Here is a 576716-nt window from a genome sequence, read left to right on the forward strand (position 1 = left end):
TGCCGCCTTAGGGTTTTTTTGTTTTTGTTTTTGTTTTTTACCATGAGGGAAGAAGGGAGTTGTCAAAATTAAAAGGCACAGTTCTGATGAAAAGAAACGTTTATCAAAAAAGTCATTAAACAAATATTTGGATGACAATACTGTCATCAGCTTGAGCTCACATAGGTGGCCGCTCTACACTTCCAGCTCCAGGTACAGTAATTGGTAAGTCCTGTGATTGCTTCTGCATTGCTTAGGCTCAAACAATGCCTCTTTTTTCCAAGAAACTGCATAAATTTGTAATGCCACCACCACCACGCCTTCCCCCCCAGGCACCCCCAAAAACCCCTAACATATTTTGGCAGTGTGTGAGCCTCTTAAAGCACGTAATAAGGGCAGCAGTGTTCACGGTCAGGCTCATACGCCTTTTGCTTTTCTAATTAAAAAGTGGAGCCCTGACCTTTAAAAAGGAGAAGAGTCAAAGACTTCATGAATCCCTTGCGACTGACACTGATTTTACAGGGCAAGCATAAAAGAGACAGGTAGTAGCATAAAACCTGACCTACAGAAATGGGTAACTGCGGCAGGCAGGGCCCTGTTGTTGAAGCGTTTGGCTAGAAAACTCTGCTTTCTCTCTTCTTTTTTTCTCTGAAGTATTGCTTTATCTTCCTTGAATGCTGCTTTCCCCTGTTCGAAGTTATGGTGTGCAGACAGCATGCCTGCAAGCCTTCAAAGAGAATGTTTTTTGGTGTGGCTGTGGCAAAGCACAAAGAACCCACTTTCATAAATATTTTAAGACCACAATTAAACTATGCATGGAAGACTAGAAAGGTTTTGATTTGCAACAGTGTCCCCCGGGACCTTTACAAACAGAGGTGCTGCCTGCAGATTTTGGCAAAGTTTTTTAATACCAGATGCTCTCAAGATCTTAATTATATGAATACCATTATTAAATTGATAATATATACTCTAAGGATGTTGTTCATCATGTTTTGAATGTGTCAACAGAGGAGCACAATCTTTTCCTGGAAATTTTTTGAGGTTGCATTGAAAAGCAGGAAGATTTTTGCTGTTCCTGAAAACTGGGCTAGAAGAAATGCATATGCTTTAAAGAATGAACACGTTTTACCTGTAGACATGTTAGACACTACATGCAGTACAACAGGGTTTTAGTATCAAAACCTGATTGTTCCAGGGAGCTTTCTTTACTGGTCTGGTTTTCTCTTTGCTCAATACCCCATTTGACATTTTTAGCACCCTCAGAAATCCTCTGTGCACACCGCTCCTAATGAAGTCAATGGGGGACACAGGACACAATAACGGTGGCTAGTTTGAGAAGCAGCCTCTTAAACTGTGCCTGCGAAATGCATAAATAAAATGCCTGAGAGTGCCAAAAGCACCGCTTTCCTTTACAGATATATGAGCACACATGCAGAAACAAGCAGCTCATGCCTGAATTGGCAAAGAAAGCATTTATAGTTTGGGTCTTAAAATTCATATACTTGAAAATACTTGGAATGTTAGTAGTTGTTTCAGAGCTTTAAGTAAGCTAAACATGACATACTTGTCAAACTGTGTGTTCAGATTATTTGTTTGAAACCAGCCATTCATGTAGTGTGCTGTATTCAATTTGTGGAGAATAATCAAAAGCTGGAATAGAAAGCTGTTTAGAGCTCTTGAAGCAACAGTAATGGCAACAGGGATAGGCTGCAGTCCTATCAGATTTTACGTGTGCTATTTTTTCTGTCACTGTAACCACAGTGCACAAGTTCAGGCAACGTGCTGAAACTTTCTGATGCAGCAGATGTATCAGCTGTACAGCATGAAAGTGTAATACAAGATCACGAGCTGGTTTCAGCTTAGCATTTCTTTTGTTTGCCATGTAATATTTTTGATAGAAATGGCAGAATAATTGCATTTATTATAACACCGCACATAATAATCATTATCATTTAAAATGTAATTTGGAACAAAAGCTTCTCTCTGAGGAGGAGCCCGTCAATTCAAGGTTGCTGTTGTAAATATCACGCACTATTTTCAGCTTTGAAAAAAGAATTCTACAGCACAACGGTAAATTCTACTGAGGTGAGTATTTCAGCTCCCTGCTAATCAGAGTGAGCTTTGTCTTTGCTGAGAATAACTTGGCTAATGGCCTTCAGATATTCCAATTGCTTTTCTTGGAAAGATTTTTAGAAAGGTAGACAGCCTGAACAGTGGGTAACCACTATGCTAACGAATCTGTAAATGTCAGAATGGGTACAATCGCTGGGTAACAGAACCTAGATTAGCTCTACCCTGGTTTTGTAGGCTTGAGTTTTGATGATTTAGTTGAATCAGTGATTTCAGGTTCAGGGATTTTATAGTCAGACAGTACCTACCTTGCTCTGATGGAAACAGGAAACCTGAAAATGAGCTACACTAAATTACTCCCAAATAAACCAAGAAATGTGTCATAGAAATATGAAACAGTAACATTCACAGGGCTATTGACAGTGTTTTATCTATTGCAGTTCTTGTGAGTTTTGCTTAAAGTGATGAAAGAAATTTCACCAGATATAACCTTATTTCATGAGTTTTTGCCTTTGTGAGGTACTATTCTGGAGGACATAGTAATTCATGAAGCTCAGTTACTGGCCCACCATAAAGTAATTTCCTTCTATTTAGCATCTCAGATTTGAATAACTGAATAACATTTTATTTCCAAATTTGAAGAAATTCCTCTTTGAGGCATTGCTTTTGGCTGGCATCACCTCGTACCAGACCAACATAAAACCTGCTCAGAAAGGCTACATACTTGCTCTGTAGGTAAATGAGCAACATTTCTACTGATGGTTAGGAGTGTTCCAAGTGGTGAAGATACTGACAATCATCTTCCACAGCAATCTGTGCATAAATTCAGAGACATTTCACAAGATTTGACTTGCTCTTTCAAGCTTCTGTTAAGTTCAGAAGAGAAAATCAAGATAAGGCATTTGCTTTATAATGCTACAGCACTATGGCAAGCTGATACTAGTTACTGATTCAGTATCATTGATAAATTTTTGCTACAGGAAGTGTTGGTAGGGGAATCAGTGACAGAAGTGTAAACCCGAGTGGGGATGTGTAGAGCGCTGCTGTGAGTTAAGCTACAGTAACTCCGTTGGGCTTTTCAGATGTTGTAAACACTGATTTAAACTATTTTATTCACTCTTGCTGACATAGAGCTTGTATCTCGCACATCATCTCAATGTGAACGCTATTTCTTCAGCTTGGGTTAGCTGATGGGTGGTAATTGCTAAGTTGCTGTACCTTTATTGTACGTCTGAGACCTAAATAAGGCAGGAACCAGGCTGCTTGTCAACCAGAAAATGCAAATTCCAGGACAGAGTGACGACCTGTAAGCTTAAATAGGATTTTCTCCTACATTAAATAACAAGACTTCTGGCCTTTCCATGATTAATAAACCAAGCAGAAAGATAACAATTAAAAAGGAAAAAGAAAGAAGAAGAAAGAAGTTTAAGTGGATGACTGAATTGACTGTTTCATCATTTTGGCAGCTGTCACTTCTGTTGCACGGGGGAGGCCATGCAGCTCAGGGGCGCCCTGGGCAGGGGACACCTTGATGAACACACATGTGGGACATGCAGGCTCCCAGGCGCTGCTGTGGATTCCCCTGAGCTCACGAGTTTTGGCTCTGTGGTTGCCATCTCCCACCTCTGTAGCCACTGTGGTGCCCATGCCATTGGCCACGTTCCCAGTCCAGGGTTGCCCAGTGGGATGCTGCCTGAAGTTAGTCCCTCTGGCCGGGCATTCAGGAGCTGATCCGCAACCTGCATCAAACACCTCCAGATAAAGCAGAAGCGGCTGCAACCTGACCTCTCATGCTCATTATGTTATCTGCTGCGTGGCATTGACCCCCCACTGCTGAGTCCCCCACGAGCTCTCCTGTAGTACTCATCTCCCTAGCATCAGTAGTACTCATCTCCATAGTATTAAGTAAGCGGTGTCTAAGCATTATCTCAGTTTGTGAGCTGAAGAGTTTGTTAACTCCGTTTCACACGAGAGAAACGGTGACACAGGAGGCTCAGGTCTGCAGTACCCTTTAGCTTTGGGTTCCCAATGTGAGGGGCATAGGAGTGGATTTTGAGACTACGCAGTGTTATTCTGTACAGCCTGCTGACTTTGCTTGCATTGCCGAGGGCCATTTCCTTGTTTCATATGTCTTCTGCTTCCAAACCACCCATCTTCTATCCCTGGCTTTTTCACCCCTCCAGCATTTTGTGCTGCTCCCAGTTCAAGCCCCCTCATGCTCCACCTCCATATATCCCCTTCCTTACTCATTTAGTCTTACTCTCTCCCAGGGGTTCAATTTTCATTGCTGTTTCCTTGCCTAGCTTACAAAGACATGGGTCCCCTTTTCCTTCTGTCCACATCCACCCCACCCAGTCCCAATCATCCTTTCCAAGACGCCCAATCTAAATTACCTTCTGGTTTTTTTTTTCCCCACTAATCCAGGCCAGGCAACACACACACATCGTTTGTGGCTTGACATCATGGACACTGCTTAGCTGAGTGCCCGTGGTACAGCCAGCCCAGGCACGGTGCAGCTACAGCTGCTAACAACCTTTAGACAGCACCTTTCTTGCAGCCTAGACAGCCACCACTGCTTTCTCTTGGAGATACATACCTTCCTTCAAACAAATTTTATGTCTTACTCTAAAAACAGGGCAACCCCCCCGACAGTTAGAAGATTTTTTTTTTTTTACAATGTGGCAGAAGCATTGTTTTGCCTAACATGTCCCCTTTTCTGGAACTTCTGCATTCTCCATCCCTAAATAAGGTTGAGGCAAACACCTAAGAAATAAAAATTTCAGTCTGAAAGGCTGAAATGTGGCAAAGTTATAAGAAACTGAGTATGGATAGTATATAATGCTCAGGACCACTGTCTGGTTCTTAAGCAATATTGTAAAGCCAAATTCCAAGGTAAGGTCAGGATGCAAATATACCAGGTAAGAAGAGCTGATTGATATAGTGCAAAGACATCAGAAGAGAAAGCTATGTAAAGAGGAAGAAATTGATGTCATTTATTGCTGACATGGCTTTCCCCTGTCTCTCTGTCTTTCTCCCTTTGTATTTGTTCCATTCTGGACCCAGAAATGAATACAAATTAGTTTAATAAAATTTCCCAACTGAGATAAAAAACATTTGAAAATGATTTTAAAATATACCATGCAGCTGAAATGTCATGGTTAATTTTAATCTGCAGCATGTGGCTAATATCCTCTGGCTATTTCAGTGGTGCAGAAGATTGTAATTATTCACCTGTTAAAGTAAGTGTGGCTTTAACAAGTCTGATCACAGTTGAAAAGAAGGGAGTGGAGAGGACAGGTAGACAGATGCTGTCTCAGTATGTCATCTGTGAATGATGCCTTTGTAGCTCTTTGGGAGGAATTATCGAGCTGCAAAGAAAAAAGCCTATAATATAAAGTGGACCGTTTCCTGTAATAGAAACTTTTTCTAGATTTTCCTTTGACAAAGTTTTCCCAGCGATGGTATTACAACAGAGACAGTGCTGGTGCAGTTCCCAGCTGGTATAACACATCCTTTGTTATGGAGATGAAAAAATAAGTGAGACAACATAAAAATATCAGCAGTGGTGACCAAACCACTTTTTTTTGTAAGTGCTATCCAATATTGTCCTTACAGCAATGGCTGTTTTCTGCTTCCCCTCATCAGCATTTTGGCATTTCTTGACTTTGATCAAAAATTTATAGGGTCTCGTTCATCAAGCTGTTAATTCATGATTGCTCCCGTCCCTTGAGCTTTACTGGCGTGAAAGAGGAGCTTTGCAATTGTGAGTGAGACTTGTGGCCGTCCTTGGGGCAGACGAAGGGATGGGGGAGCCCTTCGTTGGGTCTTTGCCTGGATGTCAAGAGCTGGTCCTCTTCCAAGATATGCTGGTACACCAGTGTCACTGTAAGAGTGCTCTCTGAAATCCTTCTCTCAGTGACATGTGTCCATCTCCTGTTGATTTTGTCCAGCAGAGAGAGGAGTTCAGGTCACTGAGAGGTGGACTTGGCTTGCATCTCACCAGGTAATAGCTGCAAAGCACGAGTTGTGTGAGAGGCCCCAAGCGACTAGCACCATGCCCAGGCCATATGGTGCTTAGGTTTTGCCTTTAGCTACATGGCCACACCACATATAGGAACAGTGTGTCACACTAGGAGATTTCTTCCGCCATGAATTGAGTAAAATGTAGAAAAGTGAGCTGTCCCCTCACGGCGGCTGGGCAATTTCTCATCTCCTGAGACCTAAGCTCCAGTAAATGCACTTTTCCACCTGCTTTTGCCCAGTGTTACATGTTTTGCTCTTCGGAAGGTAATGTTCTATAAAATCTCAATTTTAATTATTGTATTTAATTTTTCTTTTAAGAAAAACACCTTGATCTTCCTTCAGTCAACGCTGATCTCAGTTAACGTTGGGTAGTTTAAATCATAAAAACCTTTCTCACGGGAGGTTGTGCCCATGTAGCAGTAAAGAGAACTTGGCTCATCAAAATCATGTCACTCACACATGGAAGGTAAAAAAGCACTTTGAAGTGGTAATGAAGTAAGTTCCTGCTGCTTAACAGAAAGTTTTGATAAGATCATATTCGTTGGGAGAGTACTTATCAGAAGAACTGTAATTCATTTTGTAGAAACAAAGATCCCAATGGAAAGTAGTTAGATGGGAAGATCTAGCTGCTCGCCTTCTTAACAAAATGCATCCTCCTTCCTTCGTGCATATCCTTTGAAGAAGCAGGTGTGGTGGTCCTGAGCCATCTTCCTTCCATCTACATAGTGGCTGTGTTTACTGATGGCTTCAGAGCCAACAGCAGATTAATAATGTGTTTTTCAGCTTAAGCACAGTGAACCCCTTCGGGCCTTTCAGTCTTTCCTCCTCTGGGAAAAAAATGTACGTTTGCCAGATGAATGGAGAGCTCTCACTTGTCCCTTGGAAGACTGTGATAGCAATGTCATACTCCTCTCATTCTCCACTCTGTGCTCAAAGTGTCCATGTTCCCCAATTATTGGTCCTTTTTCTGTATCATCTCATAGATTTTTAACTGAGCTGTCCTTTGTGCTTTCTCTGGGCTCAGTTGAAATATTTTACAGCAGAATTTTTTGAAAAATGCAGGATAGGTGTCTATCTTATGCCTCACCCTGTTTTGGCCCTGAATATTACTTTATCTGACCTCTATTTTTCAATTTGTCCAGCTTAGTAAACTCTTCTGGCAGAGTTCTGAAAGCCATCAGACATTTGAGAGTCAGGGCAGCACCCCAGCCCCTCAACCACTTCAAGTCATGCAATCTCTTAGGTAGAGAAAATGATGAAAGAAACAACAGATGGTAGCTTTCCAGACAACTGAGCCGTTTGTGGAATAATCAGATTTTAAAGAGAGTGAAGCAGTCGGGGTGATTTGGGACAACCAAGAACAAACATGGGTAATATGCACAGTGTATTACTAAAAACAGGAGGCAAGAGAGTGAGTTTTAGATTTTTACATACTGATTCTGTTGGTTTTGAGGCTTGAAAAAAAACCACTGTGGAGATAGTCAAATACTCACTTCAAAGAGAGGGGACAAAATGCCAGGACCTCTCTGCTGTTTCCCAGTACACTATGGCCTGTAAAATCCTAGTTTCAGTAACCATATATTGGCTGGTGTGCTACATACGTAGGTGCAGGAAAGCCCCTCGTGATTTCTAAAAAGAAAAGATTAATGTGAACATCAGCTACTCATGAAAAGTTGACAGGCACAGCTCTCAGAGGTTTTTTTAAGAAAGCACATAATTCTCTAAGGGCCCTAATGGGAGACATTGGATTCCCTGAACGTGAACGTATCTAGTAGCTGAGAGGGATGTGCTTTTAAGCAACTGGGCATCAACTGTGGCCTCAAACACCAGTGACCGTGGTGCAATGGCATGGACGGGAGAACAGTGTTGTCCTTCCACGTCCTTCCCTCCTCCCACGGCCACAGCAGGTTGCTCACACCTCTTCCCAAGGGTCCTTTCTGGGCCCGTCCAAATCCCTGACGGACGGCAGAAGTTGAGCTTGCGGGGCGAAGAAGTGGGCTAGCAGCGGCTGTATCTTCTTTAGGTTTCCAAGAAGTGAGCATGGCCGGCTATTTTTCATGTCCGTCTGGTGCCAGATGGAAAGTCGCGTCTCTGGGAAAAACGCTCCCCCGGTTAACACGAAGAGGTGGCTCAAGTTGTGGTGGGATCGTGGGGCTGCATCAGGCATATTCCCAAACACGAGGAGGAGGGCAGCGTCTCAGCTGCTGCACAGGGAGTTTGTCCCCGCAGCAGCCCCGACGGGAGGGAACGGCTTTGTGTCTCCCGCCTCCGTATTTAATCACAGGGGGAGTCAAGCGGCGGGGGGAGAGCTCACAAATCACGACAGGCATTTTTTGCTCCCACTTCGTGGGTTTGTAGCAGTGTGACAACTGTTAACAACTTCCTGCTTGGGTAAATTATATCAGGCACCGCTTTGCAAAGGTTGCTGTAATGACATTTTAACAAGAATTTATCCAGGAACATTGACACAGAGCGTAAGTAATTGCAATCATACGGTGTCTGTGTCATTGATGGTTTCTGCTATTTTGTAATAACTACTATAATACCATGTATAATTGGAAAGAAATATAGTATTTTTCTGCTTTCTTAAGAACAAGAATTGGTGCTGAAATAGGGAAGGGTCCCTAAAATCCTGCTGTGTATTCCTGTAAATCTATGTAGTATGAAATACAATCTTTCTTACCTGATACTGTCTAAACTGATATTGTACCCACGAAACTACTATTGCCTCTGCTCCTGAGGTAAATTTTTGGATATTGGTATAATAATCTACCATGTAAATCATTCATTGTGTTGGATTTGTAAGAGAAGCAAGACTGACTCTGGACACAAGTATGTCTTGCGTTACTAGTGTATGACTCCTTATTCTCGAAAGACTCAAGTTAGATTTAAAAAGAAGGAAGATTCCACACTCTCATAAGTCTCCTTTACCAGTATTTGAGAATTCAAAATATACAGGCAAGGCAAAGAGCAATTTACCTCGCTTTTGTGGGTCTAGCTTTCCAAATAAATTACACTCATGCTACTGCTTCTGGGAACATCTGCATTTAAATCAATCACAATACAGTAATGCTATCTGCCAATAATATACCTTCTCTTTTTCCAGGGAAAGCATGTCTGGTGTGTGTCAGTTAAAGGAGGTCACTGAAAAAAAAAAATAAAAAAATGCTAAGGCAGGAATGAAAGCAATATCACTTAACCTAGAATAACTGAATATTGCTCAACTGGACCCGAGTCAGACCAATCCTTCTCACCCAAAAAGAACCCAGTAGGCTGAATACTGCTTCTGACCTGTGTCTCAGTTTTTTTATCTACCTTGAGCCTTTATAGGTGAATTTATTTTTAAGGAAAGGTTAGCAGATGAACTGACTCCCACATAACAGAGTGTACCTCTTGTCAAACCTGACAGTAGAAGTGAGTAATAAATACCTGTTGATTTTTTTTTTTCCCACAGGCATCAGGGTTACGTTTATACCTACCGAGTGTCCAAGACAGAAGCTGGGTCCTGGAGTGCTGAGGTGTGTAATTCTTTCTCTTCTGTAAATTTCTACATCCTGTTTGATGTTAGTATTGATTTAATGAAATATATTCAAATTATTCATGTTTCTGCATAGTCTGACTTTCATCGAAGGTAATCGATCTTGAGTGCGTCCATCACTAAGATGTCTCGGTGCCACTTCTGACAGTCTTGAACTCATAAATTAATTCCCTGTTACATTTCAGCTGTTGCATAATGCAATAGTGCATTATTTTGCATCATTTTAAATGGCAAAAATATTGTGTTTCTATAATTTGACAAGCACAATCAGTTCCCTTCTATCCCACGTACCATTAATCTCAGAATATTTAAGGAAATTATTTTCAATCATCTACAGTGTTTTAAAGTTAATTTCTCTCCAGATTAATTCATCATGGGTGTAAAACATATATAGGGTAGCCAAAGCTTGATGCGAAATATATTTTCACCCATGTGATAAGAAATTCAAGTGTATAACAGCACCATTTGCGATACAGACAACTATTTGGGTTGATGGAATTGGGATGCTAACCTGTATTTCTTTTATGAAGGTCTTGTTCTTTGGATGTACTCTGTGTATTAATTCATAATTAGCTTTCTGTTTGCACATTAATGAACACTGATTACAAGCATTAAATCATTTCTAGACAGGCATAATTCCTTGGCCGTTATTATAATAGAAGTGGTTGCAGTTCTCTGGAAGACAAGGCTGATTCCTGGGGTTACTCAGAAGCAGACTGGGGAGTAAAAGTGACTCACATTACTGTGGAGTAAATAATTATCCGTGTCATCCTTGGGAACGGTACCCAGGAAGAATTCACTCATTCGTTCCTGTAAGGCATCGGGAGCACCCTGTAGATTCGCACTGCCCAGGCAGGAGGGTTTCTGAGACGTGGTGGGGCTGGGCGAGCACTGGTGTCTCCCGAAGGATGCCGGGACCCCCAGGGACCTCCACCTGCGGAGGATAATTCCCTGAGCGAGGCTGCAGCCTGCTTTGGCCCCAGGTAACGTCAGTGCCTGCAGTGAGGTTTTTCTGGTGTTATATGGGCCTGCTACAACTCCTCCCCCATGACCTCCACTGGCTTCCTACGCGTGGGTCTTGGGCTTTCCCTCGCTGTGTTTTAGGCAAACCTTATCTGTGTTTCACAGCGTAGGTGTCCTGAAGGCCCAGGACTCTCAATACATCCTCTGCAGGGAAAGGTGCTAGCTACAGACCCATGATACCAATCCTTCCTTTAAGCAAACAGAAACCTTTAAGTAAAGGTTGCTAAGACCACGCTGGCCTCAGCTGTTCGAAACAGCAGTCTAAATCCAAGTTATCCCCACGAAATGTGCCTCCAAGGCCAAAACAGGCTCCAGCTGCAGCTGGTGCTTTCCTGTGTCTGCTTCCTTCCCTGTGGCTGGTTCGTCTCTGAGCAAGCTCGGGTCGCACCCATCTTTCAAGGACGAGGTGGGGAAATTAAACCAATGCTGGTAAAATCCCAGGCAGTGTAAAGTCTCCAGCTGGTGCCAGTGAGGCCAGATTTAGCCCATGACTGCTGGGTGAGCACGGTGTCCTCGGGTGGGACTATGCCGGCAGGACCTGTGCTTGTCCTCCCATGGCTTTGGTGGGGAGGAGTTATTACGAGAATGCCCTGAAAAATTTAACAGAAACATTGGATTTTTGATTAAAAGCAGACACAGTTTCATTTCACAGTGTTTGAAAAGATGCTAATATAGAAAGATAGAAAAACTCCCACTTTCAATAAATAGGTAACGTTTTGCTGCTGCCTTTGTACAAGAGATAGACAGGAATACTCAATGAACATGTAAGCCAGTATTGAATGCTCAGAAAAAGGCTTGCAAAGAGGCTGTCCATGCCTGAATTTAGTGGTGTAAGGACTCCCCCTCCCCGGTAAGTGCTAGGTAGCTCTCTAGATTGTCTTGATGGTATTTCCAGGCTGGAAGTATCTTACCGATAACTCCAGGCTGGATGTTAAATCACAGGCTGCAATAAATCAGGGTCAGAAATAGCGAACGATCACTTGGGAATTTGCCTAATAAGTACGGCAGGCTCTGGGTTTCTCTTGTAGTGATTAAGAAATCATCCCTCTTCCAGCCTTATATCACCACACTGCTGGAAACCACTCAGTGCGGGGAGGCCACGATGCCCCAGGGGAAGGAGGAGAGCGGTACAGCTCATATTGACTCATTTTTAGTTGGCACATCAGAGGGTCCAAGTGAAGGGCTGGCTCCTTCCCTGGGGTGTGTGTGCATGTCTGAGGACAAGGCTGCCGTGCCAGCGCCCTGAGCCCCGCACAGACGCTCAGCACCCAGCATCCCCTCTCACCTCTCACCCTTTGTCTTCGCAGACGGCACCCGGGGTCCACCGGAGGCATTTTCGGAAAGTGCACAACCTCATTTCAGCCTTCCAGAAACCCGACCAAGGCATCGTAACACCCCTGCAGCACCCAGTCGTCAACCACGCGAAAGCCAAATACCCCCCAGGTACTCGTGGGGCGCAGGGAGCCTCGGCTGCGGCTGAGCAGAGCCCTCCACAGTGGCGGGGATGGAGGTCTTAGATTTATTTTCATCTTTGACCTGAACTAGCCAGCAGGGTGGCATTGCCAAAAATAGGCCCTAACTTTGCTACGGCGTGATTGAAATGCTGGCACTCAGGTACTCATTAGGGATAGGGCCTGTCAATGTGATGAGAAAATGGATTTTGAATATGTATTCCTGAGTGCTATACTGGCAGTGGTTACCCTCCCTCCCCAACGCCCTCGCTCTTGCAGGTACGAACCTTCTGATCTGTCCATTTTCTTGCAGCGTTCATCCTTTTATATATCTTTGTGATTATTTTTCTTAGGGAGAAATGAAGGCCATGGCTTCCACCTGCAACCATCATGAAGACATTTACCCAAGTGTGACATAACCATATCTTCCAATGTCTCCTCTAGTCCGTGCTCTAGAACAGAATGATTTATATGATAGTTAATACAACTCCATGAGTTTTCTTGTAACATTTGCAGAAATGTGTATTTGATAGAATTTCTAGCTCAAAATTTTGAAGTTTTAAGTTTCAGAATGTTTTGAATTTAGTTTTTTTTTTTTTTTTCTGAGAGGATAAAAAAATATCAACTAGTAAATAGTGTAATGTCTTTTTTTTCTTTTTGTACTCTCAAGTGCAAAATATTTTTCACTTCAAGATTAGTTCCTAATTAATAATCAGTTACTAATTTTTTTACATTACTTAACTTTGGACTCTGCTTTGCTTTGTTCTGGTTGGCATTTATGCACAACTGGGCAAGTCCCCTTTTATAGCCTTCAGAAAATTGCTTACATTAAAGTGCCCTTGCCTTGGGTGGGCTGTGTGTCTGTCATTCACACAGTTCCTAAAGGCATTCCAGAAGTGGCACCATGAGGATCCCCACTAACAAATTTTCCATCACACCAGCCACTCTGCCCTGTAACTCAGCAGAACTGGCCATCACTGCCTGGGTGTACAAAATCTGTAGTTTGCACAGCTGATCGAAAGCTTAAGCAGTGCACTGAGTAACTGAGATCAACCAGTGGAGAACATGGTTCTTTTTGCTTTTAGATATTCTCTGTACTTGAAACAAATCACCCCTGCATACAATTTTAAAAAATAAATTATTTTTGCATGACAGTTTCTCTGCTTTTCTTTACCTATCCATGTATGTTTCCACGCTACTGCTGGGCTTCTGGAGGAGAGGTTTGAAACTACAGGACTCATCAGCTGTGCAGGGTTAGCTTGTGGCTACTGGAGAACTCAAAGTACGTGCCGTTTACACGCGGGGTTTAACAAGCATGATGACGCTGTCCCGGCAGACAGTAGGAAACACTTTTGAACAGACTGGCTGTCCTCCAGCCCTCTTGTTTTAGGAGATATAGTACTGGATCTGCACTGCAGCCAAAGGGTGGTAGACATGTTCTGGGCTCCCTCTGTGTGGGTTTCTGCCAGGCAGGCTTGCGTGAGCTCCTGTGAGCTTTGGGAGGGGACCCAGCCCTGGCCCAGCCTTGTTTGCGTGCGCTCAGTCTGCGAGGGGGATGCATCTGGTCTGGCTGGGAGGTTTGTGCCACCGTTAGTCAGCCTTCAGCCTGCACGAGTGGTCCTGACTATCGAAAGAATGGGATTCTCCCGTGCTCCCTTCCAAAGCACAAGACTAACAGTGATTGCAAATGGACTACAAAAATACATATATTTAAAAAAACCCCCAACTCTTAAACATTGTACAGCCACCTTTGGATTGCTCTGGTTAAATGTTTCATGCCTATACTTCTAACTTCTGCATGGCTTGGAAGGCCGGAAACGTTTCCTAAGAAGGAAAGAGGCTTTTTCCAGAAACACCAGGCTACAGGCTCAGGAGGACAAAACCGACCAAATTCCACGAGACACGGCCATCCATGGCTCGGTGGCACAGCAAAAGGCACTGCAGCTGCTGGGGGCTGGCGGTGGCTCTCGAGGCAGCAGCTGCCTCCCTGCAATAGCCCCAGTGCGTGTATTTGTATCTGCATAGAGGATACTTAGATGGGGAACACTCCTTCACCAGTATGTTAAAAAAAACCTCCACCCATAATCTACTTAATTGTTGGGGGATCCTGCCTTGTTTTCACCTCACTAAAGGCAAGTGGGATGCGAACAGTGACAGAGCTAAATGGGCTGCAAGTGCAGGATTCAGCAAGGTTAGGATGCTCTGAGCAGCATTTGATAAGGCTGGAAGGTTTAGCTTTATTTTTTTTCCTGTACAAGCAGCTATGTATGTGTGTTTGTGTGTGAGTGAGACCCAGTGCAAGCAATGGAACATTTTCCGTGAAGTACAACATGTTCGCTGCAAACCAGCAATGGGAATAAACGCAATAAATAAACAGCCTCATGGTAACAGGGACCGGTAGGCAATACTGTTGCAAAGTTGTGACAATTTTAGTTCATGACTCAGTTTCTGTCTAAATGAAGGCCAAATTTCATTCGCGGTGAAATGTCCTATCCCCCCCAACTAGTCACATCATATTTTACGCTGTGTGCGCATGCGTTGCTTTATGCCTCCTTGTTACATATGCTCGTTGGTTGTAACAAGGGTCTTATCTTAATACAGTGCCATACAGTGGCAGATCTAGCATGATTTACTCTTTAATAAAATATTTAAAAGCCGTTTTTTTTAATCGTTACATAATTCAGCAAATGCCAGCCATAAAGGCGCTGAACTGCCCGCCGCCGGCACAGAGCGCAACATCCGCAGCACCGCCTGCTTTGCTGTCACTTATGCCCGTTGAATCTTTCCCTTCTCCTCTGCACCTTAAAGGTTTTCCCGGCTTGCTGCGCATCTGTGGCGGCTGGTCCCTGGCCGTTCCTCTCCGGCTTTGTGCTCCTGCGAACCATCCTTCCCCGAAACCAACCGACCTGCTGGGTGCTGGCAGAGAGTGTGTGTGTGTGTGTGTGTGTGTCCCCAGGCTTCCCAGGGAGCCCTTTTGCTTTCTAAGTGCTGGGTCTAAACTCCTGGTTTACCTGGCCTCTCCTGGGAGCAGGAAAGAGTGTGCTTGGAAATGGTCCGTGGCAGATGATTGCACCGTGGTGGGGATAAATGCAGTGGGAAGCCCTTTGCCCAAGGGCTGTTTCCTATAGGAATGTCCTATTGACTTCAAGCAAAGGCTGAGGCTGTCAGTGCTGCATGTGCAAACCCGGAGGCTGTCAGTGCTGCGTGGCACAGGAGCAGCAGCCGCGCGTCCGCTCTGCAGCGCAGTGAGCTGAGGATAACTGGTTTGACTATGGATGACTCCAGCAGTGCGTTGTTCTCCTAAAAAATACATAAAATAGACCGGAAGATGCCATTTTTGTTTAAAGCCGAGAATGTCGTTTCAGTTTCTGATGTAAATTATTAAGACAGAGGCTTGTTTGTGTTGTTTCTTTTGGGTACCTCAGGGTCTGGAATTGCTGTAGGCTTAAACAAGGTGGAAACAGAGGGAGAGGCTCACGGTATCTGTGGGACAAGGAGTCGATGTTTGGTCATGGGACCAGCAATATGGAAATTATACAGATTTCATGCACTGTCTTGGGTGTGAAGAGCTACGCCTCATTTTTAGAGAGCAGCAGCTGCATTTTATGGGCATGACTTCCCAGGTAATGTCTGTATCACCTGCTTCTTCCTTCCCACCACCCCTGCTGGGCTGCAGCCACGGGGGGACGCAGCCCCTCGCTGCTGCGCTTGCTCTGCCCAGTCCCCCCCAGCCCTCCCGCTGCCCCTCCCCTGGGTGCCGCAGCGCTGGCTCTGACGGCTGATTTTGCAGCTCGGCGTGGGGACTCTGCGTCCCCTGCCCCGGCCCTCCCCGCTCTGCCTTGTCCCCAGCAAAGGCAACGCCGCTCCTCTGCAGCGACTAATCCTGCTACGGCTCTGGTTTTGTCTCCGCTAAGCCCTCCCCTACTTCCCGGCTACGGCCGTGACAGACCTCCCGCAGCACTAAATCAATACCATCTCCCAGGCTGGTTTTCCTCCCTTTTCTACTAGAGCACCCCTTTGGCCTTGCTTTCTTCTTATCCATCCAGCACAGCTCTTGCAGCCTCAGCCCTCACGTTGGGTTATTGCCCAACCCAGCTGCTCCGATCTATTTTTCACCATGTAACCTTTTCTTTAGCCTTAAACACTGCTTCTGCCCCTCTGGTTTACCGTCTCTTCCTCTCTGCTGCACGTGCCGGGCTTTTTATTTTTCCTCACGCGCACACTTTTGATACACACAGTCGTTCATCATCATCTCTTTGAGGCAGCTCCACAGAACATGCAGGTACTTAAACTTTGCTCCTCATCCCCTACCACCACCGTCGACTTCACCCACTCGGTTCTTGGGAGCGCGAAGGCATTTAGCAGATTTTTTTTTTTTTTTTCTGTCTCACATTTGTTCTGATGAAATGTAATAACCTGTGCACAGAAACTGCCTGTGATTTCAGCTGCAGTGAAACCTGCAGAGTTATATGCATGCACTTTGGTGAATCGGAAGTAAAATTAAATCTTGCTAGCAACCCCCTGCCCCCCAACTTTTGAATCAACCAATATTGTCTGAAGCCCTTATTTAGCTGTATGGAAGCACCTTCTACTGACACGACCAGAACATCCCAAATACATGGTGTAAACAAAGACAATGTCACACACCATCAGTTTGCACCTTTATTTTTTAAAAATGAAATAGTCAAAGTACTTTCTTTTTCAAATATCGACACATAATATATTAACTTTTAATATTTACAGCGTGTTGCTGGGATGTTCTTGTAGAAAATGCATGCTTCTGGTCTGAAACCCAGAGCAAAATGCATCAGACCATTTAACTGCAGCCATATAACATAAACCTGTACAGTATCCAGTCACTATTCAGCACAGGAGTTAGAGCAGGAATAAAAAAATTGGGATCTATTGTTTCCTAGCAACGAGGCTGAGGCCATTATAACACAATTTCTGTAAGATCAGAACCTCTAACTGGTGTTAGACAGAAACTGAAGATCTTGGCATACATTGTAAACATTTTTACTGTTGATGAGAAAGCTAAAAAGGAACGTTACTTTGACATATATCGTATGCTATGCTTCTCTTTCTCATTTATTGACACTTCTGCCTGAAGAGTATGAGGATTTTAATGTATTATCATGGTTCATACAAGTAAAATACTGTCAAGGACACGATCTGATATACTAACATTTATTAAAAGTCTAAAGTCCACACGAGATCTAAGGAAAAACTGGAAATTGTCAAAACACGTTTCCTTAGACAAATAATGGCAGGTGACAAATGCCCGGACAAATCCACAGCGAGTCCGACTCCACCGTTCCCAGTTTCTGCCGAGAAGCGATTCCTCTGGCAGTCAGGGCACTTTCGACCCGGTAATGTTTTGTATCAAGGAGAGGTTTAAATAACAGTCAGCATTTGACGGGGAAAACCCTTACGGCTATCGGCGGCAGCCTGATCCGAGTGTCGCCACGCTAGATCAGCCGCGCTACGGCGAATCCCCCCGAGCACGCGAACGCCCTGCCAGGGATGTGCCGAGCTCGTTTTGCTCAGGCTAAAAAATAGGAGCTCCTCTGCCCAAACCACTTCCCCCTTCGGAACCGTACCTCGGCTTCCAGCAGCACCGATGGCCATCGCTCACGGCGGGAAGGCGGCTGCCGCTCCGTAAGCCCGGCCCGGCCGCCGGCGGAGCGGGGGCTCGGCGGCCGGGGGAGCGCAGGGCTGGGACGCCGGAGCTTCGGGAGCGCTCGCGGCCAAAAAGAGAGGCCGCGTCTACCTAGCTAGTGGACGACTGAGAGGACGTTAAAGAGCTCAAACCAAACAGCTAGGATGTGTATACCGAGATGCACATTGACCAGTTCATATATATTTATTTGGCTATGTTCTACATAGATATCTATATATATATATTTATACCTTTGAAATGTTCTAGATTTGCTAAATAAATATGAAAGCAAAGGAAACATTACTTGTACACACTATTTGTTTGGCTGTCATAAAAAATATAGCACGTATTTCTCATGGTAGGTGCTTTGCTACAGGTTAGTGTGCAATAGTGGTTTTTATTTTATTTTATTTTATTTTACTTTATTTATTTTATTTTATTTTTTTCCACTTTCAGAACCTTGTTTGCAGTGCAGAATGCTAGCATCAAATTATCTGATCTAAATAACAGTAAAAATTTCCATGCCATTATTTTTCTTTTTTTCTCATTTGGGTCTCTAGGCTATAGTGCAAAATTAAAAAAAAACAAAAAAGAAGAAAGGAAAACTACAAAAAACAACAGTGAGAAATTGGTCTAACTACAAAGGAAAAAAAATAATGGAGACTGAAATATTCCCTGCCTCCATCTGAGGTTGTTCATGAACAAGATGGTCCAAAACTACTTGTTTGCTTAGTTCTCACGAATCACTGCTGGCTGGCCCACGTGTAGCTATGACTTCAGTCTCCAGTGCTCTTTCAGTAGTAACTCGTTTCTTTAGCACTGTCAACTCAGCACGACATTTATATTTAGTTTCCTAAATTTCTGAAACTGTTACGATGAAGGCTTTTTTTTTTTTTTGCTTTTGTAACCGGGCCATGTAATGTCATGTGATTCTTTATACATCCATATTCTCGTAAGAAATATTGTTCAAAAATGTACCTTAGACTGCACCCAGGAACTGGGAAAATGCCAAATCTACCTTCAGAGACAAACTTGTAACACATTTCACTCTTTGACCTTTTGGCATAATATGAGAACAACAGTAATCAAGGCAGTATTAAAAAACACAGCTGTAGGTAATACAAAGTGCATTTCCTGCATATAATACAAATATAACTTTAAGAAACTAAAGGCACAAGCTAACTAAATATGTATTACATACTAGAAATGCACAGTTCAAGGTAATTCTAATAGCTTCAAATATTTGTTTATAATGGATATTTAAAGCAGTTTGAAAATGATCCTCATTAGTGAATTGCAAAAAAGTATAATTGCTTAAAATATAAGTAAAATAGACTCTAATATTGACATCTTGGATCAGTGATAAAATACATCATCACGTTTATGAATGCACTCTCTATATACAATTCATAAATTATTCTTCCATTGATTAAAAGCATATTAGAGGCTCAAGGATTTGAAGGTCCATTTTTAGGCTGGTGTGGAGGTATTCAAATTCTCCGTGATCGTATGGAAAATTACAGAAATCAGAGCTGTCAAACCTGGCTGTTGTCAGCTCCCAATTCTGTACGTTAGTTAATGATGAGCCCGATCAAAATGCGTATGTGCAGGTTTTGGTCCGTTAATTCCCCCCGGCCGGGGAGTAGAGGGGGGTTTTAGGGGCCAGGCTCTCACTCGGCCTGATCCTGCACCCCCAAAGCTGCGCTGGCTCCCGGAGGAGCGGAAGGAGTCTGGAAAGAGACGCTAATGGTGTGAGGCTGAGAGCCCAGTTCAAACCCCTGCGGGGGTTCGGGTCTCAGGCGCCAGTTCAGGCTCATCTCTAACTTTGGTACAGTCTGCTCCACTTGCCCAAAAACAAGGGAAAAAAGAAAACTGGAAAGAAAGGAAGAAAGACAAAGAAAGCACTTTGTTGGCTTCAATAAATATGAGCAGAAATTGTTTCAATATATTTACTATGTCTGTTTTGAAAGAAATGTGCAATAACATCACTGTTACGGATACACAGGCTCTATAACAAGACTTCTAGCTCCCTCTGAAAGTCAGTAAAGGAAATCTGCTTGCCCGTCCCCCCCTCCCCGTGTGCCCTCCCCACCTCCTGATAATCAGGTCCTTTAAAAATGACAAGCTGAAAGAAGGATCACCTACTCTGCTATGAAATAACTGTGCCAGCAGCACATGATACCTTGGGAAATAAAAATTTCTGTCCATGCAATATAATGCTTTTCTATGTGCTCTAGAGATTGAGCTGAAAAGTGAAGAGTCATCCCCAAAATGTTCTACGTTTATCAACATATTTACTATCCACACTTAGGTTCATCAACTCCCAACCCACCAATCTTCTTCAGACTCGAAAAAATGAGTAATACGACAGGATTATTAATTTGAGATGAAAAGAACGCGATGCCTAAACCCAACAACACTGCAATTTCCAAACGATCTGTGCAAAGACGAGTCCTGGCCCCACGACTACAGGCAGGACCGATCCTGCATGGCTTGCTGTTACCGCACCGTGTGCGCCCTCCCAGCTGGGTAACGAGGGTCGTCCCAAAAGCACTGAGTTAAAGCCCAGTCTGGAGCACACTGATGTCAGCGGAGACACTCCGGTTGACCACAGTGCTCCCAAAGCCCTCCTTTGGCCGCCCCTGACGCCCGGCTGAAGCCCAGCGGCACGGTGCCGCCCTGCGCCTCTCCGCCGGGAAGATCGGCAGCTCTACATGTGCTGCCGGACTCCAGCATAACCCAGCGCCGAGGGAAACCTTGGCAGAGAGGCCCCTCCGTGCAAAAGTAGACGCAACGTGGCGTTCATCGCTGAGGGGCTGAGAGGTGGCTACGGCCGAGCAAAGCTAAAGGCCATTTACGTACTGTATCCAACACAAGTCAGGTTTCCCAGGTTAGAAAATCCCTTAGATCATAGCTGTGAGGAATGACATGTGCGGGGTTGGTGAGCAACTCTGAAGTTTCCATACACAGTCTGGTTTCTGTACGCAATCCCTTAAACTTACGGGAGATCTCACTGGGATAAAAACTACCCAGTAAATATGGGTTGCAGAATCAGGCTCTGTAACCTTTTAAATAATTGGTGAATTATTAAATCAACAACAACAAAAAAGTCGCGTTTCTTTCTTTAGAAGAAGGCAGAGCACGCTGCGCTCTCCCCTACCCCGCATGTGCGGTGTCACCCCGGGCACCTCGCGCGCAGGTCGCGCTGCTCAGCTGTCAGGACTCTGCTTCTGCAATTTTTGAATACTGCCACACAAGAACTAAAAATCGTCACTGTCATCTCTCAAAGAGTTAAACGAACAATATTAAAATACCATCTTCTGTCACATTTAAAGGCAGTTGGATATGTTTTTTCCTCTATATTTATATATACAGAGTTCTGATCTAGAAAAACCAATACAATAAACCATTTTACGTTTAAAAACAGGCAGTCTTTGGTGACGCAAAGGCAGAGATTTTCTTTGTTACCTTCTGCCTATTTCACTCTGTCTCATAAAGTGAATATTATTGGCACTGTCAGAAAGTTCCAGATACTGCTCCACAGATAAAACAAAATATCCATCGTAGCCTTGTACCCGCCCAGTGCTTAAAAGCTGCTGTTTCTCTCCATCTGTCCATGCCCGAATACCTTCTTCCCCTTCCTGCAGCCGTCTCTGCTCCTTAGTCCAGGCCTGAGCCACGGCTCTCTGCCTGGCTATCTCTAAGACATGGTTCTTCTCTTCTTCCACCGTTGTTCCATACCGAACATTAAAGCACAGCGCGCCGTGCTGGAGCTGGATGTCAGCAAAGCGTCTAGTCCTCCCATTGATCACAGAAGTCATCTGCGACACTGTGACGTTGACGCCATTCTCCAAGATGCGTCGTCCTCCGGTGTTGCCGATTAGGGCCAAATCTTCTTCCAAAGACCCCAGCTTGATGAAGTAATGCGTGTCTCGGCCCTCTATGGTGAAATGCAAGTTCTCCAGATAGTGAGCGTTGTTGAGGATGGCAGCAATGCGCCGGCTGTCCTCGTTAGCCACGCCTATAATGTCAGCTGTCACGATACCATCCTTTATAGCGAATTTGATGCCTTTGCCGAATACTGAAGGAATAGCTGCAAATCTCGGTTGTTTCACTCCCTCATAGCACTTGCCATCGCTATACCTGGGTGTCATAGGAAGTTGATCCAAGGATATAAAGTTTCGGAGTTGCTTTTGGAGCTCACACTGAATACCAAGAATAGTCTGCAAAATAAAATAGCAATAAAGTTTGCAGGTGAAGCACCCTGCAGTTCATTATAGTGTCTCACAGACCCTACTAATCTCTTAATTGCTTGGAATGGATCTTCAGTTTGTTTGGAAAACATTGTGCACATCTACAGAGCCTGGGTATATGCACAGGCTTTCTAATCACCTAAAGTATTGCTTTCTGTCTCTTGGACTCTTTTGTTTCTAGAAAAACAAATGGAAAATGTGTTTATCACAAATCCTATTTTCGTACTTATTCTTCCTTTTTTTGCTTCCTCCCCTCTTGAATTGTTACTGTAATGGCTGGTCTTTTGACTCTTAGGCATGGGAAAGCTGAACTCAAAGCTGTGCTCTTTCACATGATTCTATGCTTAGTCTCTGTGTGTCTAATTATGTCTTCTGTAAAACAGCAGTAACAGTTTTTATAGCCCATTCTTTAAGGAAAGCAGGCTGTGAAGGTCTCAAGACACTAGAACAATAGGAACCACGCAAGTACATCAGATCTGTAGATCTTGCTCCCCAATGAGGCTAAAAAAAATAATCTCATTCCAACCATCTACTTGTCTTTTAACACTATACCTATCACTACACTTTTCCTGTGCCTTTTTAATATCTTCTTTAATATCTCAGTGACAATTTAACATGGACATGCTCCTACATCTGGAACGAACTCTGACCCTCCAGCCCTCTGCACTTTGTGCAGTCATTTGTGCATGGGAAAAGAAGTGTGTTAAGTGCTAGGAACGTAAATTCACAACACTTTATACTTCCTTTTCCTGACTACATTAGAGAAAAGGCATCTTCCCTCTCTCATCTTTGCAAAATCATAGTTCTTTGTTAACAGATGCTTGTATGGTCAAATGCAAAACGTGAACGCCTGCTCAGAACATCGGTAGTCAGTCCTGTTGCAGTTACATTGATTGCTAGACCCTGATAGCTGCTGTGTGGCTCTTCTTTACTGAAAATAAGCCCCGGAGCAAGGTTGAATTTTACAGACCCCTGTACAAATCCATAGCAACATTTCTGTTTTCCTGCCATTATTATGCAGAGGTACAGACATGTAAAGCTGTTTATCCCCTCAGTGATTTTGCATCTCTTGTGGCATCTTTGCTAACAAAGATGAAAATCTGTTAGTTTAATTTTTTAATCCCACAAAATTTTTGTAGCTTTTTCAATTTTCACACAAACACTTTTACCCTTTTGCCTATCCTGCCCCTTAAATTTGGATTGTTTCTTTGTAAACACCTGCAAAGTTCCTTCGCTGTGTTGCTAAAAGCTTCTCCTTAAAACTCTCCTCCACTCTGATGCCAGTACATAATTGACAATATTGAAGTTTCTAGCATTGTTATACTATTTGCCTTGCCTATTATGTTGAAAGACAGAGTCACATTGTTTCCTTGGTGTCCAGTACTTTCTAATAAAATTCCTTAATTTAGTATGAGAAGCAGCTGAACAGAGTTTTTGCTAACCTTTCCAGGGTCCCACTCTTGGGTTTTTGTTTGAAGCTGTAGAAGCTCGTATGTTGTCTCCAAAGCTTCTATCTCTGGTTTCGGGAATCCAGGTAGTACGTTGTGCAACTGGAAACCAAACAGCTCTAGCCAACTTCCAATGTCTACAAAACAAGGAAAGGATGCTGGCAATAAGGCACATAAATCCTAGAAAAAGTGAGGGTAGTCTGCAGAAATCCCAGCTATGCAGAAATAATGATTTCACATCAATTTATGTTTTCAGTACTGGTTACAGCATTTATTGTAGCAAACAAATTATTTGATTACAAAGCACAGCTATACTCAAATCAATAGTGTACCTTCTATCTATTTATAATGGAAAAAATTCAAATTAAGCTGCCTCCATTCTTCCCCTAATTTTAGCACTTAGAAAAGCAGCAGACACAACTATTAATTATCTTCTTGGTTATCATAAAGGCTATAGGAAACAGATCAAGCTCAGTAGGATGTCATGTATTAAAGAAATGACTTTAATATATGTAAATTAGAGCCAAATAGTAACTTTGGATGTATGCAAGTCTTGAATCCATACCAGAATCTGATAAAAAATTGTATTTTCATGAGAAACATGTTACTTTTACCTGTTGTATACTTAGCAACGTCTTGGATTCTGCCAACTGGGTAATTATTTTCAAATGAGTAGAGATTAAATGGTTGTGGGACAGCATTCAGGTGTTTCCATATATGATGATTTGGTGTTGTCCACCGACCAGCAATGACGTCATAGTCCCGCTGACCCAGATGAACTAATTTAGTAAGAGAATCATAAAGCCCTCCATGAAAACCAATGATAACCTGGAAATCTGGATTAGTGTCCTGGTAGATCTCTCCATATGGGGTGTACAAAATCTCTTTTATGACTTGGCCCCGACTGCTGAATACAGCTAGAGGTGTTCCAGTGTTATCACAAGCGACATAATACTCTTCTCCACTGCTTAATTCCATCGCAATGAGATGACCTTGAAGATCATAATATAGGGATGTTATTTCCGAGCTAGTATGATTGTACAAGTGAGTAACTCTTATTGGGTTGGAGAGATCAGCGTAGAAGAACTGTAAGTGTTGACCTAGGCTTGATTTGCTTGCAACTCGTCTTCCAAGACCATCGTAACAGTATTGCACACTCCAGCCAGACACTTTGTTGTATGCCTTGTTCAGCAGACCGTTAGAGTTGTACTCAAAGATCTCATTGCCTCTTTGCCTGAGAAACCCATCTTCGTCCATTTTATATTGAATTTCTCCAAGTCTGGTAATGCGATCTCTCAGATCGTATCTGAGAGGAGTGAGGCGCGCACTGTTTCCGTGGCTCAGCAAGTTGATGTTGCCATTAAGGTCATAGCTGTAGCGCCACTGGGTTTTATCATTCACAGACACGGTCTGAAGTTGACCATCAGCATCATACTCATAAAAATATCTCGTTATATTGGCATCTACACCTACGCGTATATCACAGATCACCATACGACCCATATTATCATACTGGATGGTCATCCAGTAAGCGATAGACTTGAGAATTTCATACTGTACTTCAATCACCTGACCATTAGCACTAAAAATTTTGGTATGCTTCATCACAGTGGTGGTTATAACTTGGTTTAAATCATAATTAATTACACTGAATTTTCCAAATTGTTCAGTCCTGCCAGAAACATCGACGTAACGGTACAGATCTATGGGAAGAGGCGTCTCGTTTATCATGGCCTGCATGCTCGTGACACGGAAGTTGTTATAGCTGTAGTCAAATCTGGCGTTTACAAGCCCTTCTTCACTAAACCTGAAGATCTGGCGACCAATAAGCGGACCTGTCCAAAACAAATAGGTGAAAAAGGAAAAGCAAGAAAAATAATGAATTACGTCCACAGTATACTTACCCTACAGATCTAGCACAAACAGGCGGTGAACTCATATATACCCTTAAGCCTTATTGCTAGTTGACTCTCTCAGAAAATACCATTAACTAAGAATATGTTAGATTATTCTCTCACAAACCTTTATTAATGCTCGCTCTACAAAAATATCTATATTTTATTAACATTTGTTTAAATGAATGCTATTTTATTCATAATTATGATTTCTATTTGCTTACAAGATAATTCTAAACTAAATTTATTTTACATGGTGATTTCCTTCCTCATATAAACATTCCTTTTGAATTTATGTTATATTATGGTATAAACGGGAAACTTGGAAATACAAACAATAAAACAACTTGATTTAGTATTTAGCAAATATCCACACAGTGGAATAAAAACAATCAAACATTATAAGAGCTACTCCATACCAAGCAATAAAAAGAAAACTGTATTTCAAATGGGACAGCTATATATGCCTATGGACACAGACGTAGAGATACACACATACATTTTTCTATTGAAACATAAAATATAAGAACTTGTAGACATAAAAATAATGGAAATTCATGCCAGGTGAGTGCAGGATCAGGGCCAAAAACTTTAGCAAAAAGTGGACAGTTACACAAACCTGTTTGCCTGTATCTGATGGTACAGATGAACCCATCGTGCATTAAATGTATTGTTTTAATAACCCCAGAAGATTCCTCGTAGGTGAACGTGACTTGAGTAGTATCATAGAGAATCTCGGAAATTCGGGACTGTTTGGTGTATTTGTAAAGGACTCTGCGTCCTGTCCCAGGATATAATGTTTGCAGAAGCCGTCCGTCTCTGGTGACGTCCTGTATGAAAGCCGCGTTGCTGTCTGGAGGGGTGTAGATGTTGCGGTAGTACCCGACGGACAGCATGGTTTGCAAGGCATGGCGCACCATGCTCGGCATGGTGACCGAGAGCAGGTAGTCGGACTGGTCGTACTCAAAGATGTAGCGGCGCTGGCTGTGCAACAGGAGCATCACGGACTGCAATCAAACAGGAATGGCAGTGTAAGTGGCTGATCAAGCAAATGATTATTCATCTAGTGAGAGCCTGAAGGTGAAGGAAATGCTGAAACGACCACCCACTCTTGTTGTTTGCTCTTACTGTCTGTACAATTCCAAGTGAAGCTTTCAGCTCCAGGAGACCTGGCCAGCAAGGTGGTATAAAACAGGAGGAGAATAATAATAAGTCTAGAGGTAAGGACCTCCAAACTGGAAGGCAGATGTGGCTCTCAGTAGCATTTCAGCCTCATGCTGACTTGCTATGTTGCTTTGAAATATTTAGGTCATCCTCCCAGGAAGCAAAAACAGAGGGAGCCTCTTCCTCACACACAGGCAGAGCATCTGCACCAGCAGATGTTTCTAGGGGAGGTGGAAAGGGGAAGCTTTCAGTGGTGTGTGCAAGGTGTTTAGCTTTTATTTGCACTCTGCCTATCTCTAGCACAGACCTACCCCTTTTTCTGTATGTCTTCTATTAAATGCCCATTGCCCCAGAGGTCACAGTATCTCCGTGCTTACAGACGGATGAAAGTAGTCTGCAGGTTCTTTGGTGTGACTATGTCTATCTCTGGTTCTTGACGTTTACAAAGAAAACTATTTCTACGCATGTACTTGATATTTGCCCTGTGTTAGTTAATCGTGGCTGGTCAACGAAACCTGGTTTGTTTGTTTGGCAGACGAATGTGCAAGCATGGCAGACATTCTTCTGTGCAAATTTAAAGTTTGGGTTCTGTCAACTTTTTCACCAGTCACGTGCAAAGTCACAGTGTCACAGAGTACAAGCCCACTGGTGAACAGGCACCGTTGAAAACAAGCATAATGAAAACACAGAGTGGAAATGAATGGGGGATCTTTGTAGCCTTCCCCCAGCTCCAGCAAGTGGCCTGGCTGGATGAGAGCACTGCACATCTTTGCCACACTGTCTGAGCTGAGACGGAGCGCTGACACTGCACCGTTCTTAGCTCACAGCCCAAACCTACCAGGCACATAAGCAAATTTGTCCAGCTTCTGCATGATTGGGACGTCATGAAAACAAAGTGTTATGAAGAACAGTGTGGCTGCTTTTTCGTAGAGCATTGGGGAAAGAAATCAGAAAAAAAGGCTTTTTTTTCCTTTAAGCTCAAAACTCTTCTCTGGGAAGAAAACACTGAGCGCTTAGCCTTGCAATGTGTTAAGTAACATTGGCCCTAAGCCACTTCGCTCTGACAAATAACCCAAGTGCTTATTCAAAGGACCAAAGATAGGCTAAGCCTTGGCCATCCTCTCTGCACCCCCAGCCCCCTGCCCTCCCAAGATGTATTTCTTCCTGCCCTTGGTGAAAGACATCTGTCACCTGTACACAAGCCAGCCAGCACCAACATATGCCACTCGCGAGTTACCCTCTGCCAACTGGTGACGACAGACCTTTACACCGAGCTTTCTCTGATCGCTTTATTGCCGGTCTGCCAAGCATTTCTAACACGCGCAGTGTTTATTTTGTTTTCACCTTCAGTCAAGAGTCCCCAATCTGCAGTAAACCACTGGCTGAACTCTCTCCTCGCACTGATGTGACGCCTCTCTCTATATACTGCTCCCGGGCCTGTTTTTAAGCTGTCTGCCATTGACAGAGTATGAATAACAAGATCAGAAACATCTCTAATATAACTTTAGTGCCCCTGTGTGCCATTTTTACAGCATTTTGTGGCTTTTCCACTTTTGTCTGGGATAGTAAAAGGTTAGACAGTACAAGGGTTTGAGACTTAGTACCCTCTCTAGCCTATTAGAGTATACCATAAAGAGAAAAAAAATTAATTCCCAATTCATCCTAATAATATTACAATAGATTTTTCAACTCTTTGCACAAATTGGGTTCTAATTGTTTTAAAGGATTTCAGAGGGTAGCTCATAAACATCCCAAAAGCTGTCATTTTATAAAAGCAACCAGAGCCTGGTCAACCACGTAATGATTGATGCCACATGGTATATCGAGACAAACAGCCAGTGGCAATTACTTGGAGCTCTACTGGGAATACACAGAAATGCTGAGCTTCACCACTAGATGTCATTTCTGTCCAACATACACATGCAGCCGCTCCTCTATTTTGTCTGGTGGTAAACGGCAGGATTTTGGAAGCAAGCTTGGAGTATTCAGGAGATTTTATAACACCATTAACTAATTGAGGAAAGTGACCAAAACAAGAGGAACTGAATCTCATCAGTAAAAATTATTTACAGTGCTACTATCATAGTGCTTTTTCAAACCTAAATTATTGGGGCTAATTTTGGAAGGGGTAGAGATTTTTGAAGATGTACAATTAACTCAAGTGCTAAAAAATGAAAAATTAAATAATTATGAATTGGAAGCGACCTATATAATTGATTTTTTGATAAAAGGAATCATTGGGTCTTACGAGGTTTCAGACAACCTTTAGCAATCATTATATAATTAACACAATGAGTTATTGACTTTAATGGAGCCACAAAATGATATCTCAATGTCTAATTTTGACAGGGAATTCATCTTTTTTTGGCACAAGGAACAAACAGTGATGAAAGTACATTAAATAGCTGGAAGATTATGTCCATAGTGTGTATGACTTTCAATAATTTTAATGACAAGTTACAGCATAACCCAAGCCTGCTGCTACCTGATTCAGTAATCTTTTGCCATTTGCTTCTACAAGATCAGGATTTGGCCACTTGTGCAGAATTCCAGAATAACAGTTTGAAGTTATATGACTTTATTTGTAAGCTCGTCATAAACTAAGAACAGACAAAGTGGTTTAGAAAGATAAGAAGCATACATCTTTCCAAAATTATGGTCCATTAGGCCCAAAGAAAAAAGAAAAGATTCCTCCAAAAGGCATAGTGCCCAATATTTGAAAGCTGTACTAAACGCCTGTTTACTTGCAATTTGCAGAAGAGCATACAGACAAAAGAAGCCCTGACAAATTTATCGGAACCAAACTTCTGAAGCTTCTAGGGTTTGCCAATCTTGTTAACACGTGCAAGAACCATACTGCATGCAGACAAGGAAAGAATCACATTTTTATGCATTCTCCTGCCTAAATCATTTTTTTCTCTGGGTTAGGTTTAAGTTTTTTGAGGATCAGGCTTAAATACATTCAAAATAAGTACAGCAAAGTTTATCTTAAAAGTACACATTTGGAACTTTTAAATATATAAATAACTTCAAAGTGATTGGATTTCCTGCGTGTAATACCCCCTATCAGTTTTACCTCACCTGCCCCCTCCTAGCCTCTCCCTGTGGTTAACAGGTTCAGAGAAAATGTTCTGCAAACTCAGGGTATATTGGATAGTCCAAGATGTTGCTATTTCAAAAAAAAAAGTTTAAAAGGACACTGTTTCAATACAATTTCACAGTAAGTTCTGAAAGCTTTAAAAATACAGATTGGCTTTTTGGTTTTGAAAGACAAGATGATACCAAATGAGATGCTTCTACAGGTGAAAGAGTTGCTGTTCTTCCTTAGTCTGTACAACACCTATTCCCCTATCTTGTGACCATTACTTATAGACATAAATGAAAATTACAATACTCAGGCAATTTAGACATGAAGTCACTATAAAAGCAGAGCAATAACTCATTTCATATTAATATTTTCCCCCTCAAATAGCCCTCATAAATACTGAAGCAATCTTCCTCCTCACAGGAGCAATCCCTTTTTTATAGTGCAGCACTGAGTAGGTGCAAGCTTGTACTCACTGCCTCGTAATTTTGGCTTAAAAGAACCATGTTTGTGGGGAGGGAGCCGTTCCTTTTCAGTGACTGTTATACTTTTGACTACGTTATACGGAGTGGCAACATGTTTTTCACCAGTGAAAGTGTCCTTTGTTCACTTGAACTTGGACTGGGACCAAGAATTCATTTCTACTTACCAATTAAATAAATCTGAGGTGCTAATAGCTTCCTTCAGAACTAAAGTATGGCAGGTTTGAACTGGTGACATGTAGGTCTAAGCATGGCCAGAGACATTTTTATCTGGTTATGTAATTGTATGCATTTTCTGTTTAAAAAGTCTTAAACACTCTTGCAAAAGATAGCATTACAACATAGTTCACAATATAATATCTATATCAAAACAAATATTTTGTCTTGGTACCACAATCTACTTTTGAAATGATTTACCTTTTCTAAATAGGTGTAACTCCATATTTTACCATCTGCCCATGTTCTGGAAATTATGTTCCCACTTGGATCATACTCCATTTTCTCAGTCCAGGTTCCTCTTTGGATATAGGTGACTAATCCAGAATGTGAATAAGAGATATTGACCTCATTGTACTTGCTGATGGGTGACCATAAAATTGGGCGTCCTGTCTGGTCATACATAATCCGAAGAGTGAATTTTCGATGATCATCATAAATCTTTCCTGTTCTGGTTACATGATCAAAATCAATGGAGAGCAGGTTTCTGTTGTGGGCCTAAACACAAAGATACAGTAAGGTAAGAAAACAATGCATCTTAATTACACACCACACAAACATTTCTATGATGTCAGCTCTAATCAAAATGTGCAATGGTTTAACGTTATGATGGGGAATTTAGGCCTAGTGAAAAACAAGAAAATAGAAAAATATTCAGATGAGAAACAGGAGGACCAAGAAACAAAATGCTGCTTGCATTCATTGTTACTATACTTTGCATTACAGGATGCTTCCTATTTCCATGTGCTAACCCACACCTCTGCTCTCACCTTTTCCTAAGTTTTTCTTCTTTCTTCTCAACTTTCATCTCTCTGTGGATGGACGTTTTGATTCCAGCCAAAGATGTGTAGTTAAGCCCACAAATTAACAAAGCCATCCTATCTCACATCCTCTCTCTTAAGCTCCGTTAATGTTGACGGGTCAGTTACTGCTCTGGGATAGCCCATGCCAGGTCGCACACTGATGCCGCAAAGGGAAGAGCTCTGCTTGCAGCTCCCGAAGACCCCGCTCACCGGCGTCCTCCTGCCTCTTCACAAAACCACCCCTCTCCCAGAGCTCGTGAAAACCAGGGGCAGCCGTGCCTGCTGCCAGCCATATTCCTTGTTGCAGCTTTCTCACCGCATTTGGGACCCGCAGCATTTGTTAAATTCGCTGTGTCTGACAGACTAACAGTGACTGTGCTATGATCTGTTAACATTTATGGTCCAACGGGACAATGCAGAGGGGCAGCCCAATTCTCAATCTGAAATCAAGTTCAAAGCTGAGCCAGATTCATGAAGACAAAATATATGTATCCAGCGCTTTTATCATCTACCTCCTTACATCATTCAGTCACTGGGCAATCACCATTAAACCCCATTTAAATCAGAGATATAATTTAGGGAACCATAAGACATTGTTCATTGACTTGTCTTTTTCAGATCAATGCTCAATGTGCTCGTATTAATCTACTGCATTTTATCTAATCGCTTGTATTAATCTATTCCAATTAATAAATTCCTTACAGCAGAGGCGATGTCAGTGCAGGTGTTAGCACAGTGCACAGCACAGTGCTTGCTCTTGAGACCTGGAGGCATAGCCGTAAAGTAAGTGGTTAAGAATACCTGTTTAATAATTCAAGCTGGGATCATATGGTGGTAGTGATTAGAAAGAACATTTTTTTTCTTTACCCTTTCTGTTTTTAGATACAAAATAATTTGAAAATCTAGAAGAAGCAGGTGTTCTTTCTTCAACTACCATTCCTGGGGTTTTATATACACACATGTCTAACTTTAATAGTGTTCATTTACAATAGCTGTAAAATACCTATATACCCCTGTAGACTGCTGTAACTACTACAATTTATGCTCTAATGATAGTTAAGGAGCCCAAGTAAAATGGGATGCTCAGTTCAACTATGTTTGCTTGTATACAGTCTGATGGATTAAGTGTATTACAATATATTTCTTGCAAACTTCTTGCAATTTCTGAAAACAAACCCACTTGGTGGTAAAATAACTGAAAAGCAAGCAGGGGATATACCCTGGCTCATATTCATTTACTGTCTATGTACATATTTAATGTTCTTATTGCTATTATTATTATTATTATTGTAGAATGCAGTTAGGAGAAAGGGAAGTCTTGAATACAAATTGCTTGCAATCTACATTTCAGGGACGATACAACAAATAAGAGTGAAAACCAAACAGAGGCAGAATTAGCAGCAAAGTGGATAGCAGCAGTATTTGAAAGCTCACAGAGTTAAGGTAAGGTTTGGGTGGATGCCATTACTTCCCTTATATTCCACATTTTATGTCTCATTTGTTTGCTTTCTTAGATTTTAGTTAAATTTAACACCTTTCTGAAGGCAAGACAGGACGATACATGGGTAGGAGGCCTCATTTCAACGCTGTCACCAAAAAGCTGATTTCAAATCCTATTGGCTTTTTAAAGATGACTCCTCCAACGCACATACAATGTAGTAAGGAGCCCCTGTGAGAGGCTGGAGCTCATGTGCTCTGTTACAAGCCAGGGAAAACTGGTTTCCTAAAGCAGTGTCAGGTCAGAAATTCAGCTGATGAAAACAGGGAGAAAATTCAGCTGACTTCAGTAATAATGTTAGTAGTGCATAAAAAGATGTATTTATTATATATTTTTAAACATTCATTGACTCTACTTCCATAAGGTTTATAGCCAGAAATTTTGCAGTGTAAATAATCACATAAATGTGCAGTCTCTTGACTTTCATTCTCAAACCTGTCTACAATAAACTGTCTACAATATGTAAATCAGATGAGATGATTGTATTATTTCCTTGTCTGTGTTTTGATTTGAGTCAACGTAAGCTGATACACACTGGCAGAGGATTTGGTTCTATCATTAGAACTTGCTGTAAGACTGGTAAATAAAGGGACATCATTTGCTAAATGCGATAATAAACATAGCTGTCAAAGCCTGTAGCTGCAGGACTTTTGAATTGAGGCCAGTGAGTTATTTCCTTTTTTGTTATTAAAAAAAAAAAAAAAAGGCAAAAATAAGTAAGACTGGCCAAGCATTCAATTTTCAATTTTGTAGATATTCAGTTATAAAACCTGGACTGCATCCAATGCCAAGTTCCTCTAAGTTATGCAAAAGACAGGAGGGAACAGAGCTGCATTCTAATCAGTATATTACTATGCATCATGCTCATTGGTTTTAACAACAGCCTTTGCTTCATTTTTAGAAGTCAATTAAAATAGCAGTTTAATTGATAAAAAAGAAGTCTTGCTAGATTAAGATTGATGTTAAAATGCCTGATTGTACATAGATTTATTATTAATACAAAATGCATACATCCCTACAGACTGTTTTATATACTTGCAGGAAGCACCAGGGCAGGCAGTTCTGCACTTAAAGGAAACCTGTGATTAATTCCTGTTTCCCACATTGATTTAGATACTGAGACAAAGTTAGATGTCTGTTCTAGCATTTCAGTTAACTAACTTACTCACTTCTGCTCTATTTCTAGAGCAGGGAATTCACACCATGCAAAAATCCCACTCTTTAAAACACAGTGTTTACAGCGTTATTCAGAACGTGCGAACAGTGGCCTCTTTCCAAAACTGGAAACAACACTAATAGAGTGACGTGCTTTCAAGATGGCTGCTAATTGCGATTAAGAATTAAAAAGGTTAGGACCAGGCAGAGAAGGAAAACTTTCTTCTTCTCAACTAGGTCATCCTGTACCTCATCCTCAGTTACCTGCCTTCTAATTTATACCTCTTAGCACTCAAAGCCATTTGTTTCAATGGCAGTATCAGGACTGATCTCTAAGTAACGTCTTTAAACCTCATTTCTATGCTTTTTTTTCCTTTTTCTTCTCAGAAAACTCTTCCATTGTGCTGGTTTTTTTCTTCAACTGAGGGCTCCTGCAAGTCTGTTCATTTCCATTGAGAACTGGTCCAATCCCCAGAGCTTTTCTTTACATATATTTTCAAAGTTCAGCATAGTTCTTTCTGCCCTACATTGCAAGCTTTCTAACACACTTCCTATTGTGCCAGTCATGGCATATTAAGTGTTTAAAAACTTTCTTTTTAAAATACAACTCACTAGAAGTTTTCAGAAGGTCTCACCAGAACCTCATCCAGCATAACGGCTTCTAATGATGCTACATTTTTTTTTTTTTTCCCAGCAGCACTCAAGCATCTGTCAATAGCAAGCCCTAAATCCCTTTCATTATTTGGCATTACTGCTTCAAACACATTATATGATGGTATTTTTGCTCCTGCTGTCCTGCATATTTCCTTTAATCACCAAGGCAAGATAGCTGTCTCTGGGTAAATTCTGCCGCTCCTTTGCCTTCCTTGTCAACTGCACTGTTCCAGCTCCTTCCACCTCCACCGACTCCCCGCTCCATCAGCATCCCATGCAAACTTCTCAGTGCTAAAGCTGAACTCCAGGACCCATATATTTCACCTATCCTCCAAAGTCCTTCTCATTGGCAGTAACAGCCTCGATAGTCCATTTGTTCCTTTCTCTTGTGTCTATTTACGTGGTGTATCCTATGCGCAGGATATTTCTCCTCCTTCCCACTATCAAATCCTCATTTAATGTGCTAACCCACCAGGTTCCCTCCAGCCTTGCCCTGACAGCCCTCAGACAGATGGTCCTAGAGCTCGCTACAGTCAAGGGAGGGGAAACCATTGTCATACAGGCAGCTGACTTGTCCTTCTGAGTAGGCAGGGGCAATCCATAAGCCCCCTTGATCTTGGGTAGGTATAAAAAGACACAATTTACAGAAATAACAATGCAATGGTTACTGCTGTGATGCTAGTGGATACTTTTGGAGGGACAGAGAATATAAGGCAGCAGCACATCAAAGTCATTCTTACGCTTCACCTTCACATTCCGTCCTCTCACTGGATGAAGGTGAAGGAGGAGAAGGAGGAGTACACGAGTGGTTCTATGCACCAACAGGCTGATCCAGAGGCAGGTCAATCAGCTGAGCTCTGGATAGCTTCAGTGTTACAGTATTTCAATGAACATTTTATGCCTCCAGCCAGAACCCATTTAATCCTGACCAATTTGTGAATTTCCTCCCTTTTTTGGTATGCAATATTAAGGATCATGCAGAAGCAAGTGCAAATGAGTTAAAAAGAACCTGCAATCAATTTCAACAATAGAAAACATGAACTGCGTAATAGGAAAACTGTGCAGGGTGATGTACTTATATTAAATATACCTGTCATGAACAACTTAGCCCTGGCAATGTAAGCAGAAGAGATGACTGACTACATCCTTTCCATTTAAGATTTTATTACATAACATCCTTGAAGAAAAATGCGCCGTATCTAAGCACAAAATCACCCAAAACCCAACTGAATGGGCAGTGTGAGCCATGGAGGCCATAGTTTGGATCCTGCCATCTTAACACGTTTGCCACTGTAGTAAGTTCAGCTGCCTCTCTAGACAGGGCCATGAGGACTCACACTATGCCAGAGCAGCAGCAGCCAGAAGCTTCTCCTCACTTGCAAGATCCTAATAAAGTAACGGTGACTGTCAAATCTGAAAGATGGCCTTTCAAACAGGTGTTTCACATGCAGGGGCCAGTCCATCCAAGTCTCACACTTTCGATTGATCAGAGCAGTTGAAAACCAAACAGATGATAGAGTTTCAAAAAATATATCATATTTCATAACCAAAAGACAATCCAGAGATTTTAATAACCACCTCTGTATTTTCAGAGCTAACAGATGTACCTTTGGAGACAATACCTACCCAGGAAGGTTGTAGTTAATAATGCAATATTTTTAAAGCCAAAATTCCCAGACGTACTACTGGTACAGGCATTTTAAAGAGTATTCATGTGAAAAACAGAACTGATTTTGTAAAAAACCTGTTCTGCAAGGTAGCAGTCTCTTTGAGCCTTAGTGTTACCTAATCAAATGCTGAATGTTGACCATCTGTCATTGTAATCTGCGAGTTCTCCTCACAGATAAAAATAAACCATGGAGGCAATGTCAAAGTAATTCTTTATTAGGGCCATAGTGCAACCAGCCAGAGGAGTGAGGGGGTTTGAGAGCGTGTGGTGGAGGGCAGAACACACAGCCTGTCTGGATACACAGGGAGGCTCTACATCACTCTGGCTTGCAGGAAACGCACTGGTCAGGACACCCAAGGTGTGCCCTGCGAGACCCTCTGCCCCAGGCAGAGGCTGGTACCTGTTATTTCCCCCAGAAGAAAGAGGGTCAATAGATCTGAGAGAGGCATTCTGTGGCTCCAACTCTGCTGCTGTGCCAGAGTAACTACGCATTGTCCTTTGCTCACAGCTTCTTCCAAAGCCATAATTAAGTTCTTAGTTGAAAAAGAAGTGGAAGAAAAAAAGTAATTATGTCTTGAGGTCAAGTCTCACAACCAAAATCAAACAGAGATCAAACATCCCTGTGACTGTCGGAGGAGTTTGGGTTTGAAATTCATGGCTGGGGCCCACCATTGATACAAACTTTCCATTGCTCTCCTTACAAAGTAGAACATTTCAACATGATTTTAGTTCAATGGCTTTCAAAGGGAACACTGCACTTTACACAAGAGGAAGCCTTACCCTTAGCCTTCTCTCAAACGTGGAGATATTGCCTTTGGTCTGCTCCCTCCTTTGCCTCCATTCAATGAGATTTGAGTTATGCTCTCCAGGAAGGGAGATATTGCACTTCCCTAAAGTGGGGCTGACAACCCCTGCTAGAATATGAGGCTCCGTGTTAAGCGTGATTTCCATTCCACTGGCAAAGGTGACTCTCAGAGACCCATCTGGACTGACCCGGTAGATATTCTGCGTGTTATCTGTCAAAAAACAACAACCAAAAACAGGCAACAGAGAAAAGTTCAGATCTCCAGATTTATGAAGCAAATGTCAGGTGCAATAGGGCTTTGTTTGTCCCTAGGTTACAGACAGCTGAACGTACACCAACTGCAGTGTGATTTTTGCAACCTGTGACCTCCAGGCCTTCCCATGTCTAAAGAGCTTTTTATTACATTTGGCCTGATGATTTCCATTGTGAAGGTTTCCTGCAGCAGGAATAAAGAGTTTTTGCTTTCAGCTTAAAAGTATGTAAACCCATAGGTTGGGTTTTGACCACTGATATTCTGATGATTTTAGCACATTGGGATCTATTAACAGGACAGTGTACTGCTTGAGCGACTGCAATGAGTAACTGAGGTCAAGCATGAAAGCTGTTTTCAAAATGTCTAGGATGATGGCCAGTCTCCCATTCTGTCCATTTTCCCTGTATCACCGTACTAAAATCTCCTCCTCCTCCCCATCAGCAGCAAGACCCTGGGGTACAGGCACAGTGATGGTTGGCCATGAGCCTGAAGCCTCGTGCAAGAGACCCACTGGGATGTGGCTGTTGGCAGAAAAATGAATGGGTCAGCAACGGTGGCACAGCGAGCAGCTCCAGAGGCTCGGGACTGTGCTGCAGAGGGCTGTCGAGGGCAGCTGGGATGACCTAGCACAGCCTCCTCCTCCTCCTCCACAAAACTGCCAGAAGGACACGGAGGGTCCAGAGCAGGTCTCCACTGCAAGGACATAAAGGACAAGGACAGCCACTGCACGCTCCCTTTCTTTTGCCTGGGCACTGGAATTCCTCCACTGCAGGCAGAGCTGAGCCACATCGCCTTGCATTTGGTCAGGCTAGGGATACGCACGCAGGAGGTTACTGTGGCTCAGCTGTCAGGGGGAAACTCGATCGTGAGCCTGAATGTTTAGTGCTAAGAGACAAAGCGAAAGTCTCACCCTTAAAATGCAATTGAATTCATACCAGCTAGGGACTACGAAAAGCATCCTTTTTTTTTTTTTTAGCTGGTCCACACAGAAGTAACTGGTCCAGCTCTTGAGACGTGAATATATGGAAAACAGTCGGGTATGTCAGAAAGTGAAGATAATAGGCATTACATCAAAAGAGACTTTGTGACTCAGATGTAAGGATACCACGTCTGACTGGTTGTTCACAGGGTGCTTTGTAATAGTTTCACAGAGATATGGAAATATGCAAATTATATGAATTCATAAATATGATAGGTATAATAACTACAGCTGTTCATTTCTGGCACTGCCCATAGTGTGCTGACACTTTCCTGAGGCAGAATTTGGTAACATACCAACTTTGAGGAGTTTCAGATTTAAGGACAGACATACAACCAGGCAGTCAGTAGATGGTGCAGAGAGCAGATGGGGTCACTTGGACAAAGCCTAACAGGTGATACAACAATACAGTATAATTATTTCCACTTGTTCAGTGCTGTCTCTGCAATGCAATAGTGAAGAGAAATGAGTGAGTATCTTGTTAGGTGAGTTCTTCCTATTTTTTCTTATAGATCAAAAACCGAGAGGAAGAAAAGTTCTGTGATTTGCTCAGTTACAAAGCTTTTCCATAGCAGACCTGGAAGGAAATCAGAGAGCAAAAACCTGAACAAGCCACTGAAAACAAGAAAATCAACAAGGAGAAGAAAACCCAGATCAATTAAACTATATAAAACCAGAACTCTGGTGATGAATCTGCAAAATCTGAAGGAGGGCACCGAGGCACTTCCATTAGGCAGAGAGTAAATTCTTCTGGAGAGATATGATATTGCCAGGGAAATAATGTGGTGTCTACAGGGGCTGAGTCAAAATCTCATCCCCAAGGCAGTCACCAGCAGAAGTGGGTCGTGCTTTCCTCCTTCCTACAAGTGCTGTCCCCAGGACACAGCACTACCTGAGAGAATTCACAACATTGGCCAAACAAGGCATTTCAGTGCTAAAACATCAGTGGAACATGTCATTCTTCTGGGCAATATTTCTCAGAATAACAAAGCTCAGTGCATTATAGGTCAGTCTAAGTCCTCCAGATACTGAAGTAGAAACTAGCACGTAATGCCTGGAGACATCGGAGATTTCAATAACTAGAATCCATCCATGGGACTCTTCTAGGAGGAAAAGAATTCAGTTGTGGTTTGTTTCTAATTGGTATCCCAGGAGAATTATAAGTAGTATCTAGCTATTTGTACTGAAGCTAGGAAGAAACAAATGAACTAATTCTAATGTCTTTTTTTGGCAAACAGTTAAGAATGCAGTAATGTCCAGGGTTTGAAACGTAATGATGAGGGAAGAAATAAGAGAAATGCTTTAATTACCTTGTTTTAAAGTATATATTGTAGAGGTAGCTGAGAAGTTTGTGGCTGTGATCACATTCTCTCTGTTCGAAGTATCAAGTTCCACTCGTGTCAGTTTTTCAACATCGCTGTGGAAACTGCTGACTTCCCCGGTTGGGAAGGTTGCATTGGTGAGATGGCCATCAGAGTCATACCTGCAAGACATGATGTTAAAGAGCCATGAAAATGTATCACTATTGTCTTGTAGATACACCTAAAGGAAAAAAAAAAAAAAGCGAAAAAAGTAAGAAGCATTGTTAACACTGTGCAACAAGTAAAAAGGTAAGAATCGGTCCAGTTATTCACTCAAAATGCATTCATTCCCTAATCCGAATTCCTGCTTAGACTCTTTTTCAGTGGTGCTGGATAAAATACAACTGGGAATAGTCTGAGATGCTACCTACATCACTCAGCTTCTGCCAGAGGTTTCAGCGTTGCGGTGGGGGTTTAACCCGCTGGGATGTGATACAGGAGGGCGGCCGCTGGAGGTCACTCGGCATTCAGGCAACCACTTCGCCCCCAAAAAAGGCGTTTTCTTACCGTAAGTTTAAATAAAACCAATTCTTCGATCCTGCAACACTCAAAAACTGCCTTTTGTTGCTGATGTGTGAAGTACATAATATGAATGGTGAATTTAAAAAGGGGACCTAAAGCGTAACAATAGCGATAAAATTAGATTGAAATCTGCAGCGATTAAGTTGCCTACATGGTTTTTACTCTTGTGTTAGGTTTCCCATGGGCCTACTCAAATCAGCAGGAACTTCTCATCACAAGTAACAGCACCAGAATCTAGAGCACCACATTCTAGTTCACCTAAATTTCATCAGTGCTAAGGAAATTCTTTTAGTTTAAGGTACTTTACGTGCATCAGGCCATGTTATGAAAAAGTCAAAAATTCAAAAAAAGCTCAGGAACAGTGTTTCTAACAGGTCTTTTCAGTTCTACTGATATATTTGTTCTTTCTGATGGTTCACACGGAAAACAATGCAGAACATTGCTTGGTGCTTGATATTGTTTCACATTAGTGCCTCCCATCTTAAAAACCTTATTGATGCTAACACATTTTTATTCATCCAAGACACCTCACTGATAATGCAGATGTATTTGCATGAGTAAAACCAACTCATGTTCATAAAACAGAAACTTATTTGTGCAGGTAGGAAAGCATAATTAAGTTTTCATGTTTTATTAACTGTCTCCTCTCGTTGACAAAACATATCCTCAGCTGGTGTATCAACCGGCAAAGCTCCACTGCCTCCAATGGAGCTCTTCCAATTCACATCAGCAGACGATCTGGCTATGTCCTTCACTTTAATGTGTTGGCATCATTTCCTTAGGATCTTTACTTCCCCCTAATTAGTCAGACAAAAATCTATGTCACAAGAAGTATTGGCGAAAAAAAATCAGGATTTTTTTCCCTTTCCCCCAATATAAAAGAAAAATACAGCAGCTGTTCTTTCCAAATGGAACACTGGAGAATGAACTAGTGACCATGTTGTGTTTTTTTGACAAAAACATTAATCAAATGTTAAATACAATATAATCTCTCTCTCTTTCACCTCCTACTGCCCTCATATACATCATGCAATTTATTTACATTCTACCCTTATGCCGGTTCTGTGCAAATTGACTGGGTGCCACACCTAGCAATTAAAATTGACTCAGATCACTACTTTTGATCATTAGAAAACTCCATGAACATTGGGCAGTTATATTTCATTTACTGCTTCATCAAACAGATATGACAGCTTGCTAGGTTATTTGGATTTGCTACCGTACCACAGAAAAATCCCCAAATCATGCATTTTTATGGCGTAAATGCAGCCAGTTTATTGGAACGTATTTGTGCACAAGACTTGGGATCCATCTTCGCTAAGGATCTAGTTTTGCTGCTGATAGTGCTGCTGTCGAGATACAAAACTCACTGTGTAGCTGAAAATGGGATAAACTGTTACTGGATGGCTGGCCAGATACGGTACTGAATTATAATGAGACTAGAGCACATGCCAACGGACTCTTACTCATGTAGATGGTCCCAATGACTTCAAGGAGAACATGCAGATTAGCATCTCAGCAATGATTCCATAATATGACCAGCTAAAGGTTTTTTTTTTTATTCCAGATTGCTCCAAGAAACCCAACCCTCCAAGGATAGGTTCTGCCACCTTTCACATGATGAATAGTAGCATACTGGGACTCAGTTCCTGCAGAGCAATGTCCTACCCATACTAATAGGGGCAGAATCATGACATATTTCTTAATGTTAATTTGGGGCCCAGTTATGCCACTGTTAATCATGTCAGTGACCATTTAATCATGCAAATAATTGCATTGATTTCAGTACTCACATGAGAAAGTGCTCACCAGTATTTGAAATGCACACTTGGGGATATAGCTTCACAATCTATTTTCATTTCTATGTGTAGCACAGTTAAGAGTTATATAATTTCAAAGGGAAAGCGGTCTAATTAATTTTTTCAGAGAGAGTTGTTTCTTGCAGGTGTTTTCTTGTCCTTGATTTAATAGAGGCACCGAGCTCCCCCTCCCCTCTTACAGCTTTAATGATACAATATTAAAAAAATCTAGATGACTGAAAATTATACATTAGCTATAATTTTATGCAAGAGCTCTTTCAGTACTTCCATTCCATCAGATTAGAGTAGATGGATGACAAGTACTTTTGTAGGTGGTTTTCTGCCTCTTAATAATTTCCCTCTGTGAGTGAATCTGACATATAGGTAGATGTTCTGAACAGTTCATTATCTTTGCTCATATTCCCAAGTAGGTGTGATACGTGTTGTTAAACAAACTCATCCCTACTTCAGCTTGACACTGCCATGGGTTGAACTTTTGGATGTGAATGCAAATCTACCTCAAATGGAGAAGAGGATTCCAAGCAATTTGAAAGTTGCTTCTATGATAATTCTCTTAGCTCCAATACTATGTTCATATAGGACTTGGAAGCAATTCACATATAAGTAACCCCTTCAAAAAAATCTAATTTTCAAACTGAAATCGGGTGTCAGTTCAGAATGTGACCTGTCTGGAAAATAACGTCTGGATAAAAGATAACTAAGGATCATCACGCCCCATGACCTATTCATGGCAGAAGGTGAGCAGCATCTCCCAAAAGCACATCTACTCAGCGCAGCACTGATTATAGTCAACTACCCCTCTGACTGCAGCAGATTGGGTAACAGTCTGTGTATTGGCCATTCAGGAATTTGTAATATATTATGAAGATGACTTAAAATATTGGACTGAACATAAATATTAAAGACATGACTTCACTATTTAATTTTGATATTGTTTTTGTAATGCTAACAATTGTAATTCTGTCAATTTCTAGTGACTGATCTAGACTGGCAGAAGGGCGCAGTCGTGCAAAGCCTGGACAACTCGAAGCATCAGTGAGGACAGTGTTACCTAGCCTGCAGTTAAAGCTGTGAAAGCATGAAAAACTGTTTAATTTAGCAAAACTTCTTTGTGTTAATCACATACATCGTATCAGTCCTTCCAAGGCACAAGTATTTCTTTGTGAAGAAATCTATTTTACATACAATGGGAGGCACCTGCAAGCAGGTGAAGTCCTTTAAAAGGTCTTACTATGCTTGAGTCATACTTTAACAAACAGCTTGCCAGAAGACAACAGGAACAAGCAATAATAGTGTGAAATGGTTTACACTCAATGTCAGTGGGACAGAGTAAGAATACCGAGATTGAGTAGCACATGACTGAAAATAATCTGCTCTAACATGCTCTAACAATCAAGGCCCTGCAACAATGCATAGTGTTCAGCATTTTAACAAGTAATAGGCATGATTTGGAGCTACTGTAAAAGCTTTTTGAAAGTGTCATTGGTCCATGGTCTGGATTGATGCCATCCTCAAGTAGGGATTTAAATGGATCACTCTCAGTGTCGAAATTATTACAAAGAAGTATATATATTAAGTTAGTTCTGCTTATAAAAGGTAACACTCAGATGAGTGTTTAAGCAGCACCAGGACAACAGTGAGCTTTGTCTTGTTGCAAGATAATTTAAATTTATATGAATAGATGTCTGATAATGAGATCTGAACCAGGAAGGCCCTGTATGGTTTTGTTTTCCTGCATATTGTCAAAAAAGGCCCTCTCTAATGGTTTATACTTATGTCCACTCTACCAATTTAGTCTTTGGCAGAATAATAGAGGGCAGGATGGAAAAACATACCCTTGAATAAAAAAATCTCATGCACTAGGCAGTAGTTTTCTCTGCTTTTGTGCTACTTCCATTTCAAGAAAATATAATTCTAAAAACCTGTAATAATGGTGACTCAACTGCCTCTCCAGGTGACTTATGCAGTAACTTAATTCTCCTCAATGTGTTTTCTGTTCGTATCTCACCTGGATGGCTTTTCATTTCAGTTTTTGACCATGAACTCCTATGCTCCACAGAAAGCAGGCATTATTATCCTCCTTGAAGACTCTGAACTAGTACTGCAATGTTAAACATATGATTTCCATCCATCACTTGTCACATCCTCAAACAGGGATTATGACAATTAATTATAAATAATGAGAAATCCTGATACATCGCACCTTGTTATAAATAAAAAATGAACTTTCTCTTGGGTTGTTCTCTCTCTGGGACCAGACTGGGATGTTCTGACTGCATCTTTAACTGTCTTGTCTTGCTCTTTAGAAGTCCCGTCAAAGGTCTCCTGAAGGTCTTGCTTATGAGGCCATTCCTATTCCCCTTATATATAGCCTTTTGCTATTACATATTCTTTTGTTATTATATATCCTCTTCCCCTGCTGATAGAGACAAGTTCACTCTTGTCTTTGAATATTCTTTCCACCGAGATTCTCAATTTCCTTTGCAACACTCCCTTCTCTGATGAGTATGCTAATTTTTCCCTTTTTGCCTTCCTCGGGAATTTTGCAAATTCCTGATTTGTATCACAACTTGCCTCTACTTCTTTAGTTACAAAAAATTCCACAATCATATTTTCATTTAGAGAAACAGATTCACAATAATAAAGTGCAAATGAAGTGCAAATGAAGTACAATTTCAGGCAGTTTCTGCTGCACTTAATGGGCACTATGTACAGAGCTTCTACAGGTGACAGGCTTTGGCACTTAAAAATGGTACTGTTTCATTGTAAAAGCTTGTGCAACAGCACTACTTGTCCTTTCTCATGCAGTGTTAGTAGCAGGGTGTCTTTTTAAATTACTAGAACTGACTACAAAAATTTCAATGTTCCTTTAAAATAGGGTTTCTTACATCAGGCATTTAATATCATGGACTTACTCGTACACAGTCGTCCATCCATTTTCATCGCTTTTGGTTGCTAGAAGCCCTGTGTTTCCAGGATATGTCATGAGAGCCAGGTTGTAGCCTTGGGCATAAACTCTTTTCAGAACCCCATTGCTGCTTATGGTCAGCCAGTACACCTGGCCCCCTGGCACCACGACCCACAGGGGAAGCCCGCTCGTGTCTCTGCGGATGTGAACCGAATTCCCATTGCTGCTGGTGATGGTGCCAATATCCCCTTCCCCGCTGTAGGTAAAATTGTAAATGTAGTCCCTCGTGATGAGGTTCAGCGTGTGCAGGTGGGTGCCGTTGATGGTGAACTGATACAGTTCTTGGTCCGCTGGCGATGCAATCTCATACATATTCGTGTCACTGAGGTGAGCCTTGTTTCGGCTGACTGCACGGATGCGAACATTGCCAAGGTCTGCTACGTACAGTGTGTCATCAGGAGAGACTGCTAGAGAAGAAGGTGCTTTCAACTTTGCATCTTTGGCATACCCACCATCACCTGGAGGAGAAATGGTAATTTTAGTAATCTGTAATGTCCATATTTAAGCTGAGCCCCTAAACCTGACACACTGCTTCTCCTCAGTATCATTTACAGGTCAATAAAACAATATCTTCTTCCAACTAATTAAATCCCTATTATCTAAGGTTGGTGCAATTCTAAATTAGCCCAGATGAAGGCAAACAAGAATATAAATTATCTAATTTACAACGGTTTTGCTAAGGCCAAAACCCTGCTGCTCAGGAAAGCTTTAATGGCAAAATTGTAAAAGAAAAAATCATGACATCTGATGTTTCATTCCCTACTTTTTGTCTGTTGGCATGTTGTTAAAGTAGAATCGTGTTATAAATAAAACAAAGAGAAAATAAAACCCAGTAATTCAACTACAATGACGCTGAAGGAAAGATCAGTTTATACTTATTAAAACTCAACACAGAGGAAAACAAAACAAGAATAGACAAAAAGCGCCTTGAGAAATGACCCCTTCCAATAGCACTTGATAATTTATTTGGTTTGTGTATTTTAGGGTTTGAGGAGGTTATTTGCATTATCATGGGCTGTATATGCATATCAAAATGACTTTACATGAGCAGGATTTTCTGTAACTAGCAAGAAAGCATATTAAACCTCACTCTTAGAGAAAAATACATTACTGTTTGCATTGCTCCCTTTCTCCTGCCTGAGAAACGAAATTTGCTGAAGAGTTTGAGCACACCCTGTTCTTCCTTGGAGATGGATAAATTAGCTGATCTTTCTGCCAAGCTGACCCTGCCTTTCACCAACCCAGCCCTGGCACAATCATTAGATTTGCCAGTTTTTAATTTTTCAGCACTGAGGTTAGTTACCCTCAACAGGAACCCTGAACCGGATTCTTTTCAGCACTGGTCTACTATAGCCATAACTGAAGCTGGCAGCACTTGGCAATGCACATGAGGCTTTGATTATCATTACAATGCTGGGTCAGCAACCCACCTTCTCTGGAAGACCATTTACATTTTTTTCTCTCCATTCTTGACATACTTAATGTTTTCTTGTCAGTAATTAACCTTTTACTTGAAATGAGAGGCTTAAGAATTATGATGACATTATGGTGCTGAACACAGTGGTTCTTAGAGATGACAAGATGACAACATACTGCACACCTCTGTATATGGGAATGCTGTCCTTTGTCCCATAATGAAATATGTTTTTATGAAAAAAAAAAAGCCACAATTTGTTTTGATGCATGCAGGGGAGAGGAGCTGCGTTGCTGAGCACGTCCGGTGATGCAGTGTGGGCCTGGCACTGGCTGTTCCATTTTAAAACACACAAAGAAGAAGAAATTCGTAACTTTATGTGATTGCATCATTTTGCTGGTTGTGCAGCGTGACACAAGTGATGAGAAGGGATAAGCTAGTGTTTTTCACTTGATGTGAAACACCTTGGTACTTGGTGAGAAGGGCTGCTTGATCCAGTAGTATTTAGGTGCAATCTGCACTGGGGCCGGTACCATCTTCAACATGGGCAAACATAGCTGACACAGAAAGGCAGGCTCGGAGCTAATTTTGAATCATGTGTAAGCTCTGTATCAAAGGAGGAAAAGCTAAGACCACCCCGAGGTTCCTCCAGTGCCAACTGGAAGACTCACGTCTCTGAATCCAACGGATTAAATCCACAAAGAGCTGCTGATAACATTTCTGGCTTTCCAAGGAAAATGAATCATTGCTCGTCTCTCCTTCCCCTTGTCACTTTGCTAATCTGCAGCTGTGCCAGGGGTTCTCAACAGATAAGAGACAGGAAATAACTAGCATCTCCTTACCTGAAAAACAGTCACAATTAGGATCAATCTTGCAGTCGCAATCCGATGGGGCTCCAGCGATTATAGAGATCTCACCATTGGTTGTGACCTGTTGTATACGGTTGATCTTTCTTTCATCTGTTTCTGCAATGTAGAGTATGCCGCTGTGAGACACAGCGATCGCCCTGGCTGACTCCAGGGTCGAATGGATGGCCACCTTGCTGACGATGAAGTGGTCAATCCCTGGCACCTGGCAGTGAATGGGGCGTCCTGCAATAATTCGCACACGCCTGTTCTCAGAGATCTGCAGGACAATGTTGTTGTCCAGGACATACAGTGAATTGTCTAGAGGGTTCACTGTGAGGTCTGTTGGCCACTCTAACCGCACCTGGGAAAAAAAAATTAAGGGGAAGGCACGGAAAAAAAGAGAAAAAAAGAATGATTACCACAGTAAGGCAGTTTCATTCAACCATCTTTGATCACCATGTCATCAAGGCACTCGGTGGATTCACCCAGCACTGCTTCTCTAGTATGTACCTTTAATTGGGTTTGGCAGAAGAAGTTTCAACAAGCACACTCTTTTCTGAGGTCCAGCTCCAGTGCGGAACAAAACTTGATTTGAAAAGTAATTTAGCACCTTCTGAGAGGTATTTGCACAAGTCCATTAACGTGGGAATTTTATTATACCTATGCGGTCATGCAAATAAAAACACACACTTCATGTCATGCAACATCAGCCAGAAAATTTTCCAGGTCTGAATGTTATTGTTTCAAGGTTGCAGTCAACACTGGCAGAGTGGAAAACAGTTAGAGGCTGTCAATGTCCTAACACTTTAATTGACTGTTAGTACAAAAGGAAAATGACATACTAGAAGAGTACGACATAGTTCCACAATTTATTTACTAAGCAAGAAATGTTAATGACTTATATGCCATAAGAAATATAAGCTTGTTAATAATAAACCAATATATCACACTTCACATGATACAGTAGCCAAGCCATAATTATTTATAATGATTTTGCTTTGTGAATTCAGTATTTCAGTCATGGATTAAGTAAATTCTTCATACTTAAGGTTAGCTTTTTGCCTTTTTCCATGCAGGTGAGAGTGCCAACCAAGCAAAGTTTCCAAACAACGCTGGAGGAAATACTAGAAGAATGACCTCACTCATCTGATACCTGTTGCATCAGGATCTGGAGGAATTAAACATGCTCCCAATTAAAGGTGGGGCTTCCTGTCAACCAGAAAGACAACCAGTGTGTAGGCTGCTAATTGTAGCATGTACTGGCCAGAGCTTCAAACTCCTCCTGTTGGGAAAGCTCAATAGGCAGTGTAGGATTGCTGAACTGGGAAACAACAACAGAATAGATGGGTCCCCCTTGCCAGCTAATGGCCAGTGGAGGTTTTGGACTGCAGCTTGTTTATGGAAAGGTCAGAGAACAACCGAGCCACCGGGATTGCAAGACAGCCTATTTTTGTCATCTGTCTCAGGATGCTTTGCTTGTTATCCTTCGTGAAGAGATGGCTGCTTTTATCTGAGTGGAATTTTTCTGGACTAAATATTTCAATCAATCAGCAGAAGAGAGTAAATACCAGGCTAAAGTGTAATGGTTTTATATGCTTTATATGTCACAGAAGCTTCTATTATTTAATTTACTGATTTTGTTGCTGGTTTTGCTCATTTTTCCACTGTGCTAATTAAAAGATCTATGAATCTAGAGACCACAGATGCTAATACAATGCTCAGCACTGAGGAATAACATATGGTGGAGTGTGTGGCCATCGCAAGCCACCTGCTCGCCTGGGGTCAGCTCAGGAACTGGGCTGGAGTCCAAGTCTCTCCCCTTCTCAAGCATCAGTATTTCCTGAATAATCTCATTTCCAGAAGTACATTGCTGGTTTGATAATTGATGTTTTAATAAAGTGAGTGCATTGTGGCTGCCGTGTCTCATCCTGCGTGGTTACGTGGTGCACCACACAATTATGAAGGCTCACGGAGTAATCGAATCACTCCTTGTGCCCAGTCCATTTTACTAGACAGCATAATAACTGGCATTAAAACTAATGCTGTTGGGTTCAAGATCTCTTCTGAACCAGGTGGTAGAGTCCTTCCAAAGGATGATAAATGTGGTGAAACAGTTGGAAACAGATTCCTCCCAAAAGGTGCTGATTTCTGGGCGTGTGTGAAACTGCCCAGATTTCACCCGCTGCTCTAGGGCTGGTTTACACAGTGCTGCAACTGGGAGTTCACTGGTACACCAAATACAACTCTTTTGTTAGCATAAAAATCTCTACAAGGCTATCTTCAGGAAACTTGGAAAAAAACATATTTGCAATGTACCTTTAATGCAGAACATTTGATGGGAAACAGACACCATCAACTTTAATGGCCTCCTTCATAGATCGCTCTGCTGTAAAAATAATCTTTGATTAACCGTAACTAGATTATTAGTGATAAAAACTTTGGGCTGAAACTATCTATTTTTGCCATAATGACTCTGCATAGCACCTGCCATGTTGTAATAGCTGGTTTTCCTTTGTGGACCAGCCACACTGCCTTTGCCCAGTGAATAATCTGAATTCCTCCCACTGTGAAGCTATGCCTGGTGTCTTGCAGATAAACAGGGACTGGTTTGGGCCAAAACAACTTACTCTCTTGTTGATTTAAGGCTGATTTGGTTTATTGAGATAGAATAAACTTTTATGCAGCTGTCCATTTCACTTGCAGCAATGTGCCTAAAGCTTAGTCTTAACAGCTGTTAACTGCAAGCACATTTGCTTTCATACCGATCACATCTGTAAATCTAGCTGCATTATGGTAAAAATAAATAAAATTTTAGTTGGGAACATCTAAACAACTTTGATTACTACACCAGAACTGTTGCCTAGCTCACTGCTCTGCAAAGCTAACAGAAGGTATGGCTACAGCTTCTCCTTCCTGGGTTTAAAGTGGTCATGGATGTATTAATGGTTTAATCCCAGGCGAAATATTAAAGCTAGCATGTACCTGTCTGGAGACTGCAGCATAAAAACCAGCTGCTGCTCACAGCAAGCTTACGCTAGTTCAACTGGAGGGGAAAAAAAGGTGAAATAGCTCAATTAAAATCAAACATACACACAAGCCCAAACCCCTGAGCATTCCTAATCTGAAGAAGAATTTCACAGATTTAGAAAAAATCTGTACTGTTCTTGTCAGGATGAGGCTTCATGGCATCCTAAACTGGTGCAAGCTGGGGCTGCTGCAGTCCCACCCCATCCCTTCTCCCAGTGCAGCCCCCAGCAGCAAGGCCAGTGTTTATGTGCTCCTACAGAGAGCAGGTTCAGGATGGTTTGCTGGCTAAAAACTAATCACCTAAATCAGCTTAAGCTGAAGTGTAACTGCACCCTCAGGTTCACTGTTATCTTGAAAAGTCACCGGTTGTTTCTTTTCTTTTAAAGTAAGCTGCTCTCTGGCAGATTTCTGTGACCAAACCATCAGTTGTGCTTCATTCAAAGCCAATAAACATATTACAGAGAAGCACTTCAATTCTCATCTGATACAACTGTGCCTATTAAAAGGTTTTTCCAGACAAAACCTCAGTTAGGATTAGAATATTAAATCAGTTAATATACTTTTTAATTTGAAGCAGTACTTCACAAGCCACTGTAAAAAGTCCTCTCCCATATATGTATATTTTTCTTATAACTCAACATTGGGCCAACTGCAAGTGTTTTTTCTTGAATTTAATGGGTTCTTTTTTTTTGAGCAGTGTACAGAAATGGCATTGCTGATTATTCCATTATAAACAAACAGACAAGGTTTGTTCAGTAGCAGTCAGTACCTCACACTCTTCACAGACTGAAATTTTCAGGTGACAATTCTGGTTAGGTTCATGGAAGACTGAGTATATGCAATGGAAATCACTGCTGAAACAAGTGAACCCTTGAGCAATGAGACCTTTTGCATATACGTATTAACATGTCAACTTTTCTGGGAATTCAGCATTTAACTGTCAACATAAAGGCTCCAGCTATATCTAATAATCAATCTCTCATTTGAGAAGTGCAAAATTAACACCTACTGGTCTGGCTTTCTAATACATCTTTTCATGTCAAGTGTTCTGGAAAACACAAAGTGCACTAAGGTGGCTTCAGTTTAAATGAATTTTCACTGGGAGATCTACATTTAGGTAGTTAAATAGCTCTCAGACCCAAATGGTATTTTTTGTGTCTGTTTCTTTCTTGCAAAATATACATGTGCTTGTATAACTATCTATCTACCTACCTATTTGGTTTTGAAATATTTAAATATTTTTCCCACAGCTAAGCTTTACAACTAAATAAATAACATGAGATTTTTGCAAAGTAGCACTGATAAGGGAGCCTGCACTCACATACTTCTTAAACATACACGCCCGCACATGTACACACATTTAAGTGTTAGTTTGTGAAGAATACTGTTTCACTTTTTGTTTTGACCATATGGCTAAAACTTTCTGCACATTTTGCATGACATTTTATGGCTGTGGCATTTTTGGTACTATTTTAAACAAATCAGATCAAACAAATTCAACCGTTCATATCAAAGTAAGAAAAATAAAGAGAGAAGATCTATCCCTGTCTTCAGATGCCGGTTTCAAGAGCTTAACTGTTTGGTTGCGGGGGTAAATTTCACTGGGATAAGTTTCATTTATCATGGATTAAAAGAAGCTGCATAAATCCCTAAAAAGGCTTCACCATTGCTTTGATTTCTTGCCATGCATTGCTTGTATATTTTGATTCAATTTCACGTAGTAGCATGAAATTCATGCCAAAATTTTTCTGATAGTCCTGACTGATGGATTACTTCCTATCTGTACCGCTTAGCTTCAAGCACTTCTGTTTATGCTACCTTTCCCTTTATTCAGCTCTACGATATGCATTTGCAGAACCGATCATAGCCTCTTCCATATTTCTCTTTTGCTTCTAACTTCCTTTTTTCACAGAACCCTAGAATGGTTTGGGTTGGAAGGGACCTTAAAGATCATCTAGTTCCAATCCCCCTGCCATGGGTAGGGACACCTTGCACTAGACCAGGTTGCTCATCTTCTCTTATTTATAGTCAATTCGGCTGTTGTTTCCAGGCCAAACCCTTTTACTCACCACAATGTCCTTCTAAATAGCATTTTTCTCTCTTCCTGCTCAAACCCTTCTTTCTCCTTCCTTCTGGGAGAGAAATGGCTCTGAGGAAGGACTCACACAGGTGGTCCATTAGGAGTGAGTGTGTAGTTTACAAGGCAGAAGGAGACTGGTTCTGCTTCCCTGAACTTTTTACAGGATGTCTCACTACATATATTTTTCTCTATTTTCTCACAGTTGACAACCATGGATATTTTTTCATCATTTTCTGTCAGTGTGCTCTCACTTCTGGGCTCTTTCGTTTGTTGACACTGACACTGTCAGGTCCTCTCAGCAGCTTAGCTTCTTTCTTAATGGCACACAGAGACACAATTCAGCTCCTGCGGTCTGACACCAGGGAACCCTTCCCCGCGGTGGGATTACAGCCTCCTCCCACGCTGGAGGAGCCTTTGTTTCTCATGCTCCTGATGCTGCATATTATAAAATTCAGAATTATACAGTTCAGCTGTAGCAGTCCCTGCTCTAAACTTCACAAATGTTGCTCTCTCTGCATTCATCGTTCCCCAGTGAAAAACCCAAATAAATGAGTTTTGCAGCCTAACGACCGCTGTTTTCTACCCTGGGCTGAGAAAGCAGCTGTGGCACATTTTCCGATGCAGCTCAGAGGTCTGAGGCCACCACTTCTCCAGGATCACGGCTTGGGTAGTCTCCCCGCCAATGTGCCTTTGCCGTCAATTATTTCCAGTGGATGAGGGACCCAGTGCAGGAACGTGAAGGCAAGGCACCACTTCAACAGTTTTCACTGCTTGTCTTCACTTCACTTGCAACAAGATTCGCTGTGCTCTCACCTTCCAGCTCTCTTCTTGTTTCATAATTTCTTTCTTTTTTATGATTTTTTTTTCTGCTTCACAACTTCAAAGACCGTATCTTGGGTCTACTAAATCGATAGAAAAAGTTGATTTCTATGGAGACAGGTTTCACACCGTCTTTATTTAATAATAGAGGGAATATTATCCAGAATCACATAAGCCCATTGACTATGAAAATCAATGGGACTTAGATTCCTAAGCCATTTAAGTCTGTTTAAACATGGTACCCATGGTTTATACAGGCTATGAAAGATATACTTTGTTAAATGCCCAGAAGGAATTTACAAAGTATTTCGAGCAGACTGGTACCTCTGAGAGGAGGAATCTTAGACTCTTCAATTAAAATACCTCAAAATAGACCATGAATTTGAATCTAACCCAAACGCGTCTCCAGTGCTGGAGTGGGAATAGATGTCCTCCAAACATACTGTTAATTTGCATGGCCAAAAGGAGGGAGAGGGACCAGGTGGAAATCTAGCTAACAACAGGACTGTTTCCATTTTGCCTCACTTTCTAACTTGCGTTTCCAGGTCCCGGTGCTTGTCAGACAAGCCGGCACAAAAGTAAGGTTGCATAAATCTTAATAAATCTCTCACTAGTCTTGGCCTCATCTTTCCATTTTGGGCTCAGAAGTTCTGGATACAGAAAGCCAGTGTGTTGCCAATGCAGAAAAGGTGGGAGGAAGATCTTGAAAAGCTTTAATTGAGACAGTAATTAAAAGCTGTATGAGAACAGTGAGAGGCTAGAGCTAGTACATTACGGTGTCTTTTGCTTCCAATAACTACTGAGGTTCATAAAAGCATCTGGCCTGAAAACTGAGAGGAAGAGAGGATACATAGAAATGATATTTCCAAAACTGAAAAAAGTGAAAAAAGCAAAAGCCCCTGCCTTTGAGCAACACCAGCCACTGTGAATATATCACCCAAATACTCTGACTCTGCCCCGAATCCTGAATCAAACTCAAAATTAAAATTAAATTCTTGAAATTAAAACTTCCGACAGATTTGTGCCCAGGAAACTGTCTGTCTCTCCAGGATCACGACCTCTGACAACAGGACTGCTCCTCAGGGCAGTGTTCCTTTGACCCCAGGGCTGGGCAGAAAGTGAGACCAGGGGAAGCGAAGGATGAGAAGCCACTGCCAGGAGGCTTCCAGTTGGGCGTGTGGGAGCCACAGCTGCCTCCTCAGCCAGATCAGGGCTGCAAAACACATCCTGCAAGGATCAGAACAAATCCTAACTCTACAGCTTTCACAAGAAAATGCAAACTCACTTCTGTGGTTTATGCTTTCCCTTAAGAGTTACACCATTAAACTCACAAACACAACTTCTGCAAATGAAAGAAAGAAGGATGGGGAAAATAGATCTGCAATTCACGTTTACGGCAGGGCATCTTCTATGGCAAATTCCTACAACGATACACAATTCAAGAGTAATAGCTTTTTTTAATCCATTGTAAGAGTGAACTAATTCTTTACTAAACTGTAGCAGAGAGTTAAAGCAAACCAACTATTAAAAAGTTTGATTCTTATCTTTAAATTATACATATTTTTTTCACATGGATATAAAAAATTCTAGGCAGAAAAAGCAACTGAAGTAATTTGAGTCCTTTTACCGAAATTAGCACAAGATTAATTGCTATCACGACATGATTTTCTGCAACTCATTTTTCACAAGTATTTACACAATAGATATTTCAACTGAGCAAAATGAATGTAATCTAACTAGCTGTCATGCTGCATTGAAAGCAAACACATACTGCTGTTAGACTTCAAAGAGCTAATAAAAAAAATAGGCGTCTTGCATTTTGCAGAACAAACAAGACAGCTGCATTCCATACAGCAATCCTTCTATGCGAGTATTTACATTGATTATATACTCGCAAGAAAACGCACTGGAGAGTGCTTGATTCTGGTCCGAGACTGTAAGCAGGCACTCTGCTTTAAATTTCTGTCAGCTAAGGGCATTGGTTACTGCTGTGATGCATATTTGGATATGCATTATCAGACTGTGCCAGAAAAGCTTACAAGGATACAGTTTAGGACTAATGTTTTTTTAAGCAAAAATCAAGAAAGACCACTCAACTAAATAACATATCTCAAGCCTGGGATGGATACAACCTGGATGCAAAAGGAGAGGCACTTGGTTTTCTTGTCTTCCAAAAAGGGTCTAGACAAAGATTGTAAAAGTGCATCTGAAATTAAGTTTCCAACAGGTTCCTAATCACATAGCTAAAGTTTTTGATTTTCAGTAGCTGAGCTCGAGATCTAGAAAGGCATAGAAACGCTCCAGACCTAGAGGGGCTCATGAAAGCTCTACAAAGCCTCTTGCAAAACAAACAAAAAAGGAGGTGGGAGACGGGGACGTGCAGGAGACCCTAGATGGGGTCTCTGGAAAGTTTTATATTCAGAAAGGGCCCATAAGGGTGCTGGATCTAGAAAAGCCTGCCGAGCTAGAAAGGGCTGCAAAAGGGCTTCAGAGAAGTGCTAGGCAGTCTCTGAGAAAAATCTCTAAAAGGCTTCCAAACCATCCCAGGAAAAAGATCTAGTGAGTCTCTAGACATGCTCCAGAAGCTATGGATGTGTCGTCCCTCCTTTCCCCTCCCCTGCTCCAAGAAGCTCTAGATCTAGAAAGGCCCCAGATCTACAAAGGTGCTAGATGTCTTCAGAAATGCTCTTGACATGTCTAGCAAAGTATGGATCTCAGGCTCTTAGCCATTTCTAGATCTAGAAAGCAACAGGAATCTCTAGACAGTGCTAGATCTGGAAATGTCCTTTTAAAACCTCTTCTTTTCTTTATTCCTTCAAACCAAATCCAAAAAGGCTGAAGCAAATAGCATAGCACAAGTTATAAATCCTTCTGGCTGGATAGGAGCATACAAAAATCATTACACAATGAAATGAGTTCCTTAGGACTAGGCTACTTATACCAAGTTTCAACCATTTGACCTCTCCTGATTCCCCAAAGTTTTGGCATACCTTTCATGAGCCACCCAATATACTTATAGTTCATGGTAGTAATAGCAAAAACCACATTGGTTTTGTTGTCACTATCGATATGGACACAGAAATATAACTCTGAACTGGCAAGAAAAATAGAAGAAAAAAGAAATACATATGGATAGAGGACCTAAAGGGTTTTACATCGTATCATGACTTTCCCCACTTCTCACCAGAGACAGCTACACGCTGTTCAGTTTCCTATTTTGCTTTGAGCAGTTGATTGAATGGCTATTGAGTGATGTTCAGACATTTACGATTTTCCTGCAATGTGACCTACATTGCTAAACTTCATAAATTTATTCTCCAAGGCAGCGTATCATTTTGCATGCCATACCCATCCCAAAGGAACCTATCAGCAGGAGATGAGGCCCAGTTTGTAAAAGCTGAATGTCCTTCAGACATTTTTAGCTAATTTGTTTGTAAATCTGAGTGTTATTGTCAGAGTAACATACTGCATGAAATGATGCTCTCTATCATTCTGTTTGCATCTCTCTGTGGCCTAAACTTCATAATGCACAGCTATAAATGTAACCTCTGTATGGCATGCGACAAATAGATACAACCAATTTCTGTCTTGACATTTGCATTTTTTTTCCTCCCCTGACACAGTGCCTTTTCATTTTTTTTTTTTTCCCTTGGCACAAACAAGGGTAGAAAAGATGCTGAAGCAAACATGGCATCATGAAGAGGAGAAATCAGGCATTCTTAGCTGTCACTGCCCAGGCTGCAGCTCCTGCCACGTTACTTTCTGTGGTTGTCACAGCTTACTTTCATTTGACTTCAGCAGCTTGTAAGAATAACTCAGGGCAAACTTAGTCCTAATAATAATACCAGAGATATCACTAATACCTCCAAAGCAACACTTCTTGGTACTAAAACCTTTTCAGTCTTTGTTTATAACCAGCTTTGAGACCCAAGAAGTACCCAGACAGCAAGGGAACAACACCCTCTAGAGTTCCCTCATGCTGACATGCTTCAAAGTCCTGACCTTTGTAAGCTGTTATTATTATAGTGTTGTTTTGACAGGATTTGCAGACTTTCAGGTTCCCCTTAGCACCTGGAGCAATTTGCAGGCCAGAAGTATTGCGGTGCTGGCTTTTTTGACCCCCCTTCCACCGGTTATTGTGGTGCAATGCTTTCAGTCATGCAACCATACCCACACTTTCTTTTACAGCTTTCAAATGCAGCAGTTTGCAGCTATGTAAAATTTCAGTGAGCTGATGATAGAATTAAATGCCTATATCACTTTTTTCACTTACACTGGTTTTATGCCTTTATTTTTGTAAGCTTTCTCCTGACCTGTGCTGTTGTGAAGACAGACCGAGTCCAAAGACCAGTTCTCACTCCTCGAAGATGGAGGACAATCTTCCTCTGACCTAGTCAATGCAACAATTTCTATCCCAGCAGTGTGTGACATCTCTGCAGGACGGACACCACCACCTCTGGTAACTGCTGGCCTCAAACTTGCGCTGTACTCAAACTCCAGACTTCTGCCAGCCCATTTGGTCTCTCTCCCCCTAATGCTGTGTGACATTTCCAAATACCCAAACCAGAATACACCAGGCAATCTGAAAGGCTTGGAATAGAGGCAGTAAAGACAGTTCCACTTAAAGCTCAATTATTACTGTTATTCACTTTATAACACAAAAACCCTGTTACATTTGTGGGAGATCCTTTACCCCATAGGTGGGTGAAGGGTTGGTTGGTGAGAGGAGCAGAGCAACATACACAAAGTACCAGCATTGAAAATCTTAAAAAAAATGGCTAATGTAGGAGTTGCCTCCATCAAAGCAGATATTTCTTAAATCACAGGCAGGCCTTGTAATTAGTGAATATGGCTGAACAACTGGATTAAAAGAAAAGGAGAGGCATTGTCTGCTGGGCCTGCCTCTGCACGCTCCTATTAACATCTACCTTCCCTTCTCAGCAGACCTTCTTGGGGCTTGGACTCCAGGATGCCAGGGACCAGCTTTCACTATCGGATTACTTATGGTAGCTCTGCGGTATATGTAGAAACCACATATACATATATGTATATAGATGTAGTTATATATGCATATATAGGTATATATTATGTGTGTGTATATATGCATACATTTGTCCACTATGTCTCCTCAACAGATGAAAAAAGTCAGATGTAGTAACCAATACATCTCAGCCCACTGCAGACTCCCACCAGTCTGGCAAAGCTGCGCTAAACATTTTCAGCAGCATAATTCAGCACAGCAGATACAACGCCTCTGCCACAAATAACTCATCAACTAGACTCTACGGTACTGAAACCATATTTAAATGAGAGAGATAATCAAAGGCTACTTGTGCATAAGGAATAAAAAGTGAAGCAACCAGGTAAGCTGGTTGCTCGGGAAAGACTGACAGGAGAGCCTCAAAAGGAGCCAGGCTTCTCAGCCGGGAACCCATTCACTGGAGAGCTAAAAGAGGATCGGGTGTTTGAAGAGCTGGGCAGTGGGCTAGGACCTCGGCCGTGCAAGGACGGCGGGTGAGCTGGAGGAAGCCTGGAGGCGGCAAGGCAGCTTGGATGAGTTGGAATTGCTGGGTGGGTATGCACAGGGCACACGCAGGCGGCATTTGGTGAGCATGGAGGTTTCTGTGAGTCAGGATTTCAGACCTGAGAGCTCCTAGACTCAGGGCTGAGCTGCTGCTACCTTCTTGCCAGCCATCCAATTCTTACGGAACTTTCTTCCTTCTTGCAATTTCTCATTAGAAACAAATGATTAAAAAACCAATTTAAATCTGGCTCTGTATAGCAGAAAGGAAGAGAAAAGTCATGAGCAGAGGTCTGTCAGGTGTCCTTCACTTCACCATCAAGTGTCTAATGCTCCCTGCCTCAACAATCAAAGAAAAGGATGCAATCGCTGGAAGCGTTGATTAAAATGTATATAGTCTTTTACTCAGTGGTAATGCATTATTTATGGCAGATAATTGAAATAAATTGCTGTTTTGCAGGTGACCAATACAAAAAGAGCACTTGGGCTTTAAGGAAGAAATTGCAGTGTGACTTCATCGCATGCTATCTCGCTTCTATGACTAATATTTCAAATTCAGTGATAGAATAATTTGATTAGAATATAAATTAGCTGTGATGAAACCACCCTGCTTTCTGTTTGATATTCTAAAAATCACATTATACACCTACAAGTTTGATTCATGAGCTCTCTCAGACTTTTTTCCACCTGAGGTCCTAATCCTATGAGCTTCTTTCTCTCAGTTCCTGTTAAAGAGAGGCTACTTAACCTCTCCTCTACCCCTTGAAAAGATTATTTTATCTGCTACCTGAAGAACCTTTTTTAAAAAAGGCTTTCAGCTTGGTTTTACTTCAAAGTATGGATAGTAGTGACTGCTTGCTCCTGCATATGCTATTATGGCTGGAATTATTTTGTATAGGCTTATGGCTTCCAAAGACTAACAATTAATTGGGTGTATGAGTGTGTGTGTTCATTTTTAAAAAGGCTTGAAAATACCTGTGTAAAAGCTCTGTCCTCTACCTGTTTTCGTCTGTTTTCCAGAAGCAAATACATTCTCTTAGGATACAGTTGCTCCTTGCTACACACTTGCCACTCCCTACCCTTTCAATTAAGCTCGGAAAACCACCCAGTGAGAAGCCCCAGTTCCACTGAAATCAGTGGCAAAACAGTTGCTGATTTTGCTAGGGCCACAACTTCCACTCTACTTTGCTCCTCTGGTACTCCAGCAAAGCCAGAGAAGAAAGAACGTAAAATGAAGCAGCAGATTAAAAAGAACTAGAGAATAAGATGACTTTATACTGGAAAAAATAACAGCTTTTCTGGGCTCCTTCATGCAGCAAAAATTAGAAAAAATAATAATAAAGATCTTTTCTAAAAAGAAAAAAGCTCTGGAAGTCTTCTGTAAGGGAAGACCACACATAAAAATTAAAGGGCCTATAAATTGTCATTTCTGCTTTGTGTGCTTTTTGTTCAGCAATTTCATGAATACACATAAAACATGTTTCTGCGAAGCACTGAAAAACACAGTTCAGAGATTTGGAATATTTATGATGCATTAATTACACATAACTAGAACTGTGTATCAAAAGCCTCGCACAGGTAGAGGACTAAAAGTAAATCAAGAGCAGGTGCAGTTTTGCAATACTTTGTTACAGTGAAAAGATAGCTGTTCCTTTTTGACGGCATGCAGCTCTCTAACACAATTAGAATATTATGTTAATAATATTGTGTTAAGTGTTAAAAAAAAGCCAATGAGAAAGCCTTTTGTGCTTTCTGCTTTTACAAGAATGCAGTATATACTGTCGGGTATGTAGAGAAGCACCTAAAGGGATAGTGTGCATTCCTCTGACCCGCGATACTAATTAATTAATTTGCTCCATGTAATCCTGCTGTTGCTTTGTGATATCCTACTCTCAACCTGGCTTAAAAGTACTTCAGCCTAGAATCAATTTGGTTTTTATGCTGGCTGCTCGCTCCCCTTGTTTCTCACCCGTTCATCAGATCATATTTTTGTCTTTCACATTTTCCTTTCCTTCCTCCAAACGTACCCAGTTAAAGTTCTGTTCAGGCTGTGCTTGCTCCGATGAGCAGACCCTCATTGATGCTTTCAAGTGAGGTCACCATGTCCTGGGAGCTTTTTGTTCTGCTCAAAAGGCTTCCACAATGCCAGTGAAGCATATTGTGCCTGTGCAGATGCTGGTGGGGAGCGCCTGCAGCACTTGTGACTGCAGGAGCAATGTCAGCGTTTGCATTTTTGAGATATATACTACATTTTCAAGCAATTCTGCTCATCTTTACTCCTGCTTTCCAGCATTCTGTCTCTCACTTCACTATTTCAACTAGGTCATCAACAGCATTATGTATTGCTCTCCCCCCTCTCCTCCATCATTCAAAGTAGGCTGTCCAGGACACAGCATTCTTGCCACGTGTGGGTCGCCTTTAAACCCTGTTCTAGAAATCTGCCTTTTAATTTGACCTATGCAAGCATATCGCCTACGTAAGTAACACTGTCACATTTTTAGAAGGGAGCAAAACATTTTGCAGTGCCACTGAAGTTTATGTGAAGCAACACAATATAGATGGTTCCCTCATGTGGAGAACTGCTGAACAAAGGCTGATGAAGTGCAAATGTCAAGAAAAAGTCTTCAAACCAGACCTTTCATTTTGGAACACAGCAGTGACAGTTATTAACACCATCAATCAGGCCGGAGCTATTATTTTGGCACAGACTCATGCCTAGTGGGACTGACATCAGCACTAGAACAAGGCCATGGTTACAGGCTAAGAGAAAGCTCTTGGGATTCATTTTCTGTTGCCTTGCAAATGTTTGGTCTCTATATTTGCAGCAACTGTGCTCAAGATTGGTTTAAACAGTTCCCAAATGCTAACTGCTACCACTCGCACAGATATAAATGACTTGAGGTTGAGAGTGGTGGAAATTCAGCCCACATATTTCTCACGGGAGGAAAGATAGAGGATGAAATTACAAGATGGTAGAAATATCTGCTAATTCTCTCCTCAGCTTTCACCACAGCAATGGAGGCAGAAGAGCAGTGAAGCTTATCGCTCAAGCTGAGCTGAAGTGTTTTTACTTTCACACAAAACCTCCCACAACGTCAATATAACTTCTATGAACACTGGATCTAATGAAGTCTGGTTTCCTAAGGACTTCCGTCTCATGGCTGACTGACTTGGGAGTTTAATAAGATCCAAACACCAAATGAAGCTTTTCCTGTGAATGGGGCATTTATTAGATCCTGAGTGGAATCTCTGGAGTTTAATAAAAGAAAGCTCATGCTGCAATATATCCTTTTGAAAGGGCGCTTTAGGTCTCTCTCCTCCAACTGGATTAATATTTTTTATGGAACATGTAGGAATTTAATTGCTGAGAAGGCTGGTGTTCCTCTACAAATTTGTGTAAAATTGGCCCAAGATTTTGATTTACTGTGAGGAAAAGAATACTGACAGACAGACAGACATACCCACACAATGTTCTCTCATTTGCTATCAATAACCAGGCTACAAAATTTCTGTATACCCTAGGGATGCAGCAAACACTAGGAGAGCGTGCACATCTGAGAAAAAGAGCAACCTAGAGATGCCTCTGGTCTAGACCAGGATCAAGCCCAAGTTCATCAGGCAGTGAAACAGAAGGATGATCCTCTCTCTTTTCCTTTCACCGTCCATTCCGGTCTCCTCCCTTAGCACTCCTGTTGCTGCTTGTGGCCAGCAGGCCCTGCCGCAGGTCCTGCCGCGGGGTGGTTCCCCCAGCCAGCCCACTGCTGGTGCAAGTTTGGAGAGCAGTTAGCAGTGCAGCAACTTGAGAAGTCAGTAGGAGTATTTTAGATCAAAGCTTATGTCCCTGATTTAGAGTACCTACAACAGTCTTCCTGGCCAAAGGGTATGGGAAAGGTAGGAGATGTAGCAGGTAATTCTGTCCTCTTCAGCTGGGCTTCAATTTGACAGAAGGAGATATTCAGTAGGCTGTGCAGCTGGGGGATCACTTAGCTCAATCTACGGGGCCTCCAGCTCAGATGCAAAAGTATAAGGTTCAACATGGGTTTATTATTCATTTAATTAACCGACAACAAAACAGCTTCCAAAGAGCAAATGAAGAATGGGAGCCAGACCTAGAAGAAGCCAAGGACCGAGCAGCAGGGGCACTCGTGAAAAGTCCGGCATTCAGATTCTGGGTGCTGTTGATTAGTGAGGTGAATATTAAAAAATACAGAACAAATGAAGACCAACACCACCTTTTGACATTCTTGAAAAACGTTTTGCCTTTAAAATTTAGCTCTTGTTCATGTTCTAGCATTCAGGGTTTCAGAGGCAGCATTTTCAAAAAATATGACCAGCTCTATCAGAATGAAAAGTACGGGAAAAACTGATTTTAATGTAGGTGTCTGTTGAAATCCTGGCACCAATGGTGAGTGTTGAGTATATACACATATATATTCATAAACCTAGCTCTGAAGAGCCATTTTCTTTAGATTTGCTCCTTATTAACTGATTGAAGAACACTAAAATCATCTGTGCTGAGAAGAAGTCATCCAAGTTTTGTACATGCTGAAATAGTACTGAGAATGCTGGCATACCATATAAACACCTCAACCGAATGTCCTTTTCCTTCTAAATTCAGATTAACATCCTCACAGTGAAGTATGAGATCAAAGTCATTCGTCAGAGCTTGGTGGTTTATTTGCCACAACACATAATCTTTTCAACCCCAGCTGTCCTTCCCTCCCCCTGGTATGAATGCAGAATACTATGCTTAAGAATGAGAAGGTGGTGAATAACAAACACAGAATGATTAATAAGAAGTGTTTCCATCAAAACTGATATTGGAATAAATGATTAAACCCTTTCATAATCAACTCATTTATTAAAGTGAATGCCTTAAAGTGAAGGCTTGTCATTTACGGTAGTTTTTGCAATGGCCAGTTACTCCATGTATTTACTTCGAGAGTATATTTTTGTACTTTGGTAAACCAAGAAATACTGATTTTGAGCAAGCCGTTGGTTTATTGTCAGAACAAATTTAGCTTTGAGAATTGATTTTATTAACGTATTTCGTAAGTCCCTCTAAACACGCAATTTGTGAGCAACCCACATTCTCTTGATGTAAATGCCATTTGTAATTTAGCCAAAAAACAATTTAAGTGGAGATGGGCCAAATTCATTTTTCATTTATGTTTATGCCATTCTGGAATAAACTCAGCAGTCTTGCAAGGATATACAATTGTTTCTGACTAAGTCAAAATATCATTCCCTTATTTTCATTGATATAATTTCAGATTAACATGCTTGACTTCAAGGGGATGTGATTATTTCATAGGCTTTTCTGGTTATCAGCAACAATTTTGGAAGAAGACTGTTGAGCAAATTTGATACAGTTACTTTTCAGAACATACATTCTCAGCATTTATTTCATGTCTGTGTTTTACTGAGTATGTGAAAAACCTCAAAAGTATGGATTTTGTGAAAAATTTCAATAAGTAGATTCACTTAAACCCCCCCAAAACAAATCCTCCAAACAAGAAATGCTTCCAAAAGCTATACGTACATCTCTATTGCAGATTGTCAACAATGTGACTTCACCTATCAGTGACAGAAAATCATACAGAAAGTGTTACTATAGTTAGGCTTACAAAATGAGACTGGCCACTTTTTAGGGACACTTTACTAAGCCATCATTTATTATGTTGTTTAGAATATTTACTGGCATGCATTCACAATTTATCTGAAGATTATCTCAATCTACGTGGTAAGAACGTATCTTGATTTCCCAGAACGCTGAAACATTTGCAAAATTTTGAGAAATGTGCAGCAATAGTTTCATGTAGGTGCTGCAGCATGGAAGCACTGGGATTGTTCATGGAAAAAAAGGTTATTTCTGTTCATATGAAATGAAGGCCCTACCCTAGCTGTATGCTGATGTCCTGAGAGCAGTATGAAGAAGAATTTGCTCTATAACATGCTTTTTCTTATCTATGATTTGGTAGAAGCCCTTTCTCCATGGTATTGGAACTACATTGTAGAGTAAGGTAAACTAAACCTGTTTCTGGCAAGTAGCCAACCTACCAAAAAATAGGATTTTAGGACTATTTAAAACTCCTTACAAATTCGGCATATTTGATTTCACCCCCAAAAGTTTACCTCTTGAATTTCATTTTGATTAAAAAAATAAAATAATTTTATTTCTGCATTTTCCAGGCCCCCTGCTGCAACTTATTTGCTAAAGGGTATTTGCATTTTTTTAAAGGAATTGAAAACGATCAAAACTCACCATTTCAGATTTAGCGAGACATTTGGTTACTGAGCAAAATGAGCAAAAATTTCAACACAAATACACAGCCGCACATTGTATAGCCAGTAAAACAATTATTTGTAAAGCCCGAGATGCAGATCACAAAGAGAAGGAAGGGAGCAGACGTTGTACCTGGCACCATTCCCTGCACCTCAGAGATATTTAATCTGGTTATTAATGCCCCAGGCAGTTGTTACATCTATCCAAGAAGCAAGCAAATGTGCTTCAGGCAGCTTTAAGTTCCACAAAGCATCGCTCCTGCCAGCTGGTATGTAGCAATAGAGGGGAGAGTCAGTGCCTCCAGCTGGGGAGCGCTGCCTGCTGTAGTGGGTTCCTGCTCATCACCTGCAGGACTGGCTTTCCTGTAAGAAGAGGTGCCAGAGCAGAAGCCAAGATGCCCACAAGCCATATGATCTTAAGACAATTACTAGGCTAGTTTAAGCTTGGGTTTAGCACAACTAAACCAGTTGACCCTGTTCTGCTTTACATGGAACAATTATGTGTCTACTGGACCACAGAGCATACAAAAGCCTGTCTATCCCAGAACTGGGAACAGGGAGGTTCCCCTGAGGAAACTGAGGTTCCCCTCCCCACATTTGCAAATACTTAGTGTGCAGTGACATGTGAAATGGAACACAGACACATTTTTCTGTTTTGACTCTAGTAATAAAATCCCCAAGTGCTTCTGTGACAACAGCATTAGATTCCATTGTTTGTCCCTCTGAAATTTGATAAGAACTACCCAAAACATTGACCCCACATTCTTCATGTATGTGAATACAAGACCATAGCCACCTGCTAGCATTCAAAGTCTACTTAGAAATGAGGAACAAGCTCTTACCAATACAGTGTATTTTAACTGTGATTTTCCAATTCTGAAGGACTGAAGAAAAGGCAGGGAGAAATGAAATGCAAAATTAACTGGATCCTGGTTATTAGCTTACATAGTCCATAATATAATTGTAGTATGTTACTTGAATGCCTCAAGATTTTTTCAAGTGCAGCTTTTCTCCCGTTTTGAAGCTGATTAATTCAAGTATTTATTGGCAAAGGCCAATCCCTTCCTTGTGCTATCCCTAAGTGTGGCTCACAGACTAGGCAAGAGTATCATTTATGTTTCTTCATGTTCATCTATATTTTTTTTTTTGGCATAAACTAGAGATAAGTGTCTTTTAGTTGTATTTCTTTTACACTGGTCTTGAAATAAGAACTGAAAAGCACTTTGAGAAATGTATTGAAATGCACTAGCTTCACTGTGATACTGCTGTTGTGTAATTACTTACTGTAATGCTCCTCCATGATTTAGAACAGACTTAGATGTAAACAGAATATATATTTTTTCCATTTAGTAGTTCAAGCAAATCAGTCTGCTGGACTAAAGGAAAGCACTCTAAACTTCTGAAGATCTATCATCTCAGAGTAGCAAGCAACTTTCTAAAGTAGTATGTATTCTTTATATAAGCCCCTCTACACATTCATATGCCATCTCCTAGAAAAAAAATCAAGTGTATAGTTTTGCATTTATATGGTACACCTTAAAATAATCATGTGAATGGAAGATCCACTCCATACTGTGCAGTCCAGAATTACCTGATTCATGCAGCATATTCTGATATACAATCCTTGTACAAGAAACTAAGTTATCTGTCTCCACAATGTGCAGGAAAGTGACAACACATGAAAACCAGGTGTCTACCTGAGTGATGTCCATTCCAGAGTCACAGCTCAATGGCTGGGTTGATGTGAGGCCGTTTGAACCTATTATTGTTGTGATCACACCGTTCTCATCAATTTTCCGAATCATGGTACCGTCAACAAAGTAAATAAATCCATGCTTATCTACAGTGATACCTGCATGAAGGGAAAGGGTAAAAACCAGTGTTAGTACTGACATCATCTAGATTAAAAAGTATGAGCTTAAAATGTTTCCTCTCCTCTTAGACTCTGAGAGTCTGTTGATTAAAAAAAGTATAACTTTTTTTTTTCCTACCCATTACTTATTTGAGGCTTATACAAACTGTATATGGAAAGATCATACCCATATATCAGACTGTCTTTACTTACAGAGAAAGAGGGAAGATATGAGGAAGAAACAGAACAAAACAGCAGAGGCATTGATTGTAATGTAATTCTATATACATAGAATTAGGCTCTTCAATAACTTTACTTCACGTCCATCACAAAGTGGGACAAGACTAGCTTTTCTAAAAACTTATCTTACAGTTGATTTTTCTTCATTTTCACTTTCTCAATTCTCATGCAGAGGCATTTTTTTTTTATTATTACTGTACCGTCTGAATTATCAGAGTGTCTGAGCAAGGAAGAAGCACCCATAGAAAATGAGACTTTTGTCGTGATACAGGCTACACATACAAATGGTGCAAACCAGGCTCTGCTTAGCAGGCGGAAGGAGTATTTGTGCTGCAGAATGTATTGCAGTGCAGTGTTGCCCAAGACAATGATCATGTACTGGAACCAGCCTCATGACACCAGTGGGCTTCAGCAGGAGGTAGTGCAGTTCTCCTACTTCTGGATCTGCAATAGCACTGAACTGCACAGGAGAGATGGACCCTGAAACAAATGCGCGAGGGCTGTGCAAAGGAAAGGTCGTGGTCCTCTGTATTTCAGTGGGGAAAGTGAGGAAGGGCTGGCTTGCTGTCTCCCACCAGCAGTGTGTGGTACAGCCATGTCACAACTCACACCCAGCCTTGTTCTGTCCCAGTCTAACACTTTCTCCCCAGTTCTTCCTGCATTCGTTAGACTTTTCTGTATTGCATGAACTGTAAGATCTTTTTTCCCTGACATGTTGAAAATACAGCTAGAAACGCACTTGTATTCATGTTAGGTTTGTGAAATCCTTGCTACCAAAACCGCTCAATTTCTTGCTTTAAACAACTACTTCGTAATTTCCCATTTAAAGTTGCATAACTTCGCAATTATAGCAGCTGCTGTGCACAGCCAAGCTATTTTAATAATGAATTTATGTTCTGCTACACTGAAATGAAAGGCAGAGGACTTGAACAGATGGTTTGGACAGTGGCTTATATGGTTCTTGATTTCGTCCCCTGCATTTAGCACAACTGAAGGCTGCATGTACTCCGAGTTTACAAAACACTTGTCTGCACGCCCGTTTAGGATCTCACACGGCAATTCCACACGCCATTAAAAAATTAAAAAAACCCCGAAACTGAACTCCTTCACCTCCCAGCCCCATTTCCTTATACTTAATTTAATTTCTTTAAATATATAGGCGCATTTGTAGCTGGGGCCAAGGGAGAGTAAGCAGTCTGGGGGGCAGGGGCAGGACCAGGCGGCCCTAATGGGGAACATGCATCTTCCACGGGGCTGGGGGAAGGGAGGACAGTCTCCCAAGGCCCCTAAATAACCCTGTACCCGGCAGCTGGAAATACCTAGGGATTGAGTTTGAGTTACATACACATTTGAGTGTAATACACTTTCTGTTACGGCGTTAACACTCAGTGGCAGGGTCCCAAGACAAACTGCCCGTGACCGCTTCTTTTCGAAGAGAAAGCGGGAATAATGTCCGCACCAGTTGCCCTGTCACGGCCAGGAGGTTCAGCGAGGGCTCGACGTTCCCCTCCGCCACAGCAGGCTGACCTCCTCTGCCTGAGGGTTTCCAGCCCTTACTCTGGCTGAGGGGGAGGCCCTGAGCGAGGCCGCGAAGGCCTCGCAGGGGGACGGGGTGGGGGTACGGCCTGCCATCACGTCCCCCGCCGCCCCGTTCCCGGCCGGGGCTGCCTCTTCACCACAGGTGACGTTCAGGCGCCTTGCGAAGGTCTGAGGGTATCGTCACAGAAAAAATCCAAAGGCAACAGCAGTTAACTTCAGCAGCTAGCGCTCCTACTACATCCAGCTTTCAGGCTATCTGTCGGCACAGTGTTGGTAGTTGACGTGAATTCTTTAAATTGTCAGTTCAAGTGTATTCATCTGGCTGTGAACTGCCGTTAGACGAGGGGTATTCGCCATCCTGTCACCTTCTCCATCCAGGACAAAAAATGCCCACGGATTGCTGAAGTGCCGCAGGGTACAGGGTTAGGCCACATCGCTTCGTTATGTGAAACGCTGGTCACCGAAATGTCCAATTCAGTGACAGGTGTCACCTGGGAGACTGAAATCACCTGGGGGGCCTGGATGGGTCAGCTGGGGGAAATCTGGGAGGTTATAGAAAGGCTAAAGGAGAAGCAGACATCTTGGGGCCTAACTCCTTGCGGGCCTGTGAGCTTGCAGATCATACCTCCTTGGTACCGGCTCCTTCAGAGGATTTTTATTCTTTAATTAGAGAGTAACAGTGCTTTTGGAAACCACAGAATGACTAAATGCAAAAGGCCAGAATTAGGGGTGCCTGCAGGGCTGGAGCTAAGGGCCTGCCACCCCTTCAGAAACAAAGGCTAGGTGTGCAAAGCAAGCTGTAAAGTCTCTTTTGATACAACTGAGCTGCTAAAACATTTACCCTAAAACCACAACCACAGCAGAAAGACACCCAGCCTGTTTATTAATGACCATCTAAACAATTATTATATAAATCTGATGAGGTTTTTCCAAATGTTATTCTGAGGGAATGCACATGGCAGAAGCCAACAGAACAAACCACACTGCACCTTCTGCGGTGCATCTAGAGGTCTGCAGAGGTTTTCATGACAACAGTTCCCAAAGGCCTGCGTTGTGATCTGCAGTTTAGTTTGTACAGGGATAAATTTTCTCTTCAGAAAATGAGAAGGGTTGTGGTGACTCTGCTGCCACAGTTTGGGGCCACAGAGCAGGTGGAGCTGGGCTCTGAGGCACCTGCTGCTGTTCTTGCTGGGATGCTCAGGGGCTCCTGCCTGGGCTCTGTCCTGCTCTGATCACCTTTACGCTGTAAAGCTGAAGCATGCTAAGGGATTATTAGTAAATGGAAAAGCTGCTAGGAAATTGTTTTAGGGTTTTTTCTTCAGGGATGTGTGAAGGTTGGATACAAAAGTCTGTTCAGGCCCAGCCTCCTACTACTTTCTTGAGAGTCTCTTCAAGACTCCTTTTTGAGAAGAAAAAGCCATGCTGGACTGCTGTGGCAGGGAAGGTGTGAGGAGCAAGGACCACCATATGTGATTGTTGTGGTGTGCGTGCAGCTATGATTGTTGGGCGTGTTTTTAACCTTACTGATATTGCATTGTGGAGCAATATTAGATGAGATTTGATTTGCTTTCCAGTGTGGTTCACAGACTCAAATGAGAAACCTGATGTGGGTGGGAACTACAGCACATGTGCTGTGTCTTAGTCTGCCTTTGCAGAGGGGTGGTTCTGCATGGTAAGCAAGGAGCTATGCCTCTCACCTGGGTAGTGCAGCCCTGGATCGGATCCATGCCATGGATAACACAAGGCCAGGATCTATCACTAGGGCAAGTGCATCTTCTGTTTTACGCAATTTCCCTGTGAACAGATGGCTGTGTTGGCTGCAAACCATCCATTATATAAAAATCAAAAATTATGCTGCAATGAAATAAAGCTACTCAGCTGTATTGCTGAATGGATTTCAAACACTGACTATATAAGAAAATCAAAGATCCTTTAATGTTGATAGTGTACATTTTGCTCTCCAGCCATTGCAGAAAGGTAATCTACCTGCAAGGGAAGTACATATGCCAGTGTGATGGCATAAACAAGCCCATGTCTTCAGTATTTGTACTAAAGATAATAAATTCCTGGTACTTCCTAATAAGCCAGTTTCTTCAAGTACCAGTGTACATGCATTCAACAGTGAACTACTGCTTCCAGTGCTTACTCTTGCATACTAAACCAACATGACTTTACCTAGTTGAAAAACATTACTTATGCATTTGTCTTGTTGACAAATACCCTACATAAGGCATCCATTGGAAAACAAAATACAGATTTGTGGCTAAACCGTCCCAATTTATTCACTATTAAAGTTGTATTCATTAACGCTCCTGTCACATCTTGCATGATGCTTCACATAATCTGTACTCCAAGAGCTTATTTTTAATCCTTTTCTGACGTACAGTGTAATGCAGAATCAAATCACACGCAGCACTTCAATTGTGCTTTAATCACCGAGGAACTCGGAGAGGAAACATGCACATGCTGAGTGTAATGAATTGCACTGAATGCAAGTAGGAACACTGCTCACTCCATAAGTGAGTAAAAAAAGGTCATTTTTAGGTATCTTTGTACAGTGAATGAGATGTAGTTCGTATTAGGCTCTCAGACTGGTTCTGTTTTCTTAAGGAACTGTAGCACTAAACTGTACGCCCAACTGATGCTGTCTTTGTGTGCAAATGTGACCTATTGCACAAATGACAGACTTAACCTTGCTTGGATATGAGATTCCTCATTAAACACTGATGTCTGAGTAAGGACAAAATCAACTTGTGCAAGGATTTAGTCTTGTTCTTTACCTCAGGGCTGAGCACAATCTCTTTTTCTGAGTAACATGCTTGTACTGAAGGATTGCTTTTAGTCATGTTTAGTCACTGGGACTGTCTTACATAGGACTAGATTTTGTACCTGAATGTAAAACAGTAGCTCTTATGAATATCTGTCTCCAGTAGATTTATGTGCAGACATCTTGAAACAATATTTATAACACCCAGAGGTCTTTTAATCAGTACCATTTAAATTCCGTTAACTAACATTAAAAATGAATGGCTGCTAGTGCAATTGCACGTGGCTCCTAAGTGTCATCACTAGAAAGACTTCGCAGAAAAAGTTTTGTTCTTTATAACTGTTTTCTACACAAAATAGTACTTAGTACATGGGCTGGGTACAACCATGATAAACACAGAAGGCTGACTATAACCTCTCATCTTACATGCTCTCAGGACTAATTTTGATTAAGGGGTTACTTCCCTTGACAGATCTGCCTTAGTGCACATATGTACATGATTACAAATGCAAATAACACTTTGAAAGCAAACTGATCACTTTTCTGTGTAGTTCTCATAGATATACATTCAAAATACATATGATTATTATACATATATCTTTCAGTCCAGAAATTTTGGCATTTCAATGTTAATGGAGCTAAGCTTATAGTGCTAAAAATATGGATTAAAAGTAATACAGTAAATTCCCTATTAAGATCTTTTATTTTCTCCCCCTCCCACCCCCCATCATAGCCTGCACTTGCATTCTAAGAGACACTTTCTGAGAACAAATCCTTTTAAAACACATCAGTAAATATCAGCTAGAGCTATATGTTGCCCACTTTTGGAAATTCTACTTTTTGCTTAGCTAAAAACTTTGCAAATGAGCATTTTACATTGAAAACTTCTAATTGAACTTCTGAAGAATTTGTAAAAGAAAACCTAAAACTACTGGTGAGGACCAATAAAAGAGAATGTCACCTTCTGCTGAAGAAAAACTGTATTTAGAAGGAACTTGCGACTCTCATAAAACTTTTAATAGGAAGAAGTGAATCAAATTGGTTAATTACCATTTTATGGTTGGTAAAAGGGCAAATTACATGCCATCCATTTCTAAACATCTAAATGTCTCCAGTGCTTTTAATTAAAGCTGCCATCTAGAAACTACTAAAGCAATTTTATGCAATTAGTTATTTATAGGTTACCATAATACACCACTCAAAATATGATTCAAGTGATTTGCAGTCTGTTGCTTTGTGATCTTTGTCATCTTTACTTCATTACTGTCTAACTACTAGCGGCAAAATATCCAGTAGTTCTTTGTCAGCTGGAACATGACTTCAGTACTTGCTCTTGAGTGTTGTTCTCTTTAGATGCATAACAGTAGAGCTGGAGCAAACAGCACTTTTAACTACTGACTGTGAATGAAAATGTCCTGCTTCCAGTCTGAGACATGACAACTGGGGTCATCCTGCTGACAATGGTTTGCAGAAAAGTGTATAACTTATGTGTTCCGATGAAGGTTGGATGAAAGTTAGGAAAACTTGCTGTCCAAAAAGTTTACCTTAAACGTTCTACAAGATTCCCAGACTTCTGAAATCATAGGTAGCTAAGGCTACTGAAGAGGGAAATAAGGAATAATTTTGCTGAATCAAAAATGGCATGAGATGACTTTTTTTGCTTGTTCTATGATGCATACAGGACAATGATTCAAGGCTGCAAATCACCTTGGTTTGTCTACTTCTTATGTTATATATTGCTAATGAAACATCTCACCCCATTCTACTCTCCTTTTTGATTTGTGTGGAAGGGTTGAAAAGGTCTTAGGAATTTATAGAATAGCAAAGATTGCCGAATAAATAGTATTGATCATTACCTGTGACGAAGGGGTCTTGTTTTCACAAAAGGCTGTATTAGGAATTTGGTGTGCATCCTACTGAAGGTAACAGGAATCTTTTAGCTGAGCAGGAGCAGGCCTTAAATGGGCTACTGTCATTTGACAAATGTAAAGGTTTAATCTGAGCAGTTGTTCTTACAGCTTTATTTACTTTAGAAAGTATTGCTGCAGATGGTGAGCAACAAGACTGATTATTTCAGGATGGAAGCTACTGGGGCGAACACGTTTTCAAAACCATGATTTTTTTAGTAGTGTTTCCTTAGTAATTTCAAGCAAAATGAATAAAACTACACTGCAGAACTGATTTTTAATTTAAGCTTTCATTTGTGTTGCTAGTTCATGGCCATGGGTCTGAGTGAAAAAGGTTCTTTGCTACAGCTGTGTATAAGTTATTGTTATGCACGGGATTTAGAATTTACTCCAATCTTCTACGTTTCCCTGGTACGTACGTACTTTGAGGTCACTGCACTGCATTCAAGTACTCTGTACTCAGTGTGCAGTTTTTAATTTCTTGAGGCATTGACTGTACACATAGCTTGCACAGTGTGTGCATCTATCTTCTAGTTCTAGAGTCTGATCTGGACCCAAGAGTCAAAAAGCAGACACTGCAGGACCTTAGATGCTTAAATCTTTGGATTTAGTGTTTGGGCTTCCAAATGTTGTAAATCACTTCTGAGGCTGAGTTCCATCATTGGAGGGACTTACTATTTTCACAAAAGTTACTTAATTTATGTTTCTACCAGGGCTGTCCTGTGTGAATGCTCTGAGTTGGTCACAAATACAAGGTAATTGAAATCGGATGTTAATCTAAGACATTTTTCTTAGTGTACTGACTGGGAGACACTGTAGCTCAGCAAAAATGTGGTAACTTGATCGTCTCAGCCTCTCACTGCTTCTGTCAATTAAGCTTGCAAAGTCAAATCTATTTACATGTCTAAAGCCCAGTGATTTCAGAAGGGCAGGGTAGGTAAGTGTTTAATGCCTTTCATCCAGGCATTGGCTTTGCAGTGCTAAGTAGAACAACTCCCAGGTATTTCTATTAATTTTAGTGCTGCTTACTGCTCCAATACTCAATGACTAATCTCATTAAAATTGGGACACTATCCCTTAGTGCCTTATTATAAGTACTAATCCAGAATGTTTACATGATAGTGTTGGTGACTAGATGTGCCATAAACACTTTTTATCAAAAAAATCCCCAAATCCACCAAACAGAATTCCCCACCCCAAAATTAAAATCTGTTACTTGGTAAAGTTCAAGTGATTGGAATTCAGTCAATGATTAATATCCTGTGTAGTTACTTCTTCATTTTCAATATCTTCTTGTGTAATAAATGTGTTCAGCTTGTCACAGATCTTATTTTATGTCCCCACCTTGTATCATTTCACATTCTGCTTAAGTACTTGGTCATCTATTACATGACTCATTAGTCTGAGATCTCTACAGAATTAAAGAAAGTTGCAGTAAAAATAATATATTGAAGTTCAAATTTCAACTACATCACCCATGCATGCTTAAAAGCATCTTTCAAAGTCAGCTCAACATACAATAGTGCAAGATTAATGTTCACTAAGCCCCATCTCTAGTCCTTCACTGAGATGCGGGAAGAGACTGAACAAAGCTACACGTGTTTGTTACCTGCAAAATAAAAGCTGTGGAAAGCAGATCAAATCATAATTGATCAGTGTGACTTTGTGATGTTTTCCTGTCTGGCGTTTAGTTCCTGATCATTAGGCAAAGGCAGACTTGCCAAATAAAGATAATGAGAAATAAAAGTTGATGAAAGATTTCAATCATTAAATTATAATCTAGGACTCTCCCAAAACCTACCTGCATGCCCACAGAAGTAGAGAAATTGTTATGAGTTCAAAAAAAGTTAAAACAGCATTTGAAGCAACTTTCCTTCAGAAAAGAAAGAGTATTTGAATTTCCACTTATTAACATACTTCTGAGGATGTTACCAAACAGGATTAAGTTTCACAAGTGTTACACAGTAGGTATTTCTTATCAATTTTGCAAATGGATAAACTGAGTCATATCGATAAGCCCTTATTCAGAGTCACAAGCAGCCGGTAGCAAAAATGAGAATACAACTTCTGAGCTGTAACTAACCAAGGTCAGATGGCCACTAAATGGAGTTCTTTCTCAGATCTTACCTTTCTAACAAGTAAGAGGTAAATTTATTTTTCATTTATAATGAGGAAAAAAAGGAATACTCAAGACAAAACTACGAAGGTAGATGGGAAAAAAAAAAAAGCTAAATTTTTTCTCTATCAGCTTAAAAAATAAATGCTAATCTTCTCTGGCCATTGAGTAATGTAAGTGATTATATTTAATAATCTCTTTGCAATTAATTTGTCTTTATCTGCATTATCAGGTACCTTTTTTTGCACTGTAAAAATCTGAGGTGAAAAATTAGAAGCAATTAATTTATTTCTGTGGTCAAATACTACATAATATTATGTTACTTTGTGTTCAAGTATTTTTAAACACGGATAAGATGTTGGTGAGTCTGTGGACTCACCAAAATTTTTGTCAGTGTTTCGTGCCTTCTAGAAAAAATATTTCTGGTATACTGTTTGAATGTTATTTCAGGAGAAATGTGACATCTTCTGACTTGACAATTATTCCAAGAACAAGCAAAGTAAGGGATCCCAAAGAATCTCTAAAACTGTATTTAAGTATGTGAGACTTTTAGGTTTCTTAATAAGTCATGATCTATGGGTACCAGGCAGGTATTTCCTACTACTTTCCAAGGTTATTCAACCTCCTACAGTTTAGGGGAAAACAAGGACATGTACTTATAAGGTCATTATGATAATACACAGCTAATTGTTCATACTGTGCTGGTGACTACAGGTTGATGCTGCTTTTTGCTAGGCCCTGTACAAAAGGGCATGTCGCAGTCCATAGTTCTTGAGATTAAAATCCAAAACATAACAAATCTGACAATTTTAAACTGATGTAATTTGGAGTAGATGCATAAATCAAAAGCAGCTGGGAGCCAAAACCTGAATTTGCCAATATATGAGCCATTGTCTGCTAACAGTTTATTTTTTTAATGTTTGCTAGCTGCCCCTGAACTCACGAATTGAACTTTTATTCCTCTTAATTTCTTTATGACTAGAACCTTCTGTTAAGGAAGCCAGCTATGCATGGGTATTTTTAAAGTAAATAGCATATTAAAAATTTACACCAACATACTACCCCAATAAGAAAATAAGATGGAACTACTAATTGTATTGTAATTAGATATAATCAATTGTAATCAGCAATAAAACATCGATCATTTTCCTGCTAAAGGATCTGAACCCCTTTGTTTTCTACTATTTTTAGAATTGATTCATTACATTAATTAGCTGCCTGAAGATTAACATTTATTTGTACTTACCTCACACTTACCTTCTATCATTAAAGACATGTTAAAGTCACTCTATAATTACAACGTGTCTCTTGCTAAGCCTTAGAACAGGATTATTTGCTTGTCTTAGAGACGTTTCTGCCTGGATATACATTCTAATTTGCTACTGATATACAGCCTTCCTTTATTAGCTTACGAAAAATAATCAAACCCCTTCCTTAGAGCTAGTCATTAGGAGAGAGTGGTATGCTACGGGGGAAGCATGCTAAAAGCCCAGCAGGGCTGTGCCACAGGAGCTGTGGAGTACCCTTTGTTCCAGGGATTTCAGTGGGAGTTGAGGGTGATCAGCTGCTTTAGAGCACCAAATCCAGAGACTTTATCACAGTTCTAATGCACACTGCAAGGGGATTAATTGTGGCGCTGGTGGGGATTCAAGGCTTCGCACGCATTTTGCCTGTGACAATACGGGATGTATTTGGACAGGAAGGCTGCAGCAAAATGCTTATTTCATGTGCAGTAGGTGAGATGCTCATATTTTGCAAAGTGCATTTAATAAGGAAGGACAAACTAGACTTCCAAATAAACCTGATTTTGCTGACTGTCTGACCTGAACAGCCCTGACTTGATGTGTATGAGTAAGCTCCATTAACATTACAAGAATCACCTGAATGCATAAAATCTAAAAAATGGACTTTGTGATCATAGTATTTGCTTAAAAGTTAAATATAATTACATGCTGCCACCCTGCAATTGAAAGGTAGTAAGAGGAGTGTTGCCACACAAGGAAAGAGTATTTCAGAGGATGCTAGCTGGAGCCTGCTGCTCCCTCATAAAGGACTGGCTGTATTAAAAACATGAGTAAGCTTTATGAAATGATTTGGCTTGCTTATAGTTGGTTAAATTATCACCTCAGACCCGTTTTTGTACATCCAGTTGCATCTGAGTTTCTAAATAATGGAAGGAAAAGACAGATGGCCAACACCGAGTACTTCAGATATGCTCTTTTCTTACCTCTTGGACTGTTGAGAGAGGCCTCGGATGCCTTTCCGCCATCTCCACAGTGACTCTGGTCAAACGGAAGGCACTGATCACCTGTTCCTGCCACCACGTCTGCGTTTTTTGCCAGATCCTTTGTTTCAATGAGAGACTTTGCTTTGTAGACTTTTCTGGTGTTAGTATCTGACAAGTAAAGGGATTCTGACACCGGATCGATGGCCAAGTAATATTTATGTGCAGGGCTTGTACTAAAACAGAAGAGAAGAGCATCAAAGTTAAGTTGTTTTTCTTTTTAATCTCTGTTCGTGGCAGCATAACAATTGTATTCTACTTATCTGTAGACATCTGTTCAGTGATCTGGAGATGACAGAGGCATAAGTGAGACCAGCTTTAATGTAGCTTACGCAGGCACTGCTGCTGCTAAGGAAGGAACTAGTACTGGCTGCAGAGCCTGACCAGCCAGCTATGTATCAGTGAGCTTATGCAGAGAGTGGTATTGGTGGAGTTAGTCTGTCCATCAGTACCAAGCCACCCAGTATAAAGCCAACTGGAGTGACTTCAGCTTAGTTATAATTATTACTATCAAAAGCAAGGTCATTTTTCTATACCTGATAAGTTCTAGTACTCTTGGCACTGAAAACAAATCTATGAGTTGCAGCAAAGTGAATCACAGACTGTTCTATATGGGCACAAATACCCACTCTTGGTTATTTTTATCTGTTTCTAAACCTTAGGAAATAGGAAGGTGTGAAATATGGTGCCTTAATTCATGCCGACTGTATTGTCAGGAGCACGGCAGAAGGCCAAGTAGTGTCAGTGCAACTAGGCATGAATTAATGCACCATAATTCATGCACTGAAGTGCCTTATTGAGATTATAAAATGTTATTTAAAAAAAATATTTACATATGTTAATTAAATGGTGAGGATCATAAATTCTAATCAGAGAACTGGGCTGCATCTTATTAACCAGTAAGACTTTTTGTTTCTTTTTCAATGCAAAGTTAATTTCCAGTTTGAGGAAATTGTCTAAGCACGTGGCAAACCAAGCTGGTGTCCTGAGCCTGGTGAGACTGCTACGTAGCCCTGATTATAAAATAAAATAAAAATCCAGGTAAGTGTAGATCCTTTAAATCACACAGTTGATTACTGAAATGGTGGGAGATAGGCACAGGCAGAGGGGTGGCCAATGCCTGGCAGAGTGTTAGGTGCTCAGACAGTGGTTTTATCACTGCCGTGTTTCTCTGGTGGGAGGATGAGGTTTCTGACAGGCGACTATGCTAGACACTGACCTGCCCACATCCCCTGTAACTCTATATGGGACTTCCCTATTTGCTCCGCAGATTAAAAAGATGGTCAAATTATTTTTTTTTTTTTTTTGTTAGAGACATTTTACTACATTGGTACAATTGACTAACACTTAAGACTGCTGCAACAAAGTTAGGAAATGAGTTAGTCCTCTCAGCTTTGTCAGTTCTGTTTGTGGTGGGTTTGACAACGCTCGGCGTACAGGTCCTTCTGCAGGGCTCGGTTTTTGTGCCACAACAAACCAGGAAAGGAAGAATCTAGAATAAAATAGAACTGAAGAACTGGCAGAGGCTCCAGGACAGACATGTAATGTCTGAGGTAATACTGACTTAATCTACTGACTTGATTTCAGGTTGATGGAGCCTCTTTAAACATGATGTTTTTGCTTGGCTGAGGCAGATATTAAGCTTTATTAGTCATCTATTACACAGTTCTACCTTACTGAGCAATGTTGCAAAACAATGTAAAAATTACTTGCTAATATCTTTTATTTTAGGAATCCACTGAGTACTCTATATATTGCTAATAAACTTCTAACAGATGATCAGCTGAAATCTTACTTCCATTTATAAGTGATAAAGCTAATGCTGTACCACAGTAAATACGATAGAGCTTGGGCCCATTTCTCTTGGTTCTCATTCTCCATCCAAAAGGGGACAGAAACTACTCAGCATCTCTGAGGATTGGGCTACAAGCTGGACTAGCTTAAAGCTGACCTTGGTCACAAATGTTTATAAAAGACAGAAGGGGGAAATATAAGGAAAGATATTCCCACAGTTGGGGAACAGATGTGAAGCCCAGTCTGAGGAAACATAGGGAATGAGAGGATAGTGGTAGGATGAAACATGAGTAAGAGGATGAGCTAAAAAGCAATTAATGCCAAATAATGTATCATGAGCATTATAAAATTTTGTTTGTTGAAAACATTAAGAATCATTTGTGTTCTCTGGAGTGAGCTCAGAAGATACTGGCCAGCCAAAAGATGACTTTTTAATAAAATATCTCTGTGGAAAAAGTTGCAAGGAGAATTCTACATGTTGAATAAACATATTGTTCATCATGCAGAAACCGCACAGAACCAGGGGTCATTATATACTCTCCTTGTAAACACACTTGCTGTCATCCTTGTCATTACATTTAATAGACCTGCTGTTAGAAATTTCTTGATGTTTATGCTTAAAGCCTTGCATACTAAAATGTTTAAAGAGTATTAGTAAAAAATAGAACAAAATAAAATACTTGCTATCTTTGCAGAAGTTTGCAATCAAATCTAAATCTATTTAAATTAGCCTATTAAAAACTATATCAAGTAGACTAGGATTTACAATGAATCATTCCAGAACAGGTTATTACTATCCTGTAGTAAAATTTTTCACTGTAACCTCAAAGCCTAGTTTCCATTTTTACCAGTTCTTAAACAGCTTTGTTATTTCTTATTAAAATCTTGATGACAAGAAAAATGGGATAAGTTGTTTTTAAATAGTCAAAAATAAGATCAGTGGCCTTCTCTGTTTACTGGTGTCCAAACTCTATCCATTTTTACACAGTGTTTTCCTTGTCCTGGTAAAAAGAACCCTTTCCCCCTGCTCTTTTGGAGATTAAAATTTATGTTGAGGAACTGGATTTTGAAGCCTTTTCCTGCTTGGACTGTCATGAGCCTCTGACATCTTTTAGTTGTTGCTTCCATGTGTTTCTCTGAGCATCCTAGAAATTTCCACCATGACTATGGCCTTTACAGCCTCAAGAGAATGGCATACAGTGGGACTGCTGAGTACTCCCCTGTAACTTCAAAGACTACATTAACTTCACGTGATTTCCTCCAATTTTCCACAGATTTCACTTGGACAGAATACTGACAGAGGCAATTACTGTTGTAATTAATAGGGCTGGGGTACTTGAGTATTGTCATAACTTGATTTCATTAAGGTTTAAGTTCATCTCAAGAAACTAGTACTAGTGAGCAAGTATTAAAAGAATTCTACTTTACAAAAGAAACCCCTGAATTTTAAACCTGATTCATGTTCTGAATGCGTTACAGAGTAAGTAATTCAATTTGCTGCTTTAGTTTGCAAGGATACTGGTCAGTTTAAAGCAAATGGAAACAATCTTTCAGCTAAAAAAACAGAACCTTGCACTTACCAACTAGGAATTACTCTTTTTAAGTTTTCATTGTAAAATATATGAGATGTGACATCATCTGTAAGTAGGCTGGCAAATAATCTACAGTATTCAAAAAAATAAAGCAAGTAATTCCAACCAGTACTCTCATCCTGCAAACACACGTTCAGTCCACACTCCGCTTCCTACTACGCCATGAAGTTATCAGCTTAGGTTGTACTAGTGCTGGTTTATTTATCTCATTTAAGTACTCAAATGCTAAGAAGTTTGTTTCTAAGGATACAGAGTGCCTTGCTATCTCTTTCTAGCATGCAACAGCATTTCTGCAGCTGGACTGTTATAACCAATCCCCACACTGTCTGTCACAGAGGCCTAATGAGCAACGTTCATTCTTTTAAAGAAATCCCTACATTGCAATGCCAAAATGCTACCTGGAAAGGGGGGAAGACACTTGCTTTTGCTTTAGCTAGAGAAGCAAGGACTGAGCTGTGACACGGCATCCTCAGTTCTGGGGTCTGCTGTGCACCCTCTGTAGTAACTGTGGCAGATTTTAAAGTTCCTAGTATCCTAGAGCTGCTAAAGTGCAGTCCTCTTGTGTGACTCCAAAGCCTTTCTTATTATTTTTTTGTTGCTAAAACTCTAGTATCCTTGGCTGGCTATATCTATGATCATTCAAACACCATGTGGAATGAATATGACAGCTATGAAATGCATTCCCAGCTTTTGGGTTTAAACCTCTCCATCTCTGCTTGTGATCAGCAAACTGATTTTTAGAGGGAGACTTCATTCCTTCAAAGGGAACAAATCAAACCTACTTTACTCTAAACAAAAGTGAATTTGATTAACATTTGTATTTATTAAATTCAGAGTGTTTCTCTATATCCAGACTTCTAAAAGGACTTTTGTAAGACTTTCCTTGAACATGGTTCACATATTACTGTTACTGTGTTTTACTTACCTGTGTCTCGTGTCTCTATTCCTAGCAAGATAGATCAGTTCAGGTTTAAAAAAAAAAAAAAAAAAGAAAAAGACAAGAAATGTTAGTCCTCAACAAAACTGTATTCTTTGCCTGACTGTTCACAGAGCTGTATCCCAATAACAAAACATTGTTTATCCTGTTACTCAGTATTATTTCTTTCTCTCAAACTGCTTCCTTTCCACTGCCTGAAAATTGCCAAGTTAATTCTGAACAATCAGCACACATCATCACCAGCAATGTTAGCTAGTGGGAGATTCATGGGTGTTAAGAAAGAGAAATCTAGTGTAGCACTGTCCAAAATCTTTCCTGCCTTCCCCTCTGGGCCTGAAAGGGAAGGGGAAGCTGGAGTCATAATTACAGGGGAGTCGTTAACAGTGGCACAGGCCCAGCCTGCGACAGGTCAGACTGCAATGCTGGGTTTGCTCTTGTCTGCTTAAACTCAGGCACATCCTCTGTTACAGACCAGGAGCAATTCCACTGTATTAATTCTAAACGTGGTTAGTCTATCTTCAGCCACAATGCTGTGACTTGACATGATACTCTGCATATTTGCTATTGAATTATGGGGTTTTCTTCAAAAATACGCTTCATGGAATACTTTAACTTCTTGAGAAAATGTATGAAAAATCTTGCAGGAAGAAAAATTAGCTCTATTAATCCTGTGCTTTGTAGAAATTCATTACGCAAAACCTGTTCTAAAGACCACTTAAGATGCCCTTTTTAACTGGAGACTTTAAAGTAAGTTTTCTGACGAGTTTGACAGTTGATGAGACATATGCTCACAAGGCAACTAAATGTGGCTGCTTTTTTAAGTCCCAAGGGAAAAAAGGCTCACCGTAATTTTCATAGGCATATCACAGCCAGGCTAATGAACACTAGTCCGAGAAAGCTAATTTTTTTTTTTACCTTAATTCTAATATGCCAATTGAGTTTCCAGAGGGAAAGATCCGTCTGACAAAATTGAAGTCACCAATATACACACTCCCATCAGGCCCAGAAGCAAGAGCAACCGGGGCAAAGAGTTTGCTGTTGAGCGCAAGACCGTTGCAGTTGGAGCAAGAGACACTCCTCTGGTGTCCGTTGCCCATCACAGTTGAGATGACTGGTGGCTGCTGGGAAATGAACATGTTTTCACCATTGCCTTTGTGTACAATTCCTGAGGGGGGAGAAAACAGAGATAAAAAAAGCAAACGTATAGCATTTAAACTATTCTGCTGTTTTAGATTATGCAATCCTCTAGAAAACCAGGTTACCAAAACAGCAACAAACATTGGATCTTTTAAAGACTGTCACCAGGTTCCGCTAATCCCTTCCAATTTTGTTCAGTCCCAAGCTTCACCATCACCATTTTGTCGATTAGTGGTTAGTGGCTATTTTAAAAGCCAACATCATGAGGAGAACTCATGGTTGGTTAATGCTCTAACAAATTGACTGTTAATTGCAGCGCTATCTGATTTCTTGGGGATTACTACTTTAATATTCATTTTATTCATAAATTTTTATTAGGTAGCAGAGGAATTTCTTAGGCAGTTTGAATATTTAATTAAAGGAGATTAATAGCAGGACTACTATGCATTTTTCACAAAAGAGCACTGAGTGGCAGTGCAAAATCAATATTCAAATTTAAAGACAAGTCCTTCATGGTATATAAAAATGGTGCCAAGTGCAGCAAGGCCAAGTTAAGAGTCAAGGAGTAATTCTGAGGCACAAGAGAATGTCTTACCAGCAAGAATATATTAAGTTCTGCCATAAAGTTTAAAACAACTTTCCTGTGGGTCAGTATTTTAGCACTGCTCTGCAGCATACATTGTTGAAAGTCTTCCCAATTACTAGGCTGGTGATACCAGAATCAGTACAAAGATGTATTTTTCTCAAGCTGATAGCTGTAGTGTTTATTTTAAATAACAATGTGGTAATATAGTTAAGTACCTTTAAAATGACATGTTATTGTAACATTTTGGCTATTTCTGAATAGAAGATAGGTATTCTTTTAGACCACAGCCCAAAATCCTTTCCCTTGGAAAGCCCAGTACTTCATTAGAGAAGTGGCATGATTAAAGGAATAAACACAAGGGAATTTACTTTCTGGAGGACTCTCAGACTGGGAAAATTCTAGATACTGCAGGAAGTACATGTTGAGACACATCTGAGTTTTCCCAAAGTACGGCAAATGTATTTATCTACTGTCTCTTCCAATTTTTGTTAAACTATTTTTTTTGTGGCTTTCGGGTAAGTCTGAAGCTAAAATTTGCCTTGGAAATTGAGTGTTGCCATAGTTATTTTGAAGGGAATTATTTTTTTACAAATTTATTTCTGAACAACAGAGGACAGAATACATACATTTGTTTGAACATTGGCTTAAAAAAAGCATCTTGGAAATATGTCAGTAAAATTAATGGCAATATCCTCCCTTATGCACCGGACGAAAATACTACTAAATGAAGATGCTGCCCTTTGTCTGAAATTAACAATGTAAAGGTAATCTTTCAACTGCCTTATACAAATATGCTAGTAAATAATTAGGGCTCTGGAGAATATGTTTTGCTGTCAATAAATGTAAGCATGCACTTAATTTCAGGCTTTCGAGCTCCTGCTTTAATTTTAGTCAGTGCTGTGTTGTACTGAGGCTAAAATTACCTTAAAGCATAAAGTCTCTGTAAAATTACTACTCCTTCCCCCAGATAAAAATAGAATCAATACACTTGCCCATCAGAAGAAAAATCTAATTCAAAGAATACTCTGAAAAATCAGTTAATAGCACATTCATTTGTATTCAAGAGATATATGTGTCTTTAAAAGGACTCTACACAGGAACTAGTATTTATGGTATGTGTTCTCTTCTTGATTATGAGAAAGGCTCTGAAGATCTTCCAAACTGACCAAAACCTTTGTGTTAGAAAACATTAAACTCTCTTCATGTCATGAATTAGAAGTGATCAAACCTCTAAACTTGAAGGGAAAAAAAAAGTGGGAAAAGAACAGTTTAGTACAGCTGAGAACAGGATCCTTTGTTAACCTAACGGTCAGATGCAAAACCATATATATTTAAAAAGCTTGAGTTTCCAGTGACAGCCACATTGGAACAATATATGTTATTTCACATCTATGCTGCTGTAATCGGACATCTTTTTTTTTTTTTTTTTTTTCTTTCTTTTTCTAAAGATACTTAGATCTGGCAATAGAACACAGTTTTTACTTGCTATGGTTTCTGCATGTTAGTACTTGTACCTCCACAGCTTAGACTATGCTATGAAGTGCAATTCTGTAAAATTGCATCTATTTATTTTCACAACTATTCTGTTGTACTTAGTTTATTTTGTAACATCTCTAAAATGAATAGCCTTTATGGGGAGGGAGATAAGCGTATCCACCCTGTTTCTGAGAAGGAACATTGTGCGCAGCAACAGACCTGCTGGAAGACAAAGTTTAGTGGCTGAAGTTAGCTATAAGCTCCAGTTTTAGTTTGAAAACAAAACTGTAATTTGCAATAGAGAATTTTTAGAAAGACATTTCTGTTATATTCCAATACTATTTCTGTAGTTAATCCAGTGACAGTATTTCAAAAACAGATGCAAGTTTCATGCTTCCAAAAAGAGCAGCTCTTCATACATACAGAGGGGAAGTTCTAATTAAAAGTGAAAAATCTCAATATATTCATACTTGAGAAGGCTACTCATGCTTTTCATTTCACTCACGGTGGCATGGAGATAAGTCTGAAATGTTTAATTCTAAGTTTGAATCATATTCTCGTCCTTATTTAAAGTACATTTTATATATCTGAAATGGAAGAGCAGTTCACTAGTTTCTAGATAAGACCAGAAGCACGCTTGTTATTTTTATCCTTTTGGTTAACACAGTTCATTATTTGGTTTTGCTGCTTTAATACGAGCCTACAGGCTGCTCTGTTAGGTGTGCACTAGCTATGGTATAGTCATTGTTTTTCTGCTCCTAACTGCTTTTCTAGCTTCTCTATACAAGCCAGGTGTGCACGCTCAAATCCTATTATAATCATGAGGAACATCTGAGACATCTCTGAGCTCTGGCTGGGCTTTGTCATCCTCACCAGAGATGCTCTCACACGCAAACTGTAAACAGAAGAGACCCACTGATTTCAAGCCAGATGTGCTTATGCCCTCCCTTCCCCAGCCTGTGTCTCTGTAAGTAATGGGTGAGGATGTTTAGCAGCTTCCCCCCGACTTCAGCCTTGATCGTGCCCAGCACAGCGGGAACACGCGAGGAAGAGGAGCAGGTATAAGGAGCTGCATGTTCCCCATCCTTGATATGGGGCTGGGGCGGTGGGCACAGCCTGGATGGTTCAGAGGAGGTGGTGTGTGGCTGCCAGGTCAGTGCTCGCTGGTGTTCTCAGCCACACAGCTGAGACGGGGCCAGGAAGCAATTTGTCACCATATACCCTGTGCTCAGGAAAGCGATGATTTAGCCCTGCTCAGATTATAATTGTATACTTTACAAAATCTCAGAACATGTTAGTGCCTATGAGGTGAATTATAGTAGTAGCCACCGCAGTTAGCGGACAGTCATATAAATTGGAGTTACTGCCAGCAATTTAGTCTTGAAATTAAACTATGCAAGTGGTAAATTGGCACTAAGGAGTAGACTATGGGGCTCACAGTTGGGGGCTGAGCTGACTGAGGTCAGATTTCTCTTTGTGTTAAATGTCAATAGCTGGCATTTAAAAGAGACAATCTATACAAACCAATAAGACAGGGTATGAAAGAACTGCTGTTTAAAATGTCAAACTATTTTAAATCAAAACAGAAATCCAGATAATTTACAAACTAAATTTGACCTTTTGTATTTGGAATATTTATACTGTAGCTGCACATTCAACAACAGAACTTGTAAAAACCTGACAGCCATACATCTGTGCATGAATCTTCATTAACAGAAGTCTGCAGATGAAAATAGATTTTAGTGGACTGACTCTCAGCTGGAGCAAATTGAGAGAACTTTACTGAATCCAATACTCTGCTGATTTATAAGGGCTGAAATCTGACCCCAAGTTTCTCTTACCCTGGACAGTGAAATCTGTTCATTGGCAACATCATATTCTTCTAGTTACCATAATTTAACTACAAGTATTGTTTTAATAATTTAATCCCCCTAGTTCCTGATTATAGATGTTAAGGGAGGAAAAGAAAAAACCCCAGGAATAAAATAAAAGCACTGAGAAAACAGATTCAAGTCTCCGTGCTTGAAGAATCTCTACGCAGGGTTAATGTTATGACACCCAAAGCATTTGCAGTTTTTTTTCTAATGCCTTGAAAGGTGCTGGACTGCTTGTCCTGAAGAGTGACTTACTGTGCTTCTCCACAGAGTGGGCAGCCACAAAAGCTTCGGCATAGCGGACGGGCAGGGTGGTTTCAGAAGTGCTACCTCTCACTCAGCCGGCCTGTTTTCATGCACGGTTTGTCTCCCTGGTGCTGTGATGCTACTAACCACCGTTAGTCATAGGACGAATTAGGGGTATAGACATTTCACTGAGAATATAACACACTATAAACTGACCTGAAACATGGTACTTCTATACCAACAGTGTGAGAACAAACCTAAATTAGTATGCCCTTTTCCCATCCAAATGACTGCAATGTGCTAGCGATCGCGAGAGTTAGTGATATTAATGTTTAATACCTGGGAGCCAGAACATTAAAAATATCCTTTCAGGTGGCATTTGCAGTTCAGTTCCCAATAAATGAGGGTGCACATTTAAAGAGGATTACACATTAGGAAGTGTAATGCTTAAAATCTGAACAATTAATTCCTTTAAAATTTGTATTCTTCTTCTGCATGGCCAGTTAATAAAGGAAGGACTTACCACTTTGTGGATTTAATACATGGTGTTTGTTTATAGACCAGCCTCCCAGATTTGAAGCATCCATTTCAAAGCCTTGAAGGATTACTGTTCTCTTCTCCCACAGAATGAAATCAGGACATGTTTCATATTCATATCCCACTGACACTGCAAACAAATAATTAAAGATCTATCAGTCTACCTCTTCCTCTGTGAACTACCAGGTAATTTTTCATTCCAGGTTTTGATATTCATTTGTCAAGTAATGATGCCACTAATTTTCCTGTGCCTGATTGCTATTGTTGAGTGGTATTTTTTTAAAAAGGGTTTTAAGAGATTAGTATGTTATTACAGCTATAGTTACTACTGTTTCAAAGCAGAAAATTTTCTGTTGTATCAGTTATGGATTTCTTAGGAGTACAAATCTCCTCCAGTGACTCCTGATGTGATCGTTTATTGCATTTCTGCTAATTACCTGAATAATAGCTTAAATAGAAAAAAAATCCACGTTAAAACAAACTGGTTTTAATTTGTTTGCTACCTGTAAAAACTGTAGCTAGGCAGAAATGGTTTGCCAAGCTGAAAATTTCTAGAACTAAACATTTATCTTAACAGGCTTGCACATCACATGGCTCCCCTCTACAGCTGGCCAAAATATCTGCTGAAAATCTTGAATTTCCCTAAGGATGGTGGTTTTTGGGGGTGCTCAAACTAACCAAAACTCCTTCCCTTTAGTAATTCAGTAAAAAAAAAAACCCAACCTCTTCAAAATTTAATTTTGGTATCTCTAATATACCAACTTTTTTTTTTTTTAAGTTATTTATCTCCTCTAGTTAACCTTTTTAGATTTCAGTGCAACTCATTCATAAAGGAAGAATGTTTGTTACTTTGGCACCAAATCCCCAAATTTGATCTAGGAAATATTGAGATAGTTTGGCCTTTCCAAAATTAAAAATTTCTTTAAAAATATTTTAAGATACCAAGATAAAATATTTTAAAAAACACAGTTTTCTGACATTTTCAATATTTTCTTCTCACTTTTTCTGTGTAGCAGCTTTAGGTACACTTTACTTGAACCGTAAATAGTTTTAATACCATCTAAATTCCATTACTGGATGCAATTGAAATATTGTGTCCAGCTATAGCAGGGAGCATTTGTGTTTGTAAGATAAATGTTTTATGGCAAACTGACTTGTGAAAATCACATCTCCTTAAGTACTGTAAATATTGTATGTTTCAAACATGATAGGTTTTCAGTCTGAGGGTCCAGCAGCCACTCTGTCCAATTTTTCTGTTACAGGAGCTCTTATGACTAACATCACCCATGTTTCTGGGTAACTCCTTGGGCTGAGTGCCCAACTCTGGGCATGGAACTTCTTCCAGAACAGCCACATCTTGTGCTGGGAGGAGCTATCGAGGTTCAGTAATCAAACATGCTATTTTCCAGGTGCTAATGCAGAGAGAAGATAAAGGGCAGATTTTTCCTATGAAGCAACCTCACGCTTGCCACCTACATGTTCGCATCTTTACTCCATTCATCCACTTAACACGTTCAATCCTGGGTCAGATGTGCATACTTGAAAAGAGGGAAGACCTATAATACCAAGTCAGTCAGTCCCTCAGCCCTGCTCCACACACCGTTACAGACCCACAGGACACCTCACCAGCTGCTGTAAGGCAGCATGCTGGTATCTGGGTCAAGGGAGGTATAACAATTTACACCATCTGAGAACCTGTGCCAATGGATCCACAGTGGCACGTTTACTAGAACTGTAGCTACACTTTAAAGCATCTGTTATTCCCTGCCTATAGCTGATGTTTCTGAGCTGCCAAATACCTTCTAGAGGTTATCATCCCCTTTCTTAGAAGTTCCTTGCTCTCATAGTTATTGTGCGTAGCTGCCTTTTTGCCCCTTCTCATCAGTGAAGAGACACGTGGACATACACTCACTTTGGCTGTGTCTACAACCATGTTTCTGTGTATACTTAAACATATTTATGAAAGAAGTCTGTGCTCTAAAAAGGATTATCTCTGTGATCTTAAAGCAGGGTCTCCTGAACCATCTACTTGGAGGTACTGATGTACAAGCCATGAAAATTTCCTATCAATCTTTTTGCATGCAAAGTAGTCAAGGCAAGGCGTAACAATTGTAAAGTCAACCAAGCGACTGCAGTGCCACTTGAAAAACAAGTATTTTGTTACTGGCAGGTTTTGTGAAACATTGTAATTTTGTAAATGAAATGACAATCTCAGTCAGCTTACCCTCATTGTGGGGTGTTTACTTTCTGGTCAAACTAATTAATTTACAGCCATTTTTTGCAGTGACTGAGATTTCACTGCATGAAGGAGAACTGTAGTGACTATGTTTTTGGACACTAACAGCCAGCAAGTACAGCTCTTTACAATCTCAAAAAGGATTTCAAGTGATTTACTGAAATAATCTGTACCAAAAATCTCTTCTTTTTATACAACTATTTAGAAGACTGAACAATAATTTGTCAGTAGTGTCAGCATAACACAGTTTGAGGGCTGTTGCCAAAATACAGGTAAGAAATAAAAGACACGATTAAGCAGGACAGTAACCTCTATCTTCAGGCTCTCCTCAAATATTTGTACTTATCAGCAACCTACTTCTTCAAACAATGAACATCATGAACTCAACCGAAGTGATGAGTAATAAACCGAGAAGACCTAAGACTGCTTGAGAGCTGGTTTATTTTTACACCCAGAAGGGTTAGTCCTTGCTCACCACTTCATGCTGCTGTGTGGGATGCAAGGGCTTGCAGGAGTAAGATTGAGCATGCGCGGAGTCATACGGGAGCATTTATTGAGATTTCTACTGAAATCCTTCCCTTTCCTATGTTAAATTACAAGGGGACATAGATTTTACCACCAAGGTTTTGTGTGTCAACATTCACATGATGTTTTTTATTCAGAACAAAAAAATGTTAGTTTATCATCTCAGTTGCTGCTCTGAGAAGATGGCCTCTTGTTAGGGACTTGGGGACTAGACAAACACCAGCAAACAAATTGAAACAGAACCACTTGTGTGTGGAAATATGCTCAGAAAGTTGTCTTTTCTGTAACTGGTTATGTGATCGTTGCTGTCAATAAACCTGAAGAAAAATAAAGATGGTTACAGTATTTATAAAACCAAAAGCAGATGGTTATATTCCTGAGTTCCAGGACTTCAACCTGCTGCAATTTAATTTAATTAAAATGAAAACCGAACAGAATGCATTATTAAATATTGGTAATATACTGGCAGAGGAAATTATTTTGACAAAAATTCATATAATGGATGCAGATAAAGGTCCCTGAGTACTACAGTGTGTCAAATTAAATAAAGCTTTATTGGAATCTAACAAAGCATGCTAACAATGCACTTAAAATATAAAGATTTTTGCTTCTATTTTGAAAGAAGCATAATTAACCTAAACTTTAAGGAAAAGAAAAAAATTAACCACCAATTAAATAATTTAAAAGTTGTTATCCAGCACTATTGCATAAGCTTTATTCATATTTAAACACGTTACGCTCATCTACTTCTAATCTGGGAATCTGTAACTACAGTATCATTTCATAAGATGTTATGTATTTGATTTAAAGTGTTTTAAAGTCCAGATATGTAATGGACTTCATGATCACCAGAAGACTCACTCTTAAATGACGTGGAGGAAGCAGGCATACTCGACTGTTCCCTCTCAAATGTGTGTGTTAGTGATAACGTGCAGTGACTGAACGCGGGGCACGTGGAGCTGTGCCGAGGAAAGCCCCAGGTGGCACCCGTGACCCATCTGGTCCTGCCCGATCACCCATGGGAATGCCAAAGGGCACACTGGAATTTTTTTCCCCACTTCTGGATTTGCACAAATATGCATAAGTGAAGCCAACGACCCATTTAATACCTTCCCTCACTGCAAAATGCTAGAAGGACTCTACGTCTGTGATGGGCTAAGGCTAGATTTGCCCCCTAACGAGGTTTTGTGAGACAGACGGGCTGACAAGGGGCACTCCTGCTATCCGGCAGGTTCAGAGCCCTCCTTCGAAAAGTTGTCCACCATTCCGCAGATGTGGTAGATGAGATGCAGATGTGCTAGACGATGCGGCAATTTAGGAGACCTTGCACTAAGGGTGGAGTTTTGATCACTTTGGGCCGATGTAATGTATGGGCTACGGCTGGAATGAGAAGACCTGCGCTTCTGCACTAGCATTCATAGCAGATCAGGAAACTAATGAAGCTGAAAATTTATCATTTATTTTCTGGTTGCTTCAGTTTTCAGCTGAATTTGTTCCTGATCTGGCTCATTTCATGATCAAATGAATGTCAGTGGTGGCTCAGGGGTAAGGAGAGAAGAACATGGGAATGTCCCTTCTGGCAGCAGCCTGCAGCTGTATCTGTTGAAGCAGACTGAGGGACCGCAGCCCTAGAACAAGCTCCTTGTTTTCTTATACATTCCTATGTGCATCGAGTGATGGAAATCTTACTCCATACTCATAACCCCTTGTGGACACCGGTGGCTATGTTTGCATCATTCTCTAAGTAGAAATGACTAGGAAAACGTTATAATCCTCCTTTCTTCCATCACCTCTCCATGCAGCTGCCTCACAGACTACCCGGCTGGGAGGACATGCTAACGCAGTCACGCACTAGATGCTCTGGGAGTTCAGGGCTTGCGTAGCCCGGATGGCTCCTTTTGCCTTCGCACGGGCCGATTTGCAGGCACGCTGCATGTATGGCCAACACAGCAGATCCTGAAGAGAGCTTCTGGCTGCCCCTCAGAACAGCAGTTTCATATACGGAACGAGGCATATTCCTCGTGAGGGTAGATGGCTCCAAGTAGCCCTTGCTATTCTTGTTTTACAGCCTCATCCTGCCAATGCTGCTTGCTGTAATTCCCCTGACTTAAAAAGCAAAACGAAACTGCCACGGAAGTGAAAAGGGCTTATTCACAATATTAAGCTTTGCCGGTAAGGTAAATAATCTTGATGGAAAGTATCTATAAGATTAGTCCATTAAGCAACATAACCCCAAATTCAATTAAAAAAATAGGAAGCCATTTAAAAACCAAATCATGAAATTAATGAAAAAAATGCCAGCTAAATAACGTGTATTTGCACAGACAGCACTTCCGTAGCAATTCTCAGAATAGCTGCTCGCGCTGCTTGATAAAGCGAGCCTATGAAACATGATGATTTTCGTATAAACATCTTTCTTTAAACAACAAATCAAGAAGTTTTAACTGTTGGAGATGTGAAATGTAGTAAGAAAGGATGCCTAAGAGTTAGAATTTTGTAAACCCTAAGTGGAAATGACATTTTAAATGTCACAGCCAAAAAATGACAGAAACAATGACACACCAAAGGTCATAGTCAAAGTAACATTCAAAAACAAAGACAGCTGAATATAATGCCGTTAGTACATAACCATTCTCCGAGGGAAAAGGGGATTTTCAAATTGATTAAATTAGAAAGATGACATTGGAAGAACAAGAAAATAAATGTTCTTAGGAAATCATACAAGTCACTTTAGCTAAAGAGGCAGTTGATTTAAAAGAATGTAAGTAAGTGCAGCAACAAAATTTATAAGCCTCATTTTCCTGGCTTGATGTGTGTGAGCGCTTCTGCTTACATCAAGGTGATTGTACATACCCATCGCCTCGGCCAGACCAGAAACCTTCTGTCCATATATATCTGTCTTATTCCAGGCAAATGTGTATACCAAATTGGCTGCAGCAGGAAACCATTTCTGAAGCAAACGTCCTTCAACAGCAACTATCAGATGGACTTTCGTCATTCCAGAAGGGATGGTTGTGTGTGTCAAAATAATGCGCAGCAAAGTTTTATAACCCGGTGTTCGACTGCTGAGATAACTCAGCTTCACAAAACTTGAAGGAATTGGGATTTCCTCCTGGACCACCTTGGGAAAAAAAAAACCATCATTATATCTATAGCCAAGAAAAATGCAAAATTTTAATAGTAACAGCGGGTGCTTATTTTACGTTTCACAATCATGATGTGAACACAGTACCACTTAAAACACTGATGTCGGCTGCTGTTAAACCACAACGTATCTACTGAGGAGCAAATACTACCTCTGTGGGCATACTCATACACATGAGCTCTACAGCTTTATCTTGGCTTTATTATTTGGTTTACTTAACAAGTGTTCTTAACCAGAATACAATTGAAAACTTTTTTTAAATATGCACACAGTTTATATACTACATTATGATTTGAAGATTCTCTGCTGCTTTAGAGGTAATAACTTTAACTTGGGGAGAGCTAAGAAATAACCAAACCTTCCTGCTAAACCATCTTCAGTGCAGAAGTGCTTGCAGCACGGCTAAGCTCCAGCCAGAAGGGGCACGGCATACGAAGGCGCAGCATAAGGAACCTAACAAGCTAAGTGGGGACACACGGCAATGAAGATGAAACAGTCTGGGTGTCGGAGTCAGCTAGCTAACAGGTAGGTCCCCAGGGTGTGCGACGGAGTTCAAATCCCATGGCACTGCTGTCAGCGCCGCTGTCTGAATCACTTGGATTAAAGCTGGCTTGGATATGCCCACTGTGGGTAGTATCAATTCCCGGCTGCAACGAAGCTAAGCCCTCGGCAACTAGAAGGACTGCAAAGACTGCGAGCTTGTGAGGAAGAAAAGAAACCTGGCCTTGACCTTTTGAATGATGTGGGCCTTGGAGCTACAAAAAGGGATTTAGCTCTTGTGATCTCCTGAGAGAAAGGAGGTCTTCTGGGACAGACTGTGAGGAAGAGCAGGCAAGAGGAGAGAGCAGCTTCTTGGAGGATGCCACTGCAGTCACCCAAAAGCCACTGAAAACTAGACTGTGCTTAATAAGGTTAATGATTTTAGCGTATTTCCGTAATAACAAGCCAACCTGTCACAATGCTAAATTCGTTCAAGCTTGGAAAAAATACAAACTGTTTTGTTTATATTCCCCAGTTTTAAAATTCTTCTTGTTAACAATAGATTACTTCACTTTCAAAACAATTTTATTTACACATTGCAACAGTATCACTGTCATAGGATTGCTGCAGTACAGCTGGAGGCCTGCCAGCACTCGTCGTTTCGACATATGAAATGTAGTGTTGCCAGGGAAATCCTGCTCCCTTTATTGTTCCTGATTTGCAGTGTTCCCCTTATTTCCTGCTGACATCCCAGCTGCCCCCTCTGTCATACATCTGACATCTCTTCTCATTTTTTAATAGAAAAGTAGGAAGAAATATTCATGCATTAATACATGCTAATATATCTCATTCTCCTATTATTCTGGGTTACTTTTTGTTCATTTCCCAGTACTGTACAACGAAACTTAACACTCTAAGGACCCTCCAATGACAAAAAAAAGGACTGGGGGCAGTTTCTCTCTAAGTAAGCTGCATCTTTGGGTACCTCGCTGTTTAAAGAAGACCCAGGAATACCTCATGTGGAGTAACGTGACCCAGGTTTTTTCTTACTAGCGTGCACCAGTTATTCTTATTTTATGTTCATTAGTTTCACTTAGTACGTTCTGTGAAGCAACGCTATGGCCATCAACTGGCCGAAACATGATAATGTTTTTAATAGTTATGGAGATGTTTAGTCATAATTGAGTTCCATCAGAGGTCTCTTACATGCAGAATAAAGGCTTTTAATCAGTAGTAACACTTCTACGAGAAAAAGAGAAAAGGTTGGAAATATTCGTGTCTACAGGTAGCCTCCAAAATACCTTCCACACTTGCCCAGTGAAATTTCACGAGAACCCAAAAGAGGCCTTATTGCTTGAACTCTGACTGCTCAAACAACATACTAAAAATTCTGGGGGTTAACATGACCTTAAACCTGTGTAGTTGTATTTTGTCGGGTGTTCGACTCATACAGCCTCTTTTAAGTCCCAAATAAAAGAACAGTTAAATACAAGGTTAATTAGAAATTGCTTCTAAACACTTAAGGGAGCATCGAGAAAAAAGACATTTAAACAAAAACGATCCTAAAGATCATGTTAAAACTGCTCTACCTTGGAAAGAAAGAAATAAAAACCAAGAAGCTAACATACAGCTGGAGATGCCATTGTAAAGATCTAGAAGATGTGAACGGATGAAACATCCCTAGGAGACTTCAAAGCATTTTGGGTCATGCCTCACATTGATGCATGGGGAAGTTGTATCGTTTATCTGTAACCTGGGGATGGTTTTGTGCATCACTATAAATAAATGAGGATTTCAATAATAAATCATGTTAGGACCCCCCACTTTCTTCTACTTGGAGGTAAGAAATAAAGCACCTTAAACTATAAACAAAAAACAAGGAAAGAAAAAAAGAGAAAAGCATCTTGTGAAACAGTACTAAGGAGATACGCATTGGTGTCATTCTGACAAGTGAATAACATCCCTGCAAGTCAGTTGCTCACTATCTGGTATCATCATCTAAAATTGTCTAGAACCTGTTCTGCAACTCAACAAATTGTTAATGTGAAAGTCTTTTCATTACCTGTAGCTCTGGAATAATGGTTCCTCTTTCGGGACAGGACCCTCCAAATGCTGTCAAGGGTGAAGGGAGTACAATTGGATTTGGGCTGATAAAACTACTGATGTCACAAGACGGTGTGTCCGACTCTGTTCTTTGCATTACAACTTTGTCTACGATGATAAATCTATTCCAAGGCAACCAAAGTGTCCTTTTTTCAGATAGGAAAGGAGATCTGTCAAAAACTAGTGTGACAGAGATGCCTCCAACAGCCACAAGGTCAAAACTGGAAAAGAGAAAACAAATTGCTTTCTTTTTGTTTTATCATCATATTACCACAACTTCCAATGCATCACAAACAAAAACTTCATGTTGCTCATTACAGCCCTTAACTTACTATGTGAAATCATTCAAGTATACCTTCCTGCCGTCACCCTGATACTTACAAAGAAGCTTTACCTCTCTGTGCTTTCTCCCTTTATTCATCAACAGCAAGGTACAGTACTTCGCTGTTACTTGGCCTACCTCCCCCCTACTTATCAACTAGAATCAATGCTAATGAGTCATCCGTAACAAAAGTGAGGACCCAGTTACTTTGGTTTATAGGAAAAGAAATTCCTAGCGCAGAAAAAGGATGCTACTCATAATCTGTGCAGGTACAGAATGCAGAATAAGAAGTCTTAAAGCTTGTTAGGCCTTTTCTTTATTAACACGTCCTTCTCCCTTTTTCTAAAAGTAGCAGGAGGAAAAGGTTGAGTACACTGAACAGGAGACCCCTCTGTGCAGGATATGAAATTTTTGGGAAAGATGCCGATTAATTGCACTGAGAACTGAATCAGCTCTTGTACATAAGGCAGGTGATCCTCTGGGAGCTATTGTGAAGAACCTTTGGCATATCTGGGCTGCAAAACAGTGGGACATAGAAGGCACGATATAGAGTCTCAATTTCCTGAGTTTCTGACATCCATAGTCAGGCAACACAAGGTAATATGTAAATAGATACTTCACTCTCTCTGTTATTGAATGCATTTATTATGGAGGCTTTTGAAGGTAACAAACTGCGATAAGAAGTCAGACTTAATTATGCATATCTCATCACATTTCCCAAATGACACCCATTACATTCACAGCGAAATACAGGTAGCATATTTTAATGCAACAACTTTATCCAGGCTAGCGTAAAGAGGAAATGATAATTACTAACTTTCAGTAGTGCGATTTGAAAGTCAATAAACTAAGGTAGAATAAATATGCATGCTCCTTACTTTTATAAATTGACAAAGCCAAACCAAAAAAAAAAAAAAAAAAAAAATTGTGGAAACAGTGACAAATTACACTCTTTCCCTGTTGGAAGATAGTTTCTGATTTCTTGTAATTCACAACACAGCCAAGGAAGATGAAGTCTTAAACTGCCTTTAGCAGGTTAATTCAAGTTCAGGAGCAAATCATGACCCTATTGCAAGTGGATGGCTAACCCTGGAGTGCAATACAGAATATAGAGGAACTTCACCTCTCTTTGAGAACTGAACTAAGCCCTACAAGGCTGGGGAAGAGGGGGAAGCCAGGATTGGTCAGGACTGGTTGTGGAACAGCAATTTAACCAGTTTGGCTCTGGAAAGAGTCTGTCCTCACTTTCACCGGTGTGGCTCAGGTGATCAACTAAATGAGTTAACTTCATTGACACCTCAATAAACTACTTGGAAGATTCATGCTTAACAACAGAAAAAAAGAGGGAAGACAGGGAATTCTCTGGAAAATCTGACTAGTGAAAATATTCAACTGTCAGGAAGGTACTGTTACAGCAGTACTGTCACATTTTGACTCCAGGTGTTTGAATGTCATTGCAATCTTGTTGCTGTTCAGGTTTCTTCTCTTTCTTCTTTGGCCCCTCTACCACAGAGAGCTCTAACTAAATGTGCTCCTAGAGCAGAGGGCCAGATGCCATCCTCAATCCACACTATGAACAGCGATGTCTATGAAAATTTTGCACATGACTAGAAGGTGGTACATGGCCCTCACTATACAAATCTAAAACAGTGAAAGACCATACATGAAAGTCTGACCTTCCATCTTGTCGACTGATGGTGTATCCATACTCATTGTGGTGCAGAAAACTGACGTTCACTCCAACCAAAGGTGTTCCGTCTATTGCTACCACCTGGCCTCGAATGACACATGCCCGTCTGTAACAAAAAGAGTAGAAGGCAACATGTTAGACACATCAGGAGGGCGAGAAGGGCACCGATTTCAGAAACTGTGCTATACTTCTGTGCCAGAGAGACAGAACTACTCTGTTATCATTGTGACTGCTGATTTTGAATGAAAATTCAAACAAGTCCAAAAGATTGATTTGAAAAACCATTATCTCATGAAGATGACACACAGACTCTCCAGTGAATCGCTGGTGTATCAAGAATATATTTCCATTTCCGGCTCTATTTCAGGATACCATTTGTTCTGCCATTGAATAGCACTGCAAAGGTTTCACTGATAGCGTGATTTAGCTTGCTGCAGCTCTAGGGGGTGATGATTTGTGAAAGGGGAGAATGAAACCTCATTCTCTGCTGCTAAGAATAGGGCATTGCTGTCTATTAGGAAAAAGCTGAACTAATGTGATAAGGCAGCAGCGAGACACATGGTTCTTCACCGAACTTCAGAAACTCATATAGGTAAATTCAGAGAGCGCCTAATCAAGCGTAACATACCTTTTTCTCAATCCCCCATCACATGTTATGCCCTTTTAAATTCCCTCTGGGATGTGTTGGACTTGCACCCACTTTCCAGCATAAAAATCCTCCCATTCCAGTACAGAAGTTGGAATATGGCAGCAGAGCGGAACACATCAAAGTCAACGGACAGAAAAGTGAACTCAATACTAAGTGGGTCTAATCGGAGGCTAACGGGATCACGGAATCATAGAAAATGAGAGCTGAAAGGAAATACAAGACTTTACCTTGTCCATTCCTTTGCCTCAGGTAAGATCAACTATACCTACACTACTCCATACAGATGCTTGTCTAACTCTATAACCTCACCAAGTAACCCATTCCAATGCGTTTGTGTGAGTGCTTTACTCATGGCAAGTTTTTCCTACTGTCTAATTTGAATCTCCACTGCTGTCCTTTAAGACCATTACTTTCACCCTAGCCCCAAAAATGGTGGAGAAATTACTCTCTCTTTCTTAGCTTTAGCCTTTTACATATTTGAAGACTGAAATGTAAAGGAGACAAATCTCATCAAGGATGAAGAATAAGGTGTGAAATACCGTCACGGTGCAGATTAGGACCTAGTGGGATTTTTCTAAGGTCTTACACAGCTATGTTCCACTGAAACACCTTTCAGTATTTTTCCCCGTGCCGTCAGGCAAGCTACATTAGCATACCTCCACTGGCTGAATGGATCCAGGTCTTGGGATCTAATGATACAATTGCACGTCTTTCCTGGAACTGTGGTTTCACGTGACTAAGTGAACTGTGTATGTAGAAGTCTTTTGATAATGTTAAGACATTTAGGGTCAAGACCAACAGAGTATTTATAAAGGTAACTGGCATTAAGTACTCAATATAAACAATAAGCATAAATTTAGACATCGTTATGTTTCTCTTTCAGTTTGAAGGGTCACGGTAGACCTCAACAGACACATCCTACCTTTACACAGTGAATATGTAACCTAAAGGAAAAACTTAATAGCTCCTCAGATGAAGGTTATTTAGGAGTCTATATATGAATTTAAAAAAATATCTCTGGAGAGATTAATTGATCATGATCCAATGAAATCATACGCACAAATTGGAGACCATAAATTTCTGAAAATTCTGACTTGTTTCATAAGAACCCATTCTCCAAAGCCACTCGACAGGACACTAATTTATCACTATGATATCATCAAACCCGTCTGACTGTGACCTGAGAAAATGCAACTGGTAAAAATTAACCTCTTTGCGAGTACGCCATTCACCATAGTTGCTAATATGAATTCCATGCTCCCAGGACATAGAAAGATGCTGATTTTCAGCAAAGATGCTGATAAATCCCAGAGGAATGGGAGACACTGCATTACTGCCAGTATGCAAAAGAGAGTTCTGATTTACCACCTGTTCGTTTTCTACACTAACTGAATTGGTTGCGGCCCTATTTGTGGGCAAAACCTGCTGCTCCACTGAAGGCAATCAAGCTCTTGTGTGTCTCAACAGACTCGCGAGACTCACTCAACAGGACAGCCAGGTTCAATTACTCCTTGATTTGTTAGAGCAGAAAATACCAGTTTCTATTGTTTTCTCGTATTTCTAACATCAACAGACCTGCCTTTCCTTTTCTAATCCCTTTATTAGCGCACTCCATGTATTTACAACACACACTGGTGTGAGAGAGAGACCCCTAAGAGTCATCATTTTTCAGTACATTATTCTCGTACTCCTGTCTGTTCGTTCCACACAGACCTGTCTTCTGACTCTACTCTGTCCTCGTATTTTACGAAGCACACAGATTTGTGCGATAACAACTCATCAAAGTCTTCATTATTTCACACACAGTCTTTCTTTCCTCTACTCATTCACTTTACTTCTCATTATTCATAAATAATATTGAGACTTATCTTTCAACTTCCTTGCTCCTTTTTGATTCGTCGTATTTGACAAGCCACACACTTTTACAGTATGTGATAAAGACGCATAAACCTCATTATTCTACATTTATCTGTATTGAACTGTCTTTGCAATCTTTTAGATTTTAAATGTTCTAAGCCTGCCTCTGTTGCTACATTTGTCCTCATTATTTACTGTCTTTTTATTACCCACTCTAAGTTCAAGAGTCTTCTACTCTCTGGCCTCTTGAATTACCAGCACCTCCTAAATCTCTGACTAAGCGTTTGATCAGAATTAGATTTAATTTTTGCATTTACTGCAGGTATGGAAACATTTTTCAGTTCCTTTATGACCAGCACTAATCTCAAAGGCTCGGGGAGGTAACAAACCACCCCCCAGTTTGCCGCAGGTTCTCCCTCCTTTCCCGATACCCTGACAGCTCACAAAGCTGACCACCGTGCCCAGAGGCATGCTGGCACGCAGGTTCCCTGCAGCTTTGCTGCTTCCAGAAGACCTCACTTAATTCCTTTCCTTACCAGAGCTTTTAGAGCATGTTCCCTGCAGTGATGTCACTTCATACTCAACTGCCACTTCACGCTTCCTTGCTTCAACATTCACCCCCTTTCCAGGTGAGCTGTGGACCTTGCTACCACTCACTGCTTTTCTTAACAGAGAAACCTCTAAAGATTATTATGCCTCCTCGATGTGCTGTATGTCCCTTTTCTATTCTCAGCCTCTAAGATTTATTCTACATGCTTGTGACTGGCCTGCTTTTCTTTCTCGTGAGGGATAATAACTCCTACTACGTGTCCAACAGTCACCTATTTGCAACGATTGCATAATCTTGGACTAAGGCTGTCCAAGTTGTTTTCACTTGAAAGTAAGCGTAAAAACTGTCTTTTCTAATTCGGAGGAGCTGGGAAGGAACATGTCCCTGATAAGCTGCCTTAGCGTTTTCAAATGCATTAAAAATGTTTCTAGTCCCCTGGCAAGCTGTACTAAATCTGCAACTCCAGAGGGAGCAGTTGGCTTTTTGAGAGAAAGCAGAGATTCCCACGGGTTGCAGGTGGCCTAAAAGAAGTAGGAATTCTCTGCCAATGCTTCATGGGTCATTCCACGTGTAACTGAGGATCTCAGCTCTGCGGGTCTCAGCTCTCTGCCATCAGGCAGTTTGTTTGACATCTCTAATTTAAAATATAAATCAAAGTTTAAAATTCTAGATGCATTCTTTCACTACTAGTAAAGCATTTTATTATTCTACCACCATTCCACCACCTCTACTGCTACTTATCTGCTATTTTTTTTGCTTTTGTTTTGTGCGTTAAAATTTCCAACATTCTCCGAGCACCTCAGGCTGAGACATTAGGCCTAGATGTGGAACTCTGTCAAGCAACTTGTGAATTCGCAAGTGTCACATTACCAGAAGATGTCATTTACTGTATTACATTTCTGATTAAAATCTTCAATCAGAGAAATTAAGCTAAAGGCTAGTAAGGTACATTCATTTCTTCCTGCTGACAATGTTGCTGTAAGCAGCCTTTGAAGGGTAATTAATTCAGTACCATACACTGGACCCTTTTTGTAGGCAATTTGCAGCGAGTCAAATAGCTTGCCAGCAGCATGCATTAAAAATACTCAGCAAAGAAACAAGCTAAAAACCTTCCTGAGAACAGAAGTTGATAAAAACATTATAATCCGCTACACCCTCCTACATGCAGTAGGTCAAAACCATTCCTGATGTAACCGAGTACATTTCCATTTATTCAGAAAGTGTCTAATCTGCCTTTAAGCATGACACAGTTTAAGTCGGGAGTTTGTAAAAGCCCAGTACAAATGACATAGCTTTGGCATAATAAAAAGCAAAATATATTTCGAAAACATTTAGCTCTTTAACATTAATTTTGGTCTAGCATTTAGCCCTGGCTCAATGCAACACCCTGACTGCACTGCAGAAGGCAAATGCTTAAAAATCAGATCTAAGCTAAAGTCTAAGATGCAAATGCGAAAGGATAGATGTCCCAGCAGTTGTCAGAACAACTGATTTTAGTATTTCAGATGATGTAGAAAATGCCAGGATATGGCAGAGACCAAACACTTTGAGTCTGAAGGACAGAGATAATCTTTACTATTTTTTGGTAGCTTTCCCAAATCTATTCAACATCACTTTGGCTTTATCTACAGTGAGATTCATGCAAACATCACCCATATTGGAGTTCCACTGACCTATGGTAGAGTAAAACACTGCGCAATGTCATTTGAATCAGAAGACTGAAAACATTGGAGAGATGTTTCTTCCTTAATCCTCCTAATGGTCTCAGAGACTTCTTGCAAAGGTGCGTGTGGGGAAGCCAGATAGGGCTTTGCAAAATTTGAGCACCAGTGGGAATGGATGCCAGTGCTCTGAAATAAATGAATGCCACTATTTCATCCAATCCTTCCAACATTTCTTGTTGAACCACCAATGCTATAAAGTAAGTGGCACTGCAGATAGCCATGAGTTAATATCATCTGCCCAGACACAACCTTTTCAGCAATAGCCAAAAGGAGATTAAAACCCCTCAAGCATTCTTTGGTCTGTACCAGATAGGCAGGATTGCAGATTTCTGATTTTTTTTTTACTGTAGTAACAGTTGTCTTTCTGTATTTTTTTCAGTAATCTTAATTCCCAGGAGAAGAACAGACACTAGATGACAGTCAGATTGACAATGTCAGAGGAAGATTTCTGAACAGAGGCAGCACAGCTAAGCTGTTGTCTCCTTCTGAGACTCTGCTTATCTCTCATCCTTGAGGAAAATTCTGGCAGTTTTTAATAATACTTGACTTATGGATGAGCAATTTTTCAACAGCCTGGAAGACTTGAGGATCAAGCAAAGTGTGGACTGATGAACTCCTCGGGGTGCCCAGTACATGGCAGATCACTGTTGACAAAACCCAGGAGACATGGCACAGCGCAAGTCTCCAGGCACTGCCCTGATTCCAAAGATACAGACAGCCTCCTCTGAATCCCAATGACCTTCTCACCAAACTAACTAGTAATTTCTCTACAGCGGCAGGAAATGATAGCTGGGGTGTGAACAATGCACCAATGCAAGTACAAGTCGTGTTCCTGAGCGGTATAAGGTATCAAACGATGGTGAGGGTGGGCTGCTGCGCACACACAGGCCTTCGCTGCTCTTCGCTCTTCAAAGGCATGGCAGATATCAGGGTAAAGAAACGAAATACTCAGAAAAAGCTTTTAAATCCAAGTTAAATCCCATCAATGATAGCTTTAAAAGATCAGTTCCTTATATCTATAAAAGCACGTTGACGGGATTATGTGCAATCTGGCTGCTAACATTTGCAGTGTCACAGAACGCTGTACAGGCGACTTGAGTGCTCACCTCCTCTCTGAAAACACCTCGCTGCGAGGCATTTTGATGAGGAAAAGCTTTCACCGGTGACTTTTGGTTTAAACTGCGGTACGCTCCGCTGTGCGTAGAGCCGGCCAAGGACCTTGCGCCAGGCGCAGTGGCACTGCTCATCAGCGAGACGTGTTCCGAGAGACCCGCCGTGGGCGGGCGGGTGCTCTTCATGGAGTTCATTTTCGTGCCCTATCGTTCTACATATTTATAACATCCTGTTACATTATTAATAGTGATTAAATGTTTAGGTATTTCAGATCAATAAAGACTCTGTTTACATATTTACTTTATTAAAAATTAATATTACAAAGAGAAAGCGCACTGAATTTGTGTGCAGCTATGGAATGAAGTCGAGGTTGTAACCTAAGTAAGTGCTATGTACTGTACTGTGAAAATAAAAAAATTCTTATGCCCTTATTATTGGAACATGGTTTATCTAATGCATAGGCCTAGTTGGCAGGGTAATAGTTAGGTGATGTGGATGATTTGTGGATCTCTTTGTCAGCATGTAAGTTATAGCTTCCCAGGTGAACTACAGCATAAAAACTTATGTGCCCCTATATTTCAAATGTTCATGAAAATATGTGTTACCAGGTTTTCTGAGCAAGTAAGTGCCCCTTTCCTATTGCACAGTCTTTTCCCATTAAAGGGCAAGTCAATCTCACAAACACTCAGAGATCACTCTACTGGTTGCGTGACAGCTTGAGAATAACCCGCAGCACAAAATGGTAAACTCCACACTGGTCTATCAACACGTAGTAAAACCAAAGAAGTTGGTTAATTGGGTAGCTGGATTATATGCGAGTGACACATGTTAAATTTATTACACCGTAAATACAAATCAAATTCTACTGGGCAGAAAGGTGACTGAATACAACGCATATGAATCCAACTCATCCGTCTGCTTCCTGCCATTATATGTACCTACAGCATAAAGGGCTGAACTTGCCCCCACTTATTTTACAAGTACGGGATAGCTTACCTTCCACAACAGTCAAAGTCTTGTTAATAAGGTTAGTAGAGTTTCTTGGTGTGACACTTTTATGAACTGGATAGATACTAATGAGAATCTGATAAACAAGATCCTCAGCTGTTGGGACTTAAACGTTTGCTATCCTTTTAAGTACTTTTTGATCACCAGTGAAGAATTCTCAGCTATGCAGCTGTCAGTGGCTTTTCCTGGTTAAATAGTTTCATTGCAGTTCTCAATATTCAGAAAAGTCTTTCATCTAAAAGAAAACTCACCTGCTCTCAAATAAGACATCTCCTGGGATTACATGAGTGCTTTCCTTCCCGATAAGGAATCTGATTCGATCATAAAAGAGCCTCGGAGGATGCTGAGAGAAAGGCGGTTGGCTGTGCTGAATAAGGTCAAGGGGATCAGGCGAACCCTGGCAGAGAGGACTTGCGTAACAATTGCTTTGCTGACAACAGTCAGGGTCTACACAGTCTGTCAAGCCATCTAAAACAGAGAGAATGGAAAGTTCAGGAAATTGAGTGATTCTGAGAATAAAGCACCGAGTTGGCTACTGGGGAGAAGAGGAGGTATTTAATCAATTGGAAGGCATGCCGATTATGACACATTCAAATTCAATAAAGCATTAACGTACACGCTTAGTCCAGGAGGGGTATTTCTCTCTAGTCATTAACACTGTACCACCTCATAAAATCCCCACACCACAATGAGAAAACAGAACCTACAAACTAAGTGAACAGGGAAGAGTGGGACTGTCCTCACTGCAGAACAGACAGAAGAAAATCACTACGCAATACTCGTTAGACCAACGGGTGCAGGATCCACACTGTGCAGCTGATCTCTCTAAGAGTCCTTTATTGTCACTACTGCCTGTTCACACCTGTGAGGAATATACACTTGCTAACCAGTCTGCAATAATGAAGTTGGAAATGTTATCTAACTCTCATAAGCATCCTCACTAGAGTAGTAAAAAGAGGTATTTGTTACAGTTGTCTGACTTCTACTTTATGGCCTACAATAGTTTTACTAGTGCTTTAGGATGTTTAATTTTCATTTATTGGTTGCAATACTAGAGTGATCCAAAAAGGGTAGAATCATGACTACGCTCCTTTCGTAGTTGGTGATAATACAAATACACACCTTGATGCAAGCTCTATCCCAGTGACCTGACAGATACAATCTTCTTCATGGATGTTTGCACCAGGAAAGCAAATTTGGAAAGTGAAAATAAACTTATTCCTCCTCCCTCCAGTTTCAAGTATGAAAAATAGGAGAAACAATTGATTTTATTTTTTTTTTCAAAAATCTACATTTCTTCATGGACAAACTTGTGATAACATCTGTAGGGGAGATTCATTTCCTTAAATGTCCAAAGCTTATGATGAAAAGTGAAGCACTGAAGTGCATCCAAATGAAGCACCTAAATAAAACTTAAAATTGGGCTATTGGCATTTAATTGCTTCTATCAGCAGCGTAGATGTCCAAATCGCCTAAATTACATACTCAACCAGAAACAGATTTAATAAGGTACGGTAAAATGTCCAACGATCTTCTTAAACGTCCATTTTATGACTTCGCAGTTGCTAACTTGCTTGGATTGACAAGCACACTAATGCATATAAAGCAAGATTAAGGCATTGTATCCTTCAACAAAGACATCTCTTTGTATTTTTAACAAGGTCGGTCTCAACAACTGTGGAGTCATCATATTACTGTATGAATTTCCCTTGTGTTAAAATCGGAAAGCTATAGGATCAACATACTGTCACATATTTCCACTTCATGCTTTGACTTTTTATGCTCTGTTCGTACCAACACTTTGGTGCCTATAAAACCGTACCTCCTCAGGGCAAACTGCGTTATCAGGGAAGCTGCTGTAGTTTTGTCATTGACTTTAATGGGTGCAAGACCAACACTCAGCCAACTCTGCTCTTTTCTCAATAGAGCACACTGCACTGTGTGAATGCTCAGTAAATAAGAGCATAAAATATTCACTTTGAAAAGAAAGCAAAAGCCCTTCTACAGAACAAACAAGTATAATGACATGGGCTTTCCTGGAATCTGAAAATCCTTGCCTGACCTTGAGCAAGGTAATTGCTTGGCTAAGCAAAAAATATTAACAATTCTATCCTACTGCAGCTGGGAAATCAGATAGAGCAGGCTAGTTTTTGTGATAATGAGCCAAGGGCAACTGCAGATAGCTAGCAACAATAATCTAAGACTCTCGGATCCAACAAAGCTGGCATAGCTACAGGTCAGTGCATGCTTTAAGTTCTTTCCACGTTCCCCCAGTCGTGGAGACAACAGGCATTTGCCAGAGGTGGGAGAAGAACTTCACAGGGCAACACTGGTTTATTGACTTTGAGCGTAGCAGTCACTTTATATTCAGGAGAACCTAGTAAGCTATCAAAATCCACTAGGAAATCAGTAAGCTGAAACAATAAGGGGCCTCCAGTCTAAACAAAACCACATGGGAAGTGGTCGGAGGAGTTCACGGTATGAACCAGAGGGGTTTTCATCGTGTTCTGATGAAAAAGAAACGATCTTTTTGGGTTGAAACCTGAAGAGCAGGCTTGGAACTGCAAGGAAAAAATACCTCCTCTCATTGTTTCCTCTTTTTTGTCCAAGGAATGAAACTCTCTATATTCTTCATAAGTGAACTGAAAAGCATCAAACTACTAGTAGATTCTCCAAGACTGCAAATGTTAAAGAATTCTACTAGAGTTAAAAAGGTGATAAAGAAATTGAAATCTCTTGCTTTCGCTTTATACTGGTGAAGATCCCTGCAGAGGGCTCTGATGCGGTTGGGTATAGCCGTTCAGGGCCGGGCCGGTCTCTGCCGGTGGAACGGTTATGGCAGGGACAAGTCTTATCCAAGGAGTCAAGGTACTTTCTGCAAGGTGCTAATCTCTACAAGCTGACTGCTCTCCACCTGGGAAACTTGACAAACATTGGTCTGGCAGAATAAGTACTAATCAGAAAAAAGGCACACTTATTTCAGAATAACAGTATCCATGGGGAAGCTATTTTGGAGTAATTTATTCCACAGTAGCTATTCTGATTAATTTTTTCCTTGTCAACAAGCCATTAGATGTGGGAACTGAGCTGACCTGATTCTCTCATTTATGTAAGAAATAAAAGGGAAAAGTCACAGAAATATTAGAATATGAAGATTTGCTTAGAAAAGAAATAGATATAAGAATAACAATTAAATACTTTGCTTTCTCTAATAGAGTCCTCATTCTTCTCTGCTCTGGTCAACAGCTTACATGCCTGGCAACAAACAGTGTGCATTCATGCTGTACACGAAAAGAAACCAAATGAAGGGAAAGCAGTTTTCCATCTTCCAGTCAGACTCAATTTTCATCTTTTGTTTGCAGTTTACTTGTCAGCAAAGTGACTATCTTATAAACTCTTCCAGGTTCTGCTAATGGAGTTATTTTTGTTTGAATTACTTGCACCTGGTTTCATTTGCCTCTCCAGGCTCTCAGGGCTACAAAAGGGTGGGTTTCCCATTAGTAGGGGTGTGAAGTCCCAGAAGCATATCTGAATAACCCGTGGTGAGAATGGTATCTGTCCCAGCACCACCAGGAATGTACAAAGCGCTGGAGACACCAGGAACAGCTTACAGCCTTGGGAGCAAAGGCTACAAAAACATCAGAGGAAGAAATCGCTAACCAAAATATAAATGTTAATCCCAAGTAGGAGTCTTCTAGGTTACAGATTATCATTCATGGCTTCTCTCTCTCTCTCTCCCGCTGTATTTATTTTTTTTGCATTTTTTAAAATCTTTTCATTGATTAGGTGACAATTTATTTCAATCTCCCCTCTCAGCCATGCAGAATGAAACAGAAGAAAGATGCTGAGCTCAGAGAAGACGCACCATGGGCAGTGAGGCAGGAGTGCAGCAGCACCAGCTCCTCTACAGACTCTTAACACCACAGGTTTGGCTCAGGCCACTGGGTGTACGTAGTTAAGAATTATTAGCTAGAATTGTCTGAATAATGTAACTTCTAGCTTTTTTCCAAACAGTCGAACAAAATTTAGAAAAGAAATCAACTTGGATAAAACTGAAAAATACTTTTTGCACTTTGTTCTGAAGTAAAAGAATAAAACACCTATTTCGGGGCAGACAGGGAACTCTTAAGCCAACATAAAATCTTTGTTCCACCTTAGGCTCACTTCAGATTTTGGTTTTAACTTAGACCATTTAAAAGAAAAAAGAAAAAACCCCAAACCTAAACCCCCCAAAGAAACTACTGTAATTCAGCACGATACCCATTAAAATGAACCAGGTAGAACAAACTGGTACAGAATCACAAGCTACATATGGAGGCAGTTTATGACAATGCAAATCATATTAGTAAGCGCATGTGAGGATAACATTTTCAACAAGCCAATCCTATCTGAAATGAGATTTTTTAATCCAGGAGAATAACCCAGAAAAAACAAATAAATCTTGTTCATAAACTATAACATCAAACTCATTCATTACAATGCTACAAATACATTAGTCAATTCTCAACCAACGGTCACATTTTTTGTTAAGGTTTCATATCAGGAAGCGACTATTAAAAAACTCACCGTGTTAAGAAAACAGGAGAGTTTCTTTTAAATCTCGGGAGACAACAGTCAGGAGTATGAACAAACTACTACAAACAGCAAAAACTGTAATTCATACAGCAGGGGAGCCTGTATACTGAAGTTTTTACTGTCAATTACCACAAAGAGCATCCCAGCATAGGTGCAGACTAAAATGTATTACAGAGGTGTAAATGATTCTGGTTTGCTATTAGCATTTTTTTATTTATTTTATAGAAAAGGCAGTCAGGCACCTTCACGGTGCACTACAGATTATGTAATAAAGTGATGCACATTTTGAGGAGTCTGAGATTACGGTTTCACACCTTCCAGGTACCTTGTTTTGTATGCAAGGGATAACTGGGATTTTTGGTTTTGTAAGTAAATTAGACAATGAAAATATTTTTCATATTACTGCTAAAATAGAATTCACAAAGATCAACTTGAGGATAAAAAGCACTTCATAGCACTCTTAAATAATTTAAACAACCTCAAAGAAAAGGCAGAGCATGCCAAAACAAGTTGCTCTGTTTTCAGTCACACCACTCCTCTCTGCATTGCCGTAGCTCACAGAGTTAGGACAAGATTTTCCCATTTCCTTGCTGGGGAAGGGATCCTTTCAGGAAGCTTTCTATAAGGAATGATATTAATATTTATTGTGTCAGGAGCTCGTGTCAATGGAATCACACAATGTTTTCCATCAAACAAAATATATTTTCTTGCTTATACATTTTTATATATATATTTATATATTTTTTTATATATATATATTCTTTTTCCTTATTTAATATGATGGAAAGAATGCCAGAAGTGTGATGAAATTACCTCCTCAGCTACGTTTCTGCTGCAGCCATGGAAGGCTCAGGTTGTGCCAGGTCCAGCACATTCTCTAAGGTACACATTATGCAGCAATCTCTCTTCTACATGGGTGATCACCTTCCGCAGCCAGCCAAACTGGCAATGGAGCTATGGACCCACCTCTCCATTGGTTACTTTCCAGCAATATACCTCTTAAACTACCACGTTCGGGCAAGTGCCGTACAGTGATTGCTTTTCATGTTTTGTATTGGAGCTTTCCATACGCTGCGTAATATCTATATTAAATCCTCAATAAAATAATAACATTTGGAAAAGAAAAAGCCATTTTGTCAGCTATAAGCTCATAGCAAGAACATGGAACAAATCACATATTTCAGGCCTGATAGGAACAGCTCTATGCCATCTACTTTTCAAATCCTGGCCTTTCTAGCCTTCTCATCTACCCTCGAATTACCTGCAATTCATGAGTGCAATACGGGAATATCACAATAACTCATGTTGCTGAAAATGGATTCGTGTTCACAATTAGTACAAATTGTCTAGGTAGGGGAACACCCGAGGACATTAAAGAGGCGCTGGGTGGGCTCACGGGTAAGGGAAGCGAAGACCAAAGCGGTTCTAATTTCGGCAGCGGTGGCTTCCCCAGCTCACCAGTGCAGCGTGCAATAACTTTCACAGCGGCTTCTTTTCCATTAAAACATTGAGACGCTTTATTAACTGGCTATGAAAATGACAAATTCAATCAGACTCTACCTCCCATGTTACTGGGTTAGTTGTTTTAATAAGCCATCCACCATCATTAGGTTCTGGCAAGCAAAACATAAATAGTTAGCAATAATACTTAAAATTGCTATTCTTCTGTTTTAAAGTTCATTAAAAGAGCAGAGTTCTCATGCCTTCAAACTTTTGTCACACATGGAGAAGACACCACCAATGTTAACTGCAATAGGTTTGAAGTTTTATGGTTAACTCCAAACCCAGAATACTACAAGAAGTGGTGTATGTACTTATAGGGTGCATGCATATACAGGTATGCAGGCATACTCACAAACACACATACTAATAAATATACCTGCTCAGCCATATGAAAATCAAGCCCATCTCGAAGCAATATACTGAGTATAAGTAATACCAATGACCTTCATTTCCACTGCTGCAGAGCAACCCAGAAGCATAAGTGCTCTCCTGCTCCCTCTGTGCTGATCCCAAGTGACTGTACTGATCACAAGCCAGCGTTGGAGCCGTGAAAACTATGTCCAGAACATTTTCACAGAAAGTAAAAAATGGGCTCTAAGTTTCTCCTTGCAGTAAGCAGATTTTGTTCTCTGAACTCCCTATGCAGGACAACCTAAAAAACTCAACACCATGACTCTCAACACTTGAAGGATTTGAGCTTTTGCTCAATACTATCGTTTGTGACAAAAAAAAAAAAAAAAAAAAAAAAAATCCGCAGGAGTCTTCATCTTACATTTGCTTGCTTTCTTTTACAGATTTCAAATAAGTATTAAAAAATGCCTGTGCCGACTTGTTTCACCACAGGCTCAGTTAAGTCCAATTAGGGTTGCCAGGAATCTAAGCAAACGGAATCAAAGAGTAACTTCAGAAGAGACTAAGCAGCAGTAACCGTCATGAGTCTCTAATGCTTATTCGTATGCACTAATCCAAACGGCTTCTCAAATTTTAGCTGGAATACATAGCATGCAGCAGACAGTGAGGCTGTTCACTGGGAACACCGGCGTTTGTTTAAGGATATTGGAAACCCACCAGTGTGCCTGTGGAAAGGCTGCAGAGTGTTTTATCGAGTGAGGACCAGTGGTGTTTGGCCTTCCACACGCAGGAGAACGCAAATATATCAGGATACGATTTTCAGAAACTCTAAGTATCCCTGGGGAGCCCTCGCTGCTCAGCAACAATGAAAACCATTCCCATCAGTATTATTTATATTGTGTAATAATAGCATATTACTTATATATGGACTCAATATCTCTGTGATGGATAGGTTATTAAAATGCCAATGGATGGGTCAGAAATACATCAATATTTTAGCAGCACTGGTTATCAGCCCAAGGCTATGCTGAGTCATATATTTTCTTGTGCTTGGAAAAGCTTGGAGAAAGCTACAATAACTGTCTGAAGTGACTGAAGGCATGTTCGGAAGAGAATGCAAAGCTTGTAGTAAATAGTATTTTCCTTAAAAACAAACAGTCAAGATTGATTCACAAAAGAAAAAGAAAACGATGAAATGAGATCCAGGCAAATTTAAAAGAGAGATCCGTATCGAAGAAATTAATGGGAGCGACGCGGGAGCTGCAACTTTCAGCTTCAGACAAAGACCTGCCTGTGCAGCAGCAATGAGAATATATGTCAGAAGAGCAGGTAACGTGTGGCTTGGCAGGGCAGGGGGGTGACCGGTGAGCTGGTGCCGAGCGTCCTTGCGCGTCCCAGCCCCGCGGCAGCGTGCTCTGCCTCCTCGCGCCCGGGACGCCGGCACTCGCCTGCGCGGAACTCTGCAGAGCTTTCAAGCGATCTTCCTGCAGCTATCGAAGCTTCCAAATTAGTCTAAAGCAACGGCAGGGTGAGAGAAAATGACCTGCTCAGATGAGCTGAATGGTCATCTTATAAACTGAAATCTTGTCAGTCATGACAATGAAAGAAGGAAAATAAGAATAATGGGGAATAATGGAGAATAATGGGGAATAATGGGATGCTGAGGGAAGCCACGGCAAGGGAAAGGCCCCACCGCAAAGGACATCTGCTTGACTTCTTGGCATTATTTAATGGACATCACACTGCTAACAGACCGCAGATGCGCTCCACAAGAGCGAGTGCAAACCCTGCCACCGTGCATCTGTTATAATGCTAAGACCTTTTCAATGATATTTGTAGTGATATTTGAACAGGTAAACATGCCCTTAAGTCTGCAAGTAGGAAAAAGCTAACAGAGAGTTATGAGATGGAAAGGGAAAGGCAGTTATGGTACAGTCAGGGTACAAGTACAGCGTATACTAATGGGGCTCTACTAAAGAAATAATAGTACTCTCCCCGCTCAGGAAAATATTTCCGCATGTGTTTAACCTTACCACCACTGGTAACTGGGCAACTCGGTGCTTCAGCGTCTGCAGAACCAGGATGCCTGTGAATATGCTTGTGGCTTACCTTTATACTAATATACCAGTCCCTAAAAAATGAAGTCAACACTTCCTCCCTCCCAAAACTTTTGTGTTGTTACTACAGGCGAAACAATAACGCTAATGCTTCCTCATGCCAAATAAATGACATTATTCAATCCCTACAGTTGGAACTAAAAAAATACTTCATTTTCTAACACATTTTTTCTACCCCGTATTTTTGTATAGTAAAAAATCTCAGTTTTTTCAGTCTCTGGAAGTACCAAATAATAAATCAACTGGAAACTACACAACATTATCACTCTGCCTAACTCCTGAAATTAGAATTTGTTTGAAATAATAATCGTTCAACTTTACTACAGCTTTGTTCTTTGATTGGGACTTCCTCCTAACAAACTTGAAGCACAAAACACCTCCTAAGGACTGAGATATGTACGCTTGATTTAAACACAACTGGAATGAATAAGACTTTTGCTAGGTAAGAATACCATGATTTGGAATACACGACGGCACTGAATTAGGTCTAGAGCATGTTCTCTTGGGCAACGTGTCACTGACTGAATGGGATCACATCCTAACAGCTTAGGAAGTTCCTACCTGCCAGCTGAGTTGCAGAAACTCAGCTGAGTGCGTGCTCTTAACTCACCACAACTGCAGGTGAAAAAGTTAATAGCGTCCATCTTCATGAACCTAATCCCGTTATGTAGTTTGATGAATGGTAACTCATTATGCCACCGTAATATTCTCATAGCCTAAGGCACAACCTCCCAGCAAAAAGGACTTAACAGGTAATGTCATGTCTCCTTCGTGATTTCTGTTTTTACTGTTGTGTATGTATACAAACCCTGAAACACTCGGAATCAACTTCTGATTTTGTATTAACATCGCACTGGTATAACTGCAAAGACTTTATGGGAATTTTTCTAATTTATTCTTATGCCAAATCAGGCCCTATGAAGTTCATATATAAAGAGAAGTGGTTTTAATATGTAGATATAATTTTCTTTTCTTATATAAAATTGATTGTGAAGGAAACTTAATTACATTTAGCCCATCTGTAGTAGTCAGATTAATTAAATATTTCTCTCTGCACTTATCTCTAATTGTAACGTCAACAGAGCTGTCCTAGTCCATGTTATGTTGCCATTAAAAAGGAAAAAGAAAATTACTTTTAAAACCTGCAGTGAAATGATGTTAAGTGTCTGCCTTAAACTGACAAATTCAAGGAGATTTAGAGTTAAAACTGCCAACTCTTTCAATAACTCACCGTTATTGCAGAATATAAAGCACCCAAAATCACAATACAGGGCAGCTTATACAGAGGCAATTCACAGACTGTATCAGAAAATGCTTTACACACATTACAGGCTAAACAGGGTTTTTGCGGACAGATTTAAGAGTGCAGGCGAGTGAGTCAGTGACTCGGACAGCAGGGGAGAGCACCGGACAGATGGGAGAGCACGCGGGGGGCAGCGATGCCAGCTGTGGGACCTTGTGTGAGAGGGATACGCACCAGCGCAGAAGAGCAGAGAGAGTGGGCAGAGAGACGGTTGTTAGACGTCTTGGAAATCAGGTGGAAAAGGAAGGAGAAGAGAGGAATAAGGCAATTTTGAATGGGGTTCAGAAATGAGGAAGCCTTTGCCAAAGGACAGCATGGTCTTAGAGCCCACAGGATACAAAATCAGAAGGTCTCAAAATATATCTGTAAATGAGGAATCATCACTGAGTCAGAATGTTTCTACTGAGGTCCCACAGTGACCTCAGTTCTTGGCCCTAAATCAAGCTTAATTTATCAATGACCTAGAAGAAAACAGACAATCATTCTACCAAGGTTTGACACTACAGTGGGGTACGAGACGTCACCCAAGACACTGAGGTGGTCTGTAAGTGTGACACAGTAAGATAATATATATTTCATTACATCTCAGTGTACAATCTGAGGAAAAAAATGTAACTGTGCTTGGGGCAGATGTATTCACGGTCCGAATGAGAAAGCTGCACAGCTCCGAGTACGGGGGCAAGCACACTGTAAAGGATGGCACTAAGTAAAGGAGAGGAAAGCAATAGTCCTTCTTGACTGTCTAGTAAATGAGTATTCCTAAAATAGATAGGAAAAATAATTAACTCTGAGAACAATCAGTGAGGAATGTTGTAGCTTTTCTCCCACTGGTAAGTTTGAAATAGAATCTGGATGTTTTTCCTGAAAAAAATGCACTAGCTCGTGTATTAGAATGAACTACCGGAAAGGAGGCAGAGACTAACTTAAGAAAGAACTATGTTTTTCCCAGCACACCTAAAACTTCTGCAGCCTTAGAATGAATCAGGACTACAGAGGTCTGAGGTAGGGAGCACCCAGTGCTTCAACTGGTGGAAAAGAGCAAACGATTATTTTAGTACAGGGCTCTGTTTATCGTACTTTCAAAAATTACTTCTGCATACTTTCTACACTAGCCTACTCAACATTCGTTCAAATGTAGGTCCAGATAATTGCAAGAACTGTGCTGTGTCTCAGTGGAAACATTAAGAAAGAGATTAACGTTAAAAAAGCATCTCTAAATGTACACGTTATGCTTGCAAATGTATTCATTTAATATTAACATAAAACTAAACCCTGGATGCATTTTGACAGGCACAGAGGTTTTTTCATTTGGGTATCCATTGGCTGTCTTTTCTGAAACAGATGACAGAGTTATGAGGTAGAGTGGAAAGGAGATAGGAGAAATTACTTGTTAGACCTTCTTTTTTTAAGAAAAAAAAATCAAGTACTGGGATGTTAGGTACGGCACATACATAATTTCTGCCTTGAATAACATCTAGCGCAAGGGTCTGTTCCCTCACTGCGCTGCTTCAGATGAAGTCAGTGGAACAACTGTCTTGAGCGAACAAACATTGACATTCTGTGATAAAAAGGAAAACATACACCCAAACTATAGATTCAAATGACAATCAAGGATGTGACAAATAAACAAATAGACATGAATTATGTATCATACCTCCATCGTTGTCCAGGTTATCTCCACACACCATTTCCATGACAACGTTACATCCCGAGCCACTCCAGCCCACTTGACAAACACAGTGCCATCCATTCTGATCAAGAGTGCACCTCCCATTTCCATAACAGAGACCTGGGCAGCCATCTAGAAAAGAAAATGTAAAAAAGAAGCCTTCATGGAGGAGTTTTCTTCTCTTCTTTTACAGTTGCCATTATTCTTTAACATTCTTTCATATAGCATTATACTCGCTGCCTTCAAATGATTGCAGCTCCCTCGCAAGCCGTTTATATTTTTGGCCAAATATGAAAAAATACCCATCCTGGTCCCTCCCTTTGCTTGCCCAAAAGTCATTTCTCAGTGAGGAATGAGGCTTTTTTAGTGTGTAACATTTTGTGCTCAGGAAAAAAATGAGTAAACTTGTAAGAAGATATTTAACAGTCTGCCATGTCCGTCTCTTTCTCTACTTACGGAAAAGTAAGTTGTAGATCTCCAAGGAAGGTATATACATCATCAACGTTTATATCAAAGATATAAATGGGAAATATTGTTTAAACGACTAACTGGCATTTGTGGACATAATCCTACACATTGCAGGGAGTGGAGGTGACCTTTTTATTCTGTTCACAAATACTCAGCTGACTGAGAAAAAGCCAATTTGATTTATGCTACAATGCAACTCTTTCCACAGAAGGCAAATGAGGGAGCATTTCCTTCCAACGTCCAGTTCCACTTCCTTCACATTACAGCTGATTCAAATATGACAAACACTCGCCCTTTAGCGGCTCTGATTCTAGATCAAAACTGGAACAACGACTGTAGCATCCTCTGGATTATGTATTTGTAAACTCTGAATCAATAGTAATTTGGACATTCTCAGCTAGATCTCTTGCCTCTAAGAGTGAGAGAGGAATTGTCTCTTGGATGTGTATACTCATGTCCATCTGCGTGCATAGTTTAGTGCCAACTCAGACATTTGGCAAATCCTCACCATGTCACACATGGAGCCAAAGGACAGTGGATAAAGCTCAGCAATAAGCTTGACAGCACAAGTGGCATCCCTTCTAAGAGGGCTCCTTTTTTTTTGCCAGCACGGACATACAGGAACCGAAAGCCCTTCTGTACTTGACAGGGAACGTCAACGCGTGTTATCAGAGAGAATTTGTTTTGAGGAAGAAAGAGGAGGCCTCAGTCTGCATACGTGTTTGGCAGCCCCAAGATGCTCCAAAAGGACTTTGGAGGAGCCGACCAGGGTCAGAAAATCTGTACGACCGGTCTGTCAGGTTGCGACTTACAGCCCAGCGTGCAGCACATCTCCTGGCAACTTTACACTAGACACATCACCTCTCTCCTCCTCACCCTCGGCACAGTTTATCAATCATATCTGCAAACAGGGGGATTGGAGAGTCTGAACATCTTGCTCGGAAGAGCCGAGATGGGTGGCACCGTTTTCTCACACTGGAATTCTGGAAGTTGCTGCTCTAAAATAGCATGAGGTTGGCCACTACCAGATACACTACAAAAGCCAATTATTTGCCTCTTTCGGGGAGTTGGGGGAAAGGGCAGGTTGTGAGAGCTGTTCTGGGTAACGGGGGTGTTATTCCACCTCAATTCACTGTCCTGCTGAGTTAATTAATTTCTTGTATATGATTCTATTTTGCTGCTGCGGGTGGTTATCCTCTAAGACTATAAATGTAATCAAATGAATGCCTACATGATTTTATTATTATCTAATTCTGAAGAAATAAAATAGCAAACACGAAACAAACACCCAGGTCTTCCTGGAATATTGGTTACTTTGATATTTCAGCTAGCAGCATTTTTGCAAGGGGCAATGTGCATCATTGCTCCGCCCAGCATGGCTGGGACTGAGGGACTGCTGTCAAACTCGGGGAAGGTACTTGCGCTGACATGACCAAGCAGGACCTGCGGCAAGGCACGGAAATCAAATGAAAAGCACCAGACACAAAACAACATAAAATTTAACTCTTGTATCAAATGATTTGAAGAGAACTGTATCACATCTAGCATAGACAGCTTTTAAAAAAGTGTACTTCTCTCTCAAAAGAAACTTACTTCAAGCACAAATAAAAAAAAAAATAAATTTTTGTTCTCATGGAAGACAGGATCAACACAAAGTTTTTTTGAGCAAGTCCTCAGCTCTGTCATTACTTTGGAATGGTAAGCGAGAGCAAAAAACCTGATTTGCCTAACATAGCACATCAGATGGCCACATAAAACATGCTTACATTGCTACAACTTTGCAAATGAGTTGAGCACATTATTTGTTAAAACCTGCATTTTCTTCTGTAAATCTCGCTCTGTCTCTGTGTGTGTATCTATCTATCTATCTCTATCTCCATAAACAAATGTTTTCTCTATTCTGGCAACTTAGCAGTACAGAAGCTCAGACAAAACAGGTAACACAAAACACTCCATCGCCAATACTTTCATATCTTTTCATTATTCTTTCGCAATGCTGATATGAAAAAACTTACCTCGAAGAGCATCTAAGTAGTGAGCTTAAAAAAGAAAAGAACAAAACTGAGATGGATTGAACTTCTGTACCCAAATGAAAATACAGACACCACTTGCTTATGGCTTGCCACCTGTTGGTTAGGTATAAAATATCTCCCTCTTACTGCAGTCAGATCTATTCCTGCTCCTGTGATCAAAACGCATTGCGTATGTGATTGTTCTCCATTTGATGACAAGCATGCAGAGGACAGCTTGGGTCATACCTGGCAGTGCCTACAATGGGAAGAGCAGCTCTATTTATCTTCTTAATTATTTTGGTCCTTTTCTGGATTTGCTCTACACAACCTTTAGAAAATTAGGCTGTTCCTCCTGCACAAACCTGATTCTTGATTTAGCAAATCTGATTTAGTAAATTCTAGAGCCAGGGAATGAATTAGCTTAAAATGATCAAGACGAAGATAAAACATTCTACTTTTTTCCAAGAAGCAAGCACGAGAGCTTACACTGCTTACCTCTAAAAATTAGATACCCTGCTATTATAAACAATTAAAACGATAATAAATAATCTTGCTCTGGGACATTTTAGGGAGAAACACTATTAGACTTTGCAAAAACCTGTTGTATTTCATTAAAAATACAACTATTACATTTGTATAGTAGAGTAATGACTTCTAAAAAGATCTGAAAGCTTTACCGTATTAGGAATATTGTTAGAAGCCAACTATAGAAAAAGCACCTCTAGTAATAAGTAAAATATGTAAATCCTCAGACATGAAGGCAAGAGATTTAATGCAAGAATTACTTAAGCTGAATAAAAGCTTCATCCCCTCACACCTTCTATTTCTTAAACATTTTTTTCCTTCCTGACTCAAAGTTCACATATGAACACAACCCAAAGATATGTTAGGACTGAGATATCTTTCTTTTGTGTGTTTTTTTTTTTTAAATTAATTCATCAATGTTTTTTCCTCTAAACAGAAAGCTGCACTGAGTTGCTATTCTGTGGGACAAGCAGGGTGCACCATCAGTGCAGAGGCACTTTTTTACACCCGGCCTGATTCTGGGTCTCTGTTTTTTCCAAAATGACTTGAATCAGACTGATGGCTACGGCAGATCTTTGTATAACTGGTTAAGGTTTTACGTATTTTATTTCTAGAGGCACAAAGCGCCCTTACCAATGGTGCAGTGGTCCCCTTCCCATCCAGGGCTGCACTCACACTTCCCGTCCTTGCACTGGCCGTGTTCTGCACAGTGCGAGTGGCAGGTACGCTCTTCACAGGTTGGTCCCACCCAGCCCTCTTCGCACTGGCATATCCCTCTTGAACAGACACCATGGCTGCCACAGTCCAGCGTACAGAGCTCTGCACAGGATTACAAAAATACATAATGTGAAACAGCAATTTCCTACTGCAAATAGACTTTGCACCGATACTAAATTTAATCACTTCTGTACTAATATTGCTCATCAGTTGGATCAAATGTGGGATTTCATCACCCAGTACAAACCTTACACAATCTGGCTGCCTCCTTCTTTAGCATTTACTTGCAAGATCATTTATTTGCTTGGGGTGGGGACTGCAGAAATGATGGCTTTGCAAATGGTAGGGCAATGGGTCTAAACCAGACAAACAATGACCCCCAAAAGTCCGTATCTTTTGACTGATTTCAGCTGAGGCCTTTAATAACAGCATGCCATGTCTGTTCCCAGGTCGCACTGGCTCAGTTCTGAAATCTCGTATAAACTCTGGCTCAGTTCTGAAATCTCGTATAAACTCAAATACCGCAAGTGAGCTGAATTAAAGGATAAAGTGGCACACTAAATACATACAAGCGAAAGTCTTTGAGATATTCAGACATTTGTAGTGATGGCAAAATGGCCTTCACTTACAGTAAGAAGAGCCACCAGAAAGGTAACAGTGAGAAAGAAGAAGAGCAAGCACCCCGCTCTGACGGCAGTATACAATATTACATGACTTACAGGCCACGCAGATCTGCCTAGTTCTAAAATGGCTTTCAAGGATTAAAACATTTTTCCTTCCTGGCTCTCATGAGCCAACTACTAAGAAACCAGCAAAGCTGTTTTGGGAAGACAGGAGTACCTCCTTCATTGCACTCAGAACAATTTCTCTACCTGGGCACTGGAGAACGCCACTTATCGAGAAGTGGAATGAAAGTCCTGAATTGTTTCAATACATCACAATATGCCAATTGCAATTCTACTTCCACTTAGACCAAAGTTGTTCTGTGAAAAGAATGGGTTCATTATAAAAAGGTTCTATGTAGTTTGAATTTATTTAGAATAATTAGTGTCAAGAGAAAATTTGCTTGTTATTCTGCAATTAACCTGCCACAGAAATGTTTCCTCCTTCTTCCTCTCGGAAAGCAGCTGATAGCACTACAAGTGCAAGCCAAATAATCGTGTCTGATCTGATTTCAAATGTCAGTGTTACATATTTAGTCATTGCAAGATTTTTCCCTTGACAGATTTTAAACAATGATCATTTATATCTTGGAACTATTGTATATAAACATTCTTAAACGCATTTGTGGTGACAAATGCTGTCACTGTATATACCAAGCAAAGTTTTTAAAGTTTAAATTGAAATCTTATCAATTCAAATAAATTTAACACCGAGAAAAAAGCAGCACAGAAATGGAACTGCACAGTGGCATCGCAGACGTGCCAGGCTCTGTCTCAAGTCAGTCTAGTTCTTATTTTTGTTAATACTTGGAGTGATGGCACAGAGTGCAATCAAAAGAATAGGCAAGTGACAAACCAGAAGAGCATGGTCAAACTGAAAATCACCTTCAGAAGCAGAAGGCATGGTAAAGAACCCAAGATAAAATTCAGTAAGAGAAAGTGTGAAGTACTGTCCTGAGGAAGTCAAAATCAGCTACATAAAAATTAATTAATTTTACTATTCAGACAGACTTGTGTTATAGCGGAGTACACGATAAACATAATTATCTGACGATATTCCTGCAAAAGAGTATATAAGACAAGGAAAGAGACTGCTCTGCTATATTCAAACGAAAAACCGTGCTGAGCCTGGGGCATTATCCCTTAGAAAGACTTGATTGCTGCCTGCCGATGATTTATTAATCTAATGCTTCAAGCCTTGGACTGCCTGCCTGCAGGTGCTGGGAAGGATTTCTTCCCCCTTGCTGCGTAACTTGGCTTGGCTTTTTTGTTTTGTTGCTTGTTTGTTCCTTGGAAACCCAGGAGACCGCTCGGAGGACTAAGGGGGAGACTTGCTCTGTTATTTCATTGGCACTGAACTCACCTAAATACTTGCTCCTATGATCAGCAAGTCAACTGATCCCACCAGATCTGGGATCACAAAGAACCACCCCCAGGCCAGCCTGGCAGAGGCCCACTGGTATTATTTTAACTTATCTTTATAGCTTGGGGCACGGGCTAACTCCTGAGAATTAAATCTAACAAATTACCTGCTACTTCAAGGATTTAGGCTGCTAGAGGGATGCCTTTGATCTCTCCTGATCTCCCTCTAGTTCATTATAATCATTGCTTTTGGTATTTTACTCTAAGTGGCAAAGATTGTTAAGAGGATTTTAAGAAATATTCTGTAGTTTACACTATGCTGGGTTGGACTAAATGTTTTTTCTGACCCTTCTAGATTGAGTGTCTACTACGCAGTTTTTTGCAGTTGTGGGACTGGCTTAGTTCAACTGATGCCAAAACTTCAGGGCATATTGTAGGCATCAGTATACAGAAGTGGTAATGTAGGCTGGAACGGCTGAAGCGGGGAAACAAAGTGATACATCGAGCTTCCAATTGTGTCAGCAGCTCTACCAGCTCCCACCACTTCTCTGTCGGTAAATAAATCAAAGAACCAGCTGTGGAAAACCTTGAACACGTTCCCACACGTGGCATGCACGCCTGCCTCACCTCTGTCTGTCTACCCAGCAGAGCCTCATCACGACAAACTCACCTTCCAAACAAACAAAAGAAGTAGCAGCATAGAGCCAAAGGCAATGTAGGCACATCCCTACCATAGGGACGTAGATCTTGCACATATTCCTATTTTACAACCCCTAAATTAAATGGATCTTAAAATGTTTGAAAGTTTTCCATTGTTTTCCCCACGCTTCACACAAGGAATAAAATGTTTAAACACTATTTAACCTCCTAAATTCAATCAGATTAATGAAGTAGAGATACAAGATTTCCTATCTCATAAAAAAAAAATCCTAGGTCAGTCAGTATATAGTCTTTGCTCACAAGGCTCCTTTTTTAAATTCTATTTTCCCACATAAGATCGTGCACAGCCAAACAAATTTTCCTTTATTTTTTGCCTATTGGAACACAGCAGCTTCCTCTATCCCAACCACACTGTCTTGGAAAGACAACACAGCGGCACAAGTTCTGGACCCCAAACTGGCTCTGTGTGATAGGAAATGTTAGGTTAGTTGTCCCGTGCCCAGTTATTCAGTTTTCACACCTCATTTCTGCCAGCAAGTCAGGGCACAGTAACCAGATACCAGTAACTGAGTGAAAAGTGTTACAAAACCAGTGTGTGTCAAACCTGTTCTGGCAGAGGAATCCTGGAATGATCTCACCTAGCTCTTGCCTTTCCTTCTAACAATGCATTTTTTGCCCCCAAATATTTAATCTAAATCTTCTTTGATGCAAATCAAAACCAATCCTGTAAGCACCAGGTGTAATGAAACCTGGTTTCTTAGTTTGGCCCAGACACTTTCCTCAGTTACCCTAGTTGTCCTGCCGCTCAGCCAACTCAGACTTTATGGTCACTGAGGCCAATCTTGAGAATTACATTTGTTTTGGTGATTTACTATGAGGCTTCAGAAATGCTGTTCACCGTGATAATGTATTCTTCTGCCACACAAATCCAAGATTCTCCCCAGACTTCTCATGCAAAGCAAAGGAAATCAAGCCTAACATCATCCTATTAATGCCACAGTAGTACCTGCGGCTTTAACCCACAACTAATTCAAACAGCTAAGATTAAAAAGTGCATTATCAGTTCAGGTTGTCCTGTTTTTAAAGCAAAACAATTCCTTAGCTCCTCCTGTAGATAAACAAGTACAGAAATATCAGCATAGTGGGGAGCCACACTAGCAATTGTGTTTGCATGGAGAGACTGGGTTTCCACAGCAAACTAGACAAAATGAGATACTTGAGTGTGTGGACAGTGACCGAACGCGATGGGAAACAATACAGTAACTCGAAATAGGTAAATAGCTTCAAACAAAGCTGATGTGCTAAAAATTCAGGCAGCAGTGAAGTTGGACAGCAAGTCAGACACCAAGCAACTGTTCCGCTCAATGGAGCATCTTCCTCCTTCCATAGCAGTTGGTCCTACAGGACGCAGAAACACCCTAAAATGCAGTGGGTCCTCCACAAGGGACCAGCACGACGGGGCAAGGGCTTGGAGCTGTGGGTAGGTGCAGCAGTTGAGACAGCCAAAGATGTCTCCTCTGACTGAAACCGCTATTCCACTCCCCCTCCTCTCCATCCATCTCCTGGCTCTGCCTGGAGCTGGAAAACCGCGGTGAGCTGATTCAGATCATGAAACTGGCAGATAATTATTGACTTTATTTTCCTGGGTTAATACCTGACAGCTTGCTAAGCTAAATCAGCCCACTGAGGGATCAAAGAGGCAACACAAGCAGGGCAAGGGAGGAGATGGAGATCACAGCCTGGACGGGGACCGTCCCGCTGAGGAGCCGCGAGCTGTGCCATCGTCGGACCGCAAAGGACAAGAGCAAGGGGGAGGTGACTTGTGTAAGGTAATAAGGGAGGCAGGTGACAAGAGATACAGTTTGGATTAGTCGACCCGGGGATATTACATCACAAGCCTTTAGTTATGCTGTTACGTTAATTGTCAATCATTCTCACAATGTACAGTGCAACACACGCGATTTGTGAAGTCCCTCAACCGTGTTGGTGTTTAGGCTTGTAGGCTTACACGAAAGCCATCTCCTCTCCCACTCCTCTTTGTCGCTCACCGTTCAGTGTCCGTACGCCTGCCCGGCTTGCTGCCTGAGCTCGCGGCAGACCTCGTGCAGTGTGGGGGGTTGAAGGCTGGTCCGTGGCTAACAAACCAGATCCTCAGGAGGCGTGAATTTTCACGGCTCCCACGAAACCAACGGCCACCCTAATTCATAGTAATTCGTGGCCCTGTTTCAGTTTTTGTACCTGTACGCTTTGCAATCAAAACAAGGTTCTCTAAGTGTAGGGCTGGGAAGTTAATTTCCTTATTTAAAAAAAAGCTCAGCTGTGCAGACTCACTGCAAGCAACGTGTTGGCAAATTGCTGGGACCTGTCCTCAACCGACCCCTGCAGTTTCTTATAGACTTTCATGAAATACAGTCTTTACTGAATCTAAAATTCAGAGACCTCAGACTTAAACCAATTAATGAATAAGAGACTTAAAAAACTCTCAGCTCGGTCTAGAATTTTTACTGACATGTCCTTAATTCTGAAGGCTCATTAATTTTCTTGGAAGAAAGCAAATGTGAGCTGTGAAGCATTATTTGTACATATTCTTGAGAAGGAGACAAATATGTTGATCATTCCTGAGCTAATCTAAAAAGCATTAAAAATTCACTCCACACTCTTCATTTTAATTATCTAAGTCAACAATGAGTTCTTTCAAATGTGTTTTATAATAAGTTTCTACTTATGTGATATGAAAAGGGAAATTAAAGCTAAATATTTTATAATTTGTAATGATAAGGGAAGATTTTAATGTTAATTTGACATGTTTCAGAAATAACTCTTAGAAAATCATGCTAAGAATACAAAACTATATGTAAACAAAAGTGGTGAAATACTTACTATGAAAACACTCATTTTACTTTTCTTCACATTCAGCAGTGAGTCTTGTTCTACAGACAGTCTAAACCTTAAGTATCATATTCATAATTTTGCTATCCATTTTTTAATAAGTGGTTTTCCATAAAGATTAGAAATTAATCTATCCTGACTTTCACCCAATAAGCTTAACTGCTGGAGGCAGCAAAATATCACCTATCTAGGCCTAATAAAGAAAGTTTTTTCAATTTAAATATACATTGCGTTTAATAAGCTTGCATGATAATTTCAACAATGTTCCTGAGCTTTTTAAATTACCTTCCTGCTGTGTCCTGGAGACAACTCTGTTCTAGCTTTCATTTTCAGCAACTGACTTTATTAATATAATTTTTTACACTGCAAAAAAAGTTCAAAAATTTAAAGTTTTAGGAGTTTCAAAAGGACTTAAGCTCTTTTTTTTTCAGTAAAAGCTAACGGAAAGTTGTCCCCCCTAGAGAAGGTTACCTGAGAAAGTGCACTATAGAGGTTTAATGTAGATACCAAGTTTTACATATCTGTACCAGAAGCGAGATTATTTTTATGGTACAGCTTCTATTATATTCCCAATTTAAATAAACTCCTTTGGCAATCTGGATGTTATAACTGCATCTAATCTAGGCTTCTCCAACAGCGTCACAGTATGTCAGTTAGGTGTACAATTTTTTACATTCTTAGCCAACCACAGCTATGCCAATAAACTGTCAAGCTAGGGACAGTTTTTCCACAGAGGCAACACCGAAGCATTACATGGGCTGTGCCAGAATTCAGTGGCACCTGCTCTTCAAGCCCGAGCTGGAAATCAAAAGGACTTGGAAGTGTCTGCAAAACATTAATTTTGAAGTCTTTGGCTGTCAGCTGCCAGCTTTAGTGAACATGTTTCCTCTGGCAAACAGAAATCAGGTTCCTGTGTGGAAAAGGGAGCAAAGATGCATTCCCCAACAATTGCTGCTCTACCTTCGCCCTATCCTTCACAGCACCAAGCAACGCTTGATGGGAAAATGCCATAGAACTTCATGTGAAATCTGGTACAAAAATAAATCAATATGATAGATCATCACTGAATGACTGGCAGCTGTTTGGGGGGAAAAAAAAAGGAAGCCTCTACTGCTCTACTGTCAGAATACTAAAATAACACACAGTTCTGACAGGTATCTATGTGCATAGCCCGGTTTACCTATTTTAATGTAGATTTATAGAAAACAGAGGTGCAAAGGACTTCACATGATCATCTATTCTTCCTTCTTCCAAATGAAATCATGGCTGGCATCCCTTAAAAGCTCCCAGCAGCAGAGAACCTACAACAGGACTAGGCAATCCCTACCACCACCACACTACCTTCACAGACAGCTATTCTCTCAGTCTAAATTCTTCTGCTGCAATACTTCTTGTCCTTCTCTCCATGCATCGCACACTTATATCTGACAATGAAACAACATTAAAGATCATCTCGCAATACCACAACAATTTGTGAGTTTGAGCTGTTTGTTATATTTGTGTGAATAAATTCAAAACAACACTTTAATGTTAATTACATGAACACTGCAAAACTATCGCATTGAATTTGTTCTCACATATACCTCCAAAATAATTTCCACAGTCATTTCCAAAGATTCTGCTCTTGCACAAAATGAGACTTGGTGGCCCATACCAACAAAAGACACAGAGAGATTCATCTCACCCGACCTGACACATTTGTGTCTGAAATAGTTTTCTATTACAGTCTGTTATCAGACTAGAATGTTTAAATTTATTCAGCTATTGATATTTATCCTTCCTGACACTGTCACGAAGCAAGAGACTGTAGCAAACATATAAAGCTATGTTAAGCAGAAGAGGCACGATTTTGGAAAAAATCTCAAGAAGAAAACAGGTCCTATTCCAAATCATATTTGCCCTCATTTCTGGCTCTGAACAATCTTAGAGAGGCTCATAAGATATTACAACTATTTACAGTTTTCCGTGCCTTGCAAGAACATGTGGGCATTCCTTAAACTCCTTAAATATCATTCTAGAGTCTTCTTGATGTCTTCTATTATTTGACCTCCTATTAAGTACCCCCTTTCCCTCACGATTACGTGACTGATACCCTATTTCCTATTTTCTCTTCAGTAGATCTATTGGTTTTGCTATGAAATAACTTAATGATTCCAGCAAATAAGCTTTTGGGTGGTCTCACTGGCAACTGAAAAAATAGCACAGCTGAAATCACTCTAATCACTGAATAAAGGTTCGATCCTGGCTCTCTACTTCATGTTACGAACTGCATTATCCCAGGAGGTGTTGACCGGGAGGCAATGAGGTACTTCAGGAGGTCAGGTCTTCCTCACAGAGACAAGAGTTGCAGAAAAGTACTATTGAATAGTCAGCGTCTTCAGAACAAAGTGGGGCAATCTAAACTTCGCACAGCCCTGACTATTATTTGGGATAATTCAGACACAATTACTGCATAATGACCAACTACTTCTACCAAAGGCAAAACTTCTCCATTCTCCAAACATTGTTTCATTTTAAACCTTTCTACTGTAAGCTTTATGCAGAAAGCCTTTCTCGTGTGTTGCCTCACTGATACCTAACTACCTTTCTTATCTTCTTACCACAGGCCACAACACATAAAATAAAACCACTGGAACTAAAATGCCATATCCTCACTGTTTGTTACTCAGAATGTTTTGCCATCAATCTAGCAAAGGTTTTAATTGCTTTCTGGAAATAATCCTACCATCATCTCATTGAACTTTTTTCTGATGCATTAAGTGCTCTATAAATAGCTCTTCTGACTTCTAGTAGGAAGGCTGCCATTAACACTATTGTGTATCTCGAAATATATGAATGTAATTGCATTTTTTTGAAAACCGTAATGTAGCTTCTGATAATGCTACACCTATCTGAAAGTATCATTTCCAAACTGGGAGGCTCAATTTGCTTGAAAATTTATTTGAGTAGAAAAGTAATCAGTAGACAGACAGAAAGGTCCAAAGGGCAAATACAGCAGAGGCGGGGGAAACGACGGAGAAACTTTTTCCCCTTCTTAGATCTTTTATCACACTTTTTTTTTTTCAGCTTTATTTTTCATCTGATGAAGAATATTTTCTTCCTGATCCAAATCCAATTTGTATATATAAAAAACCTCACCCTTTATCGATTTTGCTGTGGTTCAAAATGGTATTTTTACAGTGCAAAAATTTAATCAATACAGCCTGATGAATCTGGACTGGTAATGGTAAACATACTAACAGATATTTCATTTCAGGCAGCCAAAGCTCTGAAAATTGATACCCCTGAAAAGGATTATTCATTTGCCATTGGGTATATCTCTGTTTACCCAGCCATAGTACTGGTGTAAAGCAGAATACAATTATGCTGTGCTTGCCACACAAGGGACTTCAGCTGCAGAACCTGTCTCTTTCTTAGAGATGATACAGGTTGGCAGGTCGGACAAGGCCTTTGTGGGAAATGTTTAAAATAAATGAGCAGGAGTGCAACCTAATAGCAAGGAAGATTAGACTGACACAAGGGTAAGCAGAACCACACAGTATTCCGACCAGGACATTTTTTAAATACCACGTCTCCCAAGTAACTGTGGCGTTTCCTTGTCAAATTTGTCCTGCTTTGTAATTTCAAGTTGTGATTGTTATGATTTCAAGTTGTACGTGTTGTAAAGCAGTGAGATTACAGTCCTCACTGGAGATTCATACTCTGACTAACAAGCTCTGAAATCCTTCACAATACATTGAGAACCACAAAAGGAAATGCCATGCAACGTCTACCTTGTTCGATATTTTATTTGATCAGGAGACCAGCAAGAAAGCAGTCTAGAACAATCTATCGTCAGCAGTAATGAGTGAGATGAAAGCTATGAAAGCTATGCCTTTGTGTTCACTCGCAGAGGGGAAAATGCAAACCACAGTTCCTCGGGCTGAAAAGCCAGTTGTGTAGGAAAAATGGGAAACCTGTTGAGTAAGTGACAGACCATGAGAATCAGGAAAGCCATGAGGCCTATGATAACGATGAGAAACATGGCAGAGCAACCAAGTAGCTTTGTAGGGCAAAAGGAAACGGGCAAAGAGATGGCTCAGTAGGTACATTTAATAAAGCTGTCTCACAGGTACAGCCTGAACTAATACAGCGTCAAAAGAAAATAAAGATTTTGAGACCCTATTTTCAGCAAAGGTTCACCAGATTGCCTGAGTGGATCAGGATACATCTTTAGGTAAGCACTAAATCTTTCATGATACACAGAAGTACTATTATTAACACTGACTAAGGGCTCTGCTCAGAGCATAAAGTTTTCCACAATTATTTAATGAGTAAATTTGATTAGTAATATTCAGTAAAGAAGTAATGATTTATTTAAGCGCTTTTGCAAAGAGTAGGCACCATCTTAAATTCACTGGCTTACAGGATGACCTTTGAATATGGGTCCACTCACAAGAATTGCTCCAGCAAGTGCTTACCTCACCCAGGTTATGTGCTGTGTACATTAGAAGTACCTGCTGACTTCAGTAATGGAAGATGATATATTTTACTTACTGTATCTCTGAAGGGCTCAAAATGCTGAAAAGGTGGGCACCGGTACTACTTCGCAACATATTACAGGAACATCTATTCAGATTCACCTGTGTAAAAGCAATGGCAGCCCCCAAATGGCATAGATGCCATTGCTGCTCCAATTGATCATAGAAAGGAGACTGGATGCTTTTAAAAGGACGTACTTCCATTTTCACAGACTTTTTTTTCAGGGAAGAGCCAGACTACATGCACAGACAGAAACAGTGGATCAACTAAAAAAACCTCAGGAACTCTGTGTTCCCAACAAACAACTTCTACCACAGTAACAACTACTATGAAAAATTAAAGGTCATTACCAGCTTCTAAGTAACATCTCAGTTTCACAATCAAAAGCAAAATCAGCCGAAGAGGCTGGCCTTGCTTCCTCTCTTTTTAGCACAAATAAGCAGTTTCTTGGACAAACTCAACAGCCAGGCGTAACAAGCTCTTTAACAAAAGCAAGGAGTGCAGCCTCAATTAGCAAAAGTCATGCAGTGCTCAGTGACCGAGCACGAACACCGCTTACATGGACAAGGAGCAAACATTTCTATGTTCATTGCTGCGTTCGTGAAGATGAGTACAGAGAGAGATGAAGCAGCTCCCAGTAAGTAAACCATAACTTCTACCGTGTCAGCACCACGAACAGAAATAGCAACACGCATCTGGCAGCTGCTGTTCCGTCTCGTTGCTGCTAAAGCAAAGTTGCAGCTCATGACTTGCATTTTTCCTGCACCGGGGAGAAGCAGCACCTTGGGCACACGACCCTGGCTTTGAAGCGAGCACTGCTATCGCGCTCCTCGGTGGCCGTGGTACAGCTGCAACAGCGCTTTGCAGATTTGAAGAAGTGAACGAGCGTCCTTTGTTATTTTGCTCGCTCTCTTCCTTCTACGCTGCCTACATTTTTCCACTAAGTCATCACTTCGCGGTCCCTCCTCGCCCGTGCAAACGCTGCTTTGCTGAGGCAGTTCTGTCATCCCCAGGACATGCTGCCCGGTCACATACTGCTCAAAGACACCCTGCTACTGCTCGCTCCGCAGCGCTGACAGAGGCACCGCCGGGCTGGCCACCCTTCTTCAAGGCAATTCCGTAACGAGCGCATGGGTGACCAGAGGAGGAGCTGGAAATACAAATGTGCCATGTGAACAATCGGCTTTCTGCAGGCCATCAGAAAATGATTTTGGATCACAAGGTGATAGATACTATTTTAATAATCTGTTTATAAAACAGCCAGGGCTTCCTAAACCGAAGAGCGACGTGCCCAAATGTACACTGCAGCTACAATACACAAGGAGTTTGTGCTCTATCACCATTGAAATGTTCTTGCATAATTACTATAAATTTAATTTTATTTAAAAAGCATTACTTGAGCCTAAACATTTAAGCTAAAGTCCTTAAAGAGGGCAGAGACCAGGAATTCCTTAGATGTCTACATATATTACCCTTGCAACAATCTACACAATCAAAAAGCTTAAAAATGCAATATGTAGGAGAAAAGAAAGTTCCCATGATTTTGTGACTTTTAGCAACAGCAATTTCCTATTTTCAGAGGTAAGTTAAACTTTGTAGACTCTGCTGCATAAGCATACTGAAATGATAGCTATTTTTGTAGAACTCTTACCACGACAATAAAAAAAATATTATAAATATCTGCCTTTCAGGGACTGATACAATGTATTTTGCACAACAGATGTTCTGAAATTCACTGAAGGACAAAACCTTTAGTTGTTCTAGGGCTTTTTTTGTACTCTTGCTCTAGCAATTCCCATTTGTGCTTTTCCAGCTGTGAGGAAGGGAAGCTCCCTCCTAACACAGGAACCCTTCTTTACATGTTGGTGGTATGGACAACATGTCAGAGTTTCATCACTGGACTTGGCTTAGCAAATTAAAAGTTGAAGATTTTGTATGTTGCTACCGTTCTGTTGTCCATCCAGGCTGTTTTTTCCCCTCCACTGCAGCACCCACAACACCAGCAGAACATTCCCACAACTCCTCTACTTCGGAGAACGCTTTTGTAAAGGGTTCTTGTGGAGTACAGGCCTTTCATATTCACAATTTCCATCCTGATATTTTCTTGGATACAGAGTATTCACAAAAGTCCTTTCCATACTATATCCTGTCAGTTGTTTTACTATGGTTCTTAATCACTGTCTAGGAGATTGACTACCATGTGGGCAATAAGGTTGAGATGCAAAAAGGGATGCAGGCACTTAACTACAACCCTAAATGTCTACATCCAAAATTTAGACCCTTAAACCCTTTGCTCAGCTTACCTAATTTGGAGGTGCTCGAACCACTTTGGCACCTGAATTGCTACTAAAATCCCACTTATTTGCTGGGTTTTGCTACTAGATTATCACCCAACTAGAGGTCCTAACAGCTTTATGTTAAGCTCTCTAGTTTCACAATCTGCATGATCTTACACAGGTGTTGCCTAAGGATCCTAATGAACATCACCGTCAAACCAGATCTACTGGAGGTGGCCTAGCACAAAACACACTGAGGTGGACGGTTCCTGGACACAACAGACTCCCTAAAGAGACACGATGCCATGCCTAGAGAGTGGGAAGTCTCCGATAGCTACGTAGAAGGTAGGATAAACAGCACCATATTGCTGTCACCACAGCAATTTGGGTATCTCGCTCCTGGACAAGGGAAGAGCTGCCGGGATAGAAGCATCTGAAATTGGCGTCTGTGGATTCCACCCAGTGGAATAAGTAACACCTTTTTGTGGATTAGACCAGGATTTACAAAAGCTGACTTAAGTAAATGATGTTTACATTTGAATGAGAGATATTTCCAATAATTGCTGAATGAGGTGCAGACAGCAGTAGATTAAGAATCTTAATTTTCAGGAAGAAAAAGGGAATGAAAGAGCCATTATTTTTGGCCTATCTGCAAAATAAGCAGCAATCAGTTGAAAAACATCCCAAGTTTCCTCATTGTATATCTCATACCCTTGACTTATCCTATTTTTTAAATCAATACATGACTACATCAGGTATTTCTGGTTCCCTCTGGACTGATTTCAACATGCGGGAGAATTAATTTTTATTGGAGTGCTTCTTCACTGCCTTAAATTTCTCATGTTTTAAATTCTCCAGCAACACATACTAAGTGTTCCAATCTTTAACTACTAAGTTTTTAATAGAAATCTTGCTCACCAGATACCTTTTTGCAAACTCTTGCAACTCGACAGGAGATACAAATCAAACTAGCCACACATCGTTTTTTTTCTTTTCAATGAAATATACAGTAGTAAGAAGAGTCTTTCTACAATGTCAGACAATGTACAGCAGGGGAAACTTCAATCATCCTTTTAATTAGCAGAGCAGTAATAGTCAAAGCTCCTCACAAATTAAAGGAAGAGGACAGTTAGATGAAATTAAGTAAGTCCATCATTTCTTCAGAACAAAACAATGAAGGATGGTTATAGTGTAATTAAAAAGTTCTTGAGATTTGTCTAAAATAGGGAGCAGAGTAGAAGTACCAACATGGAACAGAGCAGTCTATAGAAAATGCATGACAGATTACATCACGTATTGAGGAAATTTCAAGGCTATTTTCACTACCGTGAGCTGTTTGCAGTGAATATCCTTGTCCTTGGCAAATGAGAATGACTGACACCCATAATTTGCAATTTCCTAAACCTGAAGAGTTTTCTGATTGCGATGAAATGGTTTTACCTAATTATTTTTTCAAGTTGCAGTTTTTGATGTTTAATTTTGAAACCAATTTGAGATGTCTTGAACTATATTAATATACTGTATTATGCCTTCATTTCTTTTTGAAGCACTTTGCTTTAAAAAATGCATACTTCTAATGATTTTTAAATTACTCTACTCTGCACATATCAATTTACAACAATTACAACATTTTGCATTTTTCAAAGCACTTCAGTTTTAAAGAGGTTTTATGCTTCGCAAGATACTGAGGAAGAGGCTGCTGATCCATTTTTAACCTTTGTAAAATTACTACCAATCTTGCTAGAGAGAGCTTAACCAAAAATAGATATGCTAAATATATACCATCTCCATATAATCATTTTAGGATGAATGTTTTTGTGACTAAGAACTGCCAGTATTCTTTTCCCAATCATAATTAGGTTGCTTCAGTGGTATAAATGGATTCAGTGGAATTATGACAAATGTCCTGGAGTAAGGAGGACAGAAACTGGCCTACTTTGGCTGAATAGAGTCTAGAGAAACGAATACGGGACAGGATGTCAGAGGCATCAGCTCTGTCACAGATTTCATTACTTTTCAGTCTATAGTATTTTAGGCATAGTGCTGCAATTAATTAGTGACTCAGGGCTGGATTCTCACCTGAAACACACTGGGATGGCACTGGTGGCATCACTGCAGTTACACTAATTTATGCTAGCTAAGGCTCTGCCCCACTGAAAAACTCTGTCATCCATTTTCTTTTGGTATTTCCCTCCCTTACTCTCAAGGCTCCATGTTAAAGGTGTGTGAGAACAGAAGATGAGGGTTTTTTGTTCAGTTTGTTGATGCTGCTCCTTCAATTAGCCAGAGCTTCCCTTGTACCTGACACGAGTAGTCAGTACTCACAAGTTTGATTTCGTCTTTCTGAAAAGCACTGCCTATACGCCTCAAAGGGAGATGACTCATTAACATCAAGGGATTTTGGATGACAGCCTATAAATAAAGCAACAAAGATCCACAGACAGTAAGTAGAAAGTTGACTATACTGAAGTCCTGGTGGCATTAAAATAGTGTACTATCAGTCTTCCATCCTACTGTATTATTTTGTCACGTATGCAGTAAATCACACCCATACCGCACAGGTCAACTAAGCCGTAATGTTGAAGGTCTGAATAATAACCGATTTTCACATACAATCATAACTGGATCCAGTATGGTGTAAAGATGCTGAGACTCTGAAATATTCCAAGGATTACCTTTTCCGGCACAGGTAGTTTTCACAAAAAAAAAAAAATTATAATCAGTCTCACTTGGAACAAAGTATGAAATTCCTACTCTCTATTCACAGTTTTTAGAGGAGGGGGGGAGACTAAATGAGAAACAGAACCCAATCTCTTGTGTATCTCTCTCAGGCACGTCCACTGTCAGATGGCTAAACTGTTAACGGCCAAATGTCTTTGGGCGTTTTTGTGCCACTTGCCAAAGGACGACCAAACTAGGAAAAAACCTGAAATTAAATGAGCAAAGTGACAAACAATATAGTAAGGAATTAATTCAAACACAGAATACTCACATTTATATCGTATTATCATGGGTTTTTAATTTTCAGTGCTTTACATGAGAGAAGGATTTGTTTTTCCACAAACTAATGATTTGAGAGATAAAATCACGTGTTTTTTTTGACAGCATGAGCTAGAGCCATTACAGTGTTTGAAGACGACCTATTTGCTGTACGGTAGGTGTGACTGTTGGGGTCAACGTCTTGGACAATGTGGATGTGCCAATGTGGACGTCTTGGACCACGTGGATGACGTTGGGCAATCCAACAGTAACAGTGCTGTTGCTGTTTCTTTTGTCTTGGAAACACTTTGGGAATCAAAATGGTGGAAAGACAGCTCTCCTTGGAGATGTCTGTGGACCTCTGCCCAAGATCAACTTTGCTTGGCCCTAACAGCTGTGCCTCCCTCACTTTTAGGCAAAAGCGGACACAACTCTCCTCATTCCTCGCCCAGTCCAAAGTGAAGACTGCAGAAAGTGGGATGGATGACTGTTCAAGGGACAGCTGACTAAAACAACTTAAAGAAATAAAGTTACTGTAGAAGATGATACTGGATCTCTGTGTGTATCTCAACGTAGATTACACCACAGGTAAAGGCAGTAAGCAATGTCCGCTGAGGCCAGCAGGAATGAAAGATTTGATTACATTACTTGAATAATGACTGCAGCATTGATCCTTGCAACTGGAATTACAACAGCTATGTCCAAGGTACAGCATTTGGACGAACTCAGCTGGAATAACTCTGTGCTGCTTCTCTACAAATTTCTGACTGGTATAATTTTGAAGCAGTGAAAGCCATAGCTTGGTTTTGACCTTCAGTGTTCAAGCCAGTTGGCAAATTGGCAAAACAGGCTAATCCATCTCCCTCATAGTAAATACGCACCAGTGTATAATCATATAGAACGATTAAAGCACTTTGATCGTGTTCATATAATAAACGAAATCTTAGGTACAGATAGAGGGTAAGTGATTTTTTTTTTCTCCTCATGTCACATATGGCTGTAGAAAGGATGCCTATCAATGTTGTTTTGATTGGTGTAGCTAAAGATCTGTCAATGTTTTCAGAGTGAAATTCAGTTGATGCTGCCTAAAGAAGGCAAAAGAATCAGAAGCATATTATCTTTCTGTTTGAACGTTAGCTGATAAGAAGAGCCTTTACAAATAGGTGCATAGGTAGCAAGGCAAAGCCTGAACGAAAACCACGTCATCTTTGGGATAGGCAAATTGAAATCTGAGCAAAATCTGAAACAAAATGGCTTTTCATGGAAGTTCAATATTGCAGGGTAGAAAGAGGCCAAACATGTCTGTAACAGATACCCAGCTAAGAATATTGAAAGGCTGGATCTCAACAGAGCTGAATAAAAAGACAGCATAGGTTGTGTCCTACAAGTAGCGTAGGAGTAACAATACTAAATGTCTGAACATCCTTCAAGCCATACTGAGCTGCTCTTATTGAGAACCAATTCAAACATGATGAAAACATATCCTGACAGCTGTTTTGGAGTTCTGTAAGAGGATTTTCTGGACCTCAAGGGATGGCAACTGACCATCAAGAACTTTGGATCTAGAAGGAGTATCAGAAGGTGGTGCAGTGAGATCAGTTTTTGGCAGTGCACAGGTCAGAGCAGAGACTAGGCTGGACATCTCTGTTAAGCTGACTAGCCAAAACTGGCTTGGACGGTGTGGAACTGTAACAGTGTTGTGGCTCTGTTTCTTTTGGTCTTGGAAATACTTTGGGAATCAAAGCTATGCAGAGAAAGTGAGCAGGTCTATGCTACACTGGAGAAGGATCCTGGCTTCAGGTGTCTGATGATAAAAATCTTGAAGCACTTCAGAATTACCACTCTTTTTGCTAGAAGCTGGTGTAATGCCCACATCAGGAGAGGATGTCAATGATTTTGGCAGCAAGCATCTGCTCTCCCCAGCTCATAGCTGTTAACAGGATGCGTTGTAGCAATGCTACAAAGGTGCCCAATTGCCAGCTAATCCTTATACATAAAAGATGCTCAAGCTGATAGGTCATGCAGGACAGTTTAACTAGACCAGTAAGTCAGATGGACTCTGGACTGGTTCTATGGCAGTTAATTCAGTGCCACACAGCTTTTCTCCACAGCTGATAGTGTAAGAAACATCTCTAACACTGGAGTTATTTTTGGGTAGAAGAGTAATCCTCAACTCTGAACATAAACTAGGGCTGCCCTAGTTATACCAGCCTTTGGAGTACGATATTATCTGTTGAATTATTCTGTTCTATTGAATAAATTAATTCCTTAAGAACATACATAAAGCCTAAAGAAAAAGGAAGAGCTCTTCAGAAAAAGTATTGCAAAAGTTCAGTGGACGATCTGAGACATTTAGCTGCCGAGCCAAAAAAGGGGATAATGCCAGAATTCACATTCTTATAGGGAAGCCTCCAAGATGGACTCTGCAATACTTTGGTGAGTCACAGCTATGGCCTCCCCATTTTGACAGTCCCTTTAGAAACCATGCCCCACGTGAGGGAAGACTAGAAATAAATCCAATTCACTCCATTACTCTGCTTTTGTGCATGTGCTCCCTCAAATATTTAAATATAACTATATACACATTTCACCTTTTTTAAACTAGCCACTTCTTATCAACCAATTAATTCAACTACATCACAGTTCAGTGTTTGTTGTACCCAAACACTCTCAACATGCAAGTTCATGTAGAATCTGAACTGAACAGTCCAGTAGATTAGAAAAAGACGTTGTCTTTAGTACAGCAACTGTGCAGAAGAGCAAGTATATACAAGAGGAAGTAACCGCTTGAATGATCAGGCCATACAGCCTTAGCGAAATGGCATTTCTACAACTGTGAAAAATGAAACCTGTTTCATAAGAAACACAGGAAAGATGAGTTAGTTAACGTGTAGGTATCCTCTTTTGTCTTTCTTTAATCTTTGAATATTTAAGCTTGGAGTTTCAGTGTCCCCTTGATGTAATTTTTTAACGAAACAATAGGAGAAGAAAAAAGCATACTTTATGTGGTCAGTCATACTTCACAAAAAGCCTACCCCAAACCCAAGAAATACATAATTTTTTTTCTGGCATTCATTAGTCTTGTGGATGTGGAGATAGAAATGGGGGAAGAGAGAGAAAGAGAAAGAGGGTGGGTGGAGAGAGAGGGGGGTCTGTATGTAGCATTATGAGAAGCAGATGTATTTCAAATATTGGCTCTTTTTATAAACATTAAGGACAAAAAATATAGTGACTTTGACAAAGAATTTGACAGTCTCTCACCTCACAGAAAGAAACACAACTGTAAGACTTTTCACCTATTCAAACTGGGAGTAAAAGGTGCACTTTTTAGCAGAGAGGGTCAGGCATAATGGAAACAATTTACCTAAGGACATGGTAGACTATCCTTCATTTTCAGTCTTTGTGAGGAGGTTAAATTTCAAAAAACTAAACAGAAATTATGAGTGTCAAGCAGAAGCTGAAGGATGATTTTTTTTTTTGTTGTACATCTCCTACAGAAAATCAAATAGCATGAACACCATGGTCTTTTCCAGCCTCAAAATCCATGAATGATTCCAGATCTCAGGCTGGGGCTCCAAACATTCGCAATCTTTCAGGATACGCATGGGTCACACAGTCACCCTTCATCTCTGGTCCTCCACGTCCACACTGATTTCTGTCTTTCCCCAGTCTGCCGCTTGTAAAATGGAATTTCTTATTGTTTGAAGAGCTAGAGATGGGCAGGTAGGGGAAGGTATCATAGAGATGGCTTATCCCTCTTCAGGTGGGCCACAGTGTGTCTGGGATAATATACTCAAAAACATTCTGGCACCTTTGCTATTTCTCCTTTTTTAAAGTACAGCAAGATATATTAATTTCTATTTAGGAAAAACATAAAACTTAAAATAATTTATCCTTTTACTTTGAAAGCATTTGGAATTTGCTGGGGAATGCAGAAATCATCAGGACAGGAGCCTCTATTCTTCGAGGTGATACAGAAAGGCAAATTTTCACAGTACTGATAATGATGTGGTACAGAGATGGTGGGAAAGTGCCAGGGTTTGAGGCAGGCTGAGAGACTGCTCGTCTATCAGTTGCAAAGCTTTCCTCGTTGTCTGATTCCAGATGAGCAGTCTGCGGTTTACCCTTTTCATCCTCTTCATTGTACAGAACCTCGTGATTTTTTTCCATTCACATATGACAGCTCGTTTATTCTGACCTTGCTGACTTACTCATCCGATGTTTTCCTTCCTCACCAAAATCAAGCTTTACTTCCAGCATGCACAGCAATCACTGATCCTAGGAGGAAAGTCTCAAGCGCAAATGAACATCTGTACTTCAGTCTAACACTCATTGCATTGCTAGAACAATCCTGAATCTAGTTTAACACCTATGAAGAAAGAGATATTTGAAAGGAGAAATCTGAAGTATCTAGCTAGAAAGAGAGATGCCTGTTGGTGGTTGTAAAAGCATCCTTTGATAACTCAGAAGACAGTAGGGATGACGAGAAGTATTTTCCCCACTGGTTGATGGAGGTAAGGAAAAAAGTTACCTTTCCTCTAAAAATTAATCAGAACAGCTTTGGAGGTGAGACAAACACGAAAACTATGATCCTAGCACACAAGATAAAAGCCTCTTCGCTGCAGTTATTTATTAGTGCTTTGTTCCCTTACTTAACATCCAATTGCCCCATACAGCTGACAAAACAGAACTATTGGAGATTAACATCTCTTTTTGAGCTACAATAACGTTGTATTGGAACAGAATTAGTTTGTATATTTAAAGAAAAACATTAGTAAAAAATTAGCAAATAGCTAGCACCTTTCCTAATTATTTGCTTCGTTAATGGAAGTACTACTATATTACTAAACTTCAGCGAATATTTTTAAAACGTAATAAAATACATTATAAAAATGCTAGCAACCGGGCTTTTGCTGAAAGCCAATAAAAAGTCAATTCTTATCAAATCAGGTACCATATCCGACAGTGTCAGCCTGAAATTACAGGCATTAATTTTGGACTCTAGAATGAATGAATGCAGGGCCTTTGTAACAAACACTGAAAATTATTTGCAGGTCGATATTTTGTTGCTTAAAAAGTTATCACGGAGAGGGACATTTCATAAGGCCCAACTTAAAGATCATAACCACACTCTTTAAAGATGTGAATGGAAATTTATACTGTTCCAAGTGTTCTTTTGAATGATGATTTCTAAGAAAGATTGGTGACTTGGACCACTGGTTGTATTCCACAGTATTCAGCAAATCTGTCACTTGCATCTATTCTGTACTGTGATGTGCTACTTATCATCTGAGATTCCGGTTTTGTGAGCTTTATATGGGAAAAAAACAGTAGTACGTACATTGGTAATGACATGCTCCGTTACAGAGTAAAATGTCCAGAGTGCATTCATTTCAAGAAAATGAAACGTAAATGTACAAAGCACATAGGAAATCCATTTCAACTCTTAATCAAATTCAGTGAGATCAAACCTTGATGGTCCTCTAAGAGAGAAACAAGTTTTTATCCCAGCATGAGAGAACGGATGGTCATTTTTGTTTAAAGATTTTTTGGCAGAGCCTCCTTACTCATCAGTCACTGCATTTAGACCTTTTTTTTTTTTTTTTTTTTTTAATCCTCCCAGTCTCTCTCTGAGTTGTGGATTCCCTCATTGCATGAGCCTGATAAGAGCTCAGCATCTCAGGTGAGAGTTATGCTTGACTCCAATCCATGCCAGGAGGCACTTGCACTCTTGCAGGACTACCGTCCTCGCTGTCACGCCATCAAGCAGCCAACAGTCTTGTCACAGAGGAAAAGCTTTTCTATCCTTGTCAACAGAGAGCCAGTTGCTGACAAGCCCATTAAGTGCCATGCCACAGCATCCCTGGTTCATCCCTCTCTTGTTTTTTAAATTCATACTAGCACGCTAATAGTAACTACTTTCTTTCATGCCTCAAAAGAAAGCACAGACGTCATTGAAAAAATAAAACCTCCAGCGTACCTGTTGAACAGTCCGACCCCGTCCACTGCGGTTCGCAGCTGCAGAGTCCCGTGTCCAGGAGGAAAGTCCCGTGCCCCGAGCACTGCTCCTGGCACACGGGAAGCGACGTCTCACAGTTCACACCGCCCCAGCCTGTGGAGCAGTGACATTCCCCTTGAACGCACACACCATGGCCAGAGCACATCGGATCCAAGCAGTCCTCTGGAAAGCAGGGAATATACAACTTAGAGCACAAAGCTTGCACCTTTACAGTGGCTTCCTAGTGAAATACAATGTCAGGGATTCAGATTAACTTGCTGATTTTTGTGCAAATACCCAAACTGAAACGATGTTAACACAAGGAAAAAACAGTCTACGCTAACATCTGTGCAAAAGTATAAGCCAAAACCAAGAAAAAAGCAAGCATGTAGACTGTTAGAGATCACATGATTTTGCTTGTCAAGGATATCGTCTTATTTTTAAAATGCAGATTCCCAAGACAGGTCTACTGGTCCAAGTCAGTGAAGTTTGTGCTTCAGTAGCAGGGCTGGGAAAGAAGTGGACCAATTAATAATTACTTCTACAATTGTGCATTGTGTTTCCATTTGGGTATTTGTGCTCTGTGTTTTATTTACATCTGGGAAAAGGAAGATTTATTCTTTCATCTTCCTGTGGAAAGGAAGCTGAAAATTTGATACAAAAAAAGCGGCCATCCACTAACCCTGAGTAGTGAATCTCTGACTGAATGCTAGCTGTAAAAAAAAAAAAATCTCGAACACTCATAAAAAGTATGTGCTGGGCAATTGCAGATAATGAACAGATTCATAAAAGTCATAACGTACTGATGAACAATTTGCAAACAGACAAAGAGCTAAATTTGTTCTCAATTTGGATTAAACTATTCCTAGTGAAAAATTCAGGAGCTCTGTAGAAGAATTTAAATCAGCTGGTTAGTCCTGTATAATCAGCATATTCTTTCATAAAGGCCCAGCATTTCTTTAACAAGACAGATTTTAAGCAGAACACAGCCTGCCTTCTCTGGAGGCTGCAGGAAGGCTGCAGAGCTGAAGAGGATTTGCGGGGTCCGAGCATGGGAAACAATTAGCCAAAAGCCTATTCATGTTAGATCATGCTTCAGACTAACGTTAAAGAGACACTTTGAAAGTTCTTGCATGTATTTTTCAAGTATCAGCACAAGTACTGTTTTAATAATTAAATTGTAAACTTAACAAACAGTATTTTGTGCTACACAAATGAAGAGAAGCTCTCTGCTTCACTAAGGGAAGACTAAATACTGCAGACGTAGAGATTAACAGCCTCCAGTTCATAGGACCTTTTGAACTAAGAATAAAGAAGTGATGCTTTATCTTTTGAGCTGCTATGCCATCAATTCAAGATCTCATTTCAAGATGTATGTTGTATCTTTTTCAGCCTTCCAGGCTTGTGCACAGCATAATATAATTCTGAAAGAGGGGAGTCAAATGTTTCTGGACAACGCATATCCTGCTAAGCATAGGACAAAAATACTCGGCAATTTTCTCTCATCCTGAGACAGCTCTTTATTTTGCTGACCTTTTAAAGTTAATTGAGTGACTCCATAAACAGCTTAAAAAGTATCATTCACTTTAGTAATGATAATCTGACAGGACAAATTCAAAGGACTCCCATAGCAATGAATACATGTAGCTACTGGTGTTCCCTGGATAGTACATCTGGTACTATGCCTGCTATGTCAACAATGCTGCTATAATAATAAACTCGTATTTACATACAATAATGTAATCTGAATTCCTGACAGAATTACTTCCACTACTGCACTCATTACTTTGTACAATACAGTAAACTGAACAGTCGTGTCATGCACACACTGTTACAATAAAAATCCACTGTACATGGTTGCACAGGTTTGTTTCATCCACCCTATTTCTGCATAATTCCACCTTTTTAAAAAATTTAAATATGTCTCTTACTTCAAAAAGCCAATGTTCTCACACTCTTAGTTTCAGTAGCTGTCTGAGTACGCTTATCTCAATTATTTTTTTCAACCATTTTGCAGGATCACGTTATGGCAAGAAACAAAGGAACTGAAAACAGCAGTCAGCCTCTCACCAGCTACAGGCTTGTTCGGCATCACGGCCTCCGTGAGTAAATCTGTGTATTACTTGCTTTTTCCCATTTGGGTTTTCTTGTTTTTGTCTGTTTCTGAGACTACCAACAACTGAGTATGTCAGACACATTCTCTTGATCCTCCCTTTAAAAACCGTACCAGGTATGTCAAATCCATCAAATCCATCCTGGACATTTTTCTGACTAGAGAATTCAAGCTACATAAAGAGCCTCCTCTGTGTGCTACTCAAAAGAATTACCTAAAATCTATATAGCAGGAAGCACGACGTATGCTGTCACTAGCTTCAGGCTAAGGGGACTAGTGGAAAAATCATCAAATCAGGGCAAGCATGAAGAAGAGTTCTGCCTTCCGAGGCTATGCACAGGGGAAGAAAGTCAAAGCTGATGAGCTATCTCAGAAATGCTAAGAGGCAAACGACAGCTCCTTCTTTCTATAGATGAGGGCAGAGACACATCGGTACTACAACCAGCAAAAGTACAATTACTTGTTCTCAGAATTTCCCGCTTTTTATTAGCTGAGCCTTAAAGGATGCCAGTTTAGTACCCTGAACACAGGCTCACAGTAAAAATGACATACGACAACAGAATTACACAATATGCTCTGGTAAACTGAAACTGTTTGCTGCTCTTTTGGCTTTATATTGTCAGGACATTCTTCGCAGAAAGATGTAACAGAATGAAGAAAAGAAAAAGCTGATTATGATCTTGTGATTACCCTGGGGAACCACCACATCATATTTTGTTTAAATGATCTTCTGACTGCCTTGCTCTTAGCTTTTAGCCAAGTAAAAAAGCCTGCAGAGGCTCTCTGACAGTGTGTGCTAAGGGACTGAGGTGACTGGCAGCAAGGAGGACTGGGGATGCCAGCCACCCTTCCTGAAAAAAGTATCTGAAGCCTGAGAGAAGAAAAGTGGAGACAAACAAATCAAGATGGTCTCACAACTTTTCACAAAAAAAAAAAGGAATCGTTGCTTTCTGGGATGTTTTCCAGGAAAAACTTTTGGAAGATTGAGAATACATTGCTTGCTGAAAGGCAAAAAATTCCACCCAGTTCTGTTCTTGCTACTGAGATTCAGTGGAGGGAGGGAACAGAAATCATCCGAGAACTAGAGTCCTCCTGGACTGAAAGAGAAACTGAGTATTTCAGAGGACTGCCCACGCTACAATTATTAGATAGTCTTATTAAACAACATTAAATAATTTTAATCTTTTAGAATAAAAATATGAATCTTGGAAACTACATGATCAGCTTCTACTGATTGTCACTGAGACCTGAATGCCTTTACCTTTATCTTAACATTACTTCTGTGAGACAGTAAAGGTGCTTTTGAGCCTTCACAGTAAGCTTCTCGCATCTACGTGAGTTCTTAACTACCTTAAAACAGGTTTGGAGATTAAAGACAAAAATCAAACCCTCTATCTATAGAGAGGGAAACTTCACAAACCTTCCTCACAAATCTCTCCTTTGTATCCAGGGACACAGATGCAGACGCCCATGATACAAGTACCATGGCCAAAGCAGGTTGGATCAATACACTGTTCTTCTGGAACATCACACTCTGGTCCCTTCCACCCATTGCGACACACGCAGTGACCTTTCTCATATTCTCCGTTTCCGCTGCACAGCACTGGACAGGAATCTGAAGAAGGCAGATTGACCTTTTTAACGTATTTACATACTTACATAGATTAACATTTATTGCATTTATCGTTCTGTAAAATTGCTTTTCCACTCCAGCCCCGCAGTCCTCCATTTGATTCGAGGGTTGTGACAGGCTGCAATCTTTGAACTAGGTAATGCAGCAGCAATACAATGTCCTCGTCTCCTCAGTCTGCTTCACCAGTATACCTTGATTTTGATCTGAAATGGGATATCTTAGAAGATAAAAATAATTCCTTCCCCTTGATTGGCCTCTGCAGAAAAGTTGCAGTGATGCCTGCTTATGATTTTCAGTAAGATTAATATTTCTTCCCTGTGAACTGAAGCAAGATGCTGCCCTTTTCTTCTTTCTTCTAAGCGGGCTTAACATTACTGAAGTTTTAGCCATTACAGATCTACACGTAAACCATCAATGTGGAAGCTTATTTTACAATCCAGTATCAATTTCTGAGCCAATCAAGCTCTTAAAAAATAAAGTTAATCCTAAATTTGAGGAAACATTGGAAAAACATGAGACTGTCCGGACATCATATGCTGCAGATGATGGGTAATACTGACAGAAACCTCTGAAACAGAAATAAGCTCACTTAACAATCTTTTTAGCATGTTTTTTTTTGTCCTAATGCTGGAAAACAGTCTCTAAGCTGCTTTAGGCTTCTTTTCTATATCCCATTCAAGTTAAGACCACAGAAGCATTTGACTGACTTATGCAATTTTCTCCAAAGTGAAACTGTTTGTCACTTTCAAATAACAGAAAACATTATGCTAAGCTAACACACTTATTAAAAAATGTATTTTACAATCATGGAGCGGATGCAAAGAGGGATGGAGAAATCTATTAACTCTGAAAGTCAGGGAGAGAGAAGTGGTTGATGCATCTTAGCTCAAGTACAGCATAAAGAAACTTTCGATGTGTGTGCTTGCACTGTATCTGTCACCTGGCTGGAAAAAGGAATTTAATCTCCTTTAATTACTTTGAATCTTTGCAAGCCCAGCAGTCACACACTATAATCAAGATCCCTGTCACGCACTGTGGGTCAGTTAATATGAGATTACCTTTTGCACAATCAGGACCAAGGAATCCCGGGAAACAGTGGCAGTGCCCCGAGATACATTCTCCATTCCCATTGCAATTAGTAGAGCAGTCATCCAGGATTTCTGTTTATTCAGAGTTGTGCACAAAGAAAAATACAAATTGGTTGATTTTGAAAAGAACGGCATCTTCACCTCACTCTGCAGGACACAGCTCAACATACAAATAGGTGCAGAAGCAGTAAAAGGCCCATTTTCATTCACAGGGCACATAAAACAAAATTCCTGTTCCAGCAGCTTACAAATATTAGATTTTGTCTTGACAGCTTTGAGATAACAAGCGCATCATTTATATTACACCAAAAAGCTTTTAAAGTAAGTGTTCATGTAAAATTTACCACCATTAAAAGCACTGCAAGAACCAGAGTATTTGCTGAAAAATGTCCACCTTAAACACTTCCTTTTATTGCTGAAGTAATTTGTTTGAAACCTGTTTAGAGAGTAAATTGCCTTCTATGGTGTTCATTTGAACCATGTGAATTGAATTCCTTGGAGGAGGGTAGGATTTCCACTTCTATACAATCAGATGAAAAAAAAATAGTCTTTTGTACAGTGATGAAAGTCAATGCAATAAAGGACTAAGAACTAGATTTGAAGAAAAAAAACCCGCCTTCAATTCTGATCTTAAACTTGCCCATGTTTTATCACACAGCTTTGGATAGTAAACCACTTAACCTCACACATCTGGGGACAGGCTCATATCTGTACATGGATTAGCTGTTTTTAATTTACACATGTATTTCCTACAGGAATTCAGTGGATTCACTGATTTATATGGGTTTTATGTAAAGGATATGTAGCAAATCCAAGGCTAAGATGCTCCCAAGGCTAAGATGCGGAATAGGTCGCTGTCAGGCCAGCACCAGGGCTGAGGGGCTCTGCAGCCCACGCAGGTGCTGTGCAGGACGGGAGAGGGGCTACAGAAAAACGGGAACTGGGACTGTTTTACGGGCTCATGCACTAATGGAAGTGGGGAAGTACCGCTGCCTATAGGAAGATGGGAAACGCGAGTCCTTTCCCGCAAAATAATACCTGTTGGGGAAAAGAAAACCCAGATCCTTTTGAAGAGTATCTGTCTGTGGTGAGTGATTTGGGAGGAAAAACTTTTCTCAAGAAGGGGCATACCATTGGAATATTTAATCTAATCAAATCTGATATACTTCTAAACTCAAACGTAACTTGTCAAAAGATGGATTATAAGCACATCCTACAACTAATATGAATAACTTAAATAAGTTTATTTCGATCTAATTTATGGGCACTTGGACAGATAAGGATTGGCTCCTCTTGAAAACTCCTACTGTTATTTAAAAACGTTCCTTTCAGGCTATCAGTTTATACCAAATGACAGGCATTCGATATGTATCTATTCATCAGATATCCACAACCTGTACACGGATGCCTGTTTCAAAGTCAAAAACCCAGCTCGTTTTCAGAAGTAAATTTTTTCACAGATATGCTGCTTGTTAGTAATTTTTACATATTACTGTTCATTATCAACTCTTCTCTTGCTCTATGTGTAGACTTGCCTGTCTTCTCAGTTTTCCGGAATCACATGGTAAATGATCCCTACATTGCTCTGAAATGAAGAATTAACGGTTTGAAAAGTTACTTCCCCTCGATGCAACGTCCAGTTTGGGCTGGCCTTTATTCAGGCTATGGAAGTACTTGAGGCGTGCCAGATTTTGCATGCAAATTACCCCCCTCAAGGGAAAGTCTGATCAGAGCTTTAGCTAAAGTGTCAGCAAAATCAATTTTGTACGTAACTAACATCGAGCAACTTGAAATACTACCTAACAGATGCTCATGAGGAGAGCATGACTGCTTCACACAGCCAACAGTAACATACAGCAGAGATGCATCCAAGCTCTTGCTCTATTCTGAGTGTTTCAATCTGTGGTCCTGGTTAATTCCTTTGTTGGCAGAGATGTCAAATATGACTCCAGCCCAGTCTAGGGTAAGGAGCGTGGGTCAAGTTTTTTTTTTTGGTTTTTTTTTTGCGGAAACGCCCAAAGAAACCACCGAGAACCATTATGCAAAGAAAAGTATGAGAAGAAGATACACAGGTTATGAAAACACAATAGCTAGCACTATTTTCAAATGCATCAGCAGTAGATTCTTGCATGAACCCTCTTTTTCCCCCAAAAGTCTTCTCGCAGCCATTTCTGAGATTAAGCATAAGGATTCCTGCCTGCACTGTGGCTCTCGCTGCTCCCCCCTCTAAGACCCAGTCTGTTCTGCTTATTGGCCAGAGAAGGGATGGACAGCTTCTTTTTCTCCAAATACAAGAACCACCAAACCGCAGCATTCAATTTAATCCTTTTTTTTTTGGAGAGGGTATGCTACTTAACAATGAAACGTTGGTTAAACCCTCCAGTATAAACACTGCTGTCTTACAGTAGAAATAAACATGAGGGCAGGTATTTGGATTCTGATTTGGACTGGAGTTCGGCCAGGTTTTATGCTCTTCATAGAGCATCTGTAAAGATGCTTCATAAATTGCTTGACTATTATTTTCTCATATGGCATTGAATAATGGCATTTTTTTCTTGCTTGTAAAAGATTCACTTTTCTGAACAGAGCAAATATGAACTTTTACACCAAAACCAGTCATTACAATTCTATCTCTATTTCTAAATTTTTTTCCTGCAAGTCCTTCAAAATCTTGGTATTTGAATCACACTGTCCTGCTCTGCAAGGTGTTTACCATCAAGTAAAAATAGCATCCAATTGTTCTAAAGAGCAGATGGCATGTCCATTACTAGTAAAGACATCTTGCTAAACATATGGTAGAACAGGTTAACTAAAGGGCATAGTGGTTAAAGTCTTGCAACAAGCCGAGACTGTCATAAATACAACACTTTACCTAAATTTAAATTCCAAAGAAACCCTGTGTGTGAGCACTGCTCGCTAAAAACACCGAGTTGCAAACATTTGTCCAACTATGTGTATTAAAAAGGCAGTAGGGATCTGATATTCAACAAGGATGCTGTCTCCTATATTTGCCTTCCGTGTTCCAAACAAAATGGTGCATTCGAATAACTGTATAAAACAACAGCACCCATCCATCGAACAACAATCACAACCCACTCTACAAAAGCTGCCTTTTAGATTTTCTGACTGACTAAAATACTGGAAATAAGAACTTAAAGCCTGGATAATTTTTGTAGGATTTATGGTTCCCATGTAAATAGAGAGGGCAGACATAATCTCTTTTACTTTGAGCAAGTTAACACCAGAAATCACTCAAGCATTTAAGCTATCATATAAAAATCTTCACACACATGAAAACCTCACACTTAATTAATTTGATAACATCCATCTTTAATACACAAATGTTGTTATTTGTCTAATATTGGCATAAACATGAAGTTGCTCCACTGAGGTTAATTAAACTAAGCTGAAATAAAAACTATTTAAGAGAATACTTAAGAGAAGCCGGAATCAAGGTCAATAATTTCTTTACAAATACAGCTTTCCAATGTAATAATCAGAATAACAATTTTATTGCAATTGTTCTTACCAATCGCTGTAGTTAGTACAAACACTTGCTCCACCTTCTTCCCATCGTTGTAGAATGCCATATGCCAAGCTCCTTGATCCATATACTCGATGAAACCTGTCTCTTGCAGGGAAGTTAAGATCAGATTTCTGGGAGCTTGCTGAGGCTCCTCTGAGTGTTTTGGTTCCTGTTTAATTAACTGTTTTCCATCCATCAGTTTTACAAAATCAAACTGAAATAAAAATGAGCAAAAATTAACCACCTAGCAAATTTTTATGAATCTGCTCTGCATGTCTCATTCAAACAGGAATAAACAGTTGAAATCTTAAAAGGAATTGCCTGACTAAGAATTCACCAATGTAGACAGCAGTTGTGTAAGCTAGTCTATTTAGCTTCAGTTCCCATATAAAAAGCGCTACAGCAGGTCAGAAATTTGGCATCAAAACTTGCTGTTTGCTATGGCAGGGTAAATTCAGACTTGCTGCACTAAATACAGCAGATTTACTTCAAAAATTACATCTCTTTAATGGGAATAATTCCAAAATTCCCGAGCTGTAGTTCGTACGTTATGCAGTGATTCCTCTCAAATGCCAAGAACAGATTAAAGAACCTATTGTTCTATACTGGATTTTTAAATGTTTGTCCCTTAATATCAATATTGTATATCAAAACCTAAATATACTTTTAATTTATATTTAATTTTATTAATGCAAATAAGTATCTATTTTTTACCTGGAAGTTCTTAATACCTAACCAAGTTGATGCTGATTACTTTAAGACCAGTTAACCTCAAAGCATCAGAGATCTAAAATTTTCCATGAACCCCTGTTCAAGAAATGTGTATATTTCTCTAGGCTTTTCTAGGCATTCTGATTTCAGGAAAGTTCAACTTCAGCTCAACTGAAGACCCAGCTTCAACTGAAGTCAATGACAGCTAAAAGCACTTATTTCTAAGATCAAAACTCTAGTAAATAGTTTTTGAGGTTAGACTGGATGATCTCCAGAGGTCCCTTCTAAATAATCTTTCCGTGATTCCATGTATAAGTTTATCACACTCTATGGAGTGTGATCCTGCTGTAAGAAAGCTGAAAAATCTATTATACATAGAAATGACAGCTTCATTTGCCAAATACATTAAGCCTAAAAAAAAAAAAAAGCTGAGTGTGACCAGCAATATCGCACATTCTTACTGCTTAGCTAGGTTTTCTCCTGCAAAATCCCTAGGAGTAAACACTCAGAAATAATCTTCATATTAGAAAGCAGAAGCATTTTTTTTTTTCCTATTACCTCTTTATACCGACTATGTAATCTGTTTGTCTTGATGAAGTCATAAAAAGATTAAAGTGTTTTGAAATGATCTGGTACTTCATCCCACTGCCCCCGCGAAGAAGATGCTGGAGCTGCACAGCAGCACAGCGTGTACCAGTCCGGGCTCCCGGACAGTCACATCACGGCGGTCACAACTGCTGACCTTTCTGGTACGACACTGTCCCTTCCTCTGAGAGAGCGTGGTTTCAGCGTGTAGCTAGACCTCAGTAAAAGAAAGGGATAACATACTGTTTTTGTGGTTACAGCCAGTCCCTTCCTCCCCGCTTTGAAAGTGTTTGTGAACATTCGTACCCGCTGCTGTTTGAAAATGTAAGCATGATAGAATTAGTATTATTTCTAATTACCTGAGTGTGAGTAGGTGGAATGTTTCTTCTGCCGTAAATTCCCAGCAGAGAATCCTTCGCCAGTGAAATGTTAAATTTCAGGTACATGGGGTGATGTATAGTAATCTGAAAGCGCCAGAATAAACCAGGGGGGATCGTCTGCATAACTTGTGCTCCAATCTCAACTTCTCCTGTGTCTATGGCCCGTCCCTTCTGAAACACTGATTTTCCAGAAACAAACAAAACAATCAGTTGCATATTCATGGTGGGTGAAGATAATAGGTCACGAGGTATAAATGTGCCTTAGCTATATCAGAAGATATTGAAAACAACCTCTAAACAGAGGGCTTTTCACTGAAACCATTGCATTTTTTTTATTCAACTAGTTGAAAAATACAAATAAACTTGCACACAATATTTACGAAAGCAGGTGTCACAGAGCATTTTTGCCCTGGAAATCTTGGAATGCTTTACTGAATCTAAAAAGGTAGAAGTGCTGCTGCGTAAACCATGGTCTTTACCTATCAGCTATGCAAACAAAACCCATTCGACTGAGAACGCACAGAGAGAAGGCAGCGGGAGATCTTCCTCTGGCACGTATTTCAGACTACTGCTGAACGGGCATTGCATAAGCTACACAAATGGACACCAGTGAGGACAGAAAATCCATCAAACCTGGTAGGTCAGAGCCCACATCCAAAGCCTAGAATTCTATTAATCACCATTCCTAATGATTTTATTATGGTAGTGATAATCTAGTCCTGGAGAAATAAAGAACATCGGTTTTGGCTTGGTCTTTCTGCATGAAAGCATAACAGGGGCATGAGGATAGGGACAGGCAATCTAAAGAGAAAACTGGCATAATGTCACAATGCCTAACAATAAATTTGCAGACATCTACAGTATGTAACTTCACACATGGGTATGAGAGAGCTGAAATAGAAAGGGAAATGGAATGCATAAAGAAGACATTGCCAAACTAAATTGGAACTGGCTTGCTTTGCTGGCTCATATCACCATCTTTGTGTATTTTAATGCCTGTCTGTGATCAGCATCGTGACATGCTGCAAATCACAGACCCAAACCTGCTAACATCCGAGCTAATTCCATTGTAAGTTTTGCAAAACTCTAACTTGCATTTCCATACTTTCTCTTAACTAGACAAAAAAAGCAGGACAGTATGCGGCATCGGAGGAAGAGCCAAGAGAAGAAGATTGAATTCAGCAGCCATATCCATTTATGTTTCATCTCATTCCAGTATCACAGTGAAGGATAAAGAGGAGCAATCAATGTGACTGGAGCCTCACCTTTTACAATAATGCATATAAATATCTAACGCAACATAATGTACATGAAATTTTATAAATTGCCATTGGAAATGAAAACAGAAGTAGCAAAGCTAGGGCCAGCTTTTTCCTGAACGTATTAATAACAAAGATCCTCAGTGGGATCTTACATAGGCTTTAACTAGCGTAGGAAGTACTTAGCATTCTTAATGAATAAAGATTTAATTTACAAGGCAGGAGCAATTCTCAGGGTACTGGATCTTCCAGCTTTACAGCTGCTTTGTGTCACCAAACCTACAGCAAGAACTAGGAGCTGACTTCTAACACCTTATCACATTTAAGCATCTATTTTTAGAGCACAAAACTTGTAATCTAATACTCTAAAAATACACCTGTTACTTAGTTCATGAGCTAAAATACTTCCAAATTGCTGCTTTAACAATGTTCAAGGTGAGACTACTTCTGTCCGATTTGCTTCATGGAAAAAATCTTGAATGTTGAATTTTGAAACAAGAATTAAACTTCCTATGTTGGGCGACGGAAGTGTGTATCCCTTCCCACCCAACCCATACAAGATCCTACTTGGCTGATGTAAATTTAAAAACCTTTTCCCCTATTTCCAGTACTCTAGAGATATTAAATCTTAATGATTCTTTGCAAGCAATTACCCTGGGTTAAGTAAAACACTAAGGAACTTTTTGGTGATATTGACACATGGTAATTAATGTGATTCAATTACAGGACAGTAGAGCACTAAGTAAAAAGTCAAGGATACAGTATCATTTTTGAAGTTAATGGCATTATTGGTTGGCGTTCAAGGTCCTTTAAAATACAGTAACCGCTTCTTAGTTTGTTGAAGTGAGAGGGCTTGTTTCTTTGTTGAAAATAAAAAGCATTATGTCTTCAGTCGGGGAGTATTTTCACTAATCGATGTTATCAAATTATGCTGAATACCACACTAGTGTTGCTAAGCTCAAAACAACAGATCTCTTGAGTTTTTCCGCATTTGGCTGAAAATACCTTTGCTTTAGCAATAATTTTATGTAATCTTTAAAAAACAGATGCACTTAGTTTTACTTTTATCTCATTACACAGGAAAGAAGTGCATGCTGCTGTTCACAATAGTAACATGAAAATATATTATCTACCACCTACCGAAAGTATGCAGTCACAGCATCTCTACCTTTCAAACACGATTTTTTCAGACAACCACGTATCATGGAAAGGCTACTGTAAGAGCCATGTCTGAAGTGCATGTTTTCATATTCACTGAGCCACTGTGCCTTATTTATAGAAAAATAATTGAGCCCTGTTTCTATGCTTAATTGAACGAAGCAGGTATTTGACTGTACAAAAAAGGCATCTGAAGATACACTATTCACAGACTATCCTTGTATACTTCCTTGCTCTTTCTTGACAAAGTCCAAAACAAGCTTTTAAAATTACAGTGCTGCAATACAAGTTCTGCTTTCGTTCTAAAAACATCTTTCTCGTAACAACATTTTTCTTATGACAAAGCATCATTTAATTATCTATATTCGATTCCTTGTACAGCTTCCAGTCTTGCCAACCGGTATTAATTCTTCCCTATTCTTTCTAAGCACACTTTCCTTGTAAGTCTAAAACAGAAGATAGATTCCTAATCACAGGTTTCTCTCATCTTCAAGAAAGTAAAACTCTGAACAGCGTGGTGCCAATTATCTTCACAAGAAAGTACCCATATGCTGATTATTACTGATCCTGAAACAATCAATCTCCTTGTACTCCCCTGGTAAATACCAGCATCAATAGGATGTCTGAGTTTTTAATCACATTACTACATATTAAAATGTTAACTCATAGCCGTGGGTCAGTGTGTTATAAAGTGACTTCTTAAAGAAATCTGACTTGCTGGTTTGTAAACTTGATTTTCATTAAAAGATTAGTTAAAATATATGCTTTCAAAGTCTGGAAAAGCATTCTGTGCTGCTGCATTGAGTTGGAAAAAAGGGAGGTCACAATATCTGACACTAGTTATTTATCCCTGCGAATCACACCAGAGGCTTCAAGTTTACAGGCAAAGTATGAACTTTCTGTGGTATCCTGCTGTAGTGAAATGAGTTGCCTCTTTCCAAATCCTCCTTCCCAGCACATCTATGTGGAGAATTTCTTATGAGCACTGGGAAAAAAATTACTGATCTATAATAAAACTGATGGAAAGAAATAAAACCAGCAAAAATGAGCCACAGCACAGACTATGCACGTACTAATGCCTGGTACTAAGTCCACATGATTTTTCTTGTGTTTTCCCAAGTGTATACTCCTTGTTAGCATACACTCTGGATTACAGGTTACCCCCAAAAGGTGAAAGGGGACAAGTGGGACAACAGTCTAGCTATATTCACGACTGACCTCTGAAACTGCTGCATAAGCCCTCAGTGAAGTGGCTCTGCTACCACAGCCCTCCGTGCTTTAGTGTTGTGGGGGAACTGCGTAGCTACACAAGACATTGGGGCTGCCTGGGGCATGGCAGGTCGTTTAGTTTTTTACCTACTACACTGAGTTTCTATTGACTTACATATTCTTTCCTCTGTTTTCAAGCATCTAATTTTTAAGATTTTTTATGTTTTTCCTGCACATTCTCCTTTGGAAGCCAAATGCTTTGGAAGAGCTTTTATTAAATCTGTAATATATTGACAAAATGATTTAATGCAGTTGAGAAGAACTATTTGAGATACCTTCTGTGGTGCACTAGGGCAAAAATACAAAAGCGTATAAAACATTTACTGCAATTTACTACCAATCCATTCTAAAGGACGAAATAATGGATAACAACATCATTGTCTCCTTACGTACATTTCTATTACTCATTTATCTAATATGATCTCTATCCGGTTGTGCCACATTGATTTGTAAGACTATTGATGTGAGGTGTAATCTTTCTTCTGGAGGGACTGGTACAAGAATGTCCACCTTGTCTCATATTTACAGTCATAGATGTTACCTGGCATACACAAAATCAGATCAAGGCTCTGCTCTAAAATTTGAAAGCTCTGGAAATCTATCATTGCAGAGCTCTCGGTACAATTTTACCTTCCTCCTAACAACTGCAAAGACTAGGGTTCATATTCTACTCCCAATCACTTTTCTCTGACCTAATCTGATTTACCCACTTTTTCTGAGTTTCATAAAAAGAAATGGGAGGGCCGTCTACCTCCTACAGTCAGAAAGCATCACCATGGTGGTCAATGGGAAGCGTGGCCCAGAGCTCGTAACTCATATTGGAGTAGGTGATTTAACAACATTAAATGACGGGACTTGAGAGAAAGGATTTGCGCATCTCGGAGACAGTCCTGCTCTCCGTTTCACACTCCTGGCTGCGCAGTCCGCTCCTTTCCTATGTCAGCTCTAACACTTCTCTGCCCCTTCAAAAGAGCTGGTTCAGCCACTTACATGGCAGAAGACTATTTGCATTTTTGAATGAAGCCATGTTCTGCCGCCGTAGCGAACCGATGTGACTTGGTCGTGCATGAGCCAATCCCCGCAGTGGGCACGGGGATGCGGGTGCTGCCCTGGCAGAGAGTGGGGGCAGAGCAGGGAGCTGCCGGACCGGCTCAGGCGTTTTGTGAAACCTCGGTAGATACCTGCGAGCTGATTCACTGCGACTGGTTAAGCCAGGATGTGATAGGATGCTGTATTTTAGCTTACACCTTCAAGAACTGGATGCCTTCAAAAGCATTAAGATTTCTGCGCTTCTGCATATTCTGACCTGTCAGTACAAAGGGTTTCGCTTTGCCTAAGATTGACTCTGGCCTGCAAGATGGGCACAGCATCAAGGCCTTTACGTAAACGGGAACACGGCAAATACGGTCTCACCTCCCCTGTCTTAAGACAGAAGCCAAATGCTCTCATCTCTCCTCTTTCACAAAAGAAGGGCGATTATTTTGCTATTGAACATTACCTTCCTAATGGCTTGGGTCGGTTGCTAATTTCAGTGAGAGTTCTGCTAAAGGAAACAATCTGGTTATGGGCTTTTCATAGCTGTTTTAAAGTTATACTACAGAAGATAGAACCTGAACTCAAAATACTGTCAAACTGTAGCAAATAGAGAATCTGAACAGTAGTAATGTTTAAGTATTCATAATCTGTCTTCTCATTCACACATACCTTTTTTTTCTGTTTTATCAGAAACTTTTCCTCCGATTGGTGAGTAAGTAGTATCCATGGATTCTGTTCCTTTATTTCCTTTGCTAACTCCATTTTCATACAGCTGCCCCTCAACAGGCTGTAGTTGCCAGGTTAAACCAAACAAGTGTACTGCTGCAAAAAAATGAAGACCAATTAATTGATGGCTAAGCTACAGCACCTTCAGTCAGACTAAGAAAGCATGCTATGACCCAGTTTCTGCAAAGTCAAGTACTACTTTGTCCTGTTAGTAATAAATCAGAATTTCAAGGGGTCTAATGAGCAATTTACTATTTTACCTTAAAACTCAACGTTTAATTACTTTCCACACTTTCTTTTGGAGCTCAGCCAGGTCAGGGTGATGAATTTCTATAGCAATTAATGGAAACACTTGCAATTAAAAGGATAACAGTTGATTGAATTTAATATCGCGTGACAGATTCTAATACTACATCAATGTTGTCCCTCAGCTTTCAACTGTCAAAGAGCTCAGTTTGTTGATTAAAGCACTGACACCAAGTAAAACTTCTCACCTTTCCAACCCTGAGTGAAACTGTGCCCACCGCATTCCCACACCGTTTCATTTAGGTTAAACATTAGTAAAACCACTGACTCCATAGATTTACTCGAGAATTACACTGCAGATAAAAACCTGGCTCTAGATCTACAATATATGCAACTATTCTACAACACATCTTAACAGAAATATAGTTGTTATTTATGTACGCACTGGGAAATCTACTAAATTAATCCTTTTATGAAGTTATAAACTATCTTTATTACCATACATGGGGGCTGCCTACTTCACTTTGCCTGCACTGCCATTCACTTTTTCTGCTTTCCTTTCTGTTGTTTCTGATCTGAGGCATCAAAGGGTGGTAGGAGAAAGACAGCAACAGAGATCTTATTTTAAGCATAATACGATAGTACTGCGGTCATTCTAGACAATTACCTAAGTCTTACTGAGGAGGGCAAATTCTTCCAAGGAAGAGGTTGCCTTAGCATTGAAGTAACTCAGCAGGAAGGACTGATGACCCACTAAAATATGGATTGAGGATACCCCCCACAGAGGAGCTGAAATTGTCACATAAAGAGCAAAACCTGAGTAGCAGGCTCTTTAGCCACATGCAGCAATTTGCACTGAGTAGGATCTGCACACAGTGGGAGCCTAAAAGGCAATATATTTGCTCTTCCTGAATCACAGAATGGTTTGGGTTGGAAGGGACCTTAAGGATCATCTAGTTCAACCCCCCTGCCATGGGGGCAGGGACACCTTCCACCAGACCAGGTTGCTCAAAGCTCCATCCAACCTGGCCTGCAACACTGCCAGGGATGGGGCATCCACAACCTCTCTGGGCAACCTGTTCCAGTGCCTCACCACCCTCACAGGGAAGAACTTCTTCCTTACATCTAATCTAAATCTACCCTCTTTCAGTTTAAAGCCATTACCCCTTGTTCTATCACTACATGCCCTTGTAAAAAGTCCCTCTCCGGCTTTCTTGTAGGCCCCCTTGAGGTACTAGAAGGAATCATGTAGGAAACCCAGAGACTCTCAGGAGAAGTAAGTATGATCTGGAATGGGTCTTACATTTAGAAAGTACATTGTTTTCTTTCGCACTTGCACATACTTTAAGGAAAAAATCTCAATACAAACAGGAAACCTAGAGTCTATTATCCATTTTCTATGTGTTAGCTCGCAAGCCTCCCTTGTATGCTGAAAAGTTAAATTACAAAGCAAACCCCTATGCCTTGAATGGGTTCCTGGCAAGGGCTTGCCAAAACTACCACAGGAATGCAAAGCTGCCAATCTACAATCATTAAGTAGATCTGTGCACTCCTGGATCACCGAGCCACAGATCCATGATCCAGATCAAGCAAATGAGAGCATTTCTATCAAATTAGTGAGGTGCAATATTTGTGACACATTCATATTTTTTATATTGGCTTCAGGAGAAGAGAGCCAAATTTACTGAATCCTCAAACCACTGCTTCACCATCAGATCTGGGCTCTGGAGACACTCCACTGGTCAGTAAATTCCCATTCCCCAGAAGAGATATGAGAAGCTTACTCCAGTGTTAGTGGTAAGATCTCAAGTCAGAGACTTGCCTGGATTGCTTCATGTTCTATGGACTTGAAATTGTCAAGTGACCACGCTAATACTTTGAAAAGGGTCTTGCAGTCAGATCACACAGACCTGAGCTCTGATCTCTGAGCTTATTAATGCAAGACAGATTACTTCTATGTACAGAAGGTACAACGAAAATCAACACGCCTTGACGTCTCTAGAGCCGGCAGCTCTTGCTCCTGGCTTGAGCTTCTGGACGTTATTATTATTTAAAGAGTTAATAACAACAAAAAGGAACAAAGTTGAATGGGATTGATAACTAATGAATGTGCATTTCATTTATACTAATGCAAATAATATGGGCACTTGAAACAGATAAACACTAGAAGCAAAACGTAACTGCAGACATCAATAAGCTTTTAGTGGTTATAGAATCATGAATATAATCTAGTTGCTTTCTCACGCTTTTTCCATTGTTGCTATTATTAATTTCCTAAGACAGCATTTGCACGTGCTGCAGAGGGTACGTCACAAAGCAAGGACTGAATACGTAATGCACCTTTTTCCTTACTGTATGTCTTTTCCAGATTACATACAGCATACATTGTGTCATCCATTTGCACCAATCCAAATAGTTTGCTTGCTTTGTTTTCCTTCAGGCTGGGGAAGTGCTGTTGTTTTTATAGTTCGTGCCAAGCTTGGCAAGCTAGCAAAACTATTTGTATGTATTTTCGACAATCAGTTTTGTCCCTGAGAAACACCAACTGCATTGTAGAGATGATGGTCTCTGCCAGCCTTGGACTTCTAGCCCGTGGGAGATGACACAGGACACCGGTAGACCAGCTTCACATTAAACAATGTGCAAGAGCGAGTGTTTGAACAACAAAGTAGATTGTTATGAAAATAAGGTCTACTTGAATTAAACTGAATGACTTCTATCGCTGCAGAAACCTGGTCATCTTGCAATCTTAAAATCAATCTGATTTTCATTACATTAGCTATAGCTCTTGAGAAATTACCTTCAGATCCAGGTATCCCTCTGGTAATAAGCAGACCATATACACCAATAAAGCCATTAGTTCTTAGAGATACCATTTTTAGAAGTTAACTGCAGAGAATAATAAACGTTTATTTAGCAGACATGGAACCTTACCTTGCCTCTTCATTATCTGTGATACTTTTCTTTTACCTGGGGTATACATAATTCCTACAAAGCTTGTGTCTCCTACAACATACGTACATCCTGTTTCAAATATACAGGTATTTCACCAAATAAGATGAAATAAAACTTTCAAATCTCTCTCTCTCAAACCTCTTTAGAAATAAGTAGGCATGTACTGAATTTCATTAAAAAGCTCAAAAGAACTTCTCTTTTGAGTCATTCTCTCTTTGATTTTTCTAGTGGATTTCTGGCTTTTGCTTTCACCCTTTCACACAAAGGGGCACAGCAAATGCTGTCGAATTCAACAGTGGGTCACAATGTCATTTCCCACGGCATAAATCCATTTGTAAGATTCTCAGCTGTATTTCCCCTGTGTAGTGCCCAGGTATAAGACCCTACACCACAGACCAAGTAGATGACACCACCATTCTGTCCAACTTAGGACTGGGCTGGGTAAAAAGGAGGGAGGTCCACTTTCTGATGAAGGTCTCTGCCCTTCCCTCAAAGTTCAGCCTTCCAGACTGATATTTACACAAAACCACCTTGACTGCAGTACTTTTGCAGGCTGGCTCCTGACTGACAGTACCAAACCCCACCATGGTGACTAAAGATGCATTACTGGATGCACCTCAAGTTCCCACAGAACACAAAACCCAGCCTTTGAGGTTTGATGACTACGCTGGTATTACAGAAAAAGCAAAAGCTGCTTTGGGTCTGCCTACCTGGCTCCAGAAAAATTCTGCAATTAGATACCCTGTATTCTGCAGCACCTAAAATACCTCAGCTACTAGTAGGTGTGTAAGGTCATTGGTGAACTGCTACAGTTTCAAGCAAAACCCAAGGATTACCAGGCAAGTGGCGATTAAACAGCTTGACAGCAGCATCAGTACGCTTCACAATTGCAGAATTCATACTTTAAGTTAGGAGGGGCTGTGGGGAGTCACCAGGAGCATCAGCCGGTAACATCCCCTCACCTGGGCCTCGGCGAACCTCTCGTCTGAAAACCGAGTGCCAACATCCTCCCTGCTGGTAGCAACCGCACTTTGTTACCTGGCATTCTGGGACTTCCAACTTGGTTTCTCTGTTTCCTTCGTTCTTCCATCCTACTGCAAAGCTCATCTGAAAAGATATTCTTTCTTGGCTTGCTTGAACCTCCAGCATATTCCCTCCTCTACCATTACATTATTAGTTTGCTCTGTGTTACTTATGAGTTGCACTCTGCCAGGAGCAGAGCTGTACGTTGCTTTCACTGAGGTGATCTGGAGGCGGGAAAATATACCTGAAGGCAAAATTTGACCCTCTTTACATAATGTCTGGAGATAGAGCTTACAATATGGATGCCACCATACCTATATTTCATTTATATTTTATTAGATAGCCCTGTTTAATTCAAAGTTTCAGATAAAATTCTAACACAAAAGTGGACATACACTTTTTTTTTTTCCCTTTCCTTTTTTTTTTTTACGACATGCATTATGGATGTTATTGCAGATGCAAAATTTGGAGGAGTCTGTAGTCAGTGGAGCTGAAGAGGCTGGAGGATGCCACAGGAGTATGGTGAAACTAAGCTTCTTCCTCAGTCACCCTGGCCTGGCCAGGCTGCACAGTGGAGCTGCTCAGGGTAACTTCAAATGACCTCTCTCTTGAATATAGAAGACTGCACTTGTAGTACAGAGCTCTTCTTGGCTAATGTATTACGCTTTTCAGGTAAAAAATAATTATTAGGTATAAAACACGTCTAAACACGTCTCTTGCAGAAAAAAAATAAATTAAAGGCCTGTATCTTCTACCCATCCCATTAAATTCCTTCATGGAACAAAGAGATGAAAAGCTAGCGTGACTTTATGCTGCCAAAGGGATTTTCTCTATCCAGAGGCAGGTTTTTGGTTGCTTCACGTTACTGCTGTAAGTGAAACCAGTTGGGCTCTGTTTGGAACCAAAGCTTGGGTCTTTACCTCTGAAGTAAATGGCACGATTGCTTATTTTGTTCAACATTTAAATAAAACAAACTGATGCTTTCAGATAAACTAAATCAGTCCCCGCAATTCCATGGCATACTCACGTAAATATTCACAAATATATAAGCATTTTTTTCAGAACTCGCTTTGTAAACTGGATTAACCTGCCATCTGCTACGAAGCCAATGATCTAATTTAATTTATTCTTATCTACCTTCTGTGTAAGCACAGCTTGTCAACTCCTGTGCTACACGTTTGGCAGAATATGAATAAGAGGCTTGGCTCCAGTGCAAAAGAGACTCTCAGTAGTGAGGAGATGTCAAAAAAGTCCTGTGCAATAAGTACTTATCAACCTGCAAGACGAACTTCAGAGGACAAAAATCCTACAAATGCAAAGTCTCTCCAAATTGCTGACCTCCACTAAAGGCTTTTGTTTAGCTTTCTCTGCTGTTTCCAGTTATTTTACAAAATCTCAGTAGATCATCCCCCTGAAGCCTAGACTTTAGAAGAGCTGTAATAGAATGTATATCAGCAGCTGACTATTCTTTCTGCACCTGCTCTGACCAAGTGCCAGAAAATTATGTCTTTTCTATAACTGCTAGCAGGTTCTGCTTACAAAACTGGATTTCACTGTGGCATGAAGCCACAGGTGCATCAGTGCCTCAGTTCCAGTAAAGGTGAAGCAATGCAAAAATAGCTGAACACAAATAAGAGTTCTGATCCTGACCTACAGAAGAGGTGTTCTTTTGTAAGCTCATTTTGTAAATAAAATGCTGTGTCATTCTGCTCTAACCAAATTTGAAAATTTGAGACTGTTAATATGTGATACAGTCTTAAGAATATTTTTTTTTTTAAATCCATATTGATGTAGATAAGTTATTTTGGACGTTATATGGCCTTTCATGACATAAAGATTTTTCCATACATTTGTTACAGCCACCTTAACTCTCAAGCATTCTCCTCTTTCTCAAGCAGTCTTCTCTTTATACCTAACATATTTTTACACCTGAGAATAGAAATATCCCCTCCTCTCCTGCAATCCTCCTGCTGGGATGTATAATGACTAGCCTGGTTTCATTTTTCATTACCGAGTCACACGTTAGACTTAGGAACAAACAAAACCTAATCTTAGACAACAGTACAATGTTGTCAGGCTTTCTCCTTAGTGTACTTAAAGATTTGTGACAATATCAAGTTCGTCAGTATGACCCAGGCTCAGAGAGAGCAGACACCACGATTTCCAGCTGTGAAACCCTGAGGTACCTGTCCCAGTGAGAGCTGTCCCACTAAGGACTTCAACAACATTTCAGAGTTGCTCATCTGCATCACAGCTTTTACATATACCTGAAACATTTAGCAATGCTTACTATACCATGATATTCTTCAGTGTGGAATCGGCTTATTTTCCCCTTGAGCCTTCTCTGCATAATTTCTAGTTCTCAGAGTTAAGGATTTCTACTTTTTCCTACTGTTTTGTACTGTATAAAGCTATGCAACCAATATTATGAACGTATGCACTGAGATACATAGGTCCTTAAAATTTGGCCTGGCCTTTCCCAGTGTTGAAACCATCACCCCTCTAGCTTGTACGCCGTGTGAGAAATGACAGGTCACAATGGCAGACAGCAGAGAGGTTTTAATTTCCTCACTCTCCATATGAATATAATTTAAGACTCAACATCCATCTCCAGCACATACTCATAAATAGTGATAACATCATGAAGGATATGGACAACTTCATATTCATACTTGAGAATTCATTTGTATATAAAATAGTCATTTTGTAGTCAGGGATGGTTAAATCTAAGAACATGGGATGCAATTTTCAGAGGCACTGAACATTTGCATCTCCTGCTGAAATCAATAGGAACCGTAGGAGTTCAGCACCTTTGATCAATAGGACCAGTGATTTGCAAGTCCAAATCAGCTGCTGATAAAATGGTAAGGTATCACGGAAGAAAAATCCTACTTACTAATGGGCTAAAAATAACTGACTAGATGAGCAGCCACATCAAACTGTGTATTGTACTTAAAGAAAATGGCGTGGTGCTGAAAAAAATTACAGAAAAAAAGATTATATTTCTCATTCTATCTCTTGTATTTGCCTTGTTTACTCTTACATTGTTGATCAAATTTCTTCTTCAATTGCTGATGGCTTCTTAGGTTTTTATTACAATGAGATTAAAAAAAGAGAATATTTACTGTACCATTCCACAGTGGTAGCCTATTTTATACTCTTTATAGCAACACAGACCAATAGATGAACAAAGACATACAACTATTGACTGCACTGAATCAAACAGATACGTTCTTGTCTTTCATGTGATAATCTGGAATCTACGTTATAGCCTTTGGACATCAGTATGTACAGAGCGTCTGCTAGACCTCATCTTACTTTCCAGATAAAATAAACTATTTATAAAGTATTACAGAAATTTCAGTTTTCTTTTCCATACTTTCCTTTTGCAGGGTGCCATCTCTGTAAATATCTGAGCCTAGACTGGTGACACGGCTTCAGCTCAGTCCTTCCAAACACCTCATGCCAGAGAAGTATACATCAACACATAGCCAAGGATTTATGTTTCTGTTTTACAATCAAAAACAGGAAAACTTTGAGGTAACTGGATTTCAATAATTTTACCTCAAACTTTTTTTTTTTTTTTTAAATTTGAGCATTCATTTGCATAAATCTTTAAAAAACACACAGCTCGCATGACCTCCAGGCGCAGCGAGCGCCAGCAGGCAGCTCTCGCCCATTTCACGTTGCTGTCTGAAAAGCAGATAACTTGTTTTCCCTAGTCAGCCTTTCATTCCACCGGCAATTTCACCGAACGCTCTGCCCGCTTCCCGCAGCCCTGGCCAGGCTCTCGGGAACCGCTGGCGAAGCTGCCGCAGCCCCTGACGCGCGGCTGACGTGCACCAGCGTCACCTCCTTGGTGGGTGACCCAGTTGCTCACCTGCCTTACTGCCCTCTTTGGGGGCAAATTCAAGCAACTGTGCCCCAGACTGCCATGAATGCATTACAGGTCTCAACATATAGGAAAGTACGGAAGAAAAATAAAAGTATATATGCCTTTATTTGATAGAAAATAATTCAACGCATTTACAGTGTGGAGACCAAACATCCACTTTACGAAATGAGGGTTTTTTGGAGTAACTACTGTGACTTTAGAACCTATTCACAGAAATTACTCCTGTTGAAGTGAAAACATCTGTTTTACTTGATAAACTAAATATTATGACTAAAGATTTTCAATAAATCAGCTGTTACACAACCATTTACAGGGTTCTATAATTTCCTTACTGCCCATATAATAGTCAAATTTATTTCAGAAAGGACCAAATAATAAACATGGTGATTATAGGCAAAAGTGGAAACACGGAGAAAAAAATATTTTTTTAAACTGACTACTAGTTCAAAGGAGAAAAAAATACAGTAGAAGTATTGTGTTCTCAAGTATAAGCTTCTCTATTGAGTCTCACTGATAACAGGGGAAAGACTGAAAAAATAAAAGAACAAAAACATTTTGCTACTTTACCTTTTGATTGAAAAGAAATCACAGCTTAGAGCACTCTGGCACAGGTCTCAGTTTGTTACAAATATAAGAGCCACTTGCAAATTTTTTATCTGGAATAAGCTTTGGGTTTCCAAGACTTTGGGAATGTTCTGACTTGAGGCTGAGGTTTGGGCCTATTTTTAACAGTAACACGTAGCTCATGCATCTAACAGCAGTACGAGAGATTTGAGAAAGCACATTTAAGTTATTAGGTAAGGGGAAGAAAAAGCTTAATGTTAAATTTTGATCTACATTCATTTGGCCTGAAACTGCAGCTCCTTATAAGTTAATGCATGCTATGCCATAAAATACAATGATGAAAATAATTTTGCCTTTACAAAGTCTCCCTTATTGCTCCAGCAGCAACCACTGAACTGATCCCAGGTTAAGTTTGATCCTGAGATTATTTTTGCAGTTTGGGCCCAAGTCTGTAGTCATTGCTCAGACATAATTCCCCCTGACTTGAAGAAAACCTGCCTGGAGTGAGGACTGAGGGACCTGAATCATGGTAAGCAAAGACAAAATACCTGGGGGAGTGAATTTTAAATTCAGAATGTCACATACAGTCTGATTTTGTATATTCAACAACTCTCATTTAAAACATGCACACTTAAATTTTTGACATGAAAAGATATGCAAATATGAAACCCTACAGAGCAAGTGAACTTTGAAAATAGTTTATATGCTATTATTCATACCTAACAAAAGGGAAAGAACTAAGGTACCTGACTCATAAGAACAGGCCATGAACTGATTTAAATATTTAACCGACCAGAAATGGGAAGCGTGAATATTAATTTAGAATAAGCTAACTAATACTACCTGAATCTGCAGGAAAGCTTATGCAACTGAAAAATTTCTGGGGCAAACAAGAGCAAATAATGGCAACTTGGAAAATTTTCTGAATTAGAATTCCTGGTTCAGAGATTTATATTTTGCTATAGAAAACACAACTAGAAATACTAATAATTTATAAAATACAAAGACATCTTCATTTTACCTAGTTCTGCCCAACTAATGAAAACATGTTACACCTTTATGTTATCAGGTTAAGATAAAGAGAGACACGTCTACAGGAAATTCATATAGAGGTTTTTAATTCAGTGACACGGAATGCTCACAGCCTTCTCAGGCTGATGACATGCAGCAGTATATCTCTAGAAAATTAAAAAATTTTCAGTGACAGACTGAAATCTAAGCAGGGATGAAACAGGCAGTGCTTCATCCAGATAAAATCTAAATGGCGTGGGTGGGATATATATGTAGCAAACAGATGAGGCTGCAAAATTTATACAGCCAGTCCTAACTGAGGGCATATGCTCACCAGCTGTTATGTAAATCTGCAATTAATGTAGCTTACTAGATCCTCAGGTGCTTTCAAATAATCATACACCAGAAACGATCAAATCTGCTTTCCCATATGCATTAGATGACGATGTTAGAAAAAATCCCTCCTGATGAGCATCTTGCTGACAGTAACCAGAACTTTGTCACTATGGGACAAAAAACCCCAGTGGAAAACAAAAATGGTTTTCACTATAAAGACGTTTATTCAGAGAATATAGAAAATCAGTGGCCACATATCAGTTTGGAGGTATCTGTACTTGTATCTCTGTACAAGTTTTACCAAGTACAAACCACTATTTCAGGCAGACCCAGAGTTATTCCCATTCAAGCTAAAAGATGTTGGGGATATTCTGGCTCCTGCTCACCTGCTCACTGGCAACTAAATCAACAAAACAAGAGTGCGTGTGAGAAAGCGTGTCACACAAGCAAAAATTAATTAGATTTCCTTACATTTACAGAAGCCACAGTCGCATTCTAAGATTCTACATAACGAATGTTTTGTAGTATTTTCAATTCAGCTTGAAAAACCAATGCACTAATAAATGTTCAGCCAAAATGTCATATAGTAAGTCACAAAGACTTGCTCTCCAATGTATGACTGTACTCACATTGACTCCAAGCCCACCTCCAACATAAGTATCTTCCAAAAAAAAAAAAAAAAAAAAAAAAAAAAGGAACGCGTGTCTAGCTACTCTGATAAATTTTCCCAATCTATCGCGGTAACAAAATTGCACAGTTAGGTACTTACAAAGATGAGTTTGAAATTAAGTAACTACACTTCATACTATGTAACATTGTTCTGAAACATAAAGTCAATAAAGGGACAGCAAAACACATCTTAGAAAACATGGTGTAAAATACTACATAGTTTTAGAGCTAGCTGTCATTCTAGCCAATGATGTAAGAATTAAGAGGAAAAAAATAATGAAAGACTTAAATTGTGATCTGACTGAAGAAATGAAATAAAGATAGCAAGGCAAAATACAATTAATTGTTATCAGCCTTTTCTGAATAATCCTTTAAGAGCAACAATGTTGTAAGGCTTAATATGAAAATCAAATGTTTAATTTAAGGAAAATATCACAGCAATTAAAATCAGTAGGAGTCCTCTGCTAGTATAAACATGTCATCCTGAATAATATTTCTTTCTCTATTAGACAGTATCAAGGTTAACAGAGTAGAAAGTTAATGAGAATTCCATGTTGTATTCAACCTCTGGCCAACCTCGCATTTTGTTCGCCAGAATTTACAAAGCACCCAATGGCAAACATTATTAGCAAACCATGATTTGTATTAGTGTAAAAGCAAGCAAGACAACAGAACAGAAAAGGTAAAGAATAATTCAGCAGAGAAAAGAAAGAGAGGCTTACCAATAACATAGGCTAGCAACAACGCCAGGGTAACTGTAATAGCAGTAGCACTCAAAGCAGTGCACTTCCAGTTGCAACACCTGTAAGGTTTGTTAAAAGTGAAGGCAGGTCTGGAAAAGGTACTTCTAGGAAGAGGCCTAGGAGGTGGAGAGTAAACAGTATTGGATGTTAAAGGATAGTTCTGACTGGCTGCGCTGAAGATAGCTGAAGACCCAGATCCATGTTTAAATAGGAAATGCCTACGAAAAGAAGACAAAGAACCATGTTGTAAAAACCACTTTGTGATTTAAGAAGCGAAAGGAACTATATAAGCACCGTGTGATAAATACTGCATATATCCACAGAAAATATCAGAGACAGGAAAATGTGTAAATACACATTATGAATAGTTTTTATTATTTTTAATGTTTAATTATGAATACACTCTGCATTGGAAGTCTTTCAACCACACTGCAAGACTTCCAACAATTTTTTAGTGAAACAATGTAACGTAAATGAATTCTAAACTATCCTCCCAGTGGTTCAGCGTAATGGTGAGGAAAGGTTATTTCTCCGTACAGTACCTGGGGGTCCTCCAAGACAAGCAGCCCCTGTGTGCCTCGTTACACGGCTGTGCCTGAGACATGGCAGTTTGTTGTCAGCAGTACCCACTCCATCCACAAACACACAACTGGGTTTATCTCACCAAGAGTACAAAAGAAGTGCAGAAGCCACTACCACTCTGATAGTTATTTTTACTACGGATTCTCTCCAGAATATAGGAAATAACAAGAAATAACAAAAAAGAAAAATAAAAAAGAGAAAAAAGAAAAACAAAAGAAAAGAAAAAGAAAAAAGAAAAAAGAGAGAAAGGTGGCTACTTAGTGGAAAATGTACAAGGATAATCAATTTTGAAGGACTGTAGTTACTGTATAGGTGAGTACAATTTCTTTAGTATTCTTAATTGAGCTATTTTGAGAGCAGTTTTTCTTCAAATGCTTTTGCCTACTGTGGTGATTCTCAAACATACTAAGAAAGACTTCATTTGGAGAGCTATTTCAGCATATTTTGGAGGACTGATTGCCTTCAAGAAAAAATAGCAAAGACCTACATTAGCACAAAAAAAAAAAAAGATACAGAAATGTGCCTTGCAGAACAGGCTCTGGTGCAGAAACATAGAGTGGTTGTTTATAGGAAGATAGATGGTTTTCAGGACTGACAAGTGCTCTCCAAGAGAATTTGGGAACAGATGTTTAATTTTAAACAGTAACTTACTGTGCTATGTGCTCAGAAAGTGTGGCAACAAAGGACACATTCAAGGCTGACCATACCAACTACATACTCTTTTGGAAACACCGACTTTCTTTGGACCTTTTTTCCTTTGTTTCATGTAAGTGAGCAAGCTTCTTCAGTGCACTCCTTTCTGACAGGCGCACATCTAAATCTCATGCCATAGCATGCACCCAAAGAAGTTTAGAGCACCTCGGTGTTCCTCTGCCTCAAGCCATAAGGTCTGAGCTGAGAAAGCAAGGGAAGGGGCACTCATACTACACAGCTTGGAAGAATAAGGACTGCCTTGGCCACAGGGCAAGTATTGTAGCCTGAATCCTTGCGGCCTTTCTGTTGAGTACCCTGACTCAGGAAGGCATTTCCCAGAGAACAGCATTCAACTCTCCTGAGCTTGCCAGCTCTTTGCTTTGGGAACCACTGACCCACTTGCAGTTCAGGTGCTTTGAACTGTGCCCCATTCATACGAGCTCCCAGCTGAGTAAGAGCATGTGTGACTGTTGCTGCCATCGGTTCCTACACAACCCATTTCTCTGCCCTTCCATCGGCTGAGAGCGTGCAAGTGCTCTGCGGACCCCAGGCAAGCACTACAGTGCCACTTGTGCTGGGGGTGCGAGTCGCCCTCAGTTGTTTCTGCCAAAATTGAAGCAGGATCTTGCATTTCGGATCACGTGGCACTATGATGCCTGCAAGCCAAAAGCCACAGACACGCTTCACAGCTGCAGTAAGCTGGCCAATGTTGACACGGTCCAGAATCTTCCCAATGACAAATGTACCTTTACACCTTCAGCAAGGCACAAGACACGTTTTTGAATACATATATGGATCGATCAATCCATGCTGGTAGAATTTCTTTGATGGATTCACAGCGGGATGTACACAGGATCAACCACTCAAGAGTATGAACCATGATTATACTGTGACATTTGACTGTAAGAATACTGTAAATACATGTTCCTGAAAAGGTAATTTCTAAAATGGTGTAATGAGTATGATATTATGTATTTCCATTAGAAGATTTTAAAAGTAAGGTTGCAGTTCTCAAAATGCCAGATTATAGAAAATAAAAAGGTATTACCGAGCAGTTTTATCTTTTCAAGGGCCTTTTATTCAGGCAGTTACATAAAAAAGAAGGTAAATGAGAATACCGGTTAGCTTGCATTAGATTACAGTGCCTACATATCAGGAGTCTTTTGACAAACTATGAGAACGAAATTTTTGTGTTGCTTATGTTGAGTACTAGTTATTCCCGCTTCATACTTATTATCCCAGTAAACAGCACTCAGACAAAAAAAGGATAACTGAATCCGAGTACAGCATCCTGGCATTATATTAGACAACAAATTCTAGTTTTCTTTCCCACTGACTTTCACAATTGTAGATATATACATTATATAGGCGGCAATGCTCTGAACACGTTAATGTTACCTGTAACTATTTTAGTTTGAAAATTCTAAACTCGGACTATATAAATCTGCTTCCTTCATATCAGGCCACGAGAATACAGTTGGTTATTTTCACTTCAATGCTCCTTTGTCACACTTGAAGGATTTTGCAAGTATGTGAAGCCTTACTTTGCAGTCAGCAGTTAACAAGATACATAGTCACATAGACTTTTGGTAGGAAAGAACATCACGGCAAAATTCCTACTGATATTCAAGGAAGCAGAATCAGAATCACCATATAAAATAAGAAAAGTGTTATTATACATAAGCATATACATATGTAAAGTATGTATACATATACACATATATACACACAAATAATATATATATATATATATATAAAAAACCCCAGTCAATATTTCCTTACTTGCTTTACATTTTCAAGAGATAATGACAAAAACCTACTTATCTGATAATTTCCCATTTAAATTTTTTGGAAATTACAGCAAAATGGTCTGATATTGGCAGTATTGATTGTCCTTTATGGTGCATAGCTCAAACATATCAGAGGTAAAGGGAAGGAAATGCTGAACTGAAAGTTATTATTAAGGCTTTAACAGCCTTGCAATCAATAGCCAGGAATAATTTCATTCTCTTGCACAGGGATTTATAAATGTGGCTTCATAGCCTGACGGTAAAATGCTAGTCTGCAGAGGGGTTTCTTTATTAGCAGAAGAGTGCACAGAAGCTGGATCCAGCTCACACCCTTTTAGATAGATGATTCCATTCACACCGAGGAGAATTTACATAGCTCTAACTTGTAATAAAACTGAGATTCCGAAGCAATGCTACACTGAAACTGAGCTACCAGTGAAATAATGTTGAGAAAATGTTAAAAATCACAATTGTTTATGCCTTCCATTTTTGGGAGAGTATATTGAGTACCCAAAGACATTTCTATAGAATTTGAAAAACACTGGTGGCACAAAGACAAATTTCCAACGCTAGACTGCGACTATGTTCTCATAAACTCACACGACTCATCTGTCTGAGCGCACCACTGTTCCCACAGGACGTTAGGACACGCTAAACTGTTGCTATCAATTCTATAAAATCAGGTGCTCTCTCTAAAGAGCAAAATAATAAAAAACTGAAGTTCAAAAGTTTAGATGTGACTGCAGCCTGGTGTGTGCTTTAATATTTGATCTAAGAGAAAAGCTAAGGCTTTTTTTTGGTAAACTGGGAACACAAGAAAAACCAGAGAATTTATAAGCATGACTGATAAGACTGCTTGTTCCGAGTGAGGAAATTCTGAATGTTCACAAAAACATCAAAAACATCCATAAAGAAGATGATAATATTCCCTTAAAAAGAGAAATACAGGACATAATCTCTAAGGCATTTGTTTGTGAAATAGAAGTCACTTAATATTATTACACTGATAATTCCAATACATAAATAAATATTAAAGGCTCAGTAATAATTTCACATATAAAAGAGGCAGCTGGAAAACATTCCCTCTTTAAGGTAACCACAATGTCTGTTTGCCTATCTATCCATCTGTTCATCTCTACAAATGTAAAACTTTCGAACTCTGAATCCTCTCAAGCGAAGTTAACGGGAAGGAAAAGATCCTACCAGACTCACAAAAATCGGGGTGGGGGAAGGAGCGGGGCGGGACCAAAACCCCCAAACACCCAACAAAACCAGCAAAAGCCCCAGCGAGCTCCTGTTTCTACATTCAGCTCTTTGTCTTCTCTAAGCTCCTCTAGCCACCCATCCCGCACGGCACTCGGTAGCTAATGAAGCAGAATACGTACTGGCTGATCAACAGCTAGGTCGAAACCTGCTACACTGACATGCCCAGTAAAGAGAGAAGGACTGAGGGAAGGGAGTTAGTGGGGAGTTCAGGTGACAGAAGGCATGAAATTAGACCTCTTAGTCCTGCTGATCACAGAATAGCTTGCTTTCGGTAAAGAAGCAGTTTCATGTGGTTCATCTAAGCGCTCTTGTTCAACCTCAAGAGGAATGGCATATAACTCCAAGAGTGCAATTCATACAAAAATGATGAATTCTCAGCTAGGAGAAGATTAGAGAACAGGAGTACATTTCTTTCTTTACACCCTTCTCTATCAGGTCGTTTTGTTATGTACTTTTGGCTTCTTATCTGAAATGGTAATTTAAGACTTATAAAAGGTACACGTGAAGCAATATCCCAACTGAATTCATGTGGCTGTAACGTAATACTATTACCGAAACCAGATTAACCCCACACAGAATTCCTTAATTAAATTCTGAGAAAATATTTTTATATCCCAGAACTGTAGTAATGTCCCTCAACTTTGTCAAGGGCTTGGTATCACTTCTGTAAGTTCTATGCGTTTATCCTGTGCCTAGTGTCTGTAGGTCTAGAAGTCCACCTTCATTTGTACCTGTAACATGTTGTCTTTCCATTTCCATTAAAAACTACAGGTTTGTAAGAGGAAAAAATGAAGAACAAAAGCAGATTTGAAAGTGAACCACCGGGTGAGTTAGTAGAAACACAAATCTTGCAACAACTTGGCCAAAAAATTAGTCTGCATTTCTCCTGGATAAACCAAGTAGGAACACATTTGTACTTGTAGGTGTTTCACGTTCAAGAAATTGTTACCTAAAGTGTTACAAATTGCTGCATAGCTATGTGATAGGAAAACTAAGATGTCTTCAGTTCGATCATTTAAATTTTTCAATTTCTTTTCAAGTAAATTCTCTAACTGCATATAATATATATAACTGTATATCTACACCAATGTTTAAGTAGGCAATTGAAGTAACTCTTTTAGATGTTAACAGAAGTGCAGAGGGAATTTTTAAGAGGCATAGTAGGTGAAACATAAGAAGGATTCTGATTTTTGGCATAACCAGAAAATATATAAAGACGGTAGCCAAAAGGGATTTGGAACCGATACAGTTGCCCATTTACTATGGCAAACACCACCATGAACCCATTGTTACATGGCCCTTTTAAGTCACTTAGTATTTCCTGTGACAGTGGGAAGAAACAGAAATTTGCTCTTTCCTGATTTCCTATCCATCCTATTCTGTACCCAAAGTGGGAGGGGAAAAAAAAAAGGAAACTTCTAAACTTAGATACTAGTCAGAATATGGACCTCTGTTTATAAATCTCACATACAGTACTCAGCACACTATATAGTATAAAAACAAGACAGCTATTCTAAGGTAAGTATGTAGTATAAAAACAAGACACCTACCTGACAACAAAGATATATGCACTATACCCTCATCTTGAAAACCAACCCAGGAAAACTGTATGTGAATATAAGACATGACTTATAATTATAGATAGAATCTGGCCTACAATTTTATCTACCTTGTTTCACCTTTTTGTGCACAAGAACTGTAGGAACAAGAATGCTCATGGGTGAAAGAAGAGGGAAATGGCCATGAAAACTATTTACCTAATTTATTTTATCATTCTATTTTTACATGTCTAATTGAAATACATTTGAAACCCCCTAGAGATTTGCCTTTGGGAATAGAACTGCTTTGTTAAAATTTCCTCTTTGAGCTGAATTTGCCTTTTGAATCATTCACATAGAACTGCTTCCCTTTATTCACTCATGGTTTTTTTACATAGTGTTTGAAAACTTAGCCCTGTGACCTGCTGAGCCTTTCTGAAAAAAGAATCTGTATCCTTTACTTTTCGCTTCAGTACAGAACAACAAGTGACATGATGCTGACTCACTTGTCTGTTGTTGCTGTAGGCAAGCTAAGCCTGTTAACCAGGTGAATAAACTTTCAAGTCCCTAGGAGAAATCTGGGACAATAATTAAATAAATATAGGACAAGAACAGCTTCTACAATGGAACAGTTCTCCAAAATACAGCTGTCTTCTGGTTTCACTGGCTATTTAATGGGGGGGGGGCGAAAAAAGATAAAACGAAACCTACCACACTGGGGACATAAATTACTCTTGTATAGATCTTGTATGGGCTTTATTATTATGATACATGGTGACATTGCTACATTAATCCAGTAGTTTTCAAAAGTGCTTTTCTGTGGCTTAGAACTCTCCTTTTGCACTACAACTCAAACAACAGCTGAGTAAAACCGATGAATGTACACAGAGGTTTGTGGGGTATGGAAGGAATAAGCTTGTGGTTTGCTCTATTTTTTTTTTTCCAATCTATTCTAAATTTTTGATATGGAAAATATGAACAATAGTACTTACAATAATATTTACAAAAATTATATAAAGAATAGTATGTAACATTTGCAGAGCACTTTGAAACCATGAATCAAGAAGGACAAAAATACCAATATTGCAATTTTGTTGCTTATATTCTGTGGTTAGAAGTATGACTTAAAACAAAGAAAGGAATGAGATAACTGAAGTAGAAGCAGTTGCCCCACAGTTCTCTTTGCCATGAATTTCCTCCACCTGTGGGTATTCATGCATATTCTAACTGACTTTTATCAGCATTTTTGTCTACATCCAAATACCTACATTCACATGCGTATGGTCTAAAGCCAAGCTGTATAGCTACTGTGACGAATAACGCAAATTTTACTTGACAAGAGGTGTATCACATTAACTATGTGAATACTATCTAGTCTTCGAAAACAGATTTCCTGGAAGTAGCTATCCAGGGGATAGATACACATTTCCGGGCAATAACATTACACATGCATATGTGATTTTCTTTGAAATGAAAAGATAGAATCTTTTGCATATCTCTGACCCTTTCTCACGGCCTCTGTTTTCCAAATCAGCCTAGACCCTTTGTATTAATCTGTAATTATCTTTGTCTTTCAACATTTATATTCAGTCTGTTTCTGGTTTTGTAAATGAAAACACTGTGTTTCACAGAAAGCTAACAAGCTGCTTGCTTATTGGTGGCCATAAAATAACAACATATCTTTACTTTTAGTTATAACGTTATATACTATTCCATTATTCAAAATAATGAGTGAAAAGTATCGGCAGCGTGATTATTCAAGTTACTATATTAAGCCTGCATAAAACCCCTTTAAACATACAAATACTATCCCACTGTTCCAGGGAAGCCCACACTAGAGCTTCTCCCAAAGAAAAAACACAGTAGAGTATAGGAACAATTTAAATTACCTTAATGTCCTTAGTGACTGGATCTCAAATTATTCAAAGGAAGGACCCTCAAGTGCCATTGCTGCTGACATGAAAATTGTACTTCATTGTAGCTGACAAATATTTATATTTTTATTTCCATAAAAGATGCTTTCATTCTCGCATTATTAAATTTAGGGTCATATTTACAGCTTTTATTTTAAGTTCATGGTCATATTTACAGTTTTCAATTTATCTTTTACAATTCAGAAGTCTTAAATATTTTTAGATCTTTTCTGCTGTGCAGTGAAAACACATGGGACTTGGACTGAATTTAAAACCCTTGCCATGTGTCTGTTTTTAATATGGTCAGCGTCTCTGTAGGTTAGATTTATTGTTTAATTAGGTAGAAAATGACAAAAACCAAGTGAAATGTCATAACAGCAAATACTGACCAACATGACTTGAAGAAAAGATCATAAATGAAGCCCTCCCCTGCATTTATTCTTGGAATAACCACAAGTCTGGTCATTTAACTCAAGAGTAGGCTCCATGCGCAAACAAGTTCCTAATGAATTACATTGCTCAAATAGTAATCGTCTCCCTGCTCGGTGGTTTATGATCATTAACACCTGTGTGCCTTGGGAGCTGTAAAAGCCGTGCTGTTTGCTATGGAAACCTTGAACTGGGAAAAAGGAAGGCACAAAAGTGCTTTCGGTATCTCTGCACTGGGGGCAAGATTCACAAGATGGTCAAATGAAGAGACCAAGGAGAAAGAATAAACCTTCCAAGAGCTCACACTGAACCGTGGGAGTGAGTATTTATGTATGTACTTTTCGTCTATTATTTTCGCTTTTAGCACTACTCCAGCTTAAACAGAAAGTGAGTGTGTACAGGTTTCTGTGATTTGAAAGGCTACCAATGTACTTTTTGAAGAGCACAAATACTTACGAGCTTGATTAAAAAAGAACAAGGGAAAACCAAAGTACAGAAAAAAACCTCTTGATAAGTGATAGTTGTCAAGATCTCCCCTCTACTAAACATAATTATACACAAGACGATATTTTTAGGAAAATCCAGATAGTCTTAGTACGCACCTTAAATAACTACGTAATACAGAAAGGAATGACTCCATCTATATGATGAGCCGAATAAACTTCTTGAACTCCAAAACTCTCAAGGTTTTTAAGTGTTTAGAGCCATAATCAAACTTTAGGCCTCTGAAATATTGCTGAATAGTAACTAAAAACCTTAACTGCCTTGAACCCCAAATACTACTCTTATTATTCTAGTACTTCAAAGTTTTATATAAATTAATGATAATTGAATCTCAGGTTCATGGTCTGGTACCTCACTGTCCCCTTAGAGGAGCTATTACCATGGTGATAAGATTGCTTAAATTAAGCTGTCTTTTTCCACAGTGCTTGGCTCATTGCCAGTGCAGTGAAGGGAGATTTCAGTCCATTCAGCACAGCATTAACCTTACTGCCAACACTGCGAAATGGGTTAGAGGAACTAGAAAGAAATTTTGTTAAAAAAGGAAGGAATAAGAAAATATGTAAAATACTGAAGCACAAAACAGGACTAAAAAAACCCCACTTTGAAACAAAATCAAAATTAGGTAAGTTTTGATATTTAGACAGAAAACTTAAAAATTCGAATGCTTGGGTAATCTAAATGCAAAACTTTACTCAGAATAAGTGTGTGCAATGGTCTATCCATGAGGGAACTGTAACAGACTATAGCAAGGATCAGAAATAACGTCAGGTAAAAAACCCTGTTTAACATCTAGTTTTTTCTTCTTATTTGGGAATTTGACTGAAGTGGGAAAATAAATAGCAAACACCAGAAAAAAAAAACCAAACACAAAAAAAGCAAGATATGGAAACAAATAATGAGTCAACTAACTAGGCATGGAGAAAATGAAAAACACTTCTTTGAATTATCAGGGTTTAATACACACTCAATAAAAAGTAGTAAGCTATGTTCAGATGGGGCTGTCAGAGATAATGACAATGTATTACACTGTAAATCATAAGATTTGAAACATTAGAGCGAAGTACCTATGAAACCTGAAAAAACAATTATTTTAGTGGAAAGGAAGGGAACAGGCAATAGGTTGCAAGTACTTTATTCTGGGGGAGAAGAAAAAAATCAATTTATGTAAGAGCCCAATGACATTATCCTAAAAAAGAGAATCAATGTTTCCTGTGTTTTTATGTGGTGTGAGAGATCCTTGCAGTCTTCTTCTGGCAATACTTACAAATTATTTTTCTGTGTGACAATGAAATTACTGCATGTTCGTAAGTCATTTTAATAATATGCTTTTTTCAAAACTGTGTGTGCATGCATACTGACAGAGCCTGTATTTGCATTTACAGGCACATTACAGCGCTGAAGGCTGCAGCACAGTCAGTCAGCAGTTTGAGCTGTTACACCTCCTACAGGTACAGCTCTTCTCCAATTTATTCAACAGCTCTTCTATGACACGTCCTCTGAAGTTGTAAAGGTGTTCCTAATTTGTATTTTCATTTGGGTTGCTTTAATCAGAATAATTGCCAGAGTTAGAGAACTGACCTTGGCAATGACATACATCTAGACTATTTTTGGCTTTGCCAAAAGCTTGTGTGAACTTGAACAAGTAATTTTGCCTTTCCAAGTCAGTCTCCTCATTAAAGAGTTGGGCAAGTAAGCTGGGTCCTGACAAAACTGCTTCGCGGATTAGTCCATGCATATAACACCTCTGCATGAAGCACAAAACAGAATTTCTGATTTGCCCTTTTCTATAAAAATATAAGAAAGTTTTACGCTACAAAAACCCCTTTCAGAACACATACTTCAGTATACGTCTTTACTGCAGCCCTTTGTGGGCTATTCTAATTACATAAGAATACATGTTTAATCAGAGTGCTGCAAACGCTTTCAGAACTACAGAATTTTCTTCTACATAAATATGACACATTACTAGTATGAGCAGGCTCATAAACTTGCTTCATTTCTGACTGTCCAGAGTGAACAGGATTTACAGTCACATGATTAGCTCTAGGAAATCTTTTCCTGTCTGAAAATTCTCTAATATTACATGGCTGTAGATAAACCATGCAAACACATGTGCTGTTTATGGATTAACAGGAGATACAGTTGGAAGAAAAGCTGAACATGTGCATTCTCATTTTTGCCTAGTTATTACAGTAGGGAATAAATTACTAAGTCTTCTTTTTGATTGCAAATGTTCCAAATTAAAAAAAAAAAATCTGCTTAGACGTATTAGGTATGTACCTATTAGGTAGATTTGGTACTATTAAAGATTTAGCACAGAAACACAGCTGCCATTGACATGTTTCCCTTTATTTGTAGGATTATTTTTAATGGGCAGCTAAACATTAATGGAGAAGGTAAGCAAGAAAATCCAGATATTAGGCCAAAGTATCTGTTCGATTCTAGCTGAATCATTCCCTGTTAAAGGAAGAAAAAACAAGCTGCAAGCCCTTCTTTTTCTCTAAGGCTGTGTTGTGTACTATAGACTTCTGGGAAGTGGTGATCACAAATGTTTTTTATTACAATTACAATGCTATATCACTTGTCTGCACATAAACTGCAGATACGTCTTGGCAAACAGTCTCTCAGATTGTACTTTTGGATTATATAGCCTTTCAGCCAGCTTCACGAGAGGCTGCAGCTAGCTACCAGAGGGTGTATGAAATCAGCTGAAACAACCACCAAAGGGTAGGAATGTGAATCGCTAACGTGTAGCCCACAGTATGTTTTCCAGTCTGAATTCTTAATCCACTGCACAGGCCTTTTGTCATCGTCCAATTATGTAATTACAGATATAACTATGTATCTATGTATTTGTCCTTTATGAGAAGTTTCAAATTTGCAAAAATAATACGAAACCAGAAAAATTAAACTGAACTCAAGAGAGACTTAAAACTGCAAAATATTTTCCCCAATGAGGTCTGATGAGAATATAGTGAACAGGGATGCAAGAAAGGCTAAACAAGATCTACCTAACTGTTAATTGAAGAGAACCAAAAGGTACTTAATGGGTACAGAACGCCCAGTGATCAGCCTTACATGCAGCAGAAGGTATAGGTATATAAGCTTGTTACACCAGAAATGACAGAGATTTATCTTTATAAAGACTGTGTAAACAGAAGCTTCTAGCTCTAGAAGGAGTAGCTGAACTAAAATTCTGTTTATGTTCACTTTTCTCTTTCTATGGAAAGTTTCCATCCTCCTTGATTCTTTTTGTGATTTGTCCTTAAGACAAATAAGGAATTTTATTTCAGAATTAATCAGCTTATTCTTCAAGCCCAACTTAATAGCCTTTCAGAGAAATAAAAATTAACTCCACACTTCTGATTAGCAGCAGTTAAGTGTATAAAGATGTATACTAAAATTAAGTTTTGTAATAAAATAAAAACAACCTTTTTATAGAAGAACAAAATTTTAGTAATTAATTGTGATAACTGGCCCTTGGACATATGCGTATCAAAAAGAAAACATTTCCATGCATAATACCTTATATTCTCTGGATCAGATTAGTTGGATGCCAGACATTCATCTGTTTCAACAAACACAACTTTCACAGAGTCATGCACTTTACGTGTTCTAAAATGCCAAAACCCAAAGGAAACCCTAGTCTTCTTGGTGGTCCGTTCACAATGAAGAGGAAGAAGGTTGTAGAAAATCAAGGGCTTGTTTTAAGCATCAAGTCAGCAAACACAGCTGTAGTTGAAAGCCATCAAATTAGCTAATACTTATCACGAACAAAAAAAGCTTATTGTAGCCAAAAAGTCAGAGGAAACTGCATTTACCCCCGTGGCAGAACTCTGGGTACTGAAACAGAGGTTTTCTGAATACAGAATATATTTGCTTTCAATTATTTTTCAGAGTAGATTATTTGTGTAAATTGTGATTGATCCCGAAGTTGAACCCTCCCTCCCCCAGCTCCCCGAGGTAAGGTTCTCCATGCTCAATACCTGCCTTGGGCCTGTATTGTTTCTCCATTACCAAATGATTATCAAATTATATTCTTTGTGTATATATGCAATAAAGTGTTTAAATACACATTGAAGGAGATACTATTTTAGTATTATTTCCTATCTTTTCTTATCCACAGGAAAGCTACCGCCTGAAGACTGACTGACTCCAGAAGTGCCAGAGTACACTGATTAAACAAAACTTCTATTTGCTGATTACAAAATGGCCCTGGGAGAATGTGGGAAGGTGAGACAAGTACACAAGCACAAATCCTGAGTGCACACAACTCTAAAATACCTATGTAATCTACACACCTTAAGGAGATCAATGTCTTCCCAAACTTAGCAAAACACGTGCTTTTATGAGCACTGGTGATCTAGGTGAATCAAGTAAATAAGGCCTCAAGTGGCTACACGACACGGCCTCAAATCAAAAGGCACTGGCGTGTCCTGAATGAGAAACTTGTAATTCCCCATCACCATCAATGTCAGGCCTCCACTCCACCTTTTTTTTTTTTTTCTCCCCCCAAAAACATTTGAGATATGTTGCGTACAACAGGTTGGTGTGTACCTGGTTTCCAGCGGTATGTTGCTGTTCAAGACCCAGCTGTTATGGAGATGCACCGAATCTTGGGTGCTGGTGGGGGGAGTCGGGGCAGCAGGACTGGGCTGGCTGCGGGTGGTCATTGACCTTCTCTGGAGAGAATCGGCTGTCGGAGGCGGTTTTCTGGCACAGGTGCATGCGTGCGGCGGTGGAGGCGGCGGCGGGAGGGGTCTGAAGGTGAACTGGTTATGTGGGCTACCCGGCATATCTGAAACGACAAAGAAAAGGCAAAGAAACCCACAGAGGGTTATTATTTCAAAAAGATCAAGAGAGCATGACCATGATGTAATAGTTATTGGGATTAAGGCATTGTGCTTTATCGTGTTGTTAACCCAGTTGCCTGTAAAATGTTGCTGCAATGTGAAATAATTTAAAATATAGTACTCTACTGCAATGGAGAATATCAGATAGAGACACACACCCTCCAGCACTGTAGTTCAGTAGTTAAACAAAAACACAAAAAAGAAAAAGGAAAAAAAAAGATGATCTAGCATTCACTTAATTTGTCATAGGATTTTCTGGGGATGAGGGTAAGGAACAAATAAATCAAGTTGACATTGAATTGCAGCACAGATACCAACTGATTTCATAAGGTATAATTCTCATTTAAGAACACCTGTGAAAGAAAGAGACACAGTATAAGAATTAGTCTTGCACTTCAAATCAAGAGAGAAAATAATTGAGTAACTCCTACCACCTAACAAACATCTTTCATAAAAGGAGGTTAACACATTTCTGTGAGTCTGTTACTGCACTTGTTAAATAAGACCTGGGAAAAAGCCCTCTTAAAGACTACCTGAAGCACTAATGACCCAGATACCCAGAGAAAAGGTTTTATGGCACCTAAAGGCAGACGAGCTGGCAAGAAGCTCGCAACCACCGGACCGGGCTGTGAAGGAGATGGAGTGAGAGACGTGTGTGGTGGGGACGCTGCGACCTGTGCTGCCGCTGCCCTACGGGACCCTCAGCGCTGCCCTCCAGCACCCGAGGGGGACGCTGGAACGGAGCTCCTGCCCTCCGCTAACACCGCTACGCGGCTTTACGGTAGCTCAGCCTGTCCCAGTGAGCTTGAATCCTCCCGCAAAAGACAACGAAGATACAAGTGTGGTGTAACGGTACTTTAAAGGGACAATAAAATCTTGTTTTCTCTACTTCCCACAAGAGTCCGCAAAGCCTCTCAGTACAGCAAGAAACACAGCTATGGAGAATTGAGGCAAGAAATTCCTTTTTAAAGGAACAATAACAAATACTTTGCAAAGAAGATGCTGATAAAAACTGCTGCCAGTTTGGGCGAACTGTGAAGCTATTAACCTGAAACTCTTCCAGCTAATTTACCTCAGTGTCTAATGCGGCTTTGTCCCATTCCTATACTCACCCTCACTTTCCCTTGTACCTTAGCAGATGTCCAGTTAAATTTGCACAAAACCAGCTGGAGCGGAGCTCTGATGAATCTGCAAAAATTCCCTGCAAGGAACTGTTGTTGCCATCCATTTACAACACATGCTTTCTTTAAATTATGACATGATGTGTCTTCAAGGTGAAAGATGAAAGTGTGCCCCTTCCCTTCTTGGAACGGCTGGTGCAAAAAAAGCACTTTTTTTCTCCGTGACGGTCACAATTTACCCCAACTGGAGAAACAAGGTTGTTTAGTGCTCCACATAAGCTTTTCTATGCTGTGGTAAGCAAAGCTGTCACGGATTTGGCCCAGGCTTAATCCTTTTAATTTCATTGATCTTTTATCAAGGCAGCATTCTTACAGTTGCATTAGGGTTTACGCTGTAATATTAGTTTGCATATACCAGAAAAGCATTTCTAAGCATATTAGAAAATTGGAGACCTCAGTAAATTAAATCACTGGAGTCAACAGTCCAGAGCTCTGAAATAATCTGCTAAGGCACTTTCATATAATAATTAATCTCAGTAAATCCTGTATCCTGCTATTTTAGAATTGAAAGCTACCCAAATTTTGGACATAATATTTGATGTCCAGCATCCTCAAGTATTTCATCAACGACATTCCCTTACTTAGTGGTATCAATCTTAAATCCATGCTACAGAAAATTTGCAGGATTATTACGCATCCTGTAATTTGCATGACAAGCCATTTTAATGGTTGTGCCACTGCCCTGGTAGAAAATTGCTCATCTTTGCCAGGACATGCAGTTAAGACTCCACAAGGTACATCAAAAGCTATGCAGTAAATGCCACGCTACTAAGGTGACTGCTTCTCTAGGTAAATGGGAAAAAAAACTGTATAATCTATATGGCAACACATCTTTTAGTTCCCTTCTTCCTCTTTTGTCTGTACTGTCCCTATCCTGTCAATAGCACACAATTATCTGACAAATAGTTTAGTTTGTTCCATGCAATAACCTGGTTCTGCTTTGTGAACCATAAAGTATTTCTGGTTGGTAGGGTACCTTATATCTCCCAGTGCAATTTATCACAATACATTAACACATCAGATTTCCTGGGGGATTCCTTTTTAATTATCACACTCGTCACCCCTTCATCCAGCTACTGGCATCACAGAAAACCGCACATCAGATTCTGAAGTATTTTGATGATTTAAAGAGAAGTCTTTGGCATCAGACCTTCACTGCAAATTCATTATGTTGAGAATCAGCCTGAGTTTCCAATTAGTTTTTACAGACTTTCTAATTTGGCAAAGTTATTTTTATTTTGCTTGAAACTAAGTCTACATCTCATTAACTTTACTTTTATACCACAAAAAGTGTTGCTTGGGATATAAAGCAGCATTATGTCTAAATATGCACGTTTACAGTTCTTCAGGACTCTGAATAAACAGTAGACTCCATAAAATAACTTAATGCAAAATCATTTAAATACCTAAAAAGTGGTATTACACAAGATAATTTGTCTAAAGCCAACAAGTTTCCAAAATGTATGGGAGTGATGTAGAAATTAGCTTAGCTATCAATTTTTATCCCATTGCTATTGTTCAGCATAATGCTATCCATAACAACTCCTGGTTTTTATTTTTAATGGTTGCTAATAATTTTCAGGTTATTAAATTTTTTTTACATCAAAAAGTCTATGTATGATATGCAAATACAGCGTTATTTGTTTTCAATGTGTTCATTGACATGGTAGAAGTTTCCATTCATCTAAAAAATTAACTATAAAACATGATTTCAGCTCAAACTTTACATTTACAATAATGTGCTTCAAATCAGATTTTCATCTGAGGAACATCCGAGCCAGAAGAGATGCTCTTGGCCCTCACTATCGACCTTCTAATTCTGCACTTGCATTTAGGACCCCCTCCCCCCCCCCCCCTTTTTTTTTTACAGACAGAAGAGGCTGTTTAGAAAACATCTAAATTCCTTCCCTTGAGAATTCATTATTTTTAAATAGTTCTCTCATTTCAGCAGAGCACATCTAGAACTGTGATGTTTCCTGAAAAGATCTATACAATATTCTGCTGCTTTGCTGTGCATTGGATCTGCTTTGTTCTACTCTAATTTGCACACCCCCCATCCACTCCACAAACTCCACTTAAACTTCGTTTCCTGCACTTTTTTTTTCTCCTTTTCCATTTTTAGGGTTTTTGTTTTCATTCTTCAATAACAATGTTGATTTGTTTAGCTTTTCTATTTTGAGACACTTCCCAAACTCCATGCACTCACTCCAAAAGAGAAACCGCTGTATTGATGCCAGCTATAACCAAGAAAAACTTTCCTGGTAATTCTGCTAGCTTGAAGGTTTTCTACTTGCTCTCCTTTCTTTGAAGCTTGAAGGGAGGAGTTCTGCTTCTGTCCTGAACGTTTCGTCTTCTTTGGTTCTGACTCATTCTTTTGGATGGCCCCGGATCAATATTGAGCACACGCTGCTCCACAGCAGTTGTATAATGGAGCTCGATACCCTACAGTTACGGAGTGCAGACCTCAACAGCTCCTCCTTCAGCTGCCGAGTTCTACTACTACTGCTCTTTCCTTCACGAGATACAATAATTCAGATCTTGCCTTCTTACTAGGCCTCTGCTTTTCAGAAAGTGGGAAGTTAGTTAACTTAGACGCTTCCCTTACTCTGCCGTGTTGGTTGAGTGCTGCCATTCTGCTCAAAAGTTATTGGAGACACAGACCAATGGACAAGAGCAGCATTAACATAAACTCATTTTCCTTAAGAGTCAGGCTAAAATGCCTTTGTAATCATAAACATGTAGCCAAATTGCTTTACAGACTGACAAAAATGAAATAAGCAGCTTTATCAACTAGTTAGCACCTGACTAAAAATTAGTTTTGAAAATAAGCCAGGCTTTTGCTGAAGTATTTTCCTAACAGTTTTGAAGTACACCTTACTATATTTTTTGGATCCACATAGAAAGAAGGGGTAATTGAACTGTTTTATCATTTACTGACAAGACTACAATAGCCTGTATCGTTACTAAGTATATCAGAGAGAATATATTAAAAAGCAATGAACCTTAAAAGGTTTGCATCTAACCTATAGTGCTTTTGAGATGTTTTAATTTTTTCAGTTCCTAAATTCATTATTTATTGGTATGTTTGGATTTTTTTGTTCTTTTTTTAACTAGACGTATCTCAGCTGAGTATGAATTCACTTGCAATCCATTATTTAATGAATGACATAGCAACATATGTTCAGAGAGTTCAGTTTATTTAAAACTTCTATGGGTATACTACTGCTCAGTTACAAACCAATCTGTAATTTTTTCTCAAGCAGAGATGAAGGACCATAAGGGGCACTGAAGAACTGGAAAAGATTCAGTGCGGGGAAGACAGAGAATCAGAATGCTTAAGACTAGAGCTAAAAAGCACAGAATAAAAATTCTCAATTTTACAATGAGATTTATGCTCTGGGTCCAAGAAGACAAACTAAGAATTAGATGTAGGTGCTACCATTGCAGAGTGCTGGTTCTGTTACATATTAATATACTTACTGATGTTGTGTAAGTCTTTACACCCTTTCCTTCCATTCTAAATTTAAAATTATTCTTTTTCTATGTATGCACCAACGACCTTACTAAGCCCCTAATTATTTGCTGCCTATCTCTGAATTCCTTTACTTTTTGCTGTCACATATTTTGAGAAAAGGTGAATATGAAAAAAAATACTGTGTATGAAATTGATCTATTGAGGTATAAATTCACGTTGTGTTTCAATAATCTATTCTACACTTGCTCCTTCTGTTGTAGCTCAATATTTAGTTGGCCTACCTTACTTGCAAAATCCTTTGCTTTGAGAACTTTGTCAGACCACTAGGATATAAAAGTATCTAACCAGTAGCTTTAATACCAATTTACCTTTAGATTATTGTTTTGCTGTATGTGACTTTCTTCTTGGCCTTACTACACAGTAAATCTTCCAGAATATGAAATATCAAACATCTCTAAAGAATTCTACAGACCATACGGTTTTATGCAAAATAAAGTTTACAATGTAATGAAAGCTTATAAACTAAAGGTCATATGGACTCAAAGTTTACACATGAAGTAAAAGAGATTTAGAGACCTCCAGAGACCAATACCACTTCCCACCACAGCCTACTGACTCATGCCCGCGGTGCTCTGAGCTCGCCCCTGCCGCAGCAGATTTTCCTTGCTGAGCAGGTTGGGACGGCCCAGACCAGACCGAGGGAGGGAGGGACCAGTTAAGCACTGGGGATCATTAAGGGGCTCTGGGCCCTTTATTTATCAGTACAGGTGTGCCTTCAAATAGCCAAGTATGTAATTCCATACCATACTGCCACTCTAAGAGTAAAATGAATCCTACATATTATTATTTAGGCTGTGCTGAAAACCCAGCACTTCACTTCCAAAGAAAAATTAACAGAGATCTTATGCCACGTACTTTGATTGGTGTCAATGAGCATAAAATACAGCTGGATTTACTTTATAATAATGTAATGATCTCAAAGAAATGATGTATAACACTTAAAACACTCAGTCCAATTTGTTCACATGGATCCCATTAAATGTTTCCTTTACATTCTCTGTATCACGTATGTTCAATTCCCTTGAATCCCTTACAATTATACACACACACACACACACACACACTAACTTCTAACTAGTAATTTGTGGATCACTTTAACAAAAAGAGATTTGGGAAAATAAGAATTCTAATAATTTCCTAATGCTAACAGAAACTTATTTCTCTTTCAACTTTTCCAAGTTTAGTCATATTTAAAAATGAAATATGATGGCAATTAAACTCTTTTTTAAAACACAAGAAACATTTACATTTAATGTTGTATGGTCTAACTATGTAGGAAAAAAATCTATCCTGCATATAAGCTACAAGGACAGTAAAGACTTCTTACGATAGCTGTGCAGCACTTCCTTTTCTATTTTTACATTAAAAGTCAAAACTTGTACTGTAAGACCTAAGTGACTATATTTTGTAAACACTCATAATGGACCTCATTCTAAGACACTTTACGAAAACATTATTACCCAGTTTTGAACACCAGAGTAAAAAGGAACAATGAGAGCATCGCCAGCAGGTCCCTCTTTAAAACACTGTTGCTTTTACAGAAGTGAATGTTTTATGTTTCTTTTACTCTGTTTAATACAATCTCTTGTGAAATAGTGCTAAACTCAGCTAAAATTTCTTCTGGAGTCCATATTTATTTAGGTAGACTAATATGAGCCTGGGATTATTCCCATTGTTTTAATTTACATTTTTGGTCCACTTCTAACAAACAAATTCTGGATTACTTAAAGTCTACTAGAAAATCTTCAGAAATCAAATAGTATAAATGGACTTTATAACCTGCATATGGTATTGATATTAAGTATCAATGCCTTAAAACTTCTAGCATAAGGAATTTTCATTAGCAAGACTTTTGTATTTGTCAGTAATTTGCCATTACTGTTGCATGTCAGGATGGTAACACTGCTGAGCTCTATTTCTGGTAAAACATCAATTAGTGGCATGATAAAAGTGAAAAAAAACCCCCACCCTAAACACTGGAGATCTCATAGTGTTTTGGAAAATAAATCAGAAGAGTCTCAAAAGCGTCTATGCAAACAAACTGTTTCTTGACTCAGCTGCAGGAAGACGTGGGGGAATTTTTCAGGCAAAAGAACAGAGGCTAGAACTCATTAGAGAAGGAAAGGCAGTGATTTATCCCTAGGGAACTATCACACGTCCACCTTTTCCAACTTTGCTGATAGGATGCATTTAACGATATTCTCCCTTTCAAGACTTAAAAAATTCTGGCATCTGGCATCTTTGTACTGTATACTTAACTTGTCAATTTTACTTTGTAAAATTCTTGAAATAAGACTGATATATTTTTTTTTTTTAATGTATGTGTGGGGGAGTGTTTTTGCTTTTTCTGATGATAGAAATGTTAATATACTCAAACCAAAAGAAGGGCTTGTGGGCCCAAAGCCCGCTTTTTTTCTCCAGCTGTATCAGCTGGTGCAATGAAAGACATTACCTTTCCTGACAAATTTTGCATCACTTAGAGGCACTTATATCTGTAGACCGTTAGAGCTACAACAGCACTAATCCTCCTTAATTAACTCCATCACTCAGTGTTTTAACTTGGGAGCCTGATTGCTGAATTTTGGATATAAACACTGCACTATAAGATGCCGCTCTCTGTGCTGTAGTTTGTAACCAGGAATGAGTTTCACATTACAACGCTGTGTACTGTGGATAAGATGCAAGTTTTAAAAGTTATCATGGAGAAGCACCGACAATATGTACACGCTGATGCGTGTTCATATAAAATAAACATTTCCAGAGGGAACTGAAGAGCTAGAGCTCCTGAGGTGCTTCTACTCTGCTGAACTGTCTGAATTATAGCTTTGGTCTATAGGGCTTCTTCATATAGCTGTTAAATACTAATGCAGTCTATGTATAATATTTATGTGAAAAACATTATTGCATTTATGTGAAATGCTCACGTTTACGTCAATTAATATGACAAATTTGAAAGGAAACTATCCTACTCCCTCCCTTCCATCTCCTTCGTTGCAGGCGGTACATCCGTCAGATTCTCTCAAATACCCATCCAGTTGAGACAGGACTCCTCTTAAACCACTACAGTCTGTTCCAACACAAGACAAGCCCGTTGGTGCTTGAGTCACAGAGGTCAAGGACAAAACGTGAAGGGAGAAGAAAAGCAGCATTCCAATTATGACGGAGACCGAGGGAACAACCTAAACTATCAGCTCAGGCTTCCAGTGCTTTGTTTAGCAGATCAAGCGGCTGCTGGTACAATTAACAGCACACAGCATTCAAAGGACAGAAGCGGAGACTGACAGCTCCCAGCCAGCTTAAAGGTGATATTTTCAGGAGAATGCCTAATTCCTGCCATTACTTAAAAGTGGTGGGTTCGGTCAATATCACAAGTTGTAACTTCTATCAGTGGCAACTCACAGGGGACAGTACAATCACTATTCTAAAACTCTGAACAAAGCGGGAGAGATTATAGCTTGCAGGGTAAGCATATCATCCAGGTTTACAAAAGCCAGGCAGTTACAAGTAGCCTGGCAGCAAATTTTGATGACCTTAGAGGTGAACAGATTTTGATTAAAGAGCAGTTTATGATTGGTAAAATAGGTTGCAAGCAGCCACGGCTGTAAAAATTAATGTTTCCCCAGTTATTGATGGTTTTCGGCAGAGTGATGTATATTCAAGTTTTGGCCTTTGTGTCATTAAATTCATTAGCTGTGAGGGCTTTCTAAAAGGGATCTATGGGTAATGGAATTAGCAACTATAAATCATACTGAAATACACAGTGTATTTAGCCCAGTAGTTCAGTGGGAATATCATGGATATGGACATACTAAGCCACTTTGTCACCAACCTCTCTACAGTGGATGATAACCTTCCCTGCCTGCCTCTTACCTGCTTCATCTGTGTTCCTGTTCTTCTGCAACATTTTTAGGAAAACAGACTGCTTGAGGCCATGCCCCGTTACAGACCCAAATAATGTAAAACCCTGCAGCATTTGAGTTCACTGCACTGCGATGGCTGAGGTGAAGACTCCTCCATTTTAGTGCTCACCTTCTCAAGGCTGGGGACAGTGACATGAGTCCTACCAGTTGACTGAGGTACAGAATCCCGTTCAACTTAAAGCCCAGCCATGAGACAGATCAGTTTGTTGATTCATATTTTTGTAAATACAAAATATTCTGTGGCTCTACAGAGATACGGAAAGATGATAAGCACTAAGTCATAGTTAAACCTGCCAGTTGCATCAGGACCCAAACGCAAGCACTGATGAGCATGTTCATGCACATTCCTGAAATCAGTGGGGGCAAGATCCCAAGCACTTCTCCTATGCATTTGGACTCAGACAGAGCTAGCTCTTTGTTGGCAGCACTGCAAACTTACTCTAAGTTTACTTCAAAATTTAGTGCCTGAACTTTCTGGCTTCGAGGATGAATCACACTTCAGCTTCTCCCACCTGGATAGATAAAGGCTTTGCTCAGACACCTAACTCTCTGCCCTCCAGATTATCATGTGAAATCCAGACATCCAGCATGTCTCCTGACATTATTTTGCAGGGCTAATTGAAAAAACTAGATCCATTTTTATGATCAATACCACACACAGATGTAGAAGCTTGAAGCTTTTCTGGATTGTTCAGTAATTGTCTCTACCCCCATGTATTTACTTCATTTTTAAGACAGTCCTTTTAGAAAGGTATTAATGAGGGAACACTGGGACAAATATAGACTAGCTTCTATGTTCATAATATTCTCAAGAACATGTTTATAGCTTAAATAGGAAAATGAAAGTCTCTATTTTATTCAGTAAAACAGTATTCCATATGTTTTTATTATGGGTTTCACCTTGACATTAAATTGCTTGATACGAACATCTTTACAGATATTTCCGGTGACTGTTATAAGATTAGAGGGAGGATTAAAAAAATAATTCATTTATCTGTGGTTATATAGTAACTTGTGGAGGGGCAGAAAAAGCTGTCAAATGTATCCATAACATGTAAACATATGTAGAATTCAACCGTGGCTCTATATGTGTATCTATCTCAAATTCATCAAAATACTACTAACGTAGCAGTGTTTTATAAATAAATACTACGAAATATTTTTCTTGACAGAAGATTTTGCAACTAGATTTGTGTAAACACTGTAGCCAGTTATGTAGACTACGATGTCTGCAAGAGCACTGCATAAAGCTGTAGATAGGGCTGAACATCACATTCAGCTGGAGGATACAGAGGAGCACAATGCATGGTCATCACACTGAAATAAGCTAAAAATTACTTTAGGCCATATCATGGCATTGGGTTTTTCTAAGCAGATTTGGGCATTCTATAGAAAAGTTTACTTCTAGACTGTTTCCCTGCCTTCCTGGGGAGGAGGCGTACTGGTGCAGCGATGGTCCAGGGGGACCAGAGCAGTGCTGGGGCCATTTGGGTGGCTTTGCTCTACAGGAGTAGAGAATTAAAAGACAGCTTGCTCAAAGCTGGCTGCTTCAGATCAAATATCCCTTGACCTACAAGGTTCAAACAGAATTCACCATACATCACTGGGCTTCATCTGATTACAAATCTGTGTGCCCTGTACTGGCTCTGTAGAAATGATTTCCGCTGTATTCTCTGAGATTTAATTTTAAAGTGATTCTTCTTTCTCTGTAGACTGTACGGGGTAGCAGAGTTCTTTGTTGCTACAATTTTCTGCTAGCTATTTTGGATAATCAGAGAGAAAACTTTATAGAGAAGCAAGCTACCAACCAATAAAATGAACGGCTTTTGGTGAAACTGATAATGGTTTTATCTGGCTCTTCCTGAATGACTGCATATACATTCAAACTTGTTATATAAATTAGAAACATGATGCACTACTCTTCCTGAAGTCAAGAAGAGACTTCCACTTCATCTCAGTGGAGGTTAGTTTTAAACACAGTTGATGAATTGACAAGCAGCAAGCATGTGTGCTTATTATTGGTCAAGAAATATTGTTGACAACTTTTTTTTTAAAAATCAAAGTACATGTGGCCCCTCCTCTCCTCTCCTCTCCTCAGAGTAGTCTGACCTATAAAATAATTTGCAATTAATACATAAATTAGAGTAGGACAGATTTTTCTCAACAACCTTACTAGCTCCCCGTTGGTCAGGGTAGAGAGCTTGCACGAAACCAGACTGTTTCCTTCAGCTTCGTTTATATTCTACTTCACAAACTTTAGTTGACAGATTTCTTAAAGAAGAGTTCTTTAAAACAAATTACATTTCAAAACATATTATCCTTTTGAAGTTTTACTTTAGAAGAGAAACAGATTTTAAAATAATTATTTCAAATTACCTTTTAATTCTCCATTTAAACAGAGAATTATTGTTTTAAATATGGGACACTTTTTTTTTTTAAAAACAAGAAGAATGGTAACCTTAGCTGTAGGACAGTTAGCATCAATTTATTCTCGGTAACCCTTAGAAGTACATGGTATTATTTAAGGAGGAGGCTGCATGTAATTGTCAAAGAGCATAACAGAAAGCTATCTGCCACTAACGAAATGATTTTACATGGTATCTAAATGACACCAAACTAGTTAAAGCATATACCTCAGTGTAGAACTAGCTGAATGACTACTGCTGCCTTTTATCCCTAGAGGCAGATAACAAGTTCCTGTCCCTCTCAACTTAATCCATAAATAAAAGAAATACTTCTATGAAAAGATCTATTCCTGCCATTGACGTTTGCTAACATTTTATTTAGGAATGTTGACACTTCTCCTATAGCACTGAGCTTGCTGGGAGGAAAGACAATGGTACATGTGTAACTGATGGTAAACAACAAATTGATTATTTTTTTAAAGAAAAGAAAAACTCCTGCAGGGAAAGACAACATAACAACACAGGAACAGCTAATGTAATGCCTGAAAATGAACATAACAGCCTAGGCACAAACCCACAGTTTTCAAGTTAGTCACTCAAATGCATATTTAGGCATTTACAAGCAAGCATGTAGATTTTCTGAAATATGAATATACTTCTACCACTCCACTAAACTGGGGGTTATGGCCTGGTTCTTCAGAACTATTTAGGACTTTTAACTCCACTGCATTTTATTATTAGGAGCCCTGCACTCTTAAACACCTTTGAAAATCTGAGCAGAGCACCTATGAAGTACGAATAGGGTCACTTCTGGACAAACAGATTCAGATTGCTAACTTCAGGCAGTAAGGTTTGACAAGCTTCTCCTGCTATTCTTGCTCAACTTGCAAAAGAAATCTAGTGCAATTCAAAATTAACAAAGATGACATCACTTTACAGCATTTATAGGTTAAAAAAGTTCTTTGTGACCATACCCTCAGTTCACCTCACAAACCCATTTGTGCTGGTTTTGGCTGGGGTAGAGTTAATTTTCTTCAGAGTAGCTACGATGGGGCTATGTTTTGGATTTGTGCTGAAAACAGTGCTGATAACACAGGGATGTTGTAGTTATTGCTGAGCAGCGCTTACCCAGAGCCAAGGCCTTTTCTGCTCCTCACCCCACCCCACCAGTGAGGAGGCTGGGGGGCACAAGAAGCTGGGGGGGGACACAGCCGGGACAGCTGACCCCGACTGGCCAAAGGGATATCCCAGACCACAGGACGTCATGCTCAGCTTATAAAGCTGGGGAAGAAGGAGGAAGGGGGCATGTTCGGAGTGATGGCATTTGTCTTCCCAAGTCACCGTTACTTGTGCTGGAGCCCTGCTGTCCTGGAGATGGCTGAACACCTGCCTGCCCATGGGAAGCGGTGAATGAATTCCTTGGTTTGCTTTGCTTGCGTGTGCTGCTTTTGCTTTACCTGTTAAACTGTCTTCATCTCAGCCCACGAGTTTTCTCACTTTCACCCTTCTGATTCTCTTCCTCATCCCACCGGGTGGAAGGGAGCGAGCAGCTCTCTGAGGCTTGGTTGCCGGCTGGGGTTAAACCATGACAACATTTCTAAGGTGCATTTCGCTCAAAGCTTATCTATATACAGTTATTTAAACTCATTGTAAATAAGACACGCATTTTTGAATATTACTAGAAATTACATCTATAAAATATCGAATAAAACCTTCAAAACAAATGCATAAAGAAGCATCGAGGGAAACATACTTTTTCATATGAATCTAACCAACAAAGTATTTTAATGAATGCACATCTATTAAGAGAATTCTCAGGATACTGTAATTATTATTCATTTTCTAGAATTGTTTCACCACGAAGCTTTATGCTACTATGGGGACTTTAATGTTTATGTTTTGTGACGGCTGCGTTGACTATTAAAAAGCAATTTGGCTGACATTTTAAGTCTTTTGTTGCCAGTTTTAATTGGATTGTTCACCAAGCACCAACTCCCCCGTTAACTGCAAAAATTACAGGCCAACGTCAGTTTATAGTAATGACTGTTTAATGATTTTATCCTGTCAGTATGCCAGCTTCATATGGATGCATGCATGATTAGTTTCATATCAAGACCTGTAATTAAATAATTGAAACCTAAACAAAAGAGAATATCAAACAGGAACACATCCTTAATAAAGACTTGAAGATTTATCAAGATACTCATTCCATATCAAAAAAAAAAAATAACGTTTTGAGGTCAAACAGTGCAAGAGTTGGTGTTAAGGAAAAAAGTCCTCTGCACCTTTTGGTACAGAAGAAATGTCCCTTTAAGTGATGCAAAGTTTGAGAGCTCACTGCAGTGAGTCTTTGCTTATCATTTTTAAAACTGACTCAAAATTATTCAGAACTCATTATTAGCTATTTTTGTTTGCTTTCCAGACTAGGTAAAGCTGCTTTTATAATAATAATTATAAGATATAAAAATAATTATCCCTCGACTGAAACTTACAGTACTTACAATCAAAGAACAACAAGCCCACTAACTTCTCAGAAATTCAGATTCTTGAAAGAAAACCAATTATTATTCTTTGTTCAGCTCTGAATCCTATGCCAAACTCCTACATATTTCAGAATTTCAAATAGAGCAAAAAAATGGCTTTTAGAAGATAACTCTTTGAAAGTGTGAAATATCCAAGAAAATAAAGTCAGAAACAAAGACTTACAAAGCTGGGCCAGCACTGCAAAGGCAGCGAGTGCCTCCTCATACTGCTCAAACAGAGTTCAAGAAGCTGTGGGCTTCTTGGAGAATTTCACACCTTATGGTTTTGGCCATCCGAGATGGACGGTGACTTTTGGGAGGCTGTTAAACTCTTGAATTTTGAAAAGAACTTGGTATTTCACACATTTTGATACTTAGAAAGTCCAGGGAAAAAATTACTGACTAAGGGTTTTCACTGTCTTATAAATAAGCACACCTGCACTATAAAATTTGGGATGGGGTGTCTCCGTAAACGGAGCTGGTACGTTTATGGATTCCCATTAAACTTAGACCTCAAAGGTCAAATACCAGACTTTATTGTGTTATGCATTCAGTAAGTATTCAGGCAAATTTCAGCAATTTATAGCAACTTAGAAGAACTTATATTCCTCTGTTTTCAGGCTTGACTTTTATGGACTACAGTCACCTACTAGAAAATATTAACCTACTGGAAAGTCAATAGATTTTCAAGGCTGCTTCATTTTTATGTACAAAAAGCTGTATGCCTCGCAGAATCATTCATTTTCCTTTTATTGCCAGGATGATGGCTTAAAACCTGTTCTGACCAAACTTTTGAGCAGATGGCTTTATTTGAATGACTTAGGGGTAAATTTAGGGCCCATCTCTTTTCCCAGTTACAACAGCATGATATGGGATTAACTCCATTGATTTCAATTATGTTATTCTGCCTTCGTTTGCTAGGGGTAACCACAGAAGCTAACAGTCCAACTTTGATAGGGCATATCCATTTTTTATACATTTAGAAACAGAAAATTCATCACTTCAAAATATCAGCTGTGGAACACCGCACCATTCTGTTCCAGGAACGGGGTTGCTGTATTTCTAATTTAGAAAGGGAGGAACCACTGAACCAGTAAAACACAGGTTGGCACAAACTTATTTCGATTCATAAAATAAGAAGGTCCAGCAGAGGTATGTGAATGGACCATACATCAGCAGATGAAAATGCACATCGACAAATGCAAGCTACCTCAAATTGATTGCTGAGATCTAAATGAACTCCAAGTACTCAGAAAATGGACCCGTAAACAGCTCAATGAAAACCTCTTTTCTATGTACAGCTTTAGTAAAAGAATGTAACAGCATGGAAAATAAAGCAAATTGGAGAGAAAGTAAAAAGGCAAATGCTGTTAAATCATTACATACCCATCTTGTGCAATACTTTGTTCCATTCTTGACACTTTTTTTCAGAACAATTTGGTAAAAATAGGAGGGATTTTACAAACAGGTGACTAAATTAGTGATATGGAAAAACCATTATGTGAGGAGACACTAAACAGATTGTGTAGTTTAAAGAGAAGCAAGATGTAAATGATAGAGAAACAATATAATGAACTCAGTAGGTATGCAATTATTTACACTCACAATAAAAGTACAGTGGATCACTAAATGGAACTGTTAGGAGAGAAATTTAAAACTGATAAAAGGGAATACTGTGGGGGTTTTTTTTTTGCTTTTTTTTTTTTTATTAGCAACACATTTAATCTAGGAACTTGTTGCTACAAACCAGCATTGAGATGAGGAGGTTGCAAATATTTTATATACAAAATTTTATATAGATAATTATACATCCACGCAGAATAAGCAGGCAATATACACACAAACCTGTGTATCTAAGTATAAAATGTACATATAAAAAGGAAGCATTTTTATGTATAGAAGCATATAATATAATACGCTATATTATATAAGTATCTTTTAGATATACTTATAATATCCTATAATATACTTATATAAAATATATATGTGTTTTATGCATACACATAAATCTCCACTGAATTCAAATCCCTGTGGAAAGAATAAAAGTTAGACTGATATTGTCTCAGTTTATTTACAAGGCTAAATTTTTATCATCTTGAAGGATTTGATTTCACATATGTTAATGCAACAGCATGGAGCAAAACTGCACTCACTGCTTGCTTTCTGCTTCTGCCAGAGAATCTCAATGAAATTCCAGTCTGTGGTGAATTTCTTCCTACGTGATCAGGTCAGCCCCTGGTTTAGTCAGAAGACATTTGGGGAAAAGAAGACGAGTGTGTCATTTACTCAGCCAACTGATGAAACAAGTTTAAGGCAATCCATTCTCATGGCTGAAAAAGAAGAATGGATCTGCCTTGAAGTCGTGTACCACCAATAATGCAAAAAATAGAGATGGAAGACTTGATTTGCAGATCTCTGAGCGAGCGAGGTATTGACACTTAAATAGCAATTTGAAACTCAAAACACATAAGGAACCGACGAAACCACTTCTATAGGATTTATTGTCCAGAACAGAATAGTAATTCAAGCCTCTTTCTGATCCTCATCCTGATGTTTAAATTCTAATTTTAATGCTTACCTGCAGTCTTTTTAAATACATGACTCTTAACAAATAACCTGTAAATAACCTCATACAGATTTTGCGAACAATACCAATGGGATTACTGCACTTCAACCTGAATGATGCAATAACCAGGTAACAAAGTACCCTCTGCCAAACCCATCTGACAGTACTGAGTAACAGAATATCCAAGGAAACTAGGATAGAACAAATTGTTCTGTTCATATACTTGCACTGTGCTTTATACACCTGCCTGCCTTTATTATGGAATATGCAGACTGAATGCAAACAAAGCAAATGTATCAAGGAGGTGGAGGAAGGAGTTGGCAATAATACATGCTATAGTTACCTTTTACTAAAGAGGATGGACAGAATGAGTGAAGATCAAGCAGGCAGTTTCAGCTTATGCAATTTCAAAATGACCTTTTAAAAATAATTATTAGAGCTGCGTTGTAGCATTCAGCTGAAATCGAACTCTTCAGAATTCCACGCACTTACGAAGTAGAAATTGTGGAAGAAAAATGCATCATACGCGTCAAAAAGCAGGGGGCCACTCAGACACAGCTTTCCTCCTCCTCCAGTTTGTTTTTTGTAATCTTACACTGAAGAAAAAGCAACACACCACTTATCTATCAAAATAAAGCGTATCCTATTGTAGAAAAAATAGACGGCTGAAAAATGTATGAGTGAAGATGTCAATGAATTGGTTCCAACTGAAGAAAGAACTGAGTATAAAGATATAATCTAAGACAGCTGTATGGTAGTTCATAGTCCAAATTCAGATGAAAATTTTGCTTAACGTAGGAGGGAATATCAGATGGCTGCAGAGACACTCCCAGGCTAGTTTACAGCCTGTAGTGATCTCCAAAGCTCTAATTCTGTCCCGTTGATTAGACAGGAAAAAAAGAGGGAAGGGAAAGATCTGTCACCAGCTCAGTTCTGCAGTGCATGTGCCAGCACCCATACTCGCTCTGCGTGCTGCAGAGCAACTGCACTGGTCCCAAAGAGGCTGTGAAGAAAGAATTGGTACCATTGCGTGGGACATCTGCTGAGCTAAAATTCATCTCATGTGAATATCCTTGCAATTTGATAGCACAAATATGATTATATTGCTACATCATTTATATTAAAAACATTGCTGCACATTACACGTGACAGCATAGCTAATGCAGAAACAACAACTTCTACTTCATGAGGCTGAACTAAATGACCGAAACTGTAGTTGACATTTATGGTATTGATCAGGCTCCAACATTAATACAAAGTCAAATGGCTTGGGAAGTTTATCCCTTTACTGATTAGTGATTCATCTCCTTCCAGATGATCTCCGAGTATGACAGCACTGTGTATGTTTGCATTCTTCTTCACTGTGAAGCAGTAGCTCCATTTCACATGCTATAAAGGCAGCACTAAAATTACTATGCTTTACCTATACAAAACTAAACACTTCATGCTGCTTTCAAAATGACTCTATCACCCTAAAAAGAGCCCCCCTCAAACACCATAGCAACAGCAGCAAACTCCATGTCTACTAATATTAGCCCCCCCTAAGGCATCAGTCAAAGACAAAGCTGTTCTGTTACGTTATATTAGTAGAGAATCCTTGGATGGCAGCTGTTAAAGTGAATAATATTGTCCATGCCATCACTGAATATGTAAAATCACCTGGAAGATTTCCAGCACAGATTCCATGAATTATAAGAAAATTCTGCACTCGGTAGTACCACAAATTCCAGGCAAAGCGGGACTGTAGGCAGCTGCTATATGGACTGTACAGAGAGCACAAGCACGAGCGGTCCCTGTACGTACCAAAAAAAAGGGGCAAACTCCTGTCACTGGAGCACAGATGACGCACTGAGATGCTCCCTTCCCAAAAGCAGGAAGGGAGAAGCACAGATGAAGTGAGACACTGTCTTATTTTCCTTTCACATAAGCCAGGTGAATGCAAGGGAACTGGCAAGTGCACTCTCTTGATGGGTAGTAACACATTCCTTCTCTCTCAGTCTCTCCCGGTGCTTCCACTGGTGCAATGAAGCTCTTTTATTTTCTGTCCCAAGTTCTTATTGTCAAGCAAAACTGAGCAATGAATGGAGATACAGTTCAGCTGAGAGCAGAATTTGATTTAATATTCCTATAACACTTTGAATATAAAAATGCACTACAGAAGTGCTAAGTCTTATTAAGCTTGGCAATAGCGAATGCAGGGTGACAGCTTCCCTAGACTTGACAGTATTGCTCACCAGACTCCAACGTATATAAGCATCACCAGGCAACGCAGAGAACACTTAAGAGCAGAAAACAGAGGAAACACTGCTGCTCACAAAGCTAGAAAGCCAGTCTTTACGGCTTTCATCTGAGCATGGGAGGCTCAGCTTTATTTGCTCTGACACAGACATGGGACTTGAATTTTAGGCACTCATACCATAGACCTACTACCTGAGACTTGTCGCTCCTAAAATGTAGTCGGCACAGGGATTTGAACTTCTGTCAGTCACGTAACATAGGAGTGCCTGACCACTGCGCTACAGAGCACGTTGGTGTCTGTCTCTCTGCTCCCATAAATATTTCATTATTCATATGCAGTGAAGTAGCTCGCAAGAGATTAGGAGAGTGGAAGGAGAAAAGACTAATTGTGTACCAGGTGCGAGGGTATCATTTTCAATCCTCTCCTTCATCATTATTTGACTTTCCAGGTGAGTATCTTGACAACTGCCTTTCCTCTGTGAACCTCTTGCTCTGATGAGGAATTTCACCTCCAGACAGAGATCTCTTCTTTGGGGAAACATCACTGGAATTGACACATTTACTGAAATGTTTGGGTTTCGGCACACTTTCAAAGAAATGGGATTTTACATTTTAAAGCTTTACCATAGAGATACAGGCAACGCTTTAACGCGAGGCATAAGTCGCAGCGGCAGATTTCTCTTTCACAGATGGTGGTAGAAGTTGTAAGTTAGAGGAGCTTTTCTGACAAGGCGCAGGAGGCTCTTGCGCGGCGCTGGCTCGCGCCGGGGGCAGCACGTCTGCCAGTACGGAAATGTCGCCAGTCCTCTGGTCATTTATTTCTTTACCTACCAAAGCCAAGGTAAACAAAATGTAGGCTACATATAGCCAACAGGAGCTTCTTGTCAGTCGCAGTAAGAACTAAGCAAAACTCTGTGTGTGTAACTTCAAGTCCGTTTAACATAGCGAATAACCAATTTACCAGTTTTGCTTCATATACAAGAGAAAGACTGCATGGATTCTGAATGTATCCACACACCGCTGATGCTATAAAGACAGACTAATTCTACTGTATAGCCCAATAAAAGACAAGATACCTGGTAATCTGCCTCTTTGTGAAGCATTACTTCTCATCTCACACAGGAGAGAGAAGAGACAGCATGGAAAGCTAAAAGGACAGCACTTTATCCCTTTGTTTGAAAATTTTCAATAGAGAGCATTTAAAAAAAAAAAAAAAAATTAAATGGGTCCTATTCAAATGCATCACGAAAGAAAACGGTGTCTAGTTCAGGCTGGGCACGGTGACCTGCCCTAGTTTGTAGCTGAACAAAGGCATAAAAGCAAATGATAAATTTCCATTTTGTTATACAATATTCCATTAGGGAGCTAATTAAACAGGCTGTATTCAAATGCAGCATATAAACAATATTACACATGAAGGGGAGCATTTCTGGGAAGATATTAGCTGATAGCACTAACATAAATGATTTAAATTTTTTTTTTCTTTTCTCAACAGTTAGGAACAAAAAGCTTTTTTTCCCCATTACCTCATCCTAAGTAGTTTTTCAAATCAAGCCCATGTTCACATTCATGCTGTCACTGATAATGGATCTTGCGTCAAATAAGAAGAGAGTAAAGGACCTGATAATAAGTGCAATTATAAAACATCAAAAATGGTAGATCAAAGTGGATTTCTTTTATTCCACTGTGTACAGTCACTTCACAGCTTTTCAGTGTTCCCGTCATGCGGTCCTGACAGGATGTATTAATTTTCTCTATTATCATAGCAACAAGAATGGCACACTTCAGAAAGCAGCTGACAAATGCAGCTCCTCATTATTACTCTGTCTTACTTTTATTCATTTTGTTTATAAAAACACTTTTTAAATCCCCTTCTCTTGAGATTCTCAGGCATGATGATAGCCATCAAATGGTTGATAACCTTGTGATAAACGAAACTCTGGGACAAACTCTCAAGCCTTCTAAGTACTGCCACTCTTCAAAAAAGAACTGAAATTTACAGCCTCCAAAAATTTCAAAGGCAGTGATGAGTTCACGTTAGAAAAGCTTGAAAACTTCACCTAATATTCCCACTCTAATTCATCTTGGAAGAGTATCCATCTTCTGAATTTTTACTAAATTCTGTGCGGGAATTTATAGCATAGATTGGCAATTTAATATAAAAATTGCATTTGAAAAAAAATAATAAAGCTCAGGAGTTAAGCAAACTAGCTCAGCTTCATTCCTCCTGCCTTGGCCCCACGGGTACCATGACTCAACTCCTGGTGCAGATGCTCAGGTCTATCACCGCAGCAATAGTTAGAAGCTTCTGAAATGAAATGTGCATGGCAAGAAAATAGTTTTACAGCATTTTCCCAATGGAAAAAATATGGATAGAGGCCTTGAGCTAGTGGTCTCCTTAATAAACTATGCTTACCCTTCCTGACATCAAAGCTTGCAGGAGTGTTTGCTTTGAGCTGGTCACAAAATGTTGCAGCAAGTATTGCTAATACGCAGAGGAATACAGACTCAAACACAAAGAAAGGAGAATAAGAATCAAGCAAATTGCATAATATAAACAAGCGCATGCAAAAGAAAGTTCTGGAGCAATACATTGTCCTATACAATTGCATACCTCTGCTGAAGTGAGTAAACCATAACAATTTGCACCAAGTGCAAATATAATATTCACACTAAAACCTGAATACTATTATATTCGACATGTAGAATTTCATAGGATAAATTCTGCTCTAAGCATGCATGCTAATGTAAAGCATCATGTTCAGAAAGTCTACAATGTTATTTGGAATTTAGAATATACTTGACCAGTATTGACTTTCATGACTAGTTTGAAAAACTAAATCTAAATTCACTAATTCAATTGACTATGACACGGCCCTATGCAGTTAGAAATAAACTGAGGTACTATACCATGCTGCCATCACAAAGAGTAACTATCTTAAATATTAGTATAAAAGTGGATGCAGCAGTTTCATAACCTATCATATGAATATTATGGCAATGATGCGTAGAAGTGATTTACATCTTCATTATTTCTAGACTGCAAGAATTGCTATTGCTAGCACTTTGTAGAGTCATTTGCTAACATTTAAGCAAGTTATGATTAATGCAATTTGAGTAGAATGCATATTGGACAGATAGATTATAGCCCTGCTGATACTGTATGTACAATAATTAGTACTGTGACAACAGCTAATTATTTTTAATTTTAAAGCTGAAGGATTTTATCCATAAATATTATGGCTGGACTTAACAGATCAGTTCTTTCCATAGCCAAAACAAGGTGACAGAAATTATGCATTAAATGAATGAATAATTTCCTATCAATATTTAAAACTAATGGAATGCCAATCAATAACACCACTAGACATTTAAAGCACTGCTGCAAAGTATTACTGACAAAATTAGTATATAAAGCACCCACATGATCATCCCACCCACTGTGCTGTGCAACACAATGAAACTTATTAAAAGACAATTGAAAACATAAAAACTACCTTCTTAAAATTCAAGAGATCTAAGATACCAGCATGAAACACTGTTCCAGCTGTATGGAAGACCACCTGTCTGCGCAAGAACTGGAGTGAAAAAACAGATTCTCAGATGGACTTAAAAGGAGTTATTTCATTGATTTTGATAGTGCTACTCTAGAAGAGCACATCAAAATTGTACAGCCTGCAGTTAGCATCAGGACCTTACTTGCCTGCTAACAAAGTCAGGACCTTACTTATTTGCTAATGGTCAAAGTAATTTTCTGAATAGCATGAACACATACATCTAACAATTTAGATAGCAGAACACCAGGGAAACTGTGAAAAGTTCACTTATGAACAAGCACCTGGTTTATTTCAGACTGGAAGTTCTGAGTTTAAAATACTCCAGCAAGTTTGAAACTTTAGGAAAAGTGATTTAAAGTTAAGAGAAAATTCCTAGAACCGGGGAGGGGTGAGTGCATGGAAAAAAAAAGAAAAAATGTGTTTCACTGGCACATGAAGATGATGCACAACTGGCAGTAATCCATAATGGGCAATGAAGGACTTATTCCAGTATATGCCACTGTTCAGGTACCTCAGCCACAGGTCTAATATGGGAGCAGACAACAGCACTGAGGTGATTCCTTCAAGCATTAATACCTACTTTTCTTACCCTGGGGGAAGTCCATCAATCACCAAGCAACTAATTTGTGCACAAACAATAGCTACCGGCAACAGTAGTGCACAGTAAAAACCAAGGCAGCCTACCACTCTACCCAAAACCTAAGATGTGGGCCTGAGCTGCGGCCAAACCGTGTGGACAAATCCAAACATCTCCGTAGCCTAAATAAATGAGGCACTGTACATGATATAGGAATGCAAACAGTAGTTATGACCCAACTGTTCAGAAACAATGAAAAAAGTCCCAGAAAACAAAGGATAATTTTAAATTATGAGATTTCCTTAAACCCTTTTATCCATTTCACTGTGAGTTCCTTCAGTCCCAATGGGAATCATTTCCTGCTTTCTTACGACCGAGAGGAACGCTATTTTACTTGGAAAGAAAGCTGAAATCCTCACATCATCCTGTCAGCGCTGCCTCCCCACATGCTCCTAGGGGAGCAGGCAAAGCTGGGGAAGGCTCTGCGTGCAGACTGGCTCAATTTTTAGAAGAACCTTGGGTGCGCTCACCATTCTGAGATTGAAGCAGCATACCGACTTTCTTTTAGCTCTTCCAATTTTCTGGCAATACAGAACATTAATAATTGATGTTTCATTGATTTGATTATTTCCTTCAGAAAGTTGTACAGTTCTTCCACAGCTAAGAGCTGCAGAATGCTCCCAAAAGCAATCGCATTTATCAGTACTTCTCTGACTCACTCAATATCAGTTTATTAGCCTTAATTTGTACCCTTGTGTTTAACATCAAGGAAGTTACTTTTTGATTGACTCTGAAGAAACAACCCTTAAAAACAGAAACTGAAACAAAAGCTTTCCCACCAGAACAATTTTTAAAACTTAATGATGCTAGAACAAACTTCTTGGTTTCATTTACTTGGGTAGTAATTGCTCAGCGCAACAAAGAAGCCATTTCTAATAGAAGACTTGTATCCCTAGCTCCTTTAAGTGCTTTTGGTATCCGATTAAATATTAATACAAAACAAACTGTACTGTTCAACTACTTTTTGCATTACTGTTCTGTAAGGGATCACACTATGAAGCAGATGTAATACTGATGTCAATATTAAATGTACTTAGCTTTTCTTTAAAGTCAATGTGTCAATTTATACAAACAGAAAGGTACGCATCTTTTGGCACTTCAGATTTTCTTGAGCACCTACATCTCAGAATCATCGTGAGATGAAAGAACTGGTCAGAAATGCAAATCATGTATTTTATTTGACTGAGGTTCCATTACATTGAGAACAGAAGAACCTAAGAAAGCAGTCAGACAACTACGCCTGACCACGAGTCTACGAAGAGATCTGGTAAGCCAGCAGAAGCAGTCTTAATTTCAAGGTATGCTGTACAAGTGAGAAAATAGTTATTATAAAAGTTGCATATCTTAATTGTATGCCTGCTACAAACATGTACAAATATTGCTACAAATACCTTATTCACCATCCTTTGCCTTATGGGGTAGAAAAAGATGAAGAACCAATCATTTTTTTCAGATACTTAAGACAAGTTCTTGGCAGCATATACTTGAAAAAGTAGCAACATTTCCTGCCACGTGTGGAAAGTGAGACATGAGATGCGAGATCAACAGGATTCAGCAGAGTCCCAGTGTCAAAGAGTCTGAAGCTTTCCAAACAGCCGGGATAATACCGGAGTGCTGCTGAACAGAAGTGGCATCTAACCCACCAAACAGTGCGCCAGCGCTCGTACTACCGTACACAGTGGTCTTGCCACATGAAGTGGTACCTGATAAAAAAGTATTCTTTTAGCAGTTTGTGCATAATTTGGCAAATGCAAATGTCTAAAGATGCAATGTTTAGACAGCCTGCCACATAGCATGCTTATGTCCCAATCCCAACTACTGCTGGGTAGAGCAGAGCTCTCTGGCAATGGAAGAAGGTTACCAGAGGACTGAGACCTATGAGGGACACCAAGACCGTTGCAGAAGCACAGATTCCTGTGAAGATGTAGCCCAAGTAGAGTAACTCTCATGAATTTTAAGCACACTAATCAGGATATTACCAGTATTAGCTTGCCTTGAGCTCAAACGTAAGCATACTAAAACAGTGCACCCGATAGCAGTAACATTTGACAGCATAGCCATGCACTATATATAAGCATTTTATTTAAGTATGTGAGCAATATAACCAGCAAAGGGAGAAGCTACAACTTGCACTCAGGTGTCACAGAAAAACATGTAACCAGTGACCCAAGTAACAGAATTTACAAGGTAAGGAACAGGATAAGCACAAGGTACTGCAAACTGACAGGACATCCTCAGCATGAAGTGCATTGTCAATGACTACATCTAGTAAAGTTTTGTTTTCAAGTCTAAAACTGGCTTATCGGAAGACTTACCATTCTTCTAAATACTCTCCCCACTGCTATCTCTAATTCCCTAACTGATGCATATATGTACACACATATCCAGCTGCAACAGGGAGGACCCCAGCTTCCCTGTGATCTATGAGGTTTGCAACAGACCTTATGCCCTTGAGATATATTATAAAATACAGAGTTAAGTCACACGAGGTGATTAAACGCAATCTGACCTGAGTTCCTTTTTCTGCATTATTATCCAGTCTTTTCTCTTCACACATCTAACCTGTCGGATGCAAACATCGGCTTGAAGCCCTACAGTAATCAAGACTGAAAGTGATAACAGATGCCTAAAAAAAGAACCTGAAGTAGTAAAACACAAAAAAGTATGGGTGACAAACTGTGTTCCTGCAGATTTTAATGTTTCTTTTTAAATCGTAATTGGCACTAATCACACTATTTACATGTTAATGCACAACACCTGGCCTCAGCTGGATATAAAGAGGCTGACAATGTTTTCCTCTCACCTCATTGATAAGGAATTGAACACATACAGTCTTACAGAGATAGGCTTGCCGAATACAAGGCACCAATAATTAGGACAATGTGAAACCAATCTAACTTATTCACAAACTTTAAGTAAGTGCAAAGCTACTAAACATTCATTTTGAATTATTAAAGAACTAGACTGAAATTAAGTCCGAAACACACAGATACAGGAGAAAAATAAAAACAAGAGAAAAAGCTCGATTAAAGAACCTGTCTTTCCACCTAAAAGAGGAGAGGGATGCCCCCACCCCCCAAACGCAACAAAAACCAACAAAAAAATCCCAAAACAAGCACCAAAAAAAACCCCCAAACGAACAGAAAGACTCAATTATCTTGTGGATAGGATAAAAAGTATGCAAAAACAATTCTAGCTGTTCTAGCTGAATGGGTAATCTACTATATTATCCTTATAATAAAAGCCCATACACTGCAGTACTGACAAAGGTAAGTACCCCCAGAAAACTTCAGCAGTGAGAATAAAACAGTGGTGATGAAGCTCAAAATTTCAGCCTACCTGATTTCTAAATAAAGAGCCTTCTTCCTACAGAGTTGACCTGGACCAACTGAAAACCACATTGCTTCTTACTTTTGTTTAATCAGTGAGCCATTTCCAAAACAACTACTCTAAAAAATACCCATGCTAATTCACTTTATCTCTTTTAAACACTTGCTTTTTCAACAAAATTACAGATGCTATACAAGTACTGCTCCTGAAAACACTCATTTATTGTTGCTAATGACCACATCTCTGGAATTCATTTCAGAACTCTCATTCTTCACCATCTCACAAGTAGAAAACAAAGAAAAGCCAGACAACTAAACACTGATGTGTGCCTTATCCAAGTCCAACGTTCACCAGCCTTTTCCAACTAACTTTCACACTATAGCACAGCCTGAAGGATTCTGCCCAGCTTCTGTAGATCAGATAAAATATAATCACTAGATATGATCTAGTGAAGTCTCTGTCTCCTCTGGCTGTACACATTCAGATTTCCTAATAATTCTAAATGGATTTCTGTAGTATGTATGTTCAGGAAATATTTATTTGAAGTTTAATTTTTAGTTCTGCTTTGTTTCAAAAACTTAGCAATAACCTCTTGAACAGATATACAATTAACATAATTAGCTATATGTTGCTAATTTTACAGTTTAAAAAAATATTGCTTCAATTGTTGAGATTTTTTCCCAATGTTCTAATTAGCAACCCCCTAAACATTATCATAGGGCAAATTACTGTTGGCCTATATGGTATTTATCAGAAAAATTATGCGGAAAAGCTAAATCCATTCAATACCAGTGTTTGGTAAGAACAAACCACACCAAACTGCTGTTACTGACATGCAGAGCATTTATGTATTACAAAAATATATTTGCATACAACAAAACTCAGCTCATGTCAATTGAAACATGTTGAGAATAACTAAACATAATTTTGTTTAATACGGTACAAAATAGAATTAAAGCAAATTCTGTAAGACATAAGGTTCACAATGAACACAACCTCAGGGGACTTACTCTGATCACACTTCAACAAAGGACAAACAAGGAGGCTGTGTTTAAAAGAAAGGGCCAACCATAGCTGGAGGAAGAATTGCCATGTTCCATTTAGAAAAGATTTGTTGCAAATCAGAAGTCACATTTTAACAAAGACATACTTTAACCGGGGTTTACCAACATACTGTAGGAATATGTAGGATCACAAATTGTGATACATATAAAACAAAGGTACACAATGTAGAAAAAACCATGGCTCATTTGCTCCTCTGCTCAACTATAGGAAGTGTTACTATCTACAAGCAAGGTTAATGATACAGTAATAGATAAATACACAAAAAGACAGAGATGTTAGAGGGAAAACAAAGACTGCAAGAGGAAATGTAGAAGTTGTAGGAAGCACAGTTACACTACCAGCATTATTTTAAAGAATAAAGATGGAAAAAATAAGCAACCAGCTTGTATATAAACTACACACACTAAACATGAATGAAATTTGCTCAGGTCTTACCCAGCCAGAGGCATCAGCCTTCCTGTTAGTATCTCCGTAGGGAGATGCTTTTAATGCTTTTAGAAAGTTCTGCGTTAAGTTGTATCTGAGTCACTATGAGTTGAGTGTTCATCTTAAGTTTTCATCCTAATAACCTTTCTATAGGCTTTTATTGTCTCTGCAAATGATGAGGGGAAAAACAGGGGAAAACTAAGGACACTTGTATAATTAATATAATACCTCTTGAGGAAGATCAATGCAAAGTCATCATTGCAGAGGCAAAAATACAAACACTAGCAAGTTAAAAGACTTATTGTTAAAAAAAAACAAAGCAAAAAAACAACCAGAAAAAAACACAAGCAGATCTGACAAAGTGTCTGAAGTCAAAATTACCTTATCCAAATTTAGCCGATTAACTAGGAAAAAGGCTACTGAACTCCCTATGCGCATCCTTCCCAAGAACACTTAACAGTTCAGTCAAATTATGGAGCTACATCTCTCTCCAATGATGCGATAGCGAAATTATTCTCTCAGCCGAACACTGTCTCCGTAAACCCCTAGGTACAGCAGTGTGAGCCAAGACCTCTGTGCACACATGTACCACAGCACCACTGACCCTTGATCAGTGTATAATTCTATAATTCCTCCTATAGTGTAAATTGGCTTTGAAGTCAGCTCGGTTTCCTCTCACAAGTAACAAACCCACCCCAGCTCATGTTGATCAAAGCTTTCCACTCAGCCATGGTATAATCTTTATACCAATAATATTTCCAATAATTTAATATGATAGGAAAGTTACTTCAACACCATTGCTGTTTAACACAATAAAACATGTATTATTGGCTGTAATGTTCATGTACATAAATACAGATATATTTCTACCAGAAAAAAAAAAGTAAAAAGAAAAAACTCACTTAGCATACCTTTTTTCCTCCAGTTGTCTCTTAGGCAATTTGTCCCATTACTGGGTACTTGCTAGAAAATGCCAAATTAAAGAATCTGATATGTCCACACAAGCAGACACATGCAGTCAGGTCTAGAATGTACAGATAGAAGAGAGGTACAGAAACACTACATGATGACAGTGAACAATATAGATCACTTACCATGCTGTGGGAAGAAGAAAAGACTCATCCCTAAACCCATTTCTCAGCCCAAGTCTAATTTTAACCTTTGTACAAATATAGTATAAGTATACATATTAAACAGGAAACATTAAAACATACATATTAAACACAAGCAGACACACTCCGTCTAGAAAATAGCACTCTGGATACATACACATGGTTTGCATGTGATAATTAAATTGTTGACAAAACCCCCTTTCATCCTTGCTCTGATTTTTAGTAACAGGATTTAGAAACACCAGCAAAAGATATGAAATGAAATATTTATGAAACACAGAGCTCCATCAATCAACCAAGGAAAAAAGCCCTAACTTTATGAATTCAGGAAGAAAAACCTAAGTGTGCAGCAGAATGTAAGAGGCATTCCAAAAGGTGTGTGGTTTCCATTATACTTTAGGTTTTGGGGCAAAAGATTTAATGTGAGATGAGAGGCTATACTTTACATAATGTCTAACTGACACAAAAAATAATAGTTATGTTTGTGAAAAATCAATAGAGAAAGATAAATTTGAAAATAAATAGCAATTTAAGCATTCAAGACTGTGAAACAGAATAACAAAACATTAATTACAGTTAAGGTTGACATTCTGTAACAAATGACTTTGTAACTCACATCTGACAATACCAGATTTTACAGGAGAGAAATCATTTATAGGGACAATTAGGTACAGACTTAGCATTTGAACTTAATTTCTCACTTTTTGTCAATTTAAGTTACGGCTCTCTTATTTATTTGTATCTTAAAGTCACGACTCATTTTGAAAAATTCTTTTCTTGAAAGCTAAAATTGTATTGTACTTATGGTTACTAAAATATTGATTTGTAACATAGATCAGCAAATACAAGTGCTGATGTAGCTTCTTTCCCAAAGCAAACCAGAGCTGGCAATGGTCTTTACATATACTTAAATTTGACAATGGAAAAACTACAATTTTAATATTGAAACAAGTTTCAAACTAACTGGGGATAGTTTGAGGCTATCAATTTTTCTTCACTGTGAAGAAAACTCTCTTTGTTACAAATTCTCTTCATCTCCCTCCTCTCCATAAACAACAGACCTTGCTGGCTGTTGTTTTATGCCCTGAAGCACCGTTACTTATTTTCCCAAGTGATACTTTACAGAGTATATTATATCAGTTCCTTTTCTTTGACTACTGAAGGTAATTCTTCTCATTCACATTATTTAAAGTAGGTTTACCTTTGGAAGAGAAAACAATGTTCTTTGTCTTCTTTATGTTAGAATCTTCCAATATCATAAAGTAAATACAGCTCAACAGAAAATATCAAACATGCGTGCTCAACTCTGCAAGAATGGATGGAATAAGGGAAAAGATCCTACGCAGGAGGAGTTAATGAGACAAATATATATGTTGTAATATTAAAAAACCCCCAACATACAGGATCTTGCTTTGGCTGTTTGGAAGATTATTATTCCAGAAGTTCAGATTTTGAAGCAAAGCATATTCAATTAATAATACTGTAGTGATTTAACTCTGCTGGTGGTCTTGCTCACGTCTACTACTTCCTATGAAGGCAGATCTTTAATAAATAAGGTTAGCATTTAGAAATAAGGGCTCTCAGAAGCCTGACAACCAGTAAACCTGTAACATTATCAACTGTAAGTCAGATTGGATGGGTAAGATTTTCCATTTTGAAGCCTCAATTTTCCTCTTACAATATGTTAGTCACTGATGCTTTTACAGTTGTACCTTTAATTACCCCTTCTATCACTTCACAGTCATGAAATAAAGCTTGCATCAGTAAATATCACAAAAAATGCTTCTCTGACATTTTAAACTGACTTTTGAATTTAATATGCATTTTTCCATTATGTTTATTAATAAGGCTTGAGGCAACTTTCTTGTTATTAATAAGATTTGCTTTGCCATAGCATAATGCTTGTATCTGAGGTACCTATCTACATATCGAGACACACATGGAGCAGAGATGGTTTCATGCTTCTATGGGAGATTGATCTCCATTTGAGAGGCGTCATGTTCTGCAGAGGTGAGGGAAGAGCTGGCAGTGCTCCAAGCACAGCCACAGCTGTAAAACTCATGTTAGCCCTCCTTAATCCCACACGTGCTTTGGGGACCACAGAGGAAATGTTTCATACACACCCCTCTCCACTCTCCCCCCAAAACCCCAAACAAAATAGGCTTGAGGAAATTAAAGAAAGCAGGTCTAGATAATTGAAGAGATTATAATAGGAACAAGACAGCTAACAGTAATTTTGAGGTGACGGTGTAGCTGGGGAGAGGAAAGCGAGTATAGTGTTGGAAAGCTCACACCAATCCTAGCAATGCTGCCTTAGGAAGCTGACTTCAGGACTGCCTTTTATGAGAACTGCATTTTTTGCTGAGTGTTACTGTTCAAAGTAGACTGCAGTGATGTAGCTGCTCATTCCAAATGTACAAGTTTACAGGGAAGAAAACAAACCAGAACTAAAACACAGGTTTATGAACACAGCTGGAGAGATAAGGAGATGACTTCTACACTCTGATTTTCTATTGTACTGAAGGGGTATGAAGAACATTTCTCGTGCTTTGACAGACTTGTTAGATATTTTTATTTAGCAGATCTGTTAAGAAAAATATTAATCTAAGAAGTTGTTAGGAGTCAATTCCATCACATTTTTGAATTGGTTGCTACAAAAATAAATGAGGTTTCACAATACAGTAACAGAACTGCAAAACCTAATGGGATAGATTTTCCTGTGTTGTCTATTGTTAAGGATTTAAAAGACCAGTGTGCACAAACACACAGCAGAAAATTATGCAAAAGTCAATTTGTAAACCTCCAGCTCTGCTGCTTAGCCTAACTGCTAAGTGATATCCAGTGGTACTGCCATCAGCAAGGGAGAGGACTTTCTCAGGCAGGCACTGGCTGTGGCATTTTGTGAATCCTGAAAGAAAAACAAAGCAGAAAAATAAAGATACTAAAAACAGTTGTAGGGGTGAATTCTCAAGAGAATTGAGATAAGATAACCAAGACCTCTGTCTCCACTGAGATCAGAAATATGTTTGCAAAGGAATATGGTTATTTTACAATTATATTATTGAAACAACTGGACATGGGCCAACTCGCTCAACAAAATCTGCCATTCTTTTATCATCAGTTTAACTGGGAACAAGCTTACAGGATATTTACGTATTCTCAGAGAAAAGGGGGGATTTTTTTTTTTACCAACTGACCTTTTAAAATACCTCTGCAGAATAGAGACCTTGTGATAGCTAATCTTGAGGATCTCTCATGCCAGTGAAAAGTCACAGAGGCAGTTCCCATCTTCCTGAGACTTGTTTACATTACATATCAGCTCTTCCACAGTCAGCCGGGCCCAGCTGCATGGCTCTGTTCGCTCAGAAGAATATATAAAGGTTTCTGTGATATAGATGATTTTTGTGTGACAAATATTGTAAAATTATAGCCAGGACTCAGGACCTGGTAATATCCATTGATGTGTCAAGACATTGAAAGCTACACAAATCACTTCTGAAGAGTAGAGCCTTTATGCAGGCTTATTTCACTTGCAAAAATAAAGGCCTGAATCTGGAACGAGACATCAGAGAAGTAGTGTTCAGCAAAACATACACACACACACACACACACATATATATATATATATATCTGTGCTAGTGAGGCAATTATAGCCAGCTGCAGTGTCTAGAAACGATCTTAGTGATACAGGGGAAACTGGTACTAAGCAGTCAACCTCCAGCATCCATTTGCAAGCCTTCAGCTGTAATGTGAATGTGCGGGAGAAGAAAGGAAGAGAGCATCAATGAAAGTAACTACTGGAGACAAGACACACAAAAAAAGTAGGTCATGAAAAATAAACTTACATGAAAATAAGTATGACAAACAAGCCTTGAACTGACAGGGGCAAAGCCCAACTTACATGAAAAGCCAAAGCATATTAGGACTATATCTTGCCTCTCTACACCTCTCAAAAACCAAATGGAATCCAGACTAATAAGCTGATCTGAAAAATGGTAACACAGCAGTGTGAAGAATCTTTTTTAGGGTAAGCTACAGTTAAAAAGAAATTTCCTTGTGTGTAGCTTATTAGTAAGAAGCATGGTCAAGCCTGAAGGTACTGCATGAGCTTCAGACATCCCATCTGAATCAAAGCAGATTACCATGAAGAGAACCATTTGTATTGGCAAAGTGCAGTCAAGACTAATGTTGCAAAATTGAGCTTGTAGCCTTTTATACTTTGGAAATCTATTGAGAGAGTCAAAGCTTCCTGTGATGCAAGTGTTTACAGTTTCATTAGCTGTGCTAGAATACAAATAAATTGAGATATTCATCATAACAATTAAATGAAAGTCAAAACTCGTTGAAAACAAAATCTAGTGGGCTTTCCAAATGTGATTTTATCAGTACATGTTGCTACAACTATTTTGTTTTTAAATCACTGCCAACTTTTCATCATCCATCAGCAGGTCTTCAACATGACATCAGCTATCGCATGTCAATTAATAAACGTGCAAACAAGCTGGATGCTGTAAATTAATTTAATGTGAGAAAGAGAAGTTGGTGACTCTGCTTAAGCTGTTACATCATTCCCTCACCTTAATATTGAAGGCGTAGCTGCCTGGCAATTTAAGTTAATGTAACTCGGAGAAGCCATAATTCTGCTCTCCCTCACATCTCTGGTTACTTCACCTGGCCTGGTTCCCCTGCGCAATTGCATAGGAAACTAATTCTGCACTGAGAATTAACCTAGCAAAAGAACTGACTATTTTTTGCATAGGTCAGCTCTGATGCCTGAGAGGGGACAGGGACACTAGGTTAGCATCAAGGAGATGGCAGGATCGTGGCAGTCAGCGTGATCCATGGTGTAAGTGCATTTTATGAGCGATGAAAGAACAGCTTCAGGGTAACATAAGGAACGGCACCCCTCCCACCCTGAACCACCTCCCCAGTGCTTCCAGTCAGAAGCCTGCGAACACATATGAACTGACTTCTAATCATGTCCATAGTACTCAAAAAGGAATTTAAAAAATAAAATTGAAGAAAAAGGATAAAAGTCAGCTGGCAGATACCTATGTACTTAGCTGTTCAATTTCAGGCTGTGTTTACCAAATTAAAAAAAAAAAAAGAAACTTAATTGAGCCATGGACTGTCTGTGGAATAAAGGTTGACAGAATCGGAACCATAAAGAACTACTAAGGGAAGTCATACGTTCTTTTTCTTTTCCTCCTGACTCTTCTCTGCTACCCCATTCCCTATGCAAATATATAAGGAAATAAGAGGCCCCATCCTGTGAGTGTTGCCTGCCAGCAGGACACTCACTGAAGTCAATCACAGCTTTGTGTGTGAGCTGGTAAGACAGGGACCCTTGTGTAGAAACGGTTTCATAAAAAAGTATTTTAAAGCAAGAAGATTTCTTTTTATTCAATCATCTCACTATGTATTCTCGCCATTCTGGGCAAACAGCCACGAAGGCGGGGAAAAAAAAAAAGATCTCCTGCAATAGGAAAACCTGAAATTGGTAATGTTACGATTCAGCCATTTTTTCTACCTTCCCCAAATACAAAACAGTACATTGTACTTTTAATTTGAAATAGGCTCTATTTTCTGCCAAACGCAGTGAAAACGCTTAAGCCATATCTCTTAAAGAAAGAATAAACGTCGCAGACGTAATTCCCATTAATACGTTGTCCTTAAACTTCAGGTTTGTAGACTTCTTTGAGAAGCCTGCAGTGCTTTGGAAAAGGATCAGGCTGCAGCCCTGGCGCCTCAGCCCTGCCTCCGGCTGAACAACTCCCCAAGTGCCTCTCTGGCAAGTGTACGGTTAATGCAAGTGTACGGTTAATGCTCTCCGTGCTCGCTCAGGCCTGGCCTGCGGCTGACACTGACAACCAGGGCACCCATTAGTGCCAACTGCGGTTTTCTGATAGGAAACCCAGATGGCTAATTATGAGCACTTAAATGCCAAGATCCCTTATTAACCATTTCACTTTAGAATTGCATAACGGCAAAATCGAGGTAATGTACTTTCTAATGCAGCAAGATATTCTCATGTCCTGACCTTTCATTCATTTGGAAGGATGTTCTGCGAGAACCAAGTTAATAATATATTTCTCTCTTTTTGGCAGCATTTGTAAGTACACTTGTAAATATTCAGACAGGTGTCAGCTCAGGCAAACCGCTGCTTAAGTAAGTTGTTTGGCAGGAATGCATTCACCGACCGGTGAATGCTGGATGGAATAAAAACATTTCCTACATGTTTCATCAATGGAAAAAGAGTGGATCACTGTAATAGCTTATCTAGGATTCAAAGTGCACAGCGTAAGAGTATGTTGTTTCCTACAACATTTCCATCATCATCATTATTCTTTTTTAAGGCTAGCTTCCATAAGCTCCATACTCTTCACAGTAGTTTCTCATAGCAACCTCTCTCCACAATTACAAAGATTGCATGTACACTTTTTTTTTTTTTTTAAGCTTCCCTCTATTTTTCCCCTCTTTCTTCTTTCACCAGAGTTTCTTTCTGGGTACTCCCCATCTCTCTCTCTCACCTTTAATGTGCATCTCTGTTTCATTGGATGTTGTCCCCGTTTCCTCTGTCACATTCTCACGACACATCTCCACAGTCCTTCGTGCTGCACATGACCACTACATCACGCTAGTGAAAAGTGTATTTCTGATCCAGAGCAGGAATGCACACACAACTGTGCTGCTCGTGGGTTAACCACAGCTGCCCAATGCTGAGTTGAGGCCAGTCCTACACTTCTGTGTCAATGGTTTCAAACCATAATACCTTGAAACTGAGCAATTTGTGCATTATTTAAAAGATTTCAGTGGGACACTGCAAAAATTGCCACCAACTATCCTTAATTCTTATTTTAACGCTAGTAGTACAACAGTGAAGAGGCATAGTCTCCAAGTAAGGAAGTGCCAAGAAAAAAACTAATGAAAACAGTTACATGAATAATTAACTAAAATGAAATTAAAAGTAATTTCAAGTATGAACTAATATTCTGAGTCAGTTCCTAGCTGTTTGCCATTTCACACACACCTAAAAGCATACTCCAGTAATACAACACAATGATTGCTCAGCTCCTTTGCAAAAACAGAATTCAAAGTGCCATCACAAATTTTAAAAAATGGTTTTTATATAACAAAGACATTTAAACTACAGCTTAACTAAAGACTAGTTTGTGCATGATGAGCACAGAGCGGGTAGGAAGACCAAGCTGTTCATAAAATGTGAATTCAATTTATCTTTCTGCTATCTATACAGGATTGCATTTCAAAATGGGACTCACTCATGACAGAAACAGTGCTGTAAGTGAAAATAATTAATTATGTGTGTCCAATGACAACAATTTTTGAAATGACAATTTAGTAACAGGAAAACATCTTATTTTCTAAGGCCAGCTTCTCCATGAGGGTAGATGCTTTACTATTTACAAATATAGGATAGTAATATTTAAAGTTAGTATCCAAGTGAAGAAAAAAAGAATTTTCTACTCCCTAATTAACATAAAGCCAATATATGGACATTCACATACTTGAGTCAAACAGTTTTGCTTCTAATAAATCAGGCTTTTCAATGATTAATTTTTACTACTTTAAAAGACTTTAATCTGGTTTATAATCAAAATGCATGGCTTTTAGTGAATATTATCAGACTTTCTCAAGTCCAGTATCTTCCTACCTACTAACCTGGAAGCCAGTCTGCCCTCTAAATCAAACAGTGATCATTTTCCCCTGCAGCTGTTAAAAAAGCAAGCATTTCTAACTTCAGTAAGTCGTAACAGATCACAAAGCTGCCTCTATGCCAGGACCAGAATACTGTGGGTTCTGTACTTAAATGGCATGGGAAAAATTCTCAGGTAGAGGAAGACTGCAGAAATTTTGCTTCTATTTATGGGTTATTCCCCCCCTGCCCCATTAGTTTTAGTGGCACAAACTCCTAAAACTAGTAAGAGTGGTGTAGATAGGCTTGCTAGTAGCCTCATCTGCCCTTCCCTGGTATTATTAGTACATCATGCGTGACCTCTAGGAAGACCTCAAAGTGATCTGAGGACCCCTGAGTTCCCTAAGAACACTATATTGAATGCTTCTTACAATACATCTTTTATAAAATATTTCAGCAGCCTGGAAAACGAAGAAAAAGTATAAACTGAGAAGATTTAAGGGCCACCACAGAAATGCTAATTTAGAAAGCTGCGAAGCAAGTTGGATGGAAGGAAAGCATTATAGCTGATAAGTTTGAGTTCCATATTCTGTAAGAACACAAAGACATCAGAGCCCACTTTCGTACATGTTCAGAAACTACATTCCTCTTGAGGAGAAGTTTCAGGAAACAAAGTTTTAAAACAGACAGAAACAAAACAGAGGTGTGAAGTAGGAAAGCCTTTCTTACCTTAAACAAAGCATGCAGGAGAGGAAGGAAGCAGCTTTAGGGTTGACGGAAGGCCCAAGACAGAAACACAAAGAAGAGCTACTTCCTCCTCAAAGCATGGAGACGGAGGAGAGAAAAAACAAACAGGAGAACAAATTCCTCCATAGTCTGGCTTGTCAAAGGAGAAAATGTGGCAGTGGGTCTCTTATTATCCCCCTGGGACCATGGCTGTGTGCCAAGTAACTGTGGAATAGTTGAGGTGAACCCTAGCAAGGCCTTCTAGAAGTATGCTAAAATTTGCAGGAGCAATATCATTTGTTCATTACAGTATCAGTTCGTAGCTTTTAGTAACCACACAACACAGAGAATGTGGGATTTTCACTTTCTAAGAGCATAACTCAACCAATAAAACTGAAGATCAAAGATGTTTTCTCCATTTTTCTGGTCACTAAGTGGTAGCACATGCTTAATTTCATAAATAATGCAAGCTAATGGGAAGTATTAACTTTAAAGAAATTATTAGCAAGAATAGTGCTTTCTATGGGAAGCACAGCCAGCAGTATAAAAAAAAAATACTCATACTCGTGGGAATAATTACATTTATATTCATTAAATGCATCTTTTCCAAGGACACCGATGTAGATAAAAATGGGTTAGTGCATAGCATTTCTTGCAACTTAAGTATGATGCTGCATGGAAAAATGTATTTGGCTGAATCACAATTTCAGAATGGAGCCAGGGTGAGACAAGCTGCAACAGAACTACAGGTAAGTCCAGATGTCTTACTAATAGAAATTAGAAGTCAGACTGTTGTATTCTTTTGTATGATATCACTCAGTGATTTAGAAGCACTCTCAGTGCTCCTTAATAAAGTTGACTCTACCAGGAATGGACTTTCTTTTTTTCTCCCCAAATGTTAAGACAGGTTCTTTAGAATACTGTATTCCTCCAACCATCAAATATATATATCAGAACAAATGAGGGTAATCCAAAAGAACGATTCATACTCCCTGATTAGATTATGTGTGTCATCCATAGCCATTAATAAATAGAACTCTTCAGTAAACTTTGGATAATGCCCGATTCAGAAACAAGGAGATACTGGGCAGGATTGTCGTAGCTCTCTAGCAGAGCAGGTGAATTATTTGGTATACAATCAAAGTGACTGTTTGGTGAATGTGTTCAGACTAGTGGAATATTGCAAGTATCAGATACTAATGTAATACGTTGTAATATGAGTGTTCACTAGCTATTTTTTAAAATTGAAATCACAGCACATGATAATCACTACACAGCTGAAAATAAACAACCATCACATTACCTGTAAATTAAAAACCCCTTAGGCTATACATCACATCTTTTACTGACTCGAGATCTATATGTCTGCACACATGTATTTTTAACACTGTCAATCAATTATTATGTACTGCATGCAGAAATTACATTAACCAGTGTATGGATTTACAAAGCAAGCCTAAAACAGCCTCTGAATGCAGTACTCTCCAACTGCTATGTCAAGGACTTAACCTCCAGAATTAACACACCCTGCAAACATATCCCTTCAAATCCAAACCAGACAAGCAGGAACAAAATGCCAACCAGCAAAACTTGCACCACTCCCAGAGGGAAAATCTACCTGTAAATCCTAGGAATGACAACAGCCGTCCAGCTGCTCCTAGAGACGCTCATCCTGGAGCTGAGCATCTGGGGTTCGTAAACACACAAGCAGTCATAGCTCCTTTGCTGAAGCAAGCAGAATGGGAAAAGAAAGCAAAGCTTGCTAGCTTCCCAGAGAAATGCCAAGGTAGTATGGTAATTGCATACATCTGGTGATGTAGGAATGAGCATGCTATTTTAAGAAAGCCTAAAAAACTTACAAAAGAAGCAGATCATAAAGAAGTTTAACTTTTATAGTGGGCAACTCTAAGTACACACTGAAATACAAATTAATATCCTTTAAAAACTTACGAAGCTTACGTCAGTTAACATACAGTTTTAAATCTGATATACACTGAAGATTTATATCTGTCCTTCTGTAGGACAAAAAACCCAAACCAAAACCTTACGGAAAACACTCCAGGGTCTTCCTTCATAACTTTCATCACACTTGATTTAGAACATTAACTGACTATCTTTGAACAAATGTTTTGAGCAGGGCAAGCTATAAAAGCCTTGTAAAACTCAATTCTCTATTACTGGGTAGAGATACATACCTATCTTTTGACTGCATGATGAGATATGCCTAAACTCACAAACTGAAATATGCATGCATGTGTGTAGGTGTGTACAACTTACAGGACTTGAATCCATCACTTTGATCAAATCAGAAATGTCATTCCAATCAGGTCCATGTAACAGGGATTATGCTAGAAAATTTTGGGCAAAAGGGTTGCAGAATGAATTGGTTACCAGGGGAGGATGGTAGGGTGCAGATCACAAATTTAATGTTACAGAACTTCAAAACCTGGATTATTTTTGAAAGCATTATTTTCAGGGAACAGTTGTAGGAAGCTGGTATATCATTTAGGCTACTCGTCTAATCTTCTTAAAACATTCCTTACTGCAACATGACATGTGGTTGTTTTTTCTGAAATTTTAACCATTTGGAATGAACCTCTCGTACCAGGTCTCTACCTCAGGGTGTTCAGGGAAGCGGGGAGGGTTATTCAGATTCACCCAGACATCTCTGAGGATGATGTTAGGGACAACGTGTTTTACATATGTCGCTGAAGACTTTTCCTCTAAAATGCTCTAAGGCCCCTAGCTGTTGCTGGAACAAGAGATTTGCAAATTGTCATAGCATTAGCCTTTATGTCAGTCTTGCATCCAAACCGAATGCATGCAAGTCCTCAGAGGCCTCTGGGCGACCAGAAAGTGCTGGCACCACATTGTAGAGAGGCTGAGAAGACTTCAGCCCAGGGCTACAGTGGTCAGGTCTCTGCTTTTGCTGCTACATGTACTCATCCAGCAAGGACAGCACTAGAGAATGAGTCTGTGAGCCAGAGGTTTCCTCCTTCTATGCTCCTAAAGACCTCTGCTTAATGGCACTTAAGCATGATGGAGAAGACAGACGGCTGATTTAAACTACTACAGAAGAGAGAGAATCAGATGAAACCACCTGGACAGAAACCAGATGAAGGAAGGAGTTAGAAACAAGCAGCGAGTGTGAATCATTAAAACAGACTAAAACGCAAAAGGAGAGAAGTGGGGAGCACACAAGAACGATTTGAGCAGGAACGGTGAGATCAGATCTCTTGAAGACTGCTATGGTATGATGACTAGAATTTGAATGGAAAGCCCAGAAAGAAAAAATTAAGTAGGAGAAAAGCTCTGGGGCAAAGCTCAGGCTTGGAAAGAAAGCGACTGGGAGCAGATCAGGGAAAAGAAGTAAACTTCAAGGAAAGCGGGGGGGTGGGGGCAGTGGCGGAGAGAAAAGCTGTCAGTTAACATTGGTGAAACCCAACAGCAATACATGGATTTCTTTTCTTTCCACTGTTGGTTTCAAAGAGAAGATGATAGCTTGCTCCTGCTATCAGAAGTTCTTCAGCTCAAGTTGTATAAATCTTTATACTGAATCTAGATGTTAGAAACTGCTCAAAAATCAACTGATGCCACGTGATCATTTCACTTCTTATTTTGCCTTTTTATAAACCTACAGAGCTGTACCTTAAGTCAGTGAGAGCTATTCTTAGTATTATATTGCACTAATGTTTGAAATATTGTGAAAAAAATCAGGTGTTGAGCAGTTCCAATTAGATGCCCAAGTTTAGCAGGTATTTTTCACTCTTATTTGTGTGTATGTGAATTCACCATCCATAAAATGGAGGTAATACCCCCGTCTTTTCCCAGGGTTATTGCAAAGAGAGATACATTAGCATATGTGAAGTATTTGAATACTGTAGTGATGAGCAACACAGAATTGCCAACAGGACATTAATATTGGTGTAAGAACAAGGTTTGAATAGTGGTAATAAATAAGGCTTAAGGCTATACATTGAACAATTAAAATAAACTAAAATATTGAATAGCTTGTCATCATGCTGGCACAGTCTATTCTGTGCACTCAATATGAAAGGGGTCCTGAGGGAAAGGGCACAAGCAGAAATTGCAAGTAGTGACTGTAACATAATGCATATGCATACACACCCTTAATTCTGACACTAGAAATTTTTTGACAACTAAATTTGATATTCTTAGAATAATCATCATTATCGTAAGAGAGAGAGCATGAATACAGAAAAGCAGCATTGTTCACACGAAAAAGTAAACAACAGCGAAAACGTACCTGTAGGCAGATAGGAATATTCAGTACTGCTGTAAAGACTCAAGTTTAACAAAGGTGGTGACACATTGTAAAATTGTTTTTGCTTGAAGCTGTTAATTTACCAGCTGAACTGATGAATACAGGAACACGAGTCTCCTCTGTTTCAGACCTTTTTGCCTTTACACATGTCTATACACAACTACGGAAGATCGTTATTCCAACTTCTTTGGGAACATATTTTGTTTAATTTCATGGCATAATAATTTACACAGTAACACACACAGACACACTCTTACTTCACTCACCTGTTCACTTCTCTGTGATCTTTGCCTAACATGAAGAATAAAGGTAGAGATTTCAGTATCTGCTTTAACAACATGACGAAGCAAATTCTGCTCCCATATAAATGGGATTATACAGCAGGGCTGAAACCTTCTCATACATTAAATGTATGGATTAGTTAGCATGCAAGTGATAGCAATAATTAAATTAATTTAGACACATGTATTTACACATAATGAGTGCCTTCGCAATGAGCTATTATTAGCACTTATAAGCTAATTCATAACGAGGTAGCAGAACTAAGCATGATGATGCTAGCACAGTGCTTGCATTTTAGAAGTTAACTTCTAGAGGAACATAAGATCGTGTCTGTTCCTATTTTGGCAACTTGCTCAATGTATGTCAAATCATGCAGCCCTTCCTCAGGTAAAAATCCCAGTTCAAACAAATGTTTTCACCCAAGGAAACAGTCAGGAGCCAAATAAAAGTACTGCTACTTGTATAAACAAAACAAATTTTGACTGGGCTTTGCCACCAGTGCTGAGCTGGACTGAGCAGCTCAGATGCCTAGTACTTGCCAACTTACAGAATACACTGCCGGTCGGAGCTGGGTGCAGTCACATTCGCTCGCTGCCCTTTTAAAACAAAACCAGACTGACATATAACTCGAATTCTGGACCTCGTTAAAAAAATTCTAGGCCAAGGGTCATTGTTTCATATGCCTTAATGTTGATAGGCCAGTCATGAAGTGTTACGCTCTAGTGTGAGATAATAAAATGCCTTCAGCACATTCCTCTGCCTCACTAGATGCAGCCGTCACAAAAGAACAGTAACCCACAAGTGCAATAGATAGTAAAAGAGAAGGTAGCCTGTCACACACTCCAAATGCTTTTGTAAACTTATTTAAAAACACTGATCTATTGCAGTAAAGTTAATATACTGTTTTATATTCACATTTAAGTCCAATTTCTCTGGCTCTCAATGAACAATGACAGCACCTGATTTACATTTGTTTCAGGGCAATTTAATTTTTTCCACTGGCTTCAAACTAGTCATATACCAGTTCCATGGATAAGAAAATCACTGTTAGTTCTCTTCTAAAGAAATAGTCTGTAAGGTTTAGACAAGTAGAACTATTTCTTCACATTAAGTTAAGGATAAGTAAAGGATTGACTGCTAAAAGAGAGTCACCAGTCCTGCACAGTAACTGAAAGACCCATCCTGTAGGCAGTCTCTGCAGATACATGACTTGGAGGGGAAAGAAGTGACTGTGATACCAGTGCTTTGTTAAGTAGGTAACAGCTGAGATGACATGCTTCACACCTGTAATACACCTGAAATAAAGACGGATGAGGACTCATCTCATGCACGGCAAGTATTCAGCAGTATGCAGTGGAGAACCACAGAGGAGTTAATCAGACTGTATTTGGATCATTACATTTATAAAAGCAAAACAAGCTCAACTAATTAGTAGCCACTCCCACTATTTCTTCCTTGTTAAAAAAGGTGTTCTTGCCACAAGGTAACTAACTTGAGATGAAAGTCTAGTGAAAGCAAGACAGACTAAATTTCTGAGTCAGTGGGTCAAATTACAGAATAGTATTCAACAAGTTCCCAATTTATAATAAAACTACAAAATTACTTACTTGGATTTTAGCTTTAAGCTAGTTAATTTAAATATGAAAGGATGTAATGTTTTTCTTTACATGAGGCCAATGCTAAAATTCTGAAGCAAAGCCAGAAACAACAGAAGATTTTCATTATCTGTATCAAGCGTTTGGCAAGACATACGGACACGCTCAAGAGACTTACAAAATCCCCAGTTCAAAATTTTCCAAAGCTAGTATTTGGCAAAGCCTGTTTCTTGATAGATGAGATGAAAAGTAATCACAGGTGAGACACGCTGCACTGACAGAGACTTTGGGGATCAGCCACTCAAAATGCAAAGTGGATTAATTAGCAGTGTCCACCCTTAATCAAGAGTTCTGGGAACCAAAAAATTAAATCTGCCTGGACCCATCAGAAGACTACAAACTCCAACTGAGGCGGAAAACAACACGCTGGAATGGATGGAAAACTGTTATAAGAAACAGACGCTGCCATGCCTGGAATCTGAAGTGCAAACTATACAGGAGAAAAGGAAGCCATGATTAACACCTTGTCAGGGGAGGGCAGCAATGCGGTAGGATAATAAAGGGAAGGTTCTAATTTAATCTTGGCACAGTTTGATTAGATGTGTATTTCTTTAATTTCTTTACTTAAACCTTTAATAAACATTTGTCTATTTGGGTTACCATAGATAAATATCTTGACCTGCATTCCACCTGAACTGCTCTTTATTTAATGACTAACTGATTACTGCACAAGTACTTCTCTGATGTGTTGGCAGTATTATTTTACAAATGGATTCTACCAGCTCATTCCCAGATGTATAGTCTTCAGATTCAATAAGCTTTCTGTATGAACGACAGATTGAATGGCCTTTGTCCTTATTAGCTTATAGAAAATTAATTTCTTATTGTTAATTTTTGGGCTTGGGCCAGTTGCCAAATCTTTAGGGCAGCTGCCAGAACTATAGACAATATCACACAAGTCAGAGATGGAAAGATCTATTAGGTTATTTCCTTCGACTACAAACTGATGAAGAACTGCAATCAATGAATCACATGCCTGTCACGTCCTCTATAGTATATACTCAATTGTGTTGGCTGGTTTTAGACAACAGCCACAAAACCTCTACCACTTCATTTATTGCTTCATACTACTCTAAAACAGACATGTTTGAAAAAATTAATAGTCAGTAAAAACATAATAGCTTTACAGATTATGAAGCAAAGAAAGAGCCAATGTACTAATCCAGTCTGATCACCCTCACAATCAGAACTACAATTTCAACCAGTGACCCTCACATTAACCCTCATAACGCAAGGCTCAGCTCCAGCATGTTTTGAAAAACATTCAGACCCTAAGGGCTCCAAGTACTAAGGACTTACTGTCCCTCGGCAAATTATTCCCATGTTGTATGACTACACTGTTTTAAAACTGTCTTTGATTTCATATTTAAATTTCTCAGACTGCCAATTACAGCTACTGAACCAACATTGCTGGGTCTGTCCGCTAGCAGATATATTCTGCTGTATATTCTGCACTGTACTCTTAGCAAAACACCTGCGATGCTATATACCTTCGAAGTTCTTCTCTCCCTGTCCCCCATACTTGTTTCAGAGTTATCTGAGTGACAACTGAGACATTCTCTACGGATTCAGACCTATTAAAAAAATCTTTCCTTGAATAACAAGTCCCAAAGACATAATCGCATTTTGCACTCCCCTGAGAGTCTCTTCAATTTTATACATCCCTGGTGTTGAAATGCCCAGAACTGACTCTTCAGAGAAGTCTTGGCGACATCTGGTATATTTCATAGATCCTTGACAAGATGCATGTACACAGGCAGCCCAAAGTAGCATTTGACTTGTTGGCTCCATTTATCTCATTTACTGGCCCTTAAGGTCCCTTTCGGCATTACTGCTTTCCAAAGTAGTTCCTATTAAATATTTTATATTTGGTTACTATCCCCTGCACTGAATCTCATTCGGTTCCCTGTATATCCTTGTGGATCTTTGAACTGTTCTGTATTGACTTCTGTGTCACCAATGATGTTTTTAATGTCTGCAGCTTAAATATCAGATAAGAAGCACATTTCTGACATCTTCCACTACGATTTCTCATAAAGATCTTCCTGTCCCTAACACAGATACTGTGGCATGCTATGCTCCCCCCCACCCTCCACGTTTCAGATATTAAAGAGGCAACCAGCTAAATTTTCAGATTGTAATACATACCTACATTAGCTATCATTTGAAAATAAAAAATACTATATTTAACTGTATTTGGTAATTAATGTTTCTAAACATAGACAACAGCAATAAGGGAGCAAGTACCACTTTTAACAGTCTGCTCCACTTCCCTATTTCAACTGTTATAACTTCTATGCTACAAAATACTACGTGGGAAACAAAAGGTTTCAATACATTTGAAATATAAAAAAATTATTATCCTTGACATAATAAAAGCTTTCTTATGCAGAAACTAAACATTTGTGCAAATGCTGACCTGATACCATCTTAATAAGCATAAGGATAATAATGAAGTTCTTCACAGTTAGTAACAAAATTTTGTATCGAAGAGCTTTATGCTTATTATGAGGCTCAGGATGAACCTGTGAAAGATAACAGAGATAAAATAATCAATATATGTATACCTTTTGGGGTCTTCAGAGGACTGGCTCATCTTTTAACCGTATCTGTGTAATGTGAAGTAAAATAAGCCTTGATTTTGATGATAATCTGTTAGCATTCTTGTAATACAAATAATAAAAATCACTGCCTGGAAGTGTTGTTTAGGAGATTAGAAAACTGCCAAGTGATACGGTTAACACAGTTAACTAAAACCTTCACTTGTGACCTGTGCCTGTGACAGTGTCTTATTCTGATTAGGCTTATTTTTTGCATTTTTCCTACTATTCCATTAAAACTGATAACTTCACTGCATATACTGAACGCAGGCAAGCATTTCAAAGTAAAACTACACAACCTATAAAGAAGAGGCAATCCGGTGTTCCGAGCACAACCAGAGTATTTCCAAATGTTTTAAATTCCACCCAGCAGAATGGGAGTAACTACAGCTTTCTCATCACTACAATTTATCATGTTTCAGCCTCTGAAACGACAGCTCAATAAACTGGGCTTTCTACTTCTCTATTTTCTTCCAGGTTGACTACAAATTTCAGTCACAGTTATCAGCTTATCACACAACTGAGGTGGTGCAGAAGCATGCCAGAAGCATGTCTCTAACTAATCTCCCCTCGGTGCCCTCATATTGGTAGAAACAAGCTACATTCAAGTGAAAAGTCAAGAAATTAATTCAAAGATGTGGAGTTATGAAATGCCATTGAGTTTGGTAGGCATTTAAAATCAATCAGGTCAGGCTAGTAGAAGGTTGTTCCTTGTTCTGCTGTTCTTAAGGAAATAAAATGACTGAGCAGAAAAACAAATACATTAAAATACTTGTCATCTGTTTTCAGATCACTATCTCAAAAACAAACATGGAGAAAATATTTTTAGAAGTAATTAAATCAGCCAAACACAGTGAGCCTGTAAGAAAGACCTACTTGTAGTGGAGAATTTCTAGGCAACTGTCCCTACTTGTCTTCTTCCTGTTCTGGTGGCTCATTGGAAGCATCCAAAGAAGGGTCCAAATCTGAAATTACCAACACAAGCTGCTTGACATACACCAGTTGAAGAACTCCTCCAAATACAATTATTATTCATAACCACAAGCAAACGCTCGACTGCCCAGTCAGCTGCTTTTTGGGATGTTTGCTTTTCTTGTATTTGCACATGGATCAATACAGGAAAACAAGAGGAGGAATTCTCTAATCTGATGAATTTTGAAAGACTTTTCAAATTAATTGAAATTTTGATGTATCAGTTGTGCAAGTCAAGCTAAAAACCAACAGTAAATTTATCAACCGAGATAAACAAATTTCACACTTTTCACCTGCTTACCTTTTTAACTTGAGTAGCGATTGATTTCAGTGCAACCGCTCACATTTATGAGGTATATAAATGCTGCCAACACTCAAACACTTTAAGCTGCTACAAGTAGCAGCTGTACTGAGACAGAGCAGGTGTGTATTTGCCACCTACCAGAATAAGCAACGCAGCCAACCCCAAACTTGCATCCTAGAAGGCTATGCACAAAGAGGCTGACATACATGTCAAAAGATCTCTCTCTGCATCGCAGGAGTATTAGTTCTCCAGGAAATGATTGCTCTGGAAAATTATACAGATGTTTTAAAACTAATTTAACACCTCATGTTTCCACTTCTTGAGTTAGCTTGGTTTTCCTGCTTTATCAGCAAACTGATACTTATTTAGGATTCAAGCTTCAGAACATTATCAAAGACTTTATCAACATCATCACAGAAATGTGTTGATGTCCTCAGAGGACGTAGGAGACTTTAAGAGGCAAGCAACCAGAGAACATTATGGCAGGAAAGAGGGAAAGCAGCAGGATGAGAAGCTCCTGCTACATATTTTTGGCAGCTATGTTGTACACCTGAACTAGACAACTATACTTCAAAGAGTACTTGACTACTATTTTTTTTCCCACAGGCATACAGAACTGCAAATTACATGATAATATACTGAAAGGGCAGCAACGACAGGGATAGCAGTGCAGGAGACTATGGTTTTTTGGTGATACAGGGAATTGCTGTCAAAGATTATCATCAAAACATGATCTGAGCTGGCAAAGCTATCAGCCAAACATCTCCACTTCGTGGACTACCCGTGCTGTTTCCAAGCTGGCTGCAGGTTATTTCTGTTTCCACACTCTGACTCCTAATGCAGATTTCCCCAGTGGGAACCTACAACCTGAGCTCTGCCAGCTGTCTAGAGCCCGGATCAATTTACAGGAGTTCACAGCCAGGAATTATATTTTGTTTCACGATCGCACAAACCTTAAGCTTTGGAAGAAAATAATCTGAAACCATTTAAAAATGGCAACTCACTGCCATTTCTTTTAACAGAGGCTTCTTGCCATAAATTTGACCATGATTCAGTATCTTAAGAGTTCTTACTGAGCCCGAGAGAGAAACCCAACTGAAACTGCAGGCTTTGATGTCGCTTTCTGTAATGTGAAGGGATACGTGGGGGTTTTTTTTCCCCTTTTTTCCTTTTTCCCAAGCAGAAGGTAGATAATCATTCTAATTATAGAAGCGATGAATGAACAAATAATTCCACAAAGATTTATGAAAAAACCCAATTGATTTAGACTGTTTACTTATTTTATTATGGGTCTTTATTTAACATTAATAAGCACTGTTTAAATTCTAAAGTAACTGCATATAAACATGTTTATTTTATTGTATGTACAGCTGTAGTACTGTTTAAAAATGCATTCAGTATAAAACAGCCTTTCTACTTTTTTTTCCCCCTTTTATTTGCCAGATAGTTATAATTTAGGTTTTTTGCCTATATTAGCCACTAACCAATGTATAAGATACCTACAAGAAAGCTCAAAAAATTCCGCTATAGTTGCCTGGTAAAGTACAGAAAATACTTTCTATTTGATTTTGTATTAAAAGGAAATTGGATATCACAAGACTAAAATGGTGATGCCAGCCTGAAAGATATTTTGAGACAAAACGCAGAAGACTGTCTTCAGAGAAAAGATGTAAACAAAAATGAGTGACTGAAACAATGTGGACCACTTCAGATATGGATGAGAGGTACCAGGGATCAGAAATGAATTATTATGCTCTAAAATGATCCAATAAAAATTGAACTGTAGTGCAGTAATCAGAAAATGTATTGGAAAAAAGATAGGTTAAAAAAAGAAAAAGGAGCATTCAAGTACCGAAGGTTATTAGTTACTACGGAGAAATCTGTATTCAGGAGATTATATTTCTAACAAAACATGCACACAACCAAACACAGCTGAATTTGCTGTTCAAAAGGAAGTGAACTATAAAAATTAAAAAGCTAGAATGGAGACAGAATCACAAGCTAGAATAAAAATAATCAATGCAACCATCAATAGGAATGTCGAGATGAACATTGTACTGACTGAACACACAGCCATGCAGGCTTGAGGAAGAATGACTCAATTATATTTTTCCCCACGGGCAAAGACATAAAAGATAGTTGTAGACACATTGAGTGCATCACAAAAAAGCATTTGGGCAGCGCCCCTTGTTAGAAAGGAAGAACTGCAATTCGGAACAGTGAATAATTACAGACGCTCTGGAAGAAAAAGAGTCGGGCTCTATTGCCTTCGGCAGGGAAGCCCTGGCAGACTGCAGCCGCTGCGCCCACCTTCACAGGTGCTCACCAGCACTTGCTAGCCCACAAAATCCCACAAAATGGGAGGGAAGGTCTTCCTTTATCGAAGCACTGGGACAGCCACGTTCTTACCAATTGCTGGGCTGGGAGAGGGAAGGGCTGAGGATTTTTGAAAAAGGCACAAAGCCCTTTAGTAGTCTGATGTTAACCTGGGCAAGGGAGAGGTGGGATGCAAAGGCTTCCTTGTGAACCTGCACCACACATCATCTTTCATGTTCTCTTCCTATCAAAGTAGGCAGATTTCTCAGGACTGCAGCATCCCTTATGCCACTGGCACCGAGAAGACACCGAAAGACAGCAGAGACTTGGCAGAACACCAACAGCTAACCCCAAACACACTGACTACGTATGAGCAAACATACACTGCTAACAACTGAGGGTGGCATCTTCCTCAGAACAGCAGCTTCTAGCTCCTCTCTCACTACGCCACAAAAGTATGGCTCTTTCAGTCACTTTCAGGCTACTGAGATAAAAATGTATCTTGACAGTCAGGATAGCACATTAAGACCTGAGTAAGTTGACTATATTGTTGTACCATTCCACAAAAGGGAAATCTAGGTTGCAAAGCCATGCATAAACATGGCTTTTCATTTATGCTGAACTAATTTGAATGAGCTACTACAAAGAAAATGGACGTCACCTTACTTACCGAGACGTGACCTTCGGGCAGGTGTAAACCAAGCCTTTTATAATTATACCAGGAAGGCAACCACCGTCATAAGCTAGGTGCATATTCACTACCTCTATCTCGACCTTTCAAAAGCAGTTTCTGTAACTAGAAATGAGACTTCATCACTAACATCTTCCTTATAAAAGGAAATTATGTAATATTCCGGGAAGTTTTTTAGTCTCTTGAGAAAAATTCTCCAGTACATAAAAATAAATCTGGAGATTTTCCCTTCATCAGGTGCTTTATCCCTTTACAGCAAGAGTTCCGCCCCTACCTGTGATCAGCAGCACAACCTAAAGCAGCATCCCTTTCTGACAGCATATAAGAGAATGCAGTCCATTGCCACCCCCAAAATGCAGCTGTATCGCAATCGGTAACATCTGGCACATGCAGACCACCAAGTAGCAGTCACAAAATACACCACTATCTTATGAAGCAGTCTGAGAACCTGCAACAATAGCTATTATTTAGGTATGTTCTGCTTCTAAGATTTTTGTGGTAAACAAGATGCAAGCATCCATAAATTGTTTTGTCGCAAAGAACACAAATGATGGCTGCCCCATCCCTGGCAGTGTTCAAGGCCAGGTTGGATGGGGCTTTGAGCAACCTGGTCTGGTGGAAGGTGTCCCTGCCCATGGCAGGGGGGTTGGAACTAGGTGGTCTTTAAGGTCCCTTCTAACCCAAACCATTCTATGACATTCTATGATATGAAAAGTTTCTAGTGTTGAGCTGTAAATATTGCAGCACTCATCAGATCCCATTGACAATGCACGACTAGCAAGCAGCTCTATTATGTGATCCCAACATCAACAGTTCAAGCAGATTCAAATCAAATAAGATTCAATTAAACTACATCAGATACTTTCTGACTGTGCAACTGGAGGTATGTTTATACCAAATTATGCAGAAAAACATAAATTCAGAGCATGCATTATGATTCTGACACTTCAATAAACAGTAAACTACTCGCTCTAAAAGAGCTTAGCATGACTGGACAATAACAGAAAGTTTGCTGTCTCAAAAGCACTGTTTGGGGAAAAGTTAATCAAAGATGATGTTCTCAAACCAAAAGTGCCACTTGAAATTGCTGTTGGACAAAGCAATGAAAAGGGCACTTAAGTCTAAACAACACTTACTGTGGCTTTGGTACATATAAAGTGCATGTATTAATTTCTGTTGTACATTTTGTATTGGGTCTGCATGGCAAGGTTTTGGTAGCGGGGGACAGGGAGGGGCAGCTACAGGGGTGGCTTCTGTGAGAAGCTGCCAGAAGCTTCCCCCATGTCTGACAGAGCTGATGCCAGCCGGCTCCAAGATGGACCTGCCGCCGGCCAAGGCCAAGCCCATCAGCGCTGGTGGTAACCTACGCCTTTGTGATAACATATTTAAGGGAGAAAAAGTTGCTGCGGCACAGAAACTGCAGCCAGAGAGAGGAGTGAGAAGGTGTGAGAGAAACAACCCTGCAGACCCCCAGGTCAGTGCAGAAGGAGGGGGAGGAGGTGCTCCAGGTGCCGGAGCAGAGATTCCCCTGCAGCCCGTGGGGAAGACCATGGTGAGGTCCACAGAGGCCCACGGTGGAGCAGATCTCCACCTGCAGCCCGTGGAGGACCCCACGCTGGAGCAGGGCGATGCCCGAAGGAGGCTGGGACCCCGTGGGAAGCCCGCGCTGGAGCAGGCTCCTGGCAGGACCAGTGGACCCGTGGGAAGGGACCCCACGTTGGAGCAGGCAAAGAGCATGAGGAGCCCTGCCCTGAAGGATGAAGCGGCAGAGACAACGTGTGATGAACTGACCATAACCCCTATTCCCCATCCACCTGTGCCGCTCGGGGGGATCGGTAGAGAATTTGGGAGTGAAGCTGTGCCTGGGAAGGAGGGAGGGGTGGGGGGAAGGTGTTTTAAGATTTCGTTTTATTTCTCATAACCCTACTCTGGTTTGATTGGCAATAAATTAAGTTAATTTTCCCCAAGTCGAGTCTGTTTTGCCTGTGATGGTAATTGCTGAGTGATCTCTCCCTGTCCTTATCCCGACCCGTGAGCCTTTTGTTATATTTTCTCTCCCCTGTCCAGCTGAGGAGGGGAGTGATAGAGCAGCTTTGGTGGGCACCTGGCGTCCAGAAAGGGTCAATCCACCACACATTTACTGAAAATTAATTGTAGGCAGAAGGAAAATCATATTGCATTTACAGTTTAAAAGTTAACATTGAAAGATATAAGTAATATCCTTTTGACCAAATGTGTTTTACTCCACTGACTAATTATGGAAACCTGGGGTGTGTTTGTGGCACGAAGACCCCCTTTTGCTTGCTGTCCTTCCATAAGACAAAGGCATTGCTTGAGAGTGTAGGAGAGAGCCACTTAATACTGTTACGAACACTAAACAACCCACCAGGGAATTATAGCTCAGTGGAGTGACAGTATGGTGAAGATCCTACAGGCAAACATACCACACCACAAGGAAACTCTTTCTTTAACATCAGGTTCATTAAAGAAATGGCTTCACCTGTTCCTACAGAAAATATAGCTTCGACTCTTCCTTGGCCATGGTACTTGATTGATAGGAAATGCAACAATATTTTGGAAAAGACAAGAATAAAGCCCCATGAATTATTCGAAGCTCATTTACAAATGTGAAATCATTTCAGCTTCAAAGCAAGTGACATGCTTACTACATTGATGTAAACAAGCCCAAAGCAACATTTGGTAACGCTCCTTACAATGACTAGATTCAAAAGCCAAAAGAAAATTAACAGTTCATCAATAACATTCAACTGTTCCACAAATATACCCCTAAGACAAGACAACATTGGCTTCATCAAACTGGAGTCATACTCTGCAGTATTTATTAGCATAACCAATCCTAAAACTATATGGGATCTTCAGAGAAAGAAAAACAGGGAGAAAGTCTAGTAGCTGGAGTCACAGAAATTCAAAATCATTGATATTCATGTGTCCACACTTGTTCAACATGCATATCATTTGGGGATAGGAGGACATTTAATAGATACAAACATTTCTCTCTTGACTTGCCTGTAGTTAAAATACTGAAGCTTTTTCTTCTTTTAGTTCTAGTGCACCATGCCATCTTGATTACATTTCTGACGATGTCAGAGAAGATATAAAATCCATCTAATGTACAAACTGATGAGATGGGGAGGGAGGAGTGCTATGAACCATAATAAATACTATATACAGTTTAGAAGTACCCTTAACTTTTGTCCCTTGGTTTTCTTACATGCTTGTGGTAGCTTTTAGCAACATTTCTAACAATAGAGCTGAACAACCCTCACCTGATGTCCTAAGTCATCCTCACGCCCAGGCATTTCCTCCCACATATAAATCTTTTAGGAAGTGTGGTTTCATGGAATAAAAGAACCTCCAGACCACTGACTTTCCCCAGCTCCTTTTCTGGATAAAACCCAAGGCAAAGGAACATAGTTACTTTACAACATTTGGTTTCTGTTGCCCGAAGGGCTGCTTCTCCGTACTGCCAATACATCTCATGGTGAACAACTTATGATCACATGCTGACACGTGCTGCTCAATTGAAAATCAGCGTTGTGAAGCACTGTATAAAATCTACATTGCAAATAATCTGGAATAGAAACTTAAGATAAGAAAACAACACTGGCAATATAATTAGTCATCAGAATATGTGAATCTAATTAAAATATTACTCAAAAACATCTTTTAGGGAGAGGAAGCAGCCTGCAGGAATTATTCAGTGCTCCTAGACCCATATTGTAGAAGAGCTAATTATACACAATTCTTCTTATGCTCATATTACAAAATAAAAAGTTAGGGTGTAGAGCTAGGTATGATTAAAGAAAACAAAATTAATATCCAAAATACTGAATTTCATTTCGTAAGACCTGTATATGAAAGCAAGTTGAAACAAGCAGTATTCAAATCTGCACTATTCTATACAAACTAACTGTAATTTCATATACAACTTCCCATTCTTATCCTATTTTCTATTGCAGAAATAAGAAACAGTCTAATATGTTTGGTTTAGCTTTCACTTTTAGAAGACTATGAATGTTGCAGCCATGGGAAGCAGCCACTTCCTCCATTTCCTATGTCTCTTCTAGATGGGCTAACCAAAGGTATCTGCTACTATCAATACTTCCCACTTGTAAGATGAGGAAATGCTAATATTTGTAACTCTGAATAATACAGATTTATGCTGATCTTCATCTTACTCCTAAGCCCGAGAGGAAATGAAATACTAACAAATTTGAAAATGGAAGATAAGACTTTCTCATGTAATTTAATACACAATGAATTAAAAGGGTAAAAATGAAAAAAGGCTGAAAAGGAAGAACGAGCAATCTTTTGTCATCCATGGTAGGACAACAATAAATTTTTAGAAGATCTCATACTGTCAAGAAGAAATATATTTAGATTAAACCTCGCTAGACCCTAAAAGGATAATTTGTCAGTATTTTCCACTTTTCTACCAATCCTGTACTCGTTTGCTAGATCTCTTGGTTTTTTGTCTCACTTAAATATTACAGTTTGGAATAGCTGAAAAACATTTTGCTAGCGGGAAGAAAAAAGCTCTAGATATCTTTGTATTTCAAACCATACTGGCTGGGGGTTTAAGGAACCAAATAAGAGTAATTTGATCTTATTTATCTAGTAGCCTTAACTATAATCTTGTATGGTAAGTAGTTCACCAGTTTTCCTGTTAGCCTTATTTCACACTAATGATGTTCCACTGGCAGCTTTCAGCAGAACATCCCGAACTTTGATGAAAAACAGGTTCCAACTGTCAGGAACATCTACATTTTAAGACATATAAGTGAGAATTGCTTATATTTCAAAATAAGTATTAAGCTAAAATAAATAATTTATTCTGTATAAAATATGACTGTAGGTTGTTTCTGTACAGCAGATTTCTGATCTTCTAATACATTTTAAATTTTAACCAACAGAGATGAGAAATAAAACATATTATAAATTTAATAATAAAAAAACATAAATAAAATATCAGGATAGGCATGTGATTGTTTAGAATGGAACTGTTCCCAGCGATACACTGGTCCAGAGATGTCCTCACGTAGAATTCATGGTAAATGTTTAACAACAGAAAAAGTATTTTGTTCAGCGTCCCCCTAGTCTCACAAAGATTGCTGAGATGAAGAGTCAGATAATCCTCACGCTTGTGCATCGCAGCACTCTGAAGGCAGGTGCCTTACTGCCTATCCCATCTCATCTTTCCCTCCCTGTGGCAGGCTAGATAAACGGAGTTCCCAAGAACTGCAGCAGCGCTGCACAGTATTTGTGGACATACTTTTCCTGCATGCTCATTTCCACCTGAGAAACTCAAAAGGATTTAGCAGAAAGAAGGCGCAATAATTTATATTGCTACAGGCTCCTTAAGCATAACACAGGGGAGGAAAGCCAAGTGATTTTTTTTGAGCTCTAGTGCCAAGTTACTCATTTCTGGGATAAAAAGTAGACCTGACCGTTTTCCTCAAGCTTCCCTCCCTCCCTCCCCTCTTTTAGCTACCCATGAAAGAAAACAAAACTGCAGGGCTAAAAATATTACACAACCTTGTGCAAACGCACAGATACTTTTTACTATGTGGTGGGCAAAGGTAATTTGGATTATGGAATATAAAAAACATTTCTGCTATGTTCTAAATACTGTTTCATTATCTTCAATATAAAATATTAAACACTTTGATATTTGTCTTTAAATTAGTGTTCACTGGGCTTAAAAGAGAAACACTGTAAACGGAATGTTTTAACATGGTGTACTGATTTTAATATACCCTATGAAAACTGTAAAGATTAAAATAGCAGATATGCAGATACAATGCCCCTGTCAGTCAGAAAAAGTAATGAAGATAGATAGTCCTTTTAAAAGGCAGGATTTTCCTCACAATACTGACAAACAACAACTCATCATTAGCTGAATTTCCATATATGAGTAATTTCATAAATGGCTTAAATACTAGGGGCACAAACGCAAGACTTTCATGATATTACAACTGAGGTGATGTTACAGTGCTCACAGAAGCATCTCACACATATCCAAAGCAATTCAGATGACTTACATGCTTCCTTGGAGACAGTAACATTGCCAAAGGAACCACTCTGAGGTCAACAAAAGCAACTTACACTCTTAACAACTCCAGCAGAGCAGTTACAATGTCAATGTATACTCCAATGCTCCTCAAAAGGCATCGCTATGTTACTGCAGAGATTCATGTGCTTCCTTTGACACTGAGGAGGCTTCTTTGAAACAACAGCAGAAGCAACTGACATAAATACCATCTAAACACTAGAAAGTGAAAAAAAAAAACCACAACAAGAGCAAAAGAAGTCTTATTAAGGGAAGATTAGTGGCCCTTTTCTGTCAAATATCAGAGAGTATCATATATGAAATATCTGACAAGCTATAGTAAACTCCAGAAGTTGACGGAATTTCACCGTGGGAGTTTTGCGTTTTAAGTGATGAGGTTGCCTTAGTCTATTAGGTGACTAAAACCATCCAACAGACAGGAGTGTACAAACATGAATGCAATCCATGCCACAATAAAAAGGCAAAGTAAAGCACACTAGGAATGAAGAGAAAAATATTAAATGGCACAGATGGAATGGGATTAAGACTGATACTTACCTTTATATTTTCAAGGCTACTTACACATATTTGACCTAACTGCTCTACTTGCAAATTAGTAACTCAATTTCTTAATTGCACCATTGTAAATAGAGTGACAGGACAGGAGCTAATGGAAATACTTCAGATACAGCCATCATTATTACAAACACTATCCTGCATAGAGAGTCAGTCACATGCATACTTCTTCTCAGAGCCTGTATTGTTATTATAATGTAGCTGCTGGTAATAATTTCCTGGAGAAATGGGAAAGCCAGAGATCAGCTTTAATGCCTGGCTTGTTTACAAAATAACAGTAAATAACAGCAACATTAATCCCAATGCTCTCACTTTCTCGCGTTAAACACAAGACTTTTATGAAGAGCCAAATTCAAGTCTAATTTAAACAGGTGTGAATTCACAGTAGGTCTATTGACACGCACCATAAATTAAACCACAACCTTGTCCTTAGCTAAATCCTCCCCATGTTTGAATAACTACAGCATTCACAAAGCTGTGTTTTTCATACAGCATCAGCAATTCCAGTATTTTCTTTACTAATTAAGCATCTTTATCCCTTTAACAGATACTGTTAAGATACTGAATCTGAAGTGCAAAGAGCTGAGGTTGACTTGCCCAAAAGTCACCCATCTGCCCAGCAATCAAAGTGAAAAAACCCCAGAGATTTAGGGAGAGTCAAAAGCTCTGTTAAATGGACCACTGCTCACAGGGTATAAAACAAATACTTCGGTGAATTACACAAGATTAATCTTACATGTTTCTATGTCATTAAACTCAGCTTTGATCCGTAACCTACTAATCTACTACATCCACTTATTAATATATGGCTAATATTATTATTCTGTCTTTGCACTCTGATGTTTAAATTTATTGATATTATTAAAATTATTGTTCCAAATAACATAAGTGTATAGGATCAGATTCTAAGAAAGAAGTTTTCCAATAATTTCTGGGGGAAAAAGGAAACAACTACATTTTTTCATAGCTGCCCCCCCCGCCCCCCCGCCTTGTTTTTAAAAAGACAAATACGTTATTTAAAAAAAAAAAATCCCCTGGCCAGATCTCAAGCACTCTAAAGCTATATTCCATGACCAGTCTAGTGGTATTTCAGCCTGTACTAACACCCTAATTTCTTGCCTACAAGTCTCAAAGAAGCTGTTGTGAACTACAGCCAATGACTAGTTGTCATAAAATAATGCAGCCAAAGGAATTGAACATGAATCTGGCTCTAAGACTGAGTGTGCATTTCACAATACACTCATCCAGCACTGGGAATCCAGTACTCTGCTATTGGTTCTCACTACTTAGTAGAGAAAGAATAACTAATTGCATAAAAAGATCTAAGTATGTGTCAGGAGTAAGCCAAACAAGTCAGCCTTTAAAGTACTTCAAAACAATCTGACAACCTAAACCAGGTTAAAAATTGTGTTATTGTAGAAATGGCTCAAGTTCCATACTAGCTCTCAGCCGAGACGTAGTAGCTAAAAGCATAAGAGTTGATGGTTGTGCAAACAAGTCATACGTGGATCAAAAATGGATTATGGCAAGGCACGGATGCACTTGAGGTAAAATTCATCGCTTCACAGCTGCACAGACATCCTGTAAAGCAAAACATATGAACTGCATGAACAGTTCAATGGGGAAGAGTATATGGATACAAAATGGACTGTAGTCTCCTTTCTAGTACACTAGCTAGTGTGGGATGCAGATCCATGTCACATGATGTAGTTTTAGATGTCTGTCTGAAGACCGCCCTTTTTGTAGATCAGGGTTGTATCCTCTCCTGGACCACAGCTTTACTCCGGAAAAAGAAAAGAAATAATTAAATTTGCCAGCTCAGTAATCTGGCAGACTAAACCACTGAACTCAATGTTCTGATACGCTGCAATGACAGATACCATTGGTTCAGTGAATTGTGGGTAAATGTAGGCTTTTTCAATGGCATAAAGTAACTATTTTTGATATTGCTATTCTGTAGTGTTTCTGTCTGAAATTTACATTCACATATTGTAGAGTAACACTGTTCATGTTTAAATAGAGCTATTTATACTATACCAGAGATAAGCAATGATCCCCAAGGAATTGGTCATTCATTACTTGCAGTTAATATATATTTTGCTTAGCCTCAGGCAAAGCTGAAGGCAGTTTGTGCACTAATAGGCTATTATTAGTTGCCATTAACATTGACAACACTAATTTAAACGGGAATGTTGGTGTTTCACACAATCTGTTCAATGCTGCCAAAACAACCAGAGTATGTTTAAACAGTGATTATGACAGAGTTGGTGTGTCTGTGAAGGAAAATAATCCTCAAATAAATTCTTAAATTCGGCTACTCAGAATACATAAATGAAGTATATATCCTGTGTCAGGGAACCTCCTGCTAGAGCTTTGAATGAATACGAGAAATTCAAGGAACAGCTAAACAGAATAAAATTTGCAAAAGTGTATTTGCTTCAGATCAATGGAAAGCAAAAAAATATCCTGAAAGCAGGTCTACCAGAGTCCACACACTTGGTTGTCCTAATGTTATCACACAAAAAGCTATTCTGTATTTGTGGCAGAATTGTTCTCATAGACGAAAAGAAAAAAAAAACAACAAAAAAAAAACCCCAACAACAAAACCCAACTGACCTTTTCAAAACACAGACAATAATAGCAATTAGTTTTCTCAAACAATGCAACAACTGTATCTTCCTCATTAATTTTACTCCAGTTACAAATAGCTGTGTTCACATGCCATTTGGTCAACCCTTCAAAAGCCAGAATTTCTAAATATCGATTTTTACAGCAATTAGAGAGTATAATGGAAATTAGCATTTCATGAACTTCCAGCAACTGATCTTATGCACTCACCCATTTTCACACCACAGAAGTTACTGGCTGCCACTTCCATGGCAGGATCTGACAAGGATAAATGCAACACTTGTAGCTCTCTGATAAAGCCCCTGGCACAAGTGACTGCATAGAAATGGAAAGATGTGCCATCTATTACTTCATTTAAGTAGAGATTTAGGACCTTCTGTATTCAAAGAGTGCTTTGTTACTGACTGCCAACCCCGACGGAAAACATGCTGCTCTCTGGATCAGGAATCTTGACTATGAACTTACCTGTGAAGTACTAGATAATATAAATGAATACAGCTTGAACCATCACTGTCTTTAAAATTATCCACATTAACTTTCAAGACTGTAATTATTATAATGACTCAATGCCACAGAAAGCACTGATACATGCTCTGTTGACCCTGCCTGGAGACAACTAAAGAGTTCAAATGGGCTTGTGCTCTCGGTTTCTCTCTCTTCCCGCTTACTCTTGCCCTCACTTTCCTCTCCCAACGATTTAGTTACAATTTGTATGCAAGTACTTAAAACACGAATCCCTGATTAAAAATCTGTTATAAAGCTTATAAAGAACCAAAGCCACATGCAAAAGGGCTACTCTGTTGTATTCTAGAGCATGCAGGAAATGAGTTTAAATTGATTAAAATCATTCTCCAAGACAAACATTTAGAAGAAGCCACTCCATTCTTCATTGGAGAAACACAATGATTATGTGTCCCTATCTTAATGCCACTTAACTCATGGTTCCTGCAATGTAGGACGATGAAGGTAAAAAAAGCATTTCCTTAACTACCTACAATCATTTTCATCTATAGCAAGATGACTTATTTAGTGCAACTTGTACAGCTAGCAAAACATCATGAATACCCAGCTGCACCACTGCATTCCAGACTGAAATACATAACTTGGTTATACACTTAAACTGCTTTCAATACATCGGCTTCCCAGCACCTTAAAACATAAATGATCATGTGTATTTCTTAGTCTGAATGGTACAAATATGCACATTCCTTTCTCATGTAGCATTCCCTTTAAAAGATTTTCATAGTTAAGGGTCAACCACTTCCAAGCAGACCAGATTCAATTCCTTCAGCCACCACGTAAAACCAAACGTCTTAGGAAAAACATGCAAAAAACCCCCCAACCCCAAACAAAAAAACCCTACTCAACAACACTTTACAGAGGATGGATCCCACACAGAATGTGGCAGAAGCAGGAAGCTAGAAGGCAGGCATCCATTGATCATCATGCAATTGGGGTGGCATCTGAAAATTAACTGATTCCATCAACACGATACAATGTGATAGTGCAGAACGCTTAATTCTCAAAGGCATATTTAATTAAAAATGAGCTGTGCACTAAAACCTTTTTTTTTTTTTAAACTCATGCAGATAATCTGATGTCTTTGAACCTATACTGGACAATATCATTGGTATTGACAAACACACAGATGAATTTATAATTAAATTACCAGTTTCATATTTGACGAATTCAACACACATAACTGTAGAAATGACATTCATGACTAAACTCTCTTCATCTTATGACTATACATCTACTAAAATGTATCACTGTCAACACTGAAATGTCAATTTGCTACTTTCACTGTTTCCCTATCTCTTACCCAGTTAAAAATACATATTTAACTACATTTAGACCTGCCATAACTTCTAGCTATTAAACACAGAAATTAAAATATGAGCTAGGCTTGTTGATCTTAAGCATGATAAATTTGTTTACGTATAATACTCTTTAAGGAAACATTTAGAGCAGATTTTCATCGATTTTAATGCAGAGATAAAAAATTATTAATGCCCCCCGTGTTACTTAATTAAATACACATTTTCCCCCTCCGTGACACACTAAACCATAAGGAAAGCAAATCGGTAAAAAGATCCTGAAAGAGAAGAAATATTTAAAAACCCCAACCAACCAAACAGAAAAACACCAAACCCACAAACTGCCCCCTCAAAACCTAACCCAGAAACCCACCCTCCATATGCACATAAATTCAAAACTGAGATATGACGAAGACCTGCGCAACCTGTCCTACTGATAAAGGCATGTCTTCAGGTATAGCCTGAAATTACAGGTAAATAGAGCATTTAGGATTGCAGGTTGTCTTTCTGAAGTCACCCGGCTGTAGAGTCTTAAAGCTACGCCCAGAAGCCAGCAAGTAGAGGATCAATTCTACACAAAATGTGATATAAATGTACATCTATAGATTTGTTTTAGAACCTAATTCATTGGCCACTAAACTCAAATGATAAATGTCCTATGGCATAAAAATGAATAGTGTGGGAAAGTAATTGGTCTCTAGAAGAATAATGTTTTAACAAAAACATTGTTTCATTTTTTGTCTTATTTTCCATCTACACTATAAATACAACACACATACCAAAGAACCCTTTCACCTTTCATATAATAAAGAGACCTAAGAAGGAAGAGGAAAAAAGAAAGAAAACAAAAAACCAAACAAACAAAAGGAAAATAAAAGAGAAGTAGAAGAAGAAAGTTTCAAATAAATTACTACTTCTATTCAGTACATTAGATGCATTTCTTTATTACCATTCTCCCCATCAGACTTCCTTTCATGGTCAGTGTCAGTGAGCGACAACGCTGAGTTTGCCCGGCTTGACAAACAGGAGCTGTGTTCCGATTTCATCCCCCTCATCCACATCCTCAGGGCATGATCCGGGGATGCACCACCTTCCGTCTCAGTGTCCACATCTGAGCCCACCTCCAGCGGGTAACTGTGCTCAGCTACACCGTGTAAATCTGTTTGATAGCCAGAGCACAGAATATGGGGAGTCTCACAGAATTCCATGTCTGGAAAAAAACAAAAATTCAGAAAAAAATTTAGAAGTGAAAAGCAATATACCTTTGATTTTCTTTTGGAGAATCTGTTTTGAGAATTAACATTGTTAATACTATTGGAAGACTTTTTTTGGTCAGTGACTCACTCTGCTATCTAATATACTATAAGTATAATAGAACTAAAAGAGTGCAACTCTGTAAAATATAATACTGCACTGTCGTTGCGCCTTCTCGTCTGATGGAAGTATATATTATAGCTCAAATATGTGTACACACCCACACACTGATAGTAGTACATCAATTTACAACTGAAGTGAGTACTTACAAATACCGATACTTTCTTGCTTTTCGCCAGAAAGGCAAAAGCTCTAAAATTAATCTCAGTATGTTTTTATCATGGGAAAAGCGTAGCAAATTTGCAAATAGGGAATTTACAAAGTAACGCTTGAAATATTTGGTTAATCACAGAAGACAAAGAAAAGGTACTTACCATTGGCTTGCTCTTTGAGAGTGCTGTCCTTGCATATTCACACCAGTGGGTTTTGGTTCTCCAGTGCTGGTGACCTACAGGAACTTCCTAGAAGAGCAGTGACTACTAGGACTGTACAAGTGCCATCTCATGACACCAACCGATCAGAGATTTTAAAGAGTTGTACAGTGCTCAATACTTCAGTTATTCTTACTAAACGCCGCAGCTGTGGGGCAGTAGAAATCCGAGGACAAACAGAAGGTGGACAGGACCCATAATGTGAATATGCAGAGGAAACATTCTCGAAGAACTACAGGTAAGTAACACACATCAGCAAATTACAACTTCCCTTTGAGGTAGCCTCTGCATATTCTCACTTGTGAGAATCCAATTACAAACACAACTCCCAGGGAGTAAGACAAGGAGTTCTAATTAAATAAGGATTACAGAACTGCACACCCTAACTGAACATCAGACCTGGGATGCCATCTTGAGAGACTAAGTACAATATCAAACATGCATACAGTATTCTTTCAATTTCTAGAAAGGAAACATTAAAGACAAGAGTCATTGATTGAGACTGAGGACAAACACTCTATTCTACTGTCATCCTAACTAAAGCTTTAATTTGCCAAACTAATCCACTTACCAGCCAGTGAGAGGAATGGTTCTTATTTTAAGCACACTCTCCGAAATAACAAAAAGCCCAGGTATTTTCTTGAAGGTATTGACCAAAATCTACAAACAAAATGCTAAGCTAGAATATGCTGAGGTGGCTCAATTTTTAAGTCATCTATCTCTGAATATCTTTCCTTTGCCTTCAAAACATTGCTGAAGGTCTTAGCTGTAGTGACAGCCCACAGGGGCTGGCTTTCAGCTCAGGGAACGGCGACCTCTTTTCTACAGGGCAGGGGAAGAAGGTGGGCAGCAAACAGAAAGAAGTGGCCATGTCCTCACTTTCCTAGGCAAGAGTCCTGGAAGGTGGCCCTGGTGTCGTCACTGCGTCGGCTGGCCCATCCCAGCAGCGCCGGGTATCACGGCTCCTGCTCCTTTCAGAGCAGCAAGACAGACGCGAGGGCCCTCCGGCGTGCTCCATCACCGCTCTGATCTCTTCCCCTTGTTCACAGTAGGAGGACTTGGTCTCAGCCTTACGCTTGAGAAGCTGCAACGTAGGCCACCTTCACTAGCTCTGTTTTCCAAGTCTCTCAAATGCCTTGAGGCTGACTATGAGGTTTGACGGAGACGGCTAGGAGAAAATAGCCAATATGCTGGGAAGTTGCTGCAGTAAAGGGAATATTTGGCATTCGAACTTCATCTAACATTACAATGCAGTGTTCTTCACGCTCTCTGGGGCCTGTTTAAAACTGGCACTTGGCTGATTGGTAGAAGGAAGGAGGAAAAGTAGTTCAAGGCAGTACTTGTGGACACAAATGGAACCTGAGACTGGCTGCTACTGGTTCTCAGTCCTACACAGATGCTTGCAAGAGAGACTTCAAAACCTGTAAGACCCTCTGGAAAAAACTCTCCCTCCCCTATGGCTAAGATGGTAAACACAAAACATTCAAGTCTTCAGAGAAGTCCTGTTTTTTGGAGACTTTCAAAGCTCATGGGGCGTGGGAGACACAGAGGCAATCTCACAGAAAGTTACTGGATATAACTAAGTACAGTGTTGCTCATACAATGCCCTATTTTTAAGTGTCATTTTAATTATGTATTATATACACAACAAACAAGCTGCACTTGGTTTCATCAGACAGCATGGACCAAATCTTTGTAGGAGACGAAGAGTACAGATACTGATATTGGACACTAAACCATCACAGCTGCAATTACACTCCTTTTACTTTCTTTTTGACAGCACTAAATGAATAAAAACACGTTTATACAAAATATGGTTCCAAACGGAACCAATTCTTATTTTGTCTTTACGAAATTCAAAAAGGATTTGAATTAAAAAGCCAGCAACAGTCCCAGATTACTAACCTACAGCCTAGTATCAATGAGATATAGACTGAATCATATCAGCAGGCTAATTCTACTCCACCCTGACAGGGCTACATTGTTCATTTAAATTGAGGTTGTGGATGCCACTATTTCACCAAACAGTTTTCAGTAACAAAGAGGTGAGTCAATGCTTTCTTGTGAAATAGCTGATTTAAAAGTTCTGCTTAATTGAGCTGAGCTACTATAAAAAAGTGACAGGAGCTTCACTCCACATACTGCACCTGTGCTCTGAAAGAAAGGTGAAAACCAAATCTTGCTGGCAAGGAGCTCACAACTAGCAATGAGCTAGGCTGTCACATGCAGGGTACAGTTCAGATTGTCCACCCCATCAAAAATTTATGATGGTTAACACACACTTTAGCAGAAGACATAAAAAAGAGGAATAAATGTATACTGCCATTTAAAGAAGTATATTATCAAAGAAAATTAAGATTTAGCTGCTAAGAATGTATAAAATTCAAGGAAAGTAGATTAGACTCATACATTTGGACAGTTGTGTTGAAGGACACTAGTAGGTCTTTAGTGCTTCTCATACGTGCTAATGAGAAAGTACTTCCAGAGGGGGATAGTTTATTGATATACATCAAGAACAATTTAGATTGAAAAAACACACTTAATTCTTTCCTCATGAAATAAGAGAGACAACAGGATTATCAGCCTTAATATTGGTCTCAATTTTGACTGAGGCCCACACTGCAGAAATAACCTCCAATGAAACTGCCCCATAACCTTTTTTTTTTTTTTAATTCTCTCAAAAAGCAGTGTTATTCTTATTTTTTAACTTAGATTTCTGTAAAGTACTACAGCAACCCAGGGTTCTTAGAGCGTGCCTCTGTCAACTAAATTACACCTTGTGATCTCAAGAAGCATCTTCTGAACCTCCTTCCCCTTCAAAGCAGATTTCTACTTATTTTCACCAGCAGAGAAGCTTCCCCATAATTACAAATCTTCTCTTAACTTCAGGAACCATGTCAGCTGATGCCAGGTCCTCAGGGAGCAAGGATGCAGGCACTTCTCTACACGAATGTCCACTCCAGGCAGATGTCTGCCCCTAGCAGCCTGCAGCCCATGCTCTCCCTGTTTGCAATTGCATATGCCAAGGGGAAAATTCATCCCAGTAAATCTCACAGATGCTAATTAGATTACACATGTTTAAGAAACACAGAATTTACCCTTCAGTCTATATGTTAATTCAAAATGTAGCAGCTAACATATTCAAGTATTTTAGCTGATTTTTTTTTTTTTGGTAGAGCAAAAGAAAGTGACTTTTTGATACTATAACTCATATTCAACTGAAGTCTAACACAATATATTGCCTTAATAGCCTATTTCTTAAGTACACAAGCCTTTGTAGTATTTTAACTCCCACGGGATTCATTTTCTGAAAAGCACTTAGAATGCCAAAAGTAGCTGCTTTTAGTCTGCATATCTGTGTTACCTAAAATACTACGTATTCCCACAAGGAGATAAAGTTCAAGTGGATTTATGATAGATTTAGTCTTACCAAAAAGACACAGTCACAAGAGAAATGAGGGAACATTAATATGAAATTCAAGTTTTTGCATGAACTGTGGACAGAGAAAAAAAGGTTGCAGTTATGAATGTATATAGAAGATCACGATAGGGTTTTCACCTTTGGAGCCTTGTGGAGCCTATTGTAACACAGCTGCTAAAAAACACAAGTATTTTATTCCTCATTGATATTAAATTCTTTTTACAAAAAGTAATGGATAAAGAAAAGTAAAATATTTAATCATCAAGAAAAGGAAAGAAAGCTGGGTGCATTAAAAAAATAAATCATCATTTCAACTAACAGATCCCTTTCTTTCTACCTTTAAGCAACGTAATTTTCCTGAAAAAAAAAGACCCACTTCAGAGATGAGCCATTAAAGAGAAGTTTGACCCCACTGGCCAATGGTGCCTTTGCTATTTAAGATGCTCATGATGATATGAGAATGAGGCAGCTGAACAGGCAGACAGCTCTAACACTGCTCCAACTTTGCTCACCAACAGAGAGCTACTGGAAACCCCAGATACCCTCACTAAGTATTTATTTACTACGGCATCAATTTAGCCACCAGTACAGTTAACAACTTACAGTTAGGATTTTCAAGCGTACATAAAGCATTTATCCCAGTGCATCTTCAGGACTATTTCATTGTCCTTTGCATAGTCAGGAATAATTCTGTGCCAGCTACTCTTTCTGCAACTCTTTGTTTTTCTGGCACAGGGGGAAAAAAAAAAAATTTACCCAAGTGAAAGACTGTTGAGGTCCTGCTCTTCCACTTAGTATTTCTGCAAACTGAGTGGACTTGTAGGATTTGTGAAATTTCCACGCTGTTGCCATTTGCCAAGAATTTTGTTAATTTCAAACAACTAACTGGGAGAGTAAATAAATATTCATTTCAATAAATAAATATTTAAAATAAAGAGTAGACTGTCTAAACAAAATAGATAAAAGAGAATCACAAAACTATTGTATCAACAGAGATGAGCACAAAAACCTTCCTTTCAAATTTTCATACTCCCTTATGGAAAAAAATTAGTTTCTATTAATAACAGAATGACAAATAATACTTATTTAAATTACTTTATCAACCTATCTGTTCAACTGGAGAAAGAGCTTACAGAAAAATGTAAATTATTTATAAACTGGAATAGTTTGACAAGTTGCTATTACATGCCTTTTATGAACCTATTGTATAATTAAGCAGTTCTGACTTACATGTTTTACAAGTCTCTTTAAATATCATAGATGCACAAATTTATTTTATCCTTGATTCTTGGTATGAGTTGGTTCTTACTCTGAGGATGCTCCCCACCCAAACACACACAAAATCAATTCTCCAGATGAAAATGTACAAATTGCTCTATCTCTGCAGATGTAAGACTATAAAGGAGTCCAAGTAGCTCAAAGGCAAGGAGAAAATATCAATGCCTTGGAAGTTCAAATGCATGGTACTTATTTCGGGCCGGTTGCCTTCCTCTTTCACACTGGAAGTTATTTGAGAATACTGGGAATGTCCGAGTCTAGGGAGCAGATCTGAGGGAAAGATCGTGAACAATAATGGAAGGAATTCCAGAAAGGCAAATAATATATGTTAATCTCAATAGTGTCATGCTTACTTTAGTTACCAAGATGGTGCCTGAAGAAGTGGTAATGGAAATGCAGGGGAAAAACCATTCCAAACATGCAGTTTTGTGGTTGGTGTAGGGTTTGGGATTTTCTAGTGTTACACTGCAAATCTGGGTATGTTGTTTCACACTCTGAACTTAGGCCAATGGTTTAATCAGCAAGTGTATTGCATGAGTTTCAAAATGAGAAGGCAGACGAGCTACTCACGGCATAAGAGACTCGGAGAGCGAGGGGGAGGGAGGGAAGGAAGGAGGAAGAAATGTAAATCAAATGGGGAAAGTAAAGTTCACATTCATTTTTGGAAGCAATACATATGCACCCTCCTAAATGAGAAATTTTGAGGGCTGTTGAGCACTCTGTTAAATTCAGTGTGTTCAACGGCCCTTAAAATTTCTCATTTCTCACCTGAGGACCATGGTTTACTGTCTGTACACCGGACTTGAGAATTAAATGGGCAGAGATCTTAAGCTACTTTATGAAGTCGTTCATATAACGTAATCTGCTAGATAACTTTGCGAATGTCTTTGTGTGTTCACATTTCATTTAGTCAAAGATCTTACTTGCTTCCATGTTGAGAACATGCCACATCTTTTCTAGGACAATATAATTCAAAGACATTAAACTTCAGTAACCATTCATATGAAAATCATTGAGGAAGAAGCCAAAAATCAATTAATTTGCAAAAGCACATTACACTGACTATTAATTTGCTTTAGAAATCTCATGTTTATCACCAATTACACTATTACCACAGCCCAAAACAGATTGAGTTGCATTTATTTTAATTAAAAAAAAATTGGATATACCTATTACACAAAATAATATGCACATAAAAGATACCATTTAAGTTTTTTTACTTATATCTCAAATGCATCGTATTGTACATGTTTTCTTTTACTGTATTTCAACTTTTCCTTGCATTCCCTTATCTATGTAGTTTATTTTCTTACAGTAATCTCCAGTTACCACCAGAGATGCTAGACAGTTAAAAATAACAGTAATAACAAATAAAGGGGGAATAAAAGAGGAATCAGTGTCTGCTATAACACTAAGGAGTTTCATGAAATTTGCAGATTCGGCAGCTAAGGGATTAGGAAAGGAGACTGCACTTTCAGGAAACTCTTCGGCTTGTGAAATTTATGAGAAAAAGAAATTCTTTATTCCTCAGGTCCATCCCCAGAGGAACCAGCGGATGAGGTTCCAACCCATGCCTCATGGCAAATATCTTTCTAGTCTTTTCTTCAGACTAATTCTTCAAACTTAAAGAAAGAGGGCAGGAGCAGACTGAACCTATTTTTAAAAATGCTCCTGGAGTTCTCGGATATTCATTTTTATTACTATCAAAATCAACATGAACAAGGAAATGTAATTCTCAAATTCTGCATGGAAATCATCCTGATCCTATGAGGACATAGACAAATTTTCTCTCGTCCCAGAAGTGGAATATTCTTTTTGTAGATCACTGGAAATTTTTAATGTTAGAGATTTTGTTTTTAAAGAGTAACTAGCAAGATGCCAGAGAGAAGGCTTTTGGAGCTACAGTGTGAATGCAGTGGGACTCAGGTTTAATTTAGGAAGAAACATTGTCATTATCAGATTGACTAGGAATTTAATCCTTCAAGTTCAAATACATTTTAAGCATTGCTGGCTATAACCTTTCCTATTCCTAAAGCGTGGCTTTATGAGGTAAAGTACTTCCATTCACAAGATTCTGTTAAAGAGAAATTTCTATTGTAGGTATTCATAAATATCTCTCCTTTAATGAATTTTAGAGTTATAAAACCATAGCAAATGCCAGGAGTTAGCATTTAACCTAAATTTCTGATAAAGGAAACCTACTTAATCTCAAATAATGACCACACTAACTCTACCCTATTAAAGAGACGAGGGAAAAAAATAAAATCTAATTATCAGAGATGAGAAAGAACCTCAATATCATTTGTAAGGATAAATTAAATTCTTCTAATGCTACAGTTGAAATAGAGTTTGGAAAAGCTTGTCTTAGAATACATTCAATTACAATTTCATTCTCCATATGCAAAAACCTATTAGGAAATGAAGAATTTCCAAGAAAAAATCTTTTCTGTTTCTAAAAACTTTATTCTAAGAGAAAGCATTATAATTTTCTTTCGAGAATTTTAAAGGGTCCTTGGTTCTGAAATAATTTTTCAGTTGCAAGTTTTGGCATTTGTGGAATGTGTTTCAGGAAAACAACAGATAATGGATCCTTTCTTCTTGTCATTAAATTTTCAAAATTAAAGCTAGCCACAGCCTTAGCCTGTAGATTTTCTTAAGTTTTTTATTTAAAAGAAAAAAAAAAAAAAGGCAAGATAGGACTTTCACAAAGGACAGCAGAACTGTGAATCAAATCATCTACAGCAGATTAACTAACTTTTCTCTTTGAAAGAGTTTCATATGAACAAATATTCTTCCTCAAGACTAACCATAGTGTGAGAAACAGTGGAGTACTGCTAGCTTTAGTCTAGTAGTTTACAACTCTTAACAGGCAAAGTTAAGGCTGTGGTTCTAACTTGTTTCAAAGTCTGCATGGCACTTAAGAAAGATTGACAGAGCTGTATACTAACATTCTTCAAAGTGAAATTACCCCCAGATTGTTGCTATATCCTTACAAACTTGACTTCAACTCAAGAGATGCTTTTCTGGTAGTAATTTCTGAATGCAGTTACATTTAAAGCAGAATCACTTTCATTCAAACATCAATCTTAGAGGTTTCATCACAGGTATCACTTTCTAATAGAACTTAAGATGGAAATATAAAATTAATTTCTACCAACAGTTTTGATTCCGGTTTATAAAATATTTTTTAAATATACCTTTTTTTTGTACAAATGCTGAAATTGTTTCTCTTTCAAAATTCCAGTTGAACCATTGACTTAAGATACAGGACCATCAAAGCCTTTTTAAAATAAAAGATGTGCAAAGCAGGTATATTTTTACATTTCACTGACAGTGTTAGAAGGCAACACATTTAAAAATTCAGAAGTCTAAAATCTGACTTAATTTACAGTGCTATAAATCCAGAATTGAATTCTATGAAGCCAGTGTGCCAGGTAGAGAAGGTAGCACTTAGGCTTCACGTCAGTGTGACTGCCTCAAAGTAAGCATATCTTCGTGATGATGGAAATACTTTTAGAAAGCTGCTATCAACAGAGATTTACCAGAAACGTTCTCCTTCACTGATGGAATATTCAACAGACCTGAGGCACTCAGAACACAGACACTGCTCAAAAAGAACAATCACAGAGCAACTTAGCTCCTCTCCTTCAGTTTCACCAAAAACTATGAAGCTCTAATATAATTTTAGAATTGCTTAAGAGAGTATCAAGGATACTACTACCCATTATCCTTTGAAGAGATGTGAATGGAGGGCAGACAGCAAATGGAGGCAGGTTGGAGCAGAGGAAGGTAGTCTGCATCACCCTGTGCCAGTTTCAGTGAATACTCAGTGAATGAGTCGTTTCAGATCTGAAACACCGTAAGTGAGAGGAAGGATTCTGCAAGAGTGCACTGATGAAGCTGCACTTGGTTCACATTCCAACTGACAAATTGTTAAAAAGACTGGAAATTAGGAAAAAGTATTTGCAATGGAGCGGGCATTCCAGAGAGGTCTAAACATCTGGAAGCAAAATCCCTTAAAAGAAGGGGTGATGCGCAAGGCAGTCACCAGCATCACCGCGCGTGTTTACAGAACGAACAGGAGAACGCTGCCTCGTGCGCAAGAGCACGAAGACCAGTCGCTGCTGTCACCGTGCTGCCGTCACAGCAGCGAGGAGAACAGGAGCGACAGCCTCTCCTGGGGCGCGAGGTCCCGCGAGCCGCCCTGGGCGAGAGGCTCCTGCCCTCAGTTGGAGGTCCAGCAGCAGAGCGGCAGGGCCTGGCAGCCTGCAACTCCCCCTCGGCAGCCTGTCAGGGACGGGGCATAGCCACCTTCAAAGCAGAGCATGAGACGTTCTGTTTGGTTTTGTTTTGATCTCAGGGGCTTTCTAAGAAGGCTGTACGTGAATGGCAGATCTACGTTGTATTTCACCTTCTGCCTTTACTCTGTTGTGGTAGTAAGTTGCAGAAATGAGTAAATAAGGCTTTACTTCCCTCTCAAACCTCTGCAAGCAGAAGGATTAGGAAAACTAACAAGCAACCGGGACGTTTCGGCAGATAGTGTGGAGAGAAGTAGGGTGCTGCTTGTTCCGTGTTCCACCACCCCCAAGCACGTGGCTGGGCCTGGATGGAAAAAGGTGAAGCGGGATTTGAGGCAAGCAATTGCCCCCCTCCAAACCAACACACCTCAGACAGGATTAGCATATGTATTCTTTCCTTTTTGTTGGGCAAAACAAAACAAATCCAGGACAGAAAATGGCTAACAGAAATCAAAAGAGAAAAAGCTGCTAGTGAGAGACAAAAGACAGCAGCAGCAAGAGTGAGTATCTTTGTAAATCTTGACCGACACTCCTGGCTTTGAAAGGTGAGCTATTTGCTATGATTTTTGATAAGCCAGGAAGCATAATGAACCAGAACACATAAATGCTTGACCCTTTCTGATTACTCAGGTAGAAGTTTGACAAATCCCAGTCTGCACGCTTCCAGTGTCACCAAGTCGGCTGGTCACAGCAAGCAGACACACACGTACTGCCAGCCAGCCTCTTCAGATCTTGAGGATCAACACCACAAATGCTGTCAGTCCTGAAAGTACATCTGATACCTCTCCCAAGCATTCACAGCTAAAAAGACTCTCTAATGGAGCCAAAATTCGAAATTTCCATCCATTGTTTTCTTGGCGGGATGTCTAACATCTGCAGAACACTAAACCTAATTTTATACTTCCTTCCCTTGCTTTTTTTAATATATATATATACACACACACACACACAAACGTTTGTGAAATATTAGATATATATAAACATAGATACAGAAGTATATAAATAGAGAAATTGTAGGATCTTAAAATAACTGAAGTTGGAAGGAGTTTTGGCAGTCAATAGCACATCCCCCTGCTCAAAGGAGGGCCAAGTTAGATCAGGGTGCCCAGGGTTCTTAACGAAGAATATCAAAGTCCTTCTACAGAGCAACGACTGCTGGCAAGACTGCTATCGTGGAACACAGAGTGCTATGAAGCATTTTAAAACCATCTCCTAGGTGAGGTTTTCAAGAGACACTGGGTTACACCCCAACAATAAAGCTGGAAGTCCAACATTGTTTCCCTGATTTTGAAAATCCAACCCACAAATTGAATTTTCGCTGTTAAAAGATTCCATTTTCCCCATAAATTCACTAACCAACTGTTTAGTGCGTAATCACCCTTTCCACTTAAAAAGAAAAAAAAAAAAAAATCAACTCAGACTGCAAGATACCCCCTATGAGAGCTTACGACAGCTAAACAGCTTGACTTTGCCCTATTTCAGATTAGGTGTGCACATATTAGCACCTTTTTTTTTTCTTTTTTTCCAGATCCTTCAAAGCTTTACATGTGGTGGACATGATCTTACATGATTTTAATAAATTAACATCTACTATGGAAGCAGCATATTCTTTAATTTAGATTGAACCGCTAAGTAACATTTAGACCAACAAATATACCCTTCAGATTAATCTTGGAACAAGAAAGAGAGAAAGCATGTGCATGTGCACAAACTCTTCAGTACTTCCATTCACATGCAATTACATCCAGCTGCCAGTCTGACATCAATGAGAACGTATGAAAGACAACTCGGCACATCCATTCTATTTGATTAGCTGACTGGGGATACAGCTTGTCAGTCAAATAACCCCTCTTCCCCCAAAAAACTCTGGAGGGGTTTGTCATCAAATGTTCCATCTGACCAAGAAATGGGAGATTAAACTGCCTTCAAAAAATTCTGACCACTTCTGCACCCTTCTTTCTTCAAGTGTTCGGTTTACCAAAGGGATTTCAATAACAGAAGTTCAAACTTAAAGGTCAGCTCTACTGCAGTGTAAGTAATATTAAAACAATTTAATTGAAATAATTGGGTTTGCGTATCTTATATTTGATACATACAATCACAGTAACTATTTTTCAACTGTTTAACTAATTTCCTTCCAAGACCTTTATTAGATTTTCCCAATACTTCCATATATTATTTCTTCTACACTGTATTTCTATAAGTAGCTATATAAATTATAAATACTATCACATTCTGTTTCAGTGTCTACAAAACGGGGTCATTTTTGGTTTTACACCATCAGGATGCATCAAAGTAACTCAGCTGAAAGCAATGGAGTCATTCCAGGTGTGCATCCCCAGAAAATACACTGCAGTAATCTAACATCAATATTACACTGCATCATTATTATTTAAGTTAAATAAACAGTTCTTAAAACATATTTTACCCTAAAATGGACATCATGGTTACCAAGGGAAGGTGAAAATCTGAGACATTTGCGTCAGCATAATAAAGTTCCTAAGCGTATAATATGGTATCTACAAAATTTTCCATCTCAAGATCTGATGCAGAGCTCCAAAAGAGCGAAGTACCACCATCGTTCCTGTGCTGCACCAAAGGCAAATAAGTATGAGAAGACTTCCAAAGCAGAGCAAATCAAAAGACCTCTGTATGTTTTCATGAAGTTTAAACAAGTGCTGTGAGTCCCCACGATCTGTCATCAAAATTTATCCAAACTTTGGGAACACAGCCACTACACAAAGAAATAACTCCAGTATTTTTATGTGCGTAGGCGCACTTGGCTACATTTTTTGCAGCTCTAGACCTCTTTTGATTGCCTTGCCCTTTCTTAATATGAGTTCTAATTGTTTTAAGATACTAAGTGGCTTATTTATGTATATAATACTCATTTTAGCAGCTATTCTAGTCACTGACTTTGAAAACTCCAGCCTGTGATTTAACCACATAGCATTTTTAACTTTCACAGAGACACAGCCATATAATTGATACCTGGGAAATAACAAGTCACTGACTGGTAAGCATAAAAATGTGATTGCTCACCTTTGAAAATTAGCAGGCAGGCACCTGCTCTTTCTAATGCAAATCACAGGTAATGTTGACTATCCACAACTAAAACCAAATCCCCCTCATCATCAAATAAATGGATATATTTGTATTGCTAATGTGTATAAAGGTGGTTGGGAGGCTGAATACCTAACACAAGACAGCTAGGAGTTCTTAACAACTTTGTTAGACAAACCCTGAAAAAGGAAATTAGAAAATGAAATAATTTGTTTGGATCTTAACAGTCTGAAAAACACAGGAAGAATTACCCACAGTATTAGCATTCCCCATACAAATTGCTTCTAAAGTTTTCCAGTATCTGCCTTTGAGACATTTTACTTGTGGAATAGAAGATGCACACCAGTAGCTTTCTTCATAGCTAACATACCTTGTATTCTGCAGCAGTGGGCAACTGAAAGCCTGTGAGCTCACCATAATTCTTGGTTGTGCGAAGCTGCTTGATCAATGATGCTTGGGAAGAGTCAGTTATGAGACTCCACAGCAGCTGAGAGTACTCTAACCCAAAGAAAATAAATCAAACCAAAAGGGAACTAACAGATTAGCCTACAGTGGCCCTGTAAACTCTTCCATGCCCTGAAGGAAAGCTTGCCATAGGCAGATAAGCAAAGCTCATGTTCTGTATTCCTGGAAATACTTTGTGCCTCCTTATTAAGAAATTCACACAGTTGGAGGTGAACTAATTGAGGTGGTGGAGAGAGTAACACAGAAGGCACTTAAAATGTCATTAAGCCATGATCAGAAAACGGACACATAAGGGAGAAAGCACTCAAAAGAGAGACTCCAGGGAAATACCAGATTCAAGCAAAAGTGAGAGCAACCATGTATTAAACCATGTTCAAAGACATTTATATATATTGCTAAAAGAATCTGTGCAGATATCAATTCAAACACTAAGGCCACAGCTAACCAGGAAAAAAGGAAATACACTTTTGTTTTAGATAGCCTTCATATGCTTTAATGCACACCACGGAGACAGGTGTTTTGACAGGAAGAAGAGGACCCTATCCTGCACCTGAGCGGTTCTGAGTCAAGCTGGGCATCTAAGAACAAGAACACTACAGGAGCATTAAGCGTCTCAATTCTTTTGGTTTTATTCTACAAAAACACACTTCAGCTTTACTGTCAGCTGTTCTGGAAGGACTGTAGCATATACTGAGAAGCACAGTTCAGACGTACACCCACTATATTAAGGAGTGGGAAAACAAACAAAACATAAAGAGTAAAAACATGTGACTATAAACTTCACAATCTTGACTTAACACATATAACAAATTCCCTTTGTGACAAACGCTGCAGTCTAGAGAGACTTAGTGATAGTCTACAGAATTTAGTGCCTATTTTTCCCTCAGTGTCAACTATTTTACAGGGTGGTGGGGAAGGTATCAGAAAAAAAATACAAGCTAATATCCAGTTATGTAAGGAATTGTTTTCAGATTAAACTAAAAAAAAAAAAAAAAAAAAAAAAAAAAAAGGAAATGCTTAAATATCCTTTTGTACAAAGGTTTCTTCTAGCAGACAGCTTTATGTTTTAAACAGACCTTAAAGCTCTTTTCCATTGTTTTTTTTCCTATTAAATTTGTTTTATGCAAACCTGCTGAATTCAGAGTCTTGACGAGAAACAGTTCCCCCACAGGGTACAAGTCACATGCAGATTTTGCCTTTTTTCACATTATCCACCATTTGGTATTGTCTCATTTCCCTACCAGCTGCTTCACCATTTCCTGAGCTGCACCATCTCGTACTGTGTCCGATATTAGACACAGCAGTAACAGAGCAAATGGGAAATAAACAGCACAGCTGATCAAGACAACTGGCAAAGGATGCTAGCAGCATATCCAGAAGTGGTTATGAGTGAAAAAACCCCACAACATTTGTTTGTAGGAGCTTAAATCACTTTGCTTTAAAAACATAGCAAGATCCTCTCTGACTCAACTCTAATCAGACAGAGCCCTTATAAACCAGTCTGATTCCTATTTCAGTAAACACATTAAGGACTGAGCACTGAATGAGTAGCAGATATTTTTTAATGATAGAGCTCCCAGTGGAGGGGGAAGGAAGGAAGGAAGGAAGGAAGAGCTTGGACTCAGTGGGTTTGGACACGGGGTTGACACAAACCCAAGAAGGATGAACAGTGAGCTGCCATGTAGCAATGAAGAAAGTGAACATAGGACAAAGAACCATTTTCAACAGGCTAATAAAAAGTACTTATTTGAACTGTCTTGTCAACAACACACACGCTCAGAAGAGTATGTACATCCCTCATTGCTGTCCCCTTCCCACATCTCCCTGGTTTTTTTAAACTCCAAATGAGGAATGTATAAAGAGCAAGGAATGAATGGACGGACACCAGGACAGAAAACAAAACATTGAATGAGAAGCAGCCTGTTGATGCACTGTTACTGAAAAGAGATACTGGCCAGAAAATTTCACAAGTCAGTATTTTCCTGCTTAATACAGTTGTTTTCTTGCTTAGACTAGTTTGCTGAAATTATAAAAGCCAGAATCGTTAAGCATGTTTTCAGGCTAATTTTTACTAAATAATGACACAAGCACTGTAAAATCGTATCGAATGTTGCCAAAGACACCAAGTCAGTAAATACGTCACTTGCAAAGAATCTGCCACTGAACTCTAAACCACTTCAGACACTCACTGATCTCTTACCGTTGTTATTGCAGCTACTTTTTACTTAGCACTTTTATCCATTTTAATAATAATATTTATACAAAAGCAAGAAAACAGCCTTTATGTCCCTTTCTTCTCCTTTAGTAGGACTTATCAGCCACCAAGAATATATTTTATGCATATAATTCTTCTAAAAAGATCATCAAATTAAACTGAAATATAGGTACTCGCTAGCAACATTATTCCACTCAATTGACAGTTTAGATAAATCCATCACCATAGCCAATTTAAGGACTGAGATTTCTTTTAGTAACTACAATCCTTGAGAAAAACTTGAAAATACTGAAATATAATGTCTGAACACTCAATTGATCACAACAGATATCTAAATTGGAGCACCAAGTTACAGCAAAGCAGCACCCTGTATATGTCCACTGTGCTGTTACCTCACATTCAAGTGTGGGATTTAAGGCAGCACATGGAAAGATGAGTGGCAGGTGCCTCTCTCTTCTTTTTCCTAAAACATCAAGCATTGTATAAAGGAAGAGTTTTCTAACACTCATCATGGTCATTTAACCCAAATCTGATACCACAGATGATGGAGTGTTATTAAAGCATGAGGAACCATAAGCTTCATGCTGCCAAAACAGTGACAGAAATGATCGGTGGTGTGAGAAGTTTGGTTTATTAGAGTGGAGCTGTTCAGGGATGATGATAATCATCTGTGAAATGAATATTCACCACATGGGTGAATTCAAGGCTGAATAATACTTCACTAGAGAGTGGGAATAACATCAGGGAGAAGTTGGCCGAACCAGACACCGCTTACTTTGTACTGAGGTCTAGTGCAGCTGTATGACACACAGATGGGTGCCAAGAATTCATGAACTGGAGAAGCAGCCTGCAGTAGGCAGACCCATCCCCTATGTTAGTTTCTGAATACAAAGCTGAAAATTAGCTAAAGAACTTTATATCCCTGAAAGTATGCTCAGCCCTACCCCAATAAATACATTACTGCTATTATTTCTGCAAGAAGTAAATAGCACTGAGGTATCCAATGCCACCCCTTCCTTTTCTCCACAACTCCAAAATCTTTTCCTATCAGAGAACTTACTTGGAGTGACAAAAATTTTCAGAGGCAGTCATTTCAAAAGGTACAGTCTGTCTCTGCCAATTTCTTTGCTAGTGGCACAAGCCTCCGGCTAGCTGAAGTGAACACCTGGCAACCGACCCAAAAGCACAACGGCCACCACAGTAGGGCTGAAGTAGGAGAGTTTAACTTTATTTATGAGCTTTTATTATTATTAACTTCTTTTAAGTAGATGTTATCAGACTGGGAAGAAAAAAAAAAAAAAAACTAAAAGAAAACGTTTGCATGCCAGAAGTCCTCAGATGTTTTTTTTTAAAAGGTAATGGAGAAAGCAGACTGGACTGTTTTGAAGGACCTTTCCTTTCATGACCAAAAATGACTTGAACAGCTACATGGGGTAACAGAGACTTGAGAACACAGAAAGGAGTCCAACAGGACAACGAAGGAAGAAAAAGGAAACACTACCTGTATCTTCTGGCTCCAAAACAGCACGGAGTGAAGCTATGACAACCGTTAACTGCAAACCAGCAGTATTTAAGTGAGTGACAGTAACTAAACCTATCCTGCGGTAAAGGCAGTGGGGTAAAGGTACACACAATGTATCACCATCGGTATGGCCGCTCTAGAGTCATACGGAAGGCAGGCGTGATCCAGCCTGCCGACCAGAGCTATCGCCGATCTCCTGTCCCTGTGCTATCCCTGGGAAGCAAGCCAAACTTTAATACAGGATAGTACTATTACAGTAGTAAAAGTGTGGGGAGGAGCCAAGAGATAATTTAAAAACATGCATCAATGAGATCTTCAGAAGTCTGGTCCAGCAGCTAGGACATAAAAATGGACAAATAATTCAGTAAGTAGGTTTGAAGGTTTTTAAATTGTCTGAAAGCAGATTCGTTTTCTAAGCATGGAATAAAAGCAAACTATTAGCATCCTTCTCCTCAAACACCTAAACTGTACAGATCAATAGCCAACAATTAATTGCAAACATTAAGTAATCACTACTACAATATCAGCTTAAACTCATGTCACACCTATAAGCATAATTCTCACTGACACCAGGAAGAACTGTATCCCTAGAATCAGCAGTTTGATTAATCCTTTGAGAATCTGTACGCAAACCAAAGCAACCAAATAAATCCTACAAATATTTCCTTTCCAAAATCACTAATTATACACTTCTGACAAAACACTACTCAAGGTTACGTATTGACAGATGCTACAATACGTAGTTTGCAATGTACTTTTTTGTTGTTAAAGACAAAGATTATTTTCTGATTTACCGTAGTATGTCTAGTGGTCACAGGACTGATTGCATACAGAGTTAGCATTGAAAACAGACCTGTGTTCTTCATATTTTTATCCATAAGCAGAAATATAAACTTAATTTTCTCCTGTATCTTCACAGAAAAATTCTACAGAAAAGAAACAGTCTTAGTCTAAACACCAGAGCAAAATACAAAACTGCATGCCAGATAGTTTCTCTTAAGACTAAAAAAGCCAAACCCATAAAAAATTAATGCATTAGTTTATTAAGGAATTTAATCAATGGGAAATGAATTTTTAAGAAGATCAATAAAACCCCCCAAATATCTTAGAAAATTCCTCAAGCTAAGTTGAAATGTTGAGGAAGCAACGAAAACCAGCAAGCAGCATATCAAAATACCATCTTGGCATAACGCATTCCTGACTAAAGATGCCTAAGTTAGTATATTCAGTTTTAGCTTCACCCACAGAAGTAGTATAATGCTGAAAGTTTTGCCTGTGCTAACTGGTTAGGTGAAGAGTATGCTTTGTCCTTTGTCACAGACACAAATTGAGTGTGTTCTGACATTAAACTGTGTTGTGCTCAATAAGATCATGGAAACAGATACTCCAGTAAATTTATTACTCTTTTGCTCGTTTTAGTTTTTTCACTAGAACTCACTAAATAGTAGCGAATATACAACTGACTCAGAAAAGTTGGATACACAGGAGGAGAAAAAAAATATATTTAAAGGAACAAAGATACACTTTACGTGATGGCAGTCACAATGGGAGGAGGAGTGCTATCCATGCAGATAGGTGCTGTGGGTTCATCATTATTTTTACTATAGGTAACAGACAAGATGGTCATCCAAGATATGCTCACATGAATGAAGATTTATCCAGTAAGGGCAGGCAAATCATTTCCTTTTTTCCTTTCTCAACTGAAATGCAAGGAATTTTTCATACCATGCCCTTCTCTTCACGAATCCTCTATTTCCTTCCAGAGACACAAAGATAAACAAATTTTGTCATCTGTCCCCAAGTATGAAATGAGAAAAGGAACCACAGCAAGAGGAAATTACTAACACATTTTCCAAGCATCACGGGGGAATACGTCTGGGGGCAATTATTAGACAACATTTCTAATATTTATCTATTCAAACTCTTAGTAACTGATTCCAATTACAAAGAAAAACCCCAAACTGGTCCAAAGTTAGAATGCCTGTGTACACTCTTCTGATTTCTGCATTTCCTTTAATATTCTGCATCTCCATACGTATAACGAAATCTCAGAAAAAAATTCTGGCTGTTTTTCTGGACTAAATAGGGTAGGGTACAAGACTGCACCTTAAAGTAATGCAGGTAGAACTTGTATTGTACTATGTCAATACTACATGCATACCCTTCCGTATTTATACACCCATTTGTAGTAATGAATATGAAAACTCCCACAGAAATAACAAAAGGAAAACATTATTGAGAAATTTTAAAATTAATTCCTGCCTCCAGCTGAACAGCATAACTAATTTTATGTAGGACAATATACAACCCTTTGATTTTTACTAAAAATTATTAAGTAACAATCAATTTATTTAATTTCATTACTAGGAAAGTTTCAAAGTATGTGCCAAAATTACATTACAGACGACCACATAATCAGTGTCCCGATATGATTTTTTATAAAAAAATTAGAAAGTTCTCTTGTCTTGATTACAGCAGCATATGAAGTTATAGAATTGTTTTTCTTCAATAGAGGGTGAAATAAAGAGATCAAGCTAGCAGATGTCATTAATCTCATGCAAGTGTTTGAAAAGAAGGAAGAAGTTATAGATATGTTCAAATTGAATTGACTGCAAATGTTTTAAACAATACTTGAAGTTGCTCTTTGATCAGAATTTAAAAACTTTCATCCCTAAGAAAAGTGCAGGCATGTTTCACAGGCCACAAAAAGACATCTGAAAAAAGAAAACTACATATTTTCTGCACTACTGTTGTTAATTGTGTTTCTAGTTATCACGAAGGCATACTTTTACTATTTACCTCTCTCTTGAACAATATTGAAGTAAATCATGCAAGCCTCTTGGCATGATGCCAGAAGTACAAAATTCTACAGTTAATCAGTGAAAGCACAAGTGAGCTTCCATTTTTAAGACTTAGAAAAAAAATTATGACTAATAAATTGAATTATAGTTAAGAAATTAACACACCTGTAAACAATCACTCACTATGTTATCTGCATTTCCATTTCTGTAACTTTTATAAATAACAGAATCTACTTCTAGGATACATTTCATTACAATATGCTATATTAAGAAAATCATATGCGAATAATCTTTGCCCTGTAATTTAAAATGAAGAGGAACTCAAGGTTTTATGTACTTCTAAACACCAACTACTTTCATCCTATAAAAATATTTAGAAGCAAGGGAGCCTTAAGAATTTCTGGCAATTACTTTGCTGCTTCTGTTGTTCTCCATAGGAACTGTACACCTGTACCACGAAGCCAAAACCATCAATATCGGAGAACTGTTAGAAAGCTTAAATAAAACCCTCTGATAAATCATGTAGTTTAAGCACATTGGGCCATTTATTTTCTTGCTGAGGTCACTTTTAGACCAATGCATCTTCATTTGTTTGAACAGAAGTAATCTTAAATTATGTATGAATTAGTGAGAAAGTGTGTGGCAAATCCAGTGAATAAAGATTTCTCCATTCAGTGGGAGAACTAAAATTCAAATAAATTTAAAAAACAGATAAAAATAAAAATAGATTAACGTCAGTTAGCTTAACTAAAATAAATTTCATTAACAGAAGTTTTGCAGAACAGTTCATGAATCTGCAGTGAATTTTTCTCAATGTTTAAGATTACACTCATTTTTCCTTCTATGGTAGTCTCCTAACAGCAAACACTACATATTTTTGTGAGCGTGAGGATTGATTACATTCCAGCCATTCTAGCAGGCCACTTCTATTGCCTTGCTGCTTGTCCAAAAGGCAGCAGGAGCACGTTCATGTGGTCCCATTCCACATGCTTTGTGATGTTTAGAAATGCCATTTACAGGAAAGTGGAATAACCTTGAGCATCCCTAGGTTTTTAAAGTTGATTCACTCTTTTTTTTAATTTGTTTTCTATTATTTTAATTCCAGGAAAAGTGCCATACTAGTGAAGTGATATAAACAACGGCTGAATCACAAAATACAGCACCTCCCATTTAGTTTCATTGCAAGGAAAGCTCTACACAGTTCACACTACGCTTCTGTGTTCAGAAAGTGCCAACGGCAGGGAGGTCCAGGTTCTTCTCCACTCCCAGGTATTCAGGAAGGGTGGTTTTGGGACTTCAGTCTCAAAGGCAGACTTGTCCCACTTGCAGGGGCCATGGGCAGCATAACCTGATGCTGCTTCTGTTTAGCTAATAACAGCTTTCTCTACAGCTCTCTATTGTCTATAAAGCACGGTAACAGCCCTGGCTCACATGATTGGGTTTTTCTTGGCAGTTCAAAAATCACGTGTGAAGCTAAGCACCTTAGGTCAATTAAGTCAGTGGCAAGGCTGAATCTAGCTTTTCAGATACTACTGTTTTCAGTTATCAGGAAAAAAGACTAGGATTTCTGTTATGGCCTATTTCTGAGCACAATATTTAAGACAATCCAGTTGCTAATGTTCGTTCTTACAGATGCAACTTCAGTAGCAGTTATGAATTTCAGCACATTAATACCGAATAAAGGATTTTCCAAAAATTTTACGAAAACTTAACATTTATGTCTCATTAGTCACCGTGCTAATATTATCATTTGAGTTCGCTGGCTTCATAATCTCTTGGTGATTTTCACAGAAACTGTTTATATTTTAACATGTGACTTTTCTAGGTCCTCAAACTATTTTTCCTGAGGTTAAAGCTGGAAGTGACTATATCAACCTTACTCAGTATTCACTGTTTTGTTATATAACTGGTGCTTAGGCGGGGTGGTGATGGTGAAAAAAAATCAGTCTGCTCATGTTAAACATTACCTTATTCCTTCCATGCTGTTTTTTCCATCTGAGCTAAGGATACTTCATCTACTTGCAAAGCATTCCTAATGAGTGACAGTCAGCAGGAAACTGATTTTTGAGCAACTTCCAATAAAACTGAAACTTTGAAAGGAGAACCTTAGATTTTAAATCACATTCACAATTTATTTCACATAATTACCTATAGAACTAAGTTCAGAACTATTTCAGTCTCATTCTCAAAAGAAAACTAATTCAAGCTCTAAATGAGTTAGGGTACACCCACCCTGCTGTTTATCCAGATATGCAGCAATGTCATCGACTCACTGAGCTACTTCTTGACAGCTCTTTATTTCGAGAGGTACAAAATCTTCTGACAGATACATAATTGAGAAACCCTGGGAAGAAATGTTATTTTGTTTCAGCATCTGCTCTGTAAATGAAGATAAGCAAACCAGATTTCTAGTTGCAGAAAATAAGACAGCTCTTCTTTGTTTTCAAAAGAGTGACATCAAAGACACACAGCAAGAGTATGTATATTAAAATGGCTTCCAGGACAAGTGCAGAGCTGTTCACTGGTTCCCATGTTCCGTAACACTCACTTCGTCACTTTGTCTTGATGTTTGTTCATATCTCGGTTTTAACTTAAGACAGATTTTCTTGGGCACTTTTAAGTGTTATAGGAAGAGGCTCTATTAATATAGCAAGAACATTTTACTACTATAATTTCAGGCTTGGACAAACAGAATTCCAAAACATATTAACTCAAAAGTTTAAGCCTCTGCTGTAAATATTCCATTAGTATTGGGCAAAGGTTACTGTAAAGATTGCTGTATCTTGGTTTCTGTTACACTGGCTGGGCTACTCTCCCCTTCTGATTTTTATGTCTATGATTTCTGTCATTTTACACCAAGGAAAACTGGTGATTCAGAGAAGGGAATGGAAATTAGGATTGTCATTTGCATCTGTACACTGACAAATGGATTGTTAAGCTTGTGTAACATTAGCACAATGCTTTTTTTTATTCCTTAGATGACATTTGTTAGCAGGGGATTGAAAATGCACTGTGATCCTTCTCTAGCTTATTTCCTTTCTCAGTAGTTTTTTTTTCCCCTTACTTTTCCCCTCTCTTGGATATCCACTTTTTAAATCAAAAGAATGACTTAAGGGAATGAAACTATTTTTGATCATACAAGGCATTTTTTTTTTCACTGAGATGATGGCAGATATTGTAAGATTGGAAGCAGCATTACAGGAATGGTGACAGCAGGTTACAAGCTTTTGTAACACAGTTGTGATGTAGGAAGGGAACACCCACTTCAGCCTTGTGGGAAAAGAGTCTCTTTACACATTCAGTTTGCTCATGTATTTTGATTTGATGAAGGGAAGGAAAAGTATGCCCTCCGTGAGATTTTAAATGAAGCCACAAACATGCAGTTTCCTCACCCCAGCTACTCCAAGAAGAGAAATTTCCCATTACTTGGCAAATCAAGAAAGAATATCCAGAGCGGGTCTGAATCCGAGCGCAGCTTTTCCTTTCCTTAGAGTTTGCAGATACTCCCCACCTAGAGGAGAAGGCTGCAGTCCAGGAAGCCACAGGGAACTGCTCATCACACTGTTTTTCTCTGGGAGACAGTAACATCACTGTGATTAGAACACAACTAGCCAAACAAAGCACAGCACACCAGGAATCCCTATTTCTGCAAGGGAATACAGGTGGAGACAACGCACTAAAGCTTTAGGAGTGCGGAGTCTTTTACTCTGCCTCATATGTAATTTTTTTTGGACAACATGAAGCTCATGAACACTCAGACCAGATGGTGTAACATACAGCAGCAGGAGCTGGAGCTCACTAGCTATCGCTTCCTTCCGCTAGTGTACAGCCCAGAAATCTGAAGGACCTTTAAACCACCCTCCACTGGAAGCTGAGTCCCTTTCATGAGACAGTACGAGGGATATATTGTGTGCCCTTACACAGACATCACTTCATTACGCTTCAAGTCCCTGCTCTAAAGTATGCAGGTACAAAACATGCTTAAATTAAGGTCTCTGAAGATTTTCTAAAATTAGCAAAATAATGTTGTAGACAACATTAAAAGGCTAACATTTAAATGTCTGGCATTTGAAAGAAGTGAAAAAAAATTCTAATAATACAAAATACCTCAACAGTTTTGATACAAGCCCTATGTAGTAATAGTATGTTACCAGAAGTCTTCAATGTTATTTTTGTATTTTCTTCCGTAAACTACAGAATTTAAAGACAAGTGCTTGCAAAAATAATTGGTTTCCTTTGTAATCAGCCTGTTCCTAACTTCCTCCTCCGGAACTCAGGAATGCTTCATTCCACTGTGCTACAATCACGTTCCACAACAACTCAATACACAGCTCTAAACAAATTATGCAGCTTAAAGGTTAAAAAAAAATCCCGTCCTTCATTAACCCACAAATCTCATCATAAAGAAAACATCGGGAACAAGAGAAGTAAATAACTACCCAGCTGAAGAGTTTGAAACTACCACATTTCTAAAAGCCTGCATAGCAGTAGTTCTTTTAAGAAAGATTTTTTCACTTTAAATTTTTTCTTGCCCTTTTCAAAACTAATGATCTCCCCCTCCAGCTACAAACATAAAAAATGCATTTTACTGTGTCCTGTTTACATGTCAATAAATAGCCATTATAATATTCTTTATTTTTGTAGTCTTTATCACATGAGTACTACTGACAAAGGCTCCAAAATATGCAACTAGCAAGTAGAGTTATATTGAACTGTTCTACGCTATTCCATCGATCACCAGATTAGCACAGGTAGTAATTGAGCTCTATCTTCTTAATATCAACAAGGAGTTTGGGTATGCCCCCTGATAAAATTTTCCCTTCATTACCTGCTCTTTGTGCAAGTTTAAAAGTACAGAGTCCTAAATTCACCCAGATAAGTGCTCCAAATCTCTATTAAAATGCTGAAAAATCACAGCCACTCTGTTGGCATCAATTTCCTCTGGGAGGGCTCAAAAGACCACAAACTTATGGTATGTTAGAGTATTATTCTAGTGTTATACATAACAGATGAAAGGGAGAAGCTAATAAAGATTGGCTTATTTATTTTTAAATGACGTGTAAAGGTAAAGTAATTGAAACAAAAAGCACATGCTATACACAGCCCCAATTCAACTCTCCACGGCCCTGGTACAGACAGAAAGCAGATCTGTTGCCCTGAATGGATTTACATAATTCTGAAATCAGAGGAGAATATGGCTATTATGTAAAAAGCTTTTGCTACTTCACAGATGACAAAAAAACACCATGACATTTTCCTGACAGGACCATTTCCTACCAGTGCTTGTCAGCACACCTTATATTTATGTCTATGATGATAAGTAAAACTGTTTTTGACTGGTCATATGATGTTAAGAGCTACCTGTGTTTAAATCTTCCTTCCTGGTAAATCTAAATTTGCTGAACTTTAAAGTACAGCAAAACAGACCACCAATTTCTGCACCCCACATGTAGTTTTTCCTTTCTAGGGAAAGAAAGTGCTTTTCAGCACTGGAACATTTCTATTGCCTACATATCCGTACCATTGCTAGAATGGTAACAGAAGGCAGAAATGAGAATCGGATTGCAACAGCAGTAAGCTAAAAAAAAAATCAAGGATGAAACAGAAGTGGCCTTAGGCTGAAGAGCACAGCTTTCTCACATTGTGACCCAGGCCACTTCATGAAGCCAACTGAGTTCATTCAAGGAAGATTTTGAACACTTAGCTGGATCCATTTACCTACTGCTCCTGAAGATAATTTTATATACCTTCTCTGCAAAACATTTAATATGTTATCAATCTGCAGTTTTTGTCCTATAAAAATGTTTTCCTTACTTCTCGGGCTAAAGGCAGGAAAGGTCAGTTCTTTGTGAAGCACTCTAAAACATCATTTCTTAGAACACTAGTAATGCTGAATTTTTTTCACACAGATTTACCAGAAAATATTTGCTGTTGGATCCTCCTGCTAGGAATAACTCCAGTTTGCCTTGCCTATAATGCAGTTCAATATATTTCTCTTGCCAGGAAATACACGTTTGTCTAACCAGAAATTTACCGCCGTATGCTCATATTGTTAACGATCAATAAACTTTATCATGCCAATGACTCAATCCCAGATGCTTATCCTATCAGGAATTCATTCCTCTAAACTAGTGTTTTCTGCAAATCTGTAATTAACCTAAAAGCCATAAAGCTTTTTTGTACTGCCAGTATTTGTAGAGTACATCTCCTTTTGTATTTATTTTGGTGTAAACAGAGAAAACTGTGGAAGAAAACAGTTCTGATGATGTAAACATGTCACAAATAAGCTAGAAGTGCAATCTATGTATGGTACAACTATGAGAATTTCTTTTCCTCGCAGCCAGGTCCATCAATGAGTTTCCTAGCAAGAACAACATTTGTGATGACTTCTGCCAATTCTACCCCATCTCTTTCAAGTACGAAACACCGTGTTTACCAATTCTTTCAAGAATTAATTTACTATGTTTGCCAGTATCCCCAAACTATATGATACTGGGTCTGCCAGGAATTTACTTCGTAAGATCTTCTTGCCAGGATGAGATATTGCAGATTTGCATATCTTCAGATAAACAGGAGTTTGAACATTCCAGTGACTAAGGGAATTCATTTTCAGATGTACACATTATGCAATTAGCACTGACTCTTCAGCAGTCAACGACACTTTGTCAGGAGAGTTTTGTATCTGCTCACATTGAGTTGTTAGGCCAGTAAAACTTAGCTCGGCTTGAAACAGTCTGGGGTGTTATTTGTTAAATCTGCAATTGTCAGATAACTACAAGTTTCTGATGCAAATAACCCCAGACACACAATTTATCTTCCACTGGACTCTCCATGAAGGATATCGCTACTAGACCTCAAGAATAACACGTAGAAATCATTGCTTAATCAATAGATTAATTCTGTACTTAATGGTTTTGATTTTTTTGTTTGTTTGTTTTGAGGCTTTTTTTTTTCTTTCATATTCCTACCTATAAGATGTGTGAAACCAACCAATCAATCATTCCTCTTTGAAGAGTAAGATTTGAGTTTCAGTAAGATATACAGTTTCAACCATTGTAAGGAGTACAATAACACTGAAGCAGTTATATATTCTATATTTGGGTATTGTTTTCAATCTTTAAAACAAAAATTTTTGTAATTTGCGAGATCATATGGCCTTTCAGACTAAGCTTTGACACAAAAAATGTTTTGCAAAATACTAACAGTGCTATTCAATTCTGTAGGATACATATGAGAACTCTGAAAATGTTTCCTTTGAGTTCATGCCATGTAGAGTTCTGGTATATACAGATTGTCTATGTATGCAAACATACAAATACCCACATGTAATGATTTTACATAACCTTAGATTCCAGTTGAAACTTTTCATAGAAATAAATCCTCAATATTGATAGTAACAATGAAATAGTCAAACTACTTGTCACAAAAAACTTCATAGAAATTGCTGAGGTATCAGTATTTTGAGCAGTAAATCACATTTTACTCTGAAGCAGTTTACTAAATTCACATGACTGCTCAGTCTAATTTATATAACCTACCATGCTTAAGTAGCCAATACAAATTCTTCCAGTTTCCATAAACATCTAAATTGGTGATTCTTTTCACAAAACTAACTGTATCAGTACAGATACCCCTACACTTGTTCCTGTTATAAGCTTCTCTTCATTAATTTTTTTGTTCTGAAACAATTCATCTCACATTCCATCATTAGAGCTTGTTTGACTGCTATCTCACCCTTCATCATTATCACTTCATTCATGACTGTTACTATGTGTCTGTTTTCTCATCTATTCTCACACCTTCCCTGGATGAAGTTCATGAATTTTATCCTCACTGTGCCATCCATTAATTCATCACACATTAAGTACAGAGTACTATTTCAGTTGTACCTACTAGCTAGAGAAGAATATTATGTCAATACCTAGGGATAAAGCTGTGCATGCCCCTTTAGCTTTAATATGTAGATTTTATTTATGCAACAGTCTTAAGCAACGGTATGGTACAGCACTCTCCTTGCAGAATAATCCTCTTTGAAAAGAGGCACTGTGGGGTTTTTGGTTTTGATTTTTTGTTTCGGTTTATTATTTTTTTTTTTTTTACACTCCAAAGATGTGCCAAACATGAGAAAAACTTTGTTAAAGATTCTGATGAGGAATTTTAGAAAAGAATGGCTTTAAAACAAATTCCACCTACAGTGTTATGGAGTCATACCAGATTCAGAGTCCAAAACTGAACCTGATTTTTTTCTGGTATTAACTGAGCAACTACCAAAAATCACCAAGAACTCTCCAACTCCCATGCCTCATACTGTGAAACCTGGTGTCCTTTTGGAAATAACACACTGGAACTGTAATCACATCAAACTCTGGCTGAAGTCTGAAATTTTACACTCAGCTTTACAAACTTTTTTGTTCTTGTTTGAATTTTGAGCTCAACCAGTTTTCTATTTCAAATTATCATTTAAATCACTAGAAAGATACGGGGATGAATTCCCAGGAAGCCAGATATACTTAGCAGTGCAATTACTAACTCGGTTATACCAAACTGAATTTGTCACAGGAGAAAACTATGATTTCTAGTACAAGAAGCAAAATTCAACTCCACCCTTACAAACCAGGACACAAGTATATGTTTTTAAAAACGCTTTTATGCTCAGTAACACAATAAAGCAAGCACCATATATTAAATAATAATATACTGACCTAGACAATTCAGGAAAGAAGGTGCCTAGAGCTAAGCAAGTATTTAAGTACTGCCCTGCATATTGACAAACTACTGGAGAGACTTGAGCGATGTTCTACGAACACAGACATCAAGCCTCATACTGCAGTTTGAAGCAGTACAAGACTGTATTGCTTCCAAGAAGAAAAATGCCAATGCTTGTAAAATAGAAGAACTGCAAATTCATACAATATCTCATAAAAATTAATTTGAATGGAAAAAATCTCGGGGCACGTATTTCCAATAAAATCATCTTACAACATAAGTGTAAAATACTTGTTGGTCTGCACAAGCATAAATCTGACTCCTAACAGGCCAGTCCTGAATAAGTGAGGTAAGTTCATGCCTGACAACTTCTTGCAGAAACACACGCTAATTTGACCATTTATCCAAAATTATTAATGCGATTGCTTTCAGAGGCACGGTTCTGGAAGAATAAATTCAACATATGACACTCAGGCTGGTTCCTTATGCCTACGATAGTGACTGCAACTCTTTTATATGTGTCCAAGGTAGTGATGCTACAGCTGACATGAATGCCAATAGCCACAAAGCTTTGCAAACAGGGAGCTCTTCAGAGGCCTAGGTCAATGCAGAGGTTATGCTTCCATAGCCACAATGATCTGTAATGAGGTAGTTCCTCTAAGTAGATCTACAAGTACATTTATATCATCTCCAGTTACAAAAAGATAGCCATATCTTAGTTAACCAAACTCTCATAACATGTTCAAGATCAATCCATTTATAAAGAATCAAATATATAAGTTGAATTTTCTATATAAAAATTGTTGAAATCTGTATTCAGGACTTTTTCTTCCCCAATATTGCAGTTTTGTAACTCTTTGGAGGGAATATATGTACGTGGATTGAGGCTATCTCTGGCAACTAGGTATTATTTCTCCCATGAATTATAGGTAATTTCAGACAACACCAGTATTACAAAAGTAACTTGATTCAGAGTATCTGCAGTAAAAACAAAAAGGCTGTAAGAGCTATGTAGCACAGCTATTCTTATTTTTGCATTAATTTACACATCACAGAGGAGACAAATTTTCTAGCTTCAAAAAGCCTATTTTTTACTTTCTCTAAAAAAAATTCATTTTAATATTCAGAAAATTGGAGAAGGCTTTTCTGAGTGAGCGGTGAGGGATTGGGTTGCTTTGTGCGGGGGGTGTTTTGCTGGGGTTTTTTTGTGGTTTGGTTTTTTGGTTTTCTTTTGTTTTGTTTTAATAAGTACCAAAATTTTTAGCTGAGAAGTACTGGCCACACTATAATGGATCAATTTAACCAGTTCCTTTAAGAGCAGGGGGTGACTGTTCCTGGAACCCTTTTGCTGTTACCTTTAAGGGGGCAGGACTCACTGTTTCTGACATGCACTCTGATTCCTAAAAATGTTCTCCCTGCCCCACCATCCTGCCCAAATTTGTGACAGAGCTAAAGGCAACAGACAAGCCACTTGTATGTACAAAGTGTGTTAAATGCAGCATGTGGGTTTCCACGAGCAGCAGTCTATCAGGGAATGCTACAGTAAATTCTGCTCATTTCCTTCCATTTTTTTCGTCTTCGTCTTTAGCTTTTATCTCTAACCAAACAATAGCTTTTCCTAACCTTAGCTCAACCACCATAAGCTCTCAAATATTTGTCCTAGACTTCTGCCTGTATCGTGCAAGAGGCTAAAAAAGAAACAACAGTTGTTTTTTTCATACAATACACTCATCTTCAGTTTCTAAATGACTTGGTTATTTATACAATTAGAAATTTTGTTAAGAGAATTGTTGCATTTCAATTCATTCATAGGCTTTGTAAGCACATGCAGAGATAGCCTACAATCTCAACATTGATTTTATACCAAAATGCACACAATATATGCAAAGGTAGTAAATAATTAATCGGTCAACATTAGTATGAAGAATAGCTACTACTAAAGAAATATTTATCTATAGATACCATGTGATGGTCTCCAGAATACCAGTCAGTCTATCCTGCTAGAAAAGCCATTTTATTTCAAAAAAACATTTCCTAAATTTCTGATATTATGGTATGGTTAAAAATAGGTTAAAAGTCAGTTGTCACTACAAACCTTTGAAAACAAAATGTTTGCTTGTCTGCTGACAACATGATATTGTTTCATAGTAAGTAATCAGACAGTAATGAAAATAATTAGTAGATAAAATAAACAATTTACCTTGCGTGGACTGGTCAATGTTTTTTCTTTTTCTGCTATGACTGTTATAATTAAGTCTTAGCTCTTGGCTATATTCATTCAGAGTTTCTCTTGAGTCATAAGATTGCCTTTGCTTTCCCCCATCTTCACTTTCGTCTGAAGAACTTGTGTAAGTTAGATCCACTTCATGTTTGACTTTTGACAGTGGCTGGTAGGGTTTGCAGTCCATCTGCTCCATCTCTGATTAAATAGGCTCAAAGTCATGAAAACAAGCAACTGGAACTCCTTAAGGAAATAGTCCTGGGGAAAAAAAAAACAAACCAAAAACCAAACAATAAACCATTTCAGATATCATATATAAATTTAGCTCACAAAGGCTAAATTTTATTTTTAGTTGATGTAAACCAACTAAATTGTATTAATATCACTATGATCCAGGAAAGAATCTGAACATGTCTTATTTTACTGTTTTACTTTTTAAAAATAGAATTAAAATAACAGCAACTTCAAGAAAAGAAAATAAACCCAAATCTTAAGCACTATCCCATTGGACCAAGCAATAACTCTACCTTATGCACAAAATATGTTACAAAAACTTATATTTGGTATTAAACTAAGAAGGAACAGTTAGTATTTCTCTAAAGGGATGCATATTCATCTTAAGTGAAAATAACATTTTGTATCTTTTAAAATATGAAGCCTAGAAACCAGAAAGTTCACTCTTTTGAAGTATTTTGCTGTAAATTACATTTAATCAAGAATAAGAGACTTCACACTTTAGAAAACCACCAGACTTAGTAAAAACAAAAATCCTCCACACTGTTACTCTACCAGAGCATACGACGGTTTAGAAATGAACGTTTTCCTTTTAGATCGTGTGGACATTTCAACACGAAGAAGCTTCTACCCTGCAGTACAAACCCCTTTTCCCTCTGCATCTCCTGTCTAAACTCATACCAACATGTGGGCTATACTGATCCTCAGTGAAACCTTCCAAACTGCAGCTTGCAGTTTTGTATATAATTAAAATGATGTTCAAATCCAATATCATTAAAATCAAGTGGGTTGCAGCTGCACATGCAACTGGTGCACTTGTCCTGTAACCTTGCCTCCATCATTAACTTAAGGCAAACACTGCAATGAAATAACAGGGGTTATGGCACACCTTTTATAGCAGCATCGTTTACAAACAGGGAGCTCTGTTAAAATAAGTTTTGGGATGGTGTTTGTTTTTTTTTTTTTTAGATTAACAAGATGCTATTAACCTAGAAAAAGAAATGTAACAAAAAAGGCAGCTGTAAATATTATTGCTAGAAGACCAAAACCATAGAAGTTAAAAGATTTTGCTTAATTAAAAAGCAATTGTTCTCAGCTTCTTAATGATTTTAAGGTAAGCAGCAGAGGGAAGCAAGTTTAATACTCAATTTGATATCAGCCCTTTTCCCATCTGCAACAAGGACTTTTAACCCCGTACATTACCAGCCGTGAGCGTACAATATGAATCTCCAAAAGCAACTGCAGAAAAAGTGAAAACACACAAAAGGTAAACATAAAAAAAACCCACAGAAAGCACTTCTTGTTAGAGGGCTATGGAGATGAGTTTAACTTCTGAAATTATCTGAATTTTTGAGAAACAACTGATGGTAGCTGTCACTGCATTCCAGCATAGCAAAACTTCATCTCCCGCTTGTGTGTCCTCCCAATACTTTAGAAAGGACCACCTTCCTGAGCAAGAGTGAAAAACACTGCACATGGCCTGACGAGGGAATAAGGCTTCTAACATAGTAACAGAAGAAGAAAATCCAGGCCCACAGAACCCTTGGAGGGATGGCATGAAGAGAGACAGACCACCATGGTAGAAGTAACACGGTGGAGTGCATGCCGTCCCTTCCCCACGTTTCAGGACGCTATCTGGCGAAAGAGGTTAAGACATGTCTTTGCTTGAAACACAAAATCTCAGGGAGTTTCATCCAATCATTTAACATGAGATGGAAAAGCTCTTCAGAAACATATAGCACCTGGATAAAGAGCTCTAACATTTAAAATAAATAAATAAAAATTTAAAAAGCAGTTTATATCTCCTACTCAACAAAGTGGGCTTAAAAGCACCCAAGTCAATAAAAAACTCTTCAAGAGAGAGAGACAGAACAAAAAAAAGACAAACCAAGGAGCTGACAGTCTGCCAGAGACCAAGGCTGGCTGACAAGTGTGTCATGGGGCTTCAGCAATGAATACAATTTTTTGTGCTCTGGACTGATTGCACCATATCAAGTTGGTGTTAAGATGCTTCTGTAGACAAGTTACTAATAAGCACTATTTGCTTCTCTAAAGCTATTTGCCTAAATAATTTACTGTTATTTGCCAACGTTGCCTGTTATTGCCGAAGAAGTTCAGTATTCATTTTATGAGTTGCTTTAATAGTCTGATCTGCGACAGAAGAACACAAAGGTGCTGACTTACAAGCACAGGGTTGGCTTAAAAGATTACCTGATGACTCTGTAGAAATGGTTACTGACAGGAAAAAGCCTTCCTATATATCCTGTCTGACAGAACAAATGGAGACGATGGTACAGAAGCCAGAGAAAAATGAGGAGAAATTAAGGGCCTCCACTAAGAAGATGCAGTAGGCAGGAAATAAATTTTGCCATGAAAGTAACAAGTGTGAGCAGCCTCAGATGCACGCAGTGCATCCCGCTTTCAAAAGCGCAAAACAATGAACCTGACAAATTTAGCTCATTACTGGAAAAATTAGTAGTATACTTATGCACCTTGACTCATGGAAAAAAAAAAAAATACACAGAAGTTCCTCCTAAAAGATAACCTTGCTGTGTATCTATTTTGTGGGAGGTTTCAAGAGTGACTTTTTTTTTAAACAAGTAACAAAAATTTATTAGCATGCACAGAGACCTGTAAAACTTAGGCTGCAGAAAACCAACTACTTAACAAAGATTTATTTTTATTCTTTTAAAACAAGGTTTAATAACCAAAGTCTTCACTTTTTGTGAGAACAGTCTGTAGCAGAAATATATTTAACGTTGCTAACCGAGGCAGCAGGCAGACCAAATAATTTAATGTAAGCAATTAATATTAGATTCATTACAGACCCAGGTCTTTTCTTTCACCGGGTTACTTTCGTATGTGCTATCTTCTCATATGTAAGGATGTGCATTTTCTCAAATCTAAATTAATGTAAAAGCTCCATGAAATATCCCCTTAAAAGCTGTAATTTTATTACTCCTTATTATATAAGGGCAAGAATGATTAAAAACCACAACCAATTTATGAATATCACAACCTTAGCAGCCCATTCCCCCTGCTCGGGGACTCTACTACTGTCTGCAGCCATTGCCATGCATTACCACACTTCCAGCTCCAGGGGTGCAAATGCCCGGCACATGTGTGCAAAGCCACAGCTCAACTTTTCTCAGCGTAACGCTGTTCACCAAGCCACTTAAGCGCCAGGCTGTAATACTCACCGTCTTCAGTGCATGCTGCACAAGACCAGGAAAACTTAACATGAAGTTTTACACCCTGTATGGCGGAAGGATGCAGACACAGATGTACCACAGACAGATCCCGAGTTGCCTACTCATTCACCAACTGAAGGAAGAAAATCTCTCTCTCACCCGGCTAACTCTTCCCTTCCCACCCCAACCCAATTTTACCAAAGCCATCTAAAACACAGTGGTGCTAATGGCTCACACAGGGCTGGAGATACAGCACCGGAGCGTCAAATGTCACAGTAAACTTCGACTTCCTCTCATATACGGGCTCAACTTGTGCTTCTTTTGTTTTTGCTTAGGGCATTAATGTCTCATAAACCCACAGCTACCTGGCCTGATATGAAAGCAGGTGATAAACCATTTGCAAGAGCTGGAAAAATACTACTTAAAATTTTTCATCAAAAAATGCTTTTATGAATCAGGAACACATGATAAAAACCAGATCAAATCTTCAAGCTTTTCTACAGTAAGAGATTCAGTTATATTTAATGAATGATGGTATGTTGCGATAACTTGAATTTAAACACCGGCAATCAAATACTTTATTTCATATTTTGTTTGGAAAAAGACAATGCAATAAGCAACTCAAAATGCTGGAATAGGGCAGGAGTATAAAGAATATTGCCTGGATGTTTACACAGGTTTCTTCAAATAACTGGCCTTCAACTAACTAAACAAAATACGATCAATAACAAGTTGACCTTGTCAGCAAAATGATAAAGTCTCATAAAGGCTTACAGTTCCTGCAAGTGACCTTTGTGTAAGTGTCTTAATGCTCTCCTCCTCACAAAGAATAGCACTTTTTTGACCTTTCCATCACTGTTCTGTCATTGAAAGGCTTCACAAAATATTTAACCAGAAAATATTATAAAATATATAAATATTGTATGTTTATTTTACATAAAAATGTAAATATATGACATATATATTTAGGCACTGAATAGCAAGCAATTCTCAACCATACATTAAAACAGCTATCATATACAGTTTACAGTCAGATTTGTAGAAAAATCCACACCTAATCATTTAAATTCACAATGAAACACTTTTGCAAATTCAAAAAAAAGTCAGAAAGCTCTATTAGATTGGAAAACACCACCTTTTAAGCAATGGAACTAATATAGATATATATGGATTTATATTTTTAATGTATGATTCATGCAACTTTCTAAATGCACGTTGTATGTATTACAAACGATTTTCAAACTTCACTTGCATCAAAACCGTTTTACATCAACCACCTAACTTTCAAGTTCTGCTTAGATCAGAATCCTACTTGCTCTGAAGTGCAATAACGTTAGGATAACTGTGGCTTATGAGAAAGCCTGTGATGAGGCCATTTGCAGTGCACGTACTAATCAATAGGTATTTTATAAGAAAACTCACTGTATGCATTTATACTGCATAGAGGCTCTGTACTCAAATACAGCGACACCACAGAGATCACGTTACTTTAATAGTGCTTTGGATAAATTCTTATCAGGCTGCTCTGATAGGGTGCCCCTTTAATGAGCAAATGTCCATACTGATTACCCACCATCAACCCCATCAAATCACCAGTGGCATACCCAGTTACCAGTAAGTCCAGCCTTATTTGGAGAAGTCATGATACGGATGATAATGAGTATGATGTAGCTGGACAGGGTCTTCTGGAAGCGTACAAGAGTAAAAACATGAAGTACTGTAACCTTTTTGGCCTCAACTAAGCATTATGTCCAATACTCAGATATTACAAACTACATAGAATTAAAATGTAATTGCAGTTATGATGCTAAAATATAATCAGTAAACAGTCCTTGTCTGCATGTATTCAAAACCTAAATTCAGAAGGCAGCCTCCTGTAATTTCGTTTTTCATTCTCAGAGGGCCGTTCAATCAACTACAAACCCCAGCTCCACAGTTGCTTAATTCCCTCCTATATTTCTTTTCTTTCAACATATATCCTTACCTGAAAGCTACCATTTGCTTATTACCTTTTCAGACCACTCGTTTCTGAAAATGAACTACTAAGCAGGTATTTCAGCTCTGGATTGCCGAAGGCAAAAAGAATAGCACCTTTATTCTGCAAGTCTTTTCTGAAATACAAAACTGTAAGATATGAAAGGCAAAACAAAGCAAACATACCCGAGTTAAACCTTTGAGAAATGCAATACCAAGAAAAACAAAAAGAAAAAATATTCTGACCTTGTACATACCTTCAAAACTATATCCCTCAAATATTTCTTTAGATATTATACAAACAAAGGAAGTTCTTATGTCATCCTTAAAGTTCTCTGTTTTACGGAACAGTTATATGCAGCGAGAATGATACCAGTTAAAACAGTGGAGCAGCAGTGGAGCAGGAACAAATTATGTTTCTAGATGATGCATGGAATTAGATAGCACTATGAAGAAATATGGAAAGCCTGCTTAAGTCTGCAGGATGGAAGCAGATAATACTTTCCACTGGAAGGAAAAAAGTCATACTAAAATCAAGAAAGAATAATTGGGAGCAATCCCTAGAAGACTGACTGAAGAAACAGATTTAAAAAAAAAAAAACCAAGAAGCAACCAAAATTCACATGAATATTTTCTGTGGATCATAAAATATCAACACATCAAAAGATGTTTGAAGATGACATAATGAAGTATGGATGACTAGGTATGACAAGCCCAGTATTTCTCTGTGTATGAGTGAGATTGTGAAATATCGAGACATTGTGTTATTCCTGCAAGTGGACTACACAGTACCTCTTAAAAAGAACAGATGTACAGATAAAAGAAAACAATGTGTGAATATGGGGTTTTACATATCTTTCTAAATCAGATATGTAAATGCAAAATGCAGTTTTCAGGGACATACCATGGGTTTAACACACTCCCTCGAGGATGTGCTGTTTTAACCTATGGATGGATCCACTTGCCCATACATTTTTATCTGTCATTGTGATAGATGCAAGTGGAATAAGGTTCATTTTCACATTTAATCATCTTAATTTAAAATTGAAATTTCAAAGTCTAATTTAATTCTAGTTAACAAAGTAATTCAAAGTGTTGCCCATTTTATCCAAAGTTTTGTAGAGAAAACACCATGGAACAAAACTGTAAAGAAAGTCAGGTTGTTGCAGTATTTTGTGGCATATGGCAAGACTGAAAGTGAACTGAAAAACATACGTTATGTCAGCTACTCAACTGTGATACAGAATTCTTGGCCAACACGTGCCCTTCACTTTACTTGGAGAATTGCCACTGACTCTAAAAATCACACAACTCCCTAATGATTTCTTTTGGAAACCCATCATTCAATGTTAGTGAGCGTAAGTAATGGAAGTTCAAGCACAAAAGATCAAGCTCTACTACTGTGGGACAAAGTACATCCATGACTCGGGGTGATACATCCTGGACAGGTTCTGAATATCTCCTGAACTCTAAGTCTTTCTGAAGAACTGTACTTTAGGAAATCCTGCAGTATAGTCGGGAATTGTTTAACACCTGGTGCAAACTTTTAATGAAACCACTGTGAAACGTATCCTAGCATCTCGACACTTCAACTAGGAATCCTGCAGAACATGAAAAAGTCTGGGCTTAAGTAAAACTAACCAAGCGCTTGACATCTACAGATTTGGTACAGAACACATAGGCATGTCATCTAATGACTTGGCAACTTAATTCCTAACTGTATGGTAGGGGCAATAGAGGGAAAGAGGTAAAGGAGGTTTGACAGCAGGCTGAGATTACAGCATCGACATTCCTATACGGATGTCTTGGAAGTTTTTTTTTACTCCAGGGAGGATGTACGGTCAAAGCTGTATTTTCTTAGTAAAAGACATTATAAGAAGAGAATAGTATTGAAGCAAGGGATGTTCCCCCTCACATTCAAGTATGCCTGGGACAACTAAGCTTCCTCCCATCGTATAGGGATGTTTCCAATATATACTAGGCACTTCTTTGTACTGAATGTATCCAGATGAGGTGTTAAAATGCTTGTCAATGGAAGCTCAGGTTGCTCTCCACTGTTATGATTACTGTTTTGGTGTCAAGAGCATAATTTTGCATTATAAAACCCTAAAATTAGGAAACTCCACTTAGTAAAGCTATGAGAATACAGTTTAATCTTGGAGCTCTTCTGAACTAAAGACATACACAGTATCACAATGTTTTTTTATATATACACACTATGCAAGTGCTATCATTTATCTAACAATATAATACCACAGTGAGACGTACACCTGCTTATATATATGCAGGTAGGAAAAATAGAATCTTCATTTCATCCAGGAGTAAGCAAGTATTGTCCTTTGGAAGGTATGCTGTTTTAAAATACATCAACATGTAGCAAGTATTGTATTCATTTATATGTCACAAGAAAATTGAATCATGCTTTGGCTATTTGTTGATAATGCAAATTGTACGGCCATCAAATTGAGATAATTATTGCTATGTCTCTTTTCCAACTGTGTGCTTAATTAAGACCCAGTAAGACCTAATTAGCAACAATGCAATTTTTAAAATCCAATTTAGTTGCTCAGAGATTACAAAAATTGAAAATAACATGTTCCATTTAGACATTATTAATTTTTTGAGATACCAATTTAAATTTTGTAGCACAATAAGGTTAGCACATAAGAATAATTTACAACACATCAATACCATGGAACATCTAAAAACCAGTTCAAGTATTAGACTGTCACTGATACTAGGATGCCTTGGCAATGGCATTTAAAAACATTTTGTCTACATTTTCACTTATCCTGTTTCTAATTAGAATAAAGGAAGAAGTCTTCATTGAACAAACTAGACTTATTCACCAGAGTATTTATGGATATCAAAGCATAAGAACAAGTCTAAGTACCATCACACTTGATGAGGCAAAAGATTTGATCATTTGCCATCACAGTGAACAAAGTCACAAAAAGGGAATTTTCCTGGTAGGTGTCGCACCCCCACCCTCGGCGTTATTCTTATTTTTTCATTCTCCTCTCTAAGAAAGATCCCACAAGATGTTTTGGTAGATCTCAAGGGGCCCTAGCAATTTTCTTTTCCACTTGCAAAACCAGAAAACCCCACGTAACAAAAAACTCTGAAACAAAACGCTGACACAGCTCACCACCTCTAGCTGAGTATTTCTAATGGGACATGTTATCTTAAATATTATCAGAATCTCTCTAGTATTGTCTAATCCTCAGCTTTGCTGTGGCTTGTTCATATTTAAATTTATGACCTTTTGGGGGTCATTTATTTTTGCTACATTACAACTTCTAGGATTTCTAGAAGCAGCATTGATTCAGTAACATGTTTATTTCCAGTACAGGCTCAAAACGGTGGTGCACTTGCAGCAGGCGTATGATCTGTAGTTTAATGTCTTGCAAGTGTATGGATATTCAAACAAGTTATCACAGCAGTGTGTAAGAGTTTTTCAGTCTTTTCCTAAATACTTAGTTTTCTTAACTTTTGCTCTTCTAACTCTAGGAAGAAATACCATCAATTATTATGCAGTTTTGACATCACCTACTAAGTTAAAACTTAAAAAGCTTTTCAGGCATTTGAAGTACTTTTTTGCAGGAAGACCTGACTACTGCCTGACCACAAGACCAACATCTGCATCACCTTCATTTGAAGCATCGCTCAGGTTGCTATTTGCGTGCCTGACACCATCATGCCCGAGAACTGATCTTACTGTTCCTTTTCTTCTCGCTTTGATGTCTGTCAGAGTATTCAGTGTCTTCAACTGCCATTGTTCTGACAAGCAGACCCTCCCAATGGACTTGTACTATATACTGTGACTCCCAGAACTGCTTTATTTGAGCTGGTGTCAGATTGATTTTCTTTCTGTTCATGATAGTGCTATGATCTTGCAGGGTTGAAATTACTGCTGATTTATGCCTTGATGCAACCCCTCGAGAACTGGCTTGTATCAGCATGTCACCTATGAAAAGGTACATCTGAATCCTCAGAGATCTTTCCAGTGGAACCTTTGTTCTCATTTCAATAGAGAATCCTTTGTAATGGATGTTTGCTAGAAATTTCTCCTGCAAGTACCAAGAGTCTTCTGTAGTGCAAACTGGAAGTATATTATGCATCTATCCATTTTTACCAGTCTGTGGGAGCCTTCTTGGCAGAGATTAATTTAAGATAAGTTCTCCATCCACAACCTTATGGTTTTTGCAAATTGATTATACCATTTTCTTTAGCACTCCACAAAGACAGTGCAGGTTGTGGTGGCACTGAAGAGCGGGAGTATTCCCTAGCTTTATGTCGTCTAAAGGCTCACCTACATAAGGAAATGCAACAGACTAAGAACATGCAATTATGCCTCTAGTGTGTTTGTGAAAAAATAGCCTTTTATGCCAGGGCCTTCTTTTATTTAGACTTTAGAACAGGAAATAATTTCCTCTATTGTTTAAGTGTTATTCACATTTTTACATATTCTGCCTATTAGCATCATGGACAATTTTTGCACTGTCATTACAAGTAGCCTCTTGCCTACAACTTCGTGAGCAATTTTCCCATAAAATGTAGCTTCTCTTCTGCAAAAATACAATAACAGGTAGGTGCTGATTTTACATTTAAACAATTCTAACATGGTAAAGTCCAGTTGAAATCTTCTTGCCCATTTTTAAAATCAGCCTCTGAAATCATAAATTCCCCCCTGCCCACCCCCCCCCCCCCCCCCCCCCGTTGGTAGAGCTAATTTAGGTAAGCTAATTATTTTCTTTTCTCATGGTGAAAGAGAAAAGACAGACATGGGGATTCAGCCATGTTTGTTATGGCTTTATAAAGGGCTTGGCCATTTAGTTGCATACTAATGTACAATTCCGTACTAGGGAAAACTTTTCAGGTAGATACAAAAATACCATACGAATTTAGACAGAGGTTCAACATTGAACATGAATTTGTTCAATTATGTATGAAAAACCCAAGAACTTTAGCAACTGCACTGAAGAACATGCAAGTTTTGATATATTTTAAAAAATCCTTACCTCACTAGAAAATAATCATTTCTACTCAAAAATATTTCTTAGAAACAAGTGGTGGTTGTATTTAGTAAACCATTACTACATAAAGCACCTTCTCAGCAGGACCTCTTAACACTCCTAGACAGGATAAAACCAAAACATCTCAATGAGGAATTACTGACCAATTCCTGTTTGCCCATGTCTTCTTTCAGTTTAAGTGCTTCTGGTGCAGATACTGTCCTTTCTCCTAATTTGGGCACCACTATCAACAGTACTTGTTTCAAGAATACTACAAAAGGGACTGAAGCAGACAAATTTTTTGGAAACTGGTATTCTGCAATAACCAATTTCAGTTCAAAAATAGATGGGAGTTTGCTGCTACTAATTCTTCCTACTAAACAAGAAACTAAACAGAAGTGTCTAACAAGTCAAGTGGTCCTACTCTCCTGTTTAGGTGCTGGAAGGAAGATGAACCTTCAGAAAGACATCAATAGCTTCTGTATCCCCAGCGACTACCAAGTGAGACCCAGACAACTACAACCCTACCTTGGGTACACAAGTTAGGAGAAATGAAACTGTGCCACACTTGATTTTTTGGAATAAGTTCTCAAAACTCGCAGCTACTTAAGCCCTTACATCATATAACTAATACATTACTATCACTGTGACCACCCTGCAAAAACATTTGCCAACAATACATTCTCCTTAGTGCTTGTGCAATGACTCCATTTAGCTCAGCTCCCTTACTTCAGGTGAAAAATCACAGCAAGAAGAGAGAAAGAGAAGGATGAAACTGAAATATGTGGCTCTTGCCCACCGCTTTTATACATATGTATATACACAGGCACACATACGTATACGAGTTGCATTTAAAAAAATCAGAATCATTATCACTGCCTTAATATTAGGATGTGCTGTTGTCTTGGTGAATCATTTTTCCTTAGGGACGTTGTGTGGATAACAATTTCGCTCATGTTAATTCTATTTACATTGGGAGCACTGTAGTAACGTTTAATGTGAAGCTGTGTTTCCTTCATGAGCAAGAAAAATGTCACTTTCCTTTCCCAAAGCACCAAAAGGCTCCTTTTACTGTCACAGAACACAATTATATGTTAGGGCTCTGCTGTCTCTTTCCAGCCAACAAGGCAAGAAAATGACCTTTCTTTAACCTATGGCTGAATTGCATTATATTAGGTTCAGTGGATATCCTTTTTTATATTCTCCTGTATCAAGTGCCTTCTTACTGAGGTTATGAGATGGGCACCTGCCTTTCACATCTCCTAGTGATTTCATTTTTTCCAAAAAAACTTGCTTTCATTTGAGGAGGGATGTTAACTCTCATTCCACATTTCATATCCTGGTTTGTAAATACCCGAAGACACTCAAAGCTGCAAGGAGACTCAGCCATCAGAATTTGGTTACTGGCTGCTGCACTTTGCTCCACGACACAATGCTGTAAAAGGTCAGGAAAAAATACACCACGCACACTGACTTACTCTGTGTCATGCTGTGGTCTCGTGCAGAATAACACCACGCTGAAGCAGTCCCCATATTTTTCCTCCATTCTGTGAAGCAATCGGCATGTCTGGTCTGTCTTGTTTTATGGGTAGCTTGGTAATGGAAGGAAAGAGACATTCCCCACAGCACAGGTATCTCAACTGCACTTCGGTTTACATGAACAAGGTGCTTGGGGAGGCAGAAGAAAGTAGCTGTGACATTAATGAAGTAAGCCATTGCTGATCTGCACAAGGGAGCAAGTCAGCAGTGGAGGATTTGTGAACGTGATGCTGAGTGACAAGTATCATTGCCGAAGAAAATTGCACCATGCAGGTGCAACAGAGTATTACGTTTTAAAATTAAGGAAGTTCAGAGACAAAAGAACACCATGCAAATCATTACTTACACACAGCTCATCTCACAAGTAGCCACATAAATAAGCTCCCCTAGAAAACACTTGGCATCACTGTTGATCTGGAGAGAATTCTAAATACCCATTTCAGTGCTCTTAGGTGTACGGGAGTTCTCAAGTTGGGCAATTCGCTGTGTGACAAGAAGGTTTCTGTCAACTGTTATTAAAGATGACTCATATTAGTATCTCCTCTGTCGAAGCAGGAAAGTTGTGTAGCTTAAGGATACCTTCCTAAATGCTACCATTTTACCAGCATGTTGTTTGCTACGTTAACGCTGAAGGTGTTGTTAACATGGAGGTAAAATGTGACTGTAGGCACCAAAGGAGACAGGCTAGTAACATACATTACGTTAATCTTGTGAAGAGCACTGTTAAAAGCTTAACTCTGAGTTACTGCTATTACGTTACACTGAAAGTAAATGGAAAGTACCAAACATTCAAAATGAAATGAAACAGTCATTTCTTGTTCTGTAGTAAAAGAAATCTTCGTATACAGTTGAAGACCTTTAAATACATCCAGAAGCACTTCATATCCAAGTGACTGTTAGCTTGTGAAATGTCTGGGGCTACACAGAGTTCTGGCATTTTCAAAATCCACCAAATTTGAGCATCATTCTGCATAACAGACTTGCAATATGAGGTATACTTCCATATTACGAGGTATACTTACATATGAGATGCAGGTCCTACATACTTTTGAAAGGACAAAACTACTTTTTAGTGAAAATACTGTGCAAAATTGTCTAAACAATTGTTTACATATATTGACTGCTCCTACAGCAACGTGGTAATCTGTCAAGGTGAGGTTTTTTGAAAGTTGATACTGTCTTTGGAATTCATTGTGAACTAAGGATAAGATCTCTATTACCAATAATGGAAAAAAGACTTGAGAAATATCTGCACTAATTCCTCTGAAGACCACCAAATAAAATACAGGCTTCACATCCACCTACAGTAACCTGTATAATTATGGAACAAAAGTGCATGGTCCAGGATAAAACAAAAAAAAACCCAAACCAAACAAAACAACAAAAAACCCCAACAAAAAACCAACCACCCAACCCCACCAAAACCACTGTAGATGCAGAGCGCGATCCTTTTCCTAAAAGCGCAAGTCTGCATATACTACTAGAGTGTAGGTTCTGACACATGTTCACTTACTAAGCATCTAGCTCTGAAGTGGTGGGATTTGTTTATGGTCTTTACAAACATATTTTGGCTTCAAAAATACTGCAAGTAGAAGAATTTTAATCTAAGCGAATGTCTACTTCCTAGAAAAAACACAGAAGTTCCTCCCACACATAGAATCTTCTAATATTTTAAATCTTACCCTTATAAAATTACAAGGAACACATATCTGCAGTCTAAAGTAAAAACATTAACATGAAATTTGCTACTAAAGTTGTCATTAGAGGGCCTATTCCTCATTTCGGCTCCAACAATTCCCAAACCCGTTATTAATAGACATCCACCTAAGCTTTAATCAAGATTGGAGACCTAATCACAGTTAAAATACATATAAATCAAACTCTTATTCCTACTCCTACATACAATTCTTACAACAGTCAACTCTGAATTACATGCAGTGAAGATGCTGCCAGAAAAACAAGGATAGAGATGAAGTGGCTGTGGTCCTGTATGGACTGTTCTACGTGTGCTTTTCTGAGACCAGTAGAACCTGGTCCTGGGGTGACATCCCAGGTGGAGCCCTTTGAAGGGGAAACAATTATTTTTCCAGTGCCTTCAGCTGATCTATATATTTAGGGAACGGAGTATTGAATGAGCATGACAAAGTGAGCATCATTTTAACAAAAAGAAGGAAAAAGTCAACTTGTTACTGGAAATAGCTGAATAGTTGGAGGAAGGAAAAAATTACCATCAGCAGACTAAGAGAAAAGAGATTTAGTTTGAATTTTTCTTCTGCAGTTAATGGACTATGTAATAAAAAAAAGGATACAAAAAGAAAAAAGGGTTAAACTATAGCTACACCAAGCTTTATGTAACAGATATTGTTGCCTCGTAATACAACTACACCACTCAATTGATTTAAATAAATTTAAGGATGAGCACACATACAGAATTGGACCAAGGATTCCAGGGCTCACCAGAACCATTTCCAGGTATTACTATCTCCAATACCATGATGGCCAGTGTGCTACCTGTGTCAGAAGAACACAGAGATATTTCTATTTAGATTTTTTTGCCTTTAATTAAGACTTTTAGTAAGTTGTTTTGCCTTTAATTCCTAAAACATTTATTATTCCTAAATGCTTTCATTTCAATTGATCTCAAGGTCAGTCCAGTAGCCCAGGAGTCTTCTTCTTACTAAAATGCTAAGCTAATTCTACATTTGAAAAGTCATGTCTCAACAACACATCAATCTGTGTGACTTTCTGTGAAACCTTCTTGTTTAATACTTAAAACTGCTGAGAATGAAGCACGATTTCCCTCTAGCTCTTGTCAAACTTTTTTTGTTAGAGTCAAGTGCCAGGAGTCTTGTAAAAACTTGTAAAGTAAAAAGGTCTTTTGCTCTTTAAAGTGACAATCCTACCTCAGTTTCTTGCTTAAATCCAGTGTCTAGGAAATTAGTAGGTGTTCAAAACATTTTAACACTAGTACCTTAGCAAAACAAACAAATGAATAAACATGGAGGATGAGAGGATTTTCTGTATGTTAAAGAAAAGAAAAAACACAATGAAAATAACTGCAGTAACCAGACACCAAGAAACACAACTGTTGGAATGTGAATGCTTTCTCACTTGATAGTTCTATAATTTACGATTGGAAAAATGAGCTCATTACGATTACAAACTTACAAGTTACACAATGACCATCCTCAATATTATCCTCTTAAATAATATTTCAAAGTGAAGACTGAGCAGATACAGTGAAACTGCTGGAGCTGCAATACTCGCCACTTTATTGGCTTAGAATGTTAGAAATACTTTTTTTTTTCTGGGGTGGGAACATGTGTTCTTCTAAAATCTGCACTTCTTCTAAAAATCTACATGCATTCCTCTAAAACTCGATGGGAACTGCACTGACGCACAGTGGCATAAATGAGTTCAGACTCAAACTGCATGAATTTAGCAACATAATCCTGTGATTTCTTCTCTGAAGTTCAAATAAGAGAACTAAGATAACCATTACGAAAGCACTGGGAGAAACACTGAAAAAAAAGTGTCTTATTAGCAGCTTGAGAGGGTCCATTTTACAACCACAGATGTTTGAAGGCCGCACTACTTCAATAACTTGGCTTTAAACCATCTTAAGCCGTATTACAGTCCAAAAGCAATTCAGATAACAAACTGTATTAGGTGAGTTTGGAATTAAAAATCCTCCTTTATCTATTCAGTAGAAGGAAAGCAAAAGACAAGTTAATATTTCAGTGAAAGTGTGAGGCACACAAAATGTTAAAAAGTGAGTTAAGAATTTATTACTTTTTTCGGATAGCATCCAAATGTTGGTGCACACAGATCCCAAATTAATCAGTTGACCAAAACACCGAGTAAATTTATCTCCCTGATGAGTTTAAACATAAAAGAAAACATGAGAAATTGAATTCTTATAGCATAAATATCTTGGCTGAAATCTGGAATGTAATCAACATTATCATATTTACTGAAAGTTAAAGACTTAAATTAATGAGTACCATGTGTTTATCTACTAAATTTCAACATGCTAATCTAGTCTGATCATAATTTTCCAAGTCAAATGGTTATGAGAAATGCTCAATAAATGTTTAATAATGATCAAATGCATTTTTACATCAAAACAAACAACCTAAACTTAACACGGAATACATTTTCATTAACACATAAAAATGGAAAAATGGATCTGCTAGGGATACTAGTGTTCATCATAAAAAAAAATCCTTTAGCATAAATGTATGTATTGCTTGTGTTGACAGGATAAGAAAGCAACACATTTAGTGCTCTGTGTGGCTGACTTAAAGTATTAGTTCAGATTTCAGCTAATGGATGCTAATTCTCATATCACAAATTTAATCTTTAAACTGCAATAATAAATACATTTGCGAAAAGTTACCTGGAACATTTAAGAATCAAGTAAAAAGTGAAGCATTCTGCCCATGAGAAGTATCCTGCTCAGAAAACATGGATCAACTGAGAAAAAGTGTAGTGTAATGACAAAAAAATATGTAGAAATCTATTCGTTGCTGATTCCCACTGACAGGGACATTAACATCGGGATATTGGTACTGCACAGCCTGTATCATGTGGTCCTTTTTATCATGTCCGTATCATTCCAAAAACATAACTAAAGAAATAAAGAACAGTACTCCCAACTGTCAGGTTCTTCAGTTCAGTATCCAGTCTTCTATATTCCTAACCAATGAAAGATTATTTCTGATTGAGTCACATTAAGCAGTGAACTCCACGGTCAATTTAGATTTTGTAATTCAGAGTTCTTTTAGCAGGATTAGGTTGATCTCAGCAGAGATGCACGGATTCCTAAGAAGTTAAGGTCTCCCAGATTTAAAATAAACAAATAAAGACGTCCAAGTTAATCATCAGAAACAGCCTAATCAGATTAAGGTTGTGAACTCTGGACTACCACAGTGTTTTCCAGCAGCTCAGCAAGCTTAATCCACAAATGGATAATACGATACAAAGCATTTCTATCAAATATTCCCTTGCAAGACACTAAACCTATCATTTTGGTAAAGGAAACAAATATCTTTGCTAAATCTAATAAGAGATTTAACCAAGATCTTTAAGCGAGTTATCAAGGGCTACAATTGTTGCCATGTTAATCCCTTTTCTCACAACAAACGTATTTCTTTGGGTATTCAATTTCATTCTCATTTGAAATAAGATAGTTGAACAAATATTTCAATAGGAATTTCAGAACCACTCCTCTTCTACAGACAGTCTGTTTCTCCAATATTTTATGCTCCCTTCTGCATCTCTCCTTTTATCCTGAAGATATCACAACCCCTTTCCTCCTACTTCACAGAAGGGTTCCCTGGCTGCGAGACTACCAACACTACACTGAGGTCTGAACATAGTTCTGCTAAAGGTCTGAGGATTAACAACGATACAATTTTGTTTTAAAAAAGTATGTACGTGAAACGCCGCCTCTCATATGTTACCATATATACTGAATTTTCCCACTGCATTAGAGTACTTAAAAGGATAAATTTTAAAACCACTATTATTTCTAGTGGCTTACTTTCAGAGATAATGGTATATTATAATGCTGGACATCATTACTAATAAACAACATAAAACCCCCAAACAAGGTGTTTTAGAAGTCTTAATAACTTCTAGGGCATACAAGTGTCAAGGTTTCCCCACTCCTCCTTTCACAAACCAAAAGACAAGACTGCATTTAAAAATAACATTAGTGCCCAACAAAAAAATTCTTCCCGTATTACCTATTCCTTGAATTACTTTCTATGAAATGTAAGATTACTTTCAAGAAAATATGCCACTTCTCCTTTATCTATAGTGATAGTAATGGGACTAAATAGTACAGAGCCATTTCAAAATACCATTTCATTAGAAGTGGCTTAGTGTACACCACGTGCGATGTAACTTAGACTGCCTTATTAGCAAAGGTCATCCCCATAGTCTAATATTATTGGGTACATTTTACTTGTCAGTTAAGCTTTGATGAATACATACAGTTAACAGATTGAACAAGCCATGCAGATGTTTCTTATCAACTCTTGACAAATGAGAGATAGATAAGGCCATACAGTTCTCATGACTTGCTGATTTTGACATGCTGATATCTGTATAACAAACTGTTCATAACTACAAGCAGAAATTAAAACTCTGCGGTGGAATTCAACTCACCTCGCAGCTAAGAAGCTGCACTTTTCTATCACAAATACTATGCCATTCTAATATATGGCATTTGCCATGGAAATAAAGTTTTGGGGCCACCCAAGTAGTCCAGATTGATGTATCTATTTATCTTACAATGAATACACAAAATTGCACTTCCCTGAATTTATGAGTAAGAATCTTTTTCACCCCTAAGTTTCTTTTTTGTAGTTCTTTATCCAAAACCCTAGAAATGCTTTTCTTCCCAATGCTGCCCTCATGTTCCCTGTTTGGCTTTCTACACCTCTCAATCATTTTTCTGATCTTTCTGATGCTTCACTTCAGTGTGCAGTTTAACGCTGCAGTTAAGTGCCTTCTTGTTTACATGCATCCCAACTGAAAGTATAGTGCCCATGTATAGCTCAGATGGCTGCATACTGCTACACAAGGTGTTTCAAACATGTGATAATATACCACATTTCAGCTCTCATAGCCTATAATAGAAGTTAATTTTTGCTTATGCTTCACCTGAAAGAGTGACAGGAACTCTTGTCTACCAGCCCCGAGAATTACCTCAGCCGCCTGCAGAAAAGCATTAAAATTTCATGGGACCAAAAAAACCCCTAATCAGACTATTCATGCATAATCTTGCTCAAATTATAATGAAATAAACTACATCTTAAGAACACGCAATTTTGGAATATAAACAGACAGTCTTTGAAGGCTTCAGAATCTGCATTTTGGCAGTTGGATATTAGAAAATACATGACTGTCACCGTTTCTGAAGTACTCTTATAAACTATACAATCCTCGCACTGCTAAGCTCAGGGTAAGGAAGAAGACTGAAGTGTGGCTTATGTTTTCCCTGCGCATTCGGGGACAGGATCCATCCTTAAACGCAGAGCCCAAGGGGACAGAAAAAAAAAGCCAAGGCTACTATAACACATGGGTATCGTGGTCATTATTTGTCTGGGACTGTCAGGGAGGACTTGCCATGGAAAAACAGCATTTTACTGACAGAAGAAAAGGTATACGATGGTAATATCCAAGAACTGTTTGGGCCAGTATTTTCTCCCAGAATCAATCCCCTAACAGGCAGAGATCTTTATGGACAGTAGGACAAGGGTTGCCACTTTTCTGTCTGCAAAACCCCAAGCAGAAATATTGTGCTTATGCCCCACATATTACAGGCACAGGGAGTTTGAAGCTTCTGGAAATGTTAGATTCATTGTGCCTCCACTGCACAGTTAATCTGTGCACATGCAGTAAATCCAGCTTACTCAGATGCCTCAGACTTGCCTCGTATGCACAAATTACCTGTGTGGTACATGCACTGTAGGTTTGCGCATATGCGGAAGTCTCAGGGATTCCCCAAGGAAAAATTTTGGCCAAACAAAATTTCTGCAAACAAATGGGAATGTGCCAGGAAAATATCCCTGGCTGTAGCCTGTCTCCTGAAGTGGCCAAATCCGCTTTATGGTTTTCAGGCTAACCCAAGCGAGGAACTCGGGGAAGACGCTCACCCATACGTGAGACATCATAGGCTGGATTAATTTGCAGCAAAGCAATATTCAAGAAAATAAACTGTGTTTGTCAGGGAAGACAAAACACGATCACACATTTTACTGCACACCTCCAAAATCTAAGGGCTTATCCAAGCGGTAATACTGATAAATATTGAAAAGAGCCCTAATTTAGAATAAACGTTGAGTGCTTAAGACAATGACATGCAATTGCACACGTGTATCTGTATCTTAATAGCCATACAAACGATATTTCATTGGTCAAATTTTTTTCCCCAACTATAAATCAGCACTCACATTTTCCCACTCATTTTTCACGGAAATGCTCTGAGTATGTATTGGACTACTTCTGATTAATTTTCATTTGTTTTCTAAAAACAAAAACATTTTTCTTTGGAACATAACAGTCTTCTCAAACAGAAATGTAAATTAACCACCTTTTATTCTCCAAATAACACTAATTTTTCACCATAAGTATCAGATTTAATGCCAATAGGTATTTGTTTATTTTATAAATAAAACTGTATCTGTATCACCTCTTCAGTACAATTAATAGAAAACAACTTGACTCTGAACACATTTTTGAAGTACAGCTTAAGCAGTCAAACATTTATTAAATATTGCCTCAATTTACTTAGCTAGTTATTCCACTGTTCATTTCATCCCTATGAAAATTACAGAGATAAGCTTGAAACCTGCAGACCAGACACACTCACTACTTCGTTCATCAAAGAGCTGCCACTGACAATGGGATCATGCATCTAAGTTATGTAAAAGCATCAGCAGCTTTAGATTTCTTTTATAACGTTTATCCTTTCTTGGTTTCCGAACAGCACCCATTACTGTATAACACTATGGTATTATCAGAGCCCATAAGAGCTATTCTTCCACAAATAATACACATTTCCTTTGCCAGTCTCACCAGAAGGAGACCTTAGCTAATAAATATATTATATATATAACGTATATAATCTAATATGTAATACATATAGAGTATATTCTAAACATCTACGTGAAGTTTAAATTTCTATCAATAGGTGGCAACACTGTTATGTCTAACATTTGAAGCATATGTGTTTATGTACATGCACATGCCCAGAGAATTTCTATACCACCATGGCATGCTTTTTCACATGTTGCTTCATTTTGTTTTAAATGTTACCCGACACCATTTTCCAACTACATACAAGTAAAAACTATCTGGTTCATATGCTTTTTATAGAACATATGTATGGATCATTGTGATATTTTAACTTATTTTAGTAATTCTCCCTGACAGACTGCAAACTGTACCAGTTGGATTAGGAGGCAAATATGTGCATTTGGTATACGGTCAAGTGGATAACGCATACCGTGGCTTGTATTTGGGGACCAAAAGATTTTTCAGGAAGACTGAAGAGTTGCTCTTGCCCCTTGTGAAGCCCACATGGCTGCTGAGGCGCTTATGGAATTTTAAGATTGTTGAACCTTCTGCTCATTTGTCATCACAAACAAATTTTACATTGCAGTGTGATGCAGAAAAAGTCCAATTTCTGAACAGAAAACTTTAAACATGGTCATCTGTTGTTGAGTCTCAGACCCAAAACTGGGGGGCGAAGTACCGCTTAGGGGTGTAAAATTGCTACTTTACAGAAAAAGGTCCTGAGGTACAGCCAGGATACGTGATTCGCTCGAGGTCAGAGAAGCCGCCACTGGTAATCAGAAGCAAAATCTGCCTCTCCTGCCTCAACTGTGAGCTTTAGCCAACAGGCAGATGCCACCTTGCAGATTACATTGTATTCGCCACAGTCAGTAAACCCAAAGCCCTGTTAAAGCTAAGATACCTTCATAACAGCTCACCATCACAAAGCACAATAGACTAATTAATTCACTTTCCAAATAAGTTTTTTTAAACTTCTATCACACCAAACAAGAATAGCACTAGAAAGCCTAGTGCTAGTAAACCTACATTTCTATATATGCTGTTGGTCTATAGAGAAAAGCTAAACCTTCAAAGAGACAGGATTATACAATGAGATAGCAGTTCAACATACACAGATAGTCTTTTTTATTTTCTGAACTACATTTATCTCCCTTTTCAGCAGGGGCTTTTTTTTTTTTAAATAAAGAAAAATCCAGCTGTGTATTCTCAACTGATAAGAAATGAATGTGGGTGTCAGTGCAACAGGAAAACTGTAGAAATTTTGATAAAAGCTCTTTCTGAGAGGAAAAAAAAAAAAAAAAGGTATCAAAGAGGTTACGTTGGACAATGTTTCGGATACCATGGTTACAGCTGACCAGAGAAGGAGGCTTCCTGCACTACTTCTCTTCGGATACTCCATTAGTTTTCAGTTTAACATCAATGTCACATGCTGGCTAGGGTTCAAACATGATAAAAAAGAGGCATATAAATGAAAGAGATTTACAGATTACTTGGATAGCATTAAAAGTGATATCACAATTTAAACTACTTCAGGTGTTATGAGGATAGTTAAAATCCACCAGGACTAACATCTAAAAACTGTACAAACTCTTTCATGAATTTACATACAGAAATACTGATATATCTCAATACACACACATACGTAGACCCACAGCCCAGTTTTTCTCATCTGAAGCACTATCTTTGCACTGCTACAAAACTGATATGGCAATAGCTCTGTTATTGTAACAGAACTCAATAAACAAACTGAATACATGTTTTAATTGGTAGTATAATGCAATCATCTCCAGGTTAAACAACTAAAACTCCAAACACACATATGTACATGTAGCAGCAATATTGTTGGTGAGATTTAAAACAGAAGGGCAGTAACCATCAATGACCTTCCCAACTACATTTCCACCTGGTAGGAAACACTTGGTTTATTTTAAAAAATACTTGCAGATTTAAGTCTTTCCTCTTTCTCTCTCCTTTCTTCTTATTCACTTGTTTTTTAAACACGGATATACATGATGCACATCCTGAGATGGCAGCATTTCAATAACAGTAAATCAGGCTGCCATGCTCACTGAAGTTATTTTCATGTTTGCAGATGATGAAAAATGATGTCTCTGGGACTGCTACCCACACTACTTTGTGAAGGCAAACACATAGCCTTGGCACTGCAGTAAGCTTTGGTAAAATACATTTGTCACAGGGAAACCATAGGATTTTTTGCAGTCAGAAAGACTGCAAAATTCCTCTTATTCCTTGTGGAATCCATTCAGATTTATATAGTTTTAGGCTGGCCATTTGTTTGTTTATTTACTGCCTCCTAGGCAAAATACTGTGCCAAAAATCAGTATGTAGAATAAAAGACTCATCTGCATTTTCCTCACATAGACATATTTGTGTTCGACTCATGTATCTCACCCTCACAGTACAGGCAGATCAACCTATCTACCTACACCTCACCAGAAAGCTATTAGTGGTAAATTACAGAAAATATGTAGTAACTACTTATTAAGGTAACCCTAACAGGTTTATCATTCACAAAGGCCTAGTAAATTCACCATATGCTTAGAAATATTTGCCCCATCCTCTCTATCTTATTTCTTGCCCACAGAGTGAGAATTATGCATTATCCAGTTGTAAAAAAAAAAAAGATTGCTAGTACCCATGCAGAAATTCACAAAGAACTACATGTAATTCAGCTGCGTCACAGATGAAATAAAAATATTCCTATACACAAAACCTTCACAGAGGAAGACCCATATACATGTGGTGACTGTAATCTAGTCATTAGTTTACAGAAGAATCCAAAAAGTTTTTTAAGTGCCCTATTAAATCTGCATAATGTCTCAAATGCTAGCTGTTGCTTTTTATCTTTCATTTACCTGAAAATGTATAAAATATCATATCACTAGACAGCTCTTTATTGGCTAACCACCTGAAGATGCTTAGGAGAGTTATTCTGGCAAAAAAAGATGGCAGGAATTTACACTCAAAAAAAAGGCTCAATAAATCGATCTACTTTTTTTAAAGTGATCCAGGATCAGATCTGCTAATGAGATCTGCTAAGTCTCCATTTCTGCAGGTTGCTAACACACACCTTGCAGTGGCGAGAAGACGGGCAAAACACTTCTACAGAAAGCCTGCTCCTACCTTTACAGACAGAAAACTTGTTATGTAGTTCAGAAATATGTAACTCCCCAACAGAATTTGGCTTAGAAAATATCCTTGGATGGGAGAATCTTGATTCGCACAGCCGTTTTGAACTTGACTATATTTTTATAAAGAGAAAACTTGAAAACATTCTTCAAATATACTATGTTATGAAGTGTAGAAGAAAGAGAAACTCCCCCAAAGGGAAGCACTGGCAAAACAATTCTAGTAAATGTATCTTGGCCACACTGCTACACTGAAAGATGTAAAATCTTTTTTCCTCCAAAAGCATTACCAGATGCATTAGAAATGTTGCATGGTATGCTGATTCACTTCATCCTTCACTGATGCACAGTCACCTCTAACCAGAAAGGCAGCAGTACTTAACGGTGTGTAAAAACACCTCCCTCCAGTTAAAAATAAGGAGGAAGGATAACTTACCCAGTAAGTTAACTTAGTTTATGCTAAATGTATTAATCTTGTACAAACCATAAAGCATGTTTTCTGAATCCTTCTAACAAAGACTATTATGTAGACGAGGCTCGTGTAAAATATATAGAACCCCTAAAAATATGCATGTAACACTCACATGCGTATGTGCAAAGGCAGGCATAGAGAACAGCTCTGGAAAAAACCCATTAATTATAATATCTTGAACATAAATAGAAGTGTGAAGTATAATCATCCTAAAATAACACATCCTTGGGGGGAGGGGTGCAATTACTCTAACAAAATGAAGTCTCAAGTTCTTGCAGCAGCACACAGTATTTCCAGTGCTAACTCCAGTATAATTTCTTACAAAAATGCCATCAACAATCCTGCTATAGTAACTCCCTGGAGATAAAGGACGTGCCAGCTCAGATTTTGCAAACAGAGACAAACCTCTTGGCGGGGGGGCGGGAAGAAAAAGAAAATGACAATATTTCTGTGCAGATTCTAATATGCTGAAGTGATTTTATCCTGATATAACTGAGTTGCCCTCTTGTTCCTTTTCAATTTGATTAGTATAGCAAGATATCCTTTTATATAGTGTTTAGAAATAATCACAGCTAGAGTTAATTTGATGCACCTTGCATGCCAGATTGTCAGAGCACTAAAAGTTTAATTGATAATAAAGATAATATCATTGCCTTACATTTATATGGCACCTTTCACAGTGAAAGATCCCAGAGGCACTGTTGACTTACAGGTACCACCAGAGTGGAAATGTGATTGCTATTTGCTACCATATAGCAAAAGAGCTACAAGATGGCACACAGAATGAAACCACCACCCAAAAGTTCAGGATTCTCCTCTATTCACTCCCCCCACCCTGAGAGCTTTGGTCCTACGTAACAACTAGGCTTGATTAGACAAGCAAAAGCAAATTTTAACATTCAACCCTTTTTTCTATTCAATTACTTGGATTGATAGCTGAAACAGAATGCAGACATGAAAGATACTCCCGTTTTTCTTCACAGTAATTTAATCACAAAGATCCTCTGAAGCACAAATTCTGAGATGAAGAAATTTTCAGGTGCCGGAGTGACAACCTGCCCTGGGTTTCACAGGGCCTGGCTTAATGGCTGCCCCTGAGTCTTCACCATCACAGTTTCTGGAGAGGATGGTAAGAGCCACAGCACCTTAATTCTCTCCCAACTCAACCCTGTCCTTGTACAGTGGAGAACTGCAACTGAGCTCCAATGATTATAAAAATTTTGAAAAAGCTTCTCAAAAGCATGAATCCTCTCCACTTTCAAAAAAACCCAAAAATCATCTGAACACAATCAATGCATTTTCTGGCTGATGGAAGAGTAGTGATCAGCTTGTTTCTCATGACTGAAATGACCACGGCCTCAAATGTTATGGGAGAAGGGGCAAACCTTCTCTCCCTTGTTTTTCAGGCATACCTTAGTCTGACCAATACTGACGACAGTATCAATGTATTCTGGATGTTTCTAACTAGTATCTGACAGCAATCTGCTATTCAGAAAGCAGAAGTGCTAGCCAAAGCCTGATGACTAGCTACTCTCCTAGACCCCAGCAAGGTCAAGGTTCTGCTCAAGGCATGAAGAAAGAAATCAGCCTCAACAACACTGATGCACAAATCTCTCTCCAGTGATGAATGGCAAGCAGACATCTGTTCCCATACTCCTAGACTTCCCTACAGCATTTAGCATTGTGGATCAGAAAGATGGCAAGGATCCAAAGAACTGTACTGAAGTCATTTAAGTCCTTTCTGAAGGCACATACAAAAAGGACACAAAAAGCAATCTCAGCAGTGCAAACGTCTCCTCAGAGGACTGATGTCCTGGGTTCGGCTGAGATAGTTAATTTTTTCACAAGAAGCTTGGAGGAGGCACAGCCAGGACAGCTGACCCAAATCATTCAAGGGGATATTCAATACCATAGGACATTATGCTCAGTATATAACTGGGGGAGCTGGCAGGGGTGGGGGTGGGGAGAGGTGGGATCGCAGCTCTGGGACGGGCTGCTGGGCATCAGATTCTGGGTGGTGAGCAATTGCATTGCACATCACTTGCTTTATACATTCTTTTATTAGTATTATTATTACTATTATTTCTTCTCTCCTTGTATTGTCCTATTAAATGGTCCTTATCTCAACCCACGAGGTTTTACCTTTTTCTTCCGATTCTCGTCCCCATCCCACCAGGGAGGGGAAGAGTGAGCAAGCAGCCTTGTGGTGCTTTGTTACCTGCTGAGCTTAAACCAAGACAACTGACAAAGATACAGTCTCTCCATTGGTATTCACAACAATATAGACTCAAGCAACAGACAAGTGGCATTGAAGACAAAGTTGTATTTATCTCGTGTAAGCATAAAGACATCCCAAAGCCCACAATTTTGGAGTGTTTAGCTGAAATCAGAACTAGAGACTGAATCTGAATCCAGACTTATGCAAAGATGAAACACTGAAGAATATGCAAACATCAGTCCTACAACTGATGGCAAATTTCAAACACAGGCATTGATGCTTGGCCAATACAGTTGACAGTTTCTGCATTCCTCATGATTTCTCATTCCCAGAGGGAACTATTTAGAAGTGATGTTTCTAGTTCTCTTAGTCTCATCACTTAGCAATATACAGTATTTGGTATAAATCACTTTAAAGCCAGTCTATTTTCAGACAGGGTGGGAAACCTTCCAGAAAGAGCACCACTACCAGAAAAGTCAGCACCTACTGAATTAGGCATCATATAATTTAATTTTACCTGTCAACTTTCTGAGTATGAAGAAGTAGTTACTTTTCTAAGCTCATGATCTTGGCCTTTGCTCTTTGGACTACAAGGAGGGCAAAAGGCATACACTCATTTTTTCCCCAATTTGAAGTATAATGTAACAGGATACTTGAGAATATTCTTCTTTTTTTGAAAAAAGTTAATTAAGCAACCATGAATACATTTCTTCTCATATCTCTAGCTGCCAAGTCAGCTTACTTTGCCAAAAGAAAGAAAAAACTAGTCTTTCACCTGCTCTTAAAATACTAAATTGTGTATTTCAAAGGAAGGAAAAAGTGCTGAATTTGTTGTTCTTACTTTAAGCTCTTTGAGGTCTTTAATGTATGCTCTTTTTTAATGTATGAAGGCTACAGCAGAAACTAAAGTAAGTTACTTTTTTTTTTTTTTTTTGAAGAAAAAAGTATCATACAAACTGGATCCATTTCATTCACAGAATTAGCTTCCACCCATATCAAAAGTTTTCTATGGACATGATAATGCTCTCACCTTCACTTTCTATGTTTATACAATCTGTTTCAATTGAGTTAGTGTGGATACTAAACATAAGCCCAGAAAGGGATCCACTCTGTTTTCAGTGGACACACACAACCATTTTAGACTTACATCTTCGTTGCTGACATTAGAACACATCTTCATCTTACATTTTCTGTTTGGATATTTCTCAAAGTATTTGCTACCTCCATGTATTTCAGAGAAAAAAACCCAACCCCACAACCCAAAACTTTATTATTAAGATAAAAGCAACATATGGATATATTTTCTGGTTTATGCTTACGAGAGCAGATGTTTCTGGCAACAGAAATACTTTTATGGATGAGTTACATACTAAACTTGGAGAAGATGGAAGCTATTAGTAGATTCAGATTAATTTCATTGTTGACAAATGCCAGGCAATGCATTCATCCTCACAACTGGGCTCTAAATAAAATGCATTTACTCAAGAGAAAGACCTTACTATCACCATAGATAATTTAATGAATGTTGCTACTCTCATATCCTGACAATGCAAAATAACACAAAATAAAAATATTAAGGTGCATTAAAAAACAGAAGTACAAAACAAATCATTAAATGTTCTGAGTGACATGGCATATAACCAATGCTAAGCCTTCTCCTGTAATACTATACTTACACTTTTTATAGTAAAAGTAATACAGATTCAGAAATGGGCAATGAAAATTATTATTAAAACTAATATCCTTCAGGTTTCGAACCCTAGATAGATGTCTTATCTGCTGCTATCAAGTGAGGATTCTGGATTACTGATCTATTGGACTGTTCAGTATTATCATAACAAGCTGGTTCAATTTTCCATTGAGCCATAAACTAGACATGAGACCCCCAAAAAGCAAGTAAAAAGTGAAACAGAAGTCTAGGATATACCTCGTAACAGACGATGGCAAAGGTCCATCCAGATCAGAGTTTCATAGTTCAGAACAGTCTCTTTTGCAAAGCAAGATCTAGAATGTGTATCACACACTTACTCTCATTTAGAACATCTACAAAGAACAAAGTAAATGAAATATCTCTTGGGATCTTGAGCAAAAAAAATGTTGAAAGGCTCAGCTTCAGCTTAGAAGTCTGTTACCGCATGTGCTACATTATATATAAACACTGAATGCTTTGGCAAATTCATTTTTCTACAGTGAATTATGTATGAACTGCTTTAACCCCCCTTCTCCCTCTGTTAAGGGCAGTCAACACTATGCTCTTAGACTGACAAGTCATTCAGATCATCTGCGGTTTTAAGTCATACATTCAGCTGTATTAGTCATATCACTGTTTACAATCACCTCCACAGGTTGTTCTGTTTTCAGTGACCAAAATGCCTGACAGTAAACTTCTTGGCAACAATGACAAATATTGTACCTTCTGCTGTTAATCCTTTTCATGAAGCTTCTCTGACCTATTACAAATGTAAACCCTCATTAAAAGTCTTTTTTTTTTTTTTTTTTCTTTCTGTGTATATTACCACAAGGGAAACTCTAAGTCATTTCTCTCTCACTGATCCTTTAAGAGCCTGTGGCTACTGCTGATCTGTATTAATTGCTACTGAGAATTCAAAATCTGTATCTTCAAAACAGGCCAGAATAGCTCCCTTCATCATTATGTCATTTGCAGAAACATTTTACCATAGAAACCCCAAGCACGATGAGGCTGGAGTCTTCTGTGATTTCAGAGTAAGACATCATTTCTGGTGAATTACATTTACAAAACGATTTAGGGCTTTTTCCTTACAACAGTAATTTCAATAAGCACTTCACTCTTTCTAAGTCCTTTTAAGTATATCTGAACTCACCAGTTTGCCAATCTGGAATAAAAAAAGTTTTCTTTGTATATTTAAGTCATTAGGCTTACAACTTGCTCTTTGAAACAGCCTCTCCAGGAGAGTAAATATCATCTAAAGTTGGCCCAAACCTGCACATTCAAAAATAGATAAGCAACGTGCATCCTCAAGTATTGAGGACAAGTTCACTGGGATTAAACAGAATGAGCACAAACATTCAAGAATAACAGAAAAAAAGGATGTCTAAACTCTCCTATATCTGAAAACTCACTACTTCAGGAAAGTACAGTCACGCTGGAAAACAAAACAAAAAAAAGTCTGTTGGAAAATGTTATTTCTTTCTGTGTGAATATATACAGAGAAAACGTGTACGAAGTTTTCATCCTAGACCAGATATATCTGAAACGCAATTTCAAATTATCACTAGCTTTACAATCCACCTCAGAACATTTCAGTGTATGTGCATTTACTGACAGACTAATCAGAAAAAAAAGTTTGCCTTAAAATTCTTTCTTCAGCAAGTCACCGCTGTATCAAATCCAGTGGTGCTGCCTTTCCTGTCAAAGCCTGCTATATTACCTCAAGAGCATTAACACCAGTCTTCACATACAAATACCTTAACTGCTTAAATAATAACTTGAGGTATCATACGTACAAATATGAAAGAGAGGCTTCCCTAACTGTTGGCATTTCCAGTGAGAGGAACCATTGCTTACCGACAACAGGTGCCAAGAAATGAAAGACACTAATAATGCATCATTTAAATATAAAGTAAGGATCCAGAAGCCATGGAGATACCTGGCCAAACAGTTAAAGTTTGAAGGGAGGAAAAAGGTTTGCAAAAAATTTAAACTGTTACAGAAATTAAACCCACTGATGTGACCACTAAGAGCCCACAGAAGTGTTCACTTAAAAACTTGAAGATGGTATTTTCACAGATTCTGATAAAATGCTGATCAAATTTTAGCTCTAAAAGACTAGTATCTACATTCCCTAAAGATACCAGCTTACTACAAATAGTACTTGTTTGACTTCAGACACTGATTGAAATATCCTTAAAACAGTAACATAGCATTATTTTCATTTTTATATGAAATATTTACAGATCAAAAATGCCTAAAAATAAAACCTTGAAGAACTGTAAGCTAAGAAAATTGGGGTTATTTTCCCCCTAAATTGGAAGGCATTTTAATATCCCACAGCATGTGACTTCTTTTGGTAGGTTCTAGGCTTCAAATAAGAATATACTAAAGTGCATGTTGCAGAGTCTGACTGAAACTGAATTGGCAAAGGAGCTTATCAAACATAATAGCCCAAACCAGAAAATACTTTATTACATTGTTTTATGTTTAATACTGATTTTCAAGCCACGAAATATATTGTAGAGATTGAATCGACAATAAGATGCAGGTGAATAAAAAGTTTCTCCTCTAAAGCTGCATAATTAGAAAGTTTGACCAACAATGTATACATTCAAAAATCCAGCAAAAATAATTTTCTGTTAAAGTTAAAAAAGAAAGAAGAGAAATTATGATATTCAACTATCAAAAGCTCACAAGTAAGATCCATGGCAAAGTTTAGAAGCTGTATTTAGCTCAGCATCAAATCTTGCTTAGTTTCTCAAGCCCAGAAGTATTTTCCAAAGAGTAACAAAACCCTGAAACCTTCCCCTTCTTATACTACACTAGTAAGCAAAGACATATGCCAGGTACAGGTGCACAGTGCAAGCATCTGCAGCATTTATAACACTAAAGTGCACATAAATAATATATTTAAGACACAAGCCAGACAGAAATCAATGGCCTAGATGCAATTCTGGGAGCAGAATGCAACACCCATGCTCCATATTTGAGTTACAAAGGGCATCTTGTGTAAGACATGTAAAAGGTAACATCTCGATGTTATGGGCCTTTGACAGATGCTAAAAAGTCCGTCCCCCCCCCCCCCCCCCCCCCAAAAAAAAACTAGCTTGTAAGTGGTACAGATATTCTGAGGAGATAGCTTCGTACATGGCGTCTAGGTCTGCATCTCAACATTTTATGGACAGATAACATAACAGCCAGTATTTTAGAAGGGGGAAACCTAAACCAGCAAAACCTAAACAATTTTAGTGTATTTTGCAGTCACTGTCAAGTTTGTAGAAAAAAAAAAAATTGTTTCAGTCTAAACCCATTTATCATTATTTTAAAATAATGTCAAGGAGCTCTCTAAAACTCTTCAGTCATACATCATCTGTGTCCTACAGAGGATTCAGGTGGCAAAAAGCAAACAAAACAAAAAACCAAAACCACTTTTTGTGATCTGAAAGACTCTGGAAATAACACTATATATCAACAAATGAAAACTTCAGAGATGTTATTGTAAAAAACCCAAAAAAGCAAAAAACACAAAACAAAACAAGAAAACCCCAACCCTTTATTCACTGAAAAAAAAAAAAAAATCTCTTTAAAACAGCATCTATATCACATTGGTTCATCTAGAAGTGCATTTTGCTCTGGGATTTTCATTTTTTTCTCTACCTCTTCACTCCCAGGATTCAAATCCCGATTAGTGTGGGATAGTTTCAGTTCAGCTATTTTGCTCTCTTTCAGAGCCAGCGCCTCTGCTCGGCCCTTCGCTCCAGTCTCACCCCTCGCCATTCAGTACTGCTCACCACTCACTTAAGAGCACCAACTCAGACCTCCTACCCAGCAGCCTCCAGTTTCTTAACCATGAAGTACAAATTAGCCATGATGGCTAAGTAGGCTCTAGCCCTTCATTTGCTCTCTTCCTTTACTCTCCCTGTGTGGTATTAGCCACTCTCATTTGGATACAAGGCAAAATTGCGACATGTTAACAGCTACACCAGCTCATACACACTACACCATGGCCCCATCACTAGCCCTCAGGGTATTTCCACCAACTGACCACACACCGGGAGTACTGCTTTCCTAAGCTCACTCAGAGATGCGTATCTTGAAAATACTTCTGATATGCTTCACCTTCATTGCCTGTACCAAATGCACATACGCCTATGGAGTAGTTATATAGTAGTGAAGTATATGCATATATCAGGATGAAACGCTCCTTTGCCCACTCCATACAGTTCCAGCTCTATTCTATACAGATTTCTATCTGAAAAAGAACATGAGGGTCTGGAAGACAACGTGAATTTCCACACTTCTTTAGCTGCCATATTCTCTTGGTTTGTACCAGCAATCTGAAATACTACGATGGTACATAGCTAGCATGCACTTTAGGCTTCACCCTAAAATGTCACCAATCCCTGCCCAAAAAATAAGCCTAATTAGAAAACTGATGTAAAAATCAATGTAGTGTTGTGCTACCAAATAGTCTTTAACCGTAATTTTTCAGAGAGAAAACAGAGGCAGACCATAGAAGTCAGTACGTTACTGAAAGTCACATGGTATTTGGTTCTCTTGCAATCTTCCCTTCTTCCTTTCTCAAAAAACATGTTCTCAAAAGACTGCAGCCCTTTTGTTATACATAACATGTAATTCTGAAGCCTGTATATGGCAAAACCAACAATGCATTCAGGCTAACACATACGTTCAAATCTCTTCAGAAATCTCAAAAGCTTTCCACTAGGAGAACCACAGAGGTGTCCCAGCACCTGGAGCTGCATGGGTATCATTTCCTGCGGCATGCTTACTAGTCTTCTGTCTGCTTTTTCTGATGATTTCTTTCCTGCCCAGGTTAGCTGTTAGCACTGCTAAATCAGATCACTAGCTCAGCTGCTTTCTTACAGCTTTAGTATTGTTTGTAAGGCTGTGAGATCAGAAATCAGGTCCATGTTTTTTGTCTTTGCAATCTCCTTTTGGTAAGGCCATAATACTCTATGTATTACGGAATAACAAGCCCCCTAATGCTGTGTTAAACTGAAAACCAAACAAGAACCCTTCACTCAAAATCCACAGCTTGGTGTCTTCCAGAAATAACATCAGAATTCTGTTATTGTACAAGACTACAGAAAGAAGTTTTTCATGATCGGGCAAAGGACAGGGGATTCAGGTCTTCTGTTCTTAGGTTTGAAAAGCTCTTCCATAGTTCCATCAATAAAACAGGAAGAGATTTTCTCTTTCTACAGTGTGATTGCATCACTTCATTATTTACAGCTTCTGGATGCTGTAATTGTAAGATTCATACAGGTGCCTATTAAAGAAACCCCAGACATGGGTTTTGGGAAGGACAGGTGCAATGCAACACAAAGCTCATCCAGCCACTCGCTCTTGGGAAAGTTCACATGTAAGATATTTCAGGGATGTTCAAACTGCACTAAGAACTCAGAAAATATTCTAAGCTACCTCCAAATCTTAAGAGTAAATGCTGCTCCTATATAAATTGTAAATACTGTCTACTTATTTACTTACTGACATCTTGATTTTAATTTAACAATCACCTTTATATCCAGTTACCAAATACATTTCTTGGTTTGTAAATTGTTTAATTTAGTTAATTAATATTTCTCAGACTCCTTTCTGAGAAAATAAATTTATTTGAGCTAAAGTTCTAGAACAGCCAACAATTCTTTGAGAGAATTTCAACATAGAATGTCCACAAACAATTCTCCTTGCCTCTCTGGTAACTCACTTGTGTTACAGAAGGGAAGAGTTAGCTTCAACTTGCCAGTTTTCTCTTTACCCAGCCATACCAAACCTTACAAAGACAAACAGAAAACTCCAACTCTGTTGTCTCTGGCAGAAATAATCAGTCGGTTCTCTTAGCACTGTCCTCCCTTTGGTGTTTGGATTCTACTACAGCTCTTAAAAGCAGATCTCCTCCCCACACATTAGAAGGTTTTTACCAACAGACAACTGCGCTGTAACAAAGATGGAGGGAAACATGTTAGATGGGCAGAAAAGAAAGACTTCATTGAATAACAGATATTAAAAAAAGCATCTCTCATACAATGAAGTAATTTTTCTTAATGTTTTAAATAAATGCTGCTTTTCATTCCTCCCAAACTGCATTTATAGTATAATTACATGATTGCTGGAGGCTTCATATAGCTGAATTATAGGGTGTCTCTTCCACATTAAGGTTTGTGAAAGAGTCTCTCAGCTTCCCTTCATATTTCTCTAACCACCGACAAGGATACTCTCAAGGCATTCTATAATTCAATTACAACTATCCTCTGAGAAACATATAATTTTATAGAAAGAAGATTTAAGCCATCATGTATCCATTTTTTTCCTGTTATGAAAGCATTTGTCTAAATTCTGGTATTAAATTTAAATAGGTCTGAAACAATCTTAACCCAATAGTTTTCAACTGTCATTTGACAGTTGTCAGACTGGCACAACCCCCAAGCTCACTTTAAAACTTAAGCGCTATATGGGCTAAGTACATGTTGAAGACTATTGTATGGAAAATGCCGCACAGGGAAGGTATGACGGACTCTATGCATAAATTTATGATACATGCACCCACCTCAATTTCTGTGAAACTAGATTTTACATAAATACACATGCTAAACAGATTCAATGCAATTCAACTGTAACATCACATTCTTAGCTGCTGTACTAAATGTGATATGATAATTAGAATGCAAAAAACAAATGTCTGAGCTAATTAGTAAATGGCATTACAGTATCAAAAAATGCTTCCCCATCATACAGATTTTTCCAGGCACAGAAATACTGGTTCATAATAAATCAGAAAGTGTTTTATATGTTTTTTTCTAAGGAATGATACAAATGTCAATTGTAGCCAAAAACTAAAAAAGTACTCAATGGACAATTCCCACTCAGCTAGTTTTCTCATATGTTTCACAGCAAAGCAAAGCCTAACTAGGGCAAGTAACTACCCCAAATAAAGTACAGATGGCCTGAATTTGTATTCTAACAAAACAGCCAAAACCTTGCAAGTAGCAGGATGCCTACAATCACTGCATAACTCAGAGGTATAACAAGCCCTACAATTCAAGATCTAGAGGGAAAAATGGGTTTAGATTTGCAAATCTTAAACAAACTTAATTTCCATTATTTTTACTCAGTTAATTTCAGTTGAATGCTAGAACTAAGCTTCTCATGTCTTCTATTTTAAATCCATTTTAGGGACTTAAAAAAAATTAAATCATTTAAATACAGTTTATTTTACTGTTTAAAGATTTTAATCTAGTGTTATTTTTCTAAAAATCAATATTTATTATACAACTTACATTTCATATTATCAATATCCTGTGCATCACAAAGTATTATTACAAGAATACAACATTTGAAACTTGATCTTCAGCTTGATGAAATAAAATAGGGTGGAAAAGCCAGTAAATTGTAAAGAAAAATAATGCAAGTATCTCATCGATGCACACAATTATGAGAAGAACAAAAGAAAGCAAGAAATCTGCTCACAGTTCTGGAATGCTTTGACACCAATGAGATGAGTTTAATCTCCTGAGTGGAGACATACACGTTTGCCCACCCTGGTGTAACTAGGGCTCTCCAATGCCATACACTACTTGTGGTAGGCAACCGAATTGTTTTTACAAGGCTACCAGCAACAGCTCTTCCAAATGCCTAAGTTCAAAGAGAAACTAGCTTTGTTCTCTCTCAATATATACATCAGGAACTTTACTATGTCGAGGCATTTAGACATATCTACAAACAATAGATCTGGAAGGAACCATGCTCGTTGTAGCTCAACTTGTGGAACATACCAATGAACCTAGCGCCAAATTCCAACAACAGGTAAATAACATTCAGTCTTCTTGACAACATACTCTTGGTCAAGTCTTTTCTGATCTAGTATTTTGCAGTTATTTCAACCATGAGGCCAGAAAGCAAGAATTTTCACTTTTAATACATACTGCTTTGTTTATACACAACAACAAATACCTTTGTGTATTTTAAGTGATCACTTGTGGTTTTTCAGATGTCACCTGAAATGGATTCTGAAAGCATCCCTGGGGCACAGAACTCCAGCTGTACCGTGCAAGGAAAACAGACCCCGTGCATTTTCAAGTCATCTTTACTTGAGTTTATTTTAGTGTTTTTGAAATCTGCAGCCTCAAAGCAATCTCTGACTCATCTCTTTCTTCAGCAAATTCAAAACAAGCCATCAGAATAATTCAACTGCACCATGGCAGTTATTTTCTATTTCCTAGTATTTCAAGCATGACTGGATGGCAGCCAATGCCAAATGCTGATTTTTGTAAGGGTAACCACTAGCTACCTAGGGAAGGGAAGAAAGTTGCCGGTTGACATATCGTATTTCATCTATCATAATTTGTCAGCTAAACCCAAGAAGGGTTTCTAAAAAGACAATCTAGACAGCACTTCAAGAGTTTTATTTTTCAGATAACACTCACAGTTGACAAAAAATGGGTCTTTAGAACTCTTTCAGACTCCTGATGAAATTAAGCAGATATACTGAGCCATTTCTCAATTATTTTTACATGAGGATGTTTTCTGGATCAAGCAGTTCTAAAATGGTGTTACAAATGGCACTGCAGTGACACTAAATTGACACTTAAAAATACAGGTGAATTTATTTACCTTCGTTTTGCAAAATAGACTGCATTACCATAACTTTCACCACACATTCTGATTGTTCTGTAGCAACAATCTAAACATTAAACATACTTCAAAAAGAAGTTATTCGTGCAAATTCAACAATTGCAGCATCCAAATTAACTAAAAAATTGTGACCCAAATAAAAATAATTCCAACATAAATGCATCTGAACTCTATGATACAAACTTATGCCAAACAAGAAAGTAAATATCTGCATATTCCAGTTTATTCCCAAACACCAGATACCTCATGAGCTTCACATAAGTTAACCAGATATAAACCACTGCACCGGCTCTGTCTGCAATGCCTAGCTACAGATGCACTAATGATTCTCAAACAGAGATCAAAAAGCTTTATGGAGAAATAAGTCAGTATTATAGTTAGACTATTAAGTATGTACCTACAGACCAAGACAGCTGTCAATATTTATACATTCTACTCAATTTGGATGATTGCTGTTGTCTAGAAAATTTTGGTGGTATGCGGGAATATTCAATTCAATCACTTTCCACCAATTTTAAACCAATATGAAATATCCCATCACATAATAATCTGAGCTGCAGTTTAAACTGTGCGTAGAAATAATGCTTACTTCTGTAATGAATGCAGTCTTACTCAGTTTAACTGGAAATAAGTTTTCATTTGAATTCTTTCATTTAAGAAAAGCTGTCCAATACTTACCCCTCTAGCTTAGGGCCTGAACGGCTTGTTCAGCTCTGCTCAGGAGTGCAAACTGCAGGGAAGCTACAGTCATAAAAACTTTGCAGAGAGAGAGATTAGTCTCCATTTATTCAACAATCCATTGTCAAATTCTGGTGTAGCAGGAACAGGCAGAAGACCGGTAAGAATTACTTCTTTTCTTGGATTTTCAGGTGCCTTATAGCAACAGTGACTAGTTTAATTTTGTTAAGATAGATATTGTTTTGATACTTTTGTACAAATCGATTTGTTGATGCCTTGAAACTTGACAAGACCAAGCAGTAAAAAGGGAAGCGGACTATCCCAGGTGGGCCTCTGGTTCCCACTTCCTCTGTGCTCAAGGACTGACCAGTTTATCACTTTAGTAAGGGCCTTTATTGGCCTCAGGTTTTCTGGGACTCATTTATTTAGTCCAGATCCAACCTCCCCATACTTGTAACTGGGACTGCATACAGAAAAAACAAACACACACAAACCGAAACAAAACCCACATTTTGTCCAGAATCAAAAGGCAGTATCATTAACACAGGAATGATGACCCTAGAGATGTCTTTGCAACTGGTCAGAGCTTGGCAGCCAGAGAACACGTCAGGGCTAGTGACTAGGTGCAATGTGACCTCACACAATTAAAAAAAAAAAAAACAACCATCAACAAAACAACAACAATGCCCCCTCCCCCCCAAAAAAAACCCACCCCAAAAAAACAAACAGAAAAAGCTCACTAGAGCTCATGGTCTACCAACCAGTAACAGAAAATGAGCAGTAGTACCCCAGATTTTTCTGGGAAAGGGAAGTATCTCTAGATTCACGGAGACTGGGTTCTTTTCCAGATTGTGATGACAATGGACACAAATGGATTCTGTCATTATCCTGCCTCCAGCTGCAGTGCTTAGAGCACTTGACACATATGATGGAACTTAGTATTTCATTTCTTTTCGCCTATGTGTCAGGGTCAGAGAAATGCTGGGCATTTTTCCTCTGTTTCAGTACTACAGCATATGTGCCTCACTGCCGCTAATCAGTAATTCTAATGGGTGACTACTTACTCTAAGATACCTTACAGTGCCATCAGACTCATCTGTTTGAATACCAAAGCAGTGAGTTTCAATGACAGAAATGTTGCTTAAAGACAAAAATGTATTTGAGAACGATGTAGAAGATGTCAAAATTATGCTTCAGATTTGCTACCAAATGCCCACCTGTGGTTCCACATTTCCTCTGTACCCAGCCCCTTGACACGGAGAAACATTAGTTTGGATGTTGTTGGCAAGCTGCCTGGAACTCCACTGTTAAGTGTAAGGACTTGATCGCTTGATGTTGCCAGAAAGAACCCTAGGCTACGACAGGGAGCCAACTTGGATGGAGGGAAGAGATTAGTACAATGAGAAAAAAAAAAAAAGTAATGGGATAAATAACAACGCTGCAGGCCTTTAAAGACAAAGCTTGCTGGAAAGAAAATATCACATCAGATTTGTTTCTAATAAGAAAGTGAGATTACGCTGTGAAGCCCCGAAGAGGAAAACTGCTAAATCTTTGTGACACTGATCCTTGGAACGCAGTGGAATAATACATTTTAATACGGTGCTGAATTTTAACAAACTGCAAAGGCCTTATTAAATAATAAGTGAAGAAACAAATATCAAGATTTTCCAGTCTCTGAATTCCTCATAACTGCGATTATAAAAAGGAAATAAAATACACCGATAACAATATAGTGGGCAAATGTATCAGAAAGTATCCTGACAGTTAATGAATAACCAACAAAAAGCATAAGCATGCTTAGATTACTGTTGTGACAATTCATACCTAGGGGTAAGCTAAACAAAACAGAAATCCTCTACTTTCAATGTATAAAAATGTCTTTAAAAGATCAAAATGATAGCTTTGTTTTTGTAGAAATTAAAACCTTTTTCAAGGGAAAATCTCTTAAGTGTTATAGTACTTCTATGAATGTCATAATTTGGCTATCTTTGCAGCAGGACAAATAAACCTGATAAGGAGTATACAATATTCCTTCTAAAATTCCTCATTTCTAAGTTTTCCCACAGCTTCCAAGAACAGTCAAAAATTAAGTAAAAGTTACGACTTTTCTATAACTGCAGTATTCGGAACTCCAAGGATGTTACCAGCTGCTGTGCTGAATCCTGTTTACAAACCTTCAGCTTCCCAGTGACCCAAAAGAACAGAATCGCTCATTCTGACTAAGTGTGTAATATCCGCAAGAATGAGTAAATATTTAACTGAGTTAAAGCAGATTATTGACACAACAGATTTTACAGGGGCTTGACACAGTAGGCCTTAAAGGGCAATTATCTTGCCAGGAACCAGTTAGAGTGAGAGAGAGTGATATTAGAAGGGCATGCAGTAGAAGCCAGGTCACAAAAGGTAAGTGAAAAAGCTGTGCCAGCTGCTGTGGTTGTCCCAGGCATGCTGGTGGAGAAGACACCCTTCTCTGCTCCTTCAGCCACCACCTGCTTGGTCATTGGAGAACAGTACAGCATGAAGGAGAAGGACAGCCAAAATAAGCACTCCGGGTGCTGGGACCGTATGATTCCCATCTGATATTATCAGTCTTATTTTGCTACTAGTTGATAAAGTTCCTACACAAGATAAACCAGGTAAGAAACAAAGAAGCATTGCCCCACGTACCACCAGAGAACTGTATTTCTCTGCAGGTGCAGTCTTTCACATGTGGATGAAACGCACTACTTGTAAGCTCCCATCAAGTGCATTCTCACTAGAGGCCTAAGGACTAGCCTGTATGCTCCAGATGTAAACTCATCTTTAACAGAAACCATTTACTGAAAAGGTTATTTTGGGATTCACATTAGAGGATCCACAGAGAACTAGTTCATCCACTGTCCAAACAAAGGCCACTTCCTACCACTGTTCCAGGTGCTGAGCAGATTCTATTCTGCAAATAGAATTAGAATTAGAATATTTTCCCATAAACAAATTACTAGCTCATCGAATCAGGTTGAAAGATGTGGCGTATACTATTTATTAATCAATTGAATCAAAACCACCTACCAAATAAAAATTATCCAGTCGTGATATCTGAACTGAGCTTTTACTCAACGGTAACTAGAAGTCTCAGTACTGTTGTATATGGTTCACAACAGCTACATACATTTTTATTACGGTGCCAGTATAAAAATGAGAAAAAGTTTGCAGTTTACCTTGTGATAAGAAGTAGGTGGTCTTTGAACAAGATCACAAAGTAATCTTCAAATAAAATGAACAACAAGGAAGCATGTCTGAAAATGGTGGAACAATTGCCTTCATTAAACACACACAGTATTCTCTCAAAGATTCATTTTTGACAATTAGCTGATGATAAAAGAATCTTCCAAATCTTTCAAGGAGTAAATATAAGAATAAAAACCTCAAAATAAATTCAGTAAACTTCCCTGTTGTCCCCCCGCAACAATCCTCATATGGCTGAAAATTGCAGCAAGCCCCACTGTGCCTGGTCTGTGGCAATGCTGGCATGCTCTGCTCTAATAAAACAAAACTCACTGAACCAGACAAGCCTCCTGATCACTTTTCCTTTTTTCAAAATCCTAGAAGTTGATCATTTCAGCCCGTGATAGATAAGTGAATCTAGGTGGGAGGAAATCGTGACCTGTTTTCATACAACAATTAGACCGAATAAACACAACACTGTCCAGCTAAGAATCTAGAGGCAAAAACTAAGATGAAAACATAGAAATCAGTCAAGCAAGGACTTTGATCAAGCTGTTAAGACCTTGCTTTTAGCATTCAAGAAAATGTTCGTGAAAGTCCAAGGCAAAGCTGCATTTACAATGAATTAAAAAGGTTTGTGTAAGAAAGGAACAACGTATTTTCTTCTGCCTCTGCTCTAATTCTTCCAGCTATCTCCAGCAATTAGGTATGTATTACTAATAAAATAGATGCTGTTTAATGTGTGTCTATCATCAGGGATAAAAGCCCACAAAGTTAACATCCCACAACTTCAGTTTGTAGTCAAAGACAATTTCCTTAGCAAATTTTAATAACCTTATCATCACAAGCATCATGATTATCATGTCCACTAATTCTCTTGGAAAAGATCCTGGAAAGTATTGCTCTAACTCCAAACACATTTACAAAAACGAATTACATTCTGGGATGGAGGGGTGGGTTGTTTGTTTTTTTACACTAAGCGACAACTTTGTAGTCTGCCCAGAACAACCATGCTATGAAGATGAGGGCAGATAACTTCTGCACGCCTCCCTGCTTGCCACCTTGTGCCATCTTCTTCCCAGCAGCAGTTAGATAAGCAACAATTTCAAGAGAAACTCAGAAGATGTAACAGGGAACAGGAATGTTTTGGGCTTTAGACGCATCTATCATATTCAGAGCGTTTACACACCTTCAATATCAAACCTGACTGGTAACGTAAGCAGGAAGGAAGATTCATCAGGAACTGATGACAGTTTTCAGCCACTAACGTCCATCACTTTCCTCCCAGAAGCTTGGTCTGGAGTCCCAGTCCTAAGCCTAAAATGCTGAGGGAAGGAGGACACATAGGCAGAGGGAGGGGAAAGATTTCATCCAACTCATAATGAAGCCAACTGGTGTCTTGCGTGCTGACGACAGGGTAAGTAATTTCCTACATACTTAAGCGTACAACTATCATACATTAACATTACAAGGAACTTCTGGGTGCCATGAATTCCAGATAGTCCAACCCTACTAAGCACTGAATTTATCTGCAAGCACATAATGGAAAAGTCCAGGACCCATGCTCTTCTAAGTTACAGAAAAAACACCTAAAAGGTGGGAGAAAAACTGTAGGCCTATTGCACAAACAGTAAGCAAGCCACAGACATATCAGACTGACCAAAGCACCAGATAAAATAAAATACGGCATCATTGTTTAGGAAGGTAATTTTCCCAGAAATACCATAATGACGAGAAATTTGAGTATCCTATCTCATGTTAATTTCCACTGTAATCTACTGTAATTAAAAAAAAATTATAACTCAAGCTTAAATGTAAAGGAGGCAAGGGAAGAACTTGGTAGAATTTTGGTTGCAAAATTACTCATCTTGGCTTTTCAATTACTCTGGAAATACTCAGCTGTTTAAATAAGCAAACTACTGATACATTATCCCTTAAGAGCAGAAACAGAATTGGTAAGCCAGGCTGAAACCTGGCTGGGTGGATTGATTTTTTTTATTAATATGTTCCACTTAGTAACGTATGAACACTGTTGGCCTTGTAAACTTTCCTTCAGCCCTCTTCTGACACTTCAGACACATCCGACTAAGATTCATGCACCTATCAAATGATTCCTTTAAATTATAACCATAGCCTTCACCAACAGGGCTGTCTTTGAGCCTTTTTCTTTCCTTTGTCCGCATTTACTTCCCCTGCTTTTTAAGTTTTTGAACAAATTTTGACATTCTCAGACTGCATAGCATTATTCTATTAGTCAGAAGATGAATAATTCCTAATTCTTGTATTCTTAGTCCTCTGCCTCAGTGAGGGGAAGTGAGCAAGGCTGAGGCACATCCCTACCAACAAATGCTGCTTCCCATTTTCATTCTCACACCAATCTTACTACCCATACATTCTTAAGGCATGAAAAATACCTCTGATCCTTTTCCCCAAATAACAAAGAACAGCTACGTTACATTTTCCAGTTCAGTGTTTTGATTAAGGTATACACAGTGTTAGCTACTTTACAAAAGCATAACTAATTCAGTGCACTCAGTAAGCATAAACTTTTCTAGCTGTTAAGGCCAACTGGAAAAAGACAATAGGGCCTTTCAATTCTAGCCCAACAGCTCAAATTTAACTCAAGTATCTGGTATGAGCTAAAGGATAAAAAAGCAATGATACCGGGATTTAGATGACCCTTCTTTCATTCACAGCACTGTTGTTTAATCAGTATATGACAAGGATCAAGACACCCTAACTGAATGGTTTTATCCAAAAGCCTTAACTATCAGTGAACAAATGGTCAGACACCTGCATTAAAAGGTATCTCTAATTCAAAGTGTAGGCGTCAGCGGGTCATAGAAGGGTGTTAGCACTGCTAATCTGATTCTTCTTCTAGATCAAATGAATCTTTAAAGTGGGGTAAGGTTAACTCCCAGTGCAGAAGCCTGTACACAGCACTAAGTGACATGTGAATGGAGCGAAGAGGACCGGACTCCTGTGCAAGTGCTACTAGAGTTAAGGGATAGCCCTGTGACAGGGTGTGCTGGTCAGCCAAAGCCACAGTCTGTCTACGGCAGCAATCTCCTTACAGCAATTCAAGTAAAGCACTGGTAGGAAGCAGCAGCTGTCAAGCTCCTTACATCTGCACTGTGATTAGGACAGAGGATTTAGATATTTGGATTTAGATATTTTAGATATTTATAGATTTAGATATTTGCAAGAAATGCTCCAACTCATAAGGCTACTGCAGAAATATTTAGAATTTATTATTTTTTAAAGAAAATTACTAACTGCATTTAGGTTTTATGGGAATAAGAACGAATCCTACAGATAAATAATCATGTAAGCACAGAATGTTAGTTTATGATCTAATGAAAACACCTACCTTGGACATTAAGCTAGCTGGTCAGTAATTAAAAAAACCCAACAGCTACCCAGAGAAAAGATGTCAAAAACTGACCAAACTATTCCCAGAACAATTTTTTCTATATATTAATCAAGCATTAACAAAAACAAAGCAACAACAAAAAGAGTTAAAAAAAAAATCAATGAAAGCTAAATAATACAAAAGTAAGAAATTTTTGTTTGGAAGGGGCCTCTGGAGTTCCACCATCCTGCTCAAAGCAGGCCTAACCTCAACATTAGGCAAGGTTCCCCACAGCCTTATTCAGCCAAATTTTGATACTCCTGTAGGATCCCACAACTTCTCCAGGTAACATGCTCCCAGGTCCCTACCAACTCTCATCAAGAAAAATTCATTGTCCTGCTTTCCTAACCAGCATTTCCCGGTACTCCCTCCTGACCGTTGACTCCCGTCTTGTCACTGTGCGCCCCGGAGGGTAGCCTGGCTCCTGCAAGCTACCACGCATGGACACACGGGCGGCCTGAGACCAGCCACTGCCGGTGAAGGCTGAACTCAGCCCTTCTGTCTGTCCTTCCTCGCAAGGTCACCTCTTTCCCCCCGCCTCCATTCAGCAGCATGCCTATCGAAGCGCTTGGAGTGAGAAAGACCGTGCGTGGGAGAGTTTCAAAACCATTTGGTATTGACTTCACACTGCTCCCACTACTAAGCTAACACCAAACGCTTATGAAAATTCCAGCCTACCAGCCTGCTAGCTGAAAATACTATTAATAATTAAACACATCAAAAAATATTCTGTTTTTTCTACTTCCTATATTGCAGGCCCCATCTGTTGTCTATTAACCCTTAGTTTGTAAGGAACAAGGCTGAAGCTCTTCCTGTTCTGTGATTCCTGGCTGGCTGACTATTTATAGTCCATCTGAATGATTTTCTTCCATTTGTTAATGGGAATGAGAAAAGGTCTGCTGAGTATTTTTATTTGTTCATAACACACTATGTTGTCAAAATGTCTTTTCTGAGAAAAAGGTCAAAATCATGTGCATATCACAGAATTCTTGCACCTAACAGATTTTGCCTAATAATAATTACACACAATTGTGTATTTGTAGGTGTATATACAAGCACAAATACAACTCAATTCACATGTATTTTGTGGATATCTGTTCACTCCTCCCAGATGATACTTTCAGACTATTAAACTTTTTCTACAAAAACAGAAGAGAAATGAATAATGTAAATCAAACTATGTAAAATGGAAACTTATTCTTTAAAAGGGCTGACTAACCTTGCAGTCAAATCTTGTTAAAATATCTCAGCTTGTCTCCTCCAGAAGCAGAAGAAACAGTACTGCAATTAGATCATTATTTTCAGTAGACAGTAACACTGCACTGATATTAGACAGTTCTGTTGACAGGGCAGTCTGGCTGGGGACCAGCTCTGTGAAGGGTCCTGGTGGATCCAAAGTGAATCCTACAGGCCCATCCAGTCTGAATTATTTTCTGACTTCACCAGTGAAGCCTAGAGCATATACTGAAAGAAGCTTTTCCCTAGTGACTAAGAGTTATTGAAACATTTTAGTTACATTTCAATGCACACTTTAAAAAGTGTACTGGTCAAAATGTGATTATTTTTAAGAAAATTAAAAACTACCATTTTTAAGGTTAAGAAAATACTGAAATAATATATTGTTTTGCTGTTTTCAAGTATAGGTTATGTGTTAAAACAGTATTTAGTGATATAAGAGTAACTGGGACAATCATTAGGAAGTGCTGAAAAACTTACTGCAGTGTGTCTACAACCAACCAGCGTATAGTAGAAGTGTACACTGTGTACTAAGAGCTGCTATATATGCACTGTATGACAAAGAATATTTTTTTTTTAATTTGCAGTAAGATAAATATACACCTAGTCATAAGACCCAACTACCACCCAGAGTTACAAAAATAGAGCTTGTTACTTGTCGTCACAATGAAAGGCGTGAAGTGCTATCATATCACAGGCAGCTCCCTGCTCTGCTGCTCACCTACACCCCCTGAGGAGACCAGGCATTCACAGAAGGGACCTGTCCCAGGCAGAGAGCCATCACACCTGGCTTTTTTCTTGAAATTGCAGGATTTCCAACTGCAGGACTTGGTGACAATGATGCCATATCATCTCTGAATTTTTAAAAGGCTAGTGAATTCCAGCATAAAGGAATATTAATATAATAAACAATCATTAAATTCTGATTCTAGCAGATTTGGAAAAATACTAACACACTGCTAGAAATTATCATCAACCTCAATGAGAAAAATCACTATTGACTTGAAAAAATATTTAAAAAAAAAAATCACTAGAGCAGAGTATGACAGAACATTTTGCATAATAAACAACTGATAGGGAATAATAATACTAAATTCAAAACCTTCTACCTCATCTCCTCAAAGCACCTTCCTGTATTTTTTCCAAATAAAAAAATAGACATTTGAAGACAAAAATTGTTTTCAAGATGCTAATTATAATTTTTTTTTGTTTGTTTGTAAATGCAACACCTTTTATGTGTTTTATATTTCATATAATTTGGACGGGTGGATGTAGCCGAGTACACAGGGATGTGAGGATAGCAGGGGGCCAGGAAGACTTTATAGGCACAAACACAGCACATGAAACACAAATTTAGCCAGCGCTAACAGGCATGTCTTGTTCACAACAGTGGTGACTTTCACAAGGTCAACCAACTTGAAATCCCCAAAGAGACTGACCAGCCTCAGTAAGAGTCAACTAATAGCTGCATGTATGCAATTCATAAATAGAATAAATAATACGTGCACTAGAGAAAATGCAGTGTTTATGGGAAGCACCGTGCAGGCTTTTCACACATCAAATATAAACAACTGCCTTACCAGCCAGCAATGAGCTTTTTTTCCCCCCTTGCATGCAGATGAACATCTTGTTAACAGTGTAGTGAAGCTCTAAGACTTTCAGGAGTTCTAGAGGAGGAAGAGGCTTAATAATCCCTTCTAATTAAATTAATTATTAAAACCTGGAGAAGGGGAGAGGGCAAAATTTTAATCTCTGGAAAAATCTAAGCAAGGTTTAGGCATAAGAAAAATACCTGTATCCAAATCAACATCCTCTTCCAGGACAGCAAATCAAATAAAAACTGAGCTCTGGCTATAACGTTATGGGGCTATTAATTCATAGCTGGGCAACATCAAGAGAAAGAATCCTCTTCTTGGAGGAGGCACAGTTCTCTGTATTTCTGTTCACCCTTCCACAATGTTCACAACTCTTACTTACATTTGGACTTGGAAAATACTATCTTTACTTTGTATTTCTGTTAACATTTTTTGTGGTTTTAGCAGGTTTCAACATAATTGATCCAAAAAATGGTAATCCACTGCTACAAATGCAGCAGTCCTTAAAAGCAGTATACTTAATAACTGACATTGATTAGAAGTTCTAAATGATCCTGCTGGGATTTAGACATGTAACAGAATGCTTCTCTACGAAGTCACATTGGCTGATGAAAGAGTCAGAACAAGATGATGTGTGTAAAGGGGATGTTTCTTTGACTTTCAGCAGGACTTCCCTTTCACATCTTATGCCCCTTCTATCCCAAACTGAAATATATTCAAACGATTTCTTTGCTCCATTTCTCACCATCAATCTGGCAAGTTGAGTAGTAAACCCCACAGTACCATATGGTAGAAGACAGCTGAGATACAAACGTGTTGTGTAATGTGAATCCTAATGAGTGATAGAAATAAAACTCAGAGAGCTAAATATCTGGCTTAAGCATCAAAAAGCATCAAAATTTCACAGTTAAGGATAAAAGCCTATTGTGTAGCCAATCCTAGATATTTCCAAACTGTAGTACTGTACCTTACAGACGTGTGGTACCACTTTTATTCCCTGCAGCAGCCTGACCAAAAATACGCATTCTCCAAAACCCTCAATGAAGAGCTTGGCAATGCTATCAGCTGTGCCTAATTGCTCAATGCTGCTGGAAGAGAAAAGGAATGTAAACACATGCATTTATCTTTCTCCATTTGAGTACAGAGATTAATGGAAGGGAGAAGAACTAGAAGTTATTTTCAGACTCTCTTCAGTACAGTTTATCACATATGTAAAAATTCAGCTTGAAAAAGCAGACAAGAAGAAACAGAGAAACACTTAGCATTTGAGGAAGTATAGGTTTTAAGACCCGTCTCAAACATTTTAGTTGTAGTTTTGTTCAACATCAAATATGCTACTCATAATCCCGGACAGAGTTTCAGTACTAGAAGCAGAGCAAGTAGAATCCTGCTCCCTCCTACCCCCTCCACCTCCCTGCCCCCTTTTAAAAAATATTCCTATAGCTCAATCTTTCTCACTAACATTGTAAGACAATCAGATATGGTAATGCCTGCAAAACTCTGCTTTTTTTTTTTTTTTTTTTTTTTTTTTTTTTTTACCTCCTCCTTCTTTTAGAATACACTTTAAAATTGGAGAAAATTAAGTCTCCACCAGGAGTGGCAGTTATCAAAACCCATCTGCATGGGCCTAGACTTATAGAAGTATTACAGACTGACACATTTTCGGGCAGAACAAAACATACAGGATATTCTAAAGAAAAGAATTTCTCTTACAATGTACAAGACAGAGAAACAAGTATCGAGGGAGGAACCTAAGCCTCCTAAACAGTCCTAATGCTAGGCTGGTGCATTACATGCATTACTCAAAGAAATCAATCTTGGTCATTGTATGCATCTCCATTTAGCTGGCAACAGCAACGAAGGCTTTAGAAGTCAGGTTCCTGGCATTCCCTCCTCCTGTACAAATAGGCCTTACAGTGCACAATCTGGACTGCTTTTACATAAAGCTAAGCCAGAAGATCCACTCCAACTACTAATGGGCACTCAGTCCACAGCACTGAACCAAATTCAGCTGCAGCCCTGCACAGCCAAAAGGCACACACTGCATGTTCTACATCTCACTCTACTGACCTGCTGCTCCCTTACACCCACTCTCCGTGCTATTGTAGGCACGGCCATCAAGTGCTCCACACCAACACCATCCACTTCTCTGTAAACTGAGTGTTTGGAACTGACTTCTTAAGACACACTACTATTTAAGACTGGAATAAATGAGACTTTACTCTCTAGATTATAGACTGATGTTTTACACAAGTTTTCACATCTAATAATACTTTTCATCTGAAATGTGTGCACTTATTGTTTCTTTTTAGAACAAAGTTATAAAGTTTATGTTCAGTGAATCCATCTGCCCTATATATTTGTCCTCTTGACATACATGTTACCTATTTCCACATTCTGTTAATTTTGTTTCGTTATTGTATATGCAAAATGAAGACTAAGAATCCTTATCTGCCTTGCTTCCAATATTTGGTTCCACACCTGCAAGCATTTGAATTACAGGAAGACTCTATAGTGTGACTTTTCCCTTTTTAAGTTTTCCAACTTTACTGCAGGTCTGCTGGTCTATTTAGACTTGTATCACCCAGAAGAAAGAAAGCAGCCAACAGCAGTGAGCTCACAAATGCAGAACAGATTACTGACCTAAGCTCTTTGGTAGGCAGAATGCTTCATTTTCAGTCCGTCAAGTACCAAAAAGTTTCCTACACAATTTACTCTACAAAATTATTAAAGGCAACTCTTCTATTACTTCTTAATGGAAATTGAAACATAGCAAATTTCAATTACCATTTATTCTAGTAAGAGACATTACTTGAGAGGATTTACTATAAAACATAACTAAGAATGTAAAAGGCACATTTGTCAAGACACCAAATGCAGACCTAGAGAGAGTGACGATGTTAGAACAGTACCTTGGACAGCAACCCTAACATCAAGTTCTGATACTTGGAAGTTGGCCGCTAATTATTTGTTACCCCAACAAAATTATCCATGTTTTTAAATCGAGTAAATTTATGTGTAATATCTGAACAATTAGAGCTTAATTCAAAATCACTAAATAAATATTGCCGAGGAGACCAATGCTTCCCTTCAGTTTTGCTGCCTGGTAAAAAGTAGAAACAAGTTTTGAGGCTCCTGTGCCACTCAGAGTTTTATGTCAGGAGTCTGACTTGTCCCTAAGCTCCAAAGAATGTATCAAGCATAAATGCTGAGCGAAGGGGCAAAAAAGAGAAGGTAAAGCAGAAGAAGGAGCAGCTTCTCCACATGTCCGCTTGAAACACCCCTTATACATAGCTTAACAGTGCTCCAAACAGCATTAGCATTTCCTTAGAGCTATCACTTACTTCAAAAGATTTGCAGACTCCTGTTCTAGCAGGCACTGCACAAATATAAAATAGAAGTGACCCAAGTCAAACAGTTTGCAAATCAAGAATGAGACAGAAGAGAACAGATGAATACAGCAAAAAGATGGGAAAAGAAAAAGGGAACAAATAATGAGACAATACTGGTTAGAAGGCAGTCTCGGAGCACAATCTAAAATGACTGGTGCTAAACATTCCATAGATATCATGAATGCAGAGTTCCACACAGGTGTTTGAGGACGATGAACTAACCTGGCAGACGTTTATGGATAACCTTGTTGTTGAATAAAAGGGACAGGTGATTTTCTAAACACTTTACTAGATAGATGAAGCTTGGCACAGGCTGATTTGGGCATGAGTTGTCTCCTCTTCTAGGCTACAAAAAGAGGAACTAGGCCACAGAGATCCAAGAAGAGAAAAGTTAACCAGTTTATATTTGATGAGGCAGAGAAAATGAGCTGGAAGAGACGTTGAAATGACAAGCCAGAAATCTGTTTTTTACAGAAGAGTTTTCAGTCGTTATAAAGGGAATGTGTTTAAGGATGACTAGAGGCAATGGCCACAGTAGTCAAGAACAACAAAAGAAGATCAAGAGATTTAACTCTTCTGTCAGAGGAGTGATTTTATCTGAGAATGTAACTACAAAAAGCACACTCACTTTGCCAGTTTGGGTCAACCAGAAGGCACAGAAATGGGCCCACTGCAGCGCTGAGCCTGAGCTATCAAACCCTGCCCGATTCCTTCAGGCAGAATGCAACAGCAGACAGAAAACAAACAAACCAACCAACGAAACACAACTGCTAAACTCTTACTGTCAAGGCTGCCCAGAGAAAAGTTGTACAAAGAAAAGTGGGCAAGACAATGATAGAAATAATTTAGCGAAGACAGTGAAAACTCAGCTGTAAAGGCAAGAGGAGTGAAGATAACAAAGAAAGGATTAGAGACAAGCAGATGATCCAGGAGAGGGCTGAGTCGTGAAAGACCAAGGAGGAAAGGATTTCAGGAATGGAACATGGTACGAAATGTTAAAAGCATGCAATGGCTTTCAGAGGATAAATGGCTTTTGTTCTGACCTTTTCTTCAGTATTATTTCCTAAGCAAAATAGAAGTCGTTCAGCAACCCTTCCCAACTACTGCCGTAGGGCTCCTTGCAAACTACCAGAGCGCTCGGTCACCAAGCATTAACAACCCTATAAGTCATGAAAAGTCAGTGAAGTCTTCACAATGAGGTTTCCACCAATAATTCCCTACTTCTAAGAAAATTATTAAGACTTCAGAAAAACAAGCTCAAGAATATTTTTATTAATATTTACTATAAGCCACAAACATCCTTCTGCTCATAAGAGCACTAACATGAAAAATCAGCAACCAAATGGGATATAAAGGCTCCCATCCCATTCAGCTTCCAATGACCCCACAGACTGCAGAATATGGACTCCACTGGCCCTCTGCAATGGAAGAATTCAGCAGGAATTTCACACAGCAATGACAACTACATATTTTAACCTTTATAGGTGATTTATACCCAAGGAGGTATAAAATAAGTGAAAGCCAATAATATTACTACATAAAATCTGAGGAGCAGCATCTGCCTGATTTTAAGAGATTTGTTGCTTTTTTTTGTGTGTGTGTGTGTCCATGTCCTGAACACTGGAAGACAGATTTTTGATTAAGGCAGTGGAAAGCAAGTCACAAACTTTAAGATGACTTCGTTGCTTGAGCTGATTTTTCTCAGATAACTACATGCAAGTAGATGAAGTTAAGTTTCTTTCTGAAAAGAAAAAAAGTATAATAATTATTTAAAAACTAGGTATATTTTCATCCAGTTACTCTCTTCTAGGGTAGGAGTGCAGTGGAAATAAAGAATGCCTAATGCAATACTGACTTAAAAATCTAATTGTCTGACTGATTTGTCAGAAGCGACTTGACTTTTAAAGGCAAGAAGATGCTGAACCTTATCCAAGTTTGTTAATTAATATCCTCCCTAGATAAATTCCTTCTTACTGTTGTACTTGATTACTAAATCTGCTTCAAGGCAACAGATGGCTTAAGTTGTTCCAAAATTAAAAAGTCCAGAACTCTCCATACTACAACAATTTAAATTTAGTCAGATGCTTAAGTATTAATATTAATTTTTAATTGAGTAATGAAACAACCATGGATAGATGGAAAAATTCACTCTTGCAATTTTCTGGACACTTACAAGTTCGGAATATTATTATACATTCCTCTTGTTTAGTAGATTTTTGATCAGCACTAGGAACATGAACAAAAGCACCAAATCCTTGACACCAAATCTGAAACCATTATGACAAGAACAGGTCAATCACATCCTTCTGTCAAAATTGTTAGCTGAACATTCACCATCGTAAGAAAATAAAAACACACTACACACTCTCAAGTTTTCAGTCTGGTATCTTCAATTGTTCCTTCCATTTTTAACTCCTTCAGTTAACAGAAGATGACAGCCTTTCTGAACTGACCTAGATTAACTGTATAGTTTAAATGAAGACCACAGTAATCATTTTCTTTTGGTGACTAGACACTGGAAAACTGTAAACACAAACACCACTTATTTTCTCCTATTTCTATGGCATCATGACCTAAGGGCCACGAAAGTAAGCAGAAACCTTTTAATTGATTTGAAAATCCATCCTCTGACCCTGACGTTGCAAAGATCCGCACAGACAGATCCTTGCTTCAACGACTGCACGTTTCTTTGTGGAATCCGGGCCACTAAAATATAGCAGCTAATTCTCTGTAGCAATTTCGGATTTTACTGCTTTCCAAGTTCTTGAAAACACTGTGGAGTTTCTTTATCAAATTTCACTAACCCCATAAAAGGGAAAAAATCTAACTTTTGGCATCACATGAAAGTGTGTATCAGAATCAAAGTGCAAAACAAATAGGTGGATTGTCAGAACTCCAGGCACAAAATGAACATCAACGCTGCTCACATTAGCACCTTTAAATAGATCATGTCTATTCATTTATTAATGCTTTTATAATAATGTTTTCAAACTATATTCTTAAAATACCTATTTTAAGTTTCACCCCAACCATGCTCATTTCCCTCCTCTAGAGTTTGTTGTATCTCACGTTTAGTATCTCACACTTGGAAAGGTTTTCAAAACTTTGACCTTGAGAACTTTAAGATAATTTCATTTTTCAGTACACTGTTGCTTCTGAGTGCATTCTGCTTTCTCCAAAATTAAGTCACAGAGAAGATTTCATCAGCATTTCTATTATGCTAACTTTAAAAAAAAAAAAAAAAACAAACTTAAAATTTCAATCCATTCATAAGTGGCTGTTCTATTAGAATTTAAAAGAAAGAATGTCAAACCTCTGGGAGCTGAAATTCAATTATATATATCTGTGTCCACTGGTGCTGGGAGAGAAGCTGATCCATATGTGGAAAACAACCCCACAGAATTCTCCATTGGTTTATGTAAGAAAAACAGCTTTTGTCTGCTAAAGTGGTCATTATAAGAATATAAACTTCTAATCTGAATTGTAATTAGAAATAGGTTAAGAGAACACACTTCCCCCCCTCCCCTCAAATTTTCCTAGCGTGCATCTTACTATTCTGAAAAGCATTGTATAGAACATATCTTAAAATAACAGTATTAATATCCTTTTAGCACTGCTACCAAGAAGAGTGACAGTTTTCTGTCAGTTTTACAAAACACACACCAAAAAAAAAAAAAAAAAAAAAAAAAAAAATGTGGGAAACCTCGATTAAACCAATGAGTTACTCAGAATTATCTGATTGACTCTTAAAAAAGATTTTTAAAAATTGCATAAAATATTACCAAGCCCTTCATATGTAGTTATTGCTTTCCCAGAAGGTCTTAGAACATAAAACTGTAGACATGTCCTAGATACAAAGGCTATCCCATCAGACATACATAAATGCAAGAGATACATACTATATAGTCTCACAGGTGCCTTGGATTTCACTGCATTGCTACAAGTATGGACAGCAATGAGCTACTAGATTTTCAAGAAAAGCCCAAGTACTGCAATAAGCGATCACGGTGGAATAATATATTCCTGCCTGCCTTAAACCGAGCTGTCTGCTGAAAGCAAGTCTAATATTAAACGTACTCTGGCACACTGCAGAAGAGTTGAGAAGTTACACTTCCTGTAGGAAAAGATCATCCCAATAGCAGGAAGGAAAAGTGCTCAGTCCTGCAGTTCTTATTTACATGAGCAGCTCCCCTGAAATCTGTGAAATCATGGGAGACAAAAACACAGGCTCCATCTCACAGTTATGATCGGAGACTAACCTGTCAATTCATGTGCATAAAGCTACTTACACAAGTGCATCCAAGTTTTGACCTCATTTGGAGGAATATCAGAACCCTTTGGTACACAATGTTTACTATTCAGAACTGTATTTTGATTCAGAAGCCAGTAAATTACTTTAAGCCAACAAAATTACCTAATTATTTGATAACAATTCAGCTGTATGTTAAGACTATTAGAAGCTCTAGATAGGTTGCTATAAAATAGATGCTCAAAAGTACAGACATGATTTATTTAAACATAAATTTTTAAGTACCTACATATAACAAAGTTTGTAATTCAGAGGAAAACTAGATATATTCACTGACATTATTTCTCACTTCAATTCACTTTCTTCTGTCCACATATTTAAAACATACTAAAACTTAAATTTTTTATTTTATGCCTGTATGCTTAGTTTTCAGAGATAATTACTGCATACAAAACTAGTTTAAGTATAATAACAATAGAATATCACAGTTATCTTGCCATTTATTTGGAAATATATTATTCCAGGAAGACTCCTCCTGGGTCACATTTAATTGCCTTTGAAGATCCTGCCATTTGAATCTGTCTTCTGGAACATGCATTTCATCATTATTTTTTAGCCTTGTTACATCAATCACCACAACTGCTACAGAAGATTTCTGGGCTGTGAAGTGATAATTTGTTCCAGCGATATTAATGAAGCAAGCAGTGGTCTTGAGGGAGGTGACAGCCCATTGCTTTACAGACAGCAGCAGATTAAGGTGTTGTACTGTACATAGTTTGTACTGTACATAGTTTGAAACATATCACTGGAGCCTTCAAAGTATTATACGCTATGTCTTAAGGTATTTTTGCCACCCATACTACCAGTTACCCATGGAGTAACATTACATCCCTTGCATAGTGCACCGTCATTCAAAGAAGCCATACCAATGGTCAGTGGTTTGGAGCTTCTGGGAATGATGCTACAGAACCAGAAAAAAAAAAAAGAAGAAAAAAAAAAAAAAAGATTTGTTGATGCTGTAATGGCATTCCCAGTATACCGTTGCAGGAAGCAGTACATCTGGAAACAACAGATGGTCTGCGTTTAAATGGGAGGGAATAGAGTATTTTAATACCCACACATCTCTAATTCAGTTCTACAAGTTTGATTTCTATGTTTTCTCAGATTATGGAGTGTTACAGGATCTGTATGACAGGCTTTATCCATATTACTGTTACTATCAACGTTACCAGCTAAAACCCTAATGTTGTACTATCTTTATCTGTGAACTCTGACTTAGCCATATGTGCACTTTCAGGAAAGTAGACTTGGTTTTTAAAACAAAGCTTAAACCAGAAATTTATATGAAATAAAATACTATTCATTACAGGCCAGATGCTCTACCACCCTGAATCATTCATGATCACCTATTTAGCCTTTTGCACTTACTTTATGATATACTTTGTACAGGTACACGTAGTTCTACAGATAATTTTAACTAAAAGAAAAAAAAAGGAAAAAAAAAAGACGACAGAGAACACACTCAGGACTTTTTTACATATATTCTTTCCACATAAATGCCTCAAGCTCTTAACTGATTTATACATAAGAGCCACTTACAGGCATTCTAAAGAATAATCCTAACTGTGCATGATTTACATTTACACATTTTAACTCAAAGTAGGAGAGGAAAGAGGATATGGCCATCTGCATAGTTTCAAAGCCTTCTGTGGATAACAGCTAGCGCTACCAGCTCTCCCAGTTACTAATGCCAGATTGAACCATTTGTAACTGGTGCATAGGGAATGGCTGGCTAAGAGCTGGAAGATAAGCTTCTAGAAAAAAGACAGCATACACTTTTTAAGCAGAAAGCACAATTATCTTCCTGATGATTAATCTCCAGCAGAAATATAACATGGTAAAGATGAATGAGGTGCAAATCTAACATTTGGCTTTATCATCTCTCCAATAGCATGCATTCAAAGTATTGGAATTTTGAGTCTGACACATCCTAAGACAAATTTAACAGGTACATTATACTGATCTAACAAAATATGTATACCCTTGGAAACGTAAAAACCAGTTCCTTAGAGATGACCAAAATTGGAAATTTGTTCAAGCATAATTAGCCCTTATGCCTTGGTAATATAGAGGTCAGCATCTGTTTAAAGTAGGATTTGACATCAGTTGAAGCATATGGATAGGAATCCAAACTCTTTTTCTCATTAAAAATACACCATTTAATTTGGCTCAGTTCAGGACGATTAGCAATATGTGCTCAAAGAGAAGCTTACAATTGGAACAGGGAGAGTTGGCTTGGGCAGAAGACCATGCACAGAAGAGAATCCAGAAGCTTGTAAAGATGGCCTGTATACACTATGCCAGACTCTTGTTAATGCTATTAGCTCTTCATTTTCATAAGCACTCAGATATATTAAGTAAAAACATGCAGCCAACAAGAAAGATATAATAACAATTACATATCAATAAATCCAACATATTATCTCCCTAAAATACCCGGAGACCTATCTTCCAAGCTTTCTAGAAATAACAGATTTCTAAAAACAAAACACACCCTGACGTTATTTACACCTAAACATTACTAAAAACAATTAGACAAAATATACATTTGAAAAAGAAAGACATAATGCTCTGATTCATAGTTTAGAAGAATATGCAATCATTGCCAAATCTAAGTTTGGCAATGTACACAGTTATTGAACTGTAAGGTTCAAACAATGTTGCAATGCAAGAAGTATGTTAGAGAGATTTAAAGTAAGTCCTAGAACTTTCCAGTATCTGTCCTAACAGAAGTTAAAAGAAAAAAAAACCAACAGAAAAAATAACCCAAACTGAAAAACCACACCCTGTCATCTTAACATTCTCCTCTCTAGAACTTCTATGTATGCAGAGACGTTACTGCGCAGAACGATAACCCATCATTTTGTACTGACATACAGAAGGTGCTGGATCAAACATTTTAAAAATAATTAGCTGTTAATACAGTTGAAGCATTTTCAAAGTTATTCCAAAACATACTACTGAAACCTCATCTGGTAGCAAATGTAACAAACTAGTACCATCAGCAGTAAAGCTGATTTAGCATACATTTAGCTAAGTTATCTCCCCCCCTCCCTGGGAATTACAGAAAAAATATGAAAGGAACCAAACACAGCGTATTTTTTCCACAGTAATATACAATCTAAAAATCGCAGGAAACTCACTGCTGTAACTTTACATTTCACTTCCTATAATTTAGCTGAAGTTATTTGGAACACTGGAATTCAGTGGCTTGAACTTTAAGACTTCAAGGCTGGATTTAGCACAAACCTTTAAAAAGAAAGCAAAAAACTGATTTCATCTAACTTCCTTGCATTTCTTCATTTTATGTGCTTAATAGTTTATATATAATCTTGCTATAAGAACCACAAACAAACAAACAAAGAGAGTACAACCATGCCTTCTTCTACCACACAAGTATCTTCTGCCCATTCACTGCTTCTGAACCGGATGATCTGGTAACATGAGACAGCCAAACATTTTCAGAAGTGCTATTACTCTGTCATGATATAATGATGGCATATTTGCTCACAGCTTTCCCTGCTTTTACAGAAAGCAACTGAGAAATTACTTTTCCATGCACCACTACTTCTAGCGATGATGCTGGTACAATAGAGCCTACAGAATCTCTCCCTATAGCCACAGGAGTACAAGTTCACCTGTGCTTCATTTTTAGGTTTGATTTAGCAGGACCTCTATCAAAAACCTTGCCTTGGGGCTCTTGATAAAAACCCTTTCATGTTTCCAGGGCACAGTGTTATGACATAAAAATGCAAACATCATCAATTCTACACAGCCTTCCTCTTATTCTTACTAAAGAAACTGGTAGAAACAAGGGGGACTTCAATGCATCCTCTCATTTACTATTAACACATTCATATAACGGTCTCACATAAAATTTACCTTTACTATAAAATATGCTTTTTGTTAAGAGGCTCATTAGATTGTGTTTAATTACAGACTCTTTGCCTATTGGAATAATGAATCAAATTTTGGAAAAAAATGCTTTGCACTATAGCTTGTTTCTGGGTAATTTAAAACCCCATGATACTCTATTCTTTGACTGTCAGTCTGAAAAGCAGAATAAGCTAACCAGATCTCTATTCCTTCTTAATAGGACTGACTGTTCTCATCAAATATGTGGAGGAAGAAAGGAAAACAGGCACTCATTTTTCCCCCTTTGAATTTCTCAGCTGGGGAGAATACACTTACCAAACACTTTCAAGAATATCAAAGTAAGACCTAGATCTTCAGCTGCATAATATAGTCATTTTCAAAGGGTATTCTTTCTTGGTGTGCTGAATATAACAATATTAAAATGTACTTAGAGTGGCACTGCAATTTACCACTGGTTTGAAGGCACAGTAAAGCAACAGGCATGGCCATACAACATGGAACTTTAATCTGCCCAATTCTAAGAATTTGCCAGCAACTGTTGATTAAAAAAAAAACCAAAAACCGAACCCTGAAACAACCACCAAAATGACAAAAAGCACCAAAACAAAACGCTCCCCCCTGCCATATTAGGCCTATTATTCTACAAGATACCTTCATATCATAACAATTGTTTCCAAAGTTCAATGTATGCAGAATTTTGATATATTGAAATTCATAGGATTCAAGGGACTTAATATGATGTAAAAGAAATACACATCATTTGTAAAGAACTGCTGTTATTAGAGACACAAACAATAATAATGATCTACTGCATTAGGAGACATCCCACATGTATTCACTACAGAATACAGAGACTCAAGTCTTTTTTTCCTCTTTGCAGTATTTAAGATTTCTTTAGTCTAAGAGAAAACTGATACATTTTCCTAATACACCACTTCTTAATGCATATGCATGTTTTGACTCCTCTAAGTACTCTATAATATTAGGTTATAATGCATTGCACAAGCTGGTACTCACCCAATACTTTTTAATTACATGCAATATTAATACACAAGTTATCCTCTTTACTAACAAGACTGATAAACTGAAATAACGACAGATATCTTTTTATATCTGAATGCAGAAAGGAATTAAAATTTTCCATCCATTTTATAGCAAGACAGAAAAATCATGCAGAAGTCATACTAGGTATGCATGCTTTCACAAGACAGGCAATTTAGGCCCAGTTTAAGTTACACATGGTTCAGTAATTGAAGTAAGATTTAAATCTTGGCCACATATCTTGTATCTTGTCTTAAAGGGAGAGGATGGGTGATGGAAAGGAAGTTGCAGCACCTGGCTCTATTAAAAAACACCGTTCCTAGTATAAAAGCCTTGCAACGTCTTTAAAACTTCACATGGGAGCCAGGGCACTGGCTTACAATTGTGACCAGAAACACCAGTTCTATGAAAATGCAAAATACTAGACCTTCACATCTTTTAATCATCTGATCTCATAACAGAAGACCTTAATTTGCTGGTTAAAGAGTGAATTAGAGTAGTTCCACTTACTTTAATCTATAAATAAAAGATAAATACAAAAAGATTCCATTACTCCATGACAACACAATTGCTGTGGGTTAACCCCCATAGGCAGCTCAGCCCCCGCACAGCTGATCGCACACTCCCCTCCAGCGGGATGAGGAAGAGAATTAGAAGGGTAAAAGTGTGAGAACTTGTGGGTTGAGATAAAGACAGTTTAATAGGTAAAGCAAAAGCCACGCACGCAAGTAAAGCAAAATAAGGAATTCATTCACTGCTTCCCAAGGGCAGGCAGGTGTTCAGCCATCTCCAGGAAAGCCAGGCTCCATCACGTGTTAACAGTTACTTGGGAAGACAAACGCCATCACTCCGAACGTCCCCCCCTTTCCTTCTTCTCCCCCAGCTTTATAAGCTGAGCATGACGTCCTATGGTCTGGAATATCCCTTTGGCCAGTCGGGGTCAGCTGTCCCAGCTGTGTCCCCCCCCCAGCTTCTTGTGCCCCCCAGCCTCCTCGCTGGTGGTGGGGGAGCAGAAAAGGCCTTGGCTCTGGGTAAGCGCTGCTCAGCAATAACTACAACATCCCTGTGTTATCAGCACTGTTTTCAGCACAAATCCAAAACATAGCCCCATCGTAGCTACTCTGAAGAAAATTAACTCTACCCCAGCCAAAAACCAGTACAACACAAATCACATTTTTAGTGGGAAGAGTCACTGATAAAGTAAGTTTCAATTCAAGGGCTCAGAATAATTCCATTTTAACTTTGATAGTTTGGATACGCTTGGATTAACTGAGAAGGTCAGAAAAACCAGGTTTGTATCTCAAAATTTCCAACAAACAAAATGCTTGGCACAAGACAGAACAAAACATCGTCGGGAAACAACGTCCAGAAGCACTGTAACTACTGCGATACCTACTCCCCTCCCAGTAGCGAGCAGGTAACACGAGTCAGGCAGGCAACAGCTGCCTGCAGAGCTCCAGCAGTCCTGCCTGTTAGTACCTCTTGCAAGAGTAAGGACTGTTTTTCATGCCCTGACACTGCACAAAGATTTCTCCCTATGTTTCAACCAATACCTGAAGATCTAGTTTAACATCTCGTAAGAAGTGACGGTAATTCAACAAGTATGGGAAGTTTAGAAACTGGCAATCAAAACAACAATTTTAACTACCTTCAAATACTAACACAAGTCTCACCTCTTTTTAATAATCAAAACAGTTTAAATAACTGATGCGCAACAACAGAAAACATGCTGTTTTTTTTAACAGAAGAAGTTCTTTAATCAAAGAATACAGAAAAATAATTTTGCTTTGAACAATTCCCTTTATGTATAATAATTACCATATAAAGACAATAGAGAAGATTTCACACATCCTCTTAGAATCACTACAAAAAGATTAACATGAATGTTGTTTTCCTAAAGACAAGTAATTCACCTACAGGAGTTTGTTTAGAACATGGTTTCAGGAAATATTCTTAACGAGGAAGCATAGTTTGAAATATATGAATGAAAAACACAGTCCTAATTACCTTACACTGGAGTAAATACATATGAAAGCTTTATATACCATATTCTTTCAAAGACAACACAGATTTAGATCATACCCTCTTATTACAGAGTAGGAGATTTTGGTAAAAGATGACATCTACAAGAATGCAGAAAAATCGCTGCTGTATGTCGCCTTCAGCAGCTGTTGGTTTTAGCAAAACCTAAACTGATAACACTTTTTGAAGACAAAAGCTCACACTAAAACACAGCATACACATGTAAAGGAGTCAAACCCAACTCCTACCTTCTTTTGCAGCCATTTCCTATACAACTAATAAAACCGGTGATCTTCCTGCAGGAAGTTAACATGAACAAACACAACACGTAACAAACAATAATGACTTGTTCTTCTGCATTCCATGCTAATAGTGATCTGCTTGGCTATATAGCAAAGCTACATATAGACAATAAAGCACCACCTATAAGAAGACTGCAACCTTTTTCAGTCCTTGAAGATGAAACTAATAGAGATGCATTTCCACTTTTCATTTGCCATTTTAGACCAGACTTAAACCAGTAATGAATGACACAGAGAGGTAAGTCAGAAGGAATTATGGATTCTTTTATCAGGCCTCTCCCAACTGGCATGTTAACTGAAAGTTCACAACTGTGAGTCAATCAAAAAAACTAACCTGGAAGAAATAAACACATTTTTACTAGAAAATATTTCAGATCTTATTTTTACTATATGAACACAAAATATTAAAATACATAAATAATTTGACTTCCAGATATGACAGACCTACAGAAAAGAACGGAAGTTGATTGATGCCCGTCTTAGCTTTTTCTTAGCTTAGTTTCTTAGCTAGTGTATGTTCAACAAGTATAAATAGTTTTACGGTCAGATTCCTTCTCAAATCTCAATGAGATCACTATTTCTGAAAAACTACTTTAATTAACTTAATTCTCTGTATGAAATCTACAAGGTACTACTCTGTATTAATAAACATCTTAATCACGGACTAGTACAACATTAAGAAACAAGAAGAACATTGCCACCTAGCTGTTTCAGCAGTGCCCATAGAAGATGGTATGTTCAGCTTAAGTCTCTCAAATACTACAGAGAAAAATCGGTCCAAATCAAACATGTAGGAAGGGCTACCTGAAGACATGGGGCAAGCGTAAGTTTCCGACACTTTTATCTTACCAACTCTGAAAGCAGCTGGTCACAAAATATGTGCAATGAAAGCCTTTTCAAAAAAATTATTCAGTACAATCACAAATCAGTGCCTGACACCATCTTTCTTTCATCAAGTTCTCAGCAGAAAGTCAAACAGACTAACACATAAGTATATACACTGACATTTGTAAATTAAACAGCACCGTGAAATTCCTGCAAAATCTGAAATATCCTTAGATAAGATATCCATGTGTATGTAAATAAGCGCATACCTCTGATGGACAGATATGTTTCTTCAAAATACATTTCCTGGCTTTTTATTTTAAATATATTTAATAAAGGTTACATTTGAAAAGCAGCCCCTGTACAATTTACAAAACGCAACTGGCTATACACATGCAGTATAACGACTTCCCAGAAAATTCAGGACAAAGCAAACCAGCTGAAGCCTGACATTGCAGATGCCCAGACTGGTATTTTCTGAGTAAGTAATTATAAGAAATGCCACAGTAGAAGGGCATCATGCCCTGTCCCACAGTCCAGCAAGAACAAAGGCAAGCATAACAGAACTGGCACATCATCTGCTAGGCAGCTGTGTATTCCCATCCTGCAGCCGGGAGCTCATGCGTTCCAAAAGCATTTGGTAGTTTCTTTGAAGCTCTTCAACCTAATACACTAAATTTAGGGTGCTGTAGCACTGAGAAAACAATCAGAAAAGGGGATAAAGCTTCTGTATAGCTGCAAGGCTTCAGACAGTGATTTGACACCCCCCCCCCCCCCGAAAATTTTTATCATCTTTAATCTAGAATAATGACATTCTTTGAGGAATGGAACTAAGCTATGTCCTGTTAGGAAATGAGGTGTAACAACACAAAATGTCAAAATGTCAAGTTTTATAAAGTTTTCCATTAAAACCTGAACCTTTACCAGTTAGCTGCTGGTTACTCCCCAGTACTGCAGCTCTCCGGTCATGTCAGTTTTGTGAATCTCATCTTGCTGATTGATCCTCCACCCAGCCCAGCCTTGAGAAAAACAAGCTACAGAGCTCATGGTGCACTCCTCTCCAGGCTGAGCCTCCCTGCCTCACTGTGCAGGCAAGACAAGAGCACAGCACAGTCCCAAGTCCCTCCACTGTCCAGAGGAAACCATCGACTCTGTGACACTGGTGGAACACGTTCATTTATGAGCTCTTCCGTCCCCAACACCACCATGGCACAGCCAAGAAGGACTGCAATATGGTCATGTTTAATACCAGTATTTCCATTATAATCTAGGAGTAAATAACAATTTGACAAAGAAGGGGAGGATATTTTAGTACTTTACATTTAATTTGAAACACAATAAAATAAAAGACTGACTGGGACTATGCAAGTTTACTATAGGCCTAGCTAATTACCAACTCTTCCTAAGTTAAGAGTACTAAAGACCTCTCACTTCTTCAACTACTTCATTAACCTGGAACTGCAGTACGATTTTGAGCCAGTAAGAGGATGCATGTGTCTATACTACATTCAAACACACACAGAAACTTGGCTAAACACGACTATTACATACAAGTGGAAGGAATAATTATTCCAGACAAAGATCCCATTTCCACAATGAGGATGAAAACAGTCAATTCACCTGGAATTAGTAGGAATTAACTCATCTGCTGTAGATATCCAAATAACTAGTTACATAAACTGATAATTATCCAGATACACTCACAGAGATAAAAAAAATACAGAAGTTATATAGAAATTAAAGTTCTCAGTATATATATTTTTTTATAATGTCTTCAACAACTGGATAGCAATATTACACCAAATGAAGTGAATTAAAAAAAAAATACAGTAAACTGATCTTTTTTTTCCTAAACAGAAAAAGGAGGTACCCCCAAAAAATGGCCTAGGCAGACAAAGGCAAAAGTTTTAAGTTGCCCAAAGGATAGCACCAGTTAGGAAAAAAGCACATACCAGTGTCACTGGTGTCACACTGATGCCTTTTGAAAATGGAACACCTACAAAGAACTTGAAAACCTAAACCAGTAAAAATTAAGACACTCAGTAAAACTATTAGTTTATCACACGTGCAAACTCCTTAAAAGGAAAACTGCAATTTTTTTTCTCCTCACCGTTAGTTGATTGAGGAGATTTTATACCTTTGTCAATGGAAAGTATACATATTGCTATTATGTATACTACATAAGTAGTACTAACTTATGTTAGTAGAATTAACTGCAAATATTATTTTTTGATGATGGCTCAATCTCTGCAGAGCTTAGCCTGCAATAAAGAAAGAAAATGAACACAATGTCACCCTACTCCCCCCCAAATTTTAGTTAAACTTTTCCCATGAGCATTCACATTTTGTATTTAGAGGTTTGTCATTCATATTAGCTATCAAATATTCCTCCTGTGCTTATCAGACATTAAATCAGGGTAATAATTTATGCAAATAGATGAGACTTGCACAAGTGCATTACTCCCAGTGTGAACCTTATTCAAAGGTTTGAAGCTGAAATTATTCAATCAGATGCCCAGAACTGGATATAAGACAAATCTAACCAGTGATCTCACTGGGAGAAAACGGTCGAGTATGTCACACCTCCCTCTTCTCTTTGGCCAGCTTGTCAAGCCCATACATTCAGACTAGCCACAAAAACTACTGTCACATCTGGCAATTCAGGGCCAAGACAGATAATGAACAAAAGAGCAAGGATACCCTGGAGACTACAGGAAGAAACTCAAGACTGCTCCAGGGTATTTTCATGACGAAAAAAGATCATAGAGAGAAGATCTGGCATATCAGCCATAACAGTGGATAAGATACAATCTTCAGGAAATCACCTTTAATTCTTTTGTCTTTAGAGAAAACAAATTTTAAAAATTGGCTAACCTGTATTTAGCTCTTCTGCTTCTAGACCTGAACCTACAAAAAGCTAAGAAAGTGTCACGCTTAGCACAGTACACAGCCTTTACCCTCAAAAGAAGAATAAAGAACCACCTACCTATTTCAAAAGGATACTGGAAAAAATATATACATAACGAAGTTCACATGTGCAATGTGCTTTCAAGCAAACATATACATGTATACTTCTGTGTGTATATATATACACACATATGTAAAAAACAGATTATTCACAACTACATGCAAAGGACTCATGGTTTAAACTTCTTTCCCATGATTCCCTTCAACATGAACGAAAAAGATGGTCATTAAACAAAATTTGACACTCTACCACATAATTGCCATTGAATCACCAATTGTGTTTACTACATCTTTAAGACCATCCATGCAGTATGCTACCCTGATTCTCAGTTTCTCTAGGCCACATGCCCTTGTTTCTTACTCTTACAGCCATGTCGAGTTGGATGAGTCTAAAGGAAAGGAAAAAATTTCAGAGCCTTTAATAAAAAGCAACAAAATATACTTTTGTTCTTCAGTTAATTGCCATCAGTATCTATGTGGTATCTACTTTTCCTGACTTGATCATTAACAATAATATTCTATGTTCATAGGATTATATGTTCACATATCACAATACAGAAAAAAAAATATATAAAACAGTGGCATTGTTCAAGTGTTTTTAGGATAGTGTCCAAGAGAAATAAAATTGAAATTTTCTTGTCAAAATATTTTTTTGCTGGAAACACTGAATTAATAATAAATCATTTACTCCGGCAGATCTGATAGTTATGTACTTGGAAATTAGCTTACTTCGGTATTAGTTCTATTAAGGTTTCTCAGAATCATGTGGTGTATAGTTACTAACACCTCAGTATATTTATACTTGCTGTGATGGTCTCGCTCAAACATCTATTCTTCCAGGTTGTTGACTCACATTTTCAAATATTCTGAAAAGTTTGTCTAGTTTGCGTAGTCCAGCTGTAGCTGAGAGGTAGAAGAAAAATTCTGCATTGGATAAGAGAACAGGAATGTCTTATATTCGAGAATGGGTTTTACAGATGCATTTCAGTTATTTCATATTAAAACCAGCAAGACTTCATTAAAATTATACTCTTGCATCAAAATCAACTATTGCTTCTTCATGAGACTTTGACCACCCGCAGATCTAAGAGGTACCAGAGCTTCAGGCCAGAAATCACAGCTTACTTTATCCTACAAGCCGCATCATGATCCACTACATGAAATGACAGAGAAAGAAACTCCATTTTCATTACAATATGCTCTGTTTTTCATAGACATGGCATGCAATCCTAGCTTTCCACATGGCTGCAAGCAAGAAGTCGCACAGCTGCCAAAGAAACCATTTACCAACTGAGAAACAGACTAACTTGGCAATGCCCCCATCAATGATAAAAATGTAATAATGGTCCTACAGAAGAACACAGCCAAAAAAAAAAAAAAAAAAAAAAGGAGAACATCCTAAGACATATACAAGAAGAGTCAGAACAGAGACAAATTATTTGGTGTATGTGACAAATTCTCTGAAGGCATGTGGGTTTCAAACATGCTCTATTGTCCACACTGTGCTCCTGTGAATAAAAGGCAACTTTCTTTACTCCTGATCCCTGGGTATTACACTCAAACCACACCACTCATGAATTACTTGGGTAATATATGATTACACAGATTTCATTTTAATGATTGAATTATAAGAGAGAAGGCTAGGATATTGGGATTTTATGGCAATGTGGACACTGTAGGATTATGTTTTTCACTGCAAGGGTGAGGAAAATTTCTTCTTCAAAGTTTGAGACTTCTGGAATTCATTTTCCTCTCATTCCGACTTTCTGGATAGTGCTCAAGACTTACCACTGGTCTTTCCATACAACATCAAATTACAAACTTCGATGCAAAAAAACCCAATGGACAAAGAAGATTCGCAGGCTCAATGGAAGAAAGAATTCAGACTCTCTATGCGGGAAGATATTTACAAAATGAAGCAACTACCAGGTCTTCACACCATTTACCAAGGGATGATACCGGTTTCATAAGTCTCTTCTCTGCAGAAACATGGGCTGGGATATGAGATACTGCTTTTCAAGATAGAAAAAGAAACCAAGAGACAAACTAAAACAAAAGCTGAAAACTAACGCAGAGGAAGCAGGGACAGAGCTTTTAGTACACAGTCCTGACATACTGAGCATTTTATGGCAAATAAAGCACATTTTTTGTTGTTTCTATTAATGAGACGTTCCCCCCCAAAGAGAGAAGAGGAATTCACCAGAGACAAATGATCATCAATTACTCTCAGTTTGTCACTTTAAGGACAGCTACAAATATTGACAAAAGACAAGGTACTTAAATGGTGCATGTTTTGTGAGATGGAAGTTGGGGGATGAGGGGTAGAAGGTGAATTGGAGTTCTCTTAAAATTGTAATTTTAATACAATTCATTCAATACACAAACACTTGAAAGGCTTGAAGGCATCACATGTATACAAGTCTGCATACACAGAGCCTGTCTATTCTTAGCAAAATAAAGCTATTAAATTTGGAATTCCCAAATAACTACAGGAAAACCTAAAGAGTCCTGAGCTTGGGCAATATTTGATTTACATCTTTACAGCTTCAAAGAGCTGCCTCAGCTTCCTCTGAACTAATTTCCAATGGCTGTTTTAGGGCCATTGCTCTTGGTTTTCTTTTCCTCTAACTCTGCCTTAAAAAGTTTTAAGCACAGAAAACATGTTTAAACACAGCTGTCACAATATTTTCCTCTCAAAAAGCAAACAATTCTAAATCTCTAAAACTGCTAGAGTATTAGTCTTATGCAGCACCATATTTACAACTTTTCAAGAAGCTCAATTTTAAAGATAAAATTAAATACAGTATAACTTAACTCAGCCATTCAAGACTGAATTTGCATATTAGGCTGTTTCACTTAACGAGATCTCTGAGACAGAGCTGAAAGTGCACCTAAGGAACAGTCGCAATACTACTGCCAGATTTCCAGTCCTTCTCAAAAGTTCTACACAAATGGGAACAAACAGCACTGGGGTTTCATTTAGTCATTTATGGATATTTTATTCATACTGTGGGATTATGATAGTTATGGAACAGGGTTTGTGGTTAGGGTTTTTTAAAAAAAATACCGTTCTACCATGTTTTTTCAACAGCTTTGACATTAAATAGTTAAATGCAGATAGCTGTTAAAAAAAGTCATAGAATGGTAGAATGGTTTGGGTTGGAAGTGACCTTTAAACGTCATGTTGTCCAACCCCCCCACAAGGAGCAGGGACATCTTCCACTAGACCAAGTTGCTCAGAACCCCATCCAACCTAACTCATCCATACCTGCACACTATTTGTGTGTGTGTGCAGGTATGTTTGTGAATGAGCATGCACGTGTATTTATTCACACATCAGAACTCTTTCCATATGGGTAATCCAGTGCCATGAAAGAAAAAAACTCCTGAAAATAGGGATAGAACAAAAGCAACTGCTTGCAATACCTAAGGAAAATACATTTTGGAGAAGTTGCTTTTCATCAGACCAAGGTACCCAAATGTTTTCCCTGACTCCAAGACTAAAATTCAAACTACAAATGTCATTGAGGTCTACTACAGCTATAGTAGTAGCAGACTAAGTAGTAAGTAAAAATCTTAGCAGCCATACATCTAAGAAGTGCACAGAGAAAACAGGAATCACTGTATGAATCCTAATACATCCATCCATGAAACACTGCATAAAACTCCTTTTCATTTTTACAGTGAAGGTAAAAAAAAAAATAATAATGTTGGGAGAAAAAGGGAGGCTTACTACAAAGTTAATCTTGCCTTTAACCGAATTTATGAAACAAAAGTCAAAACAAACACCAAGGGTGAAAAAAGTACTAGTAATGTCCTTGTAGAAAAAAGGTATTATTGCTCACACAAAATGGAAAGGAGTATGAGCTGAGAGATGCTTATAAGCAAACAAGCGGAAGGCTAATGAGAACATGGGCCATTGTCACTTGCATAATGTAAAATTAAAAGCCGATGAAGACTGAGAATACCTTTTACAGTTCTGTACGAGGGCTTTTGCTTATTAGAAGTCTGCCAGTGTCTCCCCCTAAAGTCTGCCAGAAAACAGAACCAAATATTTACTTCTTTAGTAACATTTTAACAAATTTAGGGTAGATGACGACAACAGCTTTGCATTTGTGGGCATACATTTCAGTTCTAACACGCAAGTGGTAACAAAAGTTTAATAAGTAAATTCCCTCTCCTCTTATAACCCATATTTAGCCTCATGTAAATGAATCTTTTCTCCACTTTAGGAAAAAGTAATACTTACATTTAAGATGTACATAAAACTTTTTTCCCCAGCTTAAAAAGACTGTTGCGTTACATTCTTTTTCCACTAAAATCAGGAAATAGGAATGAAAGCCCATAAGAAGAACACTGGTTTTCTAAAATTTAAGCCTTTAGGGTTGTAAAGAGAAGCTCAGAATGGACTATGGACTAGATTATCTCTACAGAAAGAATCAGAAAAATTAGGTTTGGGTGAGGGAGCAGGAAAAGTAAAGACTCTTTCCTTCCATGTCACCCAAATATCTACTACCTAGTCTCTACAATTTATACAGCAATGACAATAGGGGAAAAGAAAGTCACAGGAAACAGCTATACCGTGTGGGAAAACAGTAATACCTAAATCCTCAATTATTTGGCATGGAGACGTGTATGCACTCTCTTACAAAATACCTTGTCCATGGTAATTGTCTTCCATTCTGCCAGGCTAGCCAGGGCATCTGCAGCGCTGCTGTTGTCTCCCTCCTAGCCTTGACAACCTTGACTTTTTTTCCTAAATATGAAGATGCTCTCTGCTCACAAGCTAAAGTCCAAGAGATGACTTTCAAAGCAACAATTATACTAGCCTCTCTGGAGTCTGCAGAAAGAGTTAACAAAGGTGTCACTAAAAAACTGTCACTGTAGATTGAATGAAGAAATGATGTCAGACTTCTGACAATCTATGTTATCCCTAAGTATCTTTTGTGCTAGTTTGCCTACTCCTCAGTTTAGAAGGCAAATACCTTAGGTAACATTTCAGAGAGTTACAGAGCCCAAAACTAAAGTCTCTAGATTTTTTCTAATGTTTACTGATTTACAGCTAACGGTTCTTCGTGATACTATAACTCAATAAACCACAAAATATACTATTAGAAATCAGGCACCCCATTAGCTATTCTTACACACTATACCTAGTAACCAACAAACTGTACTGTTCAACACAAAAGTTTGCCCAAATTAAAAGGCAAAGTATAAAGCAAGTAAAAGTTCATTTTTATGATGGAGCTTAGAGCACAAGCAATACATAAAAATAATACCAAGCTGATTCAAAAACAGAGTACAAATTACATTTATCATTGTTGGGTGGTACATTTATTTTGAAGTGGAATATTATGACAACTGAAAATAAAGCCTCTATCCATTTCCAAATGATGCTGAAAAATCACTTCAGCTGTTATGTTGTTATAAAAGCAACATATCAATCATTTCACAGTCATACTGCACTCCATTCAGTACCAATGGCAGCTATATTACTCAAGTATATCAAAGTAGACACAGTTTCGCTTTATGATCACTAATTTTCACTACTTAATAGCAGTATATTCAGTGCCTATGGATATGCTGTTTGAATACTGAAATATAAACTTCTTTACATATGGGAAAGAACAGGAAGTTTTACAGACCTCCCTGGTCTTCCACTGGGAAACCTTTCTGTTAACAGGAAAGTTAGCCCGTGACTAAAAAGATACAAGTTATATTTGAAGCCTTTCCTAGACTTCTCTGAAATTCTTAAACAAGACATTTAAAAACAACAACAACAAAAAAAAGTTTAAGGACCATAAGGTGCCCAATTTCCACTAATCTCTTGGTGTCTTAGCCCTTCCATAAGTAACTTGCACATTACAATAACTGGCATTCAATTCAAATTCTGAGCACTCCAACAATTCATTAGAATTCATAAAGAACATTGAGCTTATCAAAGAAAAGTTGCCACAGATGGAAATGCAAAATATTGCTGTTAATAAAGCAACACAGCTCTTTAATAAGCAGCAATGAAAAAGGAATCCCATGTACAAGATTTGCAAATATTAACAGTAGTGCCAGAAGAGACAAGTCACAAATAACGGTGTATTTCTTGCAAACGGTAGGCAGAGGCAGCTGGGCAACTCTCAGAACTGCAAGTCCCAGCAATGCATAAAACAAAGGAATTAATTTTAAAAGGATGAATTCCTAACTACATGAATAATTTCATAAACAGTCACAATAATGTGTCAGGAAACAACAGCAAATTCCGTTGATGATAGCACAGGTATGCAACCAGCACTTCCTGCTGGACACTTCCTCTGCTGAAGAAGTAGATATTCAGTACATAAGCTTAAGTTTTGGCACAGCAAGTATTTTCTACACAGTGTGCAAAACATTAGGTGCTGAAGAAAAATAACGGGAGTTGTGTCAGTGGCCCTCAAAACACAAAGCAGAAGTTCTTTTGCATATTTCTAAAGGTAGTTAATTCAATGCCTTTTTTTTTTTTTTTTAATTTACACAGGTGTAAGAACTGTGAGTTGCAATATGTTGCACATCACGTAATAAACAAATGTGGTACTAAGGCCTGCAGAAATTAACAGCTATTTGCTTAGTATACCTCCCAGATGAGTTACTACTACGTGACTGAAGGCTACAAATACTTATTTTATCCTCTTATCCAAACCTGAAAAAAATGTTAACATTCTTATATGTAAGAATAACGGGCTGAAAGTCCACTGCCTCAAGAACTATGCAGATAAGACTTCACCTCAAAATTTGTTCAGAAAAGGGCTTTAAATCCCAGCCAGTCACCTTATCATTACAAATTATGACTTCAGTTCCATTAGGCAACTTGAAGAAAAGGAAAAATTGCTGTGCAGAAACCAAGTCCTTTTTTTTTTTTTTTTTTTTTTTTTTTTAATATTCAGTACCACTTGTTGCTAAGTTCCTTTCATTCATTCTACAAACAGCTTAAAACGTTCTACTGTGGAAACAATTTTTATCTGACATCCTTTGAAATTCTTTTGTCTATATGACTGCAAAGGAGGAATGAACGGATTTTAATTAATTAATTTAATTTTTCAGTGAGATAAAATTCCAGCAAGTCTACAGTATCCAGAATTCAAATTGACAGTTGTCATCTTGAATACCATTCACTAAAAAGCACTCATCTCTAGGAGAATTATATTCTGTAGCTAATGATATCCATCCTGAGATTTATCATTTAAATAAATGCTTATTTAGAGGTACATTCTCCAAATATATGTATTTGTACTCTATAAATACGTGTTTGTTCAGATCAGAGGTATATTAACAACAGGACTTGTATACTAAACTGAGCCCTCCTGGGTCTGCCACCATCTTTACTGTCAACTGAAAAGCATCTAACTCAGAACAACGTTTCTTGTTTATGAGTTTCTGTCACCGCTGTTAGATAACTGTGGTCCAGAAGCACTATACTGAACTAGATCATCTGTTTTTTTGATCTGGTATGGAAAATCCTACATCTGACCCTGATATTACTCCTTACTCATGTGTAACTGTTAAACTGTTTGCCTGTAGCAAAGAACTTCATCTAAGCTGTTCAGAAAATGCCAGGAGAAACAATTAAAAGGGGTATCTTTAGTCTTTTAGTCATTACTAAAAAAAAAAATGCAGAATGGAAGGGAACTTGATGCCTGCTTGGCAATGCAGATCTCTGGTTCTAAAAATAATTCCCTCTCCACCTGCAGTCTCCTTGGAAAAGTTGACGAATTGCCCCAAGAGCTTAAAACTTCTACAGAGCATTTATGTTTCTTTTGCTCTGTTTATAAACAAAGATTCCATGCAATAGAAAAATCATGGACTGAGTATAGCTTTAAGTAAGCTTTACTGCTTTGAAAACCCAGGATAAAGACCTAAGCACCGCACAGTTGCCTATATACGAATGTGCAACAGGCACCTGGTGATGCTTTACAATCCAGCAACCTCAGAATCCATTCCTGTTCTGCTAGAAAAATCTGCCCAATGGCTCTTTATTTAGACCTATTTCACTCTGTCAATGCTAGCCATTCACCTAAGAGGACTTAAGGGATCTTCCCAAAAAGCACTGGTGGGCATGTGAGGCGTGGGAAGAACTGGAGAGGAGAAACAGGCACCCAAGAGGGAAGAACAGTCCTGCATGCTGGAGAGAGGGCAATGTGCCTTCAGACGTGAGTGGAACATCTCTCACAGACCTCTAAGACCAAATAGTAGAGGCAAATAAAACAGTGCTGTTTTATTTCACCCATTAACTATGTTTACCAGAAGGGGAAAAGTGATTTGGATATAAGCTGGGAATGCTTAGAAATTGGACACAATAAATTGCACTTCAGGGAGTATCATCTACATATTCTCCAAAACAGATGAGTTATTTCAGCAAGCGGGAAACAACAAATCTTTATTTCTACCAATTCTGTTATCATCATCCCTTAGGCCTATACAGCTCATCTACTGTCCAATTTTAGCTGTATGCTTCCCCAGAAACATAATTTTTCTGAAACAGTGTCCTTTTCTGCCCTCTTTAATATACAAATCTCATCCAGTGTAAGGAAAAGCATCAAAACATTTAAAAGGGCTAAAATAGTAATTTCTTTAAATGGTCTTAATTTTTAGTAAGTATTACTTAACAGAGAGCTCTATTTGAAGCACTATGGTAGAGACAGTTCTGTTTTCCCATCAGTAATGAACCATGCATTTTTACTCAAATGTAACAGGATGTTCAGCTCCCAGGATAATGATTAGAAGAGCTCCTGTTTTATTCTGCCGACAAAGCAGATACCATACTCAAGTTTTTGTCCCTAGGAGCTGAAACCATAACAGAAGACAAGTTTTTTTAACAGTTTAAGGAAATAACCTTTTAAAAGTTTCCATACTATACAATTATGTCCTAAAGCAATTTTGATACAAGTTTCCTGGGGTCATAATCATCTTTATGGTACATATAGTCGCCTTCTCATCTATTAACAGTCTTGTAATCCCACAGCCCTTTTGTGCTGGAACAGTAAATCAGCTTTGGAGGGGAATTTTGCACAAATGTAAACAAACAACTTCTGTTAATAGGCGCAATGCTATTTAAGTCTTCTAGTGCCTGTAGACAGCAGGCACCAAGAACACATTTCTGACCCCCAGGCAAGGCATCAGAGAAAAATCAAGAACACAACTTTGAGGTTTATTTCTTAATTACAATGAGCTGTCTGCAAATTCAGTGCATGATAGCCTTGAATTGATCTCACTCATCCTCAGTGTAGGAAATGAGTATTTAAGTTGTTTCTGGGTATCAGTCTGTAGTAGAGAAACAGATTTACTGGAGTATGGCTCTATTTGAAAAATCCCTCATTTCCACTTCTAAATTATTTCAAACTTTGTCACTCATAAGATTCCCATTAATACATTTTTTCTGACGGCTACCATCATTTCGTCAAAAACTCCTGTTCCAAATAATAATGCAGAAACTTGGTAACACATTTGCTGTCATCTTTCAGCTCCCTCATGCTCTTCACATGAAATCTGTGGAGCAGGTCACAGTTCACTTAAAATAAGCAAAAACTGTGCACACACTAAAACATAGTTTCCCCTTCGAGATCACAGCAATCTCAGTGGTCAAGGTCAGGATGGATAAGGTGTCCAACATACCTTTACAGTTTTCACTCTAACAGGACACAACAAAGAGATTCGGGAAATCTCAAGCCTTGTTCTACAGAAGACGTACCTGAACCACAGAGCACCCAGGTGAGCCATCAGTGCCCCTTCTTTTCAGCCCAAGAAGATTACTTTCCTTTCTGGTGGAAAACTGGAAATAGTTTCCTACCTCCCTCCCAGATTTGAAGTTATTAGGAGTTTTTTTTACAAAATACTTATGCACACACATATTAATGATGTTCCAGTGAACAAAAGAAGAAAAAAACCAAAACCCTCCACTTTTCCTTTTGTCCTCAAGTTTTGTAGGATTTCTCAGAACAAAAGTTATTTAAAAACTACAAGAATTAGTGACACCTAAATGCAAGTGGAAAATCTAAGTCAGAGTGAAACCATCTAAAGAAGAGAACAAAGACAAGAACAACTTCAAGCTGGAGTCATTCACAGTTGATTTATCAATGGATATCACAATCCAATGTTAGTTCCAGAAAAGCTGTCAAGTTTAGGTTTTTGCTGACCCTGTTGCCATGAATCTTCCCATGAGATTTCACACAAACAGAAAACATACAAAAAGTTATAAAGGACTACGCTGTAATCCAACACAAGCTCAGAGCTACTGGAAGAGCATGCACATGTCACCACAAATATTTAAACAAGAAGTTCAGTGTTTGATTACATCAGTCAAGGCAAATTTGGAATTGTTCAGATCTGCCAGAAGCACTTTTCTATCAAGTGACATCAGGAAACAGGCAGCATGTATCTGCCTGCTGCAGTCTATCTGGAACACCGCAGCAAAACCCCCATGCTTTTTCTGCTGCTCCAGTCACACAGCTATGTTCTCCTGCTCAACCTCACCTCTCCTCTTCCTTCTGCACCATTTTCAAATCCCCTTAGGCACATTCAGTTTTGCACAGGCCTACAAATGCAGCTGGTTTCCTTCCCTTCCAATTTATTTCTCACCTTACCTTTCCCCCCAGATCTTCCCTAAATGATGCACAACCTGAAGTCCTGAACTGTCAGCTTTTCTCTGGTATCATACTATCACATTAAAAGAAACAGGTAGAGTTCTCTGCAGACAGACGCTAAACAGTAGCACTCTTCTAAGAGCATTTTCCCTTTGTATTCCATGATTTTCACTCCTTCAATCTCATCTGTTATTTCCCTTGTTTTTTTCAAACTAGCTTACAAACTCCTAGGAGAAAGGCCCACAGTAGATTTTTCATATTGTATTATAACATGCAACAGAGGAGTGCTACTCGGTTGAGGTTTTTTCCTTTTTGAGGATGTAGCCAATTTTGGTTAATTTTTAGAGGTAGATAATGTGTCCTAAAGCATTCAACCTTGATTTTAAACTCCTCCAGAAAGGTATGGTCTTCATTTTCACATGTAGAAAAGTGCAGACATAGAATACAATTTAAAAAAAAAAAAAAAAAGTCTAGGTAATCACAGAATCACAGAATGGGTTGGGTTGGAAGGGACCTTAAAGATCACCTAGTTCCAACCCCCCTGCCATGGGCAGGGACACCTTCCACCAGACCAGGCTGCTCAAAGCTCCATCCAACCTTGATGGATGGCCTTGAACACTGCCAGGGATGGGGCAGCCACAACCTCTCTGGGCAACCTGTTCCAGTGCCTCACCACCCTCACAGGGAAGAACTTCTTCCTTACATCTAATCTAAATCTACCCTCTTTCAGTTTAAAGCCTGTCCTGGGTTCAGCTGGGATAGAGTTAATTTTTACAGGAACCTGGGAGGTGGGGGGGGGGGGGGGGGCTCATAGCCAGGGCAGCTGACCTGAACTAGCCAAGGAGCTATTCCATTCCATGTGACACCATGCCCAGTATATAAATGGGGAGCGGGCCGGGGGGAGGGCTCTCTCTCAACTTTCGGTGGGGAAGTGGCGGAGCGTCGGGTCCCGGGTGGTGAGCAGTTGCACTGTGCATCACTCTTTTTGTATACTCTTTCATTAGTACCGCTGTTGTTGTTGTAACTTTTTTTTTGTGTTGTCCCAGTAAACTGCCCTTATCTCAACCCTCGAGGTTCCAGGTTTTTTTCTTTTCTCTCCTCCATCTCCTCCCTATCCCCCCGGAGGGGGGCAGGAGGAGTGAGCGAGCGGCTGTGTGGTCCTTTGTTACCGGCTGGGCTGAAACCACGACAAAGCCATTACCCCTTGTCCTATCACTACATGCCCTTGTAATTTAACATGCAGCTTTATTTGGAAAGAAGGACAACTACTAAGGGTACCCTAGTACCATAACCATGCCCTTTCATACAAAAGATTGGGCTCTCAATAGCTTTATTTAGGAGTACAAGCCAGATCCTTAATATTCTTTTAATGCAGTATTTTTAACTGATATGGTGCTTATGCTTGCAGAATGTTTTGATGCATTTACATTGCATTTGTGATTTAATCTACAGCTCTACACTTATCCCTTAGGTGTGCGGTAATCCCCACTGTTAAAAACGCAAAGCAAAACAAAAAAGCTGAACACACACTATTTAAGCAATTTATTTCAAACAGATGTCAGAGACATATTTTATTATTTCCAAATCGGACCATTGATCAGCAAGATGATGAGCAAAGAAAAAGATCTGCTAACCTAAAATGTGTGACTCTTTATTTACACTGCATTTCCAATCAATAAGGTAAAAACATTACTAAAATATGAAGAGTCATGGTTTTGATTTACTGCTGCTTCTCATGTTCTGGTGTGAAGTCCACCATCATCACATCATCCCAGAATTGTTTTTACTTCATACACTATCGCTTTGTCACTATAACATATTAGTGCCACATTAGTTATGCAGAAATGGTTCAAAATTATTAAGCTCTAATAATGGTGCTAGACATCTCTGGCTCACAGCTTTTGTTTGTTTGGTTTTTAAGAACAGCTCCACACTAGAAATATATAATGTCCTTTACTTATCTACAAACAAAAGCATATGTGGAGGAAGAGCGGGAATACACAATTCTCTTGTATCATTCCTCTATTTGACCCTCAGTAATTTCTTCTAAACATAAGAATTTAATTTGTCTCCATCTGATAATAATAGAGACAGTATATTTAGCATCCAACATGATGATGTTTACTAAAATGTCAATGGTTACTCAGTAAGAATAGGACTGGAATGACTTAACACTTCAAAGGCCCTACTGGTATTGGCTTGATGATTTATGGCACAGTAGTAATAAGTAATGATAAAACACAACACAATCATGTCTGTGAAAAGTTCTGGATGCTGAAAACTTAAGACAAATGTTTAAATCAGCAACATAGACATCTACATTTTAGTATTCATCTTCTACGAATTATGATATAAAACCACTTTTTTAGTTTCTTGGACCTTGATTATTTTTATTAATTTGAGCATATGGTCTAAGTTTAATGTAACAGTATGTGCATATATATATATACAGACGACTACCAGTATCACTCAATTTCCATCTGGCATTTCTAGATACAGTTATAAGTCTGAAAGCACAAAGGGTTACATGGCTAATACATAAAGGGACTCCAGAAGCTGCTCCATTCAATACCCAATCAATCGAACTCAAGAAATTCAACGTGTGAATAAGTTCTATATTCAGAAGAGAGAATACATAAGTCTTCTACATCTCAGTTCTCCAAAATAAATCCCATCTTCATTCCCTGCTGATGAATCTAACCATCACATTCATTTCTGACTTTCCTTCAGTTCAAGAGAAAATGGAAACAAATTCAGCTCAATATAGAAGCTTCAACATCAAGCCACAGAACAGACAAAGCTTTAGTACTATTGATAAGTGAGCTGTTCCTGGCAGCATGGAAGGAAAATAGTTTCCTCTTTTCCAGTCTAACAGGAGCTTTAACAGAGAAACTTTGAAAATACCAGTTACATACTGACACGCAGTCAGAATCCAGCTAGACTGGAAAGAACAGCGCTCAACTAATGCACCCATTCTGTGGAAAACGGCAGGCATATTCAAACATTCTTGGCTCAAGAAAATAAGGAAAAGGAGTATCAAAACTTACTCCATGCAAGTAAATAAAGGCTACTCAGCAACAGGAAGATGAGAAATGTCTCATCTCCTTGCACACCAGAATGCTCTTCACAAAGTCATCTGTCTTTTTTTCCCCTTAGGGACTTTTTATGAAGTTAATTCCTATGCCTTGTTTCACTATTACTCAAGAACGTGCTTTAGATTACCTGTTCAAATGTAGCACCAACAGTTAAGTTACAAACTGCATTTTTAGGATGCATTTTCCCCAACATTTTAGGGCTTACTGCAGCTTTTAAAACACCTTGAAATTACTCTCAAAGTAGAAGTTACAAATAAAGGAGTTAGCATTTTCACCCTCTGGATGGTATTTTTTTCCTGACATTCAATTAACCCTGTATCACTGATATTAATATTTCAATTTCCACTAAAGTTACATTTCTGGTGGGTTTTTTGTTGCTCAAACAGGTTTTTATATTTATTAAAGGTACATTAATGTAAAACCAATGGCATTTAATATAGTGAATTAAATGAACAGGTAACACCTACAAGCTATTGAAAAAAGCAGAGAAGCATCTAAATTACATCTCCTGTCAAGTATAAATACTAGTGACATTACTGTGTTACATAATGCTAACTGCAACTATAATTTATACAGAAAGATTTCCACATTATATTATAGCAAATTTTAAAATGGACGAGGGCTTTCAAGCAAATACCTTTAAACAAACAGAAACCACTTAAACATCAACAAATAAAAAAGATACAGCTCTTCTAAAGTTAGACAGCAATGGCAGACATTAGCTTCATCCACATGAACTGATTTTTAAGCCTACCAGTAAAGATTTTTTTAAAGGAATAATTATATAGTTTCAACCATAGGCAAAGATGAATGAGGATTGACATCTGTTCATTTAAGCATACTCTCCTCACCATGAAATGCAATAGGAGATTCTCAAGAATAGACTTATACAAAGTGCTAAAGTAAGAATATAACCAGTGTCTCCTTTTTACTTAAGCAGCATCATAATCTTACCTTCCTTCCAGTAGAAGTACCATTTAACATTATTTCCGTCTTATTTCATTCATGGAGACCAACTTGCACTTTGTGTCTCTTTCTTAGCTAATTATTTGACTCATGGAAAGCAGAACAATAGTAAGATGCAACACGTTGAATATTCATTTTGAAGAAGGCAGAGACCACTGACACTTCCCCACTACAAAGTGTTAGTTGTAACTAACTAAAGCCCAGTACAACTGTACTAAGGAATAATTCCATGCATACGTAAAAGCTCAGCCAAGTATTACTAGGCTGCACCCTTGGCCAAGAAACAATAAAAAGCTAGTAAGTTGGGGGAGGGGGGAGACAAGTCTACCTCTAACTGATTTTAGTAAACCTTGAACATGCCACTTAGCAGTGCTTCAGCAAGATGCTCAAGCTTTCAAAATTAGTATCTACCTAGTAAAATGAAGATGGAGCTCTTGGTGAGCATCACTGAAAAACTGTGAAGATGTAAAAGCATTCAACAACATAGTGCTGGTCTGGCAGAACTATCAGAAAGGTTGATATGCTGGTAGCTAGTTGATCAGCCTGTCACCATAGATTCATAGATTTGCATACTACCTAGACTGAAGCTAGAATCGGAGGTTTTTGTTCTCGAGGGATCTCCATTTAGTCATGTCAATCACAAGCTAGCATCATATTCACATAAACATAGCGCTGGTAATGAATGACACACTGGATAACCTGCTATAACTTTTCCACATCAATATACTGTAAGACTAAATCAATGTCTATAAAGGAACAATAGCATCACTTTAATACGTGTCCACCTAGGATTCCACGTAACCTTACGTAATAAAAATCAAAAACTCTTTCTAAACCAGGTATTTTATTTCTGAACCAAAGCCCTCACAAGTCTTAGCTTCAACATGATTTCCCCAAGCACAGTAAACATTCTAATTTGTCAAATAACAATTTTTTTTTATTATTATTCATTAGAGAGGACTGTAGTCAAATGCTGAAATCAACAACAATGGATTAAATTCCCCTTACTATTTTTACATTGTGATACTTCTTGGTAACTTCTACATGGGTTTTACATAAGCAAGTTGTAACAGAAAGAGAACCTCCTTATGAGAAGAGCATAAAAATCTTGGAAAATTTAAAGTTTGTACACTGGGATTATAACTGAACTTTAAAGGCGAGCAAAGGTGGCAAAGCAAACACTGCATCTCCTTTTCTTAACCTGCATAAAAGCTGCAAAAATATTACAGTACTTTATGCATTTACCACTTTAAAACAGTAAAGAAGCAGAACAATGACTACTATACGTAAAATTGCTTACAGCAGTCTTTGCTAAACTACGGTCTGACGTTATACTATTTTCACTAATTTCAAAGGCAGAAAATCCTGTAACTCAAATCAGTGGGATCAGGACTGGGCCTTTAAAGAGAAAACAAAACTATATTAAAGTCTGTTTGGTCTCATGAAAACAGTTTTCGTTTGTTCATTATTTCAAGGGCAATATTTCAAAATAAAGAAGTAGACTTAAAAAAAACCGAAACAAAACTCACTCTCAACAATTCAGTTGCATAGCAAACCACACCACCACATACAGAAGCACTCGCTTTTTTTTTTTTTTTTTTTTTTACTATAATGATCAACAATTTCACAGCAATAACTAAGTAATTTTAAAATATTTTTAGGATTATAATATATCCACTTCCTAAGTCTTCTATAATTGGCTTCAGTTAGTTAGGTCCTGAGAAGCTTAGAAACGTTTACTTGAAGATAATTGTTGTGATGCTGATTTACAAGCTATAGCTTGCTACAGTTCCATTAGATTACCACACACAGGTTACCACACATTAGATGTGGTAACAGCTCGTGTACATACGTATAAAAAGAGTAAATACATTTTGTACTAAGAATAAAACACATACTTAGGAGATTCATTTTAAAGCTGTATTGTGTATTATTGCAAAATAGGACTAGGAGTCTGAGCTGGGCAATCTTTTAGCTGAACAATTTCATCACTAAGTAATGCTGTTTGGCACTCATAAAAAAAAAGCTGTAAATTTTGACGGAATTTGGCAATTTGTTTCATTCTTTGTCCATGTCAAAACAATGTTTCTTCTTTAGAAGTGGGCTAAGAGAAATTTAAAAAAATGCTTTAGAATTTTTCATTTCACAACACCCAATGTAGTGTTTCTCAGTCCCAATTTCTTCTTAATTTGCTCATGAAAGGAACTTCAAATCATTCCTGGTTTTGGTTCTGTTCCCACTTCTAAGATAAAGAGATAGTATTGGACATAGAATGTCAAATCCATCTGTCTCTCTCCATAATGTCTTTAAAGATGGACCATATTTGCATTCTATAGAGAAGACATCAGTAACAAAGCACACAAAAACAAACAAAAAACCCCAGAAAACGGGGTGCCTTTCCCTAGTTTCACCATATGGACTGAACAGTTATTTCTCTTACCTGGAGTTAAGTGCGTAAGATGAGTCTTACTTCATTTCTACCACTTATTTTTATTAAAAAAAACCCTGTAAAACCAAAAACCCCTGAAGCTTCCATGCTTACCATAAAAAAAAAAAAAAAAACCAAACACAAAAAAACCAAGCAAATGGCCAAGCAAAAAAACCAACATAACTCAATTGCTAATAGCCTGACCTTGTTGATATATCATCTAAATGAATTCTCAAAATAGCAGTGCGGTAATTTATGGTAATCTCTCATGTACGTTACAGGTTTGCATTTGGGAATGGTAACATCAAAGTATAAAACAATTTCTCGTGGTCTGTAGCTGCTACTCCAGAAAACTTAGTATGAATTGCTCAGAGCAGTTCAATACAGCTCATATATGCTTTGCGATTCCAAAATTCAATTTTGTAACTAGTAATCAACTACAAAAATACTATGAACCAAATATGAGCAACATTAAAACACAATTTCTTCTTACTATTGACTACTTATCAACTGACAACTTAGTCTGTTGAAATTAAAACAATTGGTATAATTTATGGTGATTGCTAAAGCTGCTGACCACAAGTAAAATTATTGCGCTTTATAGACTTAAAAGTCTCTTAATCTAAGCAGCCAATTTAACCTAACGTTTCTAAAGACAACGTAACTTTAAATAAAGTGTGTTAATGAAACATTAAAAGGTTGCACAATTAAATTATAGTTGAATATGTTCATATTAACTCTTCCCTCCAGTATGTCTGCCAAGATAAGAATCTGCTTTAGTTATACAACAAAATTGCACAGCATGTCATAAAATGATGGCTATGCACCTACATTTACAAAAGTTCAGATGAAAGACATCTTATCCCTTCTCTCTCATTCCCTGCTCAAACCATTTGTTAGGCAAGCAAATCAGGATCAAATCCTCTGCTGAACCACTTGCTATGACTTCACTGATGAAATCAGTAGCGTATTTCCACATAGGTGGAAATACGGCATGTGGTGGCACATACAACATCAGTAGAAATATACCTATTTACATTTATGAGAAATTGGCCCATTTCCTCTCAATTAATGGTTTATTTAATAAGCATCACCAGAACATTAATTCTCAAAACAGTACTGCAAGGTTCAAACAACAGACAGTGGTAAAAGTAAAGTTCCCACACTCATCTTCACATGCTGCATCTTCTGATTTTTTTAATAACCAAAATAGATGCTTAGTACTAAGATTTACTCTTGTACTCTTTAAAGACATTTAGTCCATGGTGATTCTGATTTATTGAAATGTATGGAATTTGTGGAAATCCACAGTACAGCTAATGGGTTGATAAAACTCCAAACATTATGTTGCTATAATTACATTGTAATAGAGGTTAGCTCTCATGTTCTAGGAAACATGCATGAAAACGCATTGTGCAGATGAGGAACACCACCGCTTGTGGACACCAAATCATTTGGACAAATGCAAGAGGTGTCTTTTATAACAATGCACAGAATAAGTTTTGCAGATATGCTGTATCCAAGACAGTTCCTATGTATTAACCTAAAAACTTCAATGCCCAAAATTCTGTTTTGTACAAAAAAAACCAGGACATCTTTGCTGATAAAAGTAGCTAGCCTACATGCTGTAAAATCCATCTTGTCCTAGGCTAGGAAAGATCTAGGTGCAAACTCTGACTATAGGGCTTCTCTTTTGTAAATAACTGCCTACCTATATTACGAGGAAAAGAAGAAAAAAGAAGAAACAATACCAGTCACTACGCCTACAACCAGATCTTTGTCACTTAAAAGCAGTTAATAATACAAACTTAAACAACAAAAATATATTAAGTTATGCATTTAAATGCTATTTTACTAGTTGAGGGCGCACAGTGTGGGCTCAAAGAGAATGATTTATATTGTATAGGGGTGGGATAGAATTTGATTGTAGCAGCCGAAGTACTAATAAAAAGAAGAGGCAAAGGGAAATAAAAGACTAAAGCTCGCAAAACCGTAGAGTTCTCAATTCAACACTGATCTAATGTTAGAGAACATGGTATGTGGCACTTCCTCAGTAAAAAAAATGCAACAAGAGTGATATTTCCTTCCCATACTCAGATCAGGATAAAAACATGGAGGAAAGAGATGGTGGAGAAAGGCTTACCTCTGGGTGAGACTATAAGGGGAGGCTGATGATGGTTAAGATCAAAGTTGTAAAAAAGCAGCTGAATGCAGAACTGCGTGGATTTCAATTCGCTGGACTTCATGAAACAGAAGGGCTCAACATGCTGATACAGGGCTCTGCAGAAAAGCAGACAAAATTTTGGATGAATTGGGAGCTGAGGAAAGAGCTGGGGAAGAAACTGAGGAAAATGAAATTGAAGTCAGCTCATAGGTGCATCTATAACCTGGATGTATAGAAAGCGAGGGATATTTAGTTGTTATGGTTTATAAAGCACATCAGGTGGTTATTAAAGAATGAGACCTGTAAGCATGGTTCTCAAATGTTGTGAACAGGAAGGACTAAGCTGTATGAAGCCAGAGTAAGAGGAATCTGAAAAGGAACAGGAAAAAAAGGTGAATGGGGCAGAGAACGAAGTCGGAAAAACACAGCAGTAGTTCAGAGCAAGAAATAATTTGGTGATAAAGGGGCACCTGTCTACAGGAAAGCTGTATGATCTTCAGAGGTGAAGAAGGCTCTATGGTTAGTGGGACACATGTGGAAGACAGAATTTGAAAGAGGAAATTTGTATATGAGGAATAATAGATATTCCTGCTGAGAATGACTTATAGGAACAAGCAGGAAGGCTTGTATCTAGACCATCAGGAAGCCCACAACAAGCAATTCTGCTTCTGCATTAACTACTTTCCCCGTGACACCTCCCTGGTCCAGTACTTGGCTAATGCCTTGTGTAAGAAATGAACTCAGAAACAAAATGGGCTGCACAGCCAAATCAGAAAAATCATATCACACGTCAGAGCAGCTGAAAAAGAAAGTGTCTTCTGGAACAAAAACATGGGTTACAAAAAAAGTATTTTACTCGCTTGCTTTTAAAAAAAGGTATCTGTGTTGTTTCAGATAAGCAAGACAACCACCATGAATCTTTCTTACTTCACAAAAATGGAACAAGAAAGTCTCACTCCTCCAACCAGTACATGAAAGCCCCATCATACTCCCCACACTCTGCTGTTGGCTGCTAACACCTTTTGGAACCAGTTTCCATAGGATCAGAGTACTAGTAAGAGGAAACACAGTGGAGGACAGTCAACCACCTCCCAGGTTTGCATTCTCTATCAAGCACGACAGTCCACCACCCATTACCATGGAAATGAGCAGAACTTGCAAAGTTCTATTTTTGAAGTTCTTCTATTAGATAAACAAAACCTTCAGTTTACAATAATTAACACCCTGATTTATCAGAAGAAAACCTAAAGTAATACTATTATTTAATTGCAGTACCCTTAAAAGGAGTGGTCAAGTTATTGATACGCTACTCAAAGCAAAGTCAATGCAGTCACGTTCATATATGCCATCTCAGAATCTTTACCCTTAAATGACTCTGTTCTCACTAAGTTTCTGTAGTTAATACGACCCAACACAAAACTCTTTGGTAGATGAGGCAAATGCACTACACGCACACACTGCAGCCAGTATTTCATTAATGCCCGCTTAAGTCCCAAGCGACCTCTCTTTTAGTAGATGTTTCTTTAAAAGTTGCATTGCTACAAAACACTCTCCTCTGCAATCCCAACACCATGTACAGTCTATGAACATTCATATGAACAAAATTATGCATAAACCAATTATCCCTTAGAGTAGAAAATGAAGCCAGAGCAACTGCATGAAAACGTCATCCAAAACAGCGTTCCAAATCTACCTACAGTCCCGAAACAGAGTTACAGGAGGGACTATTTGCTTACAACCATTTCCAGATCTAAAACCCAACATTTCAATAATGGAAATATGAATTCTTTAAAACATGTCAAAATGTTGTCAGTTATTTAAGACTGAAGTCCATATAGACAGAAAGACATGTACAGGTAAGACACACACATACACTGTAAAAAAGCAGAACTTTATACCTAATCCCTCCCCCCCAAAAAAACAAACCGGAAAAAAAACCAACCCCAAAACACAAAAAAGTTTATGGAATCCTCATAGCCCTTAGCAAACATCTCTCTGCATTCGGGAAAACAAACAAACCAAAACACCAAAAATGCCAACAGCCTACAGGCAAACCAGAAAGATACATCTATAATTTGGAACAAGCAGTAGTGTCTACTTAAAAGAGGCTCTGAACTGGAAGAGTGCAGTAATTGCTCATTAAGGCAGGCTACAGAAAATAAGCACTGCTGAGCGAAAGCTTCCAAAGCAACAAGCCAGTGCTAAGCCCAATCCAATACAGTCATTTTAATTTCAATATACTTATTATAGACAACACATTTAACTAGAAGCAATCTTTTCCCTCCAATCTTACACTACTTGTTTTCTAAAACTCAGAAATGAGAATTCTGTACTAGAAAGTAGAAAACAATACAACAATAGCCTCACACAGTAGCTTCAACCAAGGATATTAATATCAAACATATATGATTTTTGTTCTTTTAAATAGACAACTTCCAGTGAAACAGTTCAGTGCAACAGAGTGAAAACAAAGAAGGAATACTTATTTTCAATAATACACTCAATATACTGACTATCAGAGGAAAAAAAAACAAAAACAAAAACAAAGTAGCTTAAGTATCTTTTAAGCAGCTTTCAGAAATATTATGTTAAAATAGTAAACACAGTAGGAAAGAAACTGACTTGTTTTCTCAGTACAGAGTAGTTCACTAGATATTTTAGTAAGTTTTTGTAGAGTTGAGTATTTGGGTATCCTCAATATTTTATGGAAAGAAGTTTTAGAAAAGATGGGTTCTCATTAGAAAAACCTACTTGCAGTCACATTTTTAATGTATATGTATATATTTCTATAAGTCATAAAGGATAGTCATAACATATCCTGTTCTTAAGACCTCTCAGACTGTTTAAGAGAGATAACACCACCAAGACCACTGCATATTTTCAGCTTTATTTGGCCCTAAATATATTGTCAAGAGACCAACTACATGGTAACACCTAGGTAGAATGTTACGTGTTAGCAAGACATTGCCAGCACAATCGAACTCTCTTTGACTTGATGCTTTTTACAGTTATACAGTGTTGAACGTTAACTCAGTTGCGCTGAAACTGTAAAACATAATCAACAGAGAAATCTAGTCCCACTACAGTCATTGTGAGATACCGTCAGTCGTTGCGACTGAAGCAAAGAAAGAGCACACCGTTATCCCAGTCTGTAAAATGGGAACAAAAAATATTCCTAACCAAATGGAGGGGACTGTTTTTCCATAACCAAAGCCCTGAGATAATGATAAATTAAGCAGCAGCAGCAGCATTATTCTTCTTACATTTTTCAGATTAAGATCATTTAAATATTAAATTCATACCATTTAGACCTCATGAATCACACTGAATAATGTCCTGCCTCCTCCAATTAACATCAATGCCAATCCTCAGAATTTCCTACCTCAATGAAAAGAAGTATGCTTACCTATTCCATTAATGCAGAGCAAACATGTTTGCTATCTCCATACACACGTGACTATAGGCACATGTGTAAGCAACCATGTCATTTCTTCAGTTTTAAAAAACATCATTTTAAATTATGATACCACATCAAATGCATAATAATAGACTTCCTTTGCTACATCTTTTCTCACATGACACTGCTTTTATAGAACTCTGAACACATTTCAATGGCTTTTTTTATACATAAGCCATCAATACAATATGTTCGTTTACTTCCACATCTGACTACTTGAGATGTTAAGATTAGTAATATGGGAATGCAAATTACTGAAGAGTTGCTTTTAATAAGAATTTTATATTTTTTGATTTATGTATCATTTACATATTTAAAATCTGGCAAACAGAAGGCACTTCTCTTCAAAAGAAAAGATTTTTACCTAAGTATTTTAAAGATAGTTTTCTTGTGCGTTTGGTTTTTTTGTTTTGTGTTTAAGATGAAATATTCATAGAACAAAACCTATTTGGAACGTGTTATTCACAATACTTCTAATCATTCCTTGAAACAAAACTGTGATATAACAAAAAAAAAAAAAAAAAAAAAGGCAACACCCACAAAGGTTCCTAAATGCCCAAGATGTTGAAAGATTTGAGTTCCTGAAACAAGCCGAAACGCCCAAAACACACAGATGCATTAAAAACACATTAACAACTTCTGATGGTTTTACGTTATCAATACATGCTATCTATAGGGAAAACAGCAATTAGTTTATTAATAACCCTGTATTTCATGTGAGGAGAAGTATTTTGAAATTAGCCCACAGCATTGCAAGTCATGCATAAAATAAGCTTTGAAAAGAAACTATAGACAGGAAAGAAACAAAACTATTGGGCTGGGTCTCACCTTCCAATGGGTAGCTCTTTCCCTACAACAGTGTATCTTGCTACTTGTGATTCACAAAGTGCTCTCTACAACACCCGGAATTCCATCCTTCAAATATTAAATTGCTTTACATTAAGCTTCACAATTAACAGCTAAAATACAGGCACTAGGAGCGGTGGGGTTTTGTTACTGCAAAAACATTTGGAGATATAGTAGATGTTTCAGATGCTTGCCCCACCACACGGACAGCTGGTATTTATTCCCATCGTACAGCGTATCTGACTCGTTAATTATCAGAAAAGCATCAGCACAATCAAGATGGGTATCTACAACCTTCGGATATTGCAAACACAATCAATGAAAGACCATCGCTATGATAGTTATTATACAGTCTGAAAAGGCAGCATACGTTTAAGCCAAAGAATGGAGGAGGGGTGGCAGAAGTTCTTGCCTTTGATTTCAGAATTAGAACACGTAAACCCCACATCTGCTAAGGTAAACGTGTTGACATTTAACACGACAAGAGCATACGGTTAATACTGAAGAAGCAGGGACCTCTCTACATACCACAGTCATATCAGTAGCCAGTCTAAGCATTCATCAGCCAAGCCTAAAGCATCAGTCACGAGCTACAGCTGTAGGGTATTTAGGGAAAAAGCAGTTGAAAGCAGCAGAGCAGTATAACGACTACATACGCACGCCTCGCCTGAACTAGAGATTACCAGATCCCGTAGACAGTAGGAAGAGAATATACACTTAACAGGTTACGCCCGAGAATCGGTCAGAAACAAGGCAGCCCCCATCCGCCGCCGGGGAGCGAGCGCGGTGCCGCTGCCCCGACAGAGCCCCCTCACCCCTGCGCGCACCGGGGATGCGGCTTTTCACCTGAGCGGCCCCGGGCGCTCCCGCGACGCCAGCGCGGAGCCGGAGCCAAGCGCCGCGCCGGGGCGTCCCGCGGGGGCGGGCGGCGGCCCCCGGCAGAGAGCGCGCCCCGCCTCTCCCCGCCGCCGCGCCCCGCGGACAGCCGCGCGCCCCGACCGCCCCCGCCCCGCTTCGCCGCGCCTCAGCCGGGGACGGGGACGGAGACGGAGAGGAGCGGGCGGGCAGAGCCGCGCCGACCCACCCCGTCCGCTCGCTCGCTCCCTCGCTCGAGCGCGCCGCAACCGCGGGCGAAGGAGACCCCCTATAGGCGCGAGGAGAGCTGATGCCTCAGCCCCGGGCGCAGCTACGGACGCGGCGTCTCCGCCGGGCGACGGCGCCAGCTCCCCTCGCAGGCGCCGCGGCGGCGGCGGCGGGTTCCCCTTCCCCGCAGCGGCGGAGCGCCCGCGCACCGGGAACACGCGCCGCCTGGGAGCCGCGCTCCCGCCGGCACCGTCCTCCCGCCAGGCTCCGCCGGCTGGCAGCACACACACGTAGACGCACCAGCACACCCAGCGGCATCCACGGAACAGCCCCTCCGTAGAGCGCCCGGTGGCTTTCCCGCTCACGGCGGGGCAGGGCAACCCCCTCGCCTTCGCCGCCCCGGCCCCCCGCGAGAGGCGAAGTTCGGGCGCCCGCGGCGCCGCTCCCGTCTCCCCAGCAAACTTACCGAGCGCGGCCACCGGCTGAACTTTCAGCAGCGCCCCGGCTCAGCCCCGCCGACGGCTTCTCCCATCGCCTCTAGGTGCGGTGCCCGCGCCCCGCTCCCCGGCGGCTGCGGCGCGGGCGAATATAAATCCACATTGCCGCTGCCGGCGCCTGGCGGCTCCCCCGCAGCCCGCCCCGGCCCCTCCGCCCCGCTGAGGGGACGGCGCCGGTTCCTGCTGCCGCGGCTCGACCCGCAGCTATAACGGCGGCGGCGGCGCGTCAGGCTGTGAGAAGCCAAGGCGCGAGGGGAAGCGGGGCCGGGCTCGGCGTAGCCCCACCGCCGCCGCTGCGGCTGCTGCCGCCGCTCCTCTCCGGCGGGTGTAGTATCAGCGGCGCCGCTCGCTCTCAGGGTGGGTTTTGGGTTGTTTTTTTTTTTTCCTCTCTCTCTCTTTTTTTTTTTTTTCCCCCCTTTTCAGCTCCTTCGCTGTTAATGAGCATGCCCGGGAGATCTGCGCAGGCGCGTTACCGACCGCCGCGCCTCAAGTCGCCTCGCACCGAGCGCCACGGCGGGCTGTGGGGAGAGAGCTGAGGGGGCGCGAGCCGGGGCAAGGCGGGCGGGAGCTGCCCCTCGCCCCGCGGGCGCAGGTGGCACCGAGGCGGGAGGGAGCGGAGGGAGGGCGGCGGAGGCTGAACCGGCAGTCGGGAAGCTTTCGGCAGAGTTAAGAGAAGTAGCCGGGGAGGTGAGGCGCCTGAGCCCCTCTGAGGGAGAGGAGCTGCCCCCCCACGTCCCGGGGCCAGGCCGCCCGCGCTGGCCCACGGGTTCTCACACGCGCGGGAAAGGGAGGAAAGAGAAAAAACCCACCGGCGGTCCTCGGCGTTTGGAAATAAGGCAGAATACCTCCCTCTAAATTTACCTTGCCGAGGAAGTAAGACTGATAGTAGCATCAAGGCTTGGGAGAGAGCTGTTGATTTATAGATGGTGCTTCAACCGCTTTCGTTTCTCGAGCTGAGGCTTACTAACGTGGGGATCTCCCGTGTCCACCTCCATTAACAGTCCCGGGGCTTGCTGCAGGGGAACTTCATCTTCTGGTGATGATCTCTATAATTTCATCATTTATACGCTGTGTATCCTCAAGAGGACATACAAAGGCATAAAGTGATTACAACCTGCTTTTTCATAACAGCTAAATCTGCATCTGCAGTTATTTGTAAAGATTTTATGGTGCTGAAGAATCCAAGGAGCTGGCAAAAGGTGTGTGCCTCTGAGGCTGGACCCAGCTCATCAGTCTGTCTCCATCCCAGTTTCAGTTTACATGCATACTGCATACCTATCAATTCCTTAAAAAATCACTGTGGTTATTTACGTTATATAGCCTGTGCATTCAGCAGCAGGAACACACTGGAAAAAATGTGAAATTCACAGTTCCTGTTATTTCTTCATAAGTTTCTGCATAGACCACCTGAAGTCGAGTTGCTCATTTTACTCTGTATCATGCCCCAAGACATACTTCATTTAGACAGTTAGTTTATGGTGTTTACGTAAGTATTTGGGAGAAAGCACATCTTGAAGAAACGAAAACATCTTAAGAACTGGCTCTTAAGTAAAGAGAAATTCTATTTTTGCCTATATAATGTCTTGCAGTACATAAATAAAAAAACAATAAAGTAGGTAAGGCCATCTGTGATTCTAATGTACTGCTGCTAATACATAACTTTTCTGTCATTTTTTTAACAGTTGCTCTTCGAGGCAACCCTGCCCTGAACTTGCTTTATCAGAAATAAAATTCAGGTGCCCATGAGAAATCTTACTAAGTCATTTTTTCTTGGTTCTGCAGGTAAAAACACAGATAGGGTTTTGATATTCAAAATTATTTCCTGCCAATGTGATCAGTTTGTAGGGAGCAAAGGAATAAAGAAAATTCCTCACTGAACAGCATTGCAAAGGTGTTGAAGGAACTGACCCGAAATACAATTCCTTTTCCAAAACATGTACATTAGTATGTGTATAAATATGAAGCAATGGAGATTTGTCTCCCCAATTTATGTAGGCTGCAACCCAATTCTGAAAAAAGTTATGAGGTTTTAATAATTCCAAAGCCAGCCTCTTTGAAAAACAAAGGATTGGAAGATGAAAAGAAGGACGAGGAACCAGAAAGGTGATAGCGTTTTCAAATCTAGCATCAAAATGGCTGCTTACATGAATGACAAGAGTACTGACTTTGTATCTTCCTTTCTAGACCTTAGGTATTTATTTCCTTCTATTCTACAGATTTCTAAAGATACAAATTTAAGATGAAGAAGTTCGTCTAGCTCTTCAAAATGAAACCGCCTTTCAGCAATACTCTGGAAATCTACATCTGCCTCTCCCTAAAGAAAGCACAGCTGTAAAGATCTTGAGGTAAATATAGAGTCCTTTAGGAAGTCATAGAATCATTTAGGTTGAAAAAGACCTTTAAGCTCATCGAGTCCAACTGTCAACCATGCCCACTAAACCAAGTCCTGAAGTGCCTTGTCTATGCGCTTTTTGAATACTTCCAGGGATGGTGACACCACCACTTCCCTGGGCAGCCTGTTCCAATGCCTGACAACCCTTTCAGTAAAGAAAGTCCATTTTATCTTCCTTAGGTTAAATGCATCCTATATAGCAGAAAGAAAGTCTTGAACTACTGGCTATACATTACTTCCTTAGGAAGGACAGAAGTAACAAACCAAACGCGTTTCTCATGAATCTTGAAGCCATTAAACAAATTTCACCATGAACTGACTCTAAAAATAATTATTCTAAGTCAGAACAGTCCTCTCTTAAAAGTTTGTGTCAAATATCTGTGACTTAGTGCTGGTAGGTGGAATAATTCTTCAGCAGCATAGATCAGTCATGAACTGTTCTGAGCCTAGAGCAAAGAGTAAATTTTCTTTCCCAGGAGACACGGTTGTTTTGGTTTCTTCTCTCTCAGGATAGACTTTAACATTTGCTTTTCATTAACACAAAAATTAGATACCATGGCTTGAACACGGAAATAGTTCAAAACCAAAAAAAGAAAAACGTCTACAATGAAGTTGATATGTTAGTCACAGAAACATAAACCAAGATAACCGCCTATTCTAGATTCCAGGCTTTAAGATACTACCATAGTCAAGTAAATACTGCCTTGCTATTAGCAGGCAAAGATCACACATTATTATTAATGCTTCTGCTTGGAATGCCGTGGAATTGCCTATTGCAGTCATTAACATATAGTAGTCGTAAAAGGATGGTAGCCTCATCAAGGGAAGACATAAAAAGATAACTATTTGAGGTGGACATTCAATCCTACCTTTGTCTCTTCAGGCACTGCTGAGATAAATGAACCAAAGTTGATAAACTCAATAGTGGAAAATTGTTGCCAGATATCAAGTGGTGTATCTGGTATATATGCTAATTTCAGATGCCCATGGGATGCTCCCTAGTGAGTTGGGGTTAGGGAAACCAAAAAGGTCTGCTTACAGTACCATGCAGATACTACATATTAGTCCATGAGAAAGATACATAGGAAGGTGCGAAACTTCAGGTATATTATACGCATGTGCCAACAGAACTAGGAGCGTACTCCAGTGTGACACAAGAACTGTTGAATACTGAGAACATTTCTTTTAGATGAGCTACCCCAGTAGAAGGAACAGATACAGATACAGGTTTTTCCAAGAACCAGATAAAGATTTTTATAACTGGCAACAAGGACCCTTAGGCACATCAAACCTAAAAGTACTGAATACCAGAAGTGCATTGAGCAAAAAAAAAATTCTGACCCTCAGATTTCTCAACTAAGTATGTTAAACTGGCTTCGAAGAAAGCGATAGGTAAAATTTTGCTAGATAGGCTGGTGCCAAATGAAATTTTCTTGAGTGAAAATACATGTAGGTTTATATAGTATTGCAGCTCCCTGCACTAAAGATTTTCTCTGTAAGTAGCAAAGGATAGCATCTATAGTGCAGAGTTGCAATACTAGTCAATGCAGTACTGATGCTAAGGACTTGCTTGATGCCTTTTGGCTAGCTCAAGTTGGGAAGAGCCTCCCGAGTGGTTCATTGTCGTCTTTAACTGGTAACTGAGTTATGCTGAAGCACTGGTTTTAAATTATTCTCGTGCCTCCTGTGGGAATAGAGATCATTGCCTGCATTGCAACAATCTCTGTTGAGACCTGAGACACAGCTGCTGGTCTCACTGCTGAATAGCATCTTTTCAACCCACCTGGGGTAGGATATCACCACACTTACGAGGGTTCTGTCAGCCTGTGCTTCCAAGAATGATGCTGAAACTTTCTCTTTTTGCCTCTTAGTCTTTGAATCAGATCAAGTCCTCAAAAACTTCTCTGAAATTTTGGGGAATTTTCTTAGTTTACGAGACTGCTTCCTGGACAACTGTAAGATAGGATAAGATACTTTCCTAAATAATTGAAGTGGTTCTTTGGTGTGCCATTTATGGAAATTACTCCTTCATACGGTTAACGGGCTTCAAAACACAGAGGCAGGAAATCAGCGAGATCCCAGTGCTGACTATGCTTTCTAACATAGTTTGTTTGAAATACAAAGGTTGGCTTGTTTGTTTTGGTCTTTTCAACGGACTGAGAGAAAAATATTTCAAAAAGGAGATGAAATATTTACAGTAAGTCCCTTAATACTGCTAGGAAACTACCCAAATATGAAGGGCATTGAGATCCCAGCTGTCTGCCAGAAAGTGACAGAAGGGACTGAGTGGCACTAGTAACATTGCCCTGCCCCTTATGTAACAGGCAAAAAAATTATAAGGACATTCAGACTCCAGGAGGACACTGTTGAAGAAGTTCTTGGAAGTTGTGTACATCAACATGGGATCCCAACCGTAGTCCAAAAGGTTCAATTATTTTTAAAATCCAGTTATTTATACCCGATAAAGCTCATGAGACTGATCCATCATTCAGAGTTGTCCACAGTGGTTTTTGAATGTTGCCATTTTTTAAAATGATACCTTACATCAGTCTGATGTAGGTGCATATGAGATGTGGATGTTAAACATGATCAAAACCTAACAACAGAAGTCTAGCTGTACGCAATGCATATTCACTCTGACAAGGCACAGATCGTTGCACGAAGTGAAATGTAAAGGAGAATCAGGATCTTTTTTTATAGTTGTAAGTACATTATGTCATTATGTATTTTTCTAGTTATGTTCCTACTGAACAGAATGTTGATACATTCCACTAAAATGACACACAGGCACAGTCTTGCCCTTAGTCTGGGAATATTCAAATTTGTAAAAGATTAGGAAGGAGAAAATGAGTTATGAAACACCAGTCAGAAGGTTTTACTTTCTGGACCAAAAGAAGGGTCTAGAAAGTTGGGAAAGTTGCTCTTCTATTTCCCTCTCACTGAGAAGAGCTGAATTTCATGAAGCTAGGCTTAATACACATAGACACACAAAACGGTGTATGAAATTGCTCTCCCATATTATTACCAGCTCCCAGCAAGAACAGGTTTTGCCCCAGACTTCTACCAGAAACTGTACATCTTGTAGTAGAGCTAAGAGACAAGTAAGTCATTGCAATTTCTGATGGGATATCACTTTTCAGAAATTGTAGCCCCAGAACCAAGAAAATTACTAAAGAGGAGTTGATATTTTTGAAAAAGAAATGAAAACTGATGTATTTTGGTAGTCATCTTGGTGAAAAATGTACCAGAAATAGATTTGTTTACAGAACAGTTTCTACCATGCAAAAGACTGAAGAAAGCACTGCTGCCTTGTGCCATGCTTACAAACTATGAAAAAATAATAGAAACTCATGATATTGACTCTCTGTCCAAGGCTTTCCATCATTGCATGATGCCCGTCTCCTTTGCTCACTTTTTAAATTTTCAAAGAAAAGACTTTCATAGTTTTTACAGTGTCATCTCTCACATTCAGAAAGAAATCCTGTAAATAACTGCAAATCGTCTTTCAAAGTTTACCTCTAAACTAGCTTGCTTCAGGATGTCTACCAAAAACCTGGCAATAGTGAGGCTGTTCATGTGCTATGACCGCTGCCTAGCATGTTGACCAAAACTGCAAACTTGTTTCCTGATAATTTCCCATCTATCTGGATGAATCGATTATTCTAAACTTGTGGCGCCAAAAAAATACGCACCTTTTCCACAGATATGGCTCCCTCGTTAATATGCAGTAGAGAGAACAGAAAAGTGTTGCAATTTTAATGGCTGGAGAGGGGTGTTACTTATTTTCCTATCACATGAACACAAGGTGGTGCTAATGCTCCTGTCACCGGTACTGATTCTCCACTTCCCCAGTAAGCTTTACGTGGGTGATGGTAGCTGAAGTGTAGCTGGTGTACCAGGTATTTAATTTTCCTTAAATTAATTATAAGAAATAATATCCATTAAGATAAAACGTTTCGTTTAAAATTAAACTCTTGGGGCTTTTTTGATAAACTGAAAAAACCCATCCATTTCCAATTGACATAGAGAAATATTTTCTTCATTTTTTTGGTTTGAACCCCAGAACCCAAACAAACAGACTAGTTGTATTCCCAGCTTCCATTCAAGACCCGAATAAAAATGACTTCTAGGTCAAGAAAGAAAAGGAAAAAAAGCCTTAAGAGCATCCATATTTTTTCAGTTCTTAAGAAAGAATTAAAAAAAAAAAAACAACACATGAAATGAACTTGCGAAATATATAAATAAGTATACTCCCAGATAATTGAAAAGAGCTGGAGATATGAAAAGATCAGTTTAAATTCTCTCCTGCTCTTAGGGGGAAGTCTTTTGGTACTACAGAAAGGTGCATCTAACCTAGAAGATTTAAAAACTCTTTACTAAGAAAGATGACTGTTAAAAATCATTGTTGAAAAATATTCAATGAAAATGTTTATTCCTGAAAATGAATACATGCTAAAAGAGGTTTGAGTCTATCAGCTTGCCCATTAGAGTGGAACTAAGGTAAAGCACTTTTGAAGAGAGATTAAACTTCCAAATAACAGGGATCATTTCTTTCCTAAATAAAATAATAGTAAAACGTTTCATTGCATTGAAAGCTGACACTGAAGAAGATAATGAAGATAAAAAACAAAGGCATGTTTCATAGAGTATTTTGGATCCATTGTTTCATCAACCTCATGGTTAGCCTACAGTGTAATTTGTTGCATAGGAAGGAAATCATAATAAGGATCTTTTTTCAAATATAGTGTATAAAGACATAAAGGCCCTTCTTCCGTATTTCTCTTCAGGTTCATCTGATAATTACATAATTATTGTGAGAGAAATTCTGACTCTCAGTACAGTGCAATATTTTTTGAGGCATTTGAAAGTGAACATACTTTATGATCATCTACCCAACCTGCTTCTCCCTTTTCCTGTTCCCTTTTATTACATAATATTCCCCTATGTTCCTGCTGCTTTTCTTCTTTCTTATATTTTTGCTGATCTCTGTTGCTCGTGTATTTACTTTTCCCTTAGGAAAATATACAAAACCAAGACCTAAATATCTTAATCTCTTCAGCTTAATTAGACATGAAAGTAACTCTGGCCTCATTAAGAAATGTCCTAAAGCAACAGGTAAAATGGAATCAGATGAGTTTGAAATCTCATCCAGAGATCAGCTTGTCAGACAGTCCTAGTTGTTGAAGAAGCCTGGGATATAGCTACTGTAGAGAAGAAAAAAACTAAATGCTTAGTATAAATCTCAGTGGAAGAGGTGACTAATTAGAGATAATTATACACAGATTTCTTGCATTAAAAGTGCTTTAAAACATAAACATTCACATTTTACTTAGGCTCCCAAGTGCTTCCTAGGAGGCAAGCTTGCAAGAACTGCCTTTTAAACGATGTCAAACGCTTTTAAACCAAATGATTTTTAAGAGGCATCTCACTGAAAATTGTGATGCCTCGAATTTTCTTTTCACCTTCAGTTTAGTAAGAAACTGCAATAAATTTTATGGCCTAAGTTAGTATCTTAATTGCCCTATAACAAAGGTAATCAAGAGTCATGCAGTACTGATTTGCTACTGTTCACTAGCAATTTCAAAACCTGTACCCGAAATTCACTTGGTAGGAAGACACTGAACTGTCTTCAGAACTGAGGTCAAAACTGTCAGAACATTGATAAGGGACATAAGAAAGGATGCTGTGCTAAAAATATGTCATCTATGAGATTAAAAAAAAAAAAAACCAAAAAAAAACAAAAAACCAAAAAAACCAGCAAAACTTAGGACACAATCTATAAGCAAATTTCTGGAATATTTATGGAAAACTCTGAAAGTCAGCGTATAAAATTGTCTTAGATATCTTCATCCCTCAGTACTACTTACACTGGAGCAAACAGAGAATTTCAAATTTTTACAATTAAATTTTTCTTTCAGTTTTATATTTGTTATCAAAATCAATCACATGACTCCCACAAAACCTTCAGGTCAATAATATACTGTGAAACTAGTTAATGTACTTTTTTTGAGATAACAAGACACTGCAATTCAAAGCACAAACGTTTTTGAGGTTTTGCATAGTTATCCTGCAGGTGTTCAGGAAAATCTGTACATACTTATTTATTCAAGATTCATTGAGAAGAAGTGCCAGTTTGTCATCTTTTAAAATATTGTCAATTCATACAGTTCGTTTTGGAAAAACAGGAACACACAGCATCTGTCCATTCATCCATGTAGTTTCCTGTCAGATTCTTTATCTTATTATTGCACATTCATGTCAGAAGAACATTTCATGTCTTTACGAACAACCTGATCAATGGGCAAGAGTGCACACTCAGCCAGTTTGTGGATAATACCAAGTTGCGGTGAGTGGTCCATGCACAGACCAGGGCTCACAAGAACCTTATGAAGTTCAATAAAGTATAAAACAAAGTCCTATATGCAAATGCAGTAGTGTCATGCACCTGTACAGGGCCAAGGCAGAGAAAGCAGCAAGCACCTGAGGATCCTGATGAACACATTGAACAAGAGTTAGCAAAGTGTCCTTGCAGCAAAGGACAACAGCAGGTAGAGGGAAGTCATCCTGTGCCTCTTTGCAGTACTTCTGAGACCATATCTGACATGCGGTTTTGAGCTCCCCAGTACAAGACAGACATCAAATCTCTGGAGTGAGTTCAGCAAGATGGGACAGGACAAAAGGCAACAGACACACTGGAACATGAGAAATTCCAACTAGATATTAGGAGAAATGTTTTCACCATGTGGTCATCAAATACTCAAACAGGTTGCCTGGAGAGGTTAGGGGTTCTCCATCTTTGGGAATATTCAAACTTGAAAGGAGCAGGCTCCAAGTGGGGGTTACACCAAAAGTTTCTTGAGATGCCTTCCAACTCAAGTTATTTTATGATTCTATGATCGATCACTTTTTTCATTACACCAAAACAAAACAAGGTAAAAATACTTGCATATAAAACCTTCCCAATCACTATATTTATAACAAACTATTCTGGGCAACTTTAAAACAAAACAAAACCTTTGAATTGATTCAACCCATTCTTCCAATGAGATGGCAGTCCTGAATAGCCACTGAAAATGCAAAAATTTTTCAGCACTTCACTTGCAAAGGTGTGGAGCTTATATCATCACTACCCTTCCAGTGAATTACCATCTTCTAGTTAGGGTCATTGCTATCAGCATATATTGAAAGAGATCAGCCATTCTGAGTAGGTGTAGAATTAAAATATGTAACTGGTCATAACAATAATGAACGTTTAATCATTGTGAAAAGTTTTGAAAGGAGCAGTTCCTTAAGTATACAAATCTCAGTTTTTATAACTAGAATTGGTACGTTGGTACTAGCCATGTCAGTAGTTTGAAGCTAATAATAGCATATATACAAGGTTAACATTCTCACTATTTATCTTATTTTCACTTGCTTACCATCAGAACACACTGGCAGTGATGATGGGGTTAGAGAGTCAAATAAAGCAAAGAGAGTGGACACCCACAGTCATAGAAAACACACTGCAATGAAAATAAATACTGCAGGGGGCTATATGAATGTCAGGAAAAAGCAATGAATTTGCAAGATCTGTCATGCCAGTAAAAAGTGAAATAAGAATATGTTGGCCACATTTGTTCTATAACTGTTTTTTAAGCAGAAAAGAATCTTTTTTGAGGCAGTCTTCAAGACAGAATGGAATTGGACAGCTAATATTTATGAGACAGACAATATTAATCTGTAATTGGAAGGTGTCTGAGTCTTATAGTGTTACAGCATATAGACAATTACAGAAATATTCTGATAATTATTAATCCAGTTTGGGGATACCAGGTGCAGAAGACTGGCTCCCCCATTCCTTAGTACATTTTTAACTAAAAGTAATGTGATGAAAGCGTTAGTATTCAGGGCCGCTAGTTCTTCTTTGCTAATTTACATTTATATTCTTAATGTCTAGATTGAGCCTAGGGAAATTTAAAACTCTATTTCATTAATGCTAACTTCTACAGAAATCCCAATATGCACAGAAGTTCCTAGATTGCAAGGCTAGTTAGATGAGAATGCAGAAGCTAAACATAATTGCTGGGTGGTAACGATAGTTAAATATGTACTGTCAGTTTTGAGTTTTGAAATCCCTATAGACATAAACCCACTCTTTTAGAAGTTAAAAATATGAAGTAACAGAGTAACGGATTAAAATACCTTTAGAACAAGTGTTTTGAGTTTCAACTCTTGTTTGCAGGTATGTTTTAAACTGTTACAGCATAACAACATTGTGTTTGGCTTTTTCAGGAGAAGTTTCTGTGAAGAGTTAGATAATTTAATCTCTCTTTTTTTTGGCTTTTGAATGGATGGCAAATTACAAATACATGTGCAGCCATTTTAACAGTCCAGATTGGGTCGTGTTCTGGCAGGCTTTTGTGAAGTGCTGCAGTTTTACAATGCTAATGCAGCATTAATGTGCACCCGTTTACTGGCTGTCATCAGCTCTGTGCAGAAGGTTCTGATGCAACTTCTTCTTTAAAAATAACCCATTTAGAGATTTGGATGCAGAAATCTTGGTCATCTGCAGAAATCCCTGCACATATATATATTTATATACACACACAAACACATCTCAGTGCCTGAGGTTTGTCTAAACTGGCTATGTAACTTTTTGCCTGCAAAGCTGAACACCACCTGTTTTATACCAATCAAAATAAGGAATAGAAAACAGAGGAAGGGTATACAGAATCTACACATTTGATTGAGCAATAATGGCTCAGGATGAATAAGACTTGCTAATTTTGTTATACAGTTATTTTAGTGCCTTAGGTCCGCCTGCAATTTCTGCCAGGCATGTTACTCCAGAACTTAAGTTCTGACCTGCCTGAACCCTATGGAACCTTCGTAATGCATATCCATTCAAAAATAAATAAAGCATGTTTGCTTTAAGTGATCAGAAAGTTCTGCTTTGGTCTAGTTAGTATCCATCTTGCACAGGTAAGACTGCACCAGTATGAGACTGTAGAGAGTCAGACCCAGAATAAATAAATTAAAAGTGATTATAAAATATGCATGGGGCATTTATGTAAAACCATATTTTCTGCAAGGTAATCTCTTATGGAATTTATAGTACAGTATATCACCAAAGAGAGAAACTGGAGAAAAGGTTAATAGCTGGACTAATTATAAATCCAGATATATATAATTCAGCCCCCTAAACAGCATCATGCCCTTGCGGTTTAAGTAAGAAGTTATAAGGGAAATACTCTTTTAGAACCTATTGGTCTTTTCTGTAATATTTATGAGTATACTAGCATTTAATTCATTATTTATAGGTTTCTGACATGCATCTCATTTGTTTGATATATAATTTTTATCAGTAGTACTTTGTAGACAAGCAAGTACTTCAAGAAAGCAGAATATAACGCAAATCTGCAATAGCCTTTGGGAAAATGTATTAAGTGTGTAAACCTGACTAAATAATGCCTGGACATATGGGACAGTATGTTAAACTTACAATTTTGCTATAGCCGAGGTAAATTTTAATGTTTGTGTTATTCATCCTAACTGCAAAATCTTTAATTTTAATTTTCACTACACAGCAATGGATAAGAAACGCAATCATTCTCATATGAATGAGAACTAAAATACCTTAGAGTTCCTCATGCTCCTTTAACCTAAGGCTTCTTTATGTTGTTTGTATATTGGATGGGAAGAGGAGAATCAGTTTGAAACAATCTAGCGTAACATTTGGTATAAAAACTAATGACTGGCTGAAAGGTCTGTTTATAAGTAAGTGAATTATGTGCAATTTAGCTGTTGACAAACTGATAAGCACACAGATATATGTATATAATAGGAAGCTGTAATGTAGTGTAGAATTATTACTACACATCTTGCCGTCTACAAATGGAATGTACATACAGTAAAGCAGCCCCAATAGCTTTGAATTGTAGAATGTGGGATGATGGGACCTTAAGCCTATATACTATTTAAAAGAGACTAATATCTGTCTGTGGAAATGCCTAGGAAGGGTTTCTGGTGTGAGAATAAATCAGATATGTCAATTTAACCAGAAAAATATAGAAATACTGTGAGTCATGAGTAGAAATAATAATGAGATATAGGCCCGGTTGAAAGATAAATGGAAAAGTGCAGTAATACTCCCTGAAACTGTGCTTTGCAATACAACATAGCTAACCAGTATGTATCTGACCAAATTCTTACAGCTGAAGATGATATTTCGGCATTTAAATGCATTATTCTTTTCCCCTCTTTCACAGATCTTGCATTACTATAACTGCCACAAAAAAGTTATCACAAAAAAGTAATCAATTTTTTTGAAGACCTCATCAGAGATAATTATCCTTTTGCTAGGTAACCCATCAAATGCACAAAGAGCTTCTGTCCCATAAACTCCCAGTGGTCACGGAGAGCAAAGAATTACAGGCATTTATTTATTCTCAAAACTAGTAAAAGTGACAACTAGTCAAGCCTCTCGGTAACTGCACCTAAATGCAATGGCTTTCAACCTTTTTGGAGCAAGATTCATTGCTGACATTCTTCCTGAATCCTATTCCCTTAGTCCTTGCTAGAGATAAAAGGCAGGAGGACCAGAACTCTTTGGGATGCAAGCTGCAAGGGTCAAAGGAGTTATTGCAGTGAGTTGTGCTGGAATCAATCTTGGCAAAGCAGAAATAGAAAAAAAGTCTGACCTGCCCTGCAGCTACTGCTTTCTTCCTGACTGATGATATGGGAATAATGCAAAAATAAGTAAAGCCATGTATGTCACCGTTTCGGAATCACTAACCTAGGTAACAAGCACCAAGTTAGGTCTCTGCCAATTAAGTTCTACTCCCAGTTTGGCAACTAGACCATATTCCAGACCTCATTTTTTTTCATCTGTTAGAACAATACTGACCTTTACAAAGAACTTTAGTCTCCATTAATGAAAAGTACATCATGAGAGTGAGAAAAGGCCCTATTGCTAGTGTGTGGAAAAACAGAAGAGAAAAAGGTAATAATTATAATTTTACAGATTTAGAAAATAACATTTTTGATGTTTAGCCATATGAAGATATGTATATAATGTTTACTGGGCAGATTCTTTTGAACCAATATACTATTCTTTTTAAAAGCAATTGACAGCAATCTGTTTTCAATAAATTTAAATTTTTACTTTCAAATGCAAGTGGAAAAAAAAACTTCAAAAACCAGTCAAAGACAAACTTTGCCCCAGTTGATATTCTCACACAGGCCTCCTATAAACACAAGCACTAAATCTTTAACTCATTACCTCTTTCCTTGTTAGAGGCTAAATGATACTTCTTTCCATTGTAAGAGGAATGAAGAGTATGCATTTTCTGAGCTGCTGAAGCTTGTTATTGAAATTAAGCTTTATGACACTGCTGTTTTCCATACTTGGACCCAGCCTATTGGATTTGTGTGGCTGCTTCCAGAAATAAGAAGGGCAAATGCCAATGCGTTTTCAAAAGCAAAGGCAAGGAACAGGTTGTTAAATGGGCTGAGTTAAGCAATCTCCTAGAAAGGACACCTACTAAAAGTAGTATGCGGAAGAGCTTGTCCTAATGTGCTCCTCCGTTTCTGTGACAGTACCGTCCAAACTCAACAATGTCCTTTCCTTTTACATTTAATACCTTTGCATCTCTGTGGTTTTCAGTAAGATTGATTCCTTTAAAAAGGCTGGATGGCAAGGAACATATCAAGCCCTTCACTCATCTTTAAATAAAAGGATGTGTATTTCAGTGTTTATGAAGTAGTGAGGAAGTACTGCCTCTATTTTCCAAAGAATTCGTGTCAATTTTCCTTTCCACGTGTTATAAACCATATTGATGTGACTGCCTTCTGAAGTTACTCAGTCAAAAAAGTAATTCATTTCAGTAGAACGATTTCTGAGGCACATCATTGCCCTGTAGACTTTCATCAGATTCCTCTCTTCACATGAAAAATGAATACATTTCTAAACTGCAATTTTAAATATTGAATAAGGCTACTGATATCAATAAGTTTGATTATTCAAGACATGAGCTTACAAAGTGTTGAACACTATTATTATCGAGGTACAAAGCAAGAGTGTGCAGCCTTTTCTATGTAGCATGCAGCACTTTGGAAGATTGGACCCTAAAGAAAGAGGATTAACAGTTTATAGGAATTAATGTAGAGAGACAGAAGCCAAGATATTACATAAGCCCAATATCTGGCCTTTTAGATTATTTAGATATCTTAATTTAGAAAGATATATTTAATTTATATTAAAAATGCATTGAAGCATAGATCAATAGACTTTTTTTTTTCAATTTAGTCGTGTATCACATCTATTTCATAGTGTTCATATTTCCTTGGATCAAGGAGTTGGCAGCTCTGGATATTTAACACTTCATTAACACACAGTATTAGCGTATAACAACAGGTTATACTGACAACAATATGCACTTTGTAATTTGACAACATTCATTTAGAATTAGCAACAGAGGGTGAGCTAGGAAGTAATTATATTAAAAATGGCATGGCAGTGAAAACCACTTTTTTTTGTATTTTATTAATGACTTCATGTATATACTTTGAGGTCCTGAAGAGCTTATATGTTAGCTTCATGTTTTCACATGACTGCAATGGAAGTAGAAGACAACTGAAATCAGATATATGACTACAACCCTAGGTGTCTCTGCAGTTTGTCAGTATTTTACTGTGTGCTAATTCCACAGAAAAAAATAGCTTAGTTCTGCATCTAGTAGGTTTTCCAGTCAAGTTTTTCTCTTCGGAAGTCAAGTGAAATTCTGTTGGGGAATGGACACATATTTATCTTTCTGCCGTATATGTATCATCTTGGAGCATTAATGTTTCCACTAAAAAACATGCCATATTTGTTGAGTGCCTTGATAAACAACAAATGCACTTGTTTGTGGGTTAGTATCTCTGTTCTGTAAGTTGATTTTAACATACTTAATACGCACTTTGATTCTTACAGCTCTTTATCTTGCTTCTTGATTTCGGTAGAGTTTTCTTCTTCAAGTAATACATGCTTTCACATGGATGTTTTGCTGTTTTACCTAGGGTATTCTGATTCATCTTATTCTAGTGTGTTTTCCTATTCAGCTAGTTGTCATGAATCAAAAATTTATTTTCTTTTCATCAAGAGCTTTCTCTTTCCATGAGGTATAATTTTATTTACTTTTTCCCTTTCTTTTGCCCTTTCTTGCTGGTTCTTTTTGATAATTCATTTAAAGGAAGAAACATTTTATTTAATGCTGTTGTAAACCATCACTGAATATATTACTACAGTGTAAATTATTCCTCTTTCATGAAACACTAGAAGAATTGTGATCACACAAATTCTGTAAAGTCAATGGAATAACTTGATTGAATGAGAGAAAACAATATCCTCTCCTTTCACTAATCTAGATCCTACAAATTAGATAACCACACATCAGTAAGCAGTGACGAGCCTCGTTTGCAGGTGAGTAACTAAAGACCAATAGAGAGTAGGTAAATCTCCAAAAACCTCATCTTGAATTGTTTGCCCAAGCTTTTTATGCTGGACAATATTTGGAACCAGATGTTCCATGGATTACAGTAACATTGGCTTTAGTAAACCACCCTTCCCCTCTGCTGTCCTTCAGAATCTTTTGCATTGCAATTTCCAGATACTTAACAGAAATCAGCAATAGCTTTGCTCATTTTCAAAGCCTGACATTTCAAGTATAAGATCAAAATACATTTTAGGACACAGTGGAAGACTCAAAACTATTTTTCTTCTGAGGTGGTATTAGTATCGCAGCCTTTGATGAGCAGAATCTCAACCCATTTTTCTGCACACATATGCTTCATCTATAAAGAATTCTTTTCCACACTAAAAGGATAACAAAGAAGGAAATGTTCCACAAATATGATAAAATTCCCAATTTACATTGGAAAATACACCAGTTCAAAATCTAGTGTGTTGGGTAGAGGTGAAAGATTAGAGTTATCTTTCTCCAGGTCCCAGGCATCTCTCTTTTCCCAGGCTGCACCAGTGAGCTTAATGGAGTCATCCATAACTGCTTTATAGAGAAAAAACTTATTGATGAAGTTGGGAAAGGAGAAAAACTCTATAGTTAAATAAAGGATTAATGTATTTGCATGATAACTATAAGATTTTAAAATGCAAACATAAAACCTTGATTTGCATTTCAGATCAGTAACATGTCAGGCGCAGCTTTAAAAATCAGCTGATGATATATATGTATATTTAATGAAAGAATGTTACAAAAAGATGCAAAAGAGCTCAGTGAGCAGAACAATAGAAAAGATGAAGTTCAAGCAAAATTTTCTTTGGCCTTTTTTACCTGTACACTACCACACGCACACAAACTGAGTGATGAAAATTCCAAGAAATTAAATATAAAAATCAGAGAACCATATCTTACAAAATGAGGATATTGTAAAAAGATAACAGGAAGTAAGGCCATTCACAATGAATACTAGAACACACAAAGAATAAAATATAACTAACAGAAAATACAGTTTTAATAAGTGGTTTTAAAATAGGATCCGTAAAGGGATAGCAAGATAACTATTCATGTAAGAATAGCTGTCTGTCTTAAAGGTCTGTGATGGAAGAGTAGTTACAGGCACACTTTTCAAGGAGCATCCAGCTTTCACCAGCCTTGTAAGACAGGACCCTTACAAATGTGATAGCTACTACACTTCATATCACATTAAGAATAAAGAATTAAAGGGAAAAAAAGGACCATTGTTTCCTTATACATTGTTAGAAGAACAGTGTTCTCAAGTTAAAAAGGTGTTAATATGCATGACAGGGACCCTAAATAAGAATTTTATTTCTTATATAATTTTATTCTGTCCCAAAGTATTGTCCATTTCATTCTTACTTTAGAAATACTGATCTTTAAACTTTCACCAAATTCCAAACCTTCATATAAGGGAATAGTAGGAATTGTTTGGTAGTGTTATGCTTTATGCAGAGTTGCTTTAATTTGTGTATCTGAGAAAGCAAGCCACTCTGAAAAATGGTCCTTAAATAACATTGTGGCATTTTCTATCTTGCCACAATGAATCCAGATTACGCTACTGTAAAAAATGTTTCCTGTTTATCAGGGCTAAAATTAATTTTGAGGTCCAAAGATCAACCTCTCAAAACATCACAATCTGGTCAAAGATTGTCAAGGAAGAAAATGACATCATTTATTCTTTTATAATCCCACTGTTTTAAAATTATATCACCAATTTAATCTACCCTTAATGAACACCATTAAGAAGGAAATATTTTATAATGAAAAAGTTTAAAATAGGGTCTGGATTTCTCTGTTACTAATGTGAGAGGTACTAAGGCTTTTACTTCATCAGGAGACTGCAGAACTGCAAATGAAGGCCTAATTTTTGAGAAGAGATTACAGAAGCATCTTTGTATCTTGGATTTTTCATTCTCTGAGTTTCTGTATTTTGCCTAGAATTCTGGCATTTGTATAACTATTGAGCTATGAATTAACTTTACTTGGAAAGAATTCATCAAGAATCGGCAGTTACATTTCTGATCCAATATCCAGATAAAATTCAGTTCAATCTCTTCAGTTTTTGTTGGCCCAAGTGGGAGAAACATGGCAAGAAAATTATTTTTGTCACCAAAATATGCACAGAAAGCAGTATTGCTGAGTAAGCAAACAGCACATTTGTAATGACCTCGATATGCTCCTGGATTGGTAAACGGTGCATAATAAACTGTATAGCTCACCAAAGCAATGGTTACTTTTTAAGCGACATTCTTGCATGTATTGCAGTTTCCCTTTGGCTTTTGAACAAAGATTTGTTTTGCAGTTTGCATTCCTCTTGGAAGATAATGCAGATTTGCAGTATCTCCAGAAATCCTACATTTAACCTATGTATTGTTCATGCTGTTTGCAATTCTACTGCCACCGAAAATCTACAATAGCTCTGTCAAGTTCTCTGCTAGTCTGAGTAGTATTTACTCCATATTTTCAAAGGGTTTCTCTTATCTGATATGCTATACAACAGAAAAGGCTTAACAGACAAGGAGAGGTTTATACTGGCAGCTATCCATCTGAAAATATATGCTGTTCTATTCTTTAACTTTCTACAGAAGTTGATCTGCCTATTACAAGATTTCCTACTATCGTTCTCTGATAGCTGTCTAAAGAAGATATTCACAAGCTATTATAATTCATTTCCATGTAGAATGATACTCTCAACAGTGTTGCTTTAGATATTTAGACTACATCAGAATAGGAAATCAGTATAAAAAAGGAACCCCCTTCTTCCTAAGAACTGGTGGACACTGATTCTCATCTCTGATCATGAGAACATCTTTCAGTTTATGTTCGGGAGACAGGCTCATTTTCTTCTAGTACTGATAGAAGCTATCCATCTCTGCTCTGGGAGCTACACATCTGCACCCTCAGACAGAATGTTCTGTCAATTGGTTAAGGCAGCTGTGATGGAAATTTTTATCCAGAGGACATTTCAAATACAGAGAAGCCGCACCATGCTGACATCAGACATAAGTGCGACTGAAGCCATGCAGCTGGCATAAACGATGTGCCTTCCTACTACCTCTAGCTGTGGCAAGCCACCAGCTCAGATAACAACAGTCCTGTCCATAAAAGCTGCTCCTCAGGGTTGAAATGGACTGTATTTACATTCCTTTTATACTGCCTGGTAGAAGAATAACTGATCAATAAATAAAACAGTTTATATTGTACCATGCAAAGAAAATTAGGAATTCTTGCCAATGATCTTCAGCAATAGTCAAAAGACACCTAATTCTCACTACAACTACCCCAGCTGACCACAGCCAATTGTATCACGGCAATGCTTGGTGATGTAGATATCCACATCATGAACAGCGTAGTAACTACTATTAAGTGAAGGCTTCATTAGCAGGTTTGAGAAAGAGGCAGGAATATAAAATGGGACAGTGTGAAACTTTATCCTGTTTTTTAAATAACGACACTTGAAGGTCATGGCACAGTAGTGTTGAGAAAACTCCAATGCTGCAACCTATGCTGTGTCTGCTCTTCAAGAAAACATGCCTTCCAGGGCTGTGACTGTAGACTTCTCACAATACTAAAATTTACTTTTAGAAGATTACTATATCATCTGAAATATGCTTCAATCTATAAATATAAATAAGTCTTTTAGCTTGATATGGCAGCAATGAATATTGAGAAGTGAATATCTTTCCATTACTATACTCGGTTTATTCCTTTCTGTTATCTAAGAATTCTGATCAGTATTCCTTTGCCCTTACTGAATGGATGTTCCAGTATTCACAGCATTTTGATAACTCCCCTTTCAAAATCTATTTGTTATATCTGTTGCTCCCCCTGCCTAAATTTGTCATCCGCATGGAAGATATAACACTGCAACCCTGAGTTAAAAAGGATGAACATACTGAATAGTTGTTTTACAGCAATATTTTTGTATAGCTTTATCCCTGGTTGGCCTATGAGTCACCCCAAATTAAGGCCCCATTTTACTGAGCACAGTAGAAGAGTATCTTGGGGCTTAAGACAATCTCAAGCAAACCCTGCATACAGGAATGAAATGTATAACTAACATACCATTTGCTGTCTTGTTTTTTATTTATCGTTTTAGAGAAATGGATCTCTATGGCTAGACATGAAAATCACGTGACTGACAAGATTCAGCATAGGACTCATACAGCAGAATCTCCTCCTCCTCCACTTCTAGCGCTCCACCTACACCTCCAGGCTCTTTCTCATGGTGCTTTCTCACCTCTTGCCTATCCTAGCATCCCACACGTAGCACGAAACCAATTAACCCATCACTAATGGCAGCAAGATGAAGAAGTCCTCACACACAAAGAAACCCCATCTGCAACATGTTTAACCATGCCTGCAGCACATACTTTAGCCTCTCTCCCAATCCCACTCAGCCATGTCTCTCCATCCATCAGAACATAAGATATTTCAGAGACTGTACTTCGATGTGTAACTCAATGGCTAATATGCTTCCGTTCAATTCCACCATTTTGGAAGGTGCAGGATTTGTCACAACTGTTTGTAAGATTCCAACATTACAGTACTAAAAATCTTAGCTGTATAGAAAAGGTTATAGAAGAACAATGAATGACTTCACTACTTTTCAAAGTATTTGAAAAATTATGATTCAACTAACACTTCTTAATCTGCATATTTTTTCTAGAAGCCTTCAGATTTTGATGATATCAGGAGATATTAGGATTGTAAGATGAAGAACATCCAATATCAGGAAAACTGCTACAAACCAGACTGGTCTAAAAGGATATTTCACAAAGGAAAAAAAAAATAGCTTTTTTATTTTATACACTGTTCCAATACAGAATGGTTTTTAAAAGAAACTTATTTCACGTCCAACACACTAACAATATCTCAGGCTATAGTGACTTAACTTTTAGATTATTTTTTCTTATTCAACTACATCTCAACATTATTTTATTTTATCCTTCGCTGACTGCAAGCTTTGTGTATTCCTTTTAACTCCATCTGTATACTAATGGCATCATGTCTGTTTTCAGGTTTTCAAGCTTGCTGTTAATGGAGAATTTTTCTGACAGTTTTGTACAGCATTTTCCATTTTAGTGGTAATGCTACTGACCTAAGAGTTTCCATCATGCACTAAAAAGTATTACTGGTATAGATCTCTGTTTCTTTAGAAAGATCCATAATACTCCGTGCCAAAAAATTCTCACAGCGATGGAAAAATTACAGGACCACATTCCTATCACAAAAGAGAAAGTCATTCTAGAATAAGTGCTAAAGTAACACGAGTTATTTGAACTCTTATTAAAATATTACTGAAGCATTAGTACAAGCATTTAAATAGACTGTGAGTAGCTATTTTAGAGAATAACTAAGGGATATTTTTAGATACCCAGCCTTCTGGCTGGAGTTTTAAGAACTCATATCACATGAAGTTAATATCCTTGTAGTATAAAATCTCGTAATAATAGTGAGAAACAGGAAATGGGGAAGGAGTGTACACTCTTTCCATTTAATCCGAATATTCTAAAAGGGAATTCTACATTCATTTTGACAAAACTTATCTGGTATTTAAACTAGATGCAAAATTACCAATGCAAACCTTTATGCCACTGCAGAATGAATACAAGATGCATATACGCTTTGTTTGAATCCAGTTGTAGCAGTTATGGCAGTTATTAAAACTTGAATTACATGAATACCAAAGATGTTTTAATGGGGACAAAACTAAAACGTGAATTCTCATTAGAGTTCTAGCATAATGATACATGGGGTCAAGTTGGAATAAGGTCAATGGTGTCATGCCTATTCTTAACCTCTAAGGATCCCACTAAATTTTGGTGACTATCTGGGAAACACAACAGTGTACCACGTAGGAATCAGCAAATGCCAGAGGCTTGCTATTTCATAGGAATAAACCTACCACCCTTTCCACAAATCCTATTGCAAAAAGAATATGAAAGAAAATCAATGAGTGGAAACAGAGATTTTCCAGCCTTTTATGCTGGAAAACCACACATAGAGATCTAATTCAGCTCTGAGTGTCAGGCTTAACTTTGAATGACCTGATTTTGGCCAAATGTGTCACAGCTTTAATGTTATTTAAATGTAGGGGTTTTTTGTCTGTGAATATTAGCAAAGTCCTTGCTGCTTTAGATAAGCAGATGACATTCCATTCCTCTTCGTTTCCCTCATTAAAGCAAAGAAGTTGAATATTAATGAGTGTGGAGAATTATGTTGTCATGCATGTTAGTCTAGAAAATATAAATTCATCTCATAAAAAAGTCAAAGGATCAAAGAAGGTTTTTACTGTTAATTGGAAACAAAGTGTCAACAGTGTCCTGATTTAAAGGGCACTCAAGGATGATAAGGGAGGTTTGGGTTTTTTTTTTCCAAAAAGGAACTATAATTGAGGTGAAGTGGAGTTGTTATTAGTACTTCTTGACTAAAATCCTTTTCATTGCCTATGGCATTCAATGTGGCATTCCCAGTGTTCAAAGTAATTTTAAAAATAAAAAATATATTATTGCAAACATACTTCAAAATTACTAAAAGTAATATTTTTGTAGCCAAAAGCACTTTAAACATTATGGTTGAAAGTATTTTAAATATGGTAGTTTTACATGCTGCTTTTAAATCTACACATTTGATGCAACTAGTACGTTTTCATTGTTCGTTTGGTAAGTAAACTTAAAACTAGCACGTTTAGCTCGTGGCTAATTAATAGACAGAAAATAAGAGAGGATCGCCTCTCCATTTTGGACTCCTGTGCTCAGCCCTAATTGCAGCAGTAAAAATTAAACCTAGGCTTGCTGAGCAAGCCCAGAAACACTAGATTTCTTGCACACACACATGCACACACCAGAACAACAGACTAAGCTTATGCTAGCATGCAGTATACTGTTAGTATTTCCTTCAGTTATGAGTGATATTATACTCAACATATACTCAAAACGGCAGTATTACAAGCATATCTTAACTGTTTAGACTTCACTAACTCGTAAGAAAGAGCAAGTGTCTTTTACATGTCAGAACAGAGAGTATAGACAGGGAACAATTTTATGTTCTTTCTAATGAAATACACAAACCGTAAACTCTAAGAGAGAGATCTCTCACTTGTCTGATGAGATAACCTCTGTGGCTTTCTAAAATGTGAGGTCATTTGTGTGGTTTTCTTTAACGTTGTTTAATGGCAGTAGTCTTCAGATACATCTTGCAAAAAGCTCTTATTGTTTACTGTAGCAACTGTACGTGTTAAGTCTTATTTCTCTGTGAACAGAAATTTGCTGAAAAAAGTGAAAACCTATTATCTACATTAACCCTAAGAAACAATGCTGAAGTCAAGTGAATACTGACGATACTATCTGAAACTTTCCTGGTCTTTTTATATGATCTCTAAGGTAAAGCTTAAAAGGTTACAAAGTCATATAGTTTGGACAATCAATTAAAATGCTCTAAAATTTATTTATTAACAAGGCAAAATCCAAACAAAAATATTCTGTATGCTCCTCCACATGCATCAGCTGAAATACTATGAGAATAAATTAATACCATTTTATCACTGTTACATTTTACTAGAATACTTGTTAGTAACAGCAACAAATAAAATATAAGTGAGAGATGATATTACAAATCATTACTACTTAGAACAGTTGTGTGAACTTTTTTTGGTAGTAATAGAATTTACATGATTACAAGTACAGTGGGTGCCATTAAAATTTTAACATTTGCCACCTTTTGTCATTGTAATTCTGCATATATTCAGGGGCGGTGAATTTGGAGGTCTTAAGGCACCTGCTGCATCTATATAAGTCACAAATTATGTTTCATTATAACATAGTTTGAATGTTCTGCTGATAGGATTATTCAGCTGCCTGAACTTGCTGACATCATTTTTCTCCGAACGTAGACCCTCTGGGGCAATGTCAGCCCAATGGACTATTGCATTACTATTGTTCAAAACACAGAAATTGGTTTTTAATTTTAAAGTTTCAAGTCTACTGCTTTAAGCTCGTGAAATGGCAAGTCAGTGAAGAAAGTCCCCTCTTAAAAACAGGCATTCATGGGGGGGGTATTTTAGAATATATATGAGCAATTGCCCCATCATCTAATAGGTAAACTGTAGACGTCAGTTAATTGCTCAGCTCTCAGAAACAGTACTTCTGTGTGCATGCTTCGGTGGGGAATACCCCGGTGCCTATAAAGCCATTCACCAATAGTCATTAATTCCAGCATGATGTGAAGTAAAATGTAATGTGGTTTCAGACTGGTGAGAAGTTAATCAATTTTCTCCTCACCACTTGAGGCACAGAATCATAGAATCATTTAGGCTGGAAAAGACCCTTAAGGTCATCGAGTCCAACCATCAGACATGAAGGGCAAATCCAAACTGCAGAGCTTAGGGAGTCCATGCTGAGGAGCAGAAGCTTTTACGCTTCACTTTCAGAGCAAGGAGAGCCACTGGACTCACAGTCTGGGCCATGGAGGAAGCAGGGTAGCTCACTGGGCTCAGGCTGGGCGAGGGCAAAGCCAGCGAGACATAGCTGCTCAACCACAATCATTCTGGCTGAGCAACCTGCATTGTCATGTAAGAGAGGAGACAGAAACGTCAGCTTTCTGCATGAATTGCCATGTATTTTGCAGTTACATCTACATATGTTAGAATCCCTATAGGTCTACCTGTCTAGGTAGTAACAAATGCTTCAGCACTAATGTGTAATCCTGCTAGAACATCCATGCTCTGACTTCTCCAGAAGGGCACTGTTACCTCCTTTCAAAAGGACCAGCCTAGCTACAGTCCTTTGCTGAAAAGACCTTAACAGTGTAGACTTCAAAATGGCATAAATATGCTTTTCTATTAAGCTCCAGTGAAAAGATTAACAAAATAAGATCGTTGTTAACTGAACAAGAATGTTACGTTAACTTCTTCAATTACTGCTTTCATACGTTTGCTTAGATTTAAATATATAATTCATACGGTAAATGTAGTTAGAAATGTAAAAGACCTATTTAGGTCACCTAGTCCATCTTTGCCAGCACAGCATTATTTTCATCACTGTATTGTCCATTTTCTCTTTAAAATAATCTGTAAGTCATGTAGGGTTTATAAACTGGGTGCTTAGCAGAAATGTTATTTGCAGCTGATAATCACAAGCCAAGGGAAAACAACATTGCAATACGTGCTATATTTATGGATTTGCTTTTGTCCATTGCAAAATGGCTATAGCTATTGGTACCAAGCTATCAGTGAAGTCAAGTACCACACAAGCATACCATTCACGTTTTTTATGTGTTTTGACTACAATATGCTACATAGAATTGCGTTTACTGTTTGAATTTGGCCTAGGAAAACTAATACGTGCTGGCGCACTGACAGCAGAATCATGCTGTCAGGAAGTTTGTTTAAAAAAATATACCATAGAACTCCCCAGCACGGATACTTTGCTATAGAAACACAATTCAGGATATATGTGCACGCATGTGCGCAAGCACACAAAGGAAGGCTATTTTTGGAGGTTCTTATTAACAATAGAGGGAGCCTCTACAACCAGGTATGGCTACCTGTCTGTTACATGTTAAAATCAGTTAAGGTGAATTCAGCATTCACTACTTTCATTTTTTTGATGACTGTAAATATAGGAGTCCCCAGATCTGCTACTGAACCACAAAGAGGTAACATTTATGGTACAGATGAGGAAGACAACAGCCCTGGCAATATGCTGAGAGCTGCTACTGAGACTGAAATGAAACAGAACAAATACCTATGACTTGCAAACAATTAAAAGTGGTTCCAAACAGCTCTTAACAGATACCATAGGCTTCTTAAAGGGGTGAAACAGGACTCAGGAAACCCTAATTTTTTTCTTAATACTATTTGTGTGTGTGTATGTATATGCATGTAAGAGTATGTGTGTGTGTGTATATATATATTAAAAAATGACTTTTCTTACTATGAAGGAAATATTCAGTTTGGAACCCAATGTTAATAGACTGTTTTTTGTTAAGTCTGAAAAGTGTGAAACAAATGCCTCAGAGCTTTCCACACTTTCTTAATGCAGCAAAGACTTTGGAACTTAATGAGAACAATTAAAACATCAATATTGTCAATAATTGTAATTCAGAGCATTTTCACAGAGTCCTCTGACTACTGAGGTTGTCTGCAGTCTGAAAAAGTGACAAGTTCTAAAGTGAGGAAGAGCAGAAAATGTGTTATCTGAAAAAGACTGCTGGGACAACATAGGCTGTGTAGAATAGAGATTTAAAATTCAGACAATTTGGTCACTAAAGCCTCTACCTTAAAGAAAATGAAGGGAGACAGACCTTTCCCACCATCTTCTGAATGCTCCAAAAACCTCCCTCACCAGACCCAGTGGTCTCAAGGCTCTAGTCAGCTGTCAAAGGCTCTAGCTACAGATTTCCATCTTTTATCTATCCTTTTGGAAACAAACAACTCCCCAGTTCTCTGCGGAGTACTCTAATTAATGAAAGCTCATGCATTTATTTTGCATAGTATATAAACTTACTTACAAAACAAAGCAGAACAAGGTTCACCACATCACACTCAGTCTGAATTTTCCATCACTGGAAAGCAGAAAGGGTAAGATCAGTTGACAGATTCAGGGCATGGGATTGACAGTCAAGGAATGGAACAAGGGCCCAAAGAGCTCGTGTAGTTTCTGTCCTTGGAGGTTTTCAAGACCCCATGATAAAACCCTGCGCTGCCTGGCTGGACCTTAAAACTGACCCTGATTCAGCAGGAAGTTGGACAGTGTGACCTCCTGAGCTCTCTTCAAATCTCATCCATCCTACGATCCTTTGACTATTTGTCTCCATGTTCAAATTGGTTTTAAAACAAGAACCACCCATACAACAAAGAATAATTAAGATGAGTGATAAGTAGACTCAGTTATCAAGGTTTACTAGAACTCGGATATTACCCGAATACCCTCTTGAACAGCTTTGATCACCCTCCTATTTCTAGCAGTCTCTTCACTTTATGATTATAAAGTCCTTCAAGATGAAAAGCACTCCATGAATGGCATGTATATTCATTTTTCCCATATTTTTAACCTACTTGAGGGATCAACAAAGACACAGTTTACTTTCATGACAGTTACCTGTTAATTTTGTTCTGCCTTGTGGAAACACACAGCTAATCTGAATGCACTGGGGTGATTTATTTTCTTGTTTTATCATGTCAGCCAACTCTCTCCTATTAATTCAGGACATTAAATTCTATGCCAGCATGCAAGAGATTCAGAAATATTCCAGTATTTATTTTATGTGTAAATCTACAATCTGAGGTTAAACTAAACAACCAGAGCACAAAGACCCCATGAAACAGAATTAGTGTGCAGCAATCAGGTTTGTAAGCAGGAGTATGACCAGAGAAGATGAGTATTTTAAAAAAATATACAAAAATGTAGAATTTCCTCCAATGAATCTTACATAAGTACTAGTACAATCTCATTTATTTTAAGTTTATGCTATCGTTTTCCTTCTAGTTTATGAAGAAGAAAACATTTGGGAAGATGCATTTTCTTCTCCACCAGTCCTTATTTGATTTATTAGTGTATTACATTTATCAAGATCAGTTGCCCTAATACTTAGGGAACAATTTGAGGCATTACACAATGAACGCAACAGTGACATTGCTTCCTAAACAGTGCAAAATTTCCCTTCTGAAAATGCCTCATTCCCATTGACAAACTGTATCTACACTTGGGTATCCCATCAAAAAGGCTGAATTCGTAAAAGCAGTGAAATTATTTTCCCCCCACTTCCTTCAGTACTACTATATACAAGATGAAATGCATCCAACAGTATAGGGGTCCATGACAGCACAATACTATATTTGATGGAAACAGCGAGGAAAACTGAGTTGTGCATATTGAAATTTGATGAACATATCTAGCTTAACATAGGTTTAGTAGTGAAAAGTTTCAGTAGATCTGAAAATTGCTGACTGCATTTGTTGAGAATCTCAGCTCTTAAATTGCCCAAGCCCTCTGCCCCAGAGGCAAGACACGTCTTACAGAAACTTTCTTTTCTCCTTAGTCTGTTTGTGTAAAATTACATTTTGCAGCCTGACTGTCTGAAGTGGGAAAAGGGGAACGGTAACAGAGTGAAGGAAAGGAGAAGATTGGCTACATGTAAACCAATTTTTCTCCCAAGATCCTTGCAGTAACAGAAATAATTGCTCAGTTTTATGAAATCGAGGAAATCCTCCAAAGTTACAGTTTATCCCTGGCCTCACAGCAATACTTGAGAAGCATAGGTGGAGGCTGAGCCAACTCCCTTGTAAGTTCATCTCCTGATGTTACAGCCCTGAATCTTTTACACAACTTTAAATGAGTTTCTCTTCAGTCAAATACTAAACTGACTCACGCTTCCACTGTGAAATCACATGAGACTTTCAGGTCAGGATGGCAAATCTGCAAGACTTACTTGGATATGCTCTTCTACATTTGTTTCAGAAGGAGACCTTCTGACACCAAATCCGAAACTGAAACCTGTTTTACAGAGAGTGAAGTTCTAGTATAAACATGCAAATAGTTAATTTCTATTTAAAATGGCCTCACCTGTTAGGTTTTAGATGAGATGCAAGAAGCAGTTACAGTTTTTTACTAATTAAATTAGTTGACAATTTTTCAATTTGTGTGGTGCAGTCAGACTATGACTTACTACCTCTGGGGAGTTAACTATGCTTGAACTAGACAACACATTTGAAAAAAAGCTTTAGCAAAGATATTTGTTTGATAATTTTGTACTTTATGAAAATACATAGATACGTTAATACGCCCAGATTGTTTTATGTGGAAACAATGCAGCATTCAATGTATTGTATGTAACATAGGCGTGACATATTTCACTTCCATCTCACAAGCATTAGAGAGACTTTGTTCTTTAAAATCATGTGGCCCTTGTATAGAGAGTGATCCAACTTAAATTGGGATACTGATGTGACCTGTTCCTGTGGCAGGCAACATCAAAATACCTTTCCTGGAAAGACTTCCTCTGGACCTTCCATTTTGACCATGCATATGACATTGACTCAAAGGCAGAAGAGATGCCCAATGACAGCAAAGCCAGGTACAAGACTATCAGCCTGTAAGTATGGACTTGAATATTTTCTGAAACAGAGGTTGTACCCAGGTCTTCTCCAGGAGTGTTCTAGGAGAGTCTCTAGTAGACTAGAGGACGTCAACGACAGGTAAAGTATGTGAACAGTGGGATGAATGTGGCCTTGAGCACAGGCTCAACTAGGTCCCGTATTACTCTGAAAAACATAGCTCCTGAACTCGTTCCTGTAGAAGTATTTGCACGCCATCCATGTGCAGACTTATTACTGATGTGCTTGGGACTCATAAGCAGAACAAACATAGGCTGTATCCCTTAGATTTGACAGTCTGTATAAGAAAAATAAGGTTTAACTAGGAATGTTTCTGTTTCTGACAAGAGAATGATGGATAGAACCACTTTATTTACCCTGACAGAAATATCTTTGTTGATAAGCTTTGTGTTTTGCAAAAGAAAAGAAACAGTGAGTATCTAGATTTATGTATGTGAGGTGAAATATTGCATTTTAGACTGGAATGTATAATTTCATAGATTATGAGTTTTGTTTAATGACTGACTGCAAGACTGATATTTCAGGGTTTAGCATTTCAATGATTTATGGTATTGTCAGCGAATTTTTAATATGCTTTATGTGCACAGATGTTTCTGCAATTGTGACGTGCTGTAAAAATTCACAGCGGTCAATTGTCCTCCAGTGCTTTTCATGTCAAGTCTATGGCAGAAAAGTCAGAGGATTGTGTAGTGGAGCTGCAATGACTAGCAGCTAGGGATAGTTTAGTCATTAACTGAAGTTTCTTGTTGTTAACCACTGCCTGCAGTCAGCTGTGCTTCCAAAAGTGTTGAGAATAGAAAGATTATTTCAAATAAAAGACGACAGACAACTCAACTGAAAACATTGCAACAATAATACCTTTTCAAATAAATAGACAAATAAATTACATGTACAGACCTGACTTCCTCACACCTAATTTTGGGCTAAATTGTTCCAGCTAAGTAGAAACAACCTTAGTTAGAAACAAATTCCCCCAATGTCTCTTCAAAATTATTTTCTCAGTATAAAAATCTGACTCCTCAAAACAAACAAGAAGGATTAGTTGGAATAAGTGGATTTTGAGATTCATGAAGATTTCATAGTATGGTACTGACAGTAAGGTGTTGCTCTCCAACTGGTTTGGGGTCCATCGGGATGTGGAAGAACCAGCATCCATAGCAGCGCTGCTTAATACAGAAATATCTGTACAATCTCTTGACACACATTTCTATAAGACCTGAATAAATTTAAACTTCAAAGCACCCTCTGTTCTCAAAAGCGGCATTCACTAGATCCCAAGACTCCTATTCTGAAAGCAAAAGATCTGGTCCTTAGTTTTTTTGTTTGTTTTAAGGTTTATTTTTATCCTTCTATTCCATTCACATAATTTTCAAAGTTGTGTTCGCTACCTATAATTCTGGTTTTGTTGGAATATTTTTGTCTCATTCTAGGCCTATGAAAGCAGCAGAGAATTGTGATATTGCATTGTTATGTGGCAGGCCAGGGATAACATAGTCAGCTTGGTAGCTTATTGGGAATTTATCTCTTTTCTGCCTTCCTTCAAACTGTTCCTCAGTCATTGGTTTCATGTTTTGACAGACCTATTTTCAGTCTAACTGAACTCACTGAATTGCAAAGGGAACTAATGAGTGTGAGCATTACAACACTCCCACATAGATAGGCTCTTCCAACCGGATGCCTAACTGCTGCACAAAACCCTTGCCCAACTCTACCAGATTTGTTGAGCAACAGCAATGTCTCAGAACAACAATAGATTGCTTAAAAAAAAGCTCTTCTTTCATATGGATAGGTAAGAATACAAGTAAACAAAGCTACATTTTAAACGTTGAGAATTATTCTTACAGAACGTTTGGGAAATGAAGTCAATGTACATCTAAAATTGTACATTGCTATAATCTGTTGATAGTGTAGCTGCTAGGAAGCAAACAAAAGAAAACAAAAATTGCACCATTTTTTCCTCCTACTGAATTGACTGATTTGTCCAATACAGCAATATTAAAAGGACATTCACACACACACACAAAAAAAAAAAAAAAAAAAAAAAAAAAAAAAGAAATGATTTTCATCATGATCCTAGTATATACCCCTTTTTCCACAGCATGGAACCATCAGCAGATCTGACCATTGCATTGCTGTAAATTCCCTGTGCCTTAAAGACTTCCACATTTCTCCATGGATCCCTGCATGCCTCTCTATAAAGCTCAGCCAGGTCAAAGGACATGTGAGAAATCAGCTGTTTATCTCAAGAGTATGAAAATCAGTGGCCCTGAGACATTTCAAGTATAGCCACATCTGGCCATGCCTACTTTATAATTAGCTGCATGCGTTAACAATGGCTTTCAATAAGAATAATCGCTCCTGCTTCAAAAATAGGTTTTGGAACTTGTTATTTAAGAACTTCATTAGAGAGAAGCAATACTGCAAAGTAACTAACTTCTCTGTTCTTTACTGTCCTGTCGTTACATCTGACTTCATAATTTATCTTTTTAGAAAAGAAAACCAATAAATTTAGCTTAAATTTAGCTGTGAAAAACAGACAAGCCTTAAAAAAAATTACTATGAGTAGTCAAATACATAGCAACAGATTTTAGCTCAACTAGAATATGAACAAACTCCCATATGGTAGCATGAGCAATCATGACCAAAACAAGACTATATATCTTAGTCAAGGAATAACAAACAACTGTGTTTTAACAAAAAAAAAAAACTTCACTGTTTTATTTGCATTGAAAAAATAACTGTTTTTCTGAAAGTTTAACTACAGGAATTGCTGGATTACTAAACATAAAATGTCCTTTACCAAGCTGATTCCAGAAGTAACAGATGATCATAAACAGCTTATAGTCTTACTTTCTGTAGAAAATTGTTCATTAAAACTGCACAACAGAAAACATATTTATGTATTTCACTCAGTGCAGATACAAAAATATTCCTAAGTCAGAATTCTGAGAAAATAAGCTGGACTGTAGGTGAAAAAGGGTATAAATCAACACATATCTGGACATTCTCCCTGAATAAGTATATTAAAAATACCTGTAGAAATCCAGATAGTGAATGATATATGCTACTTACAGTTTAACTCTCTGGGCCCTCTGCAATAGCTATTCAACCACTTGCAGGGCTGTGAAGCAGAGAGCTACAGTGCAATAAATTAGGAGCAGAATACCTGCTTGCTTGCCGAAGGTTTAATTTGCTGGACAGCCCTAGGTAGGATATTTTCATTCCTTGTATGCAAATAGGGGTAGGATGGCTATCTGACCATTACAGAAAAGCTCTTTTACCTAGGAAGTCTTTACAAATTTCAGTACAACTGCATTTCTGCTCTAACATTGAGCTTATTATGTTGAAAATGAGATGACAAAGATATATTTTTTTAACAAATATTAGCTATTCTGATTTAAATATTATAACAAATAAACACTACTGTAATATAAAACAAAGCAAGAGTGCTTATGTAATATCCTGTCCCCATTAGAAGAATTCTCTGCAATTTTGGTATATTTTCCCAACAAACTTCTACATCACTTGCCAGGTGGCATGTCTGATCTCAAAATCTCTTTCCAGTCTGCTGTTGCTAATGCAGTAGAAATTCAAATCATTTGTTCTAGAGAAACAGGTTGAATCAACATTCAGACAAGGTACAACACCTATATTTGTTCAGTATTAATTACGCTCCTGCCTAGTTCAGTCCTGTACATCTGGCTTAAAGCCTTCAAGAAGGAAGTCAATTGTAAGGAGTATTACCATGCTAACTAAAGATGTGTGTAGACCAACAGTCTGAGCCACTATGTCAATCTCTTACCTCTCACAAGCATCATGCATAATCTCTCTCCCTTTATAACATAAGGTGAGTTCATAGAATTATCTAGCAAAAAATGTTAAGTTGCTTAAAAATTATCTCACAATATGTTCATACATTCATCAAGACGTTAAAAGTAGCTAACTCCATACTTTTTCTATGTTCTGCATTATTCTTATACTGCATGAGACATCGTAGAGAATTTCTAAAGTGCACACAATAAATAGGAAACCATATCCTTAAATTGCACTGGAATTTGCTACAGACTTGTGAATTCAATATCAGGCACTGCATCCCCTCACCAAATAATGGTAACACCCTCCACTAGCTAATATTTGAAGGTTTGCATTTCCATATCTCAAAGAACTCTGCAAGAGATGAGTATCAGTAGCCCCACTTTCCAGCCAAGGTGCAGAGAGGTCCCTAAAGTTCTCCGTACAGTGTTCTGTCCATCACCTTCCATGGACACTACTAAAAGATAACTGGATACCAGAAAACAGAACTTGCCTTCCAAGGAAATAGATACCGTGTGTTGTACGTACTAGAAATGACAGCTTTGGTAAAGCTGGGGATCTCACAGTGCGCATGATGTTCCCATCGCAGAGCTCTGGGTAAGAGCTGGACCAAATCGAGTAGCCTCTGCACAGGCAGTTAACATTTGTAGCCTCACAAGGTATCAGTGCTTTTCCAGCGGAGGTCTTACTCTGATACTGTACAGTCAGAAGATGGTTATCATAATGATAATTATACCAGGAAAGGAATCAAAAGACTATCAGATGGCTGGCCAAACTCAGTCTTCATCCTACAAACTCCTTTAAACTGTTGGCAGCGATTATTAAGATCAAGAAATGACCCGTGCTGAGAATTCATGCCAGCCATAAAGGGTGTCTTGAAAAAGTGGATTCATAATAACCACAGAATCTCCTCTGATTTGTGTGACCAGTATCCCTTGGAGTTGAAAACAGGAAGCTTGCATACAATAGTTTTTAAATTTGTAAATAATTGCCCACTATCAAGTTATTTTTTCCTCTCCCACCCTTTTTTAATACTATAAAGGTAATATTTTAAATAACAATTGTAATTATATAGAGACTCCCATGGGACATTTACATTACATATATTTTTTTTCTTTACACCTGCCACAAACTGCTGCGTATTAAATGTGTTTTAGACAAATTGGGCTGTTCGCCAGTAATGAACTGAAAAGAACATCTGGACATGTGCAACACATGCAAATTCACCTCTAGCAAATCAGTCTGGTGGTGGTGAATCTTAGTTTGCTTCTAGCTATTTTTTGATTTGTGGCCAATCATTCTTGACCTCTAAATAGGACTAAAACATTCCTCTACTTGTAACTTTTTAGGCATATGCTTCTTGTTTATTCTAATATCAGATTTTAATACAGTCTTTCACTACAGATAAGATGCATAGATAGTTCCACTAGTTTCATACAGTTCCTCTATAGATACATTCATGACTCACAATATATTAACAATATATTAACAATATATTAACTTACCATGTGTAGTGCCCTGTAATTAATACCAGATGTCCGCAAATCAACAGAGATATTTAATTTTAGAAACTTTGCTAATAAAAGACTTAAGTCTCTGGAGCTTATCGTTCCTTTTGGAAATCATACAATACATGTGACAAAGAGGCCAGATTCATCCCCTCTATCACTGTCCTGAGATCAGTGGTGTCAAAACTGCATGGAAGTATGAAGGTGCGCCAGGGAGGCCTTGAACTGCATTGGGATTTCACATTAGTGACTTAAAGGATTTTTGAGGAGTCCCATATGATGAGTCCTAACGAAAGTGCTCAGCATCCAGCAGAAGTATTCAGCCTATTACAGGACTGAACCTCATGGGGAAAAAAATGCCTGTTTTTATAAGAAGTGGATGCCTTAGCCATAGGATATTTTTGTCTGATACTACTTTTATGTATGTTTAGATCCTTTCCTAAAACTTGAAACAAAACTACAAAAGAACTAAGCTAACACGTAGTAAGTCAGGTTTTGTCTGTGTATCTTCCACGTGATTTAGTGTTCACAGGTCGACAGGCAAAGAATTGTCATGCTATCCTGTGAAGCTTAAAATATACTCTAATAAATATGAATATTTCTCAGGCAGAAGTATAAAATACAAAGATTTAAATATAGCTAAAAGAATAACTCCATGGACATGGCCTCACTCCGCATTATTTTTCTTATGGGATATTTTGTTTGAGTAATAGCAATAAAATTATGAACCAGAAAAATACAATATCGTGATCTATAATATTAGCACCACTAAGATTATGGATTTTTTTAAAATCTGCAGTATTATACAAACCTGAGAATTCTGTAAAATATATTAGGAAACAAGAGAGACTTTGATCAAGCTTAAGAGTTCTTAGTTTTGCCTTTAAGAGATAGCATTTGTGGTATTCCCCATACAGAAGCCTATGCTTGAAAGTATTGGTCAACTTTTCCCCAGACAGTTTCCATTTCTTAAAAAAAAAAAAAAAAAAGTTCCCAGTTGTCAGAGGCCTGACACACCTGAAATCTAACTGATAGATACAGTGATGCCTTCCTGGATTAACCTTCATTTCAATAACTCTTAAAGCAGATGCTAAAGATAATAATTTAAATATCAACATCTGTATGCATTTTGCTGCACTTACACAGTCCTTCAGGCTAAAGAGGGGGTGTGAGATTTTATTTCCCGAAATGGGCTATGTATTTATAAATCTGGGAAATTCTACAGCCTACTAGGGTCAGAACACCTAAAGCAATGCAAAATATCTTAAACGTGTCCGTGGTTCTCCACTATAGATTTAATTCTGCAGGAAATACACAAGATTTTTATATTGTCCCAGATGTGCCTAATATTACCCTGAAATTCCAACAACTCACCAGAGACAGTGGTATCTATCAGTGTTCCCTAACCTCATTTCTTTTAAAACACTTTCTAATTAGTAAGAAAGTAATGCAGGCACATGCCTTTGATGTGTCAATACAGCTAACCCTGCGATCAGGAAGAGCTGAGATTATTTCCTAAGTGATCATTTCCTAGAATGACTATCAACACGACTGCAAATTTTCCATGTCAAAATTGGAAAAGCTGCTTCTCTGTCACACCAGAGCAAAAATAAGTTTGCCCTTCTGGTTCTTGTTCTATGTAAGCAGCAGGGCAAATCACCAAATTCATAACACGTTAAAAATCAAGAGCAATTGTTATACCAGTAATATTTTCCTCATGACAGAGAATGGTAATGCTGCTAGCAGAAAATTTACACTGGAAGTCACATAACAATTACTGCCTGATGCTGGAGAATTTCATATCTGTTCTTATGTTCTTTATGTTAGTTCTAAACACTCAGGTAAAACTGGTTTGGGTTTTTTTTTTAAAGCATGACAACTGAGGAAATGCAAAAATAGTTTGGCTTGTCTCTATAAGTGACTATGAAAATGCAAATTTTTCTGCCTTACATAGTATAAGTAACTAGATAGATGAAATAAGAGGTAAGCAAAAAAACAAGCTTTGAAGAGCTTCTTACAGCATGTAATAGGCTGCAAAAGTGTATTCTTGATATCAGTAAAGTGTATCAGTTTGAGCTCATTTTTTTTCCTGTTCATTGTCTGTCTACTTCCCAAGAAAATACTTCAGAGATTAGTGTATAATTATAATCAACAGTTATTTTATTAGGCCTACAAGACCTCCCTGAATTAAATGACTTTTCCTTTTTAGTCACAAGCCTTTCTATAGCGCTAGTAATTTCTTTAAGTGGTCAATCATACAAATTCAAATAATGAATGGCAATCTTTATTAATACTGGGTTCAGCTGCTTTATCAATTGATGAACATATCTTACGTAATACATTTTTTCATGTGCAGTTACTTCTATTTTTGTTATAATTTTCTTTCTGAAGTGAGTAGAAGTTTGTCTCTGATAGTAAGAGATTTAGACCTGTAATGTAGCTGTATCTAAAGAAAAAAGAAAAAGAGGATTAATATCTTTTGTTACTTCTGTGATCATTGTATCTTCCTTTTCATTATTTTCCTTGTAATTTGAAGGCTGACATGCAATTCAGTACTATGTAATGGCCAAGTGGAAGGAATATTTTCAAAGGAATTTTCAAAGTCATTTATACTTACTGCAAATCAGAGTACTGTTAAAAGAAGCACTAACAAGGGAGGACTCCACTCACAGCCTGACTTTCCTTTTACAATAGCTCACATTTTTCTGCTTTAAACCTCTGATAGATTATAATAAAGAATACTAAAATAAAATGAAGAAGTGGTACTTCAAGTGTTGCAAGGAATTATGTCATTTATAATGGGAATCACAAGTGTATGTTATATCCTATTGTACACACCTGCTTTTCATTGTGAAAACATGATTTACAAATTCCATTGATAGTGATTACACTTCATAAACCTGCAAGAAGTTAGCAATTCCCAATGGGAAACACTTAACAACTATTATTTCTTTATTTCCACTTGGGGGAAGACTGTAAGAAGCAGCATTCTGAATATTAGGCAAAATACAGCAGATGGTCGTAGGAAAAATGAGGCCAGAATAGTAGGCGATGGGTTTGGAATACCAGGAGCTGAAGCACTGACAAGTTTTTGGGGACTGCACAAAAGAGAGCACTGTGGATCTGAGGCAGAATAACAATGTGGCTAGACAGATGTTTACAGAAAAAAGCTCCTCCCCGAGTTCAAGAGTGAGCATGAAAGCAAGCACGCGGCTGAGCAGCCCTCATCAATTGGAGGCAGAAGTTGACATTCTAGTAGCTGATGAAAGATTATAAACAGAGGGGATAAGTAGCACAGGATCATAAAAATGAAGATAAAATATATGTCTGATGAGGAAGAGCCAAAAAAAGGACACAGAGAGGAGTGACGCAGTCAGAACCAGGGCATGGGAGGATGAGCTCTGCAGAAGAGTCTTCTGGATAAGCCACGACTCTGTCATGGTTAAACAAAAGGATGGTGCAGCTGCAAGAAGGGAAACGAGATGCCACACCTGAAGGGGTTATTTGCAACAGAAGGGGCTGTTAAGTAGAAGGTGAATGGAGAAAGAAGAAGTTCTCCGAGCATTTCTAGAGCTGAATTACATCAGAGCAAGTGAAGCTGGGTAAAGCCGTACCCCAGTGTCTCGCAGCGACCCGGGAATAGACCCAGCTCTTCCACACTGCAGCCCCTGTCTTTGCAGTAACCCTGAGGCGATGCTAACGTCATAGTAGAATAGCACTTGCTGCCTTTTTTTCTTTTCTTTACATAAATACGTACAGGTATACTGTACATTTACAGACCTGTCAGGAGAGGACAGTTTCTTTAATTTGGTGTCTTTAAACTTAACATACTTAAGTACCGCCATATCCCAAACCCAAATATTATTGAAATTGTGTAAGCGTAAACATTAAAAAAAAAAAAAAATCAGATTTTTTGGAAAAGGTAGTCAGAAGTCATCACAAGTCATCACTAGAAAAAGTCACTGAGTTAAGTAAAAGCAGCGGATTACATACAGTACCTTCCCTATATAAGCACAATGCGGCTGGTGAGATTTGCTCATATGGTGAGCATTCCTGCCAAGCTTCTACGATTATCTTTAATTAAGAAACATTTCTTTTTAAATTAAAATATTCCCATGGTCACATTATTCACCTTCTTTAGTTTGCTTTGTATACAAAAAAGCTGTTGGACTGGAAACATCCATCATTTACTTAAACAAAAAACCCCACAAGGTGTGTGTTAAAATGAGATAACACATGCCCCACTGGCCTCAAATGATCCAATAAAAGGACTATCTTACAATACCACACTCTTAGAAATGTCTTATTGTGATAATGAAATGGCACCAAAGTTCATTTTGTTATAGAAAAGCTGTATTCATCCACATACTATGAGTATTTTTATGCAATTTCAAGCAAAAATATCCAACCTTCCTGTTATTCTGAGGCACAGCAGAGAAACACCCACTGAATTATTTAATATATTCACTACGTAATTTAATAATATGTGATAGTTATAAAATGCATTTTTTTATTTATATGTTGATCAGCATCACAACATTGTAGTGACCTAGAAGGAGGTTCATTGCTCTATGAGTTTCCAGTAAAATTCTGGACGGGAGACTTGCACTCTTTCTATATTAATAGTACCAGTAATACTGTGGAAGGGAGAAAGTAAATCAGTATTTATTTATAGGTCCATAATTATTTTTTTCCTAGATCTTATCTTTCTACTGTTATTACTGACATATTCTTTCTACTGGACAATTATCAATATTAGTGATACTAAATTTTCTTACCATGTGTAGTGCCCCGTAATTAATACTTACAGACAACCAAAATATATTTGCTGTCTGGAAAATCCTAACTAAGAAACTTGGAAAGCAATGAATCGCTGCAAGACAGGAAGAAGTGATGACATTTATGATCCTGCATATTTCCAGCCATACATCAGAGTACATATCAAGGGCACTTGTCTGTACAGCGATGTTGGAACCAGCCGTTAAAGGCTCGACTCCTTCTGTTTCTCCTAGCAGAAGGGAACTATTTAAAAGCAGCAGCAGAAGCAAAAGGCCTACCACATTATTCTCTCCTTTTCCTTTTTTCTCTAGCAGGTGGCTAAAACCGAGTTCTAGTCCAATTCTGTCAGCACTGCCATAGATTACTTCTTAAATCTTTGTTTCAGCTTCACAATGAAGTGGGGGGAAAAAAAATAATTTTTCAGTTTTGTAAAATGTTTTTCTCCCAATGAAATCCTAGAAACGAAAGTGCTTAAATTGCCTACGCTTCTACCTAGGGAGTAAAATTTTTTTAAGTACTTTGGAGACTCAACAAAGGCTATCTTCAGCTTCTGCCCTTCAAAAAGGAAAAAGGCTGAGAAGAAAACCAGAAAAATAGGTCAGAAGAAAAAAAAAAAAATTCTGAACCCATTCCAGTGTTATTTTTGAAACTGAAGTAAGAAACAGTGAACGATGGCCAGAAATTTTCCTTATCAGTTTTTTTTCCCCCTTCACTGTCTTCATATCTGACATAGACAGTCATTATGGATAATGTTAGTTCTTTATTTTAACTGTGAATATTAAGATAATGGAAGAAATTGGCTAGTCAGTTGTGAAATATTATAGCAATAAAAGTCTTTGGTGGAAGATGAATCTTCTTCAAAATAGTACGAGGGTGTCAATAAATGAAGAGTAATGTGAAGATCACTTATATTTATTGAGACTGCAGCATTTATCAAAGTCATCAACATTTAATTAGAGTTAATATACTTGCTAGCTTTTTATTTCTACTGTACAAGTTTGTTCATATATTTACGGATAATGTGCTAGACTTCCTAGTTTTTATTTTAACTCTTTTTGGCTTTTATCCTCCATCTCTAAATAAATGTGTATTTGGATTACGCCTGTAGCATCTCCTTGGTGGGACAGGTGGGCTACTTTGTAAATGCATTAACACTTCCCATAGTGGACCTGCATGTTAACAAAACCTCTCATGTCTTATACAAGTAAAAAACTAGGAATTTTGGAATTTGGAGTCAGTAAAAATACCTTATCTACGTACATTTATGGACCATTGCATTGTGTTTATGAAAGAATTATACAATTACCACATTAGCTTGAGATGTGATTCCATTCATGGGGTCTCTCATCCAGGCACGAATCTGAGGGTTGTTTGAATTTGGGAATAAATCTAAATATCTTGGCTATCCCAAGCACTGTACTCACTGATGTCTCAGGACCTGAGACAGAAAGGAGAGGAGAGCGGAGACATCAGGATCTGAAACCATCTCGCAGATCAGGACCCCTTCTCTTTCAGGGGATGAAGGAGCTACTAGAGAAACAGGAATTCACACACCTTGCATTTACTGGTACGGGGGGCAAGGGGCTGAGGCAGCCATGCCCACCCAGGAAATTTGGGAAGAGTACTCGGTGATTGTTCTGGCTGCAGCAGCTCTCCTCTTTCTTGGAGATCCTCCGGCTACTGCGTGAACTGGACTGTAGAGGAGGAAGGGTGGCACCTGGGTAGAGGTGATATAGTTGCACGTGCATAGCGGAGCCAGGGCTGTCGGGAGGAATAAGACTTCAGCAGGGCAAAGCAGAGCTGCCTTCTGCATGCCCAGCAAGCCAAGGGCTTTCTGGAGCGGCCCCACAGGAGGTCCAGCTGTGCCAAGCCTAGCATGGCAAATCTGTGTGGCCCACAGCTGGCAGAGCTCAGTGGCCAGTGTACACCGAATATATGAACAACTTATTTGTGAAAAGAGATTACAGAAAGATGACTCAGTGATTGTATTTTACTGGAATCCGCAGACCTAGTGGGACACTTACATTATTGATTTTTTCCATTGATAGATTCCTTTTCAGAATGTAAAGAGAGCAATCAGGCATTAATGTATGCATGCAGATTTCATGAGGCTCCCTAACCAGCTGCTCATGAAATAGTAATGTCATTTTTGAATAAGGGAAATGGTGAATCTAGTGGTCATTTTAACTGCTGTCAAATTGCTTGACAAAAGGTACCTACATGATACAACGTAAGATGACTTTTTACTGCAGTTCATATTTCAAGCTTGAATTTGTAGTAGCTGGAGCATGATTCCTAAAAAATCCTCAGATGCACTGTAAGCTGTAAATTCCTACTACACTGTAAACAGGATGTGTTGTTTACAGCTGTTTAGATCCACTAAATATTTGTGGATTTGCTTCCTCAGCTGTAGCAGGAACTTACTGGTCATAACTCCCTGCCTTGTTCAATAACTTCCAGTAATTATCATGAAGAAAATGCAATAAATTTACGTAATAGACTGCCCCTTTGCTATAATATACAATGAGAAGCAATCAATGCTCCTTACAATAAGAAGAAGAAATACAACTGTGTTTTATTTTATGGCTTTGGTAATGCAGCTTTGGAAGCCACCAGAGGGAGCGGAGTGAAACTCCGGTGGTCAAATTCCAGCCCCGTAAAACACAGCCCAAGGCTGACATTTTACAAAGTAGCAACACGACGCTGGGTTGCGTACTTCTTAGTAGACTATTTTATTTGTTCACCCATCCAGCAAATACAACGTCCCCATGAATTGCTGTTCTTATTTCATATGCTTAGAAACAGGGAAGCTATATGAATCTCATAAATAACCCTCAAACTTAACCTTTGGCAAAATAATTACAAAAAAGATGATGTAGGGAGATGATAGCAAAATATCTACTTTTGCAGTTACCAACAATAATCTTGGAAAACAAGATAGCTATATTTAATCACGGTTTTAATATGTAGTTTTACTGTAACTTAAATCAAAGGGCATTTCTGAGACCATCCTAGTTATGCTTAAAGTATAATTACACGCTACATATCTTGGAAAGTAAATGAAAGCCTTTTCCTGGTGATTTGTTATACATTTCTTTTTTTGCCTCTGGCTAAGTGAAGGCCAGGCCTCTGAAGAGTTTCAAGTATAATGCACAGTGAATATAAAACAGTCCATTAATTGGGATAATAGGTCCTGGCATGTAATTGCATTGCTAAGGTACTATGGATAGCTGTTGAGTGAAATGGTATTTATTCAAGGTTGTTAGTCACCCGTGGATAACTTTATTTGTCCACTGATGCTTAAATAAATGCATCATCCATCAGTAAGAATACTTACGAAAAAATTTATAGCAAAAATCATTATCATGTCTCAAATTATAAAAGGAAACAGTATATAAAAATTGCTGAACAGTGGTACAATAAAGCCATGCCATGCTGTGGTTTGCTTGTTTTTCAGCCAGTGGAAAGTAAAATATGGTTGAAAAATTAAGGCTGAATGGGAAGTTTACATGCTTGCAATATTTACCCTAGCTACTGAATATACTAGCTATCTTTAAAAAAATATTTTTTTCCTAATAATTCATTCTGAAAGTGTTGTGGAAATTAACATTGTCTAAGTAGGAGAAATACATTCAATAATGCATGCAGCACCAACTGCAAAAAAAAAAAAAAAAATTAACAGCGTGTTTAAGCCGCATGGATGAGTAAGGCAGCACGTTTTGTTCATGTCATCGTTTTGTTGTTATTTTGCAATGATCACTAATCCCTGAGAAAATAGTGAAAAACAAATAATACATACAGAATAGTAAGACACGCATATTGCTTGATTATGGACAATCTTAAATAAAGCCTAAATAAGACAGAAAAGACCTACAAAGAATTCCCATTGATACTGCCAACAGCTCAGCTCAAAACGCTTTCGTATCTCATGTAGATAAAGAAATTATTATTAAGGATCTGATTTTCAGATAGAGTGCAGCCACATCCTCTTTCATCTTCAGCTACATATGCAAACACTCATTATTTTGACAATCCTACCCTCAAGATCTTATCTCATCATACGTTCCTTCTGAATAGAACTGAATAATATCTAATACACAAGGGATACAGGTTTGCAAACAAGGTTTAAAAGGAAATACATACATTAATTGAAATAATGGTGCCTATAGCTGCAGCAAATGTCTTATTATTCATATTTATAATTTCTAAGTAATTGTTAGCATAGTTTGACTGGGATGATGATGCTTTGTCTGTTGGGTCCAAAAGTATAACCCTTTTGAAAGGGTCACTGCCAGCTTTTTGGGTAGATACAAAGAGAAAACCACCTCTTTTGAGTTTGAAAGGGTAGCATAAGCCGCCTTTGCCGTTCACAGCAATAAATCACAGGTCAGCTTTGGCCACGTTTGATCTCCACACGTTCCACCGACTGCAGGGCCACCGGCCACCTCCCCACCTGCATGGGAGGCTGGACCAGCTACCTCAGTCAAAGCCATCCTGTTTGTCAAGTGCCTGAACCTGCCAGATTCATCCATCTCATGGGGTATAAAGGCCAGCAAATGGAGTAGTTTGATGAGAAAGAAGCCTATTTTAAAAACAGCTTACATTTTTTAACAGTGCAAAAAAGAGCGGTCACAGAACAGTCACTCCTCCTTTCCTAATAGACACATCAGATTTCACAGGAGGCAGGGAAAATTCCACCTAACTCACAGAAGGGGTTATTAGTTACATCTAAATATAAAGCTGATCAGTGAAGCCTGATTCCGCAAACACATGTGCATGCTACTAACTTTAGATATACAAGGTTTTGCACCAATCTTAGTGAGGTAACTCATATGTTAAATTAACCACAAATATGTTATGGGCATTAGAACACAGCAGCAATGTCTGTTCCTTGAGATTCACTTTTGAGGACTTCTGGAAGGTGTCAACTTTTGAAATATCAAATAACATAATATGATTGAACAAAAAGTAGGAAAAAAACCTCCAGTCCTCTCTCAAAGACTGTCTGTCCTCAAAGCAGGATTTACAGCTTTTCCTCTGAGGTCTACACTCCAAACAGGGGCTCTGAACCTCTCTGCATGTTACCTTATTTCCGCCTCTCTAGACCATATATTCCCAGATTTATCAACTTCACTGAATGCGCTTCTTTGTTCTATTTTATTCCCTGATTTTTCTATGTTTACAAATTGTATGACCAAAATCAGGAAATTTGGCCTTGTGGTTTTTCTGTATGAACTGGTTTATAAAATAAGTTCAATTTCATATTAAAAGTCCATTTGGACACATTAGCCTTTATTGCTGCTACACAATGAAGCAAGCATTTAATGTGGAATCTGTCAATAAGCATGCATTGACCATTTCTTCCTGACTATTACCTAATTCAATATCTATTTCAACAACACTTAACTTGTGTAATACTCCAACCCAGGAGCCTCACTTAACACTTAGATCTATTGCATTTAATTTTACACCCCCTGGTCTGTTCAAAAATTGAACAGATTATCCCCCCTGATAATTGATCAAAAATTATCCTGTTAAGCACCTACAACCATCTGCCATTTAAACAATCTCTGTGGTACCACCTGAAATATTTATTGCCTTACATGTTTTAAACCAGATCAATAATTAAAATATTAAAGAGAATGATCCCAACAAAGAAAGCAAAAGGATTCTACTCTTCAACAATCCCCCAAAATGCACTTTCCATGCCCTGCTATTCTGGTTACTTATCAGTATTAACAATCTTAAGCATCCACTCCGTATTCTGAGAGGTTATACAAAAATCTGTTGCATAAAACTTTGGTAAAAAGGAAAAGCTTTATTCAAATGGAGAAACACTAAATCTTGCATATTCTCTTATTCTATTCACTTGTAAAGAAGTAATCTTATTTGCTTAACGTGATTCACCTTTCAGAAATCCTTGCTTACTCGTGCCCTTTAAGTTATAATTCTCTAAGTGTATCCTTTTGGCAACCGTGAATTAGTATTCTCTGCTAGCATACTGAAAATATTACACTTAACAGGACTTTAATTTTCAACCTTTCATGAATGCTCTCATTTCAAGAACAGTAACTAAATTCACAGTTTTCAGTCTCCTGGAGACTTTTGTATCAAATATGCATTAAAAAATAATAACAGCCTCAACAGTTTATTTTCACTGTCACATATGAAGCATATGCATAGTCTGTTTCTATACTTCACCTAATTTTTGTTTGCCTTAACATTTGCTTACTAGGACTTCCTCAAATACTTAATACTTTTCTACATCAGCAATGTTTCACAAAACATTAAAAAAAAAAAACCTAAAAAACCTCCCAGCAACTCCCCCCATGACCTGAGAGAACATGATAGAGAGAACATTTATTAACTCAACTGTCATTATTAAAATTTGTGATAGTCTCTTCAATGTGACACATTCCTCTGGCTTACATAGGCTGTACCAGGCTAAGTGGAGCCCTGACCTGGGCTCCTGCCTGGAGGTAAGAGGAAGAACCGAGAACACCTCTAGCAATTTTTTCCAGGCTACCAGGGTCCTCTTCCAGCATCCAAAAAATGCTGCTGAAGGACTTCTGACGCTTCCATTTTGCGTTCATTCATGCCAGTTTTTAAGCACTTATCCGAGCGTCAGCAATATCTTCCTTCCTTGTGTTTAACCCTTGGTTTTATTTATAAAGATGGATTGTCTGCTTGTGTCTTCATTTTACTAGGCTAAACAAGTAGGTCCTACTATATAACACACTTCAATTTCTTCTCATATGATAGATTCACTGTTGGCTTAATCATTGTAATTGCACTTCTTTCCATCTGTTCTCATTTAAATTCATTTTTCTTGAACAAGGATGACCAGATTGTACCTCCTATTCTAAATAAGATTAATGCCTTCAGTGGCTCTCATTCTTCACTACTTCTTTTGGAAATACTTCGTATAATCTTAATGGACTGTATTTGCCGCCACCACCCCCCCCCCCCTTTCTTTTTTTAAACGTATCACACAGCTACAGAACTGAATTACCAGAGTAATCTAATACCACTTACAACCAAAAATCTCCCAATGTTTTAATATCAAGTTCTACACATAAAATTTGTTACTTACAGATTTTGAACTTAACATGAGATGTCCTTTGATATAATCACATATCAGTGTTACACTAGGCATCAACTGACACCTGAATTTCAAATCTGAAATGGTATGCCCTTTACAATGTTTGGCAAAACTTATCTCCTTTCAAAATTTGTTTTACTTTTAAAACCATGAAGTTTGAAATACGCCATGAAAGTGACGGGAAAAATGGCCTTCATACTAGAATTTGGGATCATTGTCCCCATACACCCCCTGCCAATTTCCATTAATTTTCTTAACTTTTGCTCCAATATTCTGCAGCAATACTGTCAGAAAACTAAAGACAATGCAATAAGGCTCTGTTACTGGTAGATGCAGTCAGAGAAATTTCATCAAGTCAGAGACCAAGTCAAAGGTAGTTAAATATTCTACTTTTTTCTCTCCTTTATTACTATTTTTTTCAACATAATTAGTAACACAACCAGTACCATCAGCTTTGTAGTGAGAAGAATAAATGAAGAGCTGTCATCAGAAAACCGCGGATATTCAATACATGATCTATACAGAGGAGAAACGAAAACTACGGGTTAAAAGCTTCTTTAATTTATTTGCTTCATTCAATGAGCAACTTATTTATTAGAAATTTGGGGCAAAAATATTTATTGAAAACCCCAGCCCAGATGTAAGGCCTTAAAATGGTGAAATTCTAAAAGAAAAATATACATACACTCATTATGAGAGCCAACTATATTTTAGCAATGAAGTAAAACATTTGTTCTAAGCGTCACTGAATAAACTAGGTTTTTAAAGGAATCTTCAGAAGTGAATCCACATCATAAAAAAAGAATCATTCTCTCTATAGGATATTATACCCATATCTTAAAATCTCAGGACTTCTAATTATTTGTCATTGATGTTTATACTACGAAAATACTGGAAGATCACAAATGCATTTCAGGTCCTATTATATGAAACTGTAGTCCATTATGGTCCACTCCCTCTGAGGAATTTCCTATTTAGCCTAAGATATAGCGACAAAAAATGAAAATGGTAGGGTTGTGAAAGAACACAAGTGTATTGTTGTATAGTACCATTAAGTTACTCAACTTGGCTATTTCTGGAACGGAATGACAAAGCAATTAGTATTATTTTCTCTCTCTATTTTTACTGCAATAAAGAACATACTCGGTACACATTACTAAAACCTGCTAGATTGTTTCATGTCATAAAAAAGCTTGATCACAAAATAATTAAGAGTGTCTGATCAAAAACTATCACTCAGAAATTACACATAGCTTCTACCCTAGCAAAGCCTGGCTCACAATTCTAGGACTGCATGATCTCCTGGCTGTTCTGTAATTTACATAAACATAAACCACATAAAACTGCTCCAACTACTTTTCCAAATACATGTCTGAACAACTGACATCAGTAATCACAAAAGTAGAAAAGGCTAAAGTAAAAGCCAGTGATATGTTCAATCAGAAAGAGAATTTTCATTCATTTGCATATAATTTTCACATTTAATGTTCTGCAACAAGAGTTCACCTTTTGATAGTGTAAAATCACTTCATATTTTTTTGAAACCTGACAAGGAAATAAGTCAATAGCATTCTATAGCATTTCATTAAGAAATACAATTCTAGAACTCAAATATACAGCATTGCCCCCCTTCCCCCCATTTTCACGTTTGCTAATTTTGGCAGAGTTTTCCATATCCGCACAGGAAAAACAAGTAGCCCAGAATTTCTAGGTTCCCCATGAGACATTAAAATTCAGCTAAAGATAGCAATAAAAACTAATCTTACACCTTAGACTAACATCTTAAAGATATTGCCTTTCCTACCTCTATCCTGCTCCAACTTTCATATTACAGTTAAACATAAAGAGAATAATTCAACTTAGAATTCCCTAACATCAAGTTTAAGCCCAGCTATTAGCAAAAGAAAGCACTTACATAATAGACTTATTGAGATTAAAAAGTACCCATTTCTGAATGTAGAAAACACAGCTTTATGAGGCTTCTCAAGCTAAAATTTGCTTCACTCACAGGAAATCAGGACCAGCTTCTGCTTCCTCTGCTACTAGCTGGAGGCAGCAAAATAGTTCTGGTATGCAAAACATGGGGTTTCTTCTCCTAAAACACATATAGATAAATGTAAAGGAACCTCAGTTGACTTTGCTCAGGCACTTCTCATCACTTAATGATGATTTGCAGTCATTCAGCACAGCTGATCTCATCGGGAAGTCAGCTGTGTCTCTTCCACAGAACACTGCTCCAAATACAAAATAATATTTGTGTGCTTGGGATTTACTTGTATCATGTAGTAACATTTTTTCCATGAGAGTTTGTTGGATGCACAAGCAATAATGGACTTATATTGTTTGGGTAGATGTGAAATACTAAGAGGCAGGATCTCTCATTTCAAACAAAATTTCCTCTATTTGACAAGACAGCAAAATACTTTCACTAGTGTATGGAACCATTTTAGTTTAATAAATCCATCACACATCAATAGAATTAGCATACACACATCATCCTGTATAAAAATCACTATCAAGTGACACATTACAGACTTCTAAACGCATTTTTTGAGTTTAACATCAGTGCAGCTGATTGCCAGTTTACAGTTTTAGACGCACGCGTACACGCGTGAGGTACAAACCCAGAACTCTGCACAAACACACACCCCCACACACCCTATTGTAACATATATGCAGTGGGTATAAACTGCCTTTAGGGATTAATGTTATCTCTGACTTTTTCTTGGCTGATGAGTAGAATACGAGAGGGCAGAACTAAAGTGCCTCTGGCCAAGCCTGTGCCCACTGGTAACTGGCAGCTCCAAGAGGAGCGTTTCAGCCAGCAAGTAAAATCTACACCCCACCTGCCCCACCCCAAGGTTGTCCAAAACCCAAGGAATAAACACTTGCCCTATATTTCCTTCTATATTCCCTCTATATACAATAACATGACAATGTAGAGAGACTTGATCCAATAACAAGACCTAAGCAGAAATGTCTCAGAATTGTAGAATCACAGAATACCAGGTTGGAAGGGACCTCAAGGATCATGTGGTCCAACCTCTCTTGGCAAAAGCACGGTCTAGACAAGATGGCCCAGCACCCTCTCCAGCTGAATCTTAAAAGTGTCCGATATTGGGGAAAAGGCAGGAAAAGAACTGAAATGAAAACTGATGTATCAGGTAATGGAAATAACCTGTCCCTTAGAATTATTATTTGACTTTGTGTTTTTTTTTTTTTATTATTATTACTGATTTCTAGTCTTTGATGGTGCAAGGATACCTGTTTTTTCAGGATACATAGTTATAATAGCATGAAAAAAATAGTAGAGTGTACTATATTCCCCTATCCTGCCTTAAGCATAATGAGAAAGCCTATTTTAAACAGCGCAGGAGCCCATAAAGAAATTAGTGGTAAGCTTATTTTTAGTAGCAATATTAGCAGTCACAGGAATGCATAATCTGTTTTCCTCTGGTTTTAACAGTTAACTAAAATTCATAAGCATTCTGAAAATCAAGCCCACAGTTTATTCAATTAAACTCTACACACAAAAAATATCCATCAGCTGTCGACAGCATGAATTTAGATTGGAAGCAGAATAAATGCAGTATTTCAGATGCTGGCAGGCAGTTCTTTGTACACATGAGGGCAAGCAGCACAGTAAAAAGTATTTCAATTTTAGCTACTAGATTTGACTGAAACCCAAGTAGCCGAGGGAACCCGTTACACATGAGTAGGCCCATTGCAGTTCAGGAGAAGTCAGTGGCACGTGTACTCCCGAGTCACTAGGAGAGTAACTTTGATGAGGACAGATATCAGGAAGGTTGGTTTCTGTATAGGAAACTGAAATAACATATTACCCTGTCCTTTGATACAAGGAGACAGAAGCACAGGACAGGTTGTTGGTTTAAAAGAAGAAAAAAAAGATGGAAAGTCTCGTTTTGTTTCTAAGAATTTTTGCATCATATTAAAAAAGGATATGGGAGCATGGCAAGTAAAAGGCTTAAAGTCAAACTCTGGAATGCAAACTAGGAACTCTCACAAACTCACAGTGTATGGGTATGTTTTTATAAGATCTCATAATTAGGACCATGAACCACCCATGCGAGGTCCTTCCATCAAGCTACTGTCTCCCTATCCCCAGGCTCTGATATTTCGCATGGCAACCCAAAACAGTGCTCAACAAACTCCCTTTACTTGACAGGTGTAATAGCAGAGCTGAGCAAACTTAAAATACACACTAGTAACATCTAGTATCAGACAACTATTAGAAAACTATATATTTCTGCTCTGTTACGTATAAGGAACGATCACCAAAAGTGGATGCAGGGTTTGTTATGTTTTGTTCTTTTAATGACAGAGAAACAGAGACACAAACCTGACATAAAAGGACACTGTATATTTTAATCTGTCACAGCAAACAGTCTGGCCAGCTTTCTTAAGTGTTTGTTAGTCAGCTACTGGTTAGTTAATAAAGTCACCTGCTGATTAAATTTGAATTTAGATAAATTTATTAAACATGTTTTAGATGATTAAGGAGCTGCCTGGATAACACAAATGGATTATGACTAGGACAGTACTAGTAGCTGGCCACATTTTAGAAGTAGTATAAGGAATATAAAGTATAGGCTATGTCTGGAAAAAAGAACTATTGCTCTTGCTTTTTTCTTTCGAATTGGCTGGAAAAGAAATCAGAGGGGAGGTCTGTGGCACATCACACACTTTTGATGCAAGTATTCAAGGATTTATTTTCACAGAAAGCTGGTGATAGAGTACAAATGTAAGTAAATTTATATTTTGAAATTTAATTTTTTAGTTTGTGGGTAATTAAACAAGGTTTTTTAAAAAATATTATTATTTTTTAATGAAGGAAACATAATTTATTTCTCTGTGGCTAGCCCTTTCCTGTGCTGTTGTAGTGGGGGGAACTGTATCTACTTCCCTAAAACACTTGGTATGTTTCTACCATCATCAGTGATAATTTACCAGCAACTTTGTTCTTTCCTTCCATGTCTGCAGAAACTTCCTGAAAAGTCTGAGTAGCAATCTTAGCCCAGTAGTATAATTATTGTTCCTTGCCATGATATATTTAATGTTCTTTTAATAGTAGAACTAGAATATGCACTTAAACAAGTTGATTGTAAAAATTATGTCAGTTTTATTACAGAACGTCTTTCACATGATCATGAAAGAGTTGATTATTTCTGTTTTTTATCCAAAGACCTGTCTGGTGCCTTTTATGTGAGAATATAAATATATTTAATATATTTAATCTCATAGTAGTCCTCAAGGTAGCAAAGAATTAACTCCATTTCATGGATGGCAAGCCAAAGTACAGAAGAGATAACACCAGTTTGGTCCAGGTTCCCACAGAAAACCAATGGCACGGTAGGGGCCTGAACTCAGTCTTACAAAGTCCTGGCCTAATGCACTGACCACATTTTTGCCTTTCGGACACCAGAATAACAAAAAGGCATTGGAAAGAAAGCAACATAAAATGTTTTATAAAGTTCTTTCAGGAAGAGTACCTTGTATTTTGAAGGAGGATGTGTTTTACTACTTTTCCTAGAAACCTGACACTTTTAAATTTTCTTCAGCTATGGATATTATTTTAAAAAATGTATTATTATCCGTTGAAGAGCATGTCACTTTTGGTCACACTGACTTCAGCACAGAAAAATCACTAGAAAGCTCTAAGAAAGCTTCAAGATCATCTTTAATTTTCCTGGCTAAAAAGACTTTAGCCCCTCTGTCACCACAGCCTACTGAAATACGTGTGCTCCGAGTCACACGAAGAACCGTCTTCCCTCCCTGCCCCTACCTTGCAAGCGCGTACTCTTGGTGCATCAGTCTCTCAGCACCGTGGATTCGCGGGTCTGAGAAGAGAATCACCAACCCCACGTTGTCTCTTACTTCTTGGGCGGCTCTTAGGAAAGCATGACCAGTTCCGCAGCATGTTGCAGTCGGGAGCGACAGCTCTGAGGCGAGGTACGGCCAACCGCTCAACGGCAACAGGAGCTGGGCAGCGTAAGGCAGCAGAAGTTGCCCACGCCAGTGAAGAGGGAAGCTTCTGAGCCCTGTATTTCCTTTTCACATCTAGCAAATCTCTTCTGAGCACGTGCAGAAACTTTTCAAAGGCTTAGTATTTCACCAAGTACGGATGGATTTTCATAGAAATGGCAAAACACGTATTTCTGACACAAAGATTTCCCTCCTCCTGCCAAATTTCAAGCCTCTGCTTTGTAAAACGTAAATCAAAGTGGAGTCAGACCTTCCATTTTCAGAATCTCTTTGAATTTGCCTTGACAGTTTCCTACTCTTTAATGAAATAAAAATGAATCATCTGAGAACTCCTGACCTATACTGCAGGTTTGTTTTGGTTATTAGCTGTTTTTAAGATAACTGGTTTTTGTTTTCTTCATGCAGCCAGTCTGTCAAAATTAAGACACCATTTTTCTAGTTGTATTAATGCAAATATTTCTTAGAGAAGAACATTTAGAAACAGGAAAAAAGAAACCTTCCTACAGCTTTTGTGACAGACTGCTTTCACAATACATTTTTGAGCAAATTAAAAGTAAAATCTTTAAGAAAAAAACCTTCATTTACAAAAAGGCATCTTTATGAAAGCACAGACACTCTAAGAAGATTAAATCAAGCGTACATTCATTATGGATAAAGAAAATCTGCCTATACGTACACTGAGTAATTAATTCAGAAGGCAAAAGAAAGGGACAAGATACAAAGTCTCTTTGCCTTTGAAATCAAACATTTGGCATAAATAGGATCGCAATGGAAAGGGGATGTAGGGGAAAAACATTCAAGAAATAGTAACAAGTAAAAGTATACAAACAGATGTAAGATAACTGAATAGATATAGATACTGAAACATTTACTGAGATGTTCGCTCAAGGGACAAAATTTTTTATTTGGGATAGAAAATAGCAAGATAATTTTCTGTGTTTATATATTGTATCAGTATTAACTCACGTGAATTAAAAACACTGCTAAAAGGGAACAGTTAATTGAATAAAACAATGCAGTTTATTTCTACTTCACATTATAGCAGCATGCTCTCTTTGGCTGTAGGAAGAATATTGATACTGAAGAGTCCAACTTTCTTCTAGGTTCGGGAATATAATCAAACAATAAACAAGTATTCTTTCTAGCACTCTATGCTTTTCAGACCACTGAACAACATTAATATTTAATGTATGAAATGGATAAATATCGTTAGGGATCCAAGACAGGTAAAGGTTGTGTTATTTGCCAAAAACCACATAGTAATTTGCAAGCAAATCCAAGCTGCAAATTTGTATATTCTTGTGTCCTTGGTTTTGTGTGTGTATGTGTTTTGTTTTTTTATTATTATTATTTGTATATTTTAAATTAAGTTTTATATTTTAGTTCTTGGGGCAGGTCCACTAATTTTCCTTGGCCTTTAATGTAAATCTACTGTAGAGATATTTGTAAAGAAATTTTCTACTAGACGTCAGCCTGAGACTGTTGAATCTTACTCCTGTCAAGTATCATCCTTGATAAACCATCCAGCATAAACCTCAGCCTCCCTGCTCTTCTCCTTTCTTTTCTTCACTTCTCCTCTCTTCCATTTCAAAACCAGGAATGATAATTGAAAATACTTTAGATTCTTTTCCCCCTTCTTTTCATACCAATGTATTTACACTGTTAATATCCTTCTACACTGTATTTTCCTCCATAATAATAATAATTTCATTCTTTTACCCCGCTACAGTTAAGTACTTTTGAGGCTAATCTAGCTCCTGTTAAAGTTAATGGATGCCTTGCCATTAACTTAGATGGAAGAAAGATTAGCCTCTAACCTCTCTACCCTGTTTAGTTCTTTCAGGAGAGAATTCAACTCTTAACTCTTTATTCCTTATTTATATAGCTATAGCTACATATGGCATATACCCTCCCTTTCCTTTCCAAGTTCTCTCCTAGTTTCTTTCTCCATATTAAAAATCTTTCTATTTTTAACATTTTTTTTAATATTCCAAAAGGCGTATGTGAAAACATGTAAACACATTCATGCCGCAGCTATTCATTTCTCTGTGGTCACATATGGACATAGAGAAACTCGTCTGCTAATGCAAGACAGCTCTATTAACTTCTAGGGAATTGCAAAGGTACAACCAAGGGCAAAATTTTAGGCTTTAACAGAGCTGGAAGCCACAGTAGAGTAGTTTATGGGAAATATAACGTAGTAACAGATAACATTACAGTACAGCTTCCCTATCTCTTATGGTATGTATCCATAGCAATTAATATCACAGCTGTCAGATAAAATTGGCCTGGATAAATCATTTTCCCCAATCAATAATCACAGTGGCACGTTCATGCTGCTTCACTCTGTCAGTATATCTTACGTACATAAACCTCTTTTACCAGGTACTTTAGGGACAGTCTTAGGAATGCGCCAAAGGCATTGGGGTAATCTTGCTGATGTGCAGCACTGACTACAGTGGGCTGAATTCACTTAAGTAAAGTCTCTTGAGTGTGTGTTTGGAAGATCTGGCACTAAAGGTGCTTCAACATACTAGCGGGGTAAAACAAAACTAAAAATATTAAAACAAAGTAACAGATTACAATAGAACCAGTCATGTATGTAAATACCTTTTTTGGAGCTGTGGGGTTTATTATTTCCAGGTGAAGAGGAGCAGTGCTGACTGCTGAGCAGAACTGGACACAATTAAATAATATTAAGAATATTTAAAAAATGCACCAAAGAAAGACGGGATGTTTAAGTGTAAAAGTTGCTTTTCTTAATGCATTACTGGGATTTCAGAGAATTTAGACAATAGTTATTTACTATACTGTGCATGTCATGTGTGGTGGAATATCTACTCTAGCGGTAGCAGTAGGATTTCTAACTGAACACTCAGGTTTCTTATCGCTTTTGTCCTTATATAGCATTTAAGCATCCATAGTTATTCAAGAAATTAAAATTAATTTTTCTTCACTTTAAGAAAAATAACAACAATCAGGAAAATTTTTCCTGTATATTTTGTTTATGTGAGCAGGAGCAAAGTTAAAGTATTTACAATTTGCTATTGCTTCTGTTCCCTTTTCTCTTTTATCTGTTGGCATGTCTACATCATAGAACCCATCACGAAGATGCATGAGTTAGCTTGGCCTAAACCTGTCCATGTTTCCAGATCAATGTGCAGGACTGCGATACCGTATAGATGCATTTTGGGGTCTACAAAGGCATGGCCACTTAGTTCAGGAGCTCCGCCACAATAATTCCAATTCCAGAGCTGCCTGAGATGTTGACAGGTCAGGCATTTTTGCATGATGATGATATGTATGATGTATTTATGTCATTCATAGCACAGCAAAATTCTGAAAGTTAAAATTTAAGCTCATATTCACATCACTTTTCATCTGGACTCCCCTATTCTTGAACATAGAAGTCCATATGGAGAGTCACATTAAATAGAGTGAGCTACTGGGAGAGCTGGCTGGTGAATGAAATAAGGGTTGAGGAGGGGGGAAGGCAGGCCTGGCATTACCTCCTTCATGAGCCAGTATTTTTGCAAATACACAGCTGAAGAAACCAAGACACCAAAATTTGAGCATCATACCCAACCCCAAGTAGTCTACTATGAAAAGTAGCTAGACCTCTGTAATACTGTTTAAAGTGATCTGCAGATATCCCTCTGCAGTTGGAAGACTTTGCCTTCGGTCTTCAACTAGATATCATTTCCTTGGAAAATTAGTAGCTGTAGAATCATCCATCTCTTTCTGTTGAACAGGTCTATTTATAATTACAAACTCATGGCCTTTTCTGGATGAAATATTAATGTAAACTCAACTGCCAAGCAGCACTTATGGCATAGTAAACTGCAAAACATTATCATATTAAAAGCAATTCAGCAACATGCTTCATGCCAACTTAATAAAAATGTCATTTTAAATATTGTTTAGGAGCACTAGTCTATTTTACAATGCTGGATCCCAAAATGTATTCAGGAGACAATATATCTTGAGAAAATGGAATCAAAGAAAGAGGCAAAGGACTGAACCCATGTAAATAATTTTCAGGTACTGGCAAAATGTTTTATTTAGTGAAAAGTGTCTATTTTTTCCAATGGTTTCCTAAGACCTACTATAGATATTCTACACTTTTATATGTTAGGCAAACTTATAACTAGTCGTTAGACATATGAAGTAAATAAAGATAACTGAAAATTATTTAGATGACACTTGAAATGAAATGCTTATAATAGTATTTGCAAATTTATATGTATGTATACTGACTTCAAAGATTTGTAAAGACTGTAGAAATCTTTTAGATTGGGTGATTACTCAAACTGAAAAATATTAACTATTTTGAATTGAAGAAGTAATATGTAAAATTAAAGATGTATGTATTTAACAATAAAGATCATTTGCAAGGTGCAAAGGGATTCAAAGATTTATGTGGTCACATGTCAAGCTTCATTAATGCAATGATCAGGAGTAGCATTTTATATTTATTCCTATTGTGAGCAGGAGTACTAATTGTTAGTGGCAGTAACCTGAAATCAGAAATTCTGAAAATGAGGATTAAACTGTCAGGCTGGATAGTGGAAAAAAAAAGGCTCTAACTCAGAAATTACTTTTCAAGTAATAAAGGGTTATTCTGTTGTTATAAAAAACTAGGGCAAATTTGAACCAAATCAGAATGATTTTTCCACCCACCAAAATAAACAAAAAAAAAATCCAGATTAAATGAAATATTTCTGATTTAACAAAAGCGAAAGCAGTTCAAATGACTATAAATCACAGTTTACAACATGAAAGTAAAAATGGTGGCCCTGGGACTTGCTTTACTTAGTAGCTAGTAGATGTGGTCCCAGTCTCTGCTTTATTAAATATTTAAGTATTTTGTACAACATAGAACAGTGCAAACAGTAGACGCTGAAAGCAACTTGATGTGAATCGCTCTGCGTATTCTCAAGGAATAGTCTATATTCAGATTCTCCTATGAGGTTGCTGCTGAAAACTTGAATACTCTTTGGCAGAAAAGGGAACGGAATCTGCCTTTCACCTCCAGGCTAAGCAAACCCTGAGTTGTTCTGCACACTACCTGGGGCTCTGCAAAAACCTGCTGGTTTTGTCAATGCTCACCCTTCTCACACCACACAGCCCACCTAAATCATCTTTTCAACTACAGACACTATGCTATTTATTTTGCCTTTCTTTGTCGTCCTCACTTAATGTGTGTCCCCAAGACCAATTTTGCTTTCTTTTCATCACTAACAGAAGTGACATCCTTAGGGCTTGCACAGATTTATGCAGATATTAATAGAACTGAAGATAATCTTTGTCTGTCTTGATAAATTGTTCTCCCCCATAAAAAGAAAAATCTACAGGATAGTTGAAGAAGGAGGAAAAGAAGAAAAAAAAAAGTCCTCTTTCCTCAATTATCCCATATTTTTCCAATGGGTATGTGAATGAAGTGGTGTCTAGGGGGAAATAAAGCCAAGAAAGTAAAGGAAACAAAGAAATTACTGACTAGGTCCAAGAAGCTTACTATAGGAAGATGTTCTGCTCATAGACTCCAGCAGTTCTGTGCTTGTTTTAAAAATAATTTTCTTTCAAAGCCAGCGAGAGCTCTACTCCCTGCTTATTTGTTAGCAGGGCAATTATTTGTCCACAGGGAAGCCTTTCCTGCTCAGGATGGTGCAGATGGCATGCAATGTGCGCTGACTTATATTTGCCAATATTCTAATATTATTTTTATAAACGCTTTGTTCCAACAGGTTTTAGCTGTAGGAATTTTATTTTAAAATGTTTAAGTTATTCAGCTCTAGTGGATAATTTCTGGATGGGAAGAACTTCAGAGGATGATAGAAACTCTTAATTTTTAATAGTTAACACACCTTCCTAATTTATGACAAACAAAATAATAACTCCATCTTTTCTTTCTTCCTAAGAAAAAGATACTAATTGCTGAAGTGAGGCTTTACTACTGAAATTTTACTCTATAACAAAATAATATTTTCTACACTAATATTTTGTAAATAAAACACTTTCTAGTTTAATTACTTTAAATTATTTACTACCATTGCAGCATTCAGTAACACACAACAGCTTTCTCTGCAGCAATCACTGAAATTGCTGTATAGAGGTTCCTTGACAGCAGAAAGGGTTTACTACAATTGTAAACTCCAAGGATTTCAGCATATTGCAGAGTGCTGTAGAATTTCTTTAAGACAAATGCAATGCAAAATGTGTACAGTTCTGCGGTACTGACTGAATGCCTTTTCAGATACTCCAACAACATTACAGTACTTAATCAATAGAGAGTGATTATATTGGCCATAAAATCCAAAGAGCATGGTCTTCTAACTAGAGCCACTTGATATGTTTACTACCAGAAAGGAAAAATCTATTTATTCTTGGTACTCCACTTTATGGGGAGGAAGGATGATTCACAATTACTATTAGATGTTTGAATCATTTCATTTTTACTCCGCAGTATACTAACTAGGTAACAGTATCAGTGTATATAGGAAGGAGGGGGGCATAGGCAGAATAAGTTAATGCATACTGTAAAGTATTTATATACATATATGCGTGTGTGCAGGTGTGTGTTTGTCAGTATTAATATACAAAATTTGTTTACAATTACGATTCTATGTAGAATCAAATTTTTCAAGATAATTTTCACACTAAACTCACAACAGCATTCTGTTAAATGCCTATAAAAATCTCAGTCCAGATAGCAGTGATTAAACTATGAATTAGATTACAAGCAAAGTAACAAAAGATTGAGATACTTAATTGGAACTTACCAATAATATTTTTTTTACAGGTTGTCCAACATATTCACTGCATACATTTGAATGCAGAAATGCAGTAGCATTTTTTTAGGCCAAGATCATAGGGTCCAATATTGAACTCAGAAGTAGATTACTGCCCATCCTCATTATAATATATGTAATGTATACCATTTTCATGATATACCATTATCCTTTTTGCATCCTTTACTCTGGCCGCTCAGTAGAGGAGCTGGTTCTGCTGGGAACGACTGCTTACAACACTAATAGTCAGCATCAGCAGGTGTTGCATCAATCTGCTCTGATTCAATCCAGAGTTTTATAAAAAAATTATGTGATTTTCTGAGTCATCAAAAAATCAGTTTAAATCCTCATGAACTTGTTAAGGAGACAAATATGCGTCAGCTTTACTTGGGCCGTAATGATTGAAGCTGTTCACACTTGGAGCTCTGGAAAGACAACTTTGGAGACAATGCAGTTTCACTTGGAAGGGTTCAAAAGGATTTAAGAGGAAATTATAGCTGGGTGCTTTTTTGAGTTTCCTATCATTTTCAGGAATACTCAAGGACCAAAGCCTATTGAGGTCAACATAAAAATTGTTGTTCACCTCATTGGGTTTTGAACCAGGCCTCCATAACTTATTCTTATAAAATGTCATCGCACACTGAATGCGTAAGTCAGTAACAAGACAATAGGGAAAACTCCATTATTAAAAGTACAATCTTTCAAATAGAGTGATGAAATAATTTCCTTTTTACTAAACTTACTGTTAATTTTAGAAGGATGGGTAATAGCTTCTTTGAGTTTATCAACATTATTATGACTCCAAGGAGCTGACTATGCTTTTGAACACAAATTGTCCTGTGTATACTCACTACAGGTTCTTGATTATTGTGTTAGTAAAAAATGTTAGCTAACACAGTTTGAAAATAAACTTATGTGCTTGCTGTAGACATGACCCAAATGAAATGTCTACAACTTTGTAGAAACTTCTAGCTGGTGAATACATAATTTCTGTACTGTTTTCTGAACATATGTGTGTTAGTGTGAAAAAAACCTACATCCCATCTCACTGAATTGGGCTTCCAAATGGTGGGAAGGGACACGAACCCCAGGTGTGCAAACCCTGCAGGGTACCACACTGCAGCGCAATTAGAGGTAAAGCCAGTGGCTAGTACCTTCTGGGGACTTGAACGTAAATTTTATTTCTTTTCTTGTTTTCTTGGGTCTTTGGTTGTGTATGTGTGTGTGTGGGTGACATGACAAAAATAAATACTGCAGCTCTAGACGGCTATTCACCAGAGTAGAATATTTCGGCAAATAAGCTCCCGAAACTCATCAGCCTCCTGTCTTTCCCACAGAAAGCTCACATTTTACCTGGGGCCTGACTGCATGATGCAGACCAAGTCTAACATAATGATAAGAATAAATCTAAATAGCGCCTTCCAAATCACTAGGCCTTTGGGAAATTCACACTTCTCCTTGTGTGAAAAAGCCAACAGACCCACTCAGTAAAATGCTGCTTTACTGACAATACCAGTAAGTTGTTAAGTTTTCTTTCCAGGCATGACTCACAGGAGCAAGTCACTTGTCTACATACAGATAGAACATCATTCTCCTCTCTGTTGTTACTGCTTGTCTGTAATAGGGTCATAACAGAGAATAATTTGTATCTTCCTGCTCAAAATTGATCTGTTTCTAATTTTAGGTGTTTTTTTTTTCCATAACTGAGAAGAAAATCTGGTGCTGGTTATGATGTCAAAGTTGCTATGCTGCCTAGTAAGGTCTTATAGGACTTGCATGTCCCTATCATCATCCAATAAAATTGCTCTCTAAAGTCTTAAAAGATTTGCTTCAATACATGATAAAAGTAACAGCTCAAATAAGAAGCAATAGACATATTTAAAAGCAAATAAAATGATTACATGCACCACAAGGTCAGATGAACCAAAGGTATTCCTCTTCTAGAAATAAACTGCACAAATTACTAAAGTGTCAGAATTAGGCACCTCAAATTAGCACACGTCATGATTCAGATGGGCTACTTTCATATACCCGATTCAGTTCATAGCCTCCTTGTGATAATATCCCAAATTAATATTTCTGCAGAAAAAATGCCCTCAATCAGTGCACAAGATTGGAATAAAGCACTTGGTGACGCTTATTCAATATTATGTTTTTATCCCCACTGTTTACTGTATGGTGTCCTGCCTTCTTTATTGTATGGTATTCAAACCCTGTAGACTAAAAGATTAATTTCTTCAGAGCTTTTCTGTGACACTCATCAATGCAGTATTTAGGTCCTTTAGAACATATTCATAACAACTCTCTGAGATAAGTGCATATTGTTACTCCTATTCTAAAGATAGCAGATGCAATGCCAGAAATCTAAAATCTGATTTAGCGTTATATTGTACTTTATATATCCAAGGCAGAGCAATTTACTTCAGTTGCAGCCATGAGGTCTCAGCACTGGTATATATTACAATCCCAAGTCAGATGTCCAGAATATACACAGCTAAGGTAAACCCCTTATCAAGCGTGGGTTTAGTAACCAGCATAGCATTACTGTGTGTCAGGAGCATGAAGAAAACCAATTCTCCAGGTCACTAACCATGAGGACATCTTTTTTTTCTTCGTGTAACACCCTGCCTCATTCACTGAATCCTATTCAGCTGCTGAAATGAACGAGACAGGGGATCTAAACAGTTTTCTTTCTACAGAAGTCGTTGGGCCACAAACTGCTGGAGAACTGGAGACTTTTCTAGATGAGCATCACTACATTCTCTTGTTCTGCCTTTGCCTAAGCATCCCCTGTAGGTAGTTACCTGTCACAGGATACTGGGAGAGATCAGCCTTCTGCTTTGACCCAGAATGTATCTTCTTTTTTTTTTCTTCAACAAAACACGCTTAAATTCTCTTATTACTTACCATCTTCTTTAAAACTATATACTTCCTTACAAGTGTTGGGACCCATCTGATGGGTCCAAGTGCTGTAAACTTCTTTGTGGACCAGTTCTGGGAAAGCATCCAAAACTTCCACACTGGGTTTCAGATATTTACTGACAGCTGAAGAATAGGAAAATTCAGCTGTTTCATCCACTCTGCTGAGGGTCTATGGAGGACACAGGATGGAGCGTTTTCCTGCTCATGTGCTCGAACTCTCTCCTGGCAAAACCTACACAATCAAAAGTTGCAGTTGCAGGAAAAGTCTTGTTTGGCTCCAGGGCTGGATCATACCCACTGCGAATAAAACTTCTACAAAGTTTGCTGCAAAAATGAAATCTGAGAAAGCCGAATTTACCAGAAGGTTTTAAAGTGGATTTAATTTTCAGAGTTTCATATTAAATATTCAAGAATAAAACCCTGCATATTACAGCTCCTCTCCTATATTTAAGGATGGCATTATGAAGTGTCAGGTCATCTTTTAGTTGACCAAACCAATATATTTTCTCCTTGTCTCATTCTGGACATGTATAGTGTTTTTGCTGACATATTTTAAAGTACATTCAGACTGAGGCAGACAGTTTTCACGTACAAATTCAGCGTGAGTAGTTAAAGAGTGATATGGACATGTGAAAACTAGGTCTTATGATGAAGTTATTTAATGTTGATTTTGGGTGATGCTTCCTCTCCACTTCTAGAATAAGGATGCCAATACATTTCTCCTCACATTTGGCATCTCAGATTGTCACTAAATTATATTAAAGTGGATATTTAAATTCATGTTTATCAATATCAAAATGGCTTCATGGAGATTTGAAGAAAAAATAATATATAGCAAGTCTCTGTTGAAAAGTCAGCTTAAGAAAAAACTGGAATACCAAGAAATCTGAAAAGTAATAAAATGTTACTTAAAACAAAATGCTAGATATTTCAGAATAATTGGTGTAATGAATCAAAATTGGATGGAGGATATCAGAACATCACAGGAGAAAATACATACAAAAGCACAAGATGTGAAATTTGACTTCCAAAACTGCAGGGGAAAGAAGAGAGGGAGAAAAGAGGAAAGGACAATTTTCAGGTTAGTTTGTTATTGAAAAACACAGGTCAACTTATTTTTCCTGTTCCCTCATTATATATTTAATGATTTTTTTCTTAATAATTAAGTTAATAGAATCTGATTTTTTATTTTTTGTGTTTGTTTTCTTTTTTTCTTTTAAACAGAACTTAAAGTTAGGCAAATATTATTCAGGAATGATTTTGGTTTAATTGATCTTGGGATACAGGAGTGAACTGGTGGATCGCTTGAGACCACTCCCAGATCTCATCGTCTATGATGAGTACCCAGAGATATCTGTAACTTGATGCCTCTTTTCAATCATAAGATAAAAAGTGTGCAGCCTGCATAGCGACCATTACAGCACTATTTCTCAGCACACAGTCATTCTAGTACTGGTATGTCATTTAATTGTAATGTGATCCTCACTATAAAAGAAAAATGACACTCAGGTGCATGAACTTTTTAAATTAAAGTGCAGGAGGACAGTCTAGGAATCTCTTACTCCTCAAGCCTATTGCTTACTATTGCCAGTATTCCCACCGCAGACATCATTATCATGATACAAAGCACTAAATGTTTGAAGGACTAAGATTTCAATAAGTCACCATATGCCCAAATAAAGCATATAAGAAAAACATAAGAAAGACAATACATCCTAAGTCTTATAACAAGCAGTAAACAACTGAATTTATGCAAAGACCAGAGTGCTGGCGAGAAAACTCATTCATTCTTTTTTATAATTCCATGCATTTCATCACACAGTTGACATTTCTTGTTGACACAAAGCATAGTATTGTTTTATCTCCTTGTCTACCCATTCTTTTATGATACAAAGCTTTCCGTACCTCAGTAATATCAGCTCAATCTATCACTTCACCCTAATGCTCTCATCCAAACCAGGCAGTCTCACTCCATTTCTCGTTTACACTACGTCACCGGTGCAGGCATTTTAACCTTCCTTCAGAGCTCAGGGCGTGTTCCTATATCCAAGTAGGATGTTACTCCCTTCAGCCATTACACTGAAGAAGAAAGCACACCGTGCAGATGCCAGAAGAGAGATGCCAGACAGTGTGCCACTGATCTCGCACTGACCTCACTTGCTTACTTTCCTTTTATGGTTCTTTACTTTCTGTAATTGTCTCTGTAACATATTCCATACTCTGCTTTCATAACCCCATTAATTAAGGCAAGCCTAACTTTAAGAACCCACTATATATCCAGAACCAACAAAAGGTATGTGTGAAGTCTGGAAAGAAAATATTCAGGAATATGTTTCAATAAACTGCAGAAATTCACGCTGATAGCAAACACTTACTCATCTATCCCCACTTTTGGGAAACTGAAATGAATTTTCATGCACACAGAGTTTACAGAACAAGAAAAAACACAGCACTTAAGAAGTGTGTGTCTAATTAACATCAATGAACAGCTAATTACGAACAATAAACATTAGATGAAGAGAATCAGACTGCAAAAGAAGCGGAGGATGCCAATTTGATCACATAAATCCTTGATCAAATATTTCAGGGTAGCTAACGCTAGCAAGAGCAAATTAACTATTTGCTGCAAAGTTTTCTCAGGTCTATACAGATTTCTTTCCTACAGCAGCATCTCACCCTAGCCCTGCATCTTACAAAGTAAGCAGACACAGGGAAAAAAAGGTTGGTCATTTAGGAGGAAAGGTTCTGTTTGTAACAAAATATCTATATGGCAAACAAAAAGATCAAACAACTGGAAAAAATTGAACACACCTGAAACTTAAAAAAACCCTAATAGTGTTCTAGATCTTACTGTGGTGTGCTGTATTGTCTTATATCCCAGCTCAAACTCTCTGAAAATGTTTGGTTGTTGGGGTTGGTTTTGGTTTTTTTATTTCAGTGTTTCTTAATATTTCCCAGAATACATTAGAGGTAGTCTCCAGACTACCTTTCGTTCCAGGTATCTGAAAACTGCTTCTTTTCCCTAAAGGCAGCTGTGAAATAGCACACTTTAAACCTTATTCAAAAGTTTTGGAAGACTGAGCAGATCACAAAGCAGTGTTTCATTTTCATTCTGTCTTAGTCCATTACGGGATTGCTAAGGCAGTAAGCTACATGTAGCCAAATTGCTGGGGGGGTTCCAATTAAATTCAAATTTTTACCTCTTTTTATTACTTGCTGTAAATGTCCTGTCTAACATTTAACAGTTAATAAGAATGTCAGACAAAGCAAATGAAGAAATAAAGAAATGGTCAACGCTTTGCTTGACTCAAGAATAGCAAAACCCTTGAGCCAAAATGCTTTTAATACAGTATTTGCAAATCACGACTACGTGTTATTCCATTATTCCTATATTTTTACCATGAGATAAATACTTCATCTCCGTAGGCATGTTAGCTAATGTGCTTATTCGAAACATTAAAATACCGTGATTACTTGAAAGAGAGAAAGCTACTTTTTTGTGTGTTAACATGCGATAAAAAACTGATAAAGAAATACTGATTATTTATGATGCAAACAAAGCATAGACATTTATGGTGTGTAAATACTGGTGCTAGTTACAGAGTATACTAAATACATAACAATAGGGGTGATGCCCACAGCAATTCAGATATTAATAGAAAAAATGCAAGCCAGCGTGGCACGTATAAATGGACATGCTTTCGGCAGCTAAAACCCATAAACATTGCTGGAAGTAGCATCCCATGAGATTTTAAATAGCTGCTAAGCTATTACTACAGGTCAAGCACAAAGGCAATCAATTGGGAAGCTTTTCTGGTAGGACCGTTCTGCTCGAGGTTTGGGATCTCAAGCAAGGATCTGCACATTCCCTCTGCCACTGGGACAGTTTTGCAGTACACAGTTGTGCGTAGGTACGTACACACACGCACACTCCCACCTCCCACTAGGTGTAACTGAGTGGGACGGAGTACTTCACGGTTGTGTTTTTAATGCTCTGTGGCCCACAACTTCATCTGTTCTCCTCATAAATATTATGTCACATATTCTACCGATAGCTCATATTAAAAACATTTTGTAATGTGTTTATAAATTATTAATACCTTATTTCCTTTACCTGTCCTTTGCCCATGTATGCACACCTCCACAGAACAACAACAAAACAATGAACAACAATTCAAAATTAAAAGCATCTATGTTTTATCTTTGCAATCTTGTTGAGGGTTTTGTTTTTGTATCATTGTGCTTTTTTTCAAATCAATATGTATATTTTACCAGGATCAAAAACCGTTGTGATGCTGACATTTATTGCTAAAATAAACATATTCATTTCTCTCTGTGGAAAAGCAATATCTGAAACACCCAAAACTATCCAGACAACAGGAAATATCAATGGCAATACAGCCTATAACATGAGGTTAATGTGAACTTTTAATTAGTTTCAACAATGAGGAAAAAAAAAAAAGGCAAAATCCCAGTTACAAAGTAGAAGAAATACTCATCTCTATCGCCGGCCATTTGCAGGTTATTCTAACGTGAATCTTTCTCAGCTCCACATGGTCGTATTGCCTTACGGCAGTATGATGTATGCGTGCTTTTTCATTTTTTTTATGTGAAGATTTGAAAATTTCATGATGGATATTTTTTAGTTGTATATAGCAATTTTTTAAACATGCAGCATCTATTTAAAGGTGAGTATAATTGTTTAGAGCTGCTCAGGAGGAGATGAATTATTTGGCAGATTGAATTTAAGACTGTCAAAACTGCACAATAAGTGTAGTTTATCATAAGGATATCAATACCGGATGCATTGTAAAAACCAGGAAAATTTTGAAAGTGTAAATTTCTATTTTATATACACCATTAGCTTTTGAAGGCACAACTATCCCACTGCACTCCTGTCCCCAGGATCTCCTTACATCCTACTTCATTTCAGCAACCAACTGAAAGTTAACTGCAAACAGAAACCAGATCAAAGTTACATGCTAAATGTAACCGTTTAGCATTCAGCTCAAATATCAAACGATAACTCAGAAGATAATCAAACTGTACAATATTAAGAATAATTTTCTCTCTAGCTTCTGTCTCTTTATGTGAATGCTTAAGTATGTGTGTAAATACAGAAAGGGTGCACAGAAAGTTCATCTATGAATATCAGACTGCTCATGCATTAATTATGTGTATATATATATATATATATGCTCAATCCCTTCTTGTTAAATAAGAAACTTGACAAGAAGCACCAGAAAAATTCATAGTGTCCTAGATGTGCGAGACTGCTGTTTGGTTGCAGTGTATTGCAGAAAGCCACCGTACATGCACCACGGAAATTACAGATGATATGTGTAGTGCCGTAAGGCAACCACAAATCAATTTCAGGGACTTGTAAAAATCTTGCCTTTCTTATGCTATTGATAGATCCTGACCTTATTGCTGATTCTTAAGCTGTTTTAAAAAGGTTGCAGTAAAGAACCGGCACGCAGTCTAGAGGGTGGGTAGATGGCAAGCTACTCGAGCAAACTGATAGCATGAGAGCCAAAATACAGAGGTCAAAATCATAAACTGTTTCTTGAAAAATATCTACTCATTTGGTCATGTTAAATACAACCTTAAAGGTCTGTTCAACTAAGTACAGCAAAGACTATTTTAGCTCGGAATGCAAAAATGTTGACGGTCTCCTGTGTTCGTGTTTTTACTTGATCTAAGGTTTGGCTTATGCTGCTGTTACTGGTAGCTTTATTGCTTTTCACAGGCTGTATCTAGCGGAAAAATAAAAAATCTCCACAACAACCAGAAGCTACTAATGATATATGTTAAGTATTACTGAACTGCATAGCTCTCTGACTAGGTTTTGAGTGGAGACCGACTTAAGTGAACTTGCTGCTGGTCCTAGGAAGTATTGCACAGTGATTCTTGAGCAAGCACAGTGAAGTCAAGCTACAGCAATACCGTACGTCGAGCAGAGCTTTTTCTTCCCTGAGCAGCAAACGGGTATGCAGCCTGTGAGGCACCGAGAAATTCTCACCTGCAATTTAAGACTCGAAGTATCATGGGAACCTGTACGTTGTTAGACGGCAGTTACTATAACGTTTAAATTAATTCATATAATAGCACAAGTTACCGTGAGCGTAATTACACGCATGTGGACAGCGTTTAGATGAATGGGTCCCATACCTGTCCACACCGCCGCTGTAAATATCGAAGAGATTACAGGGAGTCACACGTGAAAAGGCAAACGGCTTACCCACTCCCACCAAGGCAGCACTACAGCCTTTTACCTCCCCGCTCCTCCACGTCAGCTAACGCTCTCCAAGCCGGTTCCTGGCCGTTAGCAGCCGCAAACAAGCTCTGAAGGCTGTGCCGTGGTCTGAACAGCAAGCCCTAATCCTGCCTGGCAACCTCGGATAAATAAGTTGTTAAATGCCATTGGAAGTTGGATCAACGCGAAGAAACATCGCACCAAAGAAATACGCACAGAAATTTTGCAAAGCAGGAAACTGCTGAGAGAGAAATGGCATTGTTAGTGGGTTACGGCATCCAAGCAGCTGCGCCCGGGCCTTGGCAATACCAGTGAAATGTCAATAGAGTTACTCCAAATGTTTCAAAGACTCTTTAGTATTGCAAAAATAACTATGAATACTACCATCTAAAAATACAGAAGCAATTCATGCTTGTTCCCCCTTCCTCCCCCCACCCTGGGCTCCTTAAATTGCATTTACACTTTCAGTTTGTATTTTACCATTTAGGGTGCCAGCTGAACCTTTGCTATGAAACGCTAACAACCCTGTGTTCACAGGATACTTATCTGTCCTTGTATAATTCATTGTACAGCTCAATTACTTGAAAAAATGAAAATTAGCAGACTTCTATTTGGACTATACAGCACGCAATACAAATCTGTAGGATTTGTACATATTCCACTGTGCAATCCCTGGATCATATCACAAAGCACGTGTGCTACATAGTTAGCTTGAATTTGCTGGTTTTGTACTGGGGGGTGGTGGAATAAAAACTGTAAAGATTAAGGTAAATATTCACTTGGAAAAACTGTGAACTGAAGTGCAGGGCTCTGCATCTGTTTAAACTAAGAAAAATCATGGTAAAGTGATCGCGTAAATGAACTAAAGATTGAATGATGTGAAAATCACTAAGATCTTTTTTCACTCCAAGCTTCCAAGTTTTGCTTAGAAATAAAATAGTGGAAGGAAAAAAAAAAAAGGTAAAAAGTGAGATCAAAGTTTCTGTATCAAAACATGAATATTTTTTAAGATGTCATGCATTCCTTTATTAAGATAGATTTCAAAATCCATCTACTTTCAGGTCTTTGCTTGATAACTGGAACATTTTAAAGAATTCTGAATTACACTGAAAATACGCTGCACAGCTCTAACCAGCATACTTATGAGTTCCAATTCTGTCTCTTCTATGACAGTTACTCCCTCTACAGCTTTTGGCAAGTGACTGAGGATGAAACTTTGTCTGGTAAAGTCAAAGGGTATTTCAGTGCTGCTTTAAATGAGGCCAACATTTCCTAATCTGATCGTTCCCATCTACTGTAAGGCAATTAGAAATGTCTGAAGTGTAAGGTCTTGTAACATCGTTTGTAATTGACATATAAAGTCATATTCTAAAATGCAACATTTCCAGTCCTAAACTCTAGTTGCTCTAGTAAATAGGTACTTCATGATCATCAGAGATCACCAGTATTGTTTTTCTTAATTACATTTGCAAGTAATTAATGCCATTGCTGCATTCCTGGATTTGTAGTATTCCCTAGATGTTCCTATACTGAGTAAAAGGGGAATACTGTGATAACGTAATCTAATTGCAAAGTCAAATTGTAAAGATTTTTAATAGCAACCACTCTATAGCACTTTTAATTTTCTGTCTGCTTCATGAGCATTAAATAATTATTTCTCACATTACCCATGTGAGTAGACTACACCACTTCTGTCTCTAAGCTTGGTAGCATATATTGTCTCTACTGTAATGCTGAACATGTTACGCTTGAGAGGCATGTATTTCAGACGCAGAGGCTGACTACCAGTGTTTCAAATGAGTCCTGTTACTGAGTTGTATAGCATCTTTCTAGCATAATTCACGGAAATTTGTTACATGATCTAGCTGCAGTAGCGAATCAGATTCCTGTATGCCGAGGAGGTTTGAATGAAGATCTTCTCAAATTAGCAGATGAAAATTTAGGAAATAATCTGGTGCCATCTGCTTTACTCTCTTTAAATTTTAGCAGTTCATATTCTAAATACCTGCTATCAAATGCATATTTTATAATGATATCGCTAGGAGCCAAATTAAGGGCAAATTTGATGCCACAAGAAGAAAGAAATTTTGTAAGGACATACACAAAATAATTGTGACTATATGAAGAAGGACAAGCCTTCTTGCACTCCACTTAAAACATACTCCTTATAGGAAAATACAATGTTCTTTTGCAGACCGAGTGAGGGAGGATAGATCTTTAATCTTTCACAAGCCAATGACAATTTTATTAGCAAAGGGAGCTATGCAAGACTACCCACTTTCTCTTGGAGCAAAACCTTTTTGAACCATATACTACTATGCAAACTTCATAATAATTTGCTATGACAAGGGCAGATTAACAGACTACCACTAGCTGCCCTGAATCCTAACAGAAGTACGGGCTGTAGCCATTCAATTTATGTGCGGAAAGGTGGGGGACTCACAGAATGGATTATCTTCAGGAAGTCTGAAAGTTTTTCTTCAGCGCAGCTCAAACTTTCCTGAGAAATGTCTCACAAACAAGTAAACAAGTAAACTTTTCCTTTGGATGTTGACCTATTTTGGTTCCTATATAACTATCATTTACCTAATTCTTTTGATTTCAAAATCTTTGGTACATTTTCTAAAATGACAGATTTTAAAGAAAGGGAGCCACTGTAATCATTTACTTTGACTTCCTGAACAACACGAAACACTGGATTCCTTGATTTTTTTTTTTTTTTTTTTTTTTTTTTTTGTGAATACAGAATGCTTTACAAAAAACTTTCTGGTCTTGATTTAAAACTACCATGAGAAAAGTTCTTTCAGGGCTTAATTCTTTTACTGATTGCATCTGGGCTTTTTTTTTTTTTTTTTTTCTTTTTCATTTCCAGCCAAATTCAGTTCCCAAAAGTTCTTATTCTTGCTCTTCTTCTGTGAATGCTGACGGGGACAGAACTGGACCCCTTTGGGGACAGGCACACATATAGATGAAGTAATGGATTTGACAAACATTTTAGAATTAATATATTCAGCTTTCACATAACTTAAACAACATAAAAAGGATGGAAGGTGTACCCCACACATGCAAGTTAGGGTTACAAACGATTTCATAAAATGCTTATAACTTACATTGGTAAAATCCAAATCAAGAGGGGGGAGATGGTTAATGGAACAAGAGAAAGTTTTTGATTGGTGTTAGTAGATTTTTCTTTGAGATCTTACAAAATTTAAGTCAAGTATATTTTACGGCATTGGTAATTTGCCTTTTTAAATGCTACAAGCATTCAGTCTTTAAAATTGGCTTGGGAGTCCTTTGTTTCTGTTCATTAAAGGAAATTTTCTTTCTGACTACCACCTGGGCAGCAGTCTAGTAAGCCTAGTCAGGTGAAACGTGACATTTTTTCTGTCTATTTAGATAACCACGCCAGTCATCAGAGTCTGCCCTGTTAGGTTCAGACAAAAATAAATGAATCAAGTTTAGAGGGCCAGTTAAAAAAAATAAAAATGAAACAAGATTTACTATGTGTTCTAGTCCTATCAAAGAGAGAGGCTTGAAAAAGGATTTTGAGGATATTGTTATTGAGGTTAATGTGTTTGTCAGAGTCTTAAATCATATTTCCAGTAGACTCAATGAAATGACAAATTGAACTATAAAGAAACATACAAGAAATCATTCTTTAAGCTAAGTATTGAATAACCAGTTCTCATCGGTTTCTGCAGTATTTTTGGAGATGTGAAAGGTTCCAATATGCACTCTGAATCACTTGTGTCCTATGGGAGTTTAATAAAAGAAAGGATTTCCTTCTCAACTTTTTAATGCTTGTCTGAGACAACTGTCTGAGCTCTGACACTCACCAGCCATTTAATTTTATCTATCCATCAAATTTATTTTTCCAACAATGATCAATATTAAAGATGTAGGAGACTTTTCTATGGAATTAAATCAGAGCAGGAGGAATGCGGGAGGAAGGAGGGAATAAAATTCCAAACTAAATCATACTTGGTCTAAACAAATACAAACATAATTTCTTATATATGTGAGATATGTAGGGCCTACCTGTACAAAACATTATACAATGAGAAACTTTTAAGTATATTGTACTTTTAGGTCTGCTTCCTACTCCATTTTTCCGCAATTATTTTAGAACAAGCAGAATAGCCAAACACTTCAATACAGCAAAATTAGCCAAAGTAACCTTATTGTAGAAAACTGTTAGACAAAGAATGATAATAAACTATTCAAATCTTAATGTACTTGAGGTCTTCTGAGCTCATTTAGGCCAGCTGTATAACACCGTCTCTTCCCTCATTTCTGCCCAATGAGATAAGTCTTGAAAAACAAATCTCTTCTGGTCTTTCATTCAACTTCTACCAGAATTACGCTGCCCTCTGCACTCCACTTGTCCTTTCACCTCGGGCCCTCTCATATGTTTGATTTCTGTCCCTCTTCTTCTGTGCTTTTTTTTCCTGCTCTCAGTTCTGTTCCTTTTTCTGTATGTTTTTCTCCTCATTGTTGCCGAGTCCTTTCTGATTCCACAATGTTTTGCTAATTAACAGTCACAAAATTCCTACGAGACTCATGCATGAGACAATGCCTGATAGATGGGTAAAATTAAAGAAAGAAAGTCTAATTAGTTTGATCAGGCCCCTGTAGGATTCAAAATCAGAGGTGCTATTAGGGCATAGATATCCCTTAGTGATGTTTCTCATTCCATAAGTAGAACAGGCAGGTAAGTATGTGTCAGCTGCAGCTCTGGGACTGTTAGTATTGGTGGCCGCTTGACAAGCATCTTCTCCAAAGCTGCCACTGCTCCCTGCTTTTCTCAAGTCCGTACAAAGCTGCAGTGCGGGCAATTTATGATTTCTACAAAGAAATCAATATGGAAACTTTTTTATATTACGTGATCGCATTCCATATTTATGACTTTTCGATAGAAGGTCTGATACATTACTTTTAAAAATGGAGTTTCATTGTCAGGCTCAAAGTACTAAAAAAATCACAGTAGCAGAAGGGATGTTGAGCTAAGAGAGAGACATAGACTTACAGTGTGAAGGCCAGCTTCACTTGTACACCTGCTGTCAGAATAAACTTATAAAGAACCTCTACTTGCACGGGAATGTCCTGAGTTTGATATAGATGAGCAGCAGAGAAGCCAAGCAAGAATCATTTCATTGAGGGAAGGGAAAGCCCAAAGCATATCAAGCGTTATTCTCATACCCACCAAACGCATTTACGCCCGTAAACACTTCTGGTGCTTTGCCACTGTTCCCTGACTGCAGGGAAGTCTGGTATTAAACTGAACAGGACTGACTTCAGGCAGCAAATCCAGACGATTCTAGGATGGAGTGAAACACTTCTTATAGCATGTATTGTCTTGTCTGGAAAGGTTAATTTTTAATGACTGTCTAGCATATATAGAAAAAAACCCTGTTACTAATTTTTACCTGCAGCCTAAGGTTGGTGAAGTTATGATCCATATTACTTATTTTCCTCATATTTTGGGGACATAGGGAAACAACACACACCGAACCTATCATTCTCTCAAGAGTATGAGAAACAGATAGCCATTGCTTGCACCTTCATTTCAAATACCCCATCAATGTCTGATTAGGGAGGAAAACTCATAATTTTCATAAGGGTAATTGGATACATTTTCTTCTATTGCAAGCAAATTGCCCCCTGGCACAAGAATTTTAAAATCTTTGGCAGCAGATCTCCTGAAACCCATCTGTGTTGGAAATTAATTTTTTGCTTTTGGGTATACTATATTTACATATTTTGTTTTATTTCTCAGTATTTAATCTAGTGAGAAAAGAGACTCTTAGGGCAAGCATTGAAACTTCTCAACAGATTTAAAAAATTTGTAGGTCTCCAGAAGAAACTGGCCACACTAATACAGCCAATATGCCAAATTGGAACTGACTTGACTTTTATTAGGCAGTCAAACGTTAATTTTAAGCACGCCTATTTCTAAACACCTATTATATACTGAGAGAGTATCTGATAGCATTTGCCACAAATGCAAACCGATGACTATTCTCTCATATGCTTGTAATTTCCCCAAACTTTCCTTTGGTGAAATCTGCCATGCAGGGTCTCCTAGCAACATTGAATTCCTGTTGTTTTCACACGTTTTTTTTTATTTCATATGAAGAAATTATAATATAATTTTGATGACTGGACACTTGGGCACAGACTTATCTCTCCTATTTTAGGACCGTGGTCCCCCTGACTCCCTCCCTAGCAATGGCAAGAGATGGACACTCCAGATGGTAAACCCTAAGGTAAACCTGTATTAAACTCAGCTGGGCTGACTCAACTCTCTTGGTTTGCTTCTGGTCAACATTCCTCTTGCAACTGTGGGGTTGCATTGAAATATAAAGAGCAAGTTCTAATTTCACCAGCGCAAAAGTAACTCTTAAGTTAACTGTTTAGTGTAAAACATTCATGTGGATTTTTGGAAAAAAGCAAGAAGAGCAAATTCTTTGAAAGTAAAAGTGTAGTTGTCTAAATGAATAGCATAAATGCCTAAAGGATTTGCTACCATGAAATGTCTTAGGCCCTCCATACTTCTTAACACAGAAACATGTCAGCATACAGAAAAGCTTCTTCATATTAAGTGCTATGTGCGCAAAAGAGAAACACTCACTGTAAAAGCTTGACCTCTGTTGTAGGAAACTAGCACTGCTAAGACACCAACCACTTTAAAAACTAACAAAGAGTATTCAAGGTTATCGAGGGTGCAAACTACGAAAAACACAGGCTATTAAAAAAACCCTGAAACTCAGATGAGCAAAGATGATTTACAGAGCTGACACAACTCTAAAACCATAAGTGGAAAAAGCAAATGCGACATTTCAAAGGACACATGTTGTGAAAACGATGAACTTCGGGGCATAAGCTTGTTCCCAGATGAGGTTTGGAACAAATTATTTTCTTGTGCAGCATCTGGCACGGTCTACTGCCAAAGAAAAGGATACCCAAAGTAGCTGAGCTACTGTTCTGCTTGGCAATTTCTGTGTCCTGAATTATTTGAGGAGATGATACCTACATATCCTGTATGAAGCATCCATGGCCAAGGACACAAGGAAATTCCTCTGAAGGACAGATATCAGAAATTACTCAATATTACAGATGTAAAAGGACAGAATAATCCAAAGAGTTATAAATAAAAAGTGCCTGAAAAAGAAATTCCAGCTGTGAAATACATGAGCACTGTGAAGATGTCTATTCATATGTGCATTGGCTGGCTATGGTACTGCTGTCTAAATGATATTTATCAGCCAAATCTTGCATTAGCCTCCCCAAGCAGACACAGATAGATGTAACTGCTAGGACTCACACGGACAGGAGAGCACATTAGTATTTTTGACGTAAATGACATGACTGAAGCATGATAAGATTCCACTCTGAAACTTTGATCAAAGAATGTGAAAGGCACTAAAACAACTGACCCTCAGGGAAGGCAGAGGACAGCGTCCACAGATGACAAAACAGTCCTGACAAGCTCGACCGCAGGGACAAGAGGGTAGGTACCAATACCTCCCTGTGACGGCCAGACTTAGTAAAATGATACGTATGCTCTTTTTGTTAACTTTAAACCTTTCTTGATCTCCTCATTATTTCCCAATGGGTAACTAAAACACTTTGTTTCAGCTCAGGCATTTTCTTCCATAATCCACAGGGTGGGAGGCAGAGGGAGTGCTGTCACTTTGGAGGTGTCAGAGCCAAGAGGAACGGTGGGTGCTGCCGGCAGGGACAGGCAGATCGGGGCTTGGCACCACCAACCTGCACCCTCAGCAAAGTGTCACAGGCACAGATTACCCTGGAGGCATAGCTCCAGGGTGTGAAAATCATCAGATGGTAAACTGAGTGTTCTCCACCAATTTCTCCTGCTATTTTCATTTGTATTGGGTATATTTTAATTTCCCTCCTCTTCCAAATTCTGGATAGGGCGCCAATATTTCAGTCTTCATATGTCAAGTTTCTGGCAGTCCTCCTCCAAACTTTAACCCCTGTTAGGCCGACAGCGAGCCTTTAAAACTGGATCAACTCAATTTGCATGAGACAGTGATACCAAACCGTCTCTTCCAGTCTTCTCCCACAATATACTAAGCAGGTAGGGGACTAAGATAAATTACCATTACACATCATATGTGTGAAACCTGAGGGTGTATCAGCAACTCTTTGTCAGAGCCACACAGCAAGGAGCTGTTTTAGCCATTCAAGGTGGAGCAACCTTCAGAACCATGGAATAAGAAAATGGAAGTAAACTTCAGGGCTATTTGGACTGGATACCTCACTAGCACCTAAGGACACAAGATAAGCAAACACAGAGACCGAATCCTTCCCCCCTGTCAAAACACAGCACTGAAGGAGTAGAAGAGGAAAACCAGTTTCAGCGTCTGCAGCTGGAAGAAAACCTAGAACCTGATTCAGAGCAGGAAGCACTCTGTTAAATTACATGATGAAATTAAATTATCTGCTACGAAATAGGGCATCCACTTCACTGAGAGCAGATGTGCTCATTTTTGGACAGAGAAGAGAAGAGCAGTTCCTCATTCAGGATGGCCAGAGCAAAGCATTCCAAAGGTTTTGTGGCCAGAGGGATCATTATGATTATCTGCTGGTTTTGCATAAAACAGGCCATAGGATTTTGTTGAGTATTTTCCACATCAGCCCCTGAAGCATGAAAGCTAAACATAACAGAAATAATGCTGATCTAAAAAGAACTTTGTAATTATAAAAGTGGGAAAAAAAAACCTAAAAAATATATTTGGAACATATTAATACATTAAGAAAATAATTGACTAAATAACTAAAAGCCCTTATTTACATAAGGTTGACAAATCTAAGCAGTAAAATATATTGGGGAAAATTGACCACAGTTTATGACATATAAAGTAGCATTACTACACCATATTAATATTTTTTAACACAGTAGGTAGGTTGGAATTCCTGCTTCTCATGATAAGGGAAGCAGGAAGATATACAAAAGTAAATACATCTCCATTTGGAGCCAAACTAATGAAATATTCTTTGTAATGTGTTGCCGTGCTGGTGTTATGCTATGAATATTAAAAGAGCCTAGGAAAATTCCTATTTTCCAAAAGATGAACTTCAACAAATTCAGAACTGCAGACACTTTTGGTTTATGAATATGATGCTCAAAATCTAAAGGGTGTTTGATATCAATCTTAAACAAAAATGTGTACAACAAAACAAACCAGATGTGTGATGAGAAAGGAAAGCAAATTTCTCTCTGAAAGAATAGTTGCATGTTATGCATATCTTAAGTACTCTAGTAATTCATTTGCATTTTCATAGCATTTATACTCATAGCATAAGCCCCCACAATAACATAGAAGGAAATTACTGTACCTGCAGCTTTTTGCAACATTTGCTTGTGAAAAAGATTAGGCTTTTACTAATTCTTCAGTAATTTAACACTCCCAGCATCCTGCTTCTTTCAAGTAGGAGAAAACCATTTGTTTGTTTTTGCTGTATTGAATATTTTTAAAGAGGGGCAGTATACAGTCTGTCAGTAATATAATTATTAGATAATATTCCTGTAGTTTAGAGTTATGAAAAAGAAACATTGATTTTTTGGCCAATCTTCAGTGAAAAAGAGATAGAACAGCTTCTGTGAAATAAACCACATAATCAGATTAGCTTTAGAGCACTGATTACTGTACTTCACATTCAAATAAAAGCCAAAGAATAATTTATTTGATGTACTAGTTAAGCTAAAAATGCAGAATTGACAGAATATGGAAGTTCTTTGATCTTTTGTAGGTGTTCAATATACTCTCAATGCTGCTTGATGAGTGACAACAATTCATAATGTTTTAAAAATAAACCTCGATGCACAGGGGTTTTTTTTAGCTTTAAGCTTATGCTTTCATTATATAACTGCTGCTTTGACTTTGAAGATTTTTTTTTTTTCCTATTTAAACAACATATTTTATTCTCATCTTGGAATGCAGAACTAGGAGCTGAAATAGGTTTGCAAAAGGGGAACAAAGTTGACTCAGATCCTTTTTAAAGTAGATATTAAAAATATGGTCAGCAGGGTAAGGTTCTCATTTACTTTCCTATTCAAAGCTGATAAAAAGTGACAAGAGTCAATTTGGGTTCATTCTTGTAGTATCTAGGTACATTTTTCTGAATGTCGTCACGTTCAGTCAGGCCTGCCTTCAAATTTGTTTCCTGTTTCCTATTCTCTCTTTCACCATAGAAAAAAAAATTGTGTGAAATGTGAAGGGAAATTACAAATTGGGAATAAGCCCCCCCCCCCCCCCCCCCCATTTCCCAACACATACCCTGCTAGTTCTTGACATCTAAAAACAAGTCAAAATTTTCTAAAAAGTACAGGTAGTCCAGTATTAAGACTGACAGGAGGATTTACTCTCAGAAAATTTGAACAAAGCAGCAAATTATTTTTTTCCAACTGGAAGAATTTTTAACTTTTAGACAAGCTTCTACCACTTTCTGTATAAGACTAGAATTGAGCCAAGCTACTGAAGTTTGCAGTGTTTCTTTAAATTGCAAAACCATGATTCATTCCATTGGTGATTTCTGGTCTGCAGTGGACAAAAGGGTTGTTTATTTCAGGTTTCCCATACAAAATTTCAGAGATAGGAAGAAGGAATCTTCAGTCGGTATGCAAGCTGTACTTGTCTCACCAAAGTCTGCATCAGGGCAATTCGTGTAGAGCAACCAGGCTAGCAAGATAATGGGGGCAAGACATTCAGCCCAGCTGAAAAATCCATTTTCAGGCAGCTATTGAGGTTGGTAAGATAACAGAGAGAGATTGTATTTCGCAAACTGTTCTTTATTTATTTAACTATGCTTTGAATTTGCCCCCATAGGAATCTTTGATATGAAACAATTCTGCTAGTGCTGCACTGCTGAAATATGGTCATCAATTCAAATAGAGCAGAATGGACTGGGCCATTCACATTCAACAAGGCTAAAGTGAAAAATATTTTAATGAAAAGACCTGAATGTACTTCAGGGAAAGGGAGAGATTTACATTTTTAGAAGACATGATTTTCTTGCCTTTATTTATATAATTTTTGATGTTGTTTCCCAGAATAAAATAATGCGACCAACAGCTATAATAAAATTTGAGCTTTTAGTTATATTCTAGAGAGAAAACAGTAAAACCCAATCAACAACCTGCACTAAGTATGTGATTCCGAGCGTATTTTACATGCATGTAATCATAATTCTTTCAACATCTAAGATCACAATACAATATTGGTATTTAAAAATAACGCAGTGTATTTTTTCTAATTTCTTGGATGTCAGAACTGAGACCTTTAATATATTTTCATTAAAGTTTGTTCTGTTTTTTTTTTTTAAACCAACACTGAAAGTGGCTTTAACGTGTCAAATTTCTGCTTGGTAATGTAATCACTTAAGCATCAAGAGATCAGAATTGCAGCAAATTAGCTAGCTAATTTGAGGGGGGAGGGGGAAGCTATTCCAAGATTTTTACTGCTTCTGAGTTTGCATGATTTTATTCTACAGTTCCACATCCCATGAAAGAGGTAGAAGGATAACTAGAAGGGGTTTACTTAAAAGATGTCTTAAGAAGCAAGTAATTCTGTAAGCAGTTGTACCAATTAAACCACCTTCCTTCTGCCTAGCACATACTAGCAGCTGAGCAGCGGTTCTCTCAGCTCATCTGTTTTTTACTTGCCCCTACTGCATTACCCTCCACGTATTTCTGCTCCTTCCCTGCTTTCCTCCAAGAGGTCGCCACCCTCCAGAACCACGGTCCCTGCAAAACAGAGGTTTCACTCCAAAACCTCACCACAGTGTCTTCAATCAACCCCTCAAATCTGTACTTCCCAACAGTAATTAATATGCCCTAGAGATAATTTCTAACATAAACATATATCCCAGGATAACTCTTGAGCTGGGGGACAGGAGGACTGTCCTAGTACGTGAGGCCAATCAACATTTTACTTTGGTCATCTCTTTAGGATGTGACGATCTCAGGAGCGTTTCTGTCAGAAATCACAATCCAAATGATCGGCTCTTAGTAGCAGAACACGGTGTCCAGCCCCTGGTGCCTGCATGATCTGAAATTCGTTTCATCTCGACATAATGTTGAAACATAGTTTTCATGGGCTCCCTCAGCTGCACTATGAAGGGACATATTAGTTAAGATTCCTAATGTAGTGTTATGCCATTTTATGCCAGCTTGACTGTGTTTTCTATTCACGTAATTTTTATATTTGTTCTGGTTTTTCGCTCTTTGGCCTCCTTGGCATTTGTGCCAGAGTGCCAAAATAAATATCGGTTTCAAGTTCATGCTAGAACAAAACCTCAGTCTTTAAGTAAACTGTAAGAGGGGCATTGGTGGCTATAAAGACTCAGCTGCACATTTCTGCTCAAATGTTAGCATCAGAAACAATCTCTTTCTGTGATTAACTGCTCTCACATGACCTTGTAAGTTGAGCTCATGAAGGATTTTGTGAAAAACTGTGGTCTTGAGCATGCAACAGTGACTAAATTCCTCACAAACCACATATGATTTACATAAATGAGTGTCTCGGCTCTCACACAGTCAGCACTAGACCTAGTTACTAACACATGAAAAATGCGCTCTCAGACTTGGCACACAGCTTTTGCAGCTGCCAAGCATACCCCCTGTGAGACGAGAGCAGGTTGATGAGGAGGGCAACGAAAACATTTTCAACACTGCTAGCGACAGGAAGAAGAATGAGAATTCTGTTTATCTTGTTAGAGATTTTCTGATCATATTAGTGATTTCATTATGCTGTTCCTAGAGACCAAACCTTTTAAAATGGCATGGAGCTCAAAAATGCCCTATGAAAATTGCTGCTATAAATCAGACTCATACCAACCACATTAACAGCGCGGGAATGATACGATGTCACAAAAATAGAGACATTCCTTGTAGTTGGTGTTTGAACACCCTTTTGCCCTGATACTCACATGGGTGAACCTGTCTCCATCCCATAAATTTATTCTAGTATCTGGTTTGTGGCATGGCCTGACTTCACCATAGGCTCGGGGCACACATTTGCTCTTGTGCTTTCAGGCAAGCCCTGGAAAATGCGACAGAGCGGTTATTGAAGAGAAGGACTTGACAGCAATAAGTGCAGTCGTGTCATGATCGGAAAAGCCCCAAACTCTTTTAAATGCTCAGAAAGTTTCCAGCTGGATAGAAGAATTTAAAAAAGGGAATCTCAAAAATCCTGGTGGAATAAGAAAAATCTACACTGGATGTTATTTGACTGTTAAGACACAAAAAATGACACATAGTCCTTCTTTCATAATCGGGTTGATAGGTGCCTGTAACAAGGGTAGAGGAATGCTAACAATTAATCTACATATGTTTCTAAGACTCGCTCTTTTTTTTGCATGTGTCCAAAATCGGTTTCATTTCTTTATTTAGATTGCTTGACCTTCTCCTCTTTCCGTCTCTTTAAAATAATAAAAAAATGCTGCTACACCTGTACATAATCTCTCTGCCTAGCTTCATGTGCCAGATGATCTCATCTCCTGTTTATCAAAGACTTCAGAAATAAAAATAATAGTAAAAAAATCACTTTTTGGAGCCATCCCAAACCACTTCTTATTAAAAGACTTTCTCTCACAACAGAGCTGTTGTGACTGACCTAAAACTTTGGGCAATGATAAATCCAATCTACGTAAATATAAATGACTGCAGAAAACCGTGTACCGTTAGTAAACCTAAATATATTTTAAGAGATGCCTTTATGTTCAGAAAAGGATATGCCTAAATTCTTTCAAAAGGACTTCTCTTGTGAAGATGTGAGCCGAGAGCAGCATAATCATTAATGAAAAAAACTCTTACCACCATCTGTTGCAGAGTAATCCAATAACTGGAGTAATACTATGATAATAAAAGGTTTGATGACATAAATATATTCATATCATTACATGTGCCACTGTTCTTGGTATTACATAGATTTTACATGAAAGGGAAAGCAAAAAAAGCAGTAAGGTTTGGAAACCAGGCAGAAAACTTTGGGGGTGGGGGGTGTGAGCCAGAGTATTTTCCTTTAGTTTTTAAAGCAAATTTTAAATGAAGTCTCACGACAAAACTCCAGGGACTTCAGTCTACGTCCCAAAGGCAATTCCTAGATCAAAGGACTGTGTCCAGTGTCTGTAATAGAAATTGGAGCAGACCCTCTATGAAGTGAAATACGAACTGTTTGTCAGACTGTCTTTTAAACTTCAGTGTTTTTACCTAGTCGTATTTTTAAAAGGGAAGAAAAAGTGAGCTTGTACTATATAGTGCTAAGCTATGCCACCGCCTCAAAAATTTAAGAAGAAATGCTAGAACATCCTGGATTCTGTATGAGAAAAGGAAATCTCATTCATCGATACTAACTTAGGTACTTTAGGAAGATCCCATTCTTGACTTTGTTTTAGCTGTCCAAAGAAAAAGCATCTAATCTTCATAAAGGGAGAATAAACTGATTTCTTTTTTGAGATATCCAGAATTCTTTTGTAGCACAAGAGGGGTAAAGATAGAAACAGACATTTGGCTTAATTTTTCCTGTATTTTGACAATCTACAGAAAAAGTGGCAGACAGGATTTATCTGGAATACAAAATCCTTTCATCCTGGACAGATCAGAAGTACCACTCCACTGGGGTTTTCCAACAAATGCTTGGTTTCTGGATGCTATTAAAAGGGAATAGCTACAGCAGGAGGGTAGGGAATAACAGCAGCACTGAACACAGGAAGGGGAAATCAAACCTATCTGATATTACTAAATAGTAGCGCACAGAGAACATTAATTAGATGTGTTATGATACACAGGACCTGCTCAGTAGTCTTCTCTCTTTGAGTTGATGACAGCATGAGTGGGACAGCATTACTCAGCTGCAAAACAGTCCCCAGCCCCTTTGATAAAAATTACTATAGCACATCCCACAGACTGAACATTTTGGCATCGCACGTAAGTAAAATGCACTTGAGTGTGTCTCAGTTGGCATGCCCAGATGAATCCAGGCAAATTTCCCACAAAATACACAGGAGTATTTAAAGATTATGGTAATTTCATAAATGAAGCAAACAAAGAATTTACAGTCTCAGTAGTCTTACATACAGTCTTCCTATGAAAACTTTTTATTTATTCATTTTGTCTATACTATTTCCTAACTATTAAGTGTCTGAAAAGTCACTTGGCCAAGGACCGTAAATATACTGTAAGTGTACTTCAAATTGCTTTAGAAGTAGCTGAGCAAACATCTCCGTCCTACTTTGTTTCACCCACAGTAAATACAATAAGGATGCATCCAATGCTGGTTACCCATTATCGTATTTTACTGTATCAATGCCACGGTTTCTGCTGCTTCTCTGATAGCGCTCTCTGTGATAAACATTAACGTAATTTTTCATGTTGTTGCCTCATTTTATTTTTCTCTAAAATTATGAATACTAAAGATCATACCAGCATATTGGTACCTTGGTCTTATTCTCAGTCACTCTCTCACGAGCATGGCATACTGTCTCTTCACTGTGCTGTGCCTTAACCTCACTTCCCGACAGCAAGAGATCTCTCACTACAATGTTGTATCACAACCAGCAAATCCTTGATTCTGGTATGATGCACATCACTCTTCCCTGCACTTGCAACACAAAAGGTGCCCTTACAGCTTTCCTTGTCTGAGCAATTAATGTCCCATGATACTGCCAAATTATCTAGGAACTCAACTTTGCATGTAAAGCCACAAACAGAACAACAAATAGATTGGCTGATGTGCTCTTGGTTCAATTCCTTGTTTATAATAATCTCCTTCTCTTGAGAAAAAATTCTAAGATAAATTAAACACCATAGCAGTAGAAGTGAAAGAAAAATAAAGAAGTGAAATCACAGATGTTCTGATGTCATGGATGATCATGATATTTTGAAACTATTATTCATCCTAATATATAAACAACATATGTGGTGGCTAAAATGACTGAATGGTGAAGAAGATGATGATACTTACCTGTTGCATGGCTTGTCCTTGGCCCTGAAGGATTCTACAACTCTGCAAATATCTTACCCTATATATAAAAAAAATATACACAGAACTATTTAACCCAACATTTAATGGCTAAAAACCAGCTTACTGAAGTGAAATTTTATGAAAACAACAGAAAAACTCCTGATCGGGATTTTCAACTCAATAGGCTAAGCTACTGAAAATAAAATGCACAACAGTCATCTCAAAAAACTTGGCCATAGGATTGTCAGCTTGCGTGAATAATATGCATCCCATGAGCACTGTAACCCTGGTGATGTAATCCATTAAAATAAATATTTTTAATGGTACAGATCAGGTAGATAACTATTCCTTAGGCAATGAATGCAGGACCAGATCCTGGCAATTCATATTGTATAATTTACAGAACAGATTTTTTTCCATGTTACATTTCAGTACTCAATTGCTCAATGTGAAAGTTGTCGCCTTCCAGCCCATAAAAATTCAATAGGACTTCTCAGAGAAATCAATCCTTGGCATTCTTCAAAAAAGAGGAGTTGTGTTTCAGGTAGAATTACATATTCCTTTTTTCCCCGTTACTACAGGAGATATCACTATGACTTGTCCCTTATGATACAGGTCACTAGTTTTCAGATGGTCTTACTCCTCTTAAGTTCATAATCTAATTGTGTATATACCCCATTTTATAGAGAGGCTACACAGTAGCCAAGTAGCTATTTAGGACTATGCAAATATATTCTTTATCATAATCTTATAAAAATTTCAAAGATACATATGATCATGGAAGCAACAACAGTTACTTGACATGCAAGATGAAGTAAAAATAGGGACACCATATGTCAACGTGATATTGGAAAAGTATTCAAATACATCAGAAAGTACCGAACTACCTAAATATCAGAACACAATAATATCCAAGAGTGCAAAATGGGAAACACAAAAGGCAACTGCTAAGTGAGAGAATGGGTTTTAAAATCTGGATTTGTAAAGTTATTTGGCCATCAGGTACCCTTCACAGAAAGTACACTGGATCTGTCAACATCACAAATTCTCCACTTCTACGGTGCGCAAAACTGATCGCCATTTTTTTGACCATTTAGGGTTCAAAAACGTGGAAAGCTTCATTACCGCCTTTCAATGACACTTTAGCTATGGGAAGCAGTGGAGAGAGAGTAGAAGGCTTCAGCTTGAAGAGAAAAGATAAATAGATTTATGTCATGCTTTGTTTTTGCAACTTGGCAAAAACACAAATAGAGTTATATAGCCAATCATTAAAAACCCTTAAATTTTATTACAGAGACCTTGATCAAGATAATTCCTTTCTAACACAACAACGATGTCGCAGGGTCCTGTAGTGCCTCCTTTCTCTCCATTAGATTTTTTTTAAAAAAAAACCTTCTTTCTTTCATCTTGACTATTTTTCCTTTATTTCATGTATAGCAAGCAAATATAATAAGCTTCTTTCAGAAAATCGGGCTGGTATAAAATTGTGCATTCTTTATATAATTTTAGGAGGAAAACGGTTAACATTTTAGCCTCATGACTTGCAAATGAAAGAAAATAATAACGCTTAGCAAAAGACATTAGAAGAACACATTCACCATGAATTATACTGCCCTTGAAGGTGCAGCTTAAAAAAGCAGAGAAATAGATTTGACACCACTTGGACTTGCAGCTCGGACATGCTGCATTAAACTGTTCAAAATTAATTTAATCTGAGCATGGAGAATAATAGCCTCTCAGTTCAAGGCTTCTGATAGCAGTAATTTGCACTCGAAAGTACTTCCAAAGGGAAAGAATAAATGAAGGACGACTCTCCAAAACTGAGTGAGCAAATGTATTCACTAAATGAAAGCCTCTTGATCACCCTGTAAAAGAGCATTCAGGAAAACGACACATTCTATATCATTTTGTGGGTTAGGAATTTTTTTCTTCAAACTGCTCACTGCTACAAGAAGAGATACTGTTCTTCCTGGACTGATGATGGTATAAGGAGCTATGTACTTAGAGCTCTTGCATTTTAGCTCAAAAGCTGTGAGATCCATTTGCCTTAGAAACAAGCAAGTAAGACTGGCGTAGTAAAAAATCCTCTTGCCACATGTGTAATAAGGCACTTTGTAGACTAATTGCATAAAGGGTATTAGCAGTTCCCCTTGCTTTTTCAGCAGAGGGCTAAGAGCAACCTGTAACAAAGTGTTAACACTCCAGCCCTTAAAAAGTACCTTATCAACCCAAACCATTTTTCTATTCCATAAAAGTAACTCTCTTCACTTACACATTCATAACTTTCAATTCCGTTCACCATGCCTGCAACTAAAATCTTTTGGTACCCGTTTCATTTCTCACTCAGCTCCTGGGAGGCGGTGTCATCTCATTGAAAGGGCATCGGAACAGGAGGCAAGAAACACTTTCTCTGCTTTAGCAAAAAAAAGATGTAATTGCTGGTTTATAGCAGCATCGACCCAACAAAAACTGCTCAGGTCACATGCGGCAACACACTGGACAACTGAATGGGGAGACCTCATAACCTTCAAAAATCATAGGCAGGCAGAGATACCCAACACAAGAGACTGCAAGGCTGTACTCCGCTGTTAGTTTCTGGCCTTCATTCTGACTTCTCCAGCCCAAAATGACTGTCCCAAAGTATTCTTTAAGTATAAGAGCAAAGTCTGACCTGTATCAAGTCCAAGATTGCTGGGGGAGACTGTGGGCAGAATCACAGGGGTCAGAAGTTAATCAACAACTTTGCAAAGGTTAGTGCTGTAGCGAGAACAGGGGTTAAAGAAGGGGAAGGGGACTGATGTTGCTGAAAAATGTGGATTTGGTCCAAGCAAAAGATTTTACAACTTCCGAAAAACTTGTTTTAGTTTTAACTGGGGGGGACGGGCAGGGCAGGGAAGAACCTGAAAATAGAGTAATCTTCAACTCCATTCAATCTTCTGATTCTTTCTGAATTAGTTTCCTACCCCATTTAATAATAATACTAATAATAAAGAATGTATTAAACGGTACACATTATCTGCATTTATTAGTAAAGCAGACAAGCCAAATATCCCAGCCGCAGCAGTTAATTAAGCAGTTCTAGCAAGGAAGCAGTGAAATACATGTGAGAGGCCAGGCAGGCCTGGGAACAGGTAGCGATAAGGAGATGACTCAAAGCCCTAGGGCAGGTATTAGGGTCTTGGGTTGTCTCTTTTAGGGTCTCCATTAAGGTCTTGGGCAGCCTCTTAGGCTGTACCTTTTTAGCTATACCTCTGAAGGAAAAAGCCAAAAATATGCTTGGAGGGTGTGTGTACGTGCACCAACATGTATGCACGTACCCCCACACAGAGACACAGCGTCTTTTTTTTAGTAAATCTAGTATGGGTAGGAGCTGTATCCTGTGGATGTACAGCACAAGGCAAACTGTGTGCTTAAGTAATAGTAACTAATAATATCCTTTCTAGGTAGAGAACTAAGGACAATGATTTGTGCTACAGTGCATTGACAGAAGGAAAGAACAACTATAGCCAGTGAAAAATAAAATTACCAAACAAAATGAGTTCTTGACTTTACTTCTTTCCATTCATTTAAATATTTTATCTCCTTTTTCTTTTTTTTTTTTTTTTTTTTTTTTGTACAAATTATAATAATCCACATTTTTGAATGAGCTCAGTGGCTGTGAGAAAGTCTTAGGAAGAAATACAAAGAAAAAGTTTATCAAACAGTGGGAGAGTAAATAATCTATTAGTATTCAAGTTTCATTTCCAATCCCACAGTTGCATTACTTTTGCAAATTTACAACAAAGCAAGCCAAAAGGTCTTTTTAAATTCTCTGGTACCGCTTAATTTCTTCTGAATAATTTACCTGCCACTAGCTGTTTGTTCTATAATAATTCAAAGAAAACTGGTTATGCTGAAAGTCTAAAAAAATGAAAAGTGCTTCTAGAATGTATTAAAAAGTTAAAATGAATTGAAAGCCTTCAGGATATTGTAACTTGTACACAGCTGGTATGAACAGCACTGCCGATTACTGGCACTTAGAAGGCCGAAACTAGTCTGGACATGATGCTTCTGGTACCTCTTACCAGATCAAAAATGGAGGATAAACTGTGAACTTTCATTATCTTTATGAAAATTAGTCTTTGAAGAAAATTCAGGATGCAAATACAAGTAATTCAGGTCTTTGAGGGCTCATCCTTCTACGTCCAACAGCTTTCTTAAAATACCTAGTTTTCTAATGCTCTATGATTAAAAGAGGGAAGGATATCTCAGTTTTTAAAGTTTGCTCTTTCCAGCACAGAGCCCATTTAGTTGGCTAAGTTAATTTATCAAATTCCATTTGAAGCGCACTAGTATTTAACCCTTGACTTTGCAGATGAATTAGCATACCAATATTGAGTGACTTACGGGATAACTACCTTGGAAGCTAACAAGTAATTGATATTAGAAAACATAATGATGCATATTATCCCACAGTTTAGTTCCTTAAGAATATTAGCAACAGAGAATAACATTGAGAGAATAATGACTGGTCAACATTTCAAGTAATTTCTGTCTTTCAAAACTCAAGTTCAGTTCTACATCCACTGCTTTTTACAAGGGAGGAGCACTTAATCACTTTTGCTTCAAATCACTTTTCAAGAATAAAAAAGGATGCCTACTATAAGAGTTAGCTCATAACTGAACTGGATTTAGGTCAGGAATATGCCTTTCAAGACAAGAAGAATGGAACAATAGCAACCTACAATCTTAAATCAAATTCGACAACGTATCAGGAATAACAAATGGAATGGCAATTGATACTAACCCCATTTTTCTTTTGACACAAGGGATGATTTTGTAGAGTTTGGAATAGCTCTAAGAAGAAAAAAATAAAAGCATTTGGTCTTATAATATTTTATAATTTACATACATTTTGCATATTTACAGTTCTCAGAGGTAAAAATAAACAGACAATTACTAGACATGACACTTTAATTTTGTCAGGCCATAAAGTTTCATGGCCCTAGTACATTTGGAAACTAAAAGCTCTAGCACCTTTGTGAAGAATTAAATGGTATAAAAGGGTTTCGTCTAAACATTATATCTTTCCTTTAAAAGATAAGTGCAGGCAATTAACCCGTTCAATGACCTCTGACTGCACATCCAGCTAAGGAGCTCCCTCATGGCCCTATACCACTATATCACATTTTTTAAAGATGAACAAAGCAACTTGGACCCAGGGTTCACGCAAGGTTTATGCAGTCAGGAGATTAACAATGTTTGTTACTGTAAGAAATGAAAGTCTTTTCCTGGGAAAGTGAGATTACACATAAAACTTCTGTATATTCAGTTTGGAGTCGTCAGCTTCCTGCAAAACCATGGTGAAAGAGGCTGTGTAGCTTATCCTAGCTCTTTCTCTGCCCCACGTCCCTCCCATTGCACAGACACAGTCGAGAGGACTGGAGTATGAATTCACAGCGCCATGCTCCTGAAAGGCTTTTTGTTGCATGACAGGGAAGGGCCAAAAATCTGGTGCCTGTTAAGAAGTACTTTTCATAAAATAAAATCAGAAGACTCAATTTTGCGAATCCTTACCAAAATCATTTTCATAAAATGAAGAAATGTTGATTGATTTTCACTGTCCAACGGGGAACTATCAACCACACAGAAAATCTGAGGAAGCCAAGTTATCATCCCTAAAAATATTTGGGTTTGTTTTGTTTGTACACGGGAAAAATATTCTGTTGGCTGAAAATGTTTATAGACTTTTTGCCTTCTAAGGATACGATGGAGAAAATGAAGATGCCCGCAATGATGATAATTCAGAACGGGGTAAACATCTTTGTGAACTATCTCTGGTATTGCTTATCAAGCTTTCTGTGTTCATGAACTCGCTAACAAGAGAATTCATAGAAATTTAGAAAGTTCATGATCTGTTGCAAGGAAGCATCTGTGCAAAATGAATCCTGAGTGTGGGAACTTGCACAGGGAACTTAAGTTATTTCTCTCTGTTGGGAGAAAGCATTAGATCACAAAGTAACTACTCAACCAAGACCAGGCAGAGCTACTTTAATTTCTGGTGATTCCACCCAGTCTACAGACCACTAAATATTTCCACGTGTGAGCAGTGACAACCAGTTCCATCGACGTGGTAACCAAGCCATAGAGATAAATGTGTGCAGAAGAGAACAGAGAACCTGAGGTGAGAATGAAAAATTACTTCTGGCATCGCGTTATACAGGGAACTAAACAATCCACAAACTACTGAAGTCCAGTCAGGCTTGTAGGCTTGTACATATATATCTTTCTGTGCCACTATTTTCATAGCCGAGAGAGGATAGATTTTTTTTTTTTTTTTTGCAGCACCTGCAAGTATGTATCTTACCTGAACTGCCAGTGAGCACAACTTACAAAGATAGAAATAACTGAAAAGAATACAAAGTTCTGCTATCGAGCAACAAGCTATTATTCTTCAACTTGGCAAAATCAGGATCCCTATTTACTGAAAGCCAATCGACAACTTCCCAACACCACTCCCATGCCACTGGAGGCCCTGTTATTTAAAATAACACACGGGGATTGCAGGAGCTTTGTGGCACCTCCAGGCTCACTTCTGACCATATCTGGATGCATTCTGTGGCAAAAATAGCATGAGTACAGGTGCTACGGGTCACCCGGGGGTCCCTCCTCACAGCACTTCTGTGGGTACTGAGAGAATGTGGTGAAGGTTTGATGTAGGTGGATTCACTACACAGATGAAATTACTGTAAAGGGACAGAGAAAGTAGGAGGCCATTTTTCCATCTCAGGAATACCATTAACGATACAAGAAATAGAGTAAGGTAAATAAATCTACTGATATCTCCACATCACCTACAGGTAGGGTAACAGCTGGGTTAAAATCTGCAGAGTAGATAAACAGCAGAGAAAAGCAGATAGTACATTTTTAGGCCTGCAAATTGTGTTTGGCCTTTCTACGAAAAACAAGTGAATTTTGTCTTCTGAAATGACACAGCAGATACAGCCTGCTTTGCCAGACTAAGAATTACAGAGTGTCAGCGCTGTGGACTTCTTAAGAAACTAAACTAACAGATAGTGAAAAAAAAATCAACTCTCTGATAATATCACAGCAAAAGATTAATGTTACTTTTGCAGAATGTCTCAGTTTAAAGAATAACTGAACAAAACCAAAAACATGAAGTATGAAAAATATTCAACAAGCAGATGGTGTGAGAATAATTTGGGAAGCTGATATCCAGTTAAAAACACTGCCTAATGACTGACAACGGAAGGGATTGGTGGCATTTGTTATGTAAGTGGATACACTGTGTGTTATGCTAGCTGAAGACCAGCTGCAATGTAAAATTACAGAAAGGAAGCAAAAGAAGAAGCAGCAGAAGCAATAATTGCAAAGACAAAATAGAGCCGAAAACTGGAAACATGGAACTGAAAGGAAAGCGTGGCAATCAAGCAAAAGTAGTAGGAAAGTAAAATGAAAATATTTTGTTTCCAAACAATTAATTAGAAAACTAATTTAGGATCTTTATCAACCATAGCTGAAGTCTACTGGATATGGATCACAAACTCATATCACTATTATTATTGTGCTAGTCACCATCCTTTTATTAACTCTATTACTTTATATCATGCTTTGTTCATGCACTTACCTATAATTAAGCACCTCTCTTATGCTGCATCTTTTTAACAGTCCAAATCACCTTGAAAATGCTGCAGGGTGAAATACTGATATGCCTCTCAGCACAGATACCAGAAACAAGTGTAAGAACATCAAATTAACTGTGACTGATTTAAAGAAGGATCCTTCAAGAGCACATCTGTACTTGACATCATTCCGAGCCTGGTTAAGTTCTGACAATGTATTTTTACCTTGCAGCATATCTGGCAAACCTTGTTAATCTTTCTAGGGGCATGTATGTCACCAGATTGGTGATAACACATGAACTGCATTTTAAGAAGCCAAATGTCATCTCTCTAGAGACCTCTTAGCACTTTTGAAAATGCTGATGGACAACCTAGTCCTTTCACTATGCCCTGTCTTGCCCTCTCAAAGCGATTAGCTCCTAGAAAGCTGATACTTGTGCAACTCACAAAGTATCTATTCAGAAACTCACCCACTTCACCAAATATTCATGGATCCTTTGGCAGAATATTCAACAGGGCTTCTGCAGAAAACCAAGCTGTCAAAATCTTTTGCCTTCCCATTTTCTCCAAGGAAATACACTCTAACATATATGTCAGAATAATGACCAGTAATTACGTGTATAAAACATCAGTTTTCACTAGAGCTACCCTCTACTATTTTGGGTTTACTTCCATCTTTATTTAGTAAACATCTACATAGTAAATATCCCTCATGGACATTCTGATTTATTATTGTTATAGCATTTCTCCTTGCAACTATAATGAAGATTGATTTAATCTCAACAGCATTAGCCCCTTGCCAACTGAATACTGTGTTGTTCTCATAAGTCAGTAACAAAATTCTTTACGATGGTGCTGTTTACCATTCCACTTTCTAAAACACTGACTTTCATAAAACACAGTTTATTCATTTATAGTTAAAAGATCTCTTACACTGAGGAACCAAAGATGATGGGGAAAAAAACAGATTTTTTTTTTTGCCGCTTCTTTGAAGGATCATCTAGCGAGTTATGAGCATCTATCTGCTAAGAACTGTAAGGGGTTAAATAATTTATCTTTTCAAGTGCACATGAATTAAATGTCACTTTTCTCATTCAGGTCATGCAGTATCAATTTCATCAAAACTAGAGCATGCACTCAACAGTGTGCTGCTAATGACTGCAATCACTACGGTCTTCTCACAAAGCATCATGTATGGGAGAAGTAGCTATACATCACAGCTTTCAGAATGAGCAGGAGGTGCCTTTTCTGTCTTTTGCTTTCAGATTTCTGTCCATCTAAGAGGCACATATCCATCTGCTAAGGTATTTAAGGAGAGAGTTGATTTTTTTTTGTTTCAAACATGTTTCTCCCTGCAGGGATCATTAAATGCTTGGATTCTTTGCTAAAATGGAAGGATTTATCAAGTTTCCCTCCTGGACCGAGATCATCATTAAAACTCTTTTCAACTGTTTTAATTACACTTTCCTAGCGGAACCTTAACCACGTGACTAAAGTACCACCCACTTCAGTCTATTCTCCTTTCTCAGGTCTTGGAGAATAAAGGCTAAATCGTGTATTCCTATTTGACAGCAGAGGGTGAATACAAGCACATCCTAAGATAAAACGTTTAGACGTAAGAGTGCAGATGCTTGGCTTTACTAATACAAGTGTTCCCAAACTACCTTTAGAACTTCACTGAAATTCACTGATAACAAGAATTAAACAATTCTGGCAAAGCTGGCATATGATTTATGGCATATGCATGATATGGCATATGCAAAATACTATCATATGCAGGAACCTGCATATGGCAGTATTTTGAGATCACTGACTGAAAAAAGATTGGACAAGAACAGTGAAAGAACAAGAAAGCAAGCAGTTTGGTTGATATTACTGTAGCATATTAATTACGCTATGATGACTTTTCAAACCCTTAAATGAAGAGCTGATTATGTTGTCATACTGTGTCTTTAATAAAAGACCTAATTGTAAAATTGCCCAGTATTTATTTTTATTTTTATAATTGACATTCTTAAAACATAGTGTATAATTATGTGTTGGGCAGAGGTTTATATCTTAGTGAAGATATTAACTGAGTGTCCTTGTACTGCTATCAGGTGATTCATGGCAGATATATTCAGTTCCTCAAAAAACTATTGAACAGTAGTATGGAGGAATGCATCTGTCAAGGAATATGACAAAAAGGCTTTGTTCCAGTCTGGAATTCTCTGTAGGGATCCCTGTTTAGCTCAGCTGCCTTCCTCTGCAGAAGTTGTTTCTATGCTGTTCTTCAAAATACAACAAACAATATATTGCATTAAATACTGTCATAAAGCGCATTGGAATCTATTAATACAACTGTCCTGACAAGACAGAAAGTATTCCTTTTTCTCAATAAGCAGAGAGGACAAATCACACATGGGAAATAGTTTCTGTGCCTTCTAGAAAAGATTGGGCTTAAAATTGGACAGGCAAAACCTTTAAATGATTGACTGAAAATAAAAAGTAATCTGGATCCAGGCTTAAATTTCACAGTGTTCCTGACATCCTAATTATCTTTTTGTATCCCCATATAATTTTGAAAGTTGGAAATGAAAATATTTCTCAGCTTGATTCCTTGCATTTTTTAAGCATTTCTAAATCTATCCTTCCATAGGTCAACAGAAATACCTGTCAAAATATTCCAGCTTCAAATAGACCTTGCCTGTGACATATGGTCTCTACCTGAGGAAGATCAAAATCTACACACTGAAAGTGAATTATGAAAGCTTAACTTTAAAGAATAATTTTTCATTTGCTATCTTGAGATTATTTTAAGTTCTTGGTATGATTCCAATACTTTCAGGAGACTTGTCAACAGCATGGGCAGACATATGCAACTTAGATTAGATAACAAGAGCTGTGAAGATGTAGCAAGAGCAACCTTGAACATACCAAGAACCTAAAGTACTTACTGAAACAGTTAGCCTTGCGCTGATGTTCGTGTTGCCACGTCTTCGCTATTACCAAAATAAATTAGATTATGGCTTGGTTATGTAAACTTACTCATGCAGCAAGCAGAACTTTGGATAGGAATGGAAGCTTAGCAAAACACAGGGAGTTTTTCAGAATTTTTAGGGCGTCTTTTTCTATTTGCTGTATTTGGTTAATTCACTATGAATTCATAACTGCTTTAGTTGGCTAAATCTGATTCATGTGTGTGAAGAGAGTTTCACATGGTAATGCAGTATTCCAGCTTTTGCTGCAACATAAGAATAATCTTTGAATGGGGTGAGGTGAGGCACAAATCACAGCTGGATTCAGCAGCTGGGCTAAGAGCTGTGTGGCACAAAGGGTACTGTTTGCCCCACGACAAGGCGGTGACTGCACTTTTGCGCACGCCTGGCCATCGCTGCGCTGGTTACGCACGACTGTATTATAACCACACCAGAAGAAGAAATATTTTGCAATTAAGATCACCATGTTTAGTAGGATGGTTGCAAGTGCTGTTGTACTGGTAGATATACAATGGATATCTTTATCGGTAAACACAAAATGTCAGGCACAAGAAATATATCTATAATGCTCCTGTTGCAACTGTGACCTAGCACATACATGCCAATCTAACTTTAAACAGCTGGATACAAACCACTGCTGTTGGGGATGCCGACATACTTATCAGCTTCTGTGGATTTTGCTGCCAAATGACTTAATTGCAAGGGTAACCAATACCTGTTGTTATTAATATTGCATGTGGATACAGAATCGTACTCAGATGAAGACTTAGCTTCTATTTACTGCACTCAGCGTACTTCACCAGGACAGTTTCTGATATCTATGATGAAATGCTGAGGATTAGTATGCGTACTGAGTAATACATTTGTTTACAAGCCTAAAGCCTGGAACAAAACACTCAGATATTTATCATCTCATATTAAAACTATGCCAGTGTGGTAAGTTGACCTCAGCTGGATGCCAGGTGCCCACCAAGCTGCTCTATCACTCCCCTCCTCAACTGGACAGGGGAGAGAAAATAAAACAAAAGGCTCAAGAGTCAAGATAAGGACAGGGAGAGATCACTCGCTAGTTACCATCACTGGCAAAATAGACTAGACTTGGGAAAATTAATTTAATTTATTGCCGATCAAACCAGAGTAGGGTAATGAGAAATAAAACCCAAATCTAAAAGCACCTTCCCCCCACGCCTCCCTTCTTCCCAGGCTCAACTCCACTCCCAATTTCTCTACCTCCTCCCCCCGAGCAGCACAGGGGGACGGGGAATGGGGGTTGGGGTCAGTTCATCACACATTGTCTCTGCCGCTCCTTCCTCCTCACACTCTTCCCCTGCTCCAGCGTGGGGTCCCTCCCACGGGAGACAGTCCTCCATGAACTGCTCCAGCATGGGTCCTTTCCATGGGCTGCAGTCCTTCAGGCACAGACTGCTCCAGCGTGGGTCCCCCACGGGGTCACAAGTCCTGCCAGAAAACCTGCTCCAGCCTGGGCTCCTCTCTCCACAGATCCACAGGTCCTGCCAGGAGCCTGCTCCAGCGCGGGCTTCCCACGGGGTCCCAGCCTCCTTTGGGCACCAACCTGCTCTGGCGTGGGGTCCTCCCCGGGCTGCAGGTGGAGATCTGCTCCACCGTGGACCTCCCTGGGCTGCAGGGGGACAGCCTGCCTCACCATGGTCTTCCCCACGGGCTGCAGGGGAACCTCTGCTCCGGCGCCTGGAGCACCTCCTCCCCCTCCTTCTGCACTGACCTGGGGGTCTGCAGGGCTGTTTCTCTCACACCTTCTCACTCCTCTCTCTGGCTGCAGTTTCTGTGCCGCAGCAACTTTTTCTCCTTTCTTAAATATGTTGTCACAAAGGCGTAGGTTACCACCGCCGCTGATGGGCTCGGCCTTGGCCAGCGGTGGGTCCGTCTTGGAGCCGGCTGGCATCGGCTCTGTCGGACACGGGGGAAGCTTCTGGCAGCTTCTCACAGAAGCCACCCCTGTAGCCTCCCTGCTACCAAAACCTTACCATGCGGACCCAATACAGGCAAATTCAGTTGAACATTCATTTAGAACTTTGATAATAATAGGCAAAAATAAAATATTGTCTTTATGTCATTTTTGTTGACTGGATAGCTATCTTGGTCTGATTATTCTTTATTTTAAAATGTTTATATTATAAATATCTCTTTACTTTTCTTCTCAAAGGAAATATTTCTCTGATCTTTGGGATGTTTCTAAATTACTTGGAAGTAGGTGGTATTCAATATCTTCAGTCATTTTAGCAGGCTATCTCCAACTTAATATGAATCATAATTTTCTTCCAAATCTTTTTCTTACTTAGTAGTATAAAGAACATCATTACTAGTTAGATCAAAACTTTGGAAATAGAGTAGTTTTAAAAATTAAAATACCCTGATGTTAGTACTGGCTATTGCCTCATCTTAAAGGGCAAGTGGGTCCACACTGAAGTCAACGACACGTCATGGCATTCAAGAAAAACGTGGAAAGAAGTGTTTGCAAGAAGGTGAAGGTATACCCCTGGAAATACTATTTTAATGCTTTAAAATTCTGCCAGTCAGCTGTTTTCTTTTTTCTTCAGTTAATCACTGGTTTTTGCTCATTCAAAATAGAATTAATGTTTAATTGTACTATCCCTTTCTCTGCAATTTTTTAACCTGGTAATACTTCATACATATATTTTCCAAACTCTAAACAGATATTTTACATAATTTTTTTATCACAGTATACTTATGTCTGCGCTAAATCTGTGAAATGTACAGTGCCTGATCTGAAAAGTGATACTCAAGCACAAGAGCTTGCACTGTTCCAGTCAATAAACAGAATACAAACAGCAAATACCAGATTACTATCTATCTAATCGCACTCAGAAATCCACACATTTAAAACAACAGTCCATTGATTTTCTCCTGTCTCTTTGTTCTTTAAAAGCTTAAAAATTCATGCAATACATACAAATACAAAATAAATAAATTTCAATATACCGACCTACTTACATGTATTTAAAATAAATAACTAAATAAATAGATAATAAAATAATGGAATATATTATGATTTTTTTTTTCTAGGTGCAGCTAGTAGTTTGAGGGGCCGTATTATTTCCTTCAGACTGTACTCCCATGCCCAGGACTCTTGCCGTGCCTATTACTGTGCTCAAGTTATTCACACTTATTACTGACCTAATGCTATTGATGTATCTACTGCTATTGATGTTCTTACTAGAAGAACATTTTGAACATAGCCTGCTGCTATATAAGCTGTTAACAAATGCCTGCCTGAGGAAAGCAGTTTCAGGGACAAAAAACCCAGCGTATGCTTCCCTCATCTGCTCTATCAAGGGAAGGAAACTACAAGTTAGACCAGCATTCAGTAGGCCAGTTTTGGGACTGACCTTCTATTGCGTAGCTATTTCCGACATGGTTTAGAAATCTGAAAGAATATGAAAATTATCAAATACACAGTTCGAGAGGCAGACAGAGCAGGAGCAACACAATCAGTAAAGCCCTCAGCTTTATGGAATGAAGTTACTAATGTATTTGCAATGATTAATCTCCAGACAAACCTGTTAAATACATTCATAACTAAATAGTGGAGCAGAGGGCCACTGGTTGTGGAACTAATAAAATTATTTACTGTATTCTATTCTGCTAGAAGCTAAGTGCTTTGCAAGATTTTACAAGAGAGTCTTACTTTGCACAGTACTTTGAACTGCCTAGAGACCAGTTTCCAAAAGTGTGGGGTTTTTTTTAACTATATTCCCTGACACAATGGAACAACCAGCTGTCGATCCATGCTGTAAAAAGTTCTTTGGGAAAACAAAACATGCCCAGATATCATCTCTAAATTCCATCTACTGGTATGTAAAAATATTATTAGAAGGAAAATGAAGCATATTTTTATTCCTGGAAGCGTTGGCACCTTCTTGACCGTTCTCATCTTAATTGGGTCCAAATTCCGCAAAGCGGTTACAGGTACACGCTTAGACTTTTGAACAGGCACATTCTGATTCCAGCTGAATCCATATAATTATTCTCCAAATTAGTCAGTCATTTAGCATTCAGCCAGCCGTACTCTATGGTGTCCTGACTATTTAATAAAAAACTATATGTGCGTGTAAATATGAAGTATACTAAAAAAAGTGGTATGTAAATGTAAATCTGGGAAGAACAGCTCCAGAAAAAAACATAAATCATGAAGACTGGTACAAGAGGAAGCAATAGATCTCATCTGCAGCAAATGTCACCTGCCTCCAACCTGTGGGAGTTCGCTGAAGCAGTTGAGGAACTGCTCTTTATTTGTTGACCAGATAATACGTGTAATTCTAATATTTACTACATCTTAATGAAGTACTGTTAGTCATAAACTTGACAATAAAGATATATTTTATGATTAACACATTATTAATTTAGAAACAATTTATAAGTATTGAAGTACTGCAATTTTTGAGGAGAAAGCTGTGTTTGTTGAAGTACTTTATTGCACACTGCATTTAAAATAGGATGTTTAATGCAAAAGCTATGGATTAGATAAGAACTCAATGTGAAAAAAAAACTATTTTCATGTAAGAAAATCTAAAAGATTCCTACTGACTCATTCATTTTCTGGACAAGCTGTACGTCCTCACGGAAAAAGGGGGAAAATATGTGCACAAAGGCGAGGAAATTTCAGGACTTCATCCCGAAATTAAACAGAAACTGAAACCTGGGGGCATGTAGCAGGCATCATCTAGATGTAGCTCATGGAGACATATAAAGAGGTCCAGTGAAGAGTATCTTCACTGTAATTTTGGTCTCCTGTGGCTCTGACTCATGACCTCAGGTTGTGTTTCAACGGATTGTTGATCCTAGGAATTTAAAGCCATTTCTGGTATCTTGTATTTCGGGAGAGCTCCTCTTAATGCCTACCTGGGTGGATGGACATTTTCCTCTGCAATCCTGTTGTCTGTCATTTCTGAAGTAGAAATAAACAGAAATACAGGATCTGTAGGAAGACTGTGAAGCAATGAAAGGACTTATAATAACAGGTGAAATAAAAGTTTTACATGCAGCCTCACCTTATTTATTGCTGAACTTCTGCCCACATAACTGTTGCAAGTTAAGTAGCTGTCTTACTGCAATTCTCTCTCAGAATCCCTAATTTCTACTTCCATGTTTTAACCAGTAGTCTATATCAGCTTGGTGAATAATTCGATATGCAGTTCAAGAGCCACTTGATGTTTAATCAGACTGGGGGTACATTCTTTTCTTTTTAAGTGCCTGGCCAATCTGCTGCTGAATTTGGTATCCTTGTTATTCATGGTATTTATAAATATTTGTTGAAACCAGATAAACTTATCCCTTCCCTCATCCTCATAAAACACTCAAGAAAATCCCAGGTTTTAATGATTTCTTGAGCAGAGTAACAAATAGTCTGTGACTAGACTTCTGTATACAGAAGTCCTTTTTGAAACTGTGCTGACACGAAGTGAATGTAAACTAGAAATAACCAATTTTAAGACCTCCGCTGAGATTTGTTCTTTGACAATTGACAGAAAGACTGAGAAATTAGCATTTTGGTAAAACCTTTATTTGTTTAAGATGCCTCTTAGCCAAAGAGACTGTCTGTACAAAAGGATTAACCTATTGACAATGACTTTCTAAATCCAAACTCATTGAATAACAAGTACTGAATGTGTTTACCTTCCTAATGCACCCACAATTCACAATGAAGCAGGCTTTCTTGAAAAGGTCAAAATGCATGAAGAGCTGAATTTCAATAGGAAAACACAGAAAAATTTAGAGCTAAATAGAATGGAATTTATTTTATACAAGAATTGGTGGGATTAAATGCATTTTTTTTGCTATCTAAATGAATAAAAACAAATAAAAAAAGGATTTTAAATGATTACCTTTGTAGGCCTTTTGGGTTTACCTGATCCGCATTCAATTGCCTGTGTGGCAACACAACATCCAATCATTTCTCAATTAATCTACCATATATGAACTTCCTCATGAAGTGAAGAGCACGGTATCCTAAATCACTTACACAAGTTCATACATGCATTTATATTTTCATGTTCACCACAGTTGTATGTCCCCTCTGGGCAGACAGGTTTTTAAATGTGAAATGAACCATTATAACTTATTTAAGTTTTCTTCTAAGGAACAGTTTCACCATGTGAGGCAGGTACACTTGAAGGGTCATTTTCTGAGCTGATTCTGAGCTGAGTTATATATATAACTGGTTTATATATTTTACAGGCTAAATTGAAACAAGTTGATTATTCACCATAAAGCATACTGAAGAGATAATTATTAAGATAGATCACTCGTTATACACTGAAACATTTTTTTCAGGTAAGACTGCAAATGGAAAAGAAGCAGTTTAGATTCGGCAACTGCCAGTAGGCTGCAGATATCATAATGTGAGTACTATATATATGAGAGAGCGCATTTTTATAGAACAAGTCGAAAAATGTGATAGAATCCAAATAGAACGTTATGCCTGTAAGAATAAAGTCTTCACCACATTACAAAAATGTTAGCTTCCCTTGAGTACTTTTGGCTACATTTTCTAAGGCACTTAAATTATGCATGGAGCTTAAAAGTAATGTTTAAAATGCACCACATTCAGGTGTGGTTTTAATGGCACATACTGATAGACAGGTAAATCGTGTTTGAAAGCAATACTTAAGCACTTAAGTCAATTTGAGGCTTTTGAAAACTTTTCCTCAAATCTGTATTCTTACAGCTTTTAGGCAGCCTCTTTTCTCAAAATTACAAACCTTTCACTACATCTAGAATACATCTCTCAGGACATTTAGATCTTGTCCTGCACCTTCACAGCTGGATCATGAATTCTGAACTACTTGGAATTAACTCAACCTGTTCAGTATTTTATGGTGGTAACAGTGATGAGACTTAAGGACACCTTAAGCATGCAAACCAGGCAAGGATGTGAGTCCCTAAATGGAACTGGTTTGAGGTGAGTCAATCCTGGAAGGATTTAATGACCTGTACTGTTAAGAAACAGTCCCCTAGTTGCAGACTATTTCCTTAACTTGGATACCCCGTTCACAGAATAATGCCAGCATTTCACATTGCATTATGAATATGAATGATAATTTTGCTATCTCATCTTGGCCAGAAGATTCTTCTTCTGGCAGATGAAGACGACCTCAGTTATTCAATCTTTCTCACTTCTGTCTCAAACAGCAGCAATAAAATCTGTCCAGAGTTTTCTATTAGGAAACCCCAAATAGTATAGCATGCAGCGTGACATAGCATTCTCTTGATTAAGACAGACTATTGCATACACAGCAAGTTTGTCCTGTACCTTGGGGTTTTTTCTTTGTTTAGTTTTGTTGTATTTTGGTGGGGTTTTTTTTGTTGGTTTCTTTTTTTTTCTTTTTCTAAAGAATTTTAGAATCTGCTTCTTCCCACAAGCTCTTAAATTAAAGGAATAAAAAAAGCAACCTGCAAGCTTCAGCCTGCTGGCAGTTATTTTTCTGTTGCAGAGCAGGATTTTCTACAGTACAAATAAAATTCGCTTGTGTTTTAGACAGAGCTTTCTCAAAGGTATCCTAAAAAGACAATGCATTTGAGAACCAGTGGTCTCCACATCAGTTAAGCCTTATCAGCACCTACTATAAGTTGTAGGAAAAATTCAGTGGTGCTTTGTCCCACATTCTTATGCATGAGCTACCACAAGACTACATTCCACTGCAAGCGCCTACATTCCTGGTGCAAAGATGATGAAGTAAACATGACAGAAACACTTATTAATGTGTTATTGAAGGTTTTTAAATCTGGCAAAGATAAGCATGGTAAAAGAACATGGACAGAAAGGCATCATTGTTGTTTTACTAAATATATGTCACATTGCCCAAAGAGATAAGAATGCTAATGATAAAAAAATAAGAATAAAAAAAATGAAGGAGCACCTTATTCCACTTACTGGAATACAGTAATGAAATACGATACAGCAAATGACCTCATTAAAATTGAACCAGTGTTCTGTTGAAATAATAATTCAATATTTTTAGAGAGGCGCTTGAAATGAGGCTCATGTGTCTGTGTATATAACTACACTTATAAGTGTGTACATACTTCTATAGGTACATAGTTAATCACAAGTTTGCCCTTCAGGGTAGGGAATGTCAAATAAGTTGGGAAGAAGAAGAGCTCAAATGATAGCATTATGTAGAACTCATATTTTCTTGTTTTGTAGCATAGAAACCTGGATCTTTATATGCAAAGTGGATATCGTGCAGAACAAGCTCTGAAATGTAAACTGCTCAAATAATCAGACTGAAGCAGTCTGATTTTCAGCAATGTGATTTGGAAGACAAAAGCTACAGATTTAGAAGATGACTATTGCAGTGTTAATATATGTAAGTGGCAGTAGATCATTCAGAATATTTCAACCAAACCATGACTTTCCATTAATACCAGCTGAGACAAAGAGAGAAATTTAATATATGGTAATGACAATAGAAGGAACAGATGTAAAACCCATTATTAGCCACGAAGCAGAAGAAAATGACAATGTAATAAACCTATGCAATACATGTTTGAGAACACTACATCAGTTTCCTCTATTATTTGAATGGAGACCCATATCCAATATAGAAACTCTTAAGATCCTTCCAAAGTTCTGAATATCAGAAAAGATGACTTTTGTCAGGGGGAAATGCTTACAATGATTTCTGATGTGTTACCACGCACAGTATCACACTTTTTTTTTTCATTCCTCAAAATTGTGCACAATTGTCAGGTGCAATTTTGATTATTTAAGTCAGTTTCTAATATTAACTAGAATTATTAGACAAAATGGAAATATCTATAGTTCTTTTAACTACATACTGCTTGACTTCTGCCTAATATACAGCAGGAAAAAGACCATAAATGAATTTATTTAGGGACAACTCTGCATCCACACATAGTCTTACTGACATCAACAAAGGCCTGTATATGTCCAAAAGTCTAATGCACGAGGACCCGTGCCAAAAATTCACAACTAAGTTGAAAGTGAAATATATTTAGGCTATTATGCTTTTTTTATATGACAAATTGTTTTAAAAATACAGTCTATGAACAACAGATTTTAAAACCAAAGGGTTCAGTAATGCAGCTTTGGGAAAAAAAAAAAAAAAATCTTTTTTTAACTGATGTCTAAAAAGTACTTAAATGAGCCTTTCAATTGCAAAAATTCACCATAATCCTGTAACTCTATGGCATTTAAAGTCACTAAACAAGCTATGGAAATTAAGCATCGGGATTATAATTTAAATATGAGAAGTAAGCTAAATACATTTAGAATAAAATCTTTTTAACTTAAAGAATGTGTTCATGTGCATGTTTAATTGTCCTCCTCTGATTACACTGATTGTATGTTCCAGGTAGGTTAGCATGATTTTTGATCCTAGAATTGTTTCTGCATTTTTGTTGCCACATCAAAATAAAAAAATGTTTTCCTTAAATTTAAAACCAGTGTAATCAATTAGAAAATATATTCTATGCTTGCCAGATGAGAAATCTTTTCCAGCAGTTGCGGGAATAGTCAATAGGATTAGAATAACCTAACGAAATAATGAAGAAAGGGTCCTGTTCTACTGGGTAGGTATTTTTCTTCTTCTCTGTGTTTATTTAAAACACTGTATGTGTGACTTTTGTCACATGACTCTCCGTTTTGCTATTTCTATTTTAACGAAATCTTCCTCTGTCAGACTTTTCTTTATTTATGATAAATCAAAGAGAAATATGAAGTGAACATGCAGTGTTTCTGACCCATCGAGAGCTCTACCTGCGCATGCAAGAGAGCTGTTGCAACACTGCATTTAGAGCAGGTCAAAATTGTGACACAGTTGAATGTGTTTACTTTTTCCTTGCTTTCCTGATATGGTTCAATGTCATTTTCACTTTATTTTGCTTTTCTATTACTGTAGATGAGTTAAAACAATGTTGAAGTGGAGTGTCAGTGCTGAAGGTCATACTGGATATTAACAGTCATATTGCAACCAACTGTTCCCCAGATGAGGACATGTTACCATCTTCTGTGCGCATGTAACCCTCTGTGCTCCTATCTTCATGAAATCTTAACTGTGATGAGACAAAGAGCAAACCGAAGAAATTAGAAAATTCTTCAGCTACAAAGACTTTTGTTAACTTCTAAAGGCACACAGGTTTAACCTCTATGCTAAAAAACCCCTCTTAAAATAAATTGTGCTTATTTGTTTTATGCAGGTAGGGCTTAGGTAAGGCAATGTTGTTTGTGTTTGTGTTTCTACACCAGCGCAAGAACTCTGAAAAAGGGACATGTGATTTGGAATACCTGGTTTTAAATGAAGGTATTAACATAATAGGCACATCAGAAACTTGGTAGAAGGAAAATAATGACTTGAAAACCCTAATATCAACAAACACAGAAATAACAGAGTAAATCACTCTGCTGGAGAAGTGCTCTGTGTTAAAGAAAGCTTAGTACCAAGTAAAGTAAATAAGTTACCTGTATCAAGGATTCAAATTCCAAGCTTAAATAGAAAGAAGATTAGTATTAGACCTATAATAGTGACAAGCTGACCAGGTGCAAAAGAGACTGTGAAATGCTAAGGCAGATTAAACTGCAAGGGCAGAAAACAGAGCAGGATTGAGAGACTTCAATTATTTCTAGGCAGACAAGGTAAATGTCATAAGTGGGTTTTGGTTCTCACATCAAATTCACTTTTATGAAGGGGACAATTTTTGCAGAGAGAAGTATCAGGATTTTCTTAGGCAAAACAATGCATGTGCTCTTGCTGTCCTGTGCCTCTCAGTGTCCCTTTTCCTCCCGTGTTTGGAGCTCAGGAACTAAGCTTTTTCAGACTCGGGCAACCGAATACTGCTACGGAGGCAAGGTGCACTACACAGAGAACAAATAAAATTACAAACCAAAACCAGCTGTAATTGCACTCTGACATACGAAAAGCAAAATGGCATCTAAGGAAAGTTTGTGCGTGAAGACGTGGAAATAACAACAGTTCTTTGGGTGGGATTTAGAAATAGTGAGTCACTGAAATTTGGTTTCAGGCTGAAGTTGTAGCCGTATGCTGGCTATATTGGATATTGTTATCACCTCCAGTTCTGAGTTAACATACGGAAGGGAGCTCAACAGCATACAAATTGGCTAGTAAGAGAATAAAATCCATAACAAGATGATCTTACTTCCCAAAGATGCTAGGGGAATATTTTGCTATAGAAGAGGTACACCTTTATGCACTCCGCTGAAAATTAGCTATACTGTTTTACATTCATGGTATTGCTTCAAGTACAAAGAATTGCTTAGAAGTAAGGTGTAAATCATAGGCTGATTTGGATTGTTTTATCTAATCCTTTACACATATATTAGTCACATTGTAAAACAGAGATGTAATTCTCCTTTCTCAAACTCTAACTAAAGCTTAACATTATGTAAATAGACATCTGCTCTTTAAAACACAGCTAGAAAACAACCCACATTTACTATAGGATAATGTAGGATTAAAGGGTATTGTAACATAATTTTGCTTTTACTTTATTTGCTTCAGCAACGTCAAGGTCTAAAAGCACTGAATTTCACTATGACTAATGTTGCAGTTAATATGTTTCTTTAAAGCGCAGGTACCGTAGCAAGAAGCAACGTACAGCAAATCACCACCTTTTATACATAGCATGTTTAAGGTAGCTACTCCCTTTGAAATGATAGCCTCTGATGTGATCTGATTACATAGATTTAAAATATCAGAAACATAAGGACACAAGAAAAATACGGTTGAACAAGAACACTTGACTGCAATCCAGCTATCTAAATCAGGTGCTGAGGAAACACATCTCTCGGTGTGCATTTGCAGGTGTGTGTGCTTTGTGCTCACACCTGTTTATCTTACTATAGTTGTTTTCCAGTGGAATGAAATTTTTCCATTTTTTGTTTTTACTTTTCGCTAGGAGTTTGCCAAGATGTGGAGCTGGCATTCATCTACTTCAGTAATGTCAAGAAAAGAAAAGGGAAACAGAGACTAAAAGGAAAATGTCCAAGTATTTCAGGCAGGTTTTCTAAAGGATTAATGAAACTCCACTCAATAAACATGACAGAAATAGCCCAAATTAAGTAGGAAAAGAGTAACTATAAAGTGGTAAATACTTGACTGGCCAATGAATATTTCTTAAATTATATGACTATGGTATAATGGATGTTGGTAGTCATCCATTGTAAATCAAAATCCAAGATGATACTTTCAAATATATAAACATTATAGCATGAGATCTTGTGTTTCACACATTGTAGCTGAGGACAGCAAATACCTTAAGCTGCTCATTTGGGTGGTATTTACTTCCAGTATAAGACACAGAAATTTATACAAGGTTACAGTATGGGAAATGATACTCAAAAGTTCTGAACCTCTAAACAAAATTCATAGATATCCTGGTGGTGTTGCATGAAGACCTGATGACAGAAGCAGTCTCTTAGAGATTATGATGACAGACAGAAATATAAAGTTCCCAAGAGAGAACAAAACACAAATTCAGACAGATTCTGAAGTTCTTCATCATGGACAAAGTGCAAACTATTTTAAGTGATACTACTGTCTGAACGAATATTACTGTAAATCACTAAATCACTGTAAAAATCTAAAGATATGTCTAATAGTTATGTTTCAAAATGCTACAGAAATAGTATCAAGGCTTCTAAGCTCAAGATCAAGAAAAATATTACAGTTTGAAGGTTCCATGCAACAACAGAAAACAATGCTGCTTGTTTAGTTACAATATAGTTTTCTGGTACATTTGGGATAGTAGGGAACATAAAAGAAAACGAGAAACTGCTCATAATTCTGCACATTATCACGCATATGCAGCAAAACACCTCTCTGGTCTATTCTTTATTTCACTTTTCCCTGGACAGAACACAGACCATGCAGCTTTCCAAACACAGCAATAGTACGTGATAGAAAAAAATAATTTTTATCTCCTGCTTTGAAGAGATGGGACTTTAACCTAATATACAAGGCGTTGATTCAACTGAATATGAGATTTTCTTTATTGTATCCAGAAAAGCTACATGCTTATTTTGAGGATAGGTCAAAATTATTTGAATTCCCTCAAGGGGCTTTAGATTTTTGAACGCTATGTCCAGGAATACAAATGAAGATAGATCTTGAAATAACTATTATTTTCTTTGCATTTCAGATGGTAAGAGTAAGGAGTGTAAGGCCAAGTATAGACATCTTTTATAAAGGGTTTGTCAATACCAGAGCATACCTTTTACAGAGTGATTATTTCTGATGAGAAACCAGATGAGAAGTTACATAGTTAGGCAAAAAGTCCCCATCTTAAGTATAAAGCAAGAAGGCAGTTAAGTAACCAACTTTTAAACCAATATGTAATAGTTGTACATCTCTCTAAACCAGTTTTCTATGATTTGTCTTGGGCTTCAGTGCATTTAGCACATTTCTTCAAGTACTAGAGCAGTATCTTTCAAGCTGTCTTTGACTTATAACCTCCAAACATTTAATGAGAAAGGTAGCGTCCTTGTTTATCTAATAGCTGGATTTATACATTCTGAGAATAGCTCTATTTTTCTTTCTTACCTATTAATTATTGACAATAAGAAACAGAAATCACTTGGTACATTTTTTCTTACACCAGTTGAGGATATAATTCCTACGTGTGGCCTCAAGTCTTGCTATGAGGATCTTGCACTTTGTACGCTAAAATATCTGAAATTAAGCGTCTTCCTTAAAAATACAGCATTTTGTAACAGAAATTCATGGCCTCTTTTGATGTTCTTTCCCAGCCATTGTCTTTTCATACAGCCTTTACTTCTAAGATGCGTTAACAACAACCTAGACCGGAACATAGTAAATCTACACTATGTACAGGTTGTCTCTAACAGGGACAAAATGGGGATACATTTCTTTTTCTGTAAACGTGGTAGCATCAGTGTATTTAATGAATAGCTATTTCATTCCACTCATGAAATAAATGCTATGTTTCACAATTACTAAAAGCATTTCTTTGGCGAGTAGAAGTACAATGTAGTTGTCATGCTCCAGGATCTTGCTCTTTCTTCTATTTCATTTACTCACAACAGGATTTCAGAGAGCAGAGGACAATTGTTGCATGAAAACAGTTTTGGTCTTAACAGTATTTTAAGAAGTAAAATCTACAAAATGAACCCCTCCTCCACCCCACCTTAAAAGATCCTTCAAAAAAATTCACATTAGAAGCCCAAAAATGGAGTTTTACTTGGTGCATCTCATTGCCACTCTGCAGCTGGCACCAGTGAGGGAATGGCAAGTGCAATCCCAAAGGGAAGGCTGAAAAATTCTCATTCCACACAGTGTAATTATTAACACCAGCCAGTTATTCTAATGGTAATCACCACACTAAAAGTTACACATGAAAAGATATTAAGCTTTGATACAAATCACAAAATACAAATTCATTCAAAGTGGATGCTGATAGGAGTTTTCTTTCTTTATGGTTGCACAGCGGTCAGAAAATCATGGCTACTATGTTAAACAAAACAGCAAACAAACTGCTTTAAACCATCATTCGGTTGCCTTTGGGAACACAATGTCTTGCAGTATGTCCAGTGACTGAGGCAGGTTATGGTGAAGGTTAAAGTGTGATACATAACTGGCAATCACGTCTGGGATATCCTTAACATACGGAATCTACAGAATTATTCTTAGTTCTGCTGCATGGGCCTGTCTTTCTTGACAAGCTATTTTGAATAACTTTTGGTGAAACGTGTCTAAATTCAGATAACTTTTTCTGTTTCCAAATTGATCTTCCATATACCAGAACACAGCATACTGACTGTGCTTACTTAATACCTATTAGCCATTGAAGCATAACCCAAGGTGACTTGCAGCTATTTCACATACTTTACCTCCATCCGCAAACCACTAAGACAATTGTCCAGTCGGAGAGAAAACAGACCACGTGATATGAGAGCAGAATGCGAGTCTCAATAGATCAGAGAAGAATCAAAAATTATCAAATCTTACCCGTCAGAACAATAAGGCTCCCTTCTCTCCACTTCCTCTCTTCCTTGCCAAACCCCCCAAATTCCAAACCAAAGCTGTTTTTATTTGAAAACTCATGAAATAATTTTGCTAGCAGTGATCCACTCAAAGCCTAAAAATTCAGGGGAATAGCATTTCTCTAATTCTGAACAACGTAGCCACACAAGCTTGAAATAGCGATTAATGGACAGAACCTTATTAATTTTAGGAAAATTGCAAGTTCTTAAGGGAACTACATGGATCTCCCAAACATGTTACTGGAGCCAAAATTTCAAAGGTCAAACCCCAGCTTGATGGCAGCCACAAAGCCATTCCAGCTTAACAATACTATCACTCAGCCTTGTTTAAAATGCTGGTATCCTGAATGACTTCCCAGGCAGAAATAGAAGAAAGAGATTTTGGTAGGAAGTACAGGAGACACGAGACACAGAGGAACAGATAGACACTGGAGCTGTAGTAGGATACAGGAAAGGCTCCATTAGAAATTTTTTTGGAGGTAGTTCTAATCATCAGATACCTGTAGCCGATATTAGACTTTTAGGTTAGAAGCAATCAAAATCATTTGAAAGCGTTGTAAATAGAAACAAAGAATCATGTCCAAATTTCCAAAGAGTAGGATTACGCATGCTTCGGTAAAAGGACTTTTAATATGGGGATATTTTTTTCATGGGTGTAAAGTTATTTCATATTTTGCAATAGACACTGCTGCACTAGGTAACAGATACTAAACTGTTTTCTGTACGTCATTCACTACATTTGCCTTGTGTTGTCCTTAGTTATTGCATTTTAACAGCTTACAGAAAGGTAGAACAGTGGAAAACACAACCTGAGATTTTCAATGGCTTCCACATTGCTTCCAAATACAATTTAAGCAAAGGCTTTCAATCCCTAAGGTGTTAAATATTTTGTACTCATTGGACCTTGGTGACCACCTGTTCCCTCATGTTTACAGAACTACTTTCACATAACAACCCTTATGCTTCAAGCTGAGATTGCCTAAAGCAGTGTAATTTTGGGAAGGGGTTTTTAACTTTGTAATTTACTTTTCTTTCTCCAAAGATTTGCCAGAGTTTCCGTCTGCTTTTTTCCCCAAACTGTAGATCTGGAGGTAAGCATGAAAATAAGCAATACGTAGCATTATATTGATAGGGACGCTACAAATGTTTGTTTCTATATGGGCCCGATTTATCTATTATGCAGGTTTTTATTGTATGCTAAACTTGGTAAACAGGATGCATTTTAAAGTAATCAAGTACTTGAATTTTCTAAGAGTGTTTTAGGGGCAAAAATTAAAGTCTAAAATACATTTTTAATATTTCACAATTGACATATAGGGTTAGCAAGTGAGACACACTGATATTTCAAACTTCACTCATTTGCAATACCATAGCAAGGATTCCAGCTGCTGAGCTATTTAGGTATCAAGAAACTGAGGTCCTGGCCTCCAGGCAGGAAACCAAATGAGCCTCTGGACACTTCACAATTCACTAAAACAGTTTCTCTGAGGAATTATTCTTATGAAACCAAGGCCCTGCTGATCTTTCCCTTTCACCAATTAAATCAATAGAACCACTTAGGAATGCACAAAAGAGATTTCTACAAGAGGTAAATGGAATTTATATTTCACAGCATGAGCAGTAAATCTAAGGAAACAATAAACATAGTAGAACTAGTAGGAATAGGTTATTCTTTCACAGACATCATGTACACAGTTCAGGAAGCTGCAGGAGAATATATTATTTTCTATAGTTTAACAGAAACTCAAAGAAATAGCCTTCACTTTCCGGTATTGGCTTTTTGTGGAGACAACAGTTACTGTACTGTGCAATACAGTTTGCATCCCTATCATCATGAGATTCCAGGTTTCAAATGCTTTTGTTTCAGCTGTTGAAACAAAAATTACCTTAAAGGGTAGGACATCAACACGATACCTTAATTTATAAGACTGAGGGAGGAAGGAAGGTTGGATTTTGCAACAAGATTTACAGCTAAGTGAGATCCTCCTTACACCAATGAGAGTACGAAACATTGAAATTAATAGAACTCTTCCATTTAAAAGAAAGTTTAGATTTCAAACTTGCCAAACCATTAGCAGGGTCAGAAAAATGAATTATATATTCATTTTGAGTACAATCTCTTACTTATTATGAAGTATTTAGAAAGATTAAACACAATAACTTTGAGGACAATAGAAACCTGTTCTGAAATTTATCTCAACATAAAAAGGCATCATTATGGTAGCAGACAAACCATTCTTTCATTTGACAAAAAAAAAAAAAAAAAAACCATTAAAAGATTTCTTTTTTATACATGGTCTAATTTCTTTAGCATGGCAATATGATGTCCTATATGCTTTGGCATGCACTTATTTATTATTAAATTTGCAAAGGGTAATATTAAAAAAAGGAGTTTAAATTCACAGCTTCTAGTAAACAGAAAATAAACTCAAGATGGAAATTCAGTGAGTCTGTGAATTATGCACAGAGGTTTTCAAAGCACTGCTCAGTAATTGTAGAAACTGTGGAAGTGACCATAAATAAGTAAACTCCGTAGTTCTCCTAATCCCTTTTCTACAGCGCAGAAATAACTAACTCACTCTTATCTGTCAAAAGAAAGTAAGAATCAAAGCCAAAAGTAGGGACAATATTGATCAAATCATAGTTTTAAAGGCTTCATTTTAGATATTTATTAATACCTGCTATGTGACTTATTTGTCTGCTGTATACTAAAAAAAGCTAGCTTTTCTGATCAAACTCTTCAAAATGTTTGAGACATGATGGCATGGGAGTCTAAGATTAAGTTCGTTACTCTATCTTCTTGCACATTATAGCCTGTCTAATTTCATTTCTTACAATATTTACCCTAGAAATGATGCTCATCTATGAAAGTTTTTGCATGGAGTTTAATGCAAGAATGGCATTAAAAGAGAGCGTGACAGAGCTTCTCTGCTATTTCATGCTTTGCTTTATTTTTGCTGATAAATAAGAGAAATAGTGATTAGGTAGTGAGTGAGCACAAACAACTGCTGACTTAAGGGAAGTAATAGTTAATGTTTGCTACTTTAAAGAATGTGCAGGCTGCACTATACACAGCACAGTAACGGAACACTTTGTTTTGAAACCATGTGGCAGAAGCAATTCCTGCGTAAAAAAGAGGTATGGAATTTACAGAACACCTGGAAAGTGGCAAAACAGTGACATAAAATCATAGCTATTATATAAATCTACAGACTTTAAGTGGTATTGTTTCATACTTAAAAACAATATACTGAGTACTGGAAACTGCAGTAGAGACTGCCCATTAACGTGTCCATGTTGGAAACAGGAAAGCCAGATTTTTATTCAGCTAAACCTCTCCATTTTCATACCTTTACAACATGTACAGTTATGAAGTATTAGCTGGATATTTTCCCTTGTTCTTTAAGGAGATTAAATGAACATAATCCATTTTGTCTGGGACTCTTGTAAAGCTACTACATTTATCCAGAGGAAACAAGAAGTGAGATTTGCAAACACTTTCAGTTCTGTGAAGGCACGTTTTAAAGTTTTTAAGTGCCCTGTGGACATCCAGGGGTGCAGTTTGTGCTCCAAGGAATCTGGAGGCTTTGGCTTTAGGAAAGGTAGAAATATTTCCTGATTTATTTGAGAGCTGGAAGTCACTTTTGGCGAAAATCCCAGAACTATTCTTATTATTGCTTTGTTAGAAAAAAATATGTAAGATAGGAGCAGGAGAGCATGAAGCTCTAACTCATCAAGCCAAACACATAGCAAGCTGGAAGGCAGAGCCCAGGTCAAAAGCCTAAGAGGAATGGAAGCCATGGTTGAAATGAAGAGTCCATCAGAAGACTCGGCACTGCTTTTAGGTCCCATGATGAAAAAAAAAGAACTCTTATGTGGGGTCATACTGGGGACACTTTGTGAAAAGACTGCATTAAGTTTGGATGTGAACAAATCTGTTTCCCTTTAATGCATCACCTACGGTAATGGTAGAAATGTTTGCAACCTAAAGTACTCTTAGTTCCTTTCAGAATCTACAAAGTGTAATATAGTGGAAACTAAGCATGTCTTAGAGTAATCTTCTGTGCCACGCTTTCAGTGAGAGCTTTCAAAAGGAATACATGAGACTTTTTTTAAATGCACATACAAAATTGGAAGCAAACCCTAGATCAATGTAACTGAATATACATTGCACCTTACTTTGGAAATCTGGAAAGGTTTGCAACATGGTTTCTTCATAGGATGTTTATGAGACTAGCAAAGCTGGGTTTTGATATCGCTATGACATGTAGGATTGGCAATTCTAATTCTGGGATCAGAGCCGGTTATGCTTTGAGATGGCATCTAAACTGCAGGTCAGGTGGTTTCTGATCCACACAAACACAAAACAATTATCCCTAAATCCACCCAAATGTTACACAATTTACCTGCATTATTTCCCATTCTTGAGCAGACTCAAATTTAGTGCCTTTTTCTTAGCACCTTAATAACTTTATGGATGACACAGAAAATACTCTAATCTTTTCCTGTCTTCCTCTGGAAAGACATAATTAAAACCCAGTATCTTTAATCTCTGAAAAGTAATTAAATTGATATGCAAAGAGTTCTTCAAATTTATCCTAAATTTTAAGCAACATAATGATTATACAACAATTTACCACTAACCTCAAACCAGGAAGATTTCCGAGTGATTTAGTCATGAATATGAAATAATATGGATCTAAAAATATGCTTAATCCTTATATGACATGGATGTGAAGAAGAAAAGAAATGTACCTTGATTTATGTACATTTGCTAGGCCAGGGCAAAGTATGGAATCCATTATTCTTGACTTCAAGTTAATTTTAGTAATGATTAAAAATTAAAAATAAACTCAATATTTTATATGTTGAGAAGCTCAATACTGTTAAACCAGTGAAATAACAAACATATGACAAGGGGAAAGGACATTTTAACTAACAAAGCATCTTAGCATGTCTAGATTTAATTTATGGTACTGAAAGATATGGCACAAGAGATCAAATTAGACTAGCAAGTGTTTCTGCCTTAACTTTCAAATGTATGAGTGTATGGCAAATGACTTAAAGTAGCAGCTTTCACCACAAAATTGGGTTAAAATTCTGCATTACAACACAAAAAAATAAAATTGATTTTTTTTCTATTTACTATTTTTTGCTATACTTATTACAAATGTCACTATAAATAAGCTGGTTTATGCTCATGAGAAGCATACAAATAGATTTATAGACATCCTATCTGTTAAGTTCGACTTGTATTGTGAAAACCGAATAGAAAAAAATTGTACACTGCTTTTACACACAATCCAACTAATGTTGCTATCCCTTCTAAACAGCAGATTCAGAAACTCCTTTAAGAAAATATCGTGTCTTTAAAAATATGTTGCAAAGCTCTTGCCACCGAAACGTATGAATTTTACTCTATTACTGCCAGCATTAGGACAAGCATGTTATTTGCTGACCTGGATAGAATGTTTTTGCACAGCTAGGAAATTCCACGTTCCAAAAAACATTGTGATATTTTAATTAAATTATTTTAGTGTGTCCACCACTCCTTTGTTGTTTATTTTCTACCCACATTCCTGCCAATAAGAACTGCTCTTAAATGGGGCAAAGAATACTATTTGTTGGGGGTGAAAACCCTCAATTTAAAGATAAAATTCACATTCTATTCTAAGACTTTGTCATGAAGTTGTGAGAATAGAAGCCTGATACATGCAAAATCCTTTTCTCTAAACTGACATGAAAACTATCAGCCTTAATTGACAGTTCTCAACAAAGGTTACAGCTTGAGTAATTGGCAAAGAAATGCACAAACGGGATTTAGCATGCAGTCAAAAATACGGAATTCACTTCAAGAAAATTCTAAATTGATCATAGATCATTCACAAAAGCCACTTGATAAATTATTTACTGTTTTGCTGCAGAACATTGGATATGACTGTATCTATATGTATTGAATAATAAGCTACACAGCACTTCTGCCATTATTTAATTGATAAAATGAGCACTCAGGAGATGATCGCTCTTTTTGTGTCAAAGTGCTCAGAGTAAGTGATGGCGGTGATGACAAAGGAGACACATATTTTTCTCCCTTTGTAATTTTAGTTTGATAATACCAGCATTGCCTAGATTTATGAAATCTAGCATCATTAAAATCTCAACATTTCATCATAAATCCTTCAATTTACAATAGATTCAAAAATTGTTTATGTCTTTCTCCTGAGGGGCTTAGATATAAACGACACTGAAATTAATATATGAACTTCACCAAAAGCTTCCTAGCAGAGGCAGGCACTCCAAAGTCAATGGAGCAATGCCTGAAGCATTAACCTCAAATGTTGTTTCAAAAAATCTCTCTTACTCAACTGCTCATGGTCCCTGGTAACCTGCACCCATGTTGTTGACTCCTTTAGCCTGGGGTCAGATCATCTGTGCTTAGGAAAAGCTGAGTTCACAGTCAGTAGACTGAATTTTGGAGTGGTTCGTCATTACACGTGCCCTGTCTAGAGCACGATCACCCTTTGTTTAACAAGTGGTGGGAGCCCTGCCTTCAATCCTTTCCAGCTTGCAGGGGCTTTCTAGGAGAATGCTCAAAGATGTAGGGCTTTTCTTGGAGTGGGTATTCTCACCTGCAGCTCTGGAACTTCTTCCACTGTGTAAAAAAAATCACATCTTCACTGAGGCAGAAAAACGTGACAGTCCTCTAGGTAGGCACTCAAGAGAGATGAAAGCCAGGCTGTAGCATCCATACTCCAAGAAATTATTCTCTTATTTTTACATTGGCCAATGTGGGCACAAGGACTAAGGTAGTCACCATGAAGCTTCCCAGGTCTTCTCAGGGACCGAGATAAAATTCCCCATCTCAGATGGGAAATGGCCCAGGGCCCAGGACTATGGCATGCTACGATATCCTCTGCAGCACTCCTTTTCCCCAAGCTGTGTGCTGAGGAGTTACTCGGCCCGATATGGACATAGACTGGGCCAAATAATACTTGTTCCTAAGTCAATTATTTGAAAATAGAACAGGTAATGTGAGATTTACTGTGATACTGTTAACTTTGTAGTGAATTGAAGTGTTTGCAGCATCTGTAAAATTGATGGATTGTTTCTCATAGAGCTAGCAGTTCAATACCAAATACAGCTTTTATGTGCAGGAAAACAACAAGGTCAAACAGCTGTGAAGGCTATACTGGAAACACAACTGATTTCCAGGGGAATAATGCATGCCCTAGAAGTTACTATTTGTTTCTTTGAAATGAGAGCAGATGTGAAAATATCCACAAACGTCATCCGTTCTTTTTTGCCAGCTTCATGTACCCAAGATGAACAGAATGGCCAGGAAAAAAATTGCTAGGTAAAAAATTGCTACATTTTGGGTTTATTTTTAAAGAGGATTCAACAGAGAGAAATCCTTTTTTAATAGGATTTTACAACCTAAAATATATGCTTAGATCTTCCCCAATGTAGAAAGAATACCTATAGTGTGTCTGTGTTACCGCCACTAGATCTCAGAAATGACAAAAAGGGAGGAGGGAACTGTTCCTTTGTTTTTCTACTCAAGCATAAAGCAATCGCAATGTGAGAAAAAGCAACAGTCATTTGAATTTTACTTTTTTTTCCCTTCCCTCTATGTCTCCAGTTCATACTTTTGTCTTGAATTGGGAGGGAAGAAAGCAAATATAACTCTTCAGAGAATGTATTTCTCCATTGTATGGAAAAGTATCTTAACTTACTCAAAGTGAAAGTCTGTTGAAAAATTCACTGGGAAAAAAATGCATGGCAAAATATAACTTTTGATTTTAAAACCACATCAAATAACATTTGATCAGATCTTGTAAAGAACCAAGACACTATGAAAAGAACGTGCGTTTATGATACAGTCTAGTTTAAGATCATCTTTGGCTCTGACTGCAGCTTGTCATCACCGAAGAAACATTAACTGTTAATAGTAACAGTAAAACATAGGTATCTTGTCAAGCTGGGAAAGCTAGCATGACTTTGGCTATTGCCCAACCAAACAGCCCTAACTAAAGTGCTAGGAAATTGTGTTAAATAAATATGGAACTAGACAATTATTACAGATTTCTCTTTAATTCCTGGCTTTGTTAGTCTTCCTGTGTGACTTTCAATGAGGCATTTAATCTCTTTCTGTATCAAATTGTAAATAGTTGTCTGAGAATGACTATGGGATACTAGAAGGCATATAAACAGCTAGAAGAAAAAGAGTAACATAAATTATTCATCTGTTTTATGAAAAGCTTGCCTCCAATTGAGTAAATAGAGCTTTTCAGTCTGAATTATAGTGTATGTGTAATATTTTCTTTACAATGAATTCGTTTTATTCACTAACTACATTATGTTCCTCAAACATCAGGAAAATGGTGTCAACCATACCTTTCATCGTTTATGATGAAAATGCAGTCCCACTTATTAGGCTGAGAGCTTTAATACTATCCCTAACACCTCCTTAATGTAGACTGTACTCTTCAAGGTAGAGAGTTACCAAACACCTTGCTCTGACAAAAAAAATGTGCTAAAAAGTAGAGAGCAAGAAGTCACTTATTTAAAACCATTTGGCAGTCTACTTGAAACCAAGTTTCACAGATTTATCCTTTTACTTAAATAACATTGCTCCAGTTAGTTCGTACTGGCAGGTCAGTCTAGCCTTCTTTCACTACAAATGAAGGTAGGAATTGCTACAGCAGTGTGTGCTCTGTAAGCACGTGTGATTTCGCGGTGTGGAAAGCAGAAATTAAAAAGCTGATTATACACACCTCCAGTAACAGAACAGCGGTGCAATGACAGTAGAGTATTTCCCCCTCATTAAAATGCATATAATTAATTTCAAAATCATGCACGTCTAATAGGATGCCTTGCTATTTGAAGAATCTTAACTCTGCCATGATGTCATGAAAATAAATTCATAGAACTTCTTTCCTATCTCATTTAACAACAAGGTGCAAATGTAACTAATGTTTCCCTGAAAATTGAGAAAAATATCAGCACAGCACCTAATCAACTTCAGTAATGTTATGCCATTTATCACCAACCACAAGTGTAAAATTGCTTCAGCAAAATAAATAAGCACCTTTTTCAGTTTGCATTGCACTTTAAGATAACTTTCAAACTGAGAAACATTTTAGCTAAGAGATGATGAAGAACAGATTCAGATTTTACTTTAATCTTTCACCACATGCTCCAGGGCCCGATTCTTACACAGGTTCAGTAGAAGAAATTTATGAAAGTAGCTTCAGTGAGTTAAGTGCATATATCAAACATTTATGATTAAAGAACATATATAATCATATATAATATATATATATGATTCAGTGTTTCTGAATACAAAGCAGTTGCAGAAAGTTGAAGTAGGAATAGTAGTATTAACAGGAAAAGCTCTACCTTGCTGCTTGGTTTTAGTAGAGTAAGATATCAATTCCTTCAAAGAACGTCTTGTGTGCATGAAAAGCCTAATAGATCAGAGACAAAAATTCCCACTGCTTACAGTTCTGTTACAGATAACTTTAGTGAAATAATTCTGTATCTGATAAGAATTTCCCCTGGTCCAAGTTGAAAGCAATCCTGCATAGCAATAATTATTAGCATGTAATAAATGAGGAACAAAAAAAAAAGAGGCAAATTTATAAAATACAATTTATCTCACTGTGAATCTGATAACAAACATCAGCAGAACATCCTGATTATCACTTCAGTTTCTATGAAGCTCTTTTAAATAGAAAAAAATATTCATACCAATAGTTCCTGATGATGCTCGGCAACCCCTCCTAACCCCCCCAAAAATCCCCAAACAACAAATGGAAGATGTGGGACATTTTTTTGGACGTTCTAATAGGAAATTAAAACAATTATTTATCAAAAAGAGTGACAAGTTAAAATAAGTATGATATTGAAGTTTTTATGATGACAGTATGTTTGAAAACAGTGGAGAATGTAAATACTAACTTGTTGTAATTCAAGTCAGTGGCAATATCTTACGTGTAGGATCAAGCAATGCGATTCTGTACTTTGCTAGGTTAATTTTACAGAGTTACTTAGCACTTGTCAGGTCCCCCCTCATCCCATTCTTAAATAACATTCCCACTGATGGGTCCCCTGTCTCTGAGAGCAACCTGGGCATTATAATAGAATCGTAGAAGAGTTTACATTGGAAGGGACATATAAGGTCATCTAGTCCAACCCCCCTGCAATGAGCAGGGACATCTTCAACTAGATCAGGTTGCTCAGAGCCCCGTCCAACCTGACCTTGGATGTTTCCAGGGATGGGGCATCCACCACCTCTCTGGGCAACCTGGGCCAGTGTTCATGATTCTTATGTCGGATTTCTTAACGATATGGCATACATTTAACAACCAGCTTCACTCAAAATCTAATGTAGTAGAGAGGCCGGGTACCCATACACTTGTGTTCTCAGACAACTGTTGTACGGGTGGGCAGAAGATGCTCAAGAGAACAATTTCTGGCTAACTGGTCGGGAACTGCTGTAAGGATTTTGACAGGTTGGGCAGTACAGTTCTTCCTAAAAGATGTAAATTTCTATTTCTGGATCAGAATCCTGAAGGGCCCCTCCAGCCAGCACAATTCATTTGCATCCAGGCAGTTTCACTGGAATAAACATCAATGCATACACCAACTCTCATACATTAACATCAATCATCAGCAGTTTTAAATGAATTCAGAAGTTTGGCTCCTTGTTTCTACCAGATACAAGTCTGTCTATAATTAATTTTTTGTACAAAGCACAAAGCAGCTTGAAAAAATAAGCCATGGCACTCAAAGCAACCTCAAAGAATTCTGAAGTAACCCACAAGACCTTTTTTATATGACATCCTGAAACGAGGTGAGAATTCGGATCTTCCTGCCACTACCAGAGTCATTACTGGAAATCTGGGATCACTACGTTGCTTGGTTGAAAAAGAACTTTCTGATGGACATAAAACTCAAAGGCATAAAGATTTAACGTGTATTTTTCAATCAAAAATTAAAGCTATGGTGCATAACAGTTTTATTTCGAATAAACAGAATAATCTAGAACTGTATTACAAAAATATTTTTTCTATTGAGATGCTACTGAAAACATATCACTTGCACTGAAACTCTAGCTACTGAAAAACTATTGCTTGAAAGATATGGACAGATATATCAGTGTTTTGAAAAACTCTTGCTACTGTTGTAGTTCTAACAATACTTGAACAGGAAGCTGTTCAACACTTCACAGCCGCACTTCTTAGCCGCACACAAGTGTTCCTTCCCTTGTTTTGCTACACCTTTTATGACTCTGATTTCACCCAACTTCATCGTTCCTTGTAGTTAAGTCTTGTTAACTGCTGCACACCAGCTTCAAGTCTCAGTCAAAGCATGAATGATCCCAATGTTTAGTAAAGATTTTTAAACTTCACTGGACTTACATAATTCCAAAACAATGCTCTCCAAAGTGATTGATTTTATCAAACAAGTTGCAGTGGACTTGCAACTTTCCTGACTCTTCAGCTCAATGCTGTTCAATAAACTACCTTGTCAGATTCTTATTACTCTGATTAATTGATCAAAGGCAATGACAGCCATAAACATGCAAATGGAATGCACTCTGGTACCCTCATATTTCTTTGCAACCTGTATTTGCTTGGGCTACTGAACATATGTGAAGTAATAAATCTCAAAAAATTGTTTATCAGGAGGTGTTGTAGAGATCAACCTGGAAGTTCAGCTACGATAATTTACCTTGAGATAAAAATTGCCGTTAAGCTCTTAATAAAGGATAGTTTGTACCTTTTGCTGTGGTATCTTAAAGAGTTTACCAATGTTAATGAAATGCAGTTCTTACTCTAAAATTACTCCCTTCCCACCCTAAATCTAAAGTGAAAAAGTTTTTTATTTGTTTAACAGACAATAAAGCTGAAGGCTTTAACACTGTATTTTAGTATCAACAAACAGTATGTCAGTTCTTCAACTCGGTTATCTTGGTATAAGTTTAGAATAATGTCAGTTTACACCAAATCTAACTGAACATCATTATCCAGCCAAATATCTTTTATTCGTTGCTCTTTCCATGCACAGCAGGAATGCATAGCTGATGCCTCCACAATGAGACAGAGTGGGAACGTAGCTTGGTTCAGCATTATTATAAATCCATCTGTTTTTCTGAAAAAAGAAGAGAGGAGAGCGAGGAGAAAACAAGGCAGGGGGGTGAGGGGGAGAGAGAGAGAGGGAAAAGAGAGAGATAAAAGATAGCTAAGGAGGTATGCCTTTCACGTCCAGTACAAGCAGGTATATGTCGATACCTGATGGCTCTCCAGACCTAATGCAAACTCCAAAGCTGAAAGAGCTATTTAAGTTTCCTAATACCCAGCTCAATGCAGTCACACTGTTATTTTAGGTAGACTGAATTGCACCGATTCAGGCTGCCTAGAAATCACTATGCCTTTGCAACAGGCAACATAATGGTCCTTTCAGGAAGAAATTTAGACTGTCTCATCTGCCCAATGTTGCTAATAAGAAAACCATTAAGACAGCATTTAGAAGAGAGAGCAGAAACATAAATAAGTTCTAGCAGGCACACAAATGTCTTCACAAGTAACACAACACTACCGTAATGCACCAAAATTCAAAATCATCACACTGCTGCTTTCTTACTGTCTTCAGAGAGTTGCTGTATTAAGTCTTCAGCTCAACTGTGTCCTTTGTCTGCTGAAGGCTAAATCTTATCACAGTATTGACAATCTAATGTCAAGGAACTTGATTGTTCCCTGCCTTTAACTGTCTGGTCTCCAAAGACTGCGAGTTTTTGGAGCCTAGTAAGTAGCCTACTAGAATCAGTACTAAGGCTTCTATTGACTTCCAAGGACTTCAGATCAGATCTTTGGTTAACCTGCAACTCATCAATACAAAGATGTCAAATTTTATGAAGTCTGGAATTTAAGTTACCCCGTTTTGAAAGGCACTCTATTATTCAGCAGTCAGATATAATGGGAATATCTGTACCAATCACAGAGAATTTCAGTTTGAATCAGATAGTTTCAGCTCTGTGTTATCATTTAACCTGAATTCCATTTATCTATTAAATGTCTGCTAGTCTGCAGACTAAAGATTCAGAGTTTTCACTTTAAAAAGTTTCAGAGTTTTCGTTTTATGGCACTGCTATTTTCTAGTCAGGCAAATAAGTAAATAATTATGAGATCATATTTATGCACAGTTTGAGCATTCAGAGTTCAGTTGAAGAGAATGGTGAGAACCATCTGAGTTATACTGAACAGGGACAACAATTTGCACTGCTGAACTCAGGCTACATCCATCAAAATAAGGAAGGAATTCAACAGTTTTGCCGTTGGTCATCACAAGCTGTCTAGGTTATACAGCTCCAATGTGTCACATCATCTTTTGATGGGATGGAGCAAGAGTAAAAAGAAAAGAGGCTTTATATAGATACATATTTATAATGCGCACATTACTGTGTTGTATATATATTTTTGGGGGAATAAGGAAATTTGAAAGGAATAGTCCCGAAGCAGCTGATGTGGTGGCAGCCATAATAAAAAGATCTGAGTACCACTATGCGGTGTATCATTGCCATTTCTACAATCACAAATGCTATCATGTGGATTTGCTTAGAACAGAAAATTCTAGTAAACTAGAGGGGCAGAGACCCTTACCTAGAGAATGGCAAATGCACTTTTCTGCATTTAATGACATTTGGGTTATATGACATTTTGTATGTCAGATAACATATAAATCATAAATTTTATCTTCCTTTAGAACGAGATAGAGATAAGTAGGAAGTTCCTAAACAGGACAATTTCCCCATGAGTTTCTGCCATTTATGTAGTGCTGTTAAGAAGCATCAGAGCACCAAGAAATCATAAGATGACTAGTGCTTAAGGATTTGCCTCTGCTTGCGAAGATTTTTTGAGTATAGCTATTCAAACAGCTTTAAAAAGATACCACATTTTAAAAAATCAAGAGCATAAATTCTGGTGGAAGCTTTTGCTCGAGTAATCAGTTTAAGAATCTTGGAAATAGTCTGAAGAGCTTTCACCACTGGCAGAGAACTGCATAGTGACTGACAAACCCTACACTGCAAAAATACACTTGGAAATACTGAGTAGACTCAGTACCACGATATACAGGGTCGGGAAGTCCCTCTGTCTCCTTTGTTGGGTCTCTGTTGGCTTAAAAGCAAAGAAGAGCCCCCCAAAAATTAAGTACTCATGATACAAGGTTAACTTAATTATGGATGCACATTAACACGCTACCCATACTTTGGCTAAAAAGTGAAGATTTAATGCTCTGGGAGGAGGAGAGACAGAAAAATCTAATTCAAGTGCTTTTATTTATCAGTTTAATAGAACTGTAACATAAGAAGTAAAAAAAACATTTGTCATAAAAGTAGCTGCTATGTTATCTTTGTGACAGACTATTTGAGACATACAATGGTAATATCTGTGCCCTTATTCCCTGAATTAGGATCATCAATTCCTTAGCAATTGCCTAGAGTTCTTTTGAAAGTAGAGGACTTTATTTTCCCGTTACAATTTTATACCAATTTTTATGGAGTGGTAGAAAGCACATGTTTTAAATCTGGGTTGTTTGTCTCAGATTCAATTTCAGAATTTTTTTTTTTTTAAATGCTGACCAAGTATCCTATCATAAAGACCACATTTTAAGGTAAATTGGAAATTGCTGGACAGCAGACCCTGAGAAGAGGTCAATTTTTTGAGGAATGTGTGAGCACATCTTCTAATATTAAAAGAAAATAAAATAGGTTAAGTGATGATCCTCCAGAAGTTTCAAACTTCTATGGAAAAAAATCAAAGCTCGCATCCAGCACAGGGTACTATGATATTACAAGAGGGTACAAGTGTTCAGTCAACTTAATTAGAGCCAAATTCTGACAGGGCTTTATTTCACACAAAATAACTTCCTCCTCCTAAAAAGTAAACACCACAATGATAAAGAATTTACTTATTATATTCCAGTTTTGACTCAGGGAACAAATTATACTGAACACAGAAATACACAGTTCCTGCAAATAATACCCAAATCCTCACACACAACCCTAAATCTGAAAGTGATTTATTTTGAAACAAGCAATTTCAGTCTTATATCTTTTGATTTTGTTGAACACAGTACATCCAAAGTTCAGGTACAAAACAATGGAGACATTAACACTGTCAGCTTCTCTGTAATAAATTATCATCTTTGAATAAGGCTTAGAAAGAGGGTCCCTTCACATTTGATGGTGGACACCGACTACAACATTGCAAAGTAACACTTCATAGCTTGATCCAACTCAGCTAACAAAAAAAGTACAATCTTGCCTTGTTTTCCCTGCTATTTCTTTGTCAAGCACTTTTTGTTCTCAGATTTGCACTGTGATGAAGATGATTCTTAAAGTGAAATCCAAATTAACCATCCACATAATTTTGCATCTCAGTTTAGTTCTGTAACTGGCATCTTAAGCTTGTTCTAATTTCAGATATAAACTGAATTATTTTGAATATGCTAATAAATCTGCTACTTTTCTAGACACCTATTTTGCTGGAACACTGTCTGTGATCTGTGAAGCAAGTAATTCTGCCTATCAGCTTACTGCAAACAGCCAGCAGAAATGTAAATGGCAGAAGCTGAGATCAACCACTGCTCCCAACTAATTTGTTAATTTTCATGCCATATTGGGGCTACATCCTAGTGCTTTTCTCCTCAGGCTCAGCTTCATTTTGTGGCTAGTATCACTTTAAGTGTTTTCAGGGCATCAGTGCAGGATGCAGCTGTACCAACCAGAGCTGAGTCACAGACATTCTCAATCTCTTTTTCTTTCTTTTTTTTTTTTTTTTTTTAATTTTTCTATGAAAGGTTTCTCATATGGAAGGACTTCAGTGCACACTTTTTTCTAGGAGTACTTTGCATTTTCTAGGAATGAATTCGCTAGCATTTTTATGACCCATCAGATTCTAATGAAGGCAGAATTATTATCTCCCATGCAGTTAAGATATGGCTGTATCGTGTAAACAACCTAAGCCCAAAGGTCATGACAAAGCTAAGATATTTTAAAATAACATGGAACAGTCATAGTGCTTTCAGGATTAGGTAACCCAATTTTCCCCATTTATCTAATCAATAGCTGCAGTAGAGATGATATAAAAATAAGCGAAGTTGGAGAAAAAAAGCAGAGATTTCCAAGCAATCACTAAGAACATAAAAATATTTTCAAACAGAGTGCATGGGGAAGAAAACCCTGATTTCTAGAAATAAAAATATTGTTCTTTCTTTGAAGAAAGAAATAGAAAATGAAAGAACTTGAGGTAGCTGTAAAGTAGTGTATGTGCTGTAGTTAGAGCAATAAAGAGGAAGCCTATGTAATTTTAGTCTGCATAATCGTTATAGCTGGCCATTCAAGCATAAAAGTGGATTTTCTGCTGTAGCAACAGTTTTAGTTTCTGTTTTTTATCATAAAACTAATTAAAAGTAGCGATGGGTTGAACTGTTAAAAAAAAAAAAAAAAAGGTTTGGGTATATTTGAATACTGGATTATCCATTAAGGCATATATCACTTACCAAATACAGTTCACTCATATCAAGTTCAAGCTGTGCCACAGAGAAAGCTCCAGAGGAGCTTAGCTGAAGCATACTTCCACAGACTTAATATCCTTAAAATTATCCTCAAATATGTTTTTTTTTCCCCCTACGATTTTCTAAAAAAATATTTCTTTTTTCCTTGTAGTGGATGAAACACAACATTCCGATGTTGATTTGCTAGGAGAAGGCAATTACTACAAAAGCTGTATAAAGTGTTTGAGACAATTTTATTAAATGCATACGAAATCCCCTTGTTGCTCTTAAATTCAGCTGTGTCACAGTCCTACTTAAGCACATGTAAAACTAATGGAAAAAATCACCTGATATAGAAATACAAGCCTGAACTCTGGGTAGCCAACATGTTTCAAGATCTAATCCATCAAGCCTTCTACTTGTTTACTCAGGCATATGGGTGTAACTTGAAGCATTTTCAGGAAGAAGAGTAAGTGAAAGAGACAGTTGGTGCAGTAGATAAACCATATCAAAACTCAAGAGAGATTTTAACATGAAGTTAATGGATGTGTGTTAAGAACACTTACCAAAGACTTGATAGAATATAGATCTGGAGGCCAGAAGATGGGCTAATGAACCATAACTTTCCATTTCACTTTTCTAGAACTTCATATTTGACAAGCAAAATACACAATACACATGAAAACGCACACGTTTAGAATCCTTCATCCTTCAGTTACTAGTTGAATGTCCTGTCCTCCCCAGCATACACACGTACACACATATACATATAATTAGTTATTATATTTCAAAAGTATATGGTGTGCTGGTATTCTTACCCCCTGGCACCTGCCTTGAGCTGCTGCTGGGGACGGGGGACCCCAAGACAGCCAGACCTGGGATGCGCTCTACACATCAGCCCCAGCCACTTGTGTGTTACGACAGTCTTATTGCCTACGAGTCACAAGTACTCGAAAAGTTCTTTTCAAGAGTATCAAAACAATATTTCCCCCCAAACTTATGCAATTATTTTCAGATTGTATACTTGGATAATGCAAACACCTGATCTTCACCTTTTGGGAAGCAAATGATTTGAAGAAAGCCTTCCCCTCCTGAAAGTTACAGCTGTCCCATGGTAAGCTAGGAACTCAAATTCCTGCCTCATTTCTAATTAAAAGATGTGAATGAAAAGCTGACATTCTGTTGTGCCTGAGAAGATTGAGGTTTTTTATTCCAGATCTGCAAACGATAGGCAATTATTTAGTCAGAGTAAGACTATTCTATGCAAATGTTCTAGAAGTTGGATGTTAATTTGACATTTGTAATATAATATTTCTGGTGCTCAAGTCACACAGTTTATAATATTCAGACAAATATAGCATTACCTACCACAGCATTAAAAGTTCAAGTACATTTCTCCTAAATACTTGCAGCCTAGTAAAATAATTTACATTCTGAAGAAACACATAAAATCATCTAAATAAAAATATTATAATAACTAGTTTCATAATTAAAATCGCTTACAAGGCAGGATTTAATTTTTAATAAACCTGTAGTACTCTATAGGTGTGTTTGGTTATATATTTAAAACTTACTAGTGTTTTAATTGCTTTATTTGTCACTGTTACAGTTTGTTACTATAACAATCACTACAAAGACAAATACTTTTTGTCATAGTTTATCAAAAGAAAGTTATTCATATTAAGACAACATAGCAACTAAAACTGTAGAATAAACCAGTAATTTCTTCCTGAAAGTGTATTGTTTTAGTTACGCCTAGGATCATCTACAAACTTAAAACCACAGGTTTTAATGAACAATTATCGTATACCAAAGAGATGAAGAGAAGCATCAAGCACTGAATGTAACTGAGAAATAGAAACACGTGTAGAAATAAAAAGCTGGAATTTTGCATCCCTGAGAAAGAAGAAAAAAAACAATTTCAAGAGACATGGCAAATTGCACATGACTGATGAGAATCAAATTGATTTTCCTAATTTCTTTTACATAAAATTCTCTTTTCAGTACAGGGTATACCCATTAATATCCACTAATGAAATGAAATTTTCTCAATTATCTGCATTTATACAACTGTTATACGTGCTGCTCATCAATAATGGTCACACAGCAGTCAACATTTTCAAGGTCCTAGGGTAACTGGCCAGAGCTTACCTGTAAATCTACAATACAGTCCAAGCAGAAAAGGACAGTCAACAGAAAAATAAACTGAAAGTGAAAAAAATAAAACACTCTTTTTTTGTAATATAACACTAACTCAGATTAGTTATGTGACGTTATCTGCAATTCTTTTAGAAGGCTAAATAGACAAATAGCATTTATTTCCATGCAGTGTCAAATCACTAAACAGATCAGTCATTAAACCTCCAGAAGGACCACTTCCTTGTTAGGGACGGGATCATGCAGTACAATTAGGCCTGAGTCTTTCACCTTGATTAGGACCATGACTTATGCTTGAGAGGAAGATGACAGAGGAGATACATCCATGGTCTGATTCAGTACAGCAACATCCTCTGCTCTTTCTGAAAGCCAGAACATCCAGAACATGAAAATTCTTACGGGAACTGGAATTCAGAGCTTACTCTGAAATTTTGTGGTTCAACTATGCAGCCCAAAATAAATCTAGAGATTTTTTTTTGTTTTATTATTTATTTGTTTAATATCCATAATTTTCATACTCATGGCAGTCATTTCTTTAGGTACATGCACAAGAAAGGCCTGTCCTACATCTCATTGAGTAAGCAAACATTTGTATCCAGCAATATTTTACATGGCAGAGACAAAGTGGAGGCCAGTTTAGAACCTCCAGGCATACGGTCTGCCAGGTTAATCAAAAGCAACTTTGTTAATTCAAGCTAGAAAATAACTAACATATTAGTATATTCCTTCTAGCAGAAATGAAACTTATAGTCCTGGGAGGGTGAAAGCTGAGGCCTTGTGTAGACCAGTAAACGTCGGTGCCCACAGGCACCGCTAGAAGCTACTAGATCCCATTGCTAAAGTAGCGCTGCATGTCAGCTTGTAAGAGAAGTATCTCTACTGCATCTAATAATTACATTCAAGGGACTTTCAAACAAATGCTTTATTAGTTAAAAAGTTGTAATTTTAATTCCTCTAGCAGAGGCTGAATGAAAATGCACATTTTAATTTAACCTCTGATCCAATTCTACAAAGTGATCACTTGATAAATTCTTTGGGTTGTTTAAGGCTACCACTTGGTACAGAAATAGCATTAACAAAAAGCCTTGTGGATTTTTTTTTTTTCTTTTTTTAGCTTTTTCAGCTTTTCAGTGTATAAATTAAGCTAAAAGCTTGTAGGGACCGTGTAGTTTACCCTGATTGCACGTAGCACATACACTCTATGAAACAACTGTCTGAAACAATTTCAAGAGTCAAGTAACTAAAGGTCTGCTTACACTGTAAAATGCTTCAATGTGTTACCCATGGGCACTTATTTCATAGAGTGCTTGTTGTAATTCTTCTCACTGAACTTCTTCCCTTCGCCTTCACTCCCCGCTTCCACTCAGGCAACAGCAGCTAACCTAAAGGTTGACTTAAACACAGGGATTCATATGAATATGTTCTATCACTATATAGACAGTTTTGAATATCTTTTCAGGATCTTTTAAATTGTTTCTGTTCGGAGAAGAAACTTGAGTCCTGATTCTGGCATCTATTGGACGTGATTAGTATTATATTAGAAACCTAACATTATGGCACTTTCTATTTGATCCCAGTTCCCTGCCTCATTCCAGCTGGCGCAGCAACCAAAGGAACTCTCTTGTCATGTCGTTTTCAAGGTCATATTAGAGCTTCTTGGTTTTGCTGCCAAACTTCCTTACTACTTATTTCTATATTTAGCTTTTCCTTAGCTTAAAGTCTTTTGTACAGGCTTCTTGATACCACTTTTTGCATTCAGGTCCCAAACTTTCTTGGTCTATATGGCTCAGCTTCTACTCTAGTCTAAATATCATACCTGATGGTTCCCACTGCTCTGCTGACTGTCAGTAACGGAGTTTATTTTGCTTTTCAGTCTGAATGAATAACAGCCATTGTGTCCAGCAGCTTCACTAAGCTTTCATGTCTCATCTTAACTCATACTGATACATATATATGCATGTGTATGAATATACATACACACACATATATGTAATCTACAGGAAAGATACAACATTTTCTATCGATGCCCAAATCTTCACTCTTCTCAGTTTTTTGAATACCTAACAATTAACTGCTGTGAACTTGTTTCCGAGAAAATATCGAATCTGCGTGGTTCCTGTGATTTCCCAGCTTCAGTAGTGTCAGCCAGCCAACGCAGAAGAGACAGAACGTCTCCAGACAGCCTATAAATGCCACCTCTAAAATAATAACTTTGCAAAGTGAACAAGAGATGAGAGAATCCCATTAGGTTACTAATGACCATTTCTTTCCCCTAGTAACATGAGGGAAAAGCAGGAGCTTCCTCTCAACCTCCATGCCCAGCGCCCAGCTCAGACTGAAGCGCTGAAGTTTCAACAGCTGCCTTCAGCTTGCAGGTACTGAAAAGATTACTGTTGTCCTAATGATCAAGTACATTTTACATCTTTTAAGTATCAAGTGGTAGCCAAGGATGGGAGATTAAAAGTTACCCAAGCTAATTCAAGCAAGATTCTTCCCATCTATTCTTACCCTAGGCAAAGGTGGAGATCAATTTTCACAACCTTTAGACTTTCTTCTGAATATTCCTGAACAGATATTTTACTAGCTATTAAAAATAGGATCTGCTACTCGTCCCAGATCATTATTACTTGCCCTTTTTTCTTTTTTTTTTTTTTTTTTTAAGCAATTTCTTTTCAGGTATGTATTTCAGCTACTATATTTGGTACCGTTTGTTGGTGAGCTTTTAGGCTCTTTAAAACAATTTTTGTTCAAAAATGTAGATTATTGAGGCAATTGATAATCAAACAGATGATGGATTTTTTCAATTTGGGGTTGTTCAGATGCTTGTGTATATCTGGACTGGACTTTCATGACCAGTTCAAGCAGAACTTTGTCATTAGATACGGCACTCAGCGCTAAGCTTCATAGTTTATTTCTAATGAAATACGGCAGAATGGAGCCACAATTTCCAAAGCATTTATCAGTAGTCAGTGACATAAAAGATGAACGGGTCTCCTTGTGATGACATTTAATGAGTGTCACACTTGCTGTGTGACAATTGCTAAGTCCGCTCCCCTTCCTGTCCCAGTTCTGTAAAGGAGAAACAACTGATTCAACAGCCTCATAAAGGACTTCAAAATGTATGGATGACCAGTGCTATGAGAAACAAATACTACGTGATGAGGGACAAATAAAGTATTTTTTCATGGAAAAAATATGCATTACGCTGGATACCATCTCCTCCAAGGAGCTGTTTGTGCTCTGATTGAATGCTGAAAATGAAGAATAGACCCTCTACGTTCGACAAGGAAAAGGCCTTCCCTCTTTCAGCTCATTGCAGATACCTCTCTCTACAAAGTAAAGCAGATGCCCCATGAGACAGATGCCCATTATTATTGCAGGCAAGGCTAACATTTCAAAATGTATGAAAGACACACCAGTTGATAAAATACTCTGTCTTCAAGGAACAAAGTTAAAAGCTTTTGTGCTATAACAAAGCATTCAGATTTTAAGAAAAGAAATTAGTTACAAAACACCTCTTTGGAGGTTGGAAGTTCAATCACTCTCATTTCACAGTTCTTTATTCTTAAAAATAAACTGGAAAGATTTATGTGCACCCTGGGAGCAGCTGGGGGAATGATGCTTCCAGTTAAGTCATGGGAAGCTCCATAGCTGTACAACGAGAACAGAATCGCTCCTCACAGAAATTATTTGGTAACTACAGTCAGGGAACTACAGCCACACACCTTTCATGGATGCTACAATGACACTGGAGCTACCTCCTTCGCACCCATTTCTTTATGGAACTAAAAGAGTGGTTCATTGAGCTTTGTCTCCTCCTTCCTTCCTTCCTTCTGCTCTTTCTTTCTTCCATATATGTGAACTGTCCTCCATCCCTCCCTGAAGGTCTAGTCCAAGCTAGGTTTTAATCAATGGGAGTATTCCTATCGCCCTCAGATCACCTTGGATGACCTTGCAAAACTCCAGCTGTACATCACGTCAAACAGAGCAAAACCCAAAATCATCTCTACAAAACTTCTGGTGTGCTCAAGAAGATCCAACACAGTAACAGAGGCTTTGGGATTCCAGCATCGCAACTCCTTTTACTGAAAATATTTTGCAAATTAATTTCAAGCTGGCAAGCTTTGTGAAACACAAATAGCTAAAATTGGCCAATCTACTATTTAGATTAAAGTGAAATATGTGCACTTTTGTTGTTACTGTTCCTGCAGAGATTAAGCAATTTTCTATTGAACTGTTTATTGTTCAGTATTATAATTTACAATATAAGCTGTGCCAACATTCTGAAAGAAAGATCCAAAGAACATTCATTTCTGTGCCTTTTTAATAAAATAAAACTTTCCTAGAAACACTAAAAAATGTAGGAACTGAGAAAGTTCCACTGAACTCGACATCTGCAATGCCCACTGGACAAGAGAAAAATACCAATCTACACAGTCCTCAGTCACAATGAAATTTAACTTTATTCTTTATACTTAACAGCCCCCCCCGCCCCACCATTTAAAAATATTTAGATACCATCCTGTCATTGTAATCTGTGCTGTGTTACAGCACCATTACCTGTCACTAGTTGTGAAATAAATGACTGCTTCCGAGTTGTATAGTCTGACTATATTTTTACATATAAAAGACAAATGCAAGTGAAAAAACAGGACTGTGTTTAAATGTATGTAAGCAGGTACTACATCCCAGCTGGAAACTGGATTTGATGGTGAGTACCAGTGATGGACTATTTTCTGTGGAGGATATCACAACGTAATAGAGTAGCAGTTGAAACAACACTTTCAGTAACACATTATACTAGCTTCATTTATCTGTTCAATGAATAGGAAATCTACTTAAGCCAGTGCCAAGATATGCTATTTCTTTTGCCTCAAATGCATTTTTCACGTTGCCATACTACTAATGGAAAATGTGTTATAAACAACAAAAAATGTATTTTATCTCACAGAACACTTAATTCATGCAGTGAAGATTTTAACTGAAGTTTCTATCATTTTAGATATGGAGGAGTTATTCTTTTTCTTTTTCAAACTTCGTGACCACTTTAAAAATTATGTATTCAGTATCAGTTAAAAATACCTATACACACCATAGTCGACGGTTAGCAGCACATAAGGCATATAAAATATAACTGCCTTCTATATAGGGCATCTGTCATCAGCTTTTAAAGCGGAGGCCAGTAGTAGAGGGCTACTCCAAGCACTTTTTCATTAGCACACTCAAATTTCAGCAGAGGCCAAGAATGCCTTTTTCCAAATTCAGCTGGAAAGAAAATTGTTCCCAATTTACTGTGCTGTGACCGTAACCACGGTGAAGCATGCCTTCATCGTTTCTGTGCTTGACCAAAGCAGCATGATCTATATAGTAGCTGACTGCTGAGTAACAGGATACTTGGAGAGATCCAAATCCTAGCTGTCCGCTGTTGAACCAAGCCAGAAGGAAGAGCACACCAGGTGTCTTTACCTTACGGTGGCTGCCAAGTTCTTGTTAAATATACATAATAGTATTTCTCAAGATAACAGGAAACAGGATGGTATCCAAAATTCTATCATGAAGGCTATCAATTTTTGATGTCAGTACTATCCCGTGCATAAATGGCAGAGCTGGCCTAGACTCAGGACCACCTACGACTGCAGGCATATCCTCTCAAGTGACATAAAATGCAGAATGCAAAAAACTGTCTAATGTCATCCTATATAAATAAATATTAAATTGCATTAATGTAACAAGAATGTTGAGCAGAATGAGCAATGATTTCCTAATTTGTAATCACTGAATCATGACAGGTCAGAGGCACATTATGTGATGCTATATATCATCAACAGTGATACTGCTTTATTTTTATGGAAACAGCGAAAGCAGATGAACAATATTTGCACTTTCTGAATTTAGCAGTCTATTTTCTATACGTTCAAAATCAAAGTACAAAAGCTCATGCAAGAGATGGCTTATAATAGAAGAGAACCAATGACAAGTTCAGAGCTGATGGATATTTACAGGGGATAAAACATTTTGAAAGTTCCTGTGAGGGAAAGGTGTTGAAGGCAAGACTAGTACTATATTTATTTCTCAAATTTACTATCTATTCAACAGACTCTCTTAAAAGACACACAGCTATAAAAGGCCACTCTTCTGCTATGACAGCACTCTCTACATTACACTCACTGATGATTTTGCCAGAAGAAGAAAATATTCCTGGTACTATTATAGTAAGAAAATGATGGAAAATAGCATCATGTTTTGTTGTTTAGGTTCATTGTTGGTATCAAGCAATATTCAGAAATCTTTGTGGCCTTTGAAGTTTACTTGCTCTTCAAATTTCCCTTCTAATCAACAGGTTCAGGTGATGCAAGTAGCAGCAGTCAAGCTTCTTAGTGTGAACATCTTAGGCATGCTGCCCCAATTCACATTAAATTGTTTTATTTTCAGTGCTGCATGGCTGCATTTTTTGATAGCATGGAGCGCTATGAAATAAGTTTTTGTGATTTGTGAAGGGCACAGGCAATCAAACACAACTTTTATGTCATTACTACCGCATAAAAGCATATGTTCACTATAACGTTCCAGAGCTATAGGAAATGCCAAGTAAAAGAAAAACAATGTTTGATTGTTTACTTACTCCATTTATCCCACATTTATGTGAAATAAATAAAGAAGCTATAAAGGGGCTCCAGTGGCACACCACATTTAACTCTTGCTGTTGAAAAGCTAAAATGCAATAGATAAATACCAGAACATTTTAGAGAAATATATGCTATTCCCTTTCCGGTACAGCCTATATCCCAAAACACTGCAAAAACATAGAGAGGAAAATATTTAAGAATATGTATTAAGTTTATATGCAATTTTTTTTCTGCATTCTATCGCAGTCAAAAATCTGGCTTCACTCAGACAAATAACCATTTTTATGTGAATGTTTTGACAAATAACTCCAATTTGTTATTTAGAGCTTTGGTCTATTGCAGTGGCAGGTGGGACTGTTTATCATCCATATTGGCAACTGTCACAAACTGCCTGGAATCCTGCAGATTTCTTAGTTAAACGTATGCTTAATTGCACTTAAGTAACATATAAATTGCATTTGGTTTTAGGCAGCAGAGAAAAATGCATGGTTACTAGATAGGTATAGCATATTTTTTCAAGTTTGTCATAGGAATGATCTTTTACTCCATAAAACTCAATGTTACGGTTAACATGAGCAATGGGTAAAATTTTCAACACGTGCATCTTGACTTGAGATACACAGATTTTTTGAGGAGGATTGGCAGGCTAAGAATTTACAATACACCAGGTGATGCACTGTAACTGCTTATGTTTAAGCTTTTCCCTGTAGCAAATGTGAGGCACGTTCCCCTCAGAGCAAAAGGGGAGCTACCTACACCACATTATCCTGCTCACTGTTAAACAGAGGTGACTTCATAACTTAAGAGCTATAGCTTATTGCAATGTAATTATTTTGGATGCCTTTATGTTTTCATTCATCAATGGAAGAGAGAAGTCGGCAACAAGAATTTCCTCTTTGGTTCACACAATGACTTCTTCTAAAATCAACTTGACAATAGTTTTCAAGAAAGACTGTTAGTAAACTCAGCCTGGAAGATCACTGTTCCATTGTCACACTCATTGTGTGATGTTTTTCCATTTCCATAATAAAATAGTGATTGTTAGTCTCATCAGAGAAGTAACGCATCAAATCTATTTATCGCCTGTTACAGTGTCCAGTAACTGAAGCTTCAGCTTAACTTAGGAGAAAATCTGCCTGGACAGAATAACCTACAGAGAGGAAATTATTTGTCACCTCAGGCAGTTGATGATTTGAGCTAAACTTAAAACGTACAGACTTTTATCTCCTTTAAAGAAATGTTTACCCACTGTAATTACTTTCTTATTGTTCACATATAGTGTCAATTCTCTCTGGAACCTCGAGTCTTGAGATCTCTCATCGAATCCAGTTTTTGGAGTTTAGCGTTTACCTTCTTTCCTTAAATGTTTAGTTCTCTACTTTTTAATTTTATTTAAATTTCTCTTGAAATTTAGGGGAAAACAGAAATGTATGATGTACTTCACTCTGCTATTTGATAATTTCTATATAACTCTACTGTGTTCCAAGGTAATTATCTAATCTGAAAATAACAATTCCATCTTGTCTCCCTCCTTTTGAAGGTTTCCCCTACCTCTGATGATTTTCTTTCTATGTCACTTCTATTTATTTTTTTAAAAAAACCTGCGACCAGGTGAGATTATAATAGTGCAAGAAAAGGGCTACTGTATAACATTTTTTTAGTGGTTCTGATTACTTATATACTCAAATATATTACTGATATATATTAGGTTTACTTAAAAAAGCACCTTGGCATGTGGACCAGTGCCTCACTAACGGTACCTAAGCCTTTCTTTCAAGGCATTACAGTCAGAGCCGAGTAATGGGTATGACTAGCTGAACTGGTTTTTTTTCTGCCATGCAATATTTAATTCATCAAAACTGAAATTCATTGTCCACATACCGCTTATTCACCAAGTTTGTAAAAAAAAAATATCAGAGACCTATCAATCTTCAGTAGTACTGCAAAGAAAGCTGTTTTCTGCAAACTCTGATACCTTACTGTGTTCAGAAGAGTAGTAAACCTATTATGCAATGCTGTTTCTAGTATATACTTTAGGTCTCTTGACAACAGTATTAACCTTTTGCCATGTTGAAAATTGCCTATTTATTTCTACTTTTTGGTTTCTGTTTTAGCCATTTTCTAATTCAATACAGTACTTTACCTTTCAGCCAAAACTATTTATTAGCTTTAGCAAGGGACTTCTTTAAATTATGTCCCCAGTCTATTATCCACTATTTGATAGACAAGATAGCATATCTTTTTCTTAAACAAAGGCATACTAGTTTCTTTGTATCAAATATAGATGTTTGCAAAATTACGTTTTTTAATTAAAGCTTGCCATCTGTAATTTAATAAAAATTCCTCAATCAATTTATGAACATAATTGACAACAATTAAATCTTGACAAGACAACCACAAAGCTGAGATAACCGAGATGGATGCAGCTTAAAAATGTAGATAAAAAATTTGCCGTAAAATATACTGACACTATAAATCAAGTTCCTACAGCGATAGAGGTTCACCTGAACAACAGTGTGTGTGTCTTGAGAATTTGGTTCAGATGTCTGGAGATAACATAACCATGTTGCTAAGGTAACAATTTTTCTTTTTCCTTGGAAGAATAAACAGGCATGTAAAACCAGTATAAAATTGACAAGTAATATCTTGATGCCCTTAGGGCTTTTCTAGTTTATATATGGCACTTTGCGTAGATGTTTGATATTCATTTTTCACAGCTGATTACCCCTTTCCTCATTTAGACATTCCTTTAGAAACCAATTGTGTAAAATGGAGAAATAACTAAGGATTCAGAAGAAAGAGCAAACTGGACTGTGAAGGCAGTGCTACAGTCCTACTCAGCTGCTGCATCCACAAGCAAAATACTGAGCATTTTTGTCTAAAGCATAGCAGAGAGAACGTCAATGCAAAACAACTCATACATAAGGGACCTCTAAATCATTGCATAAATAAAATAAGGTAACTTTAGAACTGTGAATATTACAAAAAATAACAAAAGGTTCTGATTCCATTTTTAAAGTGAATTACACTGGAATCTTTTCCCCTTTATGTTTATTTTCTATGAACAGTGATATTTTATTTGCACGAATCTTCCTGAAAATTATATTACAAATTGCATTATAATGGGAAATCTCAGTGCCCAGGGAAAAGTTAGTTACCCTCAGCACCCTAATCACTATCGTAATATTTTGTCAATTAAACGAACTAGACAAGACTTTCAACTATAAACATCTTACTTCACAAGCTTAGACAATCAGGTCTGGGATCAGATGACATACTGCAACAGTGCTTTTCACGGATGTCTCATTGTAAGGTTTTATTCAGAGAAGGCAGAGACTGACATACTAGAGGTTTCCATTTTACTTAAGTGCAGCCGCCCTTTTCCACTACAATCTTTTTTCCTTCGCTTCCTTCCTCCTATCTAGTGCCTTCCTCCTTCCAGAGAAAGAGGCATTAAATAAGGATTCATAGAAACTGGAACAACTTACACATTTCAGTCAGACATTTATAGTAACAAATTTAGCTTTAAGTTTGAGGTTTTTATGCCCTATAAATCCACTATTTGCACTTCTGGGAAATTACCATCTTTCCATCTACTTTCAGGCAATTCAAAGCTATACCTTCTTTGGGAAGTGAGGTCAAAGGCAGAAACACAATTCTTGGTACTTCCAACCTGTCCACATGCATCATCACTGTAAAAAGAAGAGTTGCTTATAGTTTAATGAATAGTGTTCGGTGCTTTCCCAAGCTAATGAGCACCACTAGGTCATATTTTAATACATGACTTGCTGTCTGAGAAGAGAAGTCTCTTGGCCATGGCAGTCATTAGTAATATGGTAACAGGAGGTGACAGTGTGAAATGGGGGTGAAGGAGTGAGATGTGATGGAAGCGGCAGTATCTCATTGAGCTGGAGTAGGAGCAGAGCTGGGGTTGTATGAAGGCCTGACATGGACATGAAGAACGGATGACTGAATTGATGAGAAGAGCTGGGAAATTAGATTGGGAATTGGAAAGAGGAATGGGGACCTCTGACATGGGAGGAGTGTTAAGTTTAAAAAGAAAGGGCAGGGGCTGTCACACAGGTGCAAAAGGATGGGCAGAACACGAGATGGAAGATGGGCGAACTGGACATTTTACGTCAGCAGGAGGAGCAGGGAGTTGATAGCAAGAGGATGTGGAAGTCCTATGTCCACAAAAGCCAGAGGCTGCCCTTTTGGGATGCAAGAAGGAAGGGCTGGGATAGGAGACCTCAGGACTTTACTGTGGTCACTCTAGAGCAATTCTAACTGTGACCCGGTTTGGCAGTGGACATCATGTACAAACCTACCAGGCCTCTCTCACCATCCTCTCTCATTCAAGTCAAACGCACTCCCTTTTGCTGAAATTCTTTTTAACTGCAATGCTTTGGGGCAAAAAAGAATGATAGCGAATCACTGGGAAGGAAATTGAGATTGCAATCTGAACTAAACAACTTGCACAATTGCAGCACACTAGTTTACGAGCTTTCCATACTCAAGAAATAAAAAATCATCTACAATCAAACCCAACCCTTTAAAACATTAAAATAATGCAGTACAAATATACTTGCTTCTGAATACATAAAATGTTTAAAAAGACCGAGCAGTTTGAAAATGTCTTCATACAGCATACATTGTTAGCCTACAAATTATACCTCCACTACAGGAGCATGGTAGCATACTCCTTCATATGACAAACAAGCCTTAAATTATACATAATTAACCCACAACAATGTTTGTATGTAATAAACATTAGTCTGCATACTGAAGTTTTACATTTAAGTTTTTGCATTCTGAATAGAATATATTTAATTTCACTAAAACTTCATGTGTTTTTTCATCAACAGCTACTTAAGGTCTGTCACACTTATACATACATACTACATGAAGTAGTATACAACATTTGAAGCTGTTGCAGCCATTTTGGTAGCTGAACAAATGCTGTACAAAACTGAGATAGAACAGAAGAAAACAAAAATATTTAATAATATGCCAAGCACCTGGCCACCATACGCTGCTATTCATGTAGAGAGCTACAGGTATTCCATCATAATCCCGCCAATTACTGTTATCATTTGTCATGTTCAATTATCACAGATTCAATAGTTGTTCTTAAGAAAACAGAGAACAAAACATATCTACAATAGTTTAAATTAAATGGCAGGTGTTTTGAACATCACAGAGCTTCCTCAACAAGCTTTCAAAAACAGGGCCCAATATGGGAATTACAGTGCTGCACAGTGCAAGCTCTTATCCTCAGATATTAACAAGGTGTTTCTTAAAGTTCTTTCAACTGCTTTTTCCCTTAAAAATCAACCTTTTTTTCCTTCATGTCTCAGAAATAATCCTTCCACAAAATATTTTATCTAGTTCATTGATATCTTGGATACCATCTGGATAAATCTTCTTTATTGTTTTTTTAAGAGAAAAATATTTTAAGAAAAAGGAACCTAATTAATAATATTGATAATGACAAGTATTTTGTTTCACATGCAGAGATGGGAACAACTTGAGATTTCCTGTTTGATTAGTGAATGGAATTTGTTGTTTGGTTTAGAACCTCTAATTAACTCCAAACCTTCACAACCAAGTAGAAACGCCAATGGGAAGAACTTGTCCCTGTACAGACATACACCAGCTTATTCATAAGCTGCGAATTAACTGCAGTCTTTGGGAGCTAATGCAAGTGGCAATTAGCAAAACCAAAACACAGTTCTGCACATTTGCTCTCCTGTTTCTTCTCTTTTTTCTTTTTTTTTTTGCTATTACCTGCAGCATTTACATTGCAACTGCCCTTGCTACTAACTTCCCATCTGAAACCTTAATTATCATTAGGAACCATTTATGATATCAAAACATTATATTATAATTTAAGGCTAGTTAAAAGTGTTGCAAAAATGAATGTATGCTTATGAAACAATGTCAGTTTTATTAAAACCATTTCAACAGCTTTTCAGCAGCTGCTGAAAATAACAAACACCCTAATTAGAACATTGTGGATTCTTTTTAATAGGCTTTAGAAGAATGAAAAGAAAATCTCTCTCTTACACTGATAGGGCAGTATATTGCATATCATGCTTAAGATGCTGCGCAGCAGAGAAATATTTTTCCATACATTATTTCTACCCTCCGTTTGAATAATGTCATAGGTCAACTTGGAGCATGATAACCCTGAATAGAACATACAGTGCCATTTCTAAGTAATTGTTACATTTTTTTTCCTCTAGGGATAAACTGCCAAATATAAATTATATAGATATTGTCATGTTATAACCATACCCAAGTTTCTATAGATCTTACTCATTGATCCTTGCATTATGCTGGCCTGCTCCTTCAAGTACTAGGAGGCCTCAGAGCGGCCACATCTGTAAACCAGGATGGGTTAAACTTGTTGATTTGCTTACATTTAATTTTTAAAAATCTTGTGACTCGAAGATATACGTGTATGCTGACGACTTTTCCATGGGATTTAAAAACAGGTCTCCTGAGTAGGTGAGCAGCTCACTCGTGTGGTGAGCTATCATAGCAGAGTGAACGATCAGCCATGCTCAAATCAGTCTTAGCCCTTGTATCTGGGATTTGGCTAATGATACCACTGAAAATAGATGAGTCTTCTCCCACAAAATGAAGCAGGCTGGCTTGGAACAGTCCCAGTTTTCCAGAATGGCTTGGCTTCAGTTATATGCATCTGATCACAGAAATTGAAAAACAGCGAAATGCCATTTCCTTCAGTCTTGAGGTTTAGAAAAAAAAAAAGTTCTAAATGTCCCATCTATCAAAATAGTAGGAGGATTCTAAATTTTGAATAACCTTGATACAGATGGAAAGCAACAAAACAGCTATATCTCAGGTTTGAGAAGAAGCATCACATTACCACCACAGAGCTGACAAGAAGTGACAAACGTTTGCTTCATCCTATAAGCTTGTTTAACAACCAGAAGGGGACAAAATATAATGTGTCTATCACAGGCATGCTGTTCAGGATTCAAATGGTAGCTCACAATCTCAAATACAGAATTTTAAAATGAAAAAAACCAGTGTGTCCATTTCTATTAAACGAGGGCAAGATGCAAACTCATTGTGATAGCCCTGTCATCCAGTCTTATCCCCAGCTCCCAAAACTTGCACAAAGAATGTTGCAATCAGCTTCAGGATGACACAAAATCTCCCAGGCCCTGACAGGCATAATCCTCTGGTAAAATAGGCTCCTTTATCTGTAATGCTATCACCTGTCGACAGAAGTGATGTGATGCCACATCAAGGACAGCATATAATGTGATTCAGATATATTTTTTTTAAAAAAGTTTTCTTTTGTATGAAATAATCTGATTTAGAGATTTCTGACAAGTGCTGTAATTATTCAAAGTACTTATGACAGAATGGCATAATTTGTCAATACAGCAAAGATAACTGCAAGGTGACTAATCAAAATAATTGTGATCAAACCACTTTCTAGATACTGTTTAGGTGATGATATAATGAGAATGACAACACAATCCAGTTACTGACATTTAGAACTCTTGGAAATATTTCAAATGTCTCAGGAATAACGCAGATGAGAAATGTTTTCTTTTTGATGTTACAAATGTGTTTAGTACTTTTTTTTTTTCCTGTGGACCTGTCACTGAAAGTCTCAAGCTTCACACAAGTTGTCCCATTAGCCTAATATTACTGTTCTGTCCTCTGTATTCTTCTGGAAAAGACACAAAACAACCTAGGTCCCTTCACAGTGTCTCAGATGATCGAAAAATGGGATTGTCTAACGTGTTTTACAACATTTGTCTTTAGGATTTCTGACAGCTCACTACATTTAACCATTTATTCCACACATGCATAGACTTTAAGGACAGAGGGGAACCCTTTATGATCATCCAGTTCAGGCTCTGGCGTAATGCAGAACTAAGAATTCAGGCTGCCAGATTAAAAATCGTGTTAGAAGTACAGTTTAACTTTTTTAAAAGAATCTGCTTTTTATTTAATGACTTCAAGTATCAGCAACTCCATCACATTCCCACATAAAGATCTGTTTTCTTCTTTACCATGGGGCATGGTTGACTTTCTAGGATCACCTGGGTATCTTACCAAATACCCTGCTGTTACGTAGTACAGCAGTGATGCCCTTGATCTCTCCTATTCTCTTTCTGTTGCAAACAATAGGTTTAGGTTTTGGTCTCATAATTAAGTCTTAAGTTTATAATATTCAGTATGTAAATGTTTTCAGCCTGCACAGTGCAGGAACATTCAAGAAAGATGTTCCTTTGCACACTTCCAAACTTAATACACAAAGTTAAGACTGACTGGATCATATGGTTACCTGTAATTGTAAGGGACTGGACTTGCTGATTCAAATGGTGTCTTTTCATTCTACATTTCCATATTGCTAGAATGTTTAATGTCCCTATTAAAAATTAATGTTTTAGTTCTTGTGTTACTATTTCCTCACTGATCTTGTTATGCCTTTATCTACTAGTTTAGAACTTATGTCAAGTTCTTCTCTCATGCATGCACCTCTAGGTATTTTTTCAGAAGTCATCTTTCCTCTTGGAAAAGCTAGAGAGACAGACTTCGGGGGTTTTTTTGTTGTAAGTCAGATCATTCTTGTATTATTTTTATGAACCCTTTCCTATTTCAACTTTATTTTGAAAATATGGTCTCTGTTAATGAATTATTTAATGACATGCACACGTGGTAAAGCATCTGCTTTAACCTAATCTCTTCCCACTTAAAGGCAAGCTTTAAAGCTACCTCTCATATCTATCTCTTCACACACAGATAAATTACATTTGGCTTCACTCTGTTGACACTTCAGTTATTTTCAAAATTATTCTGAGTTTTCAGAGTACATTGCCACCTCTCCCCTCCCTCCAATTTCCCTCATTTAAGTATGGCAAAGCTTTTTATTCCTTGAGGCATGACTTTTAATTTTAATAAAGAAAAAAGCCGAGTGTTCTGTGTGACCAACTTGCAAAGGGATATAAACTTCTCTACTGAATTAAGACCTTATTTATGACATATTCTTTTCTCATTCAGTCCTTTAGAAGACTTCATCCTCTGATCAAGCAGTCACAACATGTACAAAATTACAATATTTCTTGCACTTCCACCAACCTCAGCTATAAAAAAAAAAAAAAAAAAAAAAAAAAAAAGACATTTCCACAAACCTCTTATTTTGAACTCAGTTTCTGGTCCATAGTATAATACATATGGCTACACCTGTCTTCGCTTCTAGGAAATGCGAAAGATTATGGCTGGAACCCTTATGTTAGTTCTGTATGCAACCAGTATATCAATTAAAAAAAAAAAAAAAGTATGTATGGACTCACGTATTCATGTTCTACATGAACAGTTTATATCAGACACACTGATCCAAACACAGCATTGTTTAACAGACCTTTAACACATTCAGATCATCTATCGAGTGCACTTATTGAACCCTCACAGTCCTGACACACTCACAAGCCTGTAAAAGAAATATGACCACCAGAATGCACCCTTGAACTTGGGAGGACAGCATGCAGTAGATCATTATAATAGCCATTTGAGAGTCAATGTCTTCTGGTATTTTAATAATGCCGGCTAGTATTATAGTAAAAATAATGTGCTTGAACTTTGGAAAATGCAGTTAAACTTGTGTGGCACCTTCAGAATTTTGTCCCCTCTACCTAAAGCCTATTACATGAGAAGACTGATTTATCTCTTGATTGGGTTTTATAAAGCTATGACAATTCTTTGCAGAGAAGCATGAAAAATATTCATCCCCAGAGCTTTCATAATCCAGTTTAAAAAAAAAAAAAGTAGCCTAGTTTCTCTTTAATTTCAAAATACTCAGAGACTTATAGAGCTGACATTTTTTAATCAGAGCAGAACTACTCTTTCAAGCCTTCCAACTCACTCCTATTCTTGCTTTCCAAATTAACTCTGTCTTGTAGGAAAAAAACAACAGAGAGACATTGTCACAGCAGTATGTAAACAGAACAGACAGTACAGAGACAGAATAGACATCAGGGAGCAAATTCTGAGGTCTTATTTCCTACACTTGTACTCTTAGTTCTCTGAGGATAAATCCCATCACCTGTCTTGTGAGACCACTGCTTGGAAGCGCATGCTCTAGCTACTCTTTAGCTATTCAAGCATGACTGGGTGGCCACCCAGAACATTGCTAAAAGTGACTGACTACTGGTGGACTGAGCTGAGATTCTCTCTTCCAAACAGCTGCTGATTGCCACAAGACTTGGAAGAATTTGTATGTTTTTAATTCAGTTGAAATTGGACAGTGCTTGAGGAAAACAGCATGCCTGCACTCTGAAAATGTCATCCCAAGTACTGAAGATCTCAGAGTCAACAACTTCTGTAGCTGAGAATCTTCCCCCTAATATTTACTATTTAAAGAGAGCCTAAGAGGTAGAGATAGGTCTAACCAGCACAGCTAACAAAAGATTACTCTAAGACATTAGACTTCTAGATCAGTACTCCAAAGCAACCGAAAACCTGAAACATATGTTCATGAAGTGAGTGATCACTTGCACTCTACAAGAGCCAAAGTTTCCAAATGGCATCACAATTCGGATGCTTTAACACAGCTGGTGCTGAAGGTGAACACACAGGTGACCGTAGCACAGTTTGCATTAGCAAGGAGAAGGTATCCCTTTCACCCACATTATTTTTGCTCTTGAAGCCAAGAGCAGTGTTCCAAAAATAACCAAAGGCTGTAGATTATTTTTTTTTTTAAAGCACATAATAACTCCAACGACACAAAAACCAGCGACGGCTTACGTGACCCTCTTTAGTTGATTCACATTGGGGTTGGATAATGGGATTACTAGGGTAGATCAGCTGAAGTAAATTTGTTTAGTCTCAAATGGAATAAATTGGCAGGCCATGGCTTTTGGTTCACCATCCTGGTCAACTAAGTAATGTTCCTATACAGCAGACCCTTTTTTATATACAGAACCAATCTAGCATGAAGTGCTTTGAAGTCGGTTACGTACAGTACCTGAAAAGGAATGCACTTAAAGTCTATTTATTTATTTATTAAGCAGATAGGGGACTATGTGCAAGTGAAAGCAAATGAGGAATCAGTGAATAAAGCAAGCCAGCAACTAGATTTAGAAGGTCAAATGCCCACTTTTGGTCTACAGAAAGTGCATGCACAAACACGGGAGGAATGCGAGTACTTCGTTGTCCTAAACTGAATTGTCACCATTTTATTGTCATCTTTCAATCTTCCTTAAACTCTTTGGGAATCTGTAAATAACAGCAAACATATTCTGTTCCTGCCATTTTCGAGGAAGATTGATGTATACGCTCCTGCTCTAAATACAATGCTGAGGTATCACAAACCTTTGTGGGGCCACAATTTTTAAAAGTAGTGTAGAAACAGTGCTGTAATCATTCAAAATTACACTGAACTCTATAGTCCTCTATTACAGTAATTTTTCAATACAACATCCCATCCCTACTTTTAAAGCACAGTTGCACTCAGAAGATCATAACAGGCCTTGGATAATAGAAATAATACTGGTTATTGTAATCCCTCTGACATGAGCTTGCCTAGCAGTAGCCAGAGTATCCTCCCATTAACTTTCCATTATACTTAGCGTCATTTTGCTACTGCTGTGCTATTACTCTCAATATGTCTCACTGCAAAAAAATAGCATCTGTATTTTACAGTAAGGTATCAGCTAAACATCAAGGAAAAAACACTACCATACTCAAATTCTCCTTGTAAATGGAAAAGGGAATATACAGGGGACAGAAGGAATGTATGGTCCCCCATTAAAATAAATGACTTGAGCACTCTAATTAGGAAGACAACAGGCAAGATGTGAAACAATGAATCTTCTGCATAAAAGGGAATCACATGACTGACCCCTTGGATTTCTACCAGCCAGTGGAGTGATGAAGTATCTAGCCAAATAAAAATATTTCCTCAAATGCAGACACTGAATGAGTTTTCTTTTTGTTTTATTTTCATCTCCTGGTAACTGATTAAGTAAATTTTATGTGTTTTCAACTGTGTTAGGTTATAGTCTGTATTATTGACTCAGTTGAACGCACTCATCAGTAGAGTGCATTAGTTCATCGTTCCATGTATCACTTCTACCTACTATGATACAAAAAGGCCTTTTTTCTGGTGATGATTTAATGAGCGGAACTCAGATGTGCAGCATGTATTTTTCATATTCAAATACACTTTGTGTAACCCAAAATATTTTTTAAATAGGTGCTGGTTGATTGGTTGGTGAGTATGTTTCTTAAATAATGTTTATATGCTGTGTGTAACAATACAATGACAAATAGAAAAGAAATGAAAGCTAAATCTAATTTTGAGAAAAATGCTTCTTTTACCAATCTGCAAGGGACTCTGAGTTGCCTGTGATATTATGCTGTTTTTAAAAATAAAAAAAAAAAAAAGAACATTGAGTGGGAATGCAAGAATTTAGCTTCTTATGTATTTTCATCATCATAAACTAGCAGTTTTCATTAAAATCCAGATGGATTGGAAGGCGATAAATGCAGCTTCTTGCTTCTTTTTCTCACATTGCATATTCCTTCCATATATCTTATTGATATGAAATGGTCGCATTTTTGCTGGTAATAGGAATGCAGATTTATTTTGTAGCCTGAGAGGTCCGTTCAAAAACATTTGGCTAGGACTCATTCAACTTCATTTTTACACAATTTCCCTACACGGTCACTCCAAGCTACTAGCACATTATTCAAGCAGATGCCAACCTGATGCAAACATTCATAGGTTCACTGGCTTAGGGAACGATCACAATTTACACCAGCTGACAAGCAGTTGACAGAAATAGGCATATATTCATATAAACCAAACTATGTATAAATCATTTTTACAATTAAAGAGAATACAAGTTGAAAATGTACACTTGCTGAAGGAATAAACTATATTTATTTAGTCCCCCTCACACTGATGAAGGACTGAATTATCTATTTAAAATGGTGTATTTAACACTCAGATTTAAGATGGACACAGTATTATGGATACAACACACATTGTTCTCATTTATAAGATGCAAGTTCTTTGGGTCAAACCCACGTCCTCCTTTTTACGCAAGACTTTGAATATCACAGGCACTACTAGAAAAATATAACAATGAATAATGAATTTTCCTTGGAAGAGACTTTAGGTAGGATGAATTGAGAAATTTTATATATAAAAATGATTGTTATACTAAATGCATAAATGTAAAGGTACTTCAGTAAAATTCTTCCCCTACAGCTTGACTCAGCCAGGGAAAACAGGTATGCGAGAAACAAATACAGATCCTATATATGTTCAAGTTTTAATTTGCCCTTTCTGCAACTACATAGATAAATGCTAAATTAAAACTGGAAGGTTCTTTCAATAACATATAAGCACTATGATGATACATAACTCTTCTCTAAATCTTAAGATAAAAAAATTAGTTTAAAACACTTCTGCAGACTTGTAAAGTTAGCGTTTGAAAAATTATTTTGTCCAGCTGCAGTCTTCATGAATGCAAGTTTATGTATTTGCACGCAGATGGCATAGGTACACAGTAACGGACTGTTTACACTAGCACTACCTATTGTTACCTACAGGTTGCCCAGAGAGGTTGTAGAATCTCCCTGCTCGGAGATATTTCAAAATCCATCTGGATGTGGTGGTGGGTAATCAGCTCTAGGTTGCCCTGCCTGAGCAGGGGGGTTCGACAAGATGATCTCCAGAGATCCCTTCCAACCTCAACCATTCTGAATTAGGTATATGTAAAGATGGCTGTACCTACAAATATTACAGTCATTATTAAGATATCCACTCATATAAGCACGTGATTTAGATAAATGTAGAGCAGTAACCATAACTTCAGTTTGGTATTCTTTTGATAAAAATTCAAGACGTACCAAAACCCTAAAATACATTCAAAACATTGAATGCTATTTGAAGATAGATTACAGGTAAGGATCAGCTAAATATTTCCTTAAAGAAAGATCTCACAGATAGGCTGAAAGAGAACTTGCCTACATTACCCACTTACATTGTGGCAATTCATTTCACATTTGCATGTTCTATTTGTCAAACAGGCAGATATATAGTCTCCCCCACCCCAAGTCTATATTAGTCATTACATGATAGCATATAGTCACTTCGCTATGTGGATATGAAAACTAGGAACTTAAACTGGAAATAAAATGTTAAAAACCTGGTTCATATCTAAATTCCATCGTTCAAGATGATAATTTGCTTCAGTCCATTCACCTTGCATGTGCCTCCCATTCCTCTTCCACTGTAATTACCTGCACTGTTTATTGCACACAAGCCATTTCTATTACTAATCCACACTATTTCCATATGAGACAAAGGAAATACAGTAGCTGCTATTGATCTATATTTCAGTAAAGTATTTAATGTGGTGCCCCAAGGGAAAATATTAGCAAAATATTATAAGGTAGATCAAGAAATGATTACAGGTAGAAAGGAAAAAAGGAGTGACAAAAGAAAAAACTGGGCTTAGAAAAGGTTAAGAAGATTTTATTCCTCAAGGATCAGTTTTGGACCCATCTTGTAAAACATCCTCACTGTTAAAGAGAATTCTTTTTAAAAAAAAAATAAAGAATGTTCTTACCAAATCTGCTGATGAAACAGTCGGAAGATTTCATCAATGCAGAAAAAGCTCAGGATATCATACAAAAGAACTATATATCCTTGAGGACTCGCGTAACACGGGCAGAATGAAGTTCAGTAGTGCAAGAACGGCAAGGCTAGAGAATTGGAATGTATTAACAAAAGCATCTGCTAGAGTTGAAAGATCATGAGATAGAAAATATGAAAGAATAAAATGTTTGACGCTACATGATTAGGAATGAAATGACCAAACGCAATGCTAGCGCACATCAGTCAGACTTGGCTTAAAGCACCTCAGCAGACATGTAGAAGTATTAGAGTTATTCGAGCTGTACTCCTCTGCCTAATTCTTCATACGTATTCAAGGTATAGCACTGCAAACTGAAACTAGATTCAGAGATGAGTTCCCTGAACGATGAAGAAAATGCATTCTTAGCATGAGCAAAGATGACCAGACTCTCATTTTTACCCTAGCAAAACCAAAGTCAAGAGCGAAAGATTCACTTTGAAGGCAACCTGAAATCCCACAGTAGAAACTCAAAGCGCAACTGGGTTTCAGAGAAGAGTTCAGGACACACCATTTTACACAGTTTGGTTCTTGTAACGGAAATTTTCTGTCTCCGCTTATGGGAGTGAAAAGTAATTGCCTTTGAGGTACATGCTTGCAGATATGGAATATATAACTGCAGAGAGCTTCGTTAGCTGTTTACATCAGCTAGCAAATGAAACAATTTCTATAGCATATCTGTAAACCAGGAACTTAGGAGGCTTTTTTTTTTCTTTACGCTTCTTACTGTGTTGTTTTTACAACACATCAAAGATGTCTCATTACAATTACATCAACAAAGGCGGCCATCACCATATCAGCTTATTACACCCAATTATAGAACCTGAGCTACTTTGTTAAGGTATTCATTAACCTTTTCAGAACTTATAATAAGAAATCTAATCAAATAGAGGTGGTAGGGTGCATTCTGAAATGAGAACAGTTGTCATGTACAGTAAATTTTAATACACTGACTTTTCTTAAATTAGCTAGTTTTATTAAATTGAATGAGGTGAATTTCTTTTAATCAGCACTAGCTGTACAAAACAGGAATTATTCTGCACTGTAAAAATAATATATATTGTCTGGAATGAGTGTTACAGACTATTTTGACTTTTATTCAAATTAAAGGTGTAGCATTTATTAAATTTATTCTTTTTAATTTTGTGCCAGGTAAATTTGCATTCTTAAAGGAATTGCATAAGCAATTATAAATAGACTTAATTCATTTCTTTAATATTTATTATTCTAAAAGTACATAACATGCTTAAAAATAAGTAGAGACTGAAATAGCAGACAGTTTATAGAGTAATTTTACCAAAATAATCAGTAGCTACCTTACGGTACTATTTTAGTAAATAGCCCCTATGAGAGTAGACTGGATATGAGCTGAAGCCAGCCGGTAGGGGAATACGTTGCACTGTCTGAGGCCTATAATCCTAGAAAAATCCTCCCGTGAAAGTCAGTCTGGTTAAGAAAGTTGAAGAAAGCTCTTGGAGAAGGATAGTCAAATACAACAGCTAATTAGATCAGTCTCCCGAAAGATGCGACATACAGGATCTAGTCCCTTTTCTAATGACAATTTAAATATTCTGTGTAAAATGAAAGAGTTTCAGAAGGAAAGACTAAGAGAGACCTCAGAACACTTCATAGACTGACACTTTCAAAATATACTTGGGATAAGAAAGGAATTATTTTGAACCTTTGTTCTGAAAGATGTTGGGAGAATTTGGGCCTATGTCCAAGAGGTGTATCATAAGTGCCAGAAAGTATTTTGCAAATGTAAGTCCTCATTGTAAATCTAGCCTTTTGCTTTTGTTAGAAAGCCAGAAAATCAACATGGTTCCCTCTGATGTCCTTTCTTTCCCCCTGTCATTTGTCCAAGTATTCTGTTGCACACATGAAATTTTCTTTCCTAAAACACACATAAGTTGAACTATTTTAGATAATTTAGTTTTTCAGACATCATTACAATTTCAATTATCTTTTCAAGAGCACTTTTAGTTCCTCCTCCCAAATCTCTTACATATCTCCAGTACATCATTCCTAGGCGTGAGAGGACTCAAACGGAGGCAGAGTTTTAGAACATGTATTTTGGGCTTAATCAGAAATGACAAGATGCATATTTCAGCCATGATACAGTTGCTCTTTTCAGAAAGATTTTCTGTTCTTCCTGTTCCTTTTGTAGCTAGCTCTTTTAGGGGGAGGGATTATTGATTTCAACAACATGGATTTAGGTAGATGTTCACACATCGTTCTCAATGCTATTTGGAAGTTGCAAGGTGATGCTTAGAAACCTTATGCAACTGTGTTTTGTTGCACAGTATCAAACCGGTCTGAAAAGAATTACAATTGTGCATAAAATACTTAATCAGATTACAATTTTTAAGCACTGTTAACACTTATCCTTTAATCTTGTGCACTGACAACTGGCCCTCTACTTTTTAAAAATCACTGGTGTACTGTCAACAAGACTCACTGTAAATACGCAATTTTTTAGATTATACCAATTGATAAAAATCGCAATTAGTGCTGCAGTTGCCCTATTGTCTAGATATAAGACAGTAAATAGAAAGCTTTATGAAACATATAACATTTACTTGCCATAAGCTTGGCAAGGTGGTTTCTACCTCCTCTTATATCAAATCCTTATAGCGTGTCTCAATGATAACAGCCAGTTAATCATCACTAATTATTCAAGGGATTATTTCACATGCATAACTACAGTTTTTGGTTCACCAATTCCCTGTAAAATATTGGCCTATAAAAGCTTCTGTTAACTTGACCTTGCTGTAAAATACGTTATTAAATGACCAAAGCTATTAGTGAAGAGAACTAGAGGCCAATGTGTGAAGGACAGAGACAACTACCTCCCCATTTAAATATCTCTGTTACTAGGTGAAAGTGTATATGAAGCCAAGGTCAATTAACTGATTACATCCTGATTCTCATCTGCAATTTTCTTGGGTAACTGAGTAGTAACAATTTCGGAGTTGAATGAACATAAAGTTGAATAAAACTGTAGATTTTCATTCAAAATAAAAGATCTGTGAAAACAAGCAATAAAGCGTAAATTTTATTTGTACAACTGTCATTCCTAGTGCTGAAGTTAATAAAAGATGGTCTGAACTAACAGACTACTGAAAAATTCAGAGACATAAAAGGCTGTTTAAAAACTAGGAAGTGGACATGAGCAATAGAAAGTAAAGGAAAATATCACTGTCCTAATTGTAAATATAATATACATCTATTAGACACTGTTTCATTAAAACTCTTTCATAAAAGCCTCTGTTCTATTTTGGGTACTTCTGGAGGAGGACTCTGAGATGAATATGCACCAGCTAAGCTAAGACCTGAAAATGGGATCACAGGAGTGATCACACTGTGATTTCAGAAGTTCCTGGATTTAAAAATCTATTCTCTGGTCTTCCTCTAAGTCAGCTGTGGCCAGATTTCAAAGGTCTTAAAAAGAAAACTGGTTTCTGGGCTTTTCAGAGGATATGTAACTTACACCGGTGCAGAAAAGTACACATCTCCTGGAAAGAGCCAGATACCCTAAAAAGCCCACTACCTGGAAGAAGAAAATGTTTTTGAAACACTACCACAGAATAACCATGTGATCCCTTAAAATCCTCCCTCCAGGTTGAGATTAATCCATATATACAGAAACTTATTTCTTGGCTTCTCACAGCATTATATTTGGGTATCTGCTTAAATACATTGACCATCAACATCTAATAATATTCACATAAAAATTTTATAAATATTAATAAAAATGTCAATAAATATAGTTTAACATCCTGCTTCTTCCTATTTTTAAGTATTACTCTTAAGGTTTCCTATGCATGTAGAGACTTGAAGGTGCAAAATAACCTGGACAATGGGACAGAGTGCGCTCAGTAACTTTGCAGGCAATACCAATTCGGGGGAAAATTGTCAATATGCAGGGCTGATATTCCAAAGTACTTCAACAGGCTGGAAAGTGGGCTGATGTGGACCTCATGAAGTTCAGTAAACATGAAGTCCTGGTCTTGGGTTGAAGAATCCCACGCAAGGAGTACAGATGTGGGGTCAGGTAGAGAGAAAGCAACTTTGCAGAGAAGACCTGAGGGTGCTGGTGGACAACTTGAACCACAGCCAGCAGTGTGCCCTTGAAACAAAAAAAGGGCCAACCACATCCTGGGCTGAGTTAGCAAGAATGTAGCCAGAAGCCTGAGAGAAGTGATCCTTCTCCTCTATTCAGCACTTATGAGACGACATTTCAAGTGCTGTGTCTTGTTTTGTTTCTCCCAGTACAAGAAAGACGTAGGCATATTGGAATGAGGTCCTGCAAAGGGCCACAAAGATGGTGAGTAGGGTGCAGCACACTGTGTACGAGGAGAGGACTTTGTTCAGCCTGGAGAAAAGAGACAATGTAGAGACCTTACTGCCGTCTGCGACCGTACAGTGGGAGGATGTAGAGGAGATGGAGCCAGATACTTTCTGGAGAGGCATACAGACAGGACAAGAGGCAACAAACACATGTTGGAGTGTGGGAAATTCTCACTAAATGTAAGAAATAAATCTTTTCACAATGAAAGTGGCTTGATACTTCAACAGGGGTCCAGAGAAGTTGTGGAACCTCTATCCTTGGAGTTATTCAAAACAACCGTACAAGGTTCTGAGCAAACACAAAACCAGCTATACCCTGCCTTGAGTACAAATGAAAACCAGAGATAACAAGGGGTCTCTCCCAGCTAAATTATTCTGTCTTTCTAATATCTGGGAGTCTTTTGGGGACTGGTACAAATCATTGCACTATTTTAATAATCTGCTGTAAATGGGTAGATCTTTCCACCCTAAAGGCTTTTCTTCAGGTAAATTCACTAGCATGCAATTCTTGCATTAATAAAATTTTTGCTCACAGTAAGTTCCAGGAGTGCTACTGAGCTGGTAACAAGTATGTATTAATGGTTTTCTAAACTTGGCTCCTAAAATGTAGCAACATTTGTTAATAATAGTCTCCAAAGCTTATAGCAGATGCTCACTTAATTTGTTTTCAACAATTATTCTTCTGCAATTAAGAACACTTAAAAAGAGTTATTCTGGATCAGTGCAAGGGTAAAACATAAGAACCTAGGAAAGCCCACCATGACATTTCTACCAGCAACCCCCCCCGACGCATTTCGCTATGTGCAAGTTCTGGTTTTGGCGCCGTGTTATTGTTTATTAGGATTCAGTTTTTTATACAGATTTAAGCATTGTTGGAGATGAGAAAAATGAATTGAAAGAAAGAAAAACAGAAAGAGTACAAAAAAGAAAATAACATCTGAAGCCTAATGCATAACCCCGAACTGAATCAAAAGAGTGTAAAAGACAGGGTAATCTCAGGAAGCAATAAGGAAAAAATTGTTTACATTGGTATGGTTTGTAATAATTTCGATTTTACATGTAGTTCTGTTACTTCAAATATAGAGCCTCTGGGCAAAGAAAAAGCATTCCTCAAAGCATCCTTTTCTTCCCTTGTTCTCCCAACAAACTCTTGACTACATCAACAAACTCTTTTGACTACATCCTCCACTGAACAAATGTTCTGCAGTGTTCAACACCATCAAAAAGAAAATGAAAGACAAAGGTGAAATCCTTTCCTTTCAATGCATTTGAGCTGCAGCTTTGCTTGTGGAAGTCGTCAGTTTTCCTACATCTCACGGTGTTGTCTGCCTACCGCTGACCTATCGCTCCCTCACATCTAAAAGCTGCGTTTCCAGTCCCTAGTGTTTTATGGTACTCCTTACCATCTTGCTCTCTTCTGTGAAATAAGGAAAGATTAAAAATTCACAGTGAGCTCATGTGTAGAAGAGAAACAGTTCAGTGCTGTCTTGATTCTTCTTACATGAAACATTGCAACTTTTTGACTCAAATAGTTGAAAAATTAAAAGGAGAAATATTTCTACGTAGGTCGAGTTGTTTCTTAAAGAAATGTTGCATATTGAATTAAAAAAATGTTAAAAAATGCAAAACCTGCCAGGTGACAGCTCAAGGAATAAGAAATCATCAGAAAACAGCAAGGTTTTGGTTTGGGGTTATTTTGTGTGGTGGTGTTTTTTGTTTGGTTGGTTTTTTTTAAATTTAAAGTAGAAAAGCCGTATCCAATTGGAGAGACTTAGGGATGATCCTTTACAACAGAAAAGTCACAAGAAGATTACAGTCTACAGTTTCGCTATTAATCACGATGTTTAATGGACAAAAAACTGCACTGAGTGGTGGTGCATGGACAGTTCAAAGGACTGTATTTGAATACCCATTTTTGAAATGAATATCTGCAACAATGTGCTGACTGTACACCCTATAAGAGTTCTTACACAGCTGTATAATCCAAGTTGAATTTGGAGACTGTCATGAAAATTGGTCCGGTGTTCACGAGGTAATTCAGAGTTAAACCCCACCTTATCAAATACCTATATGAGTTAGTTCCATATATACAATCAATATTCATCTGTTCAGCTCAAATGTACAACACAAATGTTCTCAGCGTCACAAATGATCTCCCACCAGCAATGTTGTGTCTTGTACAGCAAATGCACTCCAGGAGAACAAGTAGCTTATAAAAAAAAAAATCTCTTCCCCTCCCACAAAATAAAAAGCTAAATTCCTTGCAGTAAATTATGCTTTCCTAGTCATATGTCTCTGAATACATCACAAAAAAATTAGTTCAGCCAATAACTTATGTAAAATGCAGGGTACTAACGCAGTACTGCAAGAGGCAAGCTCTCCTGGCAGAGCTATGTGAAAGGGTTTTTGTCTTCACAGATCACATATTTGCAAGTCAGCAACCGTAGTGGGGGAACTGTCAATAAAATTACTTGGTAGATGGGCTCAGGTCAGAGCCAGCAGTGCACAGGGATGATTTTTATGTTTGTGATAACTGACAGAAGTTAAGCAGAAGCTGAAGAGGTACATAGGGAGCACAGGGTGAACATAAATGAGTACAGTACTAGCGTTTAATTTTTTACCATATTAACTTAAAGCATCTTAAGCTTCAGTGGAAAGCTGGAATTGATGTATGTTGTCATGGATGACAGCATACCTCAAATGTGCTATTTTAAGAGGCTAAGGAAGCCAAGAATAGCTGAAGAGAGAACTACTCCAGTGCTTAGAAGTAAAGCAGAAAGGCCAAGGGTGCCGAGCAGTTGTATCTTTTGCCTGGTATCTCCAGGAGAGGAACGGCTTAGCAGCAGCAGCAGCAACTGCCTGGTCGGAGAGAGGCTGGGAAGTGCCAGGGCGCTATGCCGCGCTGCATATGGATGTACGACTGGATGAATAACTTGGCTTTCTGGCAACAGACAGCAAGCACCTGTTCGAGGCAATATGCTCAAGGAGTACATGTAAAAACCTCCACTTCCTGACTTCTGGTAAAGATTCCAAACACCTATCAGGCCCTGCTGGGACACTGAAGAATTCAACCCACCTAACAGATTATGGGCGGGGGGAGAGGAAAAAAAAACCCAAAGGAACACTGGAGTACATAGCTTCTCACGTAGCTTCACTAGCAAATTACTACTTTACAAAGAGCAGAATACAAGCTTGTTAGAACAGATTTTTTTTTATCTTTTCAATTTAAACATCGTTATTTTTACTTGAAAATAAACTTTTAAGCAGACTCACATTTAGTCGACATACATGAAGAAAAAAACACTAACTAGTTTGATCTAGCTGCATTTCTGAAAATTGGAAGACTAAGAACTGAAACAGAATCAAATAAAATGGAATGATTTACACAGCTCTGTCTACAAGATCCGCGGTCAGCAGTCATTCTCCATCCACCTTTTAAGGTTCACATATACACATTTTAAGTACGCTCTCAAGCAGAATTTCACACAACTGTAGACACATTGGTAGATGTAGGAGATAAAAGTCATTGTTCTGTTCCTACCCTTCCTTTTGGAGAAGATAAGAAATCCATCATCATTATGTATGGGGATCACTTGTCCACAGGAATGGACGTGGCAGTTACTTTATGCAGCAATATAAAGATAAGAAGCTCCTTTAATTCCATCCATGAATGAATGAAGCATGTCCGAGTGCTGTCACATTACATACTGCTCTTTGAAATTAAAACAATTATTTCATCACCATTTAAATTTGTTTCTCATAGTCAGGTTCTAGGGAAGATGAGATTTTAGTTCTCTATTTTTTAATGAGTTGAACATATTTTGAAAAAAGGCATACTCCAATAATACTGGATAATCTTAATGCTGATATATAGGTGTATAGCAGATGGGGTAGAGTGTTCATAAGTAAATTAAGCTTTATTACTTTTTCTTTGTATTTGCTCAAAGGATATTTGTGAATTCATAAAAGTAATTCCTCTGGCTAAATGCACTTTTTAATTTGCTGATGTTCAGTGATACAGAGAAATGTAATATCTGTGACAAGACCGGTATCCAATTGCTCATGTAACTCAATATCTGCATTGTTGCTAGGGAATATGTTCACATCTCAACTGTTTTTCACCACGCTAAGACTATTCCTAATGTTAATATTAAGGTTACCATGTACTTCAGATGACAACAGGTTTATTTGCAGTTTAACTATTTGTAGATAAACCATGCAGAAGTCTGTGACAACTAACCTTAAAACTGCAATAAGTTAGAAAAGCAGGCTGGTTTGAATTTGAGAGTGCTCTATAGAAATTGCTCTCCTCTTAAATAGCTACTCTTCTAATGTAAGCATCACCTAATAAGTGGTCAGACAGTACAGTGAAAGCATTCAAGAACTGCTTAACCTACAGCTATAAGATTTTTACTTAGAATGTGAAGATTTTTTTTTTCTGTTTCATTCTGCAAAATGGCTGTTTGCTTTGTACTGTTAACCTGTCTCAGCAGCTTCAGAGCAGAGACTTGACGCATGCTCATAACCAAATCTTACTAGACTGAGAAAAACCTGCAGTTGTGCAGTGCTTAATTATTTTAGAAAATCTGACCGTGTATTTATCTACAGGAATATATGTGAGCTGAGCTCCTCAGAACACTGAGCACTCTGATGGAGCTCCTCTGAAAACTCATACCAAGAATCACATGCAACACTAGAATTTTTAGTCTGGGAAGAAAATTGCCATTCAGGGAAGTTTCCTTTAAAGACAAAGGTCTAAAAGTGGGAACTTATAAAATAAGTAGTTTTCTTCCTTACTGAGTTCTTTCTAATTCTTACTGTTTCACCTTTTTTTTCAGAAGCCATGCAGATTGCTAGCAACATTTTGAATATGAGTAATAGAAACCAAAACCTGCAGAATAATTTAAAACTGAAGAAGCCTCTGTGGAAGTAAGTAGTTATCTCAAAAGAATTATTTCATGCAAAGGTAATAAATCTATTCAGTAAGCAAACAGAAGAAAAATAAAACAATAAATGAGCCATGAGCACACGAAGCAATAAAAATTTAGCAGAACTGCCATCTAAGGCAGCAAAACAACTAATCACAGCACATGAGAAAAAAGAACACAGACTATTAGGAGAGTTTCAGCTGCTAATGGGTGTAAAGAATGTTTAGGCTTGCTATGCAGAGTCATTTTGCTGGCGATGCACAACGAAGATGGAATTCTGAATACTGTATGAAGTTTTCAAATGCTGTTTGAGAGCTGATGCTCTATACTTTTATTTTCACGGGCTGTTCTGTGTGTAAAAATGTATCAACAATTGAATATGCGACTTCTACATACAATTGGCCTGAGTGCCATGATAATACCACACACTGCGACAAGTTATAGAAAGCACGTTAGGAGAGGGAAGTAAATGATCAGCAATATGTTCTAGCAACAACAACAGAAAGGAAGAAGCAAGTAGTAGTACTAGTGCCATCAGTGGTAAAGTAGCAGTAAATATTAAATTTGTGCCTCGGACAATGAAACAGCAGCAATTTCACTTTTGCTCCAAACCAGTTGTTTTAGGTATTACAGTGCAGGCAGTATCAAAGTACCTGCTGAAATATTTCAGGATCATAGCATAGGGCTAAAGATAAGCATTAGGCTTGACTGAATTACATGTTGATCATTAATGTAAATCTAGCTCCAATTCTTGGTCTTTAAATGGACCTTTAAAATGCAATAATATATAAAGGTAACTGAGTCTAATGCACTACGACCTAAATTCCTCACCTGCTTTCTGAGTTGCTAGAAACCTTCTAGATGCTTGCAATCTGAATGCTGCACTGGAAATCAAGTTAATAATAGCTGTAATAGAAATATTTCTTAGAAATATATTCCATTAGTCTGAGAATAAGAGCTTTTCCTTCTTCCACTTTATAGAAAACTTACTATATGGACTGAGAGATTTCCTAGTAAAAGTAAGATGTATTGTGTATTTTTGGCAATAGACCAAGGTCACTGAAAGCAAAACAATAATGTGATGACTACATGACACAGGTAGTTTTTCTGCTAAAAACTGAACGGCAAGATTTCCTATTTTCTGCCAAAAAAAGCCACAACAAATTTCCTTATGCTACTACATGAAATAGGGTAAAACAGATACCAAACAACTGAATCTGCTGCCGGCATTCACATTGAATAAAACAAGCTAGTAATTTGGTGACATTAGGAAAATGCCAAACCATGAACATTTACAAAGGAAAGGACTGAGAGTTGACCAGAGCATCTAAGTCTCCATCTAAGAAAAAAACAATAAAATTGAAAGGAGCGTAAATCTGGCAGCAAAGCATATTCTAGCAAGGATCTCAGGATGGACAAATGTGACCTGGAAATAAGGCACAGGTTTTAAGGATAATTAATCTTTAGAATAAAACACCAAAGGATACCACCACTACCCTCCCAACACCACCACTACCCTCCCAACACCACCACCTTTTTTTTTCTTCTTGGCATCTTCAGATCAGAATCAGATAGAGGATGATCTCAGTAATATCAGTGTTAACAAAATAAAATACAAGGGTACGTGTGTAAAATACAATGACCTGTGATATACAGGAGGCTAAATTAGATTGTCTCATAATGCTACTGTGCCTCAAACTGTGAAAACCCATTCTTAAACAAACAGGAAAAAAAATCTTTTTCTGATCTCACACAATATTAACAAGTTACACCACTTAGCAGAATTCAGTTATTTGAATTTTGAGTGACACTGTCCTATCACGTATACACAGCTCTGTAGTCAATGTCTAACAAAATGAAAGGACAAATATCACATTCAAGGCAGAGCTGTTCCGATCCCAGCGCTCCCATTGTCATGTGAGCCAGAACCAGAAAGCAAATACACAGTATTGATAGATTTCTGCTCTGAAATAAGTATTATGCCACCTAAAAATCATGTAAATGCTTAATATTGACTGCCTCTATTCTGCTGCGTGTTATAGAAGAACATCTCACAGCTAAACTAAGTAACTGTCAAATCTTTAAATGCTTCAAAAATCCCTTTGATTTCAAATCTGTTTTGTGTCTCAAGGCAGCTGCTCTGCTTTATTTGTTTTGGGCTGTGGGTTGGGGATTTTCGGTGGTGGTGGTTTAAGATTTTGTTCTGTTTGTTTTCTCAAAGATGTGTGTTGAAAATGCTCTATTGTTACCATTGATGAAGTATCCTCTCTATTTCATTAAAAATTAAATAAAGACTCAAGGGGTTGAAGGAAAATGGATTTTTCATTTTTCTCCCTTTTGCTCTTGAGAATGATTTATGAAGTACAAGTGCATTCATAAACTAGATACTATACCCTGGAGAAAATAAACTAGATATTATTCAATTGTTAGTGGTTCGTATTATAAATGGCCACCACCAATTTTACATTGTTTGTTGAAATCATTCTTAACCACATAACTCTCACTGAAACCATGAAAAATTGGATTGAAAAATACCCCATTTATCATCCAGATCAAAACTTAAACTCACTTGTCTCTCTCCCATAGTTAAACCCGAAATTATATTGTCATGTTTTATTCCATTCATTAAAAGTTACGAACACATTGAGATAATATGTTGTTACAAAAGCCGGTCGTTTGCTCGGCTGTCAGATTTAAGCAGCACACATAAATGCGTACCGTTAGGTAAGACTCACTACAGGATTTCAGCCTTCACGCAATCTGGACCTCAGGGTCAGTACTAACCCACAGCTTTCAAATTCCACCTGCATTCAACAACCTTTCTTTCCCCTGCAGGTAAATTTTACCTGAGTGGGACGTTGGGACACCAAAGAGTGGCATCAGAGATCCCTAATGGGCATCTCATACCTGTTAGGGATCTCTCCCTAATGGGGCAGAATGTATGCATTGCCATATTCAAGCAGGATTTTGGGTGCTCAATATCAAGAGCAAGCCTTGTAAAATTAGTCGGGCTGCTCTGTTACATGCACTTTTCCAGTTGTCCTCTAGAAATCTGTAATACTCACATTCTTTCGAATGACCCATGAAGCATCTATGAAGTGAAGGAAAGGATAAAGATGGATCCTTAGACTTGCCTAAAGTGCATTTGTCAGCAAAACTGACACTGGCAGAATGACACTCTGGCTATATCTAAGGGGTGGGAGCGGGACTACCCTGTGTGACGCGAAGGCACCTGTGAGCTGGTGTAAAATGAACCTGCACCCTTGAAATATTCTCCAGGTCTTTGAAATATTTGAAAAAAAAGACCAGTTCCTCTTAAATCCCTTCTTACTGTATAATTTCAGAGATGATCTGCACATTAGTTAATATTTATAAGCCATCCCCCAAAGAAGCTACTAGGTACTGCCACTTCATAACCGTAGCGATTTAAACAGACATTGAATGGGGCTTTTGTTGTTGCTGTTGTCAAATGTGAAGTCAAGTTAGCAGAAATTCTTTTTTTTAAATGGATCTCAGTTTAATAAATGCAGGTGAAAATACAGTTTTAATAATTTTAGAAAAATGGTTTAAAAAACTTAATGACAGCCTTTATTATCTTACAGTGCTTGACTTGTTCTGTCTTGCCATTTCAGATACTACTACTGACAGATAGCAACTACACATGTATTTAAAGTTCAATAAATAGCCACTGGCAGTAGTATTGCAAGGAACTGCATGTAAACATAACCTCTGCAGCACTTCTTTTTTACTTGTTCCTAGCTGCAGAGCTATAGCTACTATAGCAAAGCTTTCAAAGTGTTCACATTTATTGCAGCTGTGTTGGAGAACATAATTACCCTACACTAGCCCTATGTAAGAGCATCTCCGAAGTTTAATTAATGATGAGACAAAGAGTGCATTAAGCACTCCATTTTTAGGAGGCAAAGTGATCCAAGCCCCACCACTTATATATTTCCTAGCTCCAGGAGCATGTGCAAGGAGTGTAGAAGAGAAAAATGATGAGATTCAACAAAACTGCCTAACCTTGCTGAGGTTGGAGGTATTCCCGGCTTCATAACCTGGGGGTTTCACCGAGCTAAAGGAAGATGCCACCTCTTAGTAACTGTTGTTCAGTCTTGTTTGGTAAACTCTGGAAGCTCTGGTACATGTGAGAAGTAGGCGTTTCTTTAACGTAAAGGTCTGAGGATACCTACTTTGTCACAGCAGGGAAGCAGTTCAAATGCAATACAATTAGCTGTCTAGAGAAGTCATGTTCCAGACGGGAGCAGAAATACCGGCAAGAGCCTCTTTTCTCCTAATAAGACGACAAGTCCACTGAGAACTAATCAACCCTGCCACTGCAGAGCCTGTGTGAGGATTGTTCCGCACTAATAGACTAGAAGAAAGTAAATAATGACTTTTTAGTATTCTGAAAGCTCTCTCTAAATCACAGAAGGCTCTAATAGCATAGTTACACATTTAAAAGTAATATTCACGTTTCAGTAAGACGAAATGCTGGGAATGATTCATAGAGTAGGTTTCAAAGCCTTCCCATCCCCCACCGCATCACAAAATAGCAAGAAGCTGTTACAGAAAATGCTTTTTGCTTTACAAACATGATAGCTTTTGTTTAGTGCCTCACCAGTTGGCCTTTAAACAATTACTGAAATAGCATTTTTAAACTGAGCACTAAATTCAGCGAAGTATTTTAAGAAAGGCAATGAATTTGGGAAGGATGCAAATCCCACATTCAGCATGCTTATATTTCTTCCTCAGTAGAAGCCTAGAACAACCCCAGGCAAAAGTGAAGTGGCTGTTTGCACATGGATGGAGCAAGGATGCACTTCTGCAATGTCTGTCTTATTTAGACCTCTCGAGAGCATCAAACTTGAGCATCGGTTTGCCACAGCTCATTCTGCTGAATTTCTGTGGCATGCCACCCATAAAAAAAAGCCACACACATTTGACATGAAAGAGAGAAAGAAAACACATTTAAGTAACAGGAATGTATGCAAAGTGTTGCGTATATGACAATATGGAATAATCTCGGCTTATTTGTTACCGCAAATTTGGTAGTGTTCCAGGAATTAAAACTGGGCCCAAGAATACATCTCCCGTGGGACAGGAAATTAATTTAAACAGGGCATACAAAAAAAAAAAAAAAAAAAAAAAAAAAAGGCTAAGGCTGCTGTACTACAAGAAAAGGATAAAGCTAAAAACTTCTATGACCAAATACAGTGGATTCTTAAAGCAACAGACAAGTAAGTCCAGGTGGAATGGCTGAACATGCACACCAAGGTACAACACAGGCCGGTTTCAACAGCAGAGTCATAGTATTTGTAAGGGACATTATTTTAAAATACTTTAGAGCAACTGCTGAGTGTATACCACTGCCCATGTATATTGTAATTTTATGTCATTTAATAACAATACTACGTGGAAGTGTTATTTCTTGTGGTTTTTTCTCCAACTGTGATCACATTGTTTTCAGATAATATCAGATATCTTATCTATAGTTGATTTTCTAAAATAAGCACACAAATGGACATTCATCATACCACAAGGAATAATGAAGTTTATCAAGACTAGTATATTTGGACACAACTGTGCAGCAATGCATTCCTTTAGAAAAGGAACAGAATATGTCCTTTTCTTTCAACCCACACTTAACTTCCCCCTCCAGTTTAATTTTTCCAACAGCTCTCCACTGAGTTAATTTGCTCTTTTGGGGGCAGCATCTTTGACAGGTATTTCTGAAATGGCACAGGAGTGATCTTCAGGTACGATACTGCAGTTTAATAGTCTTTTCTGCTGACTACTAAAGAGGACACCACACAATAAAACTTCTGCTCTGTGGTTCCAGAAAGGTTTCATCATGGATGAAGAAACAAACTTCTCAGGAAAGAACTACTTGCTTCAATGAACAACCACTGCAGTGCAGAAAAAAAAAATGAGAAGAGGGTCTGCACCTTAAAGAATCTAATTGATTATAGTACCTACAACTGTGGGCTACAGGTGCTTTCTTAAAAATCCTATCCAACCCAATTCACCTATGCTTACTTTTACTTAAGGCATGTTATTGACAAATTCTTTCTCCAAACTGTTAGAATAACATTGAGTGGAAAAAAATAACAATAAAAATGCAACGATCTAGAAAAGACAGCTTTCCTCAGATTTTCACAGTTAAAGCATGACGTTCCAATAGGGAGATACAGAACACAGTAATTTACAGCCACAGCCCATACGCTCCTTCCTGCATCCTCCTCTCCTCCCACCAGATTCATACACTACATTACTTTGGCATTAGACTAGTACTCCTTAAGAGCTGGCTTTCAGCCTGGATTCTGTTGGCAACTAAACCACTACATTGTTCAGAATTTATTTAAGCCAAACTAGACATAAATGAAAACAAAAAAAATTACAAGAAAACCAATAAATCCCATTAGTTGTGTAACTCAAAATGTAATTGCACAATGGCTATTAAAATATTCCACACCTCTTCTGTAAGAGATAGCATCTAATATATCACTGCCTGTTTCAGATATGCAGGAAGCCAACAAAGCTGCAAGGGATGTGGTGTGATTACTCAATAACTTCATTAACTTATTTAGAAACTACACAGAGATAAATTATACAATGCAGAATATCACGTACCTCAAAATAGGTTCTATTTTTCTCACAATGTTATTAAAAGCTTTGAACACATTTTTTAAAAAAATTAAAGATAACTATCTTGGAACAAATAGCAATTTGATGCCTAGGCCTTTTGTGTCACGCAGCTGAATGCGTAACATAGATAACAAACAGGGCCAACAGGAGAGGGTTGGCTGCATCTGCTGACATCCATCACTCTTCTCCCCAAACCAAGGAAATCCCTACAGGAGGAAAAATTTGTTCTTCGCTAGGAATGTCTTCATTAAAAACCAGGTGAGTCAGGAGCTACTGCAGCATTTGTAGCCATTTGTACCCAGACAGTGTAGTATCATCCTAATGCACATTAACACCCTTCTAATTAGTCCAGCTTTGTAACACATCTGCAAAGTTTTGTTCCTCAGGTTCCCTCTGAATCTAATTAGGGCTGTCATGACTCTGCTAACCAACACTAATTGCCCACCACTAACAAGGTGGCTACTTGGGGCAGGTGCCAGGATCTCCCCTTGTGGGTGGTGCAGGTTTCACCCAAGTTCTCCAAGCTCAGATCAGAGGTGAGCTGCCCCATAACTAGCAAGCATGCCTCCGGCGGGACAAAATGCTTTCATAAGCCTTCCAAGGTAAAAACCCATCAGGTTCTATATAATAGCCATTTCTTAAATGGTAGTCACACAGCATAACGATCCATGCTGTACCAAAATGAAATCTATACTCAAATACTTAATTTGATTTTCTTCCTTTTCTAAAAGGAATGTAAAAAAGTAGACGTGGGATCCAATGAGCCAATACGCCCTACAGAGCAGCCTCAGAGTATTAAGAAATGATATCATTACAGCATCAAGAATTATCATAGCACTAAATCATCACATTCAAAATATCACGAACAGCACTAGTTATTACCTTTTAAGCAATAGCTTAAAATAATGTGTGTGTGAATGAAGTAACGACTGTTCAATAATGTTTGGGGGGAAGAGAAGCCCTCGGCAGCAGTGCAATGTGTCCTTCTGCATACGGCAGCCCCAGCTGCTCTCTTCACACCTTGATCACAACACACAAGCAATGAGGTAGGAGAAGAGCAGTGATTGCAGGGCACGCAGCACCTGCCACCCTCAGCAAGCGGGTTGGTGCCTTGGAACTTGCTGTTCATTTGGAAATTAGCTGTCACACCCATAGGAAACTAAGCAAAAATATCATTGTTAATGTGATGTTCACTTAAATGCTGCACAATGGAGTGCTGCTAACACATATCAAGTGCAAGGGGACAAATTCCTGTTCTTAGCGTCTGAGGGCTGGATCAGACCCTAAATCTCTGTACTAGGAGATACATATTGTAAGATATTGGAACATATTTCCTATGTTTTCAAGACATATCCAGGGTAAATAAAAGCATCTGAATGATTTGAGAATTATAATATCATTTTATTATTACTATTGTTTGTAATAATAATTTTGAAATATTTGTAAGTTCTAGTTTTAAGACATAGAATACAAAATTCAGTGACCAAGGAGGCCCACAACATATTTTTAAGTACTACAGTAAATGTACGTGAGATTGAAAACCATATAGTTGATATCTTTCAAAAATAGCTTATTATCCAACAAGTTAGGATAGAGATTCAATAATGGAGTACATGAATGTGTAAGGAGGATTAGAAATGCCTCTGAGGAATGCTCCAAAGGGTAGGAGCAGAAAACGGTAAAAAGACAGCCAATACCAAAGTATGGAATAGTATGGGAAAAGAGGCAAAGCTAAAAGGTGAAAACCTAATTGGGGAAAATATGCAAAGGGTAAGCAGGGTAGATTAAATGAGCTAAGAGATAAAGACAAATTATATCAGGGCTTTGGAAGATGCTTTGACTGCTGGGATTGGATGCAGTAAAATTCAGCAATGGTGCAGAATCGCTTCAAGAGGAAAACTAATAATGTTTGGAGTTGTGGGAATGGAAGATTTCTCATCAGATCTCTACAAAACAATTACTAAGGAAGGTGAAGGACCGAAGAAGAATAAAGAAAAGACAGAATTTAACTGTATTATAGAATAAAAAATGTAACTCTCAGGTAAAAATGGATAGGAAAAAAGAGCGCGTAATATGTGAAGTCTGGAAAGGAAAAGTGCAGCCATCAGTGGAAATCAAGAAAAAGGTAATTGAAAGATTCAGAGAAAACATGATGAGAAGACCAGTTTTGAAAACAGACCTGTGTGGCCACATATTTACTTTCTTTTAATTGTTTTTTTCTTTCTTTCTTTTGGCTTGGTTTTAAAGTAGCCTGTCAGAATGGACTCCAAGTGTTAGAGAACAAACATCACTTGCATGAAAATACTGACTCGTTTTTGGAGTATTTCTCAGAAGTTTTTTTTCCTATTGTCTAAACAATTATCTTCTTGCATTAAAATATATCATCAATACCTAATTGACAATGTATTACATCTCCTCTGTCTATTTGTTCCAGGCAGAAACTGTACTATTTTTGCAGAGAAAACAATACCATGTCAATACAGGTTTTATCTACACACCCCCTCCCTCTCCCTCCTCCATTTCATTCGTAAGAGTGAGAATTTTTGTGCTGTACTCTGCAAATACACACACTATTGTACAAAATTGATATTTTAGCCTTTTCAGCATTCTCTTTAGGACACACAAGTCTAGTGTCTCTGCAGATACATTATGAAATGATTGATTCTGCAAGAGTATTTCTTTGTACTTTTGAACATTTTAATGATAGAAAAATAAATTGAGTTTGGAACTTTCCATCCTTTTTCTCTCTTTTCTCTCTGAGGGGAACATGTAATATTTTTTTTCTCTCAAAAGAAAAAAAAAAAAGCAATCACACTTCAACCATTAGTGTTCTCACTGAAATTGCAAAGCATCACACTAAATGTACCAGCATCCCTTTGACAGACGTATAAGAGCACCTACTCACTAGTGTAATGGAAGAAGTTAGTGATTATATATACTGAAGTGATTGAGCCAACAACGACTCTAATGGAGGGAAAAAAGCTTGATTAATAACAAGTGCCACTAAAAGAACAGATTGTTTTATGAGGAATGAATCACAAAGAAAGTAGCAATACAGTATGTCCTTGTCCATTGGCTGAGAATTGGTAAGGGAAAGAATAAAAAGACAAATGCCTGAAGATCAGTAACAGTTTTGCTAGAAAGATTTTAAAATAAATTTCTCCCTCATCTCCTCAAATTCACAGTGTGCAGATGTATCAGAATAGGTATTACGTGGTTATATGTTTCTGGAAATTTCTTCCGTATTAACTATGCTGCTATTTTCATGGTTTGTAGTCAATGCCTGCAAAACTAAGGGGGATGCAGGATGATTTACCACAAAGCACTGCTTTTGTATGTTAAGTTAGAATACCATTTCTATAAATTAAATACTGTGTGTTTACATACTCCTAAACACTGATGTGTACACACACACAACCACCTTTGAATAATGTTGATCCAGTTAATACACAGGGCAGGAAAACCTTTTCATCATTAAAGAAGGCAAAGCTTCAAGATAGGGATACAATGCATGTTTTAGCCTAATACCAGACATTTGCATGCAAGCAATGTTCAGTAGCGAAGAAAACAAATCAGTGTCTAAATGAATCATTTACTGTGATTCCATAAAACCCTCTCTACTTTTATTTAGACAAACACCTTGATTCTTCTAAAAAAGAAAATGTGTTGGTTTAAAGAACAATCATAAAACACTGACATATCTCAGCAGTATTAGTAATCTCATTATACTGTTAGAAACATTGTACCAGGTAAAGTTTGAGAACTGCCCCAAACAGGAAAACCCATACAATTGGTAAAACTCTATACAGCCATTAGCAGAAGACTGTTAGGGATCCTACTGTAAATCAACTTGCTTGTTATTTATAGCAAATACTAGCAAACAGAACTTGAGAAAGATTTTCAGTCAAAAAAAGGAAAAAGTTGAAAAAAAAAACCTGTAGGTTCCCCCCCCCCCCCCCGCTTCTGTTTCTTACCTCAAAATTATTTTTGAGGTAATATCTGAATCAGAACTGATAGTTTTGGAGAAAATGTTGTTTTATGAAGTACATAAATCAGCTACATAAAATACATTTTAGAAGTCACCAGATCTGATTCCAAAATAATTTTGCTATTTTACGATAAAATCGTTGATCATGACTGATGGACACTCTATAGCCAGACTTTACAACTACCCACGTGAGACTGAGACAGCACAAAAACGTAAGCCACCACTCTCGTGTGAAAGCAAGGGATAAATATGCCTCCTCTATCACCTAACGCCAAGGAGAGCCGAGAAATGAAGCCACCACCAGCAGTGGTACCCACGGCTTCCATTGGTTTGGTCCTTTAATAGTGTCTGAAGAGTGGCTTTAGAGAGACAACAGAAAGCCCATGAGCTGCCAGCAGCTTCAAACTGACAGCACTAAACATCAGAAGACAAATCTTATCTATACAGTTTTGTGCCAATTTTCCTGCACTTATCCCCTATGGCACCAAGACAGACCAAAGCAAATATTGCAAACCAAAGCAAATATTGCTAACCAAAGCAAATACTACTGAGATTTAGCTCTTGGTCCATCTCCCATTTGTGTCTGAACACTATGTTGTGCATTCAGTGCACTGCAACCCTCACTTCAAAATATATTCATAACAGAAGTTTCCCAAATACTTTCTTCGAAAAGTTACAGAGCAGACGGGCTGCACGCACATAGTGGAAACTGTGATAGCCACCAGTAAGTCTGGCATCACCAGCAGCAGACTATAATGGAAAATCACCTGTGCTGTTACAGTGTGCAGTTCTGGATATGGACTTAATCAACCCATTCCACTGCTTCTATTTTTATCAATTTTTTACTTGTTAGAGTGCTTAAATGAAATCATCATAGCCAGAATGACTTATTTGGTGCATATTTGTTTCTAACCTTCTCAGGGGAATGAACAGATCTGCTTTCTTAAAAACTACAATCCTAGCCTCTTTAGCAATAACACTAACCAGATATTGGCTTTTTTCCTGAAAACAACAAGATTTGTTGCTCTACAACAAATTGTTTCAGATGCAATGTCAGAGTATTGCAGCTTGAGAAACCTATTTGCTGAAAACAAGAAAAAAAACTGAATGCAGATAAATAAATAATTAGGCCCACCCTATTAGTTGTTACTGTTATAAAAGCACCATTTGCAAACCAATACCTACACACTTGCAGGGACAATGCTAATTTATATATTAAGAATACAGAAACAGCTGAAGTTAATTATAGAATTTAAAGAATTTGGTAAACAGACTGCAAATGGTACATTTCTGATGTGATAGGCTTTGCCTCTGCAGAGGGCTTGAATATTCTGGCTCTGAATCAGCAAAACACTTAAGTAAGTGTCTTAATAGGATAATTATACCAATAAGTATAAAAGTCATTCCATTGATTTTAGTGGCGTGACTCAAATCTAAGTGCATGCATACTTTAAGTCTTTTTCTGCATAGTGACCTTTAGTGTCCATCTAAATAGGAGCGTATGCTTAATTCTGCATTGGTAGTTATTCCTGACCTCAAACTGAAGCTTTATATTCCACCAATATCTCTATATTTTATTTTGAAAACAAGGTAATAGGCTTCCTTTCACTGTTGTTTAAACTGAGCTTCTTGCTGCTGCAATAAAACAGGCCAGTAGGCTCAACAGAATAGAAATAGGAATTGGGCAAAATCCATATTGATGACACTGTATTATTAATAAATTACCTACTGTGAACTTTCCATGAATTATTAAAGCAAATAAATCCTATTTTAAAGTGTTATAGATACTAGATAATTTATAAATATGGGATCATTGAATTATAATTCAATCTTTTCCCCTGATCTCTGTCTGTATTTCCATTTCCAAATGGCTTTTAAAATGTCCATGCAATATTATTGGGTATAGCTGTTTATATATGAATTTGAATGCTCCTGCTTCAACGCAGTGTTGTCAAGCTTGCCATATACCTGATGCACTGCAGGTACCATAAAAGGATAGTTGCCTATCTAGAATCTGCTCTTTGCTCTGAAGCGATTCCTTGCACCACACTTTCTAACAGGACATACACACGTGCCCTTCTACACTAACACTTAGAGTTATTCCTGTCCCTCATGCCTGCATAGTGAATGTGTAATTGTATTTTAAAGAAACCAACAGACGAAAAGGCAGGTGAAATATGAAGGTGTATGTCAAGTACTCAAACAACTTTTACTGGCGAGTAACCTTTCTTCTAGCCTAAGGCTAATTTGGGCACGGCGTAGCACTGAGCAAAGGTATGGCTAAGTGTCCAGCGCGCTGATGTCCGGGTGCTGCTGCCTGAACTCTGGTAAAAGGCACTAAGACAGGTTTGAAATTCTCCATTACTACTTATACAGCCAGCCTGCAGATATGCAGAGATCCACTGGGCTAATGTTGTGCAGCAACTGTAAATTTTATACATCCCGCGGATGGAAACTAAATGCTGGGTGACTGTAGTGGGTCTGTATCTATGCAGTTGAAAGAAAAGAGTCTTCCTGACACTGGGATGCAAGATAATGAATTTCTCTGAGGGGGTTTCTGAAGAAGTCAGGGAGAGTAATCTCCTGACAAATCTAGATTTCCCCAAGTAGCTGGCCCTAAACTTCTTGACGCTCTAAAGAACAAGCCACCCTGGAGTTTTGATATGTCCAATATTACCACGTTGACATGGTTTTTATGTTGAAAATAAAATGTAAAATCTCCTTAAATGAAGGAACAGAAAATACAGGGACAAGCTCTCTGTGCATTGGAATGATCTATTTTTATTCCAGCAAATGCAATTTCTCTCTCTTCTGCCTGCTGTGTTTCAGATACAAATCAAAACAAATCTTCAGTAATTAAATTAAGATCTTAGACATGCTGTTTCTTTTTGTTTTCATACAGTTTTTTTCCATACTTGACACCTTTTTATAGTTTTATTTTTCAGCTGAATTTAACATGTACCACAAAGGATGGTACCACCAAGACAGTGTTACACTACCACTGTTCATATTTTCCCACCTACATAAGTCCTGACCTGCAGCACCTATTTTCCTTCAAGTACTGAACTACTTGGGTTAAAAAAAAACAAAACCCAAAACAAAACAAAAATCCAACTTTGACATGACTGCAGTTGTAGTTTTAAGATTTGGAAGAATGCCTACCAGGGATTAGGATGAGATCAGTCTACTTACACAGAGTTTTATCTAAATCTCTGGAGGCAGAACTTTAGTATACTAAGCCACCTGAAAGCTACATAACAATTAGTATCCAAGAAAATCTCCAAATAATGTTTCTGGGAATAGAGGGAAAAAGAGTTGCAGTAGAGGTTGCTGCAGCCAAAGCGAGATGCTCAGAATATTAATTCCGATGCTGTTATTTCTTTTCTTGGCTGTTAACAAAATCAAATTATCACTAAAAGGCACTGTTACGTGTAGTCTTAAGTGAAACTGAACTTGGACAGCAGTCTGTTAGTAATCACATGCTCTTGAGGAACAGAGTGAATGCTGTGCTGCTCTGTCCCATCGCCCCGACTCTAGAACGCAGCGAGGCTCAGAGACGTGCACAAACATGCTCGGCAGTTTGAGCAAAAGATCGTGAAACTACCATCTTGCTGCAAGCCAGCGGTAGGATTTCACGAGGAGAAGCAGCACCTTTGAGCCCTTATGCCTAAAATGATTTGAGTTCCTCTGGCGTCTTGATATTTCTAGCCTTGCTGTTGACTGACAGCCTAAGAAGGACAATTCAGTGCTGATTTCCTCCTGAGCAAGGCAGCAAAGCGTTCAACCCCAACAGCGTTCAAATAGTCTGGGAACTGCTGTTTGGTGTCGCAGGCCTCCCTTGTGCTGGAAAGCATTAACAGTCAAAAGATAAAAAGAACAGGGTGTTTTGTGGAAGTATAAGTGAAATGTGTCAGGCAGAAGATATATATTTAATCATTTATTGCCTTTTTGATGCTAGCAAAATACATCACAGAACGTGCTCACACAATCCTTCTAATGCTAGTAAAAGCACATGCTAGCATATTTATAGATATAGTATATAGTGATCAGCTTTATTTGCTCCAAAATATGTTTTATCTGTAAAATTATGGCCAACAGGCACAAAACCAAAAATATACTAACACTGTAAGTATCTCTGGTCTTTGGTCAGCATTGATCTTTTGAATTATTAATTTTATCTTTCCTGTTACTGATTCACTGTTTTATAGAAGATGTTGGAAGAAGCAAGAAACATCTCTACCACATATGTGCTTTTGCTACGCTAAACTCAGATAGATGATTAAGCTAAGTTAATACATCAGTGATTTGTAAAATGAGACTTTAAAGATTGTAAAATAATTTTAAATGCATAAGAATACATTTATCTTAAAGGACAGAACTCTGCAATATTGCCAGAAACTGCCTCCGTGGTGAATTACTGAGAAATTGCATTGCTGGAATTCTATAGCAACTTCTGTTTTTTTATTTTATGTACATAATTAAAGGAGTAATGACGTTTCACTGCTTGATACTTCAAGTTCTCTCCAAGAAATGCTTTAATTCTATCTTTAAAAACAGTGGTTTGATACTAAAAGTAGAAACAAGGAGAGTATTCAAGGTCATGATTCAAACAGTAGGGTACCTATGCATGTGATTTACAGTACCAGACAATATGAAAAACGTCACCTTTGCATCATGGATTTCCATTGATATCAAAAGGATTTTTTGTTGCACAAAAGAATAAGGAATATGGCATACTATTGTCTACTTTGCTATCTCTGTAACTTATGCTGACTCTGTAAACATATCTTGGAATCACTACAAAATATATTGCTAATGCATTTTTAGCCTCTGAAAGTTGGAATGAGGTTCCAGAGAGACAAGTTAATAAGACACAAGCATAATAATTTGCCACGTACTTTCTGACAACGGATAATTCAGTAGTTCCTACCCTACATTAAGCCATCTTGGCTAGAAGTAGTAAACATAGAATAAAAGTTTTACATTAATGTACAGAACACACTGTAAAATGTAAACAAACACTTTATGGAATTACGGGGGAGGGAGGAGGAAAGGAAAAAAAAAGAAAAAGGAAAAAAGCCTGTCAAACACAGCTAAGGCTTTGCTATTTGACATTTGAATAGCTGGCTATTCCTCCTTATCCATAATTCACACTTATTGGGTCTAGCCTTTCAACATTGTAAACCAGACTGACCATTAAACACATTCTAAGAAAGTTTCTATACCAAGGCAAGGTGAGTATTACTATTAGAAAGCTGATTTTACTCTCAGGATATTCAATGAACCTATGTTTCCTCTCCAGTTAGTGTCTGTCTTTCCTTTTGATTCCTCAGATTCTTTCAAAATCTAAATCAAGTTAATAAAAAGCTCAAGATAGACCAGAACGCCAATTGAAGAATCAAAGCTTAGCCTCAAAAAGTAGACTCCAGAGCTGGGAAGCTGCAAGCTGTGAGCTTTGAAATAAAACTTTATGGGTGTCCAAGGGGGTCCACAAAAAATGGAGGCCAGCAAAAGAATGGCTAGTTTCCACTGTCATAGCATAGCTGTTACCCATTTTTATCTCGGTTTTAAAAGTTTCTAGAACTGAATGCTCACAGAGATCTAGCTTCAGGAGCTTACCGTAATGCGTTATTAATGTTTGTAAATTGCTTTCACAACCTTTAACGAAAGTGAAAAGGACAGTATTGTTGCAAAGTATTTTTCATTGATTGCCTGGAGATTCCCAGCAGTCAGTCTCCTATTTCACTATGGCAATATTAATAGAGAATCTCTGATATGAGAACCAGTAGAAATGAATGTTTAAGATCCTCAGAGCAAACCATCCACTGCATAGAGGAGAAGCCTCAAGCATTTTAAATGGTACTATATCTAAAATAGAAACTGCAAAGCATGCTTTATCTTTTATAGCTTGTAAATCCAAATACATCTTGAAAATATGAATACCCCAAAGATGCATTATACAAATTATCCAGGAAACCACATTTCATCTTGAAGGCCTGTAATACTATCAAGACTTGGCAATGGCTAGGAGCCATGTGTTGACATACATTGCATCTGCTTAAGGACTTCACTGCAGAACCCTTCCCTGATTGTACAAGCTAACAGGAATTTATAAAATAGCAACATAAGACATGGTTTATGAGAGTGATGTCTAATCACATACCTAGTACACTTAACACAGATAAATCAAATTCTTTCATCCATAGCATAAGGTTTGTTACTGTTCAATAAGAACAATAAGCTGTCCCATAAGCAAAACAGATGTTTTTCTGTGTTTACAGTTGAAACTGCAAATATATTAAACCATAAAGCACAATGCCTGCCAACCACACGTATGATAATGTTTTTTTGTTTTGAACATAAAAGCTATAACCCGAAAGTAAATGTTCATACTGCTGCAAGACTGAGTCCCTGGTTTTGATTTCAAATATCAGCATCTTACAAAGAAACAGGATACATGTACCATGAAGAAGAGGGAGGTGTTCAGAGCACACAAGGAGGAAGGCAGTCTGATTTCCTGAGCAGAACCCTGGGAAAATTCCCCGCATTCACAAATTTTCTTTGTGGATTCTCCTGTGTTTAAAAGGTGCAGGTTCTCACTGAAACACCTCTCCAAACTCGGCGCATTAATTAGGTCTCTTCCTGTTGCAGAATCTTTTAGAGAAGCTTATGAAGTGGCCTTCCCTCAGTCAGGGCATTTTAAAAATCCCTTTTTTCTGCAAAGCCATGTGTTTTCACCAGAATGTTGGGAACATAGTTTTCTTTCAATACTCTATCTTCCTGTTAATGTCAGCCATTGGACTAAAAAAAAAACCCCTTATGTCAGTCAATGGGTTAAAAATTATTGGGGGATACAGACACACAGACATCCTACTCATACATATACATTATTGTAATCATATAAACCTTGTTTTCGTTAGAAGCCACAACAAAACTTTGACCATTTTCAGTATCAGTAGGGGTCCCAATCGCGTACATAGTTAGTACATTACTCATTTTAGGCACCAATTCAGTGTAAGACTTTTTAAAAAATGTTATCCACACTCCTCATGATAAGGTAATTATGCTTATAAGAAGTTAAGAATTTCTAGGATTATCTGTTTTAAGTTGTTAACGTAACTCACTAACAGGGTTTTGAAGAAGCAGGAAGGTTCTGAAGGTGGAAAAGGTAATTTTTTTTAAACAAGAAAATATCAGAGAATCTTTAAGGCATTACATTTGAGATATCTATCTATTGAAAGAATAGCTTTGAAATGCAATTATAAGGCACTGAAAGAAAGTTGAAGAGCTACAGTCAAATCAAGTGTGCTTTTTTCAAATCCTATTAAGAGTAGTTAATTTAAAGTTTAATTAAATTTTTTTGAAGATGGATCCTGTTGGTAACTAATTCTACGCAAGCACCTCATCTTGCTTCCACAAGCAATGCTAGGAAGTAATTTTTATTAAATTATACAAATGTTTTTTGTTTCATCATCTTTTCCAGTCTCAGAGACCAACAATGAGATCTGTACTGTAGCTGGCAGCTCAACAAATGGATTATTCAGTCAAATTCTGTAAGACCAAACGTCAATCAAAATGGTTTCCTGCAAATGTCCCCAGCTTTTAGCAGAAGTCATGCCTTAGATGCACAATATAGAAGACAACTGTACCGTAAGACACAGTTACAGTAAGACGGGAATCAGAAACCATGAAGTTATTTGGCAAGCCTCAAGGATTTACATAGCATATCCAACAATCTACATATGTAAGAGTAGTTTCTGATAGCAATTATAGAAAATATTTTAGGAATGCTTGTAACAGTCAGTTATGTATATTATCAGGTCTGGATCTGGAGGTACAACTCTCCCTTTAAAAACACACCTACTTTGTGCTTTAAAAACACACCTACTAAACTGGGTTTTACTTATTGCTGACAGCTACCACCAGCTATTTTCTGCATGGCCTATGGCTATTCATGGTCTGATGATGGTCTTTCAACATTTTTTCCCAGCTACTTAATGATACCCTTCATACAGCTAGAAAAGAAAATTATAAATAGTATTCTTGAGAAAGACTATAGATAAGATGCGTGCTTAACAGTCCCAAACCAAATACATGATATTGTATATTGAAAAGGTGAGAAGCCAAGAAGCTTTCCAGCCTTCAGGTTTTCATATAAGGGGGTTGAGGTGAAAGAATATTCAGGAGCCACTGAGCCTGGTTTGCACCAGCTAATATTAATTTGAACCTGACCCTTGGCAGAAATCTGAGAATGCAGAAAAAAAAAATGAGTGAACGGGAAAAATGAGAACTGGGAACCCAATATTCTCTCTTGGTGAATGTCAGCAGTGACTACAGAGGTGGCCACTGCAGGCTATACCTTTTTGACTCAAAAAAGGCTCATATTTTTCAAACCGTGTTTGCCTCACATCCTTATCCCATCAAGGCTAAATCACTGAACTACTCTATCACCTCTAGTTATGCCTGCCTTGTTGTATATTATTGCAATCCTAAGTGACATAGCAAAAGTCAATTCCAGGTATTTTAGAAAGATTTATTACCAACAACAAAGGACAGCATAGCTCTCAGTGCTGAAATGGGTAAGTCTTTTCATACAGTATCCAATATTGCATTATGCATATTTGGAGAACATAAACATAGACTGACCCAAAACTGAATTTTAAATAACTTCAGAAATATTAATTATATTCATAAGTTCAGCATCAAGATGTCAAACGATCTTCTAAAGGACTCCATAGTACAGAGAGGTGTATTTAGCAATTCCAGAGCTCTTATTCCTATCAGTCATTTGTATCCTGTGGCTACGTCAACAGTAAATCTCAAACACAAACAACCAAACCCTCAGTGTATTCAAGAACATAATGGTAGTTACAGATCCCTTAGAATTAAGATGCCTAACATGAACACATTTAGTGCTCAACAAATAATTTTTTAATGTCATTGATCCTGGATATTTTTTTTTAAAGCTACTTTCTGTTCCTTTGACAGATGTGCTATGCTGCATTTCATTACTTTCTCTCCTTACCTCGTTCTTCTTTTGTTTTAGATAAGTGATGAGGCTTTCGGAAAAGATTAAGTACTGGCAGGCAAAGCAATGGCCCAAACACAGTTTTAATTGGAACCTCAAATCCTGTGGAAAAAATAAGAAATTAAACCATTAATAATTTAATTTTACTAGCAGAGTGAGTTAATGTATCCTGTTTTAGGCAGCTTTCACCATATTTCTTCATATTTGATTTCAACAGGTATACAATCTGTTAGTCAAATCACATTAAAAATAAAGTTATTGCCACAAGATTTCAGTGTGGTATGCAGAGCTGCTAAGTAGTGCTGATGCGAGTAGTTCTCATCTAGAGTAGTAGTCCACTGATAAGTCAGACTTTACTTGATTAATCCTTAAGTCCAAAACCCGCTTTCTTCTGTAAAATCTAAAAATCCCATTGCTGTATAACATTCATAGTATTGTTTTCTTATGCTGCTACAATACACTCTTTGACCCATGAATGCTTGACAGAGTACAATCATTATATAGCAATATGACTCAAATGCAGCTAAGATGTAATGCTAAACAATTCAAGGTTCAAGACAAAAGACAGTGAAAGAAATTTCATTTCTCTTGAGACTGGCAAAGGCTCTAAACATAAATATCTCCATAAAAAAAAAAACATAAAAGCAATTTTTTAGAGAGTCAGAGGTTATATTTTGCAGTATTGGGCAAACGGCAACCAAATAACCAACAAAATAAAACAACTCAACGTGAGTAACTTGCTTATTTCTGAAAAGAAAGCATTCTTGCATTAGTAATTTTTATTCAGACATACAGTAAAAAAAATCCCAAATACTTCACACAATATCTCTAATTTTTTTCTGAGAATTTCACTTTGTATTTTAAGAGACCATAGGCCCAGATTCTTATAGATAGTAAGTGGCACTAATGCAATTATTTCTGTGGACCAGGAGTAACTTCTACAAGTAACTAATATGACCAACAGAGCTGAAATTGTCTAAGTTCTCAAAGCTATGTCAGGGAGGAGGCTGTTTCATTTTCTTACTTCGCTATTATTGTACAGCAAGTATATGTAAGTTTAATTTGGGATTACAACCAAATTTATGTACCATGACGTCAGTCACACTAGGCCACTGGAATTCAATAGACGTTTTGTAGTAGGCAACTAGTTATCAATAAGTGTGTTCAATTACATATATTGCTGTTATTTAATGCAGCAAATACATCCAAGCCCATGTAGAAGGTAGTGTTGGGAACTGCTGTAAGACCATATCTTTACAAAAGTTCTTTCCATAATGATAGTTTGGATGGGTGGTGAACGTTTTTTATTGTTTGTTAATTGAGGGCTGCAGGATGCTATGGGGGTTTTAAAGACTAAACTGATGTTTATGACTAGAATGGGAGGCAAAATTTTTTATTAAACTTTCTTGTCTGGAGAAAGAATTTGCTGAAATGTTTCTCTGAACATTCCATCAGAAGCATTTCTTAGGATGAAGAGGGAATTTCTGGTCACAATGAGGATAAGATAGAAATGGAAAATCTAAGTTCAAGTCTCTAACCTAGCCAGTGTTGGAGAAACCTTAAAATCTTCTCCTAAATAACATTTTTGTTTCTGAATTCTACTCATGACCTAATCCACGTAACTGCAAGCAATAGCAAAGCTTTGGTCCATAGTCAGATTATCTAGTCTATAGTTTCCTTTCAAGAATGGATTAGCTAAAGGCACGACAACGGGTCTGTGACAGTCTGCTTGCAAAGCTGCTTGAGACGGAAATCAGAGGCAGTTTCTCTGCGTGGCATAGAGACTGTGCCAACAAAACCTGCAAGGACAAGACTTGATCTCTCTGCATCGTACCCATCTGCCCCATTATGTCCTCCCAGAAATCAGAAGATCGCAGCACAGACGCACAAAAGGGGCTGTGCTAGAGCCAATGCAGACCAAGCACAGCTGATGAGGCATGGTTAATAACCCTTGCATTCAAGCAAATCTGAGCATAGTCATTCATATAAGTGTCTGCATCACACTCCCCAGTATTTCTAGTTGTTCCTGTGTTACCAAGATCTTTTCCACTGCCCAGGTATGTCCATGTCCCCTCAGTCTGCTAGATAACAGGGAAGAGACAGATGATACAGGTACTAGATGAAGGCTGGCATGAGTACTGGGAATGAATTTTAACTCATACGAGCTGGACCCAAAGCAGAGGCAGCCTACACTCTCAGCTTCAAAGCAAAAGTCCTACATACAGATAATGATAGACTTGTGGATTTCTGATGTACCACAGACAGGAAACAACTGATGCTCGACACTGACAGTTCAGCCTTAGAAATGTTGAGAGGTTTATAAGACTGTTTTTTCTCCTGAAATTCAGAAATGAGCTTGAGGGGAAAACAGGCTCTTTCTTCCTGAAAACAATTCTTAGTCCAAATATTACTCTCTCACTTACTTCTCCATCAATAAATCATTTTAAATACAACTACTGGGCTTCTCTACATACGTTTCAAAAATGTCTTGCAAACCGCAAGCTCTCCGAGCAGCACTGCTCCTTTTAGCACAAAGAAACATTTAAGTCAGTCATTCAACACACAGCTATTCAAAGACATTACTAAAGTTTCACAGGAGGCAATTTTAGAGCCTGGTGTTCTAAATGAGACCCAGATACTAAGTCCCTGCCTAATTTTTAAAATGTATTTATTTGCCTATGGAGCTATAAAAATAACAAATACAAAAATAACACCAACCACAATAGCCATCATTATGGTTTTGTAGCAAAGCCTGCCAGAAACAAAAAAGGACAATATCTTATCCTGAGCAGTAAAAGCAGGACAGTGTAGCTGTTAGCCCCCCTCTGGAAATATGTGAACCTTCAGAGCATTCAGATTTTGTGCTGTATGTGAGACACAAGAACACTCTGGTTGGGATCCATGAGAACAATAATTGAAGAAAATGAAAATTGTTGAATAGCTTGACTATAAATATACTAATTGATGCTTCAGGCATAGAAAATTCAATAAACAAATAAAACAAACCTCACAATGGTCTTCAAATTAATTCACGTTCACAGAAATGTCATAAAGATAACTTTAAGAGAGGGGAACGAACTCCATCTAACAAACTCAATATTTATTCAGAGAGTAACTGCATTACTTGATTTACTGCCAGTACATTCTTTATTGTTCTAGCTTTTTTTTTTTTTCTAGAATGACCAAATTTTTCAGCATTTGAAAGAGGGCCACACCTCTCCAAATTGCAATTTACTGTGATATTAAATTTCTTATAAGTTTACCATGTTGAATATGTGCTTGGAGTGGAACAAGAGAAGAAATGACAGCATCTCCTCCACAGCTTGTGTTTGTGTAAGAATATACTTGAAAGAAAGAGTATGTGAGAGCTTGACATCCCCTTGGGGTATGATTAAAAGCTTGTGAAATAAAATAATTCAAAAAAGACAGCTCTGACTTTAGCCACCACTGGGGACAAGAGATCTTTCAGTTAAGACATGTCAGTCATTCACAGGTATAGCTGAAATCATACAGAAGACATATTTTAAAACCTGGTGATTTAGATACAAATCCCAAACCAGAGAGACCCTGTGGGTGACATAAAAAAGCCACAAAGTTTGACTAGTGTTTCATTTTTCTTAATAATAGTAAGCCAAAGCTTAAAAATGTACCCACTTTATATTGATAATATTGAATGATAAAGAAAACTACAATTTAGAAAAATAAATAATCTAGGAGGAGAGAAATAAAACCCCATGTAGAATAGGATTCTCTAGTAAAGAAGAAATCTTCTCCCCCAGGCTGTTTTCTATCTAAAGCCACATCTGGGCCATACTAACTCAGTTCTGTAGCAAAGGTCTGAGTTTATTCAAAGCTAATGAGATTTGTAACCTAGACTATTTTATGTTTCATGTAATGCTGCCTTTTAAGTGGGTCTATTTCATTAAAGATATTCTTTTCTAAGCTTCAGAGTCTGTTCCACTTTTGTGAATTCCCTTTATTCCCTTTCTAAAAGTGCTACAATTAACCGTCTATTGAGATACAAAGCCAGCTGTAACTCATCTTATAATATGTATGTATATACATATAAACACAATTTACATGAGCTCTCCTCTCATCCAAAGTTATCTTCAACAATTTCTCTAGGAAAAAATAATGAGACTGACCCAAGCGTGAGACCATAGCATCTGGAATGTGAAACATCTCGTTATGTGGACAGCAGAACTGATGAAGTCTGGTTCAGAGTCTAATTTTTTTCTTCTGCGTGGCTGCTTTGGCATCCAAGTAGTTCAGGACTGAAGTTAAAATTTTCCAAGTGCAAACACTGATCATGTTTCTCTCCTGTGTGCAATAGATGGTGTCTAATAAAGAGCATACTCAGACTACAGCCTCAATGGGAGCATACATAAAAGCTGCTGATAGGCGCTCAGCCACTGAACCCTTGACTGTTGACAACTAACTACTTTGAGGACTGTCAGTTTACAGGAACTTACTGTCTTTGAGACCTCTTTGTCTCTGTGAAATGTTTCTCAAAATAGTTTCAAAAGTTACCGGGAGAAAAACAGATAGATGTAAGGCAAAACCCTTGTTTCCTTAGCAAAAAAAGACTAAAAATGCGTTGCATCTTAGACTTTTTCTGACTGGAATGAATAAACGAAAAGACCAATCAGAAAATTGCATTAAAACAGCATACTATGTTAGAGTGTGCTTAGTTGCGAGAGTGAAGTCCTAATCCACGTAAAGTTAAAAGAAGTTTAGAAGTTGACTTTAGCACAGTTAGAGTTTGGCCCTGGCTCTATATGCCAGAATATTCAGGGGATAGAATTGCACCAGCCTTTAGACACAGAATATCAGTGGGACCCACAATTCTAAATCATTCATGATCTTTTGAAAAAATTTCACCTTTTAGAGACTCATCCCTGCTCTCAGTGAAATTGCTAAGAACAAGAAGGAGAATTTGTTTCCTTTTGGAGAAGAGGTGTGATGTCCAGATTATTCAAGTGCTCACTGTTAATGCAAATGCAGCTTAGGTCATCAATATTGAGATACTATGAACGGATCACTCCTGCTGCTCCTCAACAGTCATTATGCGATAAGGCTTAAATTTGAATCAAAGGTCCCAGGTGCTTTACCTTAATATTAAAAAACTAATCTCCTCGTAGAATTTGTTATACAATAGAATACTTGATATTATTTATTCTTTGAGTGATATTTACTGTTTCTATAAGCCAACTTCTAATTTCCATTTAGCATCTGCTAGATTTTTTTTGTTGTTGAATTGCTTAAATAAATGCAAAAGAAAACAGAAGATTTGTTGCATGCTTCCTTTTGTATGTTTGTATCTTTTGAATTTAGCTAGAACAGTGCTTTTGTATTAATAACAAGCCCATTAGCAACAGACTGAAGTGGCTAAGATAGAGTCTTTTTGTCTTTATCAAGCATGGATGTCAGCTGAGACTGTACATAGTAGTTCAAATTGCATTCTCTAGTGTGGAGAGTGTCATAATTTTGACAAGCCTAAATATGCATGGCTTTCCGACAGAAATGAAAACTCCAAACACTGGCTTTCTCCAGCTGAGGAAAGGTGTTTACAGACAAGAAATTTAACACTAATAATAAAGCAGTTAAAGCTCTGACGGCATTTTTCTAACCCACCAATTCTTGATTTGCTACACTCTTCTTTTGCATCCTCTCTCTCGAAAGACCTTCCTTAATTTGTTCTGAAATCTTTTACACCCTATTTTAGCCCACAGTAGGTCTTCAGACTCACTTTAAGGCACACTGTCATTGTGTTTAAGGTTCTTTCCTCTCTCGGTACCACACTATTGAGATTTTCTATTGATTCTCCAGCCTAGATCAAAACCAGGCTCTGTATACCTCAGAGCAGTCTCCAAATTCAGGATGCTTATTCCTGAACAAACATAGGTTTTGGTTTTGAACACCAATCCCTTTTTTGCTAACATATTAAAGGCTGGCCGAAAGCCTGCTTCATGGTGCTCTCATTATTGCAGAAAAAGTGCTAGTCTTTTCTATTTGTGCTCTCTTCCCTTCAAAGTGCTTACATCATTCTACCTTAGAAATATTTTCAACCTTATTACTATCAATAAATAAATTGCTTTCAATAATAACCATTTAATTCAAATTTTGCTCAGGCTGCTTCTGAAAAATAAATTTCCAACAAATAAATGGATTTTATTAGTTAGTTATCCCACTCTATTATTTGCTGTTATGACAATCTAAACACATAGTTACGCTAGTCCATCCCCCAAAGGTCTCAGCAATGCCATGTAATTACTTAGTTAAGCTTCTAATTCATTCGCTGTTAGTTTTGTTCCTTTGAAATTTCCTCATTAAGTTATTGCAGGGAGCTGTGTTTACATAGCAAAAGAGAAAAATACAAGCTCTTTATTGCATTCTTTTAATACCCCTTTTATCTTTAAACTAGCTAATTAGCATATTAATTAACTAGATATAGCATTCACAATCCTACAATTAACTGTGGGTACCACATTTTACTGATTTAGTGTAACGCCATTTGTACTTACATCATAATAATATCTTTGCGTAACTTTGCTCTGATATGTCAAGTATTTAAAAATTAAAACAACTAGCATTATAACATATCTTACTAATAGTAAGTATCCAAGTGAACTTTTTTGTACTTTGTCAAAATTTCCAGTCCTAACAAATAAATACACAAGGTTTATTAATTACTTAAGAAATGAAACCCCATTGGCCCCACATATTAAAAGCTTATTCCTTTTCTATTTTTACCATAAAATCTTCTATTTGGCTTTTTCAGACCCAACTGCTTTTCTTGCCAACTTCCAAAATTCCAATAGAACTAAAACCTTTATACTCCAGTAACAACTCCAAGAAAAAAAAAAAAATCCTTGTAAACTAAATGAATGAAAACATTCCCTGCTCTGACTCAAACTGCTGCCGAGGGACACTTTGGGCATTTCCAGACACTCACTGAGAGCACCCACCACCACTGCCCATCTCTAGCGGCTTCTCTCCTGCTCATGTTCCTAGTACTATAGCTGGTATGGCTATAATTACACCAAGAAACCTACCCAGACTGAAGTTCTTACCCTTCTAAACCACGTCACCGGAACGTGAAAGCAAGGTAACGATTTCTGTAAGAACAAGAACCACATGGATCTCCCGACTCAACAGCTGAAGGGAAAGAAAACGTGTTCAAGCTTGCAGTGATTGAGGTTTGCGAATATTCTGCAGTTTGCGCCTGAGATACTGAAAATCAACATACAGATGTGGGTACATGAGAAGAGAGGAGAAAATACAGAAAACTTCATACTGTCTCCTGGCATTACCCTGCCAAAGAATTGTCTCCATCAAGTTGTCCAATAGCAAATCCAAGGCCTGACTGGTAAAAAAAAAAAAAAAAAAGCCAATGCAGATACACAACATTTGTGGTCTATACCAGGCTGCCCTTGACCTCCAGTGATTTTTGGAAAGTGCCCACATAGTTGCTGCGTTATGATAATCTTGCTGATCTGGAGAAAGGACAACCATTGTATGTCACGAAGCATAGTGACTGTAATTCTGGTTAACCTTTTCAGAACCTGTGCAAAACAGAAGGGGAGAACAGCTATATCCTCATCTCAAACTATGCCTTCCAAAATGGGCTCACCCGGGAAAGGACACTCCATCTCAGGGTATTTTAGAACAAACTATCTCAGTAGTAAATTCTTAATGGATCAAATTCTGGTTCACAGTGAAATAAAAATATTTTTCCCTTGCGGGGTTAGTACACTACAGTTTGGTCCACAATGGTCAAAATACGTCAGCCAATAAATATCTGATGGCAATTTCAGTATAAGTGCGTACATTCACCGAGTAAGATTCATCTACTGGAGCGATAATGTTACACTTTCTGTAGCTAAGCATTTTACAATACAAAGAATTCATTTAAATGCAACATTCCGGTAATGCCCTCATAAAACTATCACAGCCGAGGTCTATGTTTTCAAGTGAATTGAAAGGGACGCAAATATTTATATAGCACAAGCCTGATAGCCTGAATACAAAATGCGTACCTAAACAGTTATGTACTGACTTCGATAAGGATATTACAAGACTGAGAACTATATGGGTGACCACACAGGAGAGGCAGTGCTTCTACACTGCAATTGTTCCTGACAGTTTCCAAAACGTAAAAAGTGCCATTCCTATACGGCGTGATAAGCGTCAGCCCAGTCTGCAGTACTCTTTTCCTTCCCATGTCCTAGAACTCTCCTCAAGTTCTCTGGACTTGGGCACAAATCCAAAGCAATTTAAAAAATGAAAAGATAAATTACAGGCTGCCCTCTTATCATATTTCTATCTTTGCAATGGCCTATTGATATTAACAGGTCTTTATGAAGTCACATACACAAGACAACAGTATTTCAAGCTGGCTGTGGCCTTGTGGGAATGTACCTAATGTACATTATACTTTTTATTTGAGAAACCTCGCAGACCTGGACATTTTAGATTCAGTTTCATATAGACATTGATTTAGTGGGTGATTTACAGTGTGTATGCTTTGCATTTGTTTGAAATGTCTCTGACAAGTAGATATTTTTGAATTAGTGATCTAAAGATTTTTTTGATGATATAATTATGAGCTGGAGGCTGAATTTTTAGAAGTGAATTTGGTGGTAGATTTGCAATTCAAAGAAGTTACTTAAATTAACAAAAATGCCCTAAAAGAACAGCTGTCTACCTGACTGATCCAAGAAAATGAACACTGAAAATAAACAGCTGCCCTGTAGAAGACTATGTGATAAAACTAATCACCCTTTGCATAATGTATTTATTTTCCCCTGTGCTTATTACAGACTTGGTGAACCTTCAAAGCCATAAATATTTAAATGTAACAGACATCCCAGGCACGTGAGTTCAAATGAAAGTAGGATTTCAGTAGCCTGACTACAGCAAATCCAGATCTCTTAAAGAAATAAGTTCTGATCATTATATAACACTCAAACTTTTAAAATTTTTTTTTGTTATACTAACAAATCCTTCTTAAAAGGACCTTTCTGGTGAAATCTGAATGTTCTCCAAACAATACAAGGCTCAGTGTCTGGACAAAGGCTACAGGTTCTACTAGCATCGTCACAACAACATATTATAGAGAGCAAAAGAACAGTACATATTTAAAGTTACCAGGATAAATATCCGCAAGTGCTATACTTTATCATAGATCCTCCAAAATCATGTCACTGAAGTTAACCAACTAATGACAATATCCAGGAGTTGAGATGTCTCAGCTATATCTTTTTCACTTTCAAAAAGCTAGATGAAAGCATAGATAGAAGTAGGGATGCCTGAAAATAATTTCAGGGTTCAAAGTAAGGGATTAGCTTTAGATGCAGGTATTTTTGTAGCCGTGAGGACTCTGCAGTCATGACCCAGATTAAGACAGCTCATAGAGTCCCGGTTGTGAGAAACTGCTGTGTGACAAATAAAATAAAGTGTTTGAAAACAAATCAATTTCCCCTCTTACCATGTCCATGCATGGAAGGAAGGTGGGATATCCTTTTTTTGAGCCTTTTTTCCATTCCAGCAGTTGTCAGTGACTTCTACCTTTGAAATACTCCCCAGACCGTGCTGTTGTCTCCCCATTCCCTGAGCAGCGAACTCTACTGAGATAGTCCAAAACCAACACCAACAAGTTCAGTTATGGCAAAGGGCACAAGAGGTAACATCCAAAGCAAAGCTAAGCCAAGTATCCATCGCTTGCCTTGCTCTATGGGCATTAAGTATAGCTTTGGCTGATTTATGAGGAAATCCATGGTGTCCTGAAAGCCTCTTTTGGAGAGCATGATTTAGGATGCTGCCACCAACACTGAAGCAACCAAAAAGCTGCGACAGCTGCAGATACGGTCTCTGCATTGAAGTGCCATGGATGTACCCTTCATAGTTTCAACCATCCCAGCAGTCCCTACTGTATGCAGGGCTTTCTCCTAAAAGCCTTCCAGCTTCCAGGCCTCCCAGGTCCTGTCGGCCCTGCTGCCACGCTGCACAATCTGAAAAATGAGCACTTTTTTTTTGTTCACAAGAATGGAACAAGCTCTTCTCTCTCCAGGGGCTCAGTCTCACTCAGCAGTAAAGACGAGGGAAACAGGCCTGATACTCAGACATACCCTCCGAAGTGTAATGCACAGTCCCTACAGAGTCAACTGAACAATTGTGTCGTTTGTCAGACTTAGCATTTTACTTGTATCCACACATAGGTCTATCAGAACCGCTCACAAAGAGCTGCAGGATTCACTGGGCAGAAAGGCCATGATAAGCAAATATATAACGTTTACTGTACTTGAATTACTAACCTGGACAGCTTCAGTTTATACTGATTTGTTAAGGTGAAGATCTAGATCTACCTATTATCAAATCAGTCCACTGCCTCTTTCAAATCCACCTATTAAAAAGCAATTGCAGTTGTCGTTTGCCCAGATGAGCAGAAGGAAGAAGGTGCAAGGAGCAGTCTTCCTTTAATTCTGCCACGAGGGGTATACTTTCAGACTAACCCCTATAAAAAGCAAGGAAAGTAAATATAGACGTTTCAGTCAGCAGAGGTGGCTGCCTGGAAAGGAGAGCACGAAACGTACCTTACAACAGCATAGCTCTTCAGGGCTCTAACAGACTTTTGTCTTTTTGAGGCACGTATTCTTCCCTTTACCGCTTCAAAAGCATGCTGAGAAGATCCAGTTCCCACCAAAGTCAAGAGAAGTCTTTCCACTGATTTTAATGAGAGCTGGAGATTGCTGTGTGGGCCCTCAAAGAGGCCAGCATTTCTTTCTTTTCGTTTTTTTTTTTTTTTTTTTTTTAATTAAAAAATGGCCTTATGCAGACTGTCTGGAAGGACGTACAGAAGATTAACAACAATATTCTGAACTAGCTTAACCTAAAAAGAATATATTAATTCTAAAAGGTCTCAGCACACTCAGATGTACTACGTTATGAATATTCAGTACAGCCCCCCCAGTAGCCGTTCTTTGCAAGACTATTTTTACTAAAAGCCATTTTGATGTGACATATAGAAAAGATAAGACACAAAATAGGATTCACTGGAAATACTTTCTAATGAAATTTTTATACTATGTAAGCTAGCCTGCCTGCAGTCCTTTGGCTCATCCTCCATTTGCTGCTACAGTACATTCTGCTGTACAGCATGTTAAAAGAAGGACCGATATGGTCATTCTTGAGCCTATGTATATGAATATGCTATTACAAACAGGAGATGACCCAGGAATTTCTCAAGAGTAAAACACTTAAATTGCATACCCTCACTGTGCCATCAAATTTGTTACACATTTTTTAAAATTAATAACAAAAATAGATCTTAAGAGACCATTAATAAACAAGCACAAGGGAAAGGAATTTTAAATAGCTCATGTTAATTGTGTTTATCTCAGTGTGAAGCCATGTCAAAAAGCCTGCAGCAAATGTATTTTGTTAAAAGTACCACTTGCGCAGCAGGCGTTAAACATTAGAAAGCAAGCTTGTCATTAGTGGGCTACAACTAAAAAGGCTACTAAAACTCAACTAAATTATTAACATGGTATCTTAAAAACGTGAGATGGAGAATTAAACTCCTTTTACACAGTACATGATTTTAATGCTACTTTTTCATCATGTTACTCTGTTAGTAGTGTCCCAGCTTATATAATCTTAGGGAGAACCAGAAGGAAGCCACATGCCAACTTTGGTTTGCATTCTTCAGTGTGGGAAATCTCCGCTGCTCTCCTCCTCTATTTCTGGAGCTCCCATACGTATACATATCCAAACGGAGTTGATAATTTTGCTTATTTTCTCAGGTTATTTATACAGTTAATGAAATATAAAAGATGAGATTTTTTTACTTAAACCCATTGTGGCGTTTGGGATCCCTAGTATTTCTGCAGATGCAGTTTCAGGCTGCATCTAAGCCAGTTTAAATACTCAGCTGACACTAAAAGGGGCAATTCTGCTCTTCCTTGCCAATTCACGTCTGACTGAGAGTTGAGTCAGTTGGCTTATAAAATGAAACACTGTGCTCTTTCAGGGTTATTCTTCCATTGGATCAGCCACACTACCACTACAGGAAAAAGGGAAGCGCAAGGAACACCAGGGTGCAAAGTAGGAAGCAGGTGGTGATTTTAGGCAGTAATATGCCATTGAATTAGTTTCCTTTAACACGGTGTGAAATCACCAAATCTGCTGGTTTAGAGAGAAGGGCTGAAATCTGGAAACCACCAGTATCGTGTCTACTACTAAGTGCATGCCTGGAATATCTCAACAGAGGAAACGAGCTACCTATTGTATAGTCTATTTAAGTTTTGCTTACTTTTGTAACTCTCCACCATGAACAGGCAATATATAGATACAAGGCAACATTTTTTCTCGTTGGTCTTTGAAATCTGACAGAGAATAAGAAAGAGGAGAAATATAAGCGATCCCTTAGCAACACAGCTATGATAAGAAATTGTGTTGCTTTAAAATGTGATCAGGCTCTCACCTCAGCAGGCTATACTCTCAACCACCAGCTGCATGGGTCAGTGCACACATTCATCTACCATGCTGAGAAAAGAACTTCTAGGGGTTTGAAGCTGATTTTGTTTATTTTATTTTTTACTCACAGAAGTTTACTCTCATTCTACAGATTATTTTTAGTCACAAAACCATTCTGAAAAGACAATGGAAGCCCAAACACACAATCCTACCCAATTCCTATAGTTGAAAAGAAGGTACCCCAAAGGTTATGTGCTCAGATACCATCAAGGTTTACAAAGCAAAAGCTTTACAAAATAAATATTTTATTCAGAAACATTACATGTGTAACACACATTTGGTATTAGCTCGGAGTCCTTCTTGTAAAGTAGTTTGTTTCTAACTTCAGAGAGGATGGGATGAGATGAAATGAAATAACATGAGGAAACTCATATTTGTGAGAGCGGAGTAGAAAATGCCTTGGTATCAAACACGAATAGCTCATTTACTTTCAGCTTGCTTGGGAAACAATGAGAGGGGGAGAGAGTAACTAATATTGACGCATGCCTTCACTGTTGCCAGAAATCAAATGGGCTGTTCAGCATGTCTCGGATGAAAGTGCTTTGACAGCCCAGCATGATTTTCTGCTGGTGGTCCATAAGACTAAATCTGATACCAATGAAATGCTCTGGGAGTCCAACAATCTTTCCTCAAACTAAAGGTCATCCACTTAGTACAGGTGTCTGGAGGAGCAAAGGAATGTGCTCCTTCCCAAACTTCACCATCTTACAGACTAAAATGTTGCTCAGGCTGTTGTTTAAACATCGATAGAAGGCACTCTATACATCAGTCATTCAAGGTTTGATGAAAAATATAGGAGGCTTCTAAATGTAAGCCAAAATTATCCTATAAACTTGAGCTTTTTCTAAATAAGCCTAAGAAAAAAAAAAGTTTGAAAATACCATACTCTTCCACTGCCTATTTCAGGCAGCCTGTCACCTTGGCCCACAATGGATGCTCAGACAAGGACAACATACATGCACCACCACAAGCCAGGTAATAGCCCCCTTGCAGCCCTCTCTCTACTAAATGAAGCTTAAGGTCTTTCATATTACTTATAAAATCTTAATGTCCAGGTTCCTGCCTATTTGAGGAATCACATTCTCCATAAAATATGGTATTAGGGAAAGTATTCAAGCCTGAAAGCCCTTTCAGTTTAAGAGACTAATGTCAAGATATTATCCATCATACAACTCCAGATCACAACGTGTTCCTTCTCTCTACTTCAGTGAAAAAAACACAAGTTTCTGGTGATATAAGACAACACTGATTTCCTCAGAAAATGGGGAATGATGACCAGCTACATCCAGCTACAAGAATGGACAGGAGCTAGAAAAGCCAACAGAAAAAATAGAATTGAACTGCAGGAAATTGTGTTATTTGATATTTTAGTCCAAAATTGAACTTAAATAAACAACTGAATAGTTCCTCAACTAAGGCAGCTTCCAGAAAGTTCTCTGGGCAAGTTGCCCTGGAAGCTTTGAGAGCGCCCAAATTTGCACTGGGTTGACTACTTCTGCAGCAGTGACATGGGGCTGGCTCTGGGGAAGACCTATCAGGCAGATTACTCCATGGCCAAGGAACCACGTGTCCAGGCTCCTCTGGAAATCTACATAGTCAAACCAAAAGATTTGGAACTAAACAAATAGCATCTTCTATCTATCTCTAGCCAGCAAATCATTTTGCTTTGGTTGCTTAGGTTGAATTTCATATTTTTAATCATTGAACAAAATTTCCCCCTCCCTGCCCCCCAGTAACTTCAATTCTTTGGGAAGGTGTACTTAGATTATTTTTTTGTTTTTTACTTTAAAAAAAAACCCCAAATCCAAACAAATGTCTTTAATTAAAATGAGGGAGAGGCAGCAGACTACACAAAACTGTCTGACAGAATTGTAGAATAAAGGAGACAGAGGCAAGTTTTCTTTGCTTCGCTCTTTCTCACAGCTTAACTAACTCCTAATGTTAGTTACCATTCAAAGGTTTCTCCTACTTTCACAGTCTACCCAGCCATAGTGGGAGCTACTAAGTAACACTAATTCTGGTTATTCTATCCCCATTTTATTACAAAAAAAAAAAAAAAAAAAAAAAAAAAGGTTTGTCATCCATCTGTCACTCTGCTGTCCTACTGCCCCTTGTATTATATATGAATATCAGTATTTTCAACTATGATAAACTCTTTAAGTACTTCAGTTTTTCAGCCTTCTTGAGCAGCTTTATCAATCACTGACTTTTATAGGGAGAATCCCAGATGTTGATATAAATGTTATAAGGTTGATAGATTAAGCCGAGAATAAATAAAACTAGTACATTATTGCAGCAAGGATGCAGTCAATGTTGTGTGAAATGAGGTGGTCTCTCTACTCTGAATTGGTTTAGGAGACTGAGGAACATGCAGCCATCATTCTGAGCACAGTCAAGGCCCACTTAACATCAATATTTAGAAATACATAAATAAATCCCAATAAGACCAAGACTTTGCTGAAGAGACAGGTTAATTGCCTGTTTATTGGGTATTTAGAGTCTATGCTTCTATCTTTAGAATGATTTGCAGAAGTATTTCAGTGAAAACGGAACAATATTTTCATCAATGTTATGTCAAAAAAGTACATATCGTACTAACGCTGAAGACATTTCTGTCCCACTTTTGAGTTCTTTGAAGCTTAAATTTGATAAAAGTGTGACTACAGACTATTCAACATCGATGGCAACCTCATCTGTGTTTACCTCTGTTGTGGTAACCACAGTAGCCCATATCACAACAGCACCAGTAGAGAACTGTGGGTTCTTTGGTAGTTGACAAATGACCACATCTCCTGGACAACACGTGAGAAGAGATGAAATTTCGTGATAGACATTCAGCAGTCAGACAATTTATTCTCACTTCATGGCGTCCAATTTTCTTTCTTATTGTGCTAAATCAATGGCTCGTATTACAACGTTTTATACCACCTTGCACTGTCAGACAGACTCCCTGTGCTTGTGAGGGAGCTGGTTGCAACGGGAGAAGTCTCTCCTTCAATTAATGGTTAAGCACAAAGAATAAAATCACTACAGGTATTAGCTCTTTAAATACAGACTTTTTTTGCACTAATCAGCTTCTTTTTCATTTTATTCATGATTAATAGGGAGGTAGGGACTTTGTCTGTCACATCTGTCAAACGGTGGGGTTCTGACCTACTTTGCTGCTGTAATAAAGACAATTTTCCATCTACAGAGCACTGCAATAAAAACATTCCTTTTGCCACAAATTTTTGGAGGCAACAGTGACAGTCTTAAGTGAAAGAAAATATTTTTTGGTACAGAAATAGATGGATATTTAAAAAAAATCTCAACTTTGAGAAAATATCCCAAAGAGACATTATGAAAGGTAGAATAAATCATGATCTACCATAACTTTCTCAAATACTTATTTGACTAAAACAGGTAGAAAAATCTAAAGCTAGACAGATGCATTGACATTTTTCTTGACAGATTCATAACCTTATGGTTCCCAAAACTTTAATGTTCAATAACATTTCATTAGTATATTCCAGTGTATTTATTACTATGTATTACTAATACAGATATGTGCCTAGGAGATGTACAGTTTGTAATTATTTTTCCTTTCAAAACATAATAGCTTCACACTGGGCTTGTTGCAGCTACAATATTTCATCTCTGAATGCTCCTTCAAACATTCTGGGGCTGTGACAGAAATTTGTATTTGAACAGAAAAGCTGTCAAGAAGGTGCTGTGGTGCTATCCATCACATTTTTAATCCTGACCATACTTAGATGTTAGTGAAGCTATCTGTCCAGGACACTAAACAAAGACTGAAATTATGCCTTCTGTTCTTACACATCAAAGCTACAAAGTTAGACTGAATTCAATAGGCCTGTATTACACTCTATTAATTTCCTATTAGTTCTCAGCTATGCAAAATCCAGCCACGGTGTCACTGTGGTTTAGACATGCAACCTTGATTTCAGCATCAAAAAATGGAGCCTGTCACTTCTCATAATTTTACAGAAGATTCTACGAATGTAAATCCTTTTTCATCCTGTCATCCTTTTATGACTTTAATGAGTTTGCTCACTAACAGTGCAGAATCTTAATTTCACATTCAGAAATATTAACAGTTACTATAACTTTAAGCATCTGAAGTAGCTGCTCAATTAAAGCGTAATTTATACATTTATACTTAGTTTTACAAAAAGCAATGACATTTAAAGTTTCAATTTTCTTTCTTTTTCCTTCCCTCACATTTACATTTTATATTCCCAAGGAAAAAAAGTTGCAGTTAAAAACTGAACTAAAGATTCTAAAACAAAATCTTTAATCAGGAGCACATTATGTAGTATAATATGATTCCTTAGCAGTTAAAATCTAACATTTGTAAAAACAAATGGCACGCACTTGACAGGCAAATTACACATGGATTACCATTTGTTAAAATTTCATCACAGAAAATAGTTTAACTGTTGTGGATATGAGCCAAGATCAGCCTGACAAGTACTTTACATGAAAGATTAGCATATTCTCTTCCAGAGGTTTATGCTTAATTTAGATGCATCGACTTTTTGCCACCATTGCTGACCTTTATGTCTAATCAAAGTCCCTTTGAATCCAAATCCCCAACCTTTTATCTCTCCTGACAGCTTTTAATTTGAAGGCTTGTAATAAAGTCTATTAAAATTCAAAATGTATCAGTGTTTAAAGCTTGGTTCACTTTGCTGGATTTTCAGATATGAAACTTCAAATGGGCTGATTACAGAGACTCCAAACTTTTCATTTTAAGCTTTACACCGGGCTAAAAAAAGCCCTTTGGAGGAGGAAACCAATCTAGATTTTTAGTTATAATGCTCAAAGATTACATATATGGCATAACTATAAAAAATTAATATCTACAAGTAGCATTGCACATAGATATTGGGTAAGTTAGGACTGTAGTTGCTTCTGTGACAGTCCTGTAACTGTGGTTATATTTATATTACCATTTCATCCAAGGCAGCCAGAATTTCCATACGAGACAGTATGAATTCAGTGCAACGGCCTCCAAATAAATAGCCGGCACTGCTGCATCCAGCCCTGTTACGCAGGTGGTTGACCAAGGTGCCACATCCCACTGCGTGGCTCGCAGCCTTGCCAGGCTACGTGATGCCATTGCCATGCAGCGCTTCCATAGCTAAATCTCCCCTGAAGGAAAACAAGGCCTGTTCCTATGGGTCACCTGTAACTGTCAGTTCACAGAAGAATTAGGCAATCATCTTTTCCATCCTAATTAAGATAATTACTTTAAAAAATAGTAAGGTAATAGGGAGCAAAGCGTTACAAAATTGCAGAGACTTGTGGTTTGAAGGCCTTTTTTCTTTTTTAAAACCTCTTCCTGTTCATGTATCCTGTTTCTTCAACTGGAATTTTTCTATCCTCTCACGGTAGCATGTACAAATCCAAACGTTATATATCTGATTATCACACATAATCCTACTGTTTCTTCAGGCAGGTACTATCATCAGAAAAGGAGCTGTAGATATGAAAAGGGGATTAAAAAGTAGCCTAAAATAAGTTGATGTTACAAATTCCTTTAAAGAATATGTACATATCTGAAGTATACAATGAAATGTGAACACAGGTGAGATTTCTTATCTCTTCACAGGTATCACTTATAGAATTATGTAAGAAAAACCCCTGCATACTGCTGTCCCTATAAAGAGCCCAGGTCAGTCCACAAGGGCTCAGAGATCCCTCCATACAGATCTCATGGGAAGATAAGGACTTGATTTCAAGTTCAGAGGAAAAAAAAAAATAAAAAAAAATCTAGCTTTTGGGGTGAATCGAGTTTAATCCAGTTGGCAGTCGGTCACAGGTGGTGTTCCCCAGGGCTCAGTATTGAGGTCAGTTCTGTTTAATATCTTTATCAATGATCTGGATGGAGGATTGAGTGCACCCTCAGTAAATTTGTGGACCACACCAAGTTGGGCAGGAGTGTTGATCTGCTCGAGGGTCGGAAGGCTCTACAGAGGGATCTGGACAGGCTAGGTCAATGGGCCGAGACCAGTTGTGTGAGGTTCAACAAGGCCAAGTGCTGGGTCTGCACTTGGGTCACAGCAACCCCATGCAACGCTACAGGCTTGGGGAGGAAAAGGCCCTGGGGGTGTTGGTCGACAACTGGCTGAATATGAGCCAGCAGCGTGCCCAGGTGGCCAAGAAGGCCAACGGCATCCTGGCTTGTATCAGAAATCGTGTGGCCAGCAGGACTAGGGCAGTGATTGTCCCCCTGTACTCGGCACTGGTGAGGCCGCACCTTGAATGCTGTGTTCAGTTTTGGGCCCTCGCTACAAGACAGACATGGAGGAGCTGGAGCGTGTCCAAAGAAGAGCAATGAACCTGGTGAAGGGTCTAGAGCACAAGACTTATGAGAAGCGGCTGAGGGAACCGGGGTTGTTTAGTCTGGAGAAAAGGAGGCTGAGGGGAGACCTTATCACTCTCTACAACTACCTGAAAGGAGGTTGTAGCGAGGTGGGTACTGGTCTCTTCTATCAAGTAACTAGTGGAAGGACTAGTCAAGGATGAGAGTAAACTGTCTCAAGTTGCGCCAGGGGAGGTTTAGATTGGGTATTAGGAAAAATTTCTTCACCAAAAGGGTTGTCAAGCATTGGAACAGGCTGCCCAGGGAAGCAGTTGAGTCACCATCCCTGGAGGTATTTGAAAGACGTGTAGATGTGCTGCTTAGGGACATGGTTTAGTGGTGGACTTGGCAGTGCTAGGTTAACAGTTGGAATCGATGATCTTAAAGGTCTTTTCCAACCTAAATGATTCTATGATTCTATTCTTTTTAATATACACAATTTGAAACTCTTGAATTTGTTACAGCACTGTAAATACAATATTCCTTAACTGCCACAGAGCACAATTAGATTTAAACCATGGCTTTTTCAATGATACTGTAGTTTAATCCTTTACAGCTGCTTTTAGTCTATTACAAAAAGGCAAAACTTCTCACATCTAATTAACTTATTCTCTAATTGCAGCCCAGCAAATTATGCATCACCCTGATCTCATGCAAGTGAAATGCCATATGACACAAGGAACTTTGGAAACATAAAATCTAGGACACCAGTTCCAAGGATGCATTGGAGAACCCATAAAGATTATTTGCAAAATTAGCCTAGATAAATATGCAAAAGAGGAATGCCTGCACAAATTTCTTAGTACTGAAATCACTGGGAGGTTGCAGGTGCAAGTGTAGCTAGGCTGCAGCAACGGACATTTGTCTTTCTTTTATTTCCTCCTGTTGTTCATTTCACACATTCCTCTTTATGACTTCCTCCTTTCCAGTGGCTGATAACTAAAATAAGCTGAACATCTTCCATTGCTTCAGCTGCTTTCAAAATACTGTCAGAAGCTTTCCGAACAGTGCCTCCAGACAGATGTTCTTCACGTCCCAATGCCATTTTCTGGCACTCTAGTGGAGCATGTTGCAAACATACTCAATGTCAGCCCAAGTTCAGAACCAGCTGAGCTGTTTCTTCGTGAAACAGCTGTTGTATCATCCATAGAATTTAACAAGTACAAATTGGTTTATAACTTATATACTTATTTCTTGAAAGTAGCTTTGTTTTGGCCTCATTAAAGACTTATTTATACCCACAGTGAATGTGTGATTAACGAAGAACCTGTGCACTTTACCCTACAACCTTGACCAACGACATGAAAGTGAGAATTTCTCTGATCTTGAAACAAGCTTTAGAGTTTCTCTTACTCTAGAGTTTTGTTAAATAGTTTGTATTTTAAATAATTTTCCCCTACAATCCTCTCTCTCTTTTTATAGAGCTATTAAAACATTCTTTTCTTTTTTCCTATTAACAATAGTTGTGCTTAGTCTTGATAGATAGGAGGCTACTTATATTTCAGCCTTTGATCGAGTTAAGTATTTTATTTTAAAGCAGGTAAAGATTTAAACATCATTTTACCTACAGCTAAATAAGCAAATAAATAAAATCTGAACTTCAAATTTCAAAGAATTGTCCCTATAAAAAAAAACAAAAAAAAAACATCAACACATATGATTACCCTAGCCAAAGAAAAGAGCTTAATAATAAACAATGCACTTCAAGGTTTAGAGTCTGTGGTGATAGAAAATCTCTCAAATCTATTAGTAGTTTAAATATCTGCAGAGATGCAGAATTCCTCAGATATTTAAAAAAACCACAAAACTAACAACGAAACAACAAACAAAAAACCTCACAACAACAACAAACAAACCCAAACAAGAACACCCAAACCAATTCTGCAGCTTTGAACAAAGGCAGCTCTGGAGAAAGACTTTGTAAGAGTTTAAGATATTCAAAACACCACCAACATAAGCTAAATATCTATGGCTGCCAAACACTGGGTTTTAGAAATTACTAGTCAACCTATTTGACCTGAATTTCCTGTGTTATTTGCAAGCATTTATGCAAAACTCTCACTGCATTCTGTAGACAGAATGAAGAAAAATGGGACAAGATGATGAGACAAGTTGGACATCATCATCATTTTAGGAACACCCCATTCCTCTGACACATTTCCCCGCTGTTTTATCACTGGGTTTTTGTCAATGTTTGTGCATTAACATTACTAAGAAAGCCCTACTGCTGATTCTCACTGTGATTTTAAATCAGCTCGTACAATATCTGTTTACATAGACAATATGTGCAAAACATTGCTCCCTGATTTGCCAAATGGTCTTCTATTAGCAAGCTCTTCCTGTGTGGAGGAAAAGGAGCACCTCCAGCCTGTGCTGCATCAGACAGAAGGTGAGGTTAAGTGCTAAAGTAGTTTTTCTTTCTGTTTTCTTTCCTTTGTATGTATTTTGTATGCATTTGTCACTTGATTTAGGAGACAGTTTATTTTCCAAAGTTAGAAGGCACGATCGCTCATTAAAACTAATTACACAGATTCAAGTTCATCCCTATAAAGAGAATGAAAAGAGACCAGTATTGTCTGCTGGTTTCCTACACTGGGGAGAGGAGAAAAGAAGAGCGGAGAAAAGAAGAGCGGAGAAAAGAAGAGCGGAGAAAAGAAGAGAGGAGAAAAGAAGAGCGGAGAAAAGAAGAGCGGAGAAAAGAAGAGCGGAGAAAAGAAGAGCGGAGAAAAGAAGAGCGGAGAAAAGAAGAGCGGAGAAAAGAAGAGAGGAGAAAAGAAGAGCGGAGAAAAGAAGAGCGGAGAAAAGAAGAGCGGAGAAAAGAAGAGCGGAGAAAAGAAGAGCGGAGAAAAGAAAAAGGAATTTTGATCAAATGTACTAAATGTTTTCAAGAATAAACTTGAGACCTTTCAGGCCAGAAGGGTGATGTTTCAGAAAACAACAAATTCTAAGCACAATCTTTAAAATATAAAGTCTTTGGAGACCTCAGCTCCAGTTGTTCTCAGAGACAGACTGAATTTGCTTCCAGGGACCCATGTTAAAATTTCTTCTTTTTGCTGTTCTCTTCAAGGAAAAGAAAAAAAAAGGCTGACTTGCATACACTGCTCAGCCCTTGCTTTGAAGACAATTGGAAGAATTCCTTTCCAATTTTTTTTAATGTTCTTTATATGGTTGTATGCAATTACTAATCAAGGGATAAATTAATTTTCATAACAGCCCCAGGTAGAAGAAACAGCTATATTATTCCCATTTTATGGATGAGGCACAATAAGGATCAGTTAAACAAAAAGTCTGTTCATTTTAGATGCAGAATTAGAGAATGTAGGACCTCATTGTTTACCTAATAGTAGTTTCTGTTACAGCACTTTATATTTTCAAAGCACAGCTCCCAATGCACTACAAGGTGTCAGTGCTCAGTATTTCTGTACTGATTATTAAGTTAGACAGCAACAAAATAAAAAACAGACAGTTGGTGACTATCTGCGAATCCCTTTTTTCCTTGTGTGACGTAAGAGCTTTGTAGCAGAGGCCAGGACATAACCAGTTCTCTAGCAGAGCATTCAGTTGCCTTACAGGAGACTTTCTTTTCCTCTCAGTCCTCTGCGTCGTTCCCTTAAAATTCTCCATCTTCTGTGACCAGTTTGGGGGTAATACAAAGAAAATACACCTGTGTGATACAACCTATTCCAAACTAACCTTATCACATCTATTCAGGCAGCTTTGCAAATATGGATGTTAGCCATCCTGCCTATGATTCCCATCAGAGTACCCACACCCTACATCTGATGGAAAAAGGAAGAGATCTTATACAAATTATTGTCATTGTTTTGATATGGAAGGTAGTTCAGTTCTCTAAAGGATGCCAGAAATAACAAGTTCATAAATGTAAATGAAGTGAATCTTATGATTCTGAGTGTACCACCACAAATTTCAAACATACTTCAAAATAAAACTTAAAGATCTGCAATATGCCACCAGTCTAAGCAAAAATGACATCAATATAATTATCCATACTTTAGGGAGATATTATCATTTTTAGCTAATTAAGTCAAAATGTCAATGAAGACAAAGGAAATTGAACTTTTTTATGCAATATTTCCAGAATCTCAGGGGATAATTTAAAAAAACTCAGATGCAATATCCAGTGGAATTTTCAGCATGGCTAAGGACAGAACATTTAATATTCAAAGTAGACAGATAATTTTCCACAAAAAGCTGGTTTATGTAAAAGACTAATCAAAATATTCATTTCCTGTTTGTAACTTAACTTGAGCCCACAACAATTAAACTACAAAGCCATAAAATATGTCTAATGGTTAAGCAGCAATAAAATACTTAATGAGCCAAATGATACTTTCTGATGCCACTGCTCCTGATTTGCATTATGGGGAAAAAAAAACCCAAACACAAACCAAACAAAAAAACCTCACTACAACTTGGATGCAATTCCCAGTTGAAATATTGCTTCTCTGCCGGGAGAAAAAGTTGTAGAGTTGTCTTATATAGTCAAGTGGGTGTTCAGGAAGAAGACAGAGACATACAGCACTGCTCCCTTGTCTTTCCGGGTGGGAGCTAGAGATAGGGAGTGCGAGCTATAGTAAAAATCAGCCAGGGCAAACATTAGAAAATTATTCTTTGAATCTCATGTCTGTAGAACCTAGATGTGAGGCTGGGCCTAGTCATTCTAAACCAGAATACAGAAATGCAAACTACTTGATTCCCCAAAGCCATGTCTCACTAACAGTGGTAGATCTACGTATGGAGAACACCTATATACCTGGGGAAGGCTTTCCAGGAGCACTGCGCTTGAAATCATGTTTCCTCGTTGTGAGCACTCAGATAACATCAAAGTAGTACCAAAACAAGAAGTGAACTTTTTCTAATCTTGGCTTAGCTCTCCATAATAAAAGGTTTAGAAGGCACCTAAAACCAGTCTCTATCTGCCACTCTCTAATTAACGGCAAAAAGCATACAAAAAAGCCCTTGGAACATACATGCATAAGGCACAATATGCTATATCTGAGACACTGTTTAAATAATGAAGGCAAAACCTGATGACATTTTCTATAAATTGTAAGAAATGTTTTTTGTCAGCATTGGAGACTATTTTAAAGAAAAGAGCTTTTCAGCTTTTCATTACTGGTTTGAGGCTTTGCCAACTCAAGAGCCTGCACCATCTCATTTTTGAAATAGGACCTGGAATGACCACTGGGAGTGAGGTCTGCTAAAAGAGCTAATTGTCTAATTATCTATAGAAGGCTTTCAGGAGACCAAAAAACAATAATAGTACTACATATTAAAATATCTCATTTGATTATCTCTAGTCCACAGGTTTTTAAGTGGGGAATGCTGTCACAAGTAACACAAGGACCTGGAGAAATGACCTGAAATTCTAAAAACCTTTGAAGTTTGAATTTCCAGAATAATCAAATCCCCCTGGAAACTGAAATCAAGTTATTGGTTTGGCCTTCTTAAGCAAACCCTTTGTATAGGTCTTGAAAAGCAGCTTTTACTTTCACCACATGAAAAAACCCAACAGCTGATTATCTACCTAAGAGATCCCTTATGTTCCTGATTATGGCAACTCTGTGCCACAGGGCAGGGATGGATTAGTTCAGCATGAGCTAATTCCACAGTCATAATGGCTAAAGAGCACACTGTAGAGACACCCATGGGAATTTACTGGTTCAGGTTGGTCCAGGCTAAGAGGTTATGGGCTTGTATTTCATTACAACAGACAGTTATGCCAGAGGATATCTTTATGGAGAATTTGTGTTGATGGTTTTCCCAAGCTGATCGTGAGGAAGAGGTCAAATTATTCTCCTTCAACATTTACGCTGCATTTTTCACCATCTGATTTTGGCTCACATACAAATATGAGGCTATTCTTTAGTGCAACCTCCAGGAGCAAGAAAAGCTCTCTGTTCCTTTTGCATGACTCTGGAAATGAGAAAGGAAGTTTTCTCAGAGGATGTAGGTCATAACTATGTCCCCTACCATCTGGTCCTTGAAACCCAGTAAAAGAGGTTGAATATATTGCATTCCAGCAATCTCCGTTGACAGACAGTCCCTCAAGGATTGTAACTAACTGGTGAAATTTAGAACAACCTCCAAACTTCTCTAAGCACCACTAGAGCTACAGAATTCTTATATTGGCTGGCTCAGTAGGAAACTATAACCATCTCCTTCATCTGCTTCCCCTTTTACTACAGCTAATCTGTTTGTATTTGCATTCAGAAACCATTCATACCTGAAACTCAACTATTTTTTCATGTAATCCTCTTAATCAGCGACAGAGCATTTATATATTTAATTCTAGACAACATTTGATGGTGGTTAATACTTTAATTAGCTATTTACACATGGTAAAAATTACAGAAGTAATTAAGGATATTCAGATTAATTAAAAGCATTAGGCAGTATTAAATGTGAGAGAACAGATTTTAATTAAATCTTTCAAGTATTTTTTTATAACCTCTTCTGTTGAGAAATAAACTATAGTAACACAATTATATCTGAATCAGATAGCTTTGCACTATCATCACCACAATGTTTGAAAAAAAAAACCCAAAACAACCAAAAGCAATGCATGAACTTACTCTTTACTGTTTGTTAAAAATTCCACCCATACAGATTAACTTTCTTTTCTCTCCATCTATTTGTTTTACCAGTACTGATACAGAATGACTGGTAGTAAACTGAAGTGGTTGAAATGCTGTTTTAGTCTCATTGTAGCTTATTTATACTCTTCTAAAACATTTGAGAGAAATACTTTTTAGCCTGTCTGAAAAATACTATCAAACAAAGGTCCCTCCGTTATCTACTTAAAACTAAGCACAATCCAGAGGACTGTAGATACCCTGTGGATTCCAGCATCACTGTTCACACACTCTTTAGGCAAATCATGCCATCATGAATATGTTACCGTGTGTATGGGTCCCAAACTTATATTTGTGGATGGTGTGGTACTGAGATGCACCGTGCAGCAATTGCACTTTGCCAGCTGCTGTCTGGGGAATCTGTAAGCATGGTGCTTTGCTGCCCAGCACAGACCGGCCAAGGCTGCCAGCCTTCCCCTACACTGAATCATCACTCGTGGGGTGAAAAAAAAAAAAAAAAAAAAAAAAAAATCGCATGAAACACATGAAAACACTGAGTTGAAATATCAGGTTTGTGATTCTCTACACATACAGAGTGTGTCCCAAAGCATGAAACCTGCTTAGTAACAGTGGACTGAAATATCTGGATAACCAAGAGGAAAAAGCGACAGGGTAAGACTTGGATCCCGGAATAAGAAAAGCAAAAGTCTTGCAGATACCAGAAAACCTAGTATCATGGTTGGCGAATGCCACCTCCACCAACATAATTCTCCTGCAGTTTCCTTGGTTAAATTACCAGGAATAAGATAGTCTATAATATTATAGAGCAAGTATCACAAGGTCATTTAGGCCAAGCAGTTTAGGATGTTGGAGCATACAGAGAAGCAAACGGTGCAACTATTTACATTCAGACTATCGATGTGTGCTATGAAATCATATAGCTCTTTCAAAATATCACGATGAAAGCTAAAAAACTTTTAAAGTCAGTGTTCCTGCTGTACATACGCAAGCCTGAGTAAGATATTTAAGTTCTTTTACTCACAAATGAATCATCCACATGAAGCCGGCGCTGTTTGTTCCATTCCCATATGTTCCAGAATACTATTTTGTCCTACTTTTGTGTGTATACAAAATTAGAATTGTAAGTTGCATCAATTTTAATCTTTAAATTGGTTTTATTTACAACCTCTAAAGTTCCTTGATTATTTCTAGTAACATTTGCATCAATGTTTGCTTAAATTATTCATGACATTTCAGTTATATCATTGGCTGCTTCAAAGTAAAACTCAAAGTAACTTTTCTTTCCTGAGAACAAAGATATACTTTCCTTGCTCTCAAGCAGAAATTCATAGGAAGATGAAAGAAATGCCAAGAATTGTTAATAAACAAATTTGTGGAGTAAATTATAAACAAAAATATGAAAACATTCCCAGTAGAAATAGAAAACTATCTCTAAAAATGCCTCCAAACACCAATTAAGTCTACCCAATTAGGATAATATTTGATTTATCTAGGTCAGGACGCAAGAAATTTTTTGCTGCCTAAGTAGCACGTGAATTACACGTCCTCCCTGTGTGGGACACGCGACTGGAGAAACTCGTACTGCCATGAGCCAGACCCTGAGGAGGAAAGAGCCCCTTGGAGACCCACTGTGTGCTGCAGAGTATCTGGCGATGCCAGGCAGAGCCTGGCCCCAGCACACCAAGGGACGCTGCTTTGGGCTGTGGCGTTGCCCTCGTCTGTTCCAGCCTTGGCGCTCAGGCCTGAGGGATCTGGGGGGGGTCAACGAAGCAGCAGATAGGGCAAATGCAGGGACTGCGACCTCTTTCATGTCCCTGCTGTCTTCGTCCCCCACTCCCCTCCGACAGATACATATATTGAAGGAAAAGAGTGTAAAGCAAAGGAAACTATAAAAGCGCGTACCAGCAGCACGTGCATGCATTTCTGCTTTTTTAAAGATGAGAGAATTTAAGTCTTCACCCTTAAACTGCTAGAAAATGTAAAGCAGTTTTCGGAAGCCTGTAGATTCCATTCACCACAATGTTATTTTCATGTTCTGACACTGAGGCAAACATTGCATTTGTATATCACAATGGAAGAGCAGGACCTTATGAAACTTCTGATTCCAAGTCTTCAATTAATTCTCTAAATCAAAAGCTTTTCTTCTTTCAGTAAATATATATAATGACAATTTTTGGTGAATGTAAGAAATTATATTTATGAATGAGGTGCAACTTCACAGTAAATAAATCAACTATTCAATTTAATGTTATGAAATTGGTGATAACATTTATTTCATAGGACTGGGGTGAATTATTCCTCAAAAAAACCCAATACAAGAAAAGCACAGACTTATTTTTGATAGTAATTTAGCTTCCTCAGAAGGTTTGCTCAAGTGCACAGATTAAATGTATTTATGTTTTCACAACACATTTATGATGTCACACCAAATCACGTGAAATGTGAAGTTTCATATGGCTTGAATCGCAACCAAGTGGAAGTGTGTAAATGGCTGCCAATATTTGCCTGAAACACCACACTGTGACAATAGCAGTTGATCCTGATACGCAAGTGATAAACAGGTCACAACCACTTACTGAAATAGGTGGTTTCTTATTTCACCAGGAGAAAATAGAAAAATGTGGCTAAAAAAAAAAAAGAAGTTTGGACTGAACAGCCTTCCTTGAAGAATGATTTCATTGAAGGTTAGAAAAAAGGCAGTGCTAAACTATATTTCCCTTATCATCAGCTTTTGCGTTAGAAAGTTAAGCAGCAGCAGTTTAAAACTAAAATTATGATTAAAAAAAAATATGGATTGCTTTCAGGATGCCTCATACCCCTTCTTTCTCCTGTACTGAATCACCCTAAGAGGTAGTGTCTCATAAACACAGAGGATGATAAGTGAAGGGTCAACCAAGGGACTGGTAGCACGACCCGAGCACCAGCTGTATAGGACACTGCGGACACGAGGCATGCTAAGTACATACAGCTCTGATAAAAGACCCCTGTACCAGGTCCAAACCAATTTCTTTGGTTCAGCCAAAGACTTCAGCAGTTCTGCAAGAGGAAAGTTTAAGGGAAGAGAAGGCAAGACAGACAAAGGATTACAGTAAGACTTTTTTGCTTTTCCAATTCTTGTCTGCCATCTTTGAACTTACCAAGGGAAGAGAAGAATCATCATGGAGGGAATATTATTTTTAGTGATATTTCCATTAGGCAAAGTGTGAATGATGTTGTCATCATCTGCCACATTGACAAGAGTGGGTGAAAGCCTTAGAGACAAAATTCCTGTTTTAAAACATACAAATATTTACGTTCTTTATGGCAATGGAAACAAGGAAGGGATGCAGTGAAAACGTATGTCGAGTTGTTAGAACTGTTCAGGCTTAAAGAGATATTGAATCTTGGCAGGTGCACATAGATATCTTAAAACGTAACTATTATTCTATACTAAAGATCTTGAAGAAATGGTCTGAAAAAAAGAGAGACATCTGCTAGGCATTATCTGAATAGAAATAAATGACTAATGATGTAAACCTAAGGCAACAGATGGTCCACACTTCACAAGCTAGCCTGAGACGTGGAATGAGCTCAAGCAGTTCTTCAGGCCTAGATTGTAGAATGGCACAGTAGGAAGATATTTGCATTTGCTTGAAATATTTTGGTAATATTTTCTTTATAAATCTCTTGCATTTTTTCGTAGTACTGTCTCTCATCCTAACACTTTTATTTGATCCCAATATAATTAGAAGACACCAAAGAAATATTAAAAGACTACAATATACCCAAAGGAAAAAGGTGAGATGGGGAACAAATTTAGTTCTTAAACTACATATCATGGGAGTTAAAAATGTCTCATATAGGCAAACTAGCAAATTAGAAATGTATAAGTGGGGAAAAATAAAGTTTGGACTTCAAAACGTAGAGAGTGAGAGAATTTTAAAAAGCAGTATATTAACATTTCTTCTTAAGATGCTGTTCAAGGATACTGTTCCAATCTTAAAGATCAGTAAATTAAAATTTACTTGAATAAGCATGCTCTTGTAGCTACATTAGAGACTTACTTGCAAGGTGACATATAACTTCAGAGATTAAAACTGCCAACCTAGTTAAATTTTATTAAGGCGGTCACATTCTTCAGATACGATCACACTGCAAGCATTGCCAATTAAAATTAGATCATTTGACCTTCATCAGGGAAAAAAAAAAACCCTTCATCTAGCTAAAAAAATATTTTAAAAAATTATTAAGATATCTACACACAGGAGGAAGACAAAGGTTTATTTCTACTTCATAGTTCAAATAGCCATTAGTCTTTGTGGTCTTCAAGATCTTGAATCAAAATTTAAAGTCGGGAAGGTCTGCTAAAGCAATTAATAGGAAGAGAAGCACTATCTTGTCTAAAAATGAACATTTCCTCATGGCCTGCAAATAAGTCAGAGCTGAGGTTCAATTTTCACCAATAAAAAGTTAAAATTTATCCACATTAGTATTTGTGATATCACATTAATTTTCCAGTTTTAGCTTTTGCACTAAATTGTGTTTGCAAATAGTATGGCAACTACTAACACAGGCCCTAAGAAATAAACATTTGATGTCAGATCTTTTGTTCCTGAACTCTGGCTTGTGTGAAAAGGATAAAAGACTTGCAAGAGAAAATTCTGCAAACACTTAGTTGTCATAAATTTCAGAGATAAAACTAAAACAACATCTTACAACAACTTCTTACGACAAAGAGCTACATTAAGCGGAATATTATTCTGGAAACATGCGGTGCTGACTGTTAGCAGTGTTTCTTGGTACATGGGTAGACTAGAGACCTCACAGTCACTCGTACTGAATAAGGTTTAGTGACATACATTGAATGACCTGTTCTTCTCTTTTTCTCTGTAATGTTTTAGTATCTATCTTCTTTCTGCTGCACTAAAAGGACTTTATTATAAAGCTGAGAAACCATTTCTTTTGTTGTCAAGATAAATATTGACCAAATCAGCAGAATAAAAGCCTTGCGTTTTCAGATATCTCAATTTGACTCTAGTTGCACTGTATTAGGCACTGTATGAACACATATATTAGGATGCATCTTCTTTTCACATATTCACAAAATAACACACTAGGCATTTGACACAATCTGTACTAATAACATCAATATTTCAGCTATTTTTAAGGATGTTTCCTAGAGAAAAAGTAGAGTACTGAACAGGAGCAGCAAATGACCTTTGATATGCACATGTACGCATTTACATACTGCTAGCTGTCAAGAAAGCTGCTCTCACCTCAAAAGCATTCCCCAGACAGTTCTGGGGCAAAAAAAAAAAACCAAACAACTTCTTACTCCTTTACTGCACCTTTCTCCAGTTACAAATAAATAAATAAATAGAACACAGCAGTGAGTGAGTTAATGGCCATTTATCTGAAACAAGGAAAAAAAAAAAAAAAAAAAAGAGCCTTTTTTCTCTCCCTCTCATGATTCACATTCTTGGCTTTACAAACTTGGCTCTGCTTCTGATGACATATGATGCAGCTGTAAATAGCAGTCCTTGTTATCAGGACAGGTCCGTATCAGCTCTATTTAATAAAGCAAGAGTTGTTGTTACTTTCTGTCTCTCCGATTTGTACATTTTCTTGCTCCCCAGAGAGCACTTCGGTGTGATGCTTTCTTTACCTGGAATCACTCCAGAGCAGTCGCCTACCATTTGTTCAGCGTCTGGTTTTGAGCTGGCCCCAAAGTGGTTAGGGGGTAGGACTAAGAAGTACCACCAAGCTCCAATAACTCCACTCTAATTAATTAGGGACTTTGGGGCACAAAAGGGATGCTTTACTTTTAACATTTTTATTGAAACATCTGCCCTCTCAGATAGTTATCTTATAGGAAATCCTGGGCTAACTGTACCCTTTCAGCTGCCAGAACTGACATTTCAGCTTCTCTTCTACTCCACAAAGTGAATATCTCATTAGGGACTGTTAAGGGTCTGTTCATGAGGCACGGTTTTGAGGGAAGTTTTACTGCACTTTCTGTGATAAAACATTTGACAGTGCTAAGGCACACTGAAGTTATGATTCAAATAAGGATGTTCATCGAAATTGCTAGAATCCTTAAAGCGCAGCTTGTGAAATGCTTGTGAAAGCAGCTTGTGAATAAGGTGAAAAAGTGAGATATATGAAAAAACAAGTAAAACAAGGGTGAGCGAATCATAAATGATGAAAGCTCAGAGGGATGCAGCTCCCCAGGTCATGGTAGCCTATGCTATGCAACTTTACTGTTCAGGTAAATAAATAACTATGGCCTCATTGATTTACTGTCATGAAAGCATTATCTTTCACCACGTGATAAAATACAGAAAAGAAAAATCTACTTTTTGCAGAAAGAAAAAGAAAGGCTAATCCCAAAGTTTCTGAAGGACGTAAAGACAGAAAGTCCTCTGGAAGCCCTTAAGTGCTGTTCTGATGTCCTTACCTGCATCACACACTGTAAAGAAAGAGAAGTATATTGCACTAAAAGTTAATTGGTCACATCTTTTAAATCCTCAGCGTTGACTAAAACTAGAAACAGAAGCAAAACCTGCATAGTTGTTGCTGCCTTGGTAGTGGAAATGCAACCACAAAATGCTCTCTCAAGCCCCTCATTCGTACCCCAAAAGCCTGACGTGACGCAGTCTTTGCTGCCATTGCTACAGCCCCTGCTCTTCAGTCACTTTTTTTGCCCTCCTATCAAAAGCCTTTTACTCAGAGGCTCTTTCTAAATAAAGAACTCCTCTATTGGTCTC

At 38.1% G+C, this 576716-nt stretch overlaps 2 protein-coding genes across 11 annotated transcripts in view; one reads left to right on the forward strand and one right to left on the reverse strand.

Annotated features, from left to right (window-relative positions):
- Positions 1–13238, forward strand: part of SH2D1A (SH2 domain containing 1A) — a 16348-nt gene extending 3110 nt beyond the window's left edge. The window contains exons 2-4 of one of the 2 annotated variants that reach the window (XM_029997535.1): positions 9527–9590; positions 11941–12076; positions 12438–13238. In XM_029997535.1, coding sequence (XP_029853395.1) covers positions 9527–9590; positions 11941–12076; positions 12438–12478 — 241 coding nt within the window. In that variant the 3' untranslated portion in view covers positions 12479–13238. The other variant, XM_041119197.1, reaches the window with a different exon arrangement.
- A 3495-nt stretch (positions 13239–16733) lies between these two features.
- Positions 16734–366226, reverse strand: TENM1 (teneurin transmembrane protein 1). 9 transcript variants are annotated; one of them, XM_029996902.1, is made up of 33 exons: positions 280455–280461; positions 276001–276005; positions 274918–275196; positions 244153–244413; positions 181838–182078; positions 168545–168783; positions 157067–157219; positions 151656–151855; positions 150004–150214; positions 146445–146546; positions 145174–145368; positions 141623–141823; positions 120210–120395; positions 119055–119078; positions 116557–116703; positions 105305–105521; positions 98139–98258; positions 96100–96361; positions 93266–93533; positions 87638–87781; positions 82711–82960; positions 81784–81804; positions 77416–77648; positions 66465–66619; positions 47030–47396; positions 44721–45231; positions 39413–39585; positions 36846–37081; positions 30488–30784; positions 25959–26346; positions 24059–25279; positions 23439–23581; positions 16734–21966 (listed from the first exon to the last, which is right to left on the reverse strand). In XM_029996902.1, the coding sequence occupies exons 3-33, from the start codon at positions 275132–275134 to the stop codon at positions 21208–21210; spliced, it is 8142 nt and encodes a 2713-aa protein (XP_029852762.1). In that variant the 5' UTR covers positions 275135–275196; positions 276001–276005; positions 280455–280461; the 3' UTR covers positions 16734–21207. The 9 variants fall into 9 exon arrangements, with proteins under 9 accessions (XP_029852762.1, XP_040975025.1, XP_040975023.1 ...); XM_041119091.1 differs by lacking the exons at positions 276001–276005; positions 280455–280461 and adding an exon at positions 365636–366226 and having other exon boundaries at positions 168545–168681; XM_041119089.1 differs by lacking the exons at positions 276001–276005; positions 280455–280461 and adding an exon at positions 365636–366226 and having other exon boundaries at positions 157067–157216.
- Positions 366227–576716: the final 210490 nt, after the last annotated feature.

This window comes from Aquila chrysaetos, chromosome 21, assembly GCF_900496995.4.
Source record: "Aquila chrysaetos chrysaetos chromosome 21, bAquChr1.4, whole genome shotgun sequence".
Classification (NCBI taxonomy): domain Eukaryota; kingdom Metazoa; phylum Chordata; class Aves; order Accipitriformes; family Accipitridae; genus Aquila; species Aquila chrysaetos.

Excerpts from the sequence above, each read along its gene's own strand:
- TENM1 (XM_029996901.1), bottom strand. The coding sequence starts at position 275,134 with ATGGAGCAGATGGACTGCAAACCCTACCAGCCACTGTCAAAAGTCAAA. Across the intron at positions 141,824-145,173 it reads AGGAGAGATTTGTGAGGAAG|AGGACTGCTTGGATCCGATG; the intron begins GTTTGTGAAGTT and ends CCTGCTTTCCAG. Across the intron at positions 116,704-119,054 it reads CTACTTAGATGCTCTTCGAG|ATGGCTGCCCAGGTCTCTGT; the intron begins GTAAGTTTTTTC and ends TTTCTTTTCTAG.